At 40.5% G+C, this 417,907-nt stretch overlaps 4 protein-coding genes and 1 long non-coding RNA gene across 14 annotated transcripts; 1 reads left to right on the top strand and 4 right to left on the bottom strand.

Moving 5' to 3' along the window:
* Positions 1-45,137: 45,137 nt before the first annotated feature.
* LOC129557325 (forkhead box protein D4-like 1) lies at positions 45,138-47,509 on the bottom strand. The gene has a single exon (XM_055427885.2). It carries the CDS (start codon positions 46,776-46,778, stop codon positions 45,138-45,140), a length of 1,641 nt encoding a protein of 546 aa, XP_055283860.2. The 5' UTR covers positions 46,779-47,509.
* A 5,094-nt stretch (positions 47,510-52,603) lies between these two features.
* LOC129557627 (zinc-regulated GTPase metalloprotein activator 1B) lies at positions 52,604-105,481 on the bottom strand. 4 transcript variants are annotated; one of them, XM_055428343.2, is made up of 16 exons: positions 105,206-105,481; positions 101,102-101,188; positions 99,177-99,273; positions 97,600-97,691; positions 90,956-91,015; positions 89,746-89,783; positions 84,148-84,194; positions 81,877-81,963; positions 80,366-80,410; positions 70,939-70,995; positions 68,130-68,181; positions 62,083-62,151; positions 61,915-61,980; positions 59,724-59,853; positions 58,563-58,705; positions 52,640-53,251 (listed from the first exon to the last, which is right to left on the bottom strand). In XM_055428343.2, the coding sequence occupies exons 1-15, from the start codon at positions 105,366-105,368 to the stop codon at positions 58,599-58,601; spliced, it is 1,197 nt and encodes a 398-aa protein (XP_055284318.2). In that variant the 5' UTR covers positions 105,369-105,481; the 3' UTR covers positions 52,640-53,251; positions 58,563-58,598. The 4 variants fall into 4 exon arrangements, with proteins under 4 accessions (XP_055284321.2, XP_055284320.2, XP_055284318.2 ...); XM_055428344.2 differs by lacking the exon at positions 52,640-53,251 and adding an exon at positions 58,236-58,373; XM_055428345.2 differs by lacking the exon at positions 61,915-61,980 and having other exon boundaries at positions 52,608-53,251.
* A 4,598-nt stretch (positions 105,482-110,079) lies between these two features.
* On the bottom strand, positions 110,080-126,556 carry LOC148777327 (uncharacterized). Of its 4 annotated transcripts, XR_016037769.1 has the most exons (4): positions 126,138-126,556; positions 125,479-125,758; positions 111,813-112,031; positions 110,080-110,416 (listed from the first exon to the last, which is right to left on the bottom strand). It is a non-coding gene; the product is annotated as an uncharacterized LOC148777327 (long non-coding RNA). The 4 variants fall into 4 exon arrangements; XR_016037766.1 differs by lacking the exon at positions 110,080-110,416 and having other exon boundaries at positions 110,584-112,031; XR_016037767.1 differs by lacking the exon at positions 110,080-110,416 and having other exon boundaries at positions 110,584-112,031; positions 126,274-126,556.
* Positions 126,557-132,317: 5,761 nt separating this feature from the next.
* On the top strand, positions 132,318-377,432 carry DOCK8 (dedicator of cytokinesis 8). 3 transcript variants are annotated; one of them, XM_055428339.2, is made up of 48 exons: positions 132,318-132,454; positions 192,846-192,948; positions 206,811-206,986; positions 209,698-209,769; positions 229,042-229,165; positions 233,304-233,516; positions 239,866-239,951; positions 245,366-245,432; positions 249,065-249,214; positions 252,625-252,705; positions 254,055-254,214; positions 256,064-256,194; positions 257,714-257,807; positions 258,517-258,679; positions 283,838-283,955; positions 285,444-285,514; positions 286,569-286,707; positions 287,313-287,414; positions 290,509-290,604; positions 291,221-291,455; positions 294,212-294,376; positions 295,500-295,669; positions 299,132-299,227; positions 303,050-303,145; positions 309,799-309,948; positions 317,821-317,934; positions 321,831-321,986; positions 323,807-323,946; positions 329,625-329,794; positions 333,214-333,356; positions 335,312-335,494; positions 335,826-335,958; positions 336,890-336,977; positions 340,822-340,918; positions 342,553-342,687; positions 343,664-343,816; positions 344,866-345,024; positions 345,607-345,707; positions 346,456-346,648; positions 350,869-351,012; positions 352,432-352,563; positions 353,022-353,156; positions 354,788-354,877; positions 357,822-358,058; positions 362,146-362,289; positions 363,534-363,640; positions 373,437-373,607; positions 373,992-377,432. In XM_055428339.2, the coding sequence occupies exons 1-48, from the start codon at positions 132,402-132,404 to the stop codon at positions 374,050-374,052; spliced, it is 6,297 nt and encodes a 2,098-aa protein (XP_055284314.2). In that variant the 5' UTR covers positions 132,318-132,401; the 3' UTR covers positions 374,053-377,432. The 3 variants fall into 3 exon arrangements, with proteins under 3 accessions (XP_055284314.2, XP_055284317.2, XP_088694045.1); XM_055428342.2 differs by lacking the exon at positions 192,846-192,948 and having other exon boundaries at positions 132,324-132,454; XM_088837919.1 differs by lacking the exons at positions 132,318-132,454; positions 192,846-192,948 and adding an exon at positions 193,351-194,247.
* Positions 360,202-361,755, bottom strand: LOC129557628 (peptidyl-prolyl cis-trans isomerase D-like). 2 transcript variants are annotated; one of them, XM_055428347.2, is made up of 2 exons: positions 361,593-361,755; positions 360,202-361,521 (listed from the first exon to the last, which is right to left on the bottom strand). In XM_055428347.2, exons 1-2 carry the CDS (start codon positions 361,670-361,672, stop codon positions 360,489-360,491), a joined length of 1,113 nt encoding a protein of 370 aa, XP_055284322.2. In that variant the 5' UTR covers positions 361,673-361,755; the 3' UTR covers positions 360,202-360,488. The 2 variants fall into 2 exon arrangements, with proteins under 2 accessions (XP_055284322.2, XP_088694046.1); XM_088837920.1 differs by lacking the exon at positions 361,593-361,755 and having other exon boundaries at positions 360,202-361,523.
* Positions 377,433-417,907: the final 40,475 nt, after the last annotated feature.

Below are 417,907 nucleotides of genomic sequence, written 5' to 3'. Positions count from 1 at the left end.
CACCAGGCAAGTTCCAAGAAACAGTTCTTTTTGTTTCTATCTCTTTTCACCCTCAAAGCATTTTTGCACCCAATAAAGTCACTAAAATCTGCTTCTTCTTCTCTAAATATCATTCACTTCCTGGGACTAAGCTCAATTTGCTGCAGGATTATAAAGTATTTGATCATAGTAAAATGACTGTGAATAACAGTTCACACTTATGTGCTGTTCTGCAGTTGACAAAAGGCTTTGCATCAGTCTTTAGAGACTCAAAACATCTAAAATAAGTAGTAATGGCATTCATATCATTCCCATTTTACAGATAAGAAAGGCTTTCTGAGAGGTTGAAGGAAGTGGAGGAGATGGCCTACATTCAGTCCAAATTCTTACATTGCCCCTCCCCTTTTTATTAATATCTTTAAAGTGTGAAGTCATTAACTGAATCCTATCAACAGCAAAGATTTTCTGTGTTTGTGGTTATTGTTGTTGTTTTGCGTCCACCCTATCCTCAGGCACCCAAAAGTCCATTCCCCTGTAAATTAAAGTTCCTGACTTTATGGTTGAGGGAGCCTTAGCACCAAATAGAATGTCAACCCTTCTACTACAGTGTGGGATTCTTTTAATCACTATCTAATAACACTTCATTTTGCAGGGAAGCATAGCATCATTCCCAGAAGAAGAGAAAGTCGTTAAGTGCTCAGTCCCAGAAAAGACAATCTTCAGACTTGGGAACTTGGTGACTCTGCCCCCAAACTTCAGAGATAACCAGAAGGTTTCCAGGACTCCATCTCTCCACTTCCAAGGCATGCCTCTCTTTTGACATCACCATCATTCTCTCCTGACACAGCCCAGCTCCTTCCCCAGGGCTGAGGACAAGTCAGGTACATCTCAGACAGGCTTTTAGAGCTTTGCCAGCCTAAAGGAAAGACTCTTCCCTTGTCTAATCCCCAAAGACCAGAGACTCTGACTGACCCAGTTTGAGGCTATGCACCCAACCACATAGAAGGAACCCCACAGTGAAAGGGGAAAAAATTCCTCCAAAGTCAGGGGGTGCTGGTCCCCAAAAGGAGGAGAGATGGACAAACAAACCATAATTGTCCACCACACAATTGACAATTCCACTGATCAAGTCTTTCAAAAATTTTCTTTTCTCTGAATTCATATAGCACTTGGTATGTAAGGAATGTCACATGTGCTGCCACATTTTGCAATAGGTTTTCTCTCCTCCAACTATATGTGGCTTGGAATAATTCCTTATCTTCTCCTCACCTAAGAATCATTACTGTGAAATGGGGATTATCATAATCCCAACCTTATAAATTGTTGAGAGGATGAAAATATTAGTACAGTGCCTGACAAATAGGCATTCAATAAATGTTAGATATTCATATTATGGCCAGCAATGTATTTGTCATTATGATTAATGTACTTTATGGTAAGAACTACAGTTTATATCTTTATAGACCACCACTGTACTTAAATATCTTTGAGCAAAAGTGATATTATATAAAGTTTGACTGAATTACTCTGTTGTTTCTGACAATGGAAACTCAAGATATATAGAATATTTGTCCTTGAAACATAGAAAAAAGGGCTTTTGAACTAAAGAAATCTCTTCAAAGTTTCCCCCAATTTTGATCAAGTTAATTCCAATAAATGTGTCACTGATGGAGAAAGGAATCTGAGAGGGCTGCACAGGTAAGAAATGCCTGCCTATAGTTGCTCACCGGTAAAATGAGGTCAGATTAGATCAGTGTTTCCCAAAGGGTTTTCCTCAGAACATGAGTGCCTTCCAAATGCTGCACAAACAAGCATTTCACAGTGAAGTAACTTTTAAAAATCCTGCATGCTGTATCTCATTCTTGGAGTTTCCTGATGTGTGTTTTCATATTGAAACCTCTGAAAGGTTCTGCAAAAAGAGATAGGAGTTTAATGTTTTGGTTTTTTTAAAAACCTGCACTTTGCAACCTAAACCCACACAACCAGTTTGCTTGGGGAAAGGGACTCAGACTCAGACTTTGGGACTGCAGCTGGTGACAATCTCCTCCCCCTTCCTGTGTCCTCAGTAGGCTAGGTCAGGGATAAATACTTTGTCCGGATTCTAAGGGGCTGGTCACCCCTTTGTGCTGAATTCACAATTTCTCTACAGCGTGTGTCACAATGAAGTGCGTCCTGTTTGCCTGCAGGTGCCTTCCAGCCTCCTCTGAATCTCTAGGGAAAGTCCTCTCACTGAGAATTCTTGGCCTGAAACAGAGGCAACTGATATAGCCCTCCTTCCCCTGGGGATTTCCTTGTTCTCAAAAAGGTGTCAGTTGCCATCTTCCTGTAGAGACTATACTAGCGGCTCAGCTACATCAGCCTTTCTCAAAAGGAAATTTGAGTAAAATCAGTCTTGAAACATTTCAGACTTTCTCCACCCTCTTGTAGCTTCACAAAGCATATTAGCATATGAAAGACTCCATGAATTTTCGTAGAAAAAAACCTATTTAAATTTAACCCAGCATTTCTAAATTTTATTTGACCCTGGGGCCCATTTCCAAATCATCTATTAAGAGATCAAGGTCGTCAATATTCCATGAAATTCTTTAGCTCTCTGGGGTCCCTTCCAGCCATATCATTCTATGATATGCTTTTTTACATATGAGGCCTTAAAAGATTAATTCCTATCAGGCTTCCATTTAGGAATTTATCAGAATACGCAAACAGGAGCAGGTAAAATTGCCCAGTTTAAAAAAAATCCTTGAATGGTTTTGAGACTTAAAATGAATTTTATATAAATATATATTTATATATATATATATTTACACATAATTTTATTTTCTGCCCCACCCCTAATCTCCTGGCTGACAGGAAAGGCAGGCACACATGTCTGGCCCTTGGTAGTTCTATATTCCTACTGAGTCTGCTTCTGTGCACATGCTAAATCACTTCAGTCGTGTCCGACTCTGTGTGACCCCATAGACAGCAGCCCACCAGGCTCCCCCGTCCCTGGGATTCTCCAGGCAAGAACACTGGAGTTGGTTGCCATTTCCTTCTCCTATGTGTGAAAGTGAAAAGTGAAAGCGAAGTCGCTCAGTCATGTCTGACTCATAGCGACCCCATGGACTGCAGCCTACCAGGCTCCTCTGTCCATGGGATTTTCCAGGCAAGAGTACTGGAGTGGCTTGCCATTGCCTTCTCAGTCTGTGCACATAGGACATGCTAAAAACATGCAGTAGACTCACAGACTCCAACAGCAGAGGAAATGCCAAAAGTACAGGACTAGAGGCAGAAAAAGCAGGTGGAAAATGTCATGAGGCAGTCCTCTAAGGAAGAGATAGTTCCGTTTTAAATCCACCCAAACATCTTCTGGTGAGTGGGGAAAGTTAGTTACACATTTCTCCTAAAACACTACCTCCTTCCAATAAGCCTTCTGTCCCCCAACAAATGAAGTAACACATACTAATTCCAACAGAACTTACTGCTTCTCTACTTCCTTCAGTATAAGGACACTAAGTGAATGTTCAAGTGATGGAAAGGTGCATGTCACATGTGTATCTTATAAATGTTTGTGCACTTGTCTCTCCATTCTAAAAGAGATCAATCCTGGGTGTTCATTGGAAGGACTTATGCTAAAGCTGAAACTGCAATACTTTGGCCACCTCATGCGACGAGTTGACTCACTGGAAAAGAGTCTGATGCTAGGAGGGATTGGGGGTAGGAGGAGATGGGGATGGCAGAGAATGAGATGGCTGGATGGCATCACCAACTTAATGGACATGAGTTTGAGTGAACTCCGGGAGTTGGTGATGGACAGGGAGGCCTGGCGTGCTGTGATTCATGGGGTCGCAAAGAGTCGGACACGACTGAGCGACTGAACTGAACTGAACTTGTCTCTGATTTCTCACATTTGGGTTTCAAAACTCTGTTTCCCACCTTCATCAGCGACTACCTACATGACCTTGGGTAAGTTGTTTACTCTCTCCAAAGCTCAGTTTCTGAATCTGTAAAATGGACACAATACTACCTAACATCTAAGGTTTATGACCATACTCAGAAAGCTAATATGTAAAAATTGCTTAGCACAGGGCCAAGAACATAATAAGGACTTAATAAGTGCTTGGTGTAATTATTGTGATTATATATTAATATTACTATCAATAAAGTAATTATCACTGATATTATAATCATTACTATAATAACTACTACTATAATTATTATTACTATAATAATAATGTTTTAATCTTTGTATCAGATAGTATATTGTTGCCTCAAAGATAATAATATGTCTCAATAACCTTTACAGGATAGTATCTGTATGAGATCACATGCAAATCAGGAAACGAGGGTTAAGGATGAAAAAAACTATTCTTATTGACCCTTAAAAACTTCATAAGTAACTGTGCAAAAAGAGCCATCAGCCTCACACATGGAACTCCAGTTCCTCTGGAGTTTGTTTTTGGAGGAAACCACAGGATGCTGAGGAACACTGAAATGCTGTTTATAAATCTCCTGAGACCAGCACAAGAAGGTGATTGGCTCAACCAATGCAGATGTGGTCTCTTGACTGCTGCATGGCCTGGCCTCAACTTTGAAAAACACTTAATGTTAACTAACTTGTAAAAATGGTGGTTTTTGGAAAGCAAACGTTTTCATTTTAATTCAGTTTTACCTAAAAAATAATAGGCCTCTGCTCTGCCAAGAATAAATATACCATTTCCATGTGTCCCCCATTAATATCTAGGAATGACAATGATTACAGTAACAAATTATTTAAAACTTTAGAATCTTATCAAAATTCTTAATTCTATAAAAGGAAAAAAAAAAGCTTACTTTTCTAAAGGAATCTCAATACTTTTCAGCAGCTGAATTTTGTTTTTAAAGGCTTCACAATGGAACACAATTCAGATCTTTATTAAAAAGAAAACGTATACTCAAAGTTTTACTTTAAATTATATTGCAATAGTTGTTTGCAATCACAGCCTATATCAGATATGCCTTTAGTGGTTTATATGTTTGGGTTTTAGAAAGGGACCCCCCCATATATGGCTAATCTCTGAATAAATATTTTAATATTTCTATGTAGTCATTTTTAAAAAGCAATTTTATATCCATCTATTTCATGGAGCTAAATAATGTGGCTTGCCACATAAGCCTCATGAATGAATTTTTCTCAGCCATGAAGTATGGGTGAGTTTGCATGACTGAGAGTGAAATAATGTGTTATCAGGACCGGTCAGTTTGATGCCATCCTCAAGTCCCTCTAGCTAAGCCGAGGTTCAACTCAGGTTTTACTAACCCACTTAACCAGGAACCACAGTCCCTGATAATTCTATATACCCTGACAGATCAGTTTTCTCCATGAGATTCTTTCAACCATTCGCTCATTCCCTCACAGCACATCTACAGAGGACACATATTTTAAAAGTAACTCAACCAAATAGAGAAACAATGTACATGACCATGATCATTGCAGTTTAACCTAGAGTTTTCTGAACATGCTGTTTTAACCCAAAAGTGGTGTCAGTGGTTAGCATTTCATAGCCTAAAATATAGTTCCCAACTTCCCAGGGGTATCTTCATTGTTCTGGCATTTTTCTTCACCCTGTTTCTAGTGTTTCCTTGAAAGCCAGAAAGTAGTCACTTTTCATTTATCATGGAATTGATTTTTCCAACTTTCTGTAGGAGCCAAGATCAACCCAGAGGTTTTTAGTCAATAACAATTCTCTTTGTATATCTGAGATCCCCCAACAAGTGTGACTGATTCAGGGACACTGCTCATGACAACAGCTCAGAGCTCAACAGTAACCTTCCATCATTGACCTGCCAGGTATCAACAGAGGGTGTTATTCCCTTTCACTGTGTCCAAACTTCTGACAGGTATTAATCATTGGGATTCAAGAATGAGGAGACAGACTTTCTGAGAATTCTTAGCAATTCCAGAATTCATGTCAGTATTCTGTAATTCTCATAGCACTTGTACTTACATGTTTCTGAAAAATATTAAGTGACCATAACAATAAGCAGAGAATCATTTTTCCATGATAGGACTGTATGAAAAGTTTTCATGGTCTTCTGTTTAAAGATATAATACAAAAAGTATGAATTTTTGTATTTAATAATAAAAAGTATTACTATTATAATTAACTGACAAATTGCAATGAGATTATAAAATCCAATACTATGTAAAAATGATCTCTATCTGATAGACACACAGGATAATAGAAAACATAAAGAAATGAACATTAACACAAAATGGTGCTAAATAAAAATAATTTTTAAATTGGAAGATAATTCCACAAATATTCAAAGACTCATTCTTTAAATGAAATTTTTAACCCCACAAAGCATCAAATGTTCCTTCCAATAGAATTCAAGTAATATTTGAAGGCAAGGTCAAGAGTACTCAGAGAAGCATATGTCAGAATAGTGAATTTAAGGGCATATTTTGTTTTCAATACTTGGTATGTCTTAGAACACCATAGGATTTGTAAAAAGTATCTTAGACCTATAAACTTCCTAATATTTATCTGCAAGAATAATGCACTGTTGGCAATGGACAGAGCCACGAACACACTTAGAGCAGAGGATGCAGGAAAGTCTCACTGATGCTTCCCTTCCACTGCTCATGTCCTTGTTCCCAGGAATGCTGACCTTGACCTTTGACTCTGCGCAGCAATATTTCCTGCTCCTGCTTTCAACTTGAAGTCAGTGAATTTCTTCAAATAAATAATGGACTCTTAAGCTTTAATTCTCACAGGAGAACTGCAACATTTCTTCCAACTTTTTTTCCTCGACCGATTTTTCTCAGAATCTAGAATTTTGGAGTCCATTTAAATTTCCCTCAGAAATGCCAGAAAGGAATCCCCAAATGGACAAGTGTTTTTCCCTATATTCCTTTTCAATAGAAGCCATAAACATAAGAGATTTCCTTCTCATCTCCAAATTTTCTCTGCTCACTATGGTTGTCACCTCTTTAGATACCCTGCTTGCTCACAATTTCTCCTCCTCTGGGAATAGCCCCAATTTCATTAACAAGTTCTCAATGGTTATTTCCTTTCTCTATCACCCTGCATTCCTGACCATATATAGGATGTTGACTAGGAAGGATAGCTGGCCCAACTGGATTCTCTTTACTGTCTCTGGAACGTGAATACTGGAACCCAGACATACAGAAATTGGGGGCCACTGTGGCCATATTGATATTGATGACAGGTGTGGGAGCAACAGAATCTATTTCTACCTGTTGCTTAGATCCCAGAACCTGGCCTGAATGCTCTTTCCCAGTCATAAGGTACTTAAGATGTCCCAATATTCTTCATGAAATCCCTCCCTGGTTTAAGCTAGCCAAAATTAGTTTCTGCTGCTTTCAGTCAGAAGAACCTTAGCTAATACATCATTATTCCTTGGCCCAGTTCCTCTAATTTTTCAGAAAAAGAAGGAAAAAATGAACACATAAGATACCATTTATCTAACATTTGGAAACACACAAAGGAATACTCTGTACAGTTTATTATGCACACATACGTAGGATGAAGTGCGCATCTACATCAAGATCATGATTGCCTTGAGAGGCAAGGGAGACATGGGCCAGGAAGAGGCCTAAAGAGGGGCTGCAACAGTTACGGCAATGCTTGATTTCCAGGTGACCATACGACTCAGTTTGCCTGGGGCTGTTGGGTTTACATTTGTTATCCCAGCATAATTAGCAACAGCAGCCCCTTCTCTCTCAAGAGTATTCCAGTTTGGATGCTAAGTTCTATGACTATCCTTTCAGAACACTTTAAATAATAATAGAAAAATACTTCTGCATATTTTCCTGTATGTTTGAAGTATTTAATGACAAACATTTTTAAATTATTACACATACAGAATATTGCTGCCAAAGTCCCTACTTTGATATCCCAGTCATGAGTCCCTCTCAAACACCTCCCCACACAACACTTGTGAGGATACAATGAGGCCAGCTCTATGAAGCACTCATCAGTAACCTGCACTGAATAAGAGACAGTCACCATTTAGATGGCATTACTTTATATTAACCAAATTCCTGATAAGTTATTTAGGGACATTTTATACTGTATGTAAATTGTACATTCATAAGGTTCAAAATTCAAAAATATAATGAAGTTTTCCAGTACTGCCCTTGTTTATCTCCTTGTTAATCTAGAAATAAATGTTTCTAGATTTTTTTACTATCTTTAAAGAATAGTCCATGTAAATCATATATATGTGTGTGTTTGTATTAACCCATTTGAAGTTCACAAAAACTCGTTGAAAAGATATCATTATTACTATCATTGTATATGATGAAGTTGAAGCTTAAAGTGATTAAGTGGCTTATTTAAGGTCACACAGTTGGTAAATAGCAAAATTCAGGTTCCAATCTCCTAACCACTACAAGTATTGTCCCAAATTTTGAAAAAGAGGAAGTGGAACTGCCCTATTAAAATGAAGGCATACTGAGAAGGTGCGCCGGTTGTACACCCAGAAAACTGAGTGGCAGGGACTGGGGAGGCGATAAGTCGCAGAGACCGCGCTTGCCAAATACCTGGTCACCTGAGCTGCTCGGACCGGGGAAGGCACAAAACACAGGCCCAACCAAGTCTGCACCTTTGTGGAGGACCCGAGAACCTGAACTTGAGCCGCTCAGACCGGGGAAGTGCATACAACCCAGCGCCAGCCTCGGACAGTTCCCGGCAGAGCAACCTAGAGCCTGTGCAGTGTAGACTGGGACAACACACACGCTCTGAGCGGGGGCAAACCCAGTGTGACCGAGATGCTGCAAGCACTCCCCACAGATGCCAGAGATATTTGTCTGCAGCGTTCCTCCCTCCCCAGAACAGGACTGAACAACTTGAGCCTTAAAAAGTGTCCACCCACCCCCTAGTATCAGGGTGGAAATTAGACACTGAAGAGACCAGCAAACAGAAGCTAAAACAGAGGGAACCACCTTGGAAATGACAGATAGAGTAGTCTAGAGGCTACTCCAAGAATAAGACCAAAAACCAGAGGCAAGAGGCTTAAGCCCGAATCCTGAAAACACCAGAGAACTCCTGACTCCAAGGAACATTAATCGATAGGAGCTCATCAAACGTCTCCATACCTACACTAAAACCAAGCATCACCCAAGGGTCAACAAGTTCCAGGGCAAGACATACCATGCAAATTCTCCAGCAACACGGGAAAATAGCCCTGAGCTTCAATATACATGCTGCCCAAAGTCACTCCAAACCCACTGACATCTCATAACTCATTACTGGACACTTCATTGCACTCCAGAGAGAAGAAATCCAGCTCCACTCACCAGAACACCGACACAAGCTTCCCTAACCAGGGAACCTTGACAAGTCACCCGTCCAACCCCACACACAGCGAGGAAACTACATAATAAAGAGAACTCCACAAACTGCCAGAAGAGGGAAAGGCCACCCAAAGCAAAGCAATATAAGCAAGATGAAGAGGCAGAGAAATACCCAGCAAGTAAAGGAACAGGATAAATGCCCACCAACACAAACAAAAGAGGAAGATATAGGGAATCTACCTGATAAAGAATTTCGAATTTTGGTGGTGAAAATGATTCAAAATCTTGAAAGCAAAATGGAGTTACAGATAAATAACCTGGAGAAAAGGATTGAGAAGACGGAAGAAAGGTTTAATAAGGACTTAGAGGAAATAAAAAAGAGTCAATATACAATGAATAATGCAATAGAGGAGATCAGAAACACTCTGGAGGGAACAAACAGTAGAATAACAGAGGCAGAAGACAGGATAAGTGAGCTAGAAGATAGAATTGTAGAAATAAATGAAACAGAGAAGAAAAAAGAAAAATGAATTAAAAGAAATGAGGACAATATTAGAGACCTCTGGGACAATGTTAAATGCTCCAACATTCTAATCATAGGAGTCCCAGAAGAAGAAGACAAAAAGAAAGACCATGAGAGAATACTTGAGGAGATAATAGTTGAAAACTTCCCTAAAATGGGGAAAGAAATAATCACCCAAGTCCAAGAAACCCAGAGAGTCCCCAACAGGATAAATCCAAGGCGAAATACTCCAAGACACATATTAATCAAATTAACAAAGATCAAACACAAAGAACAAATATTAAAAGCAGCAAGGGAAAAGCAGCAAATAACACATAAGGGGATTCCCATAAGGATAACAGCTGATCTTTCAACAGAAACTCTTCAAGCCAGGAGGGAATGGCAAGACATACTTAAAGTGATGAAAGAAAATAACCTACAGCCCAGATTACTGTAAACCTGGGGCAAATTCATATCAATGTATGGCAAAACCAACCAATATAATATTGTAAAATAAAAAAAAAAAAAAACAAATATGAAGGAGAAATCAAAAGCTTTACAGACAAGCAAAAGCTGAGAGAATTCAGCATCACCAAACCAGCTCTTCAACAAATGCTAAAGGATCTTCTCTAGACAGGAAACACAGAAAGGGTGTATAAACTCGAACCCAAAGCAATAAAGAAAATGGCTATGGGATCGTACTTATCAATAATTACCTTAAACGTAAATGGGTTGAATGCCCCAACCAAAAGACAAAGGCTGGCTGAATGGATACAAAAACAAGACTCCCATATATGTTGTCTACACGAAACCCACCTCAAAACGAGGGACACATACAGACTGAAAGTGAAGGGCTGGAAAAAGATATTCCAAGCAAATAGAGACCAAAAGAAAGCAGGAGTAGCAGTACTCATACCAGATAAAACAGACTTTAAAACAAAGGCTGTGAAAAGAGACAAAGAAGGAAACTACATAATGATCAAAGGATCAATCCAAGAAGAAGATATAACAATTATAAATATGCACCCAACATAGGAGCACCGCAATATGTAAGACAATTACTAACAAGTATGAAAGGGGAAATTAACAACAATGCAATAATAGTAGGAGATTTTAATACCCCACTTACATCTATAGATAGATCAACTAAACAAAATTAACAAGGAAACACAAACTTTAAATGATACAATAGACCAGTTAGACCTAATAGATATCTATAGGACACTTCACCCCAAAACAATGAATTTCACCTTTTTCTCAAGCGCACACGGAACCTTTTCCAGGATAGATCACATCCTGGGCCATAAATCTAGCCTTGGTAAATTCAAAAAAATTGAAATCATTCCAAGCATCTTTTCTGACCACAATGCAGTAAGATTAGATTTCAACTACGGGAGAAAAACTGTTAAAAATGCCAACATATGGAGAGTGAACAACACGCTGCTGAATAATGAACAAATCATAGAAGAAATCAAAAGAGAAATTAAAATATGCATAGAAATGAATGAAAATGAAAACACAACAACCCAAAACCTCTGGGACACTGTAAAATCAGTGCTAAGGGGGGAGTTCATAGCAATACAGGCACACCTCAAGAAACAAGAAAAAAGTCAACTAAATAACCTAACTCTACATCTAAAGAAACTAGAAAAGGAAGAAATGAAGAACTCCAGGGTCAGTAGAAGGAAAGAAATTGTAAAAATTAGGGCAGAGATAAATGCAAAAGAAACAAAAGAGACCATAGCAAAAATCAACAACGCCAAAAGCTGGTTCTTTGAGAAGGTAAATAAAATTGACAAACCACTAGCCAGACTCATCAAGAAACAAAGGGAGAAGAACCAAATCAATAAAATTAGAAATGAAAATGGAGAGATCACAACCGACAACACAGAAATACAAAGGATTATTAGAGAATACTATCAGCAATTATATGGCAATAAAATGAATAACCTGGAAGAAATGGACAAATTCCTAGAAAAGTACAACTTTCCAAAACTGAACCAGGAAGAAACAGAAAATCTGAATAGATCCATCACAAGCACGGAACTAGAGGCTGTAATCAGGAATCTTCCAGCAAACAAAAGCCCAGGTCCAGACGGCTTCACAGCTGAATTCTACCAAAAATTTAGAGAAGAGCTAACACCTATTCTACTCAAACTCTTCCAGAAAATTGCTGAGGAAGGGAAACTTCAAAACTCATTCTATGAGGCCACCATCACCCAAATCCCAAGACCTGGTAAAGACCCCACAAAAAAAGAAAACTACAGGCCAATATCACTGATGAACATAGATGCAAAAATCCTTAACAAAATTCTAGCAATCAGAATCCAGCAACACATTAAGAAGATCATACATCATGACCAAGTGGGCTTTATCCCAGGAATGCAAGGATTCTTCAATATCCGCAAATCAATCAACGTAATACACCACATTAACAAACTGAAAATAAAAATCATATGATTATCTCAATAGACGCAGAGAAAGCCTTCGACAAAATTCAACATCCATTTATGATAAAAAACCCTCCAGAAAGTGGGAATAGAAGGGACATACCTCAACATAATAAAAGCTATATATGACAAACCCACAGCAAACATTATCCTCAATGGTGAAAAACTGAAAGCATTTCCCCTAAAGTCAGGAACAAGACAAGGGTGCCCACTCTCACCACTACTCTTCAACATAGTTCTGGAAGTTTTGGCTACAGCAATCAGAGCAGAAAAAGACATAAAAAGAATACAAACTGGAAAAGAAGAAGTAAAACTTTCACTGTTCGCTGATGACATGATCCTCTACACAGAAAACCCTAAAGACTCTACCAGAAAACTACTAGAGCTAATCAATCATTACCGTAAAGGTGCAGGATATAAAATCAACACACAGAAATTCCTTGCATTCCTATACACTAATAATGAGAAAATAGAGAAACTAAGAAAACTATTCCATTCACTGTTGCAACGAAAGGAATTAAATACTTAGGAATATATCTACCTAAGGAAACAAAAGACTTGTACATAGAAAACCATAAAACACTAGTGAAAGTAATCAAAGAGGTCACTAATAGATGGAGAAATATACCGTGTTCGTGGATTGGAAGAATAAATATTGTAAAAATGAGTATACTACCCAAAGTAATTTATACATTCAATGCAATCCCTATCAAGCTACCAATGATATTTTTCACAGAACTAGAACAAATAATCTCACAATTTGTATGGAAATACAAAAAACCTCAAATAGCCAAAGCAATCTTGAGGAAGAAGAATGGAACTGGGGGAATTAACCTGCCAGACTTCAGGCTCTACTACAAAGCCACAGTCATCAAGACAGTATGGTACTGGCATAAAGACAGAAATATAGATCAAGGGAACAAAATAGAAAGCCCAGAGATAAATCCATGCACCTATCGATACCTTATCTTTGACAAAGGAGGCAAGAATATAAAATAGAGAAAAGACAGTCTCTTTAACAAGTGGTGCTGGGAAAACTCGTCAGCCACTTGTAAAAGAATGAAACTAGAACACTTCCTAACACCATACACCAAAATAAACTCAAAATGGATTAGAGAGCTAAATGTAAGACCAGAAACTATAAAACTCCTAGAGGAGAACGTAGGCAAAACACTCTCCGACATAAATCACAGCAGGATCCTCCAAGACCCACCTCCCAGAATATTGGAAATAAAAGCAAAAATAAACAAATGGGACCTAATTAAAATCAAAAGCTTCTGCACAGCAAAGGAAACTATAAGGTGAAAAGACAGCCTTCAGAATGGGAGAAAATAATAGCAAATGAAGCAACTGATAAAGGATTCATCTCCAAAATATACAAGCAGCTCCTGCAGCTCAATTCCAGAAAAATAAGTGACCCATTCAAAAAATGGGCCAAAGAACTAAACAGACATTTCTCCAAAGAAGACATACAGATGGCTAACAAACACATGAAAAAATGCTCAACATCCCTCATAATCAGAGAAATGCAAATCAAAACCACAATGAGATACCATTTCACACCAGTCAGAATGGCTGCTATCCAAAAGTCTACATGCAATAAATGCTGGAGAGGGTGTGGAGAAAAGGGAACCCTCTTACACTGTTGGTGGGAATGCAAACTAGTACAGCCACTATGGAGAACAGTGTGGAGATTCCTCAAAAAACTGGAAATAGAACTGCCATATGATCCAGCAATCGCACTCCTGGGCATACACACTGAGGAAACCAGAATTGAAAGAGACACATGTACTCCAATGTTCACTGCAGCACTGTTTATAACAGTCAGGACACGGAAGCAACCTAGATGTCCATCTGCAGACGAATGGATAAGAAAGCTTTGGTACATATACACAATGGAGTATTACTCAGCCATTAAAAAGAATACATTTGAATCAGTTCTAATGAGGTGGATGAAACTGGAGCCTATTATACAGAGTGAAGTAAGCCAGAAAGAAAAACACCAATACAGCATACTAACACATATATATGGAATTTAGAAAGATGCAAATGATAACCCTGTATACAAGACAGCAAAAGAGACACAGATGTATAGAACAGTCTTTGGGACTCTGTGGGAGAGGGTAAGGGTGGGATGATTTGGGAGAATGGCATTGAAACATGTATGTTGTCATATGTGAAACGAATCACCAGTTCAGGGTCGATGCATGTTACAGGATGCTCAGGGCTGGTGTGTGGGGATGACCCAGAGGGAGGATAAAGGGAGGAGGGAGGTGGGAGGGGGGTTCAGGAGGGGGAATTCATGTACACCTGGGGCGAATTCATGTCAATGTATGGCAAAACCAACCAATATAATATTGTAAAATAAAAAGAAAATAAATTAAAAAAATATATAAAATAAATAAATAAATATATGCTAATACTGGGAAATTTGTTGGTTCCCCTTCTTAAGGCAAGGCACTGAAGGGGAGGGTCAGATTGGGTGAACAGGGGGCATCCTTGAGGAGTAGGGGCAAGATAGGATGTGACAAAGAAAATTCACCTCATGGCTTTCCCTTCAACCTGCCCTAACTAAGGGATCAGCGACTGATCACCGTCTGAAAACTAGTTATCTGAGTTGTTTTTAATATGATGATGAATATCAGTTTCATCCCTTCATCAAACATTCTTATCTAGCTCTTCTTTGACCAAGGACACACACATTGCCAGGAAGAGTGTGGGCAGTTAGTTCTCCCACACAAGAATCTGCAGGTTCTGAGTTACCCAGGATCACCCACCTCCACACCCGCCCATTGTATCCTGAGTTCTGAGCAGCAGCCCCTCCCTCCACGCCACCATTCTGGATAGAGCACAGCCTTGAGTACAGCAACATCTAGCCCTCTGGCAGAAAAGTCCCACGTATCCAGCAGCAAGAAACATGAATATCAATTCAGGAACCATGAGTCAAATTGTGTTTCTGTCTGAAAAAGGATATTAAGAGCTTCATTCAGGTTAAATCAGAGTCAATCCTCCAAACCAAGAGGAAGTTCATACCTAACACACAGAAATTATACGATGGAGGGAAAGGAAAGATCAGGCCTTACCTTGGCAAGAACTTGTGATTGTCTCAGTACAGTATAAAATATTTGTTCTGGAACCAGCTATTTGCCTGATCACTTGGACACTGCTTGCACAAACAGAAAAATCGGCCATCGGTTAGGAGAATGTGTGGTTATGTAAGGCTTAGAACTCAGTTACCTGAAATTACAAGGGAAGGTAACATTTTCATCAAAGTGACTGCCTTTGTTCATCTTGACTGGTTATTCTAACATCAACAGCCTCTAATAAAGTGTTGAAGATCATGACAGTACCCCCTCTTTCTCCATCTTTCTTGTTCCTCCCATGGGATTTCGGTTGCCCAAAGTCCACCATTAACAACTCTTTCTGCTGAAATCTGTCTCTCTGAGGAACGGCATCCAGAAACTGAAGACACAGATTGGGGAGTTTCTTCCTACTAGAACTGCTGCTTTAGTTTAAATTGAAAAAGCCCACGCCCAGTTTCTAATGGAAAACATCTGAACCACCAAGTCTTCCACATGCTTGTGGCGATGCTTATGCTCTCAGCGTGCTCCATCCTACATGCAACCCAGAGATTGCTTGCTGAGAAACACAGCCTGACTGCCAGGAGAGCAACATTCCACCAGACCTTGATTTAGCAAGACATTTCCATATTGTACCCCCAACCAGCTGGAAATCTTCCACTGCTTTTGTGCAAAGACAACTCATCTTGCTGAATTTCCTGATTTAAAAGTCTAATTCATTCCACCAAAAGTGTGACAGAAGGAAACCAAGTATACCAGCCTTCTCCTTCCAGATTGCAGACTAAAGTTCTTGCATTTTTATTCTGTAAAAACAGTTCAAATATGCCCTGCAGGGGCACTGGTCATCCTCTCATTCTTGCTGCAGTGCCTTAGCTGATGGCACTGGAGGAAAAATAAGTTTATCGATTACAACAGCCACTAGACTCACTTCTCCATGAAAATAACAACAAATAAAATGTCTCTTAAGTTTATGAAATAAGCACAGCAAAAATAAAAAAATGAGTCACAGTTTTAAAATGTGACACATTTTCTCTAAACAGTGAGCTACCTAGACATGCAATGTTTACATGGCAAACCCTCCTGGAACAGGGGTTATGAGGCTCGGCTGTCCTTCGGTATTCGGGGATAAGCTGTTAAATGCAAGGGAACCTGCCAGGGAAAAAGGAAGTAAATCAATTTGCTAATTATAAAAATAACATACACATATATGCAGCTATATATATATACACAAGTATGACTTACATATATGTAATTAGACCATAATAACTTCTCCTGGCTAATCATCAAGGCAAATCTTTTCTCCTTTTCCTGCACCTTTCTGAGCACCTTTTATTAAAATTTTTAATATAAATGGTCAATTAACTTTCTGTAATCTGTAGCCCTCCCCCATTTTCCCACACTATCTGTAGTATTGTCTGCCAGCTCCTAGGTTTCCTCAAATCCCTTACCTTCTCTTAGGTTAGAACAGACAGGTATATGCAGTAGGTACCATTAACTCATCCCTACTGGTTTATTTAATTTTTTTAAATCACATCCTAGGGAAATCTCAGGATTGCAAACTAGAAGGAGACAGAGCTGCCTCTGCGTATCTCAGGAGGAAGAGATTATTAAATGAAGAAAAGCTTATTCTACTAGTCAAAAGGAACAATCCTTCTGATCATCCTGTAAATGCACTTAGGTACTGATTGGAAGTGTACGTGGGAAAATGGTCCAACAGCACCACTTACAGTAAGAACTGTTAAGTGCAAGGTTGTTGGTCCATGTCAGCAAAGAAAAACAAGCTGGCTCATCAGAAAGGTTGATTTCCCCCAGTATCTGGGAGGGATTGGGGGCGGGAGGAGAAGGGGACAACAGAGAATGAGATGGCTGGATGGCATCACCGACTCGATGGACATGAGTTTGAGTGAACTCTGGGAGTTGGTGATGGACAGGGAAGCCTGACGTGCTGTGATTCATGGGGTCGCAAAGAGTCGGACACGACTGAGCCACTGAACTGCAGAAAGACTGTGCCCAGGACAGGAAGCCAGTGCAATTAGTTTGTCATCATTTGAAGTTAATACACAGATGCCAGCAAATTCTGGGGAGGAAATGTTCATATCAGGCTCTGCTGATCGATGAGGAATGACTCCCACTTGAGACAAGCTGATTTTCACCAGAGGCTCCCAGTTTCTGGAAAAATAGACTAGGGAATCCTGTATTACATCTGGTGTATATAAATAAAGCACCTCCTCCTTTGTAATCAAGGCTCTCCCCCAAACTCAAACAAATCCAAATTTTATAAACTGCCTCTTCCAACTTTCAGGGTCTCCAGGACAAAAAGAAATACAGCACAAAGATGCTTTGTCCTTAGGGATCATATACAAATTTACTCAGTCTGTTTCTTTTCCACACAGAGCAACAAAGTCATCAGACCTCCATCCTCCCCTTGGCTCTTTCTTGTTTAAAGTAAGATAAATCTTAGACTGCTGTCTGCAGATGGCAGGTTACAGGCGAGGGAGGCTTGGCTAGGGAGATCTGCCTTGGAAAAGCCCTTTCCACTTTCTGTATGCAAGTAAGCTGGGGTGGAGAGGTGAAAGCAATTGTGGATGCATTTCAATTTCCCAAACCCTACAATTAAGATTGGAAAATTTTGTCTGTCCCTTCATATATGTGTGTTGATGAAAGAAGGAGTTTAAACTCTCCCTTTTATTGGCTGTGTTCATGCATGTGCGTGCTAAGTCACTTCAGTGAAGTTGGACTCTTTGTGACCCTACGGACTGTAGCCACCAGGCTCCTCTGTCCATGGGATTCTCCAGGCAAGAATACTGGATTGGGTGGCCATGCTCTCCTCCAGGGGATCTTCCCAACCCAGGGGTTGAACCCGCATCCCTTACATCTATCTGCATTGACAGGCAGTGGTTAAGAAACCACTAGAGCCACCTGGAAAGCCCCTTTTATTGGCTACATTGATTAAATTCATCACACAGTGACTCCATCTTTACTTTGTCTGGATAGATCCAATTCAGGACACATTTTCAACAGCTTTAACCTCCTCAAATCAAAGAACCAACAGTATTATTAAGTTCTAAGTTCAAATAACATCTTGTTTTATCTCATTTTTATTTTTAATCTGCTCATTCCTTCATATGCCATAATCAGATAAGATTACAAACCCTGATTGAGCAAAGATATTAATAGAAAATGGAATTCTTATAATTCAGTGTGTAACTACACTTTTAATAAGCCTTCCACTCTTCTTTATATATACTCTACTAGACACTCCTTCTCAAATTTAAAGTCCTAGATACCAAAATGTTATGCCTTTAGGGAGTCTAGTGACTGCCCAATCCTATAATTTGATGGGTGAGGACAGTGAAGCCCAAAGAAGGTTAAGTTATGTATTTCCAAAGCCCTAAGTAAATGAAAGGGAAGATGATCAGTAGACAATTCCACTCACATCCAAGGGCAGAGGCCTGGGACTGCAAGATATTGATGAACTGTACTATATTCTTGCCTCCTCATTTAGAAATCTCAGAAAATCCTTGAGTCAGTCAGTGACTTCTTTTCCAGGCTCACTGAGTGCTGTCCCCATGCTCTCTCACAAGATGTTCTGGCATCATACCACACAAAGGCATTCAGCAAGTTCAAGAAATGAACCCAGGCACTGGAGCCCAGCTCTGTTCCCCACATCCAGTAAATGAAATCTATCCATTAGAAGCTGTCAGAATTGAGACTTTCGACTCCCCTGGATTTTGATTTGTGTATAAAAGAGTAATTGTTGTTAGGATCCTAGCTTTCCTTGCTGTTAGTGAGCACGACTTTATTTTTTCATATTTTATAGTAAAATATTAAATTTAAAAGTTCAGACTTGTTTATTTCATCTGATCCTCTGATCCTCCTCTAATTTTCTTGGGGACATAAATGATTTGTTTCTCTCTCTCTCCCCAGTGACCAAAAGCTAATGCAAATCAGCAATCAGTCAATACTTTCTGAATAAATAATGATTCTAGCAACCAAGTACATGAGTGTTGCAGAATGCGTACCCCCTTAATGATCTAACATATCAACTCATTTAACTCATCAAAATCAAGTGCTACGTTTCTTTTTAGCCCTCACAGCCTGTTTTGCATCTGCTTTCTCAGCACTTCTCAAACGTGAGTCACTCTCATCCTATCCTCATAATTTTGCTCTGTCAACTATCTCTACTGTTATTTATTTAAATGGCCTTGCTTTCTAAATTTAAATATATGTCTTTTAAAGGGCAGCTTTAGAGCTACTATATACTGAAGGCCAATAACATTTGATCCAAGTAAAGTACTCATAACAATAAATTCACAACTATTAAAAAATTTAAATGTTTATCCACACACGCTCTAAATTCATGAGATATGTGCACATGTTCAAGAAAACAACTATGCATTATTCATTCAGTTTTCTCAACATCCCGAGGAGGTAATAAGACAGAACAAATGCTGGGCCCAAAGAATTAAGGTGACAGTCCAAGATGGCAGCCACGTCCACTGACCCCTTGGTTAATACTCTTTCCTCTGATCCCCAGATCCTATTTCTCCAAATGTGGCTGGCAACCCAGAAGCATTAGTATGCCCTGGGGGCTTATAAGAAATGCAGAAGCTTAGGCCCCACCCCAGGCCTACTCAATGGGAATCTGCATTTTAACAAGATCCCAGTCACTTCAGGTACCTGTTAAAGTGGGAGAAGCCCTAGTCTAGATCAATGGTTCTCTAACTTGGCAGCACATTAGAACCCTCTGGGGAGACTTAAGAAATACGGATGCTGGGCTCTACCTCCCAGATATTCTGATGTTAAGTGTCTGGGGTTTGATCTGGGCCTAGGGAGTTTTTTCAAAACTCCTCCACTGAGAAAAAGCTGGCAGGTTATAAGAAATTAAAGCCTGTACAGCCAACTTTAAGAAAGAGGAGTCCAGATCAGTGGTTCTAGAACTTTAACTGCCCCAGAACCACCTGAAGGGCTTGGTATACCACAGATGGTTTGGCTCCAGCACCAGAGTTTCTGGTTTAGGAGATTCTGGTGAGGCCTGCATATCTGCATTTCCAACAAGTTCCATTCTGATGCTGCTGGTCAAGGGACCAGATTTTGAGAATCCTGGTAGTTAGGCAGACCATACCATACAGATCAAACTCATGCCAAGAACTCTTCTAGACCCATAAATAAGCTGAAGTTGAAGCAAGCATCCTAAGGATGAAAAAAGTTTAACTATGAACTACTTAAAGTATTTCATCTGTTCCCTTATATATTCATATTTCTCTAAATGTAAAAATGTCAGTTCTCAGCCTGTTTTCATCCTCATAAAATTACTTTCCCACCAGAACGAGGTCTAAACATTAGTTGTAAAATATCTTGGGATACAGCCCCTGAAAAACCCTTGAAGGAGTCTGGCTCTGGGTTTCAGCTCAAGTAGGCAGGTTGGAGCCATTCCTCCTTGTGTGAAGAATGTCCCCTGGAGTGCTGCTGCAGGTGGTGCCCTGCATCTGACATTTGGTGGAAATCACACCTTCCCTGGTGGCTCAGACAGTAAAGAATTGCCTGCAATACAGGAGACCCAGGTTCAATCCCTGGGTTGGGAAGATTCTCTGAGAAGGCAATGGCAAACCACTCCAGCATTCTTGCCTGGAGAATTCCATGGACAGTGGAGCCTGGAGGGCTACACTCCATGTGTAGCAGAGAGTCAGTCAGGACTTAGCAACTAAACAACAGTCTCTTTGTTTTCACCTCAGGAAGCCACCACAAACTGCTCTGAAGAATCCCTTGAAAGCCATGTTACCTCTAGGACAGCATGTTTTCCCAAACACACTTGCCTTTGCACCAGACTTATTATAGAGCAACAAAGAAAAGACCAACAACTAAAAGACCTCTCTCTTTTTAAATTCATACTCAATTCACAGGACATTGTCATTATCAGTCCGTGCAAATCCCCTCTCTTGCTTGTTTTTTTTCTCTTTTTTATTTTTGTCCTCTCATTTCTGATCCCCACACTCAACTGCATTATTCCTTAGGCAACCTCTCTGTTAGAGATATGTGCATGTATCCCTATAGAAATGAGTAGGGCTGCTTTGTATGCATGTGCATGTATGAGTGCTAGGTCGCTTCAGTCGTGTCCAACTCTGCACCTCTATGGACTGCAGCTCATCATGCTCCTCCTGCGTGGGATTCTCCAAACAGAAATACTGGAGTGGGTTGCCATGCCCTTCTCCAGGGGATTTTCCGGATCCAAGGATCGAACCGGCATCTTCTATGTCTCCTGCATTGGCAGGTGGGTTCTTTTACCACTAGCACAACCTGGGAAGCCCCTTTGAATGCATATGTGGCTTTAAATTACATTTGTTGTTGTTCAGTTGCTCAGTCATGTCTGACTATTTGCAACCCAATGGACTGCAGCATGCCAGGCCTCCCTGTCCATCACCAACTCCCGGAGCTTGCTCAAACTCATGTCCACTGAGTCGGTGAGGCCATCCAACCATCTTGTCTTCTGTCATCCCCTTCTCCTCCTGCCTTCAATTTTTCTAAGTACCAGGGTCTTTTCTAATGGGTCAGCTCTTCACACCAGGTAGCCAAAGTATTGGAGTGTCAGCTTCAGCATCAGTCCTTCCAATGAACATTCAGGATTGATTTCCTTTAGGGTTGACTGGCTGGATCTCCTTGCAGTCCAAGGGACTCTCAAGAGTCTTCTCCAACACCACAGTTCAAAAGCATCAGTTCATCAGTGCTCTGCCTTCTTTATGGCCCAACTCTCATATCCATACATGACTATGGAAAAACCATAGGTTTGACTAGACCAACCTTTGTCAGTAAAGTAATGTCTGCTTTGTAATATGCTTTCTAGGCTGGTCATAGCTTTTCTTCGAAGGAGCAAGCATCTTTTAATTTCATGGCTGCAGTCACCATCTGCAGTGATTTTGGAGCCCAGAAAATAAAGTCTCTCACTGTTTCTATTGTTTCCCCAACTATTTGCCATGAAGTGATGGGACTGTATGCCATCATCTTAATTTTCTGAATGTTGAATTTTAAGCCAGCTTTTTCACTCTCCTCTTATATACTCATCAAGAAGCTCTTTATAGTTCCTCTTCACTTTCTGACATAGGGTGGTGTCATCTGCATATCTGAGGTTACTGATATTTCTCCTGGCAATCTTGATTCCAGCTGTGCTTCATCCAGCCTGGCATGTCATAGATGTACTTTGCATAGAAGTTAAATAAGCAAGTTGACAATATACAGCCTTGACATACTCCTTTCCCAATTTTGAACCAGTCCGTTGTTCCGTGTCCAGTTCTAACTGTTGCTTGTTGCCCTGCATACAGGTTTCTCAGGAGGCAGGTAAGGTGGTCTGGTATTCCCACCTCTTGAAGAATTTTCCACAGTTTGTTGCGATCCACAGTCAAAGGCTTTAGCGTAAATTACATAGTGGAATTGTAATAGAAATCTCTTTTCTTATCACTGTACTCAACACCATGATTTTAAGGCTGCTTTATGTCCACGTAAGATGCACCCAACCACATTTTGCTTATTGAGAAGTCGCCTTTACACATCTGTTTTTCACACTGAAATCAGCATGCTGTTGAGTCAGAGTGCTTCAGACTAAGCAAGATTGTTTGCTGAAGTTAATCTGACACAAGATGTATTTATCCCTGTTTTAGGGCTGTAACTAATTCCTTTCCGCTCCATGTGGCCCTGCTCTCTAGCTGGCATCACAGGTGTCTTCTTTAAAAAGATTTTGTGCCTTAGTTTCCTGGCAGTCCCCCACTTTTGGGGGCTCTTTTTCACAAAATTTGCATCAAAAAGAATAGAGATGGAATCCTTCAAAAGAAAATTCTCTTTATCATCTATGATTTATCTTTGCTTAAATAAGAGTATTCCAGCCTATGGATAAGTTTAAAAAAAAAACTGAGAAAAGTTGCCTCAATCTTGGATTACAGGTTTCAGATCAAAACAAAAAAATAGTGAAGTTGCTTATCGGAGAGTGTTCTGTTCTTACTCTTACTTACTCCTCTTGCAGGTGTAAGTAATAAATCCAAAACCTAATTCTCCCTCAAGACATGAACTCTCACCAGCACCCATGAGGAGGCAATTTGGCTCACACAATAGCACTTAATTAAAATCTATAACTTCCACAGGTATGTGAGAGAGAAAAAGAAATCATCTTTGGGCCTATTTCCAGCTCAGTCCTTCAAAATATGTGAAACTGTACTTTATCAACTGGACTCCATAAAATGATAAATATATGATACCAAGATTTAAAATGCAAGTAATACTTTCCTTAAGATTCTGAGATGAGCTCTTCACAAGCTTGTAGAAATAAAATATTAAAAATAACTACCATGGGACTTACCTGGTTATCCAGTGGCTAAGACTCCTCGCTCCCAGTGCAAGGGTCTGGGTTCAATCCCTGGTCAGGAAACTGGATCCCACATGCTGCAGCTAAAGATCCCACATGCCAAAACAAAGACTGAAGATCCTACATGCTACAACTAAGACCCAAATCAGCCAAATAAACAAGTAAATAAAAATAAATATTAAAAATTAACTACCATGTATTATTATATGTTTATAACGTGCCAGACACTGTGCTAAACATTATTTGTATGTTTTCCCACTTAATCCTCATAAGCCTATGACATAGATTCTTTTTAATCCCTGGTTTCAAGATGAAAGACCTAAAGCTCAGAGATAAAAGAAAAATAAAACTTTAATCCCATTATGCAAATTAGTTTATTCTCTCAAGCCAAAAATACATCTCCCTTCTCCTAAAGATACATTCTTTAACTGGTTACTCCCACAAGAGCCCATCCTCTCTCTCTTCCTTGACTTCAGCCAACATCTGGAATTCTCTGGGATGCCCATCCCCTCTTGCAGTCTGGGTGCCTCTCACAGCAGAGATGCAGAAAGCCATTTCCTTGCTCCACAGCTAACGCAAACTATGAGTTTCTCTGAACCCTTGACTTCCCTCTGCTGTAAATCCTCTCCTGCCTTGACTTCTCGGCAGCAGCTGGTCTCGGTCTCTCCTGCCTCTTTTCAGGTCCTCTGAGCCAGTCTGCTAATTCTTCCTTTGCTGACCTCGTGCAACAGGGCACAGTGCGGCTCCTGCCTCAGCTTGTTTCCTTAGTCCCTGCTGGTGTCCCAGGACCTCCCTCGCCCCAGACTGGAGCCTGTATCCAGGGTAGCTCCCTTCCCCACCCAGGGATCCTTAGCCCCAACCCACCAGTGTTTATCACAAGAGCTTGCCAATCCCTCAAACTTTGCCCCTTCCACAATTGCCTGATGTTGGCCATTTAGTACTTGTGTGAACTGAGGCCTCAATTTCCTTCTGTATAACACAAAGAACAAGAACTCAATGATCTCTAGAGTCCTTCCCAGGTGTGCCATTCTCGCATAGTTCCTCTGCATAAACACAGAAAATCAAAACATTTCAGCCTGGCATGCAATGCCCCCCACTCTGCCCTCAGGCATCTCTCACCCCTGTAATACTCTTAGGTCTCTCAACCTCTCCCTGAAACAAACCTAAAGGTGCTTCTCTGCCAGGAATCTCCCTTCTTTATCTCCATTATTTTCCTGCCAAAGTCCCAGGTCAGCTCCAAAAATCTTCAATCCTCTAAGCAGTTTTCCTGGCTGAAAACCACTTCCCTACCATAGAAATGAGAGTTCATCACAGCACTTAAGACGGTCTACGTAGACGCAGAACCTGTTGAATGCACGCATGACCCTACCTTCTACCTGCAAAGCTCTGGTTTCTCAAACTAGCCAGTCATAATGGAAACCCCAATAAAGCTGTGCCCTAACGTCTCCCCTTGCAGCTGCCTTCTGCTTCTCTGTACCATGGAGGCCAGGAAAAGCCTCTCTCCTAAGGGGATTTTTGACAGAGACTTGAAGAAAGTAAAGGAATGCCATTTGGATATCCAGGCAAAGGGATCAGCAAGTGCAAGGGTCCTGAGGAAGAAGTGAGCTTGACATGAATGCGGACAGCAAGGAAAGCTTGGAGTCTTAAGAGATGAGATTTCTGGTATCCTCTGACTGCTCAAGGGGCTTCCTTTGTGACTCAGCTGGTAAAGAACCTGCCTGCCATGAAGGAGACCTGGGTTAGATCCCTGAGTTGGGAAGATCCCCTGGAGAAGCGAGAGGCTACCCACTCCAGTATTCTGACCTTGAGAATTCCCTGAACTGTATATTCCATGTGGTCGCCAAGAGTCGGACACGACTAAGTGACTTTCACTTCACTTCACTTCATTTAACTGTTCAAGAGAGCCTATGCCCTTTACCACACAGTCCCAGCCATCCTAAAGTATACCTATGCTAGGGATTTGTCCCCAGATTTCCTTTCATCATGACTTATCTTCAACTATCCTATCCCAGAAAGCAAAAATTTCCTGCTTTCTCCTAGTAATTAGTAATCCAGCTCCTTCCCAAAATGTAAGGCTAGTGAGGACACAGACTTAGTGTTTTTCCCACTGATGGATATTCAGCTCCTTTTCAGGAGCTACTGGAAACCAAGTAGGCCCTCAATAAATATTTATTATATGTAGGAACTGGAAAACCTAGCCATGTGACAAGGTAATGAGACAGCTAACCCTCTTGAAGGCAGGAGATTTAAGTTCTCAACATTTTGACAAAAAGCAATAAGGAGATGACCTCTAAATATCGCATCTCTGAGCCTCAGATTCCACACATATTAAAGTACTGGATGAGAACTGGGCCTGGAAAAATCCTACTGCAGATATGGCCACGTCCATCCATGTGTCATCCCATGTCCAACAGACACTCTAATGGACTATGGCTCTTTTTCAGTCTAAACAAGACCTTGGAGTATTTTCTAACCCTATGTTCTTAGCAGCCTCTGCCAACTGGTCAGAGATGATCCTTACAATGAACCCAATCTGCCCTCCCTCATAAGGTTCCATTTAGCTTTAACATCCTATGATTTACACCTAAGCAAGTCCTTTTCTTTAGCCACACAGAGACATACATTACTGCAAACTCAACCGGTTCTGTACTCCAGCAAATCACACTGCTCAGAGTCAGGTGAGCCCTGCTGGCTCTCTAACAAGGTGCTTCTAAAGCAGAGGCAGAAGACTAGTAGTGCCTGCTTTAATTCTAACAAATATTATTGACAAAAAAAAACTAAGGCAATGCTAACTTTTTCATAACCTCCTAAAGGCTGCTAGGGTGGATCCTCTGAGTAAACTGAGTATTGTGGTTCCCCTCAAATCCTTTACCATTAGGGATTCATAAACATTCCATTTATAAATACACAAGCCCTAAGGCTGACAACCAGAATGGCCAGTCTTTGAGTCTTTAAATCACTCTAGAACTTCTGGCCAATCACAGCGAGTTGCTGAGGTCCTGATTTAGTTATGGTCTACTGGACCCTGAAACCTCTGGCCTGACCCCTCCTAGGGCATCCATTCCTGACCTGTCCCTGACCTCTCTTTCTGTGCCTTAAGTTTTCTTGCTTTTCATGTGACTTGGATGCTTCTCTTTCTTACAACATGTATTCGCCTCTCAGAATATGTCATCTTTCAGGCACTCCAGGTAACAAGCTCAGTCCAACCCATCGTGGCCTCATTCATGTCCATGACAATGGCATTTCTGCTAACAGAGAGAAATACACAAATATCTAGATACAGAGCAGGACCATGAAGGACCCTAAAGTCATATGGAGAAACATGAAAGACTGACACACTTCTTTGTCTTAACTTCCTCCCAACACCACTGAGGAAAGTTTTTAATGACACAAACCCATAAGGACAGAGAAAACTGGATAAGAAACAGCAGCAGAAAAGTCAGCAAAAAATGAATGAACAATAGCCATTCTAGTCGGCAAAAGAATATGAGCTAAAATAAAACTTTATTATGTGGGCCCTGTATCAGCGGACTTACAAACATCAGGGAAAAACGTCTCTAACTCTATGTTCTAAAAAGTTACTAAAACCTTGATCAAATACTTGTTATCAAAACAACTTCCTTTTTACCTGTTCTACTGAAATGTCTCCATGTCATAATCAATGACTATGTACTTTTCTTCTAACTTCGTTTCTCACAATGATGGTGTCTTGGGTGCCTGAAGGGCTCTAAACCCCTATAAACTCCAGGGACCCACTGCCAAGGTCACCCTAAATGAACACACGATGGAAATGAAAATGGTGTGGTCGCTATGCAAGCACTGCTCCAAGGCAACTCCCAGCCTTCCAACCCTTCACACAAAATCACCATCCTAAACCCTACTCCCTTCTGTACAAATTTTGATGTGATCCCTGGGACCTCAGCCACTGATCCTTACTCATTATTCTGTCTCAAGATAGAACCCCTCTCTCTCTTGAAAATAATTCTCACACTCACATTGTTGATAGATTCAGACTGTAGCTCTAAAGAAAAGAATTTTAAATAATATATGACATAGAGTTTTGTATGATGCTCATTACATAGTTGCCCCTCAGTAAGTGATGTGTAATGTTTTTATTCTCACTAGGGCAAAGGCTTATTTTATTTCCACATGGACATGAGTCTTAAAAATACCTTTGCTAAGGACAAGATTTTCCTCAAAAAAATAGCTTAAAATAGTCTCATATGCTTGAATAAATTTTGATTCAGTTGAGGTCCTCATAATTCTGGTTGTTACAACAGAGATAAGATAAAAAAGTTATAAGAACAAGAGTTACTAATCAACTGCCTTATCAGAGCAGAATATCTGATTTCTAAGGCAAATGAAGTTTTCATGGTACCAGCAAGGATGAGTTCTATGCAAAATGTGCTCCAATAGAAAAGATAAATCATTCTCAATCCTGGCTGCACATAAAACAATTCAAACAATTAATTTAGAATTCCTTGAAATGGATCCCAGCATCAGAATATTTTTAAGAGCCCTCCAGTGACTTTAGAAAACAGCCAGAATGAAAATTTACCAACCACAGGCTTTTTTTTTTTTTAATGATCTGTTGGAAGGAGGGAAAGAATAGACTCATTTAAATATCTGAAATGTCTTCCAAACTACCTGAGTCTCAGCATAATTGCTGCTAAATCACTTTGTGAAAAGTGGCCAAAAACCTGGAGGCAATAAAGAAAGATGTCCTTCAGAAGGCAGATGGAGAAATAAACTGTGGTACATCCAGACAATGGAAAATTACTCAGCACTAAAAAGAAATGAAGTATCAAGCCATGAAAAAATAAGGAGGTATCTTAAATGCATATTACTAAGTGAGAGAAGCTAATTTAAAAGACCACTTACTGCATGATTCTAACTATACGATAGCCTATAAAAGGCAAAACTATGGAGACAAAAAATGATTAGTGGTTGTCAGGGTTTAGGAGGAAGAGAAGAACAGGCAGAGCACAGAGGATTTTTAGGCAGCAAAACTACTTCACATAATACTATAATCATGTCATTACACATTTTTCCAAAACCATAAAATATACAGCACCAAGAATGATCCCTGATGTAAGCTAATAGAGTTTGGAAAATAAAGACATGTCAACGTAGGTTCATCAATTGTAACAAATGTACCACTCTGGTGGGGATGTTGATAATGTTGATAATGGAGGAGAATATGCATGGTGAGGGGAGAGGGTATGAGAGGAATATATGTACCTTCCACTCAATTTTGCTGAAACCCTAAAACCGCTCTTAAAAAATAAAGTCTATTGGGACTTCACTAGTGGTCCAGTGGTTGGGAATCCACCTGCCAATGCAGGGGGCATGGATTGGATCCCTGGCCTGGGAACTAAGATTGCATATGTCTTGGGGCAAATGAGCCCACATGCACCACAACTACTGAAGCCTGTGTGCCCTAGAGCCCTGCTCAGCCAACAAGAGAAGCCACCGCAATGAGAAGCCCTTGCACTTCAATTAGGGAGCAGCCCCACTCGCCACAACCAGAGAAAGCCCTCACACAGCACAACCAAAAATAAATAAATAATTTAAATAATAATAATGTACTTTAAAAATAAAAACGATTTTTTAAAACAGGAATCAGAAAGAAACCAACAGTCTGATGCAAGAGCCTTTGGGTCAAAGTCGTGAAGACTAGATCCTAGGAAGTACCAGGATGCTCCAGGCATAGCTGCCTCATCTGAGCCCAAAAGAAGCAGTGAGTCTGCAGTTGAAGAAGTAAGTAGACTAAGGCTCCAAACAGGAGATGGAGCAGAAGCAACAAGAAATCTGGAAGTGGAGCAGAAGCCAATCTGACAGCAAGCCATGAAGATGCAGAGACGGTAGTCACCAGATGACCCTAGTGGACACCACATGCAGCCACAGCTTCTCTTTATCTGCAGCTTGAGCCCTCCTGCCGGAAGGCCTGCTTCAGATATCAATATGTCAAGCAGATGCTACCGCCATGGGGGTTATTTTTAATTGCTATGTGTCGACTGTGTTTCTAACAGGCGCAAAGGACAAAGATACTTGCTCACCTCCTTTTGAGGTTTGGACATGTGATCTGATCTGGCCAATAAGATGTGAATAAAAGTGAGCAGGTGCTTCCGATGGAAGATTTCAAAGCCATTACACACTTCACCACGCCTCAGTCACTAACTAAGGATGCCTTGTGTTAGAGCAAAAATTAAACATTTTTGTATTAAATCACAGATCTAGAGTTTGGTTATTACTGTGACATAAATTTTGTGTGTGCGTGTGATGCTCAGCTGCTCAGTTGTATCTGACTCTTTTGTGACTGCATGGACTATAGCCCACCAGGTTCCTCTCTCCATGGGATTTTCCAGACAAGAATACTAGAGCAGGTTGCTATTTCTTCCTCTAGGGGATCTTCCCAACAGAGGGACCAAACCTGGGTCTTTAGTGCCTCCTGCATTGGCAGGTGGATTCTTTATTACTGCACCACCTGGAAAGCCCAGCATTACTAGTGTCTATTGATTCATATGCTACAGTTTGAGTTTGTGAATGCAACTCTTCTAGCTCAAAGTTTCTCAACCTCAGCACAACTGACATTCAGCACTGGATACAGCTGTATTGAGGAGGGTGCTGAGCAGCTTCCCTGACACCCTTTCCCTAGCTGTGACAATCCAAAATGTCTCCAGGTGGTATGATTGCACTTAACGTGAGTACCTCTAGTGGTCAGACTCACAGAGGCAGAAAGTATGATGGCGGTTTCCAGGGGATGGAGAGAGGGAAGGGACGGGGAGTCACTGCTGAACAGGTGCAGAGTTCCAGTTTCACAAGATGGAAATAGTTCTGGAGTTGGATGATGCTGATGGGAGCACAACCGTGTGAATGTACTTTAAGCCACTAAACTGTACACTTAAAAATTGGTCAAATTGATACATTCTATGTTATGTGTATGTTTTACCACAATTTTTTTTTTAATGGAGGGGAAAATGTCTCCAGATGTTGCCACATGTCCCTAGGAGGACAAAATCACCTCTGGTTGAGAAACACTGTTGGCAGTAGGGGCACCTCACTGAAATGTATGTGCAAAAACACAAGGCTAGGGCTGGGCTCTGATTTATACCACTAAGGGCTAGAATTTCTCCTCAAATGTTTTTTATCTGCTCTGATTTTCAGCCAGGATCTGCACAACGATCCAGAAAAGGCTCCTCCTTGTGGATCCAGAACCAACGTGATAGAAATAAGCCCAGTAGAGAGTGTTACGGAGAAGGCAATGGCAAGCCACTCCAGTACTATTGCCTAGAAAATCCCATGGATGGAGGAGCCTGGTAGGCTGTAGTCCATGGGGTCGCTAAGGGTCGGACACGACTGAGCGACTTCACTTTCACTTTTCACTTTCACACATTGGAGAAGGAAATGGCAACCCACTCCAGTGTTCTTGCCTGGAGAATCCCAGGGACGGGGGAGCCTGGTGGGCTTCCGTCTATGGGGTCACACAGAGTCGGACACGACTGAAGTGACTTAGCAGCAGCAGCAGCAGCAGAGAGTGTTACACTGATTTAAACTCCTGTTCATTTGATAAACCCTAGGGATTTTATGCGGAGAAGGCAATGGCAAGCCACTCCAGTACTATTGCCTAGAAAATCCCATGGATGGAGGAGCCTGGTGGGCTTCCGTCTATGGGGTCACACAGAGTCGGACACGACTGAAGTGACTTAGCAGCAGCAGCAGGGATTTTATGTGGACTAAATATTCCTAAAAGTTACTGGTTCCCCACAGACTCTAAGAGGCAAAGGGATTTTGAAACAAAAGAATGGGGGGGGGGTCACCAAGTAGGTGTGTGAGTCTGTCATTTAGAAGTGCTCCTGGGTTTCCCATCTTGAATTCACATTGAGGAGCAGTCCTCAAGTCTGAGAATAAATTACGGCCAACAAAGGGGTCCAAATGGCGACTGGCTCTGCTCTACATGAACTGAATTCCATCTGACATTGAAGCAGCAGAGGGCTTCTTCCATTCACCTGCACCACACCACCCTGCCTGACTACCTTGGAGAATTCTCTTTGCATCTCAGCACTGGGGCTACATCCTTACTCCTCCATCCTTTTCCATAAGGACTTCTCCACATTGCCACAGTCTAGGGCCATGACATAGAGAGCAACCACAGTGCCAGGGGAAGACTTCATCTCAAAGTCAGGGGCCAGAACCTACATGGCAGGGTTGCTCTCTCTCTGGCCTTCACGGACACTTTCCAGGTTCAAGCTGAAACTGCTACCCCAAAGCTCTCTAATAAGCATGAACAGATTACCCTCCCCTTCTTGGTTCCCATGGCCAGAATCCTTAACTAATTCTCTACCCACAAAGTAGGGCTAGTTTCACAAGCTGTTGTTTCAGCTGCTCACTTGGGCATCTGCTCCTGATTTGCTTACTGAACACCTGCAACACGCATGGAGCTGCAGCACTGTCACGCTGCATCCTGCTCAGCTCTCTGCCCTCTCCATCCTCAAACACATCTGTGTCTGCACACACCTACCCTCTCACCCCACTCCCTCTCACAGGGCCGCCCACCACTGATCCATCCACCTGTGCTCCAGACCCCAGACCCTTGGGAGCTTTCACCATCAATTCCTTGCTCTCAGTTAGGAATCTAACCTTCCATCCTCAGGGCTACTTCATTTATTCAACAGAGCAACATGCTTAAGCCTCTCCCACCTTGGAAAAAAAATCCTCCTTTATCCCTGTGTCCTCCAGATTTTTAAAAATTGTTTTATTTCATTCATTTTTTTAAAGAAATATTGAAGCAATCATAGCAAATATTTAACTATCAATAAAATAGTAAATGACAGAATTTTTAATTCTCAAAATAAAAGAAAAAGAGTTAATTAAGAATGCTTTGACATGGTGTTCCTAGCTATCTTACATCTTTATTTATAGGACAAACAACCATTCCATTACTTCCATGGAATACAAAAGCATCAAAGGACTTTGTCTAAGTTTATGCTAAAAATCAGTGAAACAGTTCCTTCTTCTGAAAGCAAAGTCTACCAATATTTTTTCCTACTTATTAACCCCTGTCCTGAGTGGATCAGTGTCCCCCACAAAATTCATATCTTTCCCAGGAACCTCAGAATGTGATCTTATTTGGAAATAGGGTTGTTACAGATTTAATCAATTAAGGCTCCATTATGACTAGTGTCTTTATGAGAAGAGGATAAGAGACACAGACAGCACACAGGGAGAAGGCTATATGAGAGAGGAGGTACAGATTTGGGTAATGTGTCCACAGGCCAAGAAACACCAAGTATTGCTGGAAGCATCAGAAGCTAACAGAAAGGTCTGGAACAGATGCTTCTTAGAGCCTTCAGAGAGAGCACAGCCCTTCTGACATCTGACTTCAGGTTTCTAGCCTCCAGAACTATGAGAAAATAAATTTCTGTTGTTTTAAGCCACTCAGTTTGAGGCACTTTGTCATGGCAGCCCTAGGAAACTGGGGCACCCCTTAAATCAGCAGTTTTATTTCTGGCTTCAGGATTCCTCTGCATGTGACCTGCTAGAGCCAAATCCAATCTTTATTTTATTTGACTTCCTGGACTTGCAAGAGTCAATTCCTAGGCAGGTTGATAAGAAATCCGGGGATCCCCAAGGAGAGAGGGATCTGGAATTCTCAAGGAGGAGTAAAGGACAAACTTTTTTTTCCTCTACATTCCTTAGGATTATATATACATATTATATATAATGTATCCTGCTTGAGGACTGTCTCTGGAAAAAACCTTCTGGCTAACCCTGTTATCTTAAAATGTAAATTATGGAGTGGGTCTAGTAAGGTCTTTACAACCTCCAGACATTCTTTTGATTCACTGTATTAAGTAATTAAAAAGTATATAATTGCATCGCTAACACTAGCGAGGGGGTACTCTTTCTGCCCCCTTCTGATGTTATGTCAGAGGCTTTCTCTATGCCTTTTATACTTTAATAAACTATTACACAAAAGCTCTGAGAGGTCAAGTCTTGTCTCTGGCCCTAGATTGAATGTCTTCTCCTCTGGAGGCCAAGCGACAACCTTTCAGACTCACGTTGCTCATTTATTCCCTGTTGTTGCTCTTCTGCAGCTGTAACATCGCTGACCCATGGTTCTCCTCCACCCTCCCTGCCTGCTACACACGCAGCCCCCCACTGAAGAGCAGTGTCCCTGGGTTCATCCCGTCTCTTCTATTCACTCCCTGCTGTGATCTCATCCAAACAGCCCCTCTCCTACCATCTACAAGCTGTGGCCCCCACACACCCAACCTACTCTCCTGAGTTTTAGTTTGGATTTCCTACTGCCTCCTGGCCATTTCCACCTGGCAGTCATACAATCACCTCAAATGCCACATGGCTTAGATGGAAGCCATCGTCTAGAACTCCCTTCTCAAACAAACGTGCTTCTCCTCTAGACAGCGTGTCCACTCAGGGGCACATGTCGAATACTAGCCCTCTTCTTGGTCCCCCACTGCACCCTTCACAGTGGTGATCAAGGCCACAGAATGCTGCCTGTGAGGGTTTGGGGACTCCATGCCCTTCTTTCCATACCTGCTGCTGCTGCAGCTCTAGCTCAGACTCTCACTATCTCCATGGCTAGTGGAAACCCTTACCAAATCCCACTTTAAGGCTGCTTGCTATGTGGCCTTGGGCAAGGTACTTAACCTCTCTGCACCTCAGATTAGATTTCTCATCTGTAAAATGGGGATAATAACAGTAATACCTCACTGGGTTGTTATAAAGATTAAATGAGCTAATATGTTTAAAGTGCTGAAACTGTGTCCAGCAGGTGGGAAGTGAGCACTGAAGAGTAACTGCTGTTGCTATGGAAACTGCATTCTCCCTCCTTTACTCCCAGCTCCCCATGTACCTTGCTCTCCAGCAACCAAAATCACTCTCTCACCATTCTTTGGGTTCCCCTGGCCTCTGGCCTCACACACACTGTCTTGAATACCTTACCCTCTCCCTTCTCAGCCCAAGAACTAACTCAATGAACATGCTTCAAGATGCACCTCCCCTCCACTGGGGTCAGACGTGCTCCTCAGCAGGTTCTCATCAGTTCCTCTGTCAGAGCACAGATCATACTGGATCACAGCAAACTGCCTCCTGCCTCTCAGTTAGCTCCTCAGGCAAGGACTTTGCCTTATTGATTCTGGTAACGCCAGCACCTGGCATAAAGCAGCTCATCACAGGCTCTGCTGCTGCTGCTGCTAAGTCACTTCAGTTGTGTCCGACTCTGTGTGACCCCACAGATGGAAGCCCACCAGGCTCCCCCTTCCCTGGGATTCTCCAGGCAAGAACACTGGAGTGGGTTGCCATTTCCTTCTCCAATGTGTGAAAGTGAAAAGTGAAAGTGAAGTCGCTCAGTCGTGTCCGACCCTTAGCGACCCCACGGACTGCAGCCTACCAGGCTCCTCCATCCATGGGATTTTCTAGGCAAGACTACTGGAGTGGCTTGCCATTGCCTTCTCCACATCACAGGCTCTAGAACTAAATAATTAGGAGTACAGGGCTGAGCAGAGGTGGGGTACAACCGTGTCCTAGGTCGCCTAGGACAGTCCAGTTTAGGGAATGGTCCTAACATAATTATTAACAGTGCTCTCTGTTATTTTTAATAGTGCTCCAACATGCGTAATAAATTATAAAGTCACCTTAGGTATTAGAGCCATGATTCTCACCCTGACACAATGATTCCTTTGTCTAATGACTATTCTGCAATGCCCTGTGTACCATTCCTTAAATAAAACTGATAATCTGAATAAAATTTCCAAATAACTGATGTAATGCCCTAGATAGAAGGTAAAGAAGATTTAAAACGAAAGTAGCTTACAATAAAATTATATGTATTTTGATGTATAAATGCTTGGGGAAATGACTTATACTTTTGGCCAAGACAGTAATAGAGACCAAAATTATGCTCTCACCAGAAATAACTAAAAAACTGGACAAAAGGCATGAAACAATGGTCTTGAAGACACTGGAATCAAGCAACAGAAGTCTGAATTCCCCTGTCTGGGGAAACAAATGGGGTTTGTTTCTGGTTTACTGCATTGTGAGGGCTCCCAGGCCACAGCACAGGAAGAGGGATGCAGACAGAGCTCAGAGGTTTCTCTGAGGGCAGAGGACAGAGTTGGGGGTCTGGGAAGGCTGAGGTGGCTAGAATTTCCATAGCAAGGTCCTAGGAAAAAAAGCGCTACACAAAACTGCAGCAAATACTCATCCTCCTATGTATCCAGCACAGTATTGACCAGAGAATCGAAGTGAGAAAGTTACCTGAAACTGGAGAAAGAACCACCCACTAAGGAAAAGCACTGGGTGCTCACATGGGGCAACAAATAGTGCCTGTTGCCATCAGTAGAAATGGAAAACCTCAATTCATGAGGCAGGCATAGAGGACTCAGAGGGATTTTAGTCTCTGTATGGGGCAAAGCAGTCCTACACTAAATGCTGTTCTTATCATTTAATAAAGCAAGATCCGAAAAGATCAGACTCTTTCCAAGTAGCTTAATGGCATGAGAAACTAAAGCTTAAGAATATTTATAGGAGAAAAAAAAGATTATAGAAATACAAACCTATCACATATCCAACAATGTAAAACACACAAGGTCTGTCATCCAATAAAAAATTATCAAGGCTGTCAAGAGGTCAGAAAATATGACACAAAGGTTAATTAAAATCAATCCAAGAAATGACAAACATGACCGAATTAGTATACATTTGAATAGTTATTGCAACTGTATTCCACATGTTCCAGAAGCTATAGAAAAGACTGGTCATTTTAACCAGAGACATGAAAAATCCAGGAAAAGACTCAAATTGCACTTCTAGAGGTGAACATTATAAAGTGTGAGATAAAAAATACATTGGATAGGATTAATGACCAATTAAACATCACAGGAAAAAGAGACAAATAAATTTTAAAACATAGCAATACAAATTACTCAAAATGAAACACAGAGAAAAAAGGCTAAAATAAATTAATAGAGTAGCAGTGAGCTATGGGACAACTTTGTGTGTGTGTGCTAAGTCACTTCAGTTGTGTCAGACTCTATCCCTATGGGCTGCAGCCTGACAGGCTCTTCAGTCCATGGGATTCTCCAGGCAAGAATACTGGAGTGGGTTGCCATGCCCTCCTCCAGGGTATCTTCCCGACCCAGGGATCAAACCTGTGTCTCTTACGTCCTCCTGCATTGGCAGGTGGGTTCTTCACCACTAGCGCCACCTGGGAAGTCCTAATATTATGTGAGTTTAGAATCCCTGGGGGGAGAAGGGACAGAAAAGTACTTACAGAAATAAAGACTGAAATTTTTCCAAATGCTTAAGTAAGACTGTGAACTATTTACCTGCTTACATTTAAACATGTAGATTACCATGACAGCAACAGCTATAAATGCAGACGATTGTAGAAGGTGATTCAAATTCATATACCATGAATGATTTTCTTTCTTGGGTGGGACTGTCTGATATATTTCAGGATGTTCATCAACCCTAAATCTCACCCCCAAAAATGTCAGTAATGCCTCCCAATCACTGCACACAAAACACAAAAATCCCTCCCCTACAATATGGTGTCACTTCTCTGAGAGCCACTGAGCTACAACAGATCAGGGCCAGCAAACTATGGGCTCCATTTGTATGGCCTGTGAGCAAAAAATAGTTTCACATATTTTAAAGATTGTTAAGAGGAAGAGGATAGAGGAGAAGAAAAGAAAAAGGAAGAGGAGGACAAGTAAAAATAGTAGGAGAAAGAGACGGAAGAGATGAAATAAAGGGAAAGAGATAGATTATAAGTGGCCCACAGAGTAAAAATTAATATTTTGCTGATCCCTGGTCTAGACTTCAAAGGGAAAAGGATATCACATGGTCCATTTTCACAAGGTGTTTATAACCTAATGGGGAATTTATACATTAGGATTCAGTCTAAGAAGCAGAATCATGACAAGTAATATGCAATAAGGGATTTATTACAAGGATTAGACAATGTGTAACTGTAGGACCTGGTGAAGAATTCCACAGGAGACTGATGCCTTTGTGCCTGGTGGGGGCAAAGGTCACTGCAGGTAGACAATGCATCTATCTCGAGTGAAGCTACACATGATGCTGGGGAAAGCAAGGACAGATGGAAACCCACCAGAGCCAACTAGAACCCATGAAAACAAACTATAGAGTCCATGTCTTTCTCCCCACCTTCAATATCATTGATAAGCATGACCTGAAAAAGCTGATGCCTTCTGCCACTGAGCTGCACACATGTGGCACCCTCTACATGTTCTTACAACACCATGGGTTTACCCTGCATTGCCCCCATCACACAATCCTATAGTTGCCTGCTTGCTTGTCTGTGTCCGCTGCTGGACTCTGAGCCCTGGCAGTGGAGACTCCATCTGTCATCTTCATCATTGCATTATCCTTTGCTCTTAGCATAGTACTTAACACAGTAATTGCTAAGGGAATATTTTCTAGATGAATAAATGAAAGATAAACCAACATATCAAGTGAAAATCAAGCTGAGCAGAAATGAAGCAAGTGGTTCATTCAAAGGAAGGATGCTCCTTTATTCCACATGTGTGAATTCTAATTTTAGAGGTGTTGTGGTGACTTCCTGTTGTTTTGTGAGGCTTTCCGTTTCTTTCCATCGCTCAGTCGTGTCCGACTCTTTGTGACCCTGTGGACTGTAGCCTACCAGGCTTCTCCATCCATGGGATTCTCCAGGCAAGAATACTGGAGTGGGTTACAGTTTCCTTCTCCAGGGGATCTTCCCGACCCAGGGATCGAGCCCGGGTCTCCCGCATTGGAGGCAGACGCTTTAACCTCTGAGCCACCAGGGAAGCCCTTTGTGAGGCTTTGGTGACAGGCAAAAGCAATTCTCTTTGTAAACTGGAAGCGTTTGCCCAAAGGGTGTGTACTTCACTACACTGATCCTTGGGAAGTGATGGTGTCCTTCACACCAGAAGGCTAAGCTAAGTTAGCAGGAGATCTGCACTGGGAACTGTCTGGCAGGAAAGAAACGGCATGCCCTATACATCAACCATATGGGGCAGGAACTAAAGAATGTCCACCATGTGAAGACTGAGCACGACAAGAGAAAGAAGGTATCCGGGAAGATGCCACCAATACTTAACGACACATCACGGTTATTATCATCACTAAATAACAGCTGATGTTTAGAGTATTTAACCTGCCAGGCTAACCATTCACATGCATTATTTCAGGTGATCTTTAAAACGAAATCTATAATTATCACCATTGTATAACCTGGTCTTAGTTTCCAGACCAGGGATCAAACCCATGCTGCCTGCATTGGGAGCTCAGAGTCTTAACCACTGGACTGCCAAGGAAGTCTCTAAAACATAAAATTTTGAAACATAAAATGTCTTTGGAACGTCAACTAAAATTTTAAAGGTGTAAAGAGCTTCATTCATGCCAAAGTAAGACTAGATTTAAATTTTTAGATGAAGTATTTGATTGGTAATTTTCTATTTCTATAAATACATAGGAAATAATCTCATTTTTAAAGTTGTAAGAAAATGTTATATTTACATTTAGGAAAAAATTACATTTCCCAGACTCATGCTTACCCTAATAATACTTCCTCAATAGTTAGCTCTGCTCTTAAAGGTATCTTAACTAAGCTCTGCCCCTCTGCAAATAGTATTATCATCAATATTTGCTAATATTCAATAGTCCAAATAATCTTACCCCTAGAAATATCTCTAAATATTATAAAAACATTGCTTGTAACCACAAGTTCACAAATGTCAAATTCCTGGAGACAGTCCAGATTCTTCCACAAAAATGCAATTTAAAGAGAAAGAATTGATGAAACCTAAGAGAGACAGAAGAGACTATATCAAACAAATATAATGTGTAGCCCTTATTTGCATCCAAATTCAGACCAGCCAACTAATCAAAAATTGTTTTGAGAGAATAGAGGATATTTAAGTACAGCCTGGATAAGTTGACACTACTAATGAATTATTTAGATGTGGTGATAATGACACTGTGGTGACGACGATGTAATTCTTATCTTTTAGAGAAATTTTCAAAAATATTTGTAGATGGAATGATAAGATATCTGGGGTTTGATTAAAAATAATCCAGTGGGAGAGGACTGTCAGAGGGTAAATATGAAACAAAACTAGCTAACAAAGAGATATATAGAGGTTAATTATGTTAATCTCTTTATATGTTTGGAAGCTTCCATTATAGAAAAATTCTAATAAATGAAAAAATAAACACAGCTTGAAATAGGGTACAATGTCTCTTATACAACAGATACCATGCATAACATAATAATATAATCACCTTAATTTTAAGAATTACTGGTCATAAGCATGGCTTTGAATAGAGACATAGTTACTGGTAGCAAAATGACAGTATCTAAAGAAAAGGAATTAATTCATTTTAATCATGCTTAATTCAATCTCATTGTACTCTCTGCCTGAACAGAAACTGCTTCACTGTTAGAATAAATCATAACTATCCCCAAATAGACTTAATTACTGATTTCAATAAGCATACCCCTCATTCTAAGAACAAATAAGAAAAGGAAGTTTATAACTAAGCACTTCTTTTATAAGCTTTCATTTTAACATATAAACCTTAATTATGTTAACACAGCTGAGCAGCAGGAAGCCGGTGTTACTGAACTTCAGACTGGGTCTTCAAATCGTTTTCCTTTTCCTACACCTAATTTTCCTGTGTTGTTTGTTTGTTTGTTTGTTTTTTGAGGGGAGGGCAAATTTTGGTATTAATAGCTATCACTTATTTAAGTTCTTTATACCTGGTGGTGTATATGAACTCAATTAATGTTTGCTACTGCTGCTGCTAAGTCACTTCAGTCGTGTCCAACTCTGTGTGACCCCATAGACGGAAACTCACCAGGCTCTCCCATCCCTGGGATTCTCCAGGCAAGAACACTGGAGTGGGTTGCCATTTCCTTCTCCAATGTGTGAAAGTGAAAAGTGAAAGTGAAGTCGCTCAGTCGTGTCCGACCCTTAGTGACCCCACAGACTGCAGCCTACCAGGCTCCTCCATCTATGGGACTTTCTAGGCAAGAGTACTAGAGTGGCTTGCCATTGCCTTCTCCACAATTAATGTTTAAACCCACGTAAATAATATCAGGGCTGATATGAAAACATGGCCATTAAGACTAACCTATTTTTGTAGAAATTACAAGTTGACATTAGCAATTAGAGTAATTTTACCATTCAGACTGGAATCATATATTAACGTGGGAAGACATTTCTGAACATTCTTCCTAAATGCTGGGAGTTGCAGGGATGAGAACTAGAAGTTCCTCATACTTCCAGTAAAATGTGAAGCAGGGTGCAAATTATTAGAAAACGAAATTTGCTCTATCTCCCTCCCCCAGCCTTTGTTAATTCTTATTGTCGTTTGATTCTAATTATCGTACCGTCCCCTGTACCTCTAGATATTGTACAGTCCGTTATTTCATCCATGTCAAAAAGAATGAGGGAGTGTCTGGTTTAGGCAGATGCCTGGTTTAGGGGCTGAGAGAGGTTCCTGAATCACTAGCTACGTTCCCTTGAATCAGCAAGTACCGCACACCCACCATACGCAGGAACCGGGCGAAACTCACGTTACCGCGGTGCCACGTCGCACCGACGTGGGGCGTGCAGGCCACCGGCCGGCATTCAAGGCTAGCAGCCTTCGACCACGTCGGGGTCCAGTCCGCCCAATCCACAGACGCCGTCCCTCCTTCTCTGCGGGGGCCCCGCCTGCACTCCTATTCCTGCCGGCTGGGGTTGCCTGAAGGCTAGTCCTTCCTCAGCCCGGAGTCCCCACCCCTCCATCGCCTCTCGCCAGGCCGGCCGCGCCCAACAACCCGGGCACATCAGGGTCCCTTCCGCGCTGTCAGGATCCAGTGTCCCCGCGGAGCGCGAGCTGAAGCGCAGGGTCAAGATTCCGAAGAGGAACCTGGGCTTGGCTGGGCAGCGCCGGGCGAACCTCCACCTCCAAGATGGGCGGGCGGCTGGGGAGGAGGCAGCGGCTCCGGGACTGCAGGCGGACGGATGGGGTCCCGTTACCTACATGGAGGGTGCCTGGGTTCCTGGAGATCACGAGGGCAAAGAGCGAAAATCCTGCTGAGGAGGAAAAACTCACTCAAAGGACTCTCAACGACCCTGGGTTAAACTAAGTCCTCTAGTTTGGCGTGGGCCGGGCATGGCCAGTGCCGGGCCGCGCCTTGACCGTCCCTCCGCTCCGCACAGGCGCTTCCTAGGGAAACGCAGAGCCCGGGCGCCAGGGGATGGCACGGCGCGTGTCCTTGGGGCGTCCGGCTCTTGAGGAGAGAAAGGCGCCTCCTGACGTAAGGGGACAGAGTCCAGGAGCCCGGATGTAGGCTCTAGGACGCGGGTCGCCGCTGCCTCTGAGGCCTACTCGAGGCCCAGGTATTATAAGGTGACAGACGCCCATGGCGGTTAGTAGTTGAGAAACCCGACAGAGCCCCGTGCCACCGCCTAAGGTCCTCGGGCGAGTTCCTTAATTTCTCTTAAGTCCAAATTTCTTCTTTATATGATTTCATCGTGTCGTCTTCATTGGGTGCTAGGAAGGTTAAAGGGAAATCCATTGCTCCGCAGACAGGGAGCAGGAGATCAGGATTCGCCACTACGGTTAATATCATTATTGTTATTATTAGCGGGCTGGACCCAAGGGCTTGCCTGGTGGCTCAGTCAGTAAAGAATCTGCCTGTAATGGAGAAAACTCGGGTTCGATCCCTGGGTCAGGAAGATCCCCTTGAGGAGGAAATGGCAACCCACTCCAGACAGAGGAGCCTGGCGGGCTACAGTCCATAGAGTCGCCAAGGGTCCGACACGACTTAGCGACTACACCACCACCCCGGGGAAAGTGACTTTTCCGTGTTTTTTCTTCTGCCCTCGCCCTGGTCTCTCTGTGACTCCCAGCTCCTTCTCACTGAGCTCCAGCCCTGAGGCTCCACCACCCCGGCAGCTCTGGAAGCTTCCAACCAGTCCTGTCTCTGAAGGGCCCGCGTTCTTGCCCAAGCCTTGGGCCAAGGTCAGCCGCAGGGTGGACAGAAACCCTGGGCCCGGGAGAGCCCCGATGCCCCTACAGAGACCCCGGAGCCGGACCTGGAACCAGAGGTGCGGCCTCGAGCTCAGCGCGTTCCAGAACCCCGCCCCGCCGGCTCACCGCGCAGAGCACGGCGCGCCCTCCGCACGTTCCCGCCGCAGGCGGCCCCAGCCCAGGAACTGCGCCGCCACGAGGCCGGCCTGGGTGCGCCAGCCGCCCCGCTCCGAGGGCTCGGCGAGGGCTAGGTGTTGCGGGTGGGCCCTCTGTAGCAGCCGCACAGGCGCCGGTCCGGTCGGCGAGCCCACGGAAGGCCCGATCTCTCCGCGCGATCGCGGCGCTTCGTGCAGGTGACCCGAGCGCCACGTTCGATAGGAGAAGAACGTTTAACTTACTCTTCCACAGAATCGGAGATTCACCGTAGTAATTAGGCAATGAGGGGCCGGCTTGGGCCGGCGTCCGCTGTTCTGACCTGGGGCCGGGGGCAGGACGAAAGCTCTCATCGCCAGCGGGGCGCGCGGGAGAGACTCCGGTCGGCTCTGGGCTCTTCCGCGGCTGTGACCCGCGCTCCGACGTTCGTTGCTCGTGCAAATGAACGAATGTAGGCCTGGAGAGTTTTCGCACAAGGGGCAGGGGGAAATTGGAATGTGAACGGGTGAGTCGTTAGCATGAAATAGGTTCCCTTTATATTCTCGCTTGTTTCCAAGCACTTAGGTGACCCCGGACGCGCAAAATTTGCGAAAAGGATCTTAAAAGCTGAGGTGATGAGGGCGAGGCAGACTGAGTTCAGGATTTGGCAAAGTCTACGGAGGGAGAAGGGGAAGAGGGGGGTTGGAGGATCGCCTGAAGGCCGAGAACAGGAGCAGACGTAGTCAACTGGTGGTGCCTGCCTTGCGGGCGGAGGCTGCAGGTGTTGAGGGGAGGGCAGAATCGGAAGTAGAAACGCGTTTTGCCGCTACCAAGGTTGAGCGTGGGAACTTTCCAGAACTGTTGCAAGCCGGGAGGAAGTGGAGATCTTAGGTAGCGTGGAAATGAGAAGCTGGGGTAAAAACGGTCAGTTACACGGCTCTAAAAACGTCTCTGTGTTCCCTCTCTCATGGAAAGAGAGATTCACACCTGGGGCAGGGTGGTAGACGAGGGGGAACCAGCTTAACTTACATTCACGGAGGAACTTCTTCCAAACCCGCAAGGAACACGATTCTTTTGAAACCTGAGCCCTGCGCAGGGCCGCAAGAGCTGCAGGGTCTCTAGAAATTCGCTTTTTCTGGCGGGAGTATTTCTTGATGGACATCTTCATTTTGTTTGCCTCCCTCCCTGAAACGGAATAAAGTGAAACCTTCCTGATGGCAAAGTCCTTTCAGTTTTAAAAAAAAACTTATTTCTATTCTAAAGAAAGGGAATAGAAGTTTGTAGAAGGTTCAGAGAGTTTTCAAAACTGCAAATGTCCAGGATCCGAATGCTTCGTTTGATATTTCCCTTTTCTCTGGGCTCTAATTTTTAAATTTTTATTTTTAAATTGCCTTTTATTTTTCCTGAATAAACTTTGGCCACTACATTTAAGATTCACCTCGTATCACCCTTCAGTTTATTTGGGAGAAAAATCAATGCTTTAGAAAGACGGAAAATAAATGGCAACTATATAGTTAGACGACTTCCAATTATTTTTTATTTATAGATTTCATAAATAGTAAATCCTACATTTTAAAAGCCAGGATTTTTTCAACTTCAAATATTCTCAAGTTTTAAAAACCATTTCGAAAATAGATTTATGTCCATAATGAATATGGATTATAAAATTAAATTGTTTAATTGAGAGGAAAGAACTAAGTTTTAAAAGAGTTCTAAATTCCACTTGGAAGGCGAAATAACATAAACTAAACCATGTCGTGTAGTGATTTAGCACTTTATTTAGTCTGTACAGTTAGGTTTTACTTTAACACTGTTCCACGGAAGATGGCACATCAGACATACAGATAGGAAATAAATCCTCTGAAATTAAAATTCTACTCATTACACATCAATTTCAGGAAGACATAAAGGGCACAAGCATTCTGCACTGGACTTGGGAATAACACTTGCACTTCCTAGGGAGTGAAGACGGGGGAAACATGTAGTGCATTGGCCGATTTACTTTCTGCTTTTGTTTACCAGAACAAAACGCCCCACTCACGTTCATAGTTCCTCTGGAAATGTGCAAATCGGAAAAGCCTTGGAAGTCAGGATTGGAGACTGCAAAAGAAATGGCGAGGTGACGCCATGGGAACCGAAATTTGTGGTTGTCAGGCTGCAGGATTCTGATACACACAAGCCTAGTCCCGGCTGTGCAAAGTGAAGTGCGCCAAGGCCAGGACAGGACGACCTCGGATGACTCCGCCCTCCGGGTTGGCTCCCCGTCCGCGCCTCACTGAGTCAGCTCCGGGACAGGTGTGGGTGCTATTCAAAAGGCTGGTGAGGTTCCCTCTCCGCCCGAAAGGGCGACCAGCGACGTCAGCCTAGACCCCTCTGCGCCGGACTGACACCCCAGCAGCGCCGCGGTGGCGGACAAGTGACGGCCCAGCAGAGCGCCCTTGCTGGGAGCGCAGCCGCTGATACAATCCTGCTGCTGCTGCTGCTTCAAAATTGTCCGGGCAGCGGATGCGGCGGCGGCAGCGGATACGTGGAGCAAGGGGGCAGCGGCCTGAGGATGCAGCAGGCACGACGAACGCTGCAGCAGGTGGCAGTAACCCCACGGGGTCGGGGGCAGGCTCTGCGCGGCGCCTGCCCCCGCTCCCGGGCCCCCTTGCATGATGCTCTCGATGCTGAAGGGGGTGCATCCGCCAGCTGGCCGCGACGCCGGCCCCTTGCTCTCGTCCCAAGGCTGGGACTCTAACGTGGGCTGCAGCGCCGGAAGGGCGCCGGGGGTCCCCAGGTCCGCGCCTTGCGCTTTCCTGGGAACCTCCGCGTAGGCCGGGGCGGAGAGCAGCAGGTAGCGGAGGGGGTGAGGGTGTAGCAGCGCGCACGGGCGGCTCCCGGGGGTGGAGGCGGGATAGGCCCCAGGGACAGGCTGTGGCGGGGCTGGGGGCGCCAGCAGCATGCCCGGGTAGGGGCCGTGCAGGGCAGCGGGCGCAGCGGGCAGGGGGAAGGGGTGGTGCAGGTGGGCTCCGGGCGGTGGGTGGTGGCGCTTGAAGCGCTTCCTGCGCCGAAGGAAGCTGCCGTTGTCGAACATGTCCTGGGAGGCGGGGTCCAGGCTCCAGTAGTTGCCCTTGCCTGGGTGTCCTGGCTCGCGGGGGATCTTGACGAAGCAGTCATTGAGGGAGAGGTTGTGGCGGATGCTGTTCTGCCAGGCGGGGAACTTGCGGCGGTAGTAAGGGAAGCGGCCACTGATGAAGGCACAGATGCCGCTGAGCGTGAGGCGCTTGTGCGGGCTCTGCAGAATGGCCATGGTGATGAGCGCGATGTAAGAGTAGGGGGGCTTCGCCGGCTGCGGGGCGTCCCGAGAGGCCGCTGCAGAACCCGTCGAAACCCCGAACTTGGGGCAGAATTCGGAAGAGTTGCTTGGGCCGCCGATGCTCTCGGTGCGCTCTCCGGGAAGCGCGCCAGCGCCCCGCCGCACCTCCTGCGGCTGCGGCTGGTGCAGAGGCTCTGAGAACCGCTGACTTCCCTCGGGTTCCTCATCTTCCTCCTCCTCTTCATCTTCCCCCTCTCCCAGGATATCGATCTCACCGTCTTCCCCATCGGAGCCCCGGAGGCGGCTCGGAGGTGTGGGGCGAAGGCGCTCAGCTCTAGGCAAGTTCATGGAGGAGCAGGTTCTGCAGATGCCAGGGAGGTAGCGGCCGCTCACCTGGCTCCGGGCTGGAAGCCTGTGTTGTGTTCCAAGAAGCGGAGACGCTCGAGGTCCCCCTTGTAGATGGTGGTCTTTTACTTCTGCCGATTTGTCCTTTCCTACACCGTCCGGCAAAGATGCAGTTTGCCTTTTATTGAAGTTTCTGGGTCCTTGTGTGATGGACTCTGCCGCCCCTCCTCGGACCCTTTCTCGCCTTACTTCAGAGCGCCCTTCCTTCCTCCCAACGCAGTGCAGTGATGAGGGTCCTTTGAGCATTACCCGACACAAGAGCCTTCAGCCTCCTCCTCTTTGCACCCACCCGCCAGCATGGAAGGTGCTTCACTCCTCAAGATCAGTCGGCCAATCGGGCCGAGAGTTGCATAGGCTCTGTTAACGCGCTTTGAAAACCTCTCAAAAGAAAAAGCGGGGGCGGGGGGTGTAGGAAAACCTGCACCCAACAATCTAAGGCCACATCCATAGTCAAACCTGTCTCTTGCAGGATTAAAAATAAACGGGAGAAGACACTGAAATGTATACGATGTTTAACTGTAAGAGAATGTGTAACAATAAATGTTTTTGTTTCATGGTTAGTCACCCGTTCTCATTGGTGGGTTCTGTTCTCCATGATAAGAGCTGAAATAAGGAGTTGAAATATTTTTTAATGTTCTAACTACACTCCCCAGCTCGAGAGTGAAGTGTGATAATGTTGCCTTGTCCCTACTACCTATCTAGCTTCCCAAAAGGTTCTCCATGACTCAAGTTTTCAGAAGACTGAAATACCCTGCCATGAAGTTGTGGAAGTTCAGGGTGGAGGGAAAACAGGAGAGAAGTCACCTTCCAGCAGTGATTCTCAACTTCTTTGAACATTTAACCTCAGTATGAAGTATATTTTATACCATGATCTTGTATACAGACTTATACCTGTTTCATAAAACAGGTGATCACTGATATTTTTTTAATGGCCATGACCAACCAAATTGTACCAACCAATCAGTACAAACCCAGTTTGAAATATCTTTTACCAAAATGGCCTGACAATTTCAAAGGATACACCCAGTCTGAGACTCAGTCTTTCTCTTCTTTAAAACAAGAACCAACGTTAAGCACTTTTTACTGTAATAATAAATGATAATCTTGAAATTTAAATGAGGCAAAAGAGGGCAGCAGTTGTGGTGTTTTTAATTAAATCACCAGGTCATCATTCCCTACTCACACTGGAGAAAGGAGATGACAGAGATGCTCTGTTTCAGTCACTTGCCATCCCTGGAAGTAATGTTTAGACTGGCATCCTTTAAGTCAGTCCAGAGAATAAAGTAGCAGTGTTCAGTGCAACATAATTTAATGTGCATTATGGTAAAATACCAAGCAATAGTATATATTCATAATTTAATACACCCCTAACCTTCAAAATTTTGAGGTGGCATCTAATAAAACTGCAGAATGAAAATATCGTACTATGACACTGATTGTTACTGATAGTAAATCTATTCGAATTTGAAAAATGACAATTTTCAGTGAGAAATCAGAAGTCAGCTAATATAACCAAAAATAGCTTAAGAGTTAGTTTCTTCAGGATAAAATTTTGAAAACAGCTTTCTTACTAGTCTTTTTAAAGTTTTATCCTCTACTTCTGAGGTGTTTACCCTCTAAGTCTTCTCAGTTGTATGCAGTCTAAAATAGAACAAATAATAGAAGTTTTCAAGCCTAACAGATTTGTGCTTGAATCCCAAATTAACAAATTACTTGTGTGACATACTCAGCTAAGCTTCAGGAGGGCTGGGACAGGTGTCTTATTCAACTTTTGATTCCCTGATGCCTCCCCCTCAACCCCCTGCAGGTAAGGCACTTTTCTCCATCAGCACAGGAATCAGATTACCTGGGAAAGGCAGCATTGTTAGTTTTCCTAGAGTCAACTTCTATGGGGATAGGGGTTATTTAAAAATGAAAGGAGAAAAGTAAGGACACTCTTTAAAAAAAAAAACCAAAACTACCCCCACTGATGAAAGTATGTTAAAGGGGGCACTGGGAAACAAGAAAGAGCTCCCAATGGCCAGAACCGGGACAATCAGAGCAACAAAATAAAATAGCACAAGCTTGTTAACCAAAGTATAAAAAATAGAAGATTGAGTTAATACATGGGGAGAAGGAAGAAGCCATGTGTGCATGTTCAATTGTGTCTGTCTCTTTGCGACCCTATGGACTGTAGTCCGCCAGGCTCCTCTGTCCATGGGATTTTCAAGGCAAGAGCACTAGAGTAGGTTGCCATTTCCTCCTCCAGGGGATCTTCCTAACCCAGAGACTGAACGTCTCTGGTGTCTCCTGCATCGAAGGCAGATTCTTTATCCAGTACATGGGGGTAAAAACGCAAATCTCCCTAGCAGAAAAATTCCAGATAAATTATGTAGATATTACACCCTTTAGGAGGTGAAGCATAACCGCCCCCCCCAATCTTTTACTGTAGGCAGTGCACAATGACCTCCTTCCAAAATAAACCCCATGAAGTGGGGGGAGAGAGAATAAGTTACCTTGGAGAACCTAACAGAGGTTTCACCCAGGTGTTAGGTAAAAATGTCAACATCAACAATCACAAATCACATTGATAGTATGTACCCTTGATTGGGGGCGGGAGGAGAAGGGGACGACAGAGAATGAGATGGCTGGATGGCATCACCGACTCTGTGGACATGAGTTTGAGTGAACTCCAGGAGTTGGTGATGGACAGGGAGGCCTGGCGTGCTGTGATTCATGGGGTCGCAGAGAGTTGGACACGACTGAGCGACTGAACTGTACTGAACCCTTGATATCAGGTAACAGTAACTGTAATGTGGTATCCTCAGTGAGATCCTGGAACAGAAAAAGGACATTAAGTACAAACTAAAGCAGAGACATTACTTTGCCAACCAAGGTCCGTCTAGTCAAGGCTATGGTTTTTCCTGTGGTCATGTATGGATGTGAGAGTTGGACTGTGAAGAAAGCTGATCGCCGAAGAATTGATGCTTTTGAACTGTGATGCTGGAGAAGACTCTTGAGAGTCCCTTGGACTACAAGGAGGTCCAACCAGTCCATTCTAAAGGAGATTAATCCTGGGTGTTCATTATACTTTGGCCACCTCATGCGATGAGTTGACTCACTGGAAAAGAGTCTGATGCTAGGAGGGATTGGGGGTGGGAGGAGACGGGGACAACAGAGAATGAGATGGCTGGATGGCATCACCAACTCGATGGACATGAGTTTGAGTGAACTCCGGGAGTTGGTGATGGACAGGGAGGTCTGGCGTGCTGTGAATCATGGGGTCGCAAAGAGTCAGAAACGACTGAGCGACTGAACTGAACTGAAGGATATCCAAATAAACTATCAGTTCAGTTCAGTCGCTCGGTTGTGCCCAGCTCTTTGCAATCCCATGAACTGCAGCAAGCCAGGCTTCCCTGTCCATCACCAACTCCTGGAGCTTGCCCAAACTCATGTCTATCGAGTCGGTGATGCCATCCAACCATCTCATCCTCTGTCTTCTCTTCTCCTCCTGCCTTCAAATTTCCCAGCATCAGGGTCTTTTCCAATGAGTCAGTTCTTCACATCAGGTGACCAAAGTACTGGAGTGTCAGCTTCAGCATCAGTCCTTCCAACGAACATTCAGGACTGACTTCTTTTAGGATGGACTGGTTGGATCTCCTTGAAGTCCAAGGGACTCTCAAGAATCTTCTCCAGCACCACAGTTCAAAAGCATCAATTCTTTGTTGCTCAGCTTTCTTTATAGTCCAACTCTCAAATCCATACATGACTACTGGAAAAACCATGGGTTTGACTAGAACAACCTTTGCCAGTGAAGTAATGTTTCTGCTTTTTAATATTTAGCTGTCTAGGTTGGTCATAGCTTTTCTTCCAAGGAGCAAGTGTCTTAATTTCATGGCTGCAGTCACCATCTGCAGTGATTTTGGAGCCCCCCAAAATAAAGTCTATCACTGTTTCCCCATCTATTTGCCATGAAGTGATGGGACCAGATGCCATCATCTTAGTTTTCTGAATGTTAAGTTTCAAGTCAGCTTTTTCACTCACCTCTTTCACTTTCATCAAGAGGATCTTTAGTTCCTCTTCACTTTCTGACATAGGGTGATGTCATCTGCATATCTGAAGTTATTGATATTTCTTCTGGCAATCTTGATTACAGCTTGTGCTTCATCAAGACCGGCATTTCACATGATATACTCTGCATATAAGTTAAATAAGCAGGGGTGACAATATACAGCCTTGATCTACTCCTTTCCCAATTTGGAACCAATCTGTTCTTCCATGTCCGGTTCTAACTGTTGCTTGTTGCCCTGCATACAGATTTCTCAGGAGGCAGGTAAGGTGGTCTGGTATTCCCTTCCCTTTCAGAATTTTCCACAGTTTGTTGTGATCCACACAGTCAAGGCTTTGATAGAATCAATAAAGCAGAAGGAGATGCTTTTATGGAATTCTCTTGCTTTTTCTATGCACCAACAGACATTGCTGATCTCTGATTCCTCTGCCTTTTCTAAATCCAGCTTGTACATCTGGAAGTTCACAGCTCACATACTGTTGAAGCCTGGCTTGGAGAACTGTGAGCATTACTTTGCTAGCATGTGAGATGAATGTAATTGTGCGGTAGTTTGAACATTCTTTGGCAGTGTATTTCTCTGGGATTGGAATGAAACCTGACCTTTTCCAGTCCTGTGGCCACTGCTGAGTTTTTCAAACTTGCTGGCATACTGAGTGCACCACTTTCACAGCCTCATCTTTAAGGATTTGAAACAGGTCGGCCATCACCTCCACTAGCTTTGTTCATAGTGATGCTTCCTAAGGCCCACGTGACTTCGCATTCCAGGATGTCTGGCTCTAGGTGAGTGATCATACCATCCTGGTTATCCGGGTCATGAAGATCTTTTTTGTATAGTTCTTCTGTGTATTCTTGTCACCTCTTCTTAATATCTTCTGCTTCTGTTAGGTCCATACAATTTCTGTCCTTTATTGTGCCCATCTTTGCATGAAATGTTTCCTTGGTACCTCTAATCTTCTTGAAGAGATCTTTAGTCTTTCCCATTCTATTGTTTTCCTCTATTTCTTTGCCTTGATCACTGAAGAAGGCTTTCTTATCTCTCCTTGCTATTCTTTGGAGCTCTACACTCAAATGGGTATGTCTTTCCTTTTCTCCTTTGCCTTTAGCGACTTTTCTCGGCTATTTCTAAGGCATTTTCAGACAATCATTTTTCCTTTTTGCATTTCTTTTTCATGGTGATGGTCTTGATCACTGCTTCCTGTACAATGTCATGAACCTCCATCCATAGTTATTTGGACACTCTATCAGATCTAATCCCTTGAGTCTATTTGTCATTTCCACTGTATAATCATAAGGGAGTTGATTTAGGTCATACCTGAATGGTCTAGTGGTTTTCCCTACTTTCTTCAATTTAAGTCTGAACTTGGCAATAAGGAGTTCATGATCTGAGCCACAGTCAGCTCCCGATCTTATTTTTGCTGACTGTAAAGAGCTTCTCCATCTTTGGCTGCAAAGAATATAATCAATCTGATTTTGGTATTGACCATCTGGTGATGTCCATGTGTAGAGTCTTCTCTTGTGTTGTTGGGAGTTTGCTATGACCAGTGCATTTTCTTGGCAAAACTCTGTTAACCTTTGCCCTGCTTCATTTTGTACTCCAAGGCCAAATTTGCCTGTTACTCCAGGTATCTCTGGACTTCCTACTTTTGCATTCCAGTCCCCTATGATGAAGAGGACATCTTTTCTGGGTGTTAGTTTTAGAAGGTCTTGTAGGTCTTCACAGAACTGTTCAAATTCAGCTTCTTCAGCATTACTGGTTGGAACATAGACTTGGATTACTGCAATATTGAATGGTTAGCCTTGGAAATGAACAGAGATCATTCTGTCATTATTTTTTGGACCTTGGTTAATAATAATGTATCAATATTGGCTCACTAATTGTAAGAAATGTACCATACTACTGCCAGCTGTTAACTGTGTGAGTATAAGGGGTGGGGGGTGGACATGGGCATTCCCTTCTACTCTTTGCTCTGCTCAATTTTTCTGTAAATCTAAAATTGTTCAGAAACTTATAGTTTATTTAAAAAGTAAACATGAAGAAAGGGGACTAGTAGCCAAAAAGTAGAAACTCAAATGTCTATCAACTGATGAGTAGAACAAAATGTGGTCTACTGAATTTTATTCAGCAATCAAAAGAAACAAAATGCTGATTCATGCTACAACACAGATGAACCCTGAAAACACGGTAAGTGAAAGGAGTCTGAATGGGCAAACCTATTGGGACAGAAAGTAGATGAGTGGTTGCTGGGAAACAGGGGCAGGGGAAATGGAGAGTAACTGCTAACAGGTAGAGTCTGAGAGCTAGTTAGAATTAGATAGTTGTAATGGTTGCTCCTTTACCTGGGGATATACTAAAGCCAAGAATTGTATACTTTAAAGGGTAAGTTTTCTGTGAATTATATCTAAATACAATTGATGTACAAAATAATGTTGTTTAGTTGTTCAGTTGTGTCAGTGGCTCTCTGTGACCTCAGGGATTGTAGCCCGCCAGATTCCTCTGTCCATAGGATTTCTCAGGCAATCCCACTGGAGTGGGGAAGCCGTTTCCTCCTCCGGGGATCTTCTTAACCCAGAGACTGAACCCACGTCTCCTGCATTGCAGATTCACTTCTTTCAATATCACCTCATGTCTCCTCCACAGGTGGATTCTTTACCACGGAACCACCTAGGAAACCTATACAAAATACATCAATGTGAAAAATAAAGAGCTGTATCAAACATAAATCAAGTTTATTATGGCAAGTAATTCTTAAAGGAAAAAAAAAAACATAGGGGAGATGACTCTTTGTCTCACCTGATTCTTTAGTGTTGCCTTACTTTGTGCTCATGAAACACTGAAACATTTAACATGGGACCCAGTGCATAGTGGGAGATTACTTCCTTCCTAACACTGAATAGGCTTTTTTCCTGAACAAATCTATCAAGGCATCACAAACACCATCCATCCTACCTTGAAAAACCAACCTTTCTAAACTACTGTACAGAAAAGACAGATATCTAATTTCTCTCAATTTCACTATGAAAATTAAGGGCAATTAGGTTATTGAAAGTTAAGGTTGATTCTAATATTAGGACATTCTGAGAAAAAACGAATCTTGTTCTCCTTTCTCATCACAGTAGGCCAAGTTGCTAGACATTCAAAGACAGAATTCACATCTTTCAATATCACCTCCACATTGTATGGCATTCCTAGAACTGGGAAAGGCCTTTCAAAGAAATCTAAAAGTACAGGTTTCCACCTACACTACTAATCCAAAGGAGATATTTATTCAATTTGTAGCCAGCAACCAAGCCCACAGATGTTTAAAAGCCTTTTAGCTTTATTTTGCTGGTAATTCCCTTCAAACGTCATAATCTAGGAATTAAAGAGACCCTTTCCATCCCTGTTCTTTCCTCACCTCTGGGTGATTCTTCCTCCAGCTATCTTAAATTCATTACCAGTGTTCTTGCCCTTTCACTAAAAGCTGGAAAGGCCTAGGAAAGAACCATTTAAGAAGTTGTGCAGAACCTTGAATATTTATCAAATCTTGCTGGAAAATAATTTACATTTACTGAAACTCTATATTCAGAGTGCTTTAAACATAATCCCTGGAACAATTCAAGGAGATTTGCATTTTATCTCCATTTTATGAATAAGGGAGCAAGGACTCTGAGAGATTTGGTAATGTATCCTATATTACTCAGTAAACTATAAAGTTACAAATGAACTATGCCTAAACCATAATTAACATCATTACCCTGAAATCATAATACCCTGAACATTTTCTATGGGTAGGAGAATAATGGCCCATGTTATTAATTTGTTAGATTTTCATTATAAAAATAAAATCTCTTGAGGATATAGACTGATGGCTCCAAAGCCCTCTGAAGTATAGGTTAAACTGGTAATGTCCCTGATGAATGAAAAATTTCACTTTGGGAAAAATAAGAACAAAGAACAGAACAATGTATTTAAAAGAACATATAAATAACATAAAAATACAGTAAAAAAAAAATTAAATTAAAACAGTAAGATGTCATTCCATCCAGAAGAGCAAAAGTTAAAATGTGTTAGGTAGGTTTGGAAAAACGGGTACTTTCATATACACCTATATCACAGCAGAAAGGTACAGACATCTGAGCAGGCAATTTATCTATCAGTATCTATTAAGAACTTTAAATGTGCATATCCTGGAAGCCAGTGATTCCACTCTTACATATCCCTTCTAGAGAAACAGTGTCACATAAAAACAAAGAGGCACACTTAATGTTCACTGCAGCACTGTCTTCAATGTCAAAAACAGGAAACAGTTCATTTGCCACAGCAATCAACTACATCACTTGTCCAGCTCAAAACCCATCAGCCACTCCCCAAGTCTTTCAGAATAATCCAAACGTTTTCCTCTTTACACCAAATCTTTTCCTCAGAAGCAAAAGGTCTGGCCCTGGCTTGCAACTCCCATCCTATCCCATACCCATCTCATACCTGGCTTTCTAATCTTCTACCACCCTCGCCTTCTTCATGGTTTTCCAGCATGCTACACTGGTTTCCATGTAAAGGCCATCTCCACTACTTGCTCCCTCTGTGTAGAAACTGCTCACCTGACTTTGCATGAATGACTCCTTTTAACTCTATTCTCAACATAAAAGCCACCTCTGGCAACCTGGATGAATCTTGAGGGTACTATGCTAAGTGAAATAAGTTACAGAAAAACAAACTGTAGGATTTCACTCATATGTGGAATATAAAAAAAAGACATAATAAATAAACAAGCAAAACAAACCAAACAAAATGAACACATGGATGCAGACAGCAGAGCAATGGTTACCAGAGGCGAAGGGGATCAGCTGTATGGGGAAGGATGGAAATCAAATTTCTTGTGGTGAGCACACTGTAGTGTATACAGAAGTGAAAATATAATGTTCGCAGAAACCTAATACAATGTGAAAAGCAAATTTCACCTCAATTTAAGAAGTAACTTTTTCTTAAAATACGATAATTCTCCTTGAATTATACTATAGATTCAATGCAATCCCAGTTAAAATCCCAGGCTTTTTGAAGAAACTGACAAGTTAATGACAAAATTTATATTGAAAACAAAAGTATCTAAAATAGCTATAACAACCCTGAAAAAAAAAGAAAAAACAAGATCAGAATATTTACACTACCTAATTTCACAACTTACTCTAAGGCTAAAGTTACCAGGACAGTGTACCATAAAAAAAAGAAAAAAAAAAAAACAATGATTCAAGCTGTTTGAAATATATTCTCAATAAAATAACATACCTTCTTTTTCTCATATTTTCTAACAAGCTTAATAATTTTTTTCATTTTTATTCTTCAGTGTTTCAGAACATTGTGATTTCTTAAAATTTTTTATTTATTTATTTTTGGCTGTGCTGGGTCTTCATTGCTGCATGCAAGCTTTCTCTAGTTGCAGTGAGTTGGGGTGGCTTACTGTGGTGGCTTCTCGTGCTGTGGAGCATGGGCTCTTAGAGCCCACAGGCTTCAGCAGTGGCATATGGGCTCAGTAGCTGTGATGCATGGGCCAAGCTGCCCATAGCATGTAGAATCTTCCCAGACCAGGAACTGAACCCGGACTGGAACACCATGGAACTCTCATTGTGATTTTTTAAATTTGTTTTTAATTAGAAGATAACATTCAGAAAACAAAGATCATGGCATCTGGTCCCATCACTTCATGGGAAATAGATGGAAAAACAGTGGAAACAGTGTCAGACTTTATTTTTTTGGGCTCCAAAATCACTGCAGATGCTGATTGCAGCCATGAAATTAAAAGACGCTTGCTCCTTGGAAGCAAAGTTATGACCAACCTTGATAGTATATTAAAAAGCAGAGACATTACTTTGCCAACCAAGGTCCGTCTAGTCAAGGCAATGGTTTTTCCCGTGGTCATGTATGGATGTGAGAGTTGGACTGTGAAGAAGGCTGATCGCCGAAGAATCGATGCTTTTGAACTGTGGTGTTGGAGAAGACTCTTGAGAGTCCCTTATACTGCAAGGAGATCCAACCAGTCCATTCTAAAGGAGATCAATCCTGGATGTTCACTGGAGGGACTGATGCTAAAGCTGAAACTGCAATACTTTGGCCACCTCATGCGACGGGTTGACTCACTGGAAAAGACTCTGATGCTGGGAAAGGTTGGGGGAGGGAGGAGAAGGGGACGACGGAGAATGAGATGGCTGGATGGCATCACCGACTCTGTGGACATGAGTTTGAGTGTACTCCGGGAGTTGGTGATGGACAGGGAGGCCTGGCGTGCTGTGATTCATGGGGTCGCGGAGAGTCGGACACGACTGAGTGACTGAACTGAACTGAACTGAACTGCTTTACATTTTGAGAACTTCATTGTACTTTTCCTGAACCTTCACGTCATATATGGTAGTGGTTATGGAATAACTCAGTTTCATCTTCTTTCTCCTTTGAATGTTTCCTAAAATGTTTCTCTTTGTTCCTCCTCTCAATAAATTTAATTCATAACATGACTGAACTCAAGTATTAACTTAAATAAATTCTACATCCCTTTGGTGCAATGGGGAAAAGAAAAAGACAATAAATCAAAATAATGTCTATGGAAACACACACACACATACATACAAGTGATTTTTAGCAAAGGTGCAAAAAGCTTACTCAAAGGGGAAAAGTTTTCAAGACATAACAAAAGAAAAATTAACTTGAGATGGATTGTGATACTAAACGTGAAGAGCTAAAATTATTAAGTTTCTAAAAGAAAACATAGGAAAGATCTTTGTGACACTAAGATTACCAAAAAGTTCTAAAACAGAGCATGCACATGCTCAGTCATTTTGACTGTCTTCTGATATTTAACAACCATTAACTCTTCTTTAAATTTCATCTCGTGCCTTTCTCTTACTATCTGAATATAGTTATGCTGACCTGGCCTTCAAAAGGAATAGGAGAAGAGTAATCCACTATATACTAATTTGCTGCTGCTGCTGCGTCACTTCAGTCGTGTCCGACTCTGTGTGACCCCATAGACAGAAGCCCAGCAGGCTCCCCCGTCCCTGGGATTCTCCAGGCAAGAACACTAGAGTGGGTTGCCATTTCCTTCTCCAATGTGTGAAAGTGAAAAGTGAAAGTGAAGTCGCTCAGTCGTGTCCGACCCTTAGCGACCCCACGGACTGCAGCCTACCAGGCTCCTCCATCCATGGGATTTTCTAGGCAACCCCTACTATTTATATAAGGTTGTTAAATTATCAAAAGTTTTCTGTAATTATGTTTAAAGCACCTTGTCACTTTTTAGTTTACACTGAAAAATAAAGAAGTTCAAAAAACCCAAGATGGATTTAATACCAGCAGTAAAATCAACTCTAAAATTAAAAGTTCTATAATTGAAATCTTAATATATTGCAAAGTGAATGGCTGAAGTTCCATTACACTGACTACCAGTACGGCTTAGAATCTGACTCTAAGAAAGAGAGTCTCAAATAATTTCTTTGACTCAGAAATTACAAATAATTTCTTACAACTCTCTACCACAATAATACTCTTATTTCCCTTAATAAAAATAGTGACCATTATTTGTTTTTAAAAATTTTTGCTATTAACAACAAAATTACATCCAAGCAATCAGCTGAAGTTCTAAGGGAAAATGACAATGCTGAAATAAGAATAAGTTTTACCATTTGAAAAAAATTATTTTTAATTGGAGGATAATTGCTTTACAGTTGGTTTCTGGCATATATCAACATGATACCACTATTATTATTAAAATTTTCATGGGTGAGAATTTCAGCATATGTAAACTCCAAAGATAAGTTTGCGAATCATCTGTCTACAAAAAAAAGAAGTCATAGGAAATTACATTTTATTGAATGAATGTCAAGGGTTTTATATTACTGATTTATTATATTTATGTATTCTATAAAATAAATACTATTTTAAAGGATACATTGTAATTCATAAGAAAAGTAATGCAAAAAATAGATGCTTGAAATACATCCAACAGGAAACTTATTCTCACTTTTATCATCCAGTCCTTTTGGCGATGCTTCTAGTGTTATGGACAAACTTGATCTTCTTGGAAATGTGTCGTCCATTGCTTTTCTGTTTCAGTCACAGTAGCTATAAATAGTTGCTTAAGAATATCCTTATCTAAATTTCTGCCTGTAAACAGAACAAAATATGGTATGATTATATTATGCTTATTAAAACGACACAGTTTACCTATCAAGTCTAGACCATTAAATGCTTGATAATCTTCAGAAATTTATGAAAACAATAGTCATTAGTGAGTCCTTCCTTAACTTTCTAATTAAGTCCCTGAGAACCAAGCTGACATTTGGATTAGTCACTTTTCTAAAATTATTTGAAGACGAGTAAAGGGCAGGACTTCTCTGATGGTCCACTGGTTAAGAATCCTCCTGCCAATGCAGGGGACACAGGTTCGATCCTCCCTCAGGAGATCCCACATGCTGCAAAGCAACTAAGCCTACAAGTTACAACTACTGAGCCAAGTGCTCTACAGTCTGTGAGCCACAACGCCTGAACCCCACTTGTCTAGAGCCCATATTCCAAAACAAGAGAAGCCACCACAATGAGAAGTCCACGTACCGCAACTACAGAGCAGCCCCTACTTGCCACAACTAGAGAAAGACCATATGCAGCAACGAAGACCCAGTACAATCAAAAATAAATAAGTAAATCAGCTCTGCTTTCTGTTAAAATAAAAAAAGCAAAGGACTTAACAAGTTCTTATGATGTTATCACATAATTAGCACAAATACGTTAACCACAAGCTTATTTGAATTTACAAAAGAAGTTCAGATTGGCTAACACTGCTTAGGTAGCGCATTATATCCCTCTATTTTTTAAAAAATATTTATTTGTTCATTTATTTGGCTGTACTAGGTCTTAGTGGGATCTAGTTTTCTGATCAGGGATCGAGAGCACAGAGTCTTAGCCATTGGACCACCAGGGAAGTCCCTAATTTTTTTTTTGCTTTAGAAATTTAACTGTCTGTAACTGAACTGAATGGAAAAATATTTGAAAAAAAAATAGATATTATGTACATAAATATATACACACACATTACTTTGTTGAATTACTTTGTCGTATGCCTAAAAATAACATTGTAAATCAACTATATTTCAATTAAAAAAAAAGTTAACTGTTTGTTACTTACCAATAAGGACCAATCGATTTGTTCTCTCACTGTCATCTTCCCAGTTCACTGGTGTCTCCTCCAGATCATATAGTTCATGGACACCCTGGACAATCACTTGTTGCGGTTTGTCTTTAATTGACACTAGCCCCTGCTCAGAGGAGAATAACCAATCAGCCACAGTTTGAATTTAAAAGCATAAATTGAGCACCAATGTTAATGCATTAATTATCCCTATTTCTTTTTAAAATACAGAATCATAAAGAACATACTGTTAAAATTCCTTAATTCCAGTTATTTGTGCATTAAAGTTTCAGAAAGCCTCTAATTTTTAGAACATGTTTCCGCATTCATTAATTTTTTAAAAAGCCCTATTTCTACTGATAAAGTTAATATATGTATTATGATGTGTATTCAGTGTTATCACAATGAAAAACTGAAACAACTAAATGATAAAACATGTTATATATCAAATTCTACCGATTATTCTACTTTTAAGGACTTATACTTATTTCCATTTTAGTAGGAAAACTGGAGACGTTAAAGGAGTCTGATGATAATATGTTTTTGAATGAGTTGCATTAAATGAAGCAGATAATGATGAAATAAAGGAAAAGAAAAACTTGTATTTATCTGGATAAAATCCACTTTATATTGATTTGTAGAAATAAAGAGCAAATTATCTAATAAACTGGCTCCTATGGGGATGATATAATTTCTCTGAAATAATGTTTATTAGTTATACATATTTATTATAAAATAATACAATATTGAAAAATAATAAGAGACAAACCACTGTGATCACCACCTCACAATTCCTGTGTATTTTTGGTAATATTCATGTATTTTGGGTGTTCTTCCAGTTTTCTTTTCTTGTGCCATTTCGTTTTCTGCTTTTTAGAGTTTTAATATGTAAGAACAAACATTTTGAAAATAATTACCTAAGTATTAATTTTATACTTATATAAAGTCTTTGAAGTATCAGCTGTTACTAGAGTTCACATTTTAAACATAAAGATTATTACCAAACTAATACTTTGTAAGAGCAAAAAGAAGGAACTCTATGAAGAGAAAGGCTATGTTGTCTCAGATGCCAGTGTTGCTGTGATAAGAGGAAGGCCAAAAGGAGAACCAAAGAAAGTAAGAACCAGAGAAAAAGTCACATATCTAAGAACAAAATTCAAACTGGGATGGTGCAGAACGAGCCACTAAACTCTCTACAGAGTGGTATATATGACTGCTTAATTCTAGGTAACCACCCTACACTCACTAGGGATAAAAGCAGTTACAGAATGAAATATGATCTTTCAATTAGGATCATAGAATGCAGATGGGGACAGAATCACGGAGAAGCAGCAGACCTGGCTTAGTTCCTCTGGGTGGGAATGATTTGGAGTACACTGGGATTCGCCTGTGTTCCTTTGCCGTATCAAACCCACGTAGAGCCCGCACAGGAGGTAAAGAAATCTAAATACTTTCCTGTCACTCTAGTGACCCCAGGAAGTTGGCTGCTAACCAGAGAATCTAGTCACTAACAGTAAAGAAAATAAATAGCATTAATAAAACCCTAAGTACATTTCTGAAAACATAAGACTGCTGACTGGTTAAGCACACAGTCTAGAACCCATTGCTCCCTGGAAAAAACACCTTGTGTGACATAATAAAGTCAGATAAACATGAATGGATTTCCAAACATAGAGCAAGAATTCTTTTAGTCCTTCATAACTTTGTTGCACAGTATATCAGATGTTTAGTATGTGCTAAATGCACCAAGAAGCATTAGGTTTGGCTGTGGCAAGCTTTCCTCTGTTAATGAAGCTCTCTTAGAGTAACACGAGAAAACATTCCATTTTCTCTGACTGACCACAAGTTGCATGCCAAGAGGAGGGAAATGTCAACAAGTCAAGGTCAGTAGCCAGATAACTGCTCAGAACACCTGGGAGTAGAGAACGAGGGGGGATGCTCCAAGGCATGCGGGCTGTTCAGCTGCAGCACCTGGTGAAGCTGCGCAAATAAACCATGCTTTCATGCAACGATGCAATGACTTTCAAGGCTTCTTTTCAGAAATGAAATAAGGAAAAATGAAAACACACAAAGGTTATTTGAACTAAACCTAGTGCTTGTGTTTTTGACTAACTATGGGGGCTTTTTTGTTAACAACCAAGAAAGGGACTTTGTCCAAAAGTATAAAACTATAAGCTGTGTACCACACCTTCAGTCGTATGACCTCCATGCAGTCGTCATCCCTGTTCCTCACATTCTTTTCCCACAGAAGATTCTGTATCAAGTGACATATTTTAATAAGATCAACCACTACTCAGAGGAACAGCTACGTGGCAAAACAACTGATAAATCATTAATAAGTTAAAAGTGCATTCACCTGAATATAAACATTTAGACTTTCTTCCTCTGCATTTCCTGGTACTTCAAATGTGACTGTAATAATACTCTGTAAATCAAGAGATAGTCAATAATGGCTTTTTTTTTTATAATAATGTCAATCTATTTTTTTTAATCACTAGTTTCGAGATGAAAAGTAAGGAAACATTCATAGACATTTGTGTTGCCTTAACAATTGTATTAGGTATAACTTTTTCACCATATTTTTTTATTTTTGATATCAGCAACTCCACGTTCTATATTCTGTAGCTAGTCAATGGTTTAGTATTTACACAGAGAAACTCTTATGAAAAGATACTCACTGTTTAATGCATTCTTTACAAGATTCTCAGCACTACATGGAAGGTTAATATAGAGTGTATCAGCTATACACTAAATGAGGTACTTTTGCCTGGGTCATTTTATATCATCTCATCATTTACTCATGACAACAAACCGTGGATTAAACAGAATGATTTCCATTTTATAAATGGGAAGGATGAGGCTCAGAAAAAATAAACTACCCAGAGCCAGGAATAAGACTCAAATGCAAAGGTTCTCTGAGAAATATAAATACAAATAGAAAGATTCAGTTTATCTCTGACTGAACAAGTTCCAAGAGAAGAAGAGTTCCTAGAGATGAGATGAGTTTTAGAAGGCTGACATTAACATTTATAGAATGTTAACTTTGAGATTTATTTTTTCTCATGATCTTGATACATCTCTCACTGACCACTCTAAGGAATCAGAAGTTTAAGATTTCCTCTAGCTGAGCACATAATTAAAATCCAAACCTCCATTTGCCACAGTAACCCAAAATTTTTAAATTAATGATAAAAATACACAAGAGCTAAGCATAACACAACAAAAGCACAAACCCCATCTTGGAGAATAAGATGCTCAAGCCAAGCTTTAAGAAAGACAGAAAGAATACACTAATATACAGCATTGCATAATTGCCTAGAAACACATATCTTAACATTACAAATCACACCTAAAAATCTGTACAAAAAAGTATAGCAAATTATAAAGCATATCAAAATACATAGCAAAAGATTGCCAAATGAAACATAATTTGTTAATTTCAAAAGACAGCAGTAATTTAACCTTGAAAAATGCTTAATATGCATCTTATTCAAGTTGGATAACTTGGCTTTTAATGTTGGCAATGTCTCAATCTAGGACTCAATACTGTATCAGGAATGATTTTTACTTTTGGCAAGTGACAGATATGATGGTATTTCTAAAGAGTACAATTAACTCCAATGTGAAATTTTTCTAAAAGTTTTAAAAACTAAGACAATGCATCATGGGACTCAAGGGAGAGAGACATTTTAGAACCAGATGCTTTTCGGTACCAATAAACTCTTCTCATATTAGACAAATCCTAAAGAAGAGGAGGTGGCTCAGTAGTAAAGAATCCAACTGCCAATGCAGGTTCAATCCCTGGCTCAGGAAGATTCCCTGGAGAAGGAAACGGCAATTCACTCCAGTATTTCTGCCTGGGAAGAATATTGGACAGAGGAGCCTATTGGGCTACAGTTCATGGGTCACAAAAGAGTCAGACAGACATAGTGATTAAACAACAATAAAGAAGATGAAACGCATAAATGTGCAGTGCAGAAGATGAGAGTCACAACTCAAGAGTTCACCACTGGCTCTATTAATAAGTATACACAGATTGACACCCGGGTTTTCTCATCTACCTTTCCCTGTTCAAACCCAGTTCCTCTTTATCAGAATAAACAAGAAATCCATGAAAAACAAACAAATGCATTAAGCATCATTCACGGATAAAACTTTAATGACATACATAATATGTTCTAGGTATTTCCAATTTCAGACTTTTTCCAGTTTATTTTGAATCTAAAATTAACTCTCCTCTTCCTGTACATAGAAAGAGGCAGAAAACTGAAGCAGTAAAGACTAAAGCAAAATAAGGTAGTGCCCCTAAAATAAAATTTAGGAATAACTCTTAAATACTAGGATTTTGGTCTGTTTGTTCTTTAACCTACAGGGTTATCTCCCTCAGTTTCCCACTCTTTTGCAAACAATATCTAACATGTAGTAACATGCAGGAACTTCTGTATCTTTTTTATCTGGAAAACTAAGCCCACTAATGTGCTTAAACACAAAACCTCTCTCTCCACATTCCACTCTTCTGGCTTCTCTTTCCCTGTGACACCTCTGCTATGATATCCTGCCACCAGGTACACAGCTAAACATTTGGTGTTTTTATCCAAATCAGTCTGCCTTCTAGATTTCCCTATTTCTATTATTAATAATAGGTCCCTTTTGTCCATTTTGGCTTGTTTCCCATAACTTCTATCTTTCCTTACTGCTCACCATCAGTTAGTAAGGCTATCCAAGCAAGCTGACCTGTTTTAACAGTGCTCATTGTCTACCATTTCCATTCTCGCTGTAAACAACATAGATGAGGCCCTCATCACAGGGTATATGGACTTACGCAGTATCTTCCTGCATGCTCTCCTGACTCCACACTCCAATCCAGCTTATTGGACACTGTCTAATAGTACAGAATGAATTCTCTTTGCCTAGCAAATCAAAGCAGAGAAGCCACTGGCACCCTACTCCAGTACTCTTGCCTGGAAAATCCCATAGATGGAGGAGCCTGGTAGGCTGCAGTCCATGAGGTTGCTAAGAGTCGGACACAACTGAGTGACTTCACTTTGACTTTTCACTTTCATGCATTAGAGAAGGAAATGGCAACCCACTCCAGTGTTCTTGCCTGGAGAATCCCAGGGACGGGGGAGCCTGGTAGGAGGCCGTCTATGGGGTCACACAGAGTTGGACACAACTGAAGTGACTTAGCAGCAGCAGCAGCAAATCAAAGCCTACGCTCAAATTCTAATACCAAGCATTCATCAGGACTTCTGCTCTTCTGGAGTACTGTTACTTTCCCACTTTTAAAGATCTGGACTGCTCTTTTCCTTATTTCTTCCAGTCCAAAAGGAAAAAAAAAAACAAAAACCCTCCTAGTTTAAGGTTTCTTGTTGGCGTATAAATCAGTATAGCAGTTACAAGTCTGGAAGAAGAAGGGTTAAGGCTGGGAAGGAGCACAAAGAAATTCTCTTAACACTTTTGGAAATCTTTATCTTGATCTCAGTAAGAATTACAGAGATATCTGTTCATGTGTACATACAAATACACACGCACAAATATAAATAAAGATGCGCTGACTTGCAAACTAAAAACATGTATGCTTTCTCTCTCTCTCTAAGTCACTTCAGTCGTGTCCGACTCTGTGTGACCCCATAGATGGAAGCCCACCAGGCTCCCCCGTCCCTGGGATTCTCTAGGCAAGAACACTGGAGTGGGTTGCCATTTCCTTCTCCAATGCGTGAAAGTGAAAAGTGAAAGTGAAGTCACTCAGTCGTGTCCGACCCTTAGCGACCCCACAGACTGTAGCCTACCAGGCTCCTCCATCCATGGGATTCTCCAGGCAAGAGTACTGGAGTGGCTTGCCATTGCCTTCTCCCATGTATGCTTTACTATACATTAAAAAAACAAAACAAAACAAAAATCTATCTTTCATGAAGCCTCAGATCCACTAAATCAAATGAGACTGTTCATATTACTGAATCTCACAGTCCTTGGTCTGCAATATTACAGTTTGCCCTATGTTGATACACCTAAAGTAGGAAAGTACATCAGAATCTCCTGTAGAGCTCTTTTAAAAAAGAAAGAAAGACAAAGATTTGGATATCACATTTCTTGATTATAAACTATACTACAAAGCTACAGTAAGTTCTATGGAACTGGTACAAAACCAGACACATAGATCAAGGGAATAGAAGAGAGAGCCCAGAAATAAACTCACATTCATATGGTCAATCAATTTACAACAAAGGAGGCAAGAATATACAACATGGAAAAGGTAGTCTCTTCAGTAAATGGTACTGGAAAAAAACAGAACAGCTACAGGCAAAAGAATGAAACTAGACCACTTTCTTATAACACAAACTTGAAATGGATAAAAGATGAAATTTAAGAGCTGAAACCAAAAAAATCCTACAGGAATACAGAGGCACTACACTCTTTGACATAGTCTTGGCAATATTTTTTTGGATCTATTTCCTTGGATAAAAGCAACCAAAACAAAAATAAAAGAATGGAACTACATCAAACTAAAACATTTTTGCACAGCAAAAGAAACCTTCAATAAAATGAAAAGGCAATTTGTAATTGATTTGTCTAATACATGATTAATATCCAAAATATATAAAGAATCATACAGCTCAATATCACAAAAAACCCAAACAATCTGATTCAAAAATGAGCAGAAAACCTAAACAGACATTTTTGCAAGGAAGACATATAGATGGCCAACAGACAAGTGAAAAGATGCTCAACATTACTAAGCATCAGGGAAAAGCAAATCAATCACAATAAGATATGACCTCACATCTTTCAGAATGGCTATTCTCAAAAAGACAACAAATAATAAGTGTTCGTGAAGATGTGGGGAAACAGAACTCTCGTGCACTACTGGCAGAAATGAACACTGGCACAGCCACTATGGAAAGCAGTAATGAAGCTTCTTCAAAAAAACAGGACTACCCTTTGTTGTTCAGTAGCCCAGTCATGTCCAACAATTCCACTTCTAAGAATATGAAAACAGTAATTCAAAAAGATATATGCCCCCTAATGTTCATTGAAATATTATGTATTTACAATAGCTAAGATATGGAAACGGGAGTCTAAGTGTTCACCAAGAAATAAATGCATAAATGTGGTGTGTGTGGGGGTGTGGGTGTGGGTATGTGGGTGTGCGTGTGTGCACACATGCACATATGTATGTGTATACACACAACATATTCTGTTCTGTTCAGTCGCTCAGTCCTGTCCGACTCTTTGCGACTCTGTGGACTGTAGCCTACCAGGCTTCTCCATCCATGGGATTCTCCAGGCAAGAATACTGGAGAGGGTTACCATTTCCTTCTCCAGGGGATCTTCCCGACCCAGGGATCGAACCCAGGTCTCCCGCATTGGAGGCAGACGCTTTAACCTCTGAGCCACCAGGGAAGCCCTAACAGAATATTACTCAACTATAAAAAGACTGAAATTTTGCCATTTGTGACAGGATAGATGGGCCTACAAGTATTATGTTAAGTAAAATAAATCACACAGAAAAAGATAAATACCATGAATTCACTTAGATGTAGAAACCCAAAAAGCAAACACAAAACAGAAACAGACTCACAGATAACAGAGAACAAACCGGTGGTTGCCAAAGGAAAGGGTCAGGAGGATAGGCAAAACAGGTGAAGAGGACTAAGAGACACAAACTTTCAGTTGTAAAATAAGTAAGTCATGAATATTCCATTAAGAAAAGTTTCTCAGAGAAAAATGACACAAATGTGGTAGTATAGCTCCCCATAAATATGAACCAAAATGAAGATGGATAAGTATGCTGTTATCTTGACCCTATTAAAATTGATTCAAAAAATAAGTGACAGTCTCAAGGAAAAGGAGAGAATGCAAGACACACTACTCACTCACAGGCCCCCTTCTCACGGTGTTTAAATGGAAGAAAGAAGTTATCCTTAAGCTCCACCATCCACAAGTTGCTTTAAAAAAAGGTGGGTACAGTGAAAATATACTTTGTTTGTTCCTAGCATCTTTCCTGCCTTTCCAAAGTCAGTTTTTATTTAAATAAGCCATGGATGTCTATTCCAGACTTTTCCTTAATCAGTTAGTTAAATATACTTAAAAATAGGCTGCATAAAGAACCCCTAGGCCACTTTTATACAGTAATTCTCATCAAAAGAACTAATCAAAATATGTTGACTGACATGTAGAATGGAGAAGCCAGAAAGCATGATTTTCCAAGATTTTAAATAACTCTGGTTTGATGAACTCTTATTATGCCTTAAGAAGCTAGATATAGATGACCTCAAGAACATTTAAATTATGAAAACTATCAAAACAGTTTAAAAATGCTTTCTAAAAAAGAGTTCTAATAAAACGATTCTAAACAGAACAAGGTAGTTAAAGATGATTTTTTAAGTTGTTTTTATTTTTTACCTGATCAAGATGAGGTTGTGTTGTTGGCACATGTTGAAGTTTTTTCTGCAAACTAAGAATAACTGATTATAAATTCAGAGCTCAACATATTTCTCATTTCACCTTATATATTACTTAGAGACACAAAGCTAAATAGGAGAGAACTTCCACAGCTCAATCTGTTACATAGTTCCAATTTTACATGCTGTTTACCTATTCTAATAGACAAATGCTAGCAGACTTCTTACAAACCTCTCATAAAAATGTACATTCATTGACATACATACATATACACACAAAATAGAGAAAAACTGATCTTAACTATTTTGTGTGGTTAAATAGGTTTCTTCTTATTTCCAAAAGACCTAATATATACCTAAGCATTTTACAACTGCTGAACATTTCATCTACTCTCCCTGTGAAAATAATGCTTGAACCTAAAGAAAATTAGAAAGTAAGTTTTTTCCATATCAATGTTTTCCCTTGAATGTATCTACTTTAAAAAAATTAACAGTATCCATAAACATAAGCCTTCTATTCAGTCAGTTACCAGTGGCTGAGAGAAAACTAAAAGACTCCTAAAAATACACTGTTCTGATATAAAAGGAGCTAAAATTCAATATGCCATAACAAATTACAACCATAACAACTGCAGCATACCTTTAGAGACTGATGGGGGTAGGTTGGGAGGAGGAAAAGGACTTAAAACCTTGCAGATGTTTTGCCTTGGAGAACAGTGAGGGGTAAATTAGTAACAGCAAGTTTAGGAAAGAGGAAAGTCTTGTAGGAACTGTTGAAGGGAATGAGTCTCCTTGGGGGGTCTCAGTAGGGACAGTGTCAAATTAAATCCTTCCCAGCTGGTTGCTCAGGAAAGGATTCTCTTGTTAAGTATCTAAGCACAAAGAAAAGTTATGCAAAGACCTTATCCAGAGCAGGGCCTTCACGTTAAGTAGTTATTTCTTTTAAGCATCACTAATGCAGTAAGTGTGGAATGAAACTACCTTGGAAACTTTGAAAAAATTCTATGTTCTTTCCCTGTGTTTAATATTTAATACTGGACAATGACTGCCTACAACTTCCACGGGGAAGAAAAAGTCCTCTACCTGGGTAGGTCTGAAAATTAGACTGACAAAGATTAAGAAGAGAAAAGCATATACATTCATTTAATAAGGGTTTGGGTTGACAAAGGAAACTTCATAGTGAAATGAAGACCTGAAGAAAGGGTAAACCTGGGTGTTTCTGTGCTAGGTTTGATGAAGAGTGGAAAGCCATGGAGATATGATAGGACAGAGGATGAGCCAAGTGTGGTCAACTATGGGAAACACAGCAAGGCCTGTGCCTTGAGATTCCCTCCATCTTCAGAGATAAGGATGCTCCTTTCCTTTGGGTATAGAGAGGTTACCTCTCACATAAGTCATACCTCTCACTATGACTCATCTACTTCAGAGGAAATGGGAGAAAATATTTCCAAACCATGCATCTGATAAGGGGTTAATACCTAAATTATTTAAGAACACCTACATTTCAGCCACACGCAACTGCACACACACACAAAAATAATAATAATCCAAATAAAAAATGGGCAAAGTATCTGAACAGACATTTCTCCAAAGATAATATACAAATGGCCAACAAGTAAATGAAAAGATGCTCAATATCTAATTGTTATAGAAATGAAAATCAAAACCACAACGTATCTCATGCCCACTGGGACAGCTACTACCAAAACCAACAAAAAATAGCAAGTGTTGGCAAGGATGTGGAAAAATCGGAACACTTATGCACTGTTTGTGGAAATGTAAAATGGTGCAGCTGCTATGGAAAACAATATAATGGTTCCTCAAAATATTAAAAATAGAATTACCATATGATCCAGCAATCTCACTTCTGGGCATATATCCAAAGAATTTAAGGCAGGGTCTTGAAAAGGTATTTGCACACCCAACCCATGATCACTGCAGAATTATTCACAATAGCCAAGAGGTGAAAGCAACCTGAATGTCATTATCAATGAATAAAGGGATAAATAAAAAATGACATATTCAATGGAACATTATTTAGCCTTAAAAAAGGAAGACACGATTGTCACATGCTACAAAACAGATGAACCTTGAGAACTAAGTGAAATAAGTTAGTCACAATAAGACAAATACTGTATGATTTCACTTATTTGAGGTATCTAAAGTTATCAAATTCTTAGAAACAGATGACACAGTGGTAGTTACCAGGGGCTACAGGGAGAGGAAAACCGGGAGTTGTCATCAGACTGGTACAGAGTTTCAGTTTTGCAAGATGAAAAAGCAGATCAATTGCAAACAATGTGAATATACTTAACACTACTGAATGAACTGTACAGTTAAACCTGGTTAAGGATGGTTAAATAAAAAGATATCAATGACCAGGGAAGAACTATGTGTTCTTTCCCTTATCAAAATGATTCCCTGGGGAAAGAGATAGGAACCTGATCCATCACTACAGGAAAAGGAGTGCTTGTGGGAATACCCCAAACTAAAGCTTTCTATGTACTTCATGTGTTTTCTCATAGGAAGAATTACACACAGGGGTTGGGAAAGAAAATATTAACATCAAATCTCTAAAGTTAAGTACCACTTACACTGTAACTTCTGTAGGAAAATACATGTGATTTCCAAACATCCAGTTAGTAAAACTTTGAACAACATAATCATTAGGAACGATCTAGAACATCAAAGATGTGACAGGAAGCATAAATCAAATGTGTATCTGTATAAATCATTCTTTTAACACCTATAACTGTAGGGCAAAAAAATACATTATAGAAAAAGTGACCAAAACAGGACAGGAAACATACCTTATTCCAGAGAGAGAGTCAAAGGCGTGAAGATCTAATACTTTTGCAAGATCAACTCTAAAAGGAAGAACACCAACGTGAAGTGTTAAATTCTGTAAAATATAATAAATAAAGAAAAACAATCTCTATTTTGCCAGAAATGTAGACATAAAAATTAATTAATATATACTATTTGGGGAAACACATAACATGACAGGCAAGGAACAAAAAAGCTTTTGTCAAAAATTTATATGGGGTTTATGCATAAAAATTTAAAAACAGAATAAATGGCTTTAGACCAAGGCAGAAAATTACTTTGATTATTGCTTCAATAAACTGTAGTGGGTTTTTTGGTTTGTTTTTACTTAAATTGTCTTTTCAGTTCTAAAAACTTGAGCTTTTCAAACTAGATTTTTATAGCAAAAAAAAATTGGTCAAAAACTGAAACTTTTCAAAAGTAGCAGTTTACTACTCAAAAGATGAAATGAGCGAAACTGAACAAATGTAAAGAACAAAGTAGTATAGGAACATTATCTTTGGAATTACTGTACTTTTTACTCCATCTTTCATGATACAACGTATCATGTAGTAGTATCATAAGAAAATAAGCAGTCAAATAATCAATACATAAATATCAATACATAAATATTTACTCTAGGACCTTTATCTACATCCAAAGAATGTGGTTTGATTTTATTTCCTTCAGATGGCATTGCAGATAGACTGAAACTTCCTATTAGCGCTCTATTTGAATAAACATTACTTCTGTTAATATTGTTTAGTGGTAATTAAGCCTTGTTAGGAAAGCAGAGATTGAAGTCAGAAAAGGTTATCATATCACAATCAGCAATCCGTTCAGTTCAGTTCAGTCACTCAGTCGTGTCCGACTCTGCGACCGCATGGACTGCAGCACACCAGGCCTCCCTGTCCATCACCAACTGCCGGAGTTTACTCAAACTCATGTCCATTGAGTTGGTGATGCCAACCAACCATCTCATCCTCTGTCGTCCCCTTCTCCTCTCACCTTCAATCGCACCTTCAATCTTTCCCAGCATCAGGGTCTTTTCAAATGAGTCAGCTCTTCGCATCAGGTGGCCAAAGTATTGTAGTTTCAGCTTCAACATCAGTCCTTCCAATGAACATTCAGGACTGATCTCCTTTAGGAGGGACTGGTTGGATCTCCTTGCAGTACAAGGGACTTGCAACAGTCTTCTCCAACACCACAGTTCAAAAGCATCAATTCTTCAGCGATCAGCTTTCTTTATAGTCCAGCTCTCACATCCATACATGACCACTGGAAAAACCATAGCCTTGACTAGACAGACCTTTGTTGGCAAAGTAACGTCTCTGCTTTTTAACATGCTGTCTAGGTTGGTTATAACTTTTCTTCCAAGGAGTAAACGTTTTTTTTTTTTTTCATGGTTGCAGTCACCATTTGCAGTGATTTTAGAGCCCCCAAAATAAACTCTGCCACTGTTTTCACTGTTTCTCCATCGATTTGCCATGAAGTGATGAGACTGGATGCCATGATCTTTGTTTTCTGAATGTTGGGCTTTAAGCCAACCTCTTCACTCTCCTCTTTCACCTTCATCAAGAAGCTCTCTATTTCTTCTTCACTTTCTGCCATAAGGGTGGTGTCATCTGCATATCTGAGGTTATTGATATTTCTCTCAGCAATCTTGATTCCAGCCTGTGCTTCATCCAGCCTAGCATTTCTCATGATATACTCTGAATATAAGTTAAATAAGCATGGTGACAATATACACCCTTGACGTACTCCTTTTCCTATTTATAAAGAAGAGTGATTGAGTTCCAATTTTTATGCCAGCCTATGAAACAGTAAGGGCTTCCCTGGTGGCCCAGCAGTAAGGAATCTGCCTGCAGTGCAGGAGATGGGAGTTTCATCTCTGGGTTGGGAAGATCCTCTGGAGAAGGGAATGGCAACCCATTCCAGTATTCTTGCCTGAAAAGCGGACAGAGGAGCCTGAAGGGCCACAGACCAGGGGGTCGCAAAGGAGTCGGACATGAGTGAGCGACTAAACAACAGCATGAAACAGTAAAGGACAGTGATTTCTCCACAGTCAAAGCTACAGTGAAGAAATGTTCAAGAAAAATGACAACAGTGAGATCAAGTTTCAAAATCAGACTCCAGGGATATGCTGAACATTTATTAAATTTTCTGACAAGGAAAATAAAACTTCATTTGAGAAAATTTTGTCAAAATTTTTTCAAATATAAAAACATGTAAAAACCATCTCCTTTAACTGAGGGCTGACCAGCTGTGTCTGCTTTGTTCACTCTCAATAGTCTGTCATATATTCATACTTGTAGCAACAAGAGTCTGTTAAATTATGAACCTTATCCTGAAACAAGGCAGACAAATTCCCATCTTATCAAAAGAAGGATACTCCAGAGTTCTATGTTAACAGACTGTATTATTTCAAATTCTTGACATTTTAGATGAGCAGAATTAGGAAAATAATCAAGCAAAGAAGTAAATGTTCCATGAAAAAGTTTCTGAATATCAATTTACATAAGAGACCAAAGCCTTAATATTAAACATATTTCCTTTCATACCTTCACAGTTAAGCAAATATTTATACTGACAGGTGACAAGTGAATGAAGTTTTTCACCAAGTTTGTCATCTTTAACTTAGGAAATAGCTTAAAGTTTAAAAAGTTTACACATGCTAATTGTGTGAATATCAAAATTCAAGCCAACTAAACACAAGCTTCTAAACAATCTACAGTTTTCACCGCAACATTGTTCTTTAGAATACATAGATAATTCTGCTTTATACCCAGATTCTTTTGATATTTCCAAACAAGACGATATCAACAAAAGATCTAGACAGGGTAAATTGTACAGAGAACCAAAAATACCAAAGTCCCTCACTGTATCTCACCAGATTCTCAATGGAGAGGAAAAGAGAAAAGTCTGAGGTTCCAGATGAAAGTTGTCATGGACTTTCCCCAAATTTAGTACCACCATCAAAAAAACAAATTTCTTCACTCATCCAAGGCATGTAACGAGAAAACTAATTTTCATGGCATGAAATTTTATTTAATTTCTCCCTTCAGAGATAAAAACAGCAGATGTTTTCCAAAACATTAATATAGAAAAAATAAATAAAAAATAAAAAGACTATTACTATCATGTAAAAACTGAATGGCAGAAGGAAGCAAACAAAGAAGAAAAAAGTTCCAAAGCTCATAATTTCTCCTAATTTCTTGAACTACCATGCCAGAAGTACCTAATCGTTTCCGTACCAGGAGCTTTTAATTATCCCTATATCTAAAGACTGTTTTAAGTAGCCTAAGACTAGGAGCAAGAGAATGGAAAAGGAAGAGGGCTCTGGCTCTCTCAAGGGAGGGGAGTTCCACTCCTACTCCAGAAGTATCATCGTCTTTTCAAAGTTCAGTGGAGTCAACACACACGGGCCACCAGACCATCTCAGATCTATGAGCAGTGGATAACATCTAATAGTAAGTCTTGACTTCTAGAGCTAAATAGCCAAATGCCTTCCCAAGTGGCATCTCAAACTCAGTGTTTACAAAATGGAACTAATCCCCTTTATCAAACCCAGTTTTACCACTGTGCTGTGTGTCCTAAGTTGCTTCAGTTCTGTCTCTTTGCCACCCCAAGGACTGTAGCCTGCCAGGCTCCTCTACCCATTAGATTCTCCCAGCAAGTTGGGTTGCCATGCCCTGCTCCAGGGGATCTTCCTGACCCAGGAATCAAACCCACATCTCTTGTGTCTCCTGCACTGGCAGGTGGATTCTTTACACTAGAACCACCTGGGAAACCCCACCCCAAAGGTGCTTCTCCTTCCTGAATCTCCTAACTTGGAGAATAGCACCATATTCACTCCATATCACAAGAGTCATACTGCCTTTAAAATCCTTCATGAATAACTTGCTGCCTAGAGTAGAAAATCCAAACCATGTGTAATGGCGTTCAATACTCTTTGAAGTAATTTCTTCATCACCATAGTCATATGCCTTTTCCTCTCTGCAACATAATATTAATGTGTTTTGCCCATTCTAAAAATAGTCACACCTTCCTGGAATACAAAATCTTTCTTATGCCGAGAAAGACATTACTACTCTGGTCCATTTCAAACTGTTCATGGGGTTCTCAAGGCAAGAATGCTGAAGTGGTTTGCCATTCCCTTCTCCAGTGGACCACAAACAGAGTTTTGCCAAGAAAACTCACTGGTCATGGCAAACACCCTCTTCCAACAACACAAGAGATGACTCTACACATGGACATCACCAGATGGTCAATACCGAAATTAGACTGATTATATTCTTTGCAGTTGAAGATGGAGAAGCTCTACACAGTCAGTAAAACAAGATGGGGAGCTGACTGTGGCTCAAATCATGAACTCCTTTTTGCCAAATTCAGACTTAAATTGAAGAAAGTAAGGAAAACCACTAGGCCATTCAGGTATGACCTAAATCAAATTTCTTACAATTATGCAATGGAAGTGACAAGTAGATTCAAGGGATTATATCTGATAGACAGAGTGCCTGAAGAACTATGGACGGAGGTTCGTTACAGGAGGCAGTGATCAAAACCATGCCCCCCAAAAAGAAATGCATAAAAGCAAAATGATTTCTGAAGAGGCCTTACACATAGCTGAGGAAATAAGCAAAAGGCAAAGGATAAAAGGAAAGATATACCCATTTGAATGCTGAAGTCCAAAGAATAGCAAGGAGAGATAAGAAAGATTTCCTAAGTGAACAATGCAAATAAATAGAAGAAAACAATAGAATGGGAAAGACTAGAGATCTCTTCAAGAAAATCAGAGATACCAAGGGAATATCTCATGCAAAGATGGGCACAATAAAGGACAGAAACAGTATGGACCTAACAGAAGCAAAAGATATTAAGAAGAGGTGGCAAGAATACACAGAAGAACTATGAAAAAAAAGATCTCAATGACCCAGATAAAGCCAGACATCCTGGAATGCGAAGTCAGGTTGACCTTAGGAAACATCACCACAAACAAAGCTAGTGGAGGTGATGGAATTCCAGCTGAGCTATTTTAAATCCTAAAAGATGAGGCTGTGAAAGTGGTGCACTCAATATGCCAGCAAATTTGGAAAACAGCAGTGGCCACAGGACTGGAAAAGGTCAGTTTTCATTCCAATCCAAAAAGGCAAGGCCAAAGAATGTTTAAACTACCACAAAATTGCACTCATTTCACATGCTAGCAAGGTCATGCTAAAAATCCTCCAAGCTAGGCTTCAACAGTACATGAACTGAGAACTTTCAGATGTACAAGCTGGATTTATAAAAGGCAGAGGAACCAGAGATTAAATTGCCAATATCTGTTGGATCATAGAAAAAGCAAGAGAATTCCAGAAAAACATCTACTTCTGCCTCATTAACTATGCTAAAGCATTTGACTGTGTGGATCACAACAAACTGTGGAAAATTCTTCAAGAGATGGGAATACTAGACTACCTTACCTTTATTCCAAGAAATCTGTATGCAAGTCAAGAAGCAACAGTTAGAACTGGACATGGAACAATGGACTGGTTCAAAATTGGGAAAAGAAGTACATCAAGGCTATATATTGTCACCCTGCTAATTTACCTTATATGCAGAGTACATCATGCGAAATGCCAGGCTGGATGAAGCACAAGCTGGAATCAAGATTGCCAGGAGAAATATCAATAACCTCAGATGTGTATATGCTACTACTCTTACGGCAGAATGTGAAGAGGAACAAAAGAGCCTCTTGATGAGAGTGAAAGAGGAAATTGAAAAAGCTGGCTTAAAACTTAACATCCAAAAAATCGAGATCATGACATCCAGTCCCATCACTTCATGGCAAATAGATGGGGAAACAATGGAAACAGTGACAGATTTTATCTTCTCAGGCTCCAAAATCACTGTAGATGGTGACTGCAGCTATGAAATTAAAAGGCACTTGCTCTTTGGAAGGAAAGCTATGACAAATCTATGATATTAAGAAGCAGAGACATCTCTTTGCCAACAAAGGTTTGTATAGTCAAAGCTATTGTTTTTCCTGTAGTCATATTTGAATGTGAGAACTGGTCCATAAAAAAGACTGAGCACTGAAGAATAGATGTTTTTGAACTGTGGTGCTGGAGAAGACTCTTGAGAGTCCACTGGATTGCAAGGAGATCAAACCAGTCAATCCTAAACAAATCAACCCTGAATATTCATTGGAAGGACTGATGCTGAAGCTGAAGCTTCAGTACTTTGGCAACCTGATGCAAAGAGCTGACTCACTGGAAAAGACCGTGATGCTGGGAAAGATTGAAGGCAGGAGAAGGGGATGACAGAAGACGAGATGGTTGGATGGCATCACCGACTCAGTGGACTTGAATGTGAGCAGGCTCCAGGAGATGGTAAAGGACAGGGAAGCCTGGCACAGTCCATGGAGTCACAGAGTTGGACATGACTGAGTGACTGAAAAACAACAACTCTGGTCCATCTGGAAAACTATTTGTTCTTCAAGACTGAGGTCAATGATCACCTGCTCAGTCAAAAGTTTCTGACTGTTCACCAAGAAGAGTTAAATAGTTGTCCCTCTATCTTCCTATTCTTATAGGATCCTGTGTATTTAATATTCCTGTTGTAAAATAGTATTTAATATATTTGTTGTTAATATATTCTGATCTTCTTAAAGGCAGAGTTTTTATCTTATACATTGTTCAAATCATCAATATGCCACGAAACGTACAGCAACTAGTGGAAGGCTCAATAAATCATTGAATTGGTTAATTTATTATCAATCAATTAAACTTTGGTTTTCCTCTGTTCAGTCCACTTGAATTTCCAAGATTAAAAAAAAGTTTGTTAAAGAATGGTACTTCTAATCTTCCACGCATACTTCTGAAGTCCATTAGAATTTCCATTTGCCTCAAAATCAATTTAAGTCTCACCAATAAGACATACAGACTGTGAAGAAAGCTGATCGCCAAAGAATTGATGCTTTTGAACTGTGGTGCTGGAGAAGACTCTTGAGAGTCCCTTGGACTTCAAGGAGATCCAACCAGTCCATTCTAAAGGAGATCAATCCTGGGTGTTCACTGGAAGGACTGATGCTAAAGCTGAAACTCCAATACTTTGGCCACCTCATGCGACGAGTTGACTCACTGGAAAAGACTCTGATGTTGTCAAGGATTGGGGGCGGGAGGAGAAAGGGACGACAGAGAATGAGGTGGCTGGATGGCATTACCGACTCTATGGACATGAGTTTGAGTGAACTCCGGGAGTTGGTGATAGACAGGGAGGCCTGGCATGCTGTGATTCATGGGGTCGCAAAGAGTCGGACACAACTGAGTGACTGAACTGAACACCATTCTTACTCCTTAACTAAATACTTAAGGTAAGCCTTTTCTACATATGTTTGTAAGTTTTACAATTGCTATACTATTATAAGTTTTACTATTTTTACTATCATAAGCATTTGCCAACCACAAAATGCTTAAGGGCTTAAAAAAAATTTAAGTACTATTTCAGAAAGCCCCTGGTATCTCAGATGCACTGGCAAACACCAATTGAAGAAACAGAAGAAAAAAGGAGATGTTATTCACTTGTTCATTCATGCATTTGAAATAAAGTTTAATCACTGCATGTTTATTGAAAAAATGAGAGAGCAAATGTTCAGTTCAGTTCAGTCACTCAGTCGTGTCCGACTCTTTGCGACCCCATGAATCACAGCACACCAGGCCTCCCTGTCCATCACCAACTCCCGGAGTTCACTCAAACTCATGTCCATCGAGTCGGTGATGCCATCCAGCCATCTCATTCTCTGTCGTCCCCGTCTCCTCCTGCCCCCAATTCTTCCTAGCATCAGACTCTTTTCCAGTGAGTCAACTCGACGCATGAGATGGCCAAAGTATTGGAGTTTAAGCTTCAGCATCAGTCCTTCCAGTGAACACCCAGGATTGATCTCCTTTAGAATGGACTGGTTGGATCTCCTTGCAGTCCAAGGGACTCTCAAGAGTCTTCTCCAGCCCCACAGTTCAAAAGCATCAATTCTTCAGCGATCAGCTTTCTTCACAGTCCGGAATATTATATAAACATCAAAACTGTTACAAAATAAACCATTCAAGATGAAATGTTTATGCAGGACATAAAGGTTGAAAATTAAAGTCAATAAAAAGAAAAATTAAGCAAGATAAATCCAGGGGCCTTAAAAAAAATTGGTTTACAACAGTTGTAAAAACAAACCAAATAAATCGATTACAACATGATCACATCTATTTACAGATATAATTTTTAAAACTTAAACATTATGTGGTTGTCTATATATTATTTTCTAAGGAGGAGAAAATTTAAGAAGAAAGAAAATGGTAAAATGCAACAGGAAGAAGACAGATACTAAGGAATGGCTCATGGTGTGAGTTAGGTTATCAGAGACATTCTGCAGTGGAATCTGAAATGCAGGGAGCACATGTGGTATACTCTTCTAGAGGACTTAACACTAAGGGCATTCTTCTGCTACTTCTGCCAACAGATGAGCGGCTTCTGAGAATGCATACCAAATTAATTCCCCAGCTGTTCACATGCATAGAAGCAGCTGCTGCTGTGACTGCCTAACACTTATGGTAGTCTGTCAGCACCTCTAATCTCTACCACAGCAGACAAGCCACTCAACTAAGGCTGTGGCCGTACTTCCAAAGACAGAATCTCTGAATTAAGAACCAGGTGGCACTAGACTGCCAGCTCTGAGCCTCAGAGCTGCTGGCTGCATGTTGCTGGGTCTATCAGCTGCTGAGCCATTCTTGCTAAAAAAAAAAAATAAGCTTAACAAAAATACTCCTGTACATGATAGCACTGAATGCTATGATTTTCTGAAATCATGATAGCACTCAATGCAAAATAAGAGTTCAATCTACAGAAATCCATTTCACAGATGTTTTAAGAACACATCTATTTTATAAAGTAAGGCACATCTGTATGAAAAGAATTAAAAACAGAGAAGAACCTATAGGAAATCAAAATCAAAATATTTACAAAGCATGCATCAGGAACTTAAACATAAAGCTTCCTCATATTTTTACATGACAGTTTTACTTTGCAACTATGAAATACTAAGAAAGTTTTTAAAATATTAAAAAGTCATCTAAACATCTCAAATTAAGATTTCTAATAGTATACTTTTCCAGATTTCTGTACTAATTACTTCCCTGAGTGGTTCAAAATCCTATGCTTTCTTCCTCGTTAAAGCAAAGGCACAGTTACAGACTATAATCATGGCTCTGAGGTCTTAGTTACAATGAGAAGTGAACATATTAACTAAATATGCCAAAGTAATATATAAAGAGCATTTAAAACAAAATTTTGGGTCTCATTTTTTAAAAAATGTACATGTTTTTCTTATATCAGAGTCAAACATAGTTACCAACTACTTAACTAAAATTATTAATTGTTAATATTAGTAACAGCTTTTAAAAGTACCTTGATCTCTGTGTTTCTAAAATTTTTCCGAGTCCATTTATTGATCTGAAATAAATATAAAAATGAGGAGGGTAAAAAAGTAAATGTTAACTTTTTAAAAAACCACTCCACATTATTTCTGAAACATGAAGTAAGCATACACAAGTATATCATACAGCTAGAGAAAAATAAACAATGAGAAAACTTATGTTTTTTATAGTTTAGTTTTTTCCTTCTAATCATAAATCAGGTATATTCCACTTATGCAATCAAACATGATATGTAAAAATCTTACTGCACAACTGACAGACTAGGGACTACTTTGTGTTTATATAAAGACCCTTCACTTTAGAAAAAATGATTCAAAAATAGCCAGTAATTCTAATGTTCTTGAAATAAGTAAATACATCAAACTTTTAACTGACACCTGCTGCTGCTGCTGCTGCTAAGTCACTTCAGTCGTGTCCGACTCCGTGTGACCCCATAGACGGAAGCCCACCAGGCTCCCCCGTCCCTGGGATTCTCCAGGCAAGAACACTGGAGTGGGTTGCCATTTCCTTCTCCAATGCATGAAAGTGAAAAGTGAAAGTGAAGTCGCTCAGTCGTGTCCGACCCTTAGCAACCCCAGGTTCCTCCATCCATGGGATTTTCTAGTCAAGAGTACTGGAGTGGCTTGCCATTGCCTTCTCCAACTGACACCTAATTTTCCTCAATACACACTGGTGGAAATGGCTGTCCACACGCTAGAAATGAAAACCTAGTTACAAGTGGCTTTGACCCCAGCCTGTCCTCAGTTTCAGTCACACATCTGTGTTTTTAAATAGAATAACCTCTTCAGTTCCCTAGCCAGGATCTCTATCTACTCTGCCAGTCCTCCCCTTTCTGGTACAAAGATAATGAAATTTGTTTCCCTTTGTATGATGCCAAAAATACTTGCTAAATCCTTTTCAATATACTGTATAATATCTATTTATATAATCAATTTCACTACCTTTAGGGTTATTTGCTGACAACATCTGCTACTGTTCTCGTGGGTAAGAATTCCCAAACAATGATAGTGAGGCAAGTCTCTCTACTAATTCACAAAACTCTTAATCTTCTCTTTTGAATATACTCTATAACCTGATGGTTATTACCTCTCAAATATGTTTACTTTCTTCCAACTCTTCAAATCTAATTCTGAGTCAATCATAAGTCTGAGGTACAATGGAGGGTAAGAAGCCCAAAGAATCTGTAATTTATCAAAGTGCTTTGTCAAAGTCTTTTCTCGTATTGCTATACAGTACAGGCTGGCAACAATGTTCAACTGCGTATTCTACAAGCAATGGAAAACAATTTTACTTATTACTAGTTATATTACAGTCTATTACGCAACAATAAAATATGTGATTCCCTGAATATGTGATTCAGTGATAACTGAAGCAAGTCAATCTTGAACCTTAAATTTCTACAAGGCAACAGTTACAGTAAAAATATTCTGTACAGTACGTTTTTAATGTGCAGGTACTTAACACACATTTCTAATTTTGTACCTAATAGTCGTTCTTAACTTGTTTAAATCCTCTTCTGAAACCAAGTCTGTTTTATTGATGATGATGATATCTGCCAAAGCAACTTGCCTAAATTAACAAAGAAAGAAAGGATGTCAAGAGAAAAGCTAAGAAATGAAACATAGAAAACACCTCCTCCAGATCAATTAGCAATTTAAAAGTATACAGTACTCTATGTAATAATCTGATTTACCCCTAAACTATTTATCATTCTTCAAATAGTAAGGATGAATTGCATTCATCACTATATAAATTAAGATTTCACATTATTCATTCAAAATATATTTATTAAGTGTTCTTACTGGCTACTCTAAAACTACAAAGATAAGCCTCAAAAAGTTTACAATCAAGGATGGTTTATAATTAGGAAGATTTTCAACTCATGATTTTCTCTGTAAAGAAATGCATAATTCTGATATCCAATATGGTAGGAACAAGGACCGTCTACTTATTAAAGTATTCCATGTAATAGTTACCATAATTTTCAAAGAAATTACAAAGAACAAGTTCATTTAACATTCAGTTCAGTTACTCAGTCGTGTCCAACTCTTTATTAACATTTTTAAAAAATCTACACTAAAGAAGATATATAAGGATCTTGAACAATTACCTTCATCATTACAAATATGTATTTTCTCTATAAGATAGATACACTACAGAAATTCAAGTTAAAGGATCCAGTTGACAGGATGCTAGCTAACAAAATAGCTTACTATGATTAGAAATTCTATTTTCTATGATTCTTTAAAATTTCGTCAATTCTTCAGGAAAGTTTAATCACTAGACTGTTGCCAGTACTGGTTTTACACTACCTCATGGTATAGCTGATTATTTTTAAAGAACAACCAGATTCTCAAAAATAAATCAACTTTAATTCACTGAAAAGCAGGTTTCAACAGTAGGTACATCACAATCCCATTTTTATTTAAGTAAATTTCATATGAATAAAGACTGAATGTGTACATCTCAAAATACAGACAGCTACAATCTTCAAATTGAAGGGCTTCTGTATTTAACTTTATTTTGGTTTCTGTGTGTGTGTTAGTTGCTCAGTCATGTCCAACTCTTTGAGACCCCACAGACTGTGTAACCTGCCAGGCTCCTCTGTCCATGAATTCTCCAGGCAAGGATACTGGAGTGGGTTGCCATTCCCATTTTGCTACTTTCTATTTGGTTTACTTATATTTTCTATAACAAATGCATTTTAACAAGGAAAAAGTCACAAAAATATTTAAGTTTAGTCTAATGTGAATCATAGCTAAATACCAAATGAAGTGTTTAGCCAGGATTATAAAACAACAGAGTACCATATTCCAAGATGACAGGGAACCAATCACCTGCTTGGATCATCTGCAGCAAATCTTGGTTCGGGGAAGGGAGACCTCCCTTTTAAATCCAATAGCATATTCAGGGACTACTGAAAGTGAAAGTGAAAGTCACTCAGTCATGTCCAACTCTTTGCAACCCCAGGGGACCTTCCCTGGGACTATTGCCTATTCCCAAACTCTTTCCCCATTAACAAGAATATGCTTAGGGTCAGCAAAATAATTTAAATATTCATAAGTCTAAAGAGAGGGCTTCTCAGGTGGCACTAGTGGTAAAGAATCAGCCTGCCAATGCAGGAAACATAGGACACATGGGTTCTATTCCTGGGTCAGAAAGATCACCTGGAGGAGGAAATGGCAACCCACTCCAGTATTATTGCCAGGACAATCTCATGGACAGAGGAGTCTGGCAGGCTACATTACGTGGGGTCAGAAAGAGTAGGACACGACTGAGCAAGCACTGTAGACTAAGTCTAAAAAGAACCTGATTAGGAACACAAAGGTATTTAAACAAAAAATGTTCTAAATGTCAAACTGCAACTATTTCTGTATTGTTTCTCTGTTGCACTGAGTAACAGTGAACATTTGAGTTGCATTAATTACTGTGAAAGAAGGCAGGAAGTAAATCAACTTGTTTAACAAGCATTTTCAATCCCAAAGAAATTGTATGAGAACAACAAAATATTTTTAAATGTTAACACATTAAAAGTTCCTCACAAAGAACAATTGGGCTCAGCACTCAGTTTACGCTGTAATAGTTTTAAATAAAATTTTAGTTATCAGAGCATTATAAATAGCAATAATTCAAACACAGGAAAAAGATTTTCCTTGATTACGTTTTTGTTTCTCAGTTTGTTTTGTTTTTCCTACCAATACTTCCTTTTTCCATTTAGCCAGTATTCAGTAAATACTTTAAACAAATGAATACCTAGAAGCTTCATTGATAAGTCCATCAGGTTTTTCTTCTGCTAAATGCTAAATAAAAACAAAATTTGAACAAAAGTTACTGTGGTGTAACACACAACCTAAAGTCAACACAAAGGGTTTTTACTTCTTACCTCTAATAAAAACTTCAAGTTCTACTGGTGGTTTAGTCGCTAAGTTGGGTCCGACTCTTGCGACCTCATGGACTGTAGCCCACCAGGCTCCTCTGTCCATAGAATTTTTCAGGCAAGAATACTGGAGAGGGTTGCCATTTCCTTCTCCAAGGGATCTTCCCAATCCAGGGATCGAACCCAGGTCTCCTGTACTGCAGGTGGATTCTTTACCAACTGAGCTACCAGGAAGGTCCATTAAGTTCTATTACTGAATATTCAAATTCAGGACTAACTTTTCTATCTGAAACCATTTTCTTCCTCCCTTGTAAACTTTTTCCTACAGTGAAAAAGGTGAGGGGAAGGTGAGGAATAAGGGCTTAAATTTTGTCCTCTGACCTCTTCTTTTTCTTAAATGGAAAACCCTCCAGATTTAAATGTCATAAAAACACAGAACATTATAGTTCAGTAATTAGGCATTTTCCTTTTTACAAAACTGTCCTTGTTCTAAATATTCGTTATTACTTATTTTTTTAAAAGAGATAACCATCAAAATTGTACTTTAATAGACTTCCCTCCATTCTTAGCTCCACCCCAGAACCAGGAGCATTATGAACTCGTACCGGGCCCTTCCAATTCCCTAGAAACAAATGATCTGTGGGAAGAACACAGTCTTATATTTAGCACAAAGCCGGTTAACATTTTGAAACCTACACTTGAATGATCTGGCCTCTCTGGTTAACTTTATTTTGCACCTTGCCAGAGTCAAGCTAGCACCAAAAATACTTTGACAGAGAAGTCCACAGGATAGTTTTGATCTCTTTGGAAGTACATATTATTTGTCCAAAATCCTATTTATATACCAATGTCATAAAGTTCTTCTCTAAAAAATATTTCACCTTCATTACCTTAACCTTCATTACATGTTCTCTGTCATAAGAAAAAGTTGCCTACTAATGTCAGAGGCAATTTGATTATATAACATTTTTTGTATTTGAATTGAACGCCACAAATTATGAAGTCCTTTTATAAACATGGTCTCATTTATCCCTAATAACAATTATTGGGAATGACTATTCTTATTTCATGAAAGAGAAAACTAAATCTAACACTGTCACCATCACAGGATACCTTTCCATAGGGTGATTTTTCAAAAACTGCAGGAGGGCTCAATAGAAGTAAAATGAACATAATTTTAAAACTTTTGTGAAAGCTTTTTATGTCATATAAAATAACTCTTGTATGCTGCTGCTGCTGCTAAGTCACTTCAGTCATATCCAACTCTGTGCGACCCCATAGACGGCAGCCCACCAGGCTCCTCTGTCCCCAGGATTCTCCAGGCAAGAATACTGGAGTGGGTTGCCATTTCCTTCTTCAATGCATGAAAGTGAAAAGTGAAAGCGAAGTTGCTCAGTCGTGTCCGACTCAGTGTCATTAATAACTGCATAAAATTATATGTATAACGATCACCTAAAATTATATTCAAAATTATTTCATCAAATCAGTTTACAATTCATGAAGAGCTAGATCATTAAGGTACTTGGATAGTTTGGAACCTAAGAGCAAGCTGGTAACCATTTTATTTACTAGTCTTGGTAAAATCTATAGAGAAAAATTTCTTTTCTCCTAAAAGTTTGCCAAATTCTATTTTTGGGGAAACCAGTCTAAACTGAAACTAGAGTAATGATGCACTGATTCCACGTTAGGTGCAAAATGATACCACTTTAGGTGCAATCCTATAAATTCAACTGGCAGGCTACAGTCCATAGGGTTGCAGAGAGTCAGACATGACTGAAGAAATTGAGCATGCATACTGAATAGACAAGTGGGTGCTGTTATCTGAAGAATACTACATAACGTGCAGCAGCAAACCCCCTTGTAGTCAGCAGGAAACCTATTTAATAAAGATGTATTTTTAGCAAGGCATCTGTCTCCGAATGATCCTATAATATTGAATTCTTTTAAAATTTTGAAATAATTTCAAAATATTTTATTTTGATCTTCTGGAAGATTTATTTACATATGAATTTGGGGCTTTTCAGCTGTGAGCTCGAGGAGCGTGAAAAAGATATAGCAAGAAAATCAGAGATTTTTTTAAAATTTCCATACTTAAACATAACTAATAATACAGTATTTTCACAAAGTAACTCATGTTTTTAAGACATCCAGTCTCCAGAAGATCAGAAATTTTCACTCGAAGCTAATGGGGCATTTAATCTATCTTCAAAAGATTAGAAATTTTCACTCAAAGCTAACATGGACTGGACTAACGTTTTATGATCTCTAGGAAGTCAAGAAGCATCAAATACACAAACATACTAAAATTGCCCCAAATAAAAACCTACCAACAAGTACAATGCTATTAAGAATATGATATGTAATAAACATACAAAAAAGCAGAAGAGATAAATGCCCCTGTTCTATGTAAATATGAAGGCTATACAAACATAAACAAATAATAAATGCACATTAACATTTATTTTCTCTGGCTATCAGCTCAACATTTCCTTTATGCAACTTCTTACCTTCGAAAGTCAAACTCTGCAAAAAGACTAAAACCAGTGTCTGGGATTCAAAAGGACACTTTCCAGTGACTTACACCATTAGTCACTAAATCAAATGACTCACATTTACAAAGTTAAAAAATAGAAACTGTGACATTCTATTCTATCTTTACAGGTAAGGAAGAAAACATTTTTGCAATGTTTTTTTCAAAATATTTTATGTGTGTGTATCCCCAACAGATGCCTCATCACTGCTTAGAGACTGGCTTTTGCTTACATATCAGAAAAGATATTTTTAAAATTGGCAGTATTTAATCCAACATATCAAAAAGGTTAAGGTTCCACCCTCTAACTTAGCATAGCATAAAAATAAATCCTTTGAAATAATACCACTGTATGATACAACTTCAGGAAGGGTTTAGAGGGTGTCCTTTTCTACAGAAATAGAAACAGGCTGGTAGGAAAGAAAGAAAGTAAAAACCACTGTTTTGACCAAAGTAGAAAGAAATCTAGTGTCAAAGATGTCAGATGACACTAAAAAAAAAAAAAAAAAGCAGCAGCAACTATTTCTTTCCAATGGATTGGTTATAGCTAACGCTATTTTAGCTTTTAGAAAAAGATTATTGCATAATGTCAGTCTATTTATTTTTCTGGTCTTTTCTAAGCCAAACTGTTTACTGACTGAATTGTTTCAACAGCTTGTGCAATGTAACAGAAGAACCAAAAAGAAACCTCTGACTTGACCTTTTCTGTGTAACTTCATTCTTTGATTCTATTGCATTAAATGCTGTCACATTTGTAGAACTGAAAAAGACAATGTCAGTAGCCTGGGTGTCAAGTCCTAAGAATAGAGAGCTGTCATTTGAAGTTGTCCAATTCTTTGCCCATGATTAAAAAATGAATATTTCAGATCAATCGGTGACAATCCCATTAGAGTGATAGCCCATGATATCAATTACCACTTCAGTTTCAATTTGGCTGGGTGGCCACAGGGTACCATTTCTCAGGTTTACTTGTGATGGGCTGGCTCTGTGAAGCATGACACCCTTAAATTGCTGCCCATTATCCAAGTGTCATTCCTTGTACCGCCTCAGAATTCTCTGAATCACAAGCAGCTCCTGAGGTCAAGCTTTGCAACCAGAGGAATTGGACAAGTTGGCAAATTCTTTATATAAAGGAAAAGTTATTTATTTGGCACCTGACTTAGAAAATCTGAAGTTTCCATTATCCTGACAGTATGTCAGTTTTGTGTAGGTATATTGATTTAATAATTTAAGAGGTTTTATCAAGGTGGCAGGGGGTTAAACGTTTACTGTGTTTGCATTATTCAGAATGTTGCTTTGCTTTTTTTGGCTTCTATCATACTCATAATAGATTCTATTTAACTCCTTTCCACACCCAAATATACATAAATACATAAAGAGTTTGATTTGGCGCAAAGCACTTTTAAGTCCATCAAAACAAACAAACAAAAATCCTGCTATCTATCCTGTAAATATTCCAAATTTGGTAATAAACATATAGGGGATGGATTCAAAAATGCTCTTTAATAAACATTCAGTGAAGAATTTTGACTTTTCTCGTTTTGTTTTGCTTCTTTTGTAAACATTTTATTAGAAATATCATGATTTCAGGATAGCTGGAATATTTCAAAGTAAAACTATAATATTTGGGATCTTTCTTTGGTTCTTAAGACTATTAATAAAATTTGACTTAACATCTAAAAAGGAATTATTTCCCAAACTTTGCAAATTAGGGTCTCTCTATTCCTGAGGGAACTGAAGGGTTGATGAAGGGGTACTGGTAACCCATTTCACAAGCCTGCCATCATAATGTTATTGAAGGTTTGGAAGAAAAACAAACTTGTTCAAATTAAGAAATTCAGTTATAATGTGGGGTAGAACACAAAATGGACGTGAATTTTAAAACATTACATTTAAACTTCTAAGAAATGATTACTCTGAGCATTATCCATATTCCCAGACCAGATCAAGAGATGGAGGATAATTTCATTCTCTTCTGCCTTTAGTAATAATTCACTTGGAAAGTTGAGAAACACTACTTCATACAGCAACATGCATTAAAAAATCTGACTTTTTCATTTTATAAACTGAAGCTCATTTAAATGCATTTGAGCACCCTGGTAAGCTGCAAAAACACTCACAGCAAGATGCCTTTTTAAGGGGATTTTCTCCTCCCAAACCTAGGTATAAACACTGATTTCTTCAAAATATGGCAAAGCACTATATTTTTTAAAAACTCAGTCATCTCCAGCTTGTGTCTGATAGCAGTTTAACAAGAAAAGTAAGCTCTCATATGCTCATATCAAGCTCAATTTCCTCTATCAAACAGAAAGACCTATCAATATTGGGGCTAAATCCTAGGGAGGGGTTACACATACTCAAACTTTGTGCTGTAAAGAAAGAAAAAGAGAAGTCGCTCAGTCGTGTCCGACTCTTCGCGACCCTATGGACTGTAGCCCGCCAGGCTCCTCCATCTACAGGATTTTCCAAGCAAGAACACTAGAGTGGTGTACCATCTCCTTCTCTAGGGATCCTATAAATTTTTCTTATTATAAATATTACCCTTTCAACTTCAACTTTTATCACATCAAGTCAGAGAAGGAGAAAATAAACAGTTCTAACTTAAAAATACAAAATAATAATTAAATGAAACACAGATTTCATCTATTGTTCAGGATACATTAAAAAAACTATTTTTTTAACCATATTTGCTTTATTCCTCTCCATGTTAAGTTCCCAAAACATGATATATTAAATTAAAAGTATAAATCACTATCTTAATATACAGTTCTCTGATAATATTACTGCCATTTTAAAAAGGAGTATCTTTCATATTTACAGTGGAAAATTATTTTTGTTAAGGATATTTCAAACAGACACAAATATAGAAAAAACAATATAATCAATCCTCATATACCTAGCTTTTAACAAATAATGAATAACTCACAGAAATTTTTCAACTTACTTTTAATCCATATTTCGAATCCACAACAGTTATGATACCTACAAAGGAATAAATCTTTTAATCATTTTTACTCTTAAGAATGAAAATTAAAACTAATGCATGTCAGTTCACAAATGTCTCAATAAAATATTGTTTTTTTCTCTTGCCAGCACTGCAATTTAACTCCATTCCATTAGTAAGTAGATGCATTTCAAATATGTACTTAGCACTATTCTAAGGCACAATGTAGGATATAATAAAAACAAATATTTAAAATTAAATAAACAAAAAAGAAAATAAGATTTCTCTGGCATTTAAAAAGCTTACAATCCAAAATATGATGAGATGAATTTCATAATGTAAAGCAGAATGTGATAAATCACACAAGATAGCTTATCTTTAGTTTACTTTCACATAATCAAAAATGAAACTTTTCTTATTTAAAATACCGCTTAACAAATCTGAGGCATCTTAGAATATCTTATTCCTAACATCTCTCACCAGTATAACTCACGCAGTTCTTTTATCTAATATGTACCTAAATTTCCAAATGATCGATTAGTTGGGCAATCTCTGAATGTATATGCTAAATAATCTTCGGAAGGATAACAACAGAATGAGTTTGATGATGCCTAAGGAATTTAACCAGCTACATTTCATATATATTAGGGCCAAATGATGAGGCCCAGTTTCAGTAATTCTTAAAGTTCACCCCTTAGTCTAGGAAAATATGGTTTCCAGAAAGGTGGGGGATGTTTCAGGGGATATATGTGCCTAATTCAGAAAGCTTCTGATATGCCATAAATGAAGTCTATGAATAAGTCTGCCCAAAAATGTTAGTAGGTAACGGATAGGGAGCTTTGTTCAACTGTTACTTTCAAGGGAAAAGGAAAGCAGAAATTTGATCCTCATACTATATATGTTTTTTTTATAATAAAAAGTTACATACTAACTGCATAAATTAAACATCAGGGAATATAGAAAATCTACATAGTATTTTAAAAGGAAAACCTTAATGGAAGCACTAAACTGGGAGCTGAGATTACAATGGACATCTAGCTCTAATACTGTTTGGGACTTTAGAATCTGTTCAAAGACTTCATCATCAAACCGAACAAGCTTAAAAAGAGTATCAGTACAAGAAATTAGAAGCATAATATGAATAAACAAAAATGATCTTAACATTACATTTTATTTGAAAATTTAAAGAAAAATTCATTTCTAAACTTACCATCAAGATAAATATCAACCCCTAATTCAGCATCAACCCAAAACACAGAAGCTACAGCACCTGAAAATATATAATAATATTCATCAAATAAAAAACATTTCTTCAAACTAGGAAACAAAATTCTATCCATAATGATTTAATCTGCCCCAATGGAATTAGCAGGCAAATACATATACGAATAGAACATGGGTTTTCAATCTTCTTAAGGGAATTACAGTGATAGAATCATTTATTATTTTATATCCATTTCTTGCCCTCTCTTTTACTTCAATTTAAAAAAAAGAACAGGTATTATTACATACAAATACAAGTTTTTACCAATGTCATAATAATTTACCAATAAATATTATCAAAAAATTTGAGCAGAATTGGGATATGTACATAGGTCTAATTTTTATTTTCTCTCTCCTGAATAAAATAATCATACAGTTCACAAATAATTATCTCCCTAAAGGAAAACGAAGCAAATACAGATAAATAAAAAATCAGTTGTTCAAATTTTTTTGTGAATTTTCAAAAATTTACGTTTTACAGAATAAAAGTATGACAAAATCAATTAAGGCCTTACTAATAAATCCTTACACTATTAGTATGGTATATAAAATTTAGAGAATGTTTAGAGGAAAAACAAATTCTAAATAAGAAATTAAAACTTGTTTTTGATAGAAACTGGTTCAGCACCAAACCACACACCCTGATTAGTATGCCACAACACACAAAAAAGAAAACTGACAGCAAAGAAAGAATTTGATTTTTCAAAGCATCAGAGCCCTATTAGTGACAGAGCTGTCTAAAAGAATGAGTATGGGGAAAAACAAGGATAACTGAACTCATTCCAATGTCTAAAGCTGTCCACCTACCCTGACGAGATGTGGTCTCCCAAGCATCACTCTGTGTCAACAATGAAATACCTGTCAACTGTTTATAGTGATTACTCATGCAGGATATAGCAAGGGCCACAAGATCTAATGGTTTCCTGATACCTATTGATTTTTTCCCAAAAACTTAATAGTTTTCCAATTTGACTGAAATAGGATTTGTGAGTAACAGGGGCTGAATCAATGCCTGTCCTTTTCAAGGAAATTACTTTACCATGACAATTATTTAGCTTAGAACCGGAGAGTGTCAGTCTTCTAAACAGGAAACAACTGAATTGCCAATAAAAATTTTCTTCACTTACTTGACTAACAACATGATTTTAATTAATGAAGGAGAAAAAGTAAATCTGTTGTGAATATCATTACTCCAAATAATAAGTTATTTTAAAAAGTATTCATTTTTCCACTCAGTAAAATTCCTAACATTGTACACAAATATTTTTCAATTCACTGATTTCTATTCAGATAGCTTATAAGTCCAATAGTTCACATTTGCTTAGTATTAATTTGAGCTGTAAGACTGTATTAGAGCTTTTATTCTAAACCTAATGTGTATCTTTGGTTTAATACTTACCAGACTACGCATGAAAGAACTACTTAAAATTTGGATGCAGGTGTTTAACAGGAGAAATAAAGACTAGAGAATGCAGTTAATCAGTGATTCTAAATCCAGGGTGATTTTTCTCCTCAGAAAAATTTTTCTCCTCAGGGACTATTTGGCAATGCCTGGGGAAATTTTTGGTCAACTCACCCACGGGACTACTGCTGGCATGTAGTAGGTAGAAGTCAGGGACTCTGTTAAACATAATACAATGCACAAGACAGTCCCTTCTAATAAAGAATTATCCAACCCAAAATGTCATTTATACTAAGTTAAGAAACTCCGAGCTAAATTACAGAATCTCCGTTCTTCAAAATCTCATAAAACATAAAAATAAACTAAATAAAATTTCGAAAGTCAAATTTTATCAGCAGCAACCAAATAAACAATCCCCTGCCATAATTTTTGGATGATAGTAAAAATAAGAAATAGAAAGTTCTATGTGACTTATGATAGTTCTTATATCTACCCCAAACCTCAACAAGAGTTATACAGAAATAGTTTACAAAATCCTATATTCCAAAATCATGAGAAGTAGAACCAAGGGAGAAATAAGCAATACAGGAAAAGGTCAACAAAGAAACTTCAAGAGTAAAATTTTCTGCCTCCACATTTTCAGGGGAGAAGGTCACTTTCCAGGGCTCAGAGCAAAATGGAGAGAGAGGTCTGAAGCTCAAGGATGCCCCTACAAAAGGTATGGGAAATCTATTCACAAGTAGTTTGAGCTAATACAAGAGCGGAACACTTGGTATTGCGAGAGAGCAGAGCCTAAAATATCACACTGCCCATCTGTCTCTCTCAACCACCTCTTTTCTCTCTGTTTCCCGATCCCTCAGCAATACCCAGCTTTCAAACTGAGGCCCAAGAGACCAGCAAGTTTAGGTAACATGGGTAGGGTATTTAAAAAATTCATGAACACCACATCTAAGTAGAGAGATCTCTGAGTCTCCCACATTAAGCATAAACACAGTGAAAAAATTATGCATATGTATTACAGCTTGCTGCTGCTGCTGCTAAGTCACTTCAGTCATGTCCGACTCTGTGTGACCCCATAAACGGAAGCCCACCAGGCTCCCCTGTCCCTGGGATTCTCCAGGCAAGAACTGGAGTGGGTTGCCATTTCCTTCTCCAATGTGTGAAAGTGAAAAGTAAAAGTGAAGTCGCTCAGTCATGTCCGACCCTTAGCGACCCCACGGACTGCAGCCTACCAGGCTCCTCCGTCCATGGGATTTTCTAGGCAAGAGTACTGGAGTGGCTTGCCATTGCCTTCTCCAGTATTACAGCTTAGGAGAAGCAAAAAGAAGATAGAAGGAAAGGAAAAAATGAGCAAATAAATGGGGAATACCAATGGCAAAGAACCTGTTCTGGATGGAAACATAATTGAAGAAACAAAAGAAAATTTCCAAGAGGCTTTTTATAATAAGGAAGATAAAAATAATATAATCTTTATTGAAAACAAGCACTAGGGAATTGCCTGGCAGCCCAGTGGTTAAGACTCAGGACTTTCACTGCTGACAATAAACTAGGTTCAATCCCTAGTCAGGGAACTGAGATCCCACAAGCTGCATGGCATGGCCAATAAAAATCTTTTTAAAAAAAGCAAAAAGAAACAAGTAAAACTAATTTTTTTTTAAAAAAAGGCAAGAGTTAAAAAAAAAACAAGCGCTAAAGCAAAATAAAGCAGAATAATATGAAAAGGTAGTTTGGAATGCTAAAGAAATAAACTTAAGGCCAATATACTATTATTTAATGAATTAATTCATTTAAAACATCAACGGACATTGATGGAAACAGAATTACCAACAAAAAGGAAGATTTGAGATGATTACAGTAAATGCAGAGGCAAAAGGCACACCAAAACAATTAGAAGATAATAAATATGGAGAACAAATGAAAATTCAATGTAAGAAAAATTGGTGTCATAAAGAAGAGAACCAATAATTTGACAGAAAAATTCTTCATGGTAATAAATAAGGAAAAAGTCCCTAAACAAAGCACTAAACCTGCAGACAAAAGAGTATATTGTAATTCCAGGAAAATATGATTATGAATGATACTGAGATGTATCTTGGCTATATTACTGAATTTAAAAAACAAAAAAATTTTCAGGCATTTTAAATGAAAAAACAAGTCACTTTCAGGGAGGCAGTTAAAAAAAATCAGACTTTTCTACAGTAAAATTCATTGCTCCAATATATAAAATAATGGCCACAAAGTTCGAAGAAAAGTGTTCTGTAATGATATTACTTCCTGCTAGCTTGCGGTTCAAGAACGAAAACAACAGGCAGGCATTCTCAAACATTAAAGGAAACAACATTGAAACTCAACAAATACAGCACTCACAAATCCTTCCAAATAAAATGAAAAGAAAATATTGGACAAGGAAATTCAGCCAATCAAAATATTAAGAGATCACAGAGCAACATTTTCAAAGTTCTGAGGAAAAGAAATTGTGATAGAAAAATTTTATACCTAGCCAAGTCATCCCTCAAATATTAAAAAAAAGAAAGAAAAACATTCTCAAGCAATGAAGTATGCAAGATCTCCAGGAATACAAGACTGAAAGCTTGAAAAGATTACCAGACCATGGATGCATGCACACATGTGTGCTAAGTTGTTTCAGTTGTGTCTGACTCGTTGTGACTCTACGTAGCCTGCCAGGCTCCTCTGTGCATGGGATTTCCCAGGCATGAATACTGGAGTGGGTTGTCATGCCCTCCCCCAAGGGATCTTCTCAACCCAGGGATTGAACTCCAGTTTCTTATGTCACCTGCATTGGCAGGGGGGTTCTTTACCATTATTGCCACCTGGGAAGCCATGATCATGAAGTTCAGTCAGTCAAGAGACTGATCAACTCAGGAACTCAGAAGTTACTGTGCTGGTAATGACAACTGAAATGGTTTAAACACAGAACTAAACAAAGCATGACAGAATATAAATGTTAGAAACCTTGACAACATAGCAAAGGAAACAATGACCCAAAACCAGATCGGAGAACTTGGTAATGTGTTAATTCTCTTATCCTTTATGCGAGACAGTCAATAGATACTAACCTGAAACTTGAAATGTGTAGTTAAAAAAAATAACTTGTCCAATTTATATCCTTTATAATCTTTTATTTTTTTTAACTCACATCTCTAGCAGTGAAGAAGTATTTATCTGACATTCAGCAATTCTTTCACTTCTTTCAAGTTCTCTTCAAAGTTCAAGTGAAAGTGAATTAATAATTATTAAGAATAGCACCCAGAATGTGATCCTATTTTATAAAATTTCCTCAGCATATTTACACAGAGAGCAAGCTCTCCCAAACTTACGCATGTGTGAGAATCACATGGGGGGCCTACTGAAACAAATTTCTGGGTCCTGCCCTCAAAGATTCTGATTCCACAGAGCTGAGATGAAGCCCAAAAATCTGTATTTTTCCAAACTCTCAGGTAAGGCTGATGCTGTCTTTCAACATACCACAGCAAGTAGCCCTGGCATAGAGAAATCTTGGAATAAAATTTACCTGTTTGTACTTTACAGTAATGAGACACAGGGCAACACTTTTCTTTTTAACTTTCTTCTTTGTATTTTCTTAGATACTACTGCATTTTTTTTTTAAATAATCAATGTTTCATTTTTAACCAAACAATAAAAGTCATTATTCTAAAGAAAGAAGAAACATTCATCTGTTTATACCTACAATCTGTGCAAAAGCTGTCTCTGAGATTTTTATTTAACTTTTACTTCCTCTGAAAAGCTGAACTGTGTTTTAGTAAATTCACCTACTCTCAAAATCACAAGAACTTTTCTCTACACAGTGGCTACAACAAAAGACATTGATATTTTATTTCAAAAACAGGCACACAGTATACTTTCCTATCTTACCAGACTTAAATTAATATTTAACATCAATGTAATGGTTCAAGTCCTATCATCAGTTAGACCTCTTGGAAATGTATGGAAATGTATGAAAATATATGAAAAATCCATGCCTAGTATCAATATAAGGACCAAAAGAGCCCAACTCAATCCTAATTTGAAAACACAGGTACAACATTATTATCTAATAAATCAAAATAAATTAACAATTGATTACAGTGAAACTTCAGTGCACTCCAGTATTTCTTTTAAACAATTATGACCCCTTAGTTCTTTAATATGATTTTACAGTGCAGTGTCATAGACTTAGATGAAAAAAGAAATGGGTCAGACTCGCAAAACTAAATGTTCTGCAAACTAGGAATAAAATGTTACCTAAAAGTTATTCGGGTAAGAAGGAACAGAAACCCACGGTTAGGAACAGGTAGACTTTATGGAGCTTTCAACAAGGAAGTTTAGGTGTAATTCCATTCAGAGGTAAAACTTCATAGATAATCATTATTAATTCCACACTAGAAAAAAGACCCAGTAGGGTTTCCCTGATAGCTCAGTTGTTGAAGAATCTGCCTGCAATGCAGGAGACCCCAGTTCCATTCCTGGATCATGAAGATCTGCTGAAGAAGGGATAGGCTACTCTCTCCAGTATTCTTGGGCTTCCCTTGTGGCTCAGCTGGTAAAGAATCTGCCTACAATGTGCAAGACCTGGGTTCGATCCCTGGGTTGGCAAGATCCCCTGGAGAAGGGAAAGGCTACCCACTCCAGTACTCTGGCCTAGAGAATTCCATGGACTGTATAGTCCATGGGGTCGCAAATAGTCGGACACGACTGAGCAATTTTCACTTTCAGGCTTGATTTAACTCCGTACCTTATAATAATACTTACAATTAAAATGATTTCAAGCTTAGTAGTAGAAAAACAAATGCTAACAATTAATTTAAGGGAATAAGTATTTCTGGGATTTAACTCCAAAAGTCCTTAAACATATACCCAAAGTAGAATGTCTCCTTTTTTTTCTATGTTTTATTAGATTTTTCTGAAAATTTTAACAACTCTTCTTCCTATCAATAATCCTAAATCAACTGATAGAAATCGAAATGCTATTAACATATTAAAATTATCAAATACTTTGATCGTCGTTCATCTGCCAAAGAAACATGACTCAGTATTTTTTCTCCTTTTAAAAAAAAGAAGAAATTTAATCCAGAATAAAGCTTTAATACTCATTTTATATATTTCTCTAGTATATTTATTTTAAAATGTTTAAGAACTATGCTTTGGTTTTTAATAATGACATTTCTTACCAGGATCTGCTAATCCAGTGGTCTCTAACAGTATATAATCAAATTTTCCTTTCTTCTTCATCAAATTCTCAATAGCTCTAAGGCCATTGTCCCTGGAGAATAGCAAAACATGACATACAGTTGATTGCTGAATATTTTAAAGTGATCATCACAAACATTTAAAAATATATTTAGCAACCAGGGATAAGAATATCTTTAGGCATGCAAACATTTACTTCATTCCTGAGCTTCTAACAACATGTCTATCCAGTTTCACCAGTTTTGGGGAGTAGAGATGAACGGATGCACATATGATGACGAGTAACAAGATATTAGATAAATGCAGAGGGAATTTTAATTTACTGGACTAAAATAAGTCAGAACTTGTTATTTTTATAGCTTTATGAAAGAAAAAGATCCATACAGAAAATGACAAAATGTATGGATTACAGTAGATAATAGAACAGCTAAAGGGATATCTATAATTAAATGCATTTTATTTCTGTTCTGAATAAGGGTAGTAGGCTTTAATTTCCCTTTTTTCTTAATATTAAAACCACAAGAAAACATTTAATTTTAAGTGGCTAAGAAAACCTGTTGTACTTTAGCCTTCATAATACACTTGACTCACAGTCAAAATATCTAAGATAGTAAATAATGTAGAAGAAATTTAATTCACTGGACTATACAAAATCAACAATACAGGTATCAATTTTCATAATTTGCTCAACAAACTTTTGAGTGACTATGTGTCATTCCTTTTCTAAGCGGTTATATTGGTGAATAAAACATTCACCGTCCTTGAAACAACTATCACTGGTGGAACATGAAGTGAGGGGTTTTTTTTTGTGGTCATTTACATTGTTTTTAGAGGTTGAAATCTTGGAAATAAGACCAATCACTTATTACATTCAGAATAATCATTTTTTAAACATGAAACGAGACTTTTGTGCACCACAGGAATCATTAATTAAAACTTGATGTCAAAAACAACAAAAATAAAATTCAATAAAATGACCACAGTATTAGAGCTAAGACAATGAGAAACACTTTAAGAAAATGTATGCTAATCCTGGTTCAAATAACTAGATATGCAGACATAATGTCTTTTAGTCTTAATTCCCTTATACGTTCAACAGGCAAAATAATATCCACCTGGAAGATCTATATTGTGAATTAACATGATTATCGAAAACAACTAACAAATGTCCAAGTACCTAAAATTGAGACAACACTTCTCCTTAATCCTTAGCATTTAAGGAATAAGATCATTTTAAAAATGAAACACAAAAGCCTGCTATTTATCTCTTAAAACTGAATTAATGTGAAGAATTGAGAAATTTAGAAAGGAGCAATATTCATGAGAAGTCCACAGTGACCACACTGCCATAATGTAATGAATAGTATTAAAATTAATCAATTCCCATCTGTTAAAAAAAGAAAAAGAAAATGCATCCTAATAGGTGTATCTTCTATTTGAAAATACAATGAAGAAGATTATGAAGATTCTGTTAATTTACGTAAGAAAATCAAAGCTAGAAATATAAGCAATAAACATTTATAGACACCAACAAGGACAGAATATATCCATTTCTCACTTTACAGAACAGCAGAGGCAACCATTTCTAAGTTCCAGCCATTCTTCGTAGAGTTCTCCACCTTGGCTGACAGCTAAGGATTTCTCCACTGCACTTCCTAGAATAATTAACAGGAAGCACTCTTTAGATTATGTCCACTTGTCAAACAAAAACAAAGATGAGGATACTCAATAGTACAGCAGATTTCGAAGCAGAAAAATGTAATTCATAATTTGTATTCTTTCATTCTGTTCAGGCTATCTCAATATTTAAACTATACTACTATAAATTATTTTATTTTTTCTTTCTTTAAGAGGATTTAAGCCCCTAAAGAGACAACTGCAAAATTAATCAAAGTTATTTACTTCCTCTCTAGGCCTCTTACTAGACTGCTCCCATTTCCTAATAAAATAAAAAAGCTATTTTAAAGGCATTCTTTCTTGTCCATGGCCAATTCTCTAGATAGACCAGTATGTTTATATATTGGTTTTTATACATATGCCTTTCAGTCTCTTGTGTATTTTTTTCTTTTCATTCTCTCTATAAATTGTTTCAGTGTCTGCTAGACAGACTGTTCAGCATTCACTGTATGAGTAATACCCTTAGTTCATTTTAAGGAAGTTTGCTTGGCCAGGGTACCAATGTGCTCAATTAAAAACTAAATTTTAATCAAATACACACATGTTTCTTAGCAATGCTTACTTGAGAAAAAATAAAGTATATATGAGAGTCTGAGATGCTTGTTATCAAGTAAGAATGATTTAAAAAATCTTACTTTTCCTCCAACAAAGAAACATGCCCAAGCCAGGAAAGTTCTAAATATCCATTAAAGCAAATGATAAGGAAAAAAAACTGAATAATTTTTCACTGATATATATTTTATGTTTATGTTTTATTAGGCAAGGGGTTGCTACAGAACTCAGGGTGTAGTGAACATTTATAAAATGAAAAGGAAAGTATTGTAAATGCTGTAAAGGACAAAGTTATTTAAAAAAAAAAAAAAGATCCAGAAAGACTGAAGAAAAATAGTAACAAATGATAACAAATGTAATCAGTGTCCAACAGAAGATCAATTAATAAGAAGTTAGAATAAAAACTATGATTAAAAAATCTTTATGATTTTTATTTTTGTCTGACAGGACTCTTTAGTTTACTGAAATCCTCTTCAGTTTATTAAAACTAGAAATCAAGTTCATCTAACAGGCCTCATCCTTTCTATAAACTTAGTTCTTTTACTAATTTGCAACTGAAAAAAATATAATTTAAGAAAAATTCAAATGAAGTTACATTTTTTTAGCTAAATGTGAGCTTTTATTGAAATTCGGATCTGAGAAGAAAAACTTATAAAAGTAATCAGAGAAGTATGTCTAACACTGCTGTATAAATTTCTTAAAACACAGTTCAGTGAAGACAAAAAACTGGAAAATTAAATACACATATTTTCACAGATAAGTGAAGTTGTTTGAGGATGGAGACCACATATTTATTTTCTAAGCCTTCTGTTTTAAATGCTTTGCAGAATAATAAACATTCAATAAGATAACTTTAAAAGAAGTATTTTCAAATATTTTTAAAACCTGCAATTAAACAATATAGTCAACACAAAAGGATCTTCCTAATTGGTACAAAAATCTTCCTGAAAGATTTTCTTTCATCTCCTTAGATTTTTACTTCTGGAGTATTTATATAAAAATTTAATTCTGCTGGTATGAATTCTAAAGTTATACAAAATAAAATTTTATAGAAACAATCTGATTTCAGTACCTCAACTCTATACAAAATAAGGCTTGACATAAATGAACCTAATTTTTCCAAAACCATCCATAGCAATGTGTTCACATGATAATACCTTGCATTTTCATTTCTGCATATGGAATATCAATTCACCAGCTGAATTAACTGCTTAATACATTCTTATAGCACAGCATTTATTGAACTTTACTTACCTTCCCCAAATTCATTTAAAATCACAGCTATTCTTTTACTATGTTGCTCCGTCAAAATATAGTTAAGAAGTGTTGTCTTCCCAGCACCTATAAAATACGTTTGTTTTAAATAACAAAAGTCAAAAGACTGATTTTAAAGGGACAAAAAAGTTTAAAGAGTCCTAACGCTGTTTAAAATTTGCATGTTATTCAAATATTATTTAACAATGGTAATATAAGATTCTAGAGGAAAAGATTAAAGTACCCTTTGAAAACTATTAAAAATGCTTTGTCTTATAAAATTTTACAAATATTTACAAATACTCCAATAAGGTGGCTCACATAGCTTTCTTTGACCTCATATGACAAAAAAAAAAAAAAAAGTCTTCTATATAACTTAAACAATTACTGTAAGGTTATCTAAATTTCCTATTAAATAAGGAATTATTGAAATAATGGTTCCTGGGGAATAAAGTAGTCATGTAGTTTATAAAACATAAAGTATTTAAATCCTTTTACAGGATGACAGTGTTTCGTAGCCAAGAATAGGTAGTTTACCTCCCCAAAATGTACACGTAAAGACCTACTTTTTATTTTAACCACAAATTCAGAATGTCTATATGGCTGTTTTTACTATGCTTAAAGCAATCTATAAAATTGATTTTACCAAATACAATGGCGAATGGACCTAGGAAATGTTAACAAAAGGCACAATAATCAGTATTAGAAAAGTTCATATAGCTACACTAACTCTATCCAGCAGGTGGCATAATACACCTAAATACATTCAGCTCAAGTAGAAGGAAAAAACACTGGTCTTGTGAATGCCCATAGAGGGGTAAAAAAAAAGATAAATAACCTAACTGCATATAGATAGTGTAGTCAATTGTATAAACATGTAATTTATTTACATATTTTTCTGTAATTTATTTAAATATTTACATATTTACGGGTTGTTTCTAGTGTTTTGCTATTACAAACAGTGCTGCTAAAAAGAACTTGTATACATGCATACAGATTGTATACATCTTCTGAAGTAACTTTACAAGATTTCTAGGGTATAATTAGGAGGGATTTGCTGAGTAGCAGGATGTTAATACTGTCAACCTTTGGGGGCCATATTTGTATAAAAGTTGTTGAAGGGATGGAAGGCTTATGTTCAGAGGGATTTAGGAAGCTCAATATCACTAAAGGTTAATATTCATAATGGAAGGAACAGATCTTAAGGACACAGAGTAATAAGTATATTCTTAAAACCAGTCCAAATGTGAGACAAGGGCCCTGAGCATGAGCGCTGCACTAAGCTGTGGCAGTGAAAATGGAAAGGATGGGGTGGCCATGGAAGACTTTGGAGAATTACTGTTGCTGCTGCTAAGTCGCTTCAGTCGTGTCCGACTCTGTGCGACCCCACAGACGGCAGCCCACCAGGCTCCCCCGTCCCTGGGATTCTCCAGGCAAGAACACTGGAGTGGGGTGCCATTTCCTACTCCAGAGGATCTTCCTGACCCAGGGGCCGAACCCGCATCTCCTTCATTGAGGGTTCTTTACTGCTGAGCCATCTTATCAGGAAGCAAAAGATACTAAGACATAGTTCGAGCACTCAAGTCTGCTATGGACAGGATTTTATACTAAGCCTTAGTGAAAAGTGCACAAGACACAACAAACTGTCTCTATCTTCATGAAGTTTAGAAACATTAAGGGAAGTGGGAGAAAGAGGGGGAATTCAGATCAGTAAAAAGGCAACCATGCCACAAGATCATATAGTCAATAGATGTACAAGATGTCATGGAGCACCTCAGAGGGACATCCAGCCAGAGGACTAACAGTAAGAAGAATGTCTTCCTGGGGCCAAAACACTTGCTCTTTTTAGAAATAAAAGTAGTTCACTTGGCTGGGTCACAGTTTCTCAGGCTAAAGAGGTTGTCAAGAGCAAGATTATAAACTCATGTCAAGGAATTTGAACTTCAACCCAAATAGAAACTGCTGAAGGGGATGCCAAAATCAGATTGACACATATAAAGATCATTAAGGCTAAAATACAGAGAACATATTAAAAGGCAATATGACTCAAGACTAGTTCAGTTCAGTCGCTCAGTCGTGTCCAACTCTTTGCGACCCCATGAATCACAGCACGCCAGGCCTCCCTGTCCATCACCAACTCCCGGAGTTCACTCAAACTCATGTCCATCGAGTCGGTGATGCCATCCAGCCATCTCATTCTCTGTCGTCCCCTTCTCCTCCCGCCCCCAACCTTTCCCAGCATCAGAGTCTTTTCCAGTGAGTCAACTCGTCGCATGAGGTGGCCAAAGTATTGCAGTTTCAGCTTTAGCATCAGTCCTTCCAATGACTAGTTAGGAAGCTTTTATAATATTCCAAATGGTTAGGATCACAGAAGCAACCACCATTCAGGACGGGATGTTAACATGAAGTTTTGGACATGCAGAGTTTGACACATCTATGAAACATCAAAATGGAAATCACCTGGGTATGAAGTTAAACGAGAGGACAGATGAAGGATAAAAAAAATTTTTAAGGGGAAGCCAGAAAAGTAGGCAGAAAATCAGAAGAAAAGTGTATTAGAAACCAAGGGAACAAAAATGCTCAACAATAAGCAGGGAAACCATCCCCTAGATTCAGCAACGAAGTTGGTAGCGTGAGGCCTCACTCCTAAGCTTCAGACCATTATCTGCAAGGCTCTTCTGATCTACCAGTGAGCAAAATGGGGAAGGTGGGGAGGGCAAGTCTAAACTATACTGTTTCAGAACAAAAGTCTGCTCAACTTCACAGTGAAGCTGCATCTGAATAACACTGGGGAAATTCCTTTACAAATAAAAAATCTCCTTTATAAAATTAACTCTGAGTAAAAATGAAAACAAACTTAAGTCTACATAGCAAAAGAGAGAGAGAGAGACAGGAGTCATGCCAGTGATTTAATTCCCGTTTTTATGTAAAAGACCCTCAGGTGCACCAAGTTTATACTTGTCTCTAGCAGAATCTAGAAATGATACTCTTTTCCCCAGATCATTTCACTTTAAATATTTAATTTCACTTCTTTTCCCTACATATGGTATTTATTGTAGCCCTTCTATTTAACTGTAGTTTTAAAATGATACTTCTGAAACTTTTCCAATAAAGTACTCCTAAGGCAATGGCAACCCACTCCAGTACTCTTGCCTGGAGAATCCCATGGACGGAGGAACCTGGTGGGCTGCAGTCCATGGGGTCACTAAGTGTCGGACACGACTGAGCGACTTCACTTTCACTTTTCACTTTCATGCACTGGAGAAGAAAATGGCAACCCACTCCAGTATTCTTGCCTGGAGAATCCCAGGGACAGAGGTGCCTGTTGGGCTGTCATCTATGGGGTCACACAGAGTCGGACACGACTGACGCGACTTAGCACTAGTGTAAGCACATAACCCGTCCTTCAGGAAACTTCTCTGTTTACAAAGTTATGAATTAAGTGACCCCATGAACTCCTGAAAAGTCCTTAAGTTTGAGAAATACAGTCTCGGAGGGCACAGTAATTTTATTCTTACTCTTTCTCCGACAGTACGTTACAAACAAATATTAAAAAAAAAAAAAAGGCTGCGATAAAGAGTATTTTACACGAAAGGCAAGAAGAAACTGCCTGGTGGGGGAGGGGAATATACTGAGGAAGAGCTCTTGGGCGTTTTCAGAAAGGACACCTTTAATGGGAACCCACTTATAAAACATGTGTTTCTTGCCCCACTAAGCATAAGAGAAAAGCAAACTGAGACAGGTGACTGGTATTATTTCCATTTTCAAGTGAGGCAGTGAACTTCAGAAATGCAACTTGTTAAGGGTCGCATGCAATAGTGAGGGGCAGGTCCGTGCTTCACACTGCAAAGCTAGAATTAGTTTTAAAACTGCGAGGCTAATTTTCAACCTCAGTTGATAAATGTGACCCTAATGCGGAGGGGTCTGAGCATCATTAACCCATGAGGTGAGAAGGATCCCGTACGGCAGAAACTGACCCAGCCCCTACCTCAGAGACACTGGCCGTCGGCCAGAAGGCCTGGATGCCTAAGGAGAAGAGGCACCATCAGCCCCCAAATCCCAGAACAGCGTTCACTGAACTTTCTGACCGGGATGGTTAGTTACCTAAATACCCGGTGATAATTGTGACTGGGATCTTAGCGCCGGGGTCAGGCTTTTCCTCCTCCTCCTCCACCTCTCTTTGCTTCGCCTCAATGGGGACCAATTCAGGACAATCCTCTTCCGCCTGCTCCTCTTCCTCATCCGCAGAGTCAATACCACGAAACATCTTGCAAACACCAAAGCTCACCTCTCCCTATACTCAGGACCTGGGATGAAGACCCCACAAACCAGAGCTGCGCACGCAAAATGCGAGGCGCGTGCTTGACGTCATCACTTCGCGACGCGTGGCGCCTCCCGATCCCGCCCCCAGTTACCTGGGCTCGGGCTCAGGACCGCCACGCCTCTTAGACACGCCCCTACGGGCGCTGGGCACGCCCCTCGGGCGTGTTCTATGAAGGTGGGTGGAATTGTCAGGGCCGTACCTGACATCGTGTCTGTGTGAGACTACAGCCTTTATAGCTAATGGGCGGTTAGTGGCAGGATTGACGCCTTGAGACCAGGGCAGTTGGAATCTGAAGAGTAGCCCGTCCTAAACAGCTCCCACAGGGAATAGGCTACATCAACTTGACATTTCTTAGTATCATTAAAAATATTTTTCTAATTCAGAGGAGAAAGAATGGGAAGCTATAACAGTACAAAGGTAATTGTAATTTTTCTACCTGAACCAGTGAAACTTTTTTCTATTTTATAATTACAGCTTTTACGTTTATCCAATGTTTTACTGTGTACGTGCATTACTTTTATTTATTTTATCATCTCATTTTTTAAAATTTGGTCTCAGTTACTCTGAGTTCAAGCTTCCTTGGTGTCTCAGACCATAAAAAATCTGCCTGCAATGCAGGAGACCTGGGTTCAATCCCTGGGTCAGGAAGGTCCCCTGGAGAAGGGAATGGTTACCCATTCCAGTGTTCTTGCCTGGAGAATTCCATGGATAGACAAGTCTGGCAGGCTGTAGTCTGTGGAGTTCAAAAGAACCAGGCAGGACTGAGCAACTAACACACCCTGAATTCATTTATTCATACATTCTTCAGTGCCTGGCACTGTCATCAATAAGCTGTAGATAGTCTGAACAAAGAATGCCACCTCCCATATCAGTAAACAAAGGTTTTTGCAGACATCAAGTCATTAACCTCTGTAGCTACCCCAGCAGTTCACCATAAGGGGATTCAAGGAGGAAAACAGGATACTGGCCCAGGTAGTTAAGGTATATATCAAGGGAACGATTTAATTAAGCCCAGACTCTCGCAACTTCACACACAAAGAAAAATCACTAAATTTTTTTGTGTGCTAAGTTGCTTCAGTCGTGTCCAACTCTTTGAGACCCTATGGACCACAACTTGCCAAGCTCCTCTGTCCATGGGATTCTCCAGGCAAGAATACTGTAGTGGGCTGCCATTTGCTATTCCAGGGGATCTTCCTGATGCCCCCAAGCTTAAGTCCTCATGAATAAAACATAATTCTCAAATTTTAGGTTGTGTATTTTTTAAAGTCTGCAACAGCCCTCTTTTATATTTACATATATATTTAAGTATATTTGCAATGAACGCCTTTGACCTCACTTCTAACCCAAGAACAGTACCAAAAAGGACACCTATTCATGTGACTGTCTCCAAGTCTAATGCTCTGCCTCTCCTCTGAGATAGTAACCACTACTATGAATTGATCATGGCTGACTTATTTCCTCTTTTCTTTTTAGTTCTATCACTTATATAAATATGTACTTAACAGTATGTTGTTTAATTTTTTCCTGTCTTTGAATTTCATATAATATTCTAGGATTAGCTGATTTTTCAACTCCACTGTTGTATTATATGTTATATGACTCGTCAGCAATTTATTTATGCATTTCCTATCAGTCATTTTCAGGTTTTGCTCTTATGAACTGCATTGAGTGACCCTTCAGCATTGCTTCCTGAACAGAAAAAAACTGTTACAACCCTGATCACCTTCTCTTAAGTACTCCTCAGGCAAGTTCTTGCAGCTTCCCTTACATGACTGGGGCTGAATGTTACACTAACATCTCTTATCTGTCACCAGGAGGAACCTGTGCCCTATAGCAACTCAGTAAGTTGATGGACAAGTATGCTGTAACAGTCTGTAGCTCCAGTCAGAGCAAAAAGAGTTTTATACAGCAGTCAAAATGTCCATCAGCTGATGAATGGATAAACAAAATCATGTATCCATATAATAGAAAATTGTCTCACAATGAACAGAAATAAAGTACTGATACCTGCTACAAGGGACTTCCCAATTGGCTCTAGTGGTAAAGAAACTGCCTGCCAAGGCAGAAGACATAAGAGATACAAGTTAGATCCCTGGGTTGGGAAGATCCCCTGGAGGAGGGCATGGCAACCCACTCCAGTATTCTCCCACAGAGACAGGAGCCTGGTGGGCTACAGTCCATAGGGTCACAAAGAGTCGGACTTGACTGAAGGAACTTAGTATGCACGCATCTGCTGCAAGATGAATGAACCTCAGAAGCACTATGCTGAGTGAAAGAAGACATTCACAAAACACTGCATATTGTTTCACTTCATGTACGTGAAATGTCCAGATAAGCACATCTATAGAAACAAAATTGACTGGTTGTTACCAGACGCCAAGGGACTGAAGGCAGTGACTGCTAATGGGTACATTTTGGAGGTGATGAAAATGTTCTAAAATTGCTTGTTGGACATGGTAGCACAATTCTCTGAATACACTATAAACCACTGAGTTGTACCCATTAAATAGATGATTTGTTCTGTATATGGATTTTACCCTAGTAGAGCTGCTGTTTTTTCTGGGAATTCCTTGGCTGTCCCGTGGTTAGGACTCTGAGCTTCCAATGCCGGTGGGTCTGGATTCAATCCCTGGTCATGGAGCCATGATAAATAAATAAAAATATTTTTAAAAATGAATTAATAAAAGACTCCTCCATGCATCAAAATGTGGTGGTGCAAGTGTGTATTTGTGTAGAAGCACTGCCTGCAGTCTTGCCTCCAGCAGCTTCAGTCCTGGCCTTCTGAGTAGAGTTATCATTTGTTGTGATTTCACAATTGAGACATACTTTGGTATGAGTATAAAGATCAGAGCTGAAAAGTTTTCCTTTAGTCTTTTTCCATAACATTCTTCAGCAAGATGTCTCTTCACGAATTCTATGGAGTTCTACCACTTTCTTTTCTGACTCTAGTACCTGGCCAAATGTTAGGAAGCTCGTGCCTGAAGAGGTAAGGGTTTTGACTTGGTTATAAGGCTTTTGATTTCAGCTCTTCTTGTGTATCTGCGTTTGACTACTTTTTGTTGTTTTTCAGTTGCTAAGCCGTGTCCGGCTCCTTTGGGACACTATGGGCTCCTCTGCCTGTGGGATTTCCCAGGCAAGAATACTGAAGTGGGTTGCCATTTCTTTCTATTTTAACAGGACCTACCAATTTTATCCATTATATTTTGAGTGAGACATTGTTGTTGTTATTTAATTCAAAATGCCTTTTAAAGTAAGCTTTTAAAATGTCCTAAGTATAATATTCGGAGAAGGCAATGGCAACCCACTCCAGTACTCTTGCCTGGAAAAATCCCATGGATGGAGGAGCCTGGTAGGCTGCAGTCCATGAGGTTGCTAAGAGTCAGACATGACTGAGCGACTTCACTTTCACTTTTCACTTTCACGCATTGGAGAAGGAAATGGCAACCCACTCCAGTGTTCTTGCCTGGAGAATCCCAGGGATGGGGGAGCCTAGTGGGCTGCCATCTATGGGGTCGCACAGAGTCGGACACGACTGAAGCGACTTAGCAGCAGCAGCAGCAAGTATAATATTGTATAATCTTCAATACAGTCTCTTCTATTCTGCAATGTGTTACAGTCTATTCTAATGTTAACTTTAAAATTCCTCATTTTTGCAATTTTATTTAATCATAGTTGTTATGGTAAAACAACAGCAATGATAATGTGTGGATCCCTTACTGAGTGGTAGTCTTTATGTTAAATATATCAAATGTATTATCTCATTTAACTCAGCAAGTTAAATATAATTTTATACCCATTTTATAAGCAAGGAAACTGAGACTTAGAAAAGTTAGATATCTTGCTCAAAGTCATACATTCAGTAAATGGCAGTCCTACTGCACAGTTCAGACCTTTCTGACACTAAGTTCCGTGCTCTTCTAAACCAGGGATCTACAAACTTTTTCTATAAAGGGCCAGGCAATAAGTATTTCAGGCTTTACAGTCAATGGAAAAATTCAAGCATGTTATATCGGTACTTATAAGAGACAAAACAAATGTCCACGAATTTTAAAATCTGAAACATATAATTTTCATGTCATGAAATATCATTCTTTTAATTTTTCAACCTACAAAAAATATAAAAATCACTCTGAACTTGCAGTCTGTACAAAAAGAGGCAGCAAGTCATAGTTTGCCAACTGCTAATCTAAAGAGTCGGACACAACTGGGTGACTGAACAATAGCAAGAAAAACAATTTAATGTGCACTGCCTTGTTAAGCTGAATTAAACTAAATTTTGCAAAAACAGATCACCCCTGCTATTTTAAACTCAATTTGTAAATCACCATTGTAAATCCACTAGTAAATTCACCATTGCAACCACCCCTGTCCCCAAAGGGTTAAGTATATTGAGTGAGTGTGTGAGTGTGTGTGTGTGTGTCCTTAGTTGCTCAGTCGTGTCTGACTCTTTGCAACCCCATGGACTGTAGCCTGCCAGACTCCTATGTTTATGGGATTCTTCAGGCAAGAATACTGGAGTGGGTCACCATTCCCTTCTCCTGGGGATCTTCCTGATCCGGGGGTCAAATCTTAGTCTCCTGCATTGCAGGCAGATTCATTACTGTCTGAGCCACCAGGGAAGCCCACCATAGTAAAGTACCATACTAATATTCAGAGAAAGGTCTGAAGCTGAGAAGTTTAAACTGTTTCTCTAAGGGCACCAATACTTGACCTTCAGGAGACCCAAGTCTCTGCATTGTGGTAGGAGCCCTCTGTTGGCACACAGCAAATAGGCAAACTCTCACACTGTCTGGATTCCAGCAGCTCAGTTTTGTGCCATGTGTCCATTGGCATAATTCCATACTTCTCCATTTTGCCTTATTTTTCTTCTTTTGAATAGTTATGACAGTTGCCACGAAAAAAAGTAAGGACTGTAGCTACGTCCAAATCAGAGGACAGCTAAAAACAATGCCAACTTGGTATTTTTTTTTCCCTCTCAATTTTGCAACTTCCTGCAAAGGAAAGAACACACCAGTGAATAGCAATGAACAGCTCAGAGAAAAGGAAACTGGGGAGAATTTAAAAATAAGCCCAGTTCCTCTCATCTAGTTGTGGTTAGTAAATAAATAAACAAAATATTTCTTAAATTCTTATATGTATTCATTTATTTGCTATTTTTCATTAGCAACTTGGGAATATCTCTGAAAGGCCAGAGGCCTGTGGTTTTTATTCTTGTGACTGCCTGAGTTAGGACAGAATGACAATATTCAAGTATCATATAGTCCTGTTATGACATAAAACCACTTTAAGGACATGAAATAATATTCCTTCCCCAAAATATTGTAGGTGACTGGCAGGTGATACAGGACGATTTCTGTGTTTTAAGAGAGTGTGATTTTCATTTCTAAGGCTGTCAGTAATATTATTTGAATTCATTAGCTTAGTCTGTTAAACTATGCTACTTTTAAGGCTTAGTTTATAGTCTATTTATAGTCCAATCACTTGTAAATCAGGTTCCCACAAAATTTAAAAAAAGAAAAAACACTATTCAAAGCCTACAGGTTGGCCAACTTGATTGGTGCACTGTTCTCTCCAAAATATACTATCAGGCAAGGAGTGGGCATTGAGAAATACTTAAAAAAATGAGCAAATGATTTATATTGTAATGGTTTAGGAGACAGTTTAAATAATATCCTCATCTCTTCTCAATAGAAATTTAAAAGTGACAGTTGTGGCTTTAAGTTTCACTTTCTAACTTTTATGGTTTTAAAGAAATGTATGCCAAAATCCACAGGCACCTGCTTATGACTGCTTAAATGTAAATAAAAGACACAGAAACAAAAGTGGAAGATTCCCATTCTTCCTTTCTCTTACTATTTCTCCAAGTTTTCTCAAAGGGTGTTTACTTGCTCTTAACTGAACTACTGTGCTGTCAGCAAAGCCAGGGCTTCCTGGTTTCAAGATCAATGTACTTTGAGTCCCATAGTTCTTTCAATTAGGCACTATGATTTCATTTGTGGAGGAAGATTCATGAACTTTCTTTAGATTGACTTACTCACTTTCCTCTTATTATTTTAACATTTTTGTTCTTCCCTTGAGTCTCACCATAGGCTGCTCCAAATATGTAGCAGCAAATATTTTCAAGCCACCCAGCCACTTCCATATTTCTGTCTCAATCACATCATCTTTCTTTAGGAACCTCCTTCATTCACATCAGCATTCGTCAGCACACTTACTCCTTCTGCAGACTACCTTTATTTCAGTGATCCTTCCAAACTTATGTGTATAATAATTTGAAATTTTCTGAATTATTACTGTATGACTCCTCTTCTGTAATAACATCAGAATGCCTGAATTTTAAGCTAGGTACATAATCTCCTAGGATAAAGACTACCCTTCCTGGTCTACCTTGTGGCTAATTATGATCCTGTGATGAAGTTCTGGCTCATGGACTAGATGAGAACTGGTGTGTAGAAGTTTTGTGAAACTTTGTGTCTTTCTTCTTTCTCTTGCTGTCTGGGAGACAGCAGAGGTGACTGGAGTGCTTCTTGGTTACAGAGAATGGGAGTCACACCCCAGAGATGTGCAGGAGCAGGGACCGTGAAGCATCCATGCCCTGGTGTGGAGCTGCAAGAGAAGAAAATGAACTTATGTGGTGTTTAAATTTCTTTTCAAGCCACTGAAACAAATACTAACCAATAAAGGGTTTTGTTTGTCTTTAAAGTAATATAAATAACATGTGAATGTATTCTAATTAGAAAAAATTCAGATAGTTCATGTATATATGAGACTGTACTTACGTATATATGTGTGTGTATGCTGACATCTATGCAATATGTTTGGAAGAATACACATCACTGTAAGAGCATGGGACAGGTAACAGGTCAATAGGGAAAGAGATAAATGGTTACATTTTATTTGTAAATACATCTTTGTATCATATAACTGGTTACAAAAGACAAAAAGCATCTACAAGTTTTAAAACAGAAACTAGACACTTTTAAATAAGATAAATATCAACAATGTTTTATGACAGGCAAAATTTAAAATATCTATCAAAATATTAATTGTATATGCTTTTTGACCTAGAAATTCTATGGATAGAAATTTGTCCTTACAGACATTTATGACGTCTGTCTAGTCAAGGCTATGGTTTTTCCAGTGGTCATGTATGGATGTGAGAGTTGGACTGTGAAGAAAGCTGATCACCGAAGAATTGATGCTTTTGAACTCTGGTGCTGGAGAAGACTCTTAAGAGTCCCTTGGACTGCAAGGAGATCCAACCAGTCCATTCTAAAGGAGATCAATCCTGGGTGTTCATTGGAAGGACTGATGCTAAAGCTGAAACTCCAATACTTTGGCCACCTCATGAGACGAGTTGACTCACTGGAAAAGACTCTGATGCTGGGAGGGATTGGGAGTTGGAGGAGACGGGGACAACAGAGAATGAGATGGCTGGATGGCATCACCGACTCGATGGACATGAGTTTGAGTGAATTCTGGGAGTTGGTGATGGACAGGGAGGCCTGGCGTGCTGTGATTCATGGGGTCGCAAAGAGTCAGACACGACTGAGCAACTGAACTGAACTGATGGCAAGTGTGTTGTAGGTAAAATGTTGGAAAAATCCTAATTATCCACCAGTAAGGGAGTAGCTAAACAAATTTGGCTCATTCATACATTGGAATACTATGTAACGTTTTGCACCGTATTTCTGTATGAAACTGTTAGAAGCACCTTTATTTTCAAAAGCCCCCAAGAGAAAGAAAGAAGAGTCTGAATGAAGCATTCTGATTAACAGGAGAATCTATTCTATAAATGATAGATTTCTGATCATAAGTGTAGTAAATTCATGTACAGCTGAATTGAACAAATTTAATCTCTCATATGGGCAATGCCAAAGAATGTTCAAACTACCATACAAATGTGCTCAATTCACACGCTAGCAAGGTTACACACAAAATCCTTCAAGCTAGGCTCCAGCAGTATGTGAACCAAGAACTTCCAGATGTACAAGCTGGGTTTTGAAGAGGCAGAGAAACCAGAGATCAAATTGCCAGCATTTATTGCATCATAGAGGAAGCAAGGGAATTCTAGAAAAAACATCTACTTTTGCTTCATTGACTACACCAAAGCCTTTAACTGTCCGGATCACAATCAACCGTGTGAAAAATTCTTAAAGAGATGGGAGTACCAGACCACCTTACTTATGTCTTGAGAAACCTGTATGCAGGTCAAGAAGCAAGTTAGAACCAGATATAGAACAGACTGATTCAAAACTGAGAAAGGAGTATGACAAGGCTGGATATTGTCACCCTGCTGATTTAACTTATATGCAGAACACATAATGCAAAATGCTGAGATGGATGAATCATAAGCTGGAATCAAATTTGCCGGGAGAAATACCAAGAACGTCAGATATGCAGGTGATAGCACTCTAAAGTTAAGAGGAGATAAAGAGCCTCTTGATGAAGCTGAAAGAGGAGAGTGAAAAAGCTGACTTGAAACTCAGCATTCAAAAAACTAAGATCATGGCATCTGGTCCCATCACTTCATGGCAAGTAGATGGGGACAAAGTGGAAACAGTGACATTTTGTTTTCTTGGGCTCCAAAATCATAGCAGATGGCAACTGCAACTATGAAATTAAAAGCCACCTGCTCCTTGGAAGGAAAGTTATGATAATCCTATACAGCATTAAAAAGCAGAGGCATCTCTTTGCCAGCAAAGGTCCATATAGTCAAAACCTTGGTTTTTCCGGTAGTCAGGTATGGATGTGAGAGTTGGACCATAAAGAAGACTGAGCGCCAAAGAACTGATGCTTTCAAACTGTGATGCTGGAGAAGACTCTTGAGAGTCCCAGGGACAGCAAGAAGATCAAACCAGTCAATCCTAAAGGAAATTGACCCTGAATATTCATTGGAAGGACTGATGCTGAAGCTGAAACTCCAAGACTTTGGCCACCTGATGTAAAGAGCCAGCTCATTGGAAAAGACCCTAAGGCTGGGAATGATTGAAGGCAGGAGGAGAAGGGGATGACAGCGGATTAGATCACTGACTGAATGAACATGAATTTGAGCAAACTCCAGGAGATTGTGGAAGACAGAGGAGCCTGGCATGCTACAGTCCCTGGAGTTGCAGAGAATTGGACACGTAGTGACTGAACAACAACAATCTCCCATAACACTTATATTCTATAGATTAAATAACCAATTATAATTTTCTTTAACAAATATGTTTATAACTTTATGGTCTTTGCATGCTTCAAAGTTGAAGGTAACATTCCTGGGAGATAAAAGCATTGAAGTTAACAATTGATTCACCTGGAGAGCTACTTGCTCTTTTTCAGTGAACGTTGAAGAGAAAAGTTATTTAATATAACAGGGATTAACATATACACACTACTATATATATAAGGCTACCCACTCCAGTATTCTGGCCTGGAGAATTCCATGGACGGTATAGTTTATGGGGTCGCAAAGAGTCAGACACGACTGAGCAACTTTCACTTTCTTTCTTCCTTTCACTTTCACATATAAAGTAGATAACCAACAAGGACCTACTGTATATCACAAAGAACTATACTCAATATTTTGTAATAACCTATAGAGGAAAAGAGTCTGAAAAAGAATATAACTGAATCACTTTGGTGTACACTTGAAACTAACACATGTATGAATCAACTATACTTCAACAAAAAATTAAATAAAATTTAAAATTAAAAAATAAAGACCATGCTCTTAATCACGCACACACATAGATGTATATATAATTTATGATATATATAGCAGATATGGAGCATATATAATGATATATCATAACAGCTACAGGACCCACATAGACCTTTGCCCTACCTGGCACTAGCTCCTTGTTCGTTGTGCTTCCATGGTCACCAGAATGTAAAACATTCACCTTATTTTCTTAACTGAACAGAATAGTAACCAGAAGAGTACTCTGAGTTCTAAAAATTCTTGGGTCAATAAGATTCTGCCTTTCCAAGTTTCGCTTCAAATATCATTGTGACCCATAATTTCTCTTTTAATAGTAAGCAAAGAAGAATCAAGTTTTTAGGTTTAAAATGTTTTATTTCACTAACACAAGAGTCACTAAAAAGATATATTCTTAAGTTGAAAAAGAAAAGTACAGAATTAGCATGGTGTCACTGGGAATAGAGGAGCAGAAAAGAGAATGGTAAATATAATATTCAGTTGTAGCTCTTCATTTAAAAACATCTCAACATCAACTTGTTTTCATCCTTAGCTCTTTCTGAGCAATGGGTAAAACTTTTGTCACTACTTCACCATGAATCTCTCATCAATCCATTGACATTTTCCCAGCTGAAAGGTAAAATATCCTTTTAACCTTTAAACTTTTTATTTTGAAACTACTTCAAAATAACTTACAAAAGTTACAAAAACAGTACAAAGATTTCCACGTACACTCTTCATCCTATTTTCCCTGATTTTAATATCTCACACAATCCCACTGCAATTATCAAAAACAGGAAATTAACTTTGACACAATGCTATTAACTAATCTACAGACCTTATTCAAATGTTGCTAGCTGTCCCACTAACAGCTGTTTTCTGACCAGGATCCAGAACAGGCTCTCACATAGCACTTTGCTGTCACATCGCCTGTAATCAGGGGGTATTGCTTAGTCTGTCGTTTATGAACTGGAAACTTTGGAAGAGTGCTTGTCAGTTTTTTTTAGAACATCCCTCAACTTGGGTTGGAGAAGGAAATGGCAACCTACTCCAGTATTCTTGCCTAGAGAATCCTGTGGACAGACGAGCCTGGTGGACTGCTGTCCATAGGGTTGCACAGAGTCGGACATGACTGAAGCGACTTAGCACGCATGCATGCATTGGAGAAGGAAATGGCAACCCACTCCAGTATTCTTGCCTGGAGAATCCCAGGGACAGAGGAGCCTGGTGGGCTGCCTTCTATGAGGTTGCACAGAGTCAGACACGACTGAAGAGACTTAGCAGCAGCAGCAGCAGCAACTTGGGTTTGTCATATACCTCATAGGGATTAAATTCAGGTTATGCATTTTGTTTTGGCAATATTACATGTTGTATTCTTTTCTGTGTATCAATTCAGAAAGCACATGATATCCATTTGTCCCTTTACTGGTGATGTTAATTAACTCTGATCATTTATTAAAAGTAGCGTCTGCCAGATTTCTCCACCATAAAGTTAGTATTTTCCCCATTGTGGTTGATAAGTACCTAGAGGGTGATCCTTTGAGACTATGTAAAAGACCATGCTTTTCATCATACTTGTACTTTACCCAACAATTTTATCATCCACTATTCTTTTTTTAAATTACAGCTTTATTAAGGTATAATTTACCTAGCATAAAATTCACTCATTTTAAGTGTACAATTCAATAGTTTTGATGCATTTTTCCAGTTGTACAACAATCACCAACATCTAGTTTTAGAACACTTCCATCATCCCCCAAAATTCCTTTGTGTTTGTCTATAATCAATCTTCTCTCCACCTTGGGCTTCAAATAACCATTGATCTGTTTTCTGTCTTTGTTTATATAATGTACTAATCATTTTCTCATTATTTATTTGCTTGAATCCTTGTCTGCACAAGGGCAGACCTAGATAGTTGAGGAAGGAGAAATCTTAAGCCTAGAACATTGTTTGGTATTTGACACAGGACCACTGATCAGCCTGATAATCAAGAGAAATGATGAGTCATTCACTGACACCAAATCAAAAATAGCCTTTGGAAAGTTTGTATTTTAGTAGGAGTTAAATGATCCAGATGCCTTCAGTTCAGTTCAGTTCAGTTCAGTTGCTCAGTCGTGTCTGACTCTTTGGGACCCCATGAATCACAGCACACCAGGCCTCCCTGTCCATCACCAACTCCCAGAGTTCACTCAAACTCACCTCCATCGAGTCAGTGATACCATCCAGCCATCTCATTCTCCGTCGCCCCCTTCTTCTCCTGTCCCCAATCCCTCCCAGCATCAGAGTCTTTTCCAGTGAGTCAATTCTTCACATGAGGTGGCCAAAGTATTGGCGTTTCAGCTTCAGCATCAGCCCTTCCAATGAACACCCAGGATTGATCTCCTCTAGAATGGACTGGTTGGATCTCCTTGCAGTCCAAGGGACTCTCAAGAGTCTTCTCCAGCACCACAGTTCAAAAGCATCAATTCTTTGGCGATCAGCCCTCTTCACAGTCCAACTCTCACATCCATACATGACCACTGGAAAAACCATAGGCTTGACTAGACAGACCTTGGTTGGCAAAGTAATGTCTGCTTTTTAATATGCTATCTAGATTGGTCATAACTTTCCTTCCAAGGAGTAAGCATCTTTTAATTTCATGGCTGCAATCAACATCCGTAGTGATTTTGGAGCCCAAAAAAAAAAGTCTGACACTGTTTGCCCATCCATTTCCCATGAAGTGATGGTACCAGATGTCATGATCTTAGTTTTCTGAATGTTGAGCTTCAAGCCAACTTTTTCACTCTCCTCTTTCACTTTCTGCCATAAGGATGGTGTCATCTGCATATCTGAGGTTATTGATATTTCTCCCGGCAATCTTGATTCCAGCCAGATGCCTTAGATCTTCTATTAATTCATAAAATTCTTCCCAATTAAATTCCTCTCTGCAAAGTCAAAGGTACAAATTTGATGTCTTACAAATCTTCAGGAATTTTGATCCTATCACATCAACATGACTTGGAAAAATGTTAAGGTCCAGAGGTTTTGTTGGTGTTATAGGTCTTCCTTCCTTGGTTTACTGTTGAAAAGTGTTTTCATCAGAGCCAATTTAATTAACTCAGTGCAATATAATTTCAGGGTTGTTATGTCTTTCACACACCCTCCAAGTGAGTATGAAAAAGCTTCATCCGTTTTGAGATGCCAGCTAGCAGTGTATAGACCAGATAGAGCTCACAGTTATGTTTTTTGTGTTGTTGCTGTTTAGTCACTCAGTCATGTCCAACTCTTTGTGACCCTGTAGACTGTAGCCTGCTAGGCTCCTCTGTCCATGAGATTTCCTGGGTAAGAATACTAGAGTGAGTTGCCATTTCCTTCTCCAGGGGATCTTCTCGATCCTGGGATCAAACCCGCCTCTCCTGCTTGGCAGGGAATTCTTTACCACTGAGCCACAAGAGAAGTCAATGTGTTCTGTGTTAAGTATTGTTTTTTAAATCCTAGATATTTCCATCAGTAAAATTTACATATTTAGCTTTTCTTGAGAAATCCTTAAATCTTGTGATACAAGACTCATGTTTCCATAGCTAGAGACAAGCAGTGGCAGTTCACTTGAGGAACAGAGCACTTGTGAGAGCAAGACGCTTTAGTCTGGCACATCCCACCAATTTCTTACTCAGTCTTACCAAGACTGCTTCTCTCATTTAAGCTCCTTGCCCAGCCCCATTGGGCATTTAAGTTTGCTCTCCTAAGCTGAAATTTGAGCAAGATTGTTGGATATTTTTGTTGAGCCAGATCTAACAGAATAAAACTCACTAATCTTGAGTGTACGGATTAATTTTTTCACATAACCACAGATTTTTATATAGGAAATTTTAACTTTTTTTCTTCCTTTACCTACACCTACACCTTATACAGACACTATTTCTATCTCCCCACTCTTTCAATGAGTTTATGCTGGACTGCAGCATGCCAGACTTCCCTGTCCTCCACTATCTCCCGGAGTTTGCTCAAGCTGTCTGTTAAGTCTGTGATGCTACCCAACAATCTCATACTCTGCCACTCTCTTCTTTTGCCTTCAATCTTTGCCAACATCAGGGTCTTTTCCAACATTGGCTAGATTAATATTTATTTCAACATTATTATGAATGTATACATGATATTTACAGAAAACTTTCAGGGAATCCTATGAATATCCTTTTCTTTCTTTCAACTTTTCATTTTCTCTGAAATTAATACTTTTTTGTTGTTGTTCTTATAGTTTTGTTTGCTTACTATTGTGTACCTATCACTGTTCTATCTCAAACTCTTAAACACTTGTCTCAATATTCTTTTGGTATCTTCAAAAGAATCAGGTATTCCTTTAACCTCATATTTTCACAAAAACTATTCTGGGGTCTTGTGACACTTTGTTCTTGGACTTCCAACCTCTAAAAGTGTGAGAATAAAATTCTGTTATCTAAGCTACCCAGTTTGTGGTATCTTGTTATGGCAGACCTAGCAAATGAATACACCAGTGTTTTAAAACTGCATGATAATATGCCTTGAAGTGGGTCTAATTCCATTTATTATCTGGGCACTCAGTGGTTCTTACAATCTGCAAACTCATGTCCTCTCCTTGAATTTTCTAGGATTATTTTATCGTTGACTTTCTTTCCTATATTTTTCCCTGTCTCTCTTTGTGGGACTCCTCTCATACAGCTGTGATCTTATGGTCCTATAACTTTCTTTCTTTTTAATTTTTTAAACTCGTTTTCTACTTCTATGTCTTTTTGCTCTACTCTCTATATTGAGATTTGCTCAACTTAATTATTCAAAGGTTTTTTTGAATTTTTTATTCTGTTAGTCCTCAGGTCCCCTTTTTAATTCCCTTAATGTTCCTTTAAAAAATAATACAATGCTCTTGTTTCATGGGGTCAATATCACCTCTTATCCCTCTATGGATATTTATAATAGTTTTCTGACCCCTTCACAGGCTTGGTTTCTTCCACACTTTTTGTTTGTTTGTTTTGGTCTCTACCTTTCAAATTGGTTTTCCTTAGATGTCTGACAATCGTTGGTGGTCTATTCACATTTAGGAGTGAGGTACTAAAAAGGCTTCTTAGGAGTTCTGACCCCATGGGTGAGCCTTGTAGACTGTCAGCTTCAGCTTCAAGGGCTCTGGCTGGCCCGTATGACTTGATGTCTTCCTCTCAAGGTGGTCAGATGCCCCAGAGAAATTACCATGGGGCTCTAAAATTAGAACAGAGGTAAAATACTTGGGGCTTTACTGGGCTATAAATGTTTCATAAATGTTTCTGTTTATGGTATTGAATTTCATCCCCAAACGTGCCAAGTTTTCTCTAAAAAGTAGTTCTATTTTATCTCATTCAGCCCCTGCCTGGCTGGGACAGGAACAGTTACCTGGCTGAACAGGCTTGAACAGAGGATCTATGGATCTAACCACATCTTAAACTCACTTACAAACCAATCCTCCTGTTTTTAATCCCACCTTTATCCACATTTATGGAGGCACCAGGTATTCCCAGGTACTTTGGGAGGTCTTTGATGTAATCAGGTACTTTCTAGCTCTTTCCGAGGCAAGTTAAGGGGTCATCTTTCTTGGCTGGATACCTCTTGTTTTTATGACTTCTAAATCCCAAATTTCATTGTTCTTCTTGTCCCTCCTAATCTCATTATCATTGTAAGGTTTCTGCCTTAAAAAGCAATTCCTTTGCTGTCACTTTACTGGGTTTCAAGAAAAAGCCAAAGTAAACATGTATATTCAATTGATCACCCCAAATTAGAAGTCAATTTTACATTTTCACAAGGGAATTAAAAGCTGGCTCAGGAGTGTTTGAAGACAAACAGGTCTGCTTTAAATTTTGCTACTGGCCATCCCCACACTCCATCTATCTGATTGACAAATATGTCCATGGAACAGAAATTACAGCTCTGACTCATGCTTTTATCTGAGCAACCACAAGTTTATTCACATTTTTGGTTCATTTGTCAACTGAAAAGGAAACTAATTCTACTAGCTTTAACTCTAACCAAAGGAATCTGAAAAAACTTCCTATCTTCCTCGCTTTGGTTGGGAGTAATGATCCTCCCCCAATCCCTGATTTTCTTCCAAAATAACACAGCCTCTGAATTTTGAGTGCTCAGTATGTGCTGGGCATTGAGCTAGGCACTTTTGCATGCATCATCCCATTTAATCCTCCCTGCAACCCTACAATGCCCACATTACTGTTCCCATTTTGCACAGTGGGAAATTGAGGCTCTGAAAACCTAAAGGGTTTGTTCAGCTTCACACATCTATTAAGTGGCAAAACCAGGGTTTAAATCCGAGTCAGCCTGTGTCCTGACCCTCTTTTAACCCCACTATACTCTCTTGATGATGATTTAGTTCTGGACTTCTTGAATGTTCATTTGCATGTCCCTGGGTCATTTAATTATGTTCTCTTCTCCATTTCTGATGCAATTCTCATACTCTGTGCTGTATGTGAGTGAATGGCATCCAGTTGCTTCAGCCTTCCACCCTTCTTACCCACCTTACACATCACTTCCTTGGGAAAGATTCCATGACTTTCCAGGAATCAATTTGGTGTCTTTTGTGCACTCTTGTAACATATACAGAATCCTGTTTGCCTTATTAAACCAGTGAGTACCCTTTCTAGAAATTATTTATTTACTTATCTCTCAACTACACTAAACTATAGGCTCCTGAGAACAGTGGCAATGGTCATCTTATCCATGTGACATGACTACAGCCTAGTGGAATGCTTGGCACAGAGCGGGTGCTCATTACATACTTTGTTGAATGAATGAATAAATGAACAAAATTATACTTACATCTCAGACTGAATGAAATTTTTTTCTCATTTAAAATGTTCTAAATGATATTTTGACATTTGTCAAACAGGACTTTAAAAAACTCAAGTCTTTAACACTTTACATGAACTATTCAGAATACAGATAATATTTTAACTCACATATAAAACAGCTGTGTGGATGTTAATCCATGAAGCAAGTGCTGACAAGTTTTCAAAATACCTATTGAATTTCACTGTAGAATTTTAATCTATGTTTTAACTAAAATGTCATCTTATTCTCAAATAAAAATCTGTCATGCTTTGAAGCCTTCTGTTTTAATTGTGGGGAAATCCCATAATTTAATGATAAAGTAAAATGCAGGAAATAATCAGAAAAGAATTTTTTATCTCCAGTTGTTACTGTGAATGGATCTGTTGCTATTTTTCTTGCCTCAAGAAAAGATAAGATTACCTCTTATCACCATTCCTGAGGAAATAGAAATTCATACAACTGTTATCAGAATTTATGCAAAATGTTTCTCAGAAGATGTGATTTTCCAGCTCAGACATTCTCTAATTTGAAATCAGCCAAATAAAAAGAGGAGATAGATGGGATTATAATACAAATGGGGAGAAGTGAAAAACTCCTTGAAAGAACGTACTTTTTACACAGTTTTAAAAATTGCAAAGAAGTCAACTGCTTTGTTGTGACACCTCATACAAGTCTTTACGGTGACTTGAGAAGCCACCTGTTTATTCTATATGGAATCAAGGAAGGTCGAGGAGGCCATAGTTAACCTCTGATATACCCTTGAGGGAAGAGTGTCATTGACCAAATACTAATTTCCCAGATATATTCATAGCATTGCCACACAGTAATGAGAATAAATGGTCTATTATACATTGAAATAATTACTGGTAAAATAAAGCATCAACTGTGGCATTTTTCAATAACCTACCCCAGGGACGACAGAGAATGAGATGGCTGGATGGCATCACCGACTCGATGGACATGAGTTTGAGTGAACTCCAGGAGTTGGTGATAGACAGGGAGGCCTGGCGTGCTGTGATTCATGGGGTCACAAAGAGTCGGACACGACTGAGCGACTGAACTGAACTGAACTGACCCCAGTATCCAAGAGCTCATAATCTAGGGAAGAGAACGCCCTGAACTATGGCCTTCCTAAATGTGGCAGAATATCTAAACCTCTAGTAACACAAAGTTGAAATACAAGTTCCACTGGGATAAACAAATACAACAAATGATATTCCACAGCCAGAACACCATATGCAGAATTTACCAAGGAAATTTTGAGAACCATTTCAGTAACTCTTGGATCCCACAGGATTTTTGAATTTTTTTTTTTTTGGAGACTATTTTGCCAAAGAGAGTTCCTATGTCCGCCTGTGGGGACAGGAGACATAAATGAAGGAGGACTGCCACTTCCTTCCAGGGCTTCCAAAATACATTTCAGAGCTTGAAATGACAATGTTATTGTGGCTGGGAGACACAAATACACTGCCTGATTCCTGCCCAAGGATATTAAAGTGGCCTGGGGAACAAAGGTAGAGGTTGTGTTGGGATCAACCAGGATAGTCAAACCAAGAGTTTATAAGCAGCTTCTTTTATTTCTTTAAAAAATATTTAATTTTCTCCCCTTCTGTGGGTCATCTTTTCACATTGTTGGTGTGTTGGGGTAGACCCAGGGAGCTACACTGGGTCTCTGTTGTGGTTCATGGCCTTTCATTGTGGCATAGAGGCTTTCTCTACATGCCCTGCGGCATGCAGGATCTTAGTTCCCTGACCAGGAATGGAACTCACGTCCTTTGCCTTGGAAGACAGATTCTTAACCACTGGACCACCAGGGAAGTCATCTCAGTGGATGAAAGCAGTTTCAGTGGATCAGATGTGGGCCACATGGAAAAGATCCAACCAAGAGTCATTTGGGGTGCTGTCAAGTAGGATCACTTAGAGAGTGAAGAACCCTAGCAGAAGGAAATCGGAGGGGAGCTGCAAAGGAGTCACAAGTGAACAACAGGCATAGAAATGTGCAAACCAGTAACACGGCCTATAGAAGAGAGGTCTCCAGGAAAGCAGTTTTCCAAAGGACCTAAGCAAGTCCCCAGAAAAGAGTCAGCTTTGAATATTAAAAGCTTCCTTATTTACCATTCCTCCAACCCCAAGAGGTCAGAAACTGGCTAGCCAGCTGGAGTAGGAGAAGAAAAGAAAAATGGTATAAAGTGGAGAGAAGAAGCCAGCCATGCATCCTTCCCCACCTTTGCTGCTGCAGGCTGCCAGGCTCAAGCCCTCCCCAGCTGGGGGAATATTTGGCATTAAAGATAAGGTGGAATTTTGATCAGGATCTTGGGCTAGACATTTTGGCCTCAGACTTGAAACTATGTTTGCACCTAAGAACATTGACCTAAGAGAAAAAGTCATGGAACCTGCCCACCTTCCCATATGTGGTTGGCAAGAATTATCCTCACTGAAGGCACTTAGAAAGGCAGTGGGAAACCATAATAAAGATGTGTTTTGCTTCCATTTACCAGTCATACACTCACTAAATGGGTTACCAGGACATTCACATTTGTATACTCAGGATTTATTTTTCTTTATTTTGTTATTGAGGTATAGTTGATGTACACTATCATATAAATGTCAGGTATACATCATAGTGATTCATGATTTTTTTTAAAAAAGTATTGAATTTTAAAAAGGTTTATTTCTGAACAATGATCTGGTCCTGGAAAGAGAACCACGTCAGGATTCTAAACACTGAAATGGGAAAAAAGCATTTGAAAAGTGCATACAAACTTTGGTCTGGTGCTGACAGGCATCCATGGGCAACAAAATTTCTGAAATTCTATAAACTTGTCTGGTTTCTGTTTTTCTCCAAATGACTCAAGGTGTTTAGGGAGATCATAGTTACTTAAAGAGAGATACCCTCCTTTTGGAGATACCCTCCAAAAGGGTAGAGATTACTCAGAAGGGTAGATACAAATCAGCAAGAAAAACTCTAAGGGTTTTTCATAGGCAAGTGGGACAAAACACAAATAGACACACAAGAAAAATACAACTAATTAATGAAATAATATGGGAAAATATTCAGCTCATTTAATAAACACATAAAGCATTTTAAAATTTATTTTTAGTTGAGTAAACTTGTGAAAATTAAAAGTGAATACCAGTGTTAGTGAAGGTATGAAAGAGTCTCACACATTGCTGATAATTTGGCATAAACTTAAAGCCAAAATTATGGCTGTAATTTTTATTTGTATTTTTAACTTTTTATTTTGAAAACTTTATAGATTCACAAAGCAGAAACTTCTACTCCTCATCTAGATTGACTAATTATTTACTTTGTTATTTTCAATTTTATTTTGGTATTATAAATATTATCATTATCATTATTGACCATCTGAGAATAAGTTCCAGACATCACACCATTCTGCCCCTTTACCATAAATACTTCAGTGTATATCTCCTAAGAATAAGGATAATCTCTTTATTCTCTTATACAACCATGGTGTAAGTATCAAGTTTAGCAAATGTAATTTTGATACAATACTATTACCAAATACAGAGTCAGTTGGCAGATCTTACCAGTTGCTTAGTAGTTTTCTTTAAGGTATCCTTTTCTTCATCCATGATCCACTTCTGTGTCCCTCATTGCTTTGAGTTTTTCTGTCTGTTTAGTCTTGTAAGCTGTACCAGTTCCTCAGCTTTTGTCTTTCATGGCATTGACATTTTTGAAAAACAATTGGCAGTTGTTTAGTAGAATGTCCTTCAACGTAAGTTTGTCTACTAGTTCCTCATGATTACACACAGGCTTTTTTGGCATGAGTTTCCAACTTTTGACCTAATAATTTCCACTTCTGGGAATCTATTATGAAGAAATAATAGTAAGGAAAAAACAGTTTTAATGTTGTATTTATACGAGATGAGGAATGTCCACTAAACCTATTCTGATAATCGTTTTATGATATAAGTCAAATCATTATGTTGTATAACTTAAAAGTATACAGTACTGTATGTCAGTTATCTCACAATAAAACTGGTGGAAAACCCCAATTTATATGGCTCCAAAGCAGCACAAATGTCAAATAATAATAAAATTACAGCCCGCATGTTCTGAGAGCATGTACTCAACAAGCAGCAGTATGTTCTATTGTTTATGTGCTTCATCTTATTTAATCTCCCTCCCCCATAAATCCTTCCTCTCTCCAGGCAAGATGACTTTGGGAAAATTGCCTAAAACTTACTGTAAAGAAATATTTATTTCTTCCTTAGTGTCCAGTGTGCATGTGCTCAGGTTGAGGAAGATGGGGATGGCAGTGCCAGACCTGGGAGACGGAATCCTTACCACCCTTTGTCTATATTCTACTGGATAGTCCTTACCATGGACTGCCAGGAGGCACGAGGTATCCCCTAAGAGCCAATGGCATTTATAGAAACGGCAGTCACATGGTAGCTGGTTTCACAGGCTTTGGGAAAAAGTCTGAATTCTTTGCCAGGACCCTCACATTCAGGTCCTGCACACCTTCCAAGTTTCATTTCTGGCCTCTTCAGTCTGCACTCTCTGGGCTCCATTATACTTTTAATTCCCAGGGTGGGCAGTGGTGTCTCCTGGCTCCCTGCCTTCGCATGCAGTATTTCTTCTGCTTGGAGTATCCTGAATGCGCTCTTCTCTGCGTGGTGAATGCTTGCTTGTCATTTAAGACCAGTTCCCATGTCACTGGGTCAGTAAAGTCATTCTTCCTCAGTGTTAACTTCTCTGCCAGCACCCTCTTCACCAGCATAAATCATTTCCTGTCTGTGCTTCCTCACTGTCATAGAGTTTTGTGCAACAAAACATTCCTGATTGTCCCACGGAACTCAAGCCTCTTCTTTCCTTGGTAACATGTATCTTGCTGCTAGATCATGAATTCTGGGAAGTCACTGAGCAAGTATGTTAATGGTTTTGCCCTTAGTAGCATTTAGTTCAGAACTGACATGTGGGAACCACTTGATAAATATTTGGGGAATTAAAGGAAGGTACATAAATGATGAGAAGATTCATTCATTCATTCACAAATTGATCCAAGGTCCTTCTTTCTAGTTATAAAATGCTATAGCATGAGTACTTCCTATTGATGAAATAGCATTGTATATTAGAATATGGCCTAATTTACATTTAAAATACTTATATATAGTAACATAACCACATAAGATATATACATACATATATGAGTGTGTGTATATACAGTAATTCCCCCTTATCCAAAGGGGATACGTTCCCAGACCTCAGTATGTGCCTGAATCTGTGGATAGTATTGAACCATACATATAATATTTTTCCTAAACATACATACTATGATACAGTTTAATTTATAAATTAGGCAAGTAAGAGATTAACTATAACTAACAATAAAATATAACAATTATAGCAATGTACTACAATGAGTTATGTGAATGCAGTCTCCTACTTTTTGCACAAGTTTAATGGATTTTCATATTAATAAGCACATATCATGTACTGTGGTCATAACTTTAGTCGTTTGAAGTGTGACAGCAAAACTAGTATGAACTTCCTTTTCCTTTTTCACAATTTTATGGATAGAATATTCATTCTTACCACAGATCTTAGCAACCTCAACACATGATTTTTTTTCTTTCCTTATTAAGAACTTTCACCTTTTGACTTAAAAGAAGCACTTTGTGGCTTCTCTTTGGCACATCCAAATTCCAGATAGCTATTCTTGCACTTTGTGCCTGTTCGTAAGCAAAAAGCAAAGCTTGAACACAGACACTGTGATGCTGCATATGATAACCAAGAGAGTTGTTAAGTGACTACCAGCAAATACACTGAACAAAGGGCTGATTCATGCTTGAGGTGGGAAGGAGCAGGGCAGCGGGAGATTTTATCACAATACTCAGAACAGTGTGCATTTTAAAACTTACGCTTATTTCTTGAACTTTTCCTTTTGTATTTTCAAACTGTGGTTGACTGAGGGTAACTGAAACCATGAAAAGTGAAGCGGTGATAAGAGGGACTAATATGTACATATTAAGAAAGAGTTTCTTGTTTTATTCTTTTCATATTTGCAGATTTCTTTTGATAACACTAGGAATGAGGTGGAGGAAATTAGAAGTTCCAAATTCTAATATTTGCACTATGGCTAGATTTAAATGCTAGCACACAAGTCTTTCTGTATCTGTCCTCAATTACAAGATGACAGTAAAGAGATTGACTTGATAGCAATAATCCATGTGCTAGTTTGGTTTCTCAAGAAATAAATACAAAACAGAGCTGGAAGATATGCATAAAAAGGTACAACCAAAAAATTCAAGAGCGTAAAAAACGGCTCTAACTTCCTCCTGAAAGACACATGAACTTAGCCACTTCAAGTTCAATTTAACAAATATTTATTAAATGTCCACTCTATGTTCAATACAGGATCAACTCTTCATTCATTTATTCCACAAGAATTTTTTGAACATTTACATTGTACCAGGCATTACTGCAGATAATAGAGAAAGAGAAAGGAATAAAATAAAAATCCCTGCCCTCATGGAAATTATATTCTAGAAGCATAAGAGGTAATAAAGTTGCAAATAAATAAAATATGCAGTATGTCAGATAGCAACAAGTGCCATGGAGAAAAATGGAAGTTGGAAAAAGAGCTAGGGAAAAGGCATTGCAATGTTAAGTAGATGGTCACGGAAGGTGATATTTGAGTGAAAGCTAATGGAGGTCTTGAATGGCTTGGGTGATATGGAATGAAATGTACAAATGTCATCCTTTTCTGTATAGACCTGAGAACTCTGCATTCGACTAGGCTGTGGAACGACCTGATAATGAACAGGTATTTACTGGTAATGATGTATTCAACTAAACAAAGCGTGCTGTCAGACTGAATGAGATACTCCTTTAGGTAGAGGTGGACATTGACAACTCAAACTGTAAAGGATCCAGAGAGACTGCATGTGATGTCTGGTGAGGATGGCAAGAAGAATGACATAAGTAAAGGGGGTCCCAGGCAGTAAGAACACTGATTTCTTTAGTTGAAGATCTTCTTGCTTCAACAGAGAGGTAACGGATAGTGGCTCAGTGGTAAAGAATCTTCTCCCCTGGAGAAGGAAATGGCAACGTACTTCAGTATTCTTGCCTAGGAAGTCCCATGGAAGAGGAGCCTGGCAGGCTAGTCTGTGAGCTTGCAAAAGAGTTGAACACAATTCAGCAAATAAACAGCAGAGGCAAGGGATAGCATTAGTTACACGAAGTGGAGAAACCACTGTAAGTCAGTTGAAGAAGGTCACACTTAGTCATAGAGGCTATTGGAAGCCACCAAAGTTAAATGAGAAAGGAAGAAATATGATGAAACAAGTATTTTAATAAAATTAATATAGCAGTAGAGTCAGTTGGATTGGAATAAGAAGCTAGAGGCAGGGAACCACTTAAAATCTTATTTTTGTTATCCAGGTGTTATAAGGCTGGGTCAGAATGGAAGCAGTGAGAACAATGATATTTATAAAGCAGTGAAGTTTATATAGAATAAACGACAGGCTTTGTTAGCCGATTAGATCTGAAGGGTAAAGAAGAGTAAGTCAGAGCTGACACATTATAAAGAGGTGAGGAGAGGGGGTCATTCTATGGCCAAGAACTCTGTGATCCAAACAGGGTGTGACTTGCTCAGGATCACATAGTTAGTGAAAACCTGAAGCCAGAACCCAGAATCCATGCTTTACCCTCCATTAAATGATGCCAAGGCGTTTAAATGGCAAGTGGAAAATAGTGCCCCTGACAGAAATGAGTGACTATGGAGGGATAGCAAACTTGTACAACTGAGCAGGGGAGATGGAGAGTTTCCATTCTGTATCTGTGGAGTTTGGAGATATTTGAGTGGAAAAATCTGGGAGACAGGCAACCCTTTAGGGCTGGAAATGCCCTGTAATAGTCTGTGATCTTGGTCCAGTCACTTAACCTCTCTTAGCCTTGGTTTCTCCATTCACAGAGTGAGATAATGTTATTAATTAAGGGTTGTTATCAGTTAATTAATATTTGTAAAATGTTTGAAACAGGCCCTGGTACAAGATAAGCGTTATTTAATTATTTGTTGTAAGAAATAAGTAAGAGCAATGTAAAGAAAGACATTGGCTTTCTGGAGAGGTAAGAAGATATGGAGAAAACTACAGGAGAATTTGAGATCGTTGATATAAAGTCTGTCATAGAAGGGAGGGATTTTATAAAGGTGAGAAACAGAACCAAATGACGCAAAGATGCAGAGAAAGAGGAAGGTCAAGAGAGGCCATACAGTGTGGAAAGAAGGAGGCCTTCCAGAGTAGGTTGGTTTTCAACAGAGTAGCAAGTAGGAGAGAAGCCCTAGAGGGAAATCAGGAAGAGTCAGAAATGGAAGCAAGATGCTACAGTATTTTTCAATTTTGCCATCAATTTATGACTGTACCCAAGAGGAGAGAAAATTTAAAAATAGGCATTTGCCTAATTTAGTGGATGACACATTTATGGTGAAATACTAGATGGCTATTAAATTTGGAGTCATTTCTAGCCATCATTTCTAACCAGGGAGTTAATAAGTTGGAGGATAGTCATGCTGACCTTACTTTCACAATTATGTACCAAACGCGAAGGTCAATGAGTTGAATGTAGCATGAGCTGACATAAGATGGGAGATTTTAAGATTTCTTCCTCTCCACACACAAAAGGTTTCCTTAATTGCAAATTCTGAAAATCTGAGATACTTCTATTATACTTTATCTTTGTGTGCACATCAATATATTTTGCTCTATATGTCACAAACACACAGAAACAGAGAAGCCCATCCGAAAGGCTGACTTAGTACACAGTGGACTGAAGATTCCAGTGTAAAACAATTTTATACAAATCATTTATTTGTTCCCAGTTTGAAGAGGTACTTGAATTGTTCTCTTAGTATTTTTCTACGTAAATCTTTGCTTATAAATTCCAGCGTGGTAAACATACCTGGGAGAATTTTGAAAGTCAGAAACTCCACATTTCAAAAACCTTCTTTCCCTTTAGATCTCATTTCATAGTCTATGTAATGTTAGACTTATTATCTTTGTCTTATACAGTTCTTATAGGCATTGATGTCTGAAGGGGATAGGAGAGTGATATAACAGTTCTGAAGAATTATTATACTACCTGAGAAGCCGAAACCAGAGAAAGAAAGATGGCAGGCAAGACATAGAATTCAGCTCCCAGGCATTTTAATATTAGGTGGCAAACTAGGGACCATTGGACCAGCACTATCAAATAGGGATATAATGTGAGATTCACGTGCAATTTAAAATTTTCTTTAATGAGAGCGACATTCTAAAGAGGGAAAAATAAATGAAATTTTATAATATTTACCTAATATATGCTAAGTATAATTTTACCATGTGATCAATGTAAAAATCAGTGACAGGACGGTCTGCATCATTTTTTCTGCACTGTCTTCAAAATTCGGGATGTATTTTACACACTCAGCACATCCCAATTCAGAATAACCGCAATTGCAAATGGTCCATAACCACATATGGCTAGTGGCTACCACACTGGACAGTAGTGCAGTTCTGAACCAAACATATCTCGCTTTCGGATTTTTTTAAGCGTCAGCTGGCAAACAGAGACATTACATAGGGAGTGCTCTAGTAGAGTAAACCTTAGGGCAAGACAGTAAACATGGACTTTTCCACTCGAGTAAGCACTGGGACTTTCTGACTTCTTTCTTGAGTTTGGGGTTGAACTTCTTAGTACACTTCTCAGTATGCAGCAGAAATAAACAGGGCTGCAGCATACTCTTGAACCACAGGAAAGCGCTGTGCACCGTTCCCCCAGAGAAAAGCACTTACCTCCAGTTTTTTAAAAAATTGTTTATTCCTTGCATGGATTATTACATTTATTTAAATCACCCCAGTAAGGATGACGGATATATCGTTTGCAAAAGTTGGTATGTATCTCGAAGTTTCTATCAACTTTTTTTTCTTTTAAGTTGCTTTCCCCCGGGCATGGTGTAGATACTTAACAAGGCCTAGCGCAAACAATTCCAGGGTTGGTTTCCCGATCTCGCCAATTTTGCGGGGCGGAAGGCGCGGGTTCCCAGCTCTTGCCCACACTCCCTGGCAGCCTCACAGCACCGGGCAGATGGAGTTTCCGGCCTCGCTCAGTGGTCGCCGGGTCATCCGCCTGCGCTCCTTTCTGCCTGAGGTCTGGCCCCCGGGGAAGAGCGCGCCGGTGTTGCGAGCATCCGGAGGGCAGTTCCGCGGTGGGCCCACACCCTCCTCGCGCGCCGCTCCCTGCGAGCCAGGCCGGGTGCCGTGTGGCCGGGCTGGCCGCCGCAGCTCTGAGGTTGGGCCCTCCCCCGGGGTGATTTCAGCGCTGAAGGTGGAAATACGGAAGTTTCCAGCCGCGACTGACAGATGAGGCTCGCGTCCAGCGCGGCATGCGCTGCAGCGGCTCTGCGGAGCGCCGGGGCCCGGCTGTGCGCATCCCGCGACCCTAGAGGCCTACCAGCCGCCGGCGCGCCATGGCCACGCTGCCGAGCGCAGAGCGCCGCGCCTTCGCGCTCAAGATCAACAGGTGAGACGCGCCCCGCAGCGGACCCGCCGCCGCACAGCCGCGGGCGATGGAGCGCGGTGCCCCGGCTGCTCCGAGCTGTGGGGGTGGGGTGACGACGACGCCCGCAGCGTCCCCGGGAGTCAGCCGGCCGCGCCCCCGAGAGCCGGTGGGACCCGGAGCCCGGGCGGCTGCGGTGGGGCCACTGAGCGCAGTGGCCCGAAAGCTGAGCGCAGCCCTCCTGGTAGTCCTTGGTCACCGGCGTCTCTTTCCGGAGCCACCTCCCCAACCCCGCCTCGCCTGCGCCGCCCCCGGGGTTGACAGGTGGCCGGGCCGGGTAGTGTGAAGGGTGCAGGGCCCGCCGAGTTTCTCGTAAACTGCGCCTCCTTTTGAGGCTGCCCTGAGAAGGGGCGAGAGAAGTGGGTAAAATGAGGTGAGTTTTGCTCAGGCAGCTGCTTCAAGACTTGGGTTATTCTGAGGAGGGCTCTTTCCCCTCTCGTTTTATTTTTCCAGAAAAAAAGTTTGGCTCCTACCGACATCGCTATTTTTATTCTCTGGTCCAAAGGAGCCATGAAGTGGAAAAAGTGATTTTTAAAAAATTCTCCATTTAAATAAACAAGAAAGGAATGACTTGTGGCTGACATTTTTACATTTTTAGCGCTCCAGTCAAGAAGTAAGGACAGAGATCTAACCCACCATCCAGTTTATAATAAAAACTGCACAAACTAAATGTAAGCATATTTACTGCTCAAAGTTCTCACCAGAGGTGCTTTAACTGCAGTTTTTTTCCCTCCTCTGAAAACTGCTGACAAGTGTTTGAAGACATTTTTGTCATGCCCTGAGAAATCTAGACTGGTTAAAAGATAATATGAAATTCATCCTGAAGGGTCAACTTATTTTACGGCCCTCTCAGGGCTAGGATTAGTTAGTCTTTGAGCCGAGCCTGTGAAAGGCAGGTTCCACAGCCCATTTTTGTGCTGCTAGACTTTGAAGAGGTTTGAATGACCAGGAATTAGAAGCCCGGAATAATAAGGCGGTAAGGAAATGGCAACCCACTCCAGTGTTCTTGCCTGGAGAATCCCAGGGACGGGGAAGCCTGGTGGGCTGCCGTCTATGGGGTCGCACAGAGTCGGACTCGACTGAAGCGACTTAGCAGCAGCAGCAGCAAGGACTTGCGGAGGGCATGTTGAGCTTTATTAGGCATTTTATTTCCACCTGTTGTGTAGCTGTGAGCAAACCATTTCTTTTACCTTACTATTTCTTCATCTTTAAACTAGTTTAATTAGTATTGTGTACTGTGTATGGTGATGGACAGGGAGGCCTGGCGTGCTATGATTCATGGGGTCGCGGAGAGTCGGACACGACTGAGCGACTGAACTGACTGACTGACTGTGTATTAATGTTGTATTAAAGGTAGTCAAAGGTCACAAAGTATATCAGGGATTTCCTTGTGGCCATTTTTTCTCTATTAGGTTTCATGCCTGTTGCCATGAAGGAGGGGCAATTCGTTTAGGGGCTGAGGGGGATCAAACTGAAGTTCCTCATGGATGTACCACTTGCTATAGCTGCTGCTGTTCTGTCTCTGTGAATTTTAGGTCAGGTGGTGTAACAGGGGTGGAGTTAATCTAAGGAGAGCTGTGGGACCTGTGCTAATCACTGCAGGCAGTCTCTAAAGCAGCAGAGGGGTTGGTGTTGTCTGAGGGTTAGGGGTAAAGGCCCTGGCTGGAATCAGATTTGCTTGCCAGTTGGCTCTGTTTCAGACTGGACATGCTATTAATATTTAACGCCTCTACACTTTGAGTTTGTGTCTGTGCAATGGGGACACTCCTAGTACCTCCCTTGTGTGACTATTGAGAGGATTAAGTGAAATAATATATACAAAGTGCTTGTAGTGCCTGGCTCAGAATCAGTGTTGAATAAATGTTGGCTGTCCTCATCCACATTACTATCAGTTTTATCATTGTCATCATCATCTCCATTGCCACCATCTTTAAGATCTTAAGAAAGAAAGTTAGGAAGGAAAGCTGAAGCTGGAGAGCTTCTTGTGCAGAGATCCCTTTGGGCTAGGTGTGATGATACCAGTGGCAGGTTGGAGTTGCCTTGGGGTGGATGTTCTCTCTCAAATGGCTCCCATCTCTGTGCTGAGAATGCCAGACACGCCTTGTGAAACAGAGTGTGTGATGGATCTGAGCAAGAAGATCCCCACTTAAATAAAATATCAAAGGCTCCCTAATACTCAGGCAAGAATAAGGATTAGATATTCCTGTTTGGGGGGGTTCAGTTTTCCCTTTGGAAGCATTTTGTATATTGGGTAGAGTTATGCTAAGGAACTTGGTAGAAATTAATGTTCGATGCAGTGGATTAATACAGACATACGTAGTATTATTAACATAATATTAAAATGTACCACATATTGTTCATTTACTATGTCCCATACACTGTGTTATGTGCTTAACGGGTTGTATCATTATTATATCATTAGATTCTTATAAAAACCCTATGAAACTCACCCGAAGTCTCCTATAAAATAGGAAGATGAAGCTTGGAGATATAGTTGCACAAGGCCATGTAATTTGTTCAAGGCCATGCAGACAGCAGAGGCAGAGCTAGCATTACAAATTGCTCCAAAGTATTCTTAACTGGTCATGTGCCAATTTGAAATTCTTAAGAATTTCCTTTAAAAGCAAACAGGGAATTGATTTTTAAAAAGACATCATTTCAGTAGCAGCATTGCAAATTGTTCTGATCAGTGTTTAATATGTAAATAAACCAACAATGTGATGTTCTGCAATTTTGAAGTTGAAAAAGAAAATATTTTCTCTTGCATGCCTATGTACTATTTTTTAAAATAGATCAACTTACAAAAGTAAGGCAATGTTGAAATATGGTCATCAGTTACATTCAGCATGGGTTCATATTTTTTCACCTCTCTACCCTGAATGATACAAACTGCCATTAAAAAATGTTTGTGGGGGTAAAATCAATGTGTTTCCTATCAAAGAAATATTCAAATCCGATACATAAAAATTTTTACTTGTAAAGAGCTCATTCTGCCCACACCAGCCTCAAAAAAGAGTGAGCACACTACCTCACAGTAGGAAAGGAATGATCCCCACTGTTCCCAAATTCCGTAACTTCCTGCAAGCAGCATTGCTCAGTCTAGGGACAGGGCCAAAGCAAAGGAGGAACCTGAGAATGCCCGTTAGTGCCTATTCCTCCGTGATTGCCCTGGCTCTTTCTTTCATATTTTTTTTCAAAATTAGTATTTACTTTTGGCTGTGCTGGGTCTTTGTTGCTGCACAGACTTTTCTCTAGTTGTGGCAGCAGGCAGGGGCTGCCACTCCTCAGCTGTGGTGCTCTGGCTTCTCATTGTGATGGCTTCTCTTGTTGTGTTGGAGCCAGGGCTCTAGGGCACCTTGGCTTCAATAGCTGGGGCACGTAGGCTCAGTAGTCATGGCTCCCAGGCTCTAGACCACAGGCTCAATAATTGTGGCGCATGGGCTTAATTGCTCTATGGCATATGGAATCTTCCTGGCACAGGGATTGAACTCCTGTCTCCTGCATTGGCAGGAGGATTCCTTACCACTGAGCCACCAGGGAAGCCCTCTCTCATATTCTTATGAAGCCTAAATTTCCATGTGTTAGAAATCATCGTAGGCCATTTTTTGTTTCCTTTTGAGCACCAAGTATAATTGTATGATGTGGTTGTGTGACTTAGAACAGTCAAACATTTCTCTAGAACCCACAGTTTAGGGAGATACAAGAGGACAGATCCACCACTGAATTTTTCTGAGCTTAGATCCAGTTTCTTATAAGTGTTAGATATTTGCCTTCATTTCAGTTTAATTGTCACTGACTTCCTGTGCACAAAGGAAAGACTAGATCTGAATTAGGCAATTCATAATAATGTTTGCATTGGGGATTTCAGGCACTTCTGCATTCAGTGTCATGATACAATCCTTGTATGAGTGCCAGATCTCATCAACTACCCTTTTTTTCCTAGTAGCATTTAGGGCTTTTATGTATTATAAAAATTATTGTTACTCTTCTGAAAATTCATTAAACAAAATCTTAGACTCTTTCAAACACAGAATAGACACAGAACTAGATCAAATATTAAAGTAAAGGTAAAGAGAAAAGAAGTGCGGAATGCAGAAAAAACATTAATGATCCTTTGGACGTTCAGTTGAAAAGGATAAATAATAATGGCTTATGCTTATATAATGGTTACTGTATGGCAGCCTCTACATGTCATAACTCATTCACCCCTCTGAGGTAAGAACAATTACTGTCTCCATTTTACAAATGGAGAAACTGGGTACAAAGGAATAATGAAAACTGTTCAAAGTCACAAACAGCTAAGGGCAGAGCTGGGATTCAGATGCAGGCAGCCTTGCTGCAGAATCTTCTTCCTCAACCCCATCTACCATGCTGTCATCTCAATTTTATTTTAAAATAATAATAAAATTAGTAATATTTATTGACTACTTTCTATGTGCCTATTATCGTCGGAACGTTTGTATAACTTTATTTCATCATTATAGAAAAGGAACAAAATGTGATATATGATAAGAATCCTTAGAGAGTGATTTTATGGAAGATAAAACCAAGCATCTAAAAGACATATTGCTTTCAAGAACAATCCTGATAAAAGATAACTCCAACGATCCTAAAAAAAGATACAAATGAATTTATGTATGAAACAGACCCACAGACATGGAAAACAAATTTATGGTTATCAAAAGGGAAAGGGAGGAGGGCTAAATTAGGAGGTTGGGATTAACATATATACACTACTATATATAAAATAGATAACCAACAAGGACCTACTGTGTAGCGCAAGGAACTGTACTCAATATTCTGTAATAATCTACAATGGAAAAGAATCTGAAAAAGAATATATATATATGTGTGTGTATATATGTATAAAAGAATCACTGTGCTATACACATGAAACTAATATGATATTGTAAATCAGCTATACTTACATGAAAAAAGAACAATCTCAATAACTTTTGGCATAAAGACCAGAACAGGAAGAAGACTGCATTGTTCCTGAGAAGTATTTGCTGATTTCGTCCGTAAAAATGATGCAAGCATTAAAATACATGTATTCATGTGTCTGAATGCATGTTTGCAGTGGAATAGTGCTATTCTTTTACTAGGGATGGCATAGCAGGGTGTGGATGCTCTCAGGAATTACTGCATTTGTCTGATGTGTTCTAGACCAAAGACCATGAGAAGAGGCTTCAGGCAATTACACTTAGAATTTTGGTCTTTCACATTCAGAATCATTGTTTGTTTGTTTGTTTTCAGATTCTTGGAAAAGCCCCACGTGAACTTTAGGAATCTAGTACAATTGAAAGAACCTTCTGCCAGGGTGAACTTTTCAATCAGAGTTTTTTGAGCTCTGACAATTCACATGCATGTAGAGCCAATGATTATTCAGCATGGAAAAGAAAATATAATTACATCATGTGGTTACCTACGAAGAGAGGGAGAGCTCAGGGATCAGGTCTCCCATTTCTACTTTCGGCACAGAGCTAGTGATGGAATGAGCTGTTGTTAAAAACACCTCAGCCTTCCCTCCTCCTAACAGGCAGGGATGTAACAATACTCTCGGTTCTTGTGCTAAGATAAAAGAGTGCTTAGTTCTTTTCAGTGGTGAACACCAGGTGCTTATTGCTGTTTTGGTCAATAATAAGTGGCTAAAGCAACAGGAATGTACTATCCCTGTTCCCACAAATGTTCAGTCTAATTTGTTACCAGTCAGTAGCTACAAAGGTTCTCTAGGCTCCAGGAAAACAAGTTTATACACTGTGTGGTTCCTGTGCTTCTAGAGTTTGCACTATAGTAGTACACTTTGCTGTTTGGGGTACATAGAATAAAAACAGAATGATATCTCTGAAAATATATAGGAAGGCCTCTGTATTCAGGGTGAGGCGAAATCAAATAAATTGGTAAAGTTGGCCTAGAGTATAAGACATTATATCGTGTCCTACTGTGTTCAGATCAAAGGCAGGATTAGAAAAGCAGAAATGGCAATGGTAGAACCAGTGTTTTATCTTTGTTCTATTCTTTCATCTGTGTTCATCATTAAAAGTAAGAAAGTACAACAAGCAAAAATTTATTTTAGTTACAGCTGTTAATATTTGGATGTGTCAGTGAATCTTTCCATTTTTACAAAAATAAGATCACTCTGCACGTCCTGTTTTATGCTGTATTTTTAAATTTAAATATGAACAACTCTCCATGTTCATCCATGTAGGGCTACATTATAATTTACATAGGCTGTGTAAAATTGTGTTGATTAGATATGCAGTGATTTATTGAATTAATTCTCTATGATTGGGTTCTAAGATGGTTTCCAAGTTTTTACAATTATGTACATAGCTTGATGAATAGCTTTATGCATACATCTTTATGTGTTAGTGCAAATACTACCTTCACATTTCTAGAAGTGGGATTCCTTGCTCAAAGGAAAAAAATATTTTTCAGACTTTGATACACATGGCTGAGTTGTTTCCTAGTTCAATTGTACCTCTTTACACTCCTGCCACCGGCCCTATGAGTTCTCATTTCCTCACATTCACACCCCTGCCTGGTTTTATCATTCCTTTAAATCTTTATTAGAAATCTTGACCCTTTATCCTTAATGTGTCTTACCTTTTCCTGTTCAGTTTCTCTCCCAGATCCCTGTATGACCTCTGAGGTCATTCTTTAGGGATTAAAATAGTTGTGCATTTCTCCTTTTTCCTTTGCCTTATGTATAACTATCGATGGTTTTCATCTGTCTTTCTCACTTTCTGTGAGAGATTCTTTTTGTACAGAAAATAGGTGGATTAATTATAAAGGTAGAGTGTTCTAGCAGCTTAGTTCTTTCTTGCTTCTTTTTGAGACTCTAGTTGGCCACACTTTCATTTACTTTTACTTTGCTTAACGATCTAATTCAATCTACCCATCCTTTACATAAACTAGCAATTTTAAATGAAGTAACAAATAGAAAATCAAGAGCTGTGTTCCTCACAAATATACTGGAGTGGGTAACCTTTCCCTTCTCCAGGGGATCTTCCCAACCCAGGGATCGAACCCAGGTCTCCCACATTGCAGGCAGATTCTTTACCAGCTGAGCCACATGTGTTTTCCCTTGGATCACAGTATAGAGACATGGACTTCTGTCATGCTTTGGGAGTTTCCTCTTCCTCTGGGATTGGATTTGCGACTTACACAACATGTTAGTATCACTCTGCTCAGAAACCTCAGAAGGCTTCAGGAGTTCTCCTATCATTTTCATTATACAACAGATAATTTTAACTGTTCTTCCCTGTGAGAAGCCAAATGTAAAAACAGCAGAGAATTAGACTAAAAGGGAACTAGATTGAGAAATGCAGAACTGTAAATAATCACCCCCTTCTTCCTGCTATCTCTTGACTTTCTGGTGTGCAGATGAGTTAGTAGGCTTGCAGATCCTAGGTTGGCTAGTTTGATAGTTCATTCATTCATTCATTTATTCACTCCACCTGTTGCGGGTCACTATGTTCCAAGTGCTGTGCTGGGCCCTGGTAATACAAAGGCAAGCAAGTCGTGATATTCCTGGCAAAGAACAAAACATTAACTCAAAATATGGATCAGAAAAAGATGGAGCTGTCCTTTGCCTCCTAACGCTTCACTGGGTGTTGTGCCTTCAAAGTGGTCCTCTTTAGGGATGTGCCACTTATTCTAACGGTACAAGCATTCTCCAAAACAATTTTGAAAATCCTCTTAGGATTCTGCTCAGAGAATGGAGTATATTTTAAAAAATAAACTCAGTGGTATAAAATCTTTTCACTTTGACAGAGGATCTATTTTTTTCTTGTTTGAAATGTTTCAAAAATAAAGACAATATAGATGATAATATAGCAAGTACCTAAGGGCCCACTGACCAGAGTTAACAAACGTTAACATTTGGTTCTTTTCGTTTTAGATATTTTTAAGTGAAAAACTAGAACATTACAGATAAATTTGAAGTTCTCCGTTATTCTGTTCTCCAGTTCTGTTCTCCCTTCTCCTTCAGAGGCCAGGATTATCACCAAGTTGTATGTTTAGTGTATGTGTGTGTTTGTGTTTGCATATCGATAAACATTATATTATGTGGTTTCTTGAATGAGCCACAATCATTAGCATTTAAGCAAGTCTGTTAAATTAAGTAATATTCAATTGAGTTAAATGGAGCCATGTTTTTAGATTCCTCTTCAAGTGGCTCTGAATGCTATTGCAAGGAGGGCTTCCAAAAGTGATTTCAGGAAAACCACTCTATCTGAATAAATCACATGGCACTTTTTGTGTAAATTTATAAAGAACAGTAATTATTTAGATGTATACATTCTGGTAATGTTTTTCAATCACCCCTTACATTACAGTCACATTACTCATTTCCTGCAATGACCAGGAAATTTTTCAAAAACCTTTCTTTCTCTATCAGATGAATGTACCTATGATTTTCATTTGACCTCAAATAAGCAATGGAGTTGATAACATATTTATATTTTATTACATGGTTTTAAAAGCACAGAATAAAAAATCTTCTCATTGCCTGGACAGTTGATTAGGGAAGGTATGAAGATTAGCAAGAGGGTATGGTATTTCCTCAAAAATCTTCATGGGGCTACTTGTGAGTGAAAGTTGCGCAGTCATCTCTGACTGTTTGCAACCCCATGGACTATACACACAGTCCATGGAATTTTCCAGGCCAGAGTACTAGAGCGGGTAGCCTTTCCCTTCTCCAGGGAATCTTCCCAACCCAGTTGGGCCTTGGTAAAACAGAATGGTTGAGCTGGATTCTCCCATTTGATCAGGGAGATGTAGTTCCTCTATTGTCCCATACCTCAACTTAGACAAATTGAGAAGAATGTCCGTGGAGTAGAAAGGCTTTTCTCCAAGTCGCTCCTTTGCCTTGTTGTTTCACAGGGGCAATTCTCAGGACAGAGCAGACCCCTTCTTGGATGGAGCTGTTTGTCTTCTCTCCAGTCAGTTCTGTGCTGTGTACTCTGAACACTCAGAAGTTGGAGTCTCACCAAGAAGTTACCACCCTGAGGCCCTGGTTGTTAGGGAGGCAAATTAGAATTGTCCAAGGAGTCCTCAAGCAGTAATTTACACTGGAATGACCATCCTCTTTCCCTTAAGCTAGGAGAACAGCCTCGGGTTCAAAGTACACTAAAAATGCACCTTATCCTGCTACTTAACATATATGTTGCTTCGAGGCAGTGCTGGCCATCCGTTCTCTTCCTGTTGACCTTCCTTCTGGTTTGCTTTACCTACTGGTATTTCACTCTTTGATACCTGTTCTCATAGCATCCCTTTAGAAGGGGTCTTCAACTTGCCTATTTTTTAAAATTAATTTTTACTGGAGTATAGTTGATTTACAATGTTGTTAGTTTCTGCTGTACAGCAAAAGAATCAGTTATACACATACATATATCCACTCTTTTTTAGATTCTTTTCCCATATAAGCCATTACAGAGTATTGAGTAGAGCTCCCTGTGTTATACAGTCAATTATTATTAGTATTTTATATATAGTAGTGTTTATGACTCCAGTTTGCTTGTTGTATCTTGTTGCATACCCAATAATTTCATTCGGCTCACATGAATTTTTTGATTGACCATGACTTTCTCTAGGCATTATGAGAGACAAATCCCCTCAAACCCCCAACCCAACAAGTTTTTGCCTTCAGAATTCAGCTGGAATGAGCAGATTAACATAACTGAAAACTGGAGATGGAGCTCAATTGTGTGGCCAGGTAAGGGTTAAGGGCAGGAATGGGGTGTTGACAAAACTCAGAAGGGAAGGAATGAGTAGCAGTCCGTGAGGGTTAGGAGGTAAGGCTTCAGACAGGCCCTGAAGGACAGGGAGGTGATGTCTGGGATTAGGCTGGGGGAATGAGCATGGAAAGAAAGGGGTCTGTGTCTACAGATACTTCAAGGGCGATCAGCTGGACTTGAGAAACAACTAAATATTCATTCGCTCATTTCATGAACATTGATTGTAGTTGACACTATGTCTGGCAGGTGTGTGTTATAAGAGGTGAGGCTAGAGCAGAGAATAAGCTGACAAGGTTCTTCTCTGAAAGAAGTCATTTTACAATGGGAAGATAATAAATAAACCAGGAAATATTAGATAAAACAGATGCTATGCAGAGAATGTAAAAGGGCCATGTCAGGTGTATGGGTACCTTAGAATGGTCAAGGAAGGCATCCCTGAGGAGATGACCTATGGGCCTGTACCAGGCAGGGGAGTTAGCAAATGCCACACCCAGTGCAAAAGTAGGGCTGATGTGTTGGGAGAAAAGACAGCCAGTGTGTATGGATAGACTGAGTGGCAGGTGGGGACAGAGGGGAGAGTGGGAGAAATGAAGAGAAAAGTAAGCAGAAACAAAATTGTAAAAAGCCCCTAGGAGCCAAGGAAGATGTTTAAATGTTTTTCCAACTGCGATGGGAAGGTTTTGGGAACAGAGGCACATTGTGATCGACCTCTGTGTTTAGAAGGTCACTTTGGCTCCCCATAGAGAAGGGGAGAGCAGAAGCAAGGTGAGCAGGTAGGAGGTGGTACAGGGCCCAGGGGAGAGGGGATGGTGGCAGGACTGGGGAGCTGAGAATAGAGAGGGGGAGAAGCCATAAACTCTGGGATGTATTTTGGAGATTGAGTTGATGTATTAGATGTGGCGTGGAGGACAGTGAGAGAAAAAAATGAATCAGGGTGTCTCTGAGGGGCATTGTGTGTGGATATTGATGCTTTTAACAGGTAAAAAGACTGGATGAGGAACAAGCTTTCAGGCTGAATCATGAGTTTTGTTGGGTACCTACCAAGTCTAAGATTCATATTACAAATTCAACTGAAATTATCTACTAGGTAGTTTTATTCAGAAATCTGAGGTTCAGGGAAAAGGTCAAAGCTGGATATTTAAATGTACAAGTCATTGCCATGTAGATGCTGTTTTAAAATGATGGGGGGGTGGTGGTGAGGAAGAAGACATTAAAGTTATCTTGATAAATTTTTTAATAGCCACAAAGCTAAATGTGTAATGTGATATCATTTTTATGGCAAAATACGTATATCTCCCTACAGAGATTAAATAGATTGATATTTGTGATAGGGATATGAACAGGACCTGTGCCAACTTATGATAAGTGTTGAATACCTGGGTGTTAGAATTATTAATGATTTTTGTTTCCTTGTATGTGACATATGTATATATGTATTTTACAAGTTTTCTTCAAAGAGTGTTTTTATAATTGGAAAAGGTAAATTTTATTTTATTATTATTTTTTTTAATTTTCAAAAATTTTTATTAGAAAATTGAAATTTACAATGTGTTTATATCACTCACTGAGTACATGGCATTTAAAAAAAACATCATTACAGAAAGATAACAAAAATACAAAGTCTTAAAACCTATGGGATATGGAAAACATTATCCACTGAGGCCTTAAATGTAGTAGACTTTACATAAAAAGGAAAAGCAGTGAGTATACAAGTATACAGCCAGTTTAAGAAGTTAGCAAAATAAACAGAATAATCATAAAGAAGGAAAGGTAAATTTTATAAAAGAGATAACACCACCAAGATTTATATTCTAGGAAAATTGGATATAGATGATGCCAATGAGAAATTATGAAAATTTGAAATTTCAGTTAGTGTTAAGAGGATGACTTTGTACTTCTCTTGTAGAGTTTTTGTTTAACAGGCTATAGTAGATTTCACATTTCTATGTATTTGCTTTCTTTCCCTGTCAGCGGATTTTCCTTTTTACCTTACAGAATTTGATGTGGTCACTTAGAGGTGAGCTTTCAGAGCTGGCCAGCCCTTTGTTATAACATCTCTTCCTATTCTGTACAACCAGCAATGTTCTAGACAGAGGCTGATCTCTCAGGTTGTGTCCTGGTAGGTATAGGTATGTGTGTGCTCAGTCATGTCCAACTTTTTGCTACTCCAGGGACTATATCCCTCCAGGCTCCTCTATCCATGAAATATTCCAGGCCAGAATACTGGAGTGGGTTGCCATTTCCTACTCCAGGGGATCTTCCTGACTCAGGGCTTGAACCCACGTGTCTTGAGTCTCCTTCATTGGTAAGCTGATTCTTTACCATGTCCTGGAGTAGAAACAGAGCAGAGCCACAGTGGCTCTCTGAAAGTCCTTGTTTTTATGAGCCACTAAGATATTTGGATTATTTGTTATCACAGCAAAACCAAACCTACCCTAATATAGAAAATTTCTAATGAGTGGCTTGAGATTGAAGCTTAAGGCTTGAATGATAGGTCAGGATGGAAACTATTCTTTAGAAAGGCATCAGTGAGGTGAGGATGAGAATGGAGCACGGACACATTTGCTCAGTAGGAAAGTAGAGTGGGAAGAGGAAAGAAATGGGCCTAGGGAACCAGTGCAAGTTAGTGCAAGAGAAGAGCTGCACAGAAAGGAGGAAGAATTTGGCCAAGATGCGGCAGTCTGGGTTGGTATTAGAGAAGGGAGCTAATGAGGCAGTTAAACAGGTCAGATGCCAAATTAGGAGGACAAAGAAAGCCATCGGATTTGCCATGACGGTGGTCAGTGTGAACCTCTGAGACAGCAGTTTTCGTGTCGTTGTGGGGAAGGAAGTCAGACTTCACAGGTTAGGGAGGGAGTCCATGCAGAGGAAGTGGAGGAAGCTGGTGGAGACCACTCCTTCCAAAAGTTTGAATCAGGCAGGGGAGAAGTGGGGCAGCGCTAGAGCAGAGTCTCTAGCGTGGCTTTGACTTTTACAGAAATATTGCACACAGTGCTAACAGAGGACTCTTGATCTTAGAGGAAAAGCACATGTTTTTCCACCCCATAAAATAAGTTTTACATGTGGATTAAGATACTTACCCAATACTGTCTAATATATCATAAACTTTGCTTAACACTAACAGCAATTAAAATAGTCTACTTAGATATTTTCTTCCTGGGAGCTTTGTAAACTCACTGTCATTGATATGTATTATCTTTAAGAACATGTTAATCCTTTCTATTTTATTTTCTTTATATTTATCTTCATGTGTCTGAAGTACAAAAAAATTGTAGGAAAGAGTACCAATATTAGTTACATTTTGCTTTCTAACAAACCACATGTCGTGGGTTGAATTGTGTCCCCGCAAAAGATTCCTAAGTCTTGGTATCTGTGAACATCATCTTATTTTGGAAATAAGGTCACTGTAGATATAATCAAGTTAAGATGAGGTCACACTGGATTAGGGTAAACCCTAAATCCAATCACTGGTGTCCTTATGAGAAGTGACACAGAGCCACAGGGATACAGGGAGAGGAGGCCATGTGAAGACAGGAAGAGATTGGAGTTATGCCACCATAAGCCAAGGAACACCATGGTCTGCGAGCAACCACCAGAAGCTAGAAGAGGCAAGGAACAATTCTTCCCTTGAGCCTTCTTCAGAGGGAGCAGATCCTGCTCACACGTTGATTTTGGACCTCTGGCCCCCAGAACAGTGTGAGAATAAATTTCTGTTGTTTTAGGCCACCAGGCTTACAACAATTTGTTTTGGCTGCCCTGGGAAACTAATAGAGTACCCCAAAGTTTAGTCACTTAAAACAACAGCAGTTTAGTATTTCTCATGATTCTAGTTTGCCATTTGGGTTGGGCTCAGTGGGGCAGTTTTGTTGGTCCTGCTGTGGTCATTCATGTGACTGCAATTCCCTGATGGCAGGACTGAAGCTGGAACAGCTAAGATGGCCTTACTCAGAAGTCCAGAGCCTGGCGGGGCGGCAGTGCTGGCTGTCCCTCTGCACGTGGTCTCTTTTTCTTCAGTAGCTGCTCCACATTCGGAGAAGGCAGTGGCACCCCACTCCAGTACTCTTGCTTGGAAAATCCCATGGACGGAGGAGCCTGGTGGGCTGCAGTCCATAGGGTCGCAAAGAGTCAGACACAACTGAGCAACTTCACTTTCACTTTTCACTTTCATGCATTGGAGAAGGAAATGGCAACCCACTCCAGTGTTCTTGCCTGGAGAATCCCAGGGATGGGGGAGCCTGGTGGGCTGCCATCTCTGGGGTCACACAGAGTCGGACACGACTGAAGTGACTTAGCAGCTGCAGCAGCTGCTCCATATTCCTTACATAGTGAAGGTAATGAAGAAGGCAATGGCAAGCCACTCCAGTACTCTTGCCTAGAAAATCCCATGGATGGAGGAGCCTGGTAGACTGCAGTCCGTGGGATCGCTAAGGGTTGGACACGACTGAGCGACTTCACTTTCACTTTTCACTTTCACACATTGGAGAAGGAAATGGCAACCCACTCCAGTGTTCTTGCCTGGAGAATCCCAGGGTCGGGGGAGCCTGGTGGGCTTCCGTCTATGGGGTCACACAGAGTCGGACATGACTGAAGTGACTTAGCAGCAGCAGCAGCAGCAGCAGTGAAGGTAACATTCTAAGAGGATGAAGGTGGAAGCTGCAAGACTCCTTGAAGCTTATTCTAGCATTCGTACAACAACACTTAAACTCCACATTCCTTGGTCAAAGCAAGTCAGAAGGCAGCCCACCTTCAAGGAACAGCGAAACAGACTCAGTCTCTTGATGAGAGGAGCTGCAAAATATTTTTCCACTTTAATCTATTACAATACCCAACAAAGATGGTGATCATATCCCGTTTCAAACCTCGCATATTTAAGCCGAAGGTCTTGTCATTCTCCGTTCAGATCATGATACCCATTTCACTGGCAGAGAAACTGAGAAAAGATTAAACTGACTCCTTCAGAGTTAACAGTGAGTCATGCTTTGTGAGAGACTTTTTTGGCCTGTGGAAGACAGCTGTATGTCTGGAAGAACTAACCACAGCCTTGCCTGGAGGCAGGTGAATAAACTTAATAACTTCTTGGGTTTCTCTTAAATCCCATAATTACACTGATGGAGCCCAGATTGCAGAGCTCTATGGTCCAGAGATGAAGCAGCAGTTTGAGGGTATCAGGGAAAGAAGGTGCTTGAAAATTGCTCTGTGGCATTCAAAGGAATAGGATTTGAAGCTAAATTAAATGGTGAGAAAAATGGCCAATGAGCTCTTTATCCACAAGAGAGCCCAAATGGGCTTAGAAATTCAGTGATTGCTCTGGTCCTGTGTACGTTCTGGGCTGGAAAGAATTAAAGTGAGTAGAAGAAAAGGATGGAGCAGAGAGGTAGAGATATCAACCTGTCAGGATGGTATGTGCCATGACCTGTTTTAGGAGGTTCGCTCTTGTATAAGTTAGGATTGCTTTTTAGCTGCTACAACAAATAGACAACCCACTAAATAGTGGCTTAAATAAATTAGGGGTTTATTTATTTTTGTTGAATAAGGAAAATTCCAGTGGTTGGTAGTCTAGGCTTGGTGTGATAGCCCAAGTACCATTGGAGACCCAGATTCCTTGTGTTTTTTTCGTTCCATCATCCTTAATGTTTGACTGTCATTCTCATGGCCAGAATACGGCTCTTGAAACTGTTCCACATTGAAAGAATATTGAAGACAGGAAGTGGGGAAAGGCCAGTGAGGCATATCAGATAACTTCTTTTTTCAGAAACTTTCACAGAAACTCACACAATGACATTTGCTATATACCTCCTCGATCATATCTGTGTTACTTCTACTTAGAAGTGAGTTTGGCAAATATAAGTTTTTATTAGTCCAGCACATTGTCACCTCCAACAAAACTAGGCTTCAGTTAGAAGGAGGGGGATAATGTCTATTGATGGGCAACTTAATGGTCTCTACCATTGCTCCCAGCAATTGCTGTGGGTACATATTAGTGACAGAATTTCCATTATGGCAACATGCGGCCTCCACCCCATTAATACTTGTAACAGTTTCAAGCTTATCTAATTCCCTGACCTAATGAGGAGGGATATCCAGGCTTATAGGTCTAATATTAAATTGGCTGTTCTAACAGGTAAACCCAAGATCTCAGTGGATTAACCCAGCGGAATCTTACTTCATGTCATTGTCTGATACAGGTCAGGTGGCTCTCCTCCAAGCAGTGATTCAGGGACCCAGGCTGCTTCCACCTTATGGGTCTGCCATCTTGGGACTTCCAGATTTTTCTAGTATCATCAGCTCTTGGCCAGGAAGAAGAAAGAGTGAAATATTGTGCCTCCAGTTCTTTAATACCTCAATGCCATAGTACTTCCTCTTACATCCCATTGATGAGGACTGCTTACAAGTCCCCTGATGTGCAGAGAGGACTGAGGAATATAGTTCTTGTCTGGCAACCACTTAACAGCAACAGATCTTCACTGTGAAAGGGGACATGTTCTTTGGGGGTCAGCTAGACATCTCTGCCACAGGGTCCCAGTCACAAAGGAGGAGCTGTTACCAAAATGTCAAGAAACATATGTCTTGTCTTGTTTGCTGTGCGCTGTGCGGTTGGTGGATAGATCAGAGCCCTGTGGTCATAGTCACAGTATGGATGTGGAAGTTGTAAGGGAAGCAAACTGCAAAAGCATACGCTGAAACTCCTGAAATTCCAGAAGAAGGCAATAGGAATGCAAGATACAGTTATCCTGTGAGGCAGGTAGGTGAAAGTTAAAATACCAAATTAAAATCTAATTGCAGTCAAGGCCACCAGAAATGTCATGTGCAACTGAACACTTTCTGGAAACTCTGAAGATTGATCAGGAGCCAAGTTGCTGAGCCTGTTGTTGTTCCTTTCCTGAGAACAATCAGCTTTAAAACATTTTAGGAAAAACCACAAGATGAAGATATTTTTTAAAGCTTTTGAGTGACATGGTTAGAATGAATATTTCATTTGAGAGGAAAGAAGTTTCGGATGTTAGAGAAAGAGGCATTATAAAACACTGCACTCCCACTGAAGAGTAACGATACCGTAGTCCAGCCTCCCCTCTGTGACAGGAGAACTTTGATGAGAAACAGTCACTTTACTTTTTGTGACTGCTTCCCTTTGAGTTGGTTGAGTTCTTTTGTTTATTTGCCTTTTTATGTTTTAGTAATCTGTGAAATCAGTCTTCCGTATTCATGCTAATAGTGTACTACTAACAACCCACGGGGCTTGCACTGCAGAGAGAAAACAGGTTAAACCTTGAAGTAGGGATTTGAGGAGGCAAACAAGTCTGATTCTTGTCCCAACTCTACTGATTCTCAGCAGGAGCATCTTCCAAAAGTTCTTTAACTTCCCTGAGTCTTAGTTTTCTCATCTGTAAGATAGAAATATTAATAATACCAATATCAGTAGGGTCAAATGAAGTTATATCTCTAAAACTGCTCCATAAATTAAAGACCATTCCACACTTATTAATGAAATATCTGTAAAATGGGAATAAGTGTCATGTTTCTGTGATTACTCAATGAGGTGACATATGTCACAGACCTGACATAGGGTCTCACATTTGGTCACATAGGGTCTTAAAAAAGAAAACTAAAAGCAAATATGGACAAAGTAAAATACACTGGAAATGAGAGAGAAATGTTAAAAACAGACAAAAAAATGTAAGGAAAGGTTTAAACTCATTTGCAAAGCTAATGCCCCTAAAGCATACATGCATATATATGTACTTTTTCCCAAAATAACTTTTATAGAAAATGTTGGCAGTTATGTAAGATTACAGAGGAAATTTGTTAGAGTAACTTAGGTAATGCATGTCATGTGATCACCAGGAATATGTGATGATGGAAAAGAAAGTAAATGTTGAAAAAGTAGAACCATTCAGAAGAAATGATTCATCCTGAAGAACAGCAATTAAAGTTAGAGATTGGTGACCCATAAACATGTTTCCTATCCTTTTCTAAAATGAAAAATGGCTTTTTATTACAAAAGCTATGTATGTGAATTACAGAAAAAGCAGAAGTTCAGCTAAGCCAAAAAAATTTTAATGAAAATTATTTCCAATTTTTTGACCTATAATCACTTTTAATAGCTTGATCTATATATTTTGCATACATATACACATACATGCATATTTTCTATAAAATTAGAAGCATGCTTATATACTCCTTTTTATTTAAAACTATATAATAAGCAATTTTTCATATCACTGGATATTTTTACAGTACACTTCTGAATGAATGCATACATTCCATTGTGAAGCTAGTTCATAATTTAACTAATTCTCTTTTGATCTATACTTATTTCCAGCTATTCACCACTAGAAATAGCACTTCACTAAGTAATTTTATGCACTTAAATTTACTTACATTTTTAATGATCCCTTAGGATAATTGCTAGAGATGGAATCCCAGACTCAACATATTCGTTTATGTATATAAAACTCCATATGGAAAGAGAGAGATGGAAAGAGAGACACACACACAGAGAGAAATACATAAATACTTCCTTTATACTGTTGTCCTTCTCGGAGGTTTTGTGTGACATCTGTCTTTAAAAAGAAGTTTGAAAATATTTGAAAAAGATGGCATCCCTGAACTTTGCCTTGATTCTTGGGGAAAGTTATTGAAAGATGATTTGTTTTCAAATAAATGTAAACTGGTAAGGTCAGTCTTTTGTAAATGACATAAAAAATTAAAATTAACCTCAGAAGACTGAACTGAAACCATTATTATGGTTCAGTCAGTGAAACTAAAGGTAAATTTGATTTGGACAAATACTATTAATTCGTTAGGTTTCCTTGTGGCCTCAGTTTTTAAAAATAAATGCTTCTCTGGATAATCTTGGTTCTATTAGAGGCTATCTTCATAAATTTACCAACGTTTCCAGCTATAACCAGGAATCAATAAAGTATCCCTTTTGAGTCAGTGAAATGTGTATTTTATTGAAGAGTAAAAATTATACAGAAATGTAAGATTACCTAGAAAAACTATTAATTTGTTACATACAAATTCTTTCTTATTGCCAGTTACATATTATTTACATTTACCTGATATTTAATTTTCTATTATATCTCCTTCAGTTCAGTTCAGATCAGTTGCTCAGCCGTGACCGACTCTTTGTGACCCCATGGACTGCAGTACGCCAGGCTTCACTGTCCACCACCAACTCCTGGAGCCTACTCAAACTCATATCCATAGAGTCAGTGATGCCATCCAACCATCTCATTCTCTGTCGTCCCCTTCTCCTCTTGCCCTCAATCTTTCCCAGCATCAGGGTCTTTTCTAGTGAGTCAGTTCTTCGCATCAGGTGGCCAAAGTATTGGAGTTTCAGCTTCAGCATCAGTCCTTCCAATGAATATTCAGGACTGATTTCCTTTAGGATGGACTGGTTGGATCTCCTTGCAGTCCAAGGGATGCTCAAGAGTCTTCTCGAACACCACAGTTCAAAAGCATCAATTCTTCTGTGCTCAGCTTTCTTTATAGTCCAACTGTCACATCCATACATGACTACTGGAAAAATCATAGCTTTGACTAGACAGATCTTTGTCAGTAAAGTAATGTCTCTGCTTTTTAATATGCTGTCTAGGTTGGTCATAGATTTTCTTTCAAGGAGCAAGCGTCTTTTAATTTCATGGCTGCAGTCACAATCTGCAGTGATTTTGGAGCACCCAAAATTAAGTCTCTCACTGTTTCCATTGTTTCCCCATCTATTTGCCATGAAGTGATGGGACCAGATGCCACGATCTTAGTTTTCTGAATGATGAGTTTTAAGCCAACATTAAGTTTTAAGTTTTTTAAAGCCAGTTTTAAGTTTTTTCACTCTCCTCTTTCATTTTCATCAAGAGGCTCTTTAGTTCTTTCTGCCATAACGGTAGTGTCATCTGCATATATAAAGTTACTGATATTTTTCCTGGCAATCTTGATTCCAGCTTGTGCTTCATCCAGCCAGGCATTCCGCATGATGCACTCTGCATATGAATTAAACAAGCAGGGTGACAATATACAGCCTTGACTTACTTCTTTCCCAATTTGGAACAAGTATGTTGTTCCTTGTCTGGTTCTAACCGTTGCTTGTTGCCCTGCATAGAGATTTCTCAGGAGGCAGGTAAGGTGGTCTGGTATTTACATCTCTTTAAGAATTTTCCACAGTTTGTTGTGACCCACATAGTCAAAGGCTTTGGCATAGTCAGTAAAGCAGAAATAGATGTTTTTCTGGAACTCTCTTTCTTCATTGATGATCCAGCAGATATTGGCAATTTGATCTCTGGTTCCTCTCCCTTTCCTAAATCCAGCTTGAACACCTGGAAGTTCACAGTTCGTGTACTCTTGAAGCCCGGCTTGGAGAATTTTGAGCATTACTTTGCTAGCATGTGAGATGAGTGCAATTGTGTGGTAGTTTGAACATTCTTTGGCATTGCCCTTCTTTGGGATTGGAATGAAGACTGACCTTTTCCAGTCCTGTGGCCACTGCTGAGTTTTCCAAATTTGCTGACGTATTGAGTGCAGCACTTTCACAGCATCATCTTTTAGGATTTGAAATAGCTCAATTGGAATTCCATCACCTCCACTAGCTTTGTTCATAGTGATGCTTCGTAAGGCCCACTTCACATTCCAGGATGTCTGGCTCTGGGTGAGTGATCACACCATTGTGGTTATCTGGGTCATGAAGATCTTTTTTGTATAGTTTGTATAGAATATCTTTTTTGTATATCTCCTTATTAATTCACTGGTTCCAAATAGGAAAAGGAGTACGTCAAGGCTGTATATTGTCACCCTGCTTATTTAACTTATATGCAGAGTACATCGTGAGGAACACTGGGCTAGATGAAGCACAAGCTGGAATCAAGATTGCTGGGAGAAATATCAATAACCTCAGATATGCAGATGACACCACCCTTATGGCCGAAAGTGAAGAGGAACTAAAAAGCCTCTGGATGAAAGTGAAAGAGGAGAGTGAAAAAGTTGGCTTAAAGCTCAACATTCAGAAAATTAAGATGATAGCATCTGGTCCCATCACTTCATGGGAAATAGATGGGGAAACAGTGGAAACAGTGTCAGACTTTATTTTTTGGGGCTCCAAAATCACTGCAGATGGTAATTGCAGCCATGAAATTAAAAGACACTTACTCCTTGGAAGGAAAGTTATGACCAACCTAGATAGCATATTAAAAAGCAGAGACATTACTTTGTCAACAATGGTTTTTCCAGTAGTCATGTATAGATGCAAGAGTTGGACTGTAAAGAAAGCTGAGCACTGAAGAATTGATGCTTTTGAACTGTGGTGTTGGAGAAGACTCTTGAGAGTCCCTTGAACTGCAAGGATATCCAACCAGTCCATCCTAAAGGAGATCAATCCTAGGTATTCATTGGAAGGACTGATGCTAAAGCTGAAACTCCAATACTTTGGCCACCTGATGCAAAGAGTTGACTCATTAGAAAAGACTCTGATGCTGGGAGGGATTGGGGGCAGGAGGAGAAGGGGACGACAGAGGATGAGATCTCTGGATGGCCTCACCGACTCGATGCATATGAGTTTGGGCCAACTCCGGGAGTTCGTGATGGACAGGGAGGCCTGGCGTGCTGCTATTCATGGAGTCACAAAGAGTCAGACACAACTTGGTGACTGAACTGAACTGAACTTATTAATTCACAAATAACCAATTTATTCATTTATCTATCCATTCATGTGACAAATATTTTTTGAGCAGTTACTATGTGCCAGGCATATAGTGCATAGTACCCTGATGTAAAGAGTCAGCTCTTTGCATCAGGTGGCCAAAGTATTGGAGTTTTATCTTCAGCATCAGTCCTTCTAATGAATATTCAGGACTGATTTCCTTTAGGATTGACTGGTTTGATCTCCTTGCAGTCCAAAGGACACTGAGAGTCTTCTCCAACACAGGTATTTGATAAATGTTCATTTCTCTTTCCTCTTCTCTTTCAGAAAAGGGAAAGTGATTTGATAGAAATAGTTGAATTCTCTTTTGAGATTAGGAAATAAGCACATTATTTATTCCATATTAAACGAAGGGGTAGGTACATTTTAAAAAAATTGTTTTGTTTTCTGAGCAAACTTAAATAGCAATTGCTCCTCCTCCGCAGAGAAGGATAGCCTTAGTCTTCATACCAAGTAGTCCTAGTAATTCAGGTTTTATTTTGCCAGAAGAGAGCTGTCTTGAGGGGCTGCACACTCCACTGGGCCTTAGAAAACTCATATGTTTGTCTTTTTGGGTCTCAGTTTCTCTAAGACAGAGTTTTGATAGATGATTTCTACAGTCCCTTTCAGGGTTAACATCACTTTTAAAATATTTATTTATTTGGCTGCTATGGGTCTTAGTTTGGCACTCAGAATCTTTGATCTTCATTGGGGCATGCAGATTCTTTTAGTTACAGCATGTGGGATCCTTCAGCCTTGGCATGTGGGATCCAGCTCCCTGACCAGGGATCAAACCCCGGCCCCTGCACTGGGAGCAGCGTCCCAGCCACTGGACCACTAGTGAGGTCCTTGTTTTATTTTTTTAAATAAATGCTTACCATACTAAATCTACTCAAATGGATGAATGCCAGGTTCCAGAACAAATTTGAGACCCATGCCTGTAAAAAATGATAGCAACTATGATTTTTTTTTTTTAATTCTGTTTTACTGTGATGAAGTAGACAGATCAACTGTATAATTTGTTTTCATTGCCAGAGGAAGACTGTCCATTGGAAACTGAGAAATTAGTGATATATTTCCTGTCACATCAGAAGGAAAGAGATAGACATAATATGATTAATGACCACTATTTAAAAAAATGAATTCTTGCATTTTTTGAATATTTTATTACCATGTCCTTCACATGTGTTACTTGTATAATTCTCATAACAGCCTAAAAGGTTAAAGATGTTTTTATTATCCCTAGGATGTAGATTTGGAAATTGAGGCTGAGTGAGGTTATACAGTTTATCCAAGAATGTAAGTGGTAAGCTGTTGTAGAAATGTAGATCTAGCTGAAACCAAAACCACATCCTTAACCACTTGCTGCTTGCTGCTGCCAACTGTTGCTGCCAGCTAACCAGCTTTCTCGCTGAAATAAGTTTTCATCATGGCCTTGCCATGGAATATGTCACGATTGTTTTTTCCAATGTGTTTCATTTCACCTCAGATGGGTCAGAGGATTAACTTTCAAGAGAGATGGACTGTGTCCACTCTAAACAGAACTAGAGGTAGCCTTACAGCATCTGCAAATTCTGTGCTGGTGTCTTGTCATCGCAGCTTGAATATAGTCTTATGAGTTTGTTTGTTTTTTTCTATCTTTCCTTTAGAGTAGGCCAAAACAACTTGATTTTTCCCTCGATTTAGCTGTGAACACACATACATTTTCAAACTAAAGGTTATTATTATTATTTTGCCTCCTCCACATTATCAAAGTTAGATACACTCCATTAAAAGTGGCTGCCCAGCCTCAAGGGCTTAACCAGTTCAGTGGCATAATGCATGATATTTGAGTTTCAGATGGAAGAGAGAATGTTTGGGATGTTGGGAGGTGTTGGGAGACTTCTCTCTGTTTTGGTGTGACATATAGAAAGGGATGGAGTTATTTAATTTATCTCATTGCCCAAATCCAGATGACTCTGACAGCAAAAGTGTTTGCCATCCTACCCTCTAGAAAGGACCCTTTTTCTCTCCACAGTTCTGTCATCCATCCTCAGAGATGATCTGCTATACCTACTACTCCAGTCTTAACTTGGTCTTGAATATTAGCTTCCAAAGTTTTTTCACCACTATCCACAGAAAGAAATGCATGGTACATCACGATCTCCCCCTTTCATACACACAGAGCAGTCTATTCTCCTTTCCAGCATGTATCACAATTTGTAATCCTAAATTTGTGGGATTGCTTATTTCATGTCTCCTGCTGCCCCACCTGCCCCTCGTGGAATGGAGGCTTCAGCAGGGTAAGTTTTGCTAACTTTCCAATGTTTAGAGCTTAGCATGTGTGAGTGCATGCTAAGTCACTTCAGTCGTGTCCAACTCTTTGCAACCCTGTGGACTCTACCCTCCAGGCTCCTCTGTCTGTGGGATTCTCCAGGCAAGAACACTGGAGTGGGTTACCATTCCCTTCCATAGGGGATCTTCCTGATCCAGGGATTGAACCCGCATCTCTTGTGTCGTCTTCATCGGCAGGCAGGTTCTTTACCATCAGCACCACCTGGGAAACCCAGAGCTTAGCATAGCAACTAGCATATCTGGTGGCTTAGATTGTCAAGAATCTGCCTTGCAGGAGACCTGAGTTCAATCCCTGGGTTGGGAAGATCCCCTGGAAAAGAAAATGGCAACCCACTCCAGTATTCTTGCCTGGAGAATTCCATGGACATCCTGGCATCCTGCAGTCCATGGGGTCACAGAGAGTCAAATATGACTGAGTGACTAACACACACACACACACACACAATTTCAAAAATAGATATTTAATAAATATTTGTTAAAGAATTAATAAACTAATTTCTGTGGCCAGCCTTCCCTAGGTCTGCAACATTCCTTCATAGAATTCTACCACTCTTCTCAAGTCTAATGTTTTCTCCCAGCTGTGGAGGTTTGAAGCCCAAAATTATTGGCAGTGCTTCCCTACCATAGCCCCTGAAGACCCTACTGGTGTTTTCTTCCTGGTCCATCTGTGGTTGGTCATGACATGTGGGCCAGTGAATTTGGAAGGTGACTGACTGCTGTCTCATAGAGTTCTTAGGGGCAGGTGCATCCCTCCAAGAGAGCTGATGGAAGGGCTCTCAGTATAGGGGACAGACCTCTAGGAGTCATAGGACACCTGGGTTTTCCGACTGCTGACCATTTGTTTTGCCTACATCAGGTTATCTTTCGAGGTCACCCGCCTTCTGAGGCTGCTTTTCTGATTGCTGACTTCACGTCCTAGGCTGCTAAGGCCTCACTCAGCCTGCCATGTACAGCATGGTAGGCCATCTTCAGTTAACAGAGTGGGTTCTTTAGACTTTCAGGATACTTGCTTTTTTTTAAATAGGCAGCTCTCAGAGTATTCATGCTATACCTCTACTGATGAAATCACTAGGCATCTTGAAAAACAGGGAAAAAGCTGAAGGGTTCTGTCCATAGGACTCCAGTGAGGCTGACCTCTGTCCTACTCCCTACCGTAGGCTGGCTCCATTTGCTGTATTGCTGACGAAAGGAAGAAACTGATATCTTGAAGTATCTGTGCTAAGTATCAGGCATTTCCCCAAATCTCTCTAACCTTGCACAATTCCAGGTCATTGGCAAAGTAGAAATGCCATCCAACACATGTTGTATAGCACTAAGATATTGATGTTAAAAATGCAAACTCACTAGATCAAGTGAGTTGGGACTTTAAGATGATCATTCAGGTAATTTAGGCAAGCAAACAAAACAACTAAAAAGAGCACACAAAAAATGTGATTTTTTTTTTGTACCTGTTTTTTATATGACAGGAGCAGGAGAGGCAGAGGATTTGGACTGCAGGAATACTTAAGGGATTATTTCTTATGGTAGAAGGAGGGGCAAATTTGAAACCTTTACAATATACCTATAAAATGATTCCTCTTTTCTAAGTGGTCTTGCTGTTGAATCCAGAGATTGTGGGTATGTAATTCACAAGTAATTTATCAGTTTTTAAATAAGACCTTCAACAAGTCCAAGGAAGTTAGGTATACTAGATGGTGGTATTATAGGAAAAATGAAATTTACCAGTATTTTTTCTCTTTGAGCATTCAATTTAGAGTCTCCTAACTGGCATTGAAAATCACATATGAATATTGAATATTTAAAAGGTTTTATATGACCTGAATATTTTCCTTTTGACAGTAAAAATGTTTTTTCAGTTCAGTCGCTCAGTCGTGTCCGACTCTGCAACCCCATGAATCACAGCATGCCAGGCTCCAAATAGGGCATAAGTTGTCATTCATACCTGATGTATAAAAGAAGTATATTTCCTTATTTATCATATGATTAATTTGCTGTTTATTTTTAATGTCTGTCAGCTGGAGAAATAGATTATGAATTGCTATTTTGTACCTTTTCAATGTTTCCACATTTTGAAAATTAATCAAATATGACAAGTTACTGAACCTGTAGAATTTACAGGAATTTTCTAATCTTTTCATCAAGAAGGGTATTTTTGACAGGAGAGCTTTTTTGGTGTTTGTCATTTTAAAAATATTCCTACTAGTTTTATATGGCAGAGAAATCTTTGTTTCAAAAGTGTGGCAGTCTCTGGGGGAAATAAATGTTTCCAGCTTAAATTCTGTTAATAGTATTGTTAATAAGTAAACTAAAGTATTTCTAATTCCCTTGTTTCCCCCACATGAAGTATATTAAAAAGTTCTTTACTGATCCTCTATAAATTAAAAATAAAAAGAAAGGGAACAGAGTCAAACAAGCAATCTGTGCAAACTTTGTGTTGAGGTTCTTCAAGACCTTCGAGAAAAAGAACCTTGTTCCCTGGTGACTCTGGAGAAGGGACTGGCTACCCACTCCAGTATTCTTGCCTGAAGAACTCCATGGACAGAGGAGCCTGATGGGCTACTGTCCATGGGTTGCAGAGTTAGACATGACTGACCGACTAACACTAACACTTAACTTTGAAATACTCTGGTAGGGTGGGGCTTACTTGAGGTGACTTTTACTGGGGATGTCAACACTGAGATGTTACCTGCTGCCATGCTCACTCTCCCCTCGGCCTTGTGTCTCTAGAGCCCCAGAAGGGAGCCCTCGGTTCTCCTGGTTGTCTTGTTTTTCCCTCCACTCTTTTTGACCTGTGCCTCTTAGACAAAACACTAACATCAACCTTTCTATCATCTTATGACCTGACTCATTACCAGATGTACTTGGTCAATATTACATTTCTTTCTTTCAAAGAAATACCACTTAATGTCAAGTGGCTCTTTTATTTTTTCCCCTTTTCTCTGATTCAGTTACAGGGTCTGAGGAATACTGAGACATAAGTGATGGTGATTTAGATTCTCCACCTTCCTATTCATCCCTTCCTGGCTCCACCCACTTCCAGCATGTTCTTGGATTGTGATCCAGACATAGCCTGCAAGGGCTGTGTCTTTGTGTACCTGCCTTTCTTCTAACTCAGCCATCTTCAAAACCACCTCTCAGCCAGCACATTCTTCAACATGAATTGGTTTGTGGCTGGTGAGCATACAGTGGGTTATTGCTCATAGAATTAGTTGCATTTTCACTAAAGAGATAAAGTTCTTACCAAATGCAGGGTCATGCTTGAGCTAAAGCAGAACTCACTCTGGAAAATGGGACTTTCCAGAAACATCATAATCTTATGGAAGAGAATTGTGGCCTGATACCATTACTTCATTCTAGAGGACAGAGTGAGGTGCGAGCAAAACTGAATGCAGTTTATACCTCCAGGCCAGGCAGGGAACAGGGAGTTCAGACCCTTCCAACTTGGACCCAGTGCCCCGGCTTCTCGTTTCTCTCTTTGTACCTGCTTGTGTTTGTATCTATTGTCACTGCTGTAAACACTTCCCTTGCCTGGCACCTCACAGGGTGAGGTGAAGGTAGAGGCAAAGGACTGCTGGGCAGTTGCCAGGATCTTAGGCCAGTGCTGGGAAATGGCAAATTTTCGTGTCCAGAAATAGCCCTAAGGCATGACTTCCAGTAGACATGTATGGATGTGAGAGTTGGACTATAAAGAAAGCTGAGTGCCGAAGAATTGATGCTTTTGAACTGTGGTATTCAAGAAGACTCTTGAGTCCCTTGGACTGCAAGGAGATCTAACCAGTCCATCCTAAAGGAAATCAGTCCTGATTATTCATTGGAAGGAGTGATGCTGAAGCTGAAACTCCAATACTTTGGCCACCTGATGGGAAGAACTGACTCATTGGAAAAGACCCTGATGCTGGGAAAGATTGAAGGCGGGAGGAGAAGGGGACGACAGAGAATGAGATGGTTGGATGGCATCACCGACTCAATGGACATGAGTTTGAGTAAACTCCGGGAGTTGGTGATGGTCAGGAAAGCCTGGTGTGCTACGGTCCATGGGGTCACAAAGAGTCAGACACGACTGAGCGGCTGAACTGAACTGATGACTTCTGGGGACAGAACTGCCTGCACCAGAGTATTCACATCCTAAATTTGTTGTGCTGATATTTACTCTTCAACAGTAGCCTCTTTAAAGCCATACACAGGTAAGTCACCATCCAAGGGTTAGCCTGCCTCTGACTGCCATCCACAAAGGTAAATGAAAAAAGACGTCAGTGATGTTTTCTATACTGTCAGTACCAATCTGACAGCCTCAATAAATTTCCCTTCAAAAACTTAATGTATAACATCAAACCTTTCTTCTCTGTTCCTGGTTGGTTAGAGTGTATCACATCTGCCATGCCATTTTTGGCTTTTCTAAGGATGCTGCTGCTGTTGTTGTTTAGTCGCTAAGTTGTGTCTGATTCTTCTGCGACCTTGTGGACAGTAGTCCGCCAGGCTCCTCTGTCCATGGGGTTTCCCAGGCAAGAATACTGGAATGGGTTGCCGTTTCCTTCTCCAGGGGATCTTCCCAACTCAGGGATCAAACCCATGTCTCCTGCTTGGCAAGTGGATTTTTCTAAGGATGTACTATTTAATTATAGCATTGAAAGAATTTGTAACACCCTGACAGCTTGATAAAGTTGCCATTGGCCTAAGGTCCTCTCTGTTATTTTAAACCACAGGCTTTTCGTAAGCAGGAGTCATGGCTTGTTACCATCTGATCTCCTTGACTGTATCCCACACACTAAGGATCTTTTAAGTTGTCATTATGTCCTGACACAAGCATTTACCGTATATTTAAGAGCATGTGTGGTTCAAGATGAGAGGGCAAGAAAGGGCTGGATTGTTTATTATTAAACTGACAGGAAACAGCCATGGCTCATGCACCATTGGTTTCAGTTGGGCAAAAGAGGATAAATTAATTGCTTTATAGAAATTCTTTTCTGCATTCTTTAGGGAAGAATTTTCCTTGTGGGCCAAATTATCAAACTGGGCAATCTTGAGTTCAATAGCTTTGACATTGTCCCTTGAAGGAATGAAACAAACAACTGATTTCATTTAAGGAAAAGACCATTTATAATAATCTATCTACTTTGCTGAGCGACTGAACTGAACTGAATCTACTTTGCAGATAATATTCACAGTAGACTCATCACAGCAGAATCCCCTAATATCCCCATAATACTGGGGTTTTCATTGTTGGGACTCTCCCCTTTTTTTCCTTCAATTTAAATGCTTCCTTGTGTTTGAGGAATAAGATTTACTTACCTGGAGCAGCTGCTGATTCTTCTCATCTCAATCCCAAATTTATTCAAGTACTATCAGTTGGGAATTAACGACATCTAATACTTTGGCCAGAATTCTGTAATACTTGTACAGAATTCTCAACTAAAGGAACTGGAGAGCACGTTGTCCAACCCCCCTTTTCAGACCTGAGTCTGAATTTCAGAGTCTGTTAGCCTCCAATAGGAGAAGTGACCTGCCCTAGACAGGACAGCCCAGGCCGTTGGTCTTCAGCTGCAACTCTCCATTCACCAACATTATATTGACTCATAAACATTTTTTGACATCAGCCCCCAGCCAGTACCCAAAGCAGAGAGACTGCTTAGGCACTCAGAAAGAGAGACATTTCTGTCTCTTTTTTCCTTTCATCTTCTAAGTGTGGGTTGCATGTTCATCTGATTACTATGTTTATTGAGCCCTCATGGTATGCTATGCACTTGGGAAACAGACCTGATTCCTGACCACCCCCCAACCCCTGTCACCACCCCCAAGCTCATTCTTGGCTGAACCCAAGAGGCTGGCGGAAATAGGTGATAGCAAATTGAGAACGTTTCATGTTGGAGGATGGAGAAGGCAATGGCAAGCCACTCCAGTACTATTGCCTAGAAAATCCCATGGATGGAGGAGCCTGGTAGGCTGCAGTCCGTGGGGTCGCTAAGGGTCAGACACGACTGAGCGAGTTCACTTTCACTTTTCACTTTCATGCATTGGAGAAGGAAATGGCAACCCACTCCAGTGTTCTTGCCTGGAGAATCCCAGGGACGGGGGAGCCTGGTGGGCTTCCGTCTATGGGGTCACACAGAGTCGGACACGACTGAAGTGACTTAGCAGCTTAGCAGCAATACTTTGGCCACCATACAAGTTGACTCACTGGAAAAGACTCTGATGCTGGGAAGGATTGGGGGCAGGAGGAGAAGGGGACGACTGAGAATGAGATGGCTGGATGGCATCACCAACTCGATGGACATGAGTTTGAGTGAACTCTGGGAGTTGGTGATGGACAGGGAGGCCTGGTGTGCTGTGATTCATGGGGTCACAAAGAGTCAGACATGACTGAGCGACTGAACTGAACTGAAAGGACATAAAGGGGAGGAAAACCAATTTTTAAAAACTAAGGACTGTTGGCTAGGAGGGTTGATGGTATGTGTATAATTCCAGGGAGGGCCTTCACAAAGGATGGGGAAGGTCAACAGTGTGTGATGAAAAGAAAGGTCAACTTAGAACAGCATGGAAAGAGGTCACTAGCTGCCCAGTGTATCAAAGACAGCTTCTGCACGGAAACGTGGATTAAGGATGGGAGGGATTGGGGGAAGGGAAGGCTGGGTGGTCAGGGGATGAAGAGAGATAGGGAGCTTGAGGATGAAGGGAAGGTTTTCTTCTCTGATGGAACTTAGTTGAGCAAGTTTCTAAGAAGAAGTGAGGAGCTGGATGGAAAATGCTCATCAAGATTGTATATGGAACATCTGATGAGGAAAGATCCTGAATGAAAACTTGAATGACAATTCTGTTTCAGTACGACTTTTGCCTTCTCCATCCCACATCACCCCACCATAAAATACTTGGTGTGTGAACAGATTTTGGATTCCAAAGGACTTCAATTTTATTATGCTTGAGATTTGTTCCTTGGTGAAACGTGAGGAGACAGCTCTGCACAAAAAAAGAGAATCATAGTTAATGAAAAGTCAACCTTCAGAAATTGCTCTTAACTCTTTTACCCACTGCTAATATGGGTATTTGTTATGTTTGGAACATATTCCAAAACTACTTACTTGTGGAAGGATTAATGATATTGGAGCTGGGTTCAAAGTCTCAGTGGCAAGCTAAAACCTGTTCTTTTCAGTAGTCAGGGTAAAGTTTAATAACCCTTCTTCAGAAAGCCTACACATGCTGGGCTTTCCATTGCTAAGCTGCTGGAACAGGAAAATGCCAGAAATTTAACCCTTACAGCAATTATGTTATACAAGTTACTTAACCTTTGTTGGCCTCAGTTTCCTAATTTGTAAAGTGAAGGTAATACCTACCTCCTAAGGTTGTTGGAGCATTACCTGGGCTAATTAAAACAGTCCCTGTCAAACAGCAAGCACCAAATAATTGTGAGTGAGCCTTATAATTGTAGCAATAATAGTTGTAGGCTTCTCCAGGTTACAAGGATTATGGACACTAATTACCTCTGGTAATGGTGAAGGACCAGGATACTTGTTAATGGTGAATTACTTTAAGGATACCACACAAAGTAAGGAAAACAGGAAACTATTTGGCCAGCACATTAGGTCTGCATACCCAAGGGAAGTTCTTTTCTTCCCCCTTGGCCAATACTTACAAACTGCAGATTTCAGATGAAAATTCAGACATCTAGGGACACTAGGTGTGTACTCCTATGATGGCCTGAAGCCAAGTAGTCCCTCACTTCTCCAGATAGCTCTGTGCTCAGGTTTGCCTAGATTAGTGCCAACCCCTACTGTTAGGCATGGGCCTCCACATAAGGCTGTTCAGGTTGCTCACTGCACAAGGTACCCAGCTATGGAGCCAAATAGGGGCTGAAGTCCTACAACCTGCAATGGCATTTCTTGTAGCCTGACAGGTTTGGGACTCAGGTGTCCTTCTTTCCTCCTTTTCTCTACCTGTTCCTCCTTCCTCCTCTGCTAGAACCACTGACATTTTTTTCATTTCATGACTTCTGCTCACCTGTGGCTTCTGCTGCTTTACAGCTTCTTTTGTGTGTCTCTGTACCTCTGTCTACACCATCATGTTCAGCACGGTCAACTAATTTGCCAAATATCACACAATTAGTAGGTGATGAAGCAGGATTTGAATCAAGGTTATCACTTGTTGGAAAATTATTACTATACAAGTTAGCATGAGGATATTGAAGGTAAACTTATTATTAAATTTTTTTTAATTAAAAAATTCCAATGCAGACTTTCTTGGGAAAATTAGGACAAGTTTTATTGTTGACTTTTATTCCTAGCAACATGCATTTAAACTAATTTGTTATTTCCTAATGCTGGGAAAGGTTGGGGGCGGGAGGAGAAGGGGATGACGGAGAATTAGATGGCTGGATGGCATCACCGACTCTGTGGACATGAGTTTGAGTGTACTCCGGGAGTTGGTGATGGACAGGGAGGCCTGGCGTGCTGTGATTCATGGGGTCGCGGAGAGTCGGACATGACTGAGCGACTGAACTGAACTGAACTGAACTGAATCTAAGGAAAACTGGAAAATGGACAAAGTTGGTCCTAGAGTGTCCTAAGGCACAGTGTGTTTGTTCTGTCCCTGAGACAAAGGTTTGATTTAAGATGCATGTCTGAGACTAGCCTTGAAAGCTTGATTATACCTTCTCTACTGTCCATCCCTCCTGGAAGAAGAGTCGACTCCCTGGAAGAAGAGTCGACTCCCATTCCCACCATTGCTTTGTGGGACTTGTTATCTCCCTCAGACCCCTAAGCTAACCATGGGATGGTCTGGCTCCATTTCTTCAGTGTCCCTGTATGAGAGAATGGAAATAGATTAAACTGATACAGTGACCTGACATCACAGTAGGTTTGGTGTGTGTGTGCTAAGTCACTTCAGTTGTGTCCAACTCTGTGTAACCCTATGGACTGTAGCCTGCCAGGCTCCTCTGTTCATGGGATTCTCCAGGCAAGAATACTGGAGTGAGTTGCCATGCCCTCCACCAGGGGATCTTCCCAATCCAGGGATCAAACCAGCGTCTCCTGCATCTCCTGCATTGCAGGCGGATTCTTTATCGCTGAGCCGCCATAGTAGGTTTCACTTACATATTATTCTCTCAAGCAACTAATCAATTCAACCCAGTGAAACACTTCCTATAATGCTTTAGAGTGGCAGAAATTACAAGCACAGCAAGTTACAGTTGATCAGGGATTTTTGCCCCCTTTAAATCGTAGCACCCTGGTGTCTGCCTGTTGTGTTGTGCCTCCTTAAAGCAACTTTCTTAAGAAGAGAAAAACCATAATCTACTTTCTGGAGCATTAAGAGAATTGAGTTCTCAGTCCAGCTTTGCCTCTTACAAGGCTTTAGGCAGTAGCTTAACTTTGCTCTTTGCTGACTTGTCCCTTAACCACCTCCCTGAGTGTTGTTGACTGGTCTTGCCTACTTCATAGGCAGTGAGGCTCTGGGTGGGGAAGGTGAGCCTAGTAAAGCTCTAAAAGTTTTGCCTAAATAAGATACTATCAGAGGTGGAGACATGTTCAGCGGCCTTCTTGTGGAAACACATTGCCCTTGACCAAAAGGGATGCCACAGGATGGGGTGTGTGAATTTGGTCCTGTGCCCATCATGTGGTACCTCCACTAGGTATGAGGGCTTCATGTCACAAACTTGTTTTAGGTTTGTTTCCAAAATCTCATTCCTTTTAATTGCTATATTGTAACTTACCCCTAGTATATTTTGTGCAGCCACCTGGTACAAAGGCATTCAAACACTTTTAGGAATTATAACTACATGCTGATGCTTTGAGCAAAGAGGCTGGGTGTGGCCAAGATTTTGAGATGTGTTCAAATGCAAGAAGCTCTTAAAACATAAAGTGTTCTAGAACTGCAGGAAGCTAAAGCTAAGAGTTTTTCCCTTGTGGAAGGTCAAAAGTAAGGCAGTTTTCAGCATAGTGCTTTCTCTTGTGTGTTTCATCATTAGAACCTGTATAGGAGAGCAGTTTAATAGGAACCATGATATCAACAGTAAGATACTTATTAATGTAATAGGCAGACGCAGAGCAGAATCTGCAAACCCTTGGTAGGCACACAGATGACAGGAGAAGAATTTGGTCATCAAGATCTTACTGAGAGATGCAGTTCTACTCCATCCTTTCATTTGGATTACGATTTCTGAACAAGACCATCTTTCTAAATGCTCATGGACTCTGCAGAAAGTATGAGGCCAAAAAAAGGAATAACTCCAAACTCTTACTATTAGGTTACTAGACAGTATTCTGGATTAGCCTAGTAAATGCCTTCTGAAGCAGACCCTGTAATTCTTCTTTTCCACCTTTCCTCCTTTCTCCTTCTTAACTTTTGTAACCTAAAATAACCTGAACTTGTTTACAGAAAGTGAGAGAGAAAATATTTACTTAGATTATCCGAGGAACCTTGACTTTACTGCCTGGTGGATAAATCATTCCCCTGCTGGAGGAAGTGGGAAATTACAGATTGGATCGCGTAGATACACATTCTCCTCCTAGTTCCATCCGAGTGAGCACCAAATAAGTATCATTCAGTTCAGTTCAGTCGCTCAGTCATGTCTGACTCTTTGCGACCCCATGAATCACAGCACGCCAGGCCTCCCTGTCCATCACCAACTCCCGGAGTTCACTCAAACTCATATCCACAGAGTCGGTGATGCCATCTAGCCGTCTCATTCTCTGTCATCCCCTTCTCCTCCTGCCCCCAATCCCTCCCAACATCAGAGTCTTTTCCAGTGAGTCAACTCGTCGCATGAGGTGGCCAAAGTATGGGAGTTTCATCTTTAGCATCAGTCCTTCCAATGAACACCCAGGACTGATCTCCTTTAGAATGGACTGGTTGGATCTCCTTGCAGTCCAAGGGACTCTCACGAGTCTTCTCCAGCACCACAGTTCAAAAGCATCAATTCTTCGGTGCTCAGCTTTCTTCACAGTCCAACTCTCACATCCATACATGACCACGGGAAAAACCATAGCCTTGACTAGATGGACCTTGGTTGGCAAAGTAATGTCTCTGTTTTTTAATATGCTATCTAGGTTGGTCATAACTTTCCTTCCAAGGAGTAAGCGTCTTTTAATTTCATGACTGCAATCAGCATCCTCAGTGATTTTGAAGCCCCCCAAAATAAAGTCTGACACTGTTTCCACTGTTTCCCCATGGTTGGTTTAATAGCTAAGTTTCCCATTGGCTTTGAGGTCATTGCCTGTTCTCAAGTGTGCTTAGATGGACAGCACTGAACCTTTGTGGCTATTGAAAGTGCAGATTCTAGCCAGCTCTGACACAGGTGAGGCCCAGACACCTATACTATTGACCAGTTTCCTGACTGATTCTTATGTACACTCAAATTTGAGACTCACAGCTGGAAGGAAAAGGATTGCAGGACAGAGAAAGCAAAGGAGGTGTTCAAAATTTGGTCAGGTTATCCTTGTTGTTACAGTATTAACTTGAATATCAGGAGGTTTCATATTAAAGTTTTCTAAAAAGAAAAAAATCTAAGTACATAAAAGGAAAGGTTCATATATGGGCCTAATTATAAGTATTTTGCATAATTTTCTAAGCATCTAAACAGAATCTCTTAAGGTCATCTTTATAATTATTTTGAGACTCTTTGGACTGTTTTGATTTTAAAATGAGTAATAAAAAAGAATCATCAATTAATGGAGGAAGAAAGAAATTTCTTTATATACAATCCTTACTTTTTACCACTGTCTCTTTAGAAAAAGTTCTCATAACCTTACTATGGATGTTCTCTAGTCTGTTCTTATTTCTCAGTATTAAGAATATACCCAGTAGTGTAAGTATTTCGCTGTACTTTCATTCAGTAAGTACGGTATCATTTTTCTGATATTGCACACGGGGGAAGTACCACATAAGGAACCTGTTCCCGGGAGTTCCCTGGCGGTGCAGTGGTTATGGTTCCACACTTCCACTCAAGGGGAGTTGATTCAGTTCCTGGTTGGGAAACTAAGATCCCACATGCCACATGGAACAGCCAAAAAATAAGAAAGAAACCCCCCCTCCCCAAAATTAGATGAGCTAGATCTGGTATTTTTAGCCAGTATTCTTGACTTGAAATATTTCTTGGTCCATAACTCAGGCTTTGCAATTTTGACAAAGCAACTACTATAATAGACATCACCTTGAGTAACTGTCTATTGCACAGAGTGTGCTCACAATTACTAGGAAGTGATTTAAGGGACGTTTACTTCTGTGTCTATCATATTAACGTGCCCAACGTTTTAGTAAGGGATTAATAAAGGAGTTTATTTTTTTTTTAATTTAAACTATTTTGTATTGGGGTGTAGCTGATTAACAATGTTGTGATAGTTTCAGGTGAACAGCAAAGGGACTCAGCCACACATACAGATGTATCCATCCTCTCCTGACTCTCCTCCCATCCAGGCTGCCACAAAACCTGGAACAGAGTTCCGTGTGCTCTACAGTAGGTCCTTGCTATCCGTTTTATGTATAGCAGTGTATACAGGCAACCATAACTTCATAAAGGAACTTATTTTTATAACTGGATAGAAATTTTATTAAGGATACAGCTTTAGGAATTTTATGCAAATAGTGGACAGAGCCCCAAAATGAGTCTTTCTGAGACCAGCAGGAAAGAATATTTGCAAAAGTGATAAAAGTCATGGTGGTTTCCTGGAAAATATTGGCAGAAAACTGGGACTCGCTTCTGGAACAGGATGAGTGCTAAAGCTAAGTGAATGTAAATATGCCCATTTGGCAAGGGGAAAAAAAAAACTGGGAGAGGAAGACTTGACTTTTTAGGTCTGAACAGCCTTTGCATCAGAACTTGACCCAGTCACCCAATTCTTCTCTATTTCAGTGTCCTTTTCTGGACATGGGAAGAGGTGTTATGAGGACAGATTTGGATTTGTAGAATGTATGTGATACTAGGAACTTAGAAATAAAATTTAGAAGCCTCCTTTGCTCTCTGAGTAGCTAACTTCGTGTTTACTTAGTTGAAAGGAGTCTGATTACCTTCCCTTTTGAAATAATTTCCCCTCACTTTGGCCATCTCTTCCTCTCCCACAAAGGCACCCAAAGATTGCCTTGCCTCAGACACCTACCGTCATGAACCTAGTAGAAACATGAGCTGAAAAAATCACTGAATAGGGCAATGCTTGGGGCCGACTAATGGTGCAGAAGCTCAAACATCATTGCACATTCAAATATTAGCTTCCCAACCTAGATGCCCATCGACAGATGAATGGATAAAGAAGCTGTGGTACAGATATGCAATGGAATATTACTCAGCCATAAAAAGGAATGCATTTGAGTCAGTTCTAATGAGGTGGATGAACCTAGAGCCTATTACACAGAGTGAAGAAAATCAGAAAGAGAAAGAAAAATATCGTATTCTAATGCATACATATTGAATCTAGAAAGATAGTACTGATTAAATTACTTGCAGGGCAGCAATGGAGACACAGACATACAGAACAGACTTACAGACATGGGTGGGGGGAAGAAGGAGAGGGTGAGATGTATGGAGAAAGTAACATGGAGAGTTACATTACCATATGTAAAATAGACAGCCAGTGGGAACTTGCTGTATGACTCAGGAACTCAAACAGGGGCTCTGTAACAACCTAGAGGGGTGGGATGGGGAGAGAGATGGGAGGGAGGTTCAAGAGGGAGGGGACATATGTTTGCCTTTGGCTGATTCATGTTGAGGTTTGGCAGAAACCAACAAAATTCTGTAAAGCAATTGTCCTTCAATTAAAAAATAAATAAAAATTTTCAAAAGTCAGCTTCCTAACAGCAGAGAGTTTTATCTGCTTTCTTCTCTGTAGAACCTTGCACAGTAGGTGCTCCACAAATATTTGCTGAAAGAATAAATCAATGTCAGACATCTGGGTTTACACCCCATCTTTCCTTTCTATTCTTCTCAACTGAGACATTTTCTTCATTTTGCATCTCTTCTCACCTTGCTCTTTCTCCAAAACCTTTCCCTTCCTAGTCTCCACTGCCCCTCGCTTCGGAGCTTTTTCCTAATGTAAACAATAGTTCACTCTTAATAACTTAGGAACAGTATAGTTTCTTTGGTTTAAGAAGCACTGTTCCCATCCTCCAATCTAAAATAAATTTTGAGCAGATGGTTTGGCTCAGAGGAAGAAGGGACTGTGAGAGGTGGTTATTTTGGGGTGCAATAACAATTTGTATAAAGTGGTATATTTTAGTTAAATCTGACCGTCTAGGTATTTAAGCATCATTAAATGAATGTCTATCAGAATCTTGATCTTCAAATTAACCAGCTAGGCAGGGTTAGATAGACCAAGAAAGGGTGCGTGCATGCTAAGTCACTTCATTCGCGTCTGACCTTCTGACCCTTTGCCACCCCATTGACTAGTGCACTAGGCTCCTCTGTCCATGGGATTCTCCAGGCAAGAGTACTGGAGTGGGTTGCCATGCCCTTCTCCAGAGGATCTTCCCAGCCAAGGGATCAAAGCCACATCTCTTACGTCTCTAGCATCGGCAGACAGGTTCTTTACCACTAGAGCCACGTGGGAAACCTGAAGAAGGGTGATCAGATGGCCAAGTCCAAAGTCTGAGGGGAAGCTAGCAGGTAGAGCTGGGATTTGTCTGCTACCATAGACCTGAGATTCTCAGACATGAGAGCAGTCAGAATCACCTGGAGAGCTTGTTAAAACACAGACTGCTGGACCCCACCACAGAGTTTAGCATTCAGCAGGCCTGGAGTTGGGGCTTCCCTGGTAGCTCAGCTGGGAAAGAATCTGCCTGCAATTCAGGAGGCCCCAGTTTGATTCCTGGGTCCGGAAGATCCCCTATAGAAGGGATAGGCTACCCACTCCAGTATTCTTGCCTGGAGAATCCCCATGGACAGAGGAGCCTGGTGGGCTGCAGTCCATGGGGTTGCAAAGAGCTGGACGCAACTGAGTGACTAAGCACAGCACAGGCCTGGAGTGAGACCCAAGAAAGTGCATTTCTAACGGATTCCAGAGGAATGTTATGTTTTTGTTCCGGGGATCGCACTTTGAGAACCATTGTGATATAGGACATGCAAGAAGATACAACCAGTCTTACAGTCCATTTGTGTGGCATAGGTTGAGGCTGTGTTCAAGGTTAAACCAAAATTTTCTCAGTCACCTCAATAAATTCAGCTAAATTCCACTTAGTGTGGGAAACTCACAAAAAAGGGAGGTGTTAAAATCACCCCATTTTATCTCACAGTAAAAGGCATTTTACTTCACAGCTGCAGTTACATGGGTAGCAGAGTCCAGAGGGCTGTCAGGGTCTTACTGAAGGAGCTGGGACAAATAACTTAGATAAGTCACAGATCAGAGTGGGAGAAGTGACGTGCTTTTAACAGCATCCAAAAAGATTTGTTGGGATTAATTGAATCCAGATGATCAGGAGTGGATACAAGGGCTCAAAATATACTGACAGTTTTATTTATAAATTACAAGAGGCTCAGAAACAAAATAATGATTAAGGGGGCCCTCAAGAGACTCTTAAGATATTTAAGCTCATTCCTGTGTGTCTCAGCAAAAGAATTTACAGTACTCAGAAAGTTTACACATGGGAGGTTAAAAATATGTGTGTGTGTGTGTACATGATTTGTTATAAGATTATGGCAACCACAGCACAAACAATTTGTAAAAAGAAAAGAAAATGAGGGGGTAAAACTTCTATTATCCTGCCTGTCTAATATAACTATGAATAGTATTTCCTTCTAGTGGTTTTTCTTCTGTATATATTTAAATAGTGCACTTAAATTTAAATACATTTTTTTAAGCTTATATAATCATAGTGACTAAGAGCACTGTCTTTGGAGTCAGACAGCCTTGGGTTCAAATTCTGACTCTCAGACATTTCCAGCCCTGAGTTTTGCATTTGTTAAATTTGCGAAGATAAACTCAGTTTAGATCATTGATGTGTGGATTCAGTGGGATGGTACGCAACAGTGCTCAGTGCAGGGCCAGGCATAATGTAAACACTTATAAATAGTAGCATGATTTTTCTGTTCTCACTAAAAAGCTGTGTCATCTTTCCACAGTCCTAATAGTTAGGAAGTTTTTCTCAGCATTTAGAAACATACCTATTTTTATTTCATGAGTTTGCAAAATTTTATTCCATAATTCTTCTGTGTTCAGACACTGCTTTGAGAATCCTTTATGACTGGCTTATTGGGAGCTCTTGTGACCTGGGTTTTCTCAGCGTAGACTCCCCAAAGAGGACTCAAAGCTAATTCTATAAGGATGACAGTTTGTGCTTGAAGTGAGAAGTTGATTCAGCTGCTCTCTAGCAAGGTTGTATGGCTTTGCTCTAGGACCGCAGTTTCTGACCACATCATTGCAGGTACCACATACAGCCATCTGTGTGATGGGTTGTTAGGGAAACGAGTGAGAAACCGTAGGTGGAGAGGTGTAGGGCTCTCACCCCTACTGGGAAAACAACCTCGAGCTCAAACCTGACCAAATTTACATCTGCCACCTGACCTCTCATAGTTCTGCCTCAGACTGATTATCCAACTGCCGACTTGACCTTCACTTTGAGTCCTTTTCATTGAGACCACAATCTCAGTATATCTAGACCAAATCTTCAGTCTGATGGGAGGTAATCAACATTACAGCCCTGAATTTTACAGTTGCCCTGTAAACGAAGGGATTAACTTCATTAGATGACAGCTTCCTGCCCACAAAAGGCAGAAAAGCTCCTCAGTGAAGATCTTAGTTTTGTTTAATAATGCAAACAGATCTTGACTCTACAGGATAGTTACAGATAACAATAGGCAGAATAGCCAATTAGTTCATTAACTCTTAAATTTGATGAAACCATTTTGTGTATTCTTACATTGCTGGCTCAAGTATTGGTAAAATACTAAGGACAAACACAAATCCTTTGACCCAACAGTTCCACTTGTAGGACTTTATTCCAGAGATATAAGTGTATAAATTAACAAATGTGCAATCTATTGAGCATCATTTGTGCTGGCATAAGTATAGGAACAACACAGGATGTAAATTGGTACAGCCAATTTGGAACAGAGTATGGAGTCCCTCAAAATTTTTTTTACATGCTGCCATTTGTGACTGACTACACAGATGGATCTTGAGGGCATTATGTTAAGTGAAAGAAGTCAGAGGAAAAAAAATACCATATGATCTCACCTGTGGTAGTTTAGTCTCTAAGTCATGTCCAACACTTTTGCAGCACCATGGACTGTAGTCTACCAGCCTCCTCTGTCCATGGGATTTCCCAGGCAAGAATACTGGAGTGGGTTGCCATTTCCTTCTCCAGGGGATCTTCCAGACCTAGGAATCGAATCAGGGTCTCCTGCGTTGCAGGTAGATTCTTTACTGAGTTACCAGGGGAACCAGATCTTATCTATATGTAGAACCTAAACAAAACAAACTCATAGATACAGAAAACAGATTGGTAATTGCCAGATGCAGAGGGTGCCGGAGTGAGCAAAATTGGTCAAGGGAGTCAAAAGGTATAGACTTCCCAGTTTTAAAATAAATAAGTCGTGGGGATAATGCATAGTATAGTGACCATAGTTAATAATACTGTGTTGCATATTTGAAAGTTGCTAAGAGAATAGATCTTAAAAGTTCTCATCATAAGAAAAAGATTTTGTAACTATATACGGTGATAAATGTTATCTAGACTTATTGTGGCAATCACTTCACCATATTTCAGTTCAGTTCAGTTCAATCGCTCAGTCGTGTCCGACTCTTTGCAACTCCATGAATCACAGCACGTTAGGCCTCCCTGTCCATCATCAACTCCCAGAATTCACTCAAACTCATGTCCATCGAGTCGGTGATGCCATCCAGCCATCTCAATCTCTGTCGTCCCCTTCTCCTCCTGCCCCCAATCCCTCCCAGCATCAGAGTCTTTTCCAGTGAGTCAACTCTTCACATGAGGTGGCCAGAGTATTGGAGTTTCAGTTTTAGCATCAGTCCTTCCAATGAACACCCAGGACTGATCTCCTTTAGGATGGACTGGTTGGATCTCCTTGCAGTCCAAGGGACTCTCAAGAGTCTTCTCCAGCACCACAATTCAAAAGCATCAATTCTTTGGCGCTCAGCTTTCTTCACAGTCCAACTCTCACATCCATACATGACCACTGGAAAAACCATAGCCTTGACTAGATGGACCTTTGTTGGCAAAGTAATGTCTCTGCTCTTTAATATGCTATCTAGAGTGGTCATAACTTTCCTTCCAAGGAGTAAGCATCTTTTAATTTCCTGGCTGCAATCAGCATCTGCAGTGATTTTGGAGCCCCCAAAAATACTGAATCATTATGTTATATACCTGAAACTAATATAATTTTATATGTCAGTTGTATCTCAATTTAAAAAAATTGGAAACAACAAAAATACATAGAAGAGACTAGTTGAGAAATCATTTCCTATCTGTATGATAGAATACATATGCAACTGCGAAAAGAATGAGGGCATTCTTATGTTCTTATCTATTTGGGGAAAAAAGCATAATGGTGATCACTAGTGAATGGATAAACAGGTTGTGGTATATCCATACGATATAATGATTCATCAAAAAAGGGATGAAGTATTGGTACACACTACAACATAGATGAATCTCAAGTATTCTGTTCTCATTGTGTAAAGAAAACGAAGGAAAGCATATATACATGTATTGTGTGTATACTCCATGTGCACAAAAGGTACCCAAGAAACTTATATGGATTGTCTGTGGGGAGGGAACCTGCATAACTGGCAGACAGAATTAGGATGGAGATATTTTGCAGTGTTCTTTTTAATACTTTTTATATTTAAAATAAGAAAATATTACATACTCAAAAATAGAATGGTTGATAACTGTTACTATGTCTAGATATTATATATGATATTTCTCTTTTTTTGAGTTTTTAATCAGTCTTTTAAAATCCATTTATTCAACCTATGTGCACAACCATAAAGAATATGATGCTTAATATTCTGCCATTGGCAAGAATAAGAAAATACTTACAAAACTAGCATGTTTTTGTTGACTTCTAGTTTAATTCCATACCACTGTCAGACTACCTGCTTTATATATGATTTTTCACTTTTGAAATTTGTTAAGGTTTGCTTTATGGCCCACTATATGGTCAATTTTGGTAAATTGTTCATTGTACACAAAAAGATATGTACTTTGTCACTAGAAGTTGTGTTTTCTATGTAAGTTAATCAGATCAAGTTTTTTTTATCATGTTCAAATCCCATATATCCCTAATTTTTAAAAATCTGTCACTTACTGAATGAGGTATGTTAAAATTTTTCACCATAATTGAGGATTTGATATTGTTCCTCTTCTGCAGTTCTTGCTATATAGATTTTGAGCCTTTATTATTTTGTATATACATATTTAGAATTGCTATATCTTTCTGATGAATTGATACTTGATCATTTAGGAAATGTCCTCTTTGTTGTTATGTGTCTAGCCCTAAAGTTCTTTTTGTCTGGTATTAGTAGCTCAGCCGGTAAAGAATCTGCCTGCAGTGCAGGAGACATTGATTCAATTCCTAGGTCAGGAAAATCCCTGGAGAAGGAAATGGCAACCCACTCCAGTATTCTTGCCTGGGAAATCCCATGGACAGAGAAGCCTGGCTGGCTACAGTTGATGAGGTCATAAAAGAGTCAGCTACAACTAAGCAATTAAACAATAACAGCTACTATCACTGACCTAGAGCCAGACATCTTGGAATGTGAAGTCAAGTGGGCCTTAGAAAGCATCACTACGAACAAAGCTAGTGGAGGTGATGGAATTCCAGTTGAGCTATTTCAAGTCTTGAAAGATGATGCTGTGAAAGTGCTACACTCAATATGCCAGCAGATTTGGAAAACTCAGCAGTGGCCACAGGACTGGAAGAGGTCAGTCTTCATTCCAATCCCAAAGAAAGGCAATGCCAAAGAATGCTCAAACTACCGCACAATTGCACTCATCTCACACGCTATGACTGTGTCGATCACAATAAACTGTGGAACATTCTGAAAGAGATGGGAATCCCAGACCACCTGACCTGCCTCTTGAGAAACCTGTATGCAGGTCAGGAAGCAACTGTTAGAACTGGACATGGAACAACAGACTGGTTCCAAATAGGAAAAGGTGTACGTCAAGGTTGTATATTGTCACCTTGCTTATTTAACTTATATGCAGAGTACATCATGAGGAACGCTGGGCTGGAAGAAGCACAAGCTGGAATCAAGATTGCTGGGAGAAATATCAATAACCTCAGATATGCAGATGACACTACCCTTATGGCAGAAAGTGAAGAGGAACTCAAAAGCCTCTTGATGAAAGTGAAAGAGGAGAGTGAAAAGGTTGGCTTGAAGCTCAACATTCAGAAAACAAAGATCATGGCATCTGGTCCCATCACTTCATGGGAAATAGATGGAAAAACAGTGGAAACAGTGTCAGACTTTGTTTTTTTGGGCTCCAAAATCACTGCAGATGCTGATTGCAGCCATGAAATTAAAAGACGCTTGCTCCTTGGAAGGAAAGTTATGACCAACCTTGATAGTATATTAAAAAGCAGAGACATTACTTTGCCAACCAAGGTCCGTCTAGTCAAGGCAATGGTTTTTCCCGTGGTCATGTATGGATGTGAGAGTTGGACTATGAAGAAGGCTGACCGCCGAAGAATCGATGCTTTTGAACTGTGGTGTTGGAGAAGACTCTTGAGAGTCCCTTATACTGCAAGGAGATCCAACCAGTCCATTCTAGAGGAGATCAATCCTGGATGTTCATTGGAGGGACTGATGCTAAAGCTGAAACTGCAATACTTTGGCCACCTCATGCGACGAGTTGACTCACTGGAAAAGACTCTGATGCTGGGAAAGGTTGGGGGCGGGAGGAGAAGGGAACGACGGAGAATGAGATGGCTGGATGGCATCACCGACTCTGTGGACATGAGTTTGAGTGAACTTCGGGAGTTGGTGATGGACAGGGAGGCCTGGCGTGCTGTGATTCATGGGGTCGCGGAGAGTCGGACACGACTGAGCGACTGAACTGAACTGAACTGAACAGCTACTATAGCTGCACAAGGTTTTTCTTGGCTATTTTTGCATAACTTTTTCCTACTACTTTGTAAACAGTTCATCTAAGCATTTACCCAAGAGAAATGTAAGCATATGTCCATATGAAGACTTCCACAGCTTTGTAATAGCCAAAATCTGGAAATAACTCAAATGGCCATCAACAAGTGGATAAACAAATTGTGGTATAGTTATGCAATGAAATATTTCTCTATAATAAAAGGGAATGAACTGTTAATACACACTATAACATAGGTGGATCTTAAAATAATTAAGCTATTCTACTTATTTCCCTAGGTCATTTTGAGGAGTAAGTGAGATCATTATATATAAAAGTGTCACTGTGTTATAAATCATTAGTTTTCAGTTTCTTTCCTGTTTTTCAGAAATAAGCAAGATGAATCCTAGGTAAAATTCTGAAGTACATGTCCCTTTTATATTGCTATACTTTGAAACTGGGTATGATGTCCTGTTCTTGTAACCTTTGACCTGCTTCACCCATTTCTTCCATCCCCACACCCACTGTCAACCACTAATCTGTTTTGTATTATCTATGAACTTGGTTGTAATGGAGTTCTTGCTTGTTTTAGATTCTACATATAAGAGAGATCTTGTGGTATTTGTCTTTCTTTCTGAGTTATTTCATCTAGCATAAGGCCTTTGAAGTCTATCCATGTTGTCACAAATGGCAAGATTTCATTCATTTTTACAGCTGAATAATGTTCCTGTGTATATATGTGTGTAATTTCGTTAATCATTTATCCATTGATAGAATCTTAGTTGTGTCCGTATCTTGGCTGTTGTAAATAATGCTGTGGTGAAAATGGTGTTTACTTATCTTTTTGGATTAGTGTTTTCATTTTCTTTGGATGAATACCCAGAAGTGGAATTGCTGGATGATATGGCAACTCTAGTTTTAACTTTTTGAAGAAACTCCATACTGTTTTCCACAATAGCTGCATGAATTTCCCACTACCAGTGCACACAAGGGTTCCCTTTTCTCCACATCCTCACCAATGCTTATTATTTTTGTCTTTTTGATTATAGCCATTCTAATGGATGTGAGGTGCTGTCTCATTGTGGTTGATATGCATTTCCCTGATGATTAAGGATGTTGAGCACCTTTTCATGTACCTGTGTCTTTCTGGAAAAACATCTATTCAGATCTTCTGCCCATTTAAAAATCAGATTATTTGTTTTTGTTGTTGTTGAGTTGTTTGAGTTATTTATATATTTTTGGATATTAACCCCTTATCATATATATGATTTGCAAATATTTTATCCCATTTCTCCCGTCAAGTTGTCTTTTTATTTTGTTGATTGTTTCCTTTATTGTGCGGAAGCTTTTTGGTTTGATGTAGCTCCACTTGTTTATTTTTGCTTTTGTTGCTTTTGCATTTGGAGTCAGATTCAAAAAGCCATCACCAAGACCTATGTCTCAGAGCTTATTACGATGTTTTCTTCAGGAGCTTTATGGTTTCAGGTCCTATGTTCAAGTCTTTATTTGAGTTTAAATGTACACTCCTACTTTGGTGTTGTTTTTTTTTTTTTTTCTATTTTTTAACCCAGTCTCTTGTTTCCATAGGATTACAATGCTACATACATGACTTATTAAAATTCTAATATTAGTATTTTAATCATTTTGCAGACAGTGCAAGAACCTTAGAATATATGAAGCCCATTTTGTGTAATTGCTGTATATTTTAATTCTGTGTATATTTAAAATTCCATATTATTATCATTTTGTTTTTTAGTCACTATCATTTAGATTTACTCACTTATTTACCCTTTTGATGCATTTCGTTGCTTTCAGCACTTCTGTGCCTCCAGCTGGGACCAGTTTCCTTCTGTCTGAAGAACTCTCTTCACTATTTCTTTGAGTATGACTCTGTTGGTAATAAATTCTCTCAGTTTTTGTTTATCTGATGAAGTCTTTCTCCTTTATTTATGAAAGATATTTTCATTGGATAGAAATTCTATTTTGGTAGTTGTTTTCTTTCAACACGTTAAAGATGGGTTTTGGGCTTTACTTTTTCAGTTGATAAGTCAGTTATTAGTCTTATTATTACACTTCAAAGGGAACATGTCTTTTCCCCAGATGTTTTTAAGAGTATTTACAACTTCTCTTTGATTTTCAGCTTTTACTTTTTAATTTTCTCCATATTACTGTGATGGAAGTTTGTAGAGCTTTACAAATCCATGTCTTGGTTATTTTTCTCAACAATATTTCTTTAAATATTACTTCTGCTGCTGTTATGTCTTTCCTCTTTGAAAACTTAAATTTACCTGTGTTAGATCTCTTTCTTTATATCTCAACACATTTTTCTGGGGAACACCCCCTTTTAGTAAACAGTTACAAATTAAAAACCCGCAGTATTTACAGGTGTCTTTTTCGGTAACTGTGCTGCCTCACATGTAGGTGGTGTTAATGCAGGAGAGAAACTAACTTACAAGGTGATATCTGGGGACTGGTGGGAGGGGATCCTTTGGAGAATCACTGAAGACAGTGAGTGATCCTTCTTCTTTAGGCTTGCTGCAGGAATCCCCACACACTAGTCATCTGATAAATATTCTTCTGTATTCAGAGGAATTTTCCAAGTGAAAGGGATCTGGGACTCCTCTATGAGGAAGAAACATAAGTTCCACAACTTGTTAACAGGGGCAGACTTCTCTTTGTAGTCATGTTTCCACCTGCTGAATCATCTTTGCAGAAGTTGTACATTTATGGCATGTCTGTTTATGAGAAGAGGTGGAAAATATGAGAAACTCTAAAGCTTGAAATATTTATTTTAAAGCCTCAGACTGATGAACTTCTAAGGAATTCATTATTCAAAATGTATGCATCTATGTATATGCAAGGATGGAGACAGATGTATACATAGATATAAATAATATATATAATATTATTAATAGATATGTAATATAGAATCTATATATTATATATGTTATAACGTTATATATTATATACATATAAAATTTGTTACAGAAATTAATTTTGTAACCTTTCAAATTTAAAGGTATACTTCACTGAAAGTATCTGAGGATACAACTCAGAAAAAGCTTTGGATCATTTTTGTAGGGTCAGTTCCAGGAATTTCTCACTCTGTACCAGCTTAGTGCTATCAGACCTTATCCATGCCCTGAACTGTGATCCAGCTATGTGTTATTTACATCATTCAGAGCTAGTTTTTCTACATACATACAACAAATTTTAAAAGCTTTATTCTTGTTTTTATATGACAGTGCCCTAACCTTATAATTCAGGAAGTTTGGGGAGGGACATTCTTTCACCATTTACTTGGTGTAAATCATTCCCAGTCCTGAACAATGGCTATTGGGCAAGGTGTAATTATACTCTGTGCTTGTGGCTACATCCATATATATGCCATCCACTAATGTCTCTAATTATTATTTATCACCCGCTGTGTACTTTACACTTTGTAGTTGTTGAGTGTTTTATAGTCAGTTGTTAGATACTAAGAGTAACTATGGAGATATCCCACGTTCAAGGGCAAAGGAGAAGCCCCACCAAGATGGTGAAATGAAGTTGCTCAGTCGTGTCCGACTCTTTGTGACCCATGGGCTGTAGCTACCATGCTCCTCCATCCATGGGAGACAGTAGGAGGGGCAAAATTGCATTTAGAATCAAACTCCATTCTCAGCAGAGACGCTCAGAGGGCTCAAACATACCTTGAGCCTACCTAGACCCAGAGACCCCTCAGAGCCTGAGACAGAGCTGTGTCTGGGCATCTCCTGAGGAGGTGCGGGTCAGCAGTGGACTGCCCTGAGGGCACAGGCTCTGGGTGCAGCAGACCTGGGTGTGGCATAAGCCCTCTTGGAGGAGGTCACCATTAACCCACCATAGAGCCGCCTGACTTACACAGGACTGGGGAAACAGACTCTGCGAGGGCACAAACAGAACCTTGTGTGCATTAGACCCAGGAGAAAGGAGCAGTGACCCCACAAGAGACTGACCCAGGCTTGTCCGTGAGTGTCCAGGAGTCTCCGGCGGAGGTGTGGGTCAGCGGTGGCCTGCTGCAGGGTTGGGGAGAACCCAACCCAGTTATTTCTGGAGAAATAACTCCAGAAAGAATGAAGAGATGGAGCCAAAGCAAAAACAACACCCAGTTGTGGATGTGACTGATGATGGAGGTAAAGTCTGATGCTGTAAAGAGCAATATTGCATAGGAACCTGGAATGTCAGGTCCATGAATCAAGGCAAATTGCAAGTTGTCAAACAGGAGATGGCAAGAGTGAACATCGACATTTTAGGAATCCATGAACTAAAATGAACTGGAATGGGTGAATTTAACTCAGATGACCATTATATCTACTACTGTGGGCAAGAATCCTTTAGAAGAAATGGAGTAGCCGTCATAGTCAACAAGAGTCCAAAATGCAGTTCTTGGATGCAACCTCAAAAACAACAGAATGGTCTCTGTTGATTTCCAAGGCAAATCATTCAATATCAGAGTAATCCAAGTCTATGCCCCAACCAGTAATGCTGAAGAAGCTGAAATTGAATGGTTAGAAGGCAATGGCAAGCCACTCCAGTACTGTTGCCTAGAAAATCCCATGGACAGAGAAGCCTGGTGGGCTACAGTCCATGGGGTCGCTACTAGTCAGACCAGACTGAGCGACTTCACTTTACTTTTCACTTTCACACATTGGAGAAAGAAATGGCAACCCACTCCAGTGTTCTTTCCTGGAGAATCCCAGGGATGGCGGAGCCTGGTGGGCTGCCGTCTATGGGGTTGCACAGAGTCGGACACGACTGTAGCAACTTAGCATGAAGACCTACAAGACCTTCTAGAACTAACACCCAAAAAAGATGTCCTTTTCATTATAGGGGACTGGAATGAAAAAGTAGGAAGTCAAGAAACACCTGGAATAATGGACAAATTTGGCCTTGGAGTACAGAATGAAGCAGGGCAAAGGCTAACAGAGTTTTGCCAAGAGAACGCATTGGTCATAACAAACACCTTTTTCCAACAACACAAGAGAAGACTCTCCACATGGACATCACCAGATGGTCAATACCGAAATCAAACTGATTATATTCTTTGCAACCAAAGATGGTTGCTGCTCTATACAGTCAGCAAAAACAAGAGTGGGAGCTGACTGTGGCTCAGATCATGAACTCCTTATTGCCAAATTCAGACTTAAATTGAAGAAAGTAGGGAAAACCACTAGGTCATTCAGGTACGACCTAAATCAAGTCCCTTATGACTATACAGTGGAAGTAGCAAATAGATTCAAGGGATTAGATCTGACAGAGTGCCTGAAGAACTATAGATGGAGGTTCATGACATTGTACAGGAGGCAGGGATCAAGACCATCCCCAAGAAAAAGAAATGCAAAAAGAAAAAATGGTTGTCTGAGGAAGCCTTAACAAACAGCTATGAAAAGAAGAGAAGCTAAAGGCAAAGGAGAAAAGGAAAAATATACCCATTTAAATGCAGAGTTCCAAAGAATAGCAAGCTGCTACTGCTAAGTCGCTTCAGTTGTGTCCAATTCTGTGCGACCCCATAGACGGCATCCCACCAGGCTCCCCCGTCCCTGGGATCCTCCAGGCAGGAATACTGGAGTGGGTTGCCATTTCCTTCTCCAACGCGTGAAAGTGAAGTCGCTCAGTCATGTCCGACTCCTAGCGACCCCATGGACTGCAGCCTACCAGGCTCCTCTGTCCATGGGAGTTGCCAGGCAAGAATACTGGAATGGGTTGCCATTGCCTTCTCCAAGAATAGCAAAGAGAGATAAGAAAGCCTTCCTTGGTGATCAATGCAAAGAAATGGAGGAAAACAATAGAATTGGAAAGACTAGAGATCTCTTCAAGAAATTAGAGATACCAAGGGAACTTTTCATGCAAAGATGGGAACAATAAAGGACAGAAATTGTAGGGACCTATGAGGAATGCTGGGCTGGAAGAAGCACAAGCTGGAATCAAGATTGCTGGGAGAAATATCAATAACCTCAGATATGCAGATGACACTACCCTTATGGCAGAAAGTGAAGAGGAACTAAGAAGCCTCTTGATGAAAGTGAAAGAGGAGAGTGAAAAGGTTGGCTTGAAGCTCAACATTCATAAAACAAAGATCAAGGCATCTGGTCCCATCACTTCATGGCAAATAGATGGAAAAACAGTAGAAACAGTGTCAGACTTTATTTTGGGGGGCTTCAAAATCACTGCAGATGCTGATTGCAGCCATGAAATTAAAAGACGCTTACTCCTTGGAAGGAAAGTTATGACCAACCTTGATAGTATATTAAAAAGCAGAGACATTACTTTGCCAACCAAGGTCCGTCTAGTCAAGGCAATGGTTTTTCCCGTGGTCATATATGGATGCGAGAGTTGGACTGTGAAGAAAGCTGATCACCGAAGAATTGATGCTTTTGAACTGTGGTGTTGGAGAAGACTCTTGAGAGCCCCTTGTACCGCAAGGAGATCCAACCAGTCCATTCTAAGGGAGATCAATCCTGGGTGTTCATTGGAAGGACTTATGCTAAAGCTGAAACTGCAATACTTTGGCCACCTCATGCGACAAGTTGACTCACTGGAAAAGACTCTGATGCTAGGAAAGGTTGGGGGCGGGAGGAGAAGGGGACGACGGAGAATGAGATGGCTGGATGGCATCACCGACTCTGTGGACATGAGTTTGAGTGAACTCCGGGAGTTGGTGATGGACAGGGAGGCCTGGCGTGCTGTGATTCATGGGGTCGTGGAGAGTTGGACACAACTGAGTGACTGAACTGAACTGAACTAAACTGACCTGAACGTCTAGTCAAGGCTATGGTTTTTCCAGTGGTCATGTATGGATGTGAGAGTTGGACTGTGAAGAAAGCTGATCGCCAAAGAATTGATGCTTTTGAACTGTGGTGCTGGAGAAGACTCTTGAGAGTCCCTTAGACTGCAAGGACATGACTGAGTGACTGAACTGAACTGAACAGAAGCCGAAGATAGTAAGAAGAGGTGGCAAGAATACACAGAAGAACTGCACAAAAAAGATCTTCACGACCCAGATAATCACAAAGGTGTGATGACTCACCTAGAGCCAGACATCCTGGAATGCAAAGTCAAGTTGGCTTTAGGAAGCATCACTACCAAAAAAGCTAGTGGAGGTGATGGAATTCCAGTTGAACTATTTTAAATCCTTAAAGATGATTCTGTGAAAGTGGTGCACTCAATATGCCAGCAAATTTGGAAAACTCTGTAGTGGCCACAGGACTGGAAAAAGTCAGTTTTCATTCCCGTGCGAAAGAATGCTCAAACTGCCGCACAATTGCACTCATCTCATATTCTAGCAAAGTAATGCTCAAAATTCTCCAAGTCAGGCTTCAAGCGTACATGAACCATGAACTTCCAGATGTTCAAGCTGGATTTAGAAAAGGCAGAGGAACCAGAGATCAAGTTGCCAACATCCATTGGATCATGAAAAAAGCAAGAGAGTTCCAGAAAAACATCTACTTCTGCCAAAGCCTTTGTGTGGATCACAACAAACTGTGGAAAATTCTGAAAGAGATGGGAATACCAGACCACTGGTCCTGCCTCCTGAGGAATCTGTATGCAGGTCAGGAAGCAACAGTTAGAACCGGACATGGAACAACATACTTGTTCCAAATTGGGAAAGGTATACGTCAAGGTTGTATATTGTCACCCTGCTTATTTAACTTATATCCAGAGTACATCATGTGAAATGCTGGACTGGATGAAGCACAAGCTGGAATCATGGAATCAAGATTGCCAGGAGAAATATCAAAAACCTCAGATATGCAGAGATATCACCCTTATGGCAGAAAGTGAGGAAGAACTAAAGAGCCTCTTGATGAAAGTGAAGGAGGAGAGTGAAAAAGTTGGCTTAAAGCTCAACATTCAGAAAACTAAGATCACGGCATCCAGTCCCATCACTTCATGGCAAATAGATGGGGAAACTTTGGAAACAGTGATAGACTTAATCTTTTTGGGCTCCAAAATCACTGCAGATGACGATTGCAGCCATGAAATTAAAAGACTCTTGCTCCTTGGAAGAAAAGTTATGACCAACCTAGACAGCATATTGAAAAGCAGAGACATTACTTTGCCAAGAAAGGTCCATCTAGTCAAAGCTATTGTTTTTCCAGTAGTCACACATGAATGTGAGAATTGGACTATGAAGAAAACTGAGTGCCGAAGAATTGATGCTTTTGAACTGTGGTGTTGGAGAAGATTCTTGAGGGTCTTTTGGACAGCAAGGGGATCCAACCAGTCCATCCTAAGGGAAATCAGTCCTGAATATTCACTAGAAGGACTGATGTTGAAGCTGAAACTCCAATACTTTGGTCACCTGATGCAAAGAACTAACTCACTGGAGAAGACCCTGATGCTGGGAAAGATTGAAGTCAGGAAAAGAAGAGGATGACAGAGGATGAGATTTTTGCATGGCATCACCGACTCAATGGACCTGAATTTGGGTAAACTCTGGGAGTTGGTGATGGACAGGGAGGCCTGGCATGCTATAGTCCATGGGGTCACAAAGAGTTGGACAAGACTGAGCGACTGAACTGAACTGAGCTGAACTGAAAAGTAACTATATGTAAACTCGGAGTAAATTATATGTTTGCTTTTCTTTATTCCAGTCCTTTCACTGTTGTTTAAAACATGTCAGATTCAGGAAAATCCTAAACCTCTTTAAATACTTATGGACAAGGTTGGTTTTTTATTTCATCGGTTATAAAAATCCTTCCAACCATTTTGGCTGCTGGCCATACAGGCATAGAGTTAAAGAATTTTCCTTTTGGTATGAAAGCCAGAGAGAAGCCTTCTGGGGCTGTTCAGTTTCCTAGCACAGCTGCTGATGTAGATGACAGTACTCATAGTTCCGCTTGGAAAGTCTTAGGCATCTTTGCCAGTTAGAGCTGGAAAGGTGCCCAGGAGATCATATAGCCCAGCCCCTTCATTTTCCATGTAATGAAACGAAGACCCAGCTTGGTTAACTGATGTACTTGAATACAGAACAGCTGGCAAATGGCAAAGCCCAGAACCAAGTCGCTCAGTTCAGACTCTTTCTTTCCTCTTCTAGCTATGCCTCTTGTTAAGAAAAACAGGGTAACCCAATGGTTAAAATACTTGAAGTAGGAGTATAGAAACCTAATGTCATGAAATGTTAAAAAATGTTAAAAATGCTTGAAATGCATTGTTTTTTTCCCCTCATCAGTCCTGTTCCTACTGACTTCTTTTTTTTTCTTCAAAATGTGGTCCCAAAGTTTCCTTTTCCTGGAACAGGAAGCATTCCTAAGTATTCCAAGGCTGAATTAGTAACTCTCCTCTTTGCTCACAAAGCACTGTGCACATTCCTGCACAATATGCATATCATATTGTATTATAATTATTCAGTTATCCATCTGGCCTCCTCCCTCCCATCTACTGGACTTCCAGGAGCAGCAACGGTATCTTCTTGGACTTCACTCCCTAGCACATGACAGAGTCTAGCATTGTGTATGCCCTTAGTGTTTTATGAATTAATGAATCAACCAACCACTCTCTCATAGGCTTGCACATCAGTGAATCTTAGGCTTTCTGGGACATAAAAATCACCTGAAGTTCCTGATTAAAAATTTATTTTTCCAGGCCACACCACGAGACATGCTAATTCAAGACTGGGGTGGGGTCTAAGAATCTGCATTGTATATTAAGCAGCTGATGATTTGGTGCAAATGGTCCATGCTGAGAACTGTGCTTAGTTGCTCATTCGTGTCCAACTCTCTGCGACCCTGTGGACTGTGGCCAGCCAGGCTCTTCTGTCCATGGGGATTCTCCAGGCAAGAATACTGGAGTGGGGTTGCCATGCCTTCCTCCAGGGGATCTTCCCAACCCAGGGATCGAACCATGTAGGTCACATTTAACAAGCTCTGCTCAATCATTAATTCTGCTCATACTTAGTCCCAACTGTATATAACACAACAGTGTGTCAATCTGAATAAAAACATGCAGCTTTGCTAGCCACTAGATTTCACTGTTCTGACCCCAGAGCAGGGGTATTGATTGATATTTGTGGAAATAAAGAAGATAATATTTATAAAGCAGTTCAAGTTATTAGAAGAAAGGTATCATAGCTCATCAAGGAAATATGATATAAATCTAACATCCTAAAAATTATCTTAGACATATTGAATTTGATCTGAGTCTCAAATGCAGAGGAAATAAAACCCCCACATAATACCTGGATGGACACCATACCTGTATGAGCTCTTTCCTTGGTTGGGTTCTCTTATTTTTTGTTCCATATTAGTAAACATAATAGCTAATGTTTACATAATTAAAAAAAAATCCCCAGTAGTGCATCTGTGCCTTCATGACACTTTATATGTACACACTCTTTTTTTTAAATGATGACCTTAAGCAACTTTACCAGAGAAAAAACTGAATTGGGGTAGTTATTAAACTCCTTTTATATAACTGCCGGTGGCTCAGAGGTTAAAGCGTCTGCCTCCAATGCGAGAGATCCGGGTTCAATCCCTGGGTCGGGAAGATCCCCTGGAGAAGGAAATGGTAACCCACTCCAGTATTCTTGCCTGGAGAATCCCATGGACGGAGAAGCCTGGTAGGCTGCAGTCCACGGGGTCGCAAAGAGTCGGACACGACTGAGCGACTGAACGGAACGGAACGGATATAACTGCCAAAAAGATTTCTGCACATCCTGGGTTATTTATTTATACACATGTTGTTGAATATTTGTATTCAGTTCCTCATGTTACTTTTTACTTGTAGCTTAATTCTTTATGCACATATAGTTCTATACAAATATTTATTTTTGTATGAGAAGACAACCTTCAGAATGGGAGACAATAATAGCAAATGAAGCAACTGATAAAGGATTAATCTCCAAATTATACAAGCAGCTCCTGCAGCTTAATTCCAGAAAACTAAGTGACCCAATCAAAAAATGGGCCAAAGAACTAAACAGACATTTCTCCAAAGAAGACATAAAGATGGCTAATAAACACATGAAAAAATGCTCAACATCCCTCATCATCAGAGAAATGCAAATCAAAACCACAATGAGATACCATTTCACACCAGTCAGAATGGCTGCTATCCAAAAGTCTACATGCAATAAGTGCTGGAGAGGGTGTGGAGAGAAGGGAACCCTCTTACACTGTTGGTGGGAATGCAAACTAGTACAACCACTATGGAGAACAGTGTGGAGATTCCTCAGAAAACTGGAAATAGAACTGCCATATGATCCAGCGATCGCACTCCTGGGCATACACACCGAGGAAACCAGAATTGAAAGAGACACATGTACTCCAATGTTCATTGCAGCACTGTTTATAATAGCCAGGACACGGAAGCAACCTAGATGTCCATCTGCAGATGAATGGATAAGAAAGCTTTGGTACATATACACAATGGAGTATTTCTCAGCCATCAAAAAGAATGCATTTGAATCAGTTCTAATGAGGTGGATGAAATTGGAGCCAATTATACAGAGTGAAGTAAGCCAGAAAGAAGAACATCAATACCGTATATTAACGCATATATATGGAATTTAGAAAAATGGTAACCTGAACCCTGTATAAGAGACTGCAAAAGAGACATAGGTATATAGAACAGTCTTTGGGACTCTGTGGGAGAGGGTGAAGGTGGAATGATTGGAGAGAATGGAATTGTAGCATGTATATTATCATAAGTGACCAGTCCAGGTTCGACGCATAAATTTTCCTCTGTTCATTTCTTTGCATTTGTGCTTTTTTAATAAAATTCTTTTTAAAAATAAATAAATAAATAAATCCAGCTGGGAAAAAAAAAATTTAAATGGTAAAATAATATTTCATGTATTTTATCCTGTTATGTAGTCAGTGTTCACCCTAATGTTCTCCCCAATAATGTTGGTTATTTTCAATTATTTGCTATCATATACAGAGTTCTTATGCTCATTTTTGTTCAAATTATATTTTTGTATGAATTCCAGGGAATATGTTCCTCAGGTGAGATTGGTTAGATGAAAGAGTAACAAGTTTTAGAACTCTTGTCACCTATTACAGTATTATCTTCCAGAGACAGTATAGAACCCATATAGAAACCACAGGGGTTTTCCCATAGCTTGACCAACATATAATATTATTATCCCAGCTTATTTTTGCTAGTTTAAATGTGAATAGGGCCTCTCCAGAACTATTTTATTTGGAAGTTCTTTAAGTGAACATGAAGCAATTCCTTTCTGTGTGGGAAAATTCACTGTTATAATTTTAAGGACAAACAGTTCATCTCCTTATTTGACAGTTTTGAAAAGACAGGTTTAATTGCTTTTTGTAGAGACAGGAAATAGGATTGGGGCAGGCTTAATGTGTCAGGGAACAAGATCAGTTGTATAGCTCTGATGTGGAGGATTGCAACAGGAACACCAGCTGTTTATGTAGGGTTGGGGCCACCTCATGCGACGGACGAGTTGACTCACTGGAAAAGACTGTGATGCTGGGAGGGATTGGAGGCGGGAGGAGAAGGGGACGACAGAGAATGAGATGGCTGGATGGCATCACTGACTCGATGGACATGAGTTTGAGTGAATTCTGGGAGTTGGTGATGGACAGGGAGGCCTGGCGTGCTGTGATTCATGGGGTTGCAAAGAGTGAGACACGACTGAGCGACTGAACTGAACTGAACTGAATTGGGGAGCAAGAACATTGTGATGGCATGATGAAAAAATTATTGGGCCTTTGTTGGACAACCAGTTTTACTTCAAAATGAAAGCAAGAACCTGTCCCTCCCACCATTGTATAATTCTCTCACAATGCCACTTTCTTTCATGAAAGTTTTCAGATATTCAGGTAAACCTCTCTGGTCTATGACAGGAAGGACTTTAGAACAGCCAGAAAACTAAAACTCATTATTTGAGAAGCCTTGTGGGGGAGGACCTGGAAGCAGAAGTCACAGGGTCAGTTTGTCAGTCTTATGTGTGAAAAGTCAACTCGGTCACAGAAAAGGACCTTTGCTTAGTTCTCTCCACCCTTCGTGACTGTGGTCACCTTCTGAAATAAGCAAATAAGTGATTGCTCTACTGGTTTGGGTTCCTGTGTGAAAAAGAAGATGCAGTGTTGCTTATGAAAGATGGGCCTTTTGCTTTGGATAGTAGTCTAGCCTCTTGATTTTTTTTTTAGAAATTGGTGACTGTTGAATTTGTAGTGAAAATCAGCCTGTTGAGCACTGTAGATCAAAATCTGAAAGTTTTCTTCCATTCTTGGTTATCATGCTAAATCCTTGGCTTCACTCTTGTCTCTGTAGAACACACTCTCTCTCTCACACACACACACATACACTTGTATCTGTTATCCTTCATCTTTATTTAGAAATTATTCAGATGCCACACAATTCACACATTTAACATGTATGAGTCGCTTGTTTTCAGTATATTCACAGAGTTGAGCATCCATCACCACAGTTAATGTTAGAACATTTCCATCACCCCTGAAAGAAACCCCATTCCCAACAGCAGTCACTCCCCATTTGTCTTCAGTCCTTCCAGCCCTAGGCACTCATCTACTTTCTGTCTCTATAGATCCGCTTATGCTGGACATTTCATATAAGAAGTTATACTATATGTGGTCTTTGGTTTAGCTTCTTTGACTAAATGTAACGTTTTCAAGGTTCATCCGTATTGTGGTATATATCAATACTTTATTTTGTTGCTGAATAATATTCCATGTATGATATACCACATTTTGTCTTTTCATTCATCATTCAGGATTCCGGGAAGGAGAGAGAATTTTCTTGGATTGGGTTACATGTCCATCCCTTTGATTTGTAGTTGTACCTGTACAACACGAGGGTATCAGCCCTGAAAGGAAATTGAGGCACTCTTGGGTTGGGAAAATGGATGCCACAGGTGGGATCAGGACACGTTTCCTCCCTCTCTAGATGCACCACATAGGACCCAAGCAAATCATGTCAGAAACCTCATCATGGAGGAAAATTAATAATTATGTCCTAGCACACTTTATAATTCCCTGGTGGCTCAGACAGTAAAGTGTCTGACTACAATGCGGGAGACCTGGGTTCAATCCCTGGGTCAGGAAGATCATCTGGAGAAGGAAATGGCAACCCACTCCAGTACTCTTGCCTGGAAAATCCCATGGATGGAAGAGCCTGGTAGGCTACAGTCCATGGGGTCGCAAAGAGTCGGACACGACTTCACCTTACCTTATACTTTATAATGGAGAAAAGATTCTTTATAATATTTAAATATTTTAAGTTATAATTTTTAAAGTGTGTATATCTCTATGTTGGATGTATAGCATATTTCAAATATAGGGTTTCATTTGGTCCTCAGTAATATTAGTTTCTAGTTATTTTCTATAGTGGCCTCATTGTTGTTTAAATACACTTTTGTGAACTAGCCTTAGAATCCAGCCACCAAAGACTGACAATGAGAAAATGTGTTCCAAGTTGCGTTGCAAATGACTGATGAATGAACGCTTTGACTTTTCCCACACAAAAGTCAAGTTGCTCAGAACTTCCCTAGTGATTAAGAATCTGTCTTGCAATGAAGGGAACACAGGTTTGATTTCTGATCCAGGAACTAAGATCCCAGACTGCCCAGGGGGGCAACTAAGCTGCAAAGAGAAATACCACATACAAAACGAAGATGCCTCATGCTGCAGCTAAGACCTGACACAGACAAACACATGTTCTTAAAAGGAAGGAAATTATTTCTTTAATCTGATGATAATAAAAGAAAGCCAACCTGCTCATTGTCTGGGATATTGCTGGTCAGTGCCACCCGCCAGCAGGTGTGGATGGTGGAGCGGGACTCTCCTGTGCTCCTTCTGGCTGCAGGAATGTTGTCTGAGGGCTCAGCAGGGTCACTTCCACCGACTTGAAGGATCACTCACTTGGAGTGGTTTGGAATAAATACAGCCCTTTCAATTCCAGGTAGCACCTAAGGTGCCTGTGGGGAGTTAGAGGTGTCCATAAAGCAGTTCTCTGGCATTTTCCATGACAGCAAGCAGCGACCGGAAGTGCTCCACTGCTGAGAGGAGAGTGACTGAGACTGTGCCTCCGAATGGCCTGGGAAGAAGGAGCCAAGCGCCCTGGGTCTTCTGTTTGGGCTCCCAACTTTTTTTCCTCCTTGTGCTGTCATCCTTCAGTGCGTGCCTGCATGCTGAGTCGCTTCAGCCGTGTCCCACTCTTGGTGGCTCTGGGCTGTAGCCCGCCAGGCTCCTCTGTCCATGGGATTCTCCAGGCAAGAATACTGGAGTGGGTTGCCATGTCCTCCTCCAGGGGATCTTCCTGACCTAGGGATCCAACTGGAGTCTCTTACATCTCCCACATTGGCAGGCGGGTTCTGTACCACTAGCGTACCTGAAAAGCCATCATCCTTCCAGTATTGGGCAAGTGACCTGTCTGCAGGCCTCCTGGCTTCTGTGAACTTCTCAAGGGAGTATATGATCACCCTAAGGCTCTAGTGTCCACCCAGAGGCCACTGAGGACATTTTAGTGAGTTCTGCCAGTCACCCAGCTAAGGAATCAGTTTTCTAACGTGATATCAGAGATTGTATCTATAATTGCAGTGATGCTTTAAATTAACCACTTAATTTAGATTTTTCTGTTTTAACCCAAGGTATTCTTCTGCGGAAATAAGGAAACAATTTACCCTCCCACCAAACCTTGGCCAGTACCATCGACAAAGCATAAGTACCTCTGGCTTCCCCTCTCTTCAGCTAGTAAGTATGAGTTAGAGGTTTGCTTAGAGACTGATCAAGGGCAGAAGTGCCCAGCTTATGCTTATGCTTCCTAAGTCTTCTAAGATTTTCCCACCTCTACCTTACATCGTCAACCACCAGTTTCGAGCCCTGCGTCTACTTTTTGACATCAGTTTCCCTCTCTCCCTTGGTCTGCATGCATGCCAGTCGTTTCAGTCATGTCTGATTCTTTGCAACTCTATGGACTATAACCTTCCAGGCTCCTCTGTCAATGGGATTCTCCAGGCAAGCATACAGGAGTGGGTCACCATGCCCTCTACCAAGGGCTCTTCCCAATCCAGGGATCCAACTCAAGCCTCCTGCAGCTCCTGCATTGCAGGTGGGTTCTTCACTGCTGAACCACGGGGAAGCCCCTTCTTCCATCAACTAGGGCTTAAAGTGCAAAGCGAACCTAATTCTGGACTCAAGTGGACTTCCCATGCTACTTGCTTTCACCCAAATTATGATTCACATTTTGGGGAAGGGAAGGATTAGCCTGGAAACTTAATCACCATTTGCAACATGCTTTTATTGGGGAAAAAAAAATTATTCCAAAATCTGAAAAGTCAAGTTATCAACCTTAAGCTTTTAAAGTAACTTTTTGGAATAATTTTATTGTAATTTACTTACAATAATCACTCATTTGAAGGGGTACAGTTTGAGGAATTTGGCCAGTTTATGGCTCATTTGTATAGTCAAGATATAGAATGTTTTACCCTAAATAATCTCGCCATGCCCCTTTCTGTGGGTCTTCCCTTGCAATCCCCAGCCAGCAGCACTAGGTAATCACCAATCCACTTCTGTCATCATAATTTTGCTTTCTCTGGAACTTGGTATCATTGGAATCAGACAGTATGAACTTTGATTTTTATACCCCTCCCGACCTTTTAAGTTGAAGATTGCCCACATTTTTATACTAACACCAGTTGTTGAGTGTGTGTATATATGTTATATTATTTGAGGACTAAATGCCAGACGTGACCAGTGGGTTAAATCTAACTTAGATGAGTTGGTTGGTAAAACCAGAAGTGAGTATTCACTTCCTTTGTGAGAGAGCTGCAGCCTCCACTGTACTCACTTCCTCACACACAGCACGGCCCCACTTTCTGGCTTGTTCTAGTGGTTATCTTGAGGAGGTTAGGTTATTTTTTTCTTTCTCACTTATTACTTCAAAACCACTTCTGCTGTTAGAAATTTTGTAACCTGCCACTCAGTTTCCTGTAGCCGCCATTTTGTCTCCTGTAGCAATTTCCACGCCGTGTAACTGTGTATCTTTCAAAGGTATGTTTGCTGGAGTGATTTGTGATTCTTTCAGTAGGATAATTTGTGGGTTATGTCACTGATGAAATAGTAGTACTAAAAAATGTATAGCACCTTTTACTGCAAAAGATAATTTGTCATGACAGTGCTTTAAAAAAAATCTATTTATGACTTCGGTAGCATGTTCAACTGCCCTTTTTATTTGTACTTTTTCTCTGTTTCAAAGTCACAGATTATAATAAAAGCATATCAAGTGCATAACATACATGATGTATTAGATACACTTTAAGATAAATTTGGTATGCTTTTTGGTTTCATTGGTGCTGATATATATTTCATTGAAAACAAATTTAAAAAAAATTCTGACCAAAATTGTCTTATAGAATATACAAAATGCAGTTAAAAAGTGACTGGATACACTTTTGAATCTTAAACAAGGTGGGGGATGTGGGGTTTGGTTCTTTACTTCTCTGTAAATTTAGATTACAGCTTTCTGCAGCAGCTGCCTTGAGAAATAGTGTGGACCTCACTATTAAGAGGCTTTAGGAAGTTTAGCTCACAGACGTTAACCCCTTAGCTACACACCAGCTGCAGCCTGAAATTTCTTCAGGAGAAATTTTTTTAAAGTCACAAACTTTAAAAAATTGTTTCCTCTTTGCAGGCGTTCTTTTGGTAGTTATGCCTCCTCATCCCTAGGTTTTGACAAACGTGAATTTGGATGAATTATTTCATTAGCTAAGTGGTAGAATTAACATGTGGCTTAACTACTCATTTTCTAATAGAACATCTCAGAGAAATAGCAAAAATGTTTAAGTATACATGAGTCATATATAATTTCTACCTGATTCTATTTGCAAATGGATAGCCTTTAAAACGTGTTTCTCCTGTGTAATTCCAGGTTAGTCTTCTGAATATTTTCCCCCAGGTCTCTCCTCCGGCTTCAGCACAGTGTGCAGACCCTGTTTCTTCTGGTTAACTGCATGATGAGCAGATGGCAGGAGAGGCCAAAATCTACCTTTGATCCATCTTTTGCTTTTTAAATGCATGGCCTACTCAGAAAACTCCGATCACCCTAATGTTTACTTGCTGGTCCTGTCGTAATATCAGAATGAGGTGGCTGTTCTTTCCCTTGAGTCATCTTTCTGAATGAAGGTTCCTCCAGCAAAAATCACCCACTTACATGATGATTTCCCTTTTCCTTAAGAAATTATTTCATTTCATAGAAAGATAATGAGACATTTCAGGAAGATTTATTTCTGGGAAGGCAGAGGAATAGTTTGTCACCTAAAGACTCTCAACCTGAAGCAGCTCTTCTTAAATGAGAAGCCATAGACTGTTCGTTATAAGATTTTAGATGATTAAAAAGTTTGACTAAGTGCATTTTGACTTTTATTTCCCTTACCTTTGTTTATGGAATCACAATTTCAGCAACCCCACAAGCTGATATAAATAATTGTTTAATTTTTAAGAGTATTTAATTGACACCAAGTTATTTATTGTATTTTTAAAATTTAATGTTTATTTTATAATGGAGTAGAGTTGATTTAGAATGCTGTGCTAATTTCAAGTGTACAGCAAAGTGATTCAGTTATACATGTATCCATTCTTTTTTGGATTCTTTCCCCATATAGGTTATTATAGAATATTTAGTAGAGTTCCTGGTATACAGTAGGTCCTTGCTGACTTTCTATTTTATATATGGTAGTGTATATTACTATATATACACATGTTAATGCCAAACTCCTAATTTATCTCTTCTCCAACCCCTTGCCCCTCTAGTAACCCTAAGTTTCTTTTTGAAGTCTGTGAGTCTGTGTCTGCTTTGTAAATATGTTCATTTCTATCATTTTTTAAGATTCCATATATAAGTGATGTCCACTTATATATAAGTGATATATATGTTTGTCTTTGACTTACTTCATTTAGTCTGATCATCTCTAGGTCCATCCACGTTGCTTCAAGTGGCATTATTTCATTTCTTTATGGCTAAACAATATTCCATTATGTGTATGTACCACATCTTTATCCCTCCCTCTGTTGATGGACATTTAGGTTGCTTCCATGTCTTGGTTATTGTAAATGTGCTGCAGTGAACATGGAGTGCCTGTATCTTTTTGAAGTATGGGTCCCCCCACATAATGTGCCCAGGAATGGGTTTGTTGAATCATATGGTAGTTTTCTTTTTTTTTTCTTTCAGTTCAGTTCAGTCGCTCAGTTGTGTCCAACTCTCCGCGACCCCGTGAATCACAGCACGCCAGGCCTCCCTGTCCATCTTTCTTTAGGAACCTCCATACTGCTCTCCATAGTGGTTGCACAAATTTACATTCCTACCAACAGTGTAGGAAGGTCCCCTTTTCTCCACACCTTCTCCAGCCATTTATTGTTTGTACATTTTTTTATAATGGCCATTCTGACCTGTGTGAGGTGATAGCTCATTTTGGTTTTGATTGCATTTCTCTAATAATTAGTGATGTTGAGTAGCTTGCTGTGTGCTTTTTAGAAATTGACATTATCTAAAACCCAATCAATTATAAGCTTCTTGTTGTTTTGCGAGAGGCAGGAACTTGCAATCAGGTGGATCTGGGGTGGAGTGTAACTATCACTTTTTAGTTACATACTAGGGGGCAAGTTACTTAACCTTGACCAGGGCTTCAGTTTCTTCACTTGCACTATGGGCATAGTAATGCTACCCCTATTAGGGTTAATACAGAAGAATAAAGTAGATTCTGTGTAAATAGAGGCTAATGCTGCTGTCTGTGTATTTGGCACTATGGAGACGCTGTGGGAGATTTCAAGAAGATGAATAGGAGATGCTTTTGCCTTCTAAGGGCCTTATGATATATTTGGGAGGGCAGATAAAATATAGAGAATCCAAACCAGCTTCGAGTATGGTAGGTATTCTGAGGAGAGAAAGATCCAAGATTAAAAAAATAAGAAGTAAAGGCTTGAAGGGGGAGGCTGAGAAGATTTAAAGGAAGGTTCTCAACCCTGGCTCTAATCAGAATCACCTGAGACCTTTAGAAACACACCTGTGTCCTGTCATCAGAATCCCAAATATCAGTATTTTTAAGTTCCCTGGGACTTCTGCGTGTGGTCAGACTGAGGATCGTTTAAAGAACCTGTGTACGTAGAAGTAGTACAGATATTGATAGGAGGAGGAACGTAAGAAGGGTAGAGTTCCTTTTGTTGTCCTGGCTGCTCTGCAGTTCAGAAAGCGTAGTAAGTGAAGGCTACTTGCTAATCCTGTGGATATATTTTTATATGCCTATAGTGGACTCTGTCATAAATCTGACAAATCAAATGAGAGGAAGGATGTGTTTGATTTTGTGGGTATTTGTGTGTGTGTGTATGTGTGTGTGTGGTGTTATTGGGTTTTTGTTTAGCTCTAATTGTAAATGTTAGCTGTGATGATTGTGTATACATACATTTTCAAAGTAGATAAAACATATGAAAATTTTTCATCTTTTAATATGAAGAGGATCTACCATTTAGATTTGGTTTTATAGACAAAATGCAATGATGCAGACTTACCCTGGGTCTTTTGTGACACTCTTAATACTCCTGTGCCATGGGCATGTGAATAGGTGGCATACCCCCAATGCCAATCACCTACAAAAGCAAAAAACTGTATATTAGCATCTTCATTAAGATGAATCTGTAAAATATTAAAACCATTTTTCTGATTATTCAAAGTAGAAAAGAGAGTGAAATATACAAGAGTAGGAAGGTAGGTCATCTTTGCCCTAATTTAGAATTTGAGACACTATGTGCATGGTTAAGAACTTAACCTACATTTTTATAGAGGGAAAATCTTATTTTTAAAAATGTGAATAGAAAAATTGTGAAGTAAAATGGAATGAATCAGCTGGGCCAGAACAGTTCTTGCTAAAGAGAAGGATGTAGAAAGCCACATCCTGGATATAAACGAAAACACCATGGTTACACGATGTGCTTGTATATAACAGTTATAAAGGGAAAAAAGGTCTCATACTTACAAAACACTCATTTTTGTTACATGTTTAAGTTTCTATGTAATCAAGCAACCTTTTTGTTTTATTACCAAGAATGATCTAAATGATGGATCACTTGATAAACATGGTGATCTTCTTTTATTTTTCCTTTGTGCTTCATCTTTCTAGAAGTTGGGCTGTCCTTAGGTTTCAATGATTTAACTGGAGGGGACATGTTGGAAAATGAAGATGTCATTATAATTTTCACGCACATTCACAATTGAAGGTCAAATGAGTGCCACCCCGCATGCAGAGCGTGAGTTTCATTACTGTCATCGTAAAGCACAGGAATCAAATCAGTCTTGGTAAGATTAGATTGATGTCCATTGTGGCATGTCAGTATCTTCTGTGCAGTGGCATCAGTGGAAGATTGCCACTGGTGGAAGCAGGGAAGTATTCCTTAATCTAAGCCGTGAAGTGCTTTGAGATATTGAAGCCGGAGAACTTTATTGTCTTATGCTCTGTTTACTTCAAGATAGTAGAAGAGCCAAGAGGATTGTTTTAGGTATTCATTCATTCAGGAAATATATATTAGGTCTCACTCTGTGCCAGGAATTGCTCTAGGAGCTGGGGTTACAATAGTGAATGTAACAGAGTGTCTTCATGAGCTTGCATTCTAGAATGAGAGACATAGACAAATAAGTGAATGTGGACTATATCAAGGGATAGTAAGAGCTTTAAAGAATGAAACATGGATAGGGAATGGAGAGTGACACAGAAGAGGGGACTGTTTTGGATTGAGTGGTCTGCAAAGGCCCGCAGGTCTAGAAAGGAGACACTTGGGAAGAATTATGAATGAACTTAACAGGTATTTGAAGGAAGAGTATTCGATTTAGAAGAAACAGCACATTCAAAGTCCCGAAGCAAGAGCACGTGGCATGCTGCAGCTACAGTAAGGATGCAGACAATGGGCTGAGCAGAGTGGGCAGTAGGAGATGAGATGGTAGAAGAATCAAGGCTGAGTCACAGGCCTCTGAGACCTTGGAAGAATTTTGGCCGTTACTTGGATTGAGATGGAAAGTTATTGGAAGCACTGGATTAGCACAATTTGCATTTTTATTGTGAAGATTGCTTATAAGGTTCTTTTTTATAAAGATCATTCTTGCTGCTGTGTGGAGATAGAGTCCACATAGGTGGGGAGGGCAGTTAGGAAATTGACACAATAACTCAGGAAAATGATGGCAGTGCTTTGGAAATGGGTAGTGGCAGTAGAAAAGGTGAGAAGTGGTTGGATCCTAGATAGATTTCAAAAGTAAAATGGATGGGATTTTCTGAGAGATAATATATACGATGTGAGAGACAGAGAAATCTACACTGACCCAAAAGATTTTCCCCTGTACAGCTGGTGGATTGGAATTGTCACTTGCTGAGATGCAGAGACTTGAAAGATGTAAGAAGAGCAGATCAGCAGGAAAATTACGTAATTTTGAATTTGTTATGTTTGAGAGGGCTGTGAGATCACCAGGTGGAAAGATCAACCTGAATGTCAGGACAAAGATTGAGGCTACAGATACATAACTATAATTTTAAAAAGAAAAAAAAGAAATTTAAAGTCATGGACATAGATGAGATCATATGGGAGTAAATTCAGACTGGGGAGAGAAGCTCTTTTAGGACTCAACCTGAGGGCATTGAAAAGGGGAAGGAGAACCTAGAAAAAGTGGTGTCCCAGAGGTAGGATGACCAAGTGTCTGTTCCAGTTTGCTGGACTGAGGGGTTTCCTGGTACATGGACTTTCAGAACTTGGGATACACTAGGACAGTTCATCGCTCTCCAGGTGAAGAAAGTGTTTCAAGAAGGAGAGAGTAATTAACTGTCCAGTGCTATAGATAAACCAGGAATGAGCAACAGCCATTGAATTTGGCACCGTAAAAGTCTTGGGTGACATTGACCAAGACTTGTCTCTCATGAACAGCCAAGTCAGTTTAAGGACCACTCACCATAGGGATAAACATGCCTGATGGTACAAGGACAAGGCACCTAGAAGCATCATGCCTCTTCCTCTACCCCCAGCCAACGGGCATGAAGCTTCCCTCATGCTGTAACAAAGTACCCGGTCCCTTGTGGTACTTTCTAGGTGGTACAGTGGTAAAGAATCTGCCTGCCAGTGCAGCTGATGCAAGAGAAGACTCTTCACATGGACATCACCAGATGGTCAACACCGAAATCAGATTGATTATATTCTTTGTAGCCAAAGATGGAGAAGTTCTATACAGTTAGCAAAAACAAGACCAGGAGCTGACCTTGGCTCAGATCATGAACTCCTTATTGCCAAATTCAGACTTAAACTGAAGAAAGTAGGGAAAACCACTAGACCATTCAGATATGACCTAAATCAAATCCCTTATGATTATACAGTGGAAGTGAGAAATAGATTTAAGGGACTAGATCTGATAGATAGAGTGCCTGATGAACTCTGGACGGAGGTTCGTGACATTGTACAGGAGACAGGGACCAAGACCATCCCCATGGAAAAGAAATGCAAAAAAGCAAAATGGCTGTCTGAGGAGGCCTTACAAATAGCTGTGAAAAGAAGAGACGCGAAAAGCAAAGGCGAAAAGGAAAGATATAAACATCTGAATGCAGAGTTCCAAAGAATAGCAAGGAGAGATAAGAGAGCCTTCCTCAGTGATCAATGCAAAGAAATAGAGGAAAGCAACAGAATAGGAAAAACGAGATCTCTTCAAGGAAATTAAAGATTCCAAGGGAACATTTCATGCAAAGATGGGCTCGATAAAGGACAGAAATGGTATGGACCTAACAGAAGCAGAAGACATTAAGAAGAGGTGGCAAGAATACACAGAAGAACTGTACAAAAAAGATCACCACAACCAAGATAATCACGATGGCGTGATCACTCACCTAGAGCCAGACATCTTGGAATGTGAAGTCAAGTGGGCCTTAGAAAGCATCACTACGAACAAAGCTAGTGGAGGTGATGAAACTCCAGTTGAGCTATTTCAAATCCTGAAAGATGATGCAAGAGACACCAGTTCAAAACCTGGGTTGGGAAGATCCCTTGGAGGAGGAAGTGGCAAACAGTTCCAGTATTCTTGCCTGGGAAATTCCATGGACAGAGGAGCCTGGTGGGCTGCTGTCTGTGGGGTGGAAAGAGTTGGATATGGCTGAGTACACACACGAACATCCTTATGATTACCTGTGTGACTTGGGCCAAGACATTTAACCTCTCTGTTTTTCAATATCCTTATTTGTGAGATAATGTCCAGACTTGTCATTTTAATCTTCTATCAGTGTGTTGACTGCTGTGCAAGGGCTGCATCGATTAATTTTCGACAGATATGGTTCTGGTGCTGTAGAAATGTTCAATTTCAAGTTGAATTGTACCCCATGTCAGGAGAACTAGCCACTGATGCACATTAACGGACAAAGAAAAATTCAGACCCTCTTCATTAAAAAATGAATATTTGTGAATAATTTAAGCCTTTGAAGTATTTATACTATTTTGTGTATTTTTAGTCTTCTGTTGATCAGACCTCTGCGAGGGGTAGGGTGGGGAAATAGCTAGAAAGAAAGACTTCACAAATCTTCACTAGAGGAGTGTTGAAAATTGATTGAGGGCATTGACTGTGTCTCCTTGGCCTACTGCTGGACTGCTTAGGACACCAGTGAGTATATGTTGAAGGAGTGAAAGTAGGTGTATTAGTCTGGATTCAACTGGAGCAGTGGAGCTGGTAGGAGATGCATCTTCATGTATACTAAGGAATTGATTACAGGGCATTGGCTTACCCACTGGTGGTGGCTGGCTAAGCAAGCCTGAGGTCCACAGGGCAGTCAGGAAGACAAGATCATAACAAGCTGGAACTCCATGGGCGTAATCTAAAGCTTGAAGCCCTGGAACTTCCAGAGAGCCTCCACCCTCTGGTTAAGTCAGGCCACCCAGGCTAATCTCCCTTTTGATTAACTTACATCTGTCATGTCTGCAACATCACTATAACGTCGCATCACAGCAGCACTTCAACTGGTGTTGATTGTATCAGTAGGTATGTGTATGCTGCCAAATAACCGCAGCCTCCCTTCTGTCCTCCAGTTCTGGCAAGAGAAAGCCCTTGTAGCCCACCACACCTGGAAAAATACTAGGAAGGGAATTTGGAGGAATGTAGTTCTGCTGAGCCAAGTTGACACATCACAAAGCTATTACAGTCAAAGTCTGATTTAGGATAATTTGCTATCTTAAATTATTTTTTTGTTTCGTTTTTATTTTGATTGTTTAGGGTTTTTTTCATATATTATTTTAACAAATGATAATTCCTTGGATAAGATGAACTTTAAATTACTTTGGACCATTCAAACTAGTCTGAGTCTCCATTGATTAGAAGGTCACATATAACTCAGTAGCAGAGAAAACAAAAACAATAAATTTTCATGTTTGACTTTTATTCTCCCAAGAGACCAAGGGACTGATCTTAAAACATCCCCCCCGTCCCCGCCCCACTTCATTCCCAAACTTCAGCCCCCAGTGAAACACAGTACCACTGTAAATCTCCTCAATATTTGTTTATACCTAAATAGCATTGTGTATGTGGGTATGTGTTGATTGCTTCATAATATACAAAACCTACTCTTGAGACTGACTTCAGATAACTTGGAGAACAGAAATCTGTTTTGGTTCCTGTTTATTATTTGAATATATAAGAGGAGCAACTTGCTCAGAGGCCTAGTTAACAGTATCTGGCATCTTCACTCACTTGCCAACAGCAGGGCTAGTTTATATCATCTTTGAAATAAGAGTTACCTCCCTTGTTAGTTTCATCATAGAATGTGTAGGGTGACTAGTTGTTAAATGCTGGCTGTGTGTAGTGTTAGACTAATGCTCAGTAATTCTATCATTACGGCTTATTTTGAATATTTCTTCAGTCCTGAGGTAGATTCATACCTTAAGAGTATTATGGCTTTATGACCAATTGTGCATATTGCATTTGGCACATTGCCACACAGTGTTCAATGATGATACTATATACTTTTTCATAGCTTTCCCCTCCAAAGATAGCATTATTTTATCTGTGAGAAAGTGTCAGACTTCCCTGTCCCACAGTTGACTCAAGATCTGTAGAAAGAGCAGCTCCATAAGGGCGAGCTCAGTGACTTGTGTTTATTTATTTGTTTAATATTTGTTTCTATTGATTATTTATTCGGCTGCACTGGGTCTCAGTTACGACACTTGGGACCTTCCTTCTAGTTGCAGCATGCAGGATCTGGTTCCCCAACCAGGGATCAACTTGGGCCTTTTGCATTGGGAGTGCCACTGGACCACCAGGCAAGTCCCCCAGTGACATGCATTTAGTAGATGTTCAACAAGTAATTGCTGAATGAGGAAGTCAGCTGTCCTTTTTCTCTGGCTCTTGGGCAGCCTGTCCAATAGGTGACAGGTGCCATTATCAGCCAGGCTTTTTCTCTAATCCTTCTGACTTTGAATTTTAAAAAGTGAAAGTATTAGTTGCTCAACTGCTCAGTGTCTAACTCTTTACGATCCCATGGACTGTATCCCGCCAGGCTCCTCTGTCCATGGAATTCTCCAGGCAAGAATACTGGAGTGGGTTGCCATTCCCTTCTCCAGAATATCTTCCTGATGCAGGGATCAAACCTGGGTTTCCCACATTGCAGGCAGACAGATTCTTTACTGTCTGAGCCATCAGAAAAGCCCTTTCGAATTTTAGGGACATGACAATTCTAATACTTAGGCTGGACCTAAATTTTTTTTTCTCTCTGGTGATTTTACACAAATGCCATTTCTCTATGGAAGCTTCTGCTTACTAGTTACTAGTGCTAGTATCCACATTCCTGCAAATTTTACTTCAGTGTAATTTTTCAGTGTATCTTTTCAACGCCTCTGCTTAAATAATTGATATTCCTTATGATAAATTTATATTTAGTATTATTTTAATAGATTCCTTCATGATTATTAATTTGAGGAGCCTCTCATGAGAAGTTCAGAGTAGAGCTTGTGCATGGTAGTAAATGGATTTTTAACTCTCTTCTAAACACACTTACTGCTGTCTCATGTTTTAATTATTTCTGGAAATCTAGGTTCCATGAAGAACCTGCAAGAGAAAGCAAAATTAGGAGTCTGCCTAGGTTTGAATTCCACATGGACTACTTCCCAGCTATGCAGTCATGCCTGGGTGAATTATTAAATTTCTAGCCTTCAGTGTCCTCATCTGTAAAATAAAACCTTACAGAGTTCTGCTGCTGCTGCTGCTCAGTCGCTTCAGTTGTGTCCGACTCTGTGCGACCCCATAGACTGCAGCCCACCGGGCTCCCCCGTCCCTGGGATTCTCCAGGCAAGAACACTGGAGTGGGTTGCCATTTCCTTCTCCAATGCATGAAAGTGAAAAGTGAAAGTGAAGTCGCTCGGTCGTGTCTGACTAGTAGCGACCCCATGACTGCAGCCCACCAGGCTCCTCCGTCCATGGGATTTTCCAGGCAAGAGTACTGGATTAAATGAGATAATGTCTAGAATGACAACTTCTTGGCACGTAGTGCTCAACAACTTCTAGTTCAAGGGTATAAATTTAACAGTAATAAGGTGAAGAATGCAAACAGTGCAGCCTCTTCATTTCAAGGTGAAGTCATTTCAGTCCCTTTCCCTGAACTAGGTAGTGGGAAAGTCTGCTTTCTTTTTGAAGGTTGGTCTCATGACAGTCTACAGTAGACTTTTTTTTTGGTTCTGTGCATATATAATGCCTGTTGTTCCCCCTGGCAGATGTCAACAGTGTCCTTTTGCAAACTCTGTCCCCACCTGCTTCTGCAGAGGCTGACCCCAGGCTGTCTGAGCCTGCTGCTGGTCCCAGCTGCTTCATTTGGAGAGGCCCACTCTAAGAACTGTGCTCCTCTTCTTAGTGACCTCCAGGTCCCCAGTCAGAGCCCAGGGAGACTTCTGTGTCCTCAGTCATGCCTCATAGAGCCTTGGGCTACCAGGGGAGTGTCTTTGCTCTGTCCTAGTGAAGGACTTCCTGTTCCCTTCTCTTCTGCCCTCTTTGATCCAGCTGCCAGAGGGTATTATGTGAGCCAGCCCTTCAAGAATCTCAGCCAAGAAAGGCCTGTGTTTGCTCCCTTGCCAGCTTTGTCCTCACTCTTCCCTATGTCACTCACGTCTCCGCCACCACTAGGGACGCAGAGGTGGGAGGAGACAGGGCAAGCCACACTTACATTCTCTAATCTTCTTGCCTCTTCCATGACACTTTGTTCCCCTTCTCCAGCCTGGAGCCTTACACCTAGTCTGGTGTATGGTTTCAGGATGATGAAAAACCGGTTTTGTCAGCACTTTCTTTGGCTCTGTCCTTGTTTCAGAGCCAGACAGTACAAGTTAAGAATCTGGGGTGTGTGCTGGACTGATGACTCCAAGTAGTCTGCCATAAATGAACACCACAGAGCTGCTGGTGGTGTTGTTATTACCACTACTTCTCCCACTACTACACACATCAACTTGATCTAAATTATCTTTATTCCATTAAGGCAGTGGTTTCCTAAGTCTAAGTGAGTTTCACAAGGTAGAAAAAATATTTGTTGAATTGCCAACTTTTGCTTTTATCACCTGGTGTCTCAGAGGGTAAAGAATCAGCCTGCAACGTGGGAGACCCGGGTTCAGTCCCAGGGTTGGGAAGATCCCTTGCAAAAGGGAACGTCTGGAGTATTCCAGTATTCCTGCCTGGAGAATCCCATGGGCAGAGGAGCCTGGTGGGTTATAGTCCAGGGGGTCAAAAAAAGTTGGACATGACTGAGAGACTAACACTTTCATACATTTTTCTTTTATCACCTGAGGAAAATTAATTTTTAAATTATCATCTATTTTTAACATTTCTCCCCCACCACCACCACCACTGTGGAAGGATATAATTGAAGAGCAAAAAAAAAAAACAAGCACCAAAACAAAATTCAACACCAAAAAAACCCCAAAAAACAATCCTTTTAAAGCAAGTACATTTAGCCTTAATGAATGCTCAGCCCGTTGTCCTTAGTTTGCTCATTTAACTGCAGTCAGTGAGTTTCTTCCCTGCCGGCACCAGGTGGCCCAGCAGTATTTGGAAATCACTGCCTTGGAGTGTCCCAGCCACCCAGGCTGGTTCACTGTGGGCTGTGATTACGAATGAAGTGCTTTCAAGAATTGATGTAGAGGATGACCCAGGCCAAGTAAAACACTGTACCTGAATACTCTGAGTTGAGTTAACCTGAATTTCTCCAGGTATTTGCCTCCAGTTCGCTGCTTCCCTGTATTTGGGTAAACGTGGCCTCAGAGAGCTTTGGCAAGAGAAATTACAAAAATGCAGCAAAACCTTGTGATTTCATTTTGGATCTCCTTAGGAATCCTCATCAAGATGCAATTAAACAGAGAAAAATTCTGCCTTGGGGTGTGATTTTAATTACTCACCGTGTTCTGACTTGACTCTCCACGCTGCGTTTCTTTTCCTTTCCATATCACCGCTTCTGTGTTTGACATCTCTAAACACAGCCCCGCTTAGCTGGGAGGAGACGGAGGGCAAGGCATGCATCTGCTGTCACCTTAGTGCTTTTATCCCAAACCACATGGGAACGTCCTTGTCCTTTCCCTGCCCTCAGCCTCAGTTCTATGACCCAGTGGAGCCAGTGGACTTTGAAGGACTTCTGATGACACACCTGAACAGCCTGGATGTGGAGCTTGCCCAGGAGCTGGGAGACTTCTCCGAGGATGACTTGGATGTGGTGTTCACGCCGAAGGAATGTCGAACTTTGCAGCCCTCTTTGCCGGAGGAAGGGTAAATTCTTTTCTGAAAATGTGGATGGGATTATGACTGTCGTAACTGTTCGTGGTAAGGGGGAGATACCCTAATTCTGGACTTTTCTTACAAGTGACGTTACTCTGATCTATCAAGATGTGCAGGATAACTTCTATGGTACTATCACTTCCAGGTATATCTACCTATCTATAAAATACTATCGTTTTTAAATTGGTTTGACCAAAGGCTTTGAAAAGCCACTTGGGGTCTAAGACAGTTAAAGGACTGCAGTGGGACAAGATGGACTGCTTAAGAAGCAGTGAAGAGCGCAGGCTCTAGACCCAGACTGCCCAGGTGTCAGCTCAGTGACCATGGGTGTCATGAGACCTCCGGAAATCTGTTTCCGAAAATAATAATCATTGAACTGCTTCCATTCAGAAACATTTTAATTGTTTCCCATATATGAGACTGGATCAAGTCACAAAGGTAAGTTCAATCCACTTTTCTTGAGCATCTCCTATGTGCTGAGAATAGGGATAAAAAGATTAATAAGGCAAAGTTCCTACTTCTGAAGCAAGTTTTGTCAAGTAGAAAAACAATGGGGAAAGTTCTGCAGTGTGAATATGTGAATAGCTACTTAGGGTTGAGTTTCTTCAGTGAGTTAATCCATGTGGTTACATGGCATTGGTATCAAACGATGGAATTATTTTTAGATGTAACATCTTTATTTCCATAGTGTAGAAAGCAGTGTCTCTTTGGAGGTTTAGGATGAGCTTTTATTTGCATTCATTTTCTAAAGCAGATAAAGATTCACATCCTCCTGGACATTTTCAATCTTCTCTTCTTTCCCAAAAAGTCCTGGAAAGGAGATCATGAAACAGGCCGGTGCCCTCATTACTTGGGGATATTTCAGGTTTAGTTTGGATTTTATTTCATCACAGTTTAGGAAGTTGGATGACAATAACATGCTATTATTTTGACCCTTTGTTCTTTGTTTAGATCGTTCTCATTCACATAGAAGAGCTGACCACATATCTCTGCTCTTAACGTTTTGAAGACACTCACTTCCCAGAAAACAAAATCATGGTGATCCTTGGGAAACAATCTTCCCTGATGTCAGTCCAGATGTTGTTCAGATGTGACTCTCATATTGGTAACATCTATTATTGTTACCTTTGGTAGAGAATCATTTATTTTTATTTCTTTGTGTAAAATATATGGTTGTCTTCAAATGAGATCAGAATCGTGGGAAAGCCTGTTTAAAATACAGTCAGTTTGCATGTAGGAGGATTCTTTTTTTGAAATTTGATAGAAGAGATAATTTTTTCCTTCCATCAGTTTTTGAGCATAATATTGCCCTGTCACCAGAGTTGATAACTAACACATCATCTGTCTGATGGCTTTCACTCTCTACTGTTTCAATCATTGCCCAAAAGTCTGGTGTATAATTAAAGCCCAGGAAAATATCATCATCATCAGAGCAAACGACAGCTGACTCCTGTTGAACCCACTTGCCTACCTAGGAACTTGATGTTGAGCTGTGATAGTGTAGTGGGTATACGCCTACACTCCCAAGTGAACAGCCTGGGTCAAGTCCCTGCCCTTCCACTTGCTGAGTGACTTTGAGCAAGATGTTTTCATCTCCTCCCTCTGCAAAATGAGAATAACATTAATGCCTGTTCTGCAGAGCTGACTGACGTTAACTGAATTAATACACATAGAGGGATTGCTCTAGTGTCTAGTGCAGAATGAATGGCACACAAATGTGAAATGTCACAGGAAGGTCTCACTATGTGCCAGACACTCATCTCAGAACTTCACATCCTGACTTCATCTTCATCACAGCTCTCCAAAGGAGCACTGCATGATTACTATCACCACGTATGATGAGGATACTGAGAAGGGTGCAGTGACTGGCCCAAGGTCACATAAGGAATAAGGAATGGGGCTGGGGTTTGGGTAGTTAGGGCCCAAAGACCACACATCTGACTTTTATAATATTCCATCTAAAACTAGCAGGCAGTCCACAAGGCACGTACTGTCCGTCTTTTTACAAACCAGAAAATTATAACTTAGAGCATTTAGACCAGTTTATCTATAGTACCAACACATTTGGAAGAACAGCCAAACAACACAAAACAAACAAACAAAAAAACACCTTTGCTATTGTGGGGAATTCATGATTTCTAATTTCCAGACCCTGAAGTATTTCAAGAGTCTCTCTCACAACTCACTCTATACCAGTAGACAAAAGCCACCTGACTTAATAATCACCAACCAAAGCCAGGGCCTGTCAGCTCCTGAGAGCACAAGACAACTCCTCTTTCATGGACTTTCAAAAAGAAAAACATGCATGTCCTAACAGGGTAACACATGAGCAAAAAATATGCCCGGATCACCCTTGGGACAGATTGGTGTGTATACTTATTCTTCCTGTTTTCTATGTGATTACAGCTAGCTCTACCTGTCTTGTGTCAGAATGCCTTCAGGGATAGGTATAGTCTAACACGGTTCTCTGTAATAAAGAAAACACACAAAGCATAAAATACCAACATGGTTGTCTCATCAAAGTAAAAATGTTACTGCCTTAGGAATATTTCAGATACTTGAAAGGATTGGAAAACAACACCCTTCCCATTCTCAGTTGATACGGCTTTGAAATCATGCTGCTCTCCTTGGTTATGATAAAGGATTGCTTCATTGTTTTTACCTGGTGATAACTTGTTTCATGTTTTTTTCCATCTCACTAGGGTTGAACTCGACCCACATGTCAGGGACTGTGTTCAGACCTATATTCGGGAGTGGCTAATTGTGAATCGGAAGTAAGTTCACTTTTTTCCCTCTTCACTTGTATATTTACTTTACATTGTTAGCTTTTTTAACAACTTTTTAAAAATGAATAAACTTTTAAAGAACAGTTTAGGCTTATAAGAAAATTTATTAGAAAGAAATACTGAGAATTCTCATATACCATGTCTTACACAGTTCCCTCTATTTTTAACATATTGGGATTTTTCTTTTTTGTCTTTAAATGGCCATGAATATTGATTTGGGAAATTACAAATAAATTTTACCATAAAGGTAAATTTTCAAATACAAAATCCATTAATATTGAGGATTTGACTGTATTTTGTATCACTCTCCTGCTCAAACACCTTTTAAGGCACACTATTTTCTGCTGTATCAAATATAAACACCACCTGCTTGCCTTTCAAGGAGTTTAACAATCTGGCTCCACTCTATCTACTGAAACTAATATCGCTTAACTCCTGGAGCCCCATCCTTTCTCTGGGCTGGCCTCTTTCTCGCCGTTGCCCCATGTGACCGACTCAGTCCTTCCCCCACACCTTTGCTTTCGCTGTCTCCCTCTGGGTATGCTGTCTCTATCTTGCAAATCCTACCTGTGGATAAAAGGTCAAATCAAATTTTTCTTGTGCAACTTTCTCTGACTAATTTATCCTTCCTTGATTGAATTTTACCTAAGTATGGAACATTTGATACAATTGATGAGCCAGTGTTGATACATTATATTTAATTAAATTCCATAGTATACAATAAGGCTTATTTTTTACCTTGTACATTCTGTGGTTTTGACAAATGTATAATGACGTTTATCTGACACTGGAGTGTCATCCTGAATTGTTTCAGTGCCCTAAAAATCCCCTGTGTGCCATCTGGTCATCCCTTCCTGGAAACCACTTATGTTTTTTCCATGTTCCTCTATGTCTTTATGTGACTTGATAGCTCATTTTGTTTTTTGCTGGATAATATTCCACTGCGTGGATTTACTCACAGTTTTATTTATCCACTCACCTATTGATAAAGGATAGAAATGGTAGGGACCTAACAGAAGCAGAAGATATTAAGAAGAGGTGGCAAGAATACACACAAAGAATTGTACAAAAAAGATCTTCATGACCCAGATAATCACAATGGTGTGATCACTCACCTAGAGACAGACATCCTGGAATGTGAAATCAAGTGGGCCTTAGGAAGCTTCACTACGAACAAAGCTAGTGGAGGTGATGAAATTCCAACTGAGCTATTTCAAATCCTGAAAGATGACGCTGTGAAAGTGCTGCACTCAATATGCCAGCAAATTTGGAAAACTCAGCAGTGGCCATAGGACTGGAAAAGGTCAGTTTTCATTCCAATCCCAAAGAAAGGCAATGCCAAAGAATGCTCAAACTACCGCACAATTGCACTCATGTCACACGCTAGTAAAGTAATGCTTACAATTCTCCAAGCCAGGCTTCAGCAATATGTGAACCATGAACTTCCAGATGTTCAAGCTTGTTTAAGAAAAGGCAGAGGAACCAGAGATCAAATGGCCAACATCTGCTGGATCATCGAAAAAGCAAGAGAGTTCCAGAAAAACATATATTTCTGCTTTATTGACTATGTCAAAGCCTTTGACTGTGTGGATCACAATAAACTGGAAAATTCTGAAAGAGATGGGAATACCAGACCACCTGACCTGCCTCTTGAGAAACCTGTATGCAGGTCAGGAAGCAACAGTTAGAACTGGACATGACACAACAGACTGGTTACAAATAGGAAAAGAGTACATCAAGGCTGTATATTGTCACCCTGCTTTTTTAACTTATATGCAGAGTACATCATGAGAAACGCTGGGCTGGAGGAAGCACAAGCTGGAATCAAGATTGCTGGGAGAAATATCAATAACCTCAGATATGCAGATGACACCACCCTTATGGCAGAAAGTGAAGAAGAACTAAAGAGCCTCTTGATGAAAGTGAAAGAGGAGAGTGAAAAAGTTGGCTTAGAGCTCAACATTCAGAAAACTAAGATCATGGTATCCAGTCCCATCACTTAATGGTAGATAGTTGGGGAAACAGTAGAAACAGTAACTGACTTTATTTTTCTGGGCTTCAAAATCACAGCAGATGGTGATTGCAGCCATGAAATTAAAAGATGCTTGCTCCTTGGAAGGAAAGTTATGACCAACCTAGATAGCATATTAAAAAGCAGAGACATTACTTTGCCAACAAAGGTCCGTCTAGTCAAGGCTATGGTTTTTCCAGTGGTCTTGTATGGATGTGAGATTTGGACTGTAAAGAAAGCTGAGCGCCAAAGAATTGATGCTTTTGAACTGTGGTGCTGGAGAAGACTCTTGAGAGTCCCTTGGACTGCAAGGAGATCCAACCAGTCCATCCTAAAGGAGATCAGTCCTGGGTGTTCATTAGAAGGACTGATGTTGAAGCTGAAGCTCCAATACTTGGGCCACCTGATGCGAAGAGCTGACTCATTGGAAAAGACCCTGATGCTGGAAAAGATTGAGGGCAGGAGGAGAAGGAGACGACAGAGATGAGATGGTTGGATGGCATCATCGACTTGATGGACATGGATTTGGGTGGACTCTGGGAGTTGGTGATGGACAGGGAGGCCTGGCGTGCTGTGATTCATGGGGTTGCAAAGAGTCGGACCCGACTGAGCGACTGAACTGAACTGAATTGAAGGAGAAAGTTACATTTTAAACACAAAGAGTAGAATTCATTTGTTTCTGTTCTGATGAATTTCTGGGTGGTTGTAGGGGTTAATAAATCAAAATTTGACTTCAGATTTAAAGGTAACATTTAAATTTGTGACCAAGAAATAAATTACTTGCCTTCTAGTCACTGTTGGCTCAGTCGATAAAGAAGATGCCTGCAGTGCAGGAGACCTGGGTTTGATCCCTGGGTTGAGAAGATCCCCTGGAGAAGGGAATGGCAACCCTCTCCAGTATTCTTGCCTAGAAAGTCTGATGGACAGAGGAGCCTGGTGAGCTAAAGTCTATGGGGTCGCAAAGATTCAGACATGAGTGAGTGACTAATACTTTCACTTTCTAGTAAAAAAGGTCCTTCTTTCTTGGGTTCATCGGATGTTCTTTGATATTGTCCTGATCTTTATGTCTCCATGCCAGTGACTTTGACAGTTGCCTCTAATGAGAAACATCTACCCATGCTGGAATTCTCAATGTGTTTATGTATACATGTTAGGGAGCTGGCTGGGATGAGTCAGCAATAGGGGGCACACTCCACTCACCTGGCTAGAGAAACATCAGAGAGCCTGTGACAACACATAAGTAGTTTGAAATTCTTATGTCCTCACCTCTCTTATACTCCAGTAAGAATTTCTGTTCTGTGGGATAAACGATGAAAGACTTTGGACACTGGGTTTTATCCAGCTCCTGGAAGTGTGCCATTGAATTTGTGCTGATGTGTTTTGGAGTCATGTCAGTATGCATACTATTTTCAGTAGCTGACAAATAGAAAGTTTTGCTTGTATGAAGTAATTAAGAGAAAGATGTTAATCTATCGTCTATTCTAAAGTGAATGGAAAACCAAGTTTGCTGGGCAGTCAGATAAGATTATACTTTGCTGATAAAAAATAAAAGGTTTCAGAACAAGTTGTTCTCATGCTTTTAAATGTTATAATTAGAGATACTTTCTGGATAGGAAGGTTCTAAAAAAATCTGAGAAGGGACAATAAATAGAAAGGTCCATTTTGGTTTTTATTTTCTGTTTGGGACAGTGCGATTTTTCATTCTTCATGGCAATTCCCATTGGAATTTTTTTCCTCTATCTTGAACAAACTTAAAGAACTCTTAGAATACTCATTGTAAAAATTTTAGAAATCATAGGGGAACAAAAAAACTCAATTTCACTATAGACAGATAACCACTATTAACATTTGATGTGTTACCTTTGAATCATATTTCTTTGTTTATATTTATATAAAACTTAAGTCAGATTATTATTTGCAGCATGCTTTTTCAGCCTTCCCAGTAAGTGATAATTAGCTCTTTGCTATTAAGTATTTTATTCAACACAGTTTTTAATAATTGTACAATATACATAGATACAAAAATATATTTAGTCAATTTTCATGTTTAGTTGATTCCCTGTGTTTCAGTGTTATACCCAGCAGAGCAACATTCTTGTGTTTAGTTGTGATTTTTTTCCTTTGGAATAAATTCCTATAAGAGGAGTTTCTGTGTTTAAGTATATGCACAAATTTAAGGATTTGGGAATAAGATATCAGAGAGATTATTAACAATATATATATGAATCATCAAGAATACTGGATGTTTTCTTTTAATAAATTTCTAGTTTTATTTGTGAAAAGGTAGTCTTTTATTTGCATTCCTTTGGTTATTTAGATTTAGTATCTTTTTTTCTGTAAATTCCTTGGTGCTCTGCTTATTCATTAAATTCATGTATCTCTATTAATGTTTTTGTCTGGTCATGTTTATCTTTAGGACTGCTTTCATTTGCTGAAACATTAACTCTTTGTCTCTCATATAATACAAATTCCTTACCCAGGAATACTTTTTTTAACATTCAAAATTATTTATTAATGAAATCTATATTAGCAAGTTTCCTAATGGTTTATATTTTTGCTGTCATGCTTAAATTTAATCCACAAACCTAATATTATTTACTAAGAATTTTGGATTAAAATGTTAATCTAGACAATTAACCCCTTTGATAACTGCTTCTGTTCCCTTGTGTGTCTCCACTTGTTTTTATCTCTTCTGTAGGAACAGTAATTATTCATATATTTATTCTGTTCAAGTTTTGTATCTTTTTATTTTCACAAAACAAAGCAGTGTCTGTTTTAACATTATGTTTGGCAACATATAGAAGATGAGACTTGTCATTGGCCCTGTTATCTTCACATTTGGGTAGTGGACCAGTTTGTTTCCCAGAAATTAGCTAATTGACAGGTAGAAGTGTGCAACTTTGAAACTCATTGTCAGTTTCTGAAAAGCTTTGACTAGTGTTTTACTGAGGAATCATCGTTTTCTACTGTTTACCCTTTGGTACGCTAAATCTGATAATCTAACATAAAAGCTATAATTCCTAGCACACACCCCTCCCAGGATCATTTTGCCCTCATGTGTATCCATAATACTTTATTTGCAAGGAGCATCCAGTACATTATTGCCAGATGCCCTTCATCTCCTAACTCTACATATGTTTTAGGCTGGTTGTTTTCTGTGAGTTGTTTCTGTATGGTTGCAGATTGATGGTAGAAAGAGAAAGGCAAGGAAGGTGGTGGTTCTGGTGATGGTTCATGTCAGTAAAACCAGGTGGAACCTGTGAGTGGCTTTGTAGATAAACCACTACAATGAAGGAGGAGAATTTAGATTTCTGACTATTATTATAGACGTTGACTGTTTAGGGACTGGCAAGAAGGAAAGTACAAAATGCTAACTTCTATGTTCCCCTTTGGGGAGACGAAGTATGGTACAGCCTTCCCCTTCTAGCTTCGTTGGATCCACAGAAATTCTGTCTACACTTAGGCATTAAGTTTTCTGTTCTGGTGAGATTCCATTTTTCTGTGTCTTCATAGGCTGGGAAGTTGGAGGAAGTCACATAATGGTTGCTGACCAGTTGTTAATTGGTGGTTAATGAGCTTTCATTTGAATTTGTTATTTTTTGTGTCAAATAGTGTGTGCCTGTTTTGAAAGAAACCAAGCAATAAGGAGTGTACTAAGTAGAAAGAAATCAAGCACTAAGGAGTGTACTAAGTGATGCTAAAGCTGAAACTGCAATACTTCGGCCAACTCATGTGACGAGTTGACTCACTGGAAAAGACTCTGATGCTGGGAAAGGTTGGGGGCAGGAGGAGAAGGGGACGACCGAGAATGAGATGGCTGGATGGCATCACTGACTCTGTGGACATGAGTTTGAGTGAACTCCGGGAGTTGGTGGTGGACAGGGAGGCCTGGCGTGCTGTGATTCATGGGGTCACAAAGAGTTGGTCACGACTGAGCGACTGAACTGAACCGAACAGAACATTAGTTTATAACATTATATGTTTCATATCTACAATGTTATATTTCTATTTCTATGTATGCTACAGTATGCTCACTACCAAAAAATTTGGTTTCTATCCATCACCATATGGTTGATCACCTTTACCCTTTTCATCCTTCTTTTGCCCCTAACCCTCCACCACTCTGTTCTCTATGTTTTGGAGAATTTTTTGTTTTTTTTCTACCAACTCTAAACTGCATAGAGATCATTGGGTAGCCTTCCAGATCCTCTTTTCATCCCCTCACAAACACATATGAATACTTGTATTTTACATAAATATTTATATGTGCCAAATATACACAAGCATACATATTTGACATACATACATAATTGTTTTCAATAATGTCTTTGGCATCTTCCCATATCAAAGACCTATCTATCCCTTTCTTTTAAAATGCTGCCTGGCATTCCAGGTGCGAAGGAATATACCATAAATTATTGACTTCTCTGCTGTTGTTAGACACTGCAGTTGTCTCCATTTTTCATGATATAAATGATACCATAATGAAAAGCCATTCACGTTTGCCTGTACACATGTATGAATATTTCTGAAGGTAGAAATGGAACCATATAGTCTAGTAAGTACTTCCAAATTCTTCTCTAGAAAAGTTGTGTTAATTTACTCCATTACCAACTGGACATGAAACTGCCCTTTCCCCCCATATCCTTGCCAATGCTGGATATTATTGATTAAACTAAAATTTAAATTCCTCTAATCTTATTCTAGTTATTGTTTTTAAACTGGAATCTATTGCTGCTGCTGCTACTGCTGCTACTAAGTCGCTTCAGTCATGTCTGACTCTGCGCGACCCCATAGACAGCAACCCACAGGCTCCTCCGTCCTTGGGATTCTCCAAGAAAGAACACTGGAAGCTATTATACTCACTTTAATAAGATTGTTTTCTATCATGGAGTTTTCTTCTCTTACTCATCCTAAAATCCCAGTTAAATATACACCTACCATAAACCCTTTTCTCCTTTGCCTTTTGCTTCTCTTCTTTTCATAGCTATCTGTAAGGCCTCCTCAGACAACCATTTTGCCTTTCTTTTTCTTGGGGATGGTCTTGATCACTGTCTTCTGTACAGTGTCATAAACCTCCATCCATAGTTCTTCAGGCACTCTGTCTATCAGATCTAATCCCTTCAATCTATTTGTCACTTCCTCTATATAATCGTAAGGAATTTGATTTAGGTCATACCTGAATGGTCTAGTGGTTTTCCCTACTTTCTTCAATTTCAGTCTGAATTTGGCAATAAGGAGTTCATTATCTGAGCCACAGTCAGGTCTCGAACTTGTTTTTGCTGACGGTATAGAGCTTCTCCATCTTTGACTGCAAAGAATGTCAGTTCAGTTTGGTCCAGTTGCTCAGTCATGTCCGACTCTTTGTGACCCCATGGACTACAGCACGCCAGGCCTCCCTGTCCATAACCAACATCCAGAGTTTACTCAAACTCATGTCTATTGAGTCAGTGATGCCATCCAACCAGCTCATCCTTTGTTGTCCCCTTCTCCTCCCGCCTTTAATCTTTCCCAACATCAGGGTCTTTTCAAGTGAGTCACTTCTTCGCGTCAGGTGGCCAAGTATTGCAGTTTCAGCTTCAGCATCAATTCTTCCAATGAATATTCATGACTGGTTTCCTTTAGGATGGACTGGTTGGATCTCCTTGCAGTCCAAGAGAGTCTCAAGAGTCTTCTCCAACACCACAGTTCAAAAGCATCAATTCTTCAGCACTCAGCTTTCTTTATAGTCCAACTGTCACATCCATATATGACTACTGAAAAAACCATAGCTTTGACTAGATGGACCTTTTTGCAAAGTAATGTCTTTCGTTTTAGTATGCTGTCTAGGTTGGTCATAGCTTTTCTTCCAAGAAGCAAGTGTATCTTAGCTATTGTAAATAGTGCTGCAGTGAATATAGGGTGTATGCATCTTTTCAAATTAGAGTTTTCTCCAAATATTTGCCCAGGAGTGGGATTGCTAGATCATATGGTAGTTCTGTTATCAGTTTTTAAAGAAACCTCTATACTGTTTTTCACAGTGGCTCCACCAACAGTGTAGGAAGGTTTGTGGAGACCTTTTCAAGCAATATTTCATAAGAAATGACTCTTTGAAAAATTTGTGAAAATGATTTTGGTTCCAGTTTGCTCTAAGCGTGCAAATGGTACTGGTAAAAACAGAGTAGATTTATGTGTAACTAAGCTCCATTTTATAATATTTATTTTCTACTTTCCAACAGATTTTTGAGAGAGAGCCTCATATGGGATTTCATAAACTTGCTAGCTTTTTCAAAGTTATTCTCACCAATATAAATAGATTCAGCAACATGTATGTGTAGGCTGGTTGGGTAGGCTTTTCTAGTGTATGAAATCCTTAGGGGACTGTCCCTTGTGATTCAAATAAAAAGCTTCATGTGATCTAATATCCTGGTACAAAACCAGCCAACTCAAAATAGTGGAAAATACAGGCAAATACTAAGTTGCTTCCTAAGATTACACTGCCCTAAATGACAGCACACTGAAGTAATGAATGTTTTTCCTGAGAAATCAAATTTTAAGGGGAAAAATTCTGAAAGGAATTAGCTAGCATTAGTTTGTTCTAGGGTGGAAAGAAAACAGTGAATTAAAATTCATAGTTCACACGTGCCCTTTGTCTTTCTTAGGACATGGGTACCTTAGAGGATATTGTCATAGATTCAGTGTCACATGCTTCTTCATAGGACACTTGCATGGGCCACAGAAATAAAAATCAGGAAACAGCCTCGTTTTAGACCTTATGTGTGGTAGCCTTGGAGACCAGAACTGTATCTGCTTTAGCTTTCTTTATTGTTCCATAAAATACACAGCTCATTTCCAAAAATGTTTACTTGTGAGTGAACCCCCACAAGTCCCCTCCCCAGCACACACATACTTACAGCCACGCGCCTGCCCGCCTCCTTCCTCACGTCATCTCTGTGCCTCTGTTTCTCCATCAGGTGTGGGCACGGACATGAGGTGAGTTCTAGGACATTTCCCCCAGATTCAAAGATAAAGAGTTATATCTATGATTTAAAGGTAAAGAGTTTACACACTATATCTGAAGAAATTCATATCAGATTTTATCCTCAAAAGAAACTTAAATCTATGAGAAATTAGACTTTTTGGCTGTTGTTCTTTTGCTGTTTTATGTGAGTGGATGCTTTCTTTTCTGTCCTTGGTTTTGTTAGAATGTTTTCTGAAGTCCTTTACATGGATCCCCAAAGACATAAAAAATGGACATTTTTTTTTTAATGAGGTATAGAATAGTGTTAAAAATTAATTTCACAACATTTCTGCTCTAACCCTGTATCTGTGCCAGCCCTCAGGGTTTGGGGATAAAAGCATGAAGACTAGATGTATTCCATGGCTGTGGACTTGAAACCAGAGCAAACTGGGCTCCCCTTCCTCATTCTAGATTTAGCATCTACTTCCCCATTTTAACGTCTCAGAAGGTTGCAGAGCTGCCTGGTGGTAGCACGGGTAAAGCTGGCTGGAGAGGAGAGGCCAAGGGTTGGCAAGCATGTAAAGATGACTCATTTCAGAAGTGCCAGCCACAGAAGGCAGAAACCACCATGAAGTAGGTGGTGAGACTGATGGCTGAGTGCCACCAGCTACCAGAGTGCCAGCCTCATTACCCCACCCGGGCATCTGAGCCAAAGAAAGCCATGTTCCCGTTGAACCAATTTGCAGACAAGAAAGGGATGGAGAAGTAGCCAAGTGGTAGAAAGACTCATTCTCATGAAAGGAACGCAATCTATTCCTTCTCCAGAGAACTGCGTTCCTTTTTTACAAATACTGCTGCTGCTGCTGCTACTGCTAAGTCGCTTCAGTCGTGTCCGACTCTGTGCGACCCCATAGACGGCAGCCTACCAGGCTCCCCGTCCCTGGGATTCTCCAAGCAAGAACACTGGAGTGGGTTGCCATTTCCTTCTCCAATGCATGAAAGTAAAAAGTGAAAGTGAAGTCACTCAGTCATGTCCCACTCTTCGCGACCCCATGGACTGCAGCCTACCAGGCTCCTCTGTCCATGGGATTTTCCAGGCAAGAGTACTGGAGTGGGATGCCATTGCCTTCTCCTTTTTCAAATACTACCGTTACACATATGGGGACAATCCAAAGACCAAACATATTTTGAAAGCGTTCTCTTTAGGGACAGTGTGATGGAGTACACAGAATCTGGACCATAGAGTCTGGGACTTGGGTCCAGATGCTGGCTCCTTATGTAATGGCTATGAGACCCTGGGCAAGTGACTTAATCTCTCTGAACCACAGTTTCCTCAAGTGTGAAATGGTAGGGGGAAATGTTGCTCACTTTGAAGGCCTGTGTAAGGATTGGAAAACAATGCATGTTCCTTTTCTTCTTTTTCCTCTTTCCCTTCCTATACCCTTTTCTCTTTCTTTCCTCTCCTTTGTTGTACAATTTGGTGTGAAAACCATCAGAACAAGTTAGCCATCCCTTCCTCAGGATAAAGATGAGGCGGGCCAGATGAGCTGAGGAGGGCCGGAATAAGGAGCTGAAGACCAGACAGAGTGAGGAGGGCACACATTTAGGCCTGTCAGGCACAGAGAATCAGAACCTACATGGTGTGCGGAAGGTATGTGAGCCTGGGGCGGCCTGGCATGTGGTAACAGAGCAGACATTCTGAGTAGAATGAGGGGAGCACACACATGGAGGAGAAGCCTACCATGAGGGGTCAGAGTCTGGTCAAGGATGTCCTCGTTGGGCGGAAGTGTAGCCTGGCACTAAGCGTCAGCGTAGACTGAAGAAGACATCACATCACAGGGACAACCCTGGTGCAGGGTGTCAGAGTCAGAATTTTAGGGAGGCAGCTGGGTGCGGGAGGGGGTGATATTGGCAATGGTTACATATAAGGGGATTGATACATATTAGGGACAGTAGGTGTCAGATTTTTCACTGTCTAAGAAGTGAGTTAAAAATATGGAAAGGAACAAAACTAGAATGGATACTCTGATGTCAGATTGAGATTGCAAGGATCAACATGAATTCCTGGCTTTCAGCCCACACATGCGTAAACACACACACATACCCTCCCTACTTAACTCTGTTCACTGAAAAGACATAGGAGGATCAATACTTTAATACCAATAAGCACACCCAACACCAACATCTTGGCTCCTAAGAATCACTTTCCACTAAAAAGAATCACAGCTTCTTGGAGAAATGACTGATACCAGATTTGAGAGGGAAAAAAAGTAAGATCAGCCTGGAATGTCTTGAGTGGAAAGTAGGATGTGATCAGTGCCTGCTGGGGACTTGTGAAAAAGACGTAAGAGCAGCTGAAGGGATTCGCCCTGGTCAAGTTAAGGACTATTAGAGCACCAAAATAAGTAATAATAGAAATTGGAGTAGGATATGTTGAATAAAATAGGAAACTAGGAATCTGTAATGATACAGATAAATAAGCTGAAAGCTTGATGAGGCATGAGGCATTTACAATAATCAAATCCAAGTGGAGGTACTTTCTAAAATATAACAGGCCTAAAATTTCAAAGTCATGAAAGTCAAGGAAACTCTGAGGAACTGTTCCACAGTAAATAAGACTAAAGGCATATGACATGCATGACTTTGGATGAGATCCTTTTGCTCTAAAAGGCATTTCACATTTGGTGAAAGCTGAATGGAGTCTGAAGATTAGGTGGAAATAATGTGTCAATGTTAATTTCCTGAATGTGATGGTTGCATACTAATTATGATGGATAATGTCCTTGTTTATAGCATATGCTCAGTTTCTGACTCTTTCTAGCCCCATGGGCTGTAGTCTGCCAGGCTTCTCTGTCCATGGAATTTTCCAGGCAAGAATACCTATTCATGGCAAGGTAGCAACAGCAGCAGCAAGAATACTGGGGCGGGTTGGATACTGGATCCTCTAGGGGGATTTTCCCAATCCAGGGATTGAACCTGAGTCTCTTGAGTCTCCTGGATCTCCTGTATTGGTTGGCAGACTCTTTATCATCAGTGCCACCTGGGAAGCCCCTGTTTGTAGAAATGACACACTAAAGTATTCAGGGGTAGTGGAGAATTAGGTCAACTACTTACTCTCAAATGGTTTGGGAGAGGGAAAAGGTTTTTCTACTATATTTTCAATTTTTCTATAAATTCAAAATTGTTTCAAAATAAAAGGAAATAATATATGTTAGGTGCCTGGCATTGTAATAAAGACTGTTAGTATGTCCCCTTTGCCATCCCATGCATTTATTTCTCAGCTGCTTTGAGTATATAGGAGCTGTTGTGCCCAAAGACATTTGAGCAATTCACTCTTCCTCTCAGCCCCTAACCTCCCACTTTGGGTTGGTTAGTAATAAGCAGTGCCCGACTGGCACAACAGCACTGGTACAAGGGATATCATAGTCCCATGTCTTGCCTCACAGTAGCAAGTAGAACAACTTTGCAATGTGAACATTCCAGAGTACCCTGTGTATAATGCCAAGAATTTATCTGAGCCTACTTCCTTAGTCAGAGAAGGCAATGGCAAGCCACTCCAGTACTCTTGCCTAAAAAATCCCGTGGATGGAGAAGCCTGGTAGGCTGCAGTCCATGGGGTCGCTATGGGTTGGACACGACTGAGTGACTTCACTTTCACTTTTCACTTTCACACATTGGAGAAGGATATGGCAACCCACTCCAGTGTTCTTGCCTGGAGAATCCCAGGGATGGGGGAGCCTGGTGGGCTTCTGTCTATGGGGTCACACAGAGTCGGACACGACTGAAGTGACTTAGCAGCAGCAGCAGCAGCAGCAGCAGCAGCAACTTCCTTAGTTGACTCCTTCTGCTTCTTCATCTCTCTTACAGGCTTTTCTTTTCCAAAAGTGGACACTCTCAAAAATCACGTGCACTTAAATCCTTGTCTCAAGCTCAGTTTCTAAGGAATCGCAACTAAGACAATCACTAGTCCAAGAAATGATAGCTATATTGGCATCAATGATAATACCGTTAGATGAAATACGAATGCACATACTATAGATCTAAATACCCTTAATCTGTGGATATGTTGAATTTAAAATCTCCTAACATCCCTATTGGAAGGAAAGTTATGACCAACCTGCTACTGCTAAGTCACTTCAGTCGTGTCCGACTCTGTGTGACCCCATAGACGGAAGCCCACCAGGCTCCCCCGTCCCTGGGATTCTCCAGGCAAGAACACTGGAGTGGGTTGCCATTTCCTTCTCCAATGTGTGAAAGTGGAAAGTGAAAAGTGAAAGTGAAGTCGCTCAGTCGTGTCCGACCCTTAGCGACCCCACGGACTGCAGCCTACCAGGCTCCTCCATCCATGGGATTTTCTAGGCAATAGTACTGGAGTGGCTTGCCATTGCCTTCTCTCTTCTCTATGACCAACCTAGATAGCATATTAAAAAGCAGAGACATTACTTTGCCAACCAAGGTCCGTCTAGTCAAGGCTATGGTTTTTCCCGTGGTCATGTATGGATGTGAGAGTGGACTGTGAAGAAAGCTGATCACCGAAGAATTGATGCTTTTGAACTATGGTGCTGGAGAAGACTCTTGAGAGTCCCTTGGACTACAAGGAGATCCAACCAGTCCATTCTAAAGGAGATCAGTCCTGGGTGTTCATTGGAAGGACTGATGCTAAAGCTGAAACTGCAATACTTTGGCCACCTCATGCGATGAGTTGACTCTCTGGAAAAGAGTCTGATGCTGAGAGGGATTGGGGGTGGGAGGAGACGGGGACGACAGAGAATGAGATGGCTGGATGGCATCACCGACTCGATGGACATGAGTTTGAGTGAACTCCGGGAGTTGGTGATGGACAGGGAAGCCTGGCGTGCTGTGATTTATGGGGTCGCAAAGAGTCAGACACGACTGAGCGACTGAACTGAACTGAACATCCCTATTTCTGCTAAACTATGTTATTTCTATATGGGACATTTACTTTCTTACCAAAACCAAAAGTAGAACTCTGAAAAGCATTCACTTTAGGATTCCACTACTAGAATTCTCCCCCCAACCAATTATACAACTGCATGCAGCTGTTTTCCTAGTTAAACTTGTTTGGTTTCACCCCTTCCAGGAAGTCTTTGTGGATTTCCTTTCCCAGATGTGTTGCTAAAACTTCTGATTTAAATTGGAATTGGAAATTCCAGTTTTCTGATGTGTTAGTAGCAATGGCTCTCAATGAGGGTGGTTAAGGTTTCTGTTTTTTATCATCTCAGTGACTGGGGTGGACTACTGCATTTCACACCCTGAAGTGCATTGTACATCACACACAATGAAGTATTGTCCCAGATTCAGCATCCAACACAACGATAGTGTGTCCTTTTGGACATTCAGCGCTGTGAAAATCCAGTCTGTAAATATCTGAGCCAAGTCTGTATGCCTTCTTACAAATACTTTTGAACTGAATTTTCCAAGGAAACAGGAAACATGTAAACATATGGGAAATTTTTCATGAAATTTTCTTTCATGTAAACATAGGGGAAATTAAGCTTCATGCTGGTTAGAGCTCTACAAGAGTTTCCTCCCATTTTAGAAAATTGTATTACTGCCAACAGTGCTGCTTGGTGGTGTTTGAGTCACCCATACAGCATGTCTGTATTGGTTTTGTAGGTGTTATATTTACAACAATTCTTCCCGCAGGTGCAAAGAGCTTCATTATATTCTCTGGTGCAGTTGTGTCCAATCATTTGCATATTTACACATATGCTGTTTTATGTATTACGTTTCTTTTATTTTTCAATAAATAACAGCTGGGACATTTTTATTGACTTATAAAAATAAGAAAGTTGAGTTATAAAGATGGCATTATTAAATATTTGTTATAGAGAAAGACGATGGAGGGTCTGAGAGATTTGAAAACCCTTGTGTGAGAGGAGTATGATATGACTATTTGCTTGTTAGAGTTTCATTTGTTCTCCCATTCAACAAAGGTTTAGAAAATACCTCCTGAGAATAAGGCATCAAAGAGGAATACACAGGAATCCTAGCTCAAAGGACTCTATGTCTTCGGTGAAGTCATAGTCTAGTGAGGAAGAGCACATATTTAGCAGGGGAGGTAAAAATTTAGACAAGTAATTAGACTGTAATATAGAGCATGATGAAAGCTTGTACAAGAAGTACAAGCAACATGCTTTGAAAATTCACAGAAGGATGCAGTTAATTCTGGCCAGGTCAGGGAAGGCGGGTGCAAGGGCTGGGCTGTGAATTGGGCTTTCGTGGGAGTGGATTTGTGGGGATGGGGAATCTGCGCTTAACAGGTCAAGAGTGGCTCAGTGATTTCCACAGCTGGATTGCTGTTTGTAACTGTAGAGGCTGATGAGGCTGGATGGCTTTCCATACTTTTAGAAAGCAAATGGCTAAGCACCTTGACAGCCAGCATAAGAAATGCATGTCATAATAAGCAATTATTGATCAGGGAGACATTTTTATGGTGTTTTGGGAGTAACTGAATTATATGCACTGATGTGTTTGAATTATAATTGTTTACCAGTTCACTGGGAGTAAAATATGGAGTAATAAAACAGATGATACCCCATTCCTTGATATCCAAGCTCTCCTTGAGCGTGACCTTCCTTCAGAATTACCTTAATCACCTAGGATGAAAGACAAAGTCTAAGGGCTTTTATGATGCTGCTCATAACACTCATCAAATGTTGCACTATGGATAATAGACCAAGAATAAATAGCATGTAAACAAGTTTAATTACTTGAGAGCTCCACTCTCCACCAAGACACCAAACACATTCCTAACTTATTCTCTCTTTAGTTCATTAAAGAAAATTACAGAGGAAATAATGATTAAAATATTTACTGTTACCCAAAGGATGGCAGTAAACAGCAATCCATACAAAATTATCAAAATATATGGAAATAAGATGAGATAAACATGCAACCATGGCACTGTCTATTCATTAGATTTAATGATCATTTTAAAAAGTCATGAAGAGAAAAAGCATGATTTTTAGAGCGGAGACAGTAAACTTTGTGCTATAGACAGTAAAAAGGTAAAATGGAATTATTCAAGGCATAATTCCAGTCTAAGTAACACAGACAGACATTTCAAGTAGGAAAATATATTTCTCTCAAAAGGAAACCATGAATTTTGTTCTTCTGTGCAATTTCATCTTTCCTTAATACATTAAAAAATCTAGAAGTTTCCCCTATCCTTCATGAACACACTATTTGTCTGATTTAAAAGTCTCAATTATAGAACCTGAGTGGCAAATGTCCTATAGCATTATGAGAGTGGGAAGGAACACAAATGGCTATTACTCCACTCCCCTGCCCCCTAAGTGGGATTCAAAGCCATTATCATAGATAGCAAGGACATAAAAGACTATCCCTAGATATTACAGAGAAATGTAATATCAGCAAGGAGATAATTGAGGAATAAAAGAGCAACTAAATCAGTGTTTGACTGTATGGTTATGGATAACAAAGGCATGTCCATAGAAAACTAAGTGGCTTCATTAAGTATGGTCCTCCAGAGAAAAGTAGTTTTCTCCCTGTGATGCCTTAAAACATGAGATAAAGTTTTGGGTTCATTCTTCCGACCATACTGATATAAGTGCTTTTTTTGAAGTCCTCAGAAGACCTTGTTTCACATGAAAGGAGTATTTTGGATTGGTTGAATTGAAACTAGAATAGCCCTAAAATACAGTTCTTAAGATTTTTCCAATCTTATCTTTATTCCATGAATATATGCATTGTAGTGCCTATCATGTAAAATTTACCATGGACCATTATGTTAAAGGAAATCTTCAACAACACTGAGTTGTATCCTTTTTTCCCTTTGCTTATAATATCTTATTTATTGGTCTAGTTTAGATTCTTTGTCAGTTGACAAGGACAGTTGAATGATGTTCTCTAATACCATTTAATCAACATCAAGTAGTTGCAGATATTTATTAAATTATTGCCATAAGCCAAGAAATTTTCTATTTTACATATGTGAATGTATTTATTGCATGTAATAGAACTGATGAATTAGGTATTAGTTTAATTCCTATTATTCTGATAACAAAATTGAGACACAAAAAAATCAAGTAATTTGCCCTATAGGTCATACAGCTTGTAAACTGTGGAGCCAGGACTTGAATCCATTTACTCCTGCTCAACAAAACCCATCATTCTGTAAAGCAATATAATAAACCATAGCAAAGTATCAGACCTTATGTTTAGTGAGTATTAAGTGTCAACAGTATCCTAATCAATGCTAGGCATAATCCTAAACTTCTATCCATTGATTTTGAGGTAATTGTATTTCATGCTTTTTAGATTACAGTTCTGTGAGTTTTGATAAATGCATACAGTTGTGTAACCACTTTTACAATCAAGACACAGAACAGTTCCAGTACCCGCCCCCCTAAATTGCCCCAGGCCTCTTGCGGTCACTGTCTTAACCCCCAGACTCTGGCAGCCACTGATCTCTTTTCTGTCTCTATAGCTTTTCCTTTTCCAGAATGTCATGTAAATGGAATCATGCAGTTATCTTTTTATTTTTTTCCTGACTCCTTTCACTTAGTTATTGAATACTTGCTCTGTGCCCCTGTGCATAACCCAACATTTCACCCCTCCCAAAGAGTTATAAACTGTATTTGGATTATTGCTAGGAGCTCTCTTACATTTCCTGCTTTGTCTGTCTTCTGTTTGATCTGCGTAATAATCATAACCTCGTTTTACATTCCTTTACCAGCTTCCTCAATGGTTTTCTAATAATGTGGGAAATCAAACAAGACGGGTGCATGTTTGTGCGGTTGAGTTTGCAGCATGTTTTCCAAGAAGGCTTTGAGTCAGAAAAATAGGGAATGCACTTGTTGGTTTCTGTAGTTATTATTTGACAACTTATATCTGTTGCCCTTTTTGTAATGGTCTTAACTTCTTTCTCCAATGACAGTGCTAGACATTACATTAAACCCTTTCCATAGCAGCACATTTTAAAAAAATTGAAGTGTAGTTTATTTACAATAGTGTGTTAGCTTCAAGTGTATAGCAAAATAATTTAGTTATAAATGTATATCTATTTATATATGTGTGTTTCAGAATATTTTTCATTATAGATGATTCAGTTCAGTTCAGTTCAGTCGCTCTGTCATGTCCGACTCTTTGCAACCCCATGAATCACAGCACGTCAGGCCTCCCTGTCCATCACCAACTCCCAGAGTTCACTCAAACTCATGTCCATCGAGTCGGTGATGCCATCCAGCCATCTCATTCTCTGTCGTCCCCTTCTCCTCCCGCCCCCAACCTTTCCCAGCATCAGAGTCTTTTCTAGTGAGTCAACTCTTCGCATGAGGTGGCCAAATTATTGGAGTTTCAGCTTTAGCATCAGTCCTTCTAATGAACACCCAGGACTGATCTCCTTTAGAATGGACTGGTTGGATCTCCTTGCAGTCCAAGGGACTCTCAAGAGTCTTTTCCAACACCACAGTTCAAAAGCATCAATTCTTCGGCGATCAGCTTTCTTCACAGTCCAACTCTCACATTCATACATGACCACTGGAATTATAAGATATTAAATACAATTTTCTGTGCTATACAGTAAATCCTTGTTGCTTATCTATTTTATATGTAGTAGTTTCTTAACCCCATACTCCTAATTTATTCCTTCCCGCTTTCCCTTTAGTAACTATGTTTATTTTTCTGTGCCTGTGAGTCTGTTTCTGTTTTGTATATAGACTCATTTGTAGTATATTTTAGATTCCATATATAAGTGATATCGTATAATATTTGCAACACTTATTAAAACAGCTTTAATGACATGCATGGAGTAGCAATTGAGGATGGTAGCAAAGATATTTGGTTACATAGATTATTCAATTCTATTTTTCTTAACCACGTCCTGCCTTTTTTTATTCTTTACTAAGAACGTTGATTTGAAGATTAAATGTTTTCCTCTATTTTTATCTTCAAATGACCTTTATTCCCTGCTTCTGCACTTTGCTAGATTTATTCCAGCCTCTTACACTGGGGTCATGGTTCAGCTTCAGCTTGGAGCCAAATGCCCCACAGCTGAAATGACCACACCTCTGAAGTGGCATTTTCCCAGGCCACTCCTGCCTTTAATAATGAGCCAGCGAGGAGACAAGTTTGTATCTCTTAACAACAGAGCCTTGTGTTAGGCCTGGTGCACAATTAGATGTGAAGAATTACAATTGGTCCTCTCTTTGCAAGATCTTTCAGAACCGTGTCTGCACTTAAGCCATTACTTTTATTTTTAGATTAATGATTTTGCCTCTCTCTCTCTCTCCTTCCTTCTCTCTTTTAATAACAACAATGAAAGGAACCAAGGAAGTTCAGAGATTTGCAGCTTTAAAAAGACTGGATCCCGAAAAGATTTTCACAAGACGCTTCAGAAACAGACGTTTGAGTCAGAAACCTTGGAGTGCAGTGAACCCAGCACTCAGGTATTTCCTATCAACAAACACTGTTGCCAGGTTACTGGACTGTTCTGCCATGGCATGCTATTGATTTTTTTTAAACTAATAAAAAGGCTAGACTTATAGAATGAAGGAGCTCTACCATTTAGTCAGTGATATTTTTTTCACACTTGTTTGTAGTTATATAAATTGGTGTTCAAATAAAAGTAGATAAAAGTGGAGGGGCTCTAACTTGGGGGGGATTTGGGCCCATCCCTGTAATGATTCCGGCAGATACTCAGGGGTGCCCTGTCACCTCAGGCAGCCTGCATTGTGATTGAAAGCTCCACCCTGGGGCAGACTGCCTGGCTGTCTCTGTGATTCTACCACAGACCTACTCTATAACCTCAGACAGGATAACTCAACTCTCCGGTCTTCAAATTCTTCCCCTGGAAAATGAGGATGATAAAAGTACACAACTGGTAAAGTTGTTTGAGTATTAAATGAGTTAATGTGTGTGAAGCATTTAAGACAGTGCCAGCTCACACTTTGTATCTAATGAATGCAGTTATTATTATTATTACTATTACAAAGTAGTTACAATTTAGAAGTCAGTACTCTATACATCTGTTTTCATAGCAGCATTATTCACAGTAGCCAAAAGGTGGAAACAACCAAGTGTCCTTGGACAGATGAAGAGATAAACTAAATGTGGCATATACATACAATGGAGTATTGTGTGTGTGTGTGTGTGTGTGTGCGCACGCGCGCGCGCGCGCAGTGGCTTCAGTCATGTTCGACTCTTTGTGACTTTGTGGACTGTAGCCCACCAGGCTCCTCTGTCCATGGGATTTTCCAGGCAAGAACACTGGAGTGGGTGCCGTGCCCTCCTCCAGGAGATCTTCCCGATCCAGGGATTGAACCCCAATTACTTAGGTCTCCTGCATTGGCAGTAGAGTTCTTTACCCCTAACACAACTTGGGAAGTCACAGGGCAGTAGTTATTCAGCCTTAAAAAGGGGGAAAATTCTGACACATATTCTACAACAGGGATGAACCTTGAAGATGTTACACTAAGTGAAATAAGCCAGTTACAAAAGAATCAATACTGTATGATTCCATTTATATGCAGTACCTGGAATAATCAGATTCATAGATGTATAAAGTTGAAATGATAGTTGCCAGATGCTGTGGAGAGCTAGGAATGAGGACTTCTTGTTTAATGGGTGTAGAGTTTCTCTTTTGTAGAATGAAGAGTTCTGGAGACTGGTTGCACAACAGTATAAATGTGCTTAACATTACTGAACTGTACACGAAAAAAATGATGACATATTACATGTGTACTTACCACAATTTACAAAAGATTTTAAAAGCCAGTGCTCTGGTCCAGTCTGTCTATTTTATGGGTTAAAAAAATAAAGCATAGAGGAAGAAATGTGTCCAAGTTTGCACAGGACTTCTAAACCAGTATAGTTTTCAGCTTTCAGGTGCCCTCATAACACAAGCATTTCACCATGCTGAATATGACTAGAGGTTTTCAATAATACCTATTTCAAACTACAGCCAGGCTGACTATTTAGCTCTGCAGAGGAATCAGGTATCAATTCTGGAGCTGAATCTGGTGGGCTTACTGAAACGTGGAATATCTGTATGCCATCCTCTATGGGAAATTTCAGGGGGTTTTCATTGGTAATTTTGACTGAATTCTGCTTTCATCATGTAGATGACCAACTAAATTGTTTCAGTCAGACAGAAACCACACTAGATATTTCCTCTGAAGAAATTTTACATAGGGAATTAGTTGAACATATTTTTGAGGACTGAGAGAACGAAAAAGGAGACAGAAATTGTAAGTACAAAAATAGCACACCACTCTAGGGCTGGGGTCTGTGGCAGTGAGTCTCAAACCTAAGTTCATTGGAATCCCCCTGAATGGCTTGTTTGAACACAGATTGCTGGCCCCACTCCAGAGTTTCTGTTTCACTGCAGCTGGAGTGGGGACTTGAGAATTTGCATTTCTAATGAGCATTTCCTAGGAAATGCTGATACTACTGGTCCCAGGACTGTGTTTGAGAACCATGGGTCTAGTGGGAGGAGCTTGGAGTTATCAGAACCTGAAAGCTCAGAAGAGAGGCCTCAGAGCTGGGACTCAAATACCTGAGGAGGGGGCATAGCCTAGCCAGTGGTGTCATCAGAGAAAAGACCTCACAAGGGCTGAGAGTCTGGACTCAGACCTCCTGGGAGAAAGAATTGCTCAGTTGATGCTGGTACCTCCAAGAAAGGTAAGATGAGGGTTTTTCTGGAAGTGCTGGAAGAAACAGAAAACTAGAAGCAACTGCCACTACCAAGATGAGAGGAACTGCAGGCAGAGAGGAAGCAGCCAGTCCCTTCTCCCGCCCCCAGCCTTGCAGAACCTAAAGGGAGAAGTAGCAAAGCAGAAACAGGATTTGCTAAAGGCAGACCCGGCATCACAGAGCAGAGTATAAAGGGTGGCTTAATGAGCAGCACACCCACTCCTCACTCCTCCAGCATACCAAGTCATTGGCTGCGTTTTAGAGTATAGTTATACAAAAGTGTGTGTTTTTAAGTATTAAACTAACACTCATCATGGAGAGATGGTCAGACAGGCAGCATCTTCCCTTGCAGTCATTCTTAGGAACCTTTTTGAGTGGAATTGTGAAGTCAAATGCCTAAATTTACATAATTTAAATATGTATATATACACACATACATATATATATATGATATGACTCCATAGTACAAATATATTTCATAAAAATTTGATTATATAACATTATTTAACTTCTTTTTTCTTATTAACAAGAAAATATACTATGATCATCTTTCTCTTCTAATGACAGCATGTTCTTCTTTTTGCTTAAAGGCTGAATAACATTCTATTGTTTGAAAATTCCAAAATCTCTTAATCTCAAAACTTTCTTTTTTGGGGGGATGCTTAGGTTGTTTTTATTATTTTGCTACTACAAGCAGTGTTCCAGAGATACTCTCGTCCTCACACCTTTGTTTACTTGTCCAGTTGTGGCCTTTAAATAAATTCTGGAGACAGATACTGATGTTGATCCTTTTAAAGAGTCTTGGGTAACCCAATTAATTTTCCCAAGAGTCTTATAAATTCTAAAATGAACAAAATTTTTGATAACTTAAATATTAATATTGGTTAATATTGTGTGTGAATGTGATTGTTAACACATTCAGTTTAGATAAAATTTATGACCTAGGAGAGCAGGACTTTTATGAGGTAGACAGATATCACCAAAAAAATTTTTTTAATAATTTTGTGCATTTGTTTATTTTTGGCTGTACGGGGTCTTCATTGCTGCACAGGACCAAAACTGTTTTATAGAGTTATTGCACAGTAGTATGTCCATTTAATAGTACTTTGAGAATAACATTTACCATATATTTTACAGATATTTGTAATAGATCTATCTATGTTCTTACAACATAGTATTGCTTTTGGTTTTATATTTTTTGCCAGGTCTCGAGTTAGGTATCCAGTTCACAATTTCCAAGACATATTTTTTCAAGCATGCTGCAGCTGAGTGAATACTACTGAAATAGCAAGTGCTTTTTTTCCCCCTCTGGTACTTATTCCTGTAACTGTTACTAAAGTCCTGTAGGAAAGTGTTCCCATGCCCACATTTCTGTCTTTGGAAACATGCTTTGGAGTTTATATGAAGTTTAATTTGGAACGCTCCTCACAGATCATCTTATTTTCCAGTTTTGAAAGCCAAGTTCTGGAGTTGAGATTAACATGAGGTCTCTTTATTCCCCAGTCTGGTCTCCCCCCCTGCCTTTTTTTAACACCTTATTCCAGTTCTGTTCTGCTTAAGCACGAGATGTGTATATGGTTCATAGGAAACTTGGCTCTCAATATCCAGAAGAGAACACCCCCTCAAAATAATAGCACTACCGTACTATTGTCACACTTTTCCTCAAGAACGGGTGTATCTACATCTGATGAGTTAATCACCTGCTTCCAGGCAGGAGAGAGACATCTAAATTTAGGATATTCAGTCCAGGAAGCTATGATGTGATTCTTGTCAGAGACTCCTTGAGGCCTGATTCTGCAGTCCCCTGTTGGAGCCATCTTGAGAATCCCAGACCCTTTAGCTCTCATTTGAAGCCCATGATTTCTCTCATGAAGCCATGTCTTTTTCTTACAGGCAGGTCCCCGCCGCCTGAACGTGCTGTGTGATGTCTCTGGGAAAGGTCCCAACACTGCCTGTGACTTTGACCTCCGCAGCCTGCAGCCTGACCCAAGGCTGGAAAACCTTGTACAACAAGTGAGCGCTGAGGACTTCGAGAAGCAGAATGAGGAGGCCCGGAGGACCAATCGGCAGGCCGAGCTCTTTGCCCTTTATCCGTCAGTGGATGAGGTGGGTGCGACTGTCTCCACACTGGAGAAGACACAGAGAGCCTCCCAGGAAAATATTATTGCTCGTCATTATTGTGTAGTGATGTCAGGATGCTTACTTGTGTGACCTCTGGGCTGTGTTTTTCAGTAACGCAAGCCTGTGTAACAGCAGAGCAAATTACTGATCAGTCATACACTGGTGGCTCAGTGGTAAAGAATCTACCTGCAATTCAGGAGGTGCAGGTTTGATCTGTGAGTCAGGAAGATCCCCTGGAGGAGGGCATGGCAATCCACTCTGATATTCTTGCCTGGAGAATCCAATGGACAGAGGAACCTGGCGGGCTACAGTCCTTGGGGTGGCAAAGAGTCAGATACAACTTAGCAACTGAACACACACACTACCAAGGCTGGTGGCTTACTTACTAGTGTCCTGAATTTGCTTCAGTTTTATTTTTTTCTCATCCACATTTTCCAACCACCTTGGTTTTCTCATCTATTTATTTTGTTTGCAGTGGCCTCAAATCCTCATTTTTAATTGTCAGAGGGTTCAAATCCTCTTCTGAATGAGGAAGATTAAATGTGGATAATATGGACAGTGTTATCATCTCCATCCTTCATATTGCAAAGTAAGAATCAGAGAGGTTAAATAACTTGTTCAAGACTCAGCAGGCAGATTGAATTATAGAATGGGGATCATAACACATTAACTCCAAGTTTTATGTTTAACTCCTTATCTATATATGACTATACTATTGGAAATCCAAAGATGCCATAAACAATCACATCTTGTAACACTTCAGTTTCCACCTATAGATTTAGAACTTTTTACCAAAATTGTCAAGAAATATTATATCTGACTGATACGACCTTCACATTCCTCTTCCTCCTAGTTCCCTGATGGAGGTGCCAGTAGGTAATAATGACCCCAAATGGATACCAGAAGAGAAGAAACAGTTAAAGGGTGAGGAGGAGACTTACAGTGAGACATCAGCTCATTAAAATCTCCTTCACTAGATTAAATGGGAGGATATCCAGGCTTGATTACAAGGATGAATCATAGACCATTTTGAAGGAATTGTGCTTTATGGTCTTTAAACGATGCGGAAACTCAGTTGAGACTAAAAGTTATGATCTAGCAGACATCCTAATGCGGCCTGCTTTACTAACTGGAGAGGATTCTTTGTGATTAGTGTATAGGATATTTGGAAATTGGAAAGTCTAAAATACTTGAAGGCTTCTATACTGGCCCTTTATTGTGTTTAAGTTATACACACAAAAATTACATTTGCTCTCATAACTTGTACTTTCTCCAAAGAAAGTCCTGTAGAAAACAGGGGTAACTTTCTTACCTACTATGAAATGACTACAAATGCTGATTTTTTTTGGACAATACATTCATGAAATTATTTTATACTATTATTACTTTATGTCCTTGTGAAGAAAATTAGAAGAGAGGTGAACTATTATATCCAAATTACGACTGAGTATACAGGGGAGGCAAAATTAGAATTCAACCACCAAGCTTCCATGAGGTGAGTTCTTTCCCTGATTCACTCTGATTCTGTAAAAGGCATGTGCTGGTCCCTGAGAAAGGTGCACTGTTCTCCAGATCATAGGGGAGTTCGCACTAGGACTTCTCTGGGTTGCAAGTGATAGAAGCCGAAATACGAATAAATTTTTTTTAAAAAGTGGAGACTTATTGGCTTGTAATGAAATCTCAAGCAAGGAGATGTGGAGTTGGCCTCAGGTTGCACTGGGTCTGCTGACAGAAGAACCTCATCTCTTATATTATCCCTTTCTCTCTTGTGATCCTCTCTCTTTCTCACTGTAAATATCTATCTGTTTTCTCCCAGGAAGAGGAAAATGAGAGGTGTCAGTGACTTCATATTTCCTCTTCTGCTTCATTGTCAATTCATTTTTATTTCAGATAACTGTGAAAGTGTAAGAAATTCACATAGTTTAGAGGAGACGTGGGAAACATATGAACATATAGACCTTGTTTGGAACCTGAATTAACTAACTATAAAAAAAAACAGACAGTTGGGGAAGTTTGGAGCTGACTACATATTTCATGAAAATAGGAAATTATTATTAATTTTTAAAAATTAATAGTAGCATTATAGTATATGTTTTTAAAAGTCCTTATCTTATAGAGGTCTCTACTGAAATACTCACTGATGAAATTATATGATCTCTGGGGCCTTGTTCTGAGCAATCCAACATTGAGTGGGGGAGAAGTAAGTGAGAGCACATGCTGTGTGCTGTGTTAAGCTGCTTCAGTCCTGTCCAACTCTTCGAGACCCCATGGACTGTAGCTCCTCAGGCTCCTCTGTCCGTGGGATTCTCTAGGCAGGAACACTGGAGTGGGCTGCCATGCCCTCCTTTGGGGGACCTTCCTGACCCAGGGATGATACCAAATTGCCCATAAGTCAAAATTGTTGAAGCTAGGTGATGGTTACATATGATCCATTACAGTATTTTCTCTACTTTTGTATATGCTTACAATTTTCCAAATGAAGAGCCTTTTAAAAGTATACCAAAGTTTTGAATCCAGACCAAAAGCAGAGTATTTTTCAGTTCAGTTCAGTTCAGTCGCTCAGTCGTGTCCGACTCTTTGCGACCCCATGAATCACAGCACGCCAGGCCTCCCTGTCCATCACCAGCTCTGGGAGTTTACTCAAACTCATGTCCATCGAGTCGGTGATGCCATCCAGCCATCTCATTCTCTGTCATCCCCTTACGGTGAGACTATTTTCCGGTAAGGGGCCCCTTCCCTTTCAGATGTGTCTGTCGTGATCACCCTGAAAGTTCCAGCTTGCTCTGAGGGCCTTCACCTCAGTGTGGGCATCAGAACAGCACCTCCTCTGAAACAACTCAGCAGTTCTACCCACCAAACTGTTTAACACAAAGGGGAATTGAAAGTTAGAGTGGTAGTGAGTTTACACCTGGGACTATTCCACCAAACTGGGCACAGATTTAATAAGAAGATGACTGTATTGCTATTTTAAAAATCCTTCTGGTTGCTATCAGTTATTTGGGGCGTCATTTATAGCCCAGGAATTGAGAGAGCACAGCACTGAAACATATACATTACCATATGTACAATAGATAGCTAGTGGGAAGTTGCTGTATAACACAGGAGGCTCAACTTGGTGCTCTGTGATGAACTAGAGGGTTGGGATGGGAGCATGGGAGGGAGGTTCCAGAGGGAGTGGACATATGTATACTATAGCTGCTTCACGTCATAAGGCAGAAACCAACATAACATTGTAAAATGATTATCCTTTAATTAAGAATAAATTTTAAAAATATGATTAGACATGGCCCTATCCTTTGGACCCTTGTGAGCTGCAGACCATTCATCAGAGTTTGTATACCTAAGACAAAAGCAGGAATTAAAGTTCTCAGGATGACTTACACTGTCAGTCTTTGCATCCATGACTATAATTAAGATACTGTGATAGTTCACATTTTAATTTTTAAATTAATTTTTCTTGGAGTATAGGTGCTTCAGACTTAAATTGAAGAAAGTAGGGAAAACCACTAGACCATTCAGATATGACCTAAATCAAATCCCTTATGATTATATAGTGGAAGTGAGAAATAGATTTAAGGGACTAGATCTGATAGATAGAGTGCCTGATGAACTCTGGACAGAGGTTCGTGACATTGTACAGGGGACAGGGACCAAGACCATCCCCATGGAAAAGAAATGCAAAAGAGCGAAATGGCTGTCTGAGGAGGCCTTACAAATAGCTGTGAAAAGAAGAGAGGGGAAAAGCAAAGGAGAAAAGGAAAGATATAAGCATCTGAATGCAGAGTTCCAAAGAATAGCAAGGAGAGATAAGAAAGCCTTCCTCAGCGATCAGTGCAAAGAAATAGAGGAAAACAACAGAATAGGAAAAACAAAAGACCTCTTCAAGAAAATTGGAGATTCCAAGGGAACATTTAATGCAAAGATGGGTTTGATAAAGGACAGAAATGGTATGGACCTAACAGAAGCAGAAGATATTAAGAAGAGGTGGCAAGAATATACAGAAGAACTGTACAAAAAAGATCTTCATGACCAAGATAGTCACGATGGTGTGATCACTGACCTAGAGCCAGACATCTTGGAATGTGAAGTCAAGTGGGCCTTAGAAAGCATCACTACGAACAAAGCTAGTGGAGGTGATGGAATTCCAGTTGAGCTATTTCAAGTCTTGAAAGATGATGCTGTGAAAGTGCTGCACTCAATATGCCTGCAGATTTGGAAAACTCAGCAGTGGCCACAGGACTGGAAAAGGTCAGTCTTCATTCCAATCCCAAAGAAAGGCAATGCCAAAGAATGCTCAAACTACCACACAATTGCACTCATCTCACACACTAGTAAAGTCATGCTCAAAATTCTCCAAGCCAGGGTTCAGCAGTATGTGAACCGTGAACTCCCAGATGTTCAAGCAGGTTTTAGAAAAGGCAGAGGCACCAGAGATCAAATTGCCAACATCCGCTGGATCATGGAGAAAGCAAGAGAGTTTCAGAAAAACATCTATTTCTGCTTCATTGACTATGCCAAAGCCTTTGACTGTGTGGATCACAATAAACTGTGGAAAATTCTGAAAGAGATGGGAATACCAAACCACCTGACCTGCCTCTTGAGAAACATGTATGCAGGTCAGGAAGCAACAGTCAGAACTGTACATGGAACAACAGACTGGTTCCAAATAGGAAAAGGTGTACGTCAAGGTTGTATATTGTCACCCTGCTTATTTAACTTATATGCAGAGTACATCATGAGGAACGCTGGGCTGGAAGAAGCACAAGCTGGAATCAAGATTGCCGGGAGAAATATCAATAACCTCAGATATGCAGATGACACTACCCTTATGGCAGAAAGTGAAGAGGAACTCAAAAGCCTCTTGAAGAAAGTGAAAGAGGAGAGTGAAAAGGTTGGCTTGAAGCTCAACATTCAGAAAACAAAGATCATGGCATCTGGTCCCATCACTTCATGGGAAATAGATGGGGAAACAGTGGAAACAGTGTCAGACTTTATTTTTTGGGCTCCAAAATCACTGCAGATGCTGATTGCAGCCATGAAATTAAAAGACACTTGCTCCTTGGAAGGAAGTTATGACCAACCTTGATAGTATATTAAAAAGCAGAGAGATTACTTTGCCAACCAAGGTCCGTCTAGTCAAGGCTATGGTTTTTCCTGTGGTCATGTATGGATGTGAGAGTTGGACTGTGAAGAAAGCTGATCGCCGAAGAATCGATGCTTTTGAACTGTGGTGTTGGAGAAGACTCTTGAGAGTCCCTTATACTGCAAGGAGATCCAACCAGTCCATTCTAAAGGAGATCAATCCTGGGTGTTCATTGGAAGGACTGATGCTAAAGCTGAAACTGCAATACTTTGGCCACCTCATGCGAAGAGTTGACTCACTGGAAAAGACTCTGATGCTGGGAAAGGTTGGGGGCGGGAGAAGAAGGGGACGACAGAGAATGAGATGGCTGGATGGCATCACCGACTCTGTGGACATGAGTTTGAGTGAACTCTGGGAGGTGGTGATGGATAGGGAGGCCTGGCGTGCTGTGATTCATGGGGTCGCAGAGTGTCAGACACGACTGAATGACTGAACTGAACTGAACTGATAGGTGCTTCACAGTGTTGCATTACTTTTTGCTATAGCAAAGTGAATCAGCTGTATGTATACTTGATACTTCCCTTTAACTCTTTGGTCCCTATGTCGTGAAATAGACAGACAAATCTCTTAAAATGTCATTACTAAGCTTTTCAATTCTTAGAACTTTGGCAAGTTCTAGATGGACATGTCTCTTTAGAACCTATAAATTCAGCCCCAAATCTCTATCATCTTTTTAAGGAAACTGTGAACCAAGAAAGCCACTGTATTACAATATTAATGGTTTACAGCTTTAGGTGAAAATTTCTGACTCAGATCTCAAGTCTGAACTCATATATTTACTAGTAAAGCCCTCGGCAGGAGAAATATTCTCATTGTGTCCTTAGAGCCAGCAAAAAAAAAAAGAAAAGGTCAACAATAGGTATAAGATTTTGCAATGCCATCTGGTGGATGTTACTAAGCCTTATCTATGTTCACATTTCCTTCCTTCCTCTTTTGGTCTCTTTGTCTTAAATGTTTGGTTGTCTGAAAGGAGAAAAATCTTTGCTGTAAATGCTGACTTTGAAGCATGGGCTTGGATAATAAGCTCTTATAAAAGTTGATGTATTATTCTGTGATTAGAAATAAAGCAAATGCAGCTTGTCTTGCGTGGTAGATAGCAGTCTTCCCTTCCCTTGGTTAACTGCTGATTAATTCACTACTGATTTCATGGGAATTCACTACTGACTTCTTTTACAATGTGATTAATAATAGGAGGATGCTGTGGAAATACGTCCGGTACCAGAATGTCCCAAGGAACATCTGGGAAACAGAATATTGGTCAAGTTGCTGACCCTGAAGTAAGTATTAGCAAACACTACCTACTCGATTGAGATCTGTCTTGCCTTTCAGATACAGACTGTCTTTCTCATCAGAACTTGAATCGGGGAGGACCCCAACACACTTTTAACAGTGGAAAGTTGTGAAGTAGTAGAAAGACCAGAGTTCAGAATCAGGTAGTCCCAAATTCTATTCCTGCCAGGCCTTTGACAGTCATTCTACTATGAAAAGGAAGACGAACACTAAGGTTAGATGTATAGGTAATTAATTGAGCGAAATGTCCTGTGTTAAGAGAAATAGCAGTAAAAGCCAGTGGTGTGCTGGAGTCCACTCTAACTCATGAGAGCTCAGTGTATGCTTCTCTTCCCAACTCTCTATTCAGTGAAGTCACATTGGTAGTTTGAAATTAGCCATGGTGGAATGGTAGAAATATTTACAATATTGAAATCAGAAAATGCTACAAGTTAGATCCTTTTTATTTTTAGAGATTTTATATCCATTTCCCAACATACCACTATTAAAACACAATAAAAATTCAACTAAAACTCAGTTTCAGTGCCAGAGGACATTAGAATGCAGTGGGACTGGCAAACTATCCTATGGGGGTGCTCACTACTAGCTTGGCCCAACTCTTGCCATCCAAATGAACTGACCCATTTTGATCAGCTGTCTGATTTTTTTTAAAAGAGAAACTAGAAATCCAGATTTTTCTGCATGATTTCCTGACTTCTTAAATATTTTCTCATTTCCTTCTTTAGTAACACACATTTCAAACAGAACATGTCTGAAATCTGGATTCATTTCATGGGTCACGTTTGCTTGAAAGCAACTCTTTTTTAGCTTTTTAATTGTATTTAAAAGTCACACATCTTTTATATGTGTATTAATTTTGTACTTGTGTATTAAATATTATATATATTACAAAACAAGCATAACTGAAACATTTTGGAGGATGAACTCAATCAATTAAAATAAATTATAGTGTTTTCTTCCTGAATTCCAGTGGATTGTATTGCCTAACTCTGGAGTGCTTGCATGCCTCTTTTTCCTCTTTACAGGCGATTGCTTTAGAGAATTAGTTCTTCCACTTTTCAAATGATAGGCACTTTTGAAAATATTGAGTTGTAACTGCTCTCAGTTCAGTTCACTTCAGTTCAGTCGCTCCATCGTGTCTGACTCTTTGCAACCCCATGGATTACAGCATTCCAGGCTTCCCTATCCATTGCCAAGTCCTTGAGCTTACCCAAACTCATGTCCATTGAGTCGGTGTTGCCATCCAACCATCTCATCCTGTCCTCCCCTTCTCCTCCTGCCTTCAATCTTTCCCAGCATTATGGTCTTTTCAGATGAGTCAGTTCTTTGCATCAGGTGGCCAAAGTATTGGAGTTTCAGCTTCAGCATCAATCCTTCCAATGAATATTCAGGAATGATTTCCTTTAGGATGGGCTGGTTGGATTTCCTTGCAGTCCAGGGGACTCTCAACACCACAGTTCAAAAGCATCAATTCTCTGGCGCTCAGCTTTCTTTATAGTCCAACTCTCACATCTGTATGTGACTACTGGAAAAACCATAGCTTCGACAAGACAGACCTTTGTTGACAAAGTAATGTCTTTGCTTTTTAATATGCTGTCTAGGTTGGTCATAGCTTTTCTTTAAAGGAGCAAGCATCTTTCAATTTCATGGCTGCAGTCACCATCTGCAGTGATTTTGGAGTCCAAAAATATAGTGTCTCTCACTGTTTCCATTGTTTCCCCAACATTTGACATGAAACAATGGGACCAGATGCCATGATCTTAGTTTTCTGAATGTTGAGTTTTTAGCCAACTTTTTCACTCTCCTCTTTCATTTTCATCTAGAGGCTGTTTAGTTCTTCTTCTCTTTCTGCCATAAGGGTGGTGTCATCTGCATATTTGAGGTTATTGACATTTTTCCCAGCATTCTTGATTCCAGCTTGTGCTTCAACCAGCCCAGCATTTCTCCTGATGTACTCTGCATATAAGTTAAATAAGCAGTGTGACAATATACAGCCTTGATGTACTCCTTTTCCTATTTGGAACCAGTCTGTTGTTCCATGTCCAGTTCTAACTGTTGCTTCTTGACCTGCATACAGATTTCTCAGGAGGTAGGTCAGATGGTCTGGTATTCCCATCTCTTGAAGAATTTTCCACTGTTTGTTGTGATCCACACAGTCAAAGGCTTTGGCATAGTCAATAAAGCAGAAGTAGATGTTTTTCTGGAACTCTCTTGCTTTTTCCATGATGCTCTACCTAGGCAAAACTATGTAGGCATAAAAATTTTTCATACCCTATTAGGAAAGTCTTCCATCTGTTGAAGTCAATTCATGAACCTCTTAGGCAGCACCTGGTTTGCCATTAGGGCTTTTAGATTGTGGGTTCAAGACTGTATTTCAGCCCTGGGGACTTCTCTGGAATTTTGAGTTCTTATAAATAAAGTAGTTAGACCAGATCATCCCAAAGATCCTACGTGCTGTAAATTTCCGATTCTAATGTGGAGCCTCCCCAATTCCTGTCCTCGGAACACAAGCCAGCATGACTGCTTACACAGTTGTGGGGCTCTCTGGGTGTTGCAGCACTCTCCTCAAGTCAATGCTACCAGTTGGTGGGGGAGTTAGGACTTTTTGTCTTGTACACAGAGATGAGCAGCCAATAAGCCAGCTTTGTGTTGAGCAGTGGGTACATAAGGGCAGATGCTGGTCCCTGGCATCTGACCCAGCTGGGGGAAGCTCTTAGCCCTTCAACAGGAAGACTAAGTGGAAGTGGCTCTTCCATCCCCCTCTGCATTCATCATTCAGGAAATCCACCTTATTGTCTGAGGCTCTCACCCACCCTCACAGGAAGTGCATCAGGCCACTGTTGGCTGCAGTAACTCTGCTCTTTGGGATTGGAGGGATTCTACCCTCTGATGCTTGACACTCAGCCTCCTAGATGTTTTCAATAAGTAAATGGCAGCTCTTCTCACAGATGGGAAGACATGGTCACTAAGACTATTGTTAAAAAAATAATCGTGTCACTGGATTTCTGACGAAATTTGTGAAGTGTAGTTTCTAATGATTTTTTCCCCAAACTGCCAAAGCAGAAATTAAAGAGAACTGTAGTGTTTACTCAGTCTTTGAACCTGCTTCAGTGTCTTAAATAGTATTCGTACCAACATATACCTGCAAGAGGGGAGATGTAGCTTTCACTACTTTAAATAAACTGGACAAAAGAAATCAAGTTCTTATAGGTAAGCCTGGAATGTTTAAATATGAATAGTAAAAATTATGTTAATGATAAATTTTATTTTTAGTAAAATATATTAAATAATAATGTTAAATTTTATTTGTGGTAAAATACAGATAACATAAAATTTGCTGTCATATCTATTTTTCACTAGTATTTCAGTGGCAGTAAATACATTCACATTGTTGTAGAGCTATTGCCACCATCTGTCTCCATAACTCTTCTCAGTTACCCAAACTGGAATTTTATACCCACTAAACAATAACTCCCATTTCTATCTTCCATCATTCCCTTATGGAAGTGGAATTATACAATGTTTGTCCTTTAGTGACTGGCAAATCTCACTTACACAGTTTCTTCAACGTTTGTCCGTATGATAGGATGTGTCAGAATTTCCTTTCAAGACTGAATAATGTTCTGCTGTATGCATATACCATATTCTATTGATTCACTCATCTTTGATGGACACCAGAGTTTGCTTCCACCTTTTGGCTACTGTGAATAACGGTGTTGCTTGACATTGTTTATAAAGTATGTTCACACATATTGTCTTTCACAGTCCTTACAACAATCGTAGGAAATGGGAAGAGTAAGTATCCTTTCCTCATTTTACAAATAAGTGGAACTGGGGAAAGTCAGTAACCCAATGAAGATTCCAGAATTAGCCAGCCTGGGAGAGGGAACAGAGCCCAGGTCTTTCTGACTCAGTGTCTGCCCACTGTCTCATTTCCAAAGGTGTCATTTGACCAACTCTTTTGTCTGGTTACCTCTGTCCACATATTCTTTAAAAATGTTCTCTTTTTAGACAAAGGTATGATAAATCCATTCTCTCACATACAGTTGAAAACAGAATTTGACTTAATTTGCATGACTTCTGCAGTGGTGGTGGTCCAGGGCCTGATTACTAGGGCTCTTAGCTGGCTGTGTCATAGGTTGTTAGTGAAGTGAAGTCGCTCAGTCATGTCCGACTCTTTGCGACCCCATGGACTGTAGCCCATCAGGCTCCTCCGTCCATGCAATTTTCTAGGCAAGAGTACTGGAATGGGTTGCCATTTCCTTCTCTAGGGGATCTTCCTGACCCAGGGATTGAACCCAGGTTTCCCACATTGCAGGTAGACGCTTTACCGTCTGAGCCACCAGGGAATCCCTATATGTTAACCTGAAACATTTAGAAAGTGCATGTCTATTCCATGTGCATCCTATAGCAAGCAGGATTGTGCTTGGGGTTGCCTTCTCTTGTCTTCAGCCCACCATTTCTGGGGGAATTGGCAATTAAGGCCAATATGAGAGCTGCTCTTTCTAGCTCTCGTTGAATCCTCACACCTCAGTGTTGATCAGCTGTGCTCAGTTCCCTCCGTCCACCTCAGTTCAGAAGCTCCCCTGGCAATGGAAGGACCAGACATTCACGCACATCATAACCTTATTTCCTTCTGGTGGTCCCACTATAAATATAAAGAAAAGCAACTTAACTTTTCTTTTTGTACGAGCTGAAAGCTGCAGTCCTTAAAACTGAATAATAAGAGCTACCTATTTTGGCAGTAAAATGTAAACTGTAAACAAGACCTTCAGCTAAGACAGACTCAATCCTCTGAAAACCCAGCAAAACCCAGCAGCTACAACAGTAAGAAGTGCCATGTGGGATCAGATGGAGGATCTGTTCCACACGCTCTCTGTTGCAGGGCCACCAGCAAGCAATTTCATGATCTCAAATGATTAGGAATTTTCTATGAACCTCTCATATTGCTCTATTAATATTCTCATATGATTCTCATGTGCGTGCTCCTGCTGCTGCTGCTGCTAAGTTGCTTCAGTGGTGTCCGACTATGTGACCCCATAGACGGCAGCCAACAGGCTCCCCCATCCCTGGGATTCTCCAGGCAAGAACACTGGAGTGAGTTGCCATTTCCTCCTCCGATGCATGAAAGTGAAAAGTGAAAGTGAAGTTGCCCAGTCGTGTCCGACTTGTCGCGACCCCATGGACTGCAGCCCACCAGGCTCCTCCGTCCATGGGATTTTCCAGGCAAGAGTACTGGAGTGGGGTTGCCATTGCCTTCTCCGTCTCATATGTGTAGAACTACCCAAATACTTCTGGAAACTACTTTAGTTTTTAACCAGATTATGTATCTTGGCATTTTCAGAAATTTCAAAATTATCAAAGTTAAATCCATATAGACTTTTCTCTCTTTCTCTGGCAGGTTTGAGATAGAAATTGAGCCTCTGTTTGCCAGCATTGCCCTCTATGATGTTAAAGAAAGGAAAAAGGTAAGGAAGCAAAAATAACTCAGCCCTGAGGGCATCGTATATTGTTCATGGAATCTTTGGGTTCATTTCTTTAAATATCATTTCTATGCAGTAAAAACACATTAGATTTGAAAGCAAATGACCTTTGATATGTCCAGTTCTGTTGCCTTTGCAGTTTTTAAAGATGTGACCTGGGAATGTTTGTCATTTATGTTCTTTGAAGAATCTCGAAGGAGAAGTTGATAGCCTGGCTGAGACAGAGAACTGATATAGTGACATATGGCGTTACACATAAAACAAAGCAATTTAAACATGGCTGTAACAAGCTCAATGCATATAATGTTTCCTGAGTTTGGGAGTTTTTGCATTTTATTGTGAATGGAAGGCATCTTGTGCAATAGAAGTCTAAATTTGCTGTTGGGTCACTTCATGGGAAATAGATGGAAAAACAGTGGAAACAGTGTCAGACTTTATTTTTTTGGGCTCCAAAATCACTGCAGATGCTGATTGCAGCCAGGAAATTAAAAGACGCTTACTCCTTGGAAGGAAAGTTATGACCAACCTTGATAGTATATTAAAAAGCAGAGACATTACTTTGCCAACCAAGGTCCGTCTAGTCAAGGCAATGGTTTTTCCCGTGGTCATGTATGGATGTGAGAGTTGAACTGTGAAGAAAGCTGATCACCGAAGAATTGATGCTTTTGAGCTGTGGTGTTGGAGAAGACTCTTGAGAGTCCCTTGGACTGCAAGGAGATCCAACCAGTCCATTCTAAAGGAGATCAATCCTAGGTGTTCATTGGAAGGACTGATGCTAAAGCTGAAACTCCAATACTTTGGCCACCTCATGCGAAGAGTTGACTCACTGGAAAAGACTCTGATGCTGGGAAAGGTTGGGGGCGGGAGGAGAAGAATGAGATGGCTGGATGGCATCACCGACTCTGTGGACATGAGTTTGAGTGTACTCCGGGAGTTGGTGATGGACAGGGAGGCCTGGCGTGCTGTGATTCATGGGGTCACGGAGAGTCGGACACAACTGAGCGACTGAACTGAACTGAACTGAGAGTCCTTACCACGTATCAGTTCAGTTCAGTTCAGTCGCTCAGTCGTGTCCGACTCTTTGCAACCCCATGACATAGCACACCAGGCCTCCCTGTCCATCACCAATTCCCGGAGTTCACCCAAACTCATGTCCACCGAGTCAGTGATGCCATCCAGCCATCTCATTCTCTGTCATCCCTGTCTCCTCCCTCCCCCAATCCCTCCCAGCATCAGAGTCTTTTCCAGTGAGTCAACTCGTCGCATGAGGTGGCCAAAGTATTGCAGTTTCAGTTTTAGCATCAGTCCTTCCAATGAACACTCAGGACTGATCTCCTTTAGAATGGACTGGTTGGATCTCCTTGCAGTCCAAGGGACTCTCAAGAGTCTTCTCCAGCACCACAGTTCAAAAGCATCAATTCTTCGGCAATCAGCTTTCTTCACAGTCCAACTCTCACATCCATACATGACCACTGGAAAAACCATAGCCTTGACCATAACATGCTTTTAATTGAAAAGACTTTTCCATGAGTGTTTTAATGTTTAGTCATTTTGTAACTTCTAAAGAAGGACAGAAATAGTAAAACCAGGGGAGACACTTCTGCTCCCTTGCTCAAATACTACAACTACTCAGTATTTAAGAAGTGTGTAGTGTATTTTTTAAATAAATATTAATAATTATGAAGATTTGTATTAGTCAGGATTGGTTAACTGCTAAAACAGGAGACCCCACCACGAACACACACACATATTCAGTGGTTTAAAACTGTAGTTCTCAAATTTGCACAGGCATCAGAATCCCCTGGAGGGCTTGTTAAAACAGTTGCTGGGCCCAATGCCAGAGTTTCTGATGCAGTAAATTTGGTGGGGCCTGAGAACTTGCATTTCTTACGGGTCCCCAGGTGATACTGAAGCTGTTGATCGGGGGCCACATATGGATAACTTGTGGCTTAAGGAAGGAGAACTTGTGGCTTAAGGAAGGAGAACTTTCTGTTGTTTGTTTCTTAACAATCCAGGGATTTTCCTGGTGGTCCAGTAATTAAGAATCCACCTTGCAGTGCAGGGGACTCAGGTTTGATTCCTGGTTGAGGAACTAAGGTCTCACTTGCCCCAGAGCAACTAAGCCCGCCCCTGTGCATCATGAGGGAAGATCTGGCTTGATGCAACAAAGATCCAGTGTACTACATCTAAGACCCAATGCTGCCAAATAAATAACTAACAGTCCAGGGTAGGGGCAGGGGCACTGGGTTAACAGTGGCTTGCTCCACTCAGTCATTCAGGAACCCAAGCTGACATCTTTAGTATGTGTTCTCCCAAATCATTCTTGTCACTGCCACTGCAGCTCCCAGAAAAGGGGAAAAGATAGCAGAGGGTGGAGGTGGGTAGAGATGGAGCCTGGAAGTTTGACCTGTCACTGCTCCTGCTCACATTTCATTGGAGAGAATCTACTTACAGGCTTCCCAGGTGGCACAGTGGTAAAGAATCCACCTGCCAGTGCAGGAGATACAAGAGATGTAGGTTTGATCCCTTGGTCAGGAAGATCCCCTGGAGTAGGAAATGACAACCTGCTCCAGTATTCTTGCCTGGGAAATCTCATGGACGGAGGAACCTGATGGGTTACAGTCCATGGGCTCGCAGAGTCAGACACAAGTGAGTGCATGCACACACACGCACACACACAAACACACACATATGCTTACTCCTAACTGCAAGGGAGCTGGTAAATGCAGTCTCTGCCTGGGAGCCCCTTCTTGGCTGTAAATCTATTAGTGGTGAAGGGAGAACCAACTCTGCAAGGGTTCTTAAGTAACACTGCACTATTTGGACCACTTGTCCAACATGAGTGCTCCATCAGTGGAGCTCTCATCATGTCACACTCTTGCTCAAAATTTTTAACGGATCCTCACTACCTGAAACAATAAAAACAAACTCTTCACCTTCCATGCCTGACTTTCTTCAGTATGGCTCTCATCTACTTTCTTTCCCTCGAGAGCCTAGGCAGAGTCAAGCTGGATTTCTCAGTATTAACTAAAGTCACTGCAGATTTTCCAGCTGCTGAGACATCTGTGCTGTGCTCTCTCCCTGGTACCTGTCACCCTCCAGCTCTGCCTGGTGAAATCTTCCAAGGCCTGTCCATCTCACTTACCTCCCCCTTGGAAAGCATTCCCCATCCTCCCCAATGCATATGACCTCTCACCCTCAGGAACTTGCACAACGCTTTTTCCTGAGTGTGGTCACTTATATTTTGCTCCTACTGTAGTTAGTACATATTTGCCTTTTCCCTCCTTCTTGATTGTAAGCTAATTGGGAGCCCAAGTAATGCCCTGTTTTTCTTCAGTGCAGTACCTGGCACATCACTGTATTCAGGAGATATTGGTGGGATAATAAAAATGTAAATGTTTCAAAGAACATCTCTCAAATGACTCAAAAAATACCTAGAGACTGTGACAAAATATGTATCAGATTTTCCAGCAACCACTGATCATAAACCATGTCTATGGTTACACTTACTTCTCTCGTGAAATTTGGTGGGGCTTTTTCACTCTTTTTTTTTTTTAACATGTTTAGACCATGAGAACAACTGTAACTCATATTTTCATTTTGCCACTTGTTTACAGATCTCAGAAAATTTTCACTGTGACCTGAACTCTGATCAGTTTAAAGGATTTCTGCGTGCTCACACGCCCTCTGTTGCCACATCCAGTCAGGCAAGATCTGCGGTGTTCTCCGTCACCTACCCGTCCTCGGACATCTACCTAGTAGCCAAGGTAGTTCGATAAATTTGATTTGCACGTTCTGATGTTCTCATTGTTGCATTAGTCCCAGTGCTTGTTTAGGGTGAGAGAGGTGTCAGAAAGTGCTTCATGTCCTCTGTGAGATTCACTTTGCTTCCCTCTCAACTGTCCTCCTTTTCCTTTTCAAGCAGATTGTGTTGGATACTAGAATGACTCTGAGTTTTGAAGTCATACAGTCCTAGGTTTCAGTCCTGGCTTTGCAACTTAGCACCTATATGACTTTGGGCAATTTGCCTGACCTTTCTGAGGCTTAGTTTCCTCATCTGTTATGTGCAGATAATAACACCTCCCTCAATGAGTAGATGTAACTACAGAATAAAGCCTGGTGTGGATGAGCACCCTTCCTCCTAACAGGGAAAGCCCCCTCGGCTATTCGGCTCTGGGAGGCTGCTGTGGAGAAAATCTTGACTAGAGTCTCCTAATCATGTTCATGATTTCTAAAGACCCAGAGTTCAATGTCTGCAAATATCTAGGCTCTGACAGTTTGAGATGTGGGTTTTAGTTTCCAAGCTTCACTTTTCCTTTTTTATCACCATTGTAGGCAGTTCTAAGTGGAAGGACCTTTCATTATAGGTTGTACTCTTTACCAATGTAAGAAAACCAGAGACTTTGTCTACACTCCAAAATGGCTGGTTAGAAGGTAATGGCAAACACTGAGTATTTTACCTGCCTTAAGCCAAATAATTAGTCTCACTGACTCTTTACCCTCAAATTAAAAAAAAAGTTCAGATGTTTTGATTTCATGTACACCCAGCATTCTAGGTTTGGGACATTTTCTAGTTAGCATAGTGTTTTGTGTACATAATCTCATTGATTCCTCCTTGATCCCATACATCAAGGGAGTAGCATACAGATTCCAAAAATTCAGGTGATGTGGAAGTCACTTAAGTGACAGATGTATTTCCCTTCTTGCTCCCTTTATACCATTTTGCAAAGATTCTGAAGGTCGTTACAGTTTGAAGGGAACTTGTGTAAGTTTTTGGAAAGTACAGTTAAAATTCTGTTGCTGAAAAGACACATATGTTGTTATTCAACTTAATATGTATACTTTTAATTGCAGTATTACTTAGACATACAGGAAAATTAGCTTAAAGTGCATTCTAGCAGCCTTTCAACTTGGAGTTAATTTGTAAATCTCTCCAGCCTGAGAAATCAAAGAAGCAAACACTCGTTCTATAGATCCAAATTTTACTTCCAACTCCACTTCTCAGTGGTTGACTTTATTTTGGCTAACCCATGGTAGGTAGTATGCTAAATATCAGTGGTTACCTGTGAGTGACTATTACTTACTAAATGTATTCCAAAATTTTCCAATGCATAAATGTATTCATTTGACAGTGATAAGCATTCTCTAAATTGTCTGGGTAGAGTTAAGAAATTTAAATCTGTCCAGTAAGAGTCCCTGGTTTTCTTCTGATTTGTTTTTCTTTACAGTAAACCACAATTGTTGCTTCTTTCCCTCTAAATAGGGCTGAGGGTAGCCTCTTTACCTCCAGTAAATCCCCAGGCAATTCTGATATGCCCCATCACCTACCTGCCATGGTTATGCAGACTCATGCATCTCTTTTACACATCAATCATGAAGGACCATATAGTAACCTGTCATATCAGCATACAGCTTTGACTCACAAAGTACCTGGAGTTAGCCTTGCCTAACTCGGTAAAGGGAATAGTGTCTGCTGGTCTGGTCAAATGTGGATTCTCCTGCTTCCAAATTCTGGAGATCCCTCTCTTGTGCCACATTATACATGTGAAGTCTTAGCATTCCAATTTTTTGCTTCAGTGTAGTTAAAAGATTCTTTCAGTTCAGTTCAGTTCAGTCGCTCAGTTGTGTCCAACTCTTTGCGACCCCATGAATCACAGCACGCCAGGCCTCCCTATCCATCACCAACTCCCGGAGTTCACTCAAACTCATGTCCATCGAGTCGGTGATGTCATCCAGCCATCTCATTCTCTGTCGTCCCCTTCTCCTCCCGCCCCCAATCCTTCCCAGCATCAGAGTCTTTTCCAGTGAGTCAACTCGTCGCATGAGGTGGCCAGAGTATTGGAGTTTCAGCTTTAGCATCAGTCCTTCCAATGAACACCCAGGATTGATCTCCTTTAGAATGATCACTGACTAATAGGAACATGGGTCAGTCTTTACTTCACATGTTAAATGTCCATGGTTTCAGCCTGGCACATCTCTCAGGAGGATCAGCCTTGTCTTCAGGCTATGGCAATGGGAAGGGGATTTTATGTTCTTCTTTGAGAAGAGAGACTGCCTGCTTGCAGTCTTCCTGATATAGATGTTCACTAAGCAGCCCCGTGCCACTTCCTTTGAAACTCCACAAAACAACCCTCCATCACCAGCTTATTTCTTGTTTAAATACTTTGTACCTAACTGACAATGCCTGTTAAGAATGTGTGCCTTTTAGGATATATTGACCTAAATTTCTTCTTCAAGGATTGTTTCAACTAAAGATACAGACAGATGGGACCAAATCCACTTGTTTTTTACTTCCACGTCTAAGTTAAATTTTTTTGAGCAGAGAGTTAGGCAATTTAAAATTTCTGCTTTTCTTTCTTTTTTTATTTTTTTTAATGTAAATTTATTTATTTTAATTAGAGGCTAATTACAGTATTGTATTGGTTTTGCCATACATTGACATGAATCCACCATGGGTGTACATGTGTTCCCCATCCTGAACCCCCCCTCCCACCTCCCTCCCCATCTTAAGGTAGTTGGAAGAAAATGCTTGATGGTAGTAGCATCCATTCATGTTACCAGCCAGTTAGCGAAGTGAAAAGCTGTGCCATCCTCCTGCTTTCGAGTTCCTCTCCAAGTCTGTTAAATTCAGAGATGCAGCCGTAATAGGAAATACAAAGGAAATGATTACAGATAATTTATTCTGTTCATTTATTCATTTTGTGGATGGTTTTAGTCCCCAACCTAACTTTTACAGAGGTCATATCTCTTTTTTACATTGTAAGTAATAATAAAGAAAACGAGCTATTTACTTCCTACATATGTCTTGTGGGTTTTGTATTATAAAATAACTTTTATTGCATTTTTTATTGTAGGCATAATACATGTTTATTGTTTAAAAACAGAGAATACACATAAGCAATAGGAAGAAAATATAGTACATAATCCCACCATACAAAGATAACTACTGTTAACATTTGCTGTGTATCTACTCTCATCCCTTTTATACGCTTTTATGATTTTCTCTTTTATAAAACTGTATAATACTCTTCTTACTACTTTTTAAAATAAAAACGTATATTGTGGACATCTTTTGATGTCATTAGATACTGTTATAAAGCACTGTTTTGATGGTTGCATTGATTCCATTATATGGATTAATTCATCTACTTTGTTTTAATATTATTTTTGTTGGTAGATTGAAAAAGTCCTTCAACAGGGAGAGATTGGAGACTGTGCAGAACCCTACATGGTTATCAAAGAAAGTGATGGTGGAAAGGTATGCTATTTTGACTGTTGCTAATTGGTAACATTTTAGAATAAGCAGATATCTTTCAAAAGTTTTTCCACGAAATAGTTAATGGAGTTTAGTCCATGATGTGTCCCTATATGAAGCACTAATCAACTATATTAAAACAAAATAAGGAAGGGAAAATGATCAATGATGATAACTTTTTAAAGAAATAAATTATTAAACTCAACAAAGTCAACATGTGATGATGTACACACCAATGTCTAATTACAGAACTTGGGCAAAGACACTTCCTGTTGCCTTGGTTCTGAGGCTCTAACTTAGCTGGCTGAGAGGGCCACAGACACCCCAAAACTGTACACTGCCAAAGCTCTCTTAGCCTTATTACATCATGGGCCATTGCCCTTTCTGGTATGAATATTTAAAAATTATCTGAGACGGTTATACATCAGTAATTTATTAGTACAACATAGGTACTGAGCCTATGAAAAGGACATCTCTTCTCAGTTATGGAGAAGGAAAAAGTTTCTAATAAAATTTTTAAAACATGGCCTTTTGGGAAATAAGACTTGCCTGATAGCATCCTTGCTCAGACAGTAAATAATCCATCTGCAATGCAGGAGACCCAGATTCGATCCCTGGGTCAGGAAGATCCCCTGGGAAAGGGAATGGCTGCCCACTCCAGTATTCTTGCCTGGAGAATCCCATGAACAGAAGAGCCTGGCAGGTTATAGTTCATGGGGTTGCAAAGAGTTGGACATGACTGAGTGACTAACAGTTTCACTTTTTTTTCCACTTTCAATAGTATCCTACTGCAGACTCATAAGTAAGATTCAAGTTAAGATTTATTGAACTCAGGATACTTTTTTTCAATCTGAAATTAGAATGAATACCTTAAAGGTGTTGTCAGCCTAATAAGGAAGTTGTGAGAAACCCTTATAGATGTCTCTGGAACCTTCCAAGGCATCTTTGGAAAACAAGGCTCTCTTAAGGGCTTGAGAGGTGATGTACAGAACGTTTCATCCCCAAATTCCCTTATATGAGTCCAATGTAGCTAACCCCTAAAAGTGGTACTTATTGATTAGCTGGTATAACAAGCCCAAGAATTTGGGGAGTTTTTTGTTTGTTTAGCTGAAGATGTATTTAATAGTTAATGCAGCCTTTCTTTAACTTTCTTTAAATTCCCCCTTTTCTATTATGTGTTTCCTTATCAGTTGTACTTCTGGCCTCAGTTGTGTCACTTTTCTGCCTAGTCACTCTTTTTAATCAGTAGAATGGGGATTTTGGAGATGGCCATCAGATCCATGGCAGAGGCAGTTGATTTGATGCTGGTGTCTTATTGTTTGTTTCTGCTGTCTCTTTCCATTTTCTGCTAGAGTAAAGAAAAGATTGAAAAGCTAAAACTTCAAGCTGAATCCTTCTGCCAACGTTTGGGGAAATACCGGATGCCCTTTGCTTGGGCTCCCATAAGCTTAGCAAATTTCTTCAATGTCTCTACCCTGGACAGGGAGGTAACCGATGTGGAGTCCGTGGTTGGTAAGCTTTTCAACTGTGTGTGAAGGGAAGGGCTCCCCAGTGTACCAGCCCTGAGGTCAGCTGCTGATTGGTGGGAGTAGGGGTGCAGTAAGGTGGGGGAGTGGGGAGGGGGAGCAGGTGAATAGGATGAAGCACAATTAGAACCGGAATGCAAATGCTTGATTGGGCAGTGATCCCCAAGACAATTATCATAACTTGGTGGAGCTGAAATATAGTAAGATTTTTTGGAATTTTCTGTATAGTTAGACGCTTTAAAAAGTTAATTTACTTCTTAAAAGCAAATCTTTGAAAATAACAAGAAAATATAATAATATAGTCTGTAGTGTGTTAAACAAAGGTACTGTAGTTGGCTCCTAGATATAAGAAGAGCAAGGGCTTCTAAAAGTAAAACTCTGTTTTTTCAGTAAAAATTTAGTTCCTTAAATTTTTCATTGCCAAGAGCAATGAAAAAAAGTGGATGCCAAAATAATATTTAGTTACTGCTCTGATTCATTTAGCATATTTCTCTTTTTCATTACCTAACCGGTCATCTGAATTATGAGCTTCCTCAACAGTTTGGGTTTGGAACTATTGAAAAGGTTTACAGAGTTCTCAAGCATAACTCCCCTCATCTATGGCAGAGTTCCTGTTTTTTTAAAATGTCTTTGCATCCAGCAAATATTTATGTCTCCACCCACATTTCTTGGGACATTTCTCATGCATCCCTTAGTGCTGCCACTTCCAAAATGTTGCCTTTAGCAGAGGAGCAGAGGAAAAGGTATTGAATTGCTGCTCTCCTGGAGTTATTAATGCATAATTACCAGTCAAACTCCTGGGTTATTTCAAAAACAAGCTCCATTTCCATCCATCCTGATCTTCGCACCACAATATATGTAGGTTTTTTTTTTTAATGCCACTTTCTATGTAGACCCAGGTAGCCTTATTCAAAAGAGTTCTGCATAGAAAAGGACACCTCTCAACTAGATAGTTAAGGCACAGAGCTTGCTGGATCCTCAGTCATTTCCAAGCAAGGAGAAATTAACCTGACTACAGAGACTGATTCTTAAGAAGCAGCCAAAGATGCTGTGTGTTATCCTGAGCAGCGTGGCAAGTTCAGGGGGCTCAGTGGTAGCAGGAAGCTCTAATTCAGCATCATGACAAGAATTAAGGGTAAGAGAATGTGCAAAGACAGGGTTGGACCATTAGAGTTCTAAGCACTTTGACCATTCGCAACAGCACCCCTGAGTTTTGGAGTGTAAAAGCAACAAGATCTTCGCCTAAATCTCCAAAGTGGGTAAAAAATATTCAAGCAGACTGTCAAAGAGTTCAGATTTGGGTGTGACTCCATTCTAATTACCGTTAGGCAGGTCAGCCAGGCAGAAACTGAGTTCTGCTGCCTAGTCCACACTGCAAGAGCAGAAGAAAGCTCAGATCCAGAATGTGCTTAGGCTTACGTAGTGTGTTTGGGTCACAATCCCAAATGCCTTCAGGGGCATTGGAGTACACACCTCTCCCAATGGAATGTAAATATACAAATAAAACAGAACTAAAGACTGTTGACTAAATAAAGCTTATTATTTAGCCAGATTCTGTTCTGGCTGCAGTTCTGGACTCCAGCTACCCTGATCTCCACCTGGGAGGGCACTGCAGTAGCTCCTGGGCCCTCACTATGATCAGAGGAAGATTAGGGGCTGCACAGAGGAGGTGGGAGGTAGGGTCTAAGAACCAGGACAAGGGGAGGGAAACTGTTATTCAAAGCAAGAATGGCCATGTTCAGTGTTGTCATTCATTGACTGTCGACATAAAGTTAATAACTGTTATGTATTCAAACAGGAAGGCAAACTTTTGAATGACAAGTGTTTTTCTTAAGGGAAAGGCTCTGCGGGTGAGCGGAGAACTTTGTCCCAATCTCGAAGACTTTCTGAAAGAGCCTTCTCCTTGGAGGAAAATGGGGTTGGATCCAACTTCAGGACTTTAACCATTAGCAGCTTTTTCAAGCAGGTATCTCTTCATGTTACAGTGTGTCTGGAATGGTCTCCCCATAATGGCATGAGGGCAGGAGCCCAAAGCAGTAGTGACTAAGAGGATGAGTTAGTCATCCTTACTAATTATCTACAAGACAGGGCTGATTGCACTTGCTTCTTGTGGCTGTTGGGGGCTGAGAGGACGTGAGACGTGTGAAGTGCTTCCCAGAGTGCCTGGAATATAGCAAGTGCCAAATGAATGTCAGCTCTTTTAATTAAGAGAAAGATTGGTTCCCATTAACACATACTCTCCTATGTGAACTGTCATGGTCAATTCATTTATTAGGCTCTGAAAACAGTCTGGCTAAAATATCCATTTCCCTTTTGGTTCAGGGTTCCTTGGCCTGGAAGTTGTCCATCTCACCCCTTTTCCAAGTGCAGGCTTTCTCCACATACCTACTTCCTCACTGAATGTGACCATTATGGATGGTATTCTTTGTTAGCTCAGAAACTTTTGAGACTACTTAAAGAATGAAGAACTTCTAGTGTCATCAAATTCATCGGGACAGAAAGTAGAATGAGGGTGACTAGGGGTTACAGGGAGGGGAAATGGGGAGTTGTTTAATGGGGAGAGAGTTTCGGTTTTGCAAACTCCCAAGTATTCTGGAGATTGTTTGCACTCAAAAATGGTAAATTTTACGTGATATGTATTTTAGTACCCAAAACACAACTTGACTTATACTTAGTTTGACTCTGTTTTGGAAAATATTCCGAAGCTCAAGCAGTTCTCATGGGACATGTCAAGGGGTTATGTAAACAAGGGGTTATGTTAACTGAAATGCAGAAGAAATACTGAGGTTTCTGTATGCCATGCCTCATGATAGAGCTCACAAGGAAGTGAAAGGATCTCTATTCGGGGAATATTTACAATTGTGTTGCCTTGGGGGGCAAGGTACTTGACATAACTAAGCAGAGTTTTCTCATCTGTACTTAGGAATAGGACAGACCTAGCTACCTACCTTCCTTACTGGGCTGCTGTAAGGATCAAACTTGGGCACATATATCCCTTGGCAACATGCCTGTCCCATGCAGGCACATGGAGAGTAGTGTTTATGCCTAGCTTTCTTGGCCAAAACAAATGTGAAAAAAATGAGGATATTTGATATATGAAAAACATGAGGAAAAAGGTAGAAAGATGCTCTCTCCATCTTCAGATCTTTGAAGAAAGATATAAACTTATTCTGTTTTGTTCCAGGGAGCAAACAAGTATCAGTGGGTTGAGTTATATGGGGAGGAGCTTTTGGCCTAGATCCTCAATGGTCCTCAGAAATGCAGTAAAAGACCGGTCCCCAGGAGGACTGAAAAGCCAGAGTGAGTTGGGAGTGGTAGAGAAATAACATTTGACAAGAGGATGACTAATGGTTTCAGAGTTGCCTCGTATCTGTGAAAGACATGTTAGAATAAAACTTAAAAATAAAAATTTTCTGAGAAATCCTTGGTCCCAACCCCAGGAGTCCGTGATGCATCTACACTAAGCCTGACTTCTCTCTTGGCAGGAGGGAGATCGCCTCAGTGATGAAGACTTATTCAAGTTTTTAGCTGACTACAAAAGATCTTCATCCCTACAGAGAAGAGTCAAGTCAGTTCCAGGTGTGGACGGCTTGTCTTTATCCTCTCTGCTGTGCCACAGCTATTTAGGACTAGGCACTTCATTCATGTAATTCTGGAGCTGTTTTGTCAAGTGAAATATAGGGTTTTGCATTAGGAGGTAAAGTCTAGTTCTGGGGGCAAATCTGTTAATGCTTTCTGTTTTATTAAAAGGTTGTTTCCGTAAATATCATGCTTTGTATTTGATTGCTTACTTAGAAAATCAGATGTGAACAGAGAAGCCTCTTTTATCATTATTGTATGGAACTCTTAGCATAAGAAAACAGTGAAATGCTTTGGTGGAAGATGAGGGTGTATCCTCCTTATTCTCAGCCTAACAGCCCCTAAGGCACTTCTGCAGCTCCCTGGGGGTACCAGGGAACCCACTGTGAAAAAAACCAATTTTTAGTGCTTGTGATAAAGAGAAATTACTGAAATATGCACTTATGGTGTGGTAGTGCTAGAAGGGACTTTAAAGATCCTCTAATGTTCTTACTCATTTTTACAATTTCTTGCTTTTTAAAGTTCTAGAAACCAAATCTCAAAAATCATCATGACATGCTTTTTCTCAAACTATAGGAAATTATCTGAGCATTCCAAAATTGTACAATTTATCCTCATTTTCATAAAAGAAATATAGTATAGCAGTCTTTTTTTAGCCTTTGTATATGACGTCTTCACAAAGACAGGCCTGTTTTCTTCCCAAATTTAGGCTTGCTCAGACTGGAGATAGCTCTGGCTCCAGAGACCATCAATTGCTGTCTGACTCCTGAAATGCTGCCAGTGAGGCCCTTTCCTGAAAACCGGGGACGCCCACACAAAGAGATACTGGAATTTCCAATCCGAGAAGTATATGTCCCTCATACTGTGTACAGGTAAGAAATAAAGGCTCTTGGAAATCCATTGAACTAAAATTTTGAGTCTTGTTTGGTAACACTTTCATCATTCTTTGATCTGTTTTCCTACTTGCTAAGTTTTGGGGAAATGAGATATGATGCTTACAAAATTACAGATAATGGCTGGATCACTTTCTAAAGATGATTTATCTGAGTTTTTTTTTCCACAAGAAAATGTTACTTCAGTCATAATTGAAATATAGAATTATAGTGGACATATTCCTTCTAGAAACAAAAAAATCCTCCTAAGTCATTAGCTTGGTTTTCCTATGGGCAGAAGGACATATTGGGGAAAGAGCAATGACTAAAAGAATTCAGGTTATCTGAAAGACAGGTTTTTAGCTCAAGATCCACTCTGTCAATAGAATTTAGAGGAATGATAGACATGTTCTATATGTGTGCTGATAGACATACTCAATAAGGGAGCCAGTAGCCACACGTGGCCATTCAGCATTTGAAATGTACCCACTGCAGTGTAAGAACTAAAATTATCATTTTATTTAACTTTAATTAATTTGAATTCAAATTCAAGTAGCTACATGTGGCTAGTGGGTACCATGTTGGATAGCATGGAGCTAAGGCAGTAAAGGTCCAAAAGGTTGGGTTGCTTCAGTTTCTTGGAGGTCCTTCACATGGGGACTCAGAGGGAGCTTGTCAGCATCCATCTTCCATAAGTATTGCTGCTCATATACTTTTATTTTGAGAAGATTTTTTTAATGAAGAGAAGAATATTATAATAAGTACATTTTCTCCACTAGAAATGACATTTCATAGTTTTGTGTGTTTTCTGTGTTTTTGTTTTGTCATTCTTTTAAACTACTATATAGTGTTCCTTTCTGTAAAGTGGTCATATTTTTATCTATTTCTTATTTTCATATTGATATTTTTTTCAGTGTTGGGCTCTTATAAACACTGTGCAGTGAGAATTTTTGTCTTTGTGTCTCTGTACACGTATGTGAAAACTTCCCTAAGCAATGTGCCTAGAAGTGAAATTACTGGATTACAGTAATATATAGTTTCAGTTTTATTTACACTACCGCTTGTTTCCAAAGTTGTGTCAGTTAGCAGTCATGCCTGCAGTGTAAGAGAGTTCTGATTCCCAAGTCTTCCTCCTAGATAAATAAGCATTCCTGGGATGCAGTAATTTCTGTTCTCCATTCCCTAGAGGGAGATGAGGACATGAAAATGTTTGCTTGTGGATGCTGTGTGTATCTTTTTAGAAACCTGTTCTATAACTGGAGAACAGAATGCTCCTGGCATTGGAATAAACTTGCACCAAATGAATTCTATAGTTATTCAACTTCCCCTCAGCATTTAATCACCCATGGGAGACATTTACAACTCTCTGTACTCCTTGCTGCAAACATTATCCTTAATTACATCACAGCAGGATTCAGAATGCATTAGTACACCTACTGATTCAGAAATGTAGGAGTGCCGAGGAGGACAAGTCTGAACGGATTACTGTGGACCCAACTTGGCATCATGAGAAACAGACCCACAAGTGCAAAGTGAATATTCTTTAGCTATTTTGTGCACTGTGGAAATGCCAAAGCCCCCCCATTAAAAACCAGGTCTCTGTTCAGGAGTGATAGAACACAATACTTCTCTTTAGCTTTGGTCTCCTTTTGGCTCCCACACCACCATATTTTATTTCTTGTTTAAGGAAGGAGAATTTATGGTAAACTTGGCTCAGAATCTTACTATGTGAAAATGTTAAAGAACTGAGAGAGCATCTTGTCTGAATTTCTCATGCTGTTGTTAAATTTTTAGTGTTTCTTTAGTCTACATATGCTTTGTAGTGGTTTTGATTAGGTTGGTCTTGACAGTAATCCTGTCCTAGAATAATTCTTCCCTTTCTTCCATCACCACTCCCATTTCGCAAAACAGAAATGAGAGACTCAAGTCAGATCTGAGCCCAAGTCAAACTGGGAAGCTGACTCAGTTTACCCTTGGTGACCTCATCTTCTCATTTTTGTTGAAACTGTAACCTCATGACTTTTCTGTCCCCTCCTCTTTAAATCAAAGTCTCCTTTCAGACAAAGGTCTCTAAACCTCTTTACATGATCATATCAATAGCAGGTGTGGTCTAAAGTCTTAGCTCTCCCAAGACTATTATTTCAGTTGTTGGTGGTCAATCAGTCGCTAAGTCGTGTCTGACTCTGTGACCCCATGGACTGCAGCACATCAGACTTCCTTGTCTTTTGTTATCTCCCTGAGTATGCTCAAATTCAAGTCCATTGTGTTGGTGATGCTGTCTAACCATCTCATCCTCTCCTGGCCTCTTCTACTTTTGCCTTCAATCATCCCCAGCATCAGGGTCTTTTCCAGTGAGTCAGCTCTTTGCATCAGGTGGCCAAAGTATTGGACCTTCAGCTTCAGCATCAGTCCATTCAGTGAATAATCAGGGTTGATTTCCTTTAGGATTGACTGGTTTGATCTTGCTGTTCAAGGGACTCTCAAGAGTCTTCTCCAGCACCACAATTCAAAAACATCAATTGTTTGACGCTTGGTCTTCTTTATGGTCCAACTCTCACATCCATGCGTGGCTACTGGAAAAACCATAGCTTTGACTATATGGACCTTTGTCAGCAAAGTAATGTCTCTGCTTTTAAATATGCTGTCTAGGTTTGTCATAGCCTTCCTTCCAAGGAGCAAGCGTCGTTTAATTTCACGGCTGCAGTCACCATCCACTGTAATTTTGGAGCCCATGAAAATAAAATCTGTCACTGCTTCCACTTTTTCCTCTTCTATTTGCCATGAAGTGATGGAACCGGATGCCATGATCTTAGTTTTTTGAGTGCTGAGTTTTAAGCCAGTTTTTTTCGCTCTCTTCTTTCACCTTCATCATCAGGCCCTTTAATTCCTCTTTGCTTTCTGCTGTTAGGATGGTATCATCTGCATATATGAGGTTGTTGATATTTCTCCTGGCAATCTTGATTCTAGCTTGTGATTCATCCACCTGGCATTTCACATGAGGTACTCTACATATAAGTTAAATAAGCCAGGTGACAATATACAGCCTTGTCCTACTCCTTTCCTGATTTTGAACCAGTCAGTTGTTCCATGTAAGGTTCCATGTAAGGTTCTAACTGTTGCTTCCTGACCTACATACAGGTTTCTTAGGAGACGGGTAAAATGGTCTGGTATTCTTCTGTCTTCAAGAATTTTCCAAAATTATTTCAGTAGGGATGGCAATTCCTGTTTTTCTGGATGTTATCTAAGAGTATGGTAGGTAGGGTAGCTTTTCCTGTTGATCTTGCTGTTTCCATGTCTGTAATTCTAGTCGTTTTTTGTATCCCTTTAAGGAAATCAAATAAATGAAAATTAAACTTTACCAAGCAGATCAAATTGGGAATAATTCTTTGTTTGATAGTGGATTGACCTCATAAATTTGAAATATGGCTTCACATAAAAATTTGATCTACCTGACACTGGTGGAGAATATATGTATTGGACCAAGCAAGGAATGCGTACAGTGACGAAGCCAGGATTCAGCTTTCCAGTTTGTGTACCTTTTGCATGAACTTCAGAGCTCCCTTGAGTGGGGGGAGCTATTACATGGACGCATGGCAGGTGTCTGGCTTGAAGTGTGAGTTGTGGCTAGAGTCACATTTTACAGGATTCTCAGGTGGTTAGGGTTTCTGCTTAATACCTTATGAATAGAACTCAGGTTCTTTACCTCTTTAAAGGAGTAGCTGCCATGGGGCCTCAAATAAACTTGGTCTGGGGTAGACTGAGCTGCCTTCCTGCCCTCAGTCTCCCTGTCCTCCGACCTCTTTAAGTGCCTCTTTTAACAGCCCTGCCCCTCCAGGTGCTCACTATGGGCACCGCCATTCGTGCTGTATTCTCTGTGGCTGCTGCCCTGCTGCCCCTCCCTTATTCAGATTGCTTTGAGAAATAATCTGCTGATAGACCAGTTATAAAAGAACTGGGCCTGGCTGTGGATGCATCCCCATGAGCCAAGGAGGGTTGATCACGCATAAAACAAACACTTGCTCTGAGGAAGAGATGAACTTCTAGAGCCAAACGTACCCATTCCAGGAATGACCAACATCTCCTAGACCAGGGGCTGGGGCTTCCACAGTGCCGTGGGCAGCCTCTGTGGGTCAGACAAGCCTGTCCCGAAGCAGACCCTCACCAGAGTTTTTTCAGAAATCACAAAAAAGGACAGTCATTCTGAAAGCAGAGCAGAACAGCTGGAAAAATTAGGTTGATAAACAGAATTATCCAATTCTGAGTTTGGCATTCTTTTCTCCATGCCCAGATTAAGAAAATACTGGTTGTTAGGCCAAGAACACGTCTGAACCAACTCCTGGCTTATTTTCCATGTGGCGCAGCAGCTGGTAACGGGAGATGCGGGCTTTAAGGGAATTTTATCCTCTGGCTGTTACAGGGGTTTGTGGGGAGATCACAGGCGCTGAGGTTGTAATGAGCTTGTTAAGTTCCTTGCCGTCCCTGTAACTGGTGATTACATTAGAGAAATCCACATAAAGTGTGTTTTCATCTCTCATCCCAGCCCCCAAGAGCCTCTGAGGTCTCTTTATCCAATTATCAGACTCGCTGTGGAGGACTGTGCTTGCTGAGAACAAGCATATCAGTTAGAACATGATTTCTTTGATGGATAATTAGCTGTTTTCAGGCCGCCTCCTTTTTAGCTGAATATTCTCAGACCACAAGTCTGCATTCTCAAAGCTCGCCTGCTCTCTGGTCTAACAGGGAGGTGCCTCCGGAATCACAGTGGCATTCTGAGGAATGCTCCCAGGCTTGCATCCTACGGGGCAAAATAGAATGGCATAGGGTAAATGCGAAAACTGGTCTTGAATGACGAACTAGAGTTGAAATTTAGTGAATAGCATTTCTAAGGAAAGGAATAAACGAGAAGTAATTCTGGGGGAGGTGTTTAGGAAGGAGTCAGGGAATGGAGAGTGGATGGCATCCTTGAGAGGAACTTCATTTTGTCCAATCTGAGCCCAGTTGTGTCTCTGTCAGGAGTGGATCTTTTCAGTCTTGGGGGTGGGGGCAGAAGGGTAGTGTGCCTTAGAGTTAGTTTGTAGAGCTTTATAGAAATGCAGGTGTCCATCCCTACTTGGAGGTCTGGGGAATGCCTTAAGAGTGTAACACCCTTCTTTGAGAATCAAAGCCTCTCCTCCCTCCCTTTCATTGTCACTCTTAATGAATTCTTCTACTCCTTGGAGCCATCCAAAGGCCCCCAGTGAATCAAATCACTGGAAACTGAGGGAGGGTGCCTTGCAACTTAATCCTCCTGACATTGAAAGCGTATGCCTGGATCCCAGGTAGATGGCTTTGGCAAAGAGCAGGTACTTGTCTGTAAGGAATCTGCAACACTCAGAAAACCTCTCCCTGTGAGGAGAATTTTTTTTTATGGTGTAATGCTCCTCAGATGCTGTAAGTATTCCAAGGTTATTGCTAATCAATGATTCATAGTTTTATGATGTGATTGACTCTGTCTAAATCACCATCAAAACAATACCTTATTTAAATAACTATTCCAAATAATAACTCCCCATCCTTATTTGTTTCTTTAGTTGTTTGAATTTTACTTTGGAATAGGTAACCTATTCTAATAGTTCAATATTTTAAAAGTACATGAAAGCACAATGAAAATTCTTTATACCATGCTTAACCTCCAGCTGCACAATTCCCCTCATTGGAGATAGTCTATGTGTGTGTGTATCTGTGTGTGTGTATATATGTATATATATTTGATTTTATTCATTTTTTCCCACAAATATTATTGAATGCCTTCAATGTTCCAGGCCCTTTTCTAGACACTGGAGAAATACTAGTGAACAAAATAGGTGAAAATTATGTACATTTCACAGCTCAATCATATTTTTGGCAATTGGAAACAGCCATTTTAAAAATCAATTTCTTGTTTATCCTTCCAGAAATAAGCTATGTATGTGCAAGCCAGTACAACCCTGCATTTTTCCTCTCAGAACGCAAGTATAACATAATCTTCACACTTTGATTTCTCACTGAACACTAGAGTACTGAACACAGAGAGTACTTCTATATGAATAGAGAATGACCTTGTGCTTTTTTTAATGCCTGCACTAAATCTCATCATATAGGTGTATCACGATTCATTTAACCCCAGACTAATGAGGATCTAAGCTGCTGTTTATCTTTTAACATTATAAATGATGTTACAACGAAGAACCTCATATAAACTTTCACACATGTGCAAATATATTTACTGTATAAATTCCTACTTTTCACCCTTTAAAAGTGAAGTGAAAGTGTTAATCACTTAGTTATGTGCTACTCTTTGCGACCCCATGGACTGTAGCCCACCAGGCTTCTCTGTCCATGGAATTCTCCAGGCAAGAATACTGGAATGGTTTGACATTCCCTTCTCCATGGGATCTTCCCAACCCAGGGATCGAACCCTGGTATACCACAGTGCAGGCAGATTCTTTAATGTCTGAGCCACCAGGGAAGCCCTTCACCCAGACACGACTGAGCGACTTCACTTTCACTTTTCACTTTCACACATTGGAGAAGGAAATGGCAACCCACTCCAGTGTTCTTGCCTGGAGAATCCCAGGGACGGGGGAGCCTGGTGGGCTTCTGTCAGTGGGGTCACACAGAGTTAGACACAACTGAAGTGACTTAGCAGCAGCAGCAGCAACCCCGTTTTGGTGCTGGAGAAGACTCTTGAGAGTCCCTTGGACTGCAAGGAGATCCAACCAGTCCATTCTAAAGGAGATCAGTCCTGGGTGTTCATTGGAAGGACTGATGCTAAAGCTGAAACTCTAATACTTTGGCCACCTTATGCGACGAGTTGACTCACTGGAAAAGACTCTGATGCTGGGAAGGATTGGGGGCGGGAGGAGAAGGGGACGACAGAGAATGAGATGGCTGGATGGCATCACCGACTCGATGGACATGAGTTTGAGTGAACTCCGGGAGTTGGTGATGGACAGGGAGGCCTGGTATGCTGTGATTCATGGGGTCGCAAAGAGTCGGACACGACTGAGCTACTGAACTGAACTGAACCCCGTTTTAGCTGTAAGACAGCCCAAAAACTGAATCGTTGATTTTTCTAGACTTAGAAGGCAGTTGTTTGTGGAACACGAAGCTTATTATAAGCAAACACTTTCTTAAAGAAGTAGTGGTGACAGCCCAGGCAAAATCTAATCGTTTGAATTAAGTGAATTCTTGGTTCCAAAATTATCCAGATAATTAAATTCCCACAGTTTCCTCTGGAAAGTTGATCTCAATAATAAATCATGAGCATAATCCCCACTTTTCTGATGCTTTGCTCTAAAATTCAGACGTCCTTTTTAGAAGAATGAAAACACCCCAGGAGGGAACTGGTTACCTAAATTACTTAGCAAGCATGTCAGGTTTTGCCACAGTCTTTTTGCAGTACAACATTTAGCCACTTGAGGGCAGAATTTACTCACTTTCTAGATTGAGACCCACCTAGGTATCTTTTCTATTTCAAAGCAGATGGAATCATGGTTTATTAAAGGAAAACGGGCATTTTGTTTTTTGCCCTTGAAGCATAGGGCCGAGAAAGACTGCGAAAGTATTCCAGTGTCCCAAGACATCACTGTTGGCACTTTTTGCAAAGAATTTTCTCTTACCCTGTCAGCTTCTTTCATCGTTAAGTCATACCTTAGAAATCTGGCACTTTGTTGAAAGATGTGCTAGATAGGAGGCTGCATAAATATAGCCTGTGGCATAGAGAGAGTAAAATCTCATTTGGGGGTTGTACTGTTCATTATACTTACACATCCTCCCCTCCCCGCTTCAAACGTAAAAATAAAAGAATCAGTAATGAAGTAGTGTTAAGGAGGTCCTGTGTATACTGATGTCATTGATTCCACGAGTCACAGCCTCTCACTCTGTTTTTATTATATAGTGTATTTATTTACGGCTGCGCTTGGTCTTCATCGCTGTGCCGGGCAGGCTGCTCTCTTGTTGCAGCGCTTCTCATTGCGGTGGCTTCTTTCGTCACGGAGCTCGGGCGCTAGGGCGTGCAGGCTTCAGTAGCGGCAGCTCATAGACTCTAGAGTTCAGGCTCAGTAGTTGTGGCGCATGGGCTTAATTACCGCGAGACATGGGCAATCTTCCTGGATCAGGGATCAAACATGTGTCTCCTGCCTTGGCAGATGGATTTTTTTACCCCTGAACCAACAGGGAAGCCCCGTTAATCTGTAGTTTATACTCATTCACTTTAGTCTTATTGCCTGTAAACAACTGTCCTAACAAAAAATCCTGCTCTGTTCGTTCACTTGGCATGAATATCATTTCTTTTTCCCCCAGTGATCCTTTCGGAGAAGGCAATGGCACCCCACTCCAGTACTCTTGCCTGGAAAATCCCATGGACGGAGGAGCCTGGTAGGCTGCAGTCCATGGGGTCGCTAAGAGTCGGACATGACTGAGTGACTTCACTTTCACTTTTCACTTTCATGCACTGGAGAAGGAAATGGCAACCCACTCCAGTGTTCTTGCCTGGAGAATCCCAGGGACGGGGGAGCCTGGTGGGCTGCCTTCTATGGGGTCACACAGAGTCGGACACGACTGAAGCGACTTAGCAGCCCCAGCAGCAGCAGTGATCCTTTACATAGATTTCAGCAGGAAGGTTCATGAAGCATCCTGTTTTTACATTGGATGGGAAGGTGAGGTTGGTGGGAACAGAAGCAGCAGAGAAAGGGTGATGAAAGGACAGTGAATCTGGGCCTGCTTTTGATGATGATGATTAGAAGCATCTTCCTAAAATTCAAAAAGCCTTCTTTCTTTGATTTCCCTACTTCTGTTAGTTTTTTAAATTATTATTTTAAAATTAGCTCTTTGAAGTGGCTTGTCTTCTGATGAGCCGTCCTTCGGGGAATTGTTCCATCTTATTTCTTTTGCCATTTGGGGGAGGGAGGACTCTTCTCTACTGTTCAGTTTTTCATTCTTTGTTCTCACTTTCCTGTGTACTCTATAGAGCCACTCTTCCCGTGACGTGTTTGGCCATCTCTCCAGTAATGTATGTCCTGTGGTTTTAAGGTCTCAGACAGTCTGCCCTTGGCCTCTCTCTGCAGAAGCCAGAATGCCCTGGGGTTTTGGGTGAGGGCAGTTCAGGCTGGTCCCACAGCACAAAGTAAAATAGAACAATGAGTAGGGAACGGCTAAGTTTTGACAGTGTAAGAAGGTAACTTTTTTAAAAACCAGGGCTTATCAGTCACATGTCATGTACCTTTTATACTTAAAAAATGAATTTCATTTTTCCACTGGCCTAAAATCCAGAAAGGTTATAAAGTTTTCAAAACTGTGCTATTCCACCTCACCTCTTTAGTGTTCTTTGTTTGACAACCTTCAAAATGTAAACTAAGAACCATGTAAACTAAGAACCATGTGAAACTATAAATATTACAGTTTAGTGAAGATAAAAGTTGAGTGAAGTTGATTTCCTCAACTTAATGGCTCATTTTAATTACTTTTAAGAGATTTCCATGCCTAGGCTAATAATTATATATTTAATAATAAGACCATCTCAAAGATCCTTTCTCATCTTTTCCTGGAATTACATTTTTAATTTTTATTTATTTAACAAAGGAACATGCTTTTTAAAAATTAATTTTTATTGGAGTATAGTTGTTTTACACTGTTGTGTTTGTTTCTACTGTATGGCAAAATGAAAAGACATATGTACACATATATCCTCTCCCTTCTGGACTTTAGAACATCCTTTTCTAAATTGAAGCATGAGTGACTTACAACATTAGATTAATTTCAGGCTCTGGGCACAAGAGTCCCAAGCGGGATACATCTTCTGTGGTATGCTCTCTAATGTCTTCTCCCAAAGTTTAGTTGAAATGAAACCAACTTGAGTATGAAAACCTTGTGTATCCCAAGCCAGCAGCTGACAAAGCACTGCCTGTTTCTAAGTCAGGGAGAAGTGAAGTTCATAACAACTGTTACTCAACCCTCCAGATGGTCTGGGAGCAGGCACAGTTCCTTGTGGACTTGTCACCCTGGTATGAACATGGGAGCAAGAACTCTTCCCTTCCTCTTTCCTCACCCTCTGTCGTAGAGCAGGCTACCTGTCCTTTGAAAATCTTGCCACCTAAGCAATACTTCTCACCCTAAGAGTAAAGTTGATGCAATCACCTAACCAGTATTTTTGAGTCCCTACCATATGCCAGGCACAATTCTTGGTGCTGAGAGACAAAGAGGAGGCAAACCCCAGCCTCCTAAAGGCGCCAGAATGACTCACAGCTGAGTTGATCTATAGAAAGACACATGCAACTTTGTCCTGCAGTCACCTGAGATCTTGCAAGTTCTCCCACCTCCAAAACCCAGACAAGCCTTCTCCCTCACCAAGTACCCAAAGCAGGAATATATTTCTATTGTTGGTGGCATCTGAACAATTTATTTCTTAGTAGTCCTGCTGTTTCCTCCAGTTCCAATATTTTCTTTAACAAGACATCTGCCAATATTAAAATCAGTCATTTTAAACATTGGCTTTTTTTTTTTAATGAGTAGGGAACTAATAAAGGTTCTGCCTCAAACCAAAAGAAAAAAATTCAGTTTCAGCAACAGCAAAACTTGGAAATTTTCTTATATGTGTATGAATTTTTGTCAGTTGGCAGATTTGTTTTAGGAAACTATTTGCAAAGCCTGGAAAAAAATGTGCAGCCTCTGCCTCTCAAAAGAACATGCAAGTTGGTTCATGTTAGCTCTCCACATGACAGTTCTACCTCATGGCTTTTTTAAAAATGTAACCCAGATTTGGCATCAAAATGGTGTCTTTAAACTTAAATTTTAAGATTCTCACAAAGCCAAATATTGTTGAAATGTTTGTTTTGTTTGGGGGAAACTTTCATTAAAATTTTTATGTTTCAAGGGAAAAGGAAGGTATTTGTGGTAGGTACTTTTTAGCATTCTTCTTCACTTTTATTTGACCTGTCACAGCGTCCTTAAGAAACACTAATTAATTCAGTGAACAGAATCAAAATGAGACCTGAAGAAAAATTATTTGTATATTTTTAAATGCTCAAGGTTCTGTAGTTAGTAATTGGATGGGCTCCATGGAGGCTACTTTGCTATTAAGATTATTTTCTCTAGGTAGTCATGACATTATATCCCATAGAGAAGCAATAATAAATCTGAGATACAGTTAAGAGACAGAAATGTTGCAAGGTAAAGCATTTTTAAAGGAATCCCATGTTTAAATATCAGTGAATACCTAACATACTTTTTAAAAATGTACATACTTGTATTAGTTACTTGTTGCTACTTAACTGAAACTTTGCAGCATGAAAAGTTGTTATCTCACAGCTTCTGTATTTTATCCAGATGTGTTTTAGCTGAGTGCCTCTGACTCAGGGCTCTCAAAAGGCCATGGTCAAGATGTTAGTCAAGGTTGGGATCACCCCAGGGGTCAGCAAGGGGAGAATTCACTTATGAGCTCACTCATGAGGTTGTTGACAATGTCAACTAAAAAAACGATGTACAACTTGAGGGTTGTGAGTTAAGTTTTATTTGGGGCAAAATGAGGACTGCAACCCGGGAGGCAGCGCCTCAGATAGCTCTGAGAGACTGCTCTAAAGCGGCAGATGGGGAAAGTCAATGCATAAGGTTTTGGTGAAGGGGGAGTTGAATACCATTAAGCATTCATTTTACAAAAAGTTTGTTGCTAGGATCTGATGTCACAATGAAAAAATTTAATGCTTTTCTAGATATGAGGAGATGCAAGGATTGGGATCATAAAATCTGTTGGTAAAATATCTATCTAAAGACCTGTCCCACCAGATTGCCTGGAGCACAGAGTACCTTACTGCACCCTGAACTCCCTCAGGGGGTGTTGAAGGTCATCAGCTTCAACAGTGTAGGGTTTAGTCTCCGCAGAGGCAGATGGCAAATGCCCTTGTTGTTCAGTCGTTGGCAACCATCTTGGCAAGTGCCAATTTGTAGTTGACAACAATATTTAGTTCTTCTTGGTTTGTTAAGCTACGGGCCTTAAGTCCTCACTAGCTGTTGGCCGAGTGACTGAGCGACTTTACTTTCACTTTTCACTTTCACACATTGGAGAAGGAAATGGCAACCCACTCCAGTGTTCTTGCCTGGAGAATCCCAGGGAAGGGGGAGCCTGGTGGGCTTCCATCTATGGGGTCACACAGAGTCGGACACGACTGAAGTGACTTAGCAGCTTAGCAGCAGCTGTTGGCAAGAGATCCCCTTGAATTCCTTGCTATATTGGTTTCTCAGTAGAGCAGCTCACAACATTGATGGCTTCAGAATAAGCAAGAGAGAGTAAGAATATACAGCTAGAGTCTTTTTGTAATGTAATTTCGCTTAGATTAGTAGATTAGAAAAGTTTCTAGTTAGAAAGGAGTCTCTTAGGTCCAGCCCACACTCAGGGGAGGGAGCTTTGGAGGGTACACACAGCAGGAGTCAGGCATCATCCGGAGCTGTTTCAGAAGCTGCTACCAGAGTTCTTAACCAAGCTACCAAAAGTTGAAGCACTCCAGTTGTATGAATTTGAAGGAGTGTGGGGAGGTGGGAAGGTGGGTGAGGGAACATGGTTTACTTTCCCCAATGCTGAGGACCAGGCTCCCTGTGGAGAGTGTTCCCATCAGCCTGGTATGTTTCTAGGACATCTGCAGTACATTCTCCCTATAGAAAATTAACAACTTCTTCACACATCCTCTAAGGTGAGAGGAGTCCCCATCCCCAGCCCTCACTAACACACCCTCCAAAGAAACAAACCTATTATGTGGCACAACGTGTTTTATTTTTCACCCAGGTTAAGGCAAATTTCCCAAGTTGTCTTAGATTCAGAGTAGTAGGGAAAAAGCCCTAAGCTGTATATATTGGGTTAGCCAAAAATTTCGTTCTGGTTGTTCCGTAAGATGTTACGGAAAGAACCCAAATTTTTTGGCCAACCCAATTTTAAGGAATGGGGTCATTTATCCTGTTTCCTATCATGTAGCACCTTACCTACCCCACACCCCCTTATACCCCACTACTGACTCACCTCTGAAGCATCTATTTATATGTATGCAGGGATATATATATATACATGTATAATTTATATAAATTTTCTGACTGAAATGAAAAATATAGCTGTGGAAGGGAGAGTTTTTCAAGATATCTGAAATGTATATTGCTAAAGTAGCTCCGATCTCTGCTTGTGTAGAATTAAATTAATGGAAGGACTGATGCTAAAGCTGAGACTGCAATACTTTGGCCACCTCATGCGACGAGTTGACTCACTGGAAAAGACTCTGATGCTGGGAAGGGTTGGGGGCGGGAGGAGAAGGGGACGACTGAGGATGAGATGGCTGGATGGCATCACCGACTCTGTGGACTAGAGTCTGAGTGAACTCCGGGAGTTGGTGATGGACAGGGAGGCCTGGCGTGCTGTGATTCATGGGGTCGCGGAGAGTCGGACACGACTGAGAGACTGAACTGAACTGAACTGAATGTATTACATTACATTAACTTAAATAAATAAATAATGTAATGTATTTTCTATTCATCCAAAAAGAAACCCACTGAAAACAGTGTTCTACTAAACCAACTGAAGCTTGACCTATTTAACAAATTTCTGAGCCCTCCCTAAGTGAGACTTACAAAGAATATACAAATAACTTAGACCTTAAAACCACATCATGCGTTCTATGGTATTAGCTGGGAGTTGGAAAAGCTGCAGTTAATCAGTGAACATTTTGACTGTATTGTCAGTATCAAGTTTACGGAAATTATAGAACAAATTTTGAAATAAAAAATTGGGATTTGGGAACTTGCCCAGCTTCCCCTTACTTTGTCACTCTCCTTAACACCCAAAGCAACTGAGGATCTTCCCCAAAGCAGTGTCTCATGGTTAATAATTACCCCACAATCCTTTTGTGTGTGTCTGTGGCATATGGGGTTATAGTTCCCCAGCCAGGGATCAAACTTATGCCCTCTGCATCAGAAGCAAGGAGCCTTAACTGGACCACCAGGGAAATCTCCTGTCATCCTTTTTATCTCCTTTCTCACACTACAGTCCATAAATCTAACCTTTTTGTAAGAAGAACAGGAACTGAGTAAACTAATTCATACTAAAGTGTGAGTGAATGATATATAAACCACCCAGTATGTTCAATCTGCTAAGCAGAGTTTCAAAAAAAGTATTTGGTAACGTGGATATCTTAACTGGTAAAATTTCAGCTAAATAAAGTTATCTTTAAAAAAAGTTTGAAGCAAAGTTGGAGAGAGATTTATTTTGTTCTTAAAGCAGTCAGTTTCCCCCAGCATGTTTCAAATGCTTGGGTATTTGTGATTCTTTTCATTGGGAACCTCATCTAGATAAAACCTAAGACCATAAATATCCCAGCTTTCCCTTTAGGTCTTTTGTCATTGAAAACTAACTGAACTTTTCCTCAACAAGTACGTGGGTTTTATGGAGAGCTCAGATGCTTTTAACTCTTTCTAAAAGGTAGCATTCTCTTTGTCCCAGCTTGAGGTCCTGCTTTATTTTATAGGAATACTGGCTTAACAAGCTGTCACTAAAGAGCAACTTTTAATCTATCTCATAAAAGAAGGGATGGGGAAAAAAAAGAAGGGATGGGGACTGATGTAATAGAAAAGGTAGTCTGAAATACAGGAGCTCTGAACATTTAGTTAGTTCAAGTTCAAAGATGGATTCTTTGTAGTTACAATAGGTATTCTATACAAAGACCTCATGTTTGATGTTCAAATTGTAGTCCATCAATGAGAAAGTGTCGACAGTTCCTCCTCCCCCCGTCCCCCCGTAAGTCTAAAAGTGGTGTAATGAAAGTCCTAGAGTTTGCTGTTGTTTTCTGTTTCTCTCTCTTGATTTCTGTTTTTGAGTGCACTAATTTAACATAACGAGTGTGTTGAGAGCGTGTTGGATCACTGTAGTGTTTCTAAACAATATGGCAGCATTTTGTCTCTGGCTTCTTAACTGTGTTTGCTTTTTGTGGAGGTCCCCAGTGTTCAGAATACAATGCCAGCGTTTATACAGTTGCAGCCTAGCCTATGGAGCACAGAGGTGACTGAGCGACAAGCTGCTGCTGTGACTCATTCCTAGAGTCGCCTTCCATTCTTGTGCTGAGGCAGGCAGCCTTGTGTGGGCTCTGGCTGGTGTCCTACGACAGGTTGTACATTCCATTTCTCTTGCTCTGATTTCTGAAGGTGGAATGTGCCCTTCACCCTACACATTAGGGATTTTCTTCTCCTTTCCATTTTTCACTGATTCCTTTGTGAGTTTGTGCTTTCATCTAAACTATAGAGTATTAGAAATAGGAATAAACATAAATTAATGGCATGATACCATGGAATGACAAGACAGGACATAGCAAATATTTTATTTTTATGCATGTATTTATAAACATTCTCATGCTAAAAAAAAAAGTATGCGAGGCAGATTATGGAGATTATATAACAAGGTATAAAATTTCTGGGTGAAAGGGAAAATTGGAGAATATACCAGGTGCTAAACTGAGATTTCTAACTTCGTTTGCACTCAATGTATTTAAAACACCAAAACCTCTATCTCACACCTTAAGGGACAGTACTCACTCTTATCCTTAAGTTATTTTAAACTTTTTAAGCTTTTATTTTAAACTTAAAAAAAAAAAAAACTCTTATAATTTCCCTGGGGAAGCATCCTTTAGTGCCTGTAAACAATTTAATAAAAGACCACCTTATGATAAAGTCCTGGTGAGCCTCATTGTTGACCAAAGAAACTGTTTACTGTTGTTCTTAGAAGCAGCAGTGGTTATAGGCACTGGATCTAGTGTGAGCTTCAGGGCACCTGGATTTGAATTTCTCTGCGCCTTTTGCCAGCCGTGTCACCTTGAGCAGATTATACAGCCTCTCTGTGCCTCAATTTTATTATCTGCCTAATGAGGCTAAATAGCACGACTGTCATTGGTACTATTAGCTACTGTTAGAATGGTGCCTGCACATGGTAAGAAACACATGTTGTTAGCTACTTTTGCTATTATATCTAAAATACATTTTTCTGGCAGTGAAATGTGAATGATATACAAAACCACCTCTCCAGCTTCTCACTTTGCATAGATAGCTCAAAATAGTATCTCTAGATTTGCATTTTCTTTGGAATGCTTGAATAAAAGACATCAGATAACTATAAGATATTACTTATATTAGTAGGCCTTTGAATTTCATTCTGCTCAACTCAAAGTCTGTTGCTTAAAAGAAGTAAGAGCCACTAGCCTTTTTCTATAGTTTTTTGAATGAGGGCATCTTAGTCATACAGTTGGTTTGCTACATTTCCACTTCAGCAAATAGGTTATCAATTCTTTGGCTCTGTCTTTGCAAAAATGGTTAGAGAGGGAGACTTTTAAAACACCAGGGAAAGAAAAAGAAATTACTTTGAAATTGCCAAAGTAGTTAGGTTGAGAGTGTTTATTTAGAAACCTGGAGAGCTTTTTATATCGAAAGCTGTTTCAGTAGCGTTGCATCAGGAGAGGTAGGTTCCAATTTACTATCCCATCTACTGCAATCCAGTGCATATTGCTAACAGCTGCTATTAAACCAACACTTGTGTCTCTAGCTATAAGAAAGCTAATAAAACAGAAAAACCAATTTATCTGATATTTTATTCATCCTTTCTCCCATTTCAACAGCCACATTCCTTTTAAGACTTCTCAAAGCACCTGTGCTGCTGTTGTTTTTCAGTCACTAAGTTGTGTCTGGCTCTTTGTGACCCCATGGAGTTCAGCATGCCTGACTCCTCTGTCCTCCACTATCGCTTGGAATTTGCTCAAATTCCTGTCCACTGAGTTGGTGATGCTATCTAACCATCTCATCCTCTGCCACCCCTGTCTTCTTCTACCTTCAATCTTTCCCAGCATCAGGGTCTTTTCCAATGAGTTGGCTGCTCACATCAGGTGGCCAGAGTAATTTAGCTTCAGCTTTAGCAGCAGTCCTTCCAGTGAATATTCAGGGATGATTTCCTTTAGGATTGACTGGTTGGATCTCCTTGCAGTCCAAGGGACTCTCAAGGGTCTTCTCCAGCACCACAGTTTAAAAATATCAATTCTTCAGCACTCAACCTTCTTTATGGTCCAGTTCTCACATCCATACATGACTACTGGAATAATCATAACTATGACTTTACAGACCTTTGTCAGAAATTAAAACATATTAAGATGTATCCATTTCCATATTAATTACATATACCCAATGTGTAATTTTATAACAACCTGCAAAATTAGGGGGGGAATTTTTTTGCTTATTGTCAAACTCAGTAGAGTTACTGTCAACTGATAAAATGTTGCATTTGGTAAGCATTTAATTTTAATTTAAAATCCATTAATTTTTGTTTTGAGGTTTTACTTTTTATATTTTGGAGTTAATCATTTTTGACGGTCTCAGACATTTTTGTAGAATTCTGAGATGTTCATAGATCTTAGGCCCTGTGTCTGTCATCCTGCCCACAACCGAGGCCCAGTCCAGGGTGAGAAATCATCAAATGCTTGTAAACTCAGAAGAAGATGGGTGACTTCATGAAACTGAAGGAGTGCCCGTACAGAAGGAACATTTTGCCATTTTCTCAGAGATTGTGAGGGAGAGAAAAGGATGAGAGAGGGTGTATCAGAAAGATACAGAAAGAGAGAAACTGGGGGACAGTGAAAGAGAATCAGAGACACACACGTGGAATGCAAACTAGTACAGCCACTATGGAGAACAGTGTGGAGATTCCTCAAAAAACTGGAAACAGAACTGCCATATGATCCAGCAATCGCACTCCTGGGCATACACACCGAGGAAACCAGAATTGAAAGAGACACATGTACTCCAACATTCATCGCAGCACTGTTTATAATAGCCAGGACATGGAAGCAACCTAGATGTCCATCTGCAGATGAATGGATAAGAAAGCTTTGGTACATATACACAATGGAGTATTACTCAGCCATTAAAAAGAATGCATTTGAACCAGTTCTAATGAGGTGGATGAAACTAGAGCCTATTATACAGAGTGAAGTAAGCCAGAAAGAAAAACACCAATGCAATATACTAACGCATATATATGGAATTTAGAAAGATGCAAATGATAACCCTGTATATGAGACAGCAAAAGAGACACAGATGTATAAAACAGTCTTTGGGACTCTGTGGGAGAGGGTGAGGGTGGGATGGTTTGGGAGAATGGCATTGAAGCATGTATATTATCATATGTGAAACGAATCGCCAGTTCAGGGTCGATGCTTGATACAGGATGCTCGGGGCTGGTGTGCGGGGATGACTCAGAGGGAGGATAAGGGGAGGAGGGAGGTGGGAGGGGGGTTTAGGAGGGGGAACTCATGTACACCCGGGGCGGATTCATGTCAATGTATGGCAAAACCAACCAATATAATATTGTAAAATAATTAGCCTCCAATAAAAATAATAATAATGAAAAAGACAGAAAGAGAGTGAGCAAGGAGAAAGGGAGGGAAGGAGGGAGGGAGAGAGTGAGCGCCACCAGGAGGTGCAGGAGAGGCAGCGATGGAAAGATGCAGAGAGACCCAGAGAGATCTGGGTCTTAAGGCCTCACTGCCCTGCAGCGTTTAAGGTTGCACTGTAAAGTCCGCTCAGCTCTTTTACATGTATAGTCTTGATAGGAAAAGAATCTTCATTTGTATCATATCGTGCAATTTTCTAAGTTCTTCTTGAGTATCATTGCATTTGAGACTTAACTCCAGCCTTTTTATGTAATAAAAAGGTGAGGAAATTGACCTGTCCACCTTCTATTTGTAGAACTTTTGGCAGTTTTTTTTTTTAAGATAACTTCATTTATTTTGGCTGTGCTGGGTCTTTGTTGCTGCCTGGGCTCTTTAGTTGCAGTGCGGGGGGGCGGCTGTTCTCTAGCTGTGACATGCAGGTTTTTCTTACGGTGGCTTCTCTTGTGGAGCACAAGCTCTAGGCACTCGGGCTTCAGTAGCTGTGGCCTGCGGGCTCAGCAGCTGCACTTCCTGGGCTCTGGAGCACAGCTCAGTAGTTGTGGCCACGGACTTAGTTGCTCCTCGGCGCATGGGCTCTTCCCAGGTCAAGGATCAAACCTGTATCTCCTGCATTGGCAGGTGAATTCTTTACGACAGAGCCACCAGGGCAGCTTCATTTTGTAGTTTTTTTAAAAGGATATTCTCACTCAGAACCTTACCTGTTGAGGGTCACTAATCATACAAGCTCACCTTCCCTGGTTTAAGAGCAGCTTAGGTTATATCATTATCCATTATCTGTCAATGGACATTTAGGTTGCTTCCATGTCTTGTTGTAAATAGTGCTGCAATGAACATTGGGGTGCATGGTATCTTTTTGAATAATGGTTTTCTCCATATATTTTCCTAGGAGTGGGATTGCAGGATCATCTGGTAGCTCTATTTTTGGTTTTTTAAGAAAATTCTATGCTGTTCTCTCTAGTGGCTATACCAATATACATTCACACTAACAGTGTAGAATGGTTCCTTTTGCTCCATACCCTCTCCAGCATTTATTATTTGTAAACTTTTTGATGATGACCATTCTGACTCGTGTGAGGTGGTGCCTCACTGTAGTTTTGATTTATGTTTCCCTAATAATTAGCAATGTGTAACATCCTGGTGGGCTTTCGTCTGTGGGGTCACACAGAGTCAGACACGACTGAAGTGACTTAGCAGCAGCAGCAGCAACATCCTTTCATGTGCCTATTGGCCATCTGTATGTCTTTTTTGAAGAAATGTCTATTTCGATATTCTGCCCATTTTTTTATTAGGTTTTTTTTTACATTGACTTATATGAGCTGTATGTATATTTTGGAGATAATTCCCTGGTCAGCTATATCATTTATAAATATTTTATTCCATTCTGTAGTTTGTTTTTCTGTTTTGTAGGGCAGCTTTTCTCTTTGTTTCCTTGCACTGGATGAAGTATAGGCTAAATGGAGGAGAAACCAAACTGATGTTTTTGGCATTGTGGCTTTCAAAGACTTCCAGAGTTAACCTGTTTTCAGCAAAAGAAATAGAGGATGATCCCGAAACCATAAAGAGCAGAGAGAGTTTGGTCAACAATTGGATCTAATAATGACCAGATTCCACAAGTTAACTTCTGACTTCCTGGAGCTGCTCAATGCCAACAGTTTAAAAATAAGTTGAGGGGCTGTTGCTGAATCAATGGAAAGAATTTGGAGTTTCTAAAATAGTTTATAATCAAGAGAAGCCATCTGAAGTGGCTTTGGAAAGAAAATTGTTGACGAATACCAAACGTCCTATTCTGTGTTGTGATGCACCTGACTGAAGAGAAGCATTTTTGCCCACATTGGGAAAAGATGAGATTATACTGAATGCCTACACTTACATGAGGCCTGTAGTTACCGAAGAAACTTCTGAAACAACTTTGCAGTAACAAGGGATTCCTAGTTCAGTTATAGTCGACATTCTCAAAAATCATTAGATAATGTAATTCTCGGTCTTCCCTGGTGGCTCAGACCATAAAAATCTGCCTGCAATTCAGGAGACCTGGGTTTGACCCCTGGGTTGGGAACATCCCCTAGAGAAGGGAATGGCTACCCACTGTGATATTCTTGCCTGGAGGATTCCATAGACAAAGGAGCCGGGCAAGCTATAGTCCATGGGGTTGCAAAGAGACACAACTGAGCGACTGACTCACACACACTTATAATTTACCATATATAAAAATGTATGAGGCTGTTTATCAGTTTATTGATAATTATTCTTATCTGGTTGAGGCTTTGTGGATTACTGAACCTGTAGATAGATCTTTCCTTCCAGGAGAAAACACTGTTATTTTCTTACATTCATTTCTTAGAAATCATGCAGATTTAACAAAACATATCATTTAGCATTCTTGCCAGTAAGAATTATGGTGATCCTTGGGAAATGCATCTTCTTAAAAAAATTCTTAGGCAAAATCATTTAACCTCTCTGGGTTAGTCATTCTCTGGTCCACAGAAAAGGAATGTGTACTAAATTCTCTGGATATTTCTTTCCTGCTCTGTATTCTGTAGAAAGTGCGTTCATACAGGGCAGAACGCTGAGTGCCCATGGTAATGATGTTTGAGTGCAGGGGCCAGCAACCCCTTTGGAAGCCACGTGCAAAACTGTTGACTGGTGTTGGGAGATGTGTAGGACAGGTAGGTGGTGCCCTGGCTGGGATACAGGAGACAGTGTGCTGACAGCTGACTTGCTTATCGAGGCATGCTGGGCTACTACCATTTTGATTTACATAGACCCTTTCATCTCTCTACTTCAAAGCATTTTTATGAACTCTGGCTCATTATTCCTTCTAGCACAGCATAAAGAAAGGTTGATTGGTATCTTTTCAGTTAATTTAAAAATGAAGAAATTAAACTATATAGAATTAAAAGGAATTCTTCCAGAAGTACCCTGAATTGCAGAGAGGCAAGATATAGAAAGTGTTCATTCTAACTTTAGAACTGAAAAAAAAAAAAGAAATAATCTTAGTGCTTATTGTTTGAGACTGTGTAAATGATGGCACATTCATAACACGGGATAGTATACATCCATTACACTCATGTTTATTGAAACTATTTAATGACTTCCCTGGCAGTCCAGTGGTGAAGACTCTGCCTTCCAGTGCAGGCATGAGGTTCGATCCCTGGTTGGGGAACTAAGATCCCACATGCCACATGGTATGGCCAAAAAACAAATATTTAGTGACACCAGAAAATGGTCATAACTGAACCATGTTAAATGACAACAAAATTTTTTTTTAAGTTTTGTGTATAAAAATGTTTGATAAAAATATTTAACATATAGAGGGAAAAAGACTAGAAGGACATATGCTAGCCTTGGCAGTAATTTTGTGTTGGGATATCAAATGGTTGTTGTTTTATTCTTTCTACTTTTCTGTACTTTGCAAGTATTCAAGATTGAAGAGAATGGATACATATATTATTTTCATAATCATTATTCATAATCAATTATTTTTGTAAGCATATGTATGTATGATCATCATATAATTATAAAAGAGAGAGAATATGTGAATGGAGTGGCCCAATTAAGTAGGATGGGAGAAGGACCTCTTTGAGGATATGACATGTGAGCTAAAACCCCAGAGATGAGAAGGAATGAGTCAGTTAGAGAACCAGGGGACACTCTTCTAGGCAGAGAAAAGTGCAGGTATAGGAAACCCCAAGGTTTGAGAATGAGTTTGAAATATTCTAGGCCTTGAAGAAGGCCAGTGTGGGAAAGTGATGCCTGGTAACATCAGAGAAGTTGCCAAGGGCCAGATCTTGCAGGCCCATGAGAAGACATTTAGGAACCCTTGTAGGCTCCTGACATCATCCATTTTACATTTTGGAAAGGTCCTTCTAACCAACATATAAGGAGTCCAGTGAATGGGGCAAATCTAGAAGAGAAAGCAATGCAGAAAGCACTGTGGGAATGCAGGTGAGAAGTGAGGATGATCTGGAGTGAAGAGTGTAGGTTGGGGTGTGTATCTCACTTTAGCTCTGTGGAATCAATGTTCATCACCTCGCTATTACTAAGTTCTTGTTCATTAACATTCCCTGTGGCCCTAGGAAGTGGGTGCAGTTACTAACCCCACTGGGGTTAGCTTAGGAGAGGCTTTGGAAAGGCTAAGCAGCTTGCCCAAGTCTGACTTCAGAACCCTTAACCACTCCCCACACAGCCACTCAGTAAACATTGGCTCTGCTGGTGGGTGTGGTGGCCGCAGAGATGACCGAGAGCTATCAGAGAGGAGTGTATAAGCCACACGGACACCTGCATTGCCAACCATGAACTGCCTTCTGCCATCATTACTAATCTGTGACCTTTCCTGATGGCCTCTGAAGTTCAGCTCCCTCTGCCTGCATCGCAGCTGGGGTCCCTCAGTGCGACCGAGCAAGATTTGCAAGGCATCACTGAGACAGCCATTGTAGAGTCAGCACCAGACTGGACTCTGTGCCCACTTGGAGGCTAATTCATGGAATGAACTGTCACTTTACCTTTCAGGGCCTCAGTTTCTCATCTGCGTGTCCATCAGATGGAGGTTCACTAGCCTAGTCATTGAGACTAATCCAGGGTTGTGGATATTAGGTGTTGTCACTGTTGATACTGTTGTAACAAGAAAGATCCATGGGGTAAATTCATGGATTTATGTAAATATTGGTCAAGAAAGACTGTTTGCTTGGATTCATGCACACACACAGTGCACACCCACAAGGGGGAGGTTATCACAATGAAGAGGATAGAACTGAAGAACAGTGTCAGTCTAGTCTTTTTCTTTTGGTTTTACAGTCCCTGACTACCTCTGACATAAATCAAGCATTAAAAATTTTCTTCTGCCTAATTCTTGAGTATTGACTTTATACTTTTCCAATAGAAACCCTTACATGTGAGTATGGACCCAGCAGATGCACTCATTATATCTATTAAAGATAGGAAATTTGCCAGGCCTAGTTATATAGATTTACAATGCAAAATTCACATGCAGAGGTCAGTGGTTCTCAAGTGAGGGTGACTTTGCCCCTCCTGGGGACATGTGGCAATGTCTGGAGACATTTTTACTTGTTACAGCTGAGGAGAGGGGAGATACTACTAACATCTAGCGGGTAGAGGCCAGGGATGCTGCTAAACATCCTACAACATGCAGGAAAGTCCCCACAACAGTTGTGAGGCTGAGTAACTCTGGTATGGGTTAATATGCAAACCCTTGTAAAGTATCATGAGAACCTTTATTTGGAGAGGGAAAAATCTGGTCACCTGGTCCTCCTAGTTCACACAAAGGTTGTTTTATCATCTGAAGCCTTGGGGCCAGAATATGTCCTTTTGGGGAGAATGTGTAATTAGGATTTAGAATCATGGACCAAGAGTGAGGAAGACAGGACATTTTCCCAGAGAACATGGCACAGTCAAATCAGCCTCTGGTGTACTGTTGACACTCAGCCCTTAATGAGATCCAGAGAATTAAGGCAAGCTTGCCTCTGAGAGATTCATGAATAGTCTGAAAAGGCCATTCTTATCATTTTATTTAATGGGAGCCTTATCTGACGAGAATAGAGCTTGGATAAGGTTAACAGAGTGACTCTGGAGCCAGAGTGCCTGACTTTAACTCTTGATTGCCACTTCCTAACTATATCATTTTTTTTTTTCATTTGTGTTGTGGAGGTGATGCCATGAAAATAGTATCTATCTATAGGATAATTTTGAAAATTAAAGAAATTACCCAGCTTAGGATAAATATTAATGATACTTATAAATATTAGTATCACTGTTATTTCTTAAAGTCAGGAATATGATTAATTGAATGTATACACATTCATTCTTTTATTCAACAAGTACTTTTTTTAGCACCTACTGTGTCCCAGGCACCAGTATAGTGCTGGGAATGTATCAGTGAATCAAAAACATCAGATAAAAATCTCTGCCCTCATGGAGCTAACTTTTTAGTAGATTATAGTAGTAGTAATGCAAATAGAAAGAAAAAATATACAGAATTATAGTCAGCCTAGTATTTGTCCTATAGTTGTTGAATGGATAGATATATTATTCATTATTATGTTACATAGCTAATTGGGCTTAGATGAACTGTCATATAAGAAAAGAAAGTTAAACCAGTGTAATATGTCATGACAATAAAAAAATTGAAACTATGGGGACTTTCCTGGTGGTCCAGTGGTTAAGACTCTGCTCTTCCACTTGAACCTGGGAGCACAGGTTCAATCCCTGGTCTGAAAACTAAGATCCTGCATGTAGCATGATTCAGCCCAATTAAGATTCTTTTTTAGAAAAGTGTTACATGGGATTAGAAAGGAGAAATGAAATTAGGCCTTCGTCTGTGGCCATGATTTCTTTTTAAAATGAGCAGAACCTTTTTGTTTTCTTATCTTTGCATCAGACATATAGTTACCTCTGGGCACATTTCCACATTCCAGGACTTTCTCAGCTGCAGCAGACACCTCTCTCTGTGTAGCAAAACAGAGAACCGTGTTGGTTATTATCAGATCACTGCAGCTGAAGAGGAAGAATCCACAGTCGTGCATTTATTCTCCAAAAGTAATTCACTTCTGAGAGGAAAATCTCCTTCAGAACAGTCACCTTATGAGTGCAGACTTCAGTATCCCCTGAACAACTTGGTTAAAATAGACTCTGGATCTTACTGATTGGTTCCTCATCTTTTCTTTTCCAGAAACCTTCTCTATGTCTACCCACAGAGGCTGAACTTTGCTAACAAACTAGCGTCTGCCCGAAACATCACAATCAAAATCCAGTTTATGTGTGGAGAGGATGCCAGCAGTGCTATGCCAGTAAGGAGGGGAATAAACTTTTGCCTCTAAGCAGGGTGGGCTGAACTTCCTTGTCAGTTCACACGGACAAAATCCAGGGCTGATCGGTCTGTAGTGTGTGTTGATTCAGGCCAGTACCACTGAGCATGTGCAGAGCACTTTGTGGCTGGTCCATTACTGGTCCCAGGATACTGGTAGGGAATCTGGGTCAGCCTAAGTCGAAACTTATTCCACAGTGAGCTGTGAAATTCGTAAATGCATATCATTTTAGAGGACTGAAAAATATCATGAATTTGTTCCAACCATCCTTACAGAATACGAAGCAGAGAGACAGGCCCAGGGTGGCAGCGTGTTTGCTTTGCTTTCAGTTGTATGCTCTGGCACCCATCTATTCAAACCCCAGTCTACATCTAGAGATTTTAAAAAAAAGTAATGCCTAGTAACAATAAACATACACCGTCTCAACACCTTCTAGGAATGGATCTTCATCCTGAGGTAAAAGATAGATCAAATAATAATATGTAATGCAGTGTCCCCTAAGGAGCCCCAAACCCCAGAATTTGTGATTTTTTAACCAGCTGCCTATAAATGAGATGGTGGTTAGCTATTACTTTTTAAGTCATAGAATTCTATTGAAGACATTTTTTCCAGTGCTCCCATTCTTCAAATATTCATTTTTCATAAAACCATCTTTTAATTAGTTAATTTTTAATGGCCAAATTGTTTTAAATTGAAGTATAGTTGATTTACAGTGTTGTACCAATGTCTGCAATGTATACAGTAAAGTGATTCAGTAAACCATATTTTAATGTCCCACCTACCTTCCCAACACAATGTATCTTCTTGCACTGGTGGTGGGGAAGAAACCCTAGGAGGAAGACTCCCCTAGTTCTCACTGCTCTCACCCCTGGCAAGTCCATCAGGGCTGCCAGGTACAACTCTGCAGATCCTGATGGTAGTCAAGGTGCCCAGCCAGGGACAAGTAGGGGCCAAACTCCAGCCTGTTCACCACTCATCAAGCTCTGGAACCTGGCATGGGTATTATTACATCTAGAATGGAAGGCTCTTCAAAAAGTGAGTCCACTTGTGAAGTCATGGGCCTTTTGGGCTAACGTGTGTCTGAAGAGGAGTCTTTCTAAATAGCATAAATGTGTGGCCAGTGAAGATCCTAATGACCAAAGCAACCAGGAAAAAGAGGCTGGAAAAGGTATCTCACTAAGGATGCAACCCTTTGACATTACCCTTTAGTACAGACCTCTAGATGGAGAGGCAAATGGAGAGAGCACTGGCTTTCTAGTCTCACAAGCCTGAGGCCCTCGGTCACTGAATGTAGCCCTCTGGGGTCTCAGTTTATTCTTGTAGCCAGTTCTTCTGCATCAATTGGGTCACATGTAGAACTCAGCACTCTTAATACAGCTCTGTGGGTCCAGAGCATCCTACTGGGATGACTGTTGATTTGATTTACTCAAATATCACAGTTAATTTGACCCTTTCTATACTGGCAAACAGGTCATCTTTGGAAAATCCAATGGCCCTGAATTTCTGCAGGAAGTGTACACAGCCGTTACATACCATAACAAGTAAGTGTATTTCCCAGTTCTAAACATATACCAAGCTTGTTTCATTATCTCCTTGATTTTCTGAATCTTCTAGGTGATCTCTCCTACCAGTTTTTAAAATTCAGGGACTAAGGGACAGAGGTAGTCCATGCCAGTTCCCTGATTCTATATTGCAGACAGTTTTTGCCAGTAACTGTGATCGGGAGAATGTGTCTTCAAGAACCTAATACTGTTTTGACTTTTCTGGAACCTTCTACCCTAGTGTAATACTGAGAGGTTTTATGCTGTTACATAAAGAAAAAAGTGTCCTGCTTAGCTTTGAGATACTGGAGGGGCCAGAAGCAAAATCCAGTCCTCCTTGCTCTGTCTCCTGGTTTTCTATACACCACTCCACACCTGTGCCACTACCTACTTTAAGCTTCAAGTTGACCAAAGGAGAAATGGAACGCTCATTTTTATGTGGGTAAATAGAGTCACAGAATAATGTCTAAACTGTTATTCACATTTTTAGGATCAGACGGACTTGGATTTGACCCCAGCCTGGTAACCTTGGCCCATTTAAGTACTTTTCAGAACCTACCCTCTTGGACTGAGATGAGGGTTAAATGAGTAATGTACATGAAGCTGTTAGTAAACTCCCGGACTTGATAATTCAGTAAAATCAGGTCCCCTTTCCTTCTTGCATCCTTCATTTGTTTTCCCCGTATTTTTGTTGCATGCCAGCCAAGTGTCATACCCTGTTCTTGAGGTAGAAATAGAAAAGGAGGTCAGAGCGGGACTCTACACCTCATCCCTTGTCCAAATTAAGTTGTTGGATTTTTCTATTGTGTGCAGGGATTTTTTTTTTCCTGACAAAGCTTTTAGTTTGTGAGCAGCCTTATGTAAGTGAAGTGTATCCAGTGACATAAGCTTGATCTAAAGGACTTTCAGCTAGGAGCAGGCTGATGTAAAATGAAAAGTGAAACACCAAGCAGGCAAATCCTGAGGGGCAGAGGTCCATGGTGTTACAATTTATAGTCAGAGAAGCCATCATTCTTGCTAAAAGTTATTTGTGTATAATGTGCTTTTGAAACAGGTCTCCTGACTTCTATGAAGAAGTGAAAATTAAGCTCCCTGCTAAGCTTACAGTAAATCACCACCTCCTGTTCACCTTCTATCATATCAGCTGTCAGCAGAAGCAAGGAAACTCAGTAGAAAGTCTCCTGGGATATTCAGTGAGTTGTTTTCAACTTTCAAATTCACACTGCGGTTGCTGGTGCATCCAGGGTACCTGCAGAGATAAGCAACTACATTCTTTTCACTTGGTTTTTTCCTGTCAGAAGTAGCAGAGCGGAGGTGACTTGACTTAGCAAATGACAATTTCAGGAATGAAAGGTAGTGGGTGATTGATACTGAAAGAATACTCATTTATAAAACAGCATTACAATGTGCATTATTTCCAAAGTGTGTGTGTGTGTGTGTGTGTGTGTGTGTATGCTTCACATATAAAAATAACGTTTTCCTCCAAGGAGAAAGAGATATTTCTTTAAAATATATAAAAGGTAAACTGAACCTTAATGTTTAGACACACACAAACGTGGCTATAAAGAAAAAAAATGCTACTAGTTTGGCTCTGAAAGCAGTGAATCATTGATAATACCATCTCAGGAGCTCTCAAGGAATTTAAAATGCAAAGAACTTGACAGAAATTACTACCCAAAAGAGCCCTGGTCAATATCTAATCATCATTTAGTTGCATTTGATTATTGTGAGCCAGATAAATTGCCAGAATTATATGCTGTAATAAATACCATTTTATTCTTTACATCATCTGTTTCAGTGGCTGCCAATTCTCTTAAATGAACGTCTTCAAACTGGATCCTACTGTCTCCCAGTTGCCTTGGAAAAGCTGCCACCCAACTACTCTATGCATTCTGCAGAGGTAACCAGCAAGCTGGCCATCAGCTGTTTCCTGTCCAGCCATGGTCTTGGACCACCTTTCCAGACCCACTTCCCATTTCTTTATACATGACCAAGGATGCTCAGTGCATTTTGGGCAGCTGTCACCTGTCAGCACAGGAGGTTTTCAGAGAGCACATTGTTCTGATAGGATGGGAGAAATAACTGATTTTACAGCCCCATTCATTTAGATTATTACCAATTCAGAATGTTTGATAGATTCAAGGCAGCATTGTACCTTGTATTATCTATAACAGAGGGATTTTCAGAACAGTGTATTTTAAAAGGGAAGCAAATACAGCCCACTTGTGCTAACAGTTGCTGACAGCTCCCTTCCTTGTAAAGAGTTCCCATGCCAGATTCTATTGGTTTCTCCTCTGGGTCACTTGTCACAGTCCTGAGGTGGATGTTGGGGCTCCTATTCCTCTAAAGATACCAGTGTCAGCAGTCTTTCCCTCCTGTTTCCTGTGCTGTCTTTTTTGCCCACACACTGTGCTGCAGTCCACTTGTTTAAAGGAGCCCAGTGAACGCTCCGTTCTGCCTGCACCAGCACCAGCTCTCATGCTTCTCAGTCTGGTCGGTGTGGGTTTACATCAATGAGAATTATTTTGAAGTGAATACCAGACATCATTTCATTTCATGTATAAATATTTCGGTATTTTACCTTAAAAGATAAGGGATCTTTTTTAACCATCACAGTACCATTGTCATACCTTAAAAATTAACAGTATTTCATTAACATCCTCAAAAATCCAGTGATCAAATTTCCAATTATCTCATTAATGTCAGTTTTTTTACAGTTGTTTGTTTATATATCAGGATTCAAATAAACTCCATACATTGCTATTGGTTGACATACATGTCTTTTAAGACTCTTAATCTACAGGTTCTTCTTCATCTCTTTCGTTTTCCTTGCATATTTCAAGTTGAAGAATTTCCCAGGAATTTTTAATTTTGTTCCAAATTTTAGAGTCAACTGTCTTCCCTACTCTGACTACATAGCACCCATCCCCAGGCTATTCCATTTTCTGTTTCTTTTTTTTCCCCCTGGAGAGAGAAGCTTCCTTTGCTCTGGGCCACAGGCATATTCCGGCTTTAGATCAAAACTGGTCTCAAACCACCTAAGATCAACCTGAATGTATTCACAGGCATTCCCTAATTGCTTTTTATGATTTGGACACACAGCCCCTTGTTGAAGTTCTCAAACCATCTTTTCAACATCAAGCTGCACATTCTAACTTCCTAGAATGCCCAATTATCTTTTTAATGATGCCAAACAAACCTGGATTTGGAGACAAATAAATCTCTATCCAAAACCCAGATTCTGCCATGCCCTAGTGTGAACGCGGGTGAATTGCTTACCCTCTCTGTGGTTCAAAGATGAAATCTAGCCCATATCTGCCTACAAAGTTGCTCTGAACATTAAATGAGATAATGTATATCAAGCAATGCTTAAGTAAATATTAGTTCTTTTCCCTACTTGCCCTAAGCTATCTTTATCAATATGCCCTCAGCATCTCCTAATATCCTTTAGACCTGCACTGTCCAGTATAGTTGCTACTAGCCACACGAGGCAGTTCAAAATGTGATTTGTCCAAATTGAGATGTGCTATAAATATAAAAATGCAAACCAGGTTTCAAAGACTTAGTAGCAGAAAAAGAATGTAAAATATCTCATCTATCATTCTGTATATTGATTACATGTTGAAACCATAATCTTTAGGCTGTACTGGGTTCAGTGACACTTAGTATTAAAATTTTTATCATATTAGGTATATTTTTAAATAAGGCTACTAGAAAATTTTAAGTGACATAGATTGCTCATATTATATTTTTAATGGTCAGTATTGCTTTTTGTTTTTTATGTTTAGTCGCCAAGTCATGTCTGACTCTTTTGCGACCCTGTGAACTGTAGCCCACCAAGCTCCTCTGTCCATGGGATTTCCCAGGCAAGAATACCAGAGTGGGTTGCCATTTCCTTTTACAGGGATTGAACCCATGTCTCCTGCATTGGCAGACAGATTCTTTACCACTGAGCCACCTGGGAAGCCCCTGTATTGCTTTAGCTTACTGCAAACTCCAGTGTCCGCAGGAGTCAGACTCTTTAATGAATGCAGTTCCTGGTGGAATTTGTTCACGCTGGAGACTGTCTTCCCCATCAAGGTCCCTCTGCTCTTCAGATCAGTGCCATGCTGGGATGCAAGACCAATGTCTTCATATCTTCCAGTTCTCAAAAGATGTTAGAAAAGCAGGCTTTCATGTGAATTTGTCTGATTTTCAAATGTTTGGCAACTAATTCAACAAGGTTTCTAACACTGGGCCAAACAGCACTTGTCTGTGGGCTGGATCAAGCTTTGGACCCCAATTTGTGACTCTCTCTGAGATGAGTCCAAAGGTCCCCAACCCATGTATACATCCTACCCTTGCAAGTACAGCATGCACCCTTTTGTTAAAATGCAAGAAACACAAAACCCGCACTCACATGACTGGGTGAGCGTAGGCCCTCTTCCCTCAGTGATATAAGATGACAATTCCCTCAGGATTTGAAGGCAAGAAATGGTCTCTGAGGACTGCAGGGCTATTGACATATAAATGGTATAAAAAGTCATTTTGAGTGATTAAAGCGGAGCCTAGAAGGACTGCTACTCAGATACATTTTGTTAAAAGGGAACAAAACTGCAGTTACTCAAAAGTGTTAAAATTTCATGCCTTCTAAAGATAATCTACACTTTGCTCTGGCATTGTCCTGATTAATGGAGAAATCATTAGGCTATTACTTCGGTTCTTAGGATTACCAGCTGCTGGATGGAAGCTTAAATTTGACAGATCACTCACTTCAAACCCCTCCTTTCAGCATGAGAAAACAAAGTCCCGGAGAGTCTCACTGACCTGTCAAAGTAAAAATAAGTAGTTCGTTATAGAACTGAACTTGAATCCAGGGCTCCTAACTCTAAGGCCAAGTTGTGTTTTCCAGGGATTTTTATATTTGTATAACCCTGATATCTACTGCCAAGTTGCTTCTTATTAGTAATGAGAAAAGAGAATTGAATTGCTTTTATTTTTCCCTTTTAATACAGAAAGTCCCTTCACAGAATCCTCCCATTAAATGGGCTGAAGGACATAAGGGAGTATTCAATATTGAAGTGCAAGCTGTTTCTTCTGTTCACACCCAGGTAAGGAACATCAAGGTCAAGTTTAAATCAGAGCAAAAGCCTAATAATGAAGATGGGGTGCAGCAGAGAGACTCCTAAGAATGAAAGATCAATGAAAAGCTTTGTGCACGGATAAAACCAAAAAAAAAGACCCTTTAGTTCTGTGTGGGAAATTGAAAACCTGTTAGGTTTTATTTAATGATGAAAGAAATAAAGACCTTATAAAAATGTTGAAGCAACCTGGTACCTGCACCGTCAGACGTTTCTGTCTGTAACTCTGCCATTTTTCCTCCAGCATTATTTTCAGTTCTGCTTTCCCTTCTTTTCCTGCCACTGACTGCGTTTTGCATCGGCTTAGGCCCTTATTTTGGCATTGTGTTTGCCCGGTGTATTTGCCCTTGCCTATAAACAGGTCTGAGTACAATTATTTTTCTTCAGTTAATAATTGTTGAGAGGATCTGTGTTGTGCCCACCACTCTGCGAAGAAAGTCATAACCTGGGTCTGAAACATCCATGTCTTAGACCTTCTGCTCTGAAACACTGGATAAGCGGTTCTTCCCAGAAGTCGCTATCTGATTGTGTTTATGAATCCACCGGTGAGGGCTGATGGTATGAGGCCTGCCGTCTGCCTCCCCAGGACAACCATCTGGAGAAGTTCTTCACCCTCTGCCACTCCCTGGAGAGCCAGGTGGCCTTCCCCATTCGTGTGCTGGACCAGAAGATCAGTGAGTCGGCGCTGGAGCACGAGCTGAAGCTCAGCATCATCTGCCTGAATTCCTCCCGCCTGGAGCCGCTTGTGCTCTTCCTGCATCTCGTGCTGGACAAGCTCTTCCAGCTGTTTGTGCAGCCCATGGTCATCGCTGGTCAGCCAGGTAGGAGGCCTTGGGGGGTTGGGAAGAGACAGGCAGGGCCTTACTTTAGAAACATGGGAGCAGGGCCAGTGGGATCTTATCGAGGCTGTGAGTCCAGAGGAGACCAAGTCCACTGCTGTTTTTTTTGAGACTCCCTGGGTGTTTGAAAAAAGAAACATTAATATGGGATGCTTGAAGTTATAGATTAAAAAAAATATTAAATGTGTTGAATGACTGAAGGCAGTCGTTTAAATTCCATTCTTAGTAATTGATGGGGGCTTCCCCGATGGCTCATCAGTAAAGAATTTGCCTGCAGTGCAGGAGATGCAGGAGACTCAGGCTCAATTCCTGGGTTGGGAAGATCCCCTGAAGGAGGGAATGGCTACTGACTCCAGTATTCTTGCCTCAGAAATCCCCTGGACAGAGGAGCCTGGCGGGCTATAGTCCATGGGGTCACAAAGAATCAGACACAGCTGAGCACACCCACAGTAATTGATGGATTCCTTTAATCTCTGAAATATTTTTGCTGATTTGACAAAGGAATCCCGTGTTTTAAAGAAATAAGATAACCCAGATTGAATGGAAGTAAAGGAACACTGTAAATTGAAATTCAGTGCAGTGTGATCCATTGAGATATAATGTCATACCATAAAATTCACTGCAGTGCACAATTCAGTGGTTTTTAGTATATTCACTAGGTAATGCAACTATCACCACTACCTAATTCCAGACTATTTTCATCAGCCTCAAATGAAACCCTATACTCCTGAGCAGTCACCCCATTCTCCCCTCCCCTCAGCCATGGCAACTGCTCATCTTAAATGTTTACTTTTAACAAATGAACCCTAAATACAATATGTAAGACTTCCGTTGGAAATAACATGAGGTAGTGCCTGGGTCCAGTGGCTTTTCTAACTGCTTCAGAAATAGACTGGCTTCTGTAGGCATCTTTGTTTGCCACTTTTTCCAGCAGGGCTTGTATTATTTTGTGTTTTCCAGCTTAGCAGTTACCTTTGGGTATCCTCCATGCTGCCAGTACTGTGCTTAGAGTTGTAGGTTTTGCAATAATAATCAATGGGACTTAGAATAAAATATAGCAAAGAGCAGCAGCACAGGAGGCAAGTCCTCAAAGGAACACAGCTAAATATTGTTGGGGGCATGGTGAATATCCATTTGGGAGGAAGAAGGAACCCCCAAGGAGACTGTGTTTAGGATGGCTTTAAAGGAGGGATAAAAGGAAAGAAGCCAAAATGAAAACAGTGAGATGAGATGAGATTGGCAAAAGCAGAGAACCAGAGTGTATGGTTCACCAAAAAAAGTGATTCAGAAAAAAGTATCAAAATACACTTTTCAGGGAGTGTCATTAAGGAAGGAAATAACACTATTGGGCCATGTAATAGGAGTAAGTTGGTGGGGAGGGAATAATGAACGTGTGGCCTAGGACATACGGGGGAACTTTCAGAGCTAGGGAAGAGCGTGACCTCTGAATCCCTGGGTGTATTGTATCCTGGAGGGCATCTCCTGTACCTGCACAGACAAGGCATCCTGTGTTGTCAGGTAACTTCTCATTCATGTAGCTGGTGCCTCTCCAGCTCGATTCCTGTGGAGTGGCCATCTCTTCCTTCCCTGGATTTCTTTCTATTTTCCTCCCCCACATGTTTGGTATACTACTTTATAGGTCATCCCCAGCTATGGACTCATTTGCTAGACAAAGCATTCGTATACACATTTTGAGCTGACATTTGGGACTCTAGGGTATTGGAACAGGCAGAATGGTTAGAGGTGCTTATTCTCAAAGTTATTTATTCAGAACTTATCTGTGTCAGGCATAATAGAAGACATAGTGAGGAGACAACAAAGTATGAGAAATGCACTTTGCCCTAGAAAGGCTTCCAGCCTATCAGAGAGACAGAGTTTACCACTGAAAATATTCTAAGAACCTTGTAATATGGTGTCAATTAAGCCTGGGACTGAGTGGAGTCAGAGGCTTCCTTGAGGAGATGGGATTGTGCCGAGCATTGAAGAGTAGGTATGATTTTGTTGCTGGGAGCAACGTGGGCTTTCTAGTGAGGACAACAGCATGAGCAAAATTGCAGAAGTGAGAAGCAGATATGATGAGGACAATATAAAAACTGCCTTATTTTAAGGAAGTTGAATTTGAACAGGAAAGGGTACCAGGTGGAATAAGTAGGGTGGAGCCAAATTATGGAGGGCTTGAGCTCCTAAACACAGAGCCTGTATGGTGAAGCATTGTTTGTACAGGACCAGGGACTGACATAATACACATATGTTTTTAGGTTAATCTGTGCACCAAGAATCTGTGTTGTGCAACAACCCATCTCAAACCAGAGTGTACGTAAGAATGACGTGGGCACCTGGTTAAAATGCAGATTCTGACTCAGTAGGTCTGGGGTGGGACTTGAGATTCTACACTTCTAACAGGATCCTCGATGATACTGATGATGTCAGAGCAGTCCCCCCTGAATAGCACCCATTTACAGCATGGTTTCAAGAGGCGAGGCTGTCTGAACACGCTCACATCTTTGTCCTGAAAAACCACAGCACTGGCAGAAGGAAGATGTGAAGTCCTTTGCAGTAGCAGAGCCACACACTAGAATTTACTAAAACAACTCACCCTGCCCCAGGCCACCATCTTAACTGGCCTGGTTCAGCTGGTCAGTGACCAGGACTCCTTATCACTGCCCCCAAAGAATGTTCCACCTCAAGTTCATTAAGGACCCACTGTGGGGCCACCCGTTTTTCTCTTGGTTCCTCAGCCAACTTCTCACAGTTTGCCTTCGAGTCCGTGGTGGTCACCGCCAACAGTCTGCACAACAGCAAGGGCCTGGGCAAGGACCAGCATGGGAGGAACTGCCTGCTGGCCTCGTATGTGCACTACGTCTTCCGCCTGCCGGAGCCGCAGAGGGACACGCCCAAGTCAGGTACCGGCACCCCCGCGGGCAGGAGTCTGGTGGGCAGGGCATCCTCACCCCCACCCCGCTGCTACAGAATTCAAAATAAAATTAAAAGCCCGGAAGTTAAACTTTATTTTTCAGAGTGAGAAAAACTTACATGAATGTTGAAATTGAAAGCTTATTTCTAGATATTTCTGCCTTGCTTTCTATCAGCCTTCCTCCTCTTTTTTTGTACTCTGAGCACTTATTTTTTTCTGCTTGTTTGATAATCCATCACTGATCTTTACCCAGTTGGTAATTTCTAATTCAGCTGAGAATCTCTTTTTGTAAGAGCTGGGGAAGTAACAACAGATGCCTTAGATTCTAGGAGAATAATGATAAGGAAAAAATATGTCTTTGATAGCAGTGGTAAGCAGTGGCTCCTAAACTTTACATTACAAAAAAATAAATCCTTTTTCTCATTTCCTCCCAAACTTAACTGAAGTAATAATAATTCATTTCTCCACTCAACCAGAGCATCTGGTCAGCATGATATAAAAAGTAGCATCAATCAGTTAACAAAATTCCAGGCCCTAACAAATTAACTTGGCATGTTTATTAGTCCATGTAGCCTCATTTCAAGTAAACCTATAATTTCAAATGTTTTTAAAAATATTTGTAATATTCACAGACTTACATAATCAAATTATATATTTGAACATATGTAAATACTTAAAGGCAAAAGACATTTCTATATATAGTGTATTCATATTCTTATAAGGCTCAGAGGGTTCCTTGGATTCTCAAATCTCAGAAATACAAGACTTATAAAGCTGTCATCATTTAATAATAAATAAAAATACCCACATTTCCAGCTTGTCTCGAGAAGTAATAAGCTAGAGCTGAGGAGCAGCTGAGGAGTAGCCCTTGTCTTTGGATGAGACATGAGCTTGCAGTTTACCACAGTCCTTACCTCTCCCTACTGCCTTACACCCTATCTTTCCCCCCAAATTTGTCTCCCTTAGGCATTTGCTAATAAGACCCTAATTCCAAGACCTAATCTGTTGAGTGTCTGCTCTACTATCTACCTCATCCCTCCTTGGTTCCTTCTCAAACCAGTAAGTCACTCTGATCCCTTTCTGTTGACATGTCCGTACCTGGTGGGTTGCAGGTGGCCCCACTGTCCTCCCAGACCCTCGCTACCACACGTATGGACGCACATCTGCTGCAGCTGTGAGTTCAAAGCTGCTGCAGGCCCGGGTGATGAGCAGCAGTAACCCAGACCTCGCAGGGACACACTGTGCAGCAGATGAGGAAGTTAAGAACATCATGTCTTCAAAGGTAAGGCAGGTGTCAAACCCTGGATAGAGACGTGGGCTATTTAATTTCTGACTAACACTTGGAGAGACAACACAAAATCACCCACTCCTGCTGCCTACTGTCTTGGTCAAATGCACAGCTTTCAAGTTATTCAAATTCTTTTATTTTGAAATTACTGAGACCATTCTGAAAGATGTAGAGGCAAGACTGGCATTTGGGGGTCTGAGCAGAGTTAGTGGACTTGGGTGGGAAGTTTCTTGAGCATAGCTGGTTTAGCCCCATGGCATCTGTGAATACCTTGAGTTTCATTTTCAGGGGAAAAATTTGCTTTAACTGTTTTTGATGCCTAGAAAGGATTTTTTTCATTTTGTTTTGTATTATTTTTTAATACCTGCCTTTTAGATTTGTTAACATCCATAGATTGATTATCCCATGTAAGAACCCCAAAGATCAAAGTCAAGTTTTGTAAACAAAAATTGAGATCTTGAGAGGGTTGGTGACTTGCCCTAGATTGTTTTCTTTTCATGAATTCTTTATTTTTTTCATCAACTTTTTATTTTATAAACATTTTGGATGTATAGAATTACATCTATATATAACTGAAAATTTTTGTGTGCTCAATAGTTTTCTGGTTACTAATATTTTTAGCATATTTGTCACAATTAATGAACCAAATATAACATGTTATTAACTAAAATTTATATTTTATTCATATATTCTCAGTTTTTCCTGAATGTATTATTTCTATTCTATCCCACCCAGGATACCACATTATATTTTGTAGTAATATCTCCTTAGCTCCTTTAGGTTATGACACTTTCTTAGTTTTTCCTTGTTTTTGAGTACTTTGACAGTTTTGAAGCATATTGGTCAGGTATTTTGTAGAATGCCTCTCATTTGAAATTTGTTTTAATTGTGATACAATTCACATACTAAAAAATTCACCCCATTAAAATGTGTAATTCAGTGGTTTTTCATATATGTATAAAACTGCCATGAATTCTTAATCTAATTTTCTTTCCAGTTATCTGTGACCTCAGGTTGGCTAATCTTTTATAATAAAGTCATTTTCTCTGATGAAGATAAATCAAACTCTTTAGCCTTTTACATCATTTCCCTTGAGACACCCACTTGAGACATTATGTTGTGAGACAGAAAATCTGGAGACCAGGGTTGGTCTTGATCTGATCGCACTCAGGCCTGTGGTCATGGGCAAGTCTGTTCCTGCCCTGAGCCTGATTTTCCTTGTTTCTACAGAGGTTCTGAACCCTGGGTGAATGTCAGAAGCATCTATAGATCCACTCCTAGAGATTCTGATGATATATAGGTTATATCTTATGAAATTGTATGAAATACCTTTTTTGATTTACCGAATAAATGCAAGGATGTGCTGGAGCTGGTTCATATCAGTTTCTGAGAACTGATTGTTAAATTTCCAGGAATTTTCTGAACCAGTTGTTAAACACAGACCTTATTAAAAATTAAATTATATCAATTAACACATAAGTTATAGGAAAAAGGTAATCTAAATGCATTGTGGTCTCCTGGAACACAACAGGGCACAAGTGGAAAAACTGGTGAAATTTGAATAAAGCCTATGGTATAGTTAACAGTTAATGTGCAGTGCTAATCTCTTAATCTTGACAAATATACCATAGTTATGTAAAATATAACATAAGAGGAGTTTGGCGAAGGGTATCCAAGAACTTTCTGTGCAACATCTGCAGCTTATTCACAAATCTGAAATTATTCCATTTTTACAAGGGAGTACTCAAATTTCATCCCTTCATAAGTATTTTACTATATTTTATTGTTATCTGTATTTTCGAGGTTATTTATGTCTGTTGTTTCTGTGCAGTGGAAATACTGTATGGTCAGTTTGCTACTGCATATCTCTTCCCAACACCATATTCAGTAATGTCACGATAACTTGAAATCAGGCATGATGGAAGCATTCACAGCACAGAAATTGGCAAATTCTACAGATCACCCCCTCCCTTCTGAGAGCTGGTTGTTAAGCATTGGCCAGCACACCAGAAAACAAAGATCATGGCATCTGGTCCCATCACTTCATGGGAAATAGATGGAAAAACAGTGGAAACAGTGTCAGACTTTATTTTTTGGGGCTCCAAAATCACTGCAGATGCTGATTGCAGCCATGAAATTAAAAGACGTCTTACTCCTTGGAAGGAAAGTTATGACCAACCTTGATAATATATTAAAAAGCAGAGACATTACTTTGCCAACAAAGGTCCGTCTAGTCAAGGCTATGGTTTTTCCCGTGGTCATGTATGGATGTGAGAGTTGGACTGTGAAGAAAGCTGATCACCCACGAATTGATGCTTTTGAACTGTGGTGTTGGAGAAGACTCTTGAGAGTCCCTTGGACTGCAAGGAGATCCAATCAGTCCATTCTAAGGGATGTCGATCCTGGGTGTTCATTGGAAGGACTGATGCTAAAGCTGAAACTGCAATACTTTGACCACCTCATGCAACAAGTTGACTCACTGGAAAAGACTCTGATGCTGGGAAAGGTTGGGGGCGGGAGGAGAAGGGGACGACCGAGAATGAGATGGCTGGATGGCATCACCGACTCTGTGGACATGAGTTTGAGTGAACTCCGGGAATTGGTGATTCACAGGGAGGCCTGGCGTGCTGTGATTCATGGGGTCGTGGAGAATCGGACACAACTGAGCGACTGAACTGAACTGAACTGAGCACACCATGGTTCAGTTTCACATCTAAGTCCCCTTTGCTGCTGCTGCTAAGTCACTTCAGTCGTGTCCGACTCTGTGAGACCCCATAGATGGCAGCCCACCAGGCTCCCCCGTTCCTGGGTTTCTCCAGGCAGACAATATCATTTCAGATTGCCTAGGGGAGAAGTGGATAGCAGCTATTACTGACAGATTTTATTTTTACAGTTTCCTTTAATGAAAGTGAAGATTTTAAATTTCTCTGTGGACTGGGTTAACAATTGTTAAATTATTTGGTAGTGAGGGGAGAAAATTTTGTCTAGAAGAATCAAGCCTCATCTTCCTTTCAGACACAAATCTGCCCCAGGTGTACATGTGTTCCCCTTCTTGAACCCCCCTCCCACCTTCCTCTTCATTTTTGACAAATTATTAAATAGTGTAGAGGAGACTGGGAACAGTACCACGTTAACCCACAGAGAGGCACTGTTCCCACACATTTTTTTCCCCTTCTTTCCAGTTAAGTCAGAGACTTAGTTGAAGGGACTGTTTCTTAACTAGGATGTGACTCTAGGTGGCTCCATACCAGCTAACAGTGAATATCTCGGGAGCAAGTAGGATTAGGTATACTTTACCTTATTTGCTTTTATGTTTATTTTTGGCAATTGTTTTACCTTTGTAACAAGAAAAAAAAATACATTAACAGTGAATTCTAAGCTGATTTCCAGGCCATTGGCTCATCTTTCTGGGGACCACTATGGGTTGACTGTGGAGTCCTGGTTTGTGTATTTCAGATTGGTGATCGCAGCTGCAACCGGATGTCTTACTATTGCTCCAGCAATAGTGATGCTCCAAGTTCAACAACAGCCCCTAGGCCAGTCAGCAAAAAGGTACCGAACAGAGCCGTGTGAGGATACGTTGCCCACCTTCTCACTGTTATTAAAATAGTACTTTCCTTCCTTGTTCTGGCCCTTCTAATGTATATACCAAACACACACACACACACACACACACACACACACACACACACTTTGGCAGCCCTGTTCCAGATCCCTCATTTTTTGACCACCCAGTTACCTCCTAACTCAGTGGTTCTCCAACTTACTGTGCATCAGAAGTACTTGGGTGGTTTGTTAAAACTGACTGCTGGCCCCTAGAGTTTCTGATTCAGTAGATCTAAAGTAGGGTCCAAGGGTTTACATTTCTGACAAGTCCCCAGATGATGCTAGTCCAGGAACCATACTGTGTTAGCTTCTTTTTTAGTAAAAGGAGAACTGGGGACAATTCATCCTCAACACAGTGAAGGCAGTAACTAGGTATCATTTATTTCAATGACAACCCACTCCAGTATTCTTGCCGGGAAAATCCCATGGACCAGAGGAGCCTGGCAGGCTATAGTCCATAGAGTCACAAAGAATCAGACACGACTGAGCATGAGCCTTTCAATACTGTATCAGACATGAAAAGCTTCCTTGTAATTCTTTCTAATCAGCCTTACCTATGAATTCAGAGACTTGACAAGCTGTTAAACCGCTCACCAGGTGTCTTTATATTAATAGAATTCTTCAGTTGTCACATGTTACATAATCTAACGGTGTGGAATAAAAAAGAAATAACACGTGTCTGCCCCAAGTTTTCACCTCTGCCTGGTATCCAAGGATCTCACCAATTTAGTCACTACTTAAGTTAATGTCTTGAGTGTCTTTCAAGACCCTTATTAAAATGTAAATATGCTGATTGGAAGGCTAATATAGGAAACTCTTTGCAGAAGCTAACAGGGAAATATGTGTATTCAACAGGCCCCAAGGGAATGAGCCTCAGCACAGCTCACTTTGGCCTAGGTGAGGGAAAAATCAGGCATGGGGAAGCCCTGGAAGGTCCGGTGCTGCAGACTTGGACTGCAAGTCTGGGACTGGGCTCTGCTTGTCTGGAAAGAGGTACCAAGAGTTAATTCTAAAAGGAGAAGTGAAAGAAGATGTATGAAGTGTTGAAAATAAATATGTCACCTACTCTAAATCTTAGCTTTGAGCTTTGCAGGGACTGGTTACAAGTACTGTTTTCCTTCTTAAGGACCATGATTTGCCTATAGCCTGTTTTCTTCAGGCAGGGCCTGATTTCCTCTGGGAGCAATTAATTTGTTTTGATTTTGTTTCTGGTCATTTCAATGACCAGAAGAGAATCATTTCATTTAAGGGGAAGGTTTAGCTAGTGTGTCTCCTTAGTTGCTCAGCAAACAGGGTTTAGCTGCTTGGCTGTTTTCTGTAACCTCCAGAGCAAGGTGTTCTTGTAATAACGTTGCCTGGTAAGCAGCATAAATTACTTTAAGAAGCAGCTTATCGTCCTCTAATCTCCTCTTGCCACAAGACTCTGGCGATCAAACTGACCTATTTTCCAGAGGTTACCTTTGAAGCTCATGAAGTGTCTCTCTTACAATAGGAAGATCCAGGTATAGCCGAGTTTCATCACAAGCGAGCTTAGACCACCTGCTAGATTAACATGCAGCCCTGCACCTCTCCCAAGAGGAGGAACTTCCCTGAAGTCCCGCAACAGCACACACGTTTTCACATATATTAAAATTGTAAAGGTTTTACTCACTTAACAGAGTGAAGTGGGACCAATGACAAGCAGAAACATTTTAGCATTCTCCATTTGTCCCCATTAGTCATCCAGGGATGTCACTAGTTCAAATACCCAGACATCTACACGGAGAACTTTCTGTTTGTCTCCTTTTAGTTTATCTGAGTAACTCTCCAATTTTACTGTACTTAAGAATCAGTAAGTAGGTAGGTAAGTAGTAGGTAAGTAGGTAGTAAGTAGGTATGTTTTGCATACCTACTGTACAGTATGGGTAATTTAAAGGTTTATCAAGGGTAAGCTTTGCTCTAATCAATTTTTACTTTGAGTGTTGACTTTAAAAGTTTATTTTCACATATGCCATTACCCTAGGATGTGATATTAGGGTATTCAAGTAGTTTCAGCTTTCTTACCCACTGAGCAATAATAAAAAAAAAATGAGTTCATCTGTATTTATTCTACATTTTATGGTTGTAAGATAAATGAAATCCACAGAAAATGCTCAGATGTCATTTTTGCCATCAGTTAGAGTAACCATCTATCCTAGTTTTCCTGAGTCTTAGGGGGTCCTTGGGATGCAGGGCTTTCCATGTTAAGGCCAGGACAGTGTTGACTGGTAAAAACATGCACAAGCTAAAATTTGAGAGTTATGTTTTATTGGGGGACGTTATTGAGGACTGTACCCTGGAAAACAGTCTCTCAGTTATCTCTGAGGGACTATTTCAGAGTCAAGGAAAGAGCCAGGATTTATAGGAGGTTTTACTGGAAAAGAAACCAAAAACGTGTAGTTGCACATCAAAAGATGTTCACAAAAACTAGACATCTTGAGTTAATGATTTTAGTGGTTTTCTATATATGGGAAGATACAAGAGTCTGGGCTCATTGAAATTATTCCTTCGATATGCACCTTTACTATCTAGAGTCAGTATGCTGTCTTTCTCCATTCTGAGTTCCCCTCAGGGTGCACTGTCTGCTCCATCATAGCGACTGATGGCTTGTTGGCCTTAAAGCATATGTGGCTTAGTGAGGTGACAGGCAAACTGACCTGGGTTGGTTGCCTCACCTTTGCTGTTAACCTTGTTTGCCATCACAGCTGTTGTCCAGAATGTTAACAAGGATCCAGATAAACTAGGGGACAGGGAAGATGCAAAAGGTGTAAGAAATAACTGCTACATTTGCAGTCCGATGAGCAGTCTCATGACTTGGTGAGAAGTGTAGACGTAAAGTGGAGCATCAGACCCTGGAACACTGAGAGAGTTCAAGCTGCTACCTCTATACCTTTTAACACACATAATCTACTAATAAGACTTCTCTTGTAGCTCCGCCTGCAGTGCAGGAGACCCAGGTTCAATTCCTGGGTCAGGAAGATCCCCTGGAGAAGGAAATAGCAACCCACTCCAGTGTTCTTGCCTAGAGAATCTCATGGACAGAGGAGCCTGGTGGGCTACAGTCCATGGGGTCACAAGAGTCGGACATGACTTAGTGACTTAACCACCACTACTCATAAACTGAACTCATCTCATTTCCCACAAAGCCATAGACGGATTATAAAAACAAAATACCGTCTTGACAGTGTTTTTCTAATTGAGGTTCCTGGACCAGCACATAACCTCAGGCCCTGTTCCAGACCTGCTGAATCTGAAACGCTGGAGGTGGGCTCAGCAATCTGTTTCCTAGCAAGCCCTCCAGGGGATTCTGGTGCACATTCAAATCTGAGAACCATTGCCACCAATCGAGTTTATATATGAGAAAACTGAGGGTTAGGAGAGGAATGGTTTATACATGGTCACGCAGAGGGTTTACAGTGGAACCTGGGAGGAAGATAACAGACAGTCCCAGTTCCAACTGCTGCCCATGAATGCTTCCCCCATAGAAGCTTCGTTTCCCTGATGAGGCCATTCCTTCCAATCTAGCTGTCCAGTACAGTGCCACCACCAGCCTTCTGCCTGCTTAAAACGCCCTCCATTCTCAGGTTATTTCAGCATTGACTTTACCATCCACTGTGGTCTAAGACATCTGGGACAAATGCATCAATACTAACAGAGTATTACAACTGGGAAAAAAGAAAAATTGGCAAATAAAGCACCTAATACAGACTGTCATTACATACGTGTAATATTTTTGTGTTTGTTGTCCAGCATTTCCATGAGGAGCTTGCCCTACAGATGGTGGTCAGCACCGGAATGGTGAAAGAAACAGTCTTCAAGTACTCCTGGTTCTTCTTTGAGCTTCTGGTGAGATTCTTACACGTGTATATCTGTGCTCAGCAGGGCACAGACACCGCATTTAGACAGACAGTGAGGTTCCCTGTAGTAGGAACTGACATCTTCTCTACTGAGTTGCTCCTGAGAAACCCTGGGCTCATTCTTTCAGTGTTAACTCTCCCTCACCCCTTCATCCACCTTCCGCCAAACGTTACTGATTCTGCCTTGAAAATGTACCTGCACCTGCCACATCTCACCATCTTTACCACTCCCCGTCTGGCCAAGCTGCCATCATGCCTGCAATCACATCCTCCTTGCCCACATATACTCATTTTTGCCCTCTGCCCATCCAGTCTGTACAGGGCAACTCAGTGTTACCAGGTAATGACACTTTCCTCTTTAAAACCTTTCAGTGATTTTCAGAGTGCTGGAAATAAAGCGCACATTTTTCTCAAGGCCTAAAAAGCCCTTGTATGATTCTGCTTCCCTTCATCTCTAACCTCCTCTTAAGACCATTCCCCGCCTCTTTCAGCCACATTGTTTCCAGTTTGATCCTTTGAAGATGCTGAGGCTTTTTCAGTCTCAGAGCCTTTTAAAGATGCTCTCCCCACTCCCTCCCTTTCATTTCCCCCATCCCCTGCACACATACACACTTTGGAGGCTGGGGGGGGTGGTGTTCTCTTTAGGTCTCAGCGTTAATGTCACCACCTCTTAGAGGCCTGTGCTAACTTCCTCATACCTTAATATGTCTACCACTCTATTCCTCTCTTTTTAAACACCCTCTTTATTTCCTTCTTAGTGCTTATCACAATTTGTTTTTCTCTCTTGCGCATTGGATTTCTAGGATTTGGGTCTGTCTTCTTCATTATTCTGCCTTTAGATGCAGAACATGGCTTGACATCATACAAGCACCAACTAATACTCATTGAGGGGAAAAATGAAACTTGTAGATATGTTTACCTGCAACTTCTATCTGTTCTCTAGCAGAAAATCAAACGGTATAACATACTCTTTAATTTAAAAATGAAGAGAATAATAGTAATACCTATTTTATACTGGAAGTGAAAGGATTTTACCATAAAGCCACTAGAATAAGCATTTTGTCAATGTTTGTAAATAGAGATTCTTTGTGAAATGAGTTTAAATGAAAAAGTATGAAAACACAGACACTAACTACACAAAAATACACACACAGACACTCCAGAGGATAAAGACTGGACTAAAATTTAGTAACAGTGTTAGCTTCACATTGACGGGATGTTTTTCCTCTGTGACACTGTTTTTAAGTGGATAATTTTTTTTAAGAGAAAGATGGTGGGATTTTCACCTGAGCTCTAGTTTATCTATGTAAGTTCAAGCCCAGGTGAAAGAGGACAATACTGAACATAGAAAACAAGACATGTTCTCTGTGGACATGGAACAGGATACAGAGAACAAGAAGGTCAAAGGAAACAAAAATAAAGCACACATTGTTGAGGAAATGGGAAGTAATGTGCAGTAGAGCTTAAAAGAAGTCAAGCCCCTGCAGCAGAAGCACATCAAGGGTTTAAACCTGCTAGAGCAGCAGTCCCCAGCCTTTTTGGCACCGGGGACCAGTTGTGTGGAGGACAGTTTTTCCATGAACCAGGGGTGAGGGGAGGTGGTTTCAGGATGATTCAAGTGCATTACACTTACTGTGCACGTTATTTCTATTATTATTACATCAACTCCACCTCAGATCATCAGGCATTAGGTCCCAGAAGTTGGGGATCCCTGCCCTGCCTTAGAGTTCCACTGATTTCCCACCCCTCATTGGAAAAAAGTATTGCTAGAGATGTCTTTTCAGAGCACAATGCCAGATGCTTGCAGCAGAATCACCTGTGAGTGCTTAATGAGAATCACGCAGATCCGGACCCCTTCCTAGAATGCTGAGTGCAATGAGGGACAGGGAGCCGATGGTGCAAGTGCCTTCCAAGCACACTGAAGATCCACTAGTCCACACTGCCTCTGCTCTGCGAGGCCCGAACAAAGCTAAGGGTCTTTATGTGCATCTCGCACCAGGAGTTTGCATTCTAAAGCCAAGCTGATTCAGGTGGATGGCTGCAGATCACAAGTCTTGGAGCAGCAGCATTAGCAGTGAGACACGAGCTTTGTGCTTTGGCAGGAAAAGGCTGGCCATAAATTCTTGAGGGAAGAAAAGACTCAAAACCACCACTCCATGCCCAGTACATCCTGCTTCTTTGTACCCATCCCACCCACCATCAAGTTTCTCCATAAAGATTTACTCAGCTCATAATCCATCTATAGATAATTCATACAAATAATCTTCAACTGAGTTGATCTTCCATACTGCAAATTTTGAAAGACATGAAGCAAAAGCTCGTTTTGATATTATAGAATCTTCCTGATGGCTCAGATGGTAAAGAATCTGCCTGCAATGCAGGAGACCCAGGTTGAATCCCTGGGAGAAGGGAAGATCCCCTGGAGAAGGGAATGGCTGCCACTCCAGTATTCTTGCCTGAGAATTCCATGGACAGAGGAGCCTGGTGGGCTGCAGTCCATGGGGTCACAAAGAGTCAGACACAACTGAGTGACCAACAGATTTTTCATTAAGAAGAGAGTCCCAAAGGAAAGCAGTATCTCGATTCAAATATGTTTCATATTGGGAATTCCCTGTTAGTCCAGTGGTCAGGACTCTGAGCTTTCACTTTTGTGGCCCTGGGTTCAATGCCTGGTTGGGGAATTAAGATCCTGCAAGCTTCATGGTGAAGCCAAAAAAATGTTTCATATTATTTACTCACACATATGCACACATGTCACTTAATCATTCTTAGATCTCATTTAATAGTTATAAATTACAAGGTTATCATGAGCAGTTATCCCCAGTGCACACGCAGGACCCCAAGGCTAAGCAGCCCTCTCAGCCCAGCCCTCTCAGCCAGGGAGGGACAGAGCCTCAGTTCCACAGTGCTCTAGTTCAAGTTCTGTTCCTCTGTGATTTTGCTTCTCCTTGGAAACTTAAAGTTACAAAATATTTTCTTAGCTTAACATATTAATAACGTGAGAACTTTGTATTCTGAAGTCAGCTTTAATGCAGTGCCACAATTACTATCCCATTCCCAGTGGCAATGAATTCAGCTTTGCTAGGCCTGAATGGCTCCTTGTGACATCATAGAGCTCTCTTTCTGAAGCGAGTTTGCATTCTCTGCAGATGTAATGATGACTCTGTCCTTCATATAGTCCCAGTAACAGCTGGCATCCCCAAGGGAGGAAGAATAATAACATCTAAAATGTGTTGAGCACCTAACTACATGCATGCCAGGCACCATTGTAAGCCTTGTGAGCATTATCTTGTTGAATCCTCAGACAACCTTCAGACAGGAGCTTTTCATTGTCCCCAGTTTACAGATGGGGTTGGAGGAAGTTTGAAGGCCATAAGGAGAAGTTTGTGGGTCCACCAAGCCTTGTCAGTCCCACTTCAATGCCCCTAACCCCCTAACTGCAGGGAGCTGAGAACCGTGGAAAAGCTGAAAATTGCTTTTGATCTTGCACATTTATTTATTAGGACTCAGTAGTGAAGTGACTTACAGCAGCAGCAGCAGGCTCAGGAAAGAAAGCAAAAGTTAAAGCTGATAGGATTCCTTCCTCTAGGAGTCCCTTATGGTAAACATTAGAAGCTGGAAAGAAAGTCCTGCTGAAATGAGCACTTGGAGGGGGTTGGTCAACATGTAGATCTCCCAGGGCACCAGTTATCTAGGGCTCTGTAGGTTATAACTAAGTCTGTCAGGGTCCCGGCAGTACAGCATTGCTCAAAAGGGTTAACTGAAAAGCATTTACCAAGGGACTTTGCCCAGGGTATGTGCAGGGTTACAGGAGTAGAGGAGGGTTGGTGAGACACCCAGGGAGCAGGAGGTGCTGGAAGCTGGGTAAGGAGCAGTATAATCGAGGCTGAGAGAAAGCCGAGGCAGAGAACAGAGTCCGTATGACGGGAGCTGACATCAAAGAGGAACACTGCCAGAAGCACGCTGCCCGGGAATGAGGACAGTGGGTTGGGTGTTTACCTGGACCATTCTCTTCTCCTGCCCACTGGTCCTCTGATGGTGCCTTCTATTGGCCAGCTCCAACCGGAAGCCCAAGTTCAAGGAGTCCTGAATGATGTAGTCTGCAGAGGTCAGCTTCCTAGGGCTCAAAGATAGAGAAGGGCAAGAAAAGGAGCTGGAAGCTAGGGTGGAGGCAGATGGAAAAGTAGCAGCCCCAGCCAGACTCTGCAAGGAAACTGATCTTGGATTCAGACTGGGTGCCCAGTCCTCCACACGTTGCTTATGCAGTTGCCTTACAGATGCACGAGAAGGTGATTCCACACCAAACAGCTGTTTTCCCAAGAAGCTTGAAGAGAAAGGAACTACACCCTCCTTGAGTTTAGCCAACTACCTAGGCGATATAACACCCTTTAGTTGTATTAATGCCCACGTGCTAATGAACAACCACTTTGGCATCATCAGAGCTGTTGAAAACAATCCTTGGGCAGATTTCACAGTTGCTAATGAATAAATCCCCATGCTTCTAGAAACTGTTGAGCCAGACGTTGGGGACATAGAGGTAAATGATGACCCACTTTACCCCGAAGTCTACACCAAGGGTTTCTTAGTATCCCTGCTTTGAATGGGTCACAGAGGCCCATATGGAGGAAAATATTTTCCTGCCTTAACCCACGCCACAAATAATGACCAAGAATCCACTACTATTTCTAATGTGTGTTTCTCTCTGGAGATGCAAATGACACAGTAGTTGGCAAGTAACTGACAGTCTGGCAGGAGGCTGTTAGCTGTAAGTATGGTATTGTGAGGATTATCTATTTGGTTGTAGAATGGCCAAACTCAGCAGGCAGGAGCCAAACACAACAGTGAGTGCTAAAAACCCAGTACTGGGGTGGGTTAGGCATTGGGGATCCACGAGCAGGTAGCTCCAAACAGAGGGGCTTGTCTTCCTCGGTCCTTAGTTAGGATCATAGCAAGAGAGGTACTTTGTGAGACAAAAATCAGGTCCAGTTCCTATCTCTCATTCAGGTACACCACTGAGGGTTTGTGACTCTATGGGGTACAGACACGTCCCTGTGTCCTGAGCCAAAAAGGACTGTACTGTAAAAAGAAACTGGGGTTCTTACCTTGGGCTTTAGGATTTTATATTTTTAGGTCTTCCCCAAGCTTGCTATGGCATTGTCTTAAAACGTAAAACATATTTACCTATCTGTCTGCTTTTGCTTCTTAGTTTACCTTTTCTTTTTTTTTTTTTTTGTTTGTTTATTTTTTTTAAATCTCTGTTTATCTCAGTACTAAAGAAAATTGCCAGCCCTGGCTTCTTAGAAACAGAAATCTGCTATTAGAGCTTTTAGAAAGGTGAAAGTGTTAATCATTTAGTCATGTCCAACTCTTTGCAGCCCCATAGACTAGCCCACCAGGCTCCTCTGTCCATGGAATTCTCTAGATGAGAATACTGGAGTAGGTTAGCCATTCCCTTCTCCAAGAGATCTTCCCAACCCAAGGTTCATACCCAGGTATCCTGCACTGCAGGTAGATTCTTTACCATTTGAGCCACCAGGGAAGCCCAGTGCTTTTAGGAGTGAAAGTCATTTTCCCATACACTCTCTTTGTCCCCTCTTCTTCCAGTCCTGACCTAGGGGGTCACCTTGAGGCAAGTGTGGGCAGTTTAACATTCTGGGGCCATTTCTTTTTGCAGTGTCTCTCAGACTATCATGGACACATTTATAGAAGGGGTAAACACCCAACCATACCATCTCCCAGCCTTTCCCATCCAACTGTTTCTGATAGCTCTGAGAGTTTCCAACAAGGACAGGATACAACCTCAGACCCTATCAAAGAGACTATTGACCCAGGAATCTCCTGGCCCAGGAAGAAGTCCAATAAAATAAGCATGATGTTGATTTAAAATTGTGGTAGGCATTGAGCTGGTGTTGTCCCAGTCATAATACAGGCTATCACTGATTGATTATAGGTTTTTATTTAAACTACATATACATTAAATATGTATTTTAAATATATAATTATATAAATATTTACATATGTATATTTAGCAAGCTAGTTTTGTAAAACTCACAATATAATTTCTCGTAGAGACAGTGTTCCAAATAGTGGTTAAGTTTCCAGCCTGCATACTATAGAATTGTTTTTGGAAAAACTTCTCCCGTTCTACTTGAAGCTGACATAAGAGGGACATTTCTCTCTTCTTCTCACTGTAGTTTCAGAGACAGAAATGACTTCAGTTTACATCAGAAACGTCTCATAAGCAGTTCCTTTTCCTGTAAAGTTGTGTGCCGTGATAGGACGGTGCTGCAGTGGTCAAGTGGGGCCCAGCCCAGGTCTGCCTTCCCAGTTGAGAGAAGGGGAGTCTTGTGACACTGCAGCTGAAGAATTAAGCTCTCCCTGGCTTTGTCAGCATCAAGAAGGGAGCCCCCGACTTGAGGTCAGGAAGAGGGCACCCTTCCCACCTCCTGCTGCCATGGTAACCATCAGGGTGTCAGGAGCAATTTTCAGACCAGAGCCTGCATGGGCAACCAACCACCAGCACAGATAAAGTGTTAGAAAGTCCATTGTTAATGAGCTTTTCTTCCAGGCTTTTCCCTTTTTCCATAGTGTACAAGCAGGTCACCAGTTTCCATGTTGACATTTCCCCCATCTTCTCTGTAGGTGAAAAGCATGGCCCAGTATGTACATAACATGGACAAGCGGGACAATTTTCGGAGGACTCGTTTTTCTGACCGTTTCAAAGATGACATAACTACTATTGTTAATGTGGTCACCTCGGAGATTGCAGCCCTTTTAGTAAAACCTCAGAAGGTAACTGTGTCATTTTACTCTTTACTGTCTGAAATTTTTTACCCTGGGCGTATATTATTTTCATAATCAAAGAAAAATAAGCATCATCTTAAGACAGTAATTAAAATGTAACTAGCTGTACATAACAACTAAATTCACTTTGTTATACTGGACAGCACCCTGTGGTGGGGCTGGGGCATTGCTATCAAAAATTACAATGTGGGGAATTCCCTGGTGGTCCAGTGGTTAGGACTCTGGGCTTTTACTGACAAGGGCCCAGGTTCAATCCCTGGTTGGGAAACGAAGATCCCACAAGCCGAATGGAGCTTGTACAAAATGAAATTATAATGTGGAATTAAAGCAGTTTAAGCTATTGTATCAACACACTATGAGAGGGAATATTTTTGTTCTTAGCAAATATACCCTGAAGTTTTATGATATTTCTCAAATGGTTCAGAAAAAAAATTGAACATGAAGAGAGAATGATAAAGCAAGTATAGCAAAATATCCAGCCTAATGATGAGCCTAATTGAGGAGTTCTTTTGGCTATTCTTGCTCCTTTTCTGTAAATTTGAAATTATTTCAAAATAGAAAGTTTAAAAAAAAGTAAAATGAAATAAAACAAAATTCATAAATTTGAAGCATAATTAAAAATTCTATAAAATTTGAAGCAGCAATGATCATTATTAATACCTTTATCATTATGAAGAATTTGTATGCTACTCTGTACTTAGGAGAAAAACTTCCTCTTGGTCATTTCTTATGGCAGACTTTGTGAGAGTGGCAGTGGTGTCTCATTTTGGCAGGCATGAAAAATGAGACACAGTGAGGTTGATAAATTTTCCAAAAGTCAACGCAGCAAAGTCAAGACTGAAGATTCCAAGCCCAGCATATTCAGACAGATACTTAAGTAGTGGTCTATGTGGAGGATGCTAAGAGCATGAGGACTTGCCACTCCATGGTAACTGTGGAAACTTCTTTACCAAGTCTCCACCCATGCCAGTGGCTGGTCAGCTTGGCCTGAATTTGCAAACTGCTCATCATAGCAAGAGGAAAACATTTAAAATCATATTTTCAATAGTTCAGAGCAAATTGATTTATCATTCTGAGAATAAAGGACATAAACATGAAAAAGTGAATCCCTAGAGACGGGAACAAGATGGCGGAGGAATAGGACGGCGAGACCACTCTCTCCTCCACAAATGCATCAAAAGAACATTTGAACGCGAGTAAAGTCCACAAAACAACTTCTGAATGCTGGCAGAGGACGTCAGGCACCCAGAAAAGCAGCCCATTGTCTTCGAAAGGAGAACAGGACTGAACAACTGAGCCTTAAAAAGTGTCCACCCACCCCCTAGTATCAGGGCGGAAATTAGACACTGAAGAGACCAGCAGACAGAAGCTAAAACAGAGGGAACCACCTTGGAAATGACAGATAGAGACGTCTAGAGACTACTCCAAGAATAAGACCAAAAACCAGAGGCAAGAGGCTTAAGCCCGAATCCTGAGAACACCAGAGAAGTCCTGACTCCAGGGAACATTAATCGATAAGAGCTCATCAAACGTCTCCATACCTACGCTAAACCCAAGGGTCAACAAGTTCCAGAGCAAGACATACCACGCAAATTCTCCAGTAACACAGGAAACTAGCCCTGAGCTTCAATATACAGGCTACCCAAAGTCACTCCAAACCCACTGACATCTCATAACTCATTACTGGACACTTCATTGCACTCCAGAGAGAAGAAATCCAGCTCCACCCACCAGAACACCGACACAGGCTTCCATAACCAGGGAACCTTGACAAGTCACCTGTCCAACCCCACACACAGCAAGGAAACTACATAATAAAGAGAACTCCACAAACGGCCAGAAGAGGGAAAGGCCACCCCAAGCAAAGCATTATAAGCAAGCTGAAGAAGCAGAGAAATACCCAGCAAGTAAAGGAACAAGATAAATGCCCACCAACACAAGCAAAAGAGGAAGATATAGGGAATCTACATGAAAAAGAATTTCGAATTTTGGTGGTGAAAATGATTCAAAATCTTGAAAGCAAAATGGAGTTACAGATAAATAACTTGGAGAAAAGGATTGAGAAGATGGAAGAAAGGTTTAATAAGGACTTAGAGGAAATAAAAAAGAGTCAATATACAATGAATAATACAATAGATGAGATCAGAAACACTCTGGAGGGAACAAACAGTAGAATAACAGAGGCAGAAGACAGGATAAGCGAGCTAGAAGATAGAATTGTAGAAATAAATGAAACAGAGAGGAATAAAGAAAAACAAATTAAAAGAAATGAGAACAATATTAGAGACCTCTGGGACAATGTTAAACGCTCCAACATTCGAATCATAGGAATCCCAGAAGAAGAAGACAAAAAGAAAGACCATGAAAGAATACTTGAGGAGATAATAGTTGAAAACTTCCCTAAAATAGGGAAAGAAATAATCACCCAAGTCCAAGAAACCCAGAGAGTCCCCAACAGGATAAACCCAAGGCGAAATACTCCTAGACACATATTAATCAAATTAACAAAGATCAAACACAAAGAACAAATATTAAAAGCAGCAAGGGAAAAACAGCAAATAACACACAAGGGGATTCCCATAAGGATAACAGCTGATCTTTCAACAGAAACTCTTCAGGCCAGGAGGGAATGGCAAGACATACTTAAAGTGATGAAAGAAAATAACCTACAGCCCAGACTACTGTACCCAGCAAGGATCTCATTCAAATATGAAGGAGAAATCAAAAGCTTTACAGACAAGCAAAAGCTGAGAGAATTCAGCATTACCAAACCAGCTCTCCAACAAATGCTAAAGGATCTTTTCTAGACAGGAAACACAGAAAGGGTGTATAAACTCGAACCCAAAGCAATAAAGAAAATGGCTACGGGATCGTACTTATCAATAATTACCTTAAACGTAAATGGGTTGAATGCCCCAACCAAAAGACAAAGGCTGGCTGAATGGATACAAAAACAAGACCCCCATATATGTTGTCTGCAAGAGACCCACCTCAAAACGAGGGACACATACAGACTGAAAGTGAAGGGCTGGAAAAAGATATTCCATGCAAATAGAGACCAAAAGAAAGCAGGAGTAGCAATACTCATATCAGATAAAATAGACTTTAAAACAAAGGCTGTGAAAAGAGACAAAGAAGGAAACTACATAATGATCAAAGGATCAATCCAAGATGAAGATATAACAATTATAAATATTTATGCACCCAACATAGGAGCACCGCAATATGTAAAACAATCACTAACAAGTATGAAAGGGGAAATTAACAATAATGCAATAATAGTGGGAGATTTTAATACCCCACTTACATCTATGGATAGATCAACTAAACAGAAAATTAACAAGGAAACACAATCTTTAAATGATACAATAGACCAGTTAGACCTAATTGATATCTATAGGACATTTCACCCCAAAACAGTGAATTTCACCTTTTTCTCAAGTGCACATGGAACCTTTTCCAGGATAGATCACATCCTGGGCATAAATCTAGCCTTGGTAAATTCAAAAAAGTTGAAATCATTCCATGCATCTTTTCTGACCACAATGCAGTAAAATTAGATCTCAATTATGGGAGAAAAACTATTAAACATGCCAACATATGGAGGCTGAACAACACGCTGCTGAACAACGAACAAATCATAGAAGAAATCAAAAGAGAATCAAAATATGCATAGAAATGAATGAAAATGAAAACACAACAACCCAAAACCTCTGGGGCACTGTAAAAGCAGTGCTAAGGGGGAAGTTCATAGCAATACAGGCACACCTCAAGAAACAAGAAAAAAGTCAACTAAATAACCTAACTCTACATCTAAAGCAATTAGAAAAGGAAGAAATGAAGAACCCCAGGGTCAGTAGAAGGAAAGAAATTGTAAAAATTAGGGCAGAGATAAATGCAAAAGAAACAAAAGAGACCATAGCAAAAATCAACAAAGCCAAAAGCTGGTTCTTTGAGAAGGTAAATAAAATTGACAAACCACTAGCCAGACTTATCAAGAAACAAAGGGAGAAGAACCAAATCAATAAAATTAGAAATGAAAATGGAGAGATCACAACTGACAACACAGAAATACAAAGGATTATTAGAGAATACTATCAGCAATTATATGGCAATAAAATGAATAACCTGGAAGAAATGGACAAATTCCTAGAAAAATACAACTTTCCAAAACTGAACCAGGAAGAAATAGAAAATCTGAACAGACCCATCACAAGCACGGAAATTGAAACTGTAATCAAAAATCTCCCAGCAAACAAAAGCCCAGGTCCAGACGGCTTCACAGCTGAATTCTACCAAAAACTTAGAGAAGAGCTAACACCTATTCTACTCAAACTCTTCCAGAAAATTGCTGAGGAAGGGAAACTTTCAAACTCATTCTATGAGGCCACCATCACCCTAATCCCAAAACCTGGTAAAGACCCCACAAAAAAAGAAAACTACAGGCCAATATCACTGATGAACATAGATGCAAAAATCCTTAACAAAATTCTAGCAATCAGAATCCAACAGCATATTAAGAAGATCATACATCATGACCAAGTGGGCTTTATCCCAGGAATGCAAGGATTCTTCAATATCCGCAAATCAGTCAACGTAATACACCACATTAACAAACTGAAAAATAAAAATCATAGGATTATCTCAATAGATGCAGAGAAAGCCTTCGACAAAATTCAACATCCATTTATGATAAAAACCCTCCAGAAAGTGGGAATAGAAGGGACATACCTCAACATAATAAAAGCTATATATGACAAACCCACAGCAAACATTATCCTCAATGGTGAAAAACTGAAAGCATTTCCCCTAAAGTCAGGAACAAGACAAGGGTGCCCACTCTCACCACTACTATTCAACATAGTTCTGGAAGTTTTGGCTACAGCAATCAGAGCAGAAAAAGACATAAAAGGAATACAAATTGGAAAAGAAGAAGTAAAACTTTCACTGTTCGCTGATGACATGATCCTCTACACAGAAAACCCTAGAGACTCTACCAGAAAACTACTAGAACTAATCAATGATTACAGTAACATTGCAGGATATAAAATCAACACACAGAAATCCCTTGCATTCCTATACACTAATAATGAGAAAATAGAAAGAGAAATTAAGGAAACTATTCCATTCACTGTTGCAACGAAAAGAATTAAATACTTAGGAATATATCTACCTAAAGAAACAAAAGACTTGTATATAGAAAACTATAAAACACTACTGAAAGCAATCAAAGAGGACACTAATAGATGGAGAAATATACCATGTTCATTGATTGGAAGAATAAATATTGTAAAAATGAGTATACTACCCAAAGTAATTTATACATTCAATGCAATCCCTATCAAGCTACCAAAGATATTTTTCACAGAACTAGAACAAATAATCTCACAATTTGTGTGGAAATACAAAAAACCTCGAATAGCCAAAGCAATCTTGAGGAAGAAAAATGGAACTGGGGGAATTAACCTGCCGGACTTCAGGCTCTACTACAAAGCCACAGTCATCAAGACAGTATGGTACTGGCATAAAGACAGAAATATAGATCAATGGAACAAAATAGAAAGCCCAGAGATAAATCCACGCAACTATGGACACCTCATCTTTGACAAAGGAGGCAAGAATATAAAATGGAGAAAAGACAGTCTCTTTAACAAGTGGTGCTGGGAAAACTGGTCAGCCACTTGTAAAAGAATGAAACTAGAACACTTCCTAACACCATACACCAAAATAAACTCAAAATGGATTAGAGAGCTAAATGTAAGACCAGAAACTATAAAACTCCTAGAGGAGAACGTAGGCAAAACTCTCTCCGACATAAATCACAGCAGGATCCTCCATGACCCACCTCCCAGAATATTGGAAATAAAAGCAAAAATAAACAAATGGGACCTAATTAAAATCAAAAGCTTCTGCACAGCAAAGGAAACTATAAGTAAGGTGAAAAGACAGCCTTCAGAATGGGAGAAAATAATAGCAAATGAAGCAACTGATAAAGGATTCATCTCCAAAATATACAAGCAGCTCCTGCAGCTCAATTCCAGAAAAATAAATGACCCAATCAAAAAATGGGCCAAAGAACTAAACAGACATTTCTCCAAAGAAGACATAAAGATGGCTAACAAACACATGAAAAAATGCTCAACATCCCTCATAATCAGAGAGATGCAAATCAAAACCACAATGAGATACCATTTCACACCAGTCAGAATGGCTGCTATCCAAAAGTCTACATGCAATAAATGCTGGAGAGGATGTGGAGAGAAAGGAACCCTCTTACACTGTTGGTGGGAATGCAAACTAGTACAGCCACTATGGAGAACAGTATGGAGATTCCTCAAAAAATTGGAAATAGAACTGCCATATGATCCAGCAATCGCACTCCTGGGCATACACACCGAGGAAACCAGAATTGAAAGAGACACGTGTACTCCAATGTTCATTGCAGCACTGTTTATAATAGCCAGGACGTGGAAGCAACCTAGATGTCCATCTGCAGACGAATGGATAAGAAAGCTTTGGTACATATACACAATGGAGTATTATTCAGCCATTAAAAAGAATACCTTTGAATCAGTTCTAATGAGGTGGATGAAACTGGAGCCTATTATACAGAGTGAAGTAAGCCAGAAAGAAAAACACCAATACAGTATACTAACACATATATATGGAATTTAGAAAGATGCAAATGATAACCCTGTATACGAGACAGCAAAAGAGACACAGATGTATAGAACAGTCTTTGGGACTCTATGGGAGAGGGTGAGGGTGGGATGATTTGGGAGAATGGCATTGAAACACGTATGTTGTCATATGTGAAACGAATCACTAGTTCAGGGTCAATGCATGTTATAGGATGCTCGGGGCTGGCATGCGGGGATGACCCAGAGGGAGGATAAAGGGAGGAGGGAGGTGGGAGGGGGGTTCAGGAGGGGGAACTTATGTAAACCCGGGGCAAATTAATATCAATGTATGGCAAAACCAACCAATATAATATTGTAAAATAATTTGCCTCCAATAAAAAATAAATTAATTACCTAAAAAAAAATAAAAAAATAAAGAGTGGGCAGTGGGGAGGGACTGACATAATCCAAATCGAAATACAAATGGAGTCTATAAGATTAAATACAAAAGGAAAGTGAAAAAAAAAGAAAAAGTGAATCCCTGATTGCTCTGAAGTGCTATAAAATCCCTCATAAATATGAGCACTGAGAAGTAGTAAAAACTAAACCCTGGCCTCAATTCATGCAAGAGTTCACTCTACTGTGTATGACTCTGCCCTCTCTTAGGCTAGGAATGCTGTCTTGGAAAAAAAAATTCCTTAAGTAAAAACTGATTTTTTTTAATCCTGATTACATTTTCTGCAACAATCCTTTCAAATTAAGAACCTGTCTCATTGAAGATCGTGAATACATTTCAAATTACTTTTGCTAAAATAGTCATTAGCAGAATCAAACAAATTATAGTAGAGCACTATAAAGAAATTTAAGAAAATATGAGAAACCAGAGTATAGGAAAATGTTCATAATATAATGTTGAATGAATAAATTCAGGACCCTATTGTATACAGATAATAAACTCAATTATATACAGATAAATATGCACATAGGAAAAAACACCTGGAAGCAAGTATACCTAAATATTAACAGTAGATAAGGAATTACTTCATTCAACACTCATGGCATCAATTAGTTTCTAAAGTTTATCTGCTATAGTTTTGCAGGGTTGCCTGCTTTGCTCAGTATCTTCCAGAGGGACACTGGCTGAAAAAGATATGACCTGCCTCTCCCAACTTACCCCCCAGGGCCGCAAGGTTTACTAGCAAATGACAGGGATGTTTGTATCAATATGCTTGTTTTTAAGGAAACTGAACAGGCGGAAAAGATCAACATTAGCCTGGCTTTCTTCTTGTATGACCTCCTCTCACTCATGGATCGTGGCTTTGTGTTTAACCTCATCAAACATTACTGCAACCAGGTGAGTGTTCCCTCAGACCTAGCCCTGTTTTTCCTGGTTCCTTCGCATCTGCATGATGCTCACCGCCGTGGCGTGCTCCCTCGTTCATTGCCAGGTTAGACAGTTTGACTCCTGTACATTCTGGGTTTTGTGGTACATTCTTCAAGTCATTTGTTTCGTGCCTTGAACTTTGGTAGACACACTAGTTTGTGCTGATTCCTGGAGCATTTACCAACCCAGCACAGAAGAGCCAACAAGGTAATCCATGGTCATTGAGACTTTTTAGTGATACAAACTGCTTTCTTCAGTTTAGCATTTAACAGAATTACATGACTGTGGGATTCAGTCTTTGACCAGGTATATAATCGAAAGTATGAGGTCTCTTTTCACACATAAGAGTAATTAATTAAATCGCAGTTGTGAAATTCTGACATTAAAGAACTCTAGTAAAATCAGTCAAAGAGACTGAATTTCACTGAGCAGAAAGCAAATATTGTCATCTGGTATATCTGTAGGGTATTAGTTTTAAGACCCTTCCCGGTAACCCCAAGGATATCAACATTTGTGGATGCTCAAATCTCTTCAATAAAATAGTGTAGAATTTGCATATAATTTACACACATCCTCCCATATACTTTAAGTCATCTATGGATTGCTTATAATATCAAATATAATGTAAATGCTGTGTAACTAGTTGCCTGTGCAAAATTAAGTTTTGCTTTTTTGGAATGTTCTGGAATTTTTTTCCAAATGGTTTCAGTCCTCAGTTGGTTGTCTCACAGATCCAGAAACTGTGGATACAGAGGGTTGACTGTATTTTGTAATTAAAAAGCGTATCAGTGCTGTCTTCCCAGATTGTTCAAATGGAATCCTACTGTTTTGTTCACTGTTCTCCTCAAACTATCCCAATAATAGAAATATAAGTAGCAGTTACTGTTGCTACTCCTTTTCTTTCATATTCCTGATTTTAGGACCACCATCACCGTCATTGCCACCAGCATCACCACCCACCACCTTCACCATCACTGTCACTACCCTTAGTTTCTTCCTATGGACAAAACTCTGTGTTCACATTATAGAAATCATCTCTTGATTCTTGCAAGGTGTTATTGTCAACATTTTTCATGTGATAAAGCTGAAGTTTAGAGGAGTTAATATGTAACTTTTCCAGGAAGAAAGAGCCATGGCTACTTTACCCAAGGTACAATGAGTTAATCACTCTGTCCCACCAAAACTAATAACTCTCTGTAGTTAATCCCTTAGTGACCATAAATAAGTCATTGAACTTCTTTGAGTCTCATTTCCTCATTTGCAAAATAAAAGGCTCTCCCCTCCCCTGCTAAAAAGACCATGACTGTTCTAAAGAGACTCCTAATAAGGAAGATGACTTACAAAGAATCCCAAGGAAATATCAGAAGTACCAGAGCACGAACATCTTGTACAGCCTGACCTCCTGCCCCTGCTTGGATCTTCTGTCCCTTTCCCACCAGAATGGAGTAGTGGAGGAAGGTGCCATTTCCCTTTGCCATCACTCTTAGGTGTTTAGGATGGCAGGTCAGTGGATGAATTGCAAATACAAGTTAATCTGTTTTTCAAAACTTGATGTTGAATATATGGAAAGAAAGGACCGGATCACCACTCTAAGCCCAGGGTTCGCCTCTGGTATAAAAAAATTGATCCATGACACTTGTTAAACTGTAAAGCAGACTCTATTCAGGACCATTGTGATAGGTATAGGGACCACTGCATTGGATTTTTCAGTAGGGGAGAGAGATTGCGTTCAACTCTGAATACAGAAGGAAAAATGCCAATTTATAGCCAAGGAACAGGGTAAGAGTAGTAAGTGGATGAAAAGCTACTAAGAGGAAAATCAGGGGTAAAGGGAGAATTCTGGTCAAACTAACCTGACAGGATTCCTGCTGAAGGCAGGCTTGGGTGATCAGAACCACCTGCGGAACATGAGGGGTGAGGAATTTGGTCAGATCTCAAGGGTGAGAAATTACAGCTGAACTGACTTAGCAAGATCATTGTGAGAATTGGGCCACCGAGGCTACAACTTTGGGCCCTGACCTTTGCAACTGATGTTTGCACACAGGATGCACTTTGCCTGTGTGCATCTAAGTCACCTCAGTCATGTCTGACTCTTTGTGGCCCCATGGCTTTACAAGGCCTGATGGCCACAGAGGACCATAGCCCTCTAGGCTCCTCTCTCCATCGGATTCTTCAGGCAAGAATGCTGGAGTGGGTTGTCATGCCTTCCTCCAGGGGATCTTCCCGACCCAGGGATCAAAAGTGTCTTACATCTCCTGCATTGACAGGTGGGATCTTTACTATTAGCCTGAGTTTTAATTAGTTTAATTTGCTGGTGTCCCTGTTCAAAATCAGCCAGTAATACACATTGACAAGAGTATGAGTTCTGGTAAAGGTTCATACACAGAAGTCATATATTCTATTTTTTCTATAGTACATAACGGCATTCATTTTTTTCCAATAAATGTCTACTAACTACAGATTCTATAGGTAAAATGCCATAACACAATGGCTTTTTCCTAAAATGGCTGAAAATATGTGCTCATTTAAATTATATAGTTTATAAAACTGCTCTTAAAGTGCATGAAGAGGAAGCATGGCCATTTGTAAGGTTGAGATGCTTGGCTTCGTATGCTGGGCCAGCAGAGTCCTTGTGGTGATATACTGAGGTTGAAGCTCCATCCCTGGTGGCTCAGATGGTAAAGAATCTACCTGTAATGTGGGAGACCTGGGTTTGATCCCTGGGTCAGGAAGATCCCCTGGAGAAGGAAATGGCAACCCACTCCAGTATTCTTGCCTGGAGAACTCCATGGACAGAGGCGCCTTGTGGGCTACAGTCCATGGAGCCGCAAAAAGTCAGACACAAGTAAGCACACACGGCACAGAATGTCCATCAAGCCCTTCTTTCCTTTCTTAGAATGTCCATCAAGCCCTTCTTTCCTTTCTTTGTCACAGCCCATAGAGTCTCAGTCCTTCAGTTGTCAGCCTCCCTGAGGGAAGCAAGGGATCTCTTCCAGACTGTCATGTTTGCCAGCTTTTCATTGCTTTTTTCAGGGTTGGTTTGTTTGAAAAGATTTTTCCTGAAAATTCTCCCAGCTTTCTCTTTCTCCTTCACTTCCTCCACTCCCACTTTGGGGTAAACTCCTTGGCTTTTATGCAGGGGCTACATACTTTCGTAAGTAATTCGATTCTTTCATCTAGGGACTGGTTTGAAAACTTAACCTTTGTGGCCTTTAATTAGAAGCCACAAAGAACACTTGTGGCATTCAAGTCATGCAGTCCTATTTCATTAGTTTTGTGTGGCCGCATGTGGGATCAACTCCTTTCCTTTAGTTTCTCAGACACAGTAGAACTTTTGTGAAATTTTATTGTGTTACAGCGAAGACATACCTCCAGATTGTTTTAGGCATGAGCTTGCCATCCATCATATTAGAGATTTGATGAGGGTAGGGTTGAGGCAAACATTCTCATTATGACAACTGTTAGACTAGAATCCTAAAAGGAACAGTAAAGTGGCTCAGTGGTAAAGAATCCGCCTGCAATGCAGGAGACACAAGTTCGGTCCCTGGGTCAGGAAGATCCACTGAAGTTGGAAGTGGCAACCCACTCTAGTATTCTTGCTTGGGAAATTCCATGATCAGAGGAGCCTGGAGGGCGGCAGTCTATGGGGTTGCTAAGGAGACATGACTTAGTGACTAAACAACGACAATGGATGAAAACTTACTGGACCTTCCTATAATGCAGAATTTGCCATCTGTTGCCCTGTCCCACTCATTTTTATTCCATTGATTGCTGTAATCTGGGGAAAAGGATAATTTTGTGTCTGTCAACCTCAACTGCATTCACCGTAGAGTAAAACCTCTGTTCTCTCCTCATTTCCTTACCAGCTGTCAGCCAAGCTTAACAACCTTCCAACGCTCATTTCCATGAGGCTGGAGTTCCTGAGAATTCTCTGCAGCCATGAGCATTACCTCAATCTGAACCTCTTCTTTATGAATGCGGATACCGCTCCAGCATCTCCCTGTCCCTCCATATCTTCCCAGGTAATCAGCTAACTGGAAAGTGTTTAAGCTATTTCATTGAATTAGCTTGGCTTAGTCATTTATTCCTATGCAGGTTGGTCTTCTTAATTAGAAGAAAAATTAAGTTATTCAAACCAGGTCAGTTGATCCAGATACACATACGTATGCTACCCAGAGCTATTCCATCTAACTCATCATTTACAAGCTATGTGATTGTTTTCTGTCTGGGTTCAAGGGTCCCTGCTGAGGCCAGCTAGAGCATGAAATCTATATACACTGTGAAAAATGTCTAATTCACAGAGAAATCACAGATCTTCTTTTGCTGACAGTCTTTACTTTAGCTTGACAGTCTCCTCTGCTCGCTTCCCTTTTCCTAAACCTTAACACCATAAAATTTATGAAATTACAGTTAGTTTCCTTTATACTGATTCCCAAATGATCTAGTAGTAGTTTTTAACATGGATACTGTATTATATCTTTGAATGATCCCAGAGCTTTCTGCTGATTCTGATATAGAATGAAATTAAGTACAAAATGATTCTACCTTGAATCATACTCTCGAAAATTTACCTCTTGAAACACTAAAAATATCTCCTTGTAAAATAATCAAATGGTCTGTTTTATACAGTATATTTCTAAAATTTCTTTTTCTTAATCAGCACAGAAGAGTAACACTTGTATTACTATTTAGAGATGAGGCTTTGACGGCGTGGCCAGTCTTTTTTGTAGAACAATATTATGCAGGTTAGGTTTAGTGGGCCCTAGATTTCACAGAATGTTAAGAGGTATTATACAAATATAGAATTCTGAAGACAAATCCATTTTAGAAACCCTGTGTTAAAAGGTTTCTTTGCAATAGGCCATTCAAGATTCTCTAACTTGTTTATATAAATTACAATGCCCCTGGGGTGGCAAAGGAAGTAGGAGGAGGTGAATGATAAGCAGTGCTTCCCAAAATGACTAGACTCTGGAAATCTTTTTTTTTCCTCAGTCGATTTGGGGGACTGGTGTCCTCTAGAAAAACTTTATAAAGTACTGCTGTTTAATAGTCACATTCCATATATAGGGAACAAATCAGTAGCTCAGAACAGCAGGCAAGATTTCTTCTTTTTAGGTTTTCTTTCAGATGCATTTTCTTTGATACTAGCACAAAGGAGGAGCCTTATCTTAATAATTCTTTTAAAAATCTTAGCTATTCATGCCAGATGACATTCAGATTCAGATGTGCGCCACATGACCATCTTCCTGTGAACTGGGAAAGAGCTGACTTACAAGCAGCTGTTCCACACCTGCCAGCTTCGCCCCTCGTCCTCCCCATATTCCCCTTCTGACTACCTCCCAGCGTCACCAAACTGGAAAGGCTGTCTAGAGACATTTGGAGCCTCTTAGTGACATATGAAGTACGCCCTAAGATAAGAACATAGGTATTGGCCAGGACTGGTAAATGTGACACTTCCCTGCCTGATGCTGCTTCTGATTTCCAGGCCAGCAAAGTTCAGGCAGTGTAGGTAAATCATATTCAGAAATGTAAACAGGAATCTTAAATAAAGGTGGCCATCTGTTATAGAAGAATCACCAGCTCAGAGCCATAACATGGGGTAGAATCCCCATTTCCCTATCCAGTTGTGATCCTAGGATTTTAGTCTTCTTTGCTCGTTGAGCAGAGTAGACACTCTTAAGTCTCAGTTTCTTCATCTGACACGTAGGGACGTGAGCAGTAACTGCTTCACTGCGTTGTGCCTACAGAGCCTGGCTGGTAGCATGTGCGTGATGCATCCTCGCCATTGTAGTATTAATTACAGTTCTTGTTACTCAGAAAACTGCCCCTTACATTTCTATAGAACTCCAGCTCCTGCTCCAGTTTCCAGGACCAGAAGATTGCTAGCATGTTCGACCTGACACCAGAGTACCGCCAGCAGCACTTCCTCACCGGGCTTCTCTTCACCGAGCTGGCCGCTGCCCTGGATGCTGAAGGGGAAGGGTATGTCTCAAACATTTATAATGGCAAAAAAAAAAAATGCTCCTTACTACGTTTTTGTCCTCTGACCTCTCTTCCTTGGTGAAAAACTCCACCATTCACCAGTTCCAAGGAATAGAAGCAGCCACGTTTTGAGAAAGTGGTGCCAATAGGAACATGAAGGCATGAGGGATGGAGAGTAACTGTAAAATAGCTCTTTTCAACCGCTTATTCATTAAGAGGAAGTTGCCAGTTCTAACAAGGCCTCCAGTGGCTCAGACTATAAAGAATCTGCCTGCAGTGTGGGAGGCCCAGTTCGATCCCTGGGTCGAAGATCCCTGGAGAAGGAAATGGCAACCCACTCCAGTATTCTTGCCTGGAGAATCCCATGGACAGAGGACCCTGGCGGGCTACAGTCCATGGGGTCCCAAAGAATCAGACATAACTGAACAGCACAACTAAGCGACTAACACTTTCACTTTACCAATTCTACCAGGTTTCCCCGGAATTCTTGGTTAGTGAGCTGCTTAGAAACAAAGCTGTTTTTAAGGTGTACCTTGGGTGACCTGTATGCACAGAGGCAGCAGCCAGATGCCACTTGGCTCACTGCTGACCGGGACTCAAATCCAAGGAGTGTTAGGATTGGAAAGCAATTTAGATTCAGCCCTTTTAGTGTTCAGATTAGGCCAATGGAATTGAAGGAACTTGCCCAAAGTTACACAGCAGACTCAAGTCTAGAGACCATGGTCTCCAGAGTCCCTCCCTAGGGCCCACCCTCTGTACCACATTAGCTCTCTGCCTGAAAACCTACTCCTACAATGCCTACCTTCTTCCTCCCTCTGTTCAAGAAGTTTCTGAAATAGAATGTGCTGATTAATGGCAGCATTGCTGTATGTTATAGATTCTTGTCTAATTCAAGATTCTGAAGTTTTCTCAAAGTATTTATAATTTTGTGACAAAAATAGAACATCTCTGTATGAAACAATTGCAAGAGCACAAGTTTATGTAATTTCAATAACAAATATGTCCCAAATGCTTTGTCCATACTGACAGCGCCTAAGGGATGGTAGGTCTCTGTCTCCCAGCAGGTCATTGTGGGAAGTCTGATGTTCTCAGCTCTGAATTCTGCCTCCTTCCAGAAATTCAGGCACCAAGTATATCCCTAGCTTCGTTTTCCAAGGCTTCAGTTTCATCAAACTCCTCCCAGTTTTCTCAGTAGAATTTTCCACCCTATCAGTTCAGTTCAGTTCAGTTCAGTCGCTCCGTCGTGTCCGACTCTCTGCAACCCCATGAATCACAGAACGCCAGGCCTCCCTGTCCGTCACCAACTCCCAGAGTTCACAGCTAACATGAATTTCCACAGCAACACAAAGTGCCTTGACATATATGCTGAGAATGTGCTGAGAAGGAGGCTTATGCAGAAAGAAAATTGCCTTCACACACACACATGCACGCATACTTTATCTTAATTGCCCTTTGATAGCAGAGATTTCCATGATTTCTGAAAGCATAATACTCTTTGGTATCTACATGGTAGTCTCTATTTTCCATTTCTCTTCTAGTGAAATGTTTAAGCAACCAAGCTTTGCATCTGTTTTGATTCCTCATAAGATTGTTGCTGTTATTTTACTAGCAAGAGAGTTGAGTGTGTTCAGAGATCATCGTGTAATTATGTTTAATCAGGTAGATCCATTTTTTCAAACACACAGACACACACACACACGGTACCTCTTCTACCCCCCAAAGGGTAACTAATTAAGAGTGTCACTCCTTTGGCAAAACAATAATTCCTGATTGTTGGGTTGTCAGTTACTCTCCTGGAGAGTCATTAAAAATACCATCATGGACTTTATATATGAGCAGAAGTCTCAGAAACAATTTATTTTCTGACAATACATCCTTTTGATCAGTTCTTCCTTTGGCTGCCAAAGCAATTAATAGCCTCACCAACGCCCACCCATCTGAGGTACAGGGCCAGTGGTACACATCTTAGCAGCTGAACTCCTGAAAGGAGCCATAGCTCTAGATTCTAAGGGATTGCTGTGGAACCCGTCTTACCTGAGGGTGTCCACAACATCCATACGTCACTAAATCCATAGTGGTTTTCAAGCATGTGTAAATTATCTAGCATTTTTGTGCTGTGCTACCAAATGTTTAAAGAAGAATTAATTCAAATGCTTCACATTTTTTCCAAAAAATAGAAGAAAGGACACATCCAACTCATTCTATGAAGCCAGCATTACCTTGATGGCAAAGCAGATAAAGATATCACAAGAAAACTGCAAACCAATATGAATATAGATATAAATATCCTCAATAAAATATTGGCAGACCGAACTAAACAACATATATTCAAAGGTTATACACCAAGGCTAAGTAGGATTTATTCTAGGAATACAAGATTGGTTTAGCATCTGAAAGTCAATTGATATAATAAAAGCCAAAAACCCCACTCAGTCATCTCAATAGAAGAATAAAAAGCATCTGACAAAATCTAGTACCTCTGGAAAACACTCCACAAACTCTGTAGGAATATGTGAGAATTTCCTCAACCTGATAAAGGCATCTATGAAAAACCCACAGCTAATATCATACTTATTGGTGAAAGATTGAATACTTTCCTTACAAGGTCAGGAGCAAAACAAAAATGTCCACTCTTTCTTCTTTTATTCAACTTTTTACTGTAAGTTCTACCCATGGAAGTTAAACACAAAAATGAAATAAAAGGCATCCATATTGGAAAGGAAGAAGTAAAGCTGTCTCTGTTCACAGGTGACATAATTTGTTTATAGAAAATCCTAAAGTTCCTACTAAAAAAGCCATTAAAGGTAATAAATGAGTTCAGCAAGGTTGCAGGATACAAAATCAATATATTAAAATTAATTGTATTTCTGTACTCCTTCCATGAACAATATAAAAATTTAAAGCCCCCCCCAAAATAAAGCCCCGAAGGTCTCTTACTTATTTTTATTTTATATCGTACTATATAACCCACTCCAGTATTCTTGCCTGGAGAATCCCATGGACGGAGATGCCTAGTAGGCTACAGTCCACAGGGTCGCAAAGAGTCGGACACGACTGAGCGACCGAACGGAACGGATATTTTATTTACAGTGTTGTGTTTGTTCAGGTGTATAGCAGAGTGATACAGTCATATATATACATGAATTAACAAAAGCAGTTCCCGTCTTTTGATGGGGTGCTCATGGTTTATAACATAAATGGCATTACTTTGAGAGAGGAATAACTTAGCTATGGCATTGGGTTTCTTTTCTTTTTGCAGCTTGAGACAGTTGTAAAATAACTTAATGTAGCTTTTTACAACTGTGTATTCTATAGTATTTTTTCATTTGGTGAAATTTTAACTGTTAATGTTTTTGGCATTGTGCTTTGTACCATTTATTTAATAAAAATTTTTTTAAAAATTAATGAAAAAATATATATATAAAAATTTAAAAAATATTCCGCTTAAAGTAGCATCGAATAAAATTCTTAGGAATAAATTTAACAGAAGAAGTTTAAGACTTGTTCACTGAAAACTGCAAAACACTTTAGAAAGAAATAGATCTAAATAAAAGGAGAGACATGACATATTCATGGATCATAAAATTTAACATTGTTAAGATGGCAATACTCTCCAAATTGATGTACAAATTCAGTATAATTCCTCTCAACATTCCAGCTGGCCCTTACAGAAATTGACAAGCTGATACTAAAATACATTTGAAAATTCAAGGGACTCCAGTATAACCAAAACAATCTTGAAAAAAAAAAACAAAACTGGAGAACTCACACATCCCACTTCAAAACTTAATACAAAGCAAAATTAATCAAGACTATGTGTTTCTGATCTAAAGATAGATGTATAAATTAATGTAATTAAATTGAGTCTAGAAATGAATCCTTACATTTATAGTCAAATGATTTTTCAATGAGAATGCAAAACAATCAGTGGTGAAAGAATAGTGTTTTCTAGAGACACCACTGGGAAAACTGGATATCCACATTCAAAAGAAGGAAATTGGACCCCTATCTCACACCATATACAAAAGTTAAAGTGTATCAAAGACCTAAATGTAAGTGTTAAAACCATAAAACTCTTAGATGAAATCATAAGGGTAATCTTCAAGAAATTTGATTAGGCAATGGTTTCTTAGATCTAACATCAAAAATAAACCCAGCCAAAGAGAAAAAGAGGTAAGTTAGTCTCCATTAAAATTAAAACTTCTGTCCTTTAGAGGACATCATTAAAAAGTAAAAAGACAGCAAACAGGAGAAAATATTTGTAAATTATTGATCTAATAAGGGATTTGTATCTAAAATATATTTTTTATGTCTTACAGCTCAATAATAAAAGAACAAATAACTCAATTTTTTAAAGAGCAAAGGATCAGAACAGACATTTTTCCAATGAAAATATGACTGATAAGCCCATGAAAAGGTTTTCAACATAACTATCCATCAGGGAAATATATATCAAAATCAGTTAAATACTCCTCTGTCTTTGTTCCTTTGGACTGCTCTAACAAAAATAGATTAGGTGGCTTATAAACCACGGAAATTTATTTTTCACAGTTCTGGAGACTGAGAAGTTCAAAGTCAAGGAGCTGACAGATTTAGTGTCTGGTGAGGACTCACTCCCTAGTTCACAGATGGGCATCTTCTTGCTGTGTTCCTCTGTGCAGAAAAGGGCAAGTGAGCTCTCTGCAGTCTCTTTTATAAAGGCACTAATCCCATTCATGAGGGCTCTGATGTCATGACCTAAAGCACCCCGCAGAGGCCCCACCTCCAAACACTATCACATAAGGGATTAGGTTAAAACATATGAATTTGAGGGGAGCAGATCACAGTCAGTTCATATTACCTGACTATAATTCAGAAGACAGATAATAACAAATGTTGGCAAAGAGAAGATAGAACTGCTGGTGGGAATGGAAAATGATGTAGTTCCTCTAAAGATTAAATATAGAGTTGCCATATGATCCAATAATTCTACCCTGTGGTAGATGTCTAAGAGAAATAAAAAACCTATACCTACATAAAAACTTATACAAATATTCAGAGCAGTGTTCATAATTCATCATAGCCAAAAAGTAGAAAAAACCCAAATGTCCATCAGTTGATGAATACATAAATAAAATGTAACCAGCTGGTAAAGAATCCACCTGCAATGCAGGAGACCCCAGTTCAATTCCTAGGTCAGGAAGATCCACTGGAGAAGGGATAGGCTACCTACTCCAGTATTCTTGGGCTTCCCTGGTGACTCAGATGATAAAGAATATGCCTGCAGTGCAGGATACCTGGGTTTGATCCCTGAGTTGGGAAGATCCCCTGGAGCCAGGAATGGCTACCCACTCCAGTATTCTGGTCTGGAGAATTCTGTGGACTGTATAGTCCATGGGGTCACAAAGAGTTGGACATGACTGAGTGACTTTCATTTTCGCTAAATAAAATGTGATAGGTCTATATGGTGGAATATTATTCAATGATAAAAAGGGGTGAAGTATTGATTCTACAACATGATGAACTTTAAACATTGTGCTAAGAGCAGAGCCAGGACTAGACCACAAGCAGCTTGTCTCTGGATTCTGTACACCTCTACCCTACTTTGCTTGGTTTTCATATCATCACCTCATTGTTTAGGAGCATTCTGGTCAACCTTGCTTCACTGTAGCCTTTGGCTTTTTGTGTTGTGCCAACAGGATCAGCAAAGTACAAAGGAAAGCTGTCAGTGCCATCCACAGCCTGCTGAGTTCTCACGACCTGGACCCACGTTGTATTAAACCAGAGGTGAAGGTCAAAGTTGCTGCCCTCTACCTGCCTTTGGTTGGTATCATTTTGGATGCTTTGCCACAGCTCTATGACTTTACAGGTAATGATGCCTTCTGTTTCCTTCTTTGGATTGATGGGGGTTCCTGCCAGATTCACCACTAAAATGAGGTTTCCATTACTGGCTCCAGTGCTGATACACTAGTGTGAGCCATCACTACCACTGATCTCCAAACCTTTTTAAACATAGGCCCTGGTAAGGGTATTTTTTAAGCCACATGTATATATGTTTTTTTAAAATTGTTTGCTCATTCATTCATTGGTCTGTTGGTACGTGAACACTAAAGACCATACACCACAAAGGATGAGAAAATAACAGAATTACACCTTTTGGTGATCTGTGGTCTGATGTCTTGAAATAAAGTGTTCCTTCTCTTTTATTTTAGGAGCACTTAAGGAAAGAAGCAGACTCAAATGAGTCTAAACATTTGTACCATGCAAAAAAATATATATATATCATGTTGTCTGACACTATTAGGAAATGCTGCTATGGCAGAGGAATTTTGCCTTTGGCACTAAAAAGCTCATTAAGGTTGGAATTCAGTATCTCCCACTTCGCCACCAGAGGAAAGCATCAATTGTTAAAAGGCACCTCCCGAGTTTATTTCTATGTTACAGTGCGGATTAGGGAATGTAGACAAACTACCCTCACTCAAAAATAACATCTTGTCTGAGACCCGAGAAAGACAAATCCCGTCTGCCTGTCCTCCCCCTAACACACACACACACACAATGCTGACCACTTCAGGGTGCTTTTTGCTTTTCCCTCAGTGAAAGGAAGTTCTTAGAAATTACCGTGCTATTCTTCTAACTGAAGAATGCTTAAGTGTAGAATCCTTGTAAGGAGTCATGCTTGGAACCTTAGAACTTTCATGTTTTCTTGCTTCCTTCAAAAGCAAAATGTCCTGTGTGACAATTATTTCTAAACTCCTTGTGGTGACAATCATTTAGCTCATAAAATGAGGTGGAAAATGGGCAAGGAAGTGACAGAAGCTATCTTAGCCCACCAGATGAGCTGGCTGCACAGTAAGATGCACAGAGCTTCCTGTAGCAGTGCCTGAGTAAAGGGCAAACAGAGAAGATAGTTGTCTTCAGAATTTAAAGGTACAATTCAGAGCATAGCTTTGCAGATCCCTTGTAGAATTTTGCGTGGACATTTCAAAAAGTTTCATTTGAGGATCTGTTATTTGTTCCCAAAGCAGGGAATCACATTAACACACGTTATCCAAAGTTTCATTGTTGATTAAAATTTTCCAAATCAGTCACTTTGGATCATAACTTTTTAGCACTTTTATTTTTTGGTTCCCAGTGCATATGAAAGTTATGCTCACTCTATATTGTGGTCTGTTCAGCGTACAGCAGCATTATATCTTTTTAAAGTACCAGCCTTATTTTTTTGTTTTTTTTCAAACTTAGTTATTTAATTGAGGGAAAATTGCTTCACAATATTGTGCTGGCCTCTGCCATACAGCAACATGAATCAGCCATAGGTATACATATGTCCCCTCCCTTTTAACCTCCCTCCCACCTCCTACCCCTTCCCACCCTTCCAAAGCACTTGGTCTTTTAAATCTCAATGATTTCTTTATGTATGCACTGAACTTCTGGTCATGATGTAGCTAACAAGTGGGAAAACAATGTGAATATTCTATTATTAAAGATAATATAGTATATTTATTAGATATGAAATCTTTTGGTTGATAAACTAAGAGTATAATATTAAAAAATATACAACAGAATTCAAATTCCAGCCCATTTATACTATATGTGACCTTTGGAAATTTCCTCAACCTTTTAATGCCTTCCCTTCCTTTCCTCGGCTGTAAAAACATGATAGCAATGTCTATATCTTAGGGTTGTGATAAAGAGGAAATGAGAGAACTTCTATGAAAGCATCTTGGCAGCAAATGTTTTTATCCTTCTCTCCTCTCTTTTTCTTGTAACCATGAGCCTATGCACATTTAGGAAAAATGAGAATGTATCCTCAAAGTAACCCTGATAATTTTATCAGGTCTTGAATAATTGCCACATGCTCTTCATTTCACTGTTTGCTTAAAAATTCTGTTGACTTAAGAACAATAGTGAATTATTATTTTTTTAAAAATTGAGTTCTGTTTTTACAAGTTTGGCAGGTGAAAGTCTGTTCACATGGCTATTTTTCTGAAAAATTGAAAGTCAAAAAACTATAATGTTGACAGGTCTATAAAATTATGAGTTTTTAATGGATCAGTCACACATGTTTTAATACATTTTCCTCAGAACTACTTAAACAAATACTTTCTATGTGTAATTGACCATAGTCTTAAAAATAAACGTTTTAAACTGTGGGTCCCTATTTTGTTTGCGTACATCTATACCTATGTATAAATATAAATATATTACATGAGTATAATAAATTAACATTTATTTCAGACATTCAAAGTCTATTAAATTATTGCTGAATTTGTAATAATGGCTTATTACTCTATAAGGTACTTATTTAATTCTGTAATTTTATATTCCTTTATATTTGGCCATTATTTGAAATATATAAGTGAAGTAAAAATACCATATTATAGAAAAGTATTATGAAAGCTTTGAAGTTTTCACAGTTTGAAAACTTAATTTCTAGCCTAAACTTGTGCTGGACATTTTGTCTCTTTTATTAGACTGCCTGCTTTTCACTATAGATGGTAACAGATAAATAGTGCTTAATGTCAGGTTTAAAATTACTATGCTGAAATCCCTCTACTGCTAAGCATATTCCCAGAGAAAAATGTATTTCAAAAAGATACATGCACCCTAATGTTCATAGTAGCCCTATTTGCAATAGCCAGGAAGTGGAAGCAACCTAGATGTCCACCAGTAGAGGAATGGATAAAGAAGATGTAGTACGTATATAAATGGAATATTACTTGGCCATAAAAAGGAATGAAATTGAGTCATTTGTAGAGATGTGGATGAGCCCAGAGACTGTCATACAGAGTGAATTAAGTCAGAAAGAGAAAAACAAATACTGTATGTTAACACATATATGTGGAATCTAGAAAAGATGGTATAATGGATCCTATTTGCAAGGCAGAAATAGAGACACAGACATAGGGAACAGATGTATGGGCGCCAAGTGAGAATAGGAGGGGTGAACTTTTCACTGTCTCCATAGTTTTGCCTTTCCAGGTGGACTTCTTTCACTTAGTAATATGCATTTAAGTTTCCCCCATGACTTTTCATGGCTTAACAGCTCATTTCTTTTTAGCGCTGAATAATATTTTATTGTCTGAATGTGCCACAGTTTTTTATCCATTCACCTATTGAAAGACATCTTAGTTACTTCCAAGTTGTAGCAATTATGAATAAAGCTGCTGTAAGCATCTGTGTGCAGATTTTTGTGTGCACATCAGTTTTCAGCTCCTTTGGGTAAATACCAGGAAGGGTGATTGCTTCCTGGATCATGTAGTAAGATCAATAATATTTTAATTGCAGCTGCAGAAGCTCGAGGTGGAAAAAATCGTGCCAATGGTTCAGATGAAGAACAAGAAGGGACCAGTGCAATTAATCAGAATGTGGCATTGGCTATAGCTGGAAATTTTAATTTGAAGACAAGTGGAACAATGTTGTCTTCCCTGGTATGTTGGTCCACATTCTCCTGTTTATTTTTCATTTTGTGTCTTTTCCCATCTATTAATGGATGTGTTCCTAAATTCACCTACCAGAACCCAGGATAGAGCAGGCATTGAGATTTCTGCCTTATTGCTCAATGCTGAAAGAAATCGTGTGAGGCTAGCAGTTGAGAAGGTAAATGACACAGGTGAGGTAACACAGAGTCAGACAGGATTCTGACAATAGCAAGAGACTCACAGAACAAATTCAGGCAATTTCAGTAGTGTTAAGTTCAAGGTTTGGAAAACCAAGAAAGATGAACTTGGAAAATCTGAGATATTGCAAAGATCAAACCAAGGATCCCTCAGGTGGGAGGCTTGCACTCTGTGGAATCTACCTCTGTTCCTTGCTGAGCTCTGACAGTCCCTTTGCCAAGACAGAACTGCATTTTCCAGCTTAAGTTTGCATTTCAGTGTAGCATTCATATCTGCAGAGAACTCAACCCAGTTCTTTCCTGGGAAGACAGCCTCTCAACCTATAATTCTGCTTTGCTGAGGTGACTGTCTTCTTTTCCCTCTAGCAACCCCCAGTTCCCCCCCCACACACACCCCCACACTCAATACACACCAATAAGAGTTGAATGACAGGAGGTGAAAAAGAGAAAAGACATGGAGAGTTGACATTACTCATCCTACAACTTAACAAGTATGATGTGCTTTATGATCTCCTCTACCTTTCTGATATCCGTCTTACCAAAATTGGGTGCATCAGGTAGTATGTGCCTTTTACATTCTTGTTTGTCTCCAACAGAGAAACTCAAAAGTCCAAGGTTCACCTCGTAGAAGATATTTCCTATGAAGTTATAATACATTTAAAAATATTACTTCTTCTTGTGGTCATACTCAGAAAAACAAAAGTTAAAGTAATTTTGTAAGCTCTATCCTCCCCATTCAAACCTACCATTCCCCTCACATATGAACTAACACCTCTCTGCAGCTTCACTCCTGTATTCCGTTGGATATTAGCCACGTGAATCACATGCTGTCCTTTGTGTTGTTTGGATGAGTGACAAAGTGTGCTCAGCACTCTAGAATGAACACTTGTGGCCAAAGCATGAGAGCAAATAGCCTGAGCCCCCACACCCTGTCCCCAGGAAAACATAAATTGTGGTTGAAGTACTGTTCTAAAGGACTTCACTGAATTATGTATTTGATTCATTTGCTGAGCAGTTCATGACCCTTATACTTTGGACTCTGACAAAGAAGCTAAATCTTGAATAGTTAGGGTATTTTGGGAAACAAGCCAGGGTAGTTATCTGCTATAAGTCCAACCCTGCAGTCTCCGGTGTGAAGGAGATATACTTGATCTTAGCAGCTTGGAAGGCTTTGTGGATTACTGAGATTGGGTGGGGGGAGGGCATGGTCAAGGTCCACGGCAGACCACCAGACCATACTGCTCCTGAAACAGACTGCTGCTGCTGCGTTGCTTCAGTCGTGTCCGACTCTGTGCCACCCCATAGACGGCAGCCCACCAGGCTCCCCCTTCCCTGGGATTCTCCAGGCAAGAACACTGGAGTGGGTTGCCATTTCCTTCTCCAGTGCATGAAAGTGAAAGTGAAGTCGCTCAGTCGTGTCGGACTCTTCACAACCCCATGGACTGCAGCCTACCAGGCTCCTCCATCCATGGGATTTTCCAGGCAAGAGTGGGTTGCCATTGCCTTCTCTGGCTCCTAAAACATAGGGTATCCACAATTACGTGGCTGAAAGCCTGGTTAGAATACTGCCCCAGACCAGCCCCTTTTCCCAGCAGCCCAGCTCAAAGAACACAGCTTCCACTGCCAGGAGAAGGCAGAGTTCCCCTAAACAGACCACCAGCCCAGGAAGAAGTACCGACACTGCGTCCTAAGAAATCAACATTCCTTTCATGTGTCTGCTGCTCAACCTCTTCCCTTGCATCCATCTCCCAATCTGCCTCCTTCCAGCCCTACAAGCAGTACAACATGCTGAATGCTGACACGACCCGAAACCTCATGATCTGCTTCCTGTGGATCATGAAAAATGCTGACCAGAGCCTCCTTAGGAAGTGGATTGCCGACTTGCCATCCATGCAGCTAAACAGGATTTTAGATCTCCTTTTCATCTGTGTCTCATGTTTTGAATACAAGGTATCTCTCAAGTTCTGTCTTTTCACTGTTCCCCCTCTGTTTGGGCAATGGCAACATCCTTAATTTTGTGTTATTTCTGTATTAAAGTCTATTTGCATATCCGTAACCTATCGAGATATGATAATTCCACTGGGAAAGGATCTCTGTCTTCTTCAGAGAGAATGTCATTCCCGTTGACAGAATTTCAGCCAGAGGATCCCCCAGAACAGGGTGTCTGTGTAGCATATGTCCAAACTGTCTGATGTCACCATGGGGTGTTCTGTCTTTAGGATTCTCCCCATGAACAGAGAACTCCCCAAACTTAATGTCCTCCTGCCTGTGTCCTGTCCAGGGAAAACAGAGTTCTGACAAAGTCAGTACCCAAGTTCTGCAGAAGTCGAGGGATGTCAAGGCCAGGCTGGAAGAGGCTTTGCTCCGTGGGGAAGGGGCCCGAGGGGAGATGATGCGGCGCTGCCGGACTCCAGGTGTGTTGGGTCAGCCCTTCCCTGCTCTCCGTCAGCAGAGTTTGATACCCTTTGTGGGAAGGAGCATCCTTCCCTCATGATGAGGGGACACCATCCCTTTCTTAACACGTTGTGGTAATAGAGTCAAGCAGATTCTAGGATTCAGCACACGATGTATGTGATGTTAGCCGCACTCCTCTAAAGGAAAGCTCCTTTCCTGAGATCACAGGAGTCCTGAAAATGTCCTCAGATGGCATCTTCTGTTTAAAACTTATTGGTGGTTAAAGGTCCCATCCAAGAATATGAGTCGTGGGATGATGAATGGTGTCTCCCTCACTTCTCCCTGGGACATTTGAAGAGTCTATGTAGATAGTCCTACTGGATAGTTCTGGTTCCAAGATCATTTCCCCAAGTCATGTAGGGTTTACTAGAATAGGTCCAGTCCCCTCCTGCAGTGGTCTTAGAGGGTCCCACCCCACAGTCTGAGAGTGATCTCCAAAAGGCTGAATTCTTCTCTTTAGGGCACATCAGCCTTATCCATTGTGCTTAAGGAAAACAAAGTGATGGTTCCTGCTCTTCAGTGGGACACGGTGGTAGGGAACTTGGAAGGCGCTGAGCTTCTCAGGGGTGGTTGGGCACCCTTTTTCAACACCAACACTCTTCATAAATAAATAATTTGGGGAGAAACCCTGATTTCACTGGAACCCTGTGTCCATGGGAGATGTGCTTGCCAACATTCCAGAAAGGCTTCTGAGGTCTAGCCTGTCAATCAAAGAGCAGACTAACCCATCCCAGACTTGGTTGTGAGTTTGGCCTCCCACCAGCACCAGCATGGATTCTAATTATCTGGAGAAACAGCACTGAGTCCCCTCAGTTGAGCTTGTTACAGAACTTCTGGTTATCTTGCTGCTACTGCTAATCAAATTCCTATTGTGCATTTCTTAACTTCTAGGGAATGACCGATTTCCAGGCCTAAATGAAAATTTGAGATGGAGGAAAGAGCAGACACATTGGCGGCAAGCTAATGAGAAGCTAGATAAGTAAGTCACTCAGCAACTTTGTGCCACTTTTACCTAAAGTTCAAAACGATTTTTCCCAGGCTACTTGTGTTACTGAAACAACTACATCCTTCCAAGGGTAAGGAAATGAAACATCATTATCTGTATACATTTAGTTCATCCAGGGTTCCAGGATAATCAGTGGTATAAAGAGTTATGATTTCCAGCTCTTAAACATTTATCACATTAATAAGCATTTAAAGAAAACGAATGTTTAGCAATCTCAGCTAACTTAACAAAGGCTGTTGATGAGGCAGGACAGGGTACCCAGGACCACATCATTTCAATCCATATTTCCACTCCAGAAATGTGTACAAAGATGTATATCAGGGATATTTATGTCAGCATTACATAAAATTGTAAAAAAAAAAAAATTGTTGTTTAGTCACTAAGTCTTGTTAAACTCTTTGCAACCACATGGGCTGTAGCCTGCCAGGTTCCTCTGTCCCTGGGACTTCCCAGGCAAGAATACTGCAATGGGTTGCTATTTCCTTCTCCAGGTGATCTTCCCGAGCAATAGGGATTGACCCCAAGTCTCTTGTGTCTCCCAAGTCTCAATGTGCCTGCATTGGCAGGCAGATTCTTTATTGCTGAGCCACCAGGGAAGCCCCACACAAAACTGAAACATTCTAAATGCTAAAGAATAGGGAAATAGATAATGAAATATTAGGTTGGCATTTAAATGTTTCCAAATCATTTTAATGATATGGGAAATGCTTATGATTCAATGTTAAGTGAACAAAGCAGAGTAGACATTTGTTTTTAGAGTATAATTTTAAATCTTTATACGTAGTAGATATATGTTTAAAAGACTGGAAGGAAATTTACCAAAACATTAACCATGATTTTCTTTGTGTTGAGAATGTTTGTGAAGGATGTCTTCCTTTTTATACTTTTCTGTATTTCCTACAATGAATGTGTATTATGTTATATTATTATCAGAAAATAATGCTAAAGTAAAAGAAGAAAAACCTGCTTGGATTGCAATATATGCTATATCCATATTGCAATATACACAACAATTTGGACCTATGAGGGCTAAAACTGAATTGTTTGAATAGACAGCACATATGAATATCTGCTGTTCCTCTTAGCAAGAGGTAGCCTAATGAATCCTGGGGTTCACTGGCAAAGATACTATGTGGCTTAAGACAGCCCCTCCCCACATGCATACACTTGACAAGGCATAGGCAGGGCATCCCCATGGTATATAAAACATCCCTTATAAGGAGGAGTCGGGGGTGAGGTGGGCTTGAGTAGCAGTGTTTTCTTATAAATAAATATGTTACTATCTTTGTTGTTATCACAAGAATGGATCATTCTGGTTCATTTATGGGACTTTTGGAGTCGAGTTTATTTTAAAGCATTAAGGAGATAAATATCTTTCTTATATGTGTTACTTGTATAGCCCAGTTGTTGCTCTTGGGAATCATATCCATTTGCTTTGGGTATTTTGTGCTTGTTCTAATTTCCCTGAACTGATTTATAAACTATTGATTCTGAGAGTCTGTAAGTTTTAATTTAGGCATTGAACCCCACACCTCCCCCCCAACACACACACAAATTAAAGAACTGTTACATGTAGTTAGTTACCACAGAACTGCTTAGGCAGTTAGGCCATCTGCTCCATGAGACTAAAAGAAGAGCCGAACAGAAAGCATGACTGCCTGGGCTGTGTAAGTGGATGTTTTGGGAAACCTTTCCCTTTTGTCACAGAAACAACACAGTACTGAGGCTTTCCATACAGGGCACACCAAACCCTTCCAGGTCAAGTCAGCCCTGAGCTACGTTTTGGGCTGCTTGTTACCAAAGGTAGTGATTCACTTCTGATCATCTTCATGGGTGATTTTTTAAAAGAGAAACCGTAGCAAAATTGTAACCATGCAAGTTAGCTGTTTGGGAAACTTTTGTAATTATAGCAGTGGTGTCTTTCACCTTCTTTTAGACCACTTTTTCAATTATTTTGGCTCTGTTTCTTTTAGAGCAGTCATTTTCAACCCGGCTGTACATTAAAATCGCCTGGGGAGCTTTAATAGCTCCCAGTGCTCAGATGTACCCCAGGCCAGTTAATGCAGGATCTCCAGCAATGGGACCCACACAGTATGTGGTGAAAGCCCTATTTGATTCTTGTGAAGTCAGATTTGAGAACCGTTGTTTTGAGGAAATAGTTGATAGGCTTTTTAAATCCAGATTAGTGGTGATGATGGTTGCACAATATGAGTATACTTGGGACCACATAACTGTACACTTAAAAATGGTTAAGGTGGTAAATTTTACGTTGTGTGTATTTTGCCACAATTTAAAAATTTGGGAAAAAACCCCCAGATTAGGTCATGCTAGATCTGCACTGTCTAGTACAGTAGTCATGGTAATACAGTAAGTGAAAATATACATGTCAGATTTTGAACTTACCACAGATAAAAGAATGTAAAATATCTCATTAATAAATTTTATTGTGATTACACATCAGCAGTATTTTTGATATATTGGGTTAAATAAAATATATTAACATTAATTTCACCTGTGTGGCTACTACAGAATAGAAAATGACACAAGTAACCCCCCATTATGTTTCTCTTAAATAGCTTTGCTCTAAATCTAAACCTGCTGCTGCTAAGTCACTTCAGTCGTGTCCGACTCTGTGTGACCCCATAGACAGAAGCCCACCAGGCTCCCCCGTCCCTGGGATTCTCCAGGCAAGAACACTGGAGTGGGTTGCCATACGAGTTAATTAATAAAAAGAAGCTTTCTGTTTCACTTATTTTACATAAATATTGTCATTTGGAGAATGAGGAAAAAATATAGAGCAGCTTGGGACCACAGAGCCTATCCTAGGCATGAAAACATTTAAAACATAGAAAGTGTTAATTCTGAGTCCTCAAGCAACAGCAATGCCCTCATCATTGAGTGAAGGGACTCGAGCACAGCTAAGTGATGATCTTGGACCAAGACTTTTGAGCTCATATCAGGATGCCCCAGCCTCTATGGCAACACTTTAGCCACTGGGACATCTTGAGAAAGTCAGTTCTTCACATTTCCCTTTCCTGGCCACTAAATTTGAAGATACGAAATCTCTCTTTCCAGCTTCACTTGAAATTTATGGGAATGGATGAATTACTACATAAAATGCTCTGATTCCTTTAAAAAAGAACCTAATAGAAAAGCAGCACTAGGTAATTTTCCATTCCCTGGGGGGTAATAACCACTGACATCCAGCAGGAAGTTAGATGGTGTGCCCGATAGGAATGCAGCCTTGCTTCCCATTGGAAGAGGACAAAAGGCCCGTACTTGACTGTACAACCCCAAAGCAGTCTTTGGAAAGTCAAGACACTGACTCTTCCCTGACCACTTCTGAAACATCATCCTTTCCTAATCCAGCGGGATCGTGATTAGCCAAATTCACGTCAGACCCAGTCTCACTTCCTCTAGCTTGTTGCGGAGGCTTCTTGGCTCAGGTTGGGAGATGATTCTCACAGGTGAAATGCAAGAATGATCCTCAAGCTTTAAGCAACAATCTGATTGGCTGGCCTAATTGCTAGTAATAACCAATAATTGCTTTTCTACCCATTTGTTATTTTTATAATTGTCATCATTATTCATAATGGTGGGGATGAGATGGCCTGGAGGCGCTACCTAGAAAATCTTTTAACCAGGCTCCAGTTACGAAAGGTACCTATATTCCTTAGTTGCCAGTGACCAGCTGCTTTGTTTTCACTCCTAGATTGACTCTTCAGAAGATTTCTTTACACTTGGCATGTGAATTACCATCATCAGGAAATGACCAGATTTGATGTACACTTTAATTTGACCTCTTTTTGTTTCTTAGGACAAAGGCAGAGTTAGATCAAGAAGCCTTGATCAGTGGCAATCTGGCTACAGAAGCAAATTTAATCATCCTTGATATGCAGGAAAACATTATCCAGGTGAGGACAACAAACACCTGATCTGTTCAACATGAATATGTCCACTGGAATTTAAGAAGAATCCTTTATAGAAAATTGTGAAAAAATAAGCATGATAGAAAATGCTTTTTGTTTAATGAAGTCAGGAAGTTTACTGTTTACAATGAACGTGAGTCAGTTGCGTCTGACTCTTTGTGACCTCATGGACTGTGCAGTCCTTGGAATTCTCCAGGCCAGAATACTGGAGCAGATAGCCTTTTCCTTCTCCAGGGGATCTTCCTGACCCAGGGATCAAACCCAGGTCTCCTGCATTGTAGGTGGATTCTTTACCAGCTGAGCCACAAGGGAAGCCAGACAAAGGAGGTGAAAGTGAAAGACTGTTTACAGTAATGAAAACTATTTACAATAGCATCCACCTTAGAAATTCCAGAAACACATAAACAGAACATTCTTCTGGATTCATTGACTTGATGTTCACTTGGAAAGAGTTAGGTGCTTATCCTAACTCTTTCCAGACTGACCCTCATAGTTAAATCTACTTGAGTGAATGCAAAGATTATAATGTGAGTGGTGGGTTTATAATTCAATACCTATAATAGTTGTGGTAGGTAGGTTGTTGGTTTGTTTTTTTTTGCTAGGTCAACCCCATTTGAATTATGGTTGATGTCTGTTTGGGAGCTAAGATTATGACTGGACGAAGTAAAAAGAGTGCAAAGTGTGATTAATGATGTCTGTTTTGGACACAAATTAATGAAGAAAAATAATCTGTACCACGAATTTGCCCACCCTCCTGTAGAAAACTATTATATCACTGTGAACTTTACAGTAATGCAGTTCACCATACTAATTTCATCTTCTAAGTGAATTCTTCCAGAAATTCTCAAGACATCTAGGTGATAACATTTTTAGTTAACCTCAGAAATGAGTCCTTACATGTTTCCAATGAAAAATCATTTATTAGAATGGATCCAGTATTGTTTCTAGGGCTAGAAAAAGAAATGTCGTCAAAACACAGTTGAACCGTAGTAATCCAACTTTTGCCTCTTAAAGTGTAATTATTGTATAAAAATAAAGACAATAAGTATATGGTATCTTTGATAAATACTTGGTATCAAATACTTGACATCACATTGATTGTATCTTCATACAATACTGCTTTGAGTGCTGACTTCCTAACATCCATGCTCAAAATGTACTTGCAGTTTTCAAAGGCAGTTGAAAATTGTTATTGACGTTGGTGCTATTAGTCCTGCTGCAGGTGATAAATAAGCTTCTATTTAGAAACGTCACTGCCACAAGCAGCCCCTGGGAGGCCCACAAGGAAAGCTGTGCCTTGTATACAAGGAAAGACCTTTCCAAAAGCTTACCCAGAATGAGGGGGAGGTGTGCCTTATAGCTTGGGTTAGCAGCCCAGAGTAAGGCGTAAAACCCAAATCAGTTGAGAGTTTTGGAATAAAGTCATGTGGAAATCGGGCTTCAGCACTCCTGGTGATGGACTATATGCAGGGTACTTTCTCAAATCTTTAAGATCATAGACCAAGAGATGAAATGTCAGCGTCACTGTGCTAATAGCCAAAAGTGGACCTACTTTTGTCTTCCCCTCTCAGTTCACGGGCATAGCACAGGGATTCATTGATGCTGTTCCCTTCCCCCAGGCGAGCTCGGCTCTGGACTGCAAAGACAGCCTTCTGGGAGGCGTGCTAAGGGTCCTTGTGAATTCTCTGAGCTGTGATCAGAGCACCACATACCTAACACACTGCTTTGCGACACTCCGTGCTCTCATTGCCAAGGTAAACATGGGATGCTTGTTCTCTTACTCTTAATTAAGAGTTAAGATTCTCATCAGTCTAGCTTCACATTTCTTGCTTTAGGTGCACCAAAACCCGCAGACCACCACTGTGTAAAGTGACACTGAGATAAAAGTTGTAAGTCTCGTTAGGAAGGAAGCAGATACACTGATTCTGTGAGACTCACCAGTGCCTCTCACATTAGAAATGTGGGCCCACTCACTGAAGATATGAGAGTGGAAATCAATTGAGCAGATTTGTTTTCACCTTTTTTTCATTAATATCTTATCTGAATGAGATTCAGTTCTTCTGCATGACTCCCATTAGTGAGTCTTACAAAATGTCACATCATAAAATGCCAGAAAGTTTAGTAATAAATTTCTCATAGCCTGAAGAATATAGAGTTTCCTAAAGTAAAATGGTATAATCCAGATTTCTGTGCTCCCCCCCTCCCTTTATTGAAAATCTTGGTTGTTGACCTCTACCTGGTATCTTTTACATTTAGGAAGTGGACTCCTGGGGCTTCCCTGGTGGTCCAGTGGTTAAGACTCTGCATTTTCAGTAGTTCAATCCCTGGTTGGGAAACTAAGATCCCACAAGCCATGAGGCACAGCCAAAATAAAGTGGACTCTCTCTGCTCTCACCTGTCAGGATCATTTGCTCTTAGTCACCAATAATTTCCAGGGAAACATGGGATAATTCCTTCAGGGCTGTGACTTCACCAGGGAATGCAGCCTGGCTAACCGTGCAGATAATTATGTAGCCTTGATCTTAGTAAGCAGTTCCTAATGAGATCAAGTCAACTCCACTGCTTCAGTTCATCTTCTGACTCAAGTAACTCATTATCTTTATGGAGCAGTGCATTAACTCTTCTGGGCTTTGCTTGTCCAAGCAGACATTTACATATCTCAACAGACATCTGGTCCAGAAAGGGTATGAATGTGCCAAGTGATGTCTAATGCCGTTGTGTCTCTCCTAGTTTGGCGACTTGTTGTTTGAGGAGGAAGTGGAGCAGTGTGCAGACCTGTGTCAGCGGGTGCTGCACCACTGCAGCAGCAGCATGGACATCACCCGCAGCCAAGCCTGCGCCACTCTCTACCTTCTCATGAGGTTCAGCTTTGGAGCCACCAGCGTGAGTGCTCAAGGGGACCTAGAATCAAGAGTCAGTGCAAAGCACTGGTGGAGGAAAAGTGTGCACTATTGCAGTTGACTTCTACCCTGTGTGAAGGGAACAATTAGACATGTAGATGGATAGCAGCTTTTTTCTGAATTTCCATCTAGAAGTAAATTATTAAGACTGATGAATGCAGTGTTTTCCATCAGTGTGTTTCCATAAGAAATGAATGGCTATGTGTAGATTCAAGGTTGTCATCTGTGGGTGAAAAATACAACAGAATTAGGACTTTGGAAGAGTTTCTCTTTTTTCCACATTCTGATTGGTGCCAGAATGACCTGTGGAAGAGAATTTGAAATGATCACTATCGTCTATGCCAAAGTGATCATTGAAGCTTAGTAGCCTTTGGAATTCAGCCTTATTACAGCACAGTCTTAGTTGGTCTAGATTTTGATGTGCTCTTTTGCAGTTTACATTTGTGGTCATGTTAATGAGCATGTTCAACTGATATTCAAAGATAATTTGGTCCATGGAAGAAAGGCAGGGTCCTCAGAATGTATTAGGTGTAGCTATTGAAAAGCCTTCAGGACATTTGTCAGAGCCCCTTGGAATCACCATATTTTTCCATGGGCCTAGAAGGAAAGGAGAAACAGAAAATCACTGCCTACCCAGAGTCCAGAAATCTCAGAAATCTTGCCTATGTAGATTCTGCTCCTCTTTGAAGTTTAAATAAAGTTCCAAGAAGAACAATCTTGGCACAAAAGGAGACATTCTGTGACCCAGCTGTGTAGGAACCTTTCAGCGTTACTGCACAGAGCTGGCCCAGTCCTCAATGAAAATTTAAAGGGGGCTGACAGATTTATGTCAGAGCAATACCCATTTAAACCATTTAAACAACAGTATGAATCATGAGCAAAGTATGGCTCACATTTCATTGGGAAAAAAGGAAATGATTGAGCTTGGGTAAAGGAAACACTGGAGAGTTATTGTTGTCTGGCTCTACCACCTCCAATTATCTACTAGCTGACTGCCTCTTGTTTGTTCCACCATTTTTTTCCCTGACTCAGAACTTTGCAAGAGTAAAGATGCAAGTAACCATGTCTCTGGCATCTTTGGTGGGAAAAGCACAAGACTTTAATGAGGAGTACCTGAGAAGATCCTTGAGGACAATTTTGGCCTATGCAGAAGAGGACACAGCCATGCAGACCACTCCTTTTCCCATGCAGGTAGACCGAAGAGCATGCTTTGTCTCAAACATTTGTCTGGGATCAGCCAGTTTTAAACCTCTGTGTGTGTACATACATACATATATATATATATGTGCATATATGTGTGTGTATAAGATATATAACATTTTGTATATTATATAACTTTTATGAAATATAATTATGTCATATGATACAGGTAATTATGCAAAATATTGTCATATGCATTATATGGAACCTAAGCTGAGGTCCTAAGCTGCCTCCTAGTTGTTATAAAAAGCTCTGATTTCCAGAGTACAGTTGAGGGCTTACATGTCACAAAGAACTTAAACTAATTTAACCAAAAAAGTACTGGAGAGAGAAGATAGTATAAGGATTCAGGACTAATACATGGATGTCAAAGGTTAACTCATGTATAGGCCTTGGCAGTGCCTGGACCTGCAAAGTGAAGGTCAAAGAGGATCCAGTCTAGACTTCCCTCCACCTGTGATCTCTCCTATCTTAGCAAAGCCTGCTCATGACTGCCCCAGTGCAATCCTAACTTTTTGTTACCATGGACTACAATTCTAAGGTTGTTTGCGGTATACACTTTTTTTCTTCCAGGTGGAAGAACTTCTCTGCAATCTGAATAGCATCTTATATGACACAGTGAAAATGAGGGAATTTCAGGAAGATCCCGAGATGCTTATGGATCTCATGTACAGGTGAACTTTTCTGATGAAATCAAAAGTGTGTTACTTAAAGATCTAAAGTTTGCCACTATGAAGTTTTCATGAATATAATTACAACAGGAAATGTGGGTACACTGATTTGGCTGACAGCCAGAACTGTACTTAGAAATTGGTAGAAAATCATCATTTGGAAGGTATTGATTCATGTACACGTTTTCAGAAAGAGTTCCCTGATTTAAAGGGAGATATATATTTTTAACATGATTTTCTGCTTACCATAGAATGAGAGAAAAGAACTATCAACTGTTAGATGAATTATATCTGAAATTTTTTTCACTTACATTCAGACATGCATGTAAGTTTCATTTAGAAATCATATTTTACTCTGTAGTTTAAATTTTTGCTTTATAATCCTTGTTTTAGGAGAAACTACTTACAAAGACAAAATTGTTCTGACACGATGTCATAAGAAGGGTAGTACTTTTTGTCTTCTGTTATTATTTTGAGATAAAGGAAAGTGAAGGAAGAAAAATTATTAGTGCTCTATTCAAATAGACATCATTTTATCAGGTCTTTTCTTCCCCCATAAATCTTCAACTAATTATAGCATTCTTAGGGTCCTTCAACTGAAATAAAAACAGTTGGACTGATGCATGTTTGCCTTTTCTCTTATTTTCTGAACATGTAGCCAAAACTCTCAAGGGAAAAATTAAGTCCATACCCAATAGAAAAACAGTATCACTAACCAGTTGTCTTTGAAACTTTCTAAACCCATCTTCAGAATTGCCAAGAGTTACCAGGCATCTCCTGATCTGCGGCTGACCTGGCTCCAGAACATGGCAGAGAAACACACCAAGAGAAAGTGCTACACAGAGGCCGCCATGTGCCTGGTACACGCGGCTGCTTTGGTGGCCGAATATCTGAGCATGTTGGAGGACCACAGCTACCTGCCTGTGGGCAGCGTCAGCTTTCAGGTGGGGGCAAGTTCACCTTTTCCTTTGGTGCAGTGGCTCTCATCTGGGGGCATTTGCCAATCGCTGAAAATATTTTTGGTTGTTACAACTGAGGGTGGGGGTGTGGGTACTAGTGGCGTTTAATAGGTATAAGCCCGGGATGCTGCTAAACACCCTACAATGCATAGGACAACTCCCACCACAAAAAAATTATCTGGCCCCCAAATATCAGTATTGCCAAAGTTGAGAAGACCTGCTTTAGTGTATTATATTTGCCTCTTCTAATAGCTTTACCGTCTTGGGTTTTTTTTTACAGTAAATATAGATATGATAGGCATTTTGACATTCCTAAATACTTTCATATCCATGATTTCATTTGACCTTCTCCATAAACCAGTGAAACAGACAAATAGAGAAGGTATTATTACTCCTGCTGCACAGATAAATTGAGAGAGCAACTTTTCTAAGGTCATTTAAACTCTTTCTCAAAGACTTGTAACTGGCACAGTATACTGACAAATGTGAAAGTATTTTTTCCAAATATTGGAGAAATTATTCCCCTCCAGGCCCATTCCTTTGATTATATTCCCCAACTCTTTAACATCTTCCTCTCTAATCTAAAATTGAGAAAGAACCAAACTGACCTGGGAAAGAAAAAAGGGCTGAATCAATAATGTCTTAGGATAAGCTGAATATTACCCATCATTAGCAATGGGAAATTGTCTGCTAGGTCTGAAAGTTGGTTCAGGTTGCAATGCTCAGTGGTCACTTGGACTGTTTTTGCTAATTACTCTAAACAGTCTTTAGAGGAAACAAAAATTTTATGGGTACTTTTAGAGCCCTAATCCGTAGAAATGACCATCCCTGAAACCTGTAACAATATAGTACAAAAAGAGAGCCCTTTTCAAGGCAGACTCACAAAGTCATTTACTTTACAAGTGTTTGGATTATTCCTGTTTGAATTTACAGGACTGATTCTATAAAAGGCTTTAGGTTCTCATTGTTGCTCTTCAACACCGTTTTGTGATGCTGTGCAAACCAGAAAGAAGAGATTCAAAGTAGCTTTCCCAGGCTTAGAAAGTAAGACACAAAAACTGCTGTTGGCAGAGCCAGGAGTCTCTGATTTCCTAAATGCTGTTCACCAGGCAATCTGGGTATTGCCTCATATTATTAATTCCTCCTTTCTTATGGTCTTCAGTACCAATAATATTTGTCATTTCATTCTCAGCAAATAAATTTTATTCTCAATTCAGAAATGTTCATTATAAAAAGCCAAAAATGTAATTCTTACCCCCAAAGCATAAAAATATCACACCTGATTTTGAATCACATAATAGTGAAGAAAGGTATAAAAACCAATTTTAGATATATATTTTTTTGCCAAATTAATTTTGACCATTTGATATTAGCAAGGAAAAATATAAGTACTCCTCTTTCAGTTCCCAGAAATCTTTGGACTTACCACTTAATATGGAATTATATCATCCTTTTGTCTTGTTTCATTAACTATTGCTTATAAACTTTAATGCTTTTTTCCCATTTACTTTTTCCCATTTTATTTTATATTTGTCACTTAAATATTAATGGCATTTAATTATTGTTTCCTGTTTTGTAAGCCTTGCAATTCTTATTTCACCTTGAATTCTATTGCTTATAGTAAGTTATACCAGGGTGAGTAGAAGCAACAGAAAACCTCCATGTTGTTCCTGTGTGGGGGCTTATAGCTCTGTTTTTTCATAGATCTTTATTCACTCATTCATTCTTTTAGGTGATATTTATTGAGCATTTATTTTGTCCTCATGAACTTTACATTCCAGCCAGAGAGTGACATCATATAGCTAATTCTTCCATTTCTTACTCAATTACAATTATCATAACTGCTGTAATAAAGAGGAACAAGAAACTGTATTTATCATGTGACCCAGCTTGGGGGCCATGGAATGTTCAGAAAGACAAGAAAGGGGAAGGGGAAGCAGAAGGAACTGTGAAGTATGAGGTCTTCAACACACAGAACATGGTGAGAAGAGAAGCCAAATTATGTTGATGGTTATGAACCAAGTCTCCTTTCTCTCAAATGAGGCATAGCGAGTCTTTTAGGAAATGTGTGCTTGCACATGACAGAAAACCTAATCCAGACTGACCTAAGGTAGAAATGGAATTTATCAGCTTACATGAGAGATGAGTCTGGAGTAGCACCTGCCAAACTGGACCTAAGAGCCCAAACAGTGTCCTCAGACCTCAGTGTCATCATCACTTCCACTCTCTGCTTTCTGTTATGTTAGCTCAGCTTCTTTCTTCACTGGCTTCCCACACTCATTGAGAAATATTTGTTTACATCTCCCTAGGTTCAAGTCCAGGAGAATAGAGAAATGCCTTATTTCCAGAAGTTGCCGAGACAGTCTCAGTGCATCTGTTGGTTCTGACCGGGTCATGTGCTCATCTCAGAACCAATCATAGTGGTCAGAGACATGGAATGCTATGATTGGCTGGACCAGAGTTGAGGTCCACACCTGCAGTTATGGATGGTTTCCTTGGAGGCTTTACTTTATAGACAGATGAAGGAATTTTGGGCAGCATTAACAACAGATGTCCAGTGTTGATTTCTTAAATGCTGTGTGCTTTAGTTTTCAACCTTGTTCTGCTCCAGTGAAATTGAATTTTTGGAAAGGAATTATAAACTGGAGATAAATAAATCTGTGCAAGGAAAATAACCTTGAGGCCACTGAATTCCAAGGAGCTGAGATCGTTGAAATTCTGTGCCCCAGAGTGCAGTATTTATTCCACAAATGTAGATATGTCTTCATTCTTAGATACTGATGTTACTTTTACCTCCCTGATTCTGAAGCCAGAAAAATCTGCCCAGAATCTTTTCCCTCTGATTACAGCTAATAAGACTGCATAACTGTAAATATATTTCTCTACATGTGAACAATTGCATACAATACTAATAGTATTCATTTCTTGGGTCATTAGATTTTTTCAACGAAATCTCTTGGACCTTCTGTTATTTCTAGTTCAGAAACATAGTAGAAAGACCAGGTTTGAAGGAAAGACTGGTCACAAAAGGTTCTGAGAGTCTCCTGTATTCCCAAAACTACCTTATAATTTCAAATATGAAGATACAGGACTGGAACAACTCTCTCTTCCGTGATGCTCAGGATGAGTCAGTCAATCATGCTAGCCAGGCCAACAAGAGGCAGACAGATTTTACTTCGGTAGCCAACCCTGGTCAATTGATAGTGGCTGATTGGAGTACCATACTGAGGGGAATTTTGAAAAAAGCTTCAGGAAGAAGAGTACTATAATTAATTAGTTCTGTCTGCTGTGAGTCTAGACATATGAAGAAATAGCATGTGCGCTGTTTGCCAGCCCTAAGCTACAAAGGTTTCCTGTTTTTTTTTTTTTAATACTCCATGTGCATTTTTTCTATAGCTGTGAGACAGATTGAGGAAAATGATTCTTGGCCTGTCAAAAGTATGAGAGTCCCTGCCAGAGCCAGAACTGGGGTGAGGTGAGCAAGGCATGTAAACAGAATTTAAGGAAGCACTCACTCTCGTGGTCCAGCAAGTTCCAGGTCATATCTTACAGAACCCTGAGAGTGAGTGTTCCCTAAATGTTATGACCTGGGTTTTCACCTTGCTCGCCCTAGCCCTGGCCCTGATCACTGCATTCTCTATGAGAGACTTTCAGCTTTATGGTTTATGTAAAAACAAAAGTGTATAAAAGGGACCAAAATGTTTGAGGGGAGAGAAAAAAAACCAGTAACTGCTGCATTGTCATAAAGATTCCTATAAAGAAGGCCTTCTTATTTGCAATTGTCATGTGATATGACTGTTCACCTACAAGCCAAGTCAGGAGTAGCAAGTACTTTAGAGTTTCACTCAGCTGGTGAAACAAGGAGTCTAATTAACTTTTTAAAAAGTTAATTTTAAAAACCACAATCCCTGCTGAATGTCCCTTAGGGTCCTTTCTCTAAAGCAACTCAGTTGTTGTTACATTGAGGTAAGTATCCTTTCTGTATCTGCCAATGGTTAAAAAGAAAAGAAAATCTTGAATTTTGAAGGCCAGTGGTTCTGTGTGTTCTTTCAAAATGAGTGGCAGCCAGAGGCTGTTCTAGATGGAATTACAGACCTTTTACAATCATACAAGGTGATGGCTTCCTCATCCCTACTGTGGACTCCTGTGGTGCCTTGTTAGTCGGGTTCCCCAATTCTCTGGGTTCATACTGTGTTCTCTTACAGAATATTTCTTCCAACGTACTGGAGGAGTCTGCCGTCTCTGATGACACCCTGTCACCTGATGAGGATGGGGTGTGCTCCGGCCGGTACTTCACGGAGAGCGGCCTGGTGGGCCTACTGGAGCAGGCGGCCGAGCTCTTCAGCACGGTCAGTACACACCACCCTCCGGGTCGCCACAGTCAGCCTGAACTTCAGTGCTCGTGCCCTGAGTGTGGGTTTTAGTGCCCAGCCAGTCAGTTCCACTTCATGACGACACCACGTGCAGGGATGCACAGGGCAGGGGAGGGGCCGGAGGACTTTGATGTATGTAAATTGGCTCAGCTCTCAGGGAGGTGAGAAAGCCTTTCATCTTGAGAAAGCAAAATTCTGGCTTTCACTGCATGCTCATTAGCTGGGCAGCAGTTTCACAGTATTATTTCCATTTATTAGAGGTGGAAACTAAGCCACAGCAAGGTGAAATGGCTTGCTCAGGCTTACACAATAAATCACAAGGCATGTTCTCATTCTCTCATTTACTCTCCTTGAGAGAACTCCTGGGGTGGAGCCTCTGGGAGAAGAGGAAAATAATAGAGCTTTCCGGACAACTGAGCAATCCTCAGGATTGTCACAGACCACAGACAGCTCAGAGAAATGCAGGAGTGGGAACCACAGACACTCCCTCACTAACCTAATCTGGGTCTGTTGTTGTTGCTCAGTCATGTCCAGCTCTTTTGAGACCTCATGGACTGTAGCCCTCGGGCTCTGCTGTCCATGGGATTTCCCAGGCAAGAATATTGGAGCGGATTGCCCTGTCCTCTTCCAAGGGATCTTACCGACCCAGGGACTGAACCTATGTCTCCTGCATTGAAGATTATTCTTTACCACTGAGCCACCTGGGAAGCCCAGTCTGCATCTAAATACTCCAAATTAAAGGGAAAAAATTGTGTAGGTTAAGTTACTGAGTTTCAGGTCAGGAAGGAAAGTCTGTTGTTCATTTTCATAATTTCCCTACTCCCTCAAATTTTAAGCCAAGTAAATATTTAATACTTCACTCAATTTAGCTGATCCAATTTGTTTTCATCCTAATATTTTTCATTCTTCTCTACTTTTCATTTCCAAGTTTCTACCCTACAACCTATGTATTTTAATTGTTGTTTTAATTATCTTCTGCTTTTCCAGCTTTCCTTTCAGAATCCAGATAACATCCAGAATACTTTGTTTTTCCTGAAATTCAAGAAAACCAGCTAGTTAGATTCCTAAGTCTTTTCAGGCATTCAGTGAACATCTGGCTATATGAGGACCCCCATCTGGCTATATGATGCCCAAGGTTGTCTTCCTGAATTGTTCTTAGTCCCTGCTGCCAGTCTCCTGTCCTATTTTTTTTCCTAGGAAACCCCTTTTTCCAACTTAACATTATCAGATAGGACCATTTAGAATATGTCTAGTTCAGTTTGAATGTTACAACCATCCCAAAGATACTCAGAGTTTATTCCTGCACTGTAAGGTATTGTGGTACTAATAATATATCCATTCCCTAGCACCCAGTGGATTAAATTCTCTTTGATTTTTTTTCCTCCTCTTTCCAAGGGAGGACTGTACGAGACGGTTAATGAGGTCTACAAGCTGGTCATCCCCATCCTGGAAGCCCATCGAGACTTCCGGAAGCTGACCTCCACCCATGAAAAGCTGCAGAAGGCCTTTGACAGCATCATTAGCAAGGTAGCTGAGGATCCTGACTAACAAGTCCTATAATCTGATAGCAGGTGACTCTGTCTCAAGATGCTTAGCCCTCCTTCCTCTCTATGGAGTGACTGACCTTATGGACATCAGTACTATAGCTCTCTCCTATCAAATGGAAAAGGGCTGGAAATAGAGGACTGTAATTCAAACTGTGAAAGAAGGCAGTTGAATTACTTTGCAACCAGGAATGTAAAAATCTCTTAAATTCTCTTAAAATAAATCCTAAAAATCTTTCGTGGGTTTTTTTTTTTTGCTATTATTTCCCAAGTTTGTTCTATAAACATTCTTTTTTTTAAAAAAAGGTGTGAATTGTTTGTATTTGCCATAGGAATAAAATGCCTTGTAACCCAACAATAAAAGACTCCTGTCCTTTGCAACCCAATGGATCCTCATGAATTAGAAAACTAAGGAGACGTTTTCTTATTTTTGTCCATCAGGGTCATAAGAGGATGTTTGGAACCTACTTCCGAGTTGGTTTCTATGGATCCAAATTTGGGGATTTGGATGAGAAGGAATTCGTTTACAAAGAGCCTGCAATTACCAAGCTTCCTGAGATCTCTCACAGACTAGAGGTAAGACAAGTGATTCTGGGCGATTAACATTGTATACTTTACAAAAAGCAAGTTGCAATGGCTCATTACAACAAAACCAAGAGTCATACATTCATCATTGATCCATATATAAAGTTTCCCACATTGCCTATATAAAAGCAAGATATTAGGTGAAATCATGAAATAAAGCAAGGTAAAGATGCCTGTGTGCATGCTAACTCTTCAGTCATGTCTTACTCTTTGCGACTCCTTGGACTGTAACCCACCAGGCTCCTCTGTCCATGGGATTTTCCAGGCAAGAATACTGGAATGTATAGCCTCCTCCAGCGGATCTTCCTAACCCAGGGATCGAACTCGAGTCTCATGTCTCTTGCATTGGGAGGCAGGTCCTTTACCACTAGTACCACCTGGGAAGCCCCATACTCTTCAAAGTTTGTAAATTTATATGGTGAATATTTTCAAGAATATCCAAATCAATGTCATGTGCTTTCTTGTAAACCTTTCCAAATTTCAGTAATAGTTTTTCAACTTGGAGTTTATCATCTTGACTTTAAAGTCATCTGGCGAAATTATCAAATTTCCCCTAGAAAATTCTGTGGTCTTCTTCTTGGTGTTACAAGACAACGCTTCCGGCTTATGATTTGGAGATGCTCAACTGTAGGCCCACTGTGTCCTGGGCACAGTGAATTCTTCCTCTTGATCCAAGGAGCACCTCTCTGGATAATCACAGTCAGTACCCAGTCCCATGTTCTGGCATCCACAGTGCAACCTGCTGTTTACATTTGATCCAGAATGTAGCAGAAGAGAGCGGCATGTTCTTGGAGGAAGAGCTGGAGAAAGGGAGAAATAACCTAGAGAAAAGTGAGAAAGAAAGAAACAGACATGGGAAAGGGCCAGGCACTAAGAACTCAGGAGGAAAGTCATGGGGTGCTCCCTAAGCAAAATCATCTCAAGCTGAATAAGCAGGGTCCCCTGAAATGCTGATGACAATTAACTGGAAATTCACTTTTTGCTTTCTTGCTGTTGTTTTGAATTTATGTCCTTTCATGACTATCAAACTTAAAACAATTTTGTTGTCAAATTTCTCCTAATATCAATACTATCCATCCATGCCAAAAGAGACAAGAGACTTTAATCCTTACTTGACCCAACGAAGCCATGGTTCAAAGTGAATGGATGACTTGCGCAAAGTTTTTCAGCTCATGAGAGGAACTAGCAATTGACCCCAGGCCACTTGGTTCCTGGTATGTTTCCCCAATTTAGAACTAGAAGCATGTATTTTATCTTCCTGTGCACTATGGTTTGTCACACTATGGGAAGCCTCGTGACCTCCAAGTTCCTAGGGTACAAAAGGCAAGAAGTAAATAGTTCTATACCCTGGAGCATCTTCTGGAAATAGATGATGCTGTTGAATTAGATGTCAAGCATACATTTAAATGGAAGTATAGATCAGTTTGCAAATGCTGGACTTCCTTTTATTTTTATTTTTGTCTCAGGAAATGCTGAACTTGCCTCATTAGCTTGGAGGGACATTAAATAATTCAGAGAGCACGTTCTACCATACACTTGTTCCAAACTTATTCTGCTTCTAGAGACAAAGAGTTGCAGCATGTTAAAATAACCTTTATAATCTGTTGGTTTCTCTTGTCTAGGCATTTTATAGTCAATGTTTTGGTGCAGAATTTGTGGAAGTGATAAAAGACTCTGCTCCTGTGGACAAAACCAAGTTGGACCCTAACAAGGTACGGGAATATTGCAAAAAATAGCCATTAGGCTCTGATTCCCTTTGTTCTACCACTGAAACATAAGATAACCTCCTCTGTCTGGACTCCACGTCATTTCAGTGCAACCAAATTTTTTTGTTGTTGTTTACAGTTTAATGGTTAAGTCTTAAACCATACTCAATGGCAGGGATCGTAATAGGAGCTACCATTTATTAAAGACCAGCTGTATGCCTGACACTGTATTAGACCCTTTACAGACACCATTGCATTTCATCCTCCTATAGCTCCTTGATGTAAATATTGTTATTCCCATTTTACAGATGAGAAAAGTAAGATCTAGAATAGGTAAGCAAGATCATGCAAGTGTCAAAGCCAGAATTCAAACTTGGGGTCTGTGATTCTCAAACCTGCACTTCTAATCACTTCTTTACTGCCCTTCTATTAAAACTTCGAATCCTCAAGTTAAAGTATGTTGAAAAGATACAAACTTTTCACTAACAACATTTGGTGGAGGCATTCTTTTCAGCCAAATACAGGGTCATTGTGCTGTTGGAGGAATGATGAAAAGGGCTTGGACTTCAGTTTCCTCACGAGGGTGTATTCTGTCTCACCCCTAGCTGGGTGTACCACAGTGCAATTCTGATGCTCAATATGCAGAGTTAATGTCAAATTCTGCCAGCTAAGGTTCAGTCCTGCAGGAGCTTCCCCTCACTTTAGATGCCAGCCTCAAGTGGGACCCCAAGCAGCCTGCATTTCTGACCAAACAAATACAAATGTGTGGGTTCCCTTGGCACTTTTCAGTAAATAATCCATTAGAATGACTCTCAGAACTCAGAAAAGGCCTTTAATGATGCTTATAGTTTTGTGATAAAGGTTGCACAAAGGGCTAGTTCTATCCCAGAGCTTCTGTGCCTTCTCCTTGTGGAATCCAGGCCTGGTGCCCTCCTGACATATCAATGTGTTCACCATCCAAGAAGCTCCACTGAGCCTTGTTGTCCAGGGTTTTTATTGCGATCCCATTACATAGGCATGTTTGATTAAAGCATCAACTGCATTACTGAACTCAGTCGCCAACCTGCTCCTACCCCAGCAGTCAGGCTGGCCCAGAGTCCCAATTGTGTAATCTGAAGATTGTTCTTATTGATGACCAGCCATCATTCTGAAGCTATCTAGGGACCCACCATGAGTTACTTCATGAGAATAACAGTGACTATCACTGAGGAAATTCCAAGAGGTTTTGAAGCTCTGTGCTAGGAAAGAAGGACAAATACCAGATACATTCTTTATTATACCATAGGGTGATAACTGCCTGCTCAGCCCAGATATGTACATAAGAGATTTCTAAGCTTTTGGACATAATGCAAGTTCAAGGTATTTTTAAGGCCTGGGGAACAGAGGAGCAGTTGCCATCCAGCAGGCGTATAAAGTGAGAAATTTAAACTCTTCTCTCAGTTCTGCCCTCCGAGATATTATGAAGATAATGCCAGTAGGAAGAAAGTGTTCAAATATAAGAGTTTGTTTTTCTACATATTTCAAAGGACTTACTTCAGATACATTCCCTAATCTAGGCTTGAAGCAATAACTGTGGTGAGTAGAAGTGCTTCACACAGAAAAGTTTGAGGTCTTTGAAAGACAAGATTGGCTGTTTACCCGTGGTGAGCTAGGCACAGTACATGCCATGTAGAGTTATTGGTGACATATATGATGTGGAGTGCTGTTTTCCCCTCTGTTAAAATGCCCAAAGTAAGCTGTGAGAGTTTTAAATGAGAATCTGTACCCAGGATTATAACCAGATTTCATCACACTAAATAGTGGTTTATGTGTATTTGTTAATAGTCAGTGACCGTATCTGTCCATTTCAGTGGATGAGTTTGCAGAGTCTGTGGTCATTATCATTCTTTTTTTTTTTTAAGGCCTTCTTTCTTAATAAGTGCTCTTCTTCATAGTGTGTTGGTATGGGTGCATGTGTATGTGCATACATTTTAAAATTAAATATATGCTGTAAAACTCCCTTTTATTGTATGTATCTCTATGAATTTTAAATCAAGAGATAAGTTCCATCACCCCAAAATATTTATTTCCCCATGCCTCTTTGTGGTCATCCCCTCCCTCTGTGTTTAGCCCCTGAAAGTCATTAATCTATATTCTGTCTTTGTAGTTTTGTTTTTTCCAGAATGCCATGTAAATAGAATCATACAGTAAATAAATGGAATTGTACAGCCTTTTGAGTCTGACTTCTTTCACTTAGCACAATGCATTTGTGATTCACCCATATTGTAATGGTTCATTTCTGTTTTACTACCGAGTCGTAGTCTGTTGTACGGCTGTATCAGAGTTTGTTTATCCATTCCCCACTTGAGGGACACTGGGTTATTCCTTTTTTTTGTCTGTTATGTATAGTGCTGCTATAGACATTTGAGTCCAGGGTTTAATATAAACACAAGTTTTCGTTTCTGTTGGCACACACACCAAAGTGGAGTTGCTGGGTCATATGATCAATATAATTCAACAGTATGCCAATCTGTTTCATAAGGTGGCTGTACCATTGTACATTCCCACCATCAGTGTATGAAAGCTCCAGCAACTCCCTCTCCTTGTCAGCCTTGGTATTGTCAGTTTTCTTTAGTTTGGCCATTCTAATAAGCATGGTTGTTCTCAAAAGCAAAGTTTTGCTTCTTCTGAATAGCATTTTATAAATTCTCACACCAAGTTTCAGTTGGGTCATGAGCTCTACTAGGAGGGGCAGCTTGTGGACCTGACTTAACCCTCCCTTCACCTTCTCCCAGTCCTGTCTCTCATCTCCTCGGGAGTGGAGAGGAAGGATGGCTAACAGCTGAAGTCTTCCCTAGGTCTCTCACCTTTGTGAGCACAGAGGTACTGCCACTCTCTGTCCCGTGGGCCCCGCTGTGCGCCCTGGGTGGTAGTTTGCAGACAAGCTCATCCCTTTCCTTTCCCCACTCAGGCCTACATACAGATCACTTTCGTGGAGCCCTACTTTGATGAGTATGAGATGAAAGACAGGCTAACCTACTTTGAGAAGAATTTCAACCTGCGGAGGTTCATGTACACCACTCCCTTCACCCTGGAGGGCCGGCCTCGGGGCGAGCTGCATGAGCAGTACCGGCGAAACACCATCCTGACCACCCTGCACGCCTTCCCCTACATCAAGACCAGGATCAGCGTCGCCCAGAAGGAGGAGGTAAAGGCACTGGGGGAACGGGCTTGGACTGAGTGGCCATAGCTGAGCCAGTGGGCCTGGGTCTCCTCCCAGGATGACACGCAGGCTACCTTCATGCTCCTTCACGGCAGACTCACATAAATATCTAAAAAGGGATGCCTTTGAATTATTATTAAGGTGGTTATCCTCTCACTATCATGGTGCCAGGGAATCCCATTTAGGCAACTGCGTGCTTTATAGCACACTTGATATTTAAGTATATTCTATTTTAAAGTTATATCTTTAATAGAAATATATGTACACGATTGTAACATTTACTTTGTATTTATATTTTAATGTTAAATTTACTTGAAATATAAACATTTTAAAGATTTTATTTAAATTTTTACATATTTGAAAGCTTCAGGTGATTCCAACAGCATTCTGTTGTTCATTATCAGAGACAGGCCCAGCAAGTGAGTAGCCACAAGGAGTTGATGTTGAGCTGTAGGAGGGCACCAGGCCAGTTAGACAGGAGACCAGGTGTCTTCTAGTCCCAATATCCTCCTGTGACGTTGCGCAAGGCACTTATCTTCACCAGTTTCCCTAGCTAAACGTTGATACAGGAAAGACCTCTTTCTCTCTTCTGGTTCCATGTATAGCAAAAGACCTCAAATTCATGGATCAAGAAAATGTCTCAAGCTACAGAATTGCTGAAAATTAGACATAAGTATTTTCTTTTAGTTTAAAAGACATGCATGTGCGTTAATTTGTCATTCATTCTGTGTAGAGTCACTGCCTTGCCTGTGATTTAGGGTTGGCTGATCACAATTCAGCATTGTCTTTCTTGTATAAACCTCACCCATGATGCAATGTCCATGTGTTCAGTTTTGGTTTCTGTAAAGGAGAGTGAGAGCTTAAAGAACCTTGTAAAACAACATGGGAGCAGAATGCTTCTAGATTTTTATGATTTTTTTCTTTTTTTTTGCCCCTAGCTTTTGACCATTTTCTTGAGCACACCTAATAAGACAGGAATCTTTATAGCAACTCAGTTTCACAATGTCTTGCCCAAGCATTAGCTTGGTTTTCATAGAAACAACTCTTCTTCTTTCCACACCCATAGTTCACCAGTTTATGCATTACTGAATTAGATGAGGTCATTAAAATAACAAGTATAACAGGCATAAGCAAGTTGGTGAACAAACAAAAATGAACTGTGGTGAATAACACACCTCCTCGTGCAGACGCACAGGGACTGACCTTCCTGGAGAGTAGCCCACCAGCTCATGTGTTCAGCAACCACGTCACAGTGTGGGCTTCACAGAGGGCAAAGAAAGCCCAAACTGATGACCTGGCTAAGAGAAGGTTCACTTAGAAGGCATCTGCTGTATTTCTTACTCTTTTAGACTTCTGAGCACTAGGACAGGTTGGTACAGCACAAAAATAAAATCATGGTCTCAGTAAGACTCTTCACAATTTTTCTTGGCCATTTGTAGTTCCTCCAAGAATGTCAGTATGTTAGTTTGTTAAGGCTAAGATAACACAGTACCACAGATTGGGTGGCTTAGAAACAGAAATTAATTGTCTAATGGTTCCAGTGACCAGAAGTCAAAAATCAAGGCACTGGCAGAGTTGGTTCCTTCTGAAAGACATGAGGGAAGGTTCTGTTCCAGACCTCTTTCCTTAGCTTGCAGAAGGCTGCCTTCTCCCTGTATTTCGTACATCATCTTACCCCTGTGCATATCCCTGCGTCCAGATTTATTCTTAGATGGACATATAAGTCATGTTGGATTGGGCCCATCCTAATGACTTCCTTTGAACTTGATCACCCCTGTAACGACCCTATCTCAGTTAAAGTCACATTCTGAAGTACTGGGGTCTAGGACTTGAACACCTGAATTTGGAGGGGACATGACTCCACCAATAATATTTAGACCATACTCCAAACCAACAGAACTCAACAACTAGCAGACTGACCCTGAAGAGAATTCTGTTTATCAAGAATTCACCTTCAAGGTGATTTAGAGAAAGCATACATGATGCCAAAATCTTGTGTTATGGTGGAGAAGAAAGTCTTGATTACTGTGCTTTCCCAATTTTAAGTCAAGTAACTTGTTCAACAATAGGAAAGGAAACCTAACAGTGTATAAGAAACATGGATTTTGTTTTTTTTTTTTTTCAAGCTTTTGTCTGTTTATTCAAACACGATGTGTCTTTAGGAGTTTAAAAACAAGCTGGAGACACCATTATCCTTTGATTAATGCAGAGTCACTAAAGAGGGAATCGACGCCATTGTAGTTTGTAACACTGGTGTGTTAAAGAGTAAGTCCCTATCCGTATTCCTGGACTGTAAACACAGGGAACCGCAGCATCAGAGGGAGCGCAAGAGGGATCACACAGAACAGACAAACCGTTACACTGTCTTCCTCGCTCATACAATCAACACACACTGAAGCAAAACTGAATTCCTCATCAAGCAAACATTTTTGCATAAGCTGCCTTCTCTTTATCTTTCTGTGCCTTTATCTTTTGCTTGACTTTCAGCAATTCTGCCTGGATAGCTTTGTCTTCTGGTGCTATTTCCTGAGCTTTCTTAAGATCAGCCAATGCTTGATCATATTCTTTTAATCCTTGCCATCCCTGGGCTCTATGGTAGAGTGCCTTGGTATTTGATGGGTCTATTTCAAGAGCCTCCAAACAGCTATCAACTGCGCCCTTCCAATCGGACATCTTCAGTTTGCAAGCGCCAATATTCAGCACGCAGCTCAAAGCGACAGGCTGCAGCTTTGCTCCATCTGCATCCTCAGCAGCAGCCCTGCAGCCTTCCACATACCTTAAAACTTTTGTGTATTTGTTAACGGCCATCTCCCAGTTCTGGGATTTGAAAAACGTATTTCCAATGTTTTTTAAGACTTCTGATATTAATAAAATTTTATCTACATCTTTTAAATCCACATCTGCATCCTCAGGGAAATCTGGGTGACTGTCACCAGATCCATCCTTTGGGAATATTCCCCAATCCTCCCCTTCTTTCAGTTCTCCGCATTCTGCAATAACGCACAATTTGGCAGGTTTTTCACCTTTCACCTCCACATTTTCCAGAATCTTTGCCACACCCATTCCTTTAATCACTTGGCCAAACACTACGTGTTTCCCATCCAAATGCGGAGTCGGAACGGTGGTGATGAAGAACTGGGAGCCATTGGTGTTGCTGCCCGCGTTGGCCATGCTCAGCAATCCCTCCTTGTCATGCTTATAATGGAAATTTTCATCTTCAAATTTTTCACCATAAATACTTTCTCCACCTGTCCCATTCTGATTTGAGAAGTCTCCACCCTGAATCATAAATTTCTTAATAATTCTATGGAAAGGACATCCTTTGAAATGGAGAGGTTTCCCAGTGGTGGGTCCAATGCCTTTTTCTCCTGTACACAATGCACGAAAATTTTCTGCAGTTTTGGGTACAATATCTGCAAACAATTCTAAGACAATTCGACCAACTTGACTCCTTCCTCATCTCTTTGAAGAGAGCTGAGATGCTCTGTCCCAGACTTACGGCCTCAGTTTTTTCCTCGCTCCCCTCCGATGTCCACGTCGAAGAAGACTCGGGGGTTACTGGGGTTGGAGGGCTTCGCTTGGGGGGATGGATGCGACATTGTGGCCTTAGGACGCGTGCACGACCGCCTCGTAGCACCGCGCGGTCACCGTGCAGCACGAACCCGAAAGTCACGAGGTCCGCGAGGAACGCCGGCGCTGGTGAGCTGCTTCGAAACATGGATTTTGAATGTGGATATTATAGTCGTCAAAATCTGACCTCCCCACTTATGACCAGTGTCATTTTGTGGCACTTCCTTCACCTTACAAATCCTTCTTTGATCGTAACATGGAGAGAATAGGAGGTTGTTTAAAGAGGTAAATGATAAATGTATGTAAAGCTTCTGGTACATAATAAGTACTCAAGAAATGTTAGCCTCTTCCTTCCTCTTAACCTTTCAAGATTATTCTAAATTGCTCTGAAAGCCTTCACTGATGCTTCAAACCCAAGTGTCCTCTTTGTCATAGCTCCATGCTTGCTCATGGCTTATAAGACCTGACAGTGACCTTCCCTACATTTATGTCTCACATTCAGTTTGTTTTGACACCAATTGAAGTTGCCATTGAAGATATGAAGAAGAAGACTCTGCAATTAGCAGTTGCCGTTAACCAGGAGCCTCCTGATGCCAAGATGCTTCAGATGGTGCTGCAAGGCTCTGTTGGAGCTACTGTCAATCAGGTAAGCAAAACTAGCTGGTGGCAGCTCCTCTGTTATTTTGATTTTCATTATATGTCTGCACCCTCCTTCCTTGAAGTCAATGAGAAGTCTGAGCAACATGCCAATGGTGTTCTTAAACTAAGACTGAACACCTGAGGTCTCTTCAGCTTCATGTAACAACCAAAGGTAGGTAAGAAATCCTAGAGCTGAGTGGACCATGTCTCAGGAGTACCATTTCCTTGGAGAAGTCTTCAGTCGGGGCCCGTTCTGGCATATGATCTGGGTGGAGTGCTTAGTCATCTCCACTTTAGGCAGAGTTGTTGCATGGCTTGAGATAAATTTTAAGAATGCCATGGGAGAGAAGGGAAAGGGTCTAGAACATCCACCTCCTAAGTCAGTCAGATGAAACCAGTATGTTAGGAGCACTGCAAAGCAGGAGTGACCTGGAACCCTGCTTCTTGGGCCACTTCAAAACAGACTAAATCTTCAAGATTCATTAGAATTCTAACTCCAGTCTCACCATGGAGTGATCCAGCCTCCATCTGATCCAGCCTCCATCTGATCCAGCCTCAGATGGAGGGAGTTCTAACAGTTCTGTCTGTCCAGTGTGCTTCTTTAGTTTCAGAACTAAATCTACACACCTTCACACTCAAAACTCAGTGAATATCATGACCCTTTCCTCACTCTGCACAGCTGAACTCCCCTGCAAAAATTCTGTGCCCAGGGAATATCAAAGTGACAGAAATGGTATTCATTACATTTCCAAGATCAGAAAATATTAAGAAGCTTTTGCTTTTTGTAAGTCACAATCTTTTAATGAAAATGGAAGACTTTATAAGCCTGCAACCATGTGGATTACACATATACTGTGCGTATCTCTGACTCAAGCCAGCAATTACACAAAATGGTGCTTGGCACTAGGGCAACTAGACAAATGAATAGAATGGATGGATCAAGACAATCCCTATTTCAGAAAAGCAACTCTAATTTGATGTAGTATATTACCTTTATGTATGAAGGAAAATATATTATTAGTAGCATTTGATTAAGGAAATACATTTATGCTTTTGAATGTTCTCCTAAAACTGTAGACTCTTCCTAAGGAATCAACATTTTCCTGAGTTCAAGACCTTCCTTGATTTTTTGTTTCAGTTTAACGAACTACAGAATTAAATGTTCAAACTAAGAAGTTGCTCCAACATTTTCTCCCAAGTAATTTCACTTTCTTTCCAATATCAGTAATGTTTTTCACTTTTTTCTATCAGGGACCACTGGAAGTAGCCCAAGTATTTTTGGCTGAAATTCCAGCTGACCCAAAACTTTATCGGCATCACAACAAGTTGAGATTATGCTTTAAGGAATTCATAATGCGGTAAGAGGGGAAATGACTGGGAGTTCAGTAGAGCAATGGTTCTCAAAGTGTGGTTCCCAGGCCAGCAGCTTCTGCATCCCTTGAGAAATTTGCTAGCGAGGCAGATTCTCAGATACCAGTCAGATACACTGAGTAAGAATCTCCAGAGATGGGGCCCAGCAACCTGTATTTTAACAATGCTCCAGGTGATTCAGATGCATGCTCAAGTTTGAGAGGCCTCTGCAGAGCAGCACTGCTTGCACTAGTAACTAACAAACTCTACGGTGCTTTCATTTTTATCATCTCTCATGTGTCCCACAGTCACATTGTAAATAAAATAAGTCTTCATTTTACAAAAGAGGAAATGCAGGGTCAGAGATGGGAGATGATTGACTTAAGGTCACACAGCCAGTTAGTAGCAGAGTTGAGTTCACACCAGCTCTTCTGAATCCATAGAGCCCACACTTCCTTCAGTTTGCTGATATTCCACAGTGCGTTAGAGCCTGAGAGTTTCCTGGCATTGGCAGTCTTTGTAATTTCCCATCATACAATAACTGATTTTTAGAAATGTAAGACACTGCCTCAAACTGATAGAGTCAAGATTCTGTAACTGGAAGTTTACAAAGCTGTCATTGCGATGGCAGTTCCCACTGGCAGACAAGCCTTATCTCTGCTCTTGAATTCTGCAGTAGAACTGGCTGCCAGAGCAGCCTGTTGAGCCTAGATAGGAAGTGAGTCTTGGGGCAGTCTTGCAAGCTGCTACAGTGCAGACCAGTCTGCTGGACTCCTGTGGCCCTAGGAAGAATGATTACAAAGGATATGATGGCTCCTCACCCGTAAGAGAGAAAGATATCAGAAATACATGGACTTCTTTTCATCCGGAACCTTAGAGTAGCATGTAAAGTATAGGAATATGTTTGTTTGGCAGATGGGGTAAAGAAGGCTAAAAGTTAAAGCTTGCTGAATTAGTGAAAGCTCACCAGAATGCTACTGTCAGGTGAGGTTTTCCTCCTTCACAGGCTTTAGTGAGATGAACGTAAATTTGCTATGTATACAGGAGACATTCTTTGTCCTACAGTGAATCACAACTGCCTAGTAATAGGGGTGTGTGTGTGTGGCTGTGTATATGTGTGTGCCTGCATTCATATATGCACACATACAGAAATTATATTTATTGTTTTATATTTGAATTGCTTCCTGTACTTTTTAGCAATTTTGACATTATACCAAAGCTAGATATTCTTCAGTAAATACTGCATTTTCATAAAACAAAAGCCTAGAAGAATATTGGGGGGATTTTTAAAGATCAAGTTATTTCCCACATATTTTCATTTAAAATGAGCTATGGGGGGATTCCTCAGCAAACCAGTGGTTAAGGTTCTGTGCTTTCGTTGCTGAGGATGCAGGTTCACTCCCTGGGCAGGGAACTAAAATCCCACAAGCCTTGCAGTATAGCCAAAAAAGTAAATAAATTTTAAAAGTCAATCTATATTTTAAAAATGAGTTATGGTGAAAGGCTCCTGAAGGTGACAGTGACCTGGGCCTCTCTGGACCTCCACAAGGACCTGTGAAATGTTTAATAAGCACACACACTGGGACCCAGGTATGCTAGTAGTTGTGGGAATGCAGGAGCTGGGTATTCCTCAGCTCCTGACAAGAGGACTTTTATTTGGCTAAACAGCAAAGCTCTGCAGCTTGTGCTAAGAACTGTGGAGAGTACAAGAAATACAGGTTTATGAAGTTCAGAAGAGAAGAGTCAGTTGCAGACTGGAGTGACTGGGGAAGGCTTTATGGGATAACATTACTGACACCTTGTCTTGAGTATGTAGGTGGTAGGAAGAGGGCAACGGGAAGATGGAGCCATTACTGGTAAAGGGACCGACAGGAGCACAAGACGCAGAGGTAGGGGTGTCCTTGATGCTTCTGGGCTCCCCTGAGTTGGCAAGAGCAGTGCGTTCCGTGGGCACACCAGCACAGGGAGGAGAGCCTGGAAAGACACCGGTATAGCTAAATAAATAGGTCTCTGAAAAGAATATAAATGTAAAAGGAAGCTTGCTAAGAGAAGTGATTTTTTGTTTCTTAGTTAAAATGTCCTTCTACATCTACCGAACAAGCATTTCTAATTAGCTTCCAGCCTGAGGACAGGTGACTACAAAGAGAACCAAAGCTGAGTCAAACCAGTCCCAGGCCAGATACACAAAAGATGAATTTTCTTATGGATGATCCTCTAGCAAAGTCATGTATTAGACTTTTGATGGTGAAGTTATCTTTCTCCCCAGATGGCCCGCAAAAATGGTTGCTTTCCAAAATCAAATCCACCATTTAAAATGTTGTTCTCCAACCCTTCCAGTGTTTCCTATGGGAAACAAAGCTGTAGTCCTTCCCCTGTGCTGGGTGGGCTGCTGCCCTGTTCTAGGAAAGCCTCAAGAATATCTGTCGGTGCTTTTCAAACATTTGCTGTGCAAACAGATGACCTGGGAATCTTGTTCAAATGCAGGCTCTGATTCAGCGGTTCTGGGGTGGGCCTGAGACTCTGCATTTCTAACAAGCTTCCAGGTGCTGCTAAAGCTGCTGGATGGAACTGAACTTTGAGCAGAGACTGTGAAGATGTAGAGGTTGCTTGATTGCCCCCATCTCACATTTTCTCCTCTCCTCCCCCTCCCCAAGGGCTCCCTCCATCAGGTCCTGCCTGTTGTCACTCAGCATTTTTCTCCCCCTTTCCTCCCTTCAAAACAGTGAACATGCCATTACTTTTATACTTTTTTAAACAACTGTAGATACCAGTTCATTCATTCAGCAAACAGTTATTGAGCCCACACTTTGTACCAGGCACCACACTACATGTGTGCCAAAGCGAAGTCCTAGTACAAATGAGACACGGCTACAGCGATACAGTACTTCTGCTCACTACTTCACTGTCAAAGTCAGAGGACGGTAACTTTCCACTTTGTTTCACATGGATCAAAAGTAGTGGGCAAGACTGTGGTGAAGGTTCAGTTCAGTTCAATTTAATTCAGTCGTTCAGTCGTGTCTGACTCTTTGTAACCCCGTGAATCACAGCACGCCAGGCCTCCTGATCCATCACCAACTCCCGGAGTTCACTCAAACTCCTGTCCATCGAGTCGGTGATGCCATCCAGCTATCTCATTCTCTGTCATCCCCGTCTCCTCCTGCCCTGTGGTAGAGGTTGCATAACCATATTAAACTATACATTTACAGTTTAATACATAAATGATGATTAAACTCATCAAACTGTACATTCACAAGGGTGAATTTGATGATCTGTAACTTATACCTTCAACACAAGTAGCAGCTGAGGAAACCTTCCTTTGCTCCATGGCTTAATTGCTTCTCAAGTTCAGTCAGCAAGTTGCAGCTCTGCAGTGAATAGAGAAACTGTTTGCTCACGTTGTTTGTACCAGTGTATTTTCTCCCCCAACTCTGCTGTCTACAAAGGTGACACAGGAGTGGGAAATGTTTGGGCATGAAAATGTGCCCAGGTTTGCCTTGAGTGAGTGCCAGCTTCTCAGCAGGCTTGGGCCGTAGATAAATCAGTAAGCCCAGATTTCCAAGGTGAACATAAATGAGCCTGAAAAAGTGAAAAACTGTTAGTTGCTCAGTCGTGTCTGACTCTCTGTGACCCCACAGACTGTAGCCCGCCAGATTTCTCTGTCCATGGAATTCTCCAGGCAAGAATACTGGAGTGGGTAGCCATTGCCCTCTCCAGGGGATCCTCCCAACCCAGGGATTGAACCCAGTTCTCCCACATTGCAGGCAGACTGTTTACCGTCTGAGCCACCAGGGAAGCCCCCTATAAGTAAGCCTTCTGATGCTGACTGCCAATAGCAGAAATGTACGCTCCTGGTTATACTGCACTGCGGTCCCACTGCCAGGCAGTGGCCTTTCTGACTCAGCTGTGACAGACTGGATGAAGCTGTAAAGAACCTGGCAGGCTGACCTGCTGCAGCTGATGCTCATCCAGCCAGTCCTGCAGCTCTTCAGATGGTTGCCAAGTTGGGGCCTTGATCCACTTCTGAATCATCTCCGGGTTTCAGAAGCCAAGGTGGAGAGTTACAGCATTCTTTTTCCCTCCTTTGCTCCGCAGAGCAAGCAGACCATTTAAAACACTGAAATCTGTGCCAGTCTGTATTTTTAATTTTTCTTCTTGTATTTCTTAGGTTAGGCTGCTATAATAAAATATCACAGATTGAGTAGCTGAACAACAGACATTTGTTTCTCACAGTGGTAGAGGCTGGAGACCAAGATTAAGGGGCCAGCAGATTCAGCTGAGGTTCTCTCTCTTGCTGGCTTAACCATCTTCTCACTGTATCCTTACATGGTATAGAGAAGCAGCAGACAGTTCTCTGGTCTCTTTTTATGAGGGCATTAATCCCATCATATGGGTCCCACCGTTACAGCCTAATTTTAACCTTCATTCCTCCTAAAGGCCCCACCTCCAAATCACATCACATGGGGGTCAGGGCTTCAACATGTGGTTTTTGGTGGGACACAACCCTTCAGTCCATAACATGTACACTTTCTTATTCCTATAAAGACTGAATGATTTTTAAATTTACTTTTATAATTAAAGAAAAGATAGCCGGACTCGATGACACCAGTCCCAGATTGCCTTTAAGGGATATTGTCTCAGATATATCAATAGAATCTCACTGCACAAATGGTCAGAGTCTTAAATGGACTTATGGTCTGTGAAGAGGAAGGAGAGTGAATCTGTCCAAGTGGCCAAAAGAAAAGCAACTGTGCAGTGTGGGTGATAAAAGAAACAGTTGGTGAAAAGTGATCTGAATGTTTGGTGGGAAAACAAAGCCTTAAACATCATGAGCGGTTGCTCCGGAGCAGGTCTGTAGTGGGGACGCTTGAAGGACTTGTGTCCCTTTTCCAGGGTCACAGAGGCCTGTCTCAGTGGGCCTAGGAGGCTTGAAAACTGAGAGCCAAAATGAGCAGCACACATGTGCACGTGCGCACACACACACACTGACATGCACACGGCTTTCCCCTCACACGCGCACACACACACACACCTTTGCACCCCACCCCCGCCTGGGTTCTGGGATGTTGTAGTAGGTCCTCCGAATCTGCTTCCAGGTATCACACTCAAGGTTGGACATATTCCCAAGCCCATAGTCCCAATCTGGCCCCTTAAGAGGAGGAGACAGGGCCACTGTGGCTTACCCAAGTGAGGCAGCTGCGTGGGCCCCTCTGGGGCAGCCCATCCGAGGGAGGTAGGGGGGCTTGGTAACACAGGAAGATCCAGCCGCAGCTGCGCCTTCTGCCCTGGGGTGCACCCCCTGCCCCCCACAGTGCCCTGTACTTTCAGTCACACGTGCCTCCCCATCAGTGTGATGCAGGCGCCCAGAAACTGTGTCTTCGGTTGGACCGTTATCTGCTGTTCGTCCTAGGAGAAGCAGGCCACGCTGGCTGCCCAGCACTCCCGCTGGCAGCCACACAGCTAGGTCTTCAAACACCGAGACCATTTCATCCCCATAAACCCGCTGTACAGATGAGAGAAATGAGGTTGAAGGAGACTGTGATTAGCCCAAGATCACACAGCAGCTAAGTGGCAGAATCAGGAATTAAACTAGTCTCCCAGTGAAACAGGCTTCCTCTGGGGTCTGGGGTTTGGTAGAGGTCAGGCTGGGAGGAGGAAATGCTGGAGACATGGTTGGAGAAAGCCACAGGGAGGTGTCCAGCTGAGGTGGTTCTGCCCATGGGACCCTCATATCCTCTAAAGCTCTTCCTGCAAAAAGGCCAGTTGTTCTTTTGGTGCCTTGCCCCCAGATAATCCTTCCTTCCCTTAAAGGGCCTGGAACTATGTGTCACAGCAGTCATGGGAGATCAGGGGGCCAATCTGATCTCCACGTCTCTGTCAGGTTCTCCCCCTATTCCAGCAGCTCAGGTGGAGCTTGCTGAAGTGTTACCGAGAAGATGAGAAAAGCAGAATACCATAAATTGGGACTCCAGAGAGAATAGTTCCAACTTGAGACCAAAGCCATATGCCTAGCTTCTAGCTGGAAGAGCCAGGATCTTTCATAGGCAGCATCTGTGGGGTTGGGGTCAAGACTGTGGGCTCTTGAGCCCAGTCACCTGGCTTTAAATACCCACTTGGCCTTAACTAGCTTTGTGACCTTGGGCAAGTTACCCAACCTCAGTTTCCCAAGCCATAAAATGGGAATAAAATAGTAACAACCTCTTAAAGTTAGTATCAAAACAGAGAGTCAGTTCATAGAGCTTAGAATAGGACTTGGCACATATGAAGTGACTGATAAATATCACATTATGGAGCAAATAGAAATTGGATCTATTTGAGTAGGAAAGAGAATTAATGTGAATTAAATGCAGATATTATCTACCAATGACTCATCTGCCTCTGTAAGGTTTGTACCATAACACATGGTAGGGCTGATGAGACATTGGCCTGGGAGCATCAGGATCTTGGATTTATATACATGTTTTTTTGTCCCCAAAGGCGTGTGACTCTGGACAGGGTACTTCATCTCTGCATCTTAGTTTCATCAGCTGTGAAAAAAATGGACTGGAATATAAAATCTCTAAAAGGTCATCCTCATTCTTACATAGAACAAATAATTTCTACACATTCTAAGCATTTTATATATTTAGTTCATTTAATCTTTATAAAAGTTTATGAGGTAGGCTGTTACCACCATCATGTCCCAAGTGAAGAAACTAAGGCGTGGAATGCATAAGTAACTTGCCTAATGTCACAAAGCCAATAAGTTGCAAAGCAAGATTCAGAAGTGAGTACTCCAGTTCCAGAGTCTGTCCTTTTAACTATTATGCAATGCAGTTCTCACTAGGCACTACATTCAGTTGCTAGTAACAGAGAAAGGAAGTAAGAGTGACTTAAGATAGAAACTTATTTTTCTCTCATATAAAATAAGATAAGAGATAGCCACCCCACAGCTGTGTGTTAGTCACATAAAGTCATCAGAGATCCTGGCTCTTCCCATTCTTTTGCTCTGCTATCCTGGTTTTAGTGTATCTATCCTCGTAGTCACAAAATGGCTGCTAAGGCTCTGGCAATCACAGTCACATCCTAGGCAAGTATCAGGAATAGAAATAAGGAAAGAGCAAACGCCTACACACCTTTTAAGAGCTTTCCTAGTGACTTCATTTTATATCTCATCAGACATCCCTTTTTATAAGGGAGGGTAGGTAATGGAGTTTTCCAAGTGGGTATACCACCTGTGTGTGTGCATAGCCGCTCAGTTGTGTCCAACTCTTTGTGATCCCATGGATGTAGCCCTCCAGACTTCTCTGTCCATGGGGATTCTCCCGGCAAGAATACTGGAGTGGGTTACTCTGCCCTCCTCCAGGGGATCTTCCCAACTCAAGGACTGAACCCAGGTCTCCCGCATTGTCGGTGGATTCTTTATGTCTGAGCCATCATGGAAGCCCATGTTTACCACCTCGAGTTCTGTTGTTAAGGAAGACAGGGAATGGATGTTGATGAAGCAACTAGCAATTTTTTGTCATACTCAGGGACTGATGGGTGAGCTATGCTGAAGGAACATTGCAGAGGAGGGAGGGCAAGAGATCCAGAGAGGGAGGGCTCATGGCCACCCTCTCTGTGGAAAAGACGTCTAACTCCTTAGGCAGAGGCCTATGAGAGTTACTTCCCAAAAAACTAAGAACAGTGTTCTGAAAGCACAACTTCCTGTCCCTTCTAGTCCCCATCAGTCTGGTTTCTGCAGGACCCTGCTGAAAAACCCCAGCACATTGACTGTGAGAAAATGCTTGTGTTCAGTGAACTTACTGACAAAGTGAACAGCGAGGGAGGGGGCCATCTGGAACAGAGGTGTCACTGAGTGAAAGCTGCGCAGTTCAGACGTTTGTGGACCTAATAACAAAGTTACAGATAAGACCATTAAAAAATTATCTGTAGTGTACTTATATGGTCCTGTATACATTTCCCAAGAGATCTGGCTCCTCTCTAGGAGGGAAATTTAATTCATAGCTCTCTTTAGTTTATGGATTTAAATTAACATAATGAAAATTATTTTAATTTTAGTAAGAAAACCTAGAGATTATAATCCAAATGAAAGAAATACAGAAAACATCTATGAAATACTTTGTTATAAAATTTGTTAAAATATAAAGTTACTATACAAATATGGTTATTTTTCATTCTACCTATTAATATATTTGTCTTTTTAAAACACTGTGTATATCTGTAGATATTATGTCTTCTGATAAGAAAGATCGTAGAGAGTGTAGTTACTTCTGAAGTTTGCAGAGTAGCCCATCCCCAAATTAGCAATTCACTTCTGCAGGCCTCTCATCTGCCAAGGTTACAAAACTGGGTCTTGAAGTCACCCTGAAACTGATTTTATTTTACACATGGTGGTAGCTCATAATTGTTAGTTAAGGGGCAATAAAAAAAATAATAATAAGGGGTGATGTAGATTTCTCAGGATTCAAAGACTGTATACCTCCCCTTCCTACCTCTTCCCTGAAACCTTTGATATACAATCTTGGGTATACTACAATTTGCTTCAATTAATGTCAGCCTTAAAAGATAGGTGAAAATCCAGTTGCAGAAGGCTTCTAGGGTGCATTGAATCAAGCCTTTCTTCTAAAGCAGGCTGATTCCATGATGAAGCTGTGTCCATAGGTTTAATGTTGCTCAGGTCAGGTGGCTTTCCCCTGCCCCACAGCTACATGCCGCCTGATTACTTTGTCATCCTGAACATGTGTTCAGTGCTAATAGGGAGGATTTGATAGCAAGGCCTGGGTATCCATGTTGCTGCTGTTCAGTTGCTAAGTCATGTCCCATTGTTTGTGACCCCATAGACTGTAGCCCTCCAGGCTCCTCTGTCCATGGGATTTCCCAGGCAAGAATACTGGAGTGGGTTTCTATTTCTTTCTCCAGGGGATCTTCCCTACCAGGGGCTGAACCCACATCTCCTGTATTGGCAGGCAAATTCTTTACCACTGAGTCACCAGGGAGGCCCAGGTATCCCCAGTAACACTACCAAATCAAGCACCACTATTAGGAAAACAGTTTAAACCATGTTGATCATGGGAATCCAATGCATCTGAATCATTACTAATCATTGTTGTAGTTCAGTCATGAAGTCATGTCCAGCTCTTTGCGACCCCATGGACTGCAGCACGCCAGGCTTCCCTGTCCTTCACCGCCTCCCAGAGTTTGCTCAGATTCATGTCCATTGAGTCGATGATGCCATCCAATCACCTCTGTCACCTCCTTCTCCTCCTGCCCTCAGTCTTTCCCAGCATCAGGGTCTTTTTCAGTTAGTTGGCTCTTCGCATCAGGTGGCCAAAGTATTAGAGCTTCAACTTCAGCATCAGTCCTTCCAGTGAATATTCAGGGTTGAGTTTCTTTAGGGTTGACTGGTTTGATCTCCTTGTAGTCCAAGGGACTCTCTCTCAAGAGTCTTCTTCAGCACCACAATTCCAAAGCATCAATTCTACTAGTCATTGCATGTCAGCTAAGTTTCAGCCATTGTATTGTCACTTCAGGGTTTGTTGATAGTAAGTTCCCTTGGGTAAAACAGTATAAAAGGAAAGGCAAGGCTTCGTTGTGTTTAAATAAGATAATTTTCTTCTTTGGTATGTAACATCCCTCATGGGAGACAGACTCTGGAGCTGGCTTTGCAGTTTATGGACTTTGTGACCTGAGGCGAGTTAGTTAAGCTTTCCACGTTGTAGTTCTTTACTGGAGGTGTTATGGTTATGGCATACCTGTATGAGTTAAATATACAAAATTTCTATGAAATACAACCTCCTTTTCTCTCCCCTGATATTTGCATCTCAGATGCGGGGAAGCCGTAGAGAAAAACAAGCGTCTCATCACAGCAGATCAGAGGGAGTATCAGCAGGAACTCAAGAAGAACTACAACAAGCTGAAAGAGAACCTCCGACCAATGATCGAGCGGAAGATTCCGGAACTCTACAAGCCAGTATTCAGAGTTGACAGTCAAAAGAGGTGAGAAGAAGGCAGGGAGGCTTTTTTTCCAGGAGGATAAAGGACAGTCAGAACTGTAGAGCCCCCGGGGGTGGGAGCGGGCCCTGGAATCAGAGAAGCTGCCCGAGCGTGATCTGCTCTGCTGGCATCCCAATCCTCCTGCGCCTTCTCCTTGACCTCTCGGGGCCCCTCCGTGTGGCCTTCTGCCAGCATCTTCCCAGGGCTGAATTATTGCCTGAGTTTCTCCTGACATAGCGCAAAGGCATGGCCGCACTTTCCCTTGTTTACTTATTTACTGAGTTCCCCATAATAGATGTCCTTTTCTAGTGAATGATTTTCCCCCTCCCTTTCTTTAAAAGGCTAACTGATCTTCTTTCCTCTGTTCTCTTCCCTCCTTAATTTCAGAGACTCCTTCCACAGATCTAGTTTCAGGAAATGTGAAACCCAGTTGTCACAGGGCAGCTAAGAAAAACTATCCTCACCCAGGAAGACTGGAGGCTCTGTGACCCTGGAGAAGGACCCGCTGGTACCTAAAGCAGGATATTTGCCACACAGGACACACCGCACGCTCCCTGAGTGGACGTACTTTGGAAGCTCTGGGACCCAAGTGACCGTGGGAGTTACACGCAAATGGGGTGTGACCAGACTTCAGATATTTGGCAGATGGAGATGCTGGAGGCTGGTTCATCAGGGGTGCCTGTATTATTTGTTAAGGCGGGCTTTTTCACGTAATTGTACAAAACAAGGCATAAATAGCTTCTCCTGCTGAGTGGTCAGGCACTGCCTAGCCAAGGGATGACTTCCTCCCATCTGTTTTTGAATTTAACCTATATTTAGATAAACCCAAATTGCCCAAGGGAAAATGGAAAAGTTGTCCACCAACCTATTCAGAGTAAACTTGTCCATCCCGTTTTTATGGGAAAAAACTGAACTTGTTGGAGTACAAACATTCCAATAAATCTGTGAGGGGAGGGCTTACTAGAAATTGGAAGATCATGAAGGCTGGAAATCCGGGGATCAATTATTTGTGAACCTGCTTCCCTTTTGGTAATGGTGGACTAATTGTACAGTTATTTTTGCTTTTTTGTTCTGTTTCATTGTTAATTTAACACACCTTAGAGAGGTGCACGCTCCAGCACTGATGTAGGAGATACATGGTACTCTGAGTGACCCGCTCAAAGTTGCAGATGCTGCATTTACTAAAATTGAAACAATTCTCTAAAGCTTGGCTTTTTTTTTCTTATGCTCACTCTTGTATCACTTTTTATTCTCTTCTCTGGGACCAAGTTTATTTTTATAAAAGAATAATACTTCTGCTTTCATTTCTGAGCATTGTGCTGTCCATCAGCATGTGTACATCAGCTAGAGAATATATTCAGTTTTGGAGTCTTTGGACAAAGATGAACAAAGTTATTATTTGAGAATTAAATTATATATATTTAATATGACTGATTACCTTGACTGGTACTGAAAACATAAGAATTGCAAGCAAAATGTTTCCTTTTGCAGCTCATTCTTTTTTGATTTTGACAACTCACAACTCTTTGGTAAAGCATGTCAGAGAAGAAGATGCCTGATTATAGCCTTGGTCAAACAGTGCTATCCAGGGTCATACCTCATATATAATATTTAGTCTTAGTGGTCATGAGAGAGAATTTCATTTGGATATCACAGAACTTTTTCATTTATATCATCAGGTATGCATGAATTTATATTCTGAAAGAGGACATTTTTCTTTTAAGTACTGAAACTTACTAGTTTAAATGGCAAACCTTTTGTTCTTTAGACATTTGGGGCAGAACTCTTCCTAAAGTATATGATGTATTTAATTGTTTTCTTAAATGAGTACACATGACCTGCTTTAGTTCCATGTGTTGTTCAGTATCTTCTGTGTGGGAGACACTGGGTGAGATCAAGGTCAAAGAACATTGTCACTGCCCTCCAGAGCCTCTCAGTTTAGTGAGCAAGAGCATCTGTATGGCTGTAGCCGTAATGCACAGCAGACTACAAGAGGCAGTATGGAATATAACTTTTTCTCAGTGACTCGAGAGTGGCCATTATTATCAGCACCAATTATATTGTGGCTTCAGATATAATAAGGGTTAGGTGCTAAGTCATGTAGGGCTGGCTTTAACTCTAAGAGCCCTAAAATCCCGTGACCTAAAATATTCCAGATTAAATGTCCCCTGCTTTCACTTTCAGTCTCTCTTGTTCTACAGTGGGTACCACGCGCTTCATAGGTACAAAAACTTATGTTTCCTGTTGCATTCCTGTCTCCTAGCCTAGAACTCAACACACAGAAGACACTTAATAAACATATGTTGAATAATTAAATGAATGACTGTGAGTAGGCCTGCTTCTAGACCAGCACTGTCCAATAGAAATATAATATGAACTGCATATGTTATTTTAAATTTTCTGGTAGCTACATTAAAAAATCAGGAAATGAAACAAGTGACATTAATTTTCATAATACATTTCATTTAACCAATATATACAAAATATTATCAATTCAACATGTAATCAATATAAAAATTGACAAGGTATTTTACATTCCTTTTTTCATACTGAGTCTTCAAAATTTGTATGTATGTTTTATACTTAGAGATTTTATACTTTACACCTAATCTCAATCTTAAGTTCAGCCACATTTCAGGTGCTCGTAGCCACCTGTGGCTCGTGGCTACTATATTAGATGGTACAGTTCTAGAAACTCTCAACTTTTATGGTGTGATGCCTCTGATCTGGGTGCTCAGATTATAGATTTGCAAAGTAGGAGGAATAGTGTCTAGAGGAAGAAAAACTTCTGACTGAGAGTCCATGGGCTTACCTAGAAGGGAAGCTGGTAGAGTTGGCGAGTGTGAACTCGTCAACACTGGTTTAACTCATACTCTTAATGAATTAACCCTGGCTCTTTTCTCAATTCCAATAGTTTAGTTGTTCTTTGGGTGTGTGCTCTGTTGTTTCTGACTCTTTGCGACCCTGTGGACTGTAGCCTGTCAGATGCTTCTGTCCATGGAATTTTCCAAGCAAGAATACTGAAGTGAGTTATTATTTCTTACTCCAGGGGAGTCGTTCTTTCTGTAATGGTTATAAATGAACTGGAGGCATTGCACTTACCTAAGTAATGGCATAAACAAAGAACTCGAACGTTGGTCCTCTGATTGATGATGATGAGTGATAGTCGCTCAGTCGTGTCCGACTCTTTGTGACCCCATGAACTGTAGCCTGCCAGGCTTCTCTGTCCATGGGATTCTCATGGCAAGAAAACTAGAGTGGGTTGCCATTTCCTTCTCCAATGATTATGTATCCTAAATAGGGGATTAAGAAAGAAGCATTTCAGACATTCCTAAGAGTAAAGCAGATTAGGCCTTTTGTATCCTGAAAGTTAGAGAAAGCTGCTATGCAGTGATAGCCCACTTGATTTTACTTTGCAAACTTCTATAGAAGCTTATGGGAGAAACCTTCTGATTAGCTTCATGCCTCCTTTCCTGTAACAAGGTGTTGAGTGCAGTTGTCACCAGCTCTTAAGAATCTCAGGAAAGTGAAACCTGAATATATTGAGTAGACCTGATTGGGTTTGTCTTAAATGCCATAATACTATTCACTGAGAAGTCCTTTCCATAACAATACATTAGTTATAAAAGCAAAAACTTTTAGAGCCGTCACTGATAATTGTGTTTGCAAGTATGTTTGCAAAGACAGGGAGCTTTTGTTTTGCTTTAAATGTATTTTTAAATGCTTGTTATCTCAAATGTTGTAATGCTGCTATTAACTAAGTATTTTGCAAAAAAAAAAAAAAAGACTAAAACTAAAGTTTCTCATATATTGCTGTGTATGTCTGCAGTAACCAGTGTACTCTTTTTTGGACTTAAAGCAGTGTTTCTCAATCTTTTTCACATTCTGGGTGTAAATGTTATCTACTAAGGCATAATATAACAGCCAGCCAGCCCCTAAACTCATTAATTTAACACAGCAGTAAACAATACCTGACGCAGTTCCAGTGGATGAGGATGGGCAGTGTGACTTAAGGTCTTGCATGGGAGGTTGCAATCAAGACATTGACCAGAGCTGCTTTCACCTGAAGGCTTGACTAAAGCTGGAGGATTCTTTTCCAAGGTGGCTCATTCATAACTTTAGAGAGTTGATGCTGGTCATTGATGGGAGGCCTCAGTTCTTCTCCCTAGGGACCTCAACCCCTTCTGCATGGGTACTCACTGACTTTCCCCCAGAGTGAGCAGTTCAGGAGAAGCAAGCCAAAAGTGGCCGTGTCCTTTATGACCTAGCCTCAGAAATCATACTCCCTCATGTCTGCCATATTCTATTTTTCAGAAGCAAGTCACCAGAGTTCACTTCACTTTCAAGGATAGGAGTAGTAGGCTCTACCTTTGGAATGAAGCAGTCTTATAAAATTTTTGAACATATTCTAAAATCACCATAATAGGGCACATTAAAATTTTGCATTTGTTGTCTCACTGGGGTAAGTGGACAAAGCTATTTGCTTCCAGAGATGACCATCCCTGGCACTCTGGCTGTTCTGAGCCCCTCCAAAGGGCTGGGGTCATCATTCTCAAGTAATATCTATAACTCAGCTCACAGGTGCACCATGGCACCCCATTTGGGAAGCCTTAGCCTAAGGATAGTACTTAGCTGGCGATCTTTTGTAACGGACAGAAAACTAAACTCGAATCAGTGTTTTCAAAGGGGATAGTGGAGTTAATTGGCTCACTTAATAGATTAACCCAGATGTAGAATTGGTTCAGACCCAGCTGGATTCAGGGCCCATACCCCATGTCCTGGGCCCGTCTTTCATCTCTGATTTCTCTTGTTTGGCTCCATCCTCAGGCTTTCAGCAGTGCTCCCTGGAAATTCCAGGCTTATCCATCACGAAAAAGGCTATTGTGAGCCTCACAACCTCACACAACTAAGCTCCACAAAGAAAAGAGATTTTGTGTTCCAGGATTCCGAGGCAAAGTCTTTGGGTTCACTCTGATCAGAGTGGCTTAAGCTGAGCAAGGTCTCCCCTCACAGCAGAAGCAGGATGAATATCAACTCCAACCACAAAGCTACTGATAGAGGGACTAGTGTTTCCTCAGGGAACCAGGAAGAAAGGGGGAAAGAAGCACAACAAAGCATGCTGCCTGCAGAACATTTCTTTCTCTTCAGTCACTAAGTTGTGTCCAACTCTTGCAACTCCATGAACTGTAGCCTACCAGGCTCCTCTGTCCATGGGATTCTCCAGGCAAGAATACTGGAGTGAGTTGCCATTTCCTTCTCCAGGAGACCTTTCCAACCAAGGGATTGAACCCGGGTCTCCTGCACTGCAGGCAGATTCTTTACCGACTGAGCTACGAGGGAGGCCCACAGAATATTTGCTTTAAGGTAAATGCATTCAGAAGAAGAAACTTAAACTTGTCTGGCAATCAGGAGTGCAGTTTATTTCATTTCATGTTCACGACCATTGACCTCGAAGCACCTTCTAGGAGGGGAGATGCAAGGGGATAAACAGTACATGAGGGAGGACCAGAGCTAACCCTATCCTGGAATGGATGTGGGCGGTTCTGCTACATCAGGAATTGATCCTCTAGAATGTCTTGCCAGAAATGATGCAAATGACCAGGAATCAAAACAGCTGTTAGGGACACTGGGAGAAAAGTGAGAGCGAAAGGGAAATGGAATAAATTAGGTTTGAATGGGAAAAGTCAAGCATCAAAACTATGTCTTTCGTCATAGAATCCTCAGAGCCTGGCCCATTGTGGGTGCTCAAAAAATGTTTGTAAGTGATGTCAGTCCTAAAGGAAATCAATGTTTTTATTCACTGGAAGGACTGATGCTGAAGCTGAAGCTCCATTACTTTGGCCACCCGATGTGAAGAGCCAACTAATTGGAAAAGACCCTGACACTGGGGAAGATTGGAGGCAAAAGGAGGAGGGGGTGGCAGAGGGTGAGATGGTCAGATAGCATCACTGACTCGATGGACGTGAATCTGAATAATGTCCGAGAGATGGTGGAGGACAGGGGAGCCTGTCACGCTGCAGTCCATGGCGCTGCAGAGTCAGAACAACTGAGCAGCCAAACAGCTGAATGAAGGTGGCCATCAGTGATGATTTCCGTCAGACTGTTCCTTTTCTGTATCTCTGCGCTAAAAGCACCAAACAGGGAAGACAGTTAGGGTCAGCTCACCCTGGAGGAATAGCCTTCTGTTCCCTCTTGACTTTATCCATTATGAATGCATGGGCGAGAATTAAGAGGCTTTCCCCCCTTTTCTGCTGTTTTCCCTTAAATCACCTTAGACCTTATCCTTAATAGGAATCACAGAGCCTGATTAAAATACCAAAGCTCTGATGGTCACTATGTTTTCTGCCGTAGTATGACTAGAGGAAGTTCAGCATAGCCTCAGTTGAAGACCATACGGAGAGCAGTCAGTCCACATTCCTGATCCTTAAGGCCTTGACGCCGCGCATCTTGGGGAGGCAGAGCTCTCTCTCGAATGACGCTACTGAGTCCAGTGCAGTTCCTGCTCTGATGATGATCTCTGTGGCGTTAGCTTGGCAGCTTAATGACTTTCACCTTGACTATTTTTCCCATACACTGGAAGGTGGTGAATCACTGGTAGCCTGGGTAAGGGAGTGATTGACATGGTGGCAGAGCTCTAAAGGATACAGCTAAGAAATCAGTTCTCTTGTCCCTTATCATTTCTTTTATGCAATAAGAGAACATGGCATGGATGAACAAATTGTTCTGTTATCCAACAAGATTACCAGGGTGATTAGTGAGATTTAAAAAGAGAAAGACTGCATGACTGTCAAAGGTTTCTGCAGCAAGGAGCAGAAGTTCTGCTTTCTTACTCTTCTACTTTCTACTCCTGCCACTGCCCAAGTCACTATACCTCTCCAAGTTTCAGGTTTTTTCACTACAAAATAGGGATGCATTGCTCCATCTTCTTTCATCCTATTGAGGAAATCCAGTGAGACAATTACTGTATGGGAACGTGTTTTGGAAACTCAAAAGAGCTGCCCCAAATGTAAGCAAACACTATTTATAATCGACACATCTAGAAAGTTTAGCCAGGCCCCCACATGTTGTATTTATCAAAAGCAGACCAAAGTGCAGGCAGGACAGAGACCCAATTTATCAGAAAATAAATGCCTGGTCTATTCAACTTGCAGTGCCGGTTTACATAATCTGGCCAAGGCCAACAGCAAGGGCCCCAGGGTAGAAGAAGAAAGGGTATTGGTGGAACCTAGAAGGTATACAGGGGCGCTTGGAAACCCAATCCAACTTGGCTTCACTTCTTCTCCTGTTTCCAGTGCATTCCTCTAGAGGGTAAATACAAGGATTCCAGTAGCCCACCTCTGTCCCCCAGCCTGTAAGCGCTCCCTGAGGGTATCAAAGCACACCAACTTCCGCTTGAAACAAAGCTACTGAGTGGCAAGGTTCCCTGATAAGAAGAGAGAAGAAAAAGAGAACTTGGCAGCCAGGACAAATCTGCAGTGACTAAGCTGACATTGGAGAAGGGAATGGCAACCCACTCCAGTATTCTTGCCTGGAGAATCCCACGGACAGAGGAGCCTGGCGGGCTGCAGTCCATGGGGTCGCAAAGAGTCGGAGACGACTGAAGCAACTGAGCACAAACTGACATTGCTTGTTTAGAAGCCCAATGTTAGTCTGCATGCTCCACTCCATCGGCTCCACTTTGCAGCTAAAACACAGACGTCACCAGACACATATCGAGCAAAAGGTTTCTAAAGAGGATTGCGTGGAGCCCAGCAGCTGATTAGGAAACTTAATGGTCCTAATCCACAGAGAACTGAATACGAGACACCCCAGCACACACAGCTGTTCAAATACCACTTAGAGGGCTTCCCTGGTGCTTCAGCCCATGGTGCTGCGAAGAGTCAGACATGGCTTACCTACTGAACAACAAAAACAACAGTGGATAGCAATCCCCCTGCCAATGCAGGGGACACAGTTCAATCCCCGGTCTGGGAAGATCCCACATGCCGTGGAGCAACTAAGCCTGCATGCCACAACTAGTGAAAGCTGCAGATTCCGAAGCCCGTGTGCCTCGAGCCTGTGCTCTGCAACAAGAGAAGCCACCACAATAAGCATCCTGAACACCCACTACTAGAGAGTACCCCCTGCTCACCATCACTAGAAAAAGCCCACACACTTCAAGGATGACCCAGCACAGACAAAAATAAATGAGTAATTTTTAAAAATATGGCTTAGAAAAATCAAGCCCCACCCAGGAGGTTTTAGTGTGTGTGCGCACATGTTGGGCGTCTTCTTGATGACATCAGAAGCAGAAAGGCACTTCAGGCCATCTGGCAGTGAGTAGCTAAAAATTTGGGAAAGGGAGATGCTGCACAGCATCAAGGGGGGATTCTTGGAGGCCCAGCTACCTTTTTACTCATGAATTGTGAAGCGGCAGGATAAAGAATTCAAAATGGGAATCAAGTAAAGTGATATCGGGAAGTGGGCTCCTTCCCAGGCCCCCTCCAGCTGGAGGAACCCAGAAGGTGCAGCTAAACGCGTATTGGGGTTGAAAGGGTGGGAGGAAGTGTATGTTGGGAGTGAGGGTGTCTAGTCAGTTCTCCTGAGAGGACCCTCCACCTGTGCCCAGCCTAGTTTCCACCTGCCTGAACTCCGAATCTTTCAGCACGCCCACACAGTGGAGAGAGTAAGCTGGGCAGGCTTTCCTGCAACTGAGGAGACATGACAGCCTCTGCCTGGAGAAAACCCCCCCAACTCCTGTTGAGCACTTGTGTGCAAACAGCTATGGTCGCAGTTTGAAAGGGTCCCAACCCTCCATTATGCCTGAGCTCCAACTTGGAAACCAGATGCAGGGTAATCCCCACCCATACTTGTTTCTACTTTTTCACCATCCCTCATTGCCCCCTCCCTCTCTGTTTTTTTCCTGACTGTAAGACTGTCCCTTCCACTTGACTGGAAGTTCCTTGAGGCTAGGAGTTATCCCTTTGATCAGTGAAGAGATCGATGATCATGAGGTTCTTATTCAAGTAGACATCAGCTGCTGGGTAGTAAAGACGGACCTCTGCCTAGTCCTTGGGCTGATTCGTATCATATAAACTAGATGCCACAAAAACAGAAACATAGACCAATAAACAAGACAGAAAGCCAAGAAATAAACCCATGCACCTATGGGTACCTTATTTTTGACACAGGAGGCAAAATTATACAATGGGGCAAAGACAGCCTCTTCAATAAATGGTGATAGGAAAACTGGACAGCTACATGTAAAAGAATGAAATTAGAACACTTCCTAACACCACACACAAAGATAAACTCAAAATGGATTAAAGACCTAAGTGTAAGACCAGAAACTATAAAACTCTTAGAGGAAAACATAGGCAGAACACTCAATGACATAAATCAAAGCAAGATCCTCTATCACCCACCTTCTAGAGTAATGGAAATAAAAACAAAAGTAAGCAAGCAGGACCTGAATAAACTTAAAAGCTTTTGCACAGCAAAGGAAACTAAGCAAGGTGAAAAGACAACCCTCAGAATGGGAGGACATAACAGCAAATGAAACAACTGACAAAGGATTAATTCCCACAATATACAAATAGATCATACAACTCAATACCAGAAAAACAACCCAATCAAAAAGTGGGAGAAATACCTAAACAGACATTTCTCCAAAGAAGAAGTATAGATGGCTGACAAATACATGAAGAGATGCTCAACATCACTCATTATTAGAGAAATGCAAATAAAAACTACAATGAGATATCACCTCACACCGGTCAGAATTGCCATCATCAAAAAGTCTACAAACAAATGTTGGAGAGGGTGTGGAGAAAAGGGAATGCTCTTACACTATTGGTGGGAATGTAAATTGATTCAGCCACTATGGAAGACCGTATGGAGATTCCTTAAGAAACTAGGAATAAAACCACCATATGATCCAGCAATCTCACTCCTAGGCATATACCCTGAGGAAACCAAAATTGAAAGAGACACATGTATCCCATTGTTCATTGCAGCACTATTTACAATAGCTAGAACATGGAAGCAACCTAGATGTCCATCGACAGATGAATGGATAGAGAAGTTGTGCTGCATATACACAAAGGAATATTACTCAGCCATAAAAAGCAATGCATTTGAGTCAGTTCTAATGAGGTGTATGAACCTAGAACCTACTATGCAGAGTGAAGTAAGTCAGAAAGAAAGATAAATATCATTTTCTAATGCATATATACAGAATCTAGAAAAATGGTGCTGAAGAATTTATTTATAGGACAGCAATGGAGAAACAGACAGAGAGAATAGACTTATGGACGTGGGGAGAGGAGAGGAGAGGGTGATGTATGGAAAGAGTATGGAAACTGAAATTACCGTATGTAAAATAGATAGCCAACGGGGATTTGCTGTATGGCTCAGGAAACTCAAACAGGGGCTCGGTATCAACCTAAAGGGGTGGGATGAGGAGGAAGATGGGAAGGAGGCTTAAAAGGGAGGGGACATATGCATTCCTATGGCTGATTCACGTTGAGGTTTGACAGAAAACAAAATTCTGTAAACCAGTTCAGTTCAGTTCATTTCAGTCGCTCAGTCGTGTCTGACTCTTTGCGACCCCATGGACTGCAGCACACCAGGCTTCCTGTCCATCACCAATTCCTTGAGCTTACTCAAACTCATGTCCTTTGAGTTGGTGATGCCAACCAACCATCTCATCCTCTGTCGTCCTCTTCTCCTCCCACCTTCAATCTTTCCCAGCATCAGGGTCTTTTTATGAGTTAGCTCTTCGCATCAGGTGGCCAAAGTATTAGAGTTTCAGCTCAAGATGAAAATTACAATGAATATTCAGGACTGATTTCCTTTAGGATGGACGGGTTGGATCTCCTTGCAGTCCAAGAGACTCTCAAGAGTCTTCTCCAGCACCACAGTTCAAAAGCATCAATTCTTTGGCTCTCAGCTTTCTTTCTAGTCCAACTCTCGCATCCTTACATGACTACTGGAAAAACCATAGCTTTGACTAGATGGACCTTTGTTGGCAAAGTAATGTCTCTGCTTTTTAATATGCTATCTAGGTTGGTCATAACTTTTCTTCCAAGGAGCAAGCATCTTTTAATTTCATGGCTGCAGTCACCATCTGGAGTGATTCTGCACAGTCTGTCACTGTTTCCAGTGTTTCCCCATCTATTTCCCATGAAGTGATGGGACCAGATGCCATGATCTTAGTCTTCTGATTGTTGAGTTCTAAGCCAACATTTTCACTTTGCTCTTTCACTTTCATCAAGAGGCTCTTTAGTTCCTCTTCACTTTCTGCCATAAGGGTGGTGTCATCTGCATATCTGAGATTATTGATATTTCACCCAGCAATATTGATTCCAGCCCAGCATTTCTCATGATGTACTCTGCATATAATTTAAATAAGCAGGGTGACAATATACAGCCTTGACATATTCCTTTCCCAATTTGGAACCAATCTGTTGTTCCATGTCCAGTTCTAACTGTTGCTTCTTGACCTGCATACAGATTTCTCAGGAGGCAGGTCAGGTGGTCTGGTATTCCCATCTCTTTAAGAATTTTCCAGTTTGTTGTGATCCACACAGTCAAAGGCTTTGGCATAGTCAATGAAGCAGAAGTAGATGTTTCTCTGGAACTCTCTTGCTTTTTTGATGATTCAACGGATGTTGACAACTTGATCTCTGGTTCCTCTGCCTTTTCTAAATCCAGTTGAACATCTTGAAGTTCATGGTTCATGTACTGTTGAAGCCTGGCTTGGAGAATTTTGAGCATTACTTTGCTAGCGTGTGAGAATTTATCCTTCAACAAAAAATTTTTTTTAATTAAAAAAACCTAGATGCCAGAAAATTTTAATTCTCCAGCTAAATAATGCCAAGTTTATTGTTTTCAAGGAGCTAGTCCATGTCAAGTTAATAGAGAAAAATATCATTTCTTCAAATAAAAGTAGAGTGTTTTGTTACTGGGAAATTTAAATTTCACTTGGTTGAAGTTGCTTGTTCTTTTGGGTAATGAATGAAAACTATCTCCCACAGCTGTCAGTGGTGGAAACTGTCCTGGAATCTGATCCCCCACCAATGTCTCCTTCACCAACTAGACCAAACCTTGTCTTTCAGAGCCAACAAAACTGGAAAACCCCAGCACCAGCATCAGTTCAGTTCAGTTCAGTTCAGTCGCTCAGTCATGTCCGACTCTTTGCGACCCCATGAATCACAGCACGCCAGGCCTCCCTGTCCATCACCAAATCCTGGAGTTCACTCAAACTCATGTCCATCGAGTCGGTGATGCCATCCAGCCATCTCATTCTCTGTCATCCCCGTCTCCTCCCGCCCCCAATCCCTCCTAGCATCAGACTCTTTTCCAGTGAGTCAACTCGTCGCATGAGGTGGCCAAAGTATTGGAGTTTCAGCTTTAGCATCAGTCCTTCCAATGAACACCCAGGATTGATCTCCTCTAGAATGGAGTGGTTGGATCTCCTTGCAGTCCAAGGGACTCTCAAGAGTCTTCTCCAGCACCACAGTTCAAAAGCATCAATTCTTCGGCGATCAGCTTTCTTCACAGTCCAACTCTGACATCCATACATGACCACTGGAAAAACCATAGCCTTGACTAGACGGACCTTGGTTGGCAAAGTAATGTCTCTGCTTTTTAATATGCTATCTAGGTTGGTCATTACTTTCCTTCCAAGGAGTAAGCGTCTTTTAATTTCATGGCTGCAATCAGCATCTGCAGTGATTTTGGAGCCCCAAAAAATAAGTCTGACACTGTTTCCACTGTTTCCCCATCTATTTCCCATGAAGTGATGGGACCAGATGCCATGATCTTCATTTTCTAAATGTTGAGCTTCAAGCCAAACTTTTCACTCTCCTCTTTCACTTTCATCAAGAGGCCTTTGAGTTCCTCTTCACTTTCTGCCATAAGCGTGGTGTCATCTGCATATCTGAGGTTATTGATATTTCTCCCAGCAATCTTGATTCCAGTTCGTGCTTCTTCCAGCCCAGCGTTCCTCATGATGTACTCTGCATATAAGTTAAATAAGCAGGGTGACAATATACAACCTTGACGTACTCCTTTTCCTATTTGGAACCAGTCTGTTGTTCCATATCCAGTTATAACTGTTGCTTCCTGACCTGCATACAGGTTTCTCAAGAGGCAGGTCAGGTGGTCTGGTATTCCCATCTCTTTCAGAATGTTCCACAGTCTGCTGTGATCCACACAGTCAAAGGCTTTGGCATAGTCAATGAAGCAGAAATGGATGTTTTTCTGGAACTCTCTTGCTTTTTCCATGATCCAGCAGATGTTGGCAATTTGACCTCTGGTGCCTCTGCCTTTTCTAAAACCTGCTTGAACATCTGGAAGTTCACTGTTCACATATTGCTGAAGCCTGGCTTGGAGAATTTTGAGCATGACTTTACTAGCGTGTGAGATGAATGCAATTGTGCGGTAGTTTGAGCATTCTTTGGCATTCCCTTTCTTTGGGATTGGAATGAAGACTGACCTTTTCCAGTCCTGTGGCCACTGCTGAGTTTTCCAAATCTGCTGGCATATTGAGTGCAGCACTTTCACAGCATCATCTTTCAGGATTTGAAATAGCTCAATTGGAATTCCATCACCTCCACTAGCTTTGTTCGTAGTGATGTCCTCTAAGGCCCACTTGACTTCACATTCCAAGATGTCTGGCTCCAGGTGAGTGATCATGCCATCATGATTATCTTCATCGTAAAGATCTTTTTTTTACAGTTCTTCTGTGTATTCTTGCCACCTCTTTTTAATATCTTCTGCTTCTGTTAGGTCCATACCATTTCTGTCCTTTATCGAGCCCATCTTAGGCCATAAACATTGAAGTTAACCAAAAAGCACCAACAGAGGAAGAAGGAAGGTCAGTATGTGTGAGGGGAAGTAGGTGGGGTTTCTTGAGAAAGGGATGAGCACTTAGAGGAGGGTGTGAAAGAAGGAACTGTCAGGGGGTGAAATAGGAGAGGTGGGAGAGGGAGCGCTGAGGAGCGCGTTCAAGAGATGGGCTGTCCATGTAGGAATCCCTCCTTCTGAGAGCCCAAGTCAGCCATCTTCCCTGAGGTGGGACAGAGTCAGTCAGGGAAAGTCACAATTTCTGGTTCTTCATCACTCAGCTATTCTGTGAGGCTAATTGACATAGTATTAAGAGAATACATTTTTCCAAACCTCCCTTGTAAGTGGGTCTTGCCACTTGATGTCGGATGAACCACCCAACAAGGAGTAGAATTGACTTCCAGGGCCCAAGGAATAATAAAAAGTAGTATCCCCATACCCTCCTCCTCCTTTGCTTCAATAAGAGGTGGCAAGAAATTCCTTTATGTGACTGAAAAGAAGTGGTCCTCTAGGGCCAAATTTTGTCCCCTTAGGCCCAGACATGGTCTTGTTCATAGTTATTAGTGGTTTAATTGCTCAGTTGTGTCCAACTCTTTGCGACCTCATGGACTGTAGCCCGCCAGGCTCCTCTGTCCATGGGATTTTCCAGACAAGAATGCTGGAATGAGTTGCCATTTCCTTCTCCAGGGGATCTTCCTAACATAGGGATTGAACCTGGGTCTCCTACATTGCAGGTGGATTCTTTATCAACTGAACCACCAGGGAAGTCTGCATAATTATTGGCACTTCATAAATAGCTGATAAAGACAAAGCATTCTCTCGAGTTACGTGGCACACTTTCTCCACTAACCTCTTACCGAGAATCCGCCCAGCCCACAGCCCCTAGAATGGACAGTTGGCTCTTCTGAGTAACTAGGTTCTCCCCTCAGACCACAGCTGACTCACCAAGGAAACCAGTGTGATCCCTGAGAGTCAAGCCATAGCCTCAGGCCCTGAGTTTCTAACTGTCATTTACACTTCCCTGAGATGTGGCTACCCTTCTTCCTGGGAGATTTCTGGCTCTTTACCATCTATCCCTCTTTTTTATGAGGAAACTTGAGTGGGTTTCTGCTTCTTAGTTCGAAACAAGCTCTGTCAGGACCTGCCTGCTCATGAGAATGCTGCAAAAGGAAGCAAGGTGATGTGGATGGCCACAGAGACTTTCTGCTCCTCCCCTGGGTCAGCATGGCCTTGTGAGTTGCTATAGCTTGGAATGCAGTGAAGTGACACTGTGTGAGTTTTGGCCTAAGCTTTTTAAGCTTTCCAGCTTCTTCTTTCAACCCCTTGGTGCTTGGAGCCTTTGAGGAAAGAAATATGGCTACAAGTCCTGTCTACATAATTTGTAGGACATAGTGTAAAATGGTAATTCAGGGTCTCTCATTTTTAAAGTATTAAGAATTTCAAGGCAGTGGCAACAGAGAATTAAGCCAAGCAGGGGTCCTTCTGGGTGTGGGGCCCTGTGTGACTACATATGTTTCACCTTATGAAGCTTTCCTCTGCTAACCATCCTGATGGAGTGACCTCATGGAAAGAGAGGTCCCTAGCCTGGTCCCAGCGTTCTAGCCAAAGGTGTCTGACATGGGAGTGAAGCCATGCTGGATATCCAGGACTAATTGAGCCTCCTGAGGGGATTCAGGAGTATATGAGTGACTCCAGGTGAGACCAACCCAGATAGCAGAACCATAAGCAAATATCTGGTTGTTATTTGAGTAAAGTTAACTAGTCCACTTCCTGAGAGTGGCTTGTTATACAGCAGTAGACACAGAAGCCAGAGGAAAGAGGCTCCAGTGACTGAACACCTGCTGTGCCCCAGGTCCTATACTGGGGCTTTTGTGTGCTGGCTCACCTGACCCATAAAATAGACTGGGGTATGATTCCTGTTGACAGGATAGGCTCCTGTAGTTCCATGGCTGGGGACTGGTCCCACAGTCAATAAATGGCAAAAGCCTAGAATTTGAATCTGATTGGTTCCAAGATCTGTATAATATCCCCAAAATTAAACAAAAGTTTATGGACCTCAGAGACTTTTTAAAGTCTTTATTGAATTTGTTATAGTATTGCTTCTGTTTTATGTTTTGGTTTTTTGGCCAAGAGGCACGTGGAATCTTAGCCCCCTCAACAGGGATTGAACTTGCATCCCTTGCATTGGAAGGCAAAATCTTAACCACTGGACTGCCAGGGAAGTCTCCCCCAGAGACTTTTGGGTAGGGATCTGATACAGTCTTTCCAAAGTTTCCTCACATTTGAAATGTTGGGAAATGATCACGTGTGGAAGAACCCCAACGGGGCACCATCACAGGACACCTCTATCTTCTACCAGAATCCTTATGATCCTTGGGGACCTAGAGATATCCTGAAATGAGGCTTACTCTGGTTTTCTGATAGGGATGATATTAAGGAAGTATGATGTGGTTACCTAGGAGTAGTCACCACTTATCTATGTGTATCATCTCCCAACAAACCTCAGGCATCTGTGGTCATCTGGGAATGCGTCCATGGCAATGATCTTGCATCTGAAGGAACAAGAGTTCATTTCAACATTAGATTAAGTTAGGGTTAATCAAGGAGCTGAAACAGCTGTCCGTATGTGATGGCATCTAACAAAAAAAGACTTTCTATTTATGTTATTCACTGTCTTGAATTTTCTTTGCCAAGCCTTCTTGAATGTCATCAAGGGGTGAGTGTGTGTGTAGGTAGGTGCCTGACTGTCTGTCTGATTCTGCCCGTGGGTGGTGAACTCATCATGCTAGGTCAGCCATGAGATCAAGATTAAGAGCTAAGTCAGCCTTAAGTGAAACAGTGACATTCCGCAGCACAGAGGAGAGAAATGTGGATTAGTGTTTATGAGCACAGCTTTGGAATCTAAGACACCAAGGTTCAATTCCTAGTCCTGCCTCTTACTCATTAGTGATTGCAGTGGGCTGAATGTTTGTGTCCCCCCACCCCACCATTCATATGCTGAAACTCTAACCCCCCATGTGATAGTATTCAGAGGTCGGGGCATTTGGGAGCTGGTTAGATCATGATCATGAAGCCATCATGAGTATGATTGGTGTCCTTATAAAAGGGGGTCAAGAGAGCTCTCTTACGCTTTCTGCAGTGTGAGGATACAGTGAGAAGTATGCAAACTGCAGCTGGAAAAGGGTCCTCAGCAGATACTGAGACTGCCCTGCACCTTGATCTTGGACCTCTAGCCTCCAGACTGTGAGAACTCCATTTCTGTTGTTTATAACCTCCCCTGCCTATGGTGTAATAGCCATATTATTTTCTTAGAGTAGCCCAAATGGCCTCAGAGATGTTGGGTAAACTGATGAACTTTGTAAGCCTTAGTTCTCACCTGTCTATAAAATAAGATGCGTGAGGACTAAATGAGATAAGATAACCCAGGTGACACATTTAACCTGGGGCCAGGCCTACAGCAAGGACTTCATGCATTTCAGCTGTTGTTTTACTTGCTGAGCAATAGAGGGTAAACATAGGCGTCCTTTGACTCCTTTTTCCTCCAAGTCTTTTCTCTGGACATGTATGTGTCTAGTTTCTGCCCACTCTCTCCATCATCTGCCATTTTGTTGTTCCCTCTCGCTTCTCACCCGCCTTTTCCCTGTCACCACAGTCCTTCAGCTTCCTGCCCTGAATTGGGGTTGAGCACAGGAGAGATCAGAGGAGGGCACAAGGCGAGAGACTTTGGTGTTAGGGTGACAGGGCAGCACTCTGGGGCTGTCTAGACTTTCCCATCTCGGATGAGACTCCCAGGATTCCTCATATTAGGGGAAACCTCAGCACCAATTTAACATCCAAACCCCTCATTATATGGATGAGGAAACTAAACCATAGGGAGGACCTTCCACGGCCTCCCCACCTTGTTGGCCAAGCCTGAGCAAGAGCCCAAGTCTCCTGGATTCCCATCCCAAAGAAAAGAAGGCCAAGCCCATGTTCCCATCTCAGCCACGAGCTCCTGCCTTCCCAAAGCACTTCACTTACTTTCTTGTTCACCTGTGGAAATATCAAATTGTGCCAAGATTTTAACCGCAATGGATTTTCATCTGTATATAATAAGACACTATCTCCTGGGACATCAATAAAAATAATATAAATAATACCTATTGCCTTCCTTTTGAGGACTTACTATTTTCTAAGCAGTGTTTAATGGATATTTTTGTCTTTTAAAGTTTTACGTTTGCAGTATCAGAATAAATGCTTGACTTTTGAGCCAAAGCAAATGAAAGCAAAAAAACACAGAAATGAGTTTTTAAAAATTTTGTCCTCCAAATTAGCTCTGTTACATTGTACAAGCCACCTTTCTAAGCCCCAGTTTCTCATCTGTTCCATGGAGATATGAACAGCTATAGGGTTATTGGTTGACGTTAAGCATTCAGTGAGCTTCCCAGGTGGCTCTAGTGGTTAAGAACCCACCTGCAAATGCAGGAGACATAAGAGACATGGGTTTGATCCCTAGGTTGGGAAGATCCCCTGGAGGAGGGCATGGCAACCCACTCCAGTATCCTTTTCTGGGAATCCCATGGACAGAGAAGCCTGGTGGGGTCTGAAGGGTTGCGAAGAGTTGGACATGACTGAAGCAACTTAGCATGCATGCAAGCATTTGATAAACAATATTATTATTCAGTTTTGTAGATTTGGCAGGGGTTGTCAGGGAGTTTGGGCCATAGGTGAAAAAGTAAACGACATCATGAAAAGTCTAAAAAAATATAATAAGAATAATATATTTAAATATATTATTCTCTTTTATACTCTGTGAATGACATTCCCCTTGATGAGCTGAGGTGTTGCTATGCCTCGGGGATGATTGAGATTTTTTATAGCAGGAGTGCAAAAAGAAAAAAAATGTTTAAGTCCAGCTTATGACTTTCAGATTTGAGTTTCTGGGAAAACAGTCTTTAAAGTCAGAGGTTGTAGAAAAAGAAAAGGACTTTATAAATTCCTATCATTCCCATTAACAATATCAAGAGTCAGAAGATTAGACCTGAGCTCTTAGCCAAGGGTACAGAGAACTGAGATTTGACAAAAGAGTTGTTCTTACTACACAGAAAACATGGGTTGTTTTTCCTTTCCAAACTAAGAGTTTTCCAGCAAAAGGTAAGACAGAGGTCAGAGGAGGAAAAATGATTCACGTGTGTCCTGGCTTATCCATTCAAGGCTGAAATCACAGGTGGTAGATAAACTGAGGGAAGGAAGCCACCCTGAAAAAACAAGGGAACTGCTTTCTGCTCCTCATGAAGCTCAGCCAAGGGACCCCCACATGAGTGGCCCCCACCAACATGCACAAGAGAGGAGAATGAAAGTACAGAATGGGACTTTCAACATTTGGAGGGAGCTGAGATGCAACTTTTTCCTGATATCTCACATTTGGGTTCATCAGACACCACTCATCTTCACTGTGCTTCCAAGTTCAACCTCAACCAGCTCAAAGTCATAAACCTGGGGTGCACTGATGGGGAAGTTGGTGCCATATCTGCCCTGGCCTTCAAGATTGGCTGCCCGGTCTTTTAAAAAGATAAAAACATTCTCAAGCCAACCAGTACCTAAAGAGTAAGACTAACAGTGAAGAGTCAGTCCAAATGAAAGTGGGACCTCCTGGCTCTTCCCTGATCATCAAAGTTCTTACGAGATATCCAGAGATGGAAAGCAGCAGAAAAACACTAAGCACAGTGGAAATAGCACTTTTTGTAAAATTGTCAACATTGCTAGATAAATGCAGTACCAATCATTAGCCAAACAATTACCTGGAACCGTTAAAAGAGATCCAGGGGCCTGCAGTGTTGGTGGCCACCATGATCATGACATCATAAATGACATCAACAGTGGTACAGTGGAATGCCTAACTTGTTAAGAACTACAAGGTTGGGCTCACTGACCAGCCTAAGCCATGACCAGATGAGGGCTGTGGCTGAGACACTGGGTCATCTGAGGCTGTGTCAACTGAAGAAAAACACACAACCTACAAATTGCAAGTTATGTTTTATTAAGGGAGCTCACTAAGGACTATAGCCCAGGAGACAGCCTTTCGGATAGTTCTGAGGAATTACTCTGAAGAGGTAAGGGAGGAGCCAGGATCTAAAAGAGTCTTCCTGAAATCAAAACACAACATGTAGATTACTGCTAATCACACATACACACACAAAAAATCTCAAGTTAATGATTTTAGTGCTTTTCTATGGGAAGTCACAAGATTCTGGGCTCATGAAATTATCCCTCAGATATGCATCTTAACTATCTAGGGCCATTACCCTATTTTTCTCCATCCTGAATTTCCCCCAAGGCGCACTGTCAGGATCAGCTACAGTGGCTGATGACTTGATGGAATGGAAACATGGTTTACTGAAGTGACAGGCAACATCATTTTTTGTCTGCAGTTGGGAGAAAGTCATAAGGGAAGACCCTCCAGCCCTTACTGAGCTAGATAGAGCCATAACTTCCCAAAGCACACAGATCAATAGTGCAATCAGCCAGGTACCCAGAGATGTTACTAAAAACGTCAGTGCCGGCAGTCTCAGGTTAGGCTACTGTAACAAAACATCATAGACTGGATGGCTTACACAACACAGTTATTTTCTGACAGTTCTAGAAGCTGGGAAGTCCAGGATCAAGGTTATCAGCTGATTCAGTCCCTGGTGAGAACTCCCTTCCTGACTTGTAGATGGCAGTCTTCTCACTGTGTGTTCACATGGTCTTTCCTTGGTTTGTGCATGCAGAGAGAGTCAGCGAGATCTCTCATTCTTATAAGGCCACTAAGCCCCTGATGGGTGGGACAAGCCCCACCCATCTTACCTCATCTAAACCTAATTGCTTTTTAAAAATAATTTTATTTTTTACTTAATTTTTTATTTATTTTGCATTTATCTGTGGTTGTGCTGGGTCTTCATTGCTGAGCATGGGCTTTCTATACTTGCAGAGAGCAGGGGCTACTCTCTAGTTGCAGTGCGTGGGCTTCTCATTGTGGTGGCTTCTCTTGTTGTGGAGCATGGGCTCTAGCACCCAGGCTTCAGTCATGACAGCACGTAGGCTCAGTTGTTGTGGCACATAGGATTAGTTGCTCATGGCCTGCGGAATCTTCTGGGACCAGGAATTGAACCCATGTCCCCTGCTTTGGCAGGTGGACTCCTATCCACTCTACCACCAGAGAAGCCCCAACCATAATTACATTTTAAAGGCTGCATCTCCAAATACTTGTACATTGGAGGAGTTAGGGCTTCAACATATGAATTTGGGGTGGGGGCACAAATAGTTCATGACACCAACCATGATCACAGGTGTACACATCTAAAACTCACTCGCTCCTGTTGCCTTAAACACCTGCCCCTGCAATGCACCAAGGCTCCGTCCTGGAAAGGAGTTCAGGACACAATACAAGATTAGCAATTTACCTTAAAACAGAAACAAAGCAACTCCTTAAAACCTTTTCCTTAACAAAGAGACTAAGATACAGTTAATGGTCAATATAAAGGAACCCAATGATGAAGATTCGGTCACTTGTAGAAAACAAATAAGCTACATTTACTTTGTACATTGAATGTAGTTTGATAAGTTTTTTACCCCATTATATGAAGGGGAAAAAATATCAACCATAACTCTACCATGCTAAACATCCATTACATCTTCAAGTATTTCTTTTCTGGTTATTTTGTGTACGTACAATTATTTTAAATAGCTGTGATCATACTATTCACATAATTTTATATGATGCTGTTTGTAAAATTCATCAAAATCACTTTTCTATGCTGCTCTGTGGTCCTTCTAATTATTAATGCTAATGAATGCATAAGCTGTTAGTTAAAACTTTTGCAATTGCAAACAACAGAAAGCCAACTCCAATAAGCATAAGGAAAAGGAAAATTTAATGAAAAAATACAGGGCTTGCTTTCTGAACTGCAAGAATCGGGTAGCCCTGAGAACCTGAGTGTTGGGGGCCAGGAGCTTGAGATCACAAGAGTTCTCCACTGTTTGTCTCTTTCCAGACTTCTCCACATGATGGGGGCCACAAACCTGCAAATGTGGGGGTCAGTCATGCAACTTGCAACAAGGGAGGACAAAATCTTTTCTGCAGAAAAATCTAAGGGAAAACCTTTGACCTGGATTATATCATGTGTCCATCCTAGACCAACAACTATGATGAAACAGAAGGGATGCAGTGGCCCTTTCTGATTTTCTATTGTTGTAGTGGGCAGAAGAGGGAAGGTAGAATCTGTTAATAGAAGAAGGGTAATTAATATCTACAACCCATAAATAATTTGAACAACCTATTGTGGGCTTTTGTTGTTTATTTATTCAACTGTAGTTGAGGCATGTTGAATCTTCTGTCTTCATGGCAGCATGTGAGATCTTCAGTTGCAACATGCAAACTTTTAGTTGCAGCATGTGGGATCTAGTTCCCTCACCAGGGATCAAGCCCAGGCCCCCTGCATTGGGAGTGTGGAGCCTCAGCCACTGGGCCAACTGGGAAGTCTCCCAACCTATTGTTTTAACATTTAGATTATTTCTAATTATTTTTGCTGTTTGAAATTATGCTAGTTAAGTCATTTGTGTTTAGACTTCCTTTTCTTTGAGATTTTTTACTTGCAAGAGAAGAGAATTCATGTGTGCCGTGAGGCTAGACACACAAGTTCATGTCCTTTGGCCACATTTTCCAAGTGGAAGGAGAGGCTTAAGGTGATTCAGTTACTAAGTGATACTGACTTGAGAACTTTGATTAAGATCGATGGTTCAGCACAAATTGTAAAGGATAATACTTTCTAAAAGTATATAAGAAAAGCTGCACAGGATAAAAACGTATTAGGTTTTTGTGGAGACTCCAGCTGAAAGAAAAGAGAAAAATCCTAATGATCTTCCATCTCCCCCACCATAGCCACTCCGTGCTTCCCAACCTTTGGCTTTCCTACAAGGAGGTTCTTGACAATATTGTGTTCAGAAGCCAATACCACATCCTCCTGTCTCTACTTGCAAGAAAATAACTGGGCTCCCAGTAAGTATAATTGGTGTTAACAGTGATTTATTATATACCTAGTTATCCAGATGTATAAATTCTTCATGTAGAAATTATTTTTCCTGAAAACAAAAATATGGAATTTCTTCCTGCTCATCAAGTTATAACAGGTTTGCAATCTACCTGTCAAAACTAGAACCAAAACCTTTGACAGAGTTCCCTTAAGACAGAGAGAAACACACAAAAAGAACACATTCCATCTGGTAAATAATTGCTGGGATTGCATTCCTGTGCATTCAGGCTTGAGCTAACCTCTGTTCAGCAAGAGGCCATGAAAACCTCTGGGCCTAACGGGGCATGGCAGATAAGATCTACTTAGATCTCTCCCATCCTCAAATTGTAGCCCTCTGAGATGTTGTTGCATCCAAGACTCTCAATGCACCCACAATCAGATGAGCTAGACATATACAATTATTGCAAGATGATGATGAAGAAAATTCGGTCTTAAGTAAAAAAGGCTGGATGGACACATACAGCCAGTATTCTGCAAGAGTGAAGAGGGTCATTTGTCAAGGTCATTTTAAGATGACCAGGGTTACAGAACAAAGTTAAATTAAGTCACCTGTCAGCTTCCTGAAGAACAGGCTGGAAAATGTATCTAAAAAGCTATACCAGTCTAGAGATAGAGTGCTTGGGAATGGGAAAATGGCCTCAGCAGTTGACAGTGAGCTACCAAGAATTTAAAGTAGTTAATTTGTAGCAGGTTAATTTCAGCTGGCAACTCTAAGTCATGACTTTTGCTCAGAAAGAATTCTGGAAGCATTCTTCCAGGAGAATAGGCAAGAAGAGCCACATACTAGAGATGTCGTAGGGGGAAAAGATCCAAGAATTTGGAGATCTGGGCTCAGATTAAGGCTCACAGACTCAAATGTCTTTAGAGATCTGGCTGATAAATTGTGTGAAATTTTTAAAGCATTGGCCTGGGCAAATAACTCATATCTACAGGATTTAGCCTGTGGGTCTAGAGGACAGGTTGCTACTCCTGGACTAAAAGATCTTTGAGCCTTCTTTGACTTCTGGGTTCTGTTGTATGTGGAAAGAATGCCCTTTTATCTAAGAGCCAAACACTTGTGTTAATATTTGTGTTAAGAGGAAGGAGGGGTTGCTTAGTAGTATGAAATATGGTCTCCAACCTCTAGAACTCAAAAATTTTTTTTAAACAAGATATGCTCATACATATCGCCTGGTGGCTCAGACAATAAAGAATCCGCCTGCAATGTGGGAAACGTGGGTTCCTTCCCTGGGTCAGGAAGATCCCGAGAAGGAGGGCATGGCAACCCACTCCAGTGTTCTTGCCTGGAGAATCCCCGAGAACAGAGGAGCCTGGCAGGCTACAGTCCATGGGGTCGCAAAGAATTGGATAATGACTGAGTGACTAAGCACTCAGCACATGCTCATGCAAAGTCAACTAACAGTTCCAGGCACAACTACAAAGCCCTATAGCCACTCAGAGGAAGTATTGCCAGATTGGTCTAGATTGGTCCTCAAGGAGGCACAGAATATCCAAGGCTTGATTTGAGCATAAAATGATAAACAACATTGAGATAAATGGAGAGTAGAGAGTTGTTAGGTGGTGAGAACAACCCCTCCTCCTGCACCCAAGGAAAAGCCAAAAGGCAAGAGGTGGGCAGGGAAAGTATAGAAGGAAGGTCTTTGGATCCTAGTATTGTCTTCTGAGGCTGGGTCCTGCTCCTCCCCAACCTCCAACCTCTCCCTCACTAGGACCTGAAGGCTTTTCCTGGGTCCCCCGTTCCCTTAGCTGGGCCCCACTGCCTGCAGCTGGAGCCCTTAGAACTTTCCTCGCATTGCATGTTGCACACCCCATCTCCACTGCCTGTTTTGCAGACTGTCAACAGGCTGACCAGCCACGTGTTGGACAGTTACCCCTGATGTTCAGTTCAGTTCAGTTCAGTCGCTCATTCGATGTTAAGCCAAGGCAAATGACTTCTAGTGAAGAGGGTAAATGTAAAGCCTTGAGGATCAGAAGTGAGGAGGCAGAAACCCTTTTAAGAATTTGAATTTGTCTTTGAAACGACTTAGTGTTTATAGCAGGCGCTTGGTGCTGTGTTCATTGCCAACGGTAGCTAACAGTGACTAATTGCCCAGAAGGTGCCAAGACCTGTGCTGAGCTCAATGTATGCACGCTGTCACTTGCTCCTCACAACAACCTCTAAGGTGGGGTCCTTTATTATGCTGGCTTTAGTGATGAGTAAATTGAGCCTCAGGGGAGTAAAATAACTAGCCCCAAGTCATCCAATCAGTGAGAAACACAGACTCCAACACAACACCTCTGTCTCCAGAAACTGACTAAACAGTTAACCATCACAAAGTACAACTTTCCTGTTCCTGTACCATTACGTGGCTGTGTAAACATGCACTCCACTTCCAGAGACATCTGCTGGCCTACTATTAGATGGAAGCACCCACCACCTCCGAAACAAGGCATCCACTTGATATGGAGATCTGTATCACCAGTTCTCCAAATCCTGCAGTCTTCTCACCACATTAGCATCACCTAGGTAGGTTAGGTTTAGTTGCTAAGATGTGTCTGACTCTAGCGACCCCATGGACTGTAGCCCGCCAGGCTCCTCTGTCCATGGGATTTCCCTGGGCAAAAATATTGGAGTGGGTTGCCATTTCCTTCTCCAGGGGATCTTCCCTTCCCAGGGATCGAACCCAGGTTCCCTGCATTGCAAGCAGAATCTTTACAAACTGGCCTTGCCTGGTAGCTCAGAGGGTAAAGAATCTGCTGCAATGCAGGAGACCTGGGTTCAATCCCCAAATCAGGAAGATCCCCTGCAGAAGGGAGTGGCAACTCACTCCAGTGTTCATGCCTAGAGAATTCCATGGACAAACCGTGGGGTCTCAAAGAGTCAGACACAACTGAGCAACTAACATTTTCACTTTCTTTACAAACTGAGCCACCAGGGAAGCCTAGCATCACCTGGGACACCTAAAAAAAAAACACCACTGAGGCCTCAACCCCAGCCCCTAGAGCACGGGTCACCACCTCCAGGATCCAACGCCTGATGATCTGAGGGGAGCTGACTGCTTAGTCGGAGTCAGTGACTGAAGATTAGCATAATCGATGCATGAATAGGCTCTAGTGCCTGCACATAATTGTAGAGATGATTTTAATTGAACACTAACCATAAATTAAATGTTAATGATTTCTAAATCAAATGTGGTTTAAAATTAATTAAATACTTAGAGCGAGAAGCTTGTTAATTCATTAAAGTCAAGATCACACTTACTCAGATAATTCCAACCATCCAGCAGCTTCAACTGCTTTTTTTATCTCCTTTAATTAATTTCTCTCAAGATACATATAAGCACATAGCAAAATCATCATTTTGTCAGGTTATACTATTAGCTTTAAAATTTTATAAGCCAGCCTGGTGATTATTTGTACAAATGCTGGAGTTCTGAGTTCTGATAAAGGATGTCAGCCATGTAAATTCACCCCCTATGATTAAACAGTCTCTGTTATATTTAAAATCAAGCTGAGGAAAAGAATGTGTGTGTGTGTGTATATATATATATATAAATGTATAATTGAATCACTGTTGTATAGCATATATGCACTATACTATATGGCAAACTGTAAGTGGTGTGCAGTGATGGTTAGGTCCCTAGTCCTACACCTAGAAGACTCATTGATTCAGTAGGAGGCTGAAGTTTATGGTTTCTTATGCAAACAGGAAAGATGTTCTTCCTGCTTCCCCCACAGACCTCCTGACAGCACAGGATAGAAGAGGGGCCTGGGCAGGCACTTCTGACAACTTGTTAGAGCTTTCCAAGGTTTAAAGGCAAATGCGGTTCAGAGCCAGACAGCTAACCTGCAGGTGTGAAGTAACTGGTTTACCACTGTAAGGAGTGCTGAAATCCGGTGTAAATTTTACCTGCCCCATGGAGGTCATCCAATTCCTTAAAAATAACAACACTGACAATGTGCTGCTGGCCAGACAGGCCCATCTGTGTACCTGTGCAGCTGGTGGGCTGTCAGCTTGCACACCTGGGGCCTCTCCTCTGCTTCTGCACAGGTGAGCTGCCAGCGGCCACTTCCCCTTCCAGGGGTTTCAAGGACACTGGCCATGACCGTGAAGGGGACTGCAGGCCACAGCCAGACTGTTTAGAAGCAGATAGGCAGCTTCAAGTGGCTAAAGATGCCCACCTTATAGGCAGGCAGCCCCCACTCCAAGCCCAGCACTCCTCTGAGGCCTAAATTCACTCCTCTGAGTCAGTTTGCTCCCATCTATGTGGCTAAGATGATCTACCCTTTGAGGTGGCTGTGAGGAATAATAAAAGTACAGTGGATGCAGGCCGATCAGCTCAGTGCCTCCATCCGAGTAAGCACTTCAGATGTGTTGACTTTTGTCTGATTTTGCTGTTCTTCCACAAAGAGCCTCAGGTACTGTCCGCTCCTGTGCCCTGGAAGATCACTTAATCCAGAGCCATCCAGTTCATTCTAATCCATTACCTCATCCCTCCTTTGGACCCACAGGCACAAGCATTGAGAATCAAGTCTGAAAGAGATAAGGGTGTAAAATGACGAAAAAAGAGTGGAGGATTTGTTTCTGGTTGTTCCCGGGGAGCATGGGGCTGATGGCTCGCCGAGGGGCACAGAGAAGTAGCACAGGACTCCTCCCGGGTCGTCAGCTTGCAATGGCCTCAGTGAGCGCTGGGCAGCACCCACGCTCGGTCCACACGGCAGGAAATGATGGGTGTTGAGCCCCAAGAGAAGGGCTTTCTAGGTTTAACTGGGGATATCTCTCATTTCCAAGAATGAGAATCCAGCATGTGTGGTTCATCATCCCACCTTGGCACTTGTCATGGAAAAGTCAAGAAGAACAAAAGTTAGGTCTCACAAGACAGACATGTGTTTGGTTTGGCTCATGACAGGCCCAAGTTTGAGTTCAGAGAGACCCTGAAAGCCTGGACTGTTCCTAGATTAACTTTGGTCCTTGGGCCTTAGGTAACAAAATCCATTAACCCAGTTTTTAACTGGGAAACCACTGTCTCTGCACCCTCAGTCCCTTTGCTTTGGATGAAACTGACTTTAGCCCTATCTTCAGCATATGGGTGTGGTATTCAGGCCAGGCGACACTGAGCATCACATTTCTCTGACCTGGTGGTAGATTCAGAAATGGGTGTGTGACACTATCAGAGCCAGAGAGGTATAAGGGAAGTCTGTTCTATTGAAGTGTAACTTACATACCATGAAATTCACCCTTTTGAAGTATATAATTCAATGATTTTTTAGTAAATTTATAGAGTAACCATCAGAATAGTCAAATGTTACAACTTTTCCATAATTTCCAAAATACCTCATGCCCATTTGCAGTCATAAGGAGATGTTAGCTGAGGAGTTTGTGGAGGTTCCCACATTGCTTTGGGCAGGGCCCGTTTGCAGTGATGATGACCGGAACCTGGAGCTGTAAGGTGCCGTCACAGAGAACCTGAGAATGAAGTGATAACTACGGAAGGGAGAACTAAGGGATGGGGAGAAACTGGGTCCTGAGGTCACTGCTTGAGACTGATCAAGGCCAGTCTGAAACCAGTCCTTCCCCTGGACTTTCAAGTCATATGAACCAACAAGTTCCCGTTTGTCACAAGCCAATTTGCTTGGTAGTTTTCCATCTTTTGCAATGAGAAAAATCCTCAACTGACTCCAAAAACGATTGACCAGACTCTAGTGACTAAAGTTGAAACCTTTATTATGTGGATATTCAGAAAGGAATGCCCACCTTCAGATCTGTAATTCCAGAATTGTTTTACCTATGACTAAAGAGCCATTTTTCAAATGAGGATTCAGGCCTACAGAGGTAAATTTCTTAACCAGGACACATAGCAGAACCTGAACAAGTCCTTGACTCTGTGTAACCCTGAATTTGATTCTCTTTGTTCCTCAGATCATCACCATTGTCATCATCATCAGCATTGCCATTACCTTTTATAAGGTGTTTAATATATATTGTAAGCATTGTCTAAATATTAAATCACTTCATCTTCCCAAGCACTCTATGGGTAGGTAGTATTATCATTCCCATTTTATAGAAGAGGAAATTGAGGTCTAAAGAGGTTAAGTAACTTGTTCAAGGTCATACAGCTTGTGAGTAAGTAGCAGAAGCAGGATCTGAATACAGCTGTGCTGGCCACAGGAGCCCTGCTCTTAATCAGTGCTCTCTGATGTTTCTTGTAAATTAAAATTAACCTAACATCAGCTTTTAATCAGAGTTACATTGTTTTTTCATGCAGAGGCACTACCTTTTTTTTTTCTGAACTTACATTTTGTCCATTATTAAAATAAGCAAACAAAACCCCCACATTTTTCCATAGTTTATATGCTGTTCAGTTACATAAAACAATTTTTATCGACCTGATTTCAAGGACCCATAGACTTTTGTGCTTCTTACAATTTTGTTCTGTTCTTCTCAATACATATTGCAAGTAAGGATTAATTGTGGCAAAAGTTTTATTTTAGGGACTTTTTATGATGAAAAACTTTGTGCTCTGTTTTATGAATTTCAATTGATAATGATACAGTAATTGATATTTAATATCAGAATTTAACATGAAATTTTACATTTCATATCAGTTGATTGACAAAAAAGTGAAAGACTTGAAATTTAGCAGCCTTCTTCTAGAAACAAATATACATATGAAAAGTGACATAAATTGTCTTCTCTAATTTTTTGAAATCACATGAAACATGTGAAGTACTTCAAAAGCCCTGAAATGCTATATAAATGTAACAACGTACTATATTCTTTAATGTTTTCACACACATTGTCTCAGTTGACCCTTACTTGTCATATTTTTGGACAAAGATTATCTGATGTATAAGCATTATTATTTGTAATGCAGTACCATGGAAGGCTTTTATTTTTATCAGTCCATAGGAGAATGAATTTATTTTTATGTAGGAGAATGCCAAGATAAAGGTGATCTTTTAGAAAATTCAACAGGTGTGTGCATATAGGATGGTTGGGAGGATGGGGGGTGGGTATTAAAGACAAAAAGAGTGGTTTAGGAGGCTGCTCTTGCAGAAACCTCAGATGCATTTGTGTTTAAATAAAGTCTATACCAGTACTTGGGCTTCCCTGGTGCTCACGGTAAAGAATCTGCCTGCAATGCAGGAGATGTGTGTTTGATTCCTAAGTCAGAAAGATCCCCTGGAGGAGGGCATGGCTACCCATTCCAGTATTCTTGACTGGAGAATTCCATGGACAGAGGAGCCTGGCGGGCTATGGTCCGTGGGGTCACAAAGAGTTGGACATGACTAAAGCGACTGAGCACACACTCATTCCAGTACTTAAGACTGACTTGGATCTCAGGGGTAACAGAAGTTTCAAGTTTTAATACCATTGTTAAAATCAGCGAGTCATCAGTAGGGCACTGGAGAGCATAAAGGGAGTGGTAAATTGGAAAACAATGGTATGGGTTTGCTGGAGGGTCCCAGTGTGATTTGGAGGAACTGATGGTGGTGGAAGTTGGACAGTTATCCTGGGCAAGTCTGAGCAGTCTTCAAATGATGGAGGTGGTTTAGAACTGGGTTCTAAATGCCCAGCTAGTGAGGCAAGAGGCAGCTTGAACGTAAGGCTCAGTGAGGCACAGATGTCAGTAACCTCTGCCAGTTTTAATTTTCTAATTCTTATGGAATTTGCATTTCACTCCCTAAAAAAGGGTGTGCCTACTTTGGGGACTCATGCAAATGTGACAAGGAGTCAGCACCTTCCCATCAAACCCAGGCCCCACTTTCCCAGGCTCTCATCTCCAGGCTTCTTCTGTGGCCCAGCATGATCTCATAGTTATCTTATAAGGAAACAGTCCAGCAAGGCCACTAACACCCTATGAACTCAGTACTAAACTAATCATTCTGCTCCACGAATTCCTACAAATCTGGGAGTGCACTGGCATGTGAATCTTGGTAACTTGTGTGCATTTCAGTTGAAGTTTTGTTTTTGCTTTCTGCCAGCGATGGTCTGTGTTCACACTATCCCATGTGGTGGGGATGTGGAGCCTAAGAGGAGAGGAGGGCAGTGCTCCTGGGGAGGGAGAGGCTTTGGAGTAGGCAGAGAGGTTAGAGCCTCACCAGCCACAGTAAGTGTCTTCAGCCTTTATTGCCTATTCATGCTGGAAGAAGAAAGAATGAAACAAGCCCACATTCTCACTCACCTTCAGATTATTTTATTCCAACTTGGAGAGAGAAAAACCCGATTTTGAGCCCTGTTTTTTGGCCATTTATGGGTTGTTTGAACTTGGATACATGAACAGTTACAGTAACATCTTTCCTGTCTCATTCCCAGGGTTATTGGGAGGATGAATAAGTCAATGCCTATGAAAAATGCTGCATGCAGACAGTGAAGCATCCGTAAGGACACCACTTTCATTTGGGCTCATGGTTCTCTATTACTGATATCTGTTGACACCTATCATCTTGGTGTTGTGGTTTCAAGTGAGTCTCAAGCAGTATTAAGTATATAGTATTTATTATTTTATTTATTATTAAGTATTATTTATTATTATTAAGTTTATTATTTATTATTAAGTATTTAAGGATGATGTAATTTTTGGGACCATATTTTGCTTATCGAAGATTGTAATTTTAGGGATAACAGAATACTGGAGTATTGGAAAAATTGAGGACATAGTGTCAGCAGAGAGTTTTTAAAAGTCCTAGACTAGGAGTGAGGAGACTTGATCCCCAGTTCCTCCTCTGTCAGTGATCTTGAGCCATCATGGCATTGTTCTGGGCCTCAAAAATGAAGCTGCTTGACCCATTGTTTCTTAAAGTAGAGACATTACTTTGCCAACCAAGGTCCATCTAGTCAAGGCTATGGTTTTTCCCGTGGTCATGTATGGATGTGAGAGTTGGACTGTGAAGAAAGCTGATCGCCGAAGAATTGATGTTTTTGAACTGTGGTGCTGGAGAAGACTCTTGAGAGTCCCTTGGACTGCAAGGAGATCCAACCACTCCATTCCAGAGGAGATCAATCCTGGGTGTTCATTGGAAGAACTGATGCTAAAGCTGAAACTGCAATACTTTGGCCACCTCATGTGACGAGTTGACTCACTAGAAAAGACTCTGATGCTGGGAGGGATTGGGGGCGGGAGGAGAAGGGGACGCCAGAGAATGAGATGGCTGGATGGCATCACCGACTCGATGGACATGAGTTTGAGTGAACTCCAGGAGTTGGTGATGGACAGGGAGGCCTGGCGTGCCGTGATTCATGGGGTTGCAAAGAGTCGGACACGACTGAACCACTGAACTGAACTGAACTGACTGACCCATTGTTTCTTTTTCTTTTTAAAAAACATTTATTTATTTTTGGAGATGTCTTCAGTACATGGGATCTTTCATTGTGGTGCACAACTTCTCTCTAGTTCTGGTGCGTGGGCTCCACAGATGCCCCAGGGCATGTAGGAATCTTCGTTCCCTGAACAGGGATCAAACCCACATGCCCTGTATTGGAAGGCAGATTCTTAACCAGTGGACCACCAGGGAAATCCTGACCATTGTTTCTTAACAGGGGTGAGCTTGGAGTCACCAGGGAAGATCCTCAAAGGTAGAGTTTTTATTTTGTTTCTTTGCCGTGTTTCCAAAGTTTAGAGATGTACCTGGCACAGGGTAGGAACTCAATTAGTACATGTTTTTAATAAACAAATAGGCCTGAGTTCACTCTAGAATCCTAGCAACATGGGGTGGAACCTGTGTAGATATATTGAAAAAGCCCTCCTGATCATTTTGTCACACACTCCTAAGAAGCACAAAACTTAATTCCCAAAGTTCCTTCCACATGTTGCCAGATTTAGCAAATAAAAGTACACGACACCCAGAGAGGGGGCCAGTGGTACAATAAAAAATGCATCTGACTATGGATCAGAAAAATATAAGACATCCAGTTAAATTTGAATTTCAGATAAACAATGAAAAAAAATTAGTGTAAATATAATGCCCTGCAATATTTGGTTGTTACCTAAATAACCAGGTAAGTCTACTGTTTCAGCTGATAGGGCCAGAGAGTGGTACCTTGAAACTGGCCCAGATTTGGAAATCAGACAGAAATCTTGGTTTGAGTTTCTGCCCTGATTGCATGATCTTGACAAATCGCTTAACTTCACTGGGCATTGTAACTATAGTATCTCTCCTGTAGAGTTGCTGAAAGTGTCAGAGATCATACAGGTGCGATGGCTGGCACTTGGTGAGTATCTAATAAAGATTAAATAAAGGTTAGCTGTTATTACTATAGTTGGTATGTTTAGTTGGTTTGAAGAAACAAAACTCAGTATCAATGAGACTTTTATTGAGTATACTGGCAACTAGTAAGCTGGCATTCTGAAATGACCAAGATTATAGTTAATAGTCCTATGTAGAACTGGGAAAAGTTAGAATGAATGCTGACCTTCTGTCAAACAATAGCTCTATGTCTGGGGGAACCAGACATACTAAAAATTAATAGATTATCCAGAATAAATATAGGAAGGAAGTTCTTTCATTTCATTCATTATGAAATGTCATTTGCTTAACTGACTTTGTCTAATGTGAAAGGTAAGGTAAATATTTGCCTGATCTCCAGGTTTTATAGGGTCACTAGACAGAGGGATAGGTTATCACTTGGAAATACTTCAATCCTGACCTAGTTTATTTGTGTTCTAGGTTAAAAGTATCTTCTGTTTCTAGAACTTCTTTGTTTCTAGGGACTTCTAATACATCTACTCTGGTTACAAAATAAACAAACATGGTGATAAATGTAAAATGTCCATGAACAGAAAGCAGTTTTCTCTAGAACCATCTATTTGGGCAAAATCTGTAGATAATTTCAAAATTAAATTTAAAGAGGTATGGCTAGAAAATAAATTGACCATTACATTCTCAATTGAACTGCTCTGATATCAACTTCATGTTTTGTGCCCTCTATTGCTATTTCTTCATTTATCCAACACACATCTATTATTGAACATATACTATGTACCAGACACTGTTGTGCTAGAGATCCTCATTGAACAATGTGGGAGTCAGTGAACAAAACACTCATCTTTGTCTTTGAGGAGCTTGTATTCTGGGATCGGGAGAGAAATATGAGCATATTGCATCAGTAAATTCTGTAGATTGCAGATGGTGATAAGTGTCATAGGAGAAGAACAAGGGAAGGACAATGGGGCTAAGTGATGGGATGGAGCGACTCATTTTAAACAGTGTGACAACAGTGGGCCTCTCTGGAAGGTGATATTTGAGAAAAGGAGGTGATGGCAGGAGCCAGGCTGCTCTAGGGGAGCAGAAGAGGGACATCAAGCACAAAGCACCTGAAGGGGTAGCACACCTGGAGTGCTCCAAGAACAAAGCCAGTTTGGCTGGAGTGGAGAGACGGAAAAGGGGAGGAGAGAGGACTAGGCAACTGTTACTGTCTTAATCGTGATGAAGTTCTCTACGAACCCAACTTCCAATTTAGAGTCTTAGCTTGTTTACTCTGACTGCGGGGAAATCCTCAACTACTTACCTAGAATGATGGTTCTTAATTTGTAAAACATGAATAGGTTAGGATTTCTTTCACAAAACTATGACTAGAGAAAATCAGTATAGCCTGGTGGTGATGTATGTCCTTTAATGGATAGATCTGAGTTTACATTCTGGTTTCCTTACTTCCTAGATGTGTATCCTAGCTAAGTTACTCAATCTCTCTGTGCTTCAAGTTCCATCTCTACGAAATGAGGCAACTAAAAGTGCTTCCTTTAAAGTTCTCAGGGTTATAGGAGAAGGTCCATGTAAAATGCTTGACACGTAAAATGTGCCAAATAAATATTGCTATTATTTCTTGAAAAGTATCGCTAGGAGGATTAGGTATTTCAAAATAACCTATTTCAGTGTATATTTGAAATGTATATTTAATAACCAGAACATGCTTTTGTACAAAAATGTCTTATTATTGTTTCTAATAGTTGTAATAGCCACCCTCCAAGATGATCCCCAGTGATTCCTGTCTCTGAGTACTCACACCCTTGTACAGCCCCTCTCACATTGCACCGGGGCTGGCCTATGGGACCAAAGAATATGAAAGAAGTGATGGCATGCCACTTTTGAGATTAGGTGATAAAAGTCATTGCAGCTATGATTTTGGTCATTCTCTCTCTCTCAGTCATCACTAGTTCTAAGGGGAATCAGCTGCCGTGTCCTGAGCAGCCCTTGGAGAGGCACCCCCCCACCCCCATGACATCCACACAACAAGAAACTGAGGCCTTTTGCTGACAACCATATAAGTCAGAGCCTTCTTGGAAGTGGACCTGGTCAAGGGTTCAGATGACAGCAGTTCTCCCTGGCATGTTGTAACTTCACAAGAGACCCTTAGCCAGAACCATTCAGCTAAGCAAAGTCTAAATTCTTCACCCTCAGAAGGTGTGTGAGTTGATAAACATTTGTTGTCTCAAGCTTCCAAGTTTTAGGGTAGTTTGTTTATGCAGCAACAAACAACAAATACTATACTGTATGTCTATGTATTAAAAAGTTAATTAAAACATATACATATATATATATAAGTGAAAGTGTTAGTCGCTCAGTTGTGTCTGACTCTTTGCAAACCCCATGGACTGTAGCCCACCAGGCTTCTCTGTCCATGGAATTCCCTAGGCAAGAATACTGGAGTGGGTTGCCATTTCCTTCTCCAGGGGATCTTCCTGACCCAGGGATTGAACCTGGGTCTCCTGAATTGCAGGCAGACTCTTTACCACCTGAACCACCAGGGAAGCCCTTATAGTTAAGGTTAATTGAAACATACATATATGCATATATGTATAGCAGTTTTGTTTTGCATATGTATACATATATACCTATACATATGTTTTAATTAACTTTTGAAAATATAGAATTTATTGGAACTAACCCAATTTTTGTCATGTTTCTATCACTTTTGATCTTTAGAGATTACCACTGATCCTTGATAGTTTAAAAACATTTATTTTTTACATGTTATCAATAATACACTCCTCTTTATATTTGACTTTTCCCCTCAGAATCACTTCACATATAGCAACAGATTGCAACATTCTTAGCATTTTTACTGTCTATATAGCATTCCTTCCTGTGGCTATGTCACATTCTCTCAAATATCCCCTGTTGCAGGACATTTGAGTTCATTTCAACTGTTAAAATAATATCTGGCACTATGAAAATGGTGCCAGTTAGCTAAGCAATGACTGAGAGTTAAATAGACTAAGTCCCTGCTCTTAGATACATAAAAGACAATACAGAGGGGCAAGTCCTCCTACGGTACACACACTACAAACAGATATTGAAGGCAAGTGCTGTCTAAATAAGTGAGCTGCACTTTATGCTGGCCTATGATGGTGAGTGCAGAGGAGCTGAGAACCTGTTTGTGAAGACAATAATAATAGCTTTCTAGAACTAGATGTTTTTCCTGCTGAAGGATAGGAATGACAGGAGAATATAACACCTTCTTTCCAAGTCTCAAAGCAGAATTTTGGAGAGGATCTCCCTGAACGAAAGTCACTGTCCCCAGACTCTGTGTCCGCTTCCTTCACTTTAACCATTCTCCTCCCCTTCTTTGGCTGTGCTTTATCAGGCTCTACAACTGTGAAGTTGACTAAGCCTTTCTTTGTTGAAATCCAGCACGATGTTACATGTCCCAGGTCTCCTTTTGAATACACCATTCATTAGAAGGCTCTTACGTAACCAGATCCTGTAAGTGGGGAGTCATCATTTCTTCAACTTGGTTGCTTCTGGTCCTCAACCTCTGACTTCACCCACATTCCTTACAGGGTTTTGAGGACCTCCAGGTAGGCAAGCCATCTTCAACATTTAAAAAATAATTTGTGATCGAAGGGAACTACACTTAATATATCCAGAAACATTAAACCAGATTAATTCTAAAACCTCATCAGGCTTATGAGTCAGTCTCGTTAATGTGCAGGAACCTGAAGAGGCTTGAGATGCAGCCTTACCAGTGGGAGGAGGGGGAAAGTTAACACGTCTTTAAAGATGAGGCTGAGGTTGTGTTGACATCAGCGCTCCTGATTAAGATTCAGCTGTGATTATCTTCAGTTGAATGTGGGGCAGCCTCCTTCCTTCTTTCCCCATCCCCAGTGCCCCTACCACCCATGCGGGTCTCCCCTCCCTGTCAGCTTCACTCATGGAAACTTCATTTTTATCTTCCACTAAAAGTCTGTCTGATGAGAAGTCTCCAAGGCTCAAAAGAGAGTTCAGTTGTCTGAAAAATCCAGGGTTAGAGAATGGTGCTGTGAGGTCAAGGTCAAAAGGTCACTGGGTCAGAGTTTCCTTGCCAAAGCAGAAAAGGCTTCAGTGACAGTGACTCAACTCAAAGTTTATCGCTAACATGGTTGCAAAAGCAAAACAAAACAATGTAATGCACGTGCTGTTCTAGCTGGAATAATCAGTGCTGAGACCTGGCTCTGCACTCCTGCAACCTGGGTTAGAGTCCTGCTTCCACCACAGAGCACTGTGGTGGCTTCCTGCAGATATTTGAACCTCTCTAAAGTTCCATCTTCATTTCTGTAAATTGTGAATAATAATCATATCTATCTCACAGGAGAAGAAAGTTCTTTTTTTTTAATAACATAACCAAATTTATTGAAGAATGTATTCTCATATCAAATTGCAATGTTCAGCAATGCAAAATCAAAATTACTTTTTCACCAACATAATAATTTTACACACGGTAATGCATATGTTTCAGTACTACTCTCTCAGTTCTTCATCCCCACCCCCTGTCCATAAATCCATTCCCTTATGTCTGCGTCTCCACTGCTGCCTTGCAGATAGGTTCATTGGTACCATCTTTCTAGATTCCATTTCTATGCATTATTATATGATATTTGTCTTTCTCTTTTTGACTTATTTCACTCTGTATAATAGGCTCTAATTTAATCCAGCACATTAATACTGACTCAGATGTGTTCCTTTTTATGACTGAGTAATAGTCCATTGTGTATATATACAACTTCTTTATACATTCATCTGTCAGTGGACATCTAGGTTGCTTCCATGTCCTAGTTATTGTAAATAGTGCTGCAGTGAACATTGGGGTACATGTGACTTTTTCACTTATGGTTTCCTCAGGGTATATGACCAGTAGTGGGATTGTTGACTCATTTGATAGTTTAATTCCTAGTTTTTTTTAAGGAATTTCCATACTATTCTCCATGGTGGCTGTGTCAGTTTGCATTCCCACCAACAGTGCAAGAGGGTTCCCTTTTTTCCACACCCTATCCAGCTTTTATTGTTTGTAGGTTTGATGATGGCCATTCTGACTGGTATGGGGTGATGGTGATACTTCCTTGTAGTTTTGATCTGCATTTCTCTAATAACGTTGAGCATCTTTTCTTGAGTTTATTAGCCATCTGTATGTCAACAAGCAAGTTCTTAATAAGTGCTATCAATTACTAAAATTTTTAAATATAATAATGCTATATTACTATAAGTATTATATATTATAAAGTATAAGTATTATCAGTTCAGTTCAGTTCAGTCGCTCAGTCATGTCTGACTCTTTGCAACCCCATGAATCACAGCACACCAGGCCTCCCTGTCCATCACCAACTCCCAGAGTTCACTCAAACTCATGTCCATTGAGTCGGTGATGCCATCCAGCCATCTCATTCTCTGTTGTCCCCGTCTCCTCCCGCCCCCAATCCCTCCCAGCATCAGAGTCTTTTCCAGTGAGTCAACTCGTCACATGAGGTGGCCAAAGAATTATAGTAGCTATAATATTTACATTATTAATACTTATATCTTTCAAGCCAAAGTCTATTATTATATTACAGTTAATTTAGTGTATGTATTAACACCCCAAAATGTCAGGTAGTCTCTTGGGATTCTTCATCTTTGTGTCTTATATAAAAATTAACACAATTCTTTGGGCACAGTAGACCCTCAGTAAATATCTGTTAAATAAATAATTGTTCTAAATATAGTGTTTCTGCAAGGATAGGCTTGTACATATAATCCCTCCACTTAGCATCCTAGGAGAATGTCATACAACTTTGAATGCTCTGTAAATATTTTATAATAGTAACAATGATATAATGATTATCATTATGAATACAGATTGCTGTTAGCTTAAATTTCCTGAACTAGGGTTAAGTCCTTCCACAATATATAAACATATTCACAAAGGGCTTCAGCCTATTGCAAGCTGAACCCTAACTTGCTTTGTAAAATAACAAAAGCAAGTGAGTTGATGATGAGTCCTTTACCTTTCAAGCAGTCATTTCCAGACACCATTACAGGTTGAAATAAATGAGACCTTCTTTTCTTTCTAGATTTAGATAATCATTGCCTTATGTGTTTTCTGATGACAGTCGGCAATTAGATTACTTTACATTTATTTCATAAGCTTTGTAATGCTTCTAACTAAGCAGCAAACCAACTAGTGAAATGTGAGTTATGAGCTTTGGGATATAGAAAGAAGCAGAAACCAGCTGTATGGGCCATTCCCTTCTGCTTCTCTATTTTAGCTTTCTCCAGCTACAGAAGCTGAAGCTCTCTTTTGGAAGAGGAAACCACAGAGTCACTGGCAGAAGATAAGTCTTCCAGACTGTGATTCAGAGACTAGGGTTTTGTAATATTAATAAATGTTCCTTAAAAAGAAGACTCCTTAGCGGCAGTCAGACCTTGGGCAAGGGCGAGGGAACACACAACTTCCCTTAGGAAACTTCCAAGATTGGCACTGGAAAAGTATCTGCAGGTGAATCCGCTATCTTATCATATATCCCTGCCCCACAGCTCACCTGCCCTTTGAGGGAGACTCACTTGTGCTTAGGTTTGTGCATGCATTCTCTCTCTTACATACACACACACACATATGCACACACAAACATTCTTGCCACTTTCACTTTTAACACTCTGGCATGAAGACAGCAAAAAACCCTCCTTCACATCTCTGTAAAAGATTTGAGAATGACAAAAACTTAAAAAAAAAAAATCTTGATGCTAACTATGGTATACATCCACTGTAAAAAAAAATAATCGAAGTTGGGGGAGATGAAGATTAGTATTAAGAAATTACTTCCAGAGCCTGTCCTAATTCTATCTGCTCCTAAGATTTTATAAACTTTGGTGACCTTACCAAAGTCTTAACAAACTTTGGTGACCTCCCATATCTTCCTCATTCTCTCCTGATATTTCTCCTTGCTGCCATGTACATTATTGGACCTGAGTGTAAGGGACACTTAAGTGCCAGATTCTTACCTGCAGCATATCCAGGGTCCATTCTGACCCAACTCATTCTGTGAGGTTTGATCCTTACTATAGCCTGGTGAAGCAGGCACAGTAGGTATTCTCCCATTATCTAGACAAGGAGTTTGAGGCTCAGCGAGGTTAGAGTTGGCTGCTGGTACTTGCACATAGTTCTTAGTATATGGCAGATGACCCATTACATGAAAGGCCACAATGTAAGTGGTCTGATAGCATATATCTCAGAACTAGAGCAGATGTTCCTTAACTGCCAAGTGTGTATAATCATCATGTTCATTATTAATCCACTAGATTACCTTAACTGAATCCTGAGGGAACAGGCACAGGACAATTTGGTTTTGATGGGAAAGGTGGGCGAGGAGAAGGTTCTGAACATGGAGATGCTGCCAGTGAGACAGTTCTCAATATGACCACAAGTATAGAGCATGGGGCCACATGATGCCATTGAGGGTGACATCAAATAAATAAATAATGAGTGTTAGAAAGGCCCTGAAGGAAATTTTCTATAATCTTAACAGTGGTTATATCTAGGATAGTTATTATTGTTTCGACACTAAGTTGTGTCCGACTCTTTTGCGACCCCATGGACTGTAGCCCACCAGGATCCTCTGTTCACAGGATTTCCCAGGCAAGAATACTGAAGTGGGTTGCCATTTCCTTCTCCAGGGAATATTCCCAACCTTGGGATCAAACCCATGTCTCTTACGTTGGCAGGCAGGTTCTTTACCACTGAGCCACCACAGAAGGCCCAATCTAGGACACAGCCATAAGAAATTGTTATTTTTCTTTATTCTTTTTTATATTTTTCTAATTTTTTCTTATACTGAGTATGAATCACTTTTATAGTCTAGAAAACTCTTAAGTGTTATGTGTTAGCATATATTATTTTGTACGTAAAAATGACTGTCAAAAACATATGTGCTTCAAAGGACACTATCAAGAAAGTGAAAAGACAAGCCACATAATAGGAGAAAATATTTACAAATATATTTATCAGATAAAGGACTAGTGTTACTTATCAGATATAAGACCTCTTATAAAGACCACCAGTAAAAAGACACATAACCCAATTTTAAAATGAGCAAAGTATTTGAATAGATATTTCTCCAAAGAAGATATACAAATGGCCCCGATAAGGATATGAAGAGATGCTCAACATTACTGGTCATTAGGGAAATGCAAGTTAAAATCTTGAACTACCACCTACCATACATATATGACAACAGTCAGTAAGGATTTGGAGAAATTAGAACCCTCATAAGAGAAATTTAAAATAGTACAGCCACTTTGGAAAAGTGTATTAGTTCCTCAAAAAGTTTAGCCAAGAAATTCTACTCCTAGACATACACCCAAGAGAAATGAACAGATGTGTTTACACAAAAAATTGTACATGAATGTCTTAGCAGCATTATTCTTAAGAGTCAAGAGGTGGAAACAATCCAAAATGCCCATCAATGTATGAATGGATAAACATAATGTGGTTTTATCCATACAGTGGAAGATTCAGTTCAGTTCAGTCGCTCAGTCGTGATCGACTCTTTGCGACCCCATGAATCACAGCACGCCAGGCCTCCCTGTCCATCACCAACTCCTGGAGTTCACTCAAACTCATGTCCATCGAGTTGGTGATGCCATCCAGCCATCTCATTCTCTGTAGTCCCCTTCTCCTCCCATCCCCAATCCCTTCCAGCATCAGAGTCTTTTCCAGTGAGTCAACTCTTCTCATGAGGTGGCCAAAGTATTGGAGTCTCAGCTTTAGCATCAGTCCTTCCAATGAACACCCAGGACTGATCTCCTTTAGAAAGGACTGGTTTGATCTCCTTGCAGTCCAAGGGACTCTCAAGAGTCTTCTCCAACACCACAGTTCAAAAGCATCAATTCTTCAGTGCTCAGCTTTCTTCACAGTCCAACTCTCACATCCATATATTACCACTGGAAAAACCATGGAAGATTATTCAACTATAAAAAGGAATGAAGTACTAATACATGTGACAACTTGGTTGAACCCTGCAAATGTTACGTTTAAGGAGCCAAACCCAAAGGCTACATGTTACATGTTTCTATTTATATGAAATGTCCAGAACAGGCAAATTAATAGAGACAGAAAATAGATTAGTGGTGGCTTGGGGCTAAGGGGGTGGGTGAGGAGTGACTGCTAATGAGTATGGAGTTTGTTACTGAAAATGATGAAGATGTTCTGGAATCAGATAATGGTGATGGTTGCATAACTAAATATATTCAAAATCATGAAGTTATACACTTTAAGAGCAAATTTTATGCTATGTGAATTGCATCTCAATAGAAAAATGACTAAAAATAAATAAAACTTCAAATATAAACCCACTAAAAGTTCAGAATCTGCCATACTTTGGGAGACTTCCTAGGTGGTGCTGGTGGTAAAGAACCCACCTGCCAGTGCAGGAGACATAAGAGACATGGGTTCAGTCCCTGGGTGGGAAGACACCCTTGAGGAGGAAATGGCAACCCGCTCCAGTATTCTTGCCTGGAGAATTCCATGACAGGGGAGCCTGGCGGGCTATAGTCCATGGCATCGCAGAGAGTCAAACGAAACTGAAGTGACTTAGCACACATACCATACTTTTGATTGATTAATCTTCATTTGTTGTTGTTCAGTCACTCAGTCTGTCTGACCCTTTACAACCCCATATCTACAAACCCCATGGATTGTAGCTCACCAGGCTCCTCTGTCCATGGGATTGCCCAGGCAAGAATACTGGAGTGGCTTGCCATTTCCTTCTCCAGGGGATCTTCAACCATCCAGGGATCAACCTGTGTCTCATGCACTGGCAGGCAGATTCTTTACCACTGAGCCAATAGGACCTATGAAATAAATGTTTACTGAGTAAATGTAAGCAAAAAAAAAAAAAAAAAGGATGGATGGCATCCTTTGTGTATGCAGGACCCCCCCCCTTGGGAATAAGTATTGTTTCAGTTCAGTGTCTCAGTCGTGTCTGACTCTTTGTGACCCCATGGACTGCAGCACACCAGGCTTCCCTGTCCATCACCAACTCCTGGAGCTTGCTCAAACTCATGTCCATCCAGTTGGTGATGCCATCCAACCATCTCAATAAAACAATAAATAATAAAAGTATTGTTTACATAGAATCATAGACATTTGGGGGAGGGGGGATTTTAAAGAAGATCTATTGAATCCATATAGCCTATTCTACAGATAAAGAAACAGAGGTCAAGGAGAAGGGAAGGAGTTTGTTTACTGTCACCCGGTGAGCTTGCAAAGGGTCTGAGCTTTTTAAGTGAAATTTCCTGCCTCCATGTATGTTTGAGCTGTCCTTCACTTATCTTCTTCACAGGCAGGGGCCATCGGTTTCAGGAATCTGCAGGTGTGCTTTGCTGTGAACATATAGGGATTTCACAGCCTCTTCTCCCCAGAGGCTAGCATCTCGTGATAACTCTTCCCTTTAACCTACTTGCAAAAATATTGTGACTGCCTAAAGCACCTCTGGGAGGTGTGCTGCGCTGGAGACCTTAGTGGGTGAACTGCCCCGCCCCGAGCTTAAGAAAAATCAGTGATTGGAGAGCTGGCATTAGTGTTTCTTGGTAATATTTGTCGGTCCTCCCGACTTGTTTATTCAAACTATCCTCAATTTGAAAGAAGACTCAAGTCACAGCCTCCCTTGCACCCGCTTAGGTTGCTACGGATTGAGAGTGTCTGACTTCCTAGTTCGCTTCTAAGCTGCCTACCCAGGCACTGCGTCTTCTTTGAAGTACCCAGAACACCTACACCCTTATGGACATGCATTCTCTCCTTTTCACCGAGGACTCCGTCCTGCAGCCGAGCCGGCGCGAACGCACGGAGGACACGGCTCGTCCAGCTCAGGCACCTGCAGAAAACCAGATCCCTGCATGCTCCAGAATCCCGCTGTCACCAGGGGCCAGGAAACAAGCCGACAGTCCCTGATCAATTTCTTTAGCGGTGAGAAGGGAGGGGCCAGAAAAAGGCGCTAAGTCGGCGTGTTAACAGTGCCAGCCTCCCGCGTCCAGGTACCCCTCCGGGTAAGAACTGATAGAATCGAACTGACGCACGTCTCACAGGGGATGGATTTTTTCCCTCTCCCTCGGGGAAAGAAAGTAAACACACAGCTGCAGCAGGAGCGTGCCGGGGCGGAAGGAGCGGCTCTGCCTGCTGCTGGTGGGGCAGAAGCCAGCGGACCGGGGTGAGGCGGCGGA

This window comes from Moschus berezovskii, chromosome 7 (assembly GCF_049115385.1).
Source record: "Moschus berezovskii isolate FMDL1 chromosome 7, NW_MosBer_1.0, whole genome shotgun sequence".
In the NCBI taxonomy this organism is placed as follows: domain Eukaryota; kingdom Metazoa; phylum Chordata; class Mammalia; order Artiodactyla; family Moschidae; genus Moschus; species Moschus berezovskii.
This window is presented reverse-complemented; position numbering and strand designations above follow the sequence as displayed.

Bases quoted from the DNA above. Each gene is read 5' to 3' on its own strand.
- DOCK8 (XM_055428339.2), top strand. From the start codon at position 132,402: ATGGCCACGCTGCCGAGCGCAGAGCGCCGCGCCTTCGCGCTCAAGATC. The intron at 233,517-239,865 runs GTGGGTGCGACT...GATTAATAATAG, and splicing joins TTTATCCGTCAGTGGATGAG to GAGGATGCTGTGGAAATACG. The intron at 329,795-333,213 runs GTAATGATGCCT...TTTTAATTGCAG, and splicing joins ACAGCTCTATGACTTTACAG to CTGCAGAAGCTCGAGGTGGA.
- LOC129557325 (XM_055427885.2), bottom strand. From the start codon at position 46,778: ATGCTCAAAGGACCCTCATCACTGCACTGCGTTGGGAGGAAGGAAGGG.
- LOC129557628 (XM_055428347.2), bottom strand. From the start codon at position 361,672: ATGTCGCATCCATCCCCCCAAGCGAAGCCCTCCAACCCCAGTAACCCC. The intron at 361,522-361,592 runs GCGAGGAAAAAA...ATGAGGAAGGAG, and splicing joins GACGTGGACATCGGAGGGGA to TCAAGTTGGTCGAATTGTCT.
- LOC129557627 (XM_055428343.2), bottom strand. From the start codon at position 105,368: ATGTTTCGTGGTATTGACTCTGCGGATGAGGAAGAGGAGCAGGCGGAA. The intron at 91,016-97,599 runs GTAAGAAATGTC...ATATATTTTCAG, and splicing joins CACTGGATTAGCAGATCCTG to GTGCTGTAGCTTCTGTGTTT. The intron at 61,981-62,082 runs GTGAATGCACTT...CACTTGATACAG, and splicing joins GTCTAAATGTTTATATTCAG to AATCTTCTGTGGGAAAAGAA.